We start from the raw sequence: 550612 nt of genomic DNA on the forward strand, positions 1-550612 counted from the left end.
ATCAAGCTATTAGCTAATACCGACCACTTTCCGTAAGAGAAGGACAAAGTTACGTACGTCTTCTCCCTCCTTCGGGGAGACGCCGCGGCTTAGGTATAACACTACATCGATAACGCTACGTAGACTATCGGCTACCCGGACGTCCTTACCTTAATATAGGACCTCCGTGCTGCCTTTAGTAATCTAGACCGTAGAGCCACCGCCTAGAACGCTATCTATAACCTCCTCTAGAAGAACAAGAGCTTCGCCGAGTACCTCGCGGCCTTTAACCGCGACATCGGGTTTACCGGCTATAACGAAGAGACTAAGAAGAGCACTCTCCGCCGTAGTTTGTTAGTAGAGCTTCTTCGAGCCCTCGAGAAGAAGGACGTCGGTACTATAAGCTTCCGTAAGCTCGTCGAGACCTACTAGCGCCTCGACTCTAACATAAAACATACCGCCTCTCTCCTCGCTTCCCGTTCTTAAGGTCGTTAGCCTCGTAGTCCCGGAAGCCACTTCGCTACTCTACTAGGCGCCGCCGCTCCTACGGCTCTCCCTCCCGTCTCTATAGGTAACGCTATAGATCTTAGCGCTAGTACCGCCGTCTCTCGAGTCTAGGGCCTCGTTAACGGTAAGCTTACTCCCGAAGAGAAGCTTCGCCGTCGCTAGGCCGGACTCTATACCTACTACGGCGGTCTAGGCTATATCGTAGCTAACTGTCCGTAGCTCGCTACCCGTAACGCCCGTAACCCGGTTCGCGGCGCTATCGGCGCTATCGAGCCTACTCCTACTACTCCCGCTAAGCAGGAAAAAGCCTAGGTCTTCCTTATCGACGCGAGGAAGACTAAGAATAACGTTTACCGAAAGTGAAGAGAGGAAGGAAGTTAAGGATCAATATAGTATAGCTAGACCTATACGACGAGACGGGCAAGGACTACGCTTATAAACCGTTCGTTACGAATATAAATATCGGCTTAAAGAAACTCTCTTCTTCTAATCTTACTCTTATAGACACTAGCGTACTAGGCGAGTCTTTTATAGACTATAAACTCGCGACCTCTCTTAACCTCGAACCCTAGGAACTAAAGTACCCTCGCACCCTTAAACTCTTTAACGGCACGGAGACTACTACTAGTAAGATTACTTATGTTATATATACGTCAATTACTCTCGGAGGAAAGCGTATGTCGATCACTAGCTTCCTTACGTCCCTACCGTATTAGAAGTTTATCCTCGGCCTCCCCTAGTTTAGACGACACTAGCCTATTATCGACTAGACTTCCCTTACTATTAGTTTCCCTCTAGAAGCTCCTCCGGCGCCTCCGCCTTCTCCGCCGCCTTAGCGCGGTCCTAAGTATACTAAGATCTTCTAGGTAAACGCCGCTGCCCTTACTACTACTACTAAGTAGCCTAAAGCTTAAGTCTTCGCCGCCTCCCTCCGCGATATCGACATCGCCCTCGAGAAGCTCGATAAGAAGCGTATACCTACCGACCCTACTACGAAGGTCCCTCCTTAGGCATACTATATCCTCTACGTATTCGATACTAAAGCCGTAGACGAGCTGCCTCCTTATCGCCCTTACGACTATAAGATTGAGCTAGAAGAAGGTGTAGAGACACCGTTCGGACCGCTACATTCTATGTCCCGAGAAGAGCTTATCGTCCTTAAGAGATACCTCGAAGAGAACCTGAAGAAGGGGTTTATTCGAGCGAGCCGTTCTAGCGCTAGTAGTCCCGTTATGTTCGTTAAGAAGCCCGGCGGTAGCCTACGCTTCTACGTAGACTACCGAGGCTTAAACGCTATTATAAAGAAGAACCGCTACCTAATACCGTTGATTTAGGAGACGCTCGAGCGCCTCTCTAAGGCTAAGTACTTTACTAAGCTCGATGTTATCGCTACGTTTAACAAGTTACGAATGGCAGAAGGACACGAGTATCTTATAGCCTTCCGTACTCGCTACGGGCTATTCGAGTCGCTCGTTATACCCTTCGGCGTTTATAACGGGCCTAGTACCTTCTAGAACTTTACTAACGACATCCTTTAAGAGTTCCTCGATTAGTTCTATACTACCTATATCGACGACATTCTAGTCTATAGCGAGACTAAGGAGGAGCACCGCGAGCACGTCTATAAGGTCCTTTAGAAACTCGTAGACGCCGGCTTGTAGCTCGATATCGATAAGTACGAGTTTAAGAAGACCGAAGTTAAGTTCCTTAGTTTGATTATTACCGTAGACGGCATTAAGATAGACTAAGAGAAGATCGACGCTATCGTCGAATAGGATACTCCTACGAACGTCAAAGAGGTCTAGGGTTTCCTAGGCTTTACTAACTTCTACCGCCGCTTTATCTACGTATTCTCGGGCGTAGTACGCCCTTTGACGAAGCTTACGCGTAAGGGTGAGAAGTTCGCCTAGACCGACGAATACTAGGAGGCTTTTGACTTACTTAAAGCGAAGTTTGTTAAGAACCCGCTTCTATAGCACTTCGATTTCGAACTAGAGACCCGTGTAGAGACCGACGTATCCGACGGCGTAGTAGGCGGTGTCCTACTATAACGCCGCTCGCCTAAATCCCCCTAGTTACCTATCGCCTTCCTCTCTAAGAAGATGACCGCTACGGAGTATAACTACGAGATCTACGATAAGGAGCTTCTCGCTATCGTCAAAGCTTTCGAAGAGTAGCGCCCCGAGCTCGAAGGCTCTACTATGCCCGTCTAAGTAAGCTCCGACTATAAGAACCTCGTCTACTTTATAAAGAGCAAGCTGCTTAATCGTCGCTAGGCCCGCTAGAGCGAGTTCTTCTCCCGGTTCAACTTTATAATCTCGTATACGCCCGGTAAGGCCAACTCGATAGCCGACGCCCTTACCCGCCGCCCTAGTAACTCTCTAGTTGATCGAAGAGGGGGCCGGCAAATCGTAGAGCAATAAGTTATTAAAGAGTACAACCTCTCTTCCGAGCTTCGAGAGTACCTATCGAACGGCTAGCCTACGCTCGCCGCTTCCTTTACTACTCTCGTACTCGCTCCTACCTACCTTAACGAGAGTAACGATAAATCCGAGCCTAAAGAATACGCCTCGGACGCTAAGGACTTGAACGACGATAAAGAGGGCTTAGTAACGACCGACGGCTTATCCGAATTAGACTTTAAGGGGCTTAATGATAACGAGCAGCCCGAAGGCATTATAGTACGAGTACGAACAGCGTACGATGCCGACCTAGACGCCTAAGAGTTAGTTCAGGCCCTGAAATCTGGCGCGAGGACATTCCCGGGCTTCTCGCTATCCGAGTACGAGCTCTAGGAAGGTGTCGTCTACTTCCGTAAGAAGCTTTACGTACCGTAGCCCGAAGGCTCTAATATCCGAGCTAAGATTCTTTAAATCGTCTACGACTCCGCCTCTAGGGGTCACCTAGGCGTAGCTAAGACCTATAAGCTCCTCGCTAGGTATTACTAGTGGCCGTATTCCTAGAAGGACGTCCGCCGCTACGTACTAAACTACGCTACTTACCGAAGAGCTAAAGCTAACCGCTACCGCCCCTACGGTCTCTTGTACCCTCTCCCGGCTCCTAATCGTCCGTAGAAGCACATCACGATAGACTTTATTACCGATCTTCCTTACGGCAAGACCTTTAGCGGCGTGAAAGTAAAGGCCCTTCTAGTAATCGTAGACCGGCACTCTAAGGACCGGTATATAATCCCGTACTAGAGTATGACCGTAAAGGAGACTACTCGCTTGTTCTATAAATTCGTCTAGCGCTTTTAAGGCCTCCCGGATAGCATCACCTCTAACAGGGGCACCTAGTTTATCTCGCACTTCTAGAAACGTCTATATACTATCCTAGGCATCAAGTATAACCTCTCGACTAGTTTTTAGCTATAGACCGACGGCTAGACCGAAATTACGAACGCTATCCTCGAGTAGGTCCTTCGTTACTTCGTCGACTACTACTAGAAGGATTGGCCTTAGTATATCCCTACGGTAGAGTTCGCTACTCGTAACTAGGACTCGGAGACTACTAGCTACTCTCCCTTCTATACTACGAGAGGTTACTACCCTCGTATAGGTATAGAACTAGAAGAACCTCTCCCGCCTACCGAAGACGTAAACGAGCAAGTAGTAGACGAGTTCGCTACTATACTCTTATAGATCTATAAAGAAGTTCACGACGAGATAGTGTACGTATAAGCAATCTACGAGGATCAAGCTAATCGTCGTCGCTAGCTAGCTCCCGACTACTAAGTAGGCGATATAGTCTACCTTAACTCTAAGAACATTAAGACGGACCGCCCCTCTAAGAAGCTGAACTAGAAGAACCTAGGTCCTTTTTAGATTACCGAGCGTATTAGTTTATACGCCTACCGTCTAGCTCTTCCTACGAACATAAAGATCTACGACGTCTTCTATCCCGTACGCCTTCGGCCGTCGGCTAAGGACCTATTCCTAAACTAGAACTAAGATATACTAGGTCCTACCGATGAAGTAGAAGTCGACGAGCCGGTTAACCTACCTTCTAACGACTATACCGTCCGTAAGATCCGGGGAATCCGCGTAGAGCCTAACGACGTTAAAGGGCTACCGCTAATTAAGTATAAAGTCGAATAGTAAGGTTGCCCTAAGTAGAATACCTTATAGGAACCTATCTAACATATTATCTTTAATCGTTAAGCAATCAAAGAATACTACGCCCGCGTAGACGGCCTAGAGGTTAATATCGGTAGGCTTTTCGAATCTAAGCTCTTCGACGGGGCTTACTAATAGTATATCGACTATAATACTAGGCCTAAGCCTAGTACTAAAGCTAAATATCCTCGATATATAGAACTACTACGGCTTTATAGGAACTTAGCTTTGTTCGGGGGGGCTACTATTATAGTCTCCCTATAGAGTGTACAGAAGGTAGGGACAGAAGAGCCTTAGAGTGCTCAGAAGTCGTTAAGAAGTAATAGTCTAGCTTAGTGTATAAGCGCTAAGAATTATATACCCCGTAACATTCACTACGGGACCTAGCCCTCCAAATTCACCCCTCTACTAAACCTTGACAGATTCACTTCGGCTCGTAACTATGTGACTCACGGCACTCCCGCGAGCACCTACGACTACGCTAGACCCTAGAAGAAGTACGTGGAAAACTCGGAACGTAGGGCAGGTTGGAATAAGGTTTTAAGTAAAGCTACTAAGCGCGGCTTCGTACGGGTTAGCCCTATTAATACGGGGACACGCACTCGCGAGGGTCGCGTATAAATATCTAGCCTTCCCTAGGCCTCTCTTGCTTTCTTCGTCTTTCGTTTTATATAGCAATCATACTATACCCTTTTATATCTACACTTCGCACCTGCATTCTCGCTTTCACCCTTACATCTTATAGGCCAGGCTCTCGCCCTGACATATTATTATTATTATTATTTTTATTATATTTAGCTATTTCGAGGGCTAGATCCCTCTCTATTCGTACTTCGTTACGCTCGTCTCGGTAACCTCGATAGATTAGCTTTAGCGAAGTATAGTTATTATTAAGAATAGGACACGAATTGCGTAGCCGTAGAAGATAAGAATTATAGATTATATAAATAAAGAAGGACCTAATAGGATAGCGTATATCTATATATAGTATCGCTAGTTAATAGTATAGGTGTTTAAGGAGGGATAGCTATACTTAGGACTTGACTAGTAAGCCCTGATTACTAATCCCCCTAAGCACCTAATATTGACCCTATAACCTATATATTCTTAATACTATATATTATAAGTTATATAGTTATCTATATAGAATAGATAAGTATTACTCTAAAAGAGGCTATAGGTAACTAATTAGTTGCCTAATTCTTAGCGTACGTAGCCTTAAGCTTAAATAATAGGCTATTACCTATATATACGCTTAGATCGCGATAGTATATAGTATCTAGATCTATCTTATTATTATTCTTAGGAAGACCCCCTAGGCCTTCTCTACCTACAATAGGCTCTTATCGCGAGGTATAGGCGTATATAGTATCTAGATCTATCTCGTTATTCCTAGGGGGGACCCTCTAGACCCCCCTTTCTTACTCGAGGTAATAGTGTCGCTCTACTAGGCTTAGCGACCTTCGCTCGAGTGTTCGTAAGCTTATACGTCGCTATAGTACTACGCGGTAGGCTTAATCTATATAGTATAGTAACTACTATAGTCGCCTCGCAAGCTCGGCTACGGCCGTAGTCTCTACACCCTATAGATTGAGCTAATAGGCGAGCTGCACTAGAAAGTTCGCCCATGTTAGAATGCACAACAATGCTGAGACCTTCAGCACCGCTTCCGTAGAACAGTACCTGGGTATCTGAGTAGTACATCACACCACCGAGACGCCTCGCTAAAGTCGACACAAGTCACAAAATGCGCGAAACCCGCAACCTCATCTCAAGATCTCATCCCAGTCAGGTGTCACTACGAACTTCCCTCTGATCTGGCCCATGCCCAAGCCTCTCGCGCTCATGTTGCTGGTATCGACAGGAACAGGAGGAGCATCTTTGTCTTTGGCATCTTTGGCTGGCGCTGGTGGCTTCACGTCGGGAAGTTCTCCGATCATCACGTTCTGCAGGAAGGTAGCATCTGCGCCTTTGGCTACGACGAAGGGTGTGCCGCCCCAGTCTAACGTTGCCTTACCGGATTTGTGGATGCGGAGCTTACCGACTGAGCCTGATGGGAGTGTCGGTTGCTTGTATGCGATGCCTTTATCCTTGATTTCAATCGGCTCCTTGTCGACATCCATAGCTTCCTCGCCTGCTTGCGCATCTGTCATTGTTTCCGGGTCTGGCTTGACGAGCACCGGCTTGAGACTGGGTAGTACGGGCGGGAACTGGAAGACGTAGACGTGGAGTTCCCTCTCCGTCTGCGTCTGCTTCATTCTCTCAATGGCCGGAGTGGTCTCTGGCATCGCAGTGTCGCCGTCAGCATCGGGAGGTACTAGTGCTGAAGGTGGTACGAGGGCACCAAGCTCTTTGCGGAGCTCCCTCATATCGTGTTGCAATCGTTCCCATTCGTCTTTCTCAGCCTGTGTCTGGAATCGTGGCGGGCTAGCGAAGACGAAGTCCTCATCATCTTGATGAGCAGCATCGACAGTCGCCTTCACCTTCTCCTTGGCCTTGCTCCTGCTCTCAGGCGAGGATACCGGGCTTTGCTGCAGTACCGGGTCTGTAGCAAGTACTGGTTCTGGTGTGGCAGGCCTGGTCTGATCATTGTCTGTTGGTTCCTCCTTGATCTGTATCTCGCCGTCTGTGTCCGATGAGCTGTACGCCGTTGGTCTCTTTGACCTCTGAGTAGAACCAGTAACCACAACGTCCTTGGCTCTCTGCTTGCCTTTTTTCTTGTCGTCCGCGCCGTCGGCTTGATCACTACTGTCGAAGAGTCCTTCATCTTCAGCGCTCAATCCCACCATTCGATCCCTGTGCGGCACTCGAGACAGACGGACTGGTGCCATAGCGTCGTAATTAGTTTCCCCTCCTTCGAGATCGATGACCGTCATTTGATCAATATTCGCTTTTGGTCCTTGATTCTTCGTCTCTTCATCGTCACTGGAGATGTAGCCTCCATCTTCTGCCTTGATGTGCATGCCGCCCATACTCGAATTCATGCCAGGCTCAGCCTTGATGCCCGACCCTCCTCCCATGCCAGATGATCGTCCTCCGCCGCTGTACCTCGAGTCACCGCCAGACCCAGATCCTCCGCCTCCTGCACTGAATCCACCACCACCGCCTCCGCCTCCAGAGGGACCCCATCGTCGAGAAGAAGCATCATGCGCAGCCTGCCCGGCACTAAAAGGCCCACTGGGCACAGCTTCTTCCCTCTGACGATTCGAGTCAGCCATGTGTCCTCCTCTGCCCCGCCCTCTCCCTCTCCCACCACGACCTCGATCACCACCGCCTCTGCCATAGCCAAAGCGCTTTGCCTCCCGTGCGCTTCTCTTGGCCTCTTCAGCGGCAGCGGCTGCCTCTGCCGCTTTCTGCTTCGCTGCCGCTTGTTCGAGCTCTTGACGCTGCGTTTGTGATCTTCGTCCTACGAACTTTGGTTTGGGTACCACACCACCTCTTCCACGCGCTGCAGGTGAGGGTCGCGACTGTGAAGCAGGTCGAGGAGCGGGTGTGCTACCAGAGGCTGACGGCGTAGGTGTAGGTGCATCGTTGTTCGGAGGTTGCGTGGTGCCAGTGGAGGTTTGTTCAGATCCTGCCGCACTTTGCTGATTAGGCGTCGCGTCGCCATTGACTGGCGTCTCTAACTTGGGTGGCATACTGTGAGCGAATGTTATCGGTCCATTGGTGGTTGTGATGCAGGTTCAAGTTCAGGCTCGAAAAGTTTAGATCGAGTCAAGACGAATTGCCCCACCAGCGGACAGGGTTCAGTCGCGGCTTGTCAAAATACATACATGCAGGGAGAGCCGAATGACAACACGTGCGAGAACAATATTGAGTACACTGCTTGTGCTCTTTTAACAACGGTATGCTATTCAACTTGCCGTTTGAATCTGTCGATATTCTAACCCTCACAAGTCGATCCAGAACTTTTCTCGTACTAGTCCACCGTAGAAGTAGAAGATCAATGGCGCTGGGGCTATGGCCACAGATAGGAAGCCAAAGACTGATATGCCCCATCCATAGCCTAAGCTGTCGAACAGGCTCGGTGCGAAGAGCGGCACGACTCCTGAAAGAACGAACATTAGCCTGATTCATCCAACGAAGAGTGAACATAGAGCTTGACTTACCGCCGACCACACTCCTAAAGACAGCACCTGCAGCGATGGCACTGGCTGCGTACTTTTCGAAGCAATCGATGTAGTAGTTTGTTGTGCAGTTCAGGATGGTGACCTGTCCAATGCCGTAGAAGAACGTCGCGATGATAGGGACATACCAAGGCTTATGCGTTTGCACCGTCCAAGCAAACCAGAACAGTGAGACCGGTATGAAGACCGCTCCAATGTTCGCCAGAGGCAAGCGATATTCTGGGAAAGCCTTGCCGTTGTTGCGAGCCTTGAGACGCTTGTAGATTGTGTCAATTCGTGGAACCAGGAACCACACCGCCGCCAAGAATCCTAGGCCAGGTCCAAGATACAAAAGGCCGACCTGCTCCGTGTTGAAGCCATATTCGCCTTGGAAGATGGGTTGCATGTTAGTATATATACTATAAGTGGTGCCGAAAAGTATGGCTTGATAGACGCTCATAGTGAAGACTATTGGCTGCATGAGAATCCGAAGTGGTCTGGTCAAGGAGTATCGCAGCTTGATGTATAGTGGACGTGTATCTTCGCCTTCGAAGCTGTACTTGTTCGAGGTGTGCTCCTCTCTCTCACGTCGCTCTCTGCGTTTCGCGAGGATGGCAGGAGGGTAGGTCTCCTTGAGTAGGAAATAAGCAGCCGTGACGTTGACAATGCAGACAATGGTCAGGACCCAGAATATCCATCGCCAGTTCAATCTTTGCACAATGAGGCCTCCGAACAGCGGACCGAGTGTAGGTCCCAATAGTGGTCCGAGCAAGTACCAACCAAAGACTCCGGCACGTTGCTCTGGGATGAACATGTCGCTGAGAGAGCCTCCTCCGTTGGCAATGCCGACTGATCCGAAGAAGCCTGAGAGTGTTCTCATGCTGATGAGCGTAGCAATGTTTGGGCTCAAGGCCGATGGTATTTGCAGAAGGGCAAAGACTCCGAAGCATATCAGGTACATTATACGACGTCCGAAGGTCTCGCTGAGGGGCGCCTGTTACGAGTCGTCAGCACAGGTTTATGGTGATGGTCACAGGATTTTTACCAGTATCAGAGGCCCAAGCCCAAGCATGACCACAAAACCTGTCGTACACGCAATGACCATGTCGGTGTTTGTGTCCAGACCTTCCGCTATTTGGTCGATACCAGGTGTAAACATGCTCGAGGCCAGCGGGCTGAGGATGGACATTGCAGCAATGACTGCGACATTCAACATCTTGGTCGAGTATTTCCAGTTTCTCGGATTCTCCTTGTCATCTTCGCTGAAGTGTAGTAGTTCTCTGCTGTCACCATCCTCGCCACCGTCAAGGGGACCTTGTCGCTGATTGCCCAAGAGCGGCTCTCTCTCGCCGTCAACTTGACTCCTTCCTCGCTCCTGATGCCGCCTGGTCTCATCGTCTGCCGCCATGTGGAGGAGCTGACGGTGATGGCCAAGGTGAGAAGGAAAGGAAAACAGAATCAGCACGATACTCACCAGTGATGTTTCGAGATGGCCACGCGATGCGGCTGGCTCCTAATACAGTACACACGTGTCGATCGCATGATGACGATGCTGCGACTGGTCGAAAGAAATATAAAGGTCAGATCCAGTCAGCAGAACCTCAAAAGTTACGCGTTGGCCTCGGCGCTAGACAGGGGTCCCAGACGCGACTTTTCCAGAGGCAAGCATGACCATCACGGCTTCAGTGTCATCCTGCAGTGCGCACTGTAATGCTAACTAACGATTCATGAGAGCCGTCTCCAAGATCCTTTTAAGGTCGCGCAGTCTACATCTACCCAGGTCCACTATCTTTGCCGCCAAGTTCTCCTACATGAGCGCTTTACGGAGCAGCACAGCACGTCTGCTCCTCGAACGCGTCAAGGAAGATGAGCGTAGCCATGTGGTGCAGCAGCTAGCTTCTTCTCTAGATGAGGAGAGTGGTAGGGCTGATGTTGACCTGACTGCTACATTACTTGGTCTCCATCATGACGATGCAGCGCATAAGGTACTGCTATCACGTCTTCAAAGACTAATTGAACGTGGAGATTACGATCAAGTGGCTGCGGTCTGCAATGACCACCACGTGCTGTTACAAGCAGTCTGCGTTAGCGCAAGCAAAGATGTGTCTGATCTTGCTGAGGGAGTCCAAGGCTCACGCAGCAAATGGATTGCTGTGGCCACAAGCCCCCGAGCTGTGAAAGGCCAACGGAATGGCATGACTGGCGAGAATGACGAGACCATGACAGTAGCCATCACAAGGACTGTGCAGATCTTGCATTTTCTCAACCGGGTGGGGTTCACGAGCATCGCGGACGACGAGATCCGCAGTCTACTCGAGTCCTGCTATGTCTTGGTCGGTGCGTCAGACAAGGGACTCTACACGGCAGCACAAGAGACAATATCTTCTATGCTCGGAATGCGCAGAAGTCTATCGTTCAACGAGCAGCACAAGCTATGGCAATGCATCCGGCACCTCGCTCGGTCAACTGACGTTACGTACGAGACCATTGGGTTCTCGCTTTGGCTACGCTGGATTTCGTCAAGTCCAAATATTGACGCGAGAATATTCTCTGACCAGGAGTATTGGGACTTGACCGTGAGCGGTCTGCGATATGGTGACTCTGAGCGGCGCAAGGCGGCCCTGCAAATCCTGAAAACGTCCGTGGGGATGTGCGTCCAGGATCCAGCATTGATATCAGCCATCACCAGTAACGGTGACCATGTGCCAGGTACGTGTCTTCCAGATCGCTGGATGCGATTGCCTCTGCTTATGCCATAAAAGGCTACGATACCGGCTCAGCCCCTCCATCGAGCCCTGCGTACTGGCAGGTAAGTGATGACGACCCATCGTAGCTGACAACTTCGCAGCGCCAAGTGCGGTAGCCGATCAATACGCTCGATACTCTACGGTCTTCGAGACCATTATCCTTGGTCGCTACCTGAATCAAGTGATGGAGTGCGAAGCAGACCTCGACTTTCTCTCCTCTTCACAGTCCGTGGTCAACCCGGTTTGGCTGTACACCCTTCTCACTTGTGCCTTCAATCCGAAACTCCAGGAATCGAATCGCAAGTATATTGGCACCTGGATCATGGCTTCAAAGCCTCGACTCGATGATGTCGATGTCTACCTCGACTTCTTTCGGCAAGCATTCCTTCCTTGGGTCACGGGTGGGCACATGTTCACTTCGACATTGCACAGGGAAGGTGAGCTAACATGCTGTGAGCATGGTGACCGATTGGCTCTATACATTGCCGAACTGTTGCAGAACACTTCAGCTGTTGCAAACGGTGTGGTCGACGCTATCCTGGAAAGCGTCCTATCACGGCAGGCCAATAACTTTGCTTATGCGATCGCTTACCTGGTCGAAGGCATCAGGCAAGCGTACTTAGCGAGTGACAAGCTGGTTCTTAGCACTGCTCAGCTGGAGAGCATCGCGAGGATCCCTACCTGGGCAGGACTACCGGAAGTCTCGCGCGACTATATCTTGGCCACCTCTTGGAACCTCAGTCACCATTATGTGCAAAGACACGGCGAGCAAGCCGCCACTAAACCGGTCACTTCCTCTGCACGGAAGTGGCAAGAAGTGCTCGAAAGGGCCACGGCACTGCCATTGGAAGCATCAGCTCATGTCCACGGGAACATAGCTTCAATGGCTTTGGTGCAGTCAAATCGAGATAGGAACGAAGGCGATGCTATCCAGAAGGTGGTGACAGCAGTCGCACAGCTGGAGAGTGCCGATCAGTCCAACGACGCTTTACGTCTGAAGGAGATGCTTGAGGATGTGTTCGAGAGTGCTGATTATCTGGAATACCCAATGTCGCTACTCACGGTTCTCCCAATGCTGGTTCCACATCGACGTCTGGTCGAACTCGCCTTGGCTGAATCTGCAACGACAAGTGGTCTCGATGAACTACTGACAGAGAAAGTTTCGAGGTTGCTGGAACTTGCACAAAAGCGGGCATACCTTCTGGCACCGATTGTCACTGCCGTCCGAGATGCGTCACTGCAGATACCGAACTCTTCTGCGATGCTCAGGCTTGACCAGGCTGTTATTGGCCTTGCAGAGCATCCACCAGGTCTGACCATAGACGCACGCTTGGAAGATGCCATCATCCCTCTATTACAAGGGCTCGACCCAGGAATGACACGTTTCGATCACAGCTTCTACTTTGGCCCTCGCCAAAGCTACGGCTACGCTGCTCTACTGGACCTAGTGAGTCGACTGGGGGCGGTCGATCGACGCGTGATCCAACAAGTCGCAGAGACTATCCTGGAACGATGGTCGACACAGAAGGTCCCCGCGCCTAGTGTGAGTCCGTGGAAGACGGGGCTGCAACTGCAAGTGCTGCTTCTCGCCCTTGAACAGTATCTCCCGTACGTCGACCATGAGGAAGCAATGAGCGTTGTGAGTGATCTGTATCACAACCTTTCCGTTGAGCCACTGCCGAAATATCGGTATCTGCTGGAGTGGATGATAGCTCGTGCATACATCCACCATCCGGGACTGAAAAATGGCATTCTGGACCACTTACGCACCAAAGATCATCACTCAAATCCAAAATTCCTGGCATCGTTGATGAAGCTGGGTGTCACGCTCGCCAAAGTTGAAGGCTCGACTGAAGCGTTCGCGTTCGATCTTGCTGCCCTATTCGTACCCATGGCAGCATCTTCAAAAGTCGTGATTCGGCACGAGGCGCAATGGTCGGTCCCTAACCTCATGGACCTCGCGAGGGAGAGGAAGTGGGCCACCATCACCAGTAATACTGCACTGACCGAGCTTGATGCGTACATCCGCAGCCTTGAACGATTTGGGGACCCGCCTCTCGAACGGCAGATCGACAAGCTAGATCCCGTCAAAGACCATACCCTAACCCATCTCGTGGAAGGACCATGGTACGAGCTCGATCACGTTGAGCAGCGACAAACGAGTCGCGAAGACTTTGTGGCTCTGTACGCCAAGGATCCTGCTTCATTGCCGCCTTCATGCATGCCGCTCGGTGACCCTATACCCTCTGCCAGATCCACAACGCCCTCGGCCAAGTCAAGCATCCTGCCAAAAACCAAGGACGACAAAATAAGCCGCAACATCACCACCATAACCAACGCCCTCACCTCCACTTCCCTCTCCACATCCACAACAGCCCTCCAAACCAAAGGCGCCGCCTACCTCTCCTCAACCCGCACCCGCCACACCACCCTCCTCGTCATCGCCTCCCTCGTAGACAACCCCTACAACCTCGGCGGCATCTCCCGCGCCTCTGAGATCTTCGGCGCCGGCACCTTCTTCGTGCCTTCGACGAACGTCCTCTCCAACAAAGACTTTACCTCCACCTCCGTCTCTTCGCATTTTCACTTCCCTATCCTGCCCCTCCCCGCTTCCGACCTTGCGACATTCCTTGCCACGAAGAAGAGGGAGGAGGGGTATAAGGTTGTGGGGATTGAGCAGACGGATCGGAGTGTTATACTTGGTGAGAAGGAGTGTGTTCTGCCGGAGAAGTGTGTTCTGGTTTTGGGGAGCGAGAGGGAGGGAATTCCGGCGCAGGTGCTGGGGGAGTGTGATGTGCTGGTGGAGATAAGGCAGGTGGGGATTACGAGGAGTTTGAATGTACAGACGGCGGCGGGGATCGTGTTGTGTGAGTATGGGAGGCAGCATGCAAAGCAGAAGTAGAGGATGATAAGAGGGGAACATGATCGAAGCCTTGGATGATCCGAGGCTAGAGATGTTTGGGAAGTGAATTGTAGAGGTCATGATGGTCGAAGAGCTGGGATCGTGGCTTTTGGTGGTATCAAAAAAGTTATGCTAGAGTTACAAAGTTTCTTTCTTTCTCACAACGCCCTGGCTATGCATTGCTTCCTTTCCTTCCGTCCCTCTCCCCTGGTCCTCATTCTTCCATGGCGCCTATATCGCAATGTTAAGTACAGCAAATTACAGTCGTTCGAAGCTGAGTAGGCTGTGCTATGGCAGCCGGTGCTGTACATTCATCATACATTGGCCAGGGGAAGAAGCCTGGCCTTCCTTGCTAGCGATCACATACGGTCGTTGCTGATTGTGCGCCTATGCGAGCACACGGGTGATAAGACCAGTAGCGACAGTTCGGCCTCCCTCACGAACGTTGAAGCGCTGTCCCTGCTCAATGGCAAGTGGCTTGTGGATCTCACACACCATTTCCACATTGTCACCTGGCATAACTAGCTTGCCCTCCTTCTCGCCCTCGCTGCCCTCTGGCCATGTAAGCGCCGCAGACTCATCAGCAGTTCGCAAAAAAAGCTGTGGCTTGTAGTTGTTGGCGAAACCAGTGTGGCGTCCACCCTCCTCTTTCGTGAGCACGTACAATGAAGTCAGGAACTTCTTGTGCGCCTTGGTAGTGCCTGGCTGGGCGATGACCATACCACGAAGCACATCGTCACGCTTTACACCACGGAGGAGAAGACCGGAGTTGTCACCGGCGCGGGACTCGTCGCAGGACTTCTTGAAGGTCTCGATGTCGGTGACTTTGGTCTTGATGGGGGCGTTGTTCTTGCCGATGAGCTCGACTTCGGAGTCCTTCTTCAGCACACCACGCTCGACACGGCCGGATGCGACCGTGCCACGGCCTGGGATGGAGAAGACGTCCTCGACGGACATGAGGAAGGGCTTGTCCATTTCGCGCTCTGGGGTTGGGATCCACTCGTCTACGGCGTTGAGGAGCTCGTCGATCTTCTCCACGCCAATGTCGTTCTGGCGAGACTCCAGTGCGCAGAGGGCGGAACCCATGACGATTGGAGTGTCGTCTCCCTCAAAGCCGTAGGATGAAAGCAACTCCCTCATCTCCATCTCGACAAGCTCCAACATCTCCTTATCCTCAATGGCATCAACCTTGTTGACGAAGACTACGATTCTCTTGACACCGACTTGCCGGGCGAGCAGCAAGTGTTCCCTCGTCTGGGGCATCTGACCATCGCTAGCGGCTACGACAATGATGGCGCCGTCCATGGAGGCGGCACCAGTGATCATGTTCTTGATGTAATCGGCGTGACCGGGACAGTCGACGTGGGCGTAGTGGCGGTTGTCGGTTTGGTATTCGATGTGGGCGGTGGAGATGGTGATGCCGCGCTTTCGCTCTTCGGGCGCTTTGTCGATGGCGCCATATTCGAGGAAGTTGGCGAAGCCTTTCTCTGCTTGTCGCTTGGTGATGGCTGCTGTGAGGGTTGTCTACCATTATCCATTGATCAGTGTCTGCTTGCCACCTCGTATGCTACATTTGTTCCTCACCTTTCCGTGATCGACGTGCCCAATGGTTCCAATGTTGACGTGAGGCTTGCTACGCTCAAAGACTGTGGCATATGTCCGTGTGGCGTTGATGAGTTGCTTCTGGCCGCTGGTGTTCAAGGCGCATTGCATCGGGTTGGAGGTGTTGGTGCGCAGAGCACGCGAAGTGCGAAGGAACGTCCTGGCGAAAGACATGGCTGTTTGGAAGGACACTGACAGTACACTGGATACCCGGCGCCGAAGCAAAGGGAACAACACACTCAGCAGAGGAGGACGAGGTCGATGTCTAGTCTAGTGCAGTACAGAATGTACTGTTCTTTGAACTCGGTGACAACATTACCACTTTTCTTAGTGTCACGTGCACTTTCGACAGGGTAAGCTTGCCATTGGCCCATTGCTGCAAGGAGATGCATCTCCTCCTTCTCACTGCCGAACTACCTCCTACCTGGCAGACACACACACATTGCCGGTGACGTCTGTTGCATACACGCACATACAGCTGCTCTCCATTGTCGACACAGTCACACAGGACGCTCCGGACAGTCAACAAGACACTGGAACGATCCCTGGACGACATCATCATCTGCCGAGGTCTGCAGAGTGTTCGGCCTCCCCAATGGTACATATAGCTTGAGTAGCTCCACGGCCCATACAAAACTGCTCCCTCAAATATCTTCCCAATGCTCCTCCACGCCTGCTGTCGACGCTTTGCATCTGCTCGGCCTGTAACGATGCCCCTCAAAGCCAAGGTCCTGAGCCCGGCCATGCAGCAGAACGCAGCCAGAACTGTGAGTTGACGCTCATCCTCGGCTAGCTGCCGCCGACTGACTGACCATAGCGCCATAGTTCGCATCTGCACACCAAATCAAGGAACTACCGGGCGACGAACCCAACGATGTTCTCTTCAGCAACCAAGGCGGCGTGCGAAACATCACCCTCAACCGACCGAGGAAGCTCAACTCGCTGAATGGGAGCATGGCGAGGAAGATCGTGCCCAGGCTGACAGAGTGGAGCAAGAGCGACCTGGCGAACGTGATTGTCATCAAAGGCGAAGGACGAGCATTCTGTGCAGGAGGTGATGTTGCGTGGCTGGCACAGAGGAACAAGGAGGGAACCGAAGGTCAGCAGGAGAGCAAGGACTACTTCGCACTGGAATACAAGCTGGACCACCTCATCTCCACATACCGAAAGCCATACGTCGCCTTCATCGACGGCATCACCATGGGCGGTGGTGTTGGTCTGTCGCTTCATGCGCCCTTCCGCATAGCCACCGAGAACACGGTATTTGCCATGCCGGAGACAACTATCGGCTTCTTCCCCGATGTTGGCGCATCTTTCTTCCTCCCACGAATGGACGGCGAGCTGGGAACCTACTGCGCTTTGACTTCCGAGCAGATCAAGGGTGTCAATGTCTTCTACGCTGGTATCGCGACACACTACATCCACTCTTCGTCACTGCCCGACCTGGAGGCACGTCTTGCTGAGCTCGAATTCAAGGACTACGACGACCTTTCGCACCGCCACCGCATCATAAACCGAACAATCGAAGAGTTTGTGACTGGCCTGCCACACGACCAGCCAATCGGCGCACCAGTAGGAGGCAACATCCGCTCAGCAATTGACTACGTTTTCCAGCCTGCTCTCGACATCGATGGTATACTCAATGCTCTTGAGGGCCTTGAGAACATGGACCCTAAGACACCTGGATATCCTGAAGTAGCCGACTGGGCTACTAAGACCCGCAAGACCATCCTCCAGCGCTCACCCACATCCGTCAAAGTCACCCTCCGCCAGCTCCGCGAGGGTAAGACATGGAGCATGGCCGAGACTTTCAGGAAGGAGCACGCCATTGCCTCCCGCTTCATGGAGCACCCCGATTTTGTGGAAGGCGTAACGGCCCTTCTCGTCGATAAACCCAAGCGCACACCAACGTGGACTCCGTCCACACTGGAAGAAGTCTCAGAAGAGGACGTGGCCAGCTTCTTCAACCACCGCACCGAGTTTGATCTTTTGAACCAAGAAGCTGGCTCAACCGGCGAGGACTTCAAGTCGTACCCACATGCATGGATCGGTCTGCCGTCGGAGAATAGCGTCAGGAAAGAGGTGCAGCAGGAAAAGAGTCGTGAGGAGATCTTGGAACATTTCCTGGGTCAATCGCATGGAAAGCAGGGTGTAAAGGAGAAGGTAGAAGAGATTCTGACGAGGAAGGCGCCGCAAGATGAGCATGGGACGTTGAAGTAGCAGAGGTAGACAGTGGTGGCTGTACAGATTTGCTGTAGACGCATACCAACGTGTACAGAGTCGTCTATTCACCAGCTGAATGTATACAGGAGCTTTTACACCATGCCTCATTTCAACTCAATACAATTGAGACCATCACATGTGGCCTGCACGTGAACACGCGATCATGACGTATGATGTGTTCTGTCTTGTGATCGAACGACTTGGTTCTGTACATGTACATTACATGAACCTGCCTCATGAGCGGCTTGCACAAGTCGCAGGGCACATACACAACTTCGAGATGCCCGGTCTTGCTCGAAAGCTCCTGATCTTCGCGGCAGTAGACGGCCTCTTCTTACAACCCGCTGGCCAGCGACATTCATCGATCGATGCTAGCGGCATCAGACTGGAGTATGGCAGTAACAAGATCTCCCCAGGGTCAAAGAAAGACGACGGTGCAGACACAGGACTTGAAGTCCATGGCATTGTTGGTAGAAGCATCCATGCAACGCAATCTTCATTACTCCATGCTGAGCAAGCGTAGGCCTGCTGAATCTCGTTTCCTCTTCCTATCTCGTTGCCATCACGAAGCGCGAACAAGTTGCTCAAATCCGACAGAGACCCATCTACAGAATCACAGACGCGACCCTCATCCCGCTCCACAACCGCGACGAAGCCCAGAAATCTATCAGTGCAGCGCAGAAACTGCTACAGCAGAGCGCTAAGAATGACGAAGAGACGGATAACGAAGGTGCTGACGATGACGCCTCTTCGACCATCTCGGTAGATGATGTGGACGATGCGCCTGCCACAGCACAGAGAGAGGATCCAGAGAGTGAAGCGAAGGCATTAGAGCCGCCGAAGCCAGGCGCGCTGCAGAAGAGTGCGACGTTTGTGAAGGATGTGGTTCAGGACAAGGGGAAATATGGCAGCCTTGCGAGTCAGTGGTTCACGAAGAATGGCAGTAAGGATGCGGTTACAAGGCAGCAGGGCTGGACAGATGATGTGAAGGAAGGGGACTTGACGAAGGAGCAGGAGAAGGAGATGGTGCAGGCTTTGCCGGAGGGACAGGATGCGGGAGGCAAGGAAGAGCAAAAGGATATCGAAGAAGGGAAGGGTTCGACATCGCCTACGACTAAGGCGACCAAACAGCACAGCACCATCGAGCATTTGACGCCTCGAATCTTGAGGAGCGCCAGACTGTACTACAGCTCGAGCGGCTTCTACTTCTCCTACGATCACGACCTATCGAACAGTCTGGCGCAGCGTAGCCGGTCACAATCCGATGTACCTTTGTGGAAGCGCTTTGATCCGTTATTCTTCTGGAACAGACACTTGACGAAGCCATTTGTGGATGCAGGACAAGACTCACTCGTGCTGCCATTGCTACAAGGCTTTGTCGGTCAGCGAGCGTTCTCGATTGAGCGCACAGCAGGCACAGACAGTGATATCGTTGCTGAAGCTGCGCATGACGCTGCTGAGGTGATAGAGCTGCAGAACACGAACAAGGATGACAAGCGGGATTCTCAAGGGACTAAGCATGATTTGCTGCTCACGATCATCTCGCGGAGATCGGTCAAGCGTGCCGGTCTACGATACCTACGGCGAGGTATCGACGATGATGGTAACGTTGCGAACAATGTTGAGACGGAGCAGATTCTGTCATCTCAATCATGGGACGATTCAGAGAAGGCATTCTCACTACTGCAAACCCGAGGGTCTATCCCGCTCTTCTTCTCACAGAGTCCGTACAGCTTCAAACCGCTCCCGGTCATGTTTGGCTCTGAGGCAACGAATCAAGCTGCCTTCAAGAAACACTTCGAGGCTGTTAGCAAGCGATATGGTAACATACAGTGCGCGTCGCTTATTGACAAGCATGGTACAGAGGCCAGCATTGGTGAAGCGTACGAGAATCAAGCAAAACTGTTGAACGAACATGGTGGAGTAGATGGCAACCAGATCGGCTTCGAATGGTTCGACTTCCACGGAGCGTGTAAAGGCATGAAGTTCGAGAATGTGCAGATCCTCTTGGACTCGCTGCAAGGAAAGCTGAACTCTTTCGGCTGGATCGTGAAGCAGAACGACCGCAACGTCCGACAACAGACGGGCATACTTAGGACGAACTGCATGGATTGTCTCGATCGGACGAACGTGACGCAGTCAGCTGTCGCCGGCTGGGCGCTGCAACAACAGCTGGAAGAGCTCGGTCTTAACATCGACCTGAAAACCGACCCAAAGACGCACTGGTTCAATACACTCTGGGCTGACAATGGCGACGCGATCTCGAAGCAATACGCCGGTACTTCAGCACTGAAAGGCGACTTCACTCGAACACGGAAGCGGAACTGGACAGGCGCACTCTCAGACTTCAGCTTGACGCTCAACCGCTACTATAACAACATCTTTGGTGACTACTTCCTCCAAATCAACATCGATTACTATCTCGGTAATGCCGGGCCTGCCATCTTTGACGATTTTGAGACGGACATGATGAGCCAGGACTATGCTCTTGATATGAGACATATTCGACAGAACGCCATCGACACGTGCATCAAGATCGTGTTGGAGGATCCACAAGAGGAGCTGAAAGCTGGCTGGACGCTGAGTTGTCCGAGGACGAGTAATACGCTGCGGTCAATGCCGTTCGAGGAGTGCGTGCTACTCCTGACAGGCAAAGCTCTTTACTTCTGCCGCTTTGATTGGGACACGGAGAAAGTTGGGAGTTTCGAGCGAGTTGACTTGCTTGATTTGAAGGAGATCTGGCGAGGCGCATACATCACGAGTGCACTTGGTGGCACACATCTAGATGAGGCGAGGAACACTGGCTTCGCACTACGATACAACTCGAAAGGACCTACCGCTGTACGAACGAATACACGAAGTTTATCCGTCGCTGTAGACGCCGATCACGCAGACGACACCCACGACACCCATGACACCCACGACACCCACGAGACCAGCAACCGCTCCAAGAAAGACGACAAAGCCATCAAAAACGCCACGATCCGCATTCTCGCCTTCAAAGCACTCCCTCCCAAAGCTGTCGCAGCCAAGGGCGAAACTGACCACTTATCGTCCATGACCGAGCAGGAGATCATGAAGCACATCACGGACGAAATTCACAAGGCGATGGTGGAAGCGATCAAGGTTGATAGGGGGTTCCAGCATATTGAGACGGATAAGCCGCCGGAGGTGCAGGAGAGGGATGTTATTAGTGTGGCGGAGGCGAAGAGGAGTACAGGGTACATGGAGAGTTTGGGGTATGGGTTTAAGAAGTTGATTTGGAGTTGAGGGGTGGGGGTTCTGGGAGGGAGGGTGGGAGGGTGGTGGGAAGGGTGTAGGGATACGATGAGATGAGGATATAAGATACGAGAGACCATGGATGAATACACGAAGATGATGGATCCATCGGCTGCCTAGACAACACAAGTCTACGGAGCCCTCACCAGAATCGAGTTGATTGGGACGACTCGTTCGTCGCGCTTCAAGCCAAAGATTGCTCGTGATATGAGACACCACTGCACCGATAACTTTGATCAAACGGAAAAATGGTCTCGTAGCTATGTAGAGCCCCCTACTATCAGGCGAAGGTGTTTGGGCTGCTACACATCAAAACGTACCACATACAAGCGTTGCAGAGGCTATGGGGTGGCGACGACCGTACATGCGGCAGTGAAGCGCCTCCAGCTCCAAGCAAACAAGTGCACCGCCCCACTGTCCGTGGCCTTCAGGAGAGCGATTTGCTCTGGCTCCGTAAGGTAATGGAAGAGCTCACGAGCTCGCGGGAGGTCGTCTTCGTTGTGCCGGCCGCCTGGTGGGACCTGCTACAACGCGCGATGTCGAATTCAGACAGCGCACGGATCGTGCTGGGGGAATCGAAGAGATAGTGCCGAGCTCATGTGCTTGTCGAATCGAGGTTGCGTGTTGAAGGACGATGCGCCGCCTCGAAAGGGGAATTCCAGAGGCTGGGCGGACTTACTTGGAGCGCCTGATGAGTGCTGCATGGGTGTAGCCAGCCGAATGGGCGAGTTCCAGATGCACAAATGCAGTGCCGTTGCGCGCCTGCCAGCGCTGTATTGTGTTTTGGAGGCGCCGTTGCGAAGCGAGCGTTAGCTTGCGCAAATTCTCAGCGACAGCGCAGCGTTTGCCCCAGGTGCCTTGGTACTCACGAGGACTCTGTATCACTTTCACTTCCTAACCGTTCAATGGGACCTTGTGATGCGTGATATCGCGCTGATGTCGATATGTTCTGCTCAATTTAACCTCTGCCTGAATCTACCAGGCCGACCCGTCAGAAGACCGGTGGAGAGGAGGTGAAGGGCGAGAAAGATGAGAAGGAGAAGAAGGAGAAGGAGGAGAAGGAGGAGCTGTCGCTGGAGGTGGTGAGCATGGGTTTGGCGGCGAACGAAGTCGTTGGACGTTTGCTGCCTGTTGTGGTGGCGATGGACGAGGTTGTTTCGGAGTCAGTGCTCTTCCGCCTGAACGATGGCGACAAATACTGACATCTACACTAGGGAGCAGGACCGTGGATACATTGCCCGTTTTGGACCGCTTTTCGAGCAGTATGCTGTCGGTATCGGCCGCTTTACTGAATGGCTCGACGAGCACGCGCTGCCGATTATGGAGGCGCAAGAGTACGAGATCGTTGGCGGACTCGAGGGCATGCTTGACCGCGCGCGTGTCGTCGGCGTTTTCGCTGAGCAAGACTCTGTCTCGGCCGAGATCGTTGAGGCGCTGGTCGGCGCAATCTCGATCTTGGAGGTGCTTGAGTCGGAGGTGGAGATGCTGGAGATGCTGGAGTCGGGCGTCGAGAAGCATGGCGCCATTCTGGCTGCGCTGCGCGGCTGCTTGAAGAGCCTGGCGTAGACTTGAGGCGTGGGCATGGAAGCGATGAAGAGAAGAAGTGACGAAAGACCGGCGCAGTAGCGTCTTGGCAGTAACAGTCTTAAAGAAACTTGTTTTCGCAAACCCTTTTTGCTTTCTGCGTGATGTTCTCTGTGAAGATGCTCCTGACCACGTTCAGCCTATCGCGATCTATTACGTCTCTTATACCTGTCTCTCCACATTGCTTTGACTTATACCGCTCCTAGGGACACTGATACCCATAGATCATAAGTTTGGTTGCACTCTGCCGTAGCTAGTTCAACACGCCAATTCATGTCTTCAGATCCGAGTTGTCGGTGTACAGTAAGCTGCCACTGGCACACACAGACGAGCAGCCATGAGTACCTAGCTCAGTACAAGGTGCTTGATATGCTGCTGGAGTCAGGGACGAGCAACTGAAGACCACAAGATTTTGCTTGGTGAGGTGGAAGCGAAGCTTGGGTCGATCCTGAAGCGCTATCGACGATGTTAACTCTTGTTTTTGGGACGCTGTGCGAGGCACATCTATCCTAGATCTATGGACATGACTAGAAGATGATATGATGATCGTATCTCTTGCCCGTGGCTTCCAGATCTGGGGACATCATCTTTCACATGCATGCCAAGCCTGAGGTCCACAACTTCGTGTGCTTCTGCCTGTTCCGACAGACGCCGCATTGCCGAGCTTGCGTTTGTCTTTTCTGTTTCACCCCTTCAATTCTTGTTTTTCCGTCATTGTCAACCACCACCACCACCACCACCACCACCACCACCACCACGCCATTACCGTCGTTGGAGTCGACCGCCGTCATACCGATGGAGAATGCATCGGACGCAGAACTCCTGCGCCATCAAGCGGCTATCAACGAAGAAGTGAGACGTCGCGGTCTCCAGAAACCTCAGCCATCCACCGCCAGCGCCTCAAGCTCTGCAAGCTCCTCACGTGCAAGCACAGTCATTTTCACTCCAAATGGCTCCGAGCGCGAGGATGCCAGTGTCAGCGACATGATGAACTTCACCCCCGACAACTCCGATACCGAGTCTGTGCCAGGAGCAGAACCACCACAGTGAGTCATGTCATATGATCTTCTGTCGAAGCAATACTGATCGTGGGACACAGCAGCTCGGTCGGCAGCATGGTCTCGAAGGAGGTCCAGCAGTATACAACCAACCATGGCATCTTCATTGGTTGGGTTAACCCGGCGGCGTTCCACGTCATGCCATTGCCGTACTACCAGGAGACTGGTAATCTGCATGGCTTGGTGGCTCGGTGCAGGGCCATCGCTGCCAAACGCCCTCAATCCATCCCGGCAAATGTCATCCTAGCACTGGATCAGAACGTCACCACTCGCAAGTTTGTCTCGGATCAGTATCTCGCTCTGAGAGCTCTACCAGGCTCGGTGCTGGATGAGGGCAACAAGCAGCACAAGGCGATACAGAACATCCTTCGCCGGTGCCTCAAGATCCTCACTAAGGCTCAGCTCGGACGCCAGACATGAGAGTGTTCACAAAATCGACTGGAGAAGCTGGGACCGTGGCAATGAAAGAGGTGAAGACGAGCGTCGACACCGCGAAGCTGAGGCTTTCGGTGAATGCGGATTCCGCGCGCCTTAAAACATGAAGGGAAGCGCAGCAACATTTCTGATACAGGTCATGGTGGGCTGTGAAACAAATGAAGCGGCCGAACAGAGAGCAAAATGGGAGAAGGACTTCAAGCATACTCGAACCTAGCTTCGATGTTCAGACTCTTCTGCCTCCCTCTTGCTCCCGCATTCTCAGATCCCTTCCCACATAGCCTTCCATTGACCGGACTCACGGTCACCGCTTCATCACATGCTAGACTTGAGGCGTAGGGGCGCGATCGGCCTTCTGCACACGCGGAGGATCGCGATGGTGATGGTGCATGGGTGGTTGCCGCAGCCTCGACATGAATCGAGAGGGCTCCGCGCGCAGAATGACCTTAAGGGGTTTATCTTAGACCAGGAAAAGCGTATAGGTCTTACTTTGGACCTCAGCTAGGAGGTCCCGGCGTAATGCGCTGTTCACCTTGCCGATGGCCTCCTTGAAGCCTGCGAGACAATGCAGTGCAACTTTGTACAGACAATAACTTGTTCGTTTGCTTGTCATTCTGTGCCTCGCGCTGTCTGAGACACTGCCAGTGCCATATACATCTATGCCTCTGGCGGGTAGACCACAATTCGATCCAAATCAGCACCCTTCGTACCATTCCCATTCGACAAACCTCCAACCGTAATCGTATTATTACTCCCCTCAGCCAGCGTCAACTGCAGCGGCGTCGACAGAATAATACTCTTATGCGTATCCCGCTGTCGCAACTCATGCACCTCAGCCTCATTACCATTGACAACAACACTGCTGATCCGTCTCAAAATCCACGTCCCACCAATGCGATCTGGCGAACCACCTGGCTGATCACCATATCCCATGTCATCAGTGTTTTGGTAGTAGAATGACACCCACTGCGGCTTGCCGGTACCTTCGATGCCTTCGAAAGTGACAGTGCTTTCGTTGCCGTCGATACCGGTGACGATGACACCGCCACTGGCGAAGTTTGCTTCCTGCTTGAAGGCGTCGCCGGCGACTTGGGCGTCTTTGGCGAGGTATGTTGTGCCGTTGACGGGTGTGTACTCGCCAGTCTTGACGTCTAGGTCGTATACGTCGTGCCAAGCGAGCTCCAGTGTCTTCTTGTCGTCGTCGATCTCCATTGGTAGCCAGATATATCGACTTTCCCATACAGATCGTGAGTCCCACTGGTCCCCGAGGTAGAGGTACGTTGTTTTCTTGGTCCCATTGATGGCAAGCGAGTAGCCGGATTGCGAGTTGTAAGTCCTGGTGTTCAGAGGTGCGACGAAGAATGGCTGTGACCAGGGTCCGGAAAGTGAGTCGGCTCGGAATGCCACGACGTTGTTGGGTCTGTAGCCAGTCTTGTGGCTCATCAGAGCATAGTAGCTTTTCTCAGTCTGAATGATTGTCGGTGCCTCCAGGTCAAACTTGTCCCATCGATACACCACTTCATCCAATGCAGTGATGTTGTCGTTGAAGCTCGTCAAGTACACATCACGGCCCTCGACACGATCTCCGTTGGAGTACAGGGCGTATGTCTTGCCATCTTTGTAGTCGGTGAAGATGCCGAAGTCTTGCGACCAGTTTCCAAGCGGAGCAGTGGCATCGACGAATGAGTATGGTCCTGCGATATTGTCCGATGTTGCGAGGCCTTGCAGCAGCCAGCCGTATGAGCTGTTGTCGGCGTGCCACCACATATGGTACTGGTCAGCTTCCTCGCTCCATACCACTTTCGGGCGTTGTATGATGTGCTCTGGGCCGATGTAGGGATGACCTTCGATTGGTTCTGATAGAATCTTTAGCTATATGTGTACACAATGCAGTGTCAAGAGTGCGCACCCAAGGCAAGACCGTGATACTCCCACGTTGCCAGATCATCTGAGCTATAGACTGAAATGCCCCCACCTTCTGGCTCCTCCTGTGTCTTGTGCTCACCAAACCAGTAGAACTTGCCGCTGTCTTGGTCGACTGTGATATCGCCAGCATGAGCATTGACAAAGTTGCCCTCAGTGTCGAGCCATCTTCCGCCGGGTACGATGTACTTGGCACTGGAACTCAATGCCAAGCCAAGTGTGCATAGTGTCGTGAACAACATGTTGGCGCGATGTTGTGAGTCAGGTCTTGAACAGATGCAGGTCCTCGACAATTATATCATCAGTATCAAGCAAAATGAGGTCAATCGATTCCGGTGTATCTCTGCCCGAACTCCTCGTGCCAAGCTTCTTGGTAGGACAACACGCTGATGATCACGGGTGGCCACAAACTCATGCTACACAAACCTGCAAGCATAAGTCCAGATCCTTGCGTCGATAGCAGTGAGGTTCAATTTCTCCGTCTTGATCGGGACACTGTGCTGCCGTAATGTCTGTGCTGAGCCTTAGTCAGTGCGCGGCTTGCGCCAATCCAAAGCCTTCAGAAGGCCTCTTTACAACAAGGGCGGTGGAAATAGTTCGTTGCCGCCGAGCGCGTCGTCATCTTCGCTACAAACAACGTTGCCTGAGACTGCCGGCGTGCTAGAGCAATGCGTAGAACATAGCACCTACACGGGGCGCTCGCGCATTGCTGTAGCCTTCTCGAACCTAAGACCGTCTGACCACGCTCGTGTTGCAATGGCCACTCGCTGCACTGGCCCAAGCGGAAATCACCTGTCAATAGCTCTTGCACGGCATAGACAGCATGCAGACTGGATCAAGTGATGACAGCTTCATACTCCGCCGTGGCGGAACTCTTCTCCTTCGCGATCGTCTCTTCCAATGACGCCCAGAAGCCTCCCAGAATGTCGTCCATGATATTGGCCGGCTCCTGCGACAGATCATCGACATCTCCCAAGATCCAGTCTCCACGCTTCGGCCGACCCGAAAACTGTTCGACGAATTTCCAAATCGACTGCGCTGGGCCCATGACCAGACCTTGTGTGAGACCTGCAACAAGTTCGAATATGAGGCCATGCATGAAGCCAATGGCGTCCTCGATACCGAGCGGGGTGGTGACGTAATCCACCATCCAAGTGTCCATCTTGTTGATGCGATTGAGAAGAGTGCCCTTAGCATCCCATAACTTATCGATATACTCATTGAAGTGCGTTAAGGTCTGCTGCATGCTGTCATATGGCTCGAATTGCTCGTAGAAGCGGTCGCCGGATATGATGGATAGAATCTGCTCTTTGTAGCCAGAGAACTTGTTGAGAGGCAGCCCGGTGTAGGCGTCCTTGAGTGGGAACTCTATGATCCGTGCTGTGACTGGCACAAGTTTGTCGCTAGGTGCCGAGTATGTAAGACTCTCGTCGATATCTGCTACATCCAGAGGCTCATCTTCAACCACAAAGTGGACGAGCGCGGGAGGTCTTGTCGACCACACTCCGCAGAGGAAACCAGCGGTACCCGAGCACTGGGCGTAGAAGAAGCCACTTGCATTGAGCGGCTTGTGAGCGTGAACACACTGAAGCGCATGGTTGAAGGCTCCATCCCATTCCAGATTGTACGTTGGGAAGCCATACCATGCCAACCAGACCCATTGCTCCTTCGGCATCTTGGCAGTGGCACGGCAGCTGGTGTACTCTTCCGGCAGGAGCAATCCTAGCTTGGCGGTCCAGTCATTGCTGTTGATTCTCATGAGATGGAAGTCATTGTGGGTGTCTTGGAAGTCCCGAAAGCTAGGCACGCCACCACCTACTCCCCAGTCATGCAGCGAGTCCTTGATCTCGTACAGAAACTTGTCTGTGTTTTCAGTGATATGACGGTTGTGCCAGATGCTAAAGCCAATGCCGCCGAAGACTGCGCTGAAGATGGGCAGGATGGTAATGGGCAGTGTGAGGAGCAGGAGGCCCTTGATGGCTCTTCCGATAGTTCTGAACATCTTCTCGATGCTGTGATGCTTGGGGATGACTGATCAAAGCCATCTTGGTATGTTTCGCGGCCTGACAAACAGTGTGGTTTGCCTCTCGGCGCAAGTGGTATGCCAAAAGGAGGTGGCAAGGTCGCAACGGCGATGAGATCATCCGGCCCGAGGTGGGGCGGGGAGCCAAGGTCACTGGGTCCGCGCGGCATGTTCGCGTTCCGTTTGTCGTCAGCGCTCACAGGCAGGCACGGCAGGGTCCTCGGCGTTTCCCACTGCCACTGACTCGCTGGCAGAAAAGATGCCTCGATACTTCCGTTCCCCCCAGATCGCCGCCTTCCCCCCAGCAATACCCACAATTCAGATATAGCCATATAGGCTCCTGTATCAAATGGCATTCAATATCGCATCAATTCAAGCTAATGTTATCGCGTCTAATCGCGTTGTTAGGTTGTTATGGGCTCGCAGCGGCACTAGGAGGTGATCTCGAAATCCGCCCTCCTAGGACCTCATTTTTCGCACTTTCTCAAGCCTAATCTCATCCATTACAACACTACTACCTCAATATCGACATGGACGATTACGAGACGGTGTTGTTAGTATCACAGCCACCTACTATCGACCTTACCGCCGCCGCCGAACCGCCTATACTACTAGAAACACCTTGTTTTGACCGCTCCGACTCAGATGCGCGTAGGCGTCGAAGAACGCGGTCTATCACCTCTCACACCTTTATACGACCTTAATATTCAAAACGCTCTATATTACTACGGCCTCAGAAGTACGCGTTGATTATGAAGCCGGTACTAGATAGTCCTATACCGCGAGAAGACACGTTCTCTAGCGAGAAGGAATTGACCGATTACTACTACGCGTTTAGAAAAGAGGAGGGCGTCGAATATAGACCAGATCCGAAGGGCTCTAAGGATTATAACCGTGCTAGATAGCGGTATCGCTATAAGGTAGTATGTTACTATACTAGCTTTACTAAGACCGATAAGAACAAGGCGAAGAAGAAGTCTAAGCGATATAGTTGCCCTTTCTACTTCTACGCTATTGCTACTATACGAGACGAGCCTAAAGGGGAGTAGGAGATACGGCATTCGAATAAGCCTAAACACTGTCGATATAATCATAAGCCGGACGATATAATAGCGCTTATTAAATACCGCTAACGTTTAAGGACTACTACGTTCTTAGAGGAGCTTAAACGCCTTTAGAAAACACGTATGTCGATAGCGGAGATTGTGGCCTATTTTAGGGGGCGTGTGTTACTAAAGCCTTACGACATTTATAACATTCCTTAGGCTCGTAATATCAACGCTCGGCGTAAGTATAATTAAGTAGAGAAAATAGTTAATCTACTTAATAGTAAGTCTATATATTATAACATCTATACGGACTCCGAGACAGGCTTAATTCGAAGTATAATAGCCCTTTATCCGAAGAGCCTTAAAGCCTTTAAGAATACGCCGTATACGATCTATATTGACTTAACCTATAGCATAAACCTATATAGATAGATAGATATTTCATTAAGCTGTTATAGTGCCCTTTGGCCTATATAGCTATACTATCTTGTTTTCGTATATATAGAGGGGAAACCGTGTTAGTAAAAACCCCTCCTCCTTCCCGCCTATCTTTTCCTCCTAGTTATTATCTTAATTTTCCCTTATTAGGGGTACGCTAGTGTTATAGGCCTGCCCTAATAACTACCCTATCTACTACCCCCTAGCTTCTGCCTCTTGTCTATCTACTCCTCCGTCTCGCTAGCGAGGCTAAACTACTAGAGGTATCCCTACTATAGTATCTACCGAGAGATTCGGCGAATGTTACCTTTGTCCCTAATAATTGACTTATAGTCTCTCCTTCCCGCTTAGTGCCTCTAATTTCCCCTACCTCTCGCCTACTACGGGCATCGTAGTAGTATATATTCTAGGTTTTGCGATAGGTAGCCATACTAGTAGGCTAGGCTATAGATGTCTAGTACGCGTCTTCTAAATAGGTAGGCCCGTAACCTAATATGTTCGGACCTGATTTAGATCGCTATGCTTGCCTCGGCCCTTGTCAGGTCCCTATATAGCTAGTAATTGTGTCTCTAGAAGGCTCGGAGCGCTATCGGGCCTGTTGTCTTAGGGGGCTTCCTTTTCTAGTCCTGCTCCTATAGGTAGCTCGCTATCTATTCCGCTAGGCTTTAGGTCTTAGCCTTGCTCCCGCCGGCCTAGCGAGTCCTACGCTCCTCCTCTTTTCGTGCTAGCTATTCGGTGCTTGTCTATATAGCCGTAAAGGTAGTAAGGTCATCCTCTTTTTAGCTTGTCCTATATCCGGCCCCTCTCCGGTAGTAGCTTTCTATCTTATTCTTTGCCTCCTAGATTGTAGTTTATACTAGGTAACCTGTCGTCCTTACCGCGTATTAAATTCTTATTCCCCGGATATACTAGCTAATTAGTAGTGTTCCTGTCTCTATTTCTACCGTGCTTATTAACGTTGTCTTCTATACGCCTAGTACCCTACGTAGGCTACCTACCTATATCCTATTTAGAGGTTACTCTATCCGTTTCGGGATCGGCTTGCCTACGCCTCCTGTTCCCTAAATCTATGCCCCGTATAGTATAGCTAGTCTAACGATCGCCTTATATATTACTCTTACCTTGTCGAATGTTACTCCCTATATAGATGCCGTAAGTCTCTTTATCGAGGCTTCGTTGACTTGTACTCGACTCTAGGCTTTCTTAACCTATATATTCTAGCTTAGCTTCGGGTCGAGCTAGATCTCTAGTACTCGTAGCTCCGCTAATAGCTTTGTCTCGTAGCCTTAGATTCTTACCGCCGCCTTTATATTATAGTATGTTCTCGCTTTACTAAAGTGTATAAGTTAGTACTTTTTAGGGGCGAACTAGGCACTATACTTCTTTGCCTACTCCTCGCATTTCTTATGCCTATCTTCGAGGAGGCGACAGTTCTCTTCTGTCGAGTCTAACTAGGCTAGGATGTTTATGTCGTCTACGAACCCCGATACTAAGGTTTACGGAGAGGTGAGTAGGGGGATTAGATCAGACATAAATATCAGAAATAGGATAGGGGAGAGAGTAGATCCCTAAGGTATTCTAGTCTCTACCTTTACCGGGTCGGACGTATACCTTCCTAGGACTAGGTATGTCGTCCGTTCCTAGAGAAAGGAGTAGACGAACGTCGTTACCTACCGGGGGATACCTTTCTACTATAGGATATGTATTAGCCTTTAGTATAAGACGTTGTCGAAGGCTCCTACGATATCGAGGGATAGTAAGGACGCCGCTCGGTTCCTACCGTAGTACTAGAGGGTCTGAATCTGCTCCGTAATTAGCTCTATTACTATTAGTGTCGATCGCTAGCTTCTTCCCCCTATCTATATTGCTAGGAGTACGTGGTTGTCCTCGGCTAGCTACGTAAGTCTCTAGTAAGGAAGGAATCGTATTTAGTAAGCTAGCTACGAGATAAGGTAACAAGTCTTAACTACGCTTTCCTACTTATCTAGTACTACCGTATAGCCTCGTTTCGAGAGGTTAGCCCGGAGCAAAAGCTTCCCTCTACGCCCTCCCTCCCTGTTTGCTCCTTAAGCCAATATCTACCTCTATAGGCCTAAGCCCTTTAGTGCTCTCTATTAACCGACATACGTATCCGTCCTCTCGGGCTATATAGATAGTATTAGCCGTCGCTACTAGTATATACTACGCCCTAGGTTTTAACGCCCTTCGCGTTACCGTAGCCTATCTCTAGAAAGCGGCCGTCTATACCTCGTAGGTTTGCTCGGGGCACACACTATACCGGGTAGCGTACTCCTTACGTTTCTACCTACTAACTAATATAAAGTTCCTTATTACCCTGCCCTCGATCCTCCCCGATTACAGAACTAATCTACTTATATTGTACGTCTTTTCCCCGTCCTAATAGCCGTCTTTTCCTTGCTTAGGCTATCGTCTTTTCCTCGTCGTAATCTACTATATTAGACTAGGTGCGTTATATAGCGGGATAGGTAGTACCTTAGGCAAACCCCTCGTTCGTATACCGGGTGTTTAATAGGCCCTTATAAGCTTCGTCGCGTGTCTACCTACCTACCGTATTGCCCGCTAGCAAACACTAGATTGTTTCGTAGTCCGCTCGACGCCGTTATATAGTCCGCTTAGTTATTGTTCTATAGTCCGCTCGTCTAATGTTCGTCGCTTAGCCCGCTCGGTTTACGGTCTCCGGAGGTGAAAATTCTGTACTTATACTAGAGGTGTCCTATCGAGCGTATAGGCCACGGTTCCGCGCCCTTCTTATACGTAGAAAGAAGAGGGACTCGCTCCCGATACGAGTACACGCTCGTCGGATAGTTTTTATACCCGTTTTGCTAGTAGTCCTATAAACGATATAATCGAGCTAGGCGTTAGCTTGATTCGACCTAAGCCTAATAAGTCACACTTTATCGAATTACTACGCTCTCTTCGTAAGGGCCTTAAACAGACTAGTTGTCTAATACCTACGGTCTTCGGTACTAACCGTAAAGAGGTACTTATATTCGCCGTCGACGAGGTCTTTCTAGAAAGCACGAATATTGTATACGATTAGTATCTATAGTAAGATATCCTTATACGTGTACGGAAGGAGAGAGGTAAATTCGGACAGGTTAGGCAAGACGGCTATTAGACAGATAGTCTATCTACTACTTAATTCTTAAAGCTATTCACTTATACCGTACGGAGTCAGTCTAAAGACGAGTTTAATAGTAACGTTACGAAGCTCGATATAGTATATCTAATATTTAAGTAGTACTTATACGTTAACTAGTACCGCTTTAAGACACGTATTATCTATTACTAGATAAACGAGATCAAGTACTTCGGCGAGAAGACAACATTACGAGTTGAAGTATATTACGGCCGTATTAAGGAGTAGCTTAACTATAGTAGCCGCTACGATATCTTTATACTCTTCGAGTCGTTACTAAATTAGTAGAACTAAGGCTACGACCGTCGACGTAGTAAACTCGCTAATAACCGTAAGCGTTATTATAAGGTAATAATATCGATCTCTACGCCAAAATACGACACATTCGAAAGCTCTTATTAAGGCTATTCTAACGATATATAAAGTAGGCTACTGCCCCTAGGACTAAGGGAGTTCTACCTTATTTAATCTAGATAGCTTAAAGCTCTCTTCACCCTATTTCTTTAGCTCTAAACGTCGCGGAGGTGCCTAGCTATATTAGGCAACTCCTAGGCAATAGTAGCCTAGGCTACGGCACTAACTACGCCTACGGCCCTATAGGCGAAGCCCCCCTAAGATAACTAGTAGCAACTTATAGAGGACGTAAAAAGTATAGAAACTAACGATTAGCTCCCTTACCGGTCTCTATAGGTAATAATCACTTAGCTACGTACAGCGCTTATACTATTATATTACCGAGGGTAATAAGAAATGAGGACGACGTCCTAGGCGATTAGTAAGGCCACCCGGAATCAACACCCCTATAGCTAGGTATCGGTCGCGGTATCGATACTAGGCCCCCGCCTAACGCACGATATAGTTACGATCCGTATTATAGTAAAGGAAGACTAGGCCGAAGTTACGAAGCTATCGAATAAGGAGCTCGCCTAACGAATTAACTAACTAGGGGTAGTCGTAGTAAACTAATAGTCTAACGGTACTCTATAGATCTATACTAGCTCTACTACTACTAGGAGGCACCTAGAGGCATAGCTATAGTAGGCATCTAAGGTTGCGGTATTAGCGAAGGTCTTAACAAAACAATTTACGATCCTAGTCCACGACATGCCTAAGGAGTTTAACCTAACTAACTAGGGTTACCTACGCGCTCTCTAAGAGGACAACCCGGTCACTCTTAACTCTCTAATCTAGAAGGCGACTTGGCTCTATAGGAAATGGCTAGAAGGCAAGAAGGCCTCGGCGCTAATAGTATAGCTATAAGACGCGAAAGCGGCGGATCTAGCGATAGAACAAGGCCTAGTCTAGCAATATAGCCTTAAGATAGTAGAAAAGCACTCCTTATCCTTTCGTGTCCTCTAATACTTCAAATGCTAACAGTATAGACACTAAACCTACACGTGTATAAACAAGTAGGCCTGCTCGAACTATATAGGAGACTTTATATCTAGAGACTATATATCGACTACGAGACGGTACGCGAACTACCCGGGGTACTACCTATCGTATAGTACGGAATGCCTATAGCGGAAACTAGCGAAAAACAAGGTAATTACAAACAGAACCGTCGCCCTAAGATTCTACGGCGACCGTAAGGCTAGCCTATACCGGAACTAACTAGCGGCGGTCGGGTATAAGCGCCCTAGGGCCGAGAACGATATAAAGGATACGTAGCCTAGGGCGTACGGGAGGCCACGTGCTCTACTAGCTACGGCGAGGGAATCTAACTAGGCCCGGCTCCCCTTTAGTATATAGCCGATAGGCGTAGACTAGGACGCGTAGGGTAGTAGGATATAGGACGATATAGAGGAAATAATTGTTAATACCGATAACTAGCCTCGACACGCTTAGTATTATCTAGTATAACGTTAACTATAGTAAGGATATAGTCTAGAACCATTTCCTATACGAGGCGGACCCGCGCGTCTACTACGTCCTTATAATCTAGGAGCTATAGATTAACCCGTACTATAAGAGACTAACGACCTATAAGTTACTAGGCTATACGATATACCTACGAGGCGACGGTAGACCCCGTACGTGCTTCTATGTTAGTAAGGACATACTAGAATCTAACTAGGAGGTAGTATACTACGTAGACGAAGAAGGCGGGGGCGATATTACCTCCCTCTACGTAGGTAGCACCTAGATATACAACCTATATATATAACCGCTAGCCTCGAGGTCTAGCCGCGACCTAGGGGTCTATAGATACCTAGATAGTGCGCTTAAGAGACAAGGGTACCACATTGTAGTAGGAGACTTCAATATATACTACCCTTCCTAGGAAAGCCTTATATAGCCGTACGCTATAGCCGACGAAGTACTCGACTTAATAGCGAGTAACACAATTGCCCTTAATACCCCGAAGGACCTAGGTACCTAGAAGAGAGGGGGACTCTAAGGCACGATCGACCTCTCCTAGATCTTAGATAGCTACTACTATACGGTAACCTACTATAGGATCGAACATAAACTCGAGGCGTCGTTAGACTATATACTAGTTAAGACCTCTATTACGATATAGATATAACGTATACTAGCGAGAACCCCTAAGCTAAACTAGGGAAAGGCCTACTAGGCCAACATCTAGGCGTACCTCGATAACTCTAAGAGGCTAGTCTAGATCGCGTAGTAGTAATATAATAGTAAAGACGAGATAGACGAAGTAGTCTATAGGTTAATAGACGAAATAAGAAAAGCGAGCTTACTTTATGTTCCGCTTACCTAACTAACGATATAGTCTAAACTATACTAGACGCCGGAGTATACTACGGTAGTAAGAGAAGTAAGGAGAGCCCGCCGGGTATAGACGAGTAGCTATAGCGAGGAGGCCTAGAACGTATATAGGGAGGTATACTAATAGAATAAAGCTATAATACGGAGGGAGAAAGCAGTCGGCTAGAGGGCTATAGTAGAAGAAATCGCCGGTAAGCTAGAGAGGATGTAGAAGCTAGCGAAATAGGCCCGATAGGACCCTATATAGGGCCCCTCCTTCTCTATCCTAGCGCTATAATCGCCTAGTAGCCCGGTTAGCGACCCCGAGGCTAAGGCGCGTCTACTAGCTAGTAAGTTCTTTCCGCCCCTAGTCGAGGCTAATCTAAGCGACATAAATAGCTCTACTCCCCTAGCCCCTAGTATCGCGGTCTAATAGGAGGTGTCCGAGGGAGAAGTTGCCGCTATACTAAGGAAGTTGCCGGCGAAGAAAGCCCCGGGGCCGGATAGGATCCTAAACGAACTACTAAAGAAGTATAGAGATCAACTAGCCCTAGTAGTCGTAGCGATCTTTAACGCCTACCTATAGACCGGATACTACCTAACGGTATTTAAACAATCGACGATAGTAGTCCTACGTAAGCCGTAGAAGGAAGACTATACGTATGTAAAGTCGTACCGCCTAATTACGCTCCTTAATACTCTTAGGAAGGCGCTTAAGAAGCTAGTTATAACGAGACTCTCCGAGGCGGTAGAGGAACACTCCCTACTCCCGGACACCTAGATAGGTACGCGCCTATAGCGATCGACGCTATCCGCGATAGAACTTATTACCTCTTAGGTAAAGGCTATCTAGTATAAGAATAGGGACAAGGTAGCTTCCTTACTTAGCCTAGACATATCGGGAGCCTTCGACTACGTGTTATACCCGCGGCTACTCTATATCCTAAGGTCGAAAGGACTCCCTAAGTAGCTTATTAACTTCGTACGGTCCTACCTCTAAAACCGTAGCACGTCGATCCTAGTCGGCTAGTATAGAAGCCTATTTCAAGTAGTCTATACTAGAATCCCGTAAGGCTTAACGCTAGTATCTATTCTGTTCCTCTTCTTTATAGCGACGCTACTCCTAGCCCTAGAATCCTAGAACACCGCTACGAGCGGCTTCGTAGACGACATAAACATCCTAGCGTAGTCTTCCTCGACTAAGGAGAACTATAGGCTACTAGAAGAGAAGTATAAGATCTACGAGGACTAGGCTAGGAGGCACGGGGCTCGGTTTATCCTAGAAAAGTACAATCTAATACACTTTACGCGCCGGCTACGGTTCTATAATATATAAGCTTCTATCTAGATATAGGGGTATACGACTAACCCGGTAAATCAGCTTAGGATCCTCGGACTATAGGTAGACCCGGCGCTACGGTAGAGGAAGTACGTATAGACAATATTACGGAAAGCTAAATAGAATATAGCATTATACTAGAGGCTTACTACGTCTATATAGGGGGCGGACTTTCGGTAGTTACGACTTCTATATACGGCTATTATACGGCCAGTCCTTACCTATAGTAGCTAAGTATAGTCCTTAGGCGAGAGGGCCTACCTATTAAAGGGACTCGTCGCGCCGCTAGCGAAGATCTAAAACCAATGCCTAAGGAAGGTTACCGGGGCATATAAGTCGATACTAACGAGGATACTTAAGCACGAGACCGCTATACCGCTAATCGACCTATATATCTAGGGACTACGGACCTCCTACTTAGGCAAGTCGGCATAGTACCTAGTATAGAAGGTCATCGCTAGTATAGTCGTAAGGGCCCGCGGATTAGTACTAGCGTATAAGGGTATTCGACCCGGAAACGAGCCGAACTACCGGGTAAGGGACGAATAGCTAGTAATACGGTAGGAAGGTAAGAAGTCGTTTATAGAGTAACTATAGAAAGAGAGGTAGAACAACTAGGTTATAGGGTATAGTGGACGCCCTTAGCTAGCGGGACAACCTAAGGAATAGTTAGCTACGAAATCCGCGGTCAAGTACCCCCCGAAGCTTATCTACTACCGCCTTACGAGGGTATAGAGTAGTATAGTAACCTAACTACGAAGCGAATATATCGGCCTCTAGGGGTACCTATTATAGAGGAAAATTCTAGGATACACGAATACTAGCTGCCCCTACGGCTATCGCTCCTAGAACGTACGGTACGTACTCCTCGTCTATCCGAGGTAGTCGCTAGGAAGGAGGGAGTAGATAGTAAAGGCGAGGAACCGGACGATTAGGGCACTTCTTAACAACGCTAAGGACCTACGGCGTATTATAAACTAGATACTAGAGAAGGGCTAGCTAGAACAGTACCGCCTAGTAGGAGCAGTATAGGAAGAGAGGATACGACGTAGCGCGACGAGACCGGCTAGGAGCGGGGGCTAACGGGGTAGTAATATAGACTACGTACGTTTAGAGGGAAAGCTAATCTAGATAAGGAGTAGTCGGGGGCGGGAAGGGTTTTCACCTATTCGGGTTTCCCTTTGTATATAACAATAGATATATACCTATATAGGCCGGATAGGGTCCTAGAATAGGAGAATAATAAATCTATCTATCTATAAGGTATTAACCGGTCACTTCTAGTAGAGCGTAACTCGCTATATTAGTAACTACGTACTACTCGAAGTGCTTGAGCTTTATAAGCGCGTAGAAGTATTGCTCTATAACAACTATAGGGTTGATAATGCTAGTAATAAGATTAAGTACTCTACGTATAGCTATAGCTATAAGCAGTATTAGTATAACGACTATACTACTAAGACTCTAGGCTAGCTATACGTTTATAATATTATAAAGCTTCTTAAGGTAAATAGACGACGATCTACGAAGCTACTACTATAGCGCTTCGACCTCTATTAGTTCGTTAAGTTTAATAAGATAAGGCTACTTAAGAAGGTATAGCTACTACCTCGAATACAAGAGCCTAACATCTACTTTAGTAACCGTAAGCCTATAACAGGTAGTATAACGTTATATTCGACGAAGCGAGCACTTACTACTCGTAAATTAGACGACTTAAATAAGGCTACTATTAAGAGAGCGAAGCCGGCTATAGTAACGACTACTACCTTCGTTCTTAAGCCTAGAGTATTACTTACTTAATTGAAGAAGACAGTACCTAATTGTAGCTATAAGGGCAGCTAATGCCGTACTTAGTAATGCCCTTACTAACAAGACAATCGAGTATATAGTCCTACCTGTTACGCTACTAGATACGAGTACTATAACCTTCGGTAGGAGTCCTTATAACTAGCTCCGCCGAAGTAGCTAAGTGAGGTCGATGTGCTACGCTAACGACTCGCTAAGATAGAGGCTCGTAAGCAGTAGCGACAATATACTAAGGAGGAGCGAGTAAGATTATAGGCTAAATACTATCGATAGTAAGCAATATTAGCTAAGTAACACCGTCGATAGGTTACGCTATAATAACACTAATTATAGTAGTTATAGCAGCAACGGATAGTGTATCTATCGACTTAGCCGGTGAGGCCTCTACACTATAGTGTCGTCTAGTAATAGTACTTCTAATAGTCGTAGCAATAGCTAGGTAAGTATTAATATTAGTAATAGTAATAATAGGCCTATTATATCTAGTAGCAGCAACGACAGCTTGATCAGTATGAACCAGTATATATAGCGCGTGGATACAGGGCTGTAGGGCAGAAGCCAATGGGCCCTAAGTAGATAGTAGTAACAACACCTTTTCTCAGCCTCATTCTAATATGCTCCTTGCAGCGAAGTGATAATTATGCCAAGCATACGATATAGGCGCAAATACGCTGTGCTACGTATATTATATATCGTCGGTTATTGCTGGGGGGAAGGCGGCGATCTGGGGGGAACGGAAGTATCGAGGGAAAAGATGCATCGAACGTAACCCGTCCACTGCGTCCAGGCGTTCCATGTTCCATGCGGGGCGCGATCGCGATCGACACAGGCCCACAGCTCCATCCTAGCGCGATTCTGTATCTACACGTGCTGCAGTAGCTATGAGGAAACGACCTTCCAGCCGTGTGGCTGATGGTATTATTACTGTCGTAACTCACGCATCCACGCATCTTCCTTGGACCATTTCGGCACAGATGGAGGAAAGTGTAGCCTTCATTGGTGGGTTGTCCCAATCTTACCTGTTGGCCATGTGGTTTCCTGACGGCTTTTCTTTTAGGCATTGGTGCCATGGGCTACGGCATGGCCTCGAATATCCGTCGGAACATGAGCCCTTCAGCCACGTTGTATATCAACGATCCGAACCCCGATGCCTGCAAGAGCTTCATCCTGGAAAACAGCAACGTCGGGCCTGTAGAGCCTGTATCGACAGCAATGGAAGCCGCCAAGAAGGCCACTGTCATTATAACCATGCTTCCGCGCTCCGAGCATGTCAACGACATCTACCTTGATGCATCAACCGGCGTCCTAGCAGCAGCTTCCCACAGCCATCTCAGCAACCTAATGTGCATAGACTCCTCAACCATCGATCCGGGCACGACTCGCGCCGTTGGCGCAGCATTGACGGAAGCTGGCGTAGGTACCTATATCGACGCGCCAGTTTCTGGGGGTATTGCCGGTGCCACAGATGGCAATCTGGCTTTCATGGTCGGACATTCAACGCCCCATCCTCGAATTCAGAACGTCATATCCCTCATGGCCAACCCTGACAAGATCTTCTTCTGTGGTCCCCTCGGCTCTGGCCTTGCCTCCAAGATTTGCAACAACTATCTGTGCGGCACTATCAACATCGCCTTATCAGAATCCCTAGCTCTGGGAATCCGCTCAGGCGTCGACCCGAAAGTTTTGCTTGAAGTGATCAAGGCTTCTAGTGGGCAGAATTGGATGCTGGAGAACCATAATCCTGTCCCCGGGCTGGTGGAGAGTGCGCCGAGTAGTCGAGGATATGAGAGGTCGTTTCCGATAACGTTGATGATCAAGGATCTCAGTCTCGGTGTGGCCGCTGCTGAGGAGGTGGGAATCGAGCCGAGTATGGCGAGACGGGCTTTGGAGACATATCAGAGGGCGAGTGAGGATGAGGAGGTTGCTGAGCTGGACTACACCGGGGTGTATCAGTTGATCAACAGGCGCGGATGAGACGTTTGAGCAGGGCAACTTCGGAGTCCCGGACTGACTTGAGCACATCGTTTTGCTCGCCTCCGCGCCGTACTTCTCCAGTATGCAGCCAGCCGAACCATTGAGCTGTACGCCCACCACTGTGGCGAAATGTCACATTCAAGTAGCTTCGTCGCTGACCAGTTTACAGGTTCCTTTGCACATGACGACTGATCATACCAATTCACCCACAACAGTAATCAACATGCAAGTGAGTTGAAATTCCGTGCACGTGCCAAGCTTAGCGTACATTATCAACAATGGCCATTGAGGCCACTCACCTCCGCTGCCGCACCTCGAGAACTCTTCATAAATTCCTGCCCTCTCTTTTACCTCGTTTCATTTTCTTTGTCCACACCACAGACCTATCGCTTACCCACATCCCGCGATCAGCTTGAGACAAAGCGCACCACTTGCGAATTTGCTACACACCACAAAGCCAACCGTATATACACCACATTCTCGAAAAGAACATTGTTAGCTAGCCAGTGGGTATGTTGGCTACGCTCCTTGAAGCTCGGCTATGGCCAATGGATGCATAGAGTGGATGCTCGGGCTGGTCGAGGACGATGACATTGACGTTGACCGCCAAGACCCAGCTGACGATGAGCAAGGCGATCCAGAACCCCCGCGAGCCTCCTACACTACGAGCTAGGGGTAGAAGAGCTCTGGTATCATTTTTCAATCGACGGCGCCGACGTCAATCGCCTCGCTTCCACCATGGCGACTGGCCACGGTCAACGCAAACGGGCATCCGACGAAAGTCTGACAGCATACGACCTGTTCGGACGAAATCCTCGCTGGAGAGCTTACGAGCTTTGCTATCAGATACTCTGCAGTATACAGACTTGATCCACACGAACGAAAGGCTGCTGGCAAATCACCGAGAGAGCTTAGCCACCAAGCAATGGAATCAGCCGCCTCTTCAATTTCTCAACGATATTAAGACCAGAGAAGCAATGGAGATCGGCGCTGTAGCACTCGACGCTGTTCAAACTGCACAGAGGGACATTGAAGCGCAAGAGCCAGAGCTTCTCCGCATCTTGAATGATCTTGCTGGAGACAACAAAACTGTGCCGATCACTCCTACGTTCAACACACAGGCACGAGACCTGCTGGCAGCTCTGATTTCTGGGGGAGGGAACAAGGCATTACTGGATGTTCTGTCTGAGGACTTACGAGTTCGTGAATTTCGACTCGGACAGATCAGGGCCCACATCCCATCTCGTGGTAGAGGATGGTTTTGGAACCAGAGGCTCTTTCCCAACAACGTTCCAGATCTACGGCGAAATGTCGAATCACTCCCGAAGCTGGATAAATCGTGTCGGGCTTTGATCGAGGAGAGACGAGATGCACTGCTCAAGAATCAAATCACGAGGGATTGGGCGCAGAGACAGATACCTGCGGCTAGATTGGCCGCAGCCGAGCGCTATGCCAAGAACATCAAAGTCATGCTGCAACAAAAGAGACTGATGATAGAATGGCGTCGTTCGACAAGATCTCACATTGAAGGTCAAGCTTTGGCAGCTGGCAAAAGTTTTGAAGATCACTTTTTGGATACCATGAAAAAAGCCGTCCAGAATGTGGCTGCCGGGGAGAAGAATTTCATCAACGCTCGTCGGGCGGCGATGCGAGAAGGAGCAGCATTACAAGAAGTGCCGTATGAGTGGGACGACGACCCCATCTCCGAGATTGCGTGGACTTTGCCTGGTGATATGCACTCCGGTAGTGAAAAAGAGGGGGTGCGAGCATCCAAGCTACGAGATCTGAATCGTCAGGGCGTAGAGGCATGGATCCAGTTGCCGTACGGCGCGATTGAAGCCTTTTCGAACGGGGAACATTGCATGTCAGGCCGACTGAGGAACGCAGGGTCTCACGCTCCATTCCTCAACCATGAAACTCCTCCTGTTTGTCCCTCGATCGTTACTCAGTGGTCCGGCAGCTCGATGGCTTCTCGGCCCAGTGTATCCTTGCAAGTTGTGGACGGAGCTACGGACCAGATGCTGCGGATATCAATCATCGACGGCTTACTGCCGAGGATAGTCGCTCTAATGTAGAGGGGAGGCAGCGGCAAGCGATGAAAATACGCAACTTCGAACAAAAACGGGATGAGATGCGGCAATGATTCTGCGAGATCTGTGGCGAAACAGGCAGAGGGCACACAGACAATGGATGCTGCTGGACAATGGTCGAAGGTCGACCTGAGGCAAAAGCCAGCGCGATGCAGCAACCTTTGCCTAGGACCTCGATGAATGACCTCAAAGTAGTACTGGCCGAAATGGTCAAGAACGCAGACCATATCAAGAGCTACGATGAGACACTTGCAGTACAGCAAGAGAAACAGGCCGCCGCGCTGCAAGACCATGCACCGCTAGATATCCGCACCGACTGAACCTTCGAGAAGCTCCTTGTCGACAAGCGGACTACGTTACGTGCTAGAAGCATTGCAAGGCAAGCTATGCGAGCTCAAGAGCTGGAGCTACTTCGAATCGTTCAAGACTTGTCATTGGACAACGATGATGAATTCCTGACCCCGACCTTTAGCGAGCAATTAAGAGCATGTTACAACATTCTAAAATCAAGGGAAAACGCTGAGACGGCGCTCCGAGGTTTGATGGCAGGCTCCAGATCAAGTCGTTCAGTGCTTGTACGACCAGTCGACCGTCAAGCGAGTAATCAGACAACACAGCGGTCTAATGTCGACACTGGCGGCGAGAGACCCAGAGAAACACGCACCAATGTCAAATTCCTGGAGGAAGCACTGGACTCTGTTCGCCATGTTGTGGAAAAACAGATTCAAACACTGCTCAACAATAAGGCGACACGAAGCTGGGTGCAAGACGAAAAATCGCCGGCTGCAGTCCTCGCTGCTGAGCAATACGAAAAGTATCTCGACAGGTACGTCAGCTTTCGTAAAGCACATGACGGATTCAGGCTTTCCTCACACTCCGCCTTAGAGGAACGAGCTGCGCGAGCAGGGCTAAGCTATGACGAGTTCTTTCGAACTGCGATGCAAGACAACATTAATGGACTTCGAAACGCAGAGCGGAACTACTTGGGCGCAAGGACTCGAGCTATTCAAGAGGGCGTCGAGCTCTTAGCACTCCCATACGGGCTTGGTGATGTCCTACCTGAGGTCACCAAGACCCTACCGGGAGATATGCAGGCTGGCAGTTGGGACATCAAGGCACAGACTCGTGCGACACAAGGGCTAGAGCGCGCAGGAATCGAGGAGTGGGTCAGACTGCCTAATCAAAAGCTGGATGTGATTTATGACGAGCAGCATGGCATGTATGGTAGATACCAGGGCACGGAGGACACCAATACTTTCGTGGCACACGACACCAGGGCGGCATCACCTTCAGACTATACTTTCTGGAGTCAGAGCTCTACACCGCTTGACAATGATGACGCTGACGCTACTGGAAAATCTATAGCCTCGACAAGTACTCTCGGCATCTGCGAAAGGCGTCTACTCACCTGGGATAGTCACTCGAACGTTGAGTGGGAAGAGCAATTGGGCAACAGAATTCAATTGCTCGGGACAAATTACACAGACGTACTTTGCGGCGACTCCATTGTGATAGATGCGGCAAGACTGGGAAAGGACACACAGAGGGTAACTGCTGCCAAGTTGACGAGCAGCAGTAGTCAGCTCGTATAATGCGAAACAGGACGCGTGACGGACGAGCAGTCTCTTTTTTTTATATGAAACTAGTCTAGACCAATCTGTCTCTTATTCCTGCCATGGCAACTAGTATAGTATACCGGTGATCATCCATTAGCTGCTGTACACCCCGATGGTCACATCTTCTCGTCGAACTGGTCAGAAAGCCCGGTTCTGGCAATTGACTCCGCATGCTGTGGGTCATCGACTGGAAATTGGCTTCCATCAATGGCTTCCTGAGATATGCGTCGCTTGGTTCCCGTCCTACGAGCTTTGTGGACGTGCGCGCCAGCGTCCTCACCCCCATCGCCGTCCTCATGCTCCTCGGAGGGATGGCCACGCTTTCGCTTACGAGTGCCAGGGGCAACTTGCGCGCTGCCGACAGAATTCGTCTTCGGTATACTACCAGTATCTTCGCTGGGGGTAGTATCGTCGGGGTATCCATCATCACGATGTGTGGTTGAGTCAGCTCCGTCTTGGGTGGGCTGATTGACTGGCTCAGGCCCGAGACCAGCGTCAGTGGGCTTCAGAAGGTAGAGTTCAAAGTCATGGCTGTCATCATCTTCATCTTCCAGTGGGGCGCTAGCGTTTGCTGCGTGCTGTGTGCGGAAGTATGGGTCCATCCACTTGCCAGCTGGGTCACCCTCATGGACGATGTCGAAGCACTGACACTCTCCTTCGTGTTGATAGCCCACGCCCGCAGCACACATAGGGCACGGAAATCGCTTCCCGTCTTTGGAATCGCCCACAACAACCTTTGTGCTATGATGGTGTTCGTGTCCAGCCGGGGCTGGGTTGCGATCGTTGAGAGCGGAAGCCTCTGAGCTTTTGGTGGGGTTCTTCTGAGCAGCCAACATTGCAGCAACTTCTGCGACACGCGCGTGGTCACCGTTCTGTCGGCGGCTGTCCTCAAGGTGTTTCTGATGATGCTCGTCATGGAGATGCCTCATCAGTGCTTTGCTGAAGTCCAGCATCTTGCCGTCGCACGCTGGAATAGGCGAGTTGTGTACAATCTTGGTCTGCGCCTTCTCCATTCGACTGCCGAACTTCACTTGGAAGCGCTTGGTGATCCCTGACCCTGTGGTCTCATGCTACTTGATGGTCTCGGAAACGACCCGGAGTGGTACAGCTGCGCCACCTGGGTCCTGTCCATCACTGAGCTTCGCGAAGTGGCACGCTACTACGTATGCCTTGTCTTCATCGTAACGGGCGATTGTGATTTCTTCTACGGTGGTAGAGAGGCTCGCATACTGCTGATTCGTGTCAACGGCGTTGACTTCACTGGTCAAGGCAGTGAGGAAGAGCATAGCAGTTCGAGATATCGACATCTGTCCGTTTTGCTTGTTGCTGGCGCTGGCGTAGAAAGGAGAGAGCGGTGCGTCGTACGGAATCGACCTGCCGCGAAGCGAGATATACATGACCTTATCACCTCGGTATCCAGGATCGACATGTGTAGGTACTCGGTCAATTTGACCAGTCCCGCGGAGGAGAGTGTCCAATTTATCCTTTTGCTCTTGGGTGCAAAGTCGCATATACTGTCCCTGCTGATCGGATGGCTTTCTCGCCATCAAGTCCCCGTTGCACGTGACGGACTCGTAAATGCGGCAATCATTCTCGTCTTGGTGGACGGAGATGGCTGGTCGAGTTTTGCAGCTTGTACCATTCGGTACGAAGTCGTCTCTTGTCACGTCTTGATCTTTCGGGCATGTAGGGTAGCCGATCGGAACACTGACGGCTCCACCCAATTTTGTGATGCTCTTGTTGCGGACTGGATCACAGGAGGTCTCCCCATCCATACCCTGCAATGCGATCGCATACAGGTACAAGCGGCACAGGGCTGCGATCCGGCTGAGCTCCGTTCCGGTGAGTCGGGTAACATTACCTTGAATGGTCGCGAACGGCACTGTGTGCGCTCCTCCAGAAGTGGCAGGACGGGTGAGGGTAATCATAGTGTGTATAGTGTCTCGTTGAGTCTCAGTGCTAGAAATGTCGATTGGGAAAGGGCGTACTCCTCAGTCTTGTTGTCTGACTGCGAATGGACACTGGCTTGTACACTCTGCAATCTTCGATGCTGGGGCACTGGGGATGCTGTTTTTTACCGCAATCTTGTGAGCAATGTTGTGTTACCGAGTCCTTGAGAGCTTTCGCTTGGTTCAGAGCAATTCGCGCTTGCTCAAGCTTGGCGGTCGCAGCCCTTGCTTCCTGTTCAGCCTTGTCGACCTCGGTTTCCAGTCTGGAGATTACAGCATCTATATCCTCTCCTGCATATCGTCCAGCGGAGTTTGGATCGGTGAAGCCGCAGACGTGCGAATCTTCTGGAGCCGCCCCGCTCTGTTGAGTAGACCCAGTCCGTACGTCGTCCTTCGAATGCACAAGTGGCTGCTCCGCAACTGCATAAAACCTCAACACTTCACCATACTTGTCCAGAAAGGTCTTGAACTCTGTGCTCTGTGCATTGCAGTCGTCATACGAGCTTCGTGGGCGTGATACCAATCGCAGAGTTGTTGCGATGGATGGTATCTGCGACGTCGCCGATGTCGGGGGTTGTGTTGTTGCGTGCGAGAGAGATTCTCCATCAGAAGATCTGGCGTCGACATGCAACTGGATTTAGACTTTGCACTAACGCCAGAATTGCAAGTCAGGCGATGTGGGTTTTCTGCCTTTCACAGAGAGCAAAGGTGAATGCGCTCCATGCCAAGATCACAAGCGTCTGAGCGTCTGTCTCGTCCCGGCTGTCTGTGCTTGACAACAGTCTGCCCTGGAAAGGACGGATGCCGCTGGGTGTGACGCATGACCCGTGTATCGGCGAGGTGAATGGTCAGTGAAACCTCATCGAGGGCGCCTACTTAATGCACATCTGCGCAAACTGCCCTCGCACTGAACTCGAGTACCTTTTAGTCGTCAGTGGGCATCGCTCAGCGAACGACGGCGCAGCGCTTGGTGCAACTATGCCTGCGAATATGGCGATAGTACCTGTAGTCGTCTCATCAGGAGTACCATCCGATGGCTCCGCCAACATGCAATAACAGGACCACGAAGCCCTCCTCGGAGCTTACTTATAGCAATGGCGCCCCATGGATAGCCACTGCATTATGATACGAGACCATCGGGTCACCTCCTGAGCGACATAGCCGATGTTCAATACTTCACAGAGCGTACAGCCTTGTGCACGAGCGAGGCTGAAACCTGACAGCTTGGAACTTCGAGTTGCCAGGGCGATATTCTACTCTAAATTTTGATGTCCGTGCGGGTATTGCCAACTTCCTGGCCATGCACTTGGAGCTGAAAGTCAAATTATGGCTGCCAGAGTATGCTACCCAACTGCATGCTCGCGCGAATGGTGCGATAGATAGGGGTGTCGAGCCGATCATCTTTTACCGTCTGGTCCAATCCGTCAAGTGGACGCTTGGGTCGATGAGGCGGATGTATGTCCAGGACATTGGTGATGCATAGTCTCCTTCGTGGTATCGTATGTAGCCAGCAGTCGAATCTTGGAGAGCGATCGAACGATCCGTGCTTGGACCGCAGGCAGAGCTACATGGATGATGGCGCAGTACTCGGAGAGTTTGAGCTCGGGCCGCCGTTTCACCCGACGAACCTTCGGAGGAAGCAGCCGTGGACTGCATTCGTCAATGCGATCAGGCCAAGTCGTCGACTATCTTCTACCCCCAGAGCTGTGCAATGGAAATGCAACGACAACACCACAGGATGGAAAGCTTTGCTCGGTGATGCCGCTGGTAGCTCAGATCCAAGAGCAGTCTTGGAATATGCTGCTCCAGCAAGAGCTGAGAATCTGGTCAATCTACCACCGACCTTTATCGAATGCGGTCAGCTAGACATCTTCGTCTTCGAGGACGTTGCTCTTGCAAACCGCCTGGTACAAGCACGTGTGCCGGTAGAGCTCCACATCTATCCAGGTAAGTGTCCCAGACTGTAGCCGCTGTGAGACGTAAATCCTTCTTTGAGCAGAGACTAAGGCGATACTCTGCCTACATCGAGAGCTCGGCTGATCCTGTTTGCAGGCCTGCCGCACGGCTACCAAGGACTGGCGCCCAACATATCTCTGACACAAGCGAGCTTGGCGAACGTCTTGAGAGCGATTGCGAATGCTTGAGTATTAGCTGCAACGCGATGCAGCACACTTGTGACATGAGCTTTAAGGGCGTATTGGTATGATGGCATGTAAGTGTTGACAGCAGATGTCTGTTAATAGACCTGAGCTGCAGACGCTTCCATTGCAATGGAACCATTCTTGTCGTGCCACATCTTGAGCACATTGTTTGTGATGACCAGCACTCACTGCACCTCCTGCACGAATAAATGTCGGCTTTTGACATGCAAATCGGTCCGATGCTCGGCAAATGAACGCCGATGTGGATGCTGTGAAGCGGCACTCCACGTGTGTATCGGTAGGTGGGCACAAGGTAACATCGGACGGCACCATCTACAGCACTCCAGTCACATTCATTGAGAATACACTCATCCACTGAACCCATAACCACGCAGCTCCATATCACGGACACCGTCATGCTCATCGCATCAATAGAATACTTCCGCCTCCCCCCACGATGGCTCTTCGTCAAGATCACCGATGAGAAAGGCAACTATGGCTGGGGCGAAGCCAGCCTCGAAGGCCACACCGAAGCCGTCGAAGGCTGCCTCGACTCCTTCAGCGAACGCTTCGTAGGCCAAGAAGCCGACGACATCGAGCACATCTGGCAGCTCGGATACCGCATGGGCTTCTACCGCGGCGGCCCTGTCATCATGAGCGCACTCTCCGGTATCGACATCGCCCTCTGGGATCTCAAAGCAAGGAAGTTAGGACTCCCGATCTATCAACTCCTCGGTGGTAAGCTGAGGACGAAGTTAAAGGTCTATGCGTGGATTGGTGGTGACAGGCCGAATGATGTGGAGGTTATGGCGAGGGCGAGGTTGGAGCAGGGCTTTCAGGCTGTGAAGATGAATGCTACGGAGGATCTGGGGTGGCTGGATTCTCCTTCGCAGTTGGATGCTTGTTTGGAGCGGGTGAGGACTGTGAGGAGGTTGGGGCTTGATGCGGGTGTTGATTTTCATGGTCGTGTGCATCGGCCGATGGCGAAGCAGCTTGCGAAGCTTCTGGAGCCGGAGCGGTTGTTGTTCATTGAGGAGCCTTTACTGTCGGAGAATATTGAGGGGATTCAGGAGTTGTCACGCTCTGTGAGTATGCCCATCGCACTCGGCGAACGTCTTCACAGCCGCTGGGACGTCAAACCCTTCCTCGAGCAACGCTGCGTAGACATCCTCCAACCAGACATCTGCCACTGCGGCGGCATCTCCGAGACCCTCCGCATCGCGCGCATGGCCGAGGCATACGATGTCGCTCTAGCACCTCATTGTCCGCTTGGTCCGATCGCGCTGGCCGCAAGCGTGCAGGTCGACGCTGTTTGCTCCAACTTCGCCATTCAGGAAATGCCACTGGGTATTCACTATAACATTGGGGGATCCGATTTGACGAGCTACACAAAGAACCCTGAAGTGTGGAATGTGCAGGATGGCATGATTGAGTTGATGCAGGGCCCTGGGCTAGGGATTGAGATTGATGAGGAGCAGGTCCGAGCTGCGGCGAAGAATGTCAAGGCGTGGCGGAGTCCGGTGTTTTATGGGCCTGGTGGTGAGATTAGAGAATGGTGATTGAGATGTGGCGCATCGCTCAAGGGCTGTCGACAAAGTTCGTTGCCGCCGAGCGCGTCGTCGTCTTCACTGAAAACACCGATGCTTGAATCTGCCGGCGTGCTAAAGCGATGCAACGATTGTAGCGACCTGCGCGAAGCGCTCGCGCGATGCTATATCATTATCGAATCGCTAGGTCTTTTAGCTTAGTACGCTTGGGATGCAAAAGCCCAGTCGTCACAATGGTCCAAGTGGCAATTAATTCCGTCTACAGCCCTTGGCTGTCTTCCCTAATGATTCGACGTTAAAGAGCGATTTGAATACTCGTCAAACACATTTCCGCCTGCAAATGGCACCATTATCGGCTACGCCACACTGACAACTCAAGCATAAGGCTTCAAACATTTACTATGAAGCTCAAGCGACCCGTACGATTCAGAAAACACAAGATCAAACCACCTGAAGTAGACAACCCGCCTCCTGCAGCTGATTACCCACCCAAGGAGTCCTCGACGGCCGGTACAGACCCCTCGCCAGGGCACTCGCTACTTCACCTGCTATGCTACGCCGCCTTTGCGCTACTATTAGCTTGTCTGGGCTACACAGTCTGCATCACCCTCCCTTTGCTCGCCGTTTGCGCGTTCAGCATATGCTGGCTACATATGATGCCTGTTGACGAGACAGAGAGCGAGGACGAGCCGAGGGATTGTTCGAACGGGGGAACAGGCGCGAACAGGTCTTTCCCGAGTCCAATGTGACAACAGACTGCTGTCATAGTTCTGAGGAATAGCGAAGAGGGTAGCGAGCACAGTGGGACGCAATGGCAAGGTGTCGTGAAGTAGTCTCTGTTCGAGCACATGGATTAAGCTATTCAAATCTCTCTGAGATCATGTTCATACAGTAGCAGTGATGCATGCTTATGCTTCTATGCAATTGACCTGACATGATTCATGTCACGCTTGACTGCCAGTAGCCATCAATCAACGATACGAACAGTGATCACCCCTCCTCTTCGTCCCACTCCAGCCTTACATCTGCCCATCCAGATCTCCAGCGTCCGCCACCGACTTCACCCATGCCTCTTAGCTCTCTAGCCTTGGCGGCATCTTCGCGCCAACAACGAGCGGAGAAGTCGTCACTGACAGTGATCAAATTGCCATTCGTCGTCCAGGCTAGAGATGTGACTTCTTTGTTGTGAGCTCGCACCAATGCTGTGCCATGTTCGTGCACCTGCAGGCCAGTAGATGGGGTGGTACCCGAAGAGCGCGGGAATGATGGCGCTGCAGTCGGCAGGTCATCTTCATCTTCCTCGGCATCCTCGTAGATCCGCTCAGGCTTGGGAAGATGTCGCTCATCTGTCGGGAAGAGTATTGGACATTTGTCAGTATTGCCGACAGCCAGCATCTCGCCGTGGTCACCCTTTGCTGGTCGGATCGCCGCCTTGATGTAGAATGTGCCGATGCGGAGGTTCGGGTGCCTGAAGCCGTACAGAGGACCAAGGCCAGCCTTTGGGTCTTTCATCATTCGTCGTCTGCTAGGTCCAGACGACATTTCCGGAACGTAGCCAAGCGCAAGTTGGTTCGTCGAGTACGCGTAGACTGTAGCGTCTCGACAGACAGTGTATAGTCTAGCGCCGTCGCCCGAAAGTGCCATTGAATTGATGCCGTAGTGTCTTGTGCCTCGATGCGTTTCGGGTAGTGGTGTGCTTGCCAAAGGCGATGCGTTTCGCTGACCGAATCCAGCATTTCGCAGGTCCCAGATCTTGACGGACGCATTGACTTCGCTAGCCGTCACAATCAAGTGTGACCGGCCATGTGGCAGGTGCTGGAAGGATGTAATCGATAGCTCGTTCCGCTCGTCCATTTCGTACTTTCGAGTGGTTGACCTGTGTCCATAGCCCACGTGCAGTTCTTGGCTTGTCATGGTCTGCGGCTCCATTTCTTCTCCTCGATCTACGCCGTCGCGAAAGCTCTGCACAGCTGACCTGCCACTCGCTCTCAGATCCCACAGCCGTACTGTTCCATCTCTTGCACTCGTCGTGACCATGTTGTCGTTCCCGGGTTGAAAGCGGACCTGCTTGACACTGCTCTGATGGCCCTGCAAGATACTAACAGTTTGCTGTGAGTACATGTCCACAACACGTGCAGTCTGATCACCACTTGCGGTAGCCAGCACGTAGTCATCGGAGCAGAACGCAATATCCATCACTGCATTGTGATGCACTCGGAATTTGACGTGGCTGGCGCTGAATTGTGCAGAAGACGCAGAATCGATCAGTCGTACACTGCCTTCCTCATCGCCGACCGCTATGAGTGAATTCGTGTTACACGCTGCCGTACAGAAGGGTAAAGCTGCCCCTCGGAATGGGTGCATGTCACTTGGTGTCGTAACGAAGTTGGCAGTCTCAGCCCGTGCATCCACCGCGTGGTCCACACCTCTAAGTCCTCGGGAGTTGGCATCATATCCTCCAAAGCTTCGCTCCAGTAACCTTCGTGACCGTCCAGGTTCTCGCAGTCGGCGTATTGGTTTCGGAAACGGCTTGAGTTTTTCGAAAAGTTCGGGAAGGGTGTCTGCTTCAGAGATGGTGGGAGACCCGGGTACCTGGTCGTGGAATACGGGAAGCTCTCTCGTAGCTTGCACATGCTCGAGGGGAGATGACTGGGGTGGCGAGCTTGGCAGGTCTGTAGATATCTTTCGACGTTTGAAAAGCCTTTCAGCAGTGCCATCGTCCTCGACCTTTGGAGTGAAGTCGTCCTGATGATTCAAGCCAGTACGTCTGCAGTTCGAGCCGTTCCTGGTAATGTCCTGCAGCTGTCGGCCGGCTTTGCTCTGGCGACCAGCTCGAGTCGACATCGAGCTTCGTGGCGTGAAGAACTTGGTGAACCTCTTAGGCGTGACTGTGGGAGGCTTCTTGATCTTGGGGATGTGTAGGAGGTTTCCAGAGAAGTCCTGGAATGTCGGAGGAGAGGAAGCTGGTGGCGTAGGCATCTGGTTCTCTTGCTCGAACTGCATCTTGTGCTTCGAATGGCAAACTATGCCACTGTCTTGGGAGGACATGGGCGGTGGCGGCATATCTGTCATGGTATCGAGTCGTCGCTAGTGGAAGACAATAGATGCATGCATGAAGAAGACAGAAGACGGACAGATGCAGGACAATGGGGATGCGGATGCGATGCAGAAGCAGATGTAATGTAGGAGGAGGTGGAAGAATGGGTGGCACGCGTAAAGTGCAGTCGCGACTTCCTCCAGACGCGATCTGGTTACATAATAAACTGCGGACCCTGGTCAAGCCAAACCTTATTCAGAATTTCCAGATCTCGAAGTTTTGTCGAGTGCATTGGAGTGCCGCATACTGTAACAGCATTATCTCTGTCGCATTCACTTGTCGACATGGCGCCTGTAAAGAGAAAGGCTGTAGCTGACGAGCGGCCGAGTAAGAAGGCCAAGTCTGCAGACGACAAGGAGGACGTCAAGGAGCAGAAGCCGCGGAAGTCGCAGGATGGCGAGAAGAGAGAGCCCAAATCTGCGCTGAAGTCGATCTTGCAGCAGGAGGAGAGGGCATTTCCACGTGGCGGCGCAGGTGTATTGACGCCGATCGAGCGGAAGCAGATTCAGGCACAGGCCGAGCGCGATGTGCTGATTGAGGAGGAAGGCGGCGTTGCGAATGCTGCCGACGAAGACGGAGAGCTGTTCGATGAAGAAGCTGCGGCGCCGGCGAAGAAGAAACAGAAGAAGAAGCGGGATGGGGAGAAGGGCGACAAGAAGGTGAAGATCACTGAAGTGCGCAAGGAAGGTCTCGGCTACAAGAATCTGGTGGTCGGCAGCTCAGTGCTGGGGCGTGTGACAGCCATCACCGGACGAGATGTTGCATTGGCTCTACCGAACAACCTGACAGGATTCGCGCCCATACTGTCTGTCTCCGAACGACTCACATCCCGCATCGAACGCGTACTAGCGAGCGACGAGAAGCCCGAGGACGAGGACGACGAAGATGTGGACCTCAAGCAGTTGTTCTATGTTGGCCAATGGCTGAGAGCTTCGATCACGGCGATGGGTACAGAGCCGAAGGACGGCAGCAAAAGCAAGAAGCACATCGAGCTGTCGCTGGATCCGGTTTCGGTCAATGGCGCTCTTGGCGAAGAGAATGTGGTCCCCAACAGCACAGTCCAGGCCGCTGTCCGCAGTGTCGAGGACCATGGTATTGTCATGGACCTTGGCCTATCGGACAATACTGTCAAAGGCTTCGTCAGCAAGAAGGCTCTTGGATCCGCGTACAGTCTCGACCAAGTCCAAGAAGGCCAGGTCATGCTTTGTCTCGTCACGGGCAAGGCGAGCAATGGAAAGGTGATCAACCTGACACTGGACCCAAGCAAGTTCTCGATCGCAGCAAGAGAAGGCAAAGACAAGGACAAGCTGCCACTTGTTGGTGAAGCGCCTAGTGTAGATGCCTTCCTACCAGGTACGGCGGTTGATGTGCTGGTCACAGAGACTGGTCCCAAGGGTATCGCCGGCAAGATCATGGGCATGCTGGACGTCACATCAGACGTGGTTCACTCCGGCGCTGGCAGTGTTACCGACATGAACAAGAAACACAAAGTGGGATCAAAGGTGAAGGCTCGTGTCATATTCTCCATACCCCAGGACGATGGCGCTCGCAAAGTGGGAGTTTCACTTCTCTCGCAACTGGTTGGTTTGACTCCACCAACTTCGAAGCTCGGCGTAGCTGCTTCTTCCAAGACGAAGACAGAGGCGAACGAGCTGAGCCAACCACTTGCGCCCTCTTCAATTGTCGACGATGCAAAGGTCACAAGCGTTGTTGCTGACCGAGGAATCTTCATGGACCTCACCGATGGCAGGAAGGCTTATGCACACATCTCGCAGCTGTCAGACAGCAAAACCGATTCTATATCGACGACTGGACCATTCAAGCCAGAGAGTACACACAAGGCCAGGATTCTTTCATACAACCCCGTGGACAACATCTACTACGTGTCCTTGAAGAAGTCAATCCTCGGCCAGACCTTCCTTCGCCTCGAAGACTTGCCCGTGGGTGATATCGTCACCGGCACCGTGGACAAGCTCATTCTCGGCGGCAAGAGTGGTGTGACTGGTGTGCTCGTCAAGCTTAGCGACAGCATTACTGGGCTGGTCCCTGAGATGCACCTGAGCGATGCTCACTTGTCGCATCCAGAGCGCAAGTTCCGAGAAGGATTGCCCCTAAAGGGCAGAATACTGTCAGTTGACACGGAAAAACGACACGTGCGTGTCACGCTGAAGAAGTCACTGGTAGAAGACTCAGCCACTGTATGGAAGGACTACAGCGGTTTGCAGCCCGGAATGGAGAGCAAAGGAACTATTGTGAGCTTACTGCCACATGGTGCTGCAGTGCAATTCTATGGTCCTGTCAGAGCTTGGCTACCTGTCGCGGAGATGAGTGAAACATTCATTGAGAAACCAGAGAAGCACTTCCGACTTGGCCAGACGGTGACCGTCAAAGTGCTGTCCGTCAGCCCAGAGACCCAAGAAATGAAGGTGACTTGCAAGGACAGCAGCACTTTTGACGACGAGCAACAGACTGCTTGGGATGAAGCATCTGGAGGTCAACTCGTCAGTGCCACAGTCTCGGAGAAGCTCGCAGATAGCATTGCGGTGGATCTGGATAGTGGTATTCGAGGAACCATCAGAATCGGACATGTACTGGACGGCTCAGCCAGTAAGGCAGAGAAAGAGCTGAAGCGCATTCGAGTTGGGCAGAAGCTTACGAATCTGCTTGTACTGAATAAGCAGGATCGCAGCCACACCGTCGTCCTGAGCAACAAGCCTTCGATGGTCGAAGATACAAAGACGGGCGCCTTGATCAAGTCATTCGCTGACGCTCGCCAGGGCAAGAGAGTGCATGGGTTTGTCCGAAATATCACACCCGAGGGCGTGTACGTCGAGTTTGCAAATGGCGTTGTCGGGCTTGTACCGAAGACCCAGATCTTGGCGGATCTCCTGACACAACCCAGTTTTGGTTTGAGGAAAGATCAGACTGTCGTTGCGTATGTTACTGGTACGGACGATATCCACGAGCGATTCATTCTGAGCATGCGTGAGCAAGCTGCCACGAACGGCCTAGCGACAAAGGTCAAGCCAGCAGCGGTCGAGCAAGCAGGGAACCCCGTGGACACTTCAATCAGCTCGTTGGCTGACATCACGCTCGGCAGGGTTGTGAAAGCGCGCATTGTGTCCATCAAGGCCACACAGATCAACGTCCGCCTTGCTGATAACGTCCGAGGTCGCATAGACGTGAGCGAAGCTTTCGACTCATGGGACGAGATCACCAACAAGGCAGCACCTCTCCAGAAGTTCAAGCAAAATGAGATCGTCGACGTCAAGGTGCTCGGTATCCACGATGCTCGTAACCATCGCTTCCTTCCTATCAGCCACAGACAAGGCAAGGTTCCTGTCTTCGAACTCTCTGCCAAGAAGTCAAGAGTGGACGCTTGGGACGAATCGTTACTTGGTCTGGACTCAGTCAAACCTGGCTCGACACATCTGGCGTTCGTCAACAACCATGGCGATAACTGTGTATGGGTCAACTTATCACCGAATGTCAGAGGTAGGGTGGCTCTGATGGATTTGTCTGACGATGTTGGGCAACTGCAGAATGTCGAGAACCGCTTCCGTGTTGGCTGTGCTCTCCGTGTCAAAGTCAAGAGCGTCGACGTGTCGGCCAACAGGCTCGACCTGACAGCTCGCCAAAACGAGACGTCGGAAGTCAAAACTCTGAAGGATCTGAGGGCAGGCATGGTCATTCCGGCTAGAGTCACCAAGACCACAGAGCGACTCGTCAACGTGCAGATTACAGACACCATTGCTGGTGTCGTCCCACTGGCTGAGCTTAGCGACGATTTCGAGCAAGCTAACCCGGCACAGCACAACAAAAACGATATCGTCAGAGTCTGCGTTCTTGCTGTTGATGCACCCAACAAGAAGATCTTTCTCAGTCTTCGGCCCAGCAAAGTCCTGTCTTCCAGTCTACCCACCAAAGATGCTCAGGTCAATGACACTGCTAGCCTGAAGGTCGGCGACATCGTGAGAGGTTTTGTCAAGCAAGTGACCGACAAGGGTGTCTTCATCTCGCTTGGCGCCACAGTTGACGCCCTGGTCCGCATCTCGGATCTTAACGATCGATTCGTCAAAAATTGGAAGAGCCTGCACGAAATTGATCAGCTTGTCAAAGGCCGCATCTTGTCCATCGACAACGCTACGAAGCAGGTGCAGATGAGCTTGAAGCAAAGCCACGTTGACGGTAACTACACGCCACCGCTCTCCATTGATGACCTGAAAGCTGGAGACACAGTCACCGGCAGAGTCCGCAAAGTGGAAGACTTTGGCGCTTTCGTCGACATCGACAATACTCAGCCAAGACTGTCTGGCCTGTGCCATCGAAGCGAGGTTGCAGCCAGACGGGTGGAGGACGTCAGAAAACTTTACAGCACTGGCGATGTCGTCAAAGCCAAGGTGCTCAGCGTCGACGTTGAGAACCGCAAGATCAGTCTCGGGCTAAAGGCAAGCTACTTTGACGATGAGGACGAGGAAGAAGACGAGGAAGAAAGCGAGGATGACAATGTCGAAATGGACCTCGGTGAGACTGGCGGTGTCGAGGTCGAGGAAGAGAGTGATGCAGAAGGTGGTGTCAACCTCGATGACGTTCAGGACATGGACAGTGACGAGGACGATGCTGCAGATGGCATGGAGATTGATGACGAACCGGCTGCAAAGTCCACAGGTGGCCTCAAGACCAACGGCTTCGACTGGAACGGGGATGTGCTGGATACCAACACCAACGGAGCAGGCTACGAGTCAGAACCCGACACCACCGCGACCAAGAAGCGCAAGCGTAACAAGCCCGAGATCAAGGAAGATTTGACTGGCGATCTGGACAAGTACGGCCCACGCAGTGTAAGCGACTTCGAACGACAACTCCTTGGGCAGCCAAACAACTCATCGCTCTGGATCCAATACATGGCCTTCCAGATCCAGCTCAGCGAACTTGATGAAGCCCGAAAGATAGCCGAACGTGCCTTGAGGACTATCCACATCCGCGAGACAGAAGAAAAGCTCAACGTGTGGGTCGCGTGGCTCAACCTTGAAGTCGAGTATGGCGACGAGGAGCACGTAGACGAAGTCTTCAAGGAAGCTTGCCAAGTTCAAGACTCTCTCGAGATGCACGAGAAGCTAGCTTCCATCTACATCAGCTCCGGCCAGCTTGAGAAGGCCGATAACATCTACGAACGTATGATCGGCAACAAGAACTTCAGGGCTGTGCCGGATGTATGGCTCAACTACGCCACGTTCCTGATGAACGACAAGCATGCTGCAGAACGTGCACGAGCACTTCTCCCCAAGGCCATGCAATCAATCCCCATGCCAAAACATCGAGACCTAACCGCCGACTTCGCCGCACTCGAGTTCAAAACGAAGCACGGTGACGCCGAGCGTGGACGCACCATCTTCGAGAACATCCTCGCCGAGTGGCCGAAGTGGTCTGCTGGATGGGACCGCTTCCTAGACCTTGAGCGGTCACGAGTCAGCAGGGCCAAGGACGATGCTGAGAAGAAGGACGCGATCGACAAAACGAGAGCACTATTCGGGCGTGTGGCTGCGCTGAAGATGAAAAAGAGGCGCGCGAAGTTCGTGTTTAAGAAGTGGTTTGAGTTTGAGGAGAAGGAGGGGAGTGAGAAGGAGATGGAGAGGGTTAAGGTGTTGGCGAAGGAGTGTCATGAGAGGTTGGCGGCGAAGGGTGAGGAGGCGGATGAGGAGTAGAGTTGTCGCCTTGTGGGTGTGTATATTTATGATGCTGCGAAGGAGGTGGCGATGTCTATAGTGCCCGAAGTCAGAATGTGTCTATCTCAGCCTTCTGACGAACCCCTGGCGCACGATTCGTCAACAACAGTAAAGGCCTTTGCTTTGACACGCGGGCGTGTAGCTAAGCAGCAATGTCGTGTCGATACAGTCGAGCTTGCAGCACGTCATCCTGTGTGTTCACTCCACGGCGATAGGCCTTTCGATCAGCGTTCTAGGTGTTGAGTCGACACCTACGCCGGCAACATTCTTTGTCGCCAGCCCTTGGTGTGGTGAGTACGAGGAATCAGCGGCTGCGATGCACCGTTCGCTCAGCACATACGACCATAGGCCAGTAGATGCTAGGAATCCCGTCCGCTCTTCCATATAAAAGCACTGGACCGCAAGACTAGTACTACGGTAGGTGACCACGTGGGAACCCCTTGTGTTGCATGTTTTTGCTTCGTGCTTCTGATTTTTTTGCCTAGCGTTGTGCCGACATGAGGCCGGGTTGGAGCCGGAATCGAGTCTGCGGCGGTGGCGATATCCCTTGGGCTACAACAGCAGGATATGCGTAAGTACGTAAAATGTAGTGCTGGAGAGCCGGTGACCGTCTCAAGGGGAGGCGCGAAGGGTATGCGCCCGCATCGATAGCGCCGCCGACACTTCGAAGCTATAATATCGCTGTCCGTGTCGTTATATTAAGTGTAAGGTAGCTAGATACAGATTTTGGAGTTCTTCGCCGAGAAGGGGTTTAAGTCTGCTAGCGGGTATATACGTAGCCAATTATAAATTTCTAGATTCTTTTTGACTAATAAGAGCGTGCGCTCTAAATTATCTCTCGACCTTATATAGGGTAATAGCTATAGCACCGCTACATTTTGATCTTATTATAATTATAGTTATCGCTACGGGCGCTTTCTAGATACCTTCGCTCGCTAACGTCGTTAACCTACAGTCGTAAGCTCCCTACGGTATAACTAGTACTCGCTCTCGGTACCTTCTAAGCTACCCTTCGCTTAATAAAGGTAAAGAAGTCGATAGTATAGTAGTAATTCACTCCTACTTAGTTTTTTCTAACTTCCGTAATATCGCGCCTTACGGACTTATATTTCTCGCGTATATTTTACCTTAAAAACTTATATAAGCTATTCATCCTCAGTAACATCAATCGTCTAAGGGAGGCGCTAAAACAAGACACATTCGAAAGCTCTTATCAAGGCCATTCTAACGATATATAAAGCAGGCCACTACCCCTAGGACTAAGGGAGTTCTACCTCATTTAATCTAGATAGCTTGAAGCTCTCTTCACCCTGTTTCTTCAGCTCTAAACGCCGCGGAGGTGCCTAGCTACATTAGGTAACTCCTAGGTAATAGTAGCCTAGGCTACGGCACTAACGGCGCCTACAGCCCTATAGGCGAAGCCCCCCTAAGACAACTAGTAGCAACTTATAGAGGACGCAAAAAGTATAGAAACTAACGATCAGCTCCCTTACCGGTCTCTATAAATAATAATCACTTAGCTACGTACGGCGCTTATACTGTCGTATTACCGAGGGCAACAAGAAATGAGGACGACGTCCTAGGCGATTAGTAAGGCCACCCGGAATTAACACCCCTATAGCTAGGTATCGGTCGCGGCATCGATACTAGGCCCCCGCCTAACGCACGATGTAGTTACGATCCGTATTATAGCAAAGGAAGACTAGGCCGAAGTTACGAAGCTATTAAACAAGGAGCTCGCCTAACGAATTAACTAACTAGGGGTGGTCGTAGTGAACTAACAGTCTAACGGCACTCTATAGATCTATACTAGCTCTACTACTACTAGGAGGCACCTAGAGGCATAGCTATAGTAGGCATCTAAGGTTGCGGCATTAGCGAAGGTCTTAACGAAACAATTTACGATCCTAGTCTACGACATGTCTAAGGAGTTTGACCTAACTAACTAGGGTCACCTACGCGCTCTCTAAGAGGACAACCCGGTCACTCTTAACTCTCTAATCTAGAAGGCGACTTGGCTCTATAGGAAATGGCTAGAAGGTAAGAAGGCCTCGGCGCTAATAGTATAGCTATAAGACGCGAAAGCGGCGGATCTAGCGATAGAACAAGGCCTAGTCTAGTAATATAGCCTTAAGACAGTAGAAAAGCACTCCTTATCCTTTCGTGTCCTCTAATGCTTCAAATGCTAACAGTATAGACACCAAACCTACACGTACATAAATAAGTAGGCCTGCTCGAACTATATAGGAGACTATATATCTAGGGACTGTACATCGACTACGAGACGGTACGCGAACTGTCCGGGGCACTACCTATCGTATAGTGCGGAATGCCTATAGCGGAAACTAGCGAAAAACAAGGCATTTATAAACAGAACCGTCGCCCTAAGATTCTACGGCGACCGTAAGGCTAGCCTATACCAGAACTAACTAGCGGCGGTCGGGTATAAGCGCCCTAGGGCCGAGAACGATATAAAGGATGCGTAACCTAGGGCGTACGGGAGGCCACGTGCTCTGCTAGCTACGGCGAGGGAATCTAACTAGGCCCGGCTCCCCTTTAGTATATAGCCGATAGGCGTAGACTAGGACGTATAGGGCAGTAGGACATAGGACGATATAGAGGAAATGATTGTCGATGCCGATAACTAGCCTCGATACGCTTAGTATCATCTAGTATAACGTTAACTATAGCAAGGATATAGTCTAGAACTATTTCCTATACGAGGCGGACCCGCGCGTCTACTACGTCCTTATAATCTAGGAGCTATAGATTAACCCGTACTATAAGAGACTAACGACCTACAAGTCACTAGGCTATACGACATGCCTACGAGGCGACGGTAGACCCCGTATATGCTTCTATATTAGCAAGGATATACTAGAATCCGACTAGGAGGTAGTGTACTACGTAGACGAAGAAGGCGGGGGCGATATTACCTCCCTCTACGTAGGTAGTACCTAGATACACAACCTATATATATAACCGCTAGCCTCGAGGTCTAGCCGGGACCTAGGGGTCTATAGACACCTAGACAGTACGCTTAAGAGACAAGGGTGCCACATCGTAGTAGGAGACTTTAATATACACCACCCTTCCTAGGAAAGCCTTATATAGCCGTACTCTATAGCCGACGAAGTACTCGACTTAATAGCGAGCAACGCAATTGCCCTTAATACCCCGAAGGACCTAGGCACCTAGAAGAGAGGGGGACTCTAAGGCACGATCGACCTCTCCTAGATCTTAGATAGCTACTACTATACGGTAACCTACTATAGGATCGAACATAAACTCGAGGCGTCGTTAGACTATATGCCAGTTAGGACCTCTATTACGACATAGATATAACGTATACTAGCGAGAACCCCTAAGCTAAACTAGGGAAAGGCCTACTAGGCCAATATCTAGGCGTACCTCGATAACTCTAAGAGGCTAGTCTAGATCGCGTAGTAGCAATACAACAGTAAAGACGAGATAGACGAAGTAGTCTAGGGGTTGACAGACGAAATAAGAAAAGCGACCTCACTTTACGTTCCGCTTACCTAACTAACGACATAGTCTAAACTATACTAGACGCCGGAGTGCACTACGGTAGTAAGAGAAGCAAGGAGAGCCCGCCGGGTGTAGACGAGCAGCTATAGCGAGGAGGCCTAGAACGTATATAGGGAGGTATACTAATAGAAGAAAGCTATAATACGAAGGGAGAAAGTAGTCGGCTAGAGGGCTATAGTAGAAGAAATCGCCGGTAAGCTAGAGAGGATATAGAAGCTAGCGAAATGGGCCCGATAGGACCCTATACAGGGCCCCTCCTTCTCTATCCTAGCGCTACAATCGCCTAGTAGCCCGGTTAGCGACCCCGAGGCTAAGGCGCGTCTACTAGCTAGCAAGTTCTTCCCGCCCCTAGTCGAGGCTAATCTAAGCGACATAAACAGCTCTACTCTCCTAGCCCCTAGCATCGCGGTCTAATAGGAGGTGTCCGAGGGAGAAGTTGCCGCTATACTAAGGAAGTTGCCGGCGAAGAAAGCCCCGGGGCCGGATAGGATCCTAAACGAGCTACTAAAGAAGTGTAGAGATCAACTAGCCCTAGTAGTTATAGCGATCTTTAACGCCTACCTATAGACCGGATACTACCCGATAGCTTTTAAACAATCGACGACAGTGGTCCTACGTAAGCCGTAGAAGGAAGACTATACGTAGGTAAAGTCGTACCGCCTAATTGCGCTCCTTAACACTCTTAGGAAGGCGCTTAAGAAGCTAGTTATAACGAGACTCTCCGAGGCGGTAGAGGAACACTCCCTACTCCCGGACACCTAGATAGGTGCGCGCCTATAGCGATCGACGCTATTCGCGATAGAACTTATCACCTCTTAGGTAAAGGCTATCTAGTATAAGAATAGGGACAAGGTAGCTTCCTTACTTAGCCTAGACATATCGGGAGCCTTTAACTACGTATTACACCCGCGGCTACTCTACATCCTAAGGTCGAAAGGACTCCCTAAGTAGCTTGTCAACTTCGTACGGTCCTACCTCTAAAACCGTAGTACGTCGATCCTAGTCGGCTAGTATAGAAGCCTATTTCAAGTAGTCTATACTAGAATCCCGTAAGGCTTAACGCTAGCACCTATTCTGTTCCTCTTCTTTATAGCGACGCTGCTCCTAGCCCTAGAATCCTAGAACACCGCTACGAGCGGCTTCGTAGACGACACAAACATCCTAGCGTAGTCTTCCTCGACTAAGGAGAACTGTAGGCTACTAGAAGAGAAGCACAAGATCTACGAGGACTAGGCTAGGAGGCACGGGGCTCGGTTTGCCCTAGGAAAGTACAATCTAATACATTTTACGCGCCGGCCACGGTTCTACAATATACAAGCTTCTATCTAGATATAGGGGCACACGACTAACCCGGTAAATTAGCTTAGGATCCTCGGACTATAGGTAGACCCGGCGCTACGGTAGAGGAAGTACGTATAGGCAATATTACGGAAAGCTGAACAGAATATAGCATTATGCTAGAGGCTCACTACGTCTATATAGGGGGCGGACTTCCGGTAGTTACGACTTCTATATACGGCTATTATACGGCTAGTCCTTACCTATAGCAGCTAAGTATAGTCCTTAGGTAAGAGGGCCTGCCTATCGAAGGGACTCGTCGCGCCGCTAGCGAAGATCTAAAACTAATGCCTAAGGAAGGTTACCGGGGTATATAAGTCGATACTAATAAGGATACTTAAGCACGAGACCGCTATACTGCCGATCGACCTATATATCTAGGGACTACGGACCTCCTACTTAGGCAAGTCGGCATAGTACCTAGTATAGAAGGTCATCGCTAGTATAGTCGTAAGGGCCCGCGAATTAGTACTAGCGTATAGGGGCATTCGACCCGGAAACGAGCCGAACTATAGGGCAAGGGACGAACAGCTAGTAATATAATAGGAAGGTAAGAAATCGTTTATAGAGCAACTATAGAAAGAGAGGTAGAACAACTAGGTTATAGGGCATAGTAGACGCCCTTAGCTAGCGGGACAACCTAAGGAATAGTTAGCTACAAAATCCGCGGTTAAGTACCCCCCGAAGCTTATCTACTACCGCCTTACGAGGGTATAGAGTAGTATAGTAACCTAACTACGAAGCGAACACATCGGCCTCTAGGGGTACCTATTATAGAGGAAGGTTCTAGGATACACGAATACTAGCTGCCCCTACGGCTATCGCTCCTAGAACGTACGGTACGCACTCCTCGTCTATCCGAGGTAGTCGCTAGGAAGGGGGGAGTAGATAGCAAAGGCGAGGAACCGGACGATTAGGGCACTTCTTAACAACGCTAAGGACCTACGGCGCATTACGAACTAGATACTAGAGAAGGGCTGGCTAGAATAGTACCGCCTAGTAGGAGTAGTATAGGAAGAGAGGATACGACGTAGCGCGACGAGACCGGCTAGGAGCGGGGGCTAACGGGGTAGTGACATAGACTACGTACGTTCAGAGGGAAAGCTAAACTAGATAAGGAGTAGTCGGCGGCGGGAAGGGTTTTCACCTATTCGGGTTTCCCTTTGTACATAATAATAGATATATACCTATATAGGCCGGATAGGGTCCTAGAATAGGGGAATAACAAATCTATCTATCTATCTATATAAGCTATTCGTTTTACCTAGGTTATCTCGCCGCTATTAGACTTAAAAGATAGATAGATTTGTTATTCCCCTATTCTAGGACCCTATTTGGCCTATATAGGTATATATCTATTAAATAAGACCTTAGATTCCTAATTTATCGACGAGGACTATCTATTCGACAGCTCTTATTAAGACGAGTAATCTACTTAAGTAGTAGCGACCCGCCTACGCTAGCGGCGGCGTAATCGTAGTATAAAGAACCCTAAAATTAAGGTTCCGTTCCCCTAACGGTAAACCCTAGAGTTACGGAGCTACGGAGGATAACTACCTAATTAGGAAGCGCGACCTCACCCTAAATAGTAGCGGAGGATAGTAACTAATAAGAGCTATAGCCTTACGAATATTTAGTACTAAGAGCTAAGCCGAGGAATAAACTAAGAAAAACCTAGGACATAAGCTAAGGCCTACTATATAGATAGATAGATAGATTATTTATTCGCCTGTTTTAGTGCCCTATAGCCTATATAGGTCTCTCGCTATTTAGGTCTATTTATATAGGTAGGAAACCCGATTAACGGATAAAAACCTCCTCGTCTTTACCCTCCTCGTTCTTTCCTATCTTGTCCTTTCGTTCTCCTTCCTTTAGAGTACGCTAGTGTTATAGTTATGACCCTATAACTACCTTGCCCGTAACCCTAGTAATGTCCTCCTCTCGATTCCCTTTCTCCCTTCTATTTCCCCGGCTCTTCTCTCTCTCTCCCTCCTCTCTATCTACCTTTCCGTTTCTACTACTAGGGAGAATTGCTCTAGGTAGTCCTCGTTAAGGATCTATCTTGTCACTCTCCTTATATCTTGTCTATTCTAGATAATAGCCTAGTATTATCTATCTCTTACCTTCGCCCTCTACTAGCTTCTCCCTTTTACCTACTTAGTATAGTTTAATACTATATACTCCGGGTTTTAGGATAGGTAGCTATAGGGGTAACGTTTAGAATTATATCCTAGGACTCTTCTTTAGTACAAGTATGCTCTTAGCCTAATGTACTTAGAGCAAATCTAGATAGCTATACTTACTTCCGCCCTCTTTAGGTCTTTATAGATAAGGTAGTTATACCTCCCGAAGGTCCTAGCCGCTAGTAGGGCTCCTAGCCTTACCGGTTTTTAGTTCTAATACGTTTCCTATAGGTGACCTACGATACTTTCTACTTAGCTTTGCTTCTTTTTCCCTTTGTCCCCTATATTAGCTTACTCCCTAAGAGCTTCTCTCTATTTAAGGGCTACTAGGATTTCCTATAATGTTTTTAGGTCTACTTCCTTCTATAGGATTATATATAGCCGGTTAGGTCTTCTCCTCCTCTCCTACTAGGTTCTTATCCTTTAAGTAGCTACTTAGATAGTTCCCTAGATATTACGGTTCACTACTACCGTAACGTCGCGCGCCTTAGCGCTTCCTTATATATCTCGTACGCCTCGCGCTTCTCTTTCGTAGCCTTACTAAACAACGCTTATTTTACGGTAATCCTATACTATCGTCTTGTAGATTACTACCCGTAATAGTTTGTTCGGTCTTATAAGCGGCCTATCTAGTTAGGCTAGTAGTTATAATCAAATCGTACTAGTAAAGTACGCGTTAAGGCAGGTCAAGTTTACTATAGTTACTAACCGTCGAGTCGCGCGTATAGGCGTACTAATAATAACTATAGTCGCGTAAATAAGCGTATTAGTTAAGTTAATAGACTACCTCTCTCCTTCGCGTAAAACGCGCGCCTCCCTACTCTTATAGGGCCCTTATATACCTACTAAGATGTCACGGGCAGCCCGCGACCCCCTACTATAGCTACGTCGGCCCGGCTGAACCGCGGACCTTCCGTATCGGGTTAGCGCGGCTTAGCTTTGCTTTATAACTTTGCCGCGCCTCGCGCTCCTCTTTTGTAGCTTCGTAGAACAACAACTATCTCGTTCGGACCCTATAATACGCGCGCCCTTATATAAGAGAGTAGTCTTATCTACTACGTAATAGTATAATATAGCTATACCCGGTAGTACTACTAACGGGGTGCTCTTACCTAAGTAACCTCTTTATCTAGATCTTAGTAAGTATAAGCGTTAGTCGCTCGTACGCGCTAAGCTTTTCCTAACCGCATCTACTAAAACGTAGATACGTAATAACCTAGGCATCGATACCGCCCTAGGTACCTTCCCTTCCGACGACGACTCGAACGTATTCGCCGCCGAATAATAAGAGATCGAGAAGGATCTACTACCTAAAGAATAGTAGTTTACCTTAACCTCCGACCCTATTAACTTCGTACAATTCCTCGATAAAGAATAGATCTTAGAAGAAGGAGGAATCAAGATGTATAAGATTATAGAGTTAAGAGATAATATATCTATATAAGATAGTAAAACTAATAATATACGCTAACCTAAGGAGTAGGTAATCGCCTTAGAGTATACTACTATTAAGAGCCTAGCCGAGTTTACGACTCGTACTATAGTATACCCGGAGATTATGTTTCACCTCGTTCGCTAGATATAGTTAGACTTTATTACACTTTTTAACTAGGTCGAGTCCCTAAAGAAGGCTAATAAGGTTATATAGCGTAAGTACGCCGATATAAAGAAGGAACGTAACATCGTATCCGAGAGTCTTAGTTAACTCTAAAAGGATAAGGATATTAAGGGCCTCTTTATATTCTACTTTAACAAATACTAGAAGTATAAGAGTTAGATATAAGACCTTAAGGAAGTGTTAGGGCGAGAGCCTAGCCTATAAGATGTAAGGGTGAAAGCGAGAATGTAGGTACGAAGTGTAGATGCAAAAGGGTATAGTATGATTGCTATATAAAACAAAAGACGAAGAAAGTAAGAGAGGCCTAGGGAAGGCCAGATATTTATACGCGACCCTCGCGAGTACGTGTCCCCGTATTAACAGGGCTAACCCGTACGAAGCCGCGCTTAGTAGCTTTGCTCAAAACCTTATTCTAACCTACCCTACGTTCCGAGTCTTCTACGTACTTCTTCTAGGGTCCAGCGCAGTCGCGGGTGCTCGCGGGAGTGCCGTGAGTCATATAGTCACGAGCCGAAGTGAATCTGTTAAGGTTTAGTAGAGGGGTGAATTTAGAGGGCTAGGTCCCGTAGTAAATGTTACGGGGCATATAATTCTTAGCGCTTATACACTAAGCTAGACTGTCACTTCTTGACGACTTCTAAGCACTCTAAGGCTCTTCTGTCCCTACCTTCTATACACTCTATAGGGAGACTATGACAGTAGCCCCCCCGAACAAAGCTAAGTTCCTACGAAGCCGTAGTAGTTCTATATATCGAGGATGTTCAGCTTTAGTACTAGGCCTAGGCCTAATGTTATAGTCGATACACTATTCGTAAGCCCCGTCGAAGAGCTTAGATTCGAAGAGCCTGCCGATATTAACTTCTAGGCCGTCTACGCGGGCGTAGTATTCTTCGATTGCTTAACGATTGAAGATGATATATTAGATAGGTTCCTATAAGGTATCCTACTTAGGGCAACCTTACTATTCGACTTTATACTTAATCGGCGGTAGTCCTTTAACGTCGTTAGGCTCTACGCGGATTCCCCGGATCTTACGGACGGCATAGTCGTTAGAAGGTAGGTTAATAGGCTCGTCGACTTCTACTTTATCGGGAGGACCTAGCATGTCTTAGTTTTAGTTCGGGAATAGGTCCTTAGCCGACGGCCGAAGGCGTACGGGATAGAAGACGTCGTGGATCTTTATGTTCGTAGGAAGAGCTAGACGGTAGGCGTATAAACTAATACGCTCGGTAATCTCAAAAGGACCTAGGTTCTTCTAGTTCAGCTTCTTAGAGGGGCGGTCCGTCTTGATGTTCTTAGAGTTAAGGTAGACTATATCGCCTACTTAGTAGTCGGGAGCTAGCTAGCGACGACGATTGGCTTGATCCTCGTAGATTGCTTATACGTACACTATCTCGTCGTGAACTTCTTTATAGATCTATAAGAGTATAGTAGCGAACTCGTCTACTACTTACTCGTTTACGTCTTCGGTAGGCGGGAGAGGTTCTTCTAGTTCTATGCCTATACGAGGGTAGTAACCTCTCGTAGTATAGAAGGGAGAGTAGCTAGTAGTCTCCGAGTCCTAGTTACGAGTAGCGAACTCTACCGTAGGGATATACTAAGGCCAATCCTTCTAGTAGTAGTCGACGAAGTAACGAAGGACCTACTCGAGGATAGCGTTCGTAATTTCGGTCTGGCCGTCGGTCTGTAGCTAAAAACTAGTCGAGAGGTTATACTTAATACCTAGGATAGCATATAGACGCTTCTAGAAGTGCGAGATAAACTAGGTGCCTCTGTTAGAGGTAATGCTATCCGGGAGGCCTTAAAAGCGCTAGACGAATTCGTAGAACAAGCGAGTAGTCTCCTTTACGGTTATACTCTAGTACGGGATTATATACCGGTCCTTAGAGTAACGGTCCACGATCACTAGAAGGGCCTTTACTTTCACGCCGCTAAAGGTCTTACCGTAAGGAAGATCGGTAATAAAGTCTATAGTAATGTACTTCTACGGACGATCAGGAGCCGGGAGAGGGTACAAGAGACCGTAGGGACGGTAGCGGTTAGCTTTAGCTCTTCGGTAAGTAGCGTAGTTTAGTACGTAGCGGCGGACGTCCTTCTAGGAATACGGCCACTAGTAACACCTAGCGAGGAGCTTGTAGGTCTTAGCTACGCCTAGGTGACCCCTAGAGGCGGAGTCGTAGATAATTTAAAGAATCTCAGCTCGGATATTAGAGCCTTCGGGCTGCGGTACGTAAAGCTTCTTACGGAAGTAGACGACACCTTCCTAGAGCTCGTACTCGGATAGCGAGAAGCCCGGGAATGTCCTCGCGCTAGATTCAAGGGCCTGAACTAACTCTTAGGCGTCTATGTCGGCATCGTACGCTGTTCGTACTCGTGCTATAATGCCTTCGGGCTGCTCCTTATTATCAAACCCCTTAAAGTCTAATTCGGATAAGCTATCGGTCGTTACTAAGCCCTCTTTATCGTCGTTCAAGTCCTTAGCGTCCGAGGCGTATTCTTTAGGCTCGGATTCATCGTCACTCTCGTTAAGGTAGGTAGGAGCGAGCATGAGAGTAGTAAAGGAAGCGGCGAGCGTAGGCTAGCCGTTCGATAGGTACTCTCGAAGCTCGGAAGAGAGGTTGTGCTCTTTAATGACTTGTTGCTCTGCGATTTGCCGGCCCCCTCTTCGATCAACTAGAGAGTTACTAGGGCGGCGGGTAAGGGCGTCGGCTATCGAGTTGGCCTTACCGGGCGTGTACGAGATTACGAAGTTGAACCGGGAGAGGAACTCGCTCTAGCGGGCCTAGCGACGATTAAGTAGCTTGCTCTTTATAAAGTAGACGAGGTTCTTATAGTCGGAGCTTACTTAGACGGGTATAGTAGAGCCTTCGAGCTCGGGGCGCTACTCTTCGAAAGCTTTAACGATAGCGAGAAGCTCCTTGTCGTAGATCTCGTAGTTATACTCCGTAGCGGTCATCTTCTTAGAGAGGAAGGCGATAGGTAACTAGGGGGATTTAGGCGAGCGGCGTTATAGTAGGACACCGCCTACTACGCCGTCGGATACGTCGGTCTCTATACGGGTCTCTAGTTCGAAATCGAAGTGCTATAGAAGCGGGTTCTTAACAAACTTCGCTTTGAGCAAGTCAAAAGCCTCCTAGCATTCGTCGGTCTAGGCGAACTTCTCACCCTTACGCGTAAGCTTCGTCAAAGGGCGTACTACGCCCGAAAATGCGTAGATAAAGCGGCGATAGAAGTTAGTAAAGCCTAGGAAACCCTAGACCTCTTTGACGTTCGTAGGAGCATCCTATTCGACGATAGCGTCGATCTTCTCTTAGTCTATCTTAATGCCGTCTACGGTAATAATTAAACTAAGGAACTTGACTTCGGTCTTCTTAAACTCGTACTTGTCGATGTCGAGCTACAAGCCGGCGTCTACGAGCTTCTAAAGGACCTTATAGACGTGCTCGCGGTGCTCCTCCTTAGTCTCGCTATAGACTAGGATGTCGTCGATATAGGTAGTGTAGAACTGATCGAGGAACTCCTAAAGGATGTCGTTAATGAAGTTCTAGAAGGTACTAGGCCCGTTACAAACGCCGAAGGGCATAACGAGCGACTCGAATAGCCCGTAGCGAGTACGGAAGGCTATAAGATACTCGTGTCCTTCTACTATTCGTAACTTGTTAAACGTAGCGATAACATCGAGCTTAGTGAAGTACTTGGCCTTAGAGAGGCGCTCGAGCGTCTCCTAAATTAACGGTATTAGGTAGCGGTTCTTCTTTATAATAGCGTTTAAGCCTCGGTAGTCTACGTAGAAGCGTAGACTACCGCCGGGCTTCTTAACGAACATAACGGGACTGCTAGCGCTAGAACGGCTCGCTCGAATAAACCCCTTCTTTAGGTTCTCTTCGAGGTATCTCTTAAGGACGATAAGCTCTTCTCGGGACATAGAATATAACGGTCCGAACGGTGTCTCTACACCTTCTTCTAGCTTAATCTTGTAGTCGTAAGGGCGATAAGGAGGCAGCTCGTCTACGGCTTTAGTATCGAATACGTAGAGGATGTGGTGTGCCTAAGGAGGGACCTTCGTAGTAGGGTCGGTAGGTGTACGCTTCTTGTCGAGCTTCTCGAGGGCGATGTCGATATCGCGGAGAGAGGCGGCGAAGACTTAAGCTTTAGGCTACTTAGTAGTAGTAGTGAAGGTAGCGGCGTTCACCTAGAAGATCTTAGTATACTTAGGACCGCGCTGAGGCGGCGGAGAAGGCGGAGGTGCCGGAGGAACTTCTAGAGGGAAGCTGATAGTAAGGGAAGTCTAGTCGATAATAGGTCGGTGTCGTCTAAACTAGGGGAGGCCGAGGATAAACTTCTAATACGGTAGGGACGTAAGGAAGCTAGTGATCGACATACGCTTGCCTCCGAGGGTGATTAACGTGTGTACAACATAAGTAATCTTACTAGTAGTAGTCTCCGTGCCGTTAAAGAGTTCAAGGGTACGAGGGTACTTTAGTTCCTAGGGTTCGAGGTTAAGAGAGGTCGCGAGTTTATAGTCTATAAAAGACTCGCCTAGTACGCTAGTGTCTATAAGAGTAAGATTGGAAGAAGAGAGTTTCTTTGAGCCGATATTTATATTCGTGACGAACGGTTTATAAGCGTAGTCCTTACCCGTCTCGTCGTATAGGTCTAGCTATGCTATATTGATCCTCAACTTCTTTCCTCTCTTCACTTTCGGTAAACGTTATTCTTAGTCTTCATCGCGTCGATAAGGAAGACCTAGGCTTTTTCCTACTTAGCGGGAGCAGTAGGAGTAGGCTCGATAGCGCCGATAGCGCCGCGAACCGGGTTACGGGCGTTACGGGTAGCGAGCTACGGACAGTTAGCTACGATATAGCCTAGACCGCCGTAGTAGGTACAGAGTCCGGCCTAGCGACGGCGAAGCTTCTCTTCGGGAGTAAGCTTACCGTTAACGAGGCCCTAGACTCGAGGGACGGCGGTACTAGCGCTAAGATCTATAGCGTCACCTATAGAGACGGGAGGGAGAGCCGTAGGAGCGGCGGCGCCTAGTAGAGCAGCGAAGTGGCTTCCGGGACCACGAGGCTAACGACCTTAAGAACGGGAAGCGAGGAGAGAGGCGGTATGTTTCCTATTAGAGTCGAGGCGCTAGTAGGTCTCGACGAGCTTACGGAAGCTTATAGTACCGACGTCCTTGTCCTCGAGGGCTCGAAGAAGCTCTACTAATAAACCACGGCGGAGAGTGCTCTTCTTAGTCTCTTCGTTATAGCCGGTAAACCCGATATCGCGGTTAAAGGCCGCGAGGTACTCGGCGAAGCTCTTGTTCTTCTAGAGGAGGTTATAGATAGCGTTCTAGGCGGTAGCTCTACGGTCTAGATCACTAAAGGCAGCACGGAGGTCCTGTATCAAGGTGAGGACGTCCGGGCAGCCGATAGTCTACGTAGCGTTATCGATGTAGTGTTATACCTAAGCCGCGGCGTCTCCCCGAAGGAGGGAGAAGACGTACGTGACTTTGTCCTTCTCTTACGGAAAGTAGTCGGCATTAGCTAACAGCTTAATAGTGAGCTATGTCTCAAATGCCTTAAACTTGCTCTTGTTACCGTCGAACTCGTCTAGGTCGTTGACCTTCTTAGAGAAGTGCTAGCGGCGGTTGTTATCGGCGTACGGGGCGAGGTTCTAGAAGGTGTTTATAATACCTTGAAGGTATATTGCTTAGTTGTTTGCTTGCTCGACCTACTAGGCGGTCTCGCGGAAAGAGGAGACGGTACGGTTAATAAGAGCGTAGGCGGTATCGGGGTTAGCGTTTGCCTAGGCACCGAAGGTAGCGGCGTTCGAGAAGGGGATGTTAGTCCACTTACTAAAGTCGAATAGAGTGCCTTAGTTGTCGAGGTTGACACTTCTATCGGTGGCGTGGTCACCTATAAGGATGACTCGAGTAGTTGACGGTTTGTTAGTCTTTTATGATGTTAGGGCGAGAGCCTAGCCTATAAGATATAAGGGTAAAAGCGAGAATATAGGTGCGAAGTATAGATGCAAAAGGGTATAGTATAATTACTATACAAAACAAAAGACGAAGAAAGCAAGAGAGGCCTAGGGAAGGCTAGATATTTATACGCGACCCTCGCGAGTACGTGTCCCCGTATTAATAGGGCTGGCCCGTACGAAGCCGCGCTTAGTAGCTTTACTCAAAACCTTATTCTAACCTGCCCTACGTTCCGAGTCTTCCACGTGCTTCTTCTAGGGTCTAGCGTAGTCGCGGGTACTCGCGGGAGTACCGTAAGTCACACAGTCACGAGCCGAAGTGAATCTGTCAAGGTTTGGTAGAGGGGTGAATTTAGAGGGCTAGGTCCCGTAGTAAATATTACGGGGCATATAATTCTTAGCGCTTACACACTAAGCTAGACTATCACTTCTTGACGACTTCTAAGCACTCTGAGGCTCTTCTGTCCCTACCTTCTGTACACTCTGTAGGGAGACTATAACAGGAAGCTAATTAGCGCCTCTAATAGGATAACGATACGCTCTTCGGATAGGTCGAGGAGTTATAGGTAGGTATATCACCTAAGGACATTAAAGCCCTGTCTAAGCGTAATTAGGCTCTAAATAAGGAGGTAGTAGAGCTAAAGGCTTAGCTAGTAGCTAAGGACACGAACGGTACTAGCGATACTAGCGGTACTAACGGTAATAATAATAATGACCGTAGTCGTTAGGTCCGCGTCTACTCCCCTCGTCGTAACGGTGTTTCACGATTACCTACGCCTCCTACTTAGTAGGACCGTATAGGTAGAGGTACCCGATAAGGAGGTAGTAGAGGTAGTAGGGATAACGATAGAGACAACTCTAATAACGATAAGGGTAGAGATAATAGTCGACTACGCTATTACCTACGCCGTAACTCCTTACGACGAGAACGCTAGGGTATACCTAGTAGTGCTTCTAGAGTAACTAGTAATACCGCCGTTAGCTAGTTCACTACTATCGAACCCTCCGTTAATATTATATATACTAACAAGTTAGTTAAGGACCTAGAAAGTAAGTTCGATAATAAGAATATAAACTTTGACCGTTAGCTCGATTAGCTAGAGATCAAGCTGTCCGTAATATAGTTCTAGACTATCGAGGACGGACTACGCTACATTCTTAATTACCTCGACGGGTACCCGTACTAGCTATATATTCCGCGAGTACCCTCTAAGCGTACTAAGCGCAATTACTTTAACCCCTTCAAGTCTATCGATAGGATGATCTTATTCCTTATCGATCGGTATAGTAAGAAGGACGTCGTAGGCAAGGCCTTCTAGAAGCTCTAGGTCTTATAGTAGGGTAAAAACGAGTTATTTTCTATCTTTATCGCCAAGTACGACGAATAGCGTAACTTATACGACCTATTAGCTAAGACTAATTACCGCCTACTCGAGGGTAAGCTTAACTACAAATATATAGAGGTACTACCTATAGAGACTAAGGACCGCGAAGACTTAGTCGACCTATACTATAAGCTCGAAGCTAAGTTCGAGCGCCTAAAGTCAAAGACCCTAGCTATACTACGACTACCTCGTAGTACTAGCGGTAGTAACGGTACTATACCTACCGCGCCCGGTATAGCCTAAGGTTTAGGCCTTAAGCTATACGCTTAGATGCCGCGCGAATTTAAGGAACTTAAGAAGCTCGAGCCTAAGGAGAAGGCTAGTATTATCGTAGTAGGCGGTTATGTCCGCTACCGCCGTATAGACTATAACTTATACTCGCTAGACTACCCTATTAAGTAGCATAAGCGCCCTCCGCCGCGCGCGAATACTAGCTCTATAATATAGACACCGGCTAACCCTTAGTAATAGGGAAATAGCTAGACTAACGCTTAAGTACGATAACCGTTAGTCCTACTTATAAATATAATACTAAGAAGGAAATATAGCGAGATACGGTAATATAAGGACTAGAGTACGCTTTACGTATATTAGTAAGCTCTCTAAAACCGCCTATTATACGAGGGGCACTAAGGCTAAGAGTGTCCCCTTACCTTATAATACCTAGTAGTGTAGATAGTAATTAAGCTCTTACCTTCCTTAATTATAGTGCTACCTCTTAGTATATAAATTCTATATACGCTCGTATATATAATCTTCCTCGACTCTAGGAAGAACCTCTTTAATTAGGACTAGCTAATAGCGGCTCCGCTAACGAGCTTATTACCGAGTCTACGTACTTTCCTTTTAATATCGGCGGCTACGTCGAAATCCTTAGCTACTATTTAGTAGAATTACTAGAGTATAATATTGTACTCGGCTCTAGTTAGTTCGTAGACTACGAACTAGAGATATAATAGGAGAAGGGCATTATAATAATGAATCATTTGAAATGCCGTACCTATAAGGTAAACTAGAGGTCTAATAAGTACCTAATAGTATAGTCTATTAACTATCTAGCTACGCTAGTACTATTAGACAATTATCGACCGCCGATAGTAAAAGATAACCCCGACAAAGTTACCGCTCCTACGCTATCGTTACCTAAGTATATACCCTAACTATAGTTCTATACGACGTTTAAGGACAAAGAGGATAACTTCCGTATATATACTCGATAACCGTTACCGGTAGACGGCGTTAAGACGTTAAAGCGACCGTACCGATATACGAAATAAAAGTAACGAGTTGTCAAACTAGAACTAGAGATCGATATTATAAACATCTCCGCGGCCTACGTAGTAAAACTAGCTCGTAAGAAAGGAGCGGAAGTCTATATAATATAGATTATACTATCTAGTCAGAAGTACTACGCTAACCTATTACGAGCCTACGTAATAGTAGCGACTAGGTAAGACTTCGATCCTACTAGGCTCTACGCTATAAACCTTCGGAAGGTATAGTTAGTAAACCCCTTAATAGTATATATAATGATAGTAAATAGCGACTTCGACAGATTTATAAAAGGCAAAGATAAGGACTAAGATAGATAGATAGATAGATAGATTATTCATTCGCCTGTTTTAGTGCCCTATAGCCTATGCAGGTCTCTCGCTATTTAGGTCTATTTGTGTAGGTAGGAAACCCGATTAACGGATGAAAACCTCCTCGTCTTTGCCCTCCTCGTTCTTTCCTATCTTGTCCTTTCGTTCTCCTTCCTTCAGGGTACGCTAGTGTCATAGTTGTTACCCTATAACTACCTTGCCCGTAACCCTAGTGATGTCCTCCTCTCGATTCCCTTTCTCCCTTCTGTTTCCCCGGCTCTTCTCTCTCTCTCCCTCCTCTCTATCCACCTTTCCGTTTCTACTACTAGGGAGAATTGCTCTAGGTAGTCCTCGTTAAGGATCCATCTTGTCACTCTCCTTATATCTTGTCTGTCCTGGATGATGGCCTGGTATTGCCTATCTCTTGCCTTCGCCCTCCACTAGCTTCTCCCTTTTACCTACTTAGCACAGTTCAGTACCATGTGCTCCGGGTTTTGGGATAGGTAGCCACAGGGGTAACGTTTGGAATCGTATCCTGGGACTCTTCTTTAGTGCAAGTATGCTCTCAGCCCAATGTGCTCAGAGCGAATCTGGATAGCTATGCTTGCTTCCGCCCTCTTCAGGTCTTTGTAGATAAGGTAGTTATACCTCCCGAAGGTCCTAGCCGCTAGTAGGGCTCCTGGCCTCACCGGTTTTTGGTTCCAACGCGTTTCCTATAGGTAACCTGCGATCCTTTCTACTTGGCTTTGCTTCTTTTTCCCTTTGTCCCCTGTGTTAGCTTGCTCCCTCAGAGCTTCTCTCTGTTCAAGGGCTACTAGGATTTCCTGTGATGTTTTTAGGTCTGCTTCCTTCTATAGGATCATGTGTAGCCGGTTAGGTCTTCTCCTCCTCTCCCACTAGGTTCTTATCCTTTGAGTAGCTGCTTGGATAGTTCCCTAGGCTGGGTATGCTGATGTCTTCTCTACGTATTGACACCTCATGCCCTAGAGGCACTCCCTGATAGGGGCTGTACCTGATTCCATTTCTATTGTCCTGTGAGGGGTTGACTTGTATGCCCCTAGTACTCTCTTTAGGCAGGCTGCCTGCGCTCTGTTGAGGGGGTCCTTAATTCTCTTCGGGATGTGTTTTTCCGCTACCCAAATTGCTGCTCTATATAGCATTGCGGGCTTGACAATGGCCTTGTACATAGTCTAGGCCTTTGTGAAGGTCGCCCCCTAGGTTGACGTAGTGAGTCTCTCGATTAATTGTCTATTAGTGTCCGCTCTCGCTTACGCCTTCTTCACTTGTAGTCCCTAGCTAAGTTTCGGGTCTAGCCATATCCTAAGGACTCTGAGTTCCCTTATAGGATAGGTCTCGAACCCCTAGATTTTTACTAGTGCTACTAAGTTGTGTTTTGTCTTTGCCTTACTAAAATGGATAAGTTGGTACTTGTCCGGTACGAATTTTGCCCTATGCTCTCTTGCCTACTTTTCGCATTGTCTATGTCTCTCCTCTAGGAGTACGCAGTTTTCCTCTATAGACCCCGACTACGCTAGGATATTTGTGTCATCCACGAACCCCGATACTAAGGTGTTTACTATTTCTAGGAGTGGGGTCAGGTCGGCTATAAAGAGGAGGAACAGAATTGGGGAGAGTGTAGAGCCCTATAGGATGCCCGTGTTCGCAATTAGGGTCTACGGGGCTTTAAAGGACCCTAGGAGGATCTGGGTTGTTCTGTCCTTAAGGAATGACTATACAAAGTGTACTATCTAGGCTAGGATGCTTTTTATTCTAAGGATGTGTAGGAGCCTTACGTAGGACACGTTATCGAAAGCCCCTAATATGTCTAGTAAAAGTAGTGAGGCTACCTTGTTGTTACTATAGTGCTAGATGTGTCTGATTTGCTCTGTGATCAGTTCGACTACTATGAGGGTAGATCTCTTTTGTCTCCCCCCTATTTGCGTTGCCGGGAGGAGGTTGTGTTCTTCTACTATTCCGGTGAGCCTTATAGCCACGACCTTCTCTAGGAGCTTCCCTAGTGTGTTTAGCAACGTAATTGGTCTGTATAACTTCAACTTGGTATAGTCTTCCTTTTGGGGTTTCCTTAGGACGCAAGTTAGTGATTGCCTAAAAGCCTTTAGGCAATACCCCTACTTTATACACTAGGTAAAGATTGGCGTAAGCACTAGAGTGATAAGGCTACTACTAGCTTTTAGGTAACAGTTAGGGATCTTGTCTAGGCCTAGGGCTTTGTTGCCCTTCAGTTTCTTGATAATGTTTCCGATCTCTATAGTAGACACTTGCTAGTTAGCCTCCCTTAGCGGAGGAATACGTGTTCCTAGGATGTTGCTTAGGTCTGCCTCTACCTAAGTCCCGAAGAAGTGGTCTACGAATGCTTTCGCTTTCCCTATCGGAGTGGTTTGCGTTTCCCCGTCTTAGTCCTATATTAAGGGAAACTGGGGCGGGGAGTTTCGTTCCTCGTCTAGTTTCCTAGCCTATTCTACTAGTCTCTAGATTTGTTCCGGGTGTTCTGTAATCATCCCTATAGTTGACCTCTACTCCTACGTCTTGTCTCTTCTGATCTGCGCCTTCTTTACTTTGTACGCGTTGTTATAGGCTTCCTAGTTTACTTAGGTGCGCCGTTACTCCTATCTCCTTCTTGCTCTCCTTGCCTCCTTGACTTTAGCTATGCACTCTAGTGTCTAGTATAGCTTCTAGTATAGCGACCATCTCTTCTTAGGTATATAGGCCTGGGCTGCCCTTTATATAGCTTCTATTAGCTGCTCTACTACTTAGTCAATCCCCTCCGTTGTATATATATTATCAATGTTCACCTATTCTAGTTCGCCTTCTAGTCGCTACTATACTAGTGTCCACTCGGCCTACTTCTAGCAGAGCCTCCTCTTAGGTTCCCTCTCCTCTTTAACTATAAGTTGGATGTCGGTTTGGATTGGATAGTGGTCTAATAAGGACTCTAGTTAGTCATTGACTATGTAGCTTTCTACCCGTCGTATTAAGGCGTAGGACATAAAGCATAGGTCTAGCGTACTAGAACTGTTGTTTCTAGCCCAAGTTTCTGTTCCCTTTAGCGTGATCAAGTCCATTTGGGCTGTTTCTATCTAACTAATGAGCCTCCCTACTAAGAAGTAGTGTACTAGGGTGAAGTCCGATCCCTACTTTGGGTAGTAGAGGTTGAAATCTCCTATTACGATGTTGTGGTTTTGTTAGTCTATTGCTTCCGGGAGCCTTCCTAGCGTATGTAGTTATGTGCTGCTTCTAGACTCTAGAGGTGGGTTGTATACGCTATAGATCAGGACCTGGCCTTAAGTTGTTTTGAGCTACACTATAGTGATATCTCTGTCGGTTCTCGGCTAGGCCTACTAGTCCTCTACTAGTACCTTCTTACTAACATAGATACAAGTTTGTAGGACCCCCTCGGTTCTGTTTATTACTACGTGGTATCTCGGGTCTCGCACAGTTAATAGAATCCTAGAGTATAGGTTGATCTATAGTTCCTATATTGCTATAATGTGGTGTTCCTCCGGGTCTAAGGCTTATAGAAAGCTCCTTTAGACCTTGTCTTTACTTCTGTTCACATTATACTGAATGATTAATAGTCTATTAGTATAAGGCATTAGGACATGTTTGTGTCTAGGTCCGTTTAGTCTTACTGTTAGTCTTACTATTAGTTTTCCCGTCCCTCCTCCTATTCTTCCCTTTGGGGTTAGCTCCCTATCATTTGGTTGATTCTCATTTGTCTATTACTCTACGCTGCCTTATATAAGAACGTTGGTCTCCCTATTACTAGCACTATTTGTGGCTCCTCTTATAGCCGGGGTCTCTTATTCGGGTAGGTAGTTCTCTCTAGTTATTTCTGTTTACCTACTAGGAACCTAGTTAGTATTGTTACCCTTGCTTCCCGCGCTCTCTACTAGGCTAATAGTCTAACTAGGCATTGGTTTGACTATACCGGGTGTTTTCTCCTATATACTACGTATCTTATGTCCTCCTTCCGTTTTTAGTACTCTTAGGTCGCGTAATCACTAGCATAGTATAAGCAGACTAGTATGGCTTTGCTACACTTTAGGGCAATATGTCCGTACTGTTGACAGTTAAAACATTAAAGGATTCTATAGTTGCTCTAATAGATTTCTACATCTAGCCTCTTAAAGTCCTAGTATAACCCTTAGTCTAAGACCTTGTTCGCTTGCTCTAGTGTTGCAACCTATAAGATCAGCGAGGAGGCCCTCTTGCCCTCCTCTATCTTCTTCTTGACCTACGCTGTCTTTGTAATCTGTAGTCCTAGTGCTATTACCTAGTTTTGCCTCTAGAGGTTTAGTATATCCCTTTATATGTTAAAGGTTCGTAGGACCCTATACGTAATTACTATATACTGTTAATAGGAGACTTTCGCTGTGCTCCCGATCTTTAGTGTCCACTCCTTGTTTATTTCGAGGGCCTTCTTGTCCTATACGTGTGCTATAAATAGCTTGACCCCTTTGTTGTCTACCCTTGCCCCTACTATTCCCTTTACTCCGATCTTCTCGACTATCTCCCTCCCGGTCATCTTTCCTATCTCTTCCTTCTCTTTCTAGTCCGTAATATAGACTCGTAGTACTGTGCTTTAGGGGGGGTAGGTTAGCTCGCGATTGTTGCCTAGGTCGTTAGGCCCTAGGTCTGTCTCGGGTCTCTTTAAGGGTTGTTTCTTACGTTTCGTGTTACTACCTCGATTGCCATGTTGATCGTAGTACTTGTTTATCGTTTAAGCGCCTTCAGTCCCCCGAGCAGTTCGCTTATTACTCCTTTTAGTGCTCTCTCCGGAAACCTCCCTTCTTCTGCCGCTACTATCTCTTCCGCCTTCTTATAGAGCGTCCTCTACTCGTCTCCCCCTTGCTCTCGGTCGTCTACTACCGTCGTCGTCGCCATTTTTCCTATCTATGCCTAATATCTAGTAGCCGTATTAACGTACGATATAGTTATAATCCGTATTTTACGGCGTCTATATAGGGAGTAATATTCAATAAGGCAAGAGTAATATATAAGGCGATCGTTATAAGGACTAAGATACTAATGTCTACTTACCCTAGGAACTATATAATTTCGAGGACTGTTTTAACCGTTAGGATATATCGAAGATCCTACCTTACCGCCCTAGTAAAGACTATAAAATATACCTTAAAGACGAAACGAAGTCACCTCCTTTTAAGCGGCTATACGTAATGTCGTCTCGCGAGAATAAGGTAATTAAGAAGTAGGTCGATAATTAGCTAGAATCTAGAGCGATATAACGAAGTACGAGCCCGGCTTCTATACTAGTACTAATTGTACGTAAACTACGCGGTAGTCTACGGGTCTATATCGACTATAGAGCTCTTAATGCCCTTCCGGTCAAAAGTAGATACCTAATACCGCTATTCTAAGAAACGCTAAACCGCCTAAATAGGAAGAAGTACTTTACTAAACTCGATATTATCTCTACCTTTAACCGTATTTGTATTACGGAGGGCTACGAATAGAAAACTACGTTTAGTACTCGCTATAGTCAATTCGAGTGTATAGTAATGCCTTTCGGTCTATATAATACTCTAGGAATATTCAAATTATATATTAACGATACGCTTAGGGAGTATCTCGATGACTTCTATTTAGTATACCTAGATAATATCCTAATCTTTAGCGACATATTCGAGGAACATATATAGATTAGATTAGATAAGATTTGTTATTCCCCTGTTCTAGGACCCTATTCGGCCTATATAGGTATATATCTATTGTTATATATAAAGGGAAACCCGAATAGGTAAAAACCCTTCCCGCCCCCGACTACTCCTTATCTAGATTAGCTTTCTCTCTAAACGTACGTAGTCTATATTACTACCCCGTTAGCCCCCGCTCCTAGCCGGTCTCGTCGCGCTATATCGTATCCTCTCTTCCTATACTACTCCTACTAGGCGGTACTACTCTAGCTAGCCCTTCTCTAGTATCTAGTTCGTAATACGCCGTAGGTCCTTAACGTTATTAAGAAGTGCCCTAATCGTCCGGTTCCTCGCCTTTACTATCTACTCCCCCCTTCCTAGCGACTACCTCGGATAGACGAGGAGTACGTACCGTACGTTCTAGGAGCGATAGCCGTAGGGATAGCTAGTATTCGTGTATCCTAGAACCTTCCTCTATAATAGGTACCCCTAGAGGCCGATATGTTCGCTTCGTAGTTAGGTTACTATACTACTCTATACCCTCGTAAGGCGGTAGTAGATAAGCTTCGGGGGGTACTTAACCGCGGATTTTGTAGCTAACTATTCCTTAGGTTGTCCCGCTAGCTAAGGGCGTCTACTATGCCCTATAACCTAGTTGTTCTACCTCTCTTTCTATAGTTGCTCTATAAACGATTTCTTACCTTCCTATTATATTACTAGCTGTTCGTCCCTTACCCGGTAGTTCGGCTCGTTTCCGGGTCGAATACCCTTATACGCTAGTACCAATCCGCGGGCCCTTACGACTACACTAGCGATGACCTTCTATACTATGTACTATACCGACTTGCCTAAGTAGGAGGTCCGTAGTCCCTAGATATATAGGTCGATCGGCGGTATAGCGGTCTCGTACTTAAGTATCCTTATTAGTATCGACTTATATACCCCGGTGACCTTCCTTAGGCATTAGTTTTAGATCTTCGCTAGCGGCGCGACGAGTCCCTTCGATAGGTAGGCCCTCTCGCCTAAGGACTATACTTAGCTACTATAGGTAAGGACTAGCCGTATAATAGCCGTATATAGAAGTCGTGACTACCGAAAGTCCGCCCCCTATATAGACGTAGTGAGCCTCTAGTATAATGCTATATTCTGTTTAGCTTTCCGTAATATTACCTATACGTACTTCCTCTACCGTAGCGCCGGGTCTACCTATAGTCCGAGGATCCTAAGCTGATTTACCGGGTTAGTCGTATACCCCTATATCTAGATAGAAGTATATATATTATAGAACCGTGGCCGGCGCGTAAAGTATATTAGATTGTACTTTTCTAGGGCAAACCGAGCCCTATACCTCCTAGCCTAGTCCTCGTAGATTTTGTACTTCTCTTCTAGTAGCCTATAGTTCTCCTTAGTCGAGGAAGACTACGCTAGGATGTTCGTGTCGTCTACGAAGCCGCTCGTAGCGGTGTTCTAGGATTCTAGGGCTAGGAGTAGCGTCGCTATAAAGAAGAGGAATAGGATAGGTACTAGCGTTAAGCCTTACGGGATTCTAGTATAGACTGCTTAAAATAGGCTTTTAAACTAGCCGACTAGGATCGACGTGCTACGGCTTTAGAGGTAGGACCGTACGAAGTTAATAAGCTACTTAGGGAGTCCTTTCGACCTTAGGATATAGAGTAGCCGCGGGTATAATACGTAGTCAAAGGCTCCCGATATGTCTAGACTAAGTAAGGATGCTACCTTGTCCCTATTCTTATACTAGATAGCCTTTACCTAAGAGGTAATAAGTTCTATCGCGGATAGCGTCGACCGCTATAGGCGCGTACCTATCTAGGTGTCCGGGAGTAGGGAGTACTCCTCTACCGTCTCGGAGAGTCTCGTTATAACTAGCTTCTTAAGCGCCTTCCTAAGAGTATTAAGGAGCGTAATTAGGCGGTACGACTTTACCTACGTATAGTCTTCCTTCTACGGCTTACGTAGGACTACTATCGTCGATTGTTTAAATACCGTTAGGTAGTATCCGGTCTATAGGTAGGCGTTAAAGATCGCTACGACTACTAGGGCTAGTTGATCTCTATACTTCTTTAGTAGTCCGTTTAGGATCCTATCCGGCCCCGGGGCTTTCTTCGCCGGCAACTTCCTAAGTATAGCGGTAACTTCTCCCTCGGACATATTCTATCAGACCACGATACTAGGGGCTAGGGGAGTAGAGCTATTTATGTCGCTTAGATTAGCCTCGACTAGGGGCGGAAAGAACTTACTAGCTAGTAGACGCGCCTTAGCCTCGGGGTCGCTAACCGGGCTACTAGGCAATTATAGCGCTAGGATAGAGAAGGAGGGGCCCTATATAGGGTCCTATCGGGCCCATTTTGCTAGCTTCTACATCCTCGCTAGCTTGTCGGCAATTTCTTCTACTATAGCCCTCTAGCCGACTACTTTCTCCCTCCGTATCGTAGCTTTCTTCTATTAGTATACCTCCCTATATACGTTCTAGGCCTCCTCGCTATAGCTACTCGTCTACACCCGGCGGGCTCTCCTTACTTCTCTTACTACCGTAGTATACTTCGGCGTCTAGTATAGTTTAGACTACATCGTTAGTTAGGTAAGCGGAACGTAAAGTAAGGTCGCTTTTCTTATTTCGTCTATTAACCCTTAGACTACCTCGTCTATCTCGTCTTTACTATTGTATTACTACTACGCGATCTAGACTAGCCTCTCGGAGTTATTAAGGTACGCCTAGATATTAGCCTAGTAGGCCTTTCCCTAGTTTAGCTTAGGGGTTCTCGCTAGTATACGTTATATCTATATCGTAATAGAGGTCCTAACTAGTATATAGTCTGACGACGCCTCGAGTTTATATTCGATCCTATAGTAGGTTACTATATAGTAGTAGCTATCCGAGATCTAGGAGAGGTCGATCGTGCCTTAGAGTCCCCCTCTCTTCTAGGTACCTAGGTCCTTCGGGGTATTAAGGGCAATTACGTTACTCGCTATTAAGTCGAGTACTTCGTCGGCTATAGGGTACGGCTATATAAGGCTTTCCTAGGAAGGGTAGTATATATTGAAGTCTTAATATAATTAATATATTAGTTCCTAATATATTACTATAAAGTTAGATCGATTATTACGCGTCGGCGCTATCGCTAAATACGACACATTCGAAAGCCCTTATTAAGGCTATTCTAACGATCTATAAAGTAGGCTACTACCCCTAGAATTAAGGGAGTTCTACCTCATTTAAGTTAGATAGCTTAAAGTTCTCTTCACTCTATTTCTTTAGCTCTATAGCCCTAATCGTCGCGGAGGTGCCTAGCTATATTAGGCAACTCCTAGGCAAAAGTAGCCTAGGCTACGGCACTACCGGCCCCTACGGCTCTATAGGCGAAGCTCTCCTAAGATAACTAGTAGCAACTTATAGAGGACGTAAAAAGTATAGAGACTAACGATTAGCTCTTATACCGGTCTCTATAGGTAATGATCACTTAGCTACGTACGGCGCTAGTACTATCGTATTACCGAGGGTAATAAGAAATAAGAACGACGTCTTAGGCGATTTATAAGGCCACCCGGAGTTAATACCCCTATAGCTAGGTATTAGTCGCGGCTTCGATACTAGGCCCCCGCCTAACGTACGACGTAGTTATAATCCGTATTATAGTAAAGGAAGACTAGGCCGAAGTAGCGAAGCTATCGAACAAGGAGCTCGCCTAGCGAATTAATTAACTAGGGGTAGTCGTAGTGAACTAATAGTCTAACGGTACTCTATAGATCTATACTAGCTCTACTACTACTAGGAGGTACTAAGAGGTATAGCTATAGTAGGTATCTAAGATTACGGTATTAGCAAAGGTCTAAACAAAGCAATTTACGATCCTAGTCTACGATATACCTAAGGAGTTCGACCTAAATAACTAAGGTCACCTACGTACTCTCTAAGAGGACAACCCGGTCACTCTTAACTCTCTAATCTAGAAGGCGACTTGGCTCTATAGGAAATGGCTAGAAGGCAAGAAGGCCTCGGCGCTAATCGTATAGCTATAAGACGCGAAAGCGGCGGATCTAGTAATAGAACAAGGCCTGATCTAGGAATATAGCCTTAAGATAGTAGAAAAGTACTCCTTATCCTTCCGTGTCCTCTAATACTTTAGATACTAATAGTATAGACACTAAACCTACACGTATATAAACAAGTAGGCCTACTCGAACTATATAGGAGACTATATATCTAGGGACTATATATTAGCTACGAGGCGGTACGCGAACTGTCCGGGGTACTACCTATCGTATAGCGCGGAATGCTCGTAGTAGAAACTAGCGAAAACAAGGCAATTATAAACAGAACCGTCGCCCTAAGATTCTACGGCGACCGTAAGGCTAGTCTATACCGGAACTAGCTAGTAGCGGTCGGGCATAAGCGCCCTAGGGCCGAGAATAATATAAAGGATATATAACCTAGGGCGTACGGGAGGCTACGTACTCTACTAGTTACGGCGAGGGAATCTAACTAGGCCCGGCTCCCCTTTAGTATATAACCGATAGGCGTAGACTAGGACGCGCTAGATAATAGGACATAGGACATTATAGAGGAAATGATTGTCGATAACGATAACTAGCCTCGATACGCTTATTATTATCTAGTATAACGTTAACTATAGCAAGGATATAGTATAGAACTATTTCCTATACGAGGCGGACCCGTACGTCTACTACGTCCTAGTAATCTAGGAGCTATAGATTAACCCGCACTATAAGAGACTAACGACCTATAAGTTACTAGGCTATATAATATACCTACGAAGCGACGGTAGACCCCGTACGTGCTTCTATATTAGTAAGGACATACTAGAATCCGAATAGGAGGTAGTATACTACGTAGACGAAGAAGGCGGGGGAGATATTACCTCCCTCTACGTAGGTAGCACTTAGATATATAATATATATATATAACCGCTAGCCTCGAGGTCTAGCCGCGACCTTAGGGTCTATAGACACCTAGACAGTACGCTTAAGAGACAAGGCTACTATATCGTAGTAGGAGACTTCAATATATACTACCCTTCCTAGGAAAGCCTTATATAGCCGCACCCTATAGCCGACGAAGTAATCGACTTGATAGCGAGTAACGTAATTACCCTTAATACCCCGAAGGACCTAGGCACCTAGAAGAGAGGGGGACTCTAAGGCACGATCGACCTCTCCTAGATCTCGGATAGCTACTACTATATAGTAACCTACTATAGGATCGAATATAAACTCGAGGCGTCGTCAGACTATATACTAGTTAGGACCTCTATTACGATATAGATATAACGTATACTAGCGAGAACCCCTAAGCTAAACTAGGGAAAGGCCTACTAGGCTAATATCTAGGCGTACCTTAATAACTCCGAGAGGCTAGTCTAGATCGCGTAGTAGTAATACAATAGTAAAGACGAGATAGACGAGGTAGTCTAAGGGTTAATAGACGAAATAAGAAAAGCGACCTTACTTTACGTTCCGCTTACCTAACTAACGATGTAGTCTAAACTATACTAGACGCCGAAGTATACTACGGTAGTAAGAGAAGTAAGGAGAGCCCGCCGGGTGTGGACGAGTAGCTATAGCGAGGAGGCCTAGAACGTATATAGGGAGGTATACTAATAGAAGAAAGCTACGATACGGAGGGAGAAAGTAGTCGGCTAGAGGGCTATAGTAGAAGAAATTGCCGACAAGCTAGCGAGGATGTAGAAGCTAGCAAAATGGGCCCGATAGGACCCTATATAGGGCCCCTCCTTCTCTATCCTAGCGCTATAATTGCCTAGTAGCCCGGTTAGCGACCCCGAGGCTAAGGCGCGTCTACTAGCTAGTAAGTTCTTTCCGCCCCTAGTCGAGGCTAATCTAAGCGACATAAATAGCTCTACTCCCCTAGCCCCTAGTATCGTGGTCTAATAGAATATGTCCGAGGGAGAAGTTACCGCTATACTTAGGAAGTTGCCGGCGAAGAAAGCCCCGGGGCCGGATAGGATCCTAAACGGACTACTAAAGAAGTATAGAGATCAACTAGCCCTAGTAGTCGTAGCGATCTTTAACGCCTACCTATAGACCGGATACTACCTAACGGTATTTAAACAATCGACGATAGTAGTCCTACGTAAGCCGTAGAAGGAAGACTATACGTAGGTAAAGTCGTACCGCCTAATTACGCTCCTTAATACTCTTAAAGGCGCTTAAGAAGCTAGTTATAACGAGACTCTCCGAGACGGTAGAGGAGTACTCCCTACTCCCGGACACCTAGATAGGTACGCGCCTATAGCGGTCGACGCTATCCGCGATAGAACTTATTACCTCTTAGGTAAAGGCTATCTAGTATAAGAATAGGGACAAGGTAGCATCCTTACTTAGTCTAGACATATCGGGAGCCTTTGACTACGTATTATACCCGCGGCTACTCTATATCCTAAGGTCGAAAGGACTCCCTAAGTAGCTTATTAACTTCGTACGGTCCTACCTCTAAAGCCGTAGCACGTCGATCCTAGTCGGCTAGTTTAAAAGCCTATTTTAAGCAGTCTATACTAGAATCCCGTAAGGCTTAACGCTAGTACCTATCCTATTCCTCTTCTTTATAGCGACGCTACTCCTAGCCCTAGAATCCTAGAACACCGCTACGAGCGGCTTCGTAGACGACACGAACATCCTAGCGTAGTCTTCCTCGACTAAGGAGAACTATAGGCTACTAGAAGAGAAGTACAAAATCTACGAGGACTAGGCTAGGAGGTATAGGGCTCGGTTTGCCCTAGAAAAGTACAATCTAATATACTTTACGCGCCGGCCACGGTTCTATAATATATATACTTCTATCTAGATATAGGGGTATACGACTAACCCGGCAAATCAGCTTAGGATCCTCGGACTATAGGTAGACCCGGCGCTACGGTAGAGGAAGTACGTATAGGTAATATTACGGAAAGCTAAACAGAATATAGCATTATACTAGAGGCTCACTACGTCTATATAGGGGGCGGACTTTCGGTAGTCACGACTTCTATATACGGCTATTATACGGCTAGTCCTTACCTATAGTAGCTAAGTATAGTCCTTAGGCGAGAGGGCCTACCTATCGAAGGGACTCGTCGCGCCGCTAGCGAAGATCTAAAACTAATGCCTAAGGAAGGTCACCGGGGTATATAAGTCGATACTAATAAGGATACTTAAGTACGAGACCGCTATACCGCCGATCGACCTATATAGATAGATAGATAGATGATTTATTTACCCGTTGTGGTACCCTCCGGCCTATACGGGTTTATGTCTATATATGTTACTACATAAGGTAGGAAACCTATTCCTAGGTAAAAACCTCCTCTCCTTCTCTAATAGCTTCCTTGCCATGAGTTCTCAGTTTTCCTTCCATTAGGGTGCACTAGTGTCATAGTGGTTAGCCTCTGACTACCTTGTCTGCAACCCTAGAGTTGTTCCCCTCTTCCTGCTCTCCTCCTCCTTCTTTCTCTCCTCAATCCATCTCTCTGTTTCCCTAGTAAGAGAGAACTGCTCCAAAAATCCTTGGTGGATGATCCACCTTGTAATTCTCTGGAGGTCTCCCTTATTGCTGATCATGGCTTGGAAGTTTCTGTTCCTTGCCCTTGCCCTCCATTCACCTCTCCCTGTACTCCATTCTTTGCAAACCAGAAGTCTATGTTCGACATTCTGGGACAGGTAGCCGCATGGGCAACTCTTGTCTTCGATACCTAGGACTTTTCTCTGATGCAGGTATGCCCTGACTCCGATGTGTTCAGAGCGGATTTGTATTGCTATGCTTGCTTCTGACCTGGTCAGGTCTGAGTACAGTAGGTAGTTGTGGCTACCAAACTGTTGGAGTGCCTTTGGGGTTCCTGGCCTCTGTAGGGTTCTTGTCCATTCAGTCTTCTAGAGGAGTCCTGCCATCCTTTCAGCTAGAGACTGTTGCTTCTTCCCTTGGCTGGCTGCTGATCCTCTCCCTTGAGCCCTTCTGTCCTGTTCCTGCTGGGCTAGGTGCAGCTGTTCTGTTAGTTCTTTGAACTTCTGCAGGTCCTGCTGCTTCTGTGGGGCTGGATTGGGTCTTGCTTGTCTGTGCCTTCTTGTGCACTGGCTCCTGATTTTGTTGACTGCCTTCTGGATTACTAGCTGGGCTGGGTATGCAGACGTCTTTCCTGCATACTGGTATCTCAACCCTTGAAGGTAGAGCTTGGCTGGTGGGGAGCCAGACTCCATTTCAACCACCCTTGTTGGAGTTGACTTGTATGCTCCAAGCACCTTTTTCAGACAGGAGGCTTAGGCTCTGCTGATGGGATCTGCAATTCTCTTTAGGATCTTGTCTTAGGCTGACCAGATCTGGGCTCCATATAGCATAGCTGGCTTCACAATGGCCTTGTACATAACCTTTGCTTTCGCAAATGTGGCTCCCTATGTGGAGGCTGTAAGCCTGTCAATTGATTGCCTGTTGTTGTCTGCTCTTGCCTGTGCTTTCTTGACCTATGGTCCCCAGCTGAGCTTTGGATCCATCCATATTCCTAGCACCCTTAATTCACTTGAGGGTTCTGTTGTGTGTCCCTGAATAGTGATTGGGGCTTGCATATTGTGTCTGTTTCTGGCTCTACTGAAGTGGATGAGTTGATACTTCTCTGGGGCAAATCTGGCTCCATGTTTCCTGGCCCATTCCTCACATTCCTTGTGTTTCTTCTGCAAGATTCTGCAGTTCTCTTCTGTGCTGTCTGACCAGGCTAGGATGTTTGTGTCATCTACAAACCCTGAGGCTGATGTGTTTCTAGAGTTTAGCTTTGCTGGCAGGTCTGCCATAAAGAGGAGAAACAGGATTGGAGACATTGTTGATCCCTGTGGGATTCCTGTCTCTGTAGGCATGCTGTCAGATTTGTATCTGCCTAGTCTTAGTCTTGTGGTTCTGCCTCTAAGGAAGGACTGGATAAACTAGACTGTCCAGTTAGGGATAGCCTTCTGTTTCAGGATGTGGATCAGCCTCTAGTGTGAGACATTGTCAAAGGCTCCTGATATGTCTAGTGAGAGGAGTGTGGCTGCTTTGTTGTTCCCAAAGTGCCATAGGGTCTTGATCTGCTCTGTGATAAGTTCCACAGCTGTTAGTGTTGATCTTTGTTTCCTGCCTCCTATCTGTTCTTCAGGAAGGATTCTATGTTCTTCAGCTAGGTTTGTCAGCCTTTCTGCTATAATCTTTTCCAGGAGTTTGCCTAGTATGTTGAGCAAGGCAATAGGTCTGTATGCCTTTAGCTTTGTGTAGTCCTCTTTCTGTGGTTTTCTCAAGACCACAGTCAGTGACTCCTTGAAGTGTTTAGGGCAGTGTCCTCAGGCCATACACTGTGAAAAGATGTTCGATAGTGCAGGGGAGATCTGGTCCTTGCATGTCTTGATGAACAAGTTTGGAATCCCATCTGGTCCTAGGGCCTTGTTTCCTGAGAGTGTCTTAATGATGCTCTTGATCTCTCCCTCTCCCACTGTGTAGGATTGCTCTAGTGGTGTTGGATACACACTGCCCTCCAGATCCTGCAGGTCAGCTTCTACCTGTGTGCCAAAGAAATGTTTCCCCAATGCCTGTGCCTTTCCTGGGAGAGTGTGTTGGATTACTCCTTCCTGGTCTTCAATGTTTGGAAACTGGGGCAGCATGTTTCTGTCCTGTGTGGGTTGTCTTGCCCACTTTGCTAGTTTCCACATCTTCTCAGGATTCTGGGTAATGGATCCAACTGTTGACCTCCACTCCAGCATCTTGTCCCTCTTGATCTGGGCCTTCTTGTCTCTGGTTGCCTGGTTGTATCTGTCCCATGCTTCCTGGGAGTGACTCTGGGTAAGGGCTCTCCTGGCCTGCCTGGCTGCCTTGACCTTCTCTGAGCATTCCTTTGTCCAGAATGGCTTCTGGTACAGTGACTGTTTCTTTTCTCTGGTGTGGGCTGCCGCAGTTTCCTGCATTGTTCTAACCAGTTCTGCTACTACTTGGTCTATGTCTAAGGCTGTTTCCAGTCTCCTGGTCTCTAGTCCAGCTAGCTTCTGTTCCAGGTCTTGTCTGATCTGTTCCCAGTTGGCTGCCTTCCAGGCCAGCTGAGGTTCTAGGTCTCCTTCCTGCTGTGTCTGTGTTTCAAACTCCACCTGAATTGGGAGGTGATCTGATGAGGACTCCAAGTCCTAGTTAACCCAGCATCTAGTGACCTTCTGCTGTAGGTCATGTGATGCAAAGCATAGGTCAATGGTGCTTGAGCTTGCTCTCTGTGACCAGGTAGTTAGGCCCTTTGGGGTAACTAGGTGCATGTTGTTGCTTTAGGTAGTAGAGAGTCTGTTAGCTAGGAAGTGATGGGTAGGTGCAAAGTCTGATCCCTATGTAGGATGGTGCAAGTTGAAGTCTCCTAGCACGATGTGTTGGGAGTCACTCTGCAGGATGTCTAGCAGCTGTTGTAGTGTGCCCAGCTAGGTGCTGCTTCTAGAGCTGGGGGGTGGGTTGTATACACTGTGGATGTGGATACTGCCTTGGTTAGTGTTGAGTCTGACTGAGGTGATGTCTCCCCCTTCCTGTTAGATTTGTTCCCAGCTGTCTGTTGCCATCTCTTTGCTGATGTACATGCATGTTCTAGGGGTGCCTTGTTTGGCTAGGAGTGTGTGATACCTTGGGTCGTTAGCAGTAGATGGTCTGTTAGATTTGCTGTTGATCTAAGGTTCCTAGACTGCAATGACTAGGTGTTTCTTTGGGTCCAGTGCTTAGAGAAAGCTTCTCTAGACCTTGTGCTGGCTTTTGTTGACATTGTACTGGATAGTAGTAAGATTAGGTGTCTCAATCATAACTTATCTATGCTAGTCTCCTGCTAGTCTTCTCGTACTTCTTGCTACTGGCTGCTATTTGGGATTGTAGTAAGGTTGAGCCTGCTTTGTGACGGGTCTCTTCCTGCAACCACAATTGATTTTGGTCTACCCATAGCAGGGTGGCCTTAGGCCTGTGTGGTCTCTTCTGTTCTGCCTCTTTTCAGAGGGTTGTAGACAGTCCTTAGGGGTTCTTGGGTGATTGTCCCTGTCAAGAATCTGATAGGGGTGTTGATCCTAGCTTCTCTTGCCCTCCTCTTTGCCTCAATCCTAGCTGTGCAGTCTTAGGACCAGGAAGGGTGTTTCTTTCCATAGTATGCACATCTGGCTTCACTCTTTGGGGCTATGCAATTCTGTACTTTGTAGCTACTAGCATAGTGGGAACAAGTGTCCTTTTGGCTTGGGCATCTAGTAGAGATATGACCATACTGTTGGCACTTGAAACATTGCAGTAGTCTGTGGGTGCTTCTATGGATTTCTGTGCCTATTCTTTCGCATTCCTAGAAGATGCCCTTGTCAAGTACGGTGTTTGCCTGTTCTACAGTGCCTATCCAGAGCACTAGGGAAGACTCTCTCTTTGTGTCCTTTGTCTTTCTGTTGACCCATGCTGCTTTTGTGATCTGTAGCCCTGGGCATACAGCCTGGTTCTGGTCCTGCAGCCTCTTAAGGTCTCCTTTAATGTCAAACTTTGTGGTCATCCTATAGGCAATAACCATATTTTGTTGGTGTGAGACCTTGGCCGTCTTGCCTAGTTTGACTGTCCACTCCTTCTGTGTCTCTAGCCTCTTCCTGTCTTGCTCCTGTGCTGTGAACAGCTTAAGGACACCTCCCTTCTCTTTCCTGGCTCCAATGATGCCTTGTATCCCAATCTTCTGTATGATCTCCTTGCCTGACAGGCCCTCAATCTCTTTCTGCTCTTGCTGGTCGGAAATGTAGACCTTGATAGCTGTTTTCTAGGGGGGAGGGTTTTGGGATGCAACTGCTGCCCAGATTGGTTGGCTTAGTTTCTGGCCTTCCTGTGTCCTCTTCTTTGCTGCTGCTGCTACTGTCCTGTTAATGATCTGTCCTGTTTGGCTCCTTAGTGCCTTTAGCCCTCCAAGGAGCTCTAAAATCATCCCCTTAAGTGCTCTTTCTAGGTGCTCGCCATCTCCTGCCATTGCCATTGTTTCTGCCTTCCTGTAGACCTCCTTCCACTCGTTACTCTCCTGCTCCTGGTCGTTTCCTGCGATCGCTATTATCGTGTCACGCCGTTTTTCCGCTATTTATATAGTATTAGTAGTATATGATCGACCTATATATCTAGGGACTACGGACCTCCTACTTAGGCAAGTCGGCATAGTACCTAGTATAGAAGGTCATCGCTAGTATAGTCGTAAGGGCCCGCGGATTAGTACTAGCGTATAAGGGTATTCGACCCGGAAACGAGCCGAACTACCGGGTAAGGGACGAATAGCTAGTAATACGGTAGGAAGGTAAGAAATCGTTTATAGAGCAACTATAGAAAGAGAGGTAGAACAACTAGGTTATAGGGCATAGTAGACGCCCTTAGCTAGCGGGACAACCTAAGGAATAGTTAGCTACGAAATCCGCGGTCAAGTACCCCCCGAAGCTTATCTACTACCGCCTTACGAGGGTATAGAGTAGTATAGTAACCTAACTACGAAGCGAATATATCGGCCTCTAGGGGTACCTATTATAGAGGAAAATTCTAGGATACACGAATACTAGCTGCCCCTACGGCTATCGCTCCTAGAACGTACGGTACGTACTCCTCGTCTATCCGAGGTAGTCGCTAGGAAGGAGGGAGTAGATAGTAAAGGCGAGGAACCGGACGATTAGGGCACTTCTTAACAACGCTAAGGACCTACGGCGTATTATAAACTAGATACTAGAGAAGGGCTAGCTAGAGTAGTACCGCCTAGTAGGAGTAGTATAGGAAGAGAGGATACGATATAGCGCGACGAGACCGGCTAGGAGCGGGGGCTAACGGGGTAGTAATATAGACTACGTACGTTCAGAGGGAAAGCTAATCTAGATAAGGAGTAGTCGGGGGCGGGAAGGGTTTTTACCTATTCGGGTTTCCCTTTATATATAATAATAGATATATACCTATATAGGCCGGATAGGGTCCTAGAATAGGGGAATAACAAATCTATCTATATAAGCATTCCTTAGGTTCGGAAACTTCTATTAAAGGTTTATATAGAACTTCTCTAAAATCTATATACCCCTTACGAATTTAATAAAGACTAGTAAGAATAGTAAGCCGATACTATTTGTTTAGATAATAGAATACGAAGTAGGCTTCTAAGGATTAAAAGATACATTCTTAACGGATACGGTACTCGTATACTTTGTACTAGGGTTAAAAACTATAGTCGAAATAGATGCCTTAGATTTCGTTACTACGGTAGTAATTTTATAGAAATACGGAGACGTCTAGAGACCGGTAGTATATATATCTAAGATATAGTAGTAGCGAATATAAAAATGGTGACGACGACGGTAGTAGACGACCGAGAGTAAGGGGGAGACGAGTAGAGGACGCTCTATAAGAAGGCGGAAGAGATAGTAGCGGTAGAAGAAGGGAGGTTTCCGGAGAGAGTACTAAAAGGAGTAATAAGCGAACTGCTCGGGGGACTAAAGGCGCTTAAACGACAAACAAGTACTACGATTAATATAGTAATCGAGGCAGTAATACGAAACGTAAGAAACAACCCTTAAAGAGACCCGAGACAGACCTAGGGCCTAACGACCTAGGTAATAATCGCGAGCTAACCTACCTCCCTTAGAGTATAGTACTACGAGTCTATATTACGGACTAGAAAGAGAAGGAAGAGATAGGAAAGATGACTAGGAGGGAGATAGTCAAGAAGATCGGAGTAAAGGGAATAGTAGGGGCAAGGGCAGATAACAAAGGGGTCAAGCTGTTTATAGCATACGTATAGGACAAGAAGGCCCTCGAAATAAACAAGGAGTGGACACTAAAGATCGGGAGCACAGCGAAAGTCTCCTATTAACAGTATATAGTAATTACGTATAGGGTCCTACGAACCTTTAACATATAAAGGGATATACTAAACCTCTAGAGGCAAAACTAGGTAATAGCACTAGGACTACAGATTACAAAGACAGCGTAGGTCAAGAAGAAGATAGAGGAGGGCAAGAGGGCCTCCTCGCTAATCTTATAGGTTGTAACACTAGAGCAAGCGAACGTGGTCTTAGACTAAGGGTTGTACTAGGACTTTAAGAGGCTAGAAGTAGAAATCCATTAGAGCAACTATAGAATCCTTCAATGTTTTAACTGTTAACAGTACGGACATATTGCCCTAAAGTGTAGCAAAGCTACACTAGTCTGCTCACACTATACTAGTGATCACGCGACCTAAGAGTGCCAAAAACGGAAGGAGGACACAAGATACGTAGTATGTAGGAGAAAACACCCGGCATAGTCAAACCAATGCCTAGTTAGACTATTAGCCTAGTAGAGAGCGCGGGAAGCAAGGGTAACAACACTAACTAGGTTCCTAGTAGGTGAACAGAAACAACTAGAGAGAACCACCCACCCGAATAAGAGACCCCGGCTATAAGAGGAGCCATAAATAGTGCTAGCAATAGGGAGACTAACGTTCTTATACAAGGTAGCGCAGAGCAATAGACAAATAAGAATCAACCAAATGATAGGGAGCTAACCCTAAAGGGAAGAACAGGAGGAGGGACGGGAAAACCAATAGTAAGACTAATAGCAAGACTAAACGGACCTAGACATAAACATATCCTAATGCCTTACACTAATAGACTATTAATCATTCAGTATAATGTGAACAGAAGTAAAGACAAGGTCTAAAGGAGCTTTCTACAAGCCTTAGACCCGGAGGAACACTATATTATAGCAATATAGGAACTATAGATCAACCTATACTCTAGGATTCTATCAACTGTACGAGACCCGAGATACTACGTAGTAATAAACAGAACCGAGGGAGTCCTACGAACTTATATCTATGTTAGTAAGAAGGTACTAGCAGAGGACTAGTAGGCCTGGCCGAGAACCGATAGGGATATTACTACAGTATAGCTTAAAACAACTTAAGGCCAAGTCCTAATCTATAGCGTATACAACCCACCTCTAGAGTCCAGAAGTAGCATATAACTACACACGCTAGGAAGGCTCCCGGAAGTAATAGACTAACAAAACTATAATATTGTAATAGGAGATTTTAACCTCTACTACCTAAAGTAGGGATCGGACTTTACCCTAGTATACTACTTCTTAGTAGGGAGGCTTATTAGTCAGATAGAAACAGCCTAAATAGACTTGATCACGCTAAAGGGAATAGAAACTTAGGCTAGAAACAATAGTTCTAGCACGCTAGACCTATACTTTATGTCCTACGCCTTAATACGACGGGTAGAAAGCTACATAGTTAATGACCAACTAGAGTCCTTATCAGACCACTATCCAATCCAAACCGACATCCAACTTATAGTTAAAGAGGAGAGGAAACCTAAGAGGAGGCTCTACTAGAAGTAGGCCGAGTAGATACTAGTATAGTAGCGGCTAGAAGGCGAACTAGAATAGGTGAATATTAACGATATATATATAACGGAGGGGATCGACTAAGTAGTAGAGTAGCTAATAGAAGCTATATAAAGGGCAGCCTAGGCCTATATACCTAAGAAGAGATGGTCGCTATACTAGAAGCTATACTAGATACTAGAGTATATAGCCAAAGTCAAGGAGGTAAGGAGAGTAAGAAGGAGATAGGAGTAACGACGTACCTAAGTAGACTAGGAAGCCTATAACAACGCGTATAAAGTAAAGAAGGCGTAGATCAGAAGAGATAAGACGTAGGAGTAGAGGTTAACTATAGGGATAATCACAGAACACCCGGAACAAATCTAGAGACTAGTAGAATAGGCTAGGAAACTAGACGAGGAACGAAACTCCCCGCCCTAGTTTCCCTTAATATAGGACTAAGACGGGGAAACGTAAACCACTCCGATAGGGAAAGCGAAAGCATTCGTAGACCACTTCTTCGGGACTTAGGTAGAGGTAGACCTAAGCAACATCCTAGGAACACACATTCCTCCGCTAAGGGAGGCTAACTAGTAAGTGTCTACTATAGAGATCGGAAACATTATTAAGAAACTAAAGGGCAACAAAGCCCTAGGCCTAGATAAGATCCCTAACTATTACCTAAAAGCTAGTAGTAGCCTTATTACTCTAGTACTTACGCTAATCTTTACCTAGTATATAAAGTAGGGGTATTACCTAAAGGCCTTTAGGTAATTACTAACTTACGTCCTAAGGAAACCCTAAAAGAAAGACTATACTAAGTTAAAGTCATATAGACTAATTACGTTACTAAATATACTAGAGAAGCTCCTAGAGAAGGTCGTAGCTATAAGGCTTACCGGAATAGTAGAAGAATATAACCTCCTCCCGGTAACGTAAATAGGGGGGAGATAAAAGAGATCTACCCTTATAGTAGTCGAATTGATTATAGAGCAAATTAGACATATGTAGTACTATAGTAATAATAAGGTAGCCTTACTACTTTTACTAGACATATTAGGGGCTTTCGACAATATGTCCTACGTAAGGCTCCTATATATCCTTAGAATAAAAAGTATCCTAGCCTAGATAGTATACTTTATATAGTTATTCCTTAAGGACAGAACAACCTAGATCCTCCTAGGGCCCTTTAAAGCCCTATAGACCCTAATTATAAACACGGGCATTCTATAGGGCTCTATACTCTCCCTAATTCTGTTCCTCCTCTTTATAGCCGACCTGACCCTACTCCTAGAAACAGTAAATACCTTAGTATCGGGGTTCGTAGATAACATAAATATGCTAGCGTAGTCGGGGTCTATAGAGGAAAACTACGTACTCCTAGAGGAGAGATATAGATAATACGAAAAGTAGGTGAGAGAGTATAGGGCAAAATTCGTACCGGACAAGTACTAACTTATCTATTTTAGTAAGGTAAAGACAAAATATGACTTAGTAGCACTAGTAAAAATCTAGGGGTTCGAGACCTATCCTATAAGGGAACTTAGAGTCCTTAGGATATAGCTAGACCCGAAACTTAGCTAGGGACTATAAGTAAAGAAGGCGTAAGCGAGAGCGGACACTAATAGACAATTAATCGAGAGACTTACTACGTTAACCTAGGGGGCGACCTTTATAAAGGCCTAGACTATATACAAGGCTATTATTAAGCCCGTAATACTATATAGAGCAGCAATTTAGGTAGCGGAAAAACACATCCTAAAGAGAATTAAGGACCCCCTTAATAGAGCGTAGGTAGCCTACCTAAAGAGAGTACTAGGGGTATATAAGTCAACCCCTTATAGGACAATAGAAATGGAATTAGGTATAAGAGCGCGCGTATTATAGGGTCCGAACGAGATAGTTGTTGTTCTACGAAGCTACGAAAGAGGAGCGCGAGGCGCGGCGAAGTTATAAAGTAAAGCTAAGCCGCGCTAACTCGATACGGAAGGTCCGCGGTTTAGCCGGGCCGACGTAGCTATAGTAGGGGGTCGCGGGCTACCCGTAATAGTATCCCCCCTCCTAAAACACGCCTTAGTCCTCTAAGCGTTATCTACCTTATAAGGCCACTTGCCTATCGAGCTCTATAATTACGCGAACGCCTAATTATCCTCTAGTGCCCTATTGTTATCCGATAACATCGCATTCGCTCTATTAAGACTATCCTCGACCGGCTTCCTTCGAGAAATATATTGCCTAGTTAGCTAGCTTGCCCTAGACCTACGTCTGTCTTTAGCTAGTACTCGCGTATAATCCTTATAACTAAAGTTAGGTATTATTATAGGCTCTATAGGCTCTACTCGAGTATCGAATATATACGGAGTAGATTCTATTAGAGGTAAGGCTCGAGGCGACTTATTCGTAATGGTATCTTTCGGAATGACCCTAATCGTATTAAGCCCGAGCACCTTAGTAGCTAGTAGGGACTAGTCAGATAGAGCTACGAAGCCTATAGGCGTAGATAACTCCGGCCGGTTATAGTAAAAGTCTATAATAGCGGCGGCCGCGTGTTTAAGTATATCCTCTATAGGTTACTAGGTCTTACTATCCTCCTCGTTCTAATATCTAGCCCATTTCACCTTATACTATATATCTACCTTACGCTTATGCCCCTTCTTTACCTTACCTACCCGCTTACGGGTATATATATTAAGGATCTTTCCCACCTTGTATATATACGTAGGTACTACTACTATATCGGCTACTATATTAGCCTCGGTAGTGTTAGGTTCGATAGTTATCGGTAGTAGCGGCGCTAGATACTACCCTTTAAGTAGTAGGAAATCGGGGTGGTCGGCTCGTTATAGTAGTAAGGTATAGAAGTAGTTATTAAGTCCTGCTAGAGCGTCTAATAGTTTTAGTCGATAAGAGAGTCTAGCCGGTATGACTTCCGTAATCTAGTAAGGGCCGGCATATTTCCTATCTAGCTTCTTAGATAGTCGAGTCGTACGGATATTCTTAGTACTAAGATATACCTAATTACCTACCTTATAGTCTAGAGGAATGCTTCGGTAGCGGTTTGCTACTTCTACTTAGAGAGCTTATAACATTTGTATATTCTCTTAAAGGTACTTATAAAGCTCGTAAATTCGACGTATAAAGGTTTCTACTAATCGCGTATCTAGTCGCTAGAGAGTAGTTAGTCCTCCCTCCTTTCTAGCGTTTAGGTTAACTCGCTCTATAAACTTAGGGTTGTAGCCTAAGGTAGCGTAGAACGGCGACATACTAGTAGTCTCGGACAGGTAATTGTTGATTACGAACTGAGTAAGGCATAGCCATTCTGCCTAGTTTTCCTATGCCTTGTTAGTAAATATACGAAGATACTGTTCTATCGCCTAGTTAGTACGTTCTAACTATCTATTAGTTTCTAGGTAATACAAAGAACTTAGCTTACGATTTATACGGAGCATCTTATAGTATTTCTTCTAGAAGGTAGTAACCTACTACTTACTACGGTCTAATATAATAGTATTAGGAAACCCGCGCCGATAGAATATATGTTTAAGGAAAAGCCTTGCCGCATTCTATACTATTATTACGCTAATAGGGATTAGCTCGACTTCCTTAGTAAGCCTATTAGTAACGGTCATAATGTTGTTATAGACTATACCGTTAAGAGTACTATCTAGGAGTCCGATAACGAAGTCGACTATAATATGTTTCTAAGGCCGATCTAGAACAGGAAGTGGCTATAATAATCCTAGTGGCTAGGAGTATAGAGATTTTGTTATACGGTAGGTACGGCAATTCGCGGTATATCTACGTACGGATCTCGCTAATCTAGGCTAGTAGAATTTACGTACTACGAGTTCATAAGTACGAGCTCGTCCTAGATAGCCTACTACTAGAGCGTTATAGTTTATCTTGATTATCCTAGTCTATAAGGCTTAGTTATTTAGTACCTATAAGCTCTAGCCGTCGTATTGATTTCGAATATATAGCAGGTCGCTATCTACTTTATAGTGTGCTAGGTAAATCTTCGCTCTCTATAGTAGTGTAGGAGTACGGTCTTTCTATAGGTCCTTAATCGCGGTCTTGAGCTCGTTATTGGTTACGTACGCCGTCGACATTCGATACTCGAGTTCGGCTTCCCGTTAACTTTTACGCGTCGCCGGTTGTTTAGTAGGCGCATCTCGTTCTATAGGCATAAACTCTTTAGCTTTAGGGTCTAGCTATACTAGTTCCTCTTCTTCCGGCGTATCTTCTACTATTACCTATAGTAAGGCGATCTTAAGGAATCGCTTAGGAGGTAGCAATGTCTAATACTAATGCTAGTTCCGAGGGTCGTTTACCCCCTACGGAAGGTCCTAGCTACGTCTCGTTAGGCTGTCTAGCTTTGTACCTTAACGTCCTAGACGGTATATTATCTTAAAGTTGAACTATAATAAGAACTTAGCCTAACGCGCTTGTCGCCGATTTAGCTACTTTGTCTTTATAAAGTATTCTAGGTTCTTATAGTCGGTATAAATCTTGACTAGCTATAAGTCGTTATTATCTACTTCGTAGGCGAGCTCGGGTCTCTATTCCTTAAAAGCCTTAATAATAGCTAATAGTTCCTTGTTATAGATTTCATAATTACACTCCTATAGACTCAACTTCTTCGAGTAGAAGGCTATAGGATGTAGCATACCCTTCTCGTTATACTATAAAAGTACGCCGGCGTTTATAAAATCTAAAGAATCTGTCTCTACTACCGTTTCCCTACCTAGTATATAATATACGAGTATACCGGCTTTACTGAACGTAGCTTTCAAATTGTTAAAGGCTCGTTAGTAATCTAGTAACTATTGAATCCTTCTGTTCTTATGATTGCTTATTCCGTCCGACTTGGTCAGGTTTATAAGAGGAGTAGCTATACGCGAAAATGCTTCGATGAACCGCCTATAGAAGTTAGCAAATCTAAGGAAGGCCTAGACATCCTTTAGGTTCTTAGGAGCTTCCTATGTCTAAATACATTCGAGTTTCTCGGGGTCTATCTCGATACCGTTAGGGGTTATAATTAGCCTAAGATACCTCACCTTCTATTAGTAGAATTCGCTTTTATCGATGTCCACTATAAGTCCTACATCGCGTAGCTTAGTAAGAACCTTCCGTACGTGTTTAATGTGCTCCTCTAAGGTGTCACTAAAGATAAGTACGTTATCTAGGTAGGCCGATACAAAGTCGTCTAGGTGTTCTTATAAGACCTTGTTAATATATAATTAGAACGATACTAGTCCGTTATATAAGCCGAATAGCAGCACTAGACACTCGTAGATGCCGTATCGTATCGTAAACGCCGTTAACTACTCGTGCCCTTTAGCTATCCGTAACTTGTTAAAGGCTACTATAATATCTAGCTTCGTAAAGTACTTCTTACCGTATATACGGTTAAGCGTCTCTTATATTAAGGGAATCGGATACCGGTTCTTAATAGTGATCGTATTCAATCCTCTATAGTCGATATAAACACGTAGCCCACCTCTAGGCTTACGTACTACTAGTACTAGTATAGGAGACTAGCTCGTCTTTTGCCCTACTTTCCGTACCTTCCCTTTAGATATTTACTCGTCTAGCTATTTCTTGACTACCTCGTTCTCCTTCTTAGCTAGGCCGTAGGGCTTACGGTATAGTGGCTCTTATAGACTATTAGGCTTAATATAAATCTTATAATCTACGCCTAGTCGGTAAGGTAGGAGTCCTTTATAATCCTTAGCTAAGAAAGCGTCCGTAATATCGTAGTATATCGGCGGCAACTTCTCCTTTAGGTTGTAATTAAACTACTTGTTCAAGAATTGGTCTAGATTATTAGTAGCTATTACACTTAGCTTAAGCTCTCCGTCGTCGCTCTTACGCCTAGTAGGCATAATATAGAAGCACTTAGCCCTAGGCCGGTACGCGTACATTCCCTACGCGCGTTAAGAAACGCCCTAGTAGTCTACTTCTTCATCGTCTATGTCGTCTAGGTTATATAATGAGACGTTTAGCTCCGCCCCTCCTACTATAAAGCTCGCTACTTCTCTAGTAAAGGGCTCTAGTCCGTACCGTACTAGTGCCTACTTCTTCTTCTCGCGATAGTTTAGGGATTATACTGTTATTAATGTCTTATTCTATAGATAGTGACCAAAGTAGTAATCCGATCTAAATACTACCTCGCCTGTCTCCTAGAAGATGTTTAGGTTGTACGCTATAAGCTACGGTAGGCTAAAGACGATGTTATATTCGAGGTCGGTGACGTAGTATAACATTTACTCGTAATAATCGCCGATAACTACGTCTATAAGGGCCGCGTATGTGATCTGCCGTGTAGTAGCCGTTCTATCTCCTAGTATTAGTCGTCGGCTTTACGTTAAAGGGATTAGGGGTATTATGTATTTACGTATAAATTTCTAGTCAAGAAAGAGAGAGGTAGAAGTAGAATCTATAAGGCCTCGAGCCTTTCTATATTATATTATTACGGGTTATAATATATAAGGTATATAGCTAGCTATAATTTATCTAGTACGTATACCGATATCTTAAGCTCCTTACTATAGTCTATTACCGTCTCTTACATTCCGTGTCTCTTAATCTTATGCTCTTTCTGTCCTAGGAAGTTCGGGTGACCGCTATCTACTACGCTTAGGTAGCGGTCGTGCTATTTTCCTACTACGGATCGGCGGCTAGGGAACTAAGGTTCGCGTTCGGATTCGGCGTAGTATTACGTAGACGCGGTAGGCGATAGTCGCTATTATACCTATATATTAGGTATTTAGGGTTAGTCGATACGTAAGAACCTATACGGTAGCGGTAGCACTTACCCTACTTCTTAAGGTCTTCGCGCTACTTACGGTTAAGCGTAGGTAGGTTCTATAGATATGTCGGTAGATCCTCCTTCTTCTTAGTACTAGCGTACTGTAGTAGGCGCTATACTAAGGCACCTACTATACCGGTAGCGGTACTAGTAACTACGTTACCGTTATCCTAGTTATTCTAGCCGCTATTACCGTTCGAGTTACTATTACTACGGGGGCGCTCCTTCTACGGGTATAGTCGATCTGTCTCGTAGAAGCTCTCGTCTAGTGCGGTGTACTCCTCGATAACGTCTTATATACTATCTAGGCGGCGGTCGACTTCGCGGTCGCCGAAGGTCTTAAGAAAGTACTTACGGTTTAGTCGGTTACGGAACAGTATAAGCTCGGTCTTATCGGTCTATAATATCTAGGCGCGTAACTTCGAGTAGCGTATATAGAAGGCTATAAAGGTTTCGCCTTATTCTTGCTTATAGGTAGTAATATTAACTATAGCCTTAGTTCCTTTATTACGTATACTATATTAGCGTGTTATCTAATATAATAACTCTTCTCTAGTCTTGAACTCGTTAAAGGACTACTATCTAGGCATAGGGATCCTCGGCTTAATACTTCGCTAAGGATCACCTTACGTCTACCTATATACGAAGCGTAGACTATCTACCTTAGTACGGAAGGTTGCTATAGTTAGCTTTAGGAGAACACTACTATACTAGCTGTCGAAATTAGGGTCATTATCGTTCTTAAAGTGCTTAGGGTTAGGTACACCCTTACCGATCTCTATACCGCGAGTAAGGGTGCGGTTAATAGTAAAGAGACGTTCTAGAAGGTCAACTAGTAGTGTCTAGGTACGGGTGTTACGTATTCTCGAGTCACGACTATTATTAGGTCCTAGTCGCGGACGGTCGTTATTACGTCCTCGGCTATTATTACTACGGTAATAGTCGTCTCTATCGTTATTACTACTACCGCTACCGCTACCTCTACTAGTAGCTTCGCGATACCTACGTAATAGCTACTCGAGTAAGGTCTCGCGTAGGCGGGAACGAGAGGGTCGGCGGCCTAAGCGGCCTCTACCTCCGTTCTATATAGTATCTCCTACCTTAAGCCGAGCCTTTAGGTTATCGACTTCTTGTTATAGGGCCTAGTTCTTCACCTTAGCATCTTGTGCCTTCTTCTTCTCCTTCTCGTAGATCTCGCTAAACTGCTTATATAGGTTATTAGCTTCCTTATATTTCTTCTCTAGCTCTTATAACTTAGCTAGGTCGTAATCCTTCTTACTCTTAAGATCTACTACTATTTTCTATATAACAAGCTCTTTACTTCGTAGTATCTTATAGATGCGGTCGTATTCGGTGTATAGCGTAGTATACTAGGTGTTCTAGAGGTCGTTAGCTCGCTCTATTATATCGAGTTATCTGCCCTTAGTAATCGCCGTATTGACTACTTATAGCACGAAGTCGTAGGTAGTCTTCGGGTGTTAGGATGTAAGGGTCGTAAGGTTGTCTAGGGTGATATTCTAGTATTCGGATACGAGAATATATTCTGCCTTATCGAGTAATAGATACACCTCGTCTAGGTCGCCGCCTAGGTTCTCTTCGAGCTTAAACTCAAACAGTTCTATAAAGTTAATCTTACTACCTTCTTCTCGCTCGAAGGCCTTCTAGTAAGCTTTATTAATCTCTTATTATAGCGCGACACCGGTGTCTACTATAACCCGCCGGTTATCGTCCTATATCTAACTCTAAGGGAAAGAGGAGAGGTCGGGGAAAAGAGATATACGCTACTTACTTTTGCCCTTAGGCTTAGGTAGCGGTAGTATACCGCCGTTCGCTATTTATAAAGTTATACTATCTAGGTTCGGGGGAGGCGTAACGGTGCCTATATCCTGACTGTCTACGAGCGCGCGAATACCTACTAATAATATCGCTACGTTACGTTCTCTAGGTATCTACGCGCTATACGCCTTACTATATTCTATGTTCTAATATGACTCTACGCGTTTTCGAGTTCTACGGTTCTGTCTATTCCTGTTATTACGCGTCCCTTACCTAGATCCGCGATCTAGGTAGGGTAGTAGAATAAACTATAAGGGCGCGCGTATTATAGGGTCCGAACGAGATAGTTGTTATTCTACGAAGCTACGAAAGAGGAGCGCGAGGCGCGGCGAAGTTATAAAGTAAAGCTAAGCCGCGCTAACCCGATACGGAAGGTCCGCGGTTTAGCCGGGCCGACGTAGCTATAGTAGGGGGTCGCGGGCTACCCGTAATAGTATCCCCCCTCCTAAAACACGCCTTAGTCCTCTAAGCGTTATCTACCTTATAAGGCCACTTGCCTATCGAGCTCTATAATTACGCGAACGCCTAATTATCCTCTAGTGCCCTATCGTTATCCGATAACATCGCATTCGCTCTATTAAGACTATCCTCGACCGGCTTCCTTCGAGAAATATATTGCCTAGTTAGCTAGCTTGCCCTAGACCTACGTCTGTCTTTAGCTAGTACTCGCGTATAATCCTTATAACTAAAGTTAGGTATTATTATAGGCTCTATAGGCTCTACTCGAGTATCGAATATATACGGAGTAGATTCTATTAGAGGTAAGGCTCGAGGCGACTTATTCGTAATGGTATCTTTCGGAATGACCCTAATCGTATTAAGCCCGAGCACCTTAGTAGCTAGTAGGGACTAGTCAGATAGAGCTACGAAGCCTATAGGCGTAGATAACTCCGGCCGGTTATAGTAAAAGTCTATAATAGCGGCGGCCGCGTGTTTAAGTATATCCTCTATAGGTTACTAGGTCTTACTATCCTCCTCGTTCTAATATCTAGCCCATTTCACCTTATACTATATATCTACCTTACGCTTATGCCCCTTCTTTACCTTACCTACCCGCTTACGGGTATATATATTAAGGATCTTTCCCACCTTGTATATATACGTAGGTACTACTACTATATCGGCTACTATATTAGCCTCGGTAGTGTTAGGTTCGATAGTTATCGGTAGTAGCGGCGCTAGATACTACCCTTTAAGTAGTAGGAAATCGGGGTGGTCGGCTCGTTATAGTAGTAAGGTATAGAAGTAGTTATTAAGTCCTGCTAGAGCGTCTAATAGTTTTAGTCGATAAGAGAGTCTAGCCGGTATGACTTCCGTAATCTAGTAAGGGCCGGCATATTTCCTATCTAGCTTCTTAGATAGTCGAGTCGTACGGATATTCTTAGTACTAAGATATACCTAATTACCTACCTTATAGTCTAGAGGAATGCTTCGGTAGCGGTTTGCTACTTCTACTTAGAGAGCTTATAACATTCGTATATTCTCTTAAAGGTACTTATAAAGCTCGTAAATTCGACGTATAAAGGTTTCTACTAATCGCGTATCTAGTCGCTAGAGAGTAGTTAGTCCTCCCTCCTTTCTAGCGTTTAGGTTAACTCGCTCTATAAACTTAGGGTTGTAGCCTAAGGTAGCGTAGAACGGCGACATACTAGTAGTCTCGGACAGGTAATTGTTGATTACGAACTGAGTAAGGCATAGCCATTCTGCCTAGTTTTCCTATGCCTTGTTAGTAAATATACGAAGATACTGTTCTATCGCCTAGTTAGTACGTTCTAACTATCTATTAGTTTCTAGGTAATACAAAGAACTTAGCTTACGATTTATACGGAGCATCTTATAGTATTTCTTCTAGAAGGTAGTAACCTACTACTTACTACGGTCTAATATAATAGTATTAGGAAACCCGCGCCGATAGAATATATGTTTAAGGAAAAGCCTTGCCGCATTCTATACTATTATTACGCTAATAGGGATTAGCTCGACTTCCTTAGTAAGCCTATTAGTAACGGTCATAATGTTGTTATAGACTATACCGTTAAGAGTACTATCTAGGAGTCCGATAACGAAGTCGACTATAATATGTTTCTAAGGCCGATCTAGAACAGGAAGTGGCTATAATAATCCTAGTGGCTAGGAGTATAGAGATTTTGTTATACGGTAGGTACGGCAATTCGCGGTATATCTACGTACGGATCTCGCTAATCTAGGCTAGTAGAATTTACGTACTACGAGTTCATAAGTACGAGCTCGTCCTAGATAGCCTACTACTAGAGCGTTATAGTTTATCTTGATTATCCTAGTCTATAAGGCTTAGTTATTTAGTACCTATAAGCTCTAGCCGTCGTATTGATTTCGAATATATAGCAGGTCGCTATCTACTTTATAGTGTGCTAGGTAAATCTTCGCTCTCTATAGTAGTGTAGGAGTACGGTCTTTCTATAGGTCCTTAATCGCGGTCTTGAGCTCGTTATTGGTTACGTACGCCGTCGACATTCGATACTCGAGTTCGGCTTCCCGTTAACTTTTACGCGTCGCCGGTTGTTTAGTAGGCGCATCTCGTTCTATAGGCATAAACTCTTTAGCTTTAGGGTCTAGCTATACTAGTTCCTCTTCTTCCGGCGTATCTTCTACTATTACCTATAGTAAGGCGATCTTAAGGAATCGCTTAGGAGGTAGCAATGTCTAATACTAATGCTAGTTCCGAGGGTCGTTTACCCCCTACGGAAGGTCCTAGCTACGTCTCGTTAGGCTGTCTAGCTTTGTACCTTAACGTCCTAGACGGTATATTATCTTAAAGTTGAACTATAATAAGAACTTAGCCTAACGCGCTTGTCGCCGATTTAGCTACTTTGTCTTTATAAAGTATTCTAGGTTCTTATAGTCGGTATAAATCTTGACTAGCTATAAGTCGTTATTATCTACTTCGTAGGCGAGCTCGGGTCTCTATTCCTTAAAAGCCTTAATAATAGCTAATAGTTCCTTGTTATAGATTTCATAATTACACTCCTATAGACTCAACTTCTTCGAGTAGAAGGCTATAGGATGTAGCATACCCTTCTCGTTATACTATAAAAGTACGCCGGCGTTTATAAAATCTAAAGAATCTGTCTCTACTACCGTTTCCCTACCTAGTATATAATATACGAGTATACCGGCTTTACTGAACGTAGCTTTCAAATTGTTAAAGGCTCGTTAGTAATCTAGTAACTATTGAATCCTTCTGTTCTTATGATTGCTTATTCCGTCCGACTTGGTCAGGTTTATAAGAGGAGTAGCTATACGCGAAAATGCTTCGATGAACCGCCTATAGAAGTTAGCAAATCTAAGGAAGGCCTAGACATCCTTTAGGTTCTTAGGAGCTTCCTATGTCTAAATACATTCGAGTTTCTCGGGGTCTATCTCGATACCGTTAGGGGTTATAATTAGCCTAAGATACCTCACCTTCTATTAGTAGAATTCGCTTTTATCGATGTCCACTATAAGTCCTACATCGCGTAGCTTAGTAAGAACCTTCCGTACGTGTTTAATGTGCTCCTCTAAGGTGTCACTAAAGATAAGTACGTTATCTAGGTAGGCCGATACAAAGTCGTCTAGGTGTTCTTATAAGACCTTGTTAATATATAATTAGAACGATACTAGTCCGTTATATAAGCCGAATAGCAGCACTAGACACTCGTAGATGCCGTATCGTATCGTAAACGCCGTTAACTACTCGTGCCCTTTAGCTATCCGTAACTTGTTAAAGGCTACTATAATATCTAGCTTCGTAAAGTACTTCTTACCGTATATACGGTTAAGCGTCTCTTATATTAAGGGAATCGGATACCGGTTCTTAATAGTGATCGTATTCAATCCTCTATAGTCGATATAAACACGTAGCCCACCTCTAGGCTTACGTACTACTAGTACTAGTATAGGAGACTAGCTCGTCTTTTGCCCTACTTTCCGTACCTTCCCTTTAGATATTTACTCGTCTAGCTATTTCTTGACTACCTCGTTCTCCTTCTTAGCTAGGCCGTAGGGCTTACGGTATAGTGGCTCTTATAGACTATTAGGCTTAATATAAATCTTATAATCTACGCCTAGTCGGTAAGGTAGGAGTCCTTTATAATCCTTAGCTAAGAAAGCGTCCGTAATATCGTAGTATATCGGCGGCAACTTCTCCTTTAGGTTGTAATTAAACTACTTGTTCAAGAATTGGTCTAGATCATTAGTAGCTATTACACTTAGCTTAAGCTCTCCGTCGTCGCTCTTACGCCTAGTAGGCATAATATAGAAGCACTTAGCCCTAGGCCGGTACGCGTACATTCCCTACGCGCGTTAAGAAACGCCCTAGTAGTCTACTTCTTCATCGTCTATGTCGTCTAGGTTATATAATGAGACGTTTAGCTCCGCCCCTCCTACTATAAAGCTCGCTACTTCTCTAGTAAAGGGCTCTAGTCCGTACCGTACTAGTGCCTACTTCTTCTTCTCGCGATAGTTTAGGGATTATACTGTTATTAATGTCTTATTCTATAGATAGTGACCAAAGTAGTAATCCGATCTAAATACTACCTCGCCTGTCTCCTAGAAGATGTTTAGGTTGTACGCTATAAGCTACGGTAGGCTAAAGACGATGTTATATTCGAGGTCGGTGACGTAGTATAACATTTACTCGTAATAATCGCCGATAACTACGTCTATAAGGGCCGCGTATGTGATCTGCCGTGTAGTAGCCGTTCTATCTCCTAGTATTAGTCGTCGGCTTTACGTTAAAGGGATTAGGGGTATTATGTATTTACGTATAAATTTCTAGTCAAGAAAGAGAGAGGTAGAAGTAGAATCTATAAGGCCTCGAGCCTTTCTATATTATATTATTACGGGTTATAATATATAAGGTATATAGCTAGCTATAATTTATCTAGTACGTATACCGATATCTTAAGCTCCTTACTATAGTCTATTACCGTCTCTTACATTCCGTGTCTCTTAATCTTATGCTCTTTCTGTCCTAGGAAGTTCGGGTGACCGCTATCTACTACGCTTAGGTAGCGGTCGTGCTATTTTCCTACTACGGATCGGCGGCTAGGGAACTAAGGTTCGCGTTCGGATTCGGCGTAGTATTACGTAGACGCGGTAGGCGATAGTCGCTATTATACCTATATATTAGGTATTTAGGGTTAGTCGATACGTAAGAACCTATACGGTAGCGGTAGCACTTACCCTACTTCTTAAGGTCTTCGCGCTACTTACGGTTAAGCGTAGGTAGGTTCTATAGATATGTCGGTAGATCCTCCTTCTTCTTAGTACTAGCGTACTGTAGTAGGCGCTATACTAAGGCACCTACTATACCGGTAGCGGTACTAGTAACTACGTTACCGTTATCCTAGTTATTCTAGCCGCTATTACCGTTCGAGTTACTATTACTACGGGGGCGCTCCTTCTACGGGTATAGTCGATCTGTCTCGTAGAAGCTCTCGTCTAGTGCGGTGTACTCCTCGATAACGTCTTATATACTATCTAGGCGGCGGTCGACTTCGCGGTCGCCGAAGGTCTTAAGAAAGTACTTACGGTTTAGTCGGTTACGGAACAGTATAAGCTCGGTCTTATCGGTCTATAATATCTAGGCGCGTAACTTCGAGTAGCGTATATAGAAGGCTATAAAGGTTTCGCCTTATTCTTGCTTATAGGTAGTAATATTAACTATAGCCTTAGTTCCTTTATTACGTATACTATATTAGCGTGTTATCTAATATAATAACTCTTCTCTAGTCTTGAACTCGTTAAAGGACTACTATCTAGGCATAGGGATCCTCGGCTTAATACTTCGCTAAGGATCACCTTACGTCTACCTATATACGAAGCGTAGACTATCTACCTTAGTACGGAAGGTTGCTATAGTTAGCTTTAGGAGAACACTACTATACTAGCTGTCGAAATTAGGGTCATTATCGTTCTTAAAGTGCTTAGGGTTAGGTACACCCTTACCGATCTCTATACCGCGAGTAAGGGTGCGGTTAATAGTAAAGAGACGTTCTAGAAGGTCAACTAGTAGTGTCTAGGTACGGGTGTTACGTATTCTCGAGTCACGACTATTATTAGGTCCTAGTCGCGGACGGTCGTTATTACGTCCTCGGCTATTATTACTACGGTAATAGTCGTCTCTATCGTTATTACTACTACCGCTACCGCTACCTCTACTAGTAGCTTCGCGATACCTACGTAATAGCTACTCGAGTAAGGTCTCGCGTAGGCGGGAACGAGAGGGTCGGCGGCCTAAGCGGCCTCTACCTCCGTTCTATATAGTATCTCCTACCTTAAGCCGAGCCTTTAGGTTATCGACTTCTTGTTATAGGGCCTAGTTCTTCACCTTAGCATCTTGTGCCTTCTTCTTCTCCTTCTCGTAGATCTCGCTAAACTGCTTATATAGGTTATTAGCTTCCTTATATTTCTTCTCTAGCTCTTATAACTTAGCTAGGTCGTAATCCTTCTTACTCTTAAGATCTACTACTATTTTCTATATAACAAGCTCTTTACTTCGTAGTATCTTATAGATGCGGTCGTATTCGGTGTATAGCGTAGTATACTAGGTGTTCTAGAGGTCGTTAGCTCGCTCTATTATATCGAGTTATCTGCCCTTAGTAATCGCCGTATTGACTACTTATAGCACGAAGTCGTAGGTAGTCTTCGGGTGTTAGGATGTAAGGGTCGTAAGGTTGTCTAGGGTGATATTCTAGTATTCGGATACGAGAATATATTCTGCCTTATCGAGTAATAGATACACCTCGTCTAGGTCGCCGCCTAGGTTCTCTTCGAGCTTAAACTCAAACAGTTCTATAAAGTTAATCTTACTACCTTCTTCTCGCTCGAAGGCCTTCTAGTAAGCTTTATTAATCTCTTATTATAGCGCGACACCGGTGTCTACTATAACCCGCCGGTTATCGTCCTATATCTAACTCTAAGGGAAAGAGGAGAGGTCGGGGAAAAGAGATATACGCTACTTACTTTTGCCCTTAGGCTTAGGTAGCGGTAGTATACCGCCGTTCGCTATTTATAAAGTTATACTATCTAGGTTCGGGGGAGGCGTAACGGTGCCTATATCCTGACTGTCTACGAGCGCGCGAATACCTACTAATAATATCGCTACGTTACGTTCTCTAGGCATCTACGCGCTATACGCCTTACCGTGTTCTATATTCTAATACGACTCTACGCGTTCTCGAGTTCTACGGTTCTGTCTGTTCCTATTATTACGCGTTCCTTACCTAGATCCGCGATCTAGGTAGGGTAGTAGAACAAACTGTAAGGGCGCGCGTATTATAGGGTCCGAACGAGATAGTTGTTGTTCTACGAAGCTACGAAAGAGGAGCGCGAGGCGCGGCGAAGTTATAAAGCAAAGCTAAGCCGCGCTAACCCGATACGGAAGGTCCGCGGTTTAGCCGGGCCGACGTAGCTATAGTAGGGGGTCGCGGGCTACCCGTAATAGTATCCCCCCTCCTAAAACACGCCTTAGTCCTCTAAGCGTTATCTACCTTATAAGGCCACTTGCCTATCGAGCTCTATAATTACGCGAACGCCTAATTATCCTCTAGTGCCCTATCGTTATCCGATAACATCGCATTCGCTCTATTAAGACTATCCTCGACCGGCTTCCTTCGAGAAATATATTGCCTAGTTAGCTAGCTTGCCCTAGACCTACGTCTGTCTTTAGCTAGTACTCGCGTATAATCCTTATAACTAAAGTTAGGTATTATTATAGGCTCTATAGGCTCTACTCGAGTATCGAATATATACGGAGTAGATTCTATTAGAGGTAAGGCTCGAGGCGACTTATTCGTAATGGTATCTTTCGGAATGACCCTAATCGTATTAAGCCCGAGCACCTTAGTAGCTAGTAGGGACTAGTCAGATAGAGCTACGAAGCCTATAGGCGTAGATAACTCCGGCCGGTTATAGTAAAAGTCTATAATAGCGGCGGCCGCGTGTTTAAGTATATCCTCTATAGGTTACTAGGTCTTACTATCCTCCTCGTTCTAATATCTAGCCCATTTCACCTTATACTATATATCTACCTTACGCTTATGCCCCTTCTTTACCTTACCTACCCGCTTACGGGTATATATATTAAGGATCTTTCCCACCTTGTATATATACGTAGGTACTACTACTATATCGGCTACTATATTAGCCTCGGTAGTGTTAGGTTCGATAGTTATCGGTAGTAGCGGCGCTAGATACTACCCTTTAAGTAGTAGGAAATCGGGGTGGTCGGCTCGTTATAGTAGTAAGGTATAGAAGTAGTTATTAAGTCCTGCTAGAGCGTCTAATAGTTTTAGTCGATAAGAGAGTCTAGCCGGTATGACTTCCGTAATCTAGTAAGGGCCGGCATATTTCCTATCTAGCTTCTTAGATAGTCGAGTCGTACGGATATTCTTAGTACTAAGATATACCTAATTACCTACCTTATAGTCTAGAGGAATGCTTCGGTAGCGGTTTGCTACTTCTACTTAGAGAGCTTATAACATTCGTATATTCTCTTAAAGGTACTTATAAAGCTCGTAAATTCGACGTATAAAGGTTTCTACTAATCGCGTATCTAGTCGCTAGAGAGTAGTTAGTCCTCCCTCCTTTCTAGCGTTTAGGTTAACTCGCTCTATAAACTTAGGGTTGTAGCCTAAGGTAGCGTAGAACGGCGACATACTAGTAGTCTCGGACAGGTAATTGTTGATTACGAACTGAGTAAGGCATAGCCATTCTGCCTAGTTTTCCTATGCCTTGTTAGTAAATATACGAAGATACTGTTCTATCGCCTAGTTAGTACGTTCTAACTATCTATTAGTTTCTAGGTAATACAAAGAACTTAGCTTACGATTTATACGGAGCATCTTATAGTATTTCTTCTAGAAGGTAGTAACCTACTACTTACTACGGTCTAATATAATAGTATTAGGAAACCCGCGCCGATAGAATATATGTTTAAGGAAAAGCCTTGCCGCATTCTATACTATTATTACGCTAATAGGGATTAGCTCGACTTCCTTAGTAAGCCTATTAGTAACGGTCATAATGTTGTTATAGACTATACCGTTAAGAGTACTATCTAGGAGTCCGATAACGAAGTCGACTATAATATGTTTCTAAGGCCGATCTAGAACAGGAAGTGGCTATAATAATCCTAGTGGCTAGGAGTATAGAGATTTTGTTATACGGTAGGTACGGCAATTCGCGGTATATCTACGTACGGATCTCGCTAATCTAGGCTAGTAGAATTTACGTACTACGAGTTCATAAGTACGAGCTCGTCCTAGATAGCCTACTACTAGAGCGTTATAGTTTATCTTGATTATCCTAGTCTATAAGGCTTAGTTATTTAGTACCTATAAGCTCTAGCCGTCGTATTGATTTCGAATATATAGCAGGTCGCTATCTACTTTATAGTGTGCTAGGTAAATCTTCGCTCTCTATAGTAGTGTAGGAGTACGGTCTTTCTATAGGTCCTTAATCGCGGTCTTGAGCTCGTTATTGGTTACGTACGCCGTCGACATTCGATACTCGAGTTCGGCTTCCCGTTAACTTTTACGCGTCGCCGGTTGTTTAGTAGGCGCATCTCGTTCTATAGGCATAAACTCTTTAGCTTTAGGGTCTAGCTATACTAGTTCCTCTTCTTCCGGCGTATCTTCTACTATTACCTATAGTAAGGCGATCTTAAGGAATCGCTTAGGAGGTAGCAATGTCTAATACTAATGCTAGTTCCGAGGGTCGTTTACCCCCTACGGAAGGTCCTAGCTACGTCTCGTTAGGCTGTCTAGCTTTGTACCTTAACGTCCTAGACGGTATATTATCTTAAAGTTGAACTATAATAAGAACTTAGCCTAACGCGCTTGTCGCCGATTTAGCTACTTTGTCTTTATAAAGTATTCTAGGTTCTTATAGTCGGTATAAATCTTGACTAGCTATAAGTCGTTATTATCTACTTCGTAGGCGAGCTCGGGTCTCTATTCCTTAAAAGCCTTAATAATAGCTAATAGTTCCTTGTTATAGATTTCATAATTACACTCCTATAGACTCAACTTCTTCGAGTAGAAGGCTATAGGATGTAGCATACCCTTCTCGTTATACTATAAAAGTACGCCGGCGTTTATAAAATCTAAAGAATCTGTCTCTACTACCGTTTCCCTACCTAGTATATAATATACGAGTATACCGGCTTTACTGAACGTAGCTTTCAAATTGTTAAAGGCTCGTTAGTAATCTAGTAACTATTGAATCCTTCTGTTCTTATGATTGCTTATTCCGTCCGACTTGGTCAGGTTTATAAGAGGAGTAGCTATACGCGAAAATGCTTCGATGAACCGCCTATAGAAGTTAGCAAATCTAAGGAAGGCCTAGACATCCTTTAGGTTCTTAGGAGCTTCCTATGTCTAAATACATTCGAGTTTCTCGGGGTCTATCTCGATACCGTTAGGGGTTATAATTAGCCTAAGATACCTCACCTTCTATTAGTAGAATTCGCTTTTATCGATGTCCACTATAAGTCCTACATCGCGTAGCTTAGTAAGAACCTTCCGTACGTGTTTAATGTGCTCCTCTAAGGTGTCACTAAAGATAAGTACGTTATCTAGGTAGGCCGATACAAAGTCGTCTAGGTGTTCTTATAAGACCTTGTTAATATATAATTAGAACGATACTAGTCCGTTATATAAGCCGAATAGCAGCACTAGACACTCGTAGATGCCGTATCGTATCGTAAACGCCGTTAACTACTCGTGCCCTTTAGCTATCCGTAACTTGTTAAAGGCTACTATAATATCTAGCTTCGTAAAGTACTTCTTACCGTATATACGGTTAAGCGTCTCTTATATTAAGGGAATCGGATACCGGTTCTTAATAGTGATCGTATTCAATCCTCTATAGTCGATATAAACACGTAGCCCACCTCTAGGCTTACGTACTACTAGTACTAGTATAGGAGACTAGCTCGTCTTTTGCCCTACTTTCCGTACCTTCCCTTTAGATATTTACTCGTCTAGCTATTTCTTGACTACCTCGTTCTCCTTCTTAGCTAGGCCGTAGGGCTTACGGTATAGTGGCTCTTATAGACTATTAGGCTTAATATAAATCTTATAATCTACGCCTAGTCGGTAAGGTAGGAGTCCTTTATAATCCTTAGCTAAGAAAGCGTCCGTAATATCGTAGTATATCGGCGGCAACTTCTCCTTTAGGTTGTAATTAAACTACTTGTTCAAGAATTGGTCTAGATTATTAGTAGCTATTACACTTAGCTTAAGCTCTCCGTCGTCGCTCTTACGCCTAGTAGGCATAATATAGAAGCACTTAGCCCTAGGCCGGTACGCGTACATTCCCTACGCGCGTTAAGAAACGCCCTAGTAGTCTACTTCTTCATCGTCTATGTCGTCTAGGTTATATAATGAGACGTTTAGCTCCGCCCCTCCTACTATAAAGCTCGCTACTTCTCTAGTAAAGGGCTCTAGTCCGTACCGTACTAGTGCCTACTTCTTCTTCTCGCGATAGTTTAGGGATTATACTGTTATTAATGTCTTATTCTATAGATAGTGACCAAAGTAGTAATCCGATCTAAATACTACCTCGCCTGTCTCCTAGAAGATGTTTAGGTTGTACGCTATAAGCTACGGTAGGCTAAAGACGATGTTATATTCGAGGTCGGTGACGTAGTATAACATTTACTCGTAATAATCGCCGATAACTACGTCTATAAGGGCCGCGTATGTGATCTGCCGTGTAGTAGCCGTTCTATCTCCTAGTATTAGTCGTCGGCTTTACGTTAAAGGGATTAGGGGTATTATGTACTTACGTATAAATTTCTAGTTAAGAAAGAGAGAGGTAGAAGTAGAATCTATAAGGCCTCGAGCCTTTCTATATTATATTATTACGGGTTATAATATATAAGGTATATAGCTAGCTATAATTTATCTAGTACGTATACCGATATCTTAAGCTCCTTACTATAGTCTATTACCGTCTCTTACATTCCGTGTCTCTTAATCTTATGCTCTTTCTGTCCTAGGAAGTTCGGGTGACCGCTATCTACTACGCTTAGGTAGCGGTCGTGCTATTTTCCTACTACGGATCGGCGGCTAGGGAACTAAGGTTCGCGTTCGGATTCGGCGTAGTATTACGTAGACGCGGTAGGCGATAGTCGCTATCATACCTATATATTAGGTATTTAGGGTTAGTCGATACGTAAGAACCTATACGGTAGCGGTAGCACTTACCCTACTTCTTAAGGTCTTCGCGCTACTTACGGTTAAGCGTAGGTAGGTTCTATAGATATGTCGGTAGATCCTCCTTCTTCTTAGTACTAGCGTACTGTAGTAGGCGCTATACTAAGGCACCTACTATACCGGTAGCGGTACTAGTAACTACGTTACCGTTATCCTAGTTATTCTAGCCGCTATTACCGTTCGAGTTACTATTACTACGGGGGCGCTCCTTCTACGGGTATAGTCGATCTGTCTCGTAGAAGCTCTCGTCTAGTGCGGTGTACTCCTCGATAACGTCTTATATACTATCTAGGCGGCGGTCGACTTCGCGGTCGCCGAAGGTCTTAATAAAGTACTTACGGTTTAGTCGGTTACGGAACAGTATAAGCTCGGTCTTATCGGTCTATAATATCTAGGCGCGTAACTTCGAGTAGCGTATATAGAAGGCTATAAAGGTTTCGCCTTATTCTTGCTTATAGGTAGTAATATTAACTATAGCCTTAGTTCCTTTATTACGTATACTATATTAGCGTGTTATCTAATATAATAACTCTTCTCTAGTCTTGAACTCGTTAAAGGACTACTATCTAGGCATAGGGATCCTCGGCTTAATGCTTCGCTAAGGATCACCTTACGTCTACCTATATACGAAGCGTAGACTATCTACCTTAGTACGGAAGGTTGCTATAGTTAGCTTTAGGAGAACACTACTATACTAGCTATCGAAATTAGGGTCATTATCGTTCTTAAAGTGCTTAGGGTCAGGTACACCCTTACCGATCTCTATACCGCGAGTAAGGGTACGGTTAATAGTAAAGAGACGTTCTAGAAGGTTAACTAGTAGTATCTAGGTACGGGTGTTACGTATTCTCGAGTCACGACTATTGTTAGGTCCTAGTCGCGGACGGTCGTTATTACGTCCTCGGCTATTATTACTACGGTAATAGTCGTCTCTATCGTTATTACTACCACCGCTACCGCCACCTCTACTAGTAGCTTCGCGATACCTACGTAATAGCTACTCGAGTAAGGTCTCGCGTAGGCGGGAACGAGAGGGTCGGCGGCCTAAGCGGCCTCTACCTCCGTTCTATATAGTATCTCCTACCTTAAGCCGAGCCTTTAGGTTATCGACTTCTTGTTATAGGGCCTAGTTCTTCACCTTAGTATCTTGTGCCTTCTTCTTCTCCTTCTCGTAGATCTCGCTAAACTACTTATATAGGTTATTAGCTTCCTTATATTTCTTCTCTAGCTCTTATAACTTAGCTAGGTCGTAATCCTTCTTACTCTTAAGATCTACTACTATTTTCTATATAACAAGCTCTTTACTTCGTAGCATCTTATAGATACGGTCGTATTCGGTATATAGCGTAGTATACTAGGTGTTCTAGAGGTCGTTAGCTCGCTCTATTACATCGAGTTGTCTACCCTTAGTAATTGCCGTATTAACTACTTATAGTACGAAGTCGTAGGTAGTCTTCGGGTATTAGGATATAAGGGTCGTAAGGTTGTCTAGGGTAACATTCTAGTATTCGGATACGAGAATATATTCTACCTTATCGAGTAATAGATACACCTCGTCTAGGTCGCCGCCTAGGTTCTCTTCGAGCTTAAACTCGAACAGTTCTATAAAGTCAATCTTACTACCTTCTTCTCGCTCGAAGGCCTTCTAGTAAGCTTTATTAATCTCTTATTATAGCGCGACACCGGTGTCTACTATAACCCGCCGGTTATCGTCCTATATCTAACTCTAAGGGAAAGAGTAGAGGTCGGGGAAAAGAGATATACGCTACTTACTTTTGCCCTTAGGCTTAGGTAGCGGTAGTATACCGCCGTTCGCTATTTATAAAGTTATACTATCTAGGTTCGGGGGAGGCGTAACGGTGCCTATATCCTAACTATCTACGAGCGCGCGAATACCTACTAATGATATCGCTACGTTACGTTCTCTAGGCATCTACGCGCTATACGCCTTACCGTGTTCTATATTCTAATACGACTCTACGCGTTCTCGAGTTCTACGGTTCTGTCTGTTCCTATTATTACGCGTTCCTTACCTAGATCCGCGATCTAGGTAGGGTAGTAGAACAAACTGTAAGGGCGCGCGTATTATAGGGTCCGAACGAGATAGTTGTTGTTCTACGAAGCTACGAAAGAGGAGCGCGAGGCGCGGCGAAGTTATAAAGCAAAGCCAAGCCGCGCTAACCCGATGCGGAAGGTCCGCGGTTCAGCCGGGCCGACGCAGCTACAGTGGGGGGTCGCGGGCTGCCCGTGACACTGTCCAAATTGCGACATTAGCTACTTAGCAGCAGAAACATACCCTAGGACCGCGCTAAGGTAGCGTTAACATCGCGGATGGACCATGGAAAGTACTCCTTTGTCATTGTATATGTGCGAACGTGCCGCGCCAAGGGCCTCACACATCAGAGATATCAGAAGTCTAGGAAGGCAGAATGGTCTTCTGGTGGTTGACGTATGCTGTCATTGTTGATGTCGACGCTTGCTAGGAGGTATGTTGTCTTTCACACCGGAGGATGAGGATGAGGCGTGAGGTCGAACACTTTTGGCACTCGAGCTTCGCCGCGGCCATAAGTCTCGGCAATGTGCACTTTCCACCAAGCGAGACTTTGCGTGCAGTCAACCACACCCTACAACCTGGAACGCACCATTCGATACCGCCTAGCGCCCCTACTGAGCCGATCTGGACGAGCGACAGGTACTCGCGCACTGACTTGGGAGCGACTCAGTAGGTACACAAAATGCCTGGCGTTCTAGCACCTGAGCACCAACAAGCAGAAAAGGCACGAAAGCCCACCAAGAACGAGCTTCGTCGCGCGAAGAAGAAGCAGAAGAAGAGCGATGTAAGTGAATTGCCGAAATATGCGTCGCATATGCTAATGCTGATGTGTACAAAGGCGCCCGTAGAGACACCACAATCAGATTCGAATGCGCCGGGTCAACCAGCAGAACCGATCCAGCCGGTAGAACCCTCCAAGGACGACCCGATCCAGGATGTGCCTGCCGTCGAAAACGATGACGAACTGCCTACAGATGATCCTCTCTTCTCCCAATTTGCTGGTGTCTTTGCCAAGTTTAAGGAAGAGGACAAGGAGGATCCCGCCCTGAAGGAACCTGAAAAGCCCGAAGTCTTCTACGATGACGACGACAACATCCAGGACGAAGACGAAGAGGCGGAGACGAAGCAGCGGTCATCGAAGAAGGCGCGGAAAATGGCGAACAAGTTAAGCATAGCAGAACTGAAGGCCATTGTGCGAAAGCCCGAGATTGTGGACTGGACAGATACTTCGGCGCAAGATCCGAAGCTTTTGGTGAACATCAAGAGCTCGCGAAATGTGGTGCCGGTACCAACACACTGGAGTCTGAAGAGGGAGTATCTCAGCAGCAAGCGGGGTATCGAAAAGCCAGGATTTGCCCTGCCCAAGTTCATCGCTGAGACTGGCATTTCGGACATGCGCGATGCAGTGTTGGAGAAGCAGGCAGAGGCGACTTTGAAGCAACAGCAGCGAGCAAGGGTATCAGGAAAGACGGGCAAGCTGGACATCGACTACCAGAAACTCTACGAGGCATTCTTCCGGCGGCAAACGAAACCTTCACTCACTCGATACGGCGAAGTCTACTACGAAGGCAAAGAATTCGAGACCAACTTGCGACATCTGCGACCAGGTGAGCTTAGCGAGGAGTTGAAGGAGGCATTGAACATGCCACCAGGTGCCCCGCCGCCGTGGCTGATCAACCAGCAAAAGATTGGTCCCCCTCCATCTTATCCCGCCCTCAAGATCGCCGGCCTCAATGCGCCGCCTCCGCCTGGAGGCCAGTGGGGTTTCCACCCTGGTGGATATGGTAAGCCACCAGTTGACGACCAAAACAGGCCACTCTTCGGTGGAGATGTGTTCGGGATGACGATGGACGAAGGCAGCCAGAAAGATACCACTCAGGCGGAAGCAGTGGACAAATCGCTGTGGGGTGAGTTGCAACCACCGGCCAAGGAAGAAGAGGAGGAAGAGGAAGAGGAAGATGAGGACGAAGAAGAGGAAGAGGAAGATGACAGTGGCAGGAGGACAGGTCTAGAGACTCCATATGGTGGTACCGAGACGCCAGGCGGCATAACGAGCACTGTTCCGACCGACTTTATGGGCTCTCGAGGCTTACCGGACGAGATGAATTTGCGAAAACAGCGACTGGGCACCGAGACGGAAGCGAGCTCACATCCACGATCTGCTGGTCAAGTGCTCAACGAGCGCTCGATACGAAACGAAGGCTTTTTTGGTGGCGAGCGTGCATACGATTTGTCTGGTAGCAACAACATCCCTGTGCTTGGTCAAGAGCAAAGCGGCAGGAAGAGGAAGGCAGGAGATCTTGATGTGTCCATGGATCCAGATGCGCTGCTGCGCGATGACAAGATGAGCAAAGATGAGTTGCGAAGACAGTATGATGCACAGCGAGCACAGCAGAACCCAGGAGGATGGCAAGGTGGAGCAGCGGATGGCGAGGACTTGAGTGGAATGGTGGCCGAGGAGAGTGCGAAGAGGCAAAAGAGAGATAAGGAGAGGGCGGCTCAGAGGGGTGGCAAGAGATAGTACTGAGGGGATTGCTTTGAATGGACTTGGATCAGGAAAGGAAGGAGCACGAGGTCGCAAGGATCAGTGTAACATGATGAATGGCTCAAAGAAGAGCCGGCTTCAGGTGTGTAAAAAGCGAATGACATGGCAGGGGAGAGTACCTCCTAGATGATGGAGGTCCGCAGGGTATCGAAAGCTCGAATGATGGACGTCTCGAAGCGTGTTACTTTTCGATCTCGATTATGACTAATGCTTCTGGTATCGTGAGACCTTGTGCTGGAGGGAGCTCTATCGGCAGTATGGACAGGTTCAGGGTAATGGAGGGTGGTTGGTTGGATGCGAGGTGAACCGTTGTATGCACGTGCTGCAGGCCGCCAAGACCGGAGCTCTCCGCAAAGCGCGTCAACCTCGAACGAGTCTCTGCCATCAGCAGGAACAAGCTTGGAACCTGACGTGTCTCGAGGCAGTCACGCACCGTGCACGAAATGGACCGAGACCGGGACAGTCGCAGGTGAGTAACGCGAATACATGCACGACACAGCAATAAACATCTTTGTATGCGCTATGGAGCATCCGACACCGCAATGCCCTCCTGACGAAGTGGAGGATGGAGAATTATCAGAGCATTATCACGACCATGTCAACATCACAGAGCACCCGCGACGTGGCCGCAGAGTGGACTCAGCGAGGGCTATCACAGCCAGAGACAGTGTCAGAGATGTGGATGCTGACCCGCGCAGACGTGCAGACGTCCCACCTGAAGACCAGTATGGCTCTGGCAGAGGGCAGTCATATCGCCCGGGCAATGTTGTGCGAGACCGATCCCCACCTCGCGCCGACACATACAGAGCACGATCACCACCGCGCCGACCCGACTACCACGACACTCGCGCCGACACATACCGCGCTCGTCCTCGAAGCAGAACACCACCTCCGCGGCGAGACGAGTACCGACGACGATCGCCTTCTCCTCCACGCTATCGTGACGCTCGAGAGGCAGTGCCAAGAGGAGGTGACAGCTACAGAGGCCGGCCACGGTCGCCACCTCCGAGAAGAGAAGACCTGCCACGAGACGACCTCTTTAGGAGAGAGCCCGTAAGAGACGACAGAGGCTATCGAGACACCAGAGACTTCAGAGATGAGAGGGACGGCCGTTTTGCTGCACCGATCGCCGAGCGCTCGCCACTTCCTCGCTATCGGGAACGTAGTGCTGTCCCGCTGAAGAGGACACGAGAGCCGTCACCCATCTCTAGCAGAGGCAGACGCTCACCACCACCCGTCAAGCGAGAGCGACTAGCGAGTCCTCCAAGAGCAGGCAGATACGATGACTACCCACCTTCACGAGCCGTCAGTCCGCCACGGAGGAGATACTCGCCAGACCCACGAGACCGCCGTCCTTCTCCACCACGAGGCGTGACTAGAGACTACCGCCCGGCTCGTTCCAGATCGCCAATGGCTAGGAACGATAGAGTCGATCCTCGAGCAGTAGACGATTGGAGAAGACCGCGTTCACCCGTCCGTGACACCAGACACGACTACCTCAATCGTGAAGAGTCTGTTGTCAACTCAACCGCGACTAGTCGTCGCTCTTCACCTCCAGTACACCCCAGCAGAGCTGCTCTAAACCCAGCCTTTGAAGACAGACCAAGAAGCAGCAGAGCCTCGCCTCGAGACCCATACAACGATCGTGAGCCGTATCGTGCTGGTGACCCAGAACCACGACGCAACACTTACAATGCAGTGCCAGCTTATGACGATGAACCGAGCTACTCGGCGCCGGTCCATGATGCCGTGCCACCGCCACGAGAGCCACGCCGTTCCGATGATGCACCACTACCAATTCGTGCACCTCCCACCGGACCAAGCTCGCAGCGCGCAACTTCTATGTCGATGGCTCCACCTACGGGCCCTGCTGCGTCAGGTGCAGCTCCCTCCGGTCCTAGAGCGGCCGGCGCTCCACCAGCTGGTCCTCGTGGCTCAGCGGCACCTCGAGGCGACTTTGCTCCACGTGGCAGAGGGGGATTCGGAAGTGACTTTGCACCCCGTGGTCGAGGAGGATTCAGAGGAGGCTTCGATGGTGGCTTCCGCGGAGGCAGAGGTATGTAGCTAATACTGAGCGTGATCTTGACTGCGACAAGCAGATTACTGTGTTAGATTGGGGAGACTGTACACTAATGCGACGCAGGTGGCGCGCCTACAGGTCCTTCTGCTGGCTTTGGCCGTGGCGATGCAGGCTTCGCTCGTAGCACTAGTGAGAGCTTCTCACAGGATCCCGCCTTTGTCTCTCGTCCACCTCCTTCTGGTCCACGCGGTTCCTTCTCACAAGCCCAAGCGCCATCTCCGGTGTTTAGTAGACAAAGCAGCATGAGCACGTCAACTCCTGTAGCACCGACAGGTCCACGCGGCCAGCGCTTCGCCAACGGCGACACACCCATGCCAGATGCACCGACGGGCCCTAAGGCTGCTCGTCGTCCCACCGAGCCGAATATCCCGACCGGACCGGCTGCGAGCCGAATCCATCCCGCGTTGCTCGATTTACCGAAGATCGTGGAAGGTGGTATCAAGGCTGAGCCGCTTATTGACCGGACGAAACTTACTCGACTGGAGAATGAGGCGGAGAGGCTGAGGGAACAGATTGATGAGAAGGAGCAAAAGAAGAGGAAGTCATTGAGAGAGTGGGACAGGCTACAGAGGGAGAGTGAGGTTGCGAGCCTCAGGAGTGAGTTGGCTGAGCAGGCATTGAGGGAGCTGAATGGTGAAGCGGAGAGTCAGGCAGCATTTTAGTAGGGTGTATGTTTAGGTGGCTCTCTCGTTGCGCCGGAACAGCTGCGGCATCGGTGGCGACCTCGTTTGGGGATGTCGAGGGATGAGGCACGCTTGTACGGAAAGTTGTTGGCGGTTGGGTATGCTAAAACAAGCTGAAGAGATGCTCCGACGGACTACGACAAGATATCGTCTTCGAAACAGATCCCTTTGCCTATCCATACCAAATCGGACGTCATGCCATGAACTTTTACGGATCATCGGCAAGCAAAAAACAATCATCCTCGTCCTGATAGCTGCTGGCTGTCCGATGATGGATATGACACGTGCCTCGCCCGTGTAATCTCACCATCGCCAGCCAGCTTCCACGTCAGGCTTTCGAACGCCTTACCACTGCACCATCAGGACGAGAACGACTGTCGAGAGGTGAACCCTTCCGCTGAATATATATACGTCTAAGTTTTGAGAGGAAGACAACGTGGAGCCATAATGGAAATTATGCTGAATCATGAATCATATGAAGCAAGTCTTGTCCCGGCGATTTCTGGTCAGCCACCGTTTGAATGTGCTGCCTAGACTTGTAGGATGAGGAGGGTTTGGTACTGCTTGATGGCAAATCACATTGATCTATCTTTCAAGCCACCAGGTGGAGGATGGCTGACGACGTTGACAGTAATGAACACTGGTCTCGCAGCTCAACTGTCGGCCTGGCGGAACCATCGTACAGAGTATACAGCTTCTTCCAAGAGCAAAAGCACAAGGCGGTAGCCAGGGCAAAACAATCGTCCTCGCCATGATGGCTGCGGGCGGGACTTCCTCTGCTTCCACGATCTCATCGTCCGTGGATCGAAGAGGAGCTGCACTGCTGTGGAACGCGCTTTGGACTTGCGCGCAGCCACTTTGCCATCATGACGAGGAGGATTGTCGAGGGGGGCATGATTGTGCTGGGAAATGTACCTACAGTCCATGTCGATAATGATGGCCTGTCTGGTGTGGTGTCAAGACCAGGGCATTCGCGGACTTGCGTGGGCTGCCGTGGAACAGTCAAGGGGTATGCGGCATGAACTAGTTCTAGAGCCCTTGAAGCGCGCTAGATAAGTTCTTCGAATCGTTGAGGGGGGACTAGGCTCCTGGTTGTGTTGAAGAGAGACGACACTGGCTCAAAGGGGTCGAGTGCGTAGCTAGATCGATGGCAGGAGGCACGTGGCTGCCAGCATACTCTTGGCACAGACAAAATGCGCCTCTGCTGGAGACTGACTTCATGTCTTTCTTTCTGCTGGGCGACGTGTTGATACTGCCTGAAAGACTGCTCAGCCATTGCTTTCTATCGGGCACGCAGCTTGTGACTAGCTCTAATATATTCATTAGCCACACTGGCCGCTTTGTGCCGATGCATTAGCGTCCTCGCCAGATCGAGCTCACATGTGATGCAGCACTTCACTCACTTTACTTTCAACTTTCTCGACAAACTTGCACCGTCGCACTCAAGCACCAGGTATGGAAAGCCCAACATGGCGCGCATCAAGGCCCTGGCAGACCAGAGCACAAGTTCCAAGTCGGCGAAGGCAAAGAAGGTGAGTGGTGCTTGAATTGTAGACAGAATCGAGACTGACAAACAATAGCGCTTCCGCCTCCTCAAACTGCCACAGTGAAGGGAGTGGCAGTCCGGGGCAAAGGTCAAAACGCTGCTGCTTTACACTGGCAGGTCGCGATCCGCATCGAGCAGACACCAGGCGAGTGGTTGGAAGATGTCGTGTTCCTGTGAACACAGCGTACTCCTCGTAGATGAGTGCAGGTGGCATCAGGGTCGCCTCGTGTGCAAGGCGTCTGATAATTTGAGAGTTGAAGACCGAAACTCGAAGATGGACCGCGTGGACTGTATACATGTGAAAAGCATTCCCCGATTGAAGATGCTCCTCTACCGCGCATGAGCTCGTGACACCACTCCACAAACATTACATGTATGGCTCAATCATCAATGTCGAACCGTTGCTTCCTGCAGCAAAGAGCCAACATGCGTGCTCTGTGTCGCGATTCGCTTCACAAAGGCACCTTCTATCATCGTCCCCATGCTCCATGTGCATGTGAAGTACATGCATCCTACATGTGTACACACGTGGTGAGATCAATGGTGAGGTCAGCAGCCACAAAAGAGATTGGCCTGCGGAAGTCGCGGATGCCACTCGCAGCTTCCGGAGCCGAGAGCGACAGGAGATCGAGGGATCATGGACTGATCCGCGCCCTATTTTCTGGGTCCAGGGTCTCTCCCTTGTAAACATCGCCACACTTTGAAACATCTTCGGTCGGATCCTTGGATCCTCTGCACCATATTTACACTCCTTCACCTTCAACTCTGGTCAGCAGGACCTACACACCACACACATAATGCCGGGACGAACGCTCCCAACGCTGCCTTCTGCGGAAGTCGCGGCACATAACACATCCAAGTCATGCTATGTCACGGTTGGAACGAAGGTCTACGACATAACGCCATTCCTCGAAGACCACCCTGGAGGTGGCGACTTGATCGTGGAGTATGGCGGCAAGGACGTCAAGGAGATAATGCAAGACGAAGTGTCGCACGCGCATAGTGAAAGCGCATGGGAGATTCTGGACGACCATCTCATCGGCTTCGTTGCGACGGACAAGGTACTGGAAGCTGTGAAGGAAGGCAACGACCCGTTCGCTGTTCTCCTGATGGAGCCGACGTCGAAGGGCATGAAAGACCTGGAGCAAGCGGGCAACGGTGCCGCCGCAGAGGTCAAAGCAAGAGATCAGGTCGTGGCCAATGGCGAGGGCGAACACAAACCAGTCTTCGAGTCGACAGGCATGAGCTCAGAGGAGGACCTGAACAAAGAGACGGACCCATCATCAGACTACAAGAAGCACAAGTTTCTGGACTTGAACAAGCCGCTGCTGATGCAAGTCTTCCTGGGGAACTTCAGTAAGAAGTTTTACTTGGAGCAAGTTCACCGGCCCAGACACTACAAAGGAGGAGACAGTGCACCACTTTTTGGAAACTTTCTCGAGCCACTATCGAAGACGCCATGGTGGATTGTACCAACGGTGTGGTGGCCGCCTGTTGCCTACGGAACCTTCCTCTGTGCGCAGTACTTCAGCTTCCCTATTCTGGCTGCCTACTGGATCACAGGACTTTGCATTTGGACGATAGTCGAGTATGGGCTCCACAGATGCCTGTTCCATCTCGACGACCATCTACCGGACAACAGATACGCAATCACGCTCCACTTCCTCCTTCACGGCATCCACCACTACTTGCCAATGGACAGACTGAGACTTGTGATGCCACCAACTCTATTCATCGTCCTCGCGACGCCCTTCTGGCATCTAGCCCACACCGTCTTCTTCTATGACTGGTACGCCGCAGTAGCCGTCTACTGCGGCGGCATCTTTGGCTACACGATGTACGACATGACGCACTATTTCCTTCACCACAAGAACCTCCCAGCCTACTACCGCGAGCTGAAGAAGTACCACCTACAGCACCACTTCATGGACTACGAGAATGGCTTTGGCGTCACCAGCCGCTTCTGGGACAGAATCTTCAAGACAGAGCTGCCGCCCCCACCTACGCCCAAGGTTCTGAAGACGACTTGATTGATTGATGCAGCATACATATGAAACAGCATGGCATCGACAGGGGGTTGCAGGAGTGTACATATAGATACCGCTTTGTAATGATAATGCGCCTCCGAGGCAGAGACATGATTGCTTGCCGAATGCATATGCACATGCGTGTTCCAGCTCAGGTCTAGGCCATGCTTGATCGCAAACACCCGCCCTTTGTCGCTACAAAATGTAAAGGTATGCTGGACACTACGATGGCCAACCAATGACAAACCTTTCGATAGTCCTTGCTGACCACGATGAACACGCCACCATACACACCCCAAACTTCCACACCACAATATGCGCCCACACACCGCAATGATACATCCCTCAACCACGAGCTCATCATAACACACCTCATCGACGCCATCATCCTCCGCTCCTGGGCCCTCGACGATGACCTAGCCCACGCCCTCGAAAGAGTCCTCACGACCGTCACGGGCGAGAACCAGAAGACGCAAGACCGCTTCGATGCCGCAGTGGTGGAGATACAGCTCACGAACGAAGACAATTATAGATGGATCTCCTTGATGAAGGTTGGGGAGGCGCTTGGGTAGGTTGGAGCACGGGGATGAGGGCGAGGGCTATAGCTGACGATGTTGTTCCGTGCTTGGCAGGCTGGTTCCTTTCGTGCCTGATTTTGCTGTGCATCAGGCGAGGTTGAGGGAGGTTTGGAGGGCTATGTATGGCAGGGATCTGGAGCTTGCGTTGAAGAGTGGGGTGGTGGATCTGGCGAGGAGGGCTTTAGGGGAGGGTTATGAGTGATTGTAAGGGAAAACTGTCGCTGAGATAGCCTTGTGGCAAAGTATGCGCGACGAGGTCGTGCAAACAGCATATGGAAGACCTGATGGACGTTTCTGGCCGATGTGCATCGGATATACCACGAATGTTCGAGACTACGACAAACACGCACTCTTTGTCGATGGAAAGCCTTAAGATGGCGACACATGGCCACAATGCTCGCCCACAAGTCAACAGACTGTGCAATGTCAAACGTCAGCTCCACAGTAGTACGAACATCTCAGGTCTCTTCAGGCACAAGCCTCCCAGCAACCTTCTTTGACTTCCAACACGAACTGGATCGATACCACTCGATGCTCATCATTGGCATTGCAGAAGCCACAGTCCTACGAAGCCAGGCCCAGGACGACGATCTAGCACTGCGCTTGCGTCTCACGCTCAACGAAGTAGCAGGTGGTATCATGTTGGCGCAAGGCTGGATAGACAGGGCTCAAGTTGTGATGAGCAGCACGACCGAGAATGATCACAGGTGGATTTCGCTTCGCAAAGTCGGAGAGGCGCTTGGGGTTTTGCCCTTGGTGTCTGGCGCCATGCTTTACCAGGGCCATTTGACGAAGCTTTGGAGGGCTATGTATGAGAGGGACTTGGGTCGTGCTTCTCAAGCTGGAAGTGCAGAGCAGATGAGGTATATGGAAAAGCAGGCCCAGCGAGATGGCAGGGGGAATTGAATAGTGACGACCGGGATCATGTGGAAAGCATGCGCCACACGGCTTTCAAGAGTCCCGAGAGTTCGGTAGATCTGGTGCTCGAGCCGAGTCCAAGCCACACTTTGCCCCACCACGGGTCCGAAACCGCGCCATCGCGGCATATACATGTATTGTACATTCCAACTGCGACGACGACCTCGTACAGGATCCTACCACTTCGCTTGACCCTAATCACTGTCTCACCTACATTCCTACGAGAGTATCCGCAACATGGCCGACTTTGCACCCCCTCCCGGACCACCGCCGCCAAAAGTGCCAGACGTAAGCAGGTGCCACCCCGCATGCATATGTGCGCCGTTGCTAATGTCGCAAAGGGCTGGAAAGCCATCTGGAACAACCAGTACAACGAGTGGTTCTACGTCAACACCCACACCAAGACTTCACAATGGGAGAAGCCAACCGAGCCTGTGTATGCAGCACCAGCAGGCGGTCCTCCACCAGGCGCACCACCGGGCTACGACCATTCGTCAGCTCAACCCGTTGGTCCTGAGAAAGGTGGCCACCTAGGCAGCAACAATCCGTACAATGGTGGCGCATCGAGCAGTACCGTCAATGATGAGGCCTATGCAAGACGACTACAGCAAGAAGAGGAGGAGCGCGCACGAATCCATGGTGCTGGAGCCGGGAACCGTGGCGCGAGCGACACCTACCACGGCCAGCCCAATACATATCCACTGCAGAGCAACCAAAGCCCATACCAGAACAATCCAAGCCCATATGGTCAGCAATCAGCGACACCAATCGGACAAGAGGCGGACAGAGGCAAGAAGGGCGGCTTCCTGAGCAAGATCACCAGTAAGTTAGGTAGCTTCGGCTCGAGGCCGCCACAGCAGGGCTACGGCGGATACCCACAGCAGGGCTACCCTCAGTACGGCTATCCACAGCATGGCTATCCTCAGCAAGGCTATGGAGGATACCCACCACAAGGCTACGGCCCAGGTATGATGGGCGGCGGTTATGGCCATCCGCAGCGCAGAGCAGGAGGTGGTATGGGCGCCGGTGGTGGTGCACTTCTCGGTGCGGGAGCAGGTCTCGTAGGAGGAGCCATGCTCATGAATGCGATGGACGACCATGACCAGGAGGCCTACCAGGACGGATATGAGGACGGTCAGGATAACGACTTCGGCGGTGATGATGATGGTGGTGGTGGTGACTAGGCGGCTGGAATAATGTACAGAGCATCGGTCGCGAGGCCTCACTTCTGTAACGATCAGTACATAATGTCTCGTGCATAATGGCGTTACGATAGAAAAGTGTAGTTCAGTTTCTTGACCCTTGCAACCTCGAAATCTTGGCGGTCTCCGGATCTTGTGTGGGGCATGTTCCACCTTCAATACATTGCACAACGTCCTCGTTCTTGATCTCAACATTGACACTGACGCTGACAACATCCCTTTTGCGACCTACCCACATCGGCACAACTCGATCCGGCGACCTACATCTGCATACTCCCACGCGTACTTGCCAGCGCACACGGCACACAACCCACAATGTCCAACCCACGAATAGAAGAAGTCTCCGACGATGAGGAGATCGAAGTCGCGGACGACCCAGATGAGATGGATCTCGACGCCTTCGACTTCGCTCGCCCCCAAGGGAAGTCCCTCGGCCAACAAGCCTCTGCCGAAGCCAGCGCATCCCCCTCAGTCCCTGCCGACATGATGGAAGCACTACTGAAAGGCCGTCCGCAACAAGCAGGCACAGGCAGTACCCACGCGCCTCAGATAGCCCGCATGAATGATGCCGAGCGACAGCGCTACCAACGTGAGCAACAGGAGAAGAGCAAGAGCTACCAGTGCATTTACCCGGCGTACTTTGATGCCACGAGGAGTCGGGAGCAGGGGAGGAGAGTGCAGAAGAGTGATGCGGTGGAGAACCCACTGGCGAGGGAGATTGTGGAGGCGCTTGCGAATATTGGAAAGGACTTGAACGTGGCGCTGCAGATAGTATTGGAGCCTACGAAGACGCATCCCAAGGATTGGGCGAATCCGGGGAGGGTCAAGGTCCTGGTCAAGAAGGATGGGAGGGCGGTTAGTGCGAAGATCCAGAACAGTAAGTTGCCCTTTCGTACACTGTGTGTGGGTGTCTATGGATGAGGCATCGTCTTGAGACCGGACGCGGCAAAAGCGATCTTGAGGCCAAGGAATACTTGCAGATCGAGGGCGGACTTCGCACACGTACAACGCCCTTGGAAGCTGCCCTTGGAAGGTCATCGAGGGCCTTCTCTAGAAGCTCCAAGCCCCACAGTATCGACCTGCGTAGGCAAATGCTATTTGGATGCTGCATCAGCTGCCTCGATCAAGGCAAGAGCGGTCCTCGCATTCGATCGTGCGTCGATGGGACGCTCTTCCAAATCGACTCGGCAAGAACTACACGGCATGAAAACCACTACGGGAACCCGGCCAAGACCAGCGATGGACTATACCACTGCACAAGTTCAGGCTAACAACGATATCGCAGAGCACCACCTATACAAGCTGATCTCCACACACCTCAAAGCCAATCCCACGACTGCGGAGACGCCTATGCGCCTTCAAATCCAAGGTATGCCGATGCCGAAAGACAACAAGATCACACCTCCTGCGATCCCACGCGGGTCGAAGATTGGCACAATCCTACCTCTTCATTCGCCGGCCCTTTCTGGTGGTGGCGTGTCAGAAAACTTCCTAAAAGACGTATGTAAACCGCTTTGCATTCCTCGTCACAAGATGCGAGACTAATACGTAGCCTGCAGATGATGGCCGAGATGGGCGGCCAGCTACCGCCCGGCATGGCAGGTATGGCCGGTGCAGGTGGTGCAAGTACCGACAGCAGTCAAAAAAAAGTCAAAGACAAGAAGAAGAAATGATAGACACGTGCCCTCTGAAGCCTCAAGACAAGCGGTCAAGAGAGCGTTGTTCGTGGCATTGGTTCCATCATCGTTCTTGAGTCCTCCTCTGCTGTGTCACGTCACATGCATATATGCAGCATTAGGATGCGCTAAGTTCCCAAACAGGGTGTCGCATCTTAATTGGCTACCGATAGCCCTGGTGCCCTGTAAGCTGGAGGCTGCATCGCCGAGCCGGCAGTGGATTATGACCATCGGCTCAGGCGCAGCAGGTAGTGCGAGCATATTCACCAACGCGGCCACGTCCGCAGGCCAACTCATATGTTGGCGACAACGCTAGGCACGGCTAGGCACGGTAACTCTCTCGGCCAAAGCCGTCGTGGGCCATGCCAGCGAAGATGCAAATGACGAAGAATACAAGAGGCAGCTGATCATGTTCACCGCACCCATCTCTACCAGCATCATGCCTGTTCTCTACATGCCGCACCTGCGCCGCTCTAAGACGGTGACATCTGTCGATCAGATAATCATAGATCATCGTGCCAACAGGTGCAGGTGCACCGTGTCCGCATGACGATCTGATAAAAGCAAAGCCACGTGGAAGTATGAGCTGCAGCTGAGAACTGGACTAAAGCAGCTGACGAACGGTGAAGAGGCCGGCCGGACGCATGCGGGCTTGAAGTCTATCCCGACAACGCCTTGGGTATCTTCGCTGCAGGGTGAGTCGAAAACGCTACGGCGCTGTATGCCGTTCCTGCAGGAGCTTTCGAGCTTCGGTGACACTTGTGCCAAATCATGTTTGTTTGGGATAATCACAACGACGTGTCGTCTTGGTCCATGCTACTGTCTGTCCTTCATGTTGTAGTGCTTTGTTTGAGACTACCGTGATAGTTGTGATACGATACATGCTGCCAGCGCTCTATCGTACGGCGCTCACTAGCGTTCTGTATGCCAATGAAAGGTCCTTCGTCGTTTGTTCGTACTTCGTTCCGAGCCGTGTATGCATGAGTTGCTCCTAGCGCCAGTGGTATAATGCAAGATGTAGTATCTCCCGAATCCAAGAAAACCCAAACTAAGCCGAGAAAGCCCCAACCCCAACACAAACAAATGATACGCGATCACCGACCAAATTGGAAAGCTTTGACTTTCTCAGCAAGTCCGAGTTGCCCGTCCGCACTATGCATGGCTAGCCAGCCCTTGTGGTTCTGCAGAAAGTATTGGCGCACTACTGCTGCGACTGTGTCGACGATCTGGCGAATTTCGTCGGCTGTGATGTTGTATGCCGGGGCGATGAGGATGTGATCGCCGCGTCGGCCGTCAACGCTGCCGGTACCTGGGTAGAGACTGATGTTGTGTGGGTGCTGCATGCCGAGTTCGTGAATGGCCATGGCGATGCCTTGAGACGGGTCGAAGGGCTCTTTGGTGATCTTGTTTTGCACGAACTCAATGCCCCAGAAGAGGCCTTTGCCGCGAATGTCGCCGACCGCTGCGTGGTGCGAGAGCTTTTCGTGCAGAAGACGGCCAAGAAGAGCGCCTTGTATGCGGACATTGGTGACGAGGTCGTCGTCTCTAATGATTCGCTGAACCTCGAGGGCTGCCTTGCAGGCCAGTGGGTGACCCTGGTAGGTCTGACCGTGGCTGAAGCAGCCAGTGCCTTGCTCGAGAGTGTTTACCACCCGTCTGTTGGCGAGCATTGCTGCGACTGGCATGTAGCCGCCGCCTAGTCCTTTGCCCATAGTCATGATGTCAGGCGTGATACCAATCAGTGGATCTTGCCACGCGTGTAGAGGTCGAGGGTGTCGTTCTGACGGCGCTGGGCCAGTGCGGCCGGCTCCCGACATGACTTCATCGAGGATGAGGAGCGCGCCGTACTTATCGCAGACTCGTCTCACGGCAGCAAAGTAACCAGGAGACGGCGGTACGCAACCTGCGATTGTTAGTATTGGGATCCACGGAGTCGTCTGACGGAATCAGCTTTGAAACCTGACACACCTAGAGCAGCTCCAACAACCGGCTCAGCAATGAAAGCGGCCACTTTCTTTGGTCCGATAGCCAGGAACTCAGCCTCGAGTTCGGCTTCCAGTCTTCGTATGTAGGAGCCTTCAGTGTCGACAACGCTCGAGAGGCCCCTGTAAGCATAACAGGGACTGACCCTGCTCGTGTTGATGCTCAGGATAGGTTCAAAAATGGCCCGACGAGCCACATGACCCCCTGCGGCTAGCGCTCCAAGTGTGGTCCCGTGGTAGCTTTGCTGTCGCGAGATGAAGTGGGATCGTTCCGGCTCAGGATGTGGCTTCTCCAAGTGATATTGACGAGCGAGCTTGAGTGCGGCTTCCATTGCCTCACTGCCACTGCTGGCGACGAAGACGCGTGCCATCTCGCCATCGGTGCTCTCGATGAGGATCTTGGCGAGGTCTTCGGGAGCAGTGGTTGCGTAGAAGAGGGAGTGGCAGTATGAGACCTCGCTCATCTGCTCGATCAGAGCTTCTTGAACCCTAGTATGATCAGAGGAAGTATCAAGGGACACTCTAAACAGCCGTACCTGACATTGCCATGGCCAATGCATGCTACTGCGGCGCCTCCACTGGCGTCCAGAATCCGTTCACCGTTACTCAGATGGAGATAGTTGCCTTCTGCCCCTACTACGTGAAGTGGGTCGTGGTGCAATGAGCGATGAAGCAGTGCAGAACTGCTGTCGCTGTCGGCGTCGGTGCCATGCTTGCCACTGTCATCGACGATGTTGCCATCGTTGACTAGCAACACGGAAGGTGACATATCGGTGTGAGAAGGGAGTAAATGCATCTAGAAAAGACTGTAAGAAATGGATGTGATTCTTCTTGCTGTCGACTCATGGGTAGAGAAGGGGAGTAGATATACGCTCGAGGGGACGCAGAAGACAAGAGAGAGAGGAAGGGATCGACCAATCGCTTTCAGCAAGTGTGCATGGCGCAAAGAGGTGAAGAAGCCGCCGCCGCCGGCCGGCTACGTTCTTGCAGGCCTCTGGATGGGTCTCGTCATGGGTTTAATGATCTCGTGCAAGTGCGGGAGCTTTAGATGGAGAAACTCAGCTTCAGACTAGGGAAACTCTAAGATCGGGCCGTGTCTGTTGCCGATTAACCCAGTCAAGACCGGGAGGTCGTATAATTATCTCGGCCAGGTCCACCGCACCTTTGTCCCGAACTTGTCCCTCAAGACATCATCCTGTTGCTTTCACTGGTACAGAATGAATCTCGCGGCGGACATGTGTGGTGCCTCGCGGCAGTTTCCAGCGCCTCATCTGCAAGGCGCGTCAGTGCTCTGGTTGCCATCGCTTGGCACTGATTGAGACCTCTCTCATCTCAAGAGATAGATCGTGATGGCTCTTCAGGCGATTGGCATTGTATAGATCTTGTCATGCTGTGTAACACAGCCACAGACACATCTTGAAATCCAAACCCGGGCGGCTGGATCAACAGCAAGCCACAACCCTGTAGGCGTCAGAGGCGAGGCGGAGCTGTCTCCACATCCAACCATCGGCGTCCAAACTGGAGGTGTCACACCGAGAACACACGTCAGGGAGTCGGGCGTCACGCGATTGAGTGAAGCTACTTCCCGGCCGCCACAGGTTCGCAGGTGCAATGCCGAATCTTTTGTTCCAAAGGCTTGCGCTGATCTTGTCCTGACTTGCCGTGTATAGCGATGTGACCTTGCTTGACAACAGGCAACATCTATTTTGGCTGCAGGAATATTTGGAATGCATGCCCTATCTAGCAGGCTGTATGCTCTGATCGATTGGCGTTGACTCCGTATGCGATACAAGCGAGAGGAACAAAGCTGCGATGGGAACCTAGAGCCATTCCTCGCTCGGAGGACTTAGCACTGTGAGTCTCTTGCTGTCCAGCTGCAGCTATCTGTGGTCGATGTTGCCGATTTGCCAAGGCATGTCGACTGAGCCACCATCCAGGACTATGGCGCGATCAGATTACTTTCGGATAGCTGTGTTGGTACAATTGAACGTTGCAAACGATGCTAGACAGACCTGCAGCTGTGCGCTGTTCCGAATGCATCTTACTGCATGCGTTAGGATAGCATCAGGTACGTGCTTGGACAGAGGGGTGGGACAGCTAGATGCTGCCTCATATGCAGCACACCCTTCTTGTCGATGGACGATCACTTCTCCCAATAACAGACCATTGTTTTCTCTCCTCGGCGGGTCCTATAGCTGAGATCCTTGCCAGTGTAGCTGCTAGACGGCTTATCCAGCAGAAGGCTAGCGCCTTCAGCACCACTAGGTGTCCCGAAGCGATTTAGCCGTCGTTCCAGACCGACTTGTCCAGGCGTTGATCATATAGATACGAGGCGAGCTGTCTCTGCCTGGGCAGATAGGCGGACGTCGTCACCGGGCAAGCCATGTCTATGTGCGCTGTAGTACCATTGACTCGGTAGTTACAATGTTCAGTCGTTCAGTGTGAGGGCTCGGCTGGAGCACTAGCGTATGGAGTGATCGCCGGCAGCTGCCAAGCCGAGGGATCATTAGGCTTCTCACCGCCGGAAATTGTATGTAATGGGTGGCGATCAGTGCTCTACGTGCCTTGCACTTTGATGAAGCTCACGACACAATCTCTGTGCTCGTTGTTTCGTTTTGAGTGTATTCCTGGTGGACTGGTTCAGTCACAGCTTTCGCCGAGTGATTTCTTGTCTCTCAGATTTTAAGGGATTCGGCCGTTCTCCCAAAGCTGCACTGCGCTCAAGTCCTCCCTTTGTGAGACTAGTATGCGTAACGTTGACCGCGAGCCTTGACCCGAAGCTCACGAAGAGGCGAGAGACTCGACCTTGCGTGCTCACGATCCCATGATGGTACTCGTATCAGGTCGCCAGCTCCCTGATCGTTATGACCGTCATGAGCCCGCGGCCTTGGACACCGGATCCCCGGATAGTGTAAGCACGTGAGCGGCGGCGTTACGGCCAGTGGTTTGCCATCCGTAGACGCTTCGGACATGAACGCTTTGGTGTCGTTCGACCTGCCTGCCGCAACAGTCGCTGCATCGACGGCCCTATGTGTGAGCGGCGCCGACACGAAGACAGGCTCGTCCAAGGTCTGGCCTCTGCAACCATCTGTTCTGCTGATAACTGGCTTGTGGTCCATACCGTTCGATGAAGACTGCTCGTGCACCCATCACAGCCGACCAGCCAGAAAGAGACACCTTCGGGACCGACTTGCTGCTCCGTTGCAGTTGAAGGCGCCTATGATACCCGTTGTTTGATGCCTCCTACGCCATGACTTTTGGCCGTGGTTGGTTTGCCTTGGCAGCCAAGCCACCAAATAAGTCTCCCGCACGTCTGACTCCGCTTTCGGATGGAAGCAGCACCGGACCAGTATTTTTGTCTTCTATCTCGGCATGCCGATATCGAGTCGGACGGTGCCATTGTCTCGGATGTGTCGCGCGGGATGATAACGTCGGCCCGACGAACTTGAGCTGGAAAGCGCTCCGAAGCAAGGGACCCGGTTTCTCCTCGGTGGCGCTCAAGGCAGAAAGCGAGCATTTGTCAGAGAGGGCCGGTCTCTTATTATATGCCAGATCCATCTATCGTGTCTGACATAGGGCTCCGCTACGAAGGCCGCAAGGATCCGTCATCATGACAGCCGAAAAGTCGATCGCGAGAAGTGATATCTCACCTCCACCTTCCTCAAAGCGCCGGAAACTTGCCCCGTCGCAGACATCTGAAGATCTGCCGCAATGCATCGATCCTAGTCGCCTCACCATTTATTCGTGGAACATCAACGGCATCAGTCCATTCGTGCAGAAGACCATCACTTCCTTTTTCCAGCCTAGAAATGTCGCTCATGGCTGCGAGTCAAGCGCGTCACCGTCGTCTAGTCTGCGAGATGTTCTTCGGCGGTATGAATGGCCGGCAATGCTCCTCCTGCAAGAAGTCAAGATCAATCCGGATGATACTGCTACCCAGCGGGCAGTCGAAAGGGCTGTGAATCCCATCACAGACGAGCCCGGGCTCCCATCGTACAGAGTGTTCTTCTGTCTACCATCGGACAAACATAATGCGCGAGGCTCCGGTCGCAAGGTATATGGTGTGTGTAACATAATCCGCCAGGACTTCTTCGACAGGTACGTGGAGCGCGTACGAGAGGTAAGCTGGGACCTTGAAGGACGCTTTTTAGTCTGTGAGACAAAACCTTGCGGATTGTTGCCAAAGCTCGCCATCTTCACCGTGTACGCTGCGAATGGCACCGACAATCCATATAAGGATCCCGAGTCAGGACAGATTGTCGGCACCTGGCATGATCGGAAGCTGCAGGTTCACGAACTGCTCGAAACTGAGTGTCGCGCTCTCGAAGCCAGGGGAGTCCAGGTGGTGCTAGCTGGGGACATGAACATCGCGAGGATGAAGTTGGATGGCCATCCCAACCTTCGCACAACCCCAGAGCAGCACTGCGTCAATCGTGCCGACTTCGAACGCCGCTTCTTTGCATCCGGCGCAGGGAGTAAGGAAGAATGCGGAGCCACAGGTGCACTGAGTGGTGGAGGCTTGAATATGATCGATAGTTGGAGGCACTTCTATCCACGAAAGGCAGGCTATACATATTATGGCCGCTCGCGACCATTCGGCAGCAGTTGCGATAGGGTCGACATGATTCTGCTGTCGAGAGCAATGGAAGATCGTCTGGTCAATGCTGGGATCCACGAGACTCTTGCCGACCGAGGCCCAAGTGGTAAGTCGATTGCAAACATCGAGGGCTCGCATGAAGGCCGACCATGTTCGACAAGATCATGTACCACTTTTTGTGGAGCTCCAAACACAGCTCGAAAGGGTAGATGTCGTTGAGATGTAGCAGCGTGCCCAGGATCTCATGGGAGCGGGTAGATCTTGTGCTCCGCGTCGCTCATTGAAATGAGAGCAATGCGGCATGTGCAGAGGACATGCCTGCAGTCCAGACCAACACGTTCAGATCGGCATAGCGCACGGCTATGTCATCCGGTCATCAAAGATGCAGGCAGCGGGCCATCGTCGTCTCCTTGTTTGCTGATAGTGGTTGCGACGGTCGGCAGCAGAAAGTAGTCGTTTCCCCGGCAGCTTGGGCACTTTCAGTGGTAGGACGACAGGGCGGGAAAGCTTTTGTGGCTGCTGTGGATGGGAACGTAAGAAGGGAGGGGATGGGGCGGGACCGAGCATCTGTCCGTCACTCATACTGACATGGTGATTGCGGAAGGCGGGCTCTTGCACCGCCGACATGCTGAAAGGTAGCAATTGCGTACTGCACCACCCAGATCATTAGCCAACTTTGCTGTGCTTGAGCCAGCGTTCGTTGGTGCGCTTTTCGGGCCGCGAGCACGATGTGCAGCAGAAGGTTCAGCGCTCCGAGCAGGCCGTCCATGCCGTCTGGGCGGGTCGTTTCCTGCAAATGCAACTTGACGAAACCTTGATACTGCCTGCCGTGAAGCTCGAAAGATCAGGTTGACAACGCACTCGCGTATGCAACAGTAATGTAGACAGCTCGTCAAGCTGTGCGTGTCAGCCCAGGACTGTTGCACACACCGCGTCCACTACGCCGCGAAAGGCATCTCGCTCCTCATCCACATCGCCACCTCCAGCGGCTCCAGAAAGATCAATGCTGCTGCTGACATAGCATGGCTTTTGCAGTCGACGGACAAGGACCTTGGCCATGCGAGTTGCAAAGTCCAGAGTGGACGGCACGCTGTAGAGTGCCGTACTCATAGGCTGAGTCTGATTGTATCTCTGTAGTATGAGGGTCAGTTTTGACACGATGCAAGCCGTGAACGTTGCTCACATCGGGCATCGCATAGACAAAGCTACCCATTGCTGCAGCTTGCTGGCCGGCATCAGGACTCGTGCTTGTCAAGAAAAGCAAAATCGACTTTGCGAGTACGGTCAGGTGCAGGTTGATACGCGTGCCAGGACTGTGCGGTAGGTCGATCGCGAGCTGAATGGCACCTTCATCGCGCGTGTCGTTCAAGGCTGGTGGTGGAAGAGCATCTGCAGCCATGATCTCGTGCTGATGATTCCCCGGATGGATGTGTATCGTGTTGGTGGATGTTGTGCATTGATTAGAAGAAAGTGCACCAAGACGCGTTCTGCCCCAAAATGATCCTGGTGCTTTTTGATTGGGTTTGGCTGGATCCACTAGAACTATCCCCTCCGCATTAGTTCGCTTCCTTCCCCCTACATTGTACAACAACACATCTCTAAGACCCGGAGATACAGCATCCAGCATAGCACAGAGGGTCGGAAATCGCCGATGCCGATGGGAAAGGGCGCACAGCAATAACGGAAATCATGGCGAATGAGCAAGACTTAAACCCCCTGTCAGATCCAGAGGAGCAAGCTGTGCTTCATGCAGCACTGAACTCGTACCGGTAGGTCTTGCAGGCACATGATCGACACCACTCAGTTCTCACCGTTCCATGTCATCAGTCAGTATCGCCAAGCAGCGCACTACAACATCACACATCTCCGTCGCCAGTCTTTCTACTCTTTACCATCTGCACAGATAGATCTTCTGTCCTCCCCGCCTTTCTCGCTGCCGAACACTTTCAATGCGGTTGATGAGGCTATTGATGCCAATGCAGACATAGCGGAAGCTATCCTGCAAGCTGGCTTTCCGGCATTCGGGCTTGATGCGAGCGACGAGGACTGGAAAGGTCAAGCATCGCCGGCAGACCTCGATAAAGCAAGATCTACCATTCGCCAGCTGTATCGCGACTGGTCTACAGAAGGCCTCCCAGAACGACATGCGGCATTTGCCTCCATACTGAAGGCTCTTGAGACTCACCTGCCGGCCTCGGAGCCTGATCAACGCTCGCGATACCCAGTGCTTGTTCCTGGCGCGGGTCTGGGTCGCCTGGTCTTCGACATATGCTGTGCAGGTTACACTGTCGAAGGGAATGAGATATCCTATCATCAGATCCTAGCTTCAAACTACATCCTCAACTTCACGAAGAAGGCCAGCCAACACAGCTTGTACCCGTGGGCATTAAGCTTCAGCAACCACATCATTCGCGCTAACCAGCTGCAAGCTGTCGGCATTCCTGATGTGCATCCCGGAGCAACTCTCGAAGCTGCCGCACTGGAGATCCAGTCCGAGACACCATCAGCTGAGCGAATGTCAATGACAGCTGGCGACTTTTGCGTCCTCTATCGGCAACCGGAGTATCAAGACCGCTTTGCTGCAGTGACCACATGCTTCTTCATCGACACTGCGCCCAACGTGATCAGGTACATCGAGGCGATCAAGTTTTGCCTGCAGCCTGGTGGTGTCTGGATCAACCTCGGACCACTTCTGTGGCATTTCGAGTCAGCTCCAACTCCAGCTGAGCGAGACAGACTACGTGGTCGAACAAACTTGCACAACACTGATCGGGACGATGGTATTGGAGAACCAGGATCATTCGAGTTGTCGAACGATGAGGTCTTCGCGTTGGTCGAGAAGTACGGTTTCAAGATGATTGAGCACAAGGATGCACCTCCCACAGGGTACATTCAAGATCCAAAGGCCATGCTGCAGAACGTGTATCGCCCTGTGTTCTGGGTAGCGCGGAAAATCGCAGAGCAAACGTGAGCTCCTAGTGATGTTAAGCTCTGTGTTGGCTGATGCACCATCGTTGCAAACCTCGGACTGGTCATGAGAGCGAAGACCACAACAAGAAAAGTCTGTACGACCTGTCTGGGGATGACGAATGCCACAAAGTGTACATGTACATGCGTCAAGACTCATGATTGTGCAAGGCTTTGTGCTATGCCGTGAAGAACACATGCTCCGAACCGAGTTGGCCGGGTTTGAACCGAACACCTCGGCTTCGTTCCTGTCGAGGACGCGCCGGAGCCAGATCGTGACATGGAGAAACCACCGAAATGATCAATGAGCTCTGATATCTCTCCTATTCCTTAATATTGTTCAACGACCTGTCTCCATATCTTGACACTCGTCTGCTCCTACACTCTGTAGCACAGCATTACAGCTCTTTCCGGCCGCCATGAGCCGGCCGACGCTGATCAAGCCACCACCTTCTTCGAATGATAGAGCACCCATCGAAGATGTGCTGGAATTGACACATCTCAACGACATCGACCCGAATCTCTTCACAAACACGCGACCAGTATGGCATCCGCCGGGTGCTCGAGGCGTATACGGCGGCGCAGTCATCGCCCAATGTCTGGCAGCGGCGCAAAAGACAGTCCCGGAGAACTTCGCAGTCCATAGCATGCACTGCTACTTCGTCCTGAACGGAAATGCCGACATACCCATCATATACCACGTCGAACGCGTACGAGAAGGTCGCTCCTTTGCAACACGAACAGTCCAAGCCCGCCAACGCGGTCAGCCTATCTTCACCACCACCCTCAGCTTCACACGAGAAGGATCAGGAGGGAAGCAAACAGTGGAGCACCAAGCGAAAATGCCAGACATCGCAGCTCCCATAAATATGGAACCCGTAGATATCTTACGCGGCAACAAATCCCCCTTCGTGACGCAAAGAGTCGACATCTACAACAACGACAGCCCGCATCCGCATGAGAAGCGCACAAGACAATGGATCAAAGCCCGCGGCAAGATCAGCGACGAAGGAGGTCACCAGGCACATCTCTCTGCTCTCGCGTACATGTCCGACTCTTACTTCATAGGCACCGTAGCCAGGACACATCGCATATGGCGGCACAACAGCCTGACCTCCTCGGACAAATCCAAATCGCCCTCGCAGTCCATCCCCGCCGAACTCTTCCAAAAGCTGAAAAGCATGGATCTCGAAACTCTCAAACGCGTAGAAGGCATGGACGACGACATGATCAGCCAGCTCAAAACACTCGAAGTAAAAGACGGAGTCATCAAGGGTTTGAAGGATAGCACTAGACCAGAGATTGGAATGATGGTGTCGCTGGATCATAGTATTTATTTCCATGATCCGAAGGGATTCAGGGCGGATGAATGGATGTGCACGGAGTGTGAGACGCCTTGGGCAGGGGATGGGAGGGGGTATGTGACGCAGAGGATTTTCAGCAAGGAGGGCAAGTTGATTGCCAGTTGTGTGCAGGAGGGTGTGGTGAGGTTGAAGCAGGAGGCGAAGCTATAGTGCTTCTTGTCGCCTTCGATCGATGGATGCTTTTTACCGCGTGTATCTCTGATGCGGCGTGCCGATACCAAGCGACGACGGTGGAGAAGGTGTGGTCAGATTATGTCTAGAGACCGGGAGTGAAGGCATCCGGCACTGCTTTGGGAAGGTTGCAGCCATATAGAGCCGTGCAGCCTTGTTTCTTTTGCTGGGTTTAGCAACATATCAAAGATTGATTACACACCTTCACACCCTCGCACGGCAGCTATACGGACATGGTCGGCTTAGACAGCGTGTTTTCACGTGTGCTTTGGCAGGGCGTCTCTCTTCGATAGCATAGAGGCAAGAGTTCATCAGCTGATTCCTTTGAAGCAGAAGCACGTCCTGAATTGCAGACGAATAGTTATGTAGGTATGTTGCCAGCATCAAGATTCAGGTACTGCTTCAATCAAATGTCGTGGATGGCCTCGTGGAAGGGAAGCAATGTCTCTGCCCCGCCATCCTGGCAGTACCCCACACTGCGATTGCAAGGATTCTGGGAGATGATTTAGTTTTCTCGGACTCACTGGCATTCACGATTTGACTCACTTCACCCATTGCTATATCTTGACATCAACTCCCACTCTCCCCGTCGACTTCCCCACGAAACGCACCTCGCCACTACCCAGTCGCGACTCTCCCACCGACCCACTCATACCGAGGCGCCTCACGGCAACACCCCACCAGCACAATGGTAATGCTTGCGGACCCCAGCAGGAAGTACAGGAAGTTCAAGCCCTTGCACATTCCCGACCGACAATGGCCCTCAAAGACCATCGAAAAGGTGCCCCGGTGGCTGGCCACTGACCTGCGAGACGGCAACCAGTCTCTGGTAGACCCAATGGATGGAGAGCAGAAGTGGAGGTACTTCCAGATGCTAGTGAAACTGGGCTACAAAGAGATCGAAGTCGCATTCCCCTCTTCAGGCGCAACAGACTACGACTTCGTGAGGAAACTGGTCACAACACCGGGCGTGGTGCCCGACGACGTCTGGCTGCAAGTCTTGTCGCCTTGCAGAAAGGAGCTCATTCGACGGACAGTCGGCAGCTTGAAGGGCGCGAAGAAGGGCATTCTGCATCTATACCTTGCGACAAGTCCGTGCTTCCAACAGATCGTCTTCAACATGGACAACAAACAGTGCAAGGAGTTGGCAGTGGAGTGCACAAAGTACGCACGATCAATCACAAAGGACGACCCGGAGAGCGGTGTGGAGGAATGGACATATGAGTTTTCGCCAGAGACATTCTCTGACTCGGACCCAGAGTTTGTGATTGAGATCTGTGAGGCAGTGAAAGCAGCTTGGGAGCCCAGTGTAGAAAACCCCATCATATTCAACCTCCCGGCGACAGTAGAGATGGCAACACCGAACGTTTACGCAGACCAGATTGAGTACTTTTGCCGGAACATCTCTGAGCGAGAGAAGATCTCAGTCTCTTTACATCCGCACAACGACAGAGGATGCGCCGTGGCGGCAGCAGAGTTGGCACAGATGGCCGGCGCAGACAGAGTGGAAGGTACATTGTTCGGAAATGGTGAAAGGACAGGCAACGTCGACCTTGTTACTCTGGCCTTGAACCTGTACACCCAAGGCATACATCCAAAGATCGATTTCTCGGACATCAACAGCGTGATAGACATTGTGGAGAAGAGCAACAAGATCCCTGTCCATCCGCGTGCACCGTACGGAGGCTCTCTGGTCGTTTGCGCTTTCTCTGGGTCCCACCAGGATGCGATCAAAAAGGGCTTCAACATCAGGGACAAGGACCGAGCTGGTCCAGAGGATCCTTGGGAGATGCCATACCTGCCGCTCGACCCTCAGGACATCGGCAGGACTTACGAGGCCGTCATCCGTGTCAACAGCCAGTCTGGCAAGGGTGGTATCGCTTGGATTATCAAACGTACTCTTGAGCTGGATCTACCTCGTGGCCTGCAAGTCGCCTTCTCCAAGATCGTCCAACGCGAAGCCGACATGATCGGACGAGAACTCCTCGCCAACGAGATCAAAGCCCTCTTCGTCGACGCCTACCACCTCAACAAGAACCCGCGCTTCTCCCTCGTCGACTACAACATTTCCACCGACCGCTCCGCCTCTCCAGCGCCTCCCGCCGAAACAGGCAAAACAGCATCAGGCCGTAACCTCCGCCGTCGCTTCACCGGCGTAATCGAGATCGACGGTCGCGAACACAACGTCGAAGGTGTCGGCAACGGTGCCCTCTCAGCTCTTGCCAATGCCCTCAAGAATCTGGGCGTCGATCTCGATATCGTCAATTACAAGGAACACGCCATCGAACGACAAATGGAGAAGAAACGCGACACGCAAGCAGCGACGTACATAGAATGTACGGCCGCAGGCTCGCACCAGAAGGTCTGGGGCGTGGGTATTCACGAAGATGTCGTGCAATCGTCTCTGTTTGCTTTGCTTGGCGCTGCATCATCGGTGAGTCTCTCCCAAGAACAATCAAGGTCTCGGCAACTGAAGGCATAACAACACCTCACTTGGCCGGTACACTTGCCTTTCGCTTCGGAGGGTTTAGAGCGTTGTGTTGCTAATAATATCTTCTTTCGATTCTACAGTTCCTCTCCTCACGACCAACCACGCCCGTGCCGTTCCGACCCAAACGCTCCAACACTGGAAGTCTGGACGTCGGCGCCCCAGCAGATCTCAGCCAGCAGAAACAGGCGTTGAATGGTGCGCCAGCGAATTCAGGGCCGGATGCAGAGTCTCGTATTGTTGCCAATCTCGAGGCTAAGGTCAATGGAGATGGTCAATCATGATAAGGCTGGTGCATAGGGTGGTGGCTGTGGCGTTCTTCGCATACTTGCTACTTCATCATGGTTGGAGAAATGAACGAGGCTTCTAAAAAAGAAAAGATAGAAATATCTAAGGAAAGGTTAATCTGATCATCTCTCTTTCTCTGATGAGCTTCGACGATGTCACGGTTCCAGCCCATTGCATTCCAGCCTTATGTGTGGGGCTCTCGTATTGCCTTGCGTTGAGTTCTGGATGGTGCCGGCCCTATCCAACGTCTTACAGTACGCTAGGCGAGTCGTTATCAGGTCGTTCTGTTGCTATTTCCTGCGTGGTTGGGTGCTGTGGCTGGGAGACGGTGGGTGCTTGAGCACTTTTCACGTGTCATATCCCGCTGCTTCGTGCGCAGGGAGTCGATTATAGGTACGCATAAATCGGATGTGATGCAACACCACCACGACCATTTCGCGCCAAACACCACAGCAGATCACGGTGACTGCCGGCTCTCCTGCTGTGATCTACACGAGGTGGTCATGATAGTTTGGCCTCGGCCTTACTGGGCGATTTGCAACATTCTTTCTTGCGTGACCAACGACGACGGCAACTTCACACGGCTTCTGTAAGTCGCTGGCTACTGGCAAGGTCGCGAAAGGGAAAGTGAGAGGCACGCCTATGCTGGGCTACTGTATGTTCGTCTAGAGCTTGCTAGCACCAAGCTCTGCCTGGCGCTCCCGCAAAGGCCTCACCGCTTCGTCGATCACAGCCATCGCTTGCACGAGTTGCCTCTCTGTCAAGCGTGGAGTCACGACTTGCACGCTCAGTGGGCTGTCGAGGTAGACGTTGCGGTCGACCTTGGTCCACAATTCCCTGTTGATCTTATCCCATCCATTGAGTGGTTCCGAGCTGGGCACCTCGCCTCTCAAGTCCTGCTTGGTGAACTTCCTCACTGGCACGACTCCTGTCGATAGATCTAGTAGATTCCACGCAGCGGTGTAGTTTGCTGTGTTCCAGCGATCAATCTCTGGAATGGGGTGAGGTGCGACGGGACAGATGATCGCATCGAGCGTTCTGTCCCCCAGCCGTGCCTCCCCAGCACCGGTCATCCAGTACCCTCCACTCTCCTTCCAGACCTGCAAGAACGCAGCTTGCAGCTCAAGTCTGCTCGCCTGCAATTTTACCACCTCCTTCGTCTCCTTCCTTGGTCTTCGGTTGATACGACTCTGCAGCCACGGCGAGAGCGGCTCGCCAGTCGGCTCAAGGAGATCCAGCCACTGATTATTCCCATCAAGGCTCATGATACCGTTGAAAGTTTTGACGCACCGTGAAAGGACGGGCGAGACATCCACTTCCACGATTTCAATGGCATGATTTCCCGAGCTGCGTAGCGTCTGCGCGACCTCCTTCATCAAAGTTTCAATGGGTGGCAGGGGCTTCACGTGTCCATCCGTCCGCGCAACGCCAACACGAAGTGGCTTGTTGGTAGTTGAGAGTAGTGGCAGCGAGGCCCAAGTTTGCGGCACGACTTCTGCATCCAATGCTTCGGCGCCTGCATTGCCTACGGCTCGCATGAAGAGCTCCAAGTCTCGCACGGTTGTCGCAATGGGTCCCGCTGTGGCCTCGATCTCGACTTTACTACTGCCAGATCGCTTGCCGCCTTCCTGGCCAGCGAACGGGACGCGCCCGTGGCTCGGTTTAAGGCCGTACAAACCGTTGCAAGCGGCGGGAATCCGTATACTGCCTCCAACGTCGGTGCCAACACCGAGAATAGACCCTCGCATGGCGACCAGCGCTCCTTCGCCTCCAGAACTACCACCTGGTGTGAGTTTGGAGTTAGCCGGGCTGAGTGTACGTCCGAACACGTTGTTGTGCGAGTCGAGCGCTACTCCTGTGTTAGCGCATACCTACCAGATTCATTGAGAACGTACCCATCATGGTCTGAGGGATGTTGGTCTTGCAGAAGAGCACAGCGCCAAGCGAGAGGAGGATGTCCACCAGAGCGGAATTGCTGGTAGCGGGCTTGAAGCACAGGCTGGCGACGCCAACAGAAGCATCGTAGCCTCGTACCTTGAAGGTATCTTTGAGGCTTATGGGCAGGCCGTGAAGCGGACCCAATGGCTTGCCAGTCTTCTCGAGATGCTGGTCAAGCTCACGAGCGCGAGCAATGGCATCTTCGAAGAAGATCTCGGTCAGGCAGTTCGTCAGTTGCTGAGCTGTTCACGATATGTCAGATCAACGATGTAGGATGTTGTCAATTGCACACACCTATTGCTGCCCGCTTGCAGAAGGCTCGAACGACATGTTCACTCTTAATTCTTCCTGCCGCAAGTTCATATGACAGCCTAGTAGCATCGTACTGCTCAGTGATGTCGATCTCGTGATTAGTCAAGAGCCCACATCGACGAGGCACGTCCAGGATACTGCCGCCGCTTGCTGAAAGAGTATCTTGCAATTCCCATTCTGGCGCTATCCGAGCATTACGCTCTTCTTGCTTGCGTCTTGCGATGTCTTGCCACTGAGCAGGCATTGCTGTCTAGTGTGATGCTGGTCGTGATTGCTTACCGTATCCTGGTCTCCAAGTCAGCCGTTGGCATGCCATGCCGTGACTTGCTCCTTCTGCCGACGGCCGAGGTTAAGCTTCAAGGTTCACCACGCGCCTCCGGACTTTTCAATGTGCGTTTCTCTGCGAGCAAGCTGTCCAAGCACTGTGCACATCGCAGCAAACTCAATGTTTTGGATCTAGACCGGGCCATGATTCTTCCATGCACAATCCTGCGCATCCCGCATTTTGTGTGGCGCTGCTTGTGGGGAATGTTTGCAACGATACATGTATATCGCAGGAAAGCTGACGATATAGTTACGTCCGTACAAGAAGCGTTTGTCATGTGGCGGTCGGAACTCTGGTCGACGCTTTCCGCGCGCCTCTGCGAGCTAGTTCTAGTTCATGCGCGCGCGCGTGCCATTGTGCGCTCCGGAGGTCGCTAGGGTGCAGGTTTAGGCGGCGCATTTAAAAAAGTACACAGCCAGCAGATCTTCTCTTTAGCAGAGCTCGACCGTAGCAAGGATCGTCACAATGCAACTTACCCGACATGCGTCTGATCATCGTTGGATGCAACATCAATATGTGAAGGTGCTGCAGTGGGGGGTACCTTGCAGATCTCTAAGCATTGACAAGAATCGATGCCGCAGAGATTTGCTCCCGCAGGACCAGGTTGTGACGAGATAGGCAATTGGATGCCACCCTTGATGCATGCAATACTGCGGGAGGAACAGTATAGGAAGCACTACCCGCTCGTCGCCGCGGGGCTGTGTTGTCGGTGTGGCCGTTCAATGATGGACTGATGCGATTTGCTGAATGCCATGCTGGAGTGTGGCGAGAGCTCTGTAAAGTGCTTCCATGCTGCACATCCAGGTTATGGGTGGTGCGGTGAAGAAGCAACGATTGCATGTGATGACAGCGTCGATATACCGCAATTGCGGCTTCATCCTTGAGCTCGCTCTCGCTACCAATACTTTGGGTTGCTTCGGCGTCAGCAGCGACTGTGGCGCTGAGTCTTTCGTGGTCGTGGTGTCGAGATCGACCAGCAGTAACGGCGACACCAAAGACAGATGACAGGCGTGCTGGAGCTCGGCATGCATGCTTGACGAGGTAGAGCTGCCTTACTGTTCCCACTCGTGCATCGAAGGCCTGTTCGGTGGTACATCGCTGTGCCCTCAGTCACTCCACTATGCTGTAATCAAGTCGGAGTGATGCCATGAAAGGAAAGCACCTCGGCGCTGGCATCTCTGCGACCCGTCCGGCTACATGTAGTAGCATGGGCAGAGTATGTGACTGACTCAGCATGCCCACAGTGGGTGTTGGTTTGGTGCGAAGCAGGGCAAACTGCCGCCGTTGTCGTCGAATGTCACGGCAAGTGAAACCTGCCGAGCAGGACGAGAATAACCCGCTGACGCTCAGTCATCGTGTTGGTCGGTGTGTGACGGTACAGTCAGGAGCGCCTCAGCGAGCTGTCAACGGCGAGTGTCGGAGGTGGAGGCCGTCAGTCAGTGATGATTGTTGGCGAATTTGTAGTGCAGTATTATCCCTTTGCAGTTCTGACGGACCACGGTGGTTAAGTCATCGGCAGTGTCCTTCCCTGGTTTTCACCAAGTCGTACGCTTGTAGGCCTATGTAGCCAATCAATGGACGAGCAGGGGGCTACACGGACTCGAAATTGGGTGACGGGTCCGCTATCGACTGAACAGGTGTAGCAGGTGCGGTACTAACGGCAACTAATTGACAGTGAGTTTTCAGAGGGATGGCAAAGCAGCTGCTTCGGCCTTGATACTTCCCCGAGCACCACTTTGCCGCCCGAGCACCACTTGTCAATCAAATGTCAATCAGATCTCGATCAAATTTTAATATGTCGACTATCTTGCACGTCGCCGTTGCGCCTCGGGGAGGGCACATCGGCGGGGCCCCCACCCCTGCCTCGTGAGGGCCCGCCCTCCTACTCGTTGCCGGCTCGAGTGCGCGGGAAAGATAGATGCTAGAGGTCTTCGAGGTGCAATGTGCATTGAAGTTCAATCAGATTAGTCGGCATATGCTAGGGCTCGGGGCGGCGAAGTGGTGCTCGGGGAAGTATGGAGGGTGCTTCGGTGGTTCTGGTTGTGCTCGGCAGCAGTCGCCGAGGGAGGGTTTGCGCTCCGGAGGGTAGTGTCGGTGGTGGGTGGTGCTAGGCCCTGTGGTGCTCTCTCGCGGGCGGGCGATGGCCTCATGCAGGTCATTAACGTTGCGCACAGGCGATGGCATCCCTCCCACGGGTTGCTGCCGCTGCTTTGTGGTTGTTATTTTGGGATAGAGATCTTAGTGAGTGGAGTGGCGGTGCATCAGTGCCAGGATGTTTTTCGCTTCGTGGGAGGCGACCCTAACCGCACACCGTCTCGACGATTGGCGGGAACAGAAAGGGTCTACGAGGAAGACAGATTCCATTCCCATTCCCACTCCCATTCCGAACAGCACGTCGCCGGCTAAGGCTACATGTATCTGTCTCAGGGCACGACACCACCGCCCGCTCTCTCCTCGGTCTCACAGCAGCAGCTTGCACGCGCCGCGCGGTGCCTCAGTGCCTTCGTTACTGCACCTGGAGTAGCTTCCGATCTACACACCTCACTCAGCCTCTAGAGGCACGTTGCGGCACGAAGGCCGGTATTATTGTCCACCGTCCAGGGACCCATCCATAGTGAAGGACGAATAGGCGTCATGCGCAATTGCAGTGTCGGCATTCGGTACATGGCCAGCGTGGAACTTGGAAGACATACCGTTGTTTCAACGGACACGGACACCAAACGGCCACGATCCCCACATTATGCTTAGAGAGCAGCATGCCAGTCTGCTCCACGCGAACAGCATGGATGCGGTCAAGGTGGCTTCATCTACATATGCCGAGCAAAGACAGCGTGGACAGGTGTTTGGCGGTGCGAGGCGTATATGCCTTGTCATGTTCCGACCTAGCGTGCGGTTTGCCGCGAAGCAAAGGACGCTCCGCACGACCGGCGTAGACACATAATGATAGCATGGTGCATGGGACTGTGGCTCTAGCATGAGCAGCACGTCGACCATGATTCGAGAGCTCAGCGACTTGTCCTCAGCTATGTTTGTGGGCAAGCTTGAGGTGCTATACATAGATACCGTGCCATGCTCAGTCGGGTATGGCGGCCGCTGCTGGTGCGTTGGCCGCACCTTCGTCATGGGTAAGACTTTGATGGTTACATGTATGCAACGTTCCCAGACCACGCGACAGCCACAGCTCGAGCCTAAGGTATTGCAAACCACCGACCGCCGACCGCACCGGCGCGATCGAGGGGTCGTGGGCGTGGTCGTGGGCGTGGTGTTGTGCTGCGTGCAGAGGACGTCGGTGCGGTCAGTCGGGTGCCGACACCGTCCAGCTGGCCAGCGTTGCACGAGAGGGAGGCTGAGCAAGACACGGACGGAGAGCGGATGGACGATGGCAAAACGCTCTCTGGCCGTGCTTTTCCACTTTCTCGTTCTCGCGCGGGACTTCCTGCAGATCGACTCCGAAGCATAAGCAACGCAGCGATTCCTAAACTGCTCATCGTGGTAGGCTAACGAACCGTCGCCTGTTGCGCCGAGCTGGCGCTGGTGCTGGTGCTGGTGCTGGTGCTGGTGCTGGTGCTGGTGCTGGTGCTGGTGCTGGTACTGGTGCTGGTGCTGGTCCATTTGTTGCATAGCAGCACCAGCATTCTATCGGCAGTCCAGAGCCAAGCCCAAGACGGCCATGCACACTCCCCCTCGGCCTGCCAACCCTACCTCATTGGGCTGTCAGTGTCCGCTTCCAGCATTCCACGCGCACATCGCTTGGGCTGTGGCTGTGGCTCGAGCCCGTGCGCGAGAACGGTACTGTAGAGGGTAGCGTGAAGACGTCGCATGGGAGCAAACTCTAAGCAGGCCAGCGTTGCTCCGAGCGTCTGGCCTGCCGTGGCCCGTCAGCCTAGCGAAAGGCGGTTTGCCCATAGCGTTGCTGACCTGTAGGCTGTGCGCCTGTGCGCCTGTGAGCCTGTGAGCGTCTGTGACTCCGTGAGTGCACGGCGAAGCTTCTTTTCCAGCAGACTCCACGTCCCTTCGGCCAATGCATGCCGATGTCATACACGAGGAGGGTCCCTAGTCACAGGCCCAAGGGTGCCTCTTCTGTCCAGAGGGCACCTTCTCTCTTCTGGCTAGCTTTGCTCGTCTCGAAATAGCCATTGGGACTGCATCTCGTCCTCGTCAGGTGCAATACCACACTTCCATCTACTTTCTTGCCTGCTATATCTCATCGCCTGCCGCAGTCCCCAGAGCCTTCCGGTCGTCTCCATCGGGTCAGATTCTGGAAGAGTAAACACACTCGCTACAACTCTCTCCACATTCGCTATGGATCGCCTTCTGCTTTAGCCGTGCGAAGAACAGTCACTCGACAGAGCATAGATATACCTCACACTCGCTTCAGAGCATCACTCTAGCATACAGCCACCACAGCCAAGCCTCAGCAAAGGGACCTTCCAACATCCTGGACCGCCTGCACAGCCTGCACGGCCGTCCACCGCTGAGAAGACTCCATCTGGTACACGTGAGGACGGACGAGTGGCCTTGGTGAAGCAGTGTCTCGAATAGGACAGGCCTACTAGCATCCGGTCTCACACACTCACACGAAAAGTACACGCACCCGCCATGGCTGGACAAGGCACCGGTCCCTCACGGCGCAGTCACACGAAGAGCCGTAAAGGCTGCAAGACTTGCAAACGGCGGCACATTCGCTGTGATGAGACCTTCCCTCAATGGTATGTACAGAAAAGTCATGGAAGGTGTAAGGAAATTGGTGATCTGACGTGTGGTAGTCGAAATTGCACCAAGCATCAAGTACGATGCGACTATATGGAGACGATAAACACAGATGCTGAGAGCCAGTCGAGTCCAGAGCAGTCTTCCCTCGTGTTTACCCCCGGGACCGAGAGCAGAATCGACCTCTGGCAGCAGACGGGCAGTTTTCCTTATCCTAGCCTGCAGGTCTTCCCTCCACCGCAGACGCATGAGTACTCAAAGACCGAGCTCCGCTTGATTCACCACCTCTCTACTATCTCGAACGATCTCTTGCTCAAGAGCACCTCGAACCTCACAATATGGACGCAGAAGATCCCTAAGTTCCTAAGCATAGCATCTTCTTACCCCTATGTCATGCATGCTCTCCTGTCATTTTCTGCGAACCATTTGGCTTGGAGCCAGTCATCAAACGAGACGCGGAACTTACATATACATCATGGAACGATCGCACTTCGCGGCCTACATGAAGCAATCGGCAACTTCTCACACGCCAATGTCGATGCAGTACTGGCAGCCTCGCTACTGCTTCTTTGGCAGGCGACTGACTGGTGAGTGCACTTTACTGACTGCGAAGCATGTCCGATACTGACAAGTTGTAGGCGAAGCTGGTCCTCACTGCGCGCAGGAATCCAGTCGGTCCTGTCTGCAATGCAGTCCTGGAAGCACGAATCGATATTCGCCGAATTCATCAGCGAGGAAGATGTCATCGGCAGCCCTCAAAGCTCGATGAGACCGCAGCCGGCCGTCCCAACGAACGAACGATATATGATCCTCTCGAACACAACCCAAGCCTTACAACAATTACAGCGAATGTTAGCTGGTCACGAGGCCGAATCGTACTGGATAGGACAGCTACTACAGTACCTGCAACGGCTACAGTCATCACAGCCTGCGTCATCGCCCGATGAGCAGTTCAGTCACCTCTATCTGCTGCGGAAATGGCTGTTCTGGGTGCCAGTGCTGTTGCTACAGCGTCAGGGAGGTCAAGGACCTGCAATGCTTACACTTGCGCATTTCTATGCAACAGCACTGGCGCTGGAACCTTTGTATCCCGACCTTGGATCAGCATTCTGCGCGCGGATAGCGCTGGTACCACTGGAGACGATCATCAGCGTCACCGAGGCTATGCAGTCTCAGCGCGCAATGGACCAGCAGTCAATGGAGATTGCTTCCTCCATGCAGTTCCCGCAACAAACAGCCTTAGGTTTCAGAAACAGAATGATGATGGAGACGCAGCACGGAAGAATGAAGCAGGGGCAGGCGATGATGGGCGTCAGTCACGATACGTTCAGCTACACCAGCATCGGGAACCTCAGCCCAGCGTTTGCACCCTCGCCTCTCCACAGTACGGCAGCCCAACAGACCCAGCCACCGACTTCACATGCTTCTTACCTGGAGGTGCCAGCCACACAAGCGGGCTTCAGCTACGGCACGCAGAGCTGGGGAGCTATGCCATCGCCTGGTTTCCCGCCTCAAGCGTACGCCGCGCAGGATGAGCAGTTGTATGGCTACTCCTTGGGCGGCTTTCGCGGCGACGGGTTCGTTACTCCAGCGCCTATATGGACGTGATCTGGATCTAGGCTAAGTAATATCCCAGGACGCCATCAAACGACCCAGGGGCAGGACCCTCCAACACCCACTACCAGCAACAATATTGACAGCATTCGATAATCGCAACTGGGAAACGCGTTATCACACCAAACCGACAAGCTGCAGCACTGCAATGATTCGAAATTCAACTGGAACATATTATGGCCACACGCCTTTTTGCTACTTTGAGGTGACGGCCTTGATGGAGCGTATAGCGGACGAGGAAAACGAATCTCCTAATTCTGTGAGCGACTGCAGCCATTCGATATCCCCTGAGGCGCGGCGCATTGAAATGGTATTTGGCATAAGAAGCAAGACGCATTGCTTTCTCGGTGGTTTAGATTGATAAGAGCCTTGATTGCAACCTTGAATACTGGTGGCATTTTTTGAACAGACAGCGACTGCGCTACACCCACACTTCGCTTTCAATGTGAAGACTGGTCTGGTGGCTTGCATTGAACAGTGTACGATAGAAAGCTAAGACAGACGCATGGCATGCAGCCAGAGGACAGAGTTCCAATAGTGGAGAGATCTATGTCTATTGATATCCGATTCGAAACGCTCCAAGACGCGTCACCTGAGGCATCTAGGCACCTGCCAAAAGCAGCATCGCACTGTGCACGTGCACAGCACGAGTCTTTAGCACCATGCCTCACAAGCGAAGCCACAACTCTATCAAAGGTATGGATGGCATTCTTGAACTTCTTCCATCCGCTGATATCATCCGTCCTTCAGAAGGCCAGGTACTGCTTCATGCAGTGCAGCCTAAAACTGGCGGTCTCACTCTGCAACCTATCACGGCTCGTGGGCTCCAATAACCTGACCAACCTTGCTTTCTCAAGGAGCGTCTGATTCAGGAGGTAGCTCCAATCTTGGAACCGACGGCGTCTCGTATTCCAGCTGTCAAGCCCCAAGCTCCAGGCCTCCGGCTCACTCCCTTCCATCCATGACCCTTCATCGAAGCTTCGGTTGTCGGCGAGACAGACGTTTCTCGTATCGCTATCATTAACAACATGCCCGCTCAACCCAGCCTCTCACAACTCTGTCGCTTCTCGTCCCCTCCATTCGTCCACGACATCTTTCAGCTTGGTCAACATATCCCCCTTTCTCGTCTCGCTGCACCAGCTGCCTCGTATACTATTCTCGCAGATCTGGAACCATTCGGAGAGGCTGAGGGTGAAAGCGTCCTGGACGGCGCAGTAGTTGTCAAGGATGTAGTGGTTGCCAAAGTATGCTGGGTCGTCACTGTTGATGCTCAAGTGGACGCCGGCGTCTAGGAACTTTCGTATCGGCAGCTCCGAGACGGTGGAGACGCATCGGACGAGAACATTGCTGAGAGGGCAGACTGTGAGCATCGTGCCTTGTTCCGCTACGCTCTTCAAGAGGCTAGGGTCTTTTGCCAATCGGATCCCATGGTCGATGCGTTCCACGTCGAGACTGTCAAGCGCGGTTGCGATGAACTTCGATGGTCCTTCCTCACCAGCGTGCGCTGTGCGCTTCAGCCCGAGCGACTTGGCCTGCGATTTGTTAGTATACAGAGGGGACTTCGTTGGAAGCCCATAACCCAATAAGTGGCAGCATCAGCAGATTAGGACACGGCACAAGGACCCTCGACAAAGGAGCTGAACGCCGTGTTGGCAATTGAGGATAGCGACATCGCTTCTGCTTGACAGGCCATTGCGCCTTTTGTGTTGTAGCGGTTATGACAACATCAAAATCTTGCGTAGGCGCCCACCTCTTTTGTCGAGAGTCCTTGGAAGAGCCGTCACTGAGTCATCCTCGTGACATGGCAGGCACTTACATTCTGATACAGAGCAGTAAACAGCTCAGGAGGAAAGTCTTTCTCGCTGGAATCAAGACCTACACCGATCACCTGACCTCGCCTGAAGCTAGCCTGGACTTCCTCGAGCCCGAACGTCAACTCGCAATCGGGCGCTGGCAGATGGCGGAGGAAGCAGCAGATGAGCTCGCTGGTGATACCGAGCTGTTCTAGAGCACGCGCTTGAGCAACGCTGAACCCAGCCAAGACCGTCTCGTACGATATACCCCTGGAAAGATGCGCCTGAGGATCGAAGAACACTTCTGCGTGAACGACACCGTCAGCAGCGGCATGTTCAAAGTAGTCCCAGGCAAGAGCTGCGAAGTCCGAGGCATCGACAAGGACACTCATGCCCATGTAATAGTAGTGTCTGAGAAGAGAGCCGTCAGCGTGGGGGGGGGAACAGGCTGGCGTGATAGGACATACAAGAAGTCGTCCAGTCAAGTGAAGCGACTGTACCTGTCGACGAGGGCCGCAGGCGAGGCGAAAGCTACATCATTGGACGGGAGTGTCACGCCGTTCTTTGATGCAACCACGTGGCAACCTCTCGGTTGAGTGGCTTTTGCTGGGTACGTACAGCAAGTTCCAGCCACAAGCTTCGCCGCACCCCAGCAATCGCCGCACCCCAGTGACTTTTTATCATCAACACCACCAATATCGCTCATATCAACTTGATTCTTTTCCCAACGTGTTCGCAGCCATCTGTTTCCATGTTCTGCATACTCATATCGCGTAAAAACACGTTGTGTTGCCAAGAGGTTGGTGTTGACGCTTCGGCATGGGATTTTGGTGAGAGCCCCACCAAAGCTTCATGCGCCCGTGTCGAGATTCACGCGTTTCTTGCTTTCTCACCACCTCACCACATACAACAACACACCATGGAGCCCACTATAGTGCCCACAGGCTCTCAAATTCTATATTCGCGATGCTATTCTGAGCAACTTGAGCTACATATCGTGTATTTTGAGCGTGTGTGGCAATTGATACAAGCCAGCAACACCATGTGTCGGAACGCGAGAATCCGAGCTGGGGTGCGGCGAAGCTTGTGGCCAAGTTCCAGGGATGCACCGTTACTTATCTTGGCTTTAGGTTATTGTCTGTGCGGTCGTTGGTCCGAATGGTTTCCTGGTCGCCGTCAAGATTGGTTTTGGTGATGTTTGGTGAAGAAGGTTCGAGTGGAGAAAGAGGTTTGTGAGCAGCAGAAACTGCAGTGTCCTTTTGGAGATTGTGCACAATCTACTGTGTCCTCTTTCTACGACCTTTTCACGTTCTCTTCTGCAAAGGTCCTGCTTCTGAGGATTTCGCCGTGCTCCGAAAGATGAGGTGGGCGGGCGTGAGCAGGATAATGCCATCCGCCTCCCTGGTACAGATAGGGTGTCGGGAGGTTCTTGATTCAAAGTCTCGATTTCATTTCATCAGTCACGATCATGTGATTGAAGACGCTTCCAGCAGGTGTGCGTTCGTATGCTTCGGTATCGTTCAGCTACCCATGAAGTGGCTGAGGGCTTTCGGCAGATGGCGAGAACTGCCAGCATCAGGTCGTTTGGTCCGAGTCCACGTTGGGAAGTAGCCGCGCCACGATGAAGTGTCAAGCAAAACTTTCGCCTTGTACTGTACATATTCGCAAATTAATACAGTCTGCACTCTGCAGGCATCGTTGCCGCAGGCCTTTCTCGGTCACGCGCGATCAAGCCACCATGCCTTGGGCCATAGAACGACTTGCATCTCCACGCGCTTCCTGGGATGAAATGACAAATGGCAATACACGTCGCTCAAGGACCAGCGGTAATAGCTGTCCTTGCAGGTCGTGCATACCTTGCCTTTGTTAAAGTCGCGTATGTCTCGGAGTTCCTCACCCGTTGTGCCCGTGTCTCCGAGGTTGGGATGTTGAGCAGCTCTACCGAAACGGCGGATGAAACAACCGAGTGCTGTCGATCTTGGGATCATCCTTTGCTCCCACAGGCTACAGCTGCTGCGTTGACTCGGTTGGGTTGCGCATCAGCTCAAAGCAGCTCGCTCTGTGCTCACTAAACTGTGCAACCACGCATTTGCTACCGCTGCACCGCTGCACCGCTGCCACAACACATGCGGTCTCGAGTGTTCGGCATCGGCTCCCGTCGTACTTTCAAGGTCTCAGATGAAATGTGCGCGCCACGTGGTGTCTCGCCTCGTGGAGCCACGGCTCAAAATAGGCAAACGCCATAGCGTGGCAAAGTGGGATGTACAAGCATAAACCAACTCCCTGTTCGAGATTGTGCTGAAATCAATGCCCTGTTGCTTTCATTTGAACATGTCGTGAGAAGTCACGACTTGGGAGACGTGACAAAACGCGTTTGCTGCTCCTTTGATCAGCACTGCCGAGCCAATGCAGGCGGTTACCCGCAATCGGTTGCCTTCCTACTGCTCACGGGACATCGCTGCTGTGAGACCTTCCTTTCCGAGGATATCAAGATGTCCATCTGTGCATCAGCAGGGTGATGTGCATAATCATTCACTAGGCAACTTCCGAGCCACACTACCGTCCCTCAGTGCCTGGTCTGTTTCGCGAATTTCCCAACCATGTCGCAGTGACGAAAGCGGGAAGGGTTCTGCGTGAGAGCATGATTTCCACCCCCCCCACTTCATTCCAAAGCATGCTGTACTGTAATCGAGACTCCGAGATTGGCTTGCTCGGCTGCGGACAAGCAGAGCCTCACATCCTTCTGGAATACTTCTCGCGTGGAATTGAGCGCCACAACTGCTCCCTTCGCAGGCGATCGGTTGGCGCTGGCAGTGGCGTGGTCACCGTGCAGCTGTACAGACGAGAACACAACTCGTATATCTCCCCTGCCTGCTGCCCAGGCGAGCCAGGGTCGGGCAGGTCGGGCACATCGGGCGGCCGCATGGACAGGCGCATGAAGATTTTGGAGAAAGCAGGCAGGGCGGCGCCGATCATCAGTGTCGGAGAGCATCCGGCAGTCGGAAGAGTCGAGTTGTTCAAAGCTTGTCGGACGGAACCTTGTCGATCATTCAGATTCAATGGGTTCGCGGGTGTGGAAGAAATCGGCTGAATTCGAACAGTGTTGATCAGGGAGCCCGGCAGTGTAATGTACTGTGTAGGTTGAATCTTGCGTCCGTGTGCCTGGGATCTCGTCGCTGTGAGCCATGTGGATCCCCTGGTCAGTGTACACTGTAAGAGGTACGCTACGATGTTAGTTTGCTTCTGCAAGCCGCAAAAGCCGTCGACCGGTGGTGTCTTGGGTCTACACCGTCCATCCCTTGCTCATCACAGACACAGGCACCTGAGAAGTTCAGATGTACATACAGCGGTAGTTCTAGTGCGTCGCGTGCGAAGTGCGTGCCTGCTGGGCCTGTGCAGCGTTCTCGCCTGTGAGAGGACATCGCCTCGAGCGTCGACGACGTGAAGGCGGCTCAGCGTTGGTCGGTCTGCTGGGCGCTCTGCCACAAGTCTGCCACGCCACCACTCTGCCACAAGTCTGCCACCACTCTGCCACCACTCTGCCACCACTCCTCTAGCGAACTGCCACCACGCAACATTCCGAAATCTGCGCCGGGGAGCCACGCGCCCGCCAAATGGCCTGCTAGCTTCGTCATTGGCACACCCTCGACCCGGACCTGGTGCGCACATCTTAATTGTGTTAGGTGGGCGACTACCTTCCTGCCTGCCGACCAACTATTCTCCGACCCCAGACGTCTCGACTCACAAGAACTTCCTTCTCGCCGACACGCAGGACCATCTCCAGGCCACCTGCCGCCGCTGCAGGGTACCTGCCTCACCTGCTGCACTGCTGACCAGGCACGAGCAAACATTCCCGGACACCTCCAACTGCACTGAGCCTCGGCGCCTGCCACCTGTATACTCACTCACGTACTCCCTCTACCGCCGACTCGGACCTTTCCCACGAGATACGGGCTTGTGAGTGGAGTGCGCGTTCGTGCAGCCTTTTCCTGCACCATATCCCTTCTTCTTCTTCGACTTCTCGCCATTGTGACCAAGACCATCTCACTGCATGTCGGATCGCAGATCGAGGCTGACTTTGCGCGATTCTTGTTCCGCATACCACTCGAGTCTCCCACATGGACGGTAATGGGCAGCCTCCGCCGGGGGCGCCCCCTTCAGCTCATCGGAACTCGGGTCCTTACGCGGCATCAATATCCTCACATGGCTCTGCGCCAGGCCACGCGCACGGCGCCGGTCCCTATGCTGCTCCCGATCAACATCCATTGGCGAACATGCCTGCCTCTCCAGCAGTCATGCAGGCGCACATGAATGGCATGGGACAGCCGTTTCCGTATCCAAATGTGCCCTCGAGTGCAGGACCAGCTGGACTCATGGCAGATCAGTACATGAACGACTCACCAGGAATCTCACCGACGCATGCTTCAGCAGCTGCGCTATCCGCCCAGCAAAAGCGAGCCTACCGGCAGCGGAGGAAGGATCCCAGTTGCGATGCTTGCAGAGAGCGCAAAGTCAAGTGCGATGCTACTGATATGTCGAGCTGCTCCGAGTGCTCGAGTCGTGGCGTCAAATGCCAGTTCACCAAGGAGACCAACCGAAGAATGTCGTCTATCAAGCAAGTGCAGGACTTGGAGAAGCAGCTGTCAATGGCGAAGCAGCAGATCAACCAGCTACGAGGCATGCTTCAAGACGGCGGAGCTTCGGATGTCAATGCCAACCCACCCAATGTGCCAGCATTACAATTGCCTGAGACTACCGCAAAAGAGCGCCGTCCAGCTCCACCTGCCCTGGAAGCATTCGACGAAGTGAGGAAGAACATTCGTACGTACAGCAAGGGCATCTTCAAACCACCGCCGCCTTACAGACAGTTTGGTCCACAGCCCACATTCTCCAACGCGGCGCATGCGCTGCCTCCCAAGCACGTCGCAGATCGCTTGATTGCACATTATCGTGGCTCTGTGCATGTCTATGCGCCTCACCTTCACTGGCCGACATTCGTGCAGGAGTATGAAGAGCTCTATCGCACAGGAAGTTTTCAGCAATGTCGGCACATATGGGTCGCCTTGTTCTACGCGGTGCTAGCATGCGGGACCCTGATGGAACCAGTATCCAAAGATACCAGTGAGGAATCAGAGGGTGCTCAATACCTCAACAAAGCAGTATCAAGCGTCAATACCTGGAGCGACGAACTTACTGTGGATCATGTTCGAGTGAGCCTGCTCTGCAGCATCTACTTTATGGAAATGAACCTGAGATCGCCGGGATGGGTATGGCTCGGAGCAGCAGTGAGGATCTCGCAAGATATAGGACTGCATACGGACAACGGGCCATATCCACCACTGGAGACGGAAATGCGCAGGCGAGTCTGGTGGAGCGTTTACAACTGGGACAGGTAGATTTTCTGTGTTGCGTGTTACGTTCGAATTACTGACAAACCTGGCAGGATCATCTCCCTCGAAATCGGCCGACCTCTTTTGATCGACGACGACGACTGCGACGTCAGCGAGCCTGTGCCTGTGGACGATGATTGTATAAGGCCGACCGGCATCGTCATGCCTCCTCCGGGCCAGACCATTCCCAGCGGCCTGCTCGCCGTTATTCCAGTTGTTCGTACAACTGCACAAGTCAAAAAGTGCTTCAAGTCTCCGACTGTTGCTGCCTCCACTCTGGCTATGTGCGACGAACATTTCAAATCCATAATGGCATCTTGGCCGGATCCATATCCCATACAATCTCAAGCGCCTCTTGACCCACGTCTTCTCACCGCAGGCTGCAGTCTCCAGACACAACGCTTCTTTCTGTACAGGCACAATCTGTCTCCCGCCTGTAGACAAAGCGAGAGGCGAGATGCGCTGGACAGGTGTGTGTCAGTGGCTCAGGATACAGCGCATTACGTTCAGAGGACTCTGCAACATCCATCCACATCGCCGGGTCAAGGATATCTATCTCCAGGACATATGGCCAACTGGGCTGGTCGCGTGCGCACTATGTGTCCTGCGTTCTTCTGCACGCATCTTTGGCGATGCGAACTGGTCCTGTGTTTGCGAGGTGAGTTTGCCGCCGCATTGACACTCAGTCACGTCTCGGCGGCGATTGGGGATCTGCGAAAGAACAATGTCGGCTGCGGCCGTTTCCTGGCTTTCTTTCTCGACAAACTCATCGGACGGCTACGGGCAGGAGCCAGCTTTCAAAACCTGGAGTTAGATGAAGAGATGCTCGCATATGCCAGCGGAGACATGCAAGGATGCGCCGATGACGCATGGGCTTGGACCGGCAGCGAGACTGGTTCAAAGCTTCATCAGCCACAAGCTATAGTCAACGGCACAGGTGGTGGTGAGAAACCTGCTCTGCAGGCCGAGCAACTATCGACTAGCACTTTGTCGGACCGAGAAGTGCAGGAATGGGGTGGGTGGGAGCACATCCAGCGGACACTGGACCAACTGCTTCAGGACCCGCAAGGCCAAGGACAAGGACAGCCTCCTAGGCTACAATCGCAGCAGCCTCCCAATCAACAAGCACCAGGCACCTATCCGCCACCCCCTCCGCCTCCTCAGCCATCGAGCCTCGGTCCACCACCATTGCCTCAGCCAGGCTCTCAGTCGCCGAACCCGAATGCCAACAGCAACGGGAGCAGTAGCAATGGAAATACCAATGGTGCCGCTGGTAGAATCAGCATCCAAGACATAATGTGATTTGTGTAATAGTAACTTCGGCGAGGAAGGGAAAAGTTAGACTTCATGTATGATGTGACGAAGAGCATGGCATTTGAGTCGTGGGTGTGAGATGTGGGCTGCATGGATCGGTCCATATGGATGGCGCTGGGGCTGTGTGAGTGTCGCAGTGCAGCGACGAGAGCATGATACAGACATGCCAGGCATAGAGTGGCTTCACATTTTTAGCTATCAAGGAACATACAACACGCTTCGTCGTGTTTTCGATCGGAACGATTACCAGGCAGCTGGCTGATGCTCTCAAGAACTCATGGAGCTCTTCGCTAAGGCTTCAAGTGTGAGAGGGTCTAAAGGTGACGGGAAGACAGCATTGCAAGCGGTCTGCTCGGCATCCACAGCACCTTTGTCTCAACCGCATGAAGGGCATGACCAAGTATTGCTGACCAATGCATACCTCAGCATGGTCATCATTGCTTGGTATGGCTGCTCTGCCAAGCAAGATCGTATCATGGCTAACGATAGCATGACACAAGTGAAGCCCTTCCAAGAAAGTGCACCACTATTGAAACACAGCTCCTTCTCCAGTGACGGATAGGCCGGGATCTGGCGGCGGCAGCAACCAAGCTCAGTCAAGCCGCGTGGGATGGTGGCTTGTTGTGCGTTCGCAGATCTCGTCAGCGCAGGTCCCCCAGCTGCGCCAGATGTCCCAAAGTCTGAAATCTGGACCCTGATTCTCAAGCTGAACTTCAACTTTGATTCAGCTAGAAGTTTCTCGACATGCAACGAGTATCCTATATTACGTACAACACCTCAGCGAGGTTAGGGATAAGGGTTAGGAGGGTCAGGGTTAAGGTAGTTAGGGAAGTTAGGGTGGTTAGGGAGGGTTAGGCAGTATCTACCAAAAAAGTCGGGCTTCCGCGCATTGATTGACATTGATTAGCAGTTGATGGGAGCCGAGGGGTAGTGTTGTACTCCGTGATCCGCAGGAAAACGCCCAATGCGGTATCGACAGTGAGGTTGCCGACAGCAAAACACGATTTCTTCGGTGAACAGTCCTTGCTGCAGGCTCGCCCCACCCGCTAAGCTATCTGGTCCATCCGTAGGCCATGGTGTGGTCCATAAAGGCCTAGCACGGCTATAATCCATCAAGCCATCACGGATGCACAACACTACCGAGGGACCTGCGCGATGGACCTGTCCGCAGACTCCCGCTCCTTAGCTCCTGCACTGCGTGGTCACCGCCTGCTCGTGGCAACGTGCCTCGAGCGTTGGTAAGAGCGACACGCAAGCTCCTGGTCCTGTTCCTAATCCTGTTCCTGAAATTCGTCTCCTCCCGTTCATGTAACATTTCTCTCACTCTCGTGCCCCAATTCTGCTATCTTATTCCTCCTACAGCTCAGGCTATTCCTCGACAAGCTTGAGCAGTCTGAGGACTTCTATTGACTCCTACCAATACCCATACAGATCACAGCACAGCTGACCCGCTACAAACACAGTCAAGATGGTGCACTTGGGCAAGGTCGCTACCGACAAGGAGCGTAGACAGAGCATTGTCCCTGCACTGCAGAATCTCAAGTTTGAAAACGAGGAAGAGGACGAAGATAACAGTACGTATGAGCATGAGCAATGAGATATGAGAGTACCTATCAATGTGTCTCAGAAACTTGGCGTGATGTCTTGGCTTGGCTTGGCTACATGTCTCGTGGTCGGAGAATGCGTATGTCCTTCGTACAGTCCTGGGCATATTTTTTACAACCCCTGTATTTACGCTAACCCCTTCCGGCTATCCATGTCCATCTCAGAAGGTGTTGCTACCTTCAATCTCACTATCAAGAATGGGCCAAGCTCACACCTGAGGACATACAACGTATATGCAAGAGTATGCGAGAACGCTGCGAGGCAGTAATAGCCAACTATAGAGGACACACCAGGTGGTGAGCTACGCCAAGCAGTGGATACATCCTTCCTAATGAGGAAAGGTGGAAGAACAGGGGTTGTAAAAAGTATGCCCAGGACTGTAGTAGGTCTCGTCATCAGAGTCTGACGCAGCATTGTAGAAGGAAGCGTACATGTAAATGATTGACGTGGCCCCGACTTGGCGGGTCAACGTGGTGGTGCAAGGTTGCCGAGTGGATCCGCAGACCCCTGCCGCCTACATGCTACATGTGGCTAATCGAGGGTCCCTTTCGCTCGGTACAGCTGGAGCAGCTCTCTCTGCTCATCAGCACTAATTGTTTGCTACGCTTTCCAGCTTCTCGGCCCACGATCGTTCCTGCCTCCTGCATCACAGCACTCACCTCAAGCTCCGTTGGCATTGCCGCGCGACGTACAGTCAAGATGAAGCGCTTCACAGGTCTCCTGAACCGCACCAAGAGTAAGACCAATTAAGCTGTCCGCGCCGCATAGCTGAACGCGAAGCTGACAAGTTTCGTCTCTACCCAGGCATATCGCAACGAGCCTCCTCATCCAACCGCGACAGCACAGCCAACAACTTCGACAACGCACCCGTCGACTCCCCCGAAGCCAACGCCCCGCGCGCTATCCGCTCCTTCTGCGAATCTGGCTCCAACAGCAATGGCGGCGAAGAAGTCCTCCACCTGCCCGTCATCGTCGAATCCGCCGAATCCTCCCCCTCCGCCGCAGCAGCAGCAGCCCACCAGATTAAGAAATTCCTCGGCAAAGAGTACTCACCACAGCCACACGTCCAGTACAATGCTATCATGCTGGTTCGTATCCTGTGTGACAACCCTGGCCCGACGTTTACGAGGAATTTCGACAAGAGCTTCGTGGGTGTTGTGAAGGATTTGTTGAGGAACTGTCGCGATCCGAGCACGCAGCAGATTATGAGGGAGACGTTGGATAGTCTTGAGGCGGAGAAGCAGCAGGATGAGGGGCTTGGTTTGCTGTTCCAGATGTGGAGGAAGGAGAAGGGGGCGGGCGCGAGTTTTAGACAGAGTCGGGCTTTTGATGCGAATGCGTTTGCGTCCGCGCCGCAGCAGCAGCAGATGGGGAGAGAGGGAAGAGCGAGGGGAACGCTGCCCAGTGCTGGGGAGTTGGCGAGTAGGGTGGAAGAGGCGAAGAATACGGCCAAGATTCTGTTGCAGTTCGTGCAGACAACGCCCAGTGGGGAGGTGCTGGATAATGAGCTGTTGAGAGAGTTCAGCGAGAGGTGTCAGAGCGCGCAGAGGAGCATGCAGGGATTCATCAATTGTGATAACCCGGCGCCAGATCATGATACGATGCAGACGTTGATCGAGACGAATGAGCAGTTGAGCTTGGCCATGTCAAGGCACCAGAGGGCGGTGTTGGCTGCGAGGAGGGCTTTGGGAACAAGCCCCAGTCCGAATAACGCTGCTGCAGGTACAGAGAACGGCGGGCACAGCATGTTCGCAGCACCACCCGCTGGACCCCCACAAGCTGTATACTCTCAGCAACCATCAGCATACACCAACGGCAACGGCAACACCTCCCACTTCCAAGGCTACAGCGCCCCATCAGGTCCCCCACCCGGCCAACGCAGCAGCTCTCCACCACAACAGAACCCCTTCGCCGATCCAGTCGAACACAACCCCAACCCAGCACCTCTAGCAATCGAACCAACCCACTACGGCTCTTACCCACAACAGCAGCAGTCACAACAAGCACCACCCAAACTCCCACCCCACAAACCTCAAATCGTCGACTTCCAAACCTTCAACATCGAACCCGATCCTACCTTCGCGCAAGCACACGCACGCAAGAATACCCTAGACCTTGAGAACGCGTACTCAGATTCTGATGGCATGGTATCTCCAATCCTTTCGCGCAGCGCGATGAATACAGGACCATCTAGTGAAGGCCTCGTCTCCCCATCGAGCCCACAGCGACCCGCAATCGGGGCGTGGCATAACAGTGAGGTTACACCGTCGTATATGGGGCGACAGGAGAGCGCGGCGAATGGGATTACTATGCATGGAGCGCAAAGTGACGACAACGTCCAGGAGATTGACAGACATAGCCAGGTGGGAAGACGGGACAGGGATAGAACGGACGAGAGGGAGAGGTACGATGTTAGTCCGGTTGAGGCAAGACAGCAGCATCCGCAGGAGATGAGGAGGGTTGAGGGGAGTGGGTCGAGGTTCTAGGTGGACCTGGACAGAATGATGAGTTCCTTTGTGTGCGTGTTGGGTTATTGGAGAGGATGGGAGGACGTTATGATACCACTTTGTCCCTTTTATGGCGTCTTTTGCGCGCTGGGCACATGCAGCTTTGGCAACTGCTATGTATGAGCATGCGCTTGTGCGATGAGGAGTAGTAGTAGCCACTAAGATGTAGCTTGTACAGCTCTTTCCTTCCATTCACATATCCACTGCCGATCTCATGTTCACGCATCGATCTCCATACCATCATGACCCTCACCGTCACCAGCACCACCCTCCTCCCGCCTCCTCGCCGATATTTCTCCTGCAATCCTCGAGATCCTCAACCCCGCCTCCAAATCCAGCACCTTCCAATCCCTTCCCCTATTCCCAAACACCACAACTGCCAATCTATTCCTTCGCCCGCCAACCACCATCTTCATCGGTCTGAACGGCACATTCGTAGGGAAAAGATGAAGAAGCTGCGCGTCTTGGCTAATCCCTCCTGGAGTCTGTGGATGGAGCAAGATTCTACCTTGTCCATCGTCGGCTCGGAGGAGAGTGATGAAGACGTTGTGGCGTGGGACCCATTTCGCGTCCAGGATCTCGGCGTCGCTGGGGAGGGCGTAGTGGTGAGATTGAGTTTCGGGTGGTTGGGTGGAGAGGCGTTTCGAGAAGGCGTAGGTTGAGGAGGTGATGGAGAGGGTTTCGATGTGGTCTTTGTGGGTTAGGAGGATGGTTGTGATGCTGCCTTCCTCTTTTGATGGTGATGGTGATGAGGATGCTGCTGCTGCTATTGGACGGAGCTTCATATCAGAGACCACAGCACTGCCACTACTGTCCAGATCTAGCGGGATTTCGATGGGCTTCTGCAGCATTCTACTCTGCCACTCTGTGATCTTCTTCAACGCCACGCGGATGTGTCCAGATAGCGCGCAGATCAGGGCAGGGATGTTGAGTAGCGCGGCTGGATCCTCAACCTCCTTCCAGAGTAACTGCTCACCAGGTTGCAGAGCTTCGAGCTTTTTGAGTACGACTTTTGCTTTCTCGTAGTCCACATCGCGGATGATCGGACTCGCGAAGAACTCATCCCGACTACACTCACCTTCCACGCCAGGTCTTTGCTCAATATGTGTCTTCAACTTGCTCTCTTTCAGAGAGTTCTGAATAAACGGTAAGATCAGCGAGAAGTCCAGGTTCGGCACTTCTCGATCTTCAGCTTCGAGAGCACTGGCAGATAGTGGTTCCGCAACAGAAATCTCGACTTGCATCTTGAGCCATCGCAGAAAGGCTTTGAACTGCCGGTACTCAGTCTGGATTGTCGACTGCATATGCTGAGCTACGAGCCTGAGGCTGTCGATGGGTGCGAGAATCTTGCTGAAGAGCTCAGGCTCGCAGTCGAATTTGCTCGAGCCTTCGTGAAGCGTAGCGAGACCTCTTAGTGTCGTTACTGCGATTGTGATTCGATCAAGTGCAGGCAGTAAGTTGGTGAAGATATGCGCTTGGATATTGGTGTAGAGAGCAGACATGACCTGGTCCCATCGTTTCTGGTTCTGGTCTTTGATCACGTCGGATATCCACTCAAGGAGCTGCGGATTATATGCTCCAGTCATGGCTAAATGATACAAATTCGCGACCGCGCTCGGCTCGTCTGTGTTCTCGAGCAAGGCTTCTAGACTCCCGAAGAATCGATTTTGGACAATGATGTTCGTCTTCCAGTCGTGGTCCATACACCGTGCTATCTGCACTATGTACTCCAACAAGGTCTGCATCCGTTTGGTATTGGAGGTGATGACGTGAAGTACAGGCCCGCCAAGTGTCGGTAGAGGAAGATCAATCAGACTGAGACTGTGGCTGTGACCGTCGTGCTGGCATAGAACTGCGTGACTTGGGCTTTCTGAATGCGCAGCATGTATAATCGGGCGGCCTTGCACATTGCAGGTCCCAATTCTGACAGTCTCGTCCAAAAGCACAGTCGACTCGCCACTGTCTTGACAAACGACCAAGCTCTGCACAGCTTCGTGTGCATACGCTCCCTCGCCCTGGGAGAACATATTGTCGGTAGCCTGCTGGGTGCTGAACTTGTTCACCGCCGCAACCTGCTTCTGCTGCATCGTAAAGTGCGAAGGTATCGTGCTCAGCCTCGGCAGCACTTTCGTAACATCCAGTGTCGTGATCGCCCTTGGAAGATCGGGCAATGCTTGGCCGTGATTCTGCATGCCGCCAATGGCACTATCAACATCCTCAACCCCATCATGCCAGTCCTCAGTAGTCTTCAGTCCAGTCTGCGGTCGGTTGGGTGCATTCTGGCTCAGATCATGGCCCATCCACCCAAAACACGCCACCTTCCCATGCTCAACTTCCACGTCGGGCTTCTTCTCCTCCAAGTTCAGCGCTAAGTCCAGCTTCCATAACTCTTCCTCTCCTTCGGCCTTCAGGGATCCAAGAGCAATCTGCTTCCCATGCCCGCCATCATAAATGCCGTAGGTGCCATCGGTCCAGCCGACGCCAAGACAGCTGCTATCGGGTCTCCAGGCCAAGGCAGTGACTTCCGTAGTCTTGCTCTTTTGTCGAACAGTGAAGGCAAGTTGGCCACTTGCTATGCGGAAGACGCTGACATCCCAGGAAGTCGTGACGACTGCTAGTAAATCGTGGGCATCTGAGTATGCTGTGAACGGGAATCTGATTGCGGAGTGCGAACGTTTGTTGGAAATTTGTGGTAGTGCAGGCCCTTGGTATCGTGCTTGGATGTCCATGGCATCGATTGGTGTTGGTGTTATTAGTTCATCGTGTCAATGATGTTGTTTTTTCAACATGAGATATATGTGGACAAGGGAAGGTGCCACCGAAGAAGACGCGATTCGTGACGACGCGTCAACACGTGACAGTATCCAAGGAGCGCAGTAAATCTTCACCATCACATACGTTCATTGACTTGAAAACTGTCACGAATGAGTTCTGATCATCTCACTGGTTTCATTCCACTTTGCACAAGCTATGCAAAAAAGGGTGTTGGCTTGTCCTCTGTCGAGAAGTGAAGAGCCCTAGACATGAACGAACTTAACAAGATTCCCATCCCTTACAACGCCGTCCGAACTGCCTCGGGATCAGTAGTCCCTCCAAAAATGCAATGCATCGCTTCGTTTCGTCTTGGGTAACAACAATCGAGCTCGAGCTTAGCCCATCATAAGAACTCCGGCTCTCAAGGATTTGTCACGGGCTTTTCCTTTCCCATTTAGATCATCCCGACTCCTGTGGACCACGAAATGGTAAGTTGTGCCCAAACTTCCCATCAGACAGCCAAGGCTACCGGCTACCTCTGCCCCTCTCATTCGCGTCCGCTAGCCTCTCCCTCTCGATTCGTATCCTCGTCGCTTCCGTTCCATCATCCTCAACCAACTCCTTGAACCAATCGTGATTCAACGCCTCTCTCGCCGTGATCCTCTTCTTCGGATCATACACGAAAATTTTCCGTAACAGGTCCAAAAAGAGCTTGTTGAACGGTGTTGTCTGAGGTATAATGTCCTCCAACCGTTTCATCCCTCGCACGAATTTCCTAGATTGGCGCGGGGTGTCAGGGAGGGGATAGTTGAGTTGTCCGTTTTTAAAGAAGCGGGCTGCCGAGTTACGATCGTTTCGTTTCGAGACTTTCGATACTTCTCGGATGAGGTGACGATCAATTGACTTGCCAGTGACAGCTTCCATCATGCCGAGGTGTTCGCAGCAGTCGTGAGTTTGGAAGAGCGCATCTCCAGTCCAGCACTCGACTAGGATACAGCCGAGTGACCAGAGGTCAATCGGGTGTGACCAACCTGTAATTGCAAATCAGTCGCCATTTCATCTCGAGTCAGGGCTAGGGGAAGCTTACCAATGCCCAGTATGATCTCTGGTGCGCGATAATGCCGCGTACTGACGACAGAGGAGTGATACTCGTCGTCGAACGTAGCACTACCAAAGTCGATGAGGTTGATCTGAGGGCTAAGCAGGACCCTCCTGAACTTCGCTGACCTCGAGGTCAAAGTACTTGACGATGGGATGTTGCGGTTGTAGGTGAACGTCTGGTACGTATGGTTGAGCAGTAGAATATTCTCTGGTTTCAAGTCGGTGTGAATGAGGTTGAGGTCGTGCAGGAATGCGATAGAGCCAAGCAGCTGTCGTGCAAATGCCTGAATATGTGAGCCTGGAAAAGGCACGAAGCCGCCGCTCTTAAGGAAGTCGAAGACCGATAATCCAAGCAGAGGTGTCACGATGCAGATGTGCCCTCGCCAGTCGAAGCAGTCTCGTAGTTGAATGCATCGATTTCGGTTGTGTTCATCGGCAGCACGCAAGGTCTGCAGGACTCGTAGCTCGATGCGACTAGCATCGCGGTACTGGTTCAAGTTGTCAGCGGGTTGTCGTAAGTGATGAGGATAAAGTGGACGATGCGCACCTTGGGCACTGCTCGGATGATCTTGACTGCTACCTCCTTCCGCGTCTTGATGTCGACTGCACGCACAACTTTGCCAAAGGTACCTTGGCCGAGTAATGATATGAGACTGTATCGTTCGCCAAGTCTGCTGTTCTCTTGCACGATGTAATGGCCATCCTCATCGTCAATCTTGTTAGTAGGCTTGTGACGCTGCGGGAACACAAGTTAGTCACATTCGCATCCCAGTGAAGCCTGACACGGCAAACGTACGTCGTGTATGGCAGGCACCTGAACGTCCTTCTGTTTCTTGGCCTGCCTGGGTGGAGGTACGTACTCGCCGTACTCTGCGAGGTAACCTTTGGGTCCGGATCGCTCACTTTCCTGCTTCTTCAGCGCTGCATCTGACCCTCTCGTAGTGCGCTTTCGTTTCTGTCCGGTCTGTGTCGTGTCGTATTTGCTACCCGTGCTCGCTTGTGATGCTAGGGATGTGGGTGCGGTCGTGGCTTGTAAGCTTTCCGTCGAGGCACCATTCGAGTATGTGTATGGCGTGTTGCTGTTGCTGTACGCCGCTACCTCACCGCTGCCTCCGTGCACACGTCGCTTCTTATCGACATGCCCTGAGCTACTCGAGCCATTGGTGGTGGGTTGCTGCTGAGGTCGCTGAATCGTCGCTGGAGGTGCCGGACTATCATCATCGTGAATCTCGATGATCTCAGCTGGAGGCTTCCCACCAAAGAATGCGACCCAATCGACAGGAGACTTGTTGTTGCGCTTCCTCCCTCGCTCTGCGCTGTCGGATTGTTGAGCATGGTTGTGGTAGGTTGCCGGCATGTCAACAGCAGCTGGCGCACGTGATGTGCTTGCCGACTGGTGGTGCTGGGGTGGCGGAGGAGGAAGTTGTCTCTGCTGTAACTGTTGAGCGGATCTGCTTTCCGTGCGTCTTAGATCTTCATGCGGGAGCTGCTGGGTGATGCCGTTGGAGTAGCCGTATTCAGCTGCTCGTGACTGGCTGTGGGCGTGCGAGTATGCACCGTTGCTCATGCCACTGGCAGGCCTCGGCGGAGGAGGAAGCTGGCGACTCGACAAGTTGCTCGAGGGCCGGGTCGGGATATTGTGGTGATAGCCGTTGCTCAGGTTGCTCGATGGCCTGGGAGGCGGGAGGTAGCGGTCTTGCGGCGAGGGCAGATAGCCAGACGCCCGCTGGCGGTGGTCGAGATGTTGGTGCGGCGGCAGCGTCTGCGTGAGCGTCTGTGGCGTTGACATGACGGTGTCTGCGGGTTAGACGGTCATGGACGGTGTTGCTGGGAGGGGTTGGAGGAGGGAGTGGGAGACGTCGCTGCCGGCAGAGCGAAATCTCGTCCTGATGACCTGGTCGCAGTACGGCTATTGGGACCACAAGCTGCAGCGACGCCGCTCGGGTGCGTGCTAACGCTGCATGCTAGCACAATGCTGGCGGTAGTCGGTTGTGTGTGCGGAGGGATGGGTGTGTAGTCTGCACTCGGCGTGGGAGGGCTCTCGTGGAGGAGCAGAGGTGGGTGTGGGCTTGGGTGGATGCTGAGCAATGGGTAGAGACTAGTCGATGTCGCCGGTCGGAAGAAGGACAGAGGCACAGACCCTGCAACCTTCCAGGTTGGCCTCAAAACAGACCAGACATTCACTTCACAATTGACTCGAATTGGCTATTGACACGTGCTACAGTATGCACGGCTCGCTGTTCACAGTCTCGTCGCTTTGGCCCAACAGCGTCAGCACGGATATTGAAGGGCACGCTGAGACGAGCTTAACATGAAGGTAATCACGTTGTCTGTCCAGGTCATCTCCAAGCTCTCTTGTGCGAGCTTGACATGGACTCGCGAGCTACTCGCTAGCACTCTACTGTTCCACCGACATGCACATCTCCTGACAGCCGTCCCACTGCCAGCATACACTGCCGCGACTTTGCTTTCAAAGCACACGCACACGTGAAGCCGTACCTTGAAACCGATCCGTAGCACGTGGCAGTGGGAGGACCAAGGCAAATACTCCGTCACTATTTTTGCAAACCTCTCGCCATATGTGAGATGAGATGACAGGAGCATGTTCAATGGACCTTTCTCCATGCTACTCGACACTGCTTATTGTCTGCATCAGATCACGAAGATCGCACAAGCGTAGAAGTTCGCAGTTATCTGCATTCTCACTACCACGTGCTCCGCCCACACAGTCACTCTATCTATTCAATGACCGCTACGTACGCGGGCATACCTATCACTTTGCTATCACTTTGCCGCCAACTCCTCTCTCGAATCTAACGTCGACTTGGGTTACTCGCTTTACTGATCTCCGCCCATGCAGCCTCAAATCCTCTCTTCACCTCCTTGTAGCTCACGATGAACATGCTCTGCTCATCGCGGCTGATGAGTTGTATCTTCTCATCAATCCCAGCGTCCAGTTTGTTCAGGCATGTGACGATATGCCCTAAGTCAAGCACTGGCCGACCTTCAGGGTCCACTTGGTGAAAGACAAAGTCGCGGAAGAGCTTCAAGTAGTATCTCTCGCCGGTCTCTGACCACGCTGACCCGGGCTGGTTGAGGAGTGCCGGGTTCGTCGTTGCATTGGGAGTACTGCCGGTATCCGGACGCTCAAGTATAACGTTGAGCTTCGCCAGTAGTCTCGCCAGGCGACCGTTCTCGAGCTCCCGCATTAGGTTTGATGTGAGATCATCCTCGAGGTGCAGCACGCTGTCAAACGCCGTCAAGACCTTGTCGCTGATACTTGTAAGTAACGCAGCGATGTTGTATTCCGGTGCTGATTGTGGGGCTGAGCTTCCCGTGGCATCAACTGCTACTGGAGGTATAAGCAGCCAAGCGATACATGAGCGAAGGCGTTCGCTGTACGATCGGCTGACCTGCTCCAATGCCTTCAGTATGTTCTGATGAGCGGCCACGTTACGAGTGGCAACCCCCAGAATCAGACGACCTAGATCTCGAAGGTCGTTTCTCTGTAGGTCGCCCAGATCACGGTCCTGGCCGTGGTGTAAAATGTCAAGGATGCCACACGCTCCCAGGCGCACGCGATTCTTAGATGTCAGCAGAACCTTTGACGGCGTTATGGTCTGTGCCGCCAAGCTTGCATCATGTATCGTCTTCATGGCACTAGCCATCTGTACAATGTAGCCCCAGATTTCGCCTTCCTGTGTCACTTGCGCACTTGCTTTGCCGATGGTTCTACCTGTCGAGAAATGTTTCTCGGCCAATGTCTGGGATTTCGGATGGTAGTCTGTGACAATGATCAAGGAACTGTCGTTGAACCATCTGCCGGTAAAAGCATCATGTATTTGCACAATGCTGCTGTTTGAAATTCGCTTCCAGTGGTTGATTGTCCGTATGCAAGCCTCATCAGTCAACCTGAAGCCTGCAATCCGCCGAAGAGCGTATACATGTCCATCGCGGCTGGAATCCGCCTTATAGATCCAGCTCGGGTAGCCAAATGTAGTCTTGCTCCCTGTATTGTTCGAGTCAAGTGCGACAAGGGAGTGGAAGTACTCCACATTCATAGGCAGAGTACTATTCGCGAATGTCTGCAGAGTCGCTTCCGACTTTTGTTGCAACTCTTCTCGCAGGTTGTCGGGCAGGAAGAAGTCTGCTGTGCTACGCTGATGAGGCATCAGATTCTCCCGCCGGGGACCGATGGAGGCGTAGAGATGGTAATTGAGAGGATGTTTATAGCTAGAGGCATCTTGGAAGAACGGCTGGCCTCCAAGAGCAGGTGCTTGTTGCGCATAAGGATTGAGCTGGGCCGCTTCTATGCTTTGGTGTGTGAGGAAAGGATCGCCAAAAGTGCCAAGTTGCTGTTGAAGCTGGGGCGCATGGTCAACCTGGAATTTACTGTCAGTATTGTTGGTCTTCTTCTCATGCTGTAGAAGTCTGACCTGCGAAGATGCTAAGAACGATTGGCTTAGGATGAACTCCTGGAATTGCTGTGATGGTTGGAACGTCATTTGTGGGTTGAAATCCCCTGAGTGTTCTTTCGAATGCGACGCGGCAGCTGGTGTGACAGAACCTGTTGTGCAATAAGTCAGCATTATTTTGACATCGCCACACAACGCCTTACCAGATCCACGAGGAGTGAATGCAGCGGCAGAGGCGGCTTTTGGCGATATGCCAATTTTCGCAGGCTGAACATTCATAGGCTTAGGCGTGAAAGACGGTGACTCAACGTTGAGAGACTTCTTCGGCCTGTGATCAATCTTTAGCATAGGCACCTCAGGCAAGTTTACAGCCGGACTGACACGTTGAGGCCATTGGGCGCGCCGGAGCCAAAATCGTGGTTGTAGTTGCAGGTGCCTGGCGAACAGTGATAAGCTTCACGCCCATCGTCCATTTTGCCTCAAATTGCTAACCTTCCAGATGCTTCCTACACTGTGGCCCATTTCTACAGAGTACAGAATTGATGGGCGCACGGTTTTCGTAGCGTTGCCGTCCAGCATTGCTTGCAATGCGCATTGATCCACCAGACATAGTTGACATGTCATTCCCACCACTGAATTCTCATCAAGCCGTCCTGGTATAGCGAAAGATGGTCCAGTAGTCCGATGAGATCTTCCGCTGGCGAGCTGATCACCAGCTCGAGCGGCTGAGTTCCTACGTTGGCGCTGTAGAAAACCGATCGCGCTTCCGTGCTCGCATGGGTCAAGCTAGCGCAGATACTTCCCTCCGCTGCGCGCTGCGCAGTCTGAAGCGCGTTCGCGGAGATCACGAAGAGAAGAGTGTCCTCGTCAGCAGGCGTGTCTCGTGGGGAGGTAGTCGTACTGGCTGTTCCATCATGAAGCGGCCATCTGGAAACCGACCGACCAGAAAGCGCCTGCCGCCCAAATCAGATCTAATGATGCCGATGGAGAAGGAAGAGCCAGCTTCCAGTGGAAGTGAATGCCAAGTATTGGGACGCGAAGTGATGTCTGATGTCTGGTTGGCAGAGAGACTGAGAGAGTCAGGTACACCGTACACATGGAGGCGGGTCCAGCACGGCCCTACCCGTCGGACTTAGGCTTGTCTATATGTAGGAGTCTAGGAGATACTGTATCTGTACATGTACTTTATCTTGCACCTGTCGCATCGCATTGCATTACCTCTCTCCACCATCATCATAGAGACCAGCGCGACGACATGGCTGGCTCTCCAACAGACTTGACTGCGCTCACAGAAGAGCAACAGCTTGCCCTTCAACAGTTCACCTCCGTCACCGACCAAGAGCTCGATGCAGCGCTACCTCTCCTCCAGCGATGCCAATGGAACGCGCAAATAGCCATCACGAGATTCTTCGACGGTGATGCAGAGACGGTCGACCCAGCTGCTGAGGCTGCACGTGCGCCCCCGCCACAAGACACGCGGCGAGCAGAGACGCTCATGGACAGCATACCGAACAGATCGTCCACATCACGAAGCAGAGCATCCGGGCTTGAGCCTGCGCCGAGAGTTGTCCCAACTCCAGAGAACCAACTCACTCAGCAACTACCTTTCCCATTCTCCCTCATACTATTACCCTTCAACCTCACATACGTCCTCTTCCAGCGACTTCTAGGCACAGTCGGCTACTTCTTCCCGGTCATACCGCGGTTATTAGCTCGCTTCTGGTCAGGCAGGGCATCGCGACCTTCAAGAGATGCATCGAGGAGACCGTTGGGGCCGAGGGACACAGCAGCGCGATTCATCAGGGAGTTCGAGGAGGAGAATGGAGGGACACATGGGACATTACCTTTCCACGAAGGGGGCTACGCGCAAGCCTTCGATCTGGCCAAGCGGCATCTAAAGTACTTGCTTGTGGTCTTGTTGTCGCCTGAACATGATGACAATACGCTCTTTGTCCGCGAGACACTGCTCTCGCCGGAGTTCAAGACGTTTGCCAACGACGACAACAACAACATTGTACTATGGGCAGGCACTGTTCAGGATGCTGAGGCATACCAAGTCAGCACAGCTCTCAATGTAACCAGGTTCCCTTATGCGGCATTGATTGTGCATACACCTTCGGTATCGTCAACGGCTATGTCGAAGGTAGCGACCTCATCTGGACCCATAGCAGCGCAGGACCTAATAACGAAGCTTCGAACAGCTATGCAGGCTCAGAGCGCAGAACTGGACAGAGTCAGAAGGCAACGTTCAGAACAGGCGCAGACAAGGAACCTAAGGCAGGAGCAGGAAAGTGCCTATGAGCGGTCACTAGCACAAGACAGAGAGAAAGCAAGACGGCGGAAGGAGGAAGAAGCGCAAAAGGAAAAGGCCGAGCGCGAGGAGCGCGAGAGATCCGAGCAGAAAGAGAATAAGGCACGCAATCTGGCGCAATGGAGGAGACGGCGGGCGCAGAGTATACACGCAGAGCCCGGTGCAGACGTCAAGGATGCAGTCCGGATCAGCTTACGAATGCCTTCTGGTGAGAGGGTGATACGAAAGTTCAGACCTGATGCCGAGCTGGAAGAACTCTACGCTTTTGTGGAGTGCTATGACCAGCTTGAGGAAGTGTCCGAGAAGGAGGTGGCAGCACCTACAGGCTATCAGCACACATACAAGTTCCAGCTCGTGTCGCCAATGCCAAGGGAGGTGTATGACCTAGAGAAAGGTGGCAGCATACGGGATAGAATTGGCAGGAGCGGCAACCTCATTGTTGAGAAGATACTTGGCGAGGATGACGAAGGAGACGAAGAAGATGAATGATGGAACGTAGCAAGCTGACATAGCTGCAATAGATTGGCAGTGCTTGATATGCCTGCAGCGGACTGTATGGTCCGCCCACACCACGAGATTAGACCTTCGTGTGTTCGCCCTGCGAAGTCTTGTGAAATCAGCTCAGAGAATCACTCATCAGGGCGCATGAACGTTGATTGTACTCACATGAACAAAGATTACTAACATCCTGCCAGTCTTTCCGCCATACCACTGGATACGAGTACGGTAAAAGCGGCTAGCAGTGCATCATTGTGGAGCATCTCGAGCCCCTCCATTGTCAATCCCACCGCCAAGATACTTTCGCCCAGGAAGTCCAGACACAGTGTGAGCCATGTCGTGGTAGCGTAACAACACTGCAGAAGGTCAAAGGAAGAAATGGACGCAAGCCCACGATTCCAGGGCTGAGGTCAAAGGAACATCATGCCTGCCAACCGGAGTCTCAGGTCTCGTCCTACCCGAGCCCGAACTCCACCTTCGCGAAGCACAACCTTTACCACATGCGGCAGTCTAGCTGAGCGACTACTGCGCCAAGTTGCTCAAGGTTGCATAACCGTGGACCCTCTGTGGTACCATGGTCTCGTAAGCGTGATGGATGAGCCGACACAAAGCTGAATGCTGTTTGACTTCATCTCACTTTCCTCTACCACGAACGGGACCTTGACTACTGATCCTTACAGAGCATAGCTACTCGTCAACTCTTCAAGAAGTCGTCAGCAATCTCGCTATCTGAGCAAGATGGTGCTTTTGGAGGAACATGAGTTCACCTGGGCGGAGAAGAAGACTGCCTACCTCGCTGCTGGTCCTAAAGAAGGACCACTCTTGATCTTCATCCATGGTGTGCCCGTCTTACCATGCTATCATCTACAAAGACTGACATAACCCCCAGGCTGGCCGGCCATCGGCTACACATGGAAGCCTCAACTAGAGACTTTTGCATCTCTTGGCTTTCGTGGAATCGCACCTGACATGCCCGGTAAGGCGAAAAGACCCGAGAACGGGTGAAGTGTAGCTGATCCGTTCAAACCAGGTTATGGCGGCTCATCGGCCCGCAAGGTAACAGAAGACTACTCCCTCGAGGAGATCAACAACAGCATGGTCGCTCTCCTCGGGCATTTGGGTAGGGACGAAGCGGTTTGGATCGGGCACGATTGGGGATGTGGTGCAGTCTGGTCCTTCGCGGAGCACTACCCAGAAAAGACAACCGCAGTCTGCGGCATGGCAGTCCCCTCCCACATCATAGAACTCGGCCTCGAGCAGGAGGTGAAGTATGTCAACCGCGAAATGTATCCCAAGGACAAGTATCCTTACGGCCAATGGGACTACCAACAATTCTACGTCGAATCCTTCGACAAAGCAACAGCCTGGTTCGACAAGGACCCCGCCGCCTTCCTCCGCGCAGGCTACTCCAAAGGCAACCCGGCCAGTCTCGGCCAGCCAGCTTTTACATCACAAGTCCGCGCCCAGGGTGGGTGGTTCGGCGGCGTTGCGGAACCAGACCCAAAGTGGAAGCAGATCCCAGCCGAGAACATCTGCATCGACGAGGAGACGTACCAAAAGTTGGTTGAGGCGATGGCGAAGACGGGCTTCTTCGGAGCGGATAGTTGGTATGCTAACCATGAGAGGAATCGGAAGTATTATGATGAGAAGGCGAAGCATGAGGGCAGGTTGAAGATGCCGGTGTTGTTCGTTGAGGCGAAGTTTGATACGATTTGCGATACTGTCAACTCGAGGTTGGCGGAGCCGATGAGGAAGATGTGCGACAAGTTGACGGAATGCAGCATTGGTGAGTTCGCGATTGATGGATGGGCCCAGAGTGAAGGGGTGCTAATGTGAGACTGCAGATTCTGGTCACTGGGTTGCGCAAGAGAAGCCGACGGAAGTGAACGGTGTGATTGCGAGATGGATCGTGGAGGAAGTGCCCACAGCGTGGCCAGGGTACTGGGGCAACAAGGGATTTATCAAGTCAAAGGTGTGAGGTAACAATGTAGCCGAAGCATGCGCTGAGAGAGCGTGAAGTCGAAGCCCAGTGGAATGTATTGCTACTGTGATCTACTTACCCTAACAGCAGATATGCGCTTCGAAAGCTCCCCTGCAAGGTCAGACGCCGATAGCCTGGGTGAGCATCTGTCTCCATGCTGTTCTCAGTACCCCGACAGGACCACTTACTACCCGTTCTTAACGTCAAGCTTCCCATTGATATACGCAACCGTAAGCGGCTGACCATGTGGGGCATGCAGTGCCAACTTTGAGCTGTTGAGGGCGCCACGGATCTCGTCCGAGCTCATAGTCTTGCGAGTGGCGTTGAGGACTGACGAGCGACGGGAGTGGTGCTTATGGTCGTCTAGTTGAGATCAGTGGCTAGAACGATCGATGCTTGTCAATTGTCGCGTACAGGTGTGACGGACTCCTGGGGCGTGCCTGCCGTGGTAGGTCATCTTGAAGCGTCGATCTTGCTGGCGATGTGAGCTTGAGATTGGTGCGGCTTGGTTCCAGTGACTTGAAGCCTCGAAGACAATGAAGACGGGAGGGATGGAGAACGTCAATCGAGGCCAGCCTGCTCTCATATACCCACAGCGGGGTTGCGAGGCAGAGCTGAGGTCGAGAATCAAGCACGAGGAGCACAAGATGGAGTTTCAGCCTCGTCTGCCTTGCCATGCAGTCCATGTTGTATCAGCATCAAGTTTGCGCCCACACACTCTTTCGAGCCTCTATTCGAGCGCGCACGCTGCTGCGAATGGTATTAGAATTTTCCGCGACCAAATTGAGTTACCCATCGATGATATGAACCGTCCAGGGCCAGGCCGTTGAACGTTGTACGATATAAGCTTTGTCCCTAGCTGCAGGCAAAGCTAGTTCTAGGCCTTTAGCCGCCATGCGCAACGGTAGCAGATGCGAAGTGCGCCTCGTGACGCTATTTTGGTGGCTCCAGAAAGTGAACTATCGTTGGATGATATCCACAGCCGCACAAGGTGTGTTCGGTGATGCGGATGAAGCGAGGTGCATACCTGCAAATCGGTGCTTTCATCACATGCCGAATTGACTTCACCAATTACGACAGCACACTGGAAAGCGGTCATACAAGGAATAGCAGGAAGTCATCTCTCGATCCATGTGCCACCAGCGGTCGCTTGAGATGCAGAAGCCCGACCGAACGGCGAAGCGCAGATGCTCTCGTTTTCGGTCGCTTGGATATCGTCGACGAGAACTTGGGGTTATATCGCGATGGTCATTCGTGTGGATGTGGTAGTAAGAAGTCCGCGATTGTTGGTGTGAGCGGCACGCCACTGCACGCAGATGCACCAACCCCTGGCACGTCATGCGCAGCAATCCATGAAGTGATTGGCGGAAGAGCAACGTGGCAATCCGACGGTCGCCTTGACATCTTACGCTCTTCTCTCCCGGCAGTGTCAACTTTTGCCCCGCAACGACATGCTCGATGGGATAACCTCTTCTTCGACTTTTATCGTTTGAGTCTTGAGGCACTTGACCCTAGATGATGGACGCGACCTTCAGATTCAGATCCGCGATGCGTAGCCGTTGGGGTGCAGTTCGGGTGACGATTGTGTGTGCAGATGTGGAGGATAATTGTGCGGGCCCAGAGCACAAAAGATGCCGATCGCGCAGGCTCTGGCTCAGCACTGCATGACCACACAAAGACTGATCACCTTTTGCACGTTGTTAGTGAGATCAAAGACACGCGAGACTTCCTCGCACAACCTGTATATCATGAGCGTGTGTCATCTTTCTCTCATCAGAGCTGTATATCATGAGCGTGTGTCATCTTTCTCTCATCAGAACGCCGTCCATGCAGCCACACCATGCTTGCAAACGACCAGCGGAAGAGCAAAAAACATACAGCACGAGATTTTCCCTCGTCAAGTTACACACACAATTCAATCATACGCAGGTGGATTGCAGCCATCAAACCCTTCTTGGGATCTTCAGGGATAGCTTAAGCTAGACCTACCAACCCCCATCGCATGGTGAGGGCCAGTCGACTTCTGGACGATTGAGATGTGGTCACCCACGATAGTGCTAGTCTCGCGGTCAGGGAGCTTAGGGGAGTGAGAGCGGTTGAAACGCTTCTACTCCAGCTACCAACCCTGACCTTTGGCCGTATGTGCTGGAACTTTGAACGCGGGGTCTTATGTAGGTTGGCGTTTGACTGGTCGGGAGGGTGGTGTGAAAGTGCGTGTCTTCGCTGCATTCTGCACTTCGGCAGCGAATCGCCGCCTTGTCACCTCACCTCCCCTGAGCAATTCTTTCACACTCGGGTGTCGTCGGACGAGTGGAGCGTGTCCAAACAGTGCACCTCGAGCAGCAATGCAGAGCATGATACTGGCCACGCCAGTAAGTAGACCCTCATCGAGTGTATGTAGAGCTTGCACATGGTTGCCGACATGTCATCGGCGTTGGGTGGTTCCTGCACTGCAAATCAGCCAATGCCATCAATCCATTGGGAGTCCAACAGATCTCGTCTCAGTACCTACTCGGGTATGCCAGGGGCGATCGTTCAGTGCTCATGATGAAAGCAGCGTGATGGAGATGGCGTTGTATCGCGTTGCATGTGAAAGCGGAGGTGAAATGTGAAGCTTGGAAGTGAAGAAAGCTCACTTGAGGCTCAGACCCGGCTCAAAGCCCGGCACTAATCCACATGAGTGCATTTCTGGTCTGAGCTGACCTTGCATCACATGATCACATCTTCTCGTGCTCGCACAAGCACTTTACTTTCACCACAACACTTCCTACACAGCACCCAGGTAGCTAGCCCAGTATGGGTAAAGGTGAGTCGCAAGACCTCGATAACTCATATACATGCTAACGCGACTGTAGGCACGGACAAGCTGTACGTATGTTTCGAATGCGACTGGGATCCATCAATCTTCCTCACTAACATGCGCCCAGATCACACACAGCGAGTGGTCGTCCGAAGACGCCTTCTCTGCCAGCGCTGGCGCAAATGCCCGCAAGTCTGCGAACGCCGGAGCCGGAGCCAATTTCAAGCGTCTACCATTCAGCTTCTGTGCCGTATCGCTACAACCTTTCGAGCACCCAGTCTGCACTGCCAACGGCACCATCTTCGACCTGACCAACATCTTACCATGGATCAAGAAGCACGGAACGAACCCAGTCGATGGACAGCCATTGAAGAGCTCTGGGCTGATCAAGCTCAACTTTGTCAAGAACGAAGAGGGCGAATACGTCGATCCGGTGACATTCAAGGTCATTACCGACAACTCACATCTGGTCGCATTGAAGACCACGGGCAATGTGTTCAGCTATGACACAGTTGACCGCTTGAATATCAAGGCGAAGAACTGGCGAGATCTCGTCAACGACGAGGAGTTCAAGCGGAGCGACATCATCACATTGCAAGATCCGCAGAACATTGAGTCTAGGAATCTCAGCCACTTCAAGTACATTCAAGACGGTACGAGCACTCTGACGCCAGAGAAGGACGCTGAACGAGGCGCCGGGATCAACGACCAGAACCTTGGCTCGGCAGGAAAGATCATCAAGGCGAAGGAGGCTGTTGCCAAAGCCAGGGCGGAGCGGGAGAAGGCAGCGAACCAGGCCAGTGGCTCTGCTGAAGCACAGGCTCTTGCGAACGCGCGAAAAGCACATGCAGATGTCGCAAAGTCCTCCCGAACTACCAAGCCACTTCCGTACAATGCAGCACAGTACACCAACGGACAAGCAGCAGCTTCCTTCACAAGTACCGGTCTTACGCCATCGACATCTACTGAACATGCCATCATGAGCGACGAAGAGTATATGCTCAAGCCGAAGCGTGTCAAACAGAAAGGCTATGCTCGCATGTCGACCAACCTGGGCTCCGTCAACATTGAGCTCTACCCCGAGTATGCCCCGAAAGCTGTATGGAACTTCATCCAGCTCTCGAAGCGCGGCTACTACAACAATGTCGCATTTCATCGGAACATCAAGAACTTCATGATCCAGGGTGGCGATCCGACAGGAAGCGGCCGTGGCGGACAGTCTTGCTGGGGCAAATCCTTCACTGACGAGCTCGAAGGCCCACTCACACACGACGGCAGAGGTGTGCTATCGATGGCGAACAAGGGCAAGGACACCAACACGAGTCAATTCTTCATACTATACAAAGCCGCGTCACACCTCAACCGCAAGCACACCATCTTCGGCCGAGTGGTCGATGGACTTGACACGCTAGACAGGCTGGAGAAGGTGCCTGTAGATGACAAGAGTCGGCCTGAACAAGACTGCGTCATTCAGGACGTTGCGATTCTCATTGATCCCTTCGAAGACTTCCTCAAGCAGAGATCGGAGAAGGAGGCAGAAGAGGCGAGGAAGGAGCAACTCAAGATGGAAGGTGGAGCTGAGGATGAGAGAACGACTTGGACAGGCAAACGCATCCGTGCAAATGGCAAGGTGGAAGACAGTGGTGCGGCGAGTGGTGTTGGCAAGTACCTCAAGACTGCTACGCCCGCGGAACAAGATGAAGTGGTGGAAGAGTGGGACGAGGCAGAGCCTCCGCCGACCAAGAAGGTGAAGAAGGGCGGTGGCTTCGGGAATTTCGATGCGTGGTGAGAGGAGTGCTCTCTGACCCTCAGTGCCGACCTACGACGACGACACGTGAACATTGAGGGCAGCTCTCGACCTGCATGATGACTTCTATACGCGGGCGACGTTGCCAAGCAACACAGAGGTCCCCTGAAGCCGCGCTGCCAGCAAACCCGCGCCACGATTAATGGCATTGTTTTGACCCGCACCATCACACGCAAATTTCGCCACTTCACAAGCAACAACAGCCAGCCAGCCTGCATCACTGGTCACACAGCCGCTGCCTTGCCTGCTCAACGCTTCTTCGCGAATTGCTCACGACCCCCATGCTGACAGACGTGCCAACAGACTACCACGTGCTGGACCCTACTACTCACCTCGCTGCTGCTCGCCACCGGACCTAACCCTAGTGCTGTCTGCATGAGACCAGCAGGAGGCTGGCCGCAGTATGCAGCACCCAGATCAGCAGGTCGCGCCTGTGGCTGACATGACAGTCAAGCACCAATGTAGTCCAGAAGCAGACGAATATGACGAAAGCCGCTTCACCATGGAGATGGCTAATGATGAGTCCGACCCCTTCAACCGTAAGCATGCTGATCCAGCTAGATGTATATTCTCTGACCCATTGAACAGCGATCGAGCGCGCCGTCCCATCTGAAGACACAAGCGATACTGTGGCGATGCTTACGGGCATCACCCACCGCATGCGCGCCAGACCCGATCGCCCTTGCCGATCGAATCGTCTTCGCCCTGCCATCTACCACCAGCTCTTCTCCGAGGCCGAGGATATGCTTTTCGACGTTCTGGCTGCTGTCTTCGATGCTCTTCTCCTGGTGAAAAAGATGGGATTCGAGGATGATGATGTTGACCGGATCTGGACACCCCTCACCAACTACACAGACTATCGAAGCTTTTTGCCCGACAGTAAGACTGATGCACTCGTTGGCCCAATGGGAACCGGCAAGTCCAAGCTTCTTTCTTGCCTGCTTGGCACAGAGGATGTCGCGCTCTCCGATGATGGGGACCGAGGCACTCATGTTGTCAGCGAGTTTTGCGGCCCAGAAGTCGCACAGCAGATGCGGTTCAGGGTCAAGGGCGTCTACCGCAGCGATGAGGAGACAATGTCGCTAATGAGATCTCTTGTCAACGATGTGATGGACTACCTAGAAGTCAAGGATCAAGCCGGGCTTCCAGACGGAGGTGAAGCCGCTGCTGAGGCTGTTGAGCTCAAGATGGTCAGTGACAAGGCTGTACAGATTCTGACGACTATGCTTTGTGATGTCAAAGGCTTCTTCGAGGAAGAAACCACCATGAGCTGGTTTGAGGACCAGCACCGCTCCAAGACGTCCAGAGAAGAGATTATGGAATTCATCATTCCCCATATTGAGCGACTTAAGAATGCACGAGGATTTGCCGATGACCAGATCGAAGTGCACAACGCTGACGATGTCTTTGAGCTGGGGGAGATATTCAAACAGCTCTCAACGCCCACCGGTGCAGACGATGGACCACACCCCTGGCCATTAATATCGAAGGTTGAGGTCCATTGCAAGGAAGACCTGCTTGAGACGGGGATTATCATCGCTGACACTCCTGGTCTGGAGGACAAGAACCGCTATGTAGCGCAAAACAACGAGCGCTACCTCAAAGAAAAGGCCGACAAGATCTTGGTGGTCGCACAGTACCTTCGACTTGAGAACAAAGTCGAGCCCATGTTGGAGAGATGCCTTCAAGCAGGCAAGATCTCGAGGACCGAGCTTGTAGTCACCAAAATGGACCAGAAAGACCTGCTCAAGAGACACGAGATCGAGGAACTGGAGGAGTCGGTGAAGCGAAATTTCGCGCGCCGCTTCACGGTCACGGAGCACCCTTCCATTGCCGCATCCCCAGCCGCGAAGATCCTGGTGGATGCAGCGAAGCAGGCGGTGACAGGTTTGGAGAAGATCAATAGTATGCTGGAGGAGTGTGAGAAGTGGGAGAAGGAGAGCGAGGGTCAGCCTGTTTCTTAGGATGCCATTTTGCCGACCGTGCATGAGCCGAGGTGACTTGGGACTGTAAGAGTGTAACAGTGCGCATGGCTTGCGCACACGGGTAGTTGTGCACAGGCGACTTGAAGACCATGGTAGCCTTTGACATGGCGAGATGCCGCAAACATGCTGGCAAATTTGGAAAGTAACAGTACACTCTGTATCCTGCATTACTGGCACAAGAATTCGGATCACCTGCGACGTTCCCGTTTATGCTTTTACTTGATGCTGGTACCTTAGCAAGATGTCAGAGAACAAGTCTCCCCCGCGGCGTAGTGCAGGCCGGATACCACATGAAGTACCGCTGATATTCACTGACTGTGCGCCACTTTTACTTCGATCTCATCGCAGTCGCGCGGCTTGGGTATTAGAGATATCGTTGCAGTCCAGAGCCGGAAGTCGAGAATGGTTAGCGTTCATACTTCTCGCTCGGCTTGAAAGACATAAGTCTGACCGACGGCAGTCGCGACACGGGGAGGGCGACGATGCTCCGTACAGCTAACATATGCATGTAAAGCATACTCTGAAGTGCGCTTCCACGTGCTCCGCGACAATCGTCGCAGCTGTGCTTCGAGAAGTCTCCGCAGCTGGAAGATCGAGAACGATGGCGAAAGTGCAGTTATCTAGGTGAATGCACCAGACGGTCTGCATGGCGTTCTTGTGCTGCCAAAGAGTGCGAAGTGTGAACGCCAGGAGAAGCAGGTCCCACTACGCTTGGTCCTAAGCCAGACCAGCAATATCGCGTCCGAAGACGGCGTTGATGTCGACAATCTCTTCAGTCGTCTGGCACCGGTGCAAACTTTGACAGTTTCCTCAGCTTCAAGCCGTACTTCATGAAGATGAACGGTACAGGTAGCCCCAGACACGATACTGCACCTAACACCGACGCAGCTGGTCCAATCCCCATGTTACGGAACATCGGACCAGCAGCCAAAGGGAGACCGCACGCGAAGATCGATCTCAAGAATGTATTAGCGGATACAGCACTAGCAGCGTAGCGTCCGTACGAGTCGACCAAGTAGTTGATGCATTGTTGGAAGATCGTATTGAAGCCAGCTCCGATGAAGCCAGCAGCAACAACGGGAAAAGCCGAGTGGTAGTTAGGATCAGCTGTCCATCCAAACCAGAAAAGGCCAGTAGTGAAGAGAACGCCGCCTACCAGCATGGGTGGTAGGCGTGCCTCGGGAACAGCTCGACCGTGGTTTCGCGCCATGGCTCTAGCGTAGTGACTTTGATTGCCTAGATTGATGCCGACAGCACAAAGCACACCGACAAACAAGCCCAGGAAAGGTAGTGTCGACACAACCGGGGAGTAGCCACGCATTTCCCGGAACACGATCGGGAATACCTCTAGCGTGAGGTACAGTATCCCATACACGAAGCTGGCGTATATGGCGATACAGGTCACCATTGGTTCGGTGGTCAGCATCCGAAGAGGGCGGCTGAAGTACTTTGTAAGGATATTGCTTGGCTTGATTCGTTCTGCCTCGTGTGGATGCCAGTACCGAGTGTCCCCGGTCTCGTTGCGCAGCTGTTTTGCCTTTCTCTTCAATAGGACGGGGTGGTACACCTCCGGCAGGAAGAAGAATGCCACGGCAACCATTGTAAAGGTGAAGATGGCTTGGATGTACTCAGTCCACCTCCAGCCAAGGCTCTGGTTGACAGTTATGGCACTGCCCATAACAGGTCCAAGTATAGGCCCTGCAGACGAACGTCAGCACTGTAGCGAATCATTGAGCAGATCTTCAGCCTACCTCCAACCACCATCACCGCATAGAAAGTGATGGCAATGCCTCTGGCCTTTGGCTCATACACATCTCCAAGAGCCGCCGAAACGTTACTGATCGGGGCAGATCCAAACACACCACCAAAGAATCTCGTAATAAACAGGCTTGGGGCGTTCTTACTCACTGCACTACCTATCGAAAAGAGGCCCAGTGTGAACATAGCAGGGAGCATGCTCCACTTGCGACCATAGACCTCGCTAATGGGAGCCCATGCACAGGGTCCAAACGCAAAGCCGAGCACATAGAGTGCGACGACGAGGACTGTCGTTTCCTGGCTGACGCCCAGATATGATGACATGACCGGCTCTGCTGGCGCAATGATGGACGACCCTACGGATCCAGTCAATGCCATGAAGCCAAGCTGTAGTGTGATGAAGGCCTTATATGTGTTTGAGAAGTTTCGAGGGTTTGCAGGATCGTTGTCGTCGAATCTGGCCTTGAAAGACTCTTCCCGTACCTCTGGCGGAGCAGTCGGATCTTCTGCAGATACTGGAGATTCGTTCTTCTCCAAGTCCTTCTCTTGACTTGATGCCAAGTCGACATCGCTTCTGGCTTGCTCTTCGTCGCGCTTCTCGCCCGGAGTGGCCATGCCACTGGCTGAAGTGCGACCTGATTCCATGACAGTGGTGATGGCTTGCCAACGCAAGCTCCGCGCCAAAGACACATGGCAGGCGTGCAGTAGGTTATATCCTATCGCGAGACGGTTATCGGCATTCGAGTCCACGCTATGAGATGCAAGTGGCTCCGCCGAAGTCGGTGACGTTTTGGCACGCTTAAATGTCGCCTTGGCCAACAAAGAACACACTCGGCACATTGTTGCCGAACTGCATAGGGTGCGGAAAGATGTAGAGGCTTCAGCGACATGGCAGCAAAGCTCCGAGCGAAGAGCAGGCCGCATAGTGTTAGCATGGCCATGGCCAGTCGAAGTCACTCGACACCAGCACCTCTCGTTGACAGCATATCGGCGGTATCTCCCTAAGTCTCCTGGATCAAACTTCTCTGCGGCTGTTCACGACGAGCTTGCTTCGCGACTCAGGCTGATGTTGATGATGGGTAAGGGTAGGCAAACATGTGAATGCATGCTCGCTACATGCCGTAGAAGATATGTATCGAGCGTGGTGGTATTGGTGTTGATATGTCATGATACCTCACCTCGTCATAAAATGTGCTGTTGGCGGTTGTGAACCTCCAAAGGTAAGCGTAGCGGAGTGGAGCTCTCTACCAACCCTTCTAGACTGCAAAGTAGCGTGCGATCCACGCTACCGCTACCCGACGTACAGTGCTTATTATACGACGACATGGGCGTTAGCGACGAGTATATGTTTGCGAGTTCGCCAACAGGCACAGTGCGGTAGGTCACGTGACCCTAAAACTTGAAAGTTGACCAATCAAAGCGGGCGCCAAGGCTAGTTGAGGGCTGGTATAGAGCTTCACTCCCTCGCTGACGCCTCACCTACGTACTCGCAAGCTCGTACTCCGGTGTGGCTAGCGCTCGGTCGCTACGCTTAACAATGGCCCGAGCTGAGCAAGCTTTGAGGCGTATTAGCTTTCATTACTGTACATAGTACATACATGTATTAGCGTGGGCATGGGTTGCACAAGAACGACAATCACAACGTTCAGCATCCAACCGGTCTCCGGCGCCACACTCCCGAGGCACACGTGACAAGCTTCGTGTGGCTCCCCATCGTCATGGCTGCCAAGATGAGTCTGGCGTCGTGGTCGTGAGCAGGGAATGACCGCGGACGTGTAAAGCCTATACAGTAGCAAGTGTGTCGTTTCCTACCGTTGCATTGCGCCTCGTTTCCTCCTTGTTTGCTTGCTTGTCGCTGGTAGTATTGATCTATTGCTGGGATCCCCTCTCCACACATTGACGCTCGAGCTATGGTTGGAAAGCGTGCCATCAACACCAAGGAACGGGAACAACCACGTCGAACGCACACCGGTAATCGACGGCCTGTGAGCTCCGCGAGCCGGAACAGCGGACGAGATGATCTGGAGAGCGGACTGAGGAACAGACCTAATGGATTCGCCAATGGCAACGCGAGTAGACACGATGCGAGACCTCGTCCTGATGCCGTCAATCGCAAGCCTAAGCCTGATGTCTGGAGGTTCAAAGATGCGGCCAAGACCGCGCTGGAAGATCGCAGGAGAGAAGAGTTGAAGAACACACTGCTGGAAAGCGTGGATCGCAATGAGCTGGAGCAGTTCAGAAAGTCGGATGAGGAGCTGAAGGAGATCAAGAATAAGAAGGTCAGGAGGTTCTACGAAGAGCAGAATGATCGCTTGAACGATTGGCTCGAGGTTGATGCCATTGTCATGGCTGTTGCAGACGATGTACTGGAATCGATGGATCCGGACCCGGACAACGATGGTGATCAAGAGCGAGGCGGTGGCATCCAAGCCGTGCAGGGAAATATTCACGAGCTGCTCCCCGAAGACGAGAAAGAAAAGCGGAACAAAGCAGAAAAGAGGGCAAAGATCGCCATCAACGTCAATGTCGTCGCCAACATCATCCTCCTCATCGGCAAGATCGTCGCGGCCTTCAGCTCCGGCTCCCTTTCCCTCATCGCATCCCTGACCGACTCAGCGTTGGACCTCCTCTGCACCCTCATCGTCTGGACCACCAACAAACTCGTGTCCTGGCGCCTCTCCTTCCTCAACAAGAAGTTCCCCGTCGGTCGCAAGCGCCTCGAGCCTCTCGGTATTCTCGTCTTCAGCATCATCATGGTCATCTCTTTCGCGCAGATTCTACAAGAGTCTGTCGAGAAAATCATGCCTCTCAAAGGGACGGCCGAGAAACTGCCAGCAATCGCCATTGGCGCCTTGGTAGCAACAGTCGTGGTCAAGGGTGTCATCTGGTTTGGGTGTATACCTATCAAGACTACACAGGTGCAAGCACTGGCACAAGATTGTAAGACGGATGTAATCTTCAACACGCTCTCCCTCCTGTTCCCGGTGATTGGCTACTATGCAGACGCGTGGTGGCTTGATCCCGTCGGTGCTGGACTCCTCTCGCTCTTCATCATCTATGATTGGGGCGAGACCTGCTTTGAGAACGTTATTCGCCTCTCGGGCCAGGCCGCCAACGAGAAGCTGCAGAAGAAGCTGATGTATCTGGCGTATCGATTCAGTCCCGTTGTTGATGGATTCAAGAGTGTCGTGGCCTACCACGCGGGCGATGGCATTTGGGTCGAGTATGATGTGCTGCTGCCTGCGGACACGAAGCTCTACCGCAGCCACGATATCGCAGAGACGCTGCAGTATTGTTGTGAGGGCTTGGATGAGGTGGATAGAGCCTTTGTTACCATGGATTACAGCGTGACTGGACCAGTCGGTCACGCTGCTGATGCCGAGAGAGCGTAATGTGGGCATCGTTTGAGTACGATAGAAGTTTGTGCAGCATTTGTGCATAGCGACAGAATATGGGACACGGCCATTCATCGAGATCAGTCATGCACAGCAAAGTCCGGCTCTCTCCTTATCCTTCTTCCTTGACCGATAGTTCCAAAACGCTCGACCTCGCCATTAACAAGACCTTCTTCCTCGAATGTTGACGGTATCGCGGGCCACGCCTTGCATATATCGATCCCGTCTCTGGGATACACGATCTCCAAGAGACAGTAGATGAGGTAGTCGATCACCACCACAATGACAAACAGCTTGCCAGCCCACACTCCACAGCCATAATATCTTTTCAGCCGATCCATGAGAGCGTTGCTGCCCTGCGAAGGTGGTCCATAGTTGTTCCAATCTCCATCATAGAAGCCTTGATTGTCAGTTGCGGGCGGGTGTCCGGTAATCAAGTCGTATACACGCTCTGTTCGTCGTGCAATGTCGGACCAAGAGTACATGTTCTTGACCAGGTCGTGAAATTTGTCGCGGCGCACTGTCCGAGAAGTGAGCAGTCCAACGGCTTCAGTAACGCCTCGGACGACGTCTTCGACCTCTGGGAGCACAAAAACTGTCATGTTGCTTGGCAAGACCTCTGGCACTCCGCCCACTCGTGTCGCAACAACCATGAGGCCGCAAGACGCGGCTTCGACCAGGACAGTGCCGAATGCTTCCGTCAGAGATGTGGAGAGGAGTAGATGGCCACGAATCATCACATCTCGGACTTCCTCATGTCGGATACTACCCAAGAGTTTGACGCGACTTTGACCAGATGGGGTATATACCAGCTGCTGAGGCAAAGAATCCAGCGTCTGCTCTAGATCGATAGCTTTCGGCCCAGAGCCTGCAATGATGAATCGCAAGTTCTCGTGTCGTCGCAGCAGCAATGGTAATGCAGATATTAGAAGATCTGTACCTTTGTTGTAGAAGAGACGTGAGATGACGATAATCGTGATTGGATCGCCGGGTCCCACTGGTTTGCTCGGGTCCGGTGGAGGAGGCAGGAGCGCCCCTTTGTCACTTTGCAGAAAGCCCTGAGCTTCGTGCGACTGGAGTGGTCGGAAGTTACTGGGCACTACTGCGTTGGGTATGACGGATACAGCCAGCGGGTTCAGAGAAGCTCGAAGAGTGGTGTTCTCTTTACTGTCCGCTCGTCAGCTTGATCACCGCCACGGAAAGATAATCACATACCAAGTATGACTGACGCATATGACATGGCCAACGTCACTCAAGCTGAACTTCAACAGTTTGTTAGCCAGTATGCTGGCTGCATCACTGAAGCCGAATAGACTGTGGTCTGTGAAGACCGTGTGCAGACCCATGGTCCTTGCGTGAAGGAGTCCTTCGTGACACAAATTGCTCAGCGAGGCATGACCGTGGACGATCTGAATCTGTTCCCGGATAAAAATCTGCCGTAAGTGCGGGAAGGAGGAGAAGACAGTCGGGAACGTAGTCGATCGGTAGACAACCCAATGTGGTAGGTGGTAGACCTTGAGCCGATTTGTAAGATATCGTATCCCAGTTCTTGTGGGGTTGTGGTACGCGTGCGTTATTATGATGACCTTGTGACCACGATCGATGAGTTTCTGGACAGGAATTCAGCATGATTGTACCATGAGTGTTTGAGACCACTGCCTACACTGGAAACATGGTAGATGTGACTTTCCACGCCACCTGGTTGTGGGTAGAAGAAGTCAGAGATCATACTGACAGACGTCAGCTACACTGTTGGAATGTCCAACAGCATCCTCGTGGTAGCATCGATGCTCACGCTATGTTGTAAGGCATGTTGGCGACTAATACTCGTATCCAGGGGCGCTTGGGCAGGTGGGTGTGCGTCGAGCGCGACACAGCCGATGCTATCGATTCGGCCCGAGAATGTCGGCCTTCAGCCACGGCATTTCTGCATCTACGCTGAAGGTCGCGAATTCGAATTGGATATGGCGTTGAAGGTGGTGGAAAGATGACCCAAGGGTCCAATGGTGATGGATCATCATGGAAGTAATGTCCTTGACTAGCGCGTCTCGCTTGTTCGGTGCGCTCTTCCGAGGGCGGTGTGGGCATTTCTGGAAACCAAAAGTTCGGGTCTGTCTGGGCATTCTGCCGATCGACATCAACGTAAGAAATGGCGACTCTCTATAAGCGATACATTCCGCCGAAGAAGCCAGTGGTCGCAGAGTCGCCTGCATCAACACTCGCAGTACCCAAGGCTCAGCCAGCGCCAGTCACCGAACAAAAGCGAAAGCGAGAAAGGACGGAGGAAGAGGTCGCCGAGCGCAAAGCGAAGAAGTTGAAGAAGAAGGGCATTGATCCTGCTACTGTTACTGTGCCGAAGAAGGTAGAGCCGGAACTTTCGGCAGAACAGGTGGAAGATGTTGTTCCCGAACCATCAAACGAAGCAGAGCCGGAGGTAGATGTCCAAGACGATGCAGGACCACAGCCTCAGGGCGAGTTTGCGCATATCAAGAATGCGAAGAAGCGGCATAAGCTAGAGAAGGAGGCAAGAGCGGCTCGCAAGGCTGCCCAGAAAGCTGGTGTGGATATTGGGACAGAAGCGACCACTGTCGAGGCTTCCCAAGGAGTACATGAATCGACAGCGACAACGGAGCCGGAGCAGGGCGAATCGACCGTGAAGCAAGATAGGAAGAAACCGCGAAAAAGAGGGCCCGAAGAACAAACGAGAGATGTTGCAGACGCTACACAGGATGAGGAGGTCGGCACTCAGGGACAGTATATGGATGTGGATGTGTCTTCAAAAGGGATAAATGTTGTAGGCGACGACCAGGAGGCCATAGATGGAACAGAGCCGGTACCCGTAAGCCAGGCTCACGATGTGGCTAAACCTAAGAAGCGAGGGCATAAGCTGGAGAATGTTCTGGCAGGAGTGCAGAAAGAGGACGCCGAGGAGGAAGAGGATGAACACCTCACGAAGCACGCTTCAGTGATCAGCAAGTTCCAGAAATCGGCAAAGCGATCCATGTCTTTGCACGAAGAGGAGAGCTTCGAAAAGCTACCGGCTCCACCCGTCGTACGAGATCTGGAGCTTCCTGCCCCAGAACGAACGCCGACGCCTGAGTTTCAGAACGAGAATGAGGCTTTGCCGGAGTGGCTTGCGAAGCCGACAATCGTGCCCTCAGATACCAAGGCTACCTTCAGAGACATAGGCCTGCGGTCTGAGGTTTGCGATCGATTGACCAAGCTCACATTCGACGAGGCACTACCGGTCCAGCAAACGCTGCTTCCCATACTCCTTCAGCCCGGCACCCCTGGATCGACGTTCCCTCCAGCAACCGAAGATATAGTGCCTGACGTTGCTGTCAGTGCACCCACCGGTAGCGGTAAGACTATCGCGTATCTTCTACCCATCATCGAAGCACTGCGAGAGTTGCATACACCTGGCGAACTTGGCGCATTGATCATTGTCCCGACCAGAGAGCTTGTCATGCAAGTCGCGGCCGTGGCCGAGAGCCTCGCCAAAGGTAGTGACATCCGCATTGGTATGTCGGGGTCCACCGGCACGTTCAGAGACGAGCAAGGCAAGATCATCAGTCATGGGCGGAGATATGACCCTGCAGGGTACAAGACTCTCGTTGCGAAAGCAACAGCCCAACTATATCCGGCTGATGACGAGGCTGAAGTGGATACAGATGGCTATATTGGTGCCAAAGAGCAGCAACGGATAGATGACGCCGTTGCTGGCCTTGTGCAGCATGTACCCGCTTACACCTCAGCAGTAGACATCCTCGTCGCCACTCCAGGACGTCTCCTCGAGCACATCAACAACACCATTGGCTTCAGCTTGGTACATCTCAAGTGGCTCGTGATCGATGAAGCTGACAAGCTTTTGGATAATCAGTACGAAGGATTTCTCGAGTCACTGAACGCTGAGCTGGAGCGTCCGAGAACGGTCGAGGAGCAAGATGCACGCGAGCGCTACCTACGTCAAAAAGGACGCTGGGAAGAGTGGAGAGAACGCAAGATACGCAAAGTTATACTTTCAGCTACCATGACCAAGGACATCTCGAAGCTTACTACGCTCAAGCTACGGCGGCCGCAGATGGTGATCGTTCGAGGCACTGAGGGCGAGCAGCAAGTGATTGCGGGTGCCGAAGCAACAGAAGAAGACGGCGTGAAGCAGACAGCAGATGGATTTGAGCTGCCGCGAACGCTAGTTGAGTACAGCATACCAGTTGGTGACGGCGCCGAGAAGCCACTGGTCGCATTCGAGCTTCTACGAACACGCATACTGCGGGAGAGTGATAGCAAACAGTCGAATGAGAGCGACTCAGACGCTGAGCCGGACTCCGACGACAGTTCAGAGGTCTCCTCAGACAGCGAAAGTGACAGCGAGAGTGATTCGGACGTCCGCGATAGTAGCTCGAGCGAAGACGAGATCGACACAGCACTCATGGATCCCAGTCGGAAGCGAGAACTTGCCAACGCCGCAACACAAAGTAAGATGAAAGCTCATCAAGCAGCGAGGACATCAGAAACGGATGTACCCACTGTCCTCATCTTCACGTCCCGCAACGAGTCTGCCACACGTCTTTCTCACCTCCTGAAAGGCATCCAACCTTCCTGGTCACGCTACATCACAACCCTTGTCAAGACAACCAAGCCACGCATTGCATCAAAGAAGTCCGAACCAGCAATCATTGTCTCTACAGATCGCGCCGCTCGCGGTCTAGATAGCATCGCTGGCCGTCCAATCACGCATGTCGTGCAATACGATGTACCGCGAAGTGTTGAAAGCTATGTGCACCACGTTGGTCGTACTGCCAGAGCTGGACGAACTGGTCAGGCATGGACGCTGGTCACGAGAGCTGAAGGGAAGTGGTTCAACGAGACGATTTCGGGTGTCAAGGTCAATGGCATCAGAAGGAGGATGTTAGTGGAGCAGGTGAAGATGAGGATGCAGGATGATGACATTAGGCAGAGGTACGAGGAAGTACTGGAGGGCATGAAGGAGGAGGTATATGGCGGAAAGTAGAGCTTTGCCGCAGCTGAGTTGATCTTTCGTCACTGCTCCATGATACCAATAGGATTTGATTGTACAAGACATTCTGTACATTCAATGCCTTACATACGAGGCGGTGCTCGTGTCAATACTCTATCACCGCATGTCTTGTGCTGTCCTTCGCCAGTACTTCCAAGCGCCCGCTCCATGAGGTATCTCAAATCGATCGCGTAAAGAAATGCCCGTTGCCCACCACCGCACGAGAAAATGTGTCATTACGGCCAGCCAGGTATTGAGAATCGAATCGAACAGAATTCCTACCAGCTCCTGTGCCATCGCTCTAGCACTTCTGCATTAGCAGACGCGCGAGGGGTGAGTGTTGCGCACTGAATCCAGCCCGTGAAGTCATGATGTACAATCAAGGGGGGAGGCAAGCGAAACTTTAGTTCTCCCCTCTCCAGGCAGCGACAGCATCAGCAGGGGCTTTCTGGTCATTCCATCCAGTGAAGGCGGTGGCGCTGAGAGGTTGTGGAAGGGCAATGCTGTGGTTGCGTAGGCTCTCCTTACTTTGAGCGAGGTAGCTGATGCGCTTCTCGCAACGCTTACCCAGATCACCAAAGCCCTTCTTCAGCTTATCAACCTGCTTGATGAAGGCTGCGTTATTCTTGTCAAGACTAGCAACTTCAGACTTCAGCTTCGTGACCTGAACATCGCGAGCAGTAGTCTGCGCTTCCGCCTTAGCGAGCTTGTCGTCCTTCGCAGTCGCCTCTGTCTTGAGCGTAGAAATCTCCTGGTTCTTATTGGCGATATCCTGTCTCAGCTGACGCAGCTTCTCGGAGCGCTGCGCGAGAAGGTTTTGCATGCCGTCGATGTCGTCGACGCCGTACTCCTTTAGCAGCGCGGTCGCGCCGCTCCACTTGGAGTGCAAGTGGCTGAGCTGCGCAGCCTGGTCCTCGATCTTCTTATTGTTTGAGCCGCGTTTGAGTCGTGCAGCCTCCGCCTGCGCGCTGTTGTTGGCCTCAGCCAGAGCGTCAAGCTTGCCGAGAACGTTCTGCAGCGTGGCCTCCTTGGAGTTCAGCTGGTTCTTGAAATCTTGAATCTCGGTTGCTTGCTGCTCGAGCCGCTCGTTGGAGGCTTGGCGCGAAGCGACTTGTTGTTCCTGCGTACCGAGTCGGTCCTTGAGACCTTGGGTCTCAGTGTCTTGTCGCCCCATCTGTCGCTCGAGAGTCTGCGACTTGATGCGCTCTGTCTCCAGCTGGTCCTTCAGATTTCGAACCTTCTCGCCTTGCTGCTCCAGCTGGTCCTTCAGGCCCTTGATGTCCTCACCTTGCGCTGTGTTCTTGACGCGCTGAGCGGCAATCTGTCGCTTTATGCCCTGATTCTCATGCTGGAGATCACCAAGCTCAACGCCCTGGTCGTCAAGCTTCGCATTCAAGGTGTCAATCTGCTCTCCCTGCTCCTGGTTCTTGGCCTCGAGGTTCTGAACCTCCTTTTGTAGTAGTCTGGTCTGCTGCTTCAAGCCCCTGATCTCGACATTGGCATCAGAATTGAACAGACCGCGCGCGACGTCTTCATCGTCCAGATCCTCGATAGATGGGTGAGCAGCTCACCTCTGCTGCTCAGTGAGCCGAGCAGTTGGCGGTGGCGGAGGACGATACGCTGGTAGAGCCTTGAAGTTTGCTGCTGTATCTTTGTTGAGCTTAAAGGAGGTTTGAGTAGGTCGGGTCACGGCAGCTGCTGGGGTCGACACGGCAACCAATACATCGCCTTGATTGATATTGGCCAGTCTCCGGACCTCGTTGGTCTGCTTGTCGTAGGCTCCAAATGCCTTTTCCAGAAGTTCGAGCTTCCGATTGGCCTGCTGAAGCTCTTCGTATTGCTCGAGCATGATCTCTTGCTTCCGATCAAATTCCGCCTGCCACTCCTTCTCCGACTTCTTGAACTCCACAACTTTGACGGACTGTCGTGTACCTGGTCGAGTTGTGGCAGAGGCTTCCGAGAAGCGATCGAGATGAGAGGAGTCGGGTCGTGTGGGAGCACTCTTTGCACGGGGACTACGTCTGAGACCTTCATCCTCGGGATCCTCTCCTTCATCGACCTCATCGAGCTGCTCAGTGTCCTCGATCTCGTCGCTGTTCATCTCAAAGTAGTTCCTGGGAGCAGTAGTACCTCGAGTCGTCTGCACTCGGCGTGGTTGGCGCAAGTTGCGGGCGCGTTCTTCCTCCTCATAAGCAGCGATCTCCTCGATAGCATCGCCATCTAAGTCAGACTCGTCCTCGCTGTCTGACGGGTCGTCGTCTTGGAGTTCGATGGGCGGTGATCTCGAGCCTGGCGGCAGGTGGCGCTGTTCTCGTGCTTCAGCTGTGTCCACAGCGTAGTCACCATCTTCCTCATCTCGGCGCCGACGTCTCTTGAGGTTCTTGACAGCCTGAGAGCGTACCCGTGACTTCTTCTTGGCTTGCGCAGCAGTTGGATGTTCCTTGTTGGGCTCGTCTTCTTGCATGTTATTGTTGGAAGTTTGCTCGTCCTCTACCACACTCTGCTTGCGTTTGGAGGGAGGCATGGTAAGGCTGCTGGCAGTAGAGGTGGCCATGTCCGCGATGTCGATTGTGGTTCGTATGTGGTCGCGAAAGCCGATGGTGGCGAAGCGATTATGGGAATGATTGGGAAGATTCAGCATCAAAGCAAAGCCTAAGAGGAAGAACGCGTTTTATTCCACGTGCAAAGGCAGCGTTCACCGTTCATTCACTCACAAGCGGAGCTGCGGGAAGGTCCGTCGAACCACTTCCCGCTCATGACTCACTTTCGACGTCACTCCGCGTTGCGAACACAGGGCCCGTGCCCCAAGAACGCGAAATACTTAAAGCTCGATCTCAGCTTCTTTCTTCCACTCTCGAACAACATCGGCAGCCTGTCCACCAACACCACCAACCGACAACTGGACGCATCCACACCCACTTGCCAAAGGAAACTTCTGCAGCGCGAACGTGGGCATGCACTCTGACTGATGGGTTAGGTTCGAGTCGGCTGGGAGGGCAGCGCGATTGGTGTGTGCACTCACCGGGACAAGCTGTGCACACGTCGGGTTCTTGCTCGACCAAGCACGGGCGGCTGGGAGGGTAGCGCGGGCAGTCCGCCTTCTGAGTCCGCGCACGCACTCGTCGTCCATGGGAGGTCAGTCCTTACTCGACCAAACATGGGCGACTGGGAGGGCCGCGCGGGCAATCGACATTCTCAGTCCGCGCATGCACTCGCCACCCGTGGGAGGTCGTGCTTCCCCGACTGATGGGTTAGGCTTGTCCTGGTTGGGAGGGTTAGCACTATCGCGCAAGCACTCGCCGAGTCTTGCTGTGCACACGTCGGAGTGTATGGCTGCCAAACCTGCGAGGTTGCTGATCGAGTCTGAGGGTAGCTATTGGGCTTGAAGTGGGCCTTTGGCAACCATCCTTTAGTGCACTCCTCGAAAGGCTCTCTGATGGCATGTGGACGGATGCGGACGGGACACCGTTGTGGCAAGGGAGTCAGTCTGCTGATGTTCCTCCCCACCCCCAACGAACGGGTTCGGGGCTTCCCATAAGAGCCCGGCCGGCTAACATGATCCTAGGCCATCGTCCTTCGGCTTCAAGCTGGGTGGCGGAGGCCGTTCTCACATACTTCTGGCTGGAACGCACATGACTGCGAGCCATCATACCTTTCGTCGAATCTTTGCTGCACGCACGGCTTAGGAGAAGGGTCGGCCACACATCGAATCATATTGCTCAAGCATGGCAATACTCGTTAGCACGCATCATTACAGGATTAGGCGCCACTTACTCAATACCTTCCAATCGTCCTCTGCTGCCACACCTCTGCTGCTTCCGAGGCCTAGCAATCAACCGACATGTACATCATGGTGAAATGTCGTCGATCATCTCGTATTGCAATGATCCTATCAAAGTCTGAGGGAAGACGTGAGCAAAAGCATAAGTTATCTGCATGCGCTGCCTAAAACTCTTCTTGCTCGCGGAAGAACATGGTAAAGCTGATGATGGTGCCATAGATCAGCAATCCACCGACGATGCTCATGACCATCGCTGGGATCTGAATCTGATCGCAATGTGCCAGTACTACAGGCAGTGCTGTTCCAAACATGTCAGTTCCACATGCGAGACTGTGTCCCTTACATGGTACTCACCAATTCCCATAACCACCAAGAAACCTGTCAGAAACCTCCCTAGCTCCACAATGCTATTGCCTGAGTTGTCCATGAAATCATCTTGCTGCTGTGCCTTGCCGCATATCCAGTTCGGCACGGGTGCGATCACGTAGGTTGCGACGACGAGAAGTGTGAGGTAGTTCTTGAAGAGGGCTGAGGAGAGGATCACTAGGAGGAAGCCGATCGCAAGGATCTATGGTGTCGTTAGTCCGTGGTTATGCTATGGTTGTAGCAGTTGTCGTACGAAGGATAGCACGATTATGGTCTTGAGACCTGCCATTGCGGCACTTCGGAGGTGGGTGGTGTTGGTGCCTGGTGGGTTTCACTGGTGAGGCTTTCTTGCTTGACACTTGAGGATCCGTGTTATGATCGTGATATCGTTGCAAGGTGTTGTGGAGATGGTATGTGATGTCGAAGTTGGTAGATCATCACTGCCATGATGTTGGTCGTGTGAGGCTGGCGCCGTGGAGAACTGCGCACGGACGATCTGAGCTTCGCGTCAATCGTCGCCTGCTGGAGCTCGACTTGGGACATGTGAAGCTGCTCATCAGAAACATCCACCAAACAACCAACACCTCTACCTCTACCTCTACCACCCACCGCGCAGATCCCTTCGCGTCGACACATACACATACCACAACGACTCGGTCACGATGTTCAGAAATAACTACGACAACGACTCCGTCACTTTGTAAGACTTCCACCATCAAGTCCCGTCTTCAACTAACACGTTCAACAGCTCTCCCCAAGGTCGCATCTTCCAAGTCGAGTACGCATCAGAAGCCGTCAAGCAAGGTTCAGTAGTGGTGGGGATCGTCAGCAAGACACATGCCGTCCTCGTAGCACTCAAGGTACAACAGCCATCAGTCCAATCAATCGCCATTTCTAACACCTGTCCCAGCGCAACGCAGAAGAGCTCTCGTCATACCAACGCAAAATCATCCCGATCGACACCCACTATGGTGTTGCTCTCGCTGGTCTCGCCTCCGATGCCCGTGTCCTCTCCAACTTCATGAAGCAGCAATCGCTCGCATCACGACTCACATACGACCGCCCCATCCTCCTCTCCGAGATCACATCCCGCATCGGCGACCGCGCACAGACAAACACCCAGCACTACGGCAAGCGACCTTACGGTGTGGGCCTCCTCATCGCGGGTGTAGATGCGAAGGGACCCCATCTCTTCGAGTTCCAGCCCAGCGGAGTGACACAAGAGATGGTGGCGTGCGGTATTGGCGCGAGAAGTCAGATGGCGCGGACATACTTGGAGCGGAACTTGGATGAGTTTGAGGGCAGCAGCCGGGAGGAGTTGATTAAGCACGCACTACGGGCGCTGAAGGATAGCTTGAGCCAGGACAAGGAGCTGACCATCGACAACACCAGCTTGGGTGTCGCTGGTGTTGACGAGAACTTCAAGCTGTACGAAGGACAGGAGATCGCAACCTGGTTAGAGACGACATTCGAGAACAAGCCAGAGGGTGGTGAGAGCATGGAGGTTGACTCGTAGGTGAGGTTCTGCAGACCGACGGCCTCGAGACGCAAAAGGAGCTGCTGAGCTTCTACTGCAAAGTCATGTGACTGAACATACTTGCGGCGCGCGTTTGTCACGATGAGCGAGGCGCTGCGATAGACATCGAATGTAACCATATGACGAGATACAAGTCCGTCGGCGTGATACGAACGAGCAGTGGTCAAGGAAGAATCAAGAGGATTTGAGTATACCTGACATACTGATATCAAGATGCCAGGCTAAGCTTCAGCTGCTCCTTGTTGAAGACAACATGGCTCTTCTCGACGACTTCCTGAGCTGTCATCTTGGGGAAAGCGTATCTGATCCAAGGAACCTTCCCATGCCTCATGCTGCGCAGGATCTTTGACAAGCTTTGTGGACGAAGTGGGATAAAAGGTCGTAGACCATCAAGAAAGACCCAGTAGAAACACTGCCATCAGGCAGTTTGACTCCCGCCGGACAGGCCGTGAAGGTGTGCGGGACACCGCCAACCGTGGTGACCAAGGACCCGGGCGCCACTGCGAAATACTCGCCCGCCATCTCGACCAGACCTACACCACGCAAGATCATGATCCTTTCATCGATGAGCTTGGTCTTGTCGAGACTCATGTGAATGTGTCTAGGCAATCGATACTCCGTGGTGAACTCGATGAAAGCCAGTTGACCCTTGTAGCCCTTGTCATTCGACGGCGCCAACTCAGACATTGTCAGGTCAATGTCTTGGAATGGCTTCTTGACATTTGCGCCCTGCCCATGGGTGATGGTACATCCGTTCTCGAAGGGGACGACATGATCTGGAAACGGTGTGTGAGTCCCGGAGTGTGGTCGTGAGATATACCGATGTTCTGCAAGACCAGGGCTGTTGGTGAGAGCCGAGGACGTATCCCGATGTCTGCTTGGCAACTTGGTTGGTGGAGTGGCAACGGCAGTCGGAACAGCACAGAATGGGCCGAGGCTCGTGGTCTCAGTAAGCTGTGACAGTAATCTGGAACTCTATTGCTCTCTTGTATACCTTCGAACCACATCCTTCACCCTCTTCCACTCTAGTCTTCCCAGAACCACCGACACTCTCAACATGGCAGCCCAAAGAATATCATCCATCGCCTCGCAGCTCCTGCCCGGCCAGAAGCCGCTCGACAAGATGTAAGATGGTCCCTCCCATTGTCTGCGACGGCGACTTCCCCGCACATCCGTTCACATGCTCGAGACGAAACACACGATGCTAACCACATGGTTCTCACAGCACACAGCAGAGCCCCGACGATGTCGTTATCACCCTGGCCATCCGAACGCCTCTCACCAAGGGCCGCAAGGGTGGTCTCAAGGACACATCCCTCGATGGCATCGTGTTCAAGCTCCTCCAACAAGTCATCCACAAGTCCCGGATAGACCCTCAGATGGTCGAGGACATCTGCCTGGGCAACGTCTCCGATGCAAAGGCAGCCTACTACTGCCGTGCCGCCATGCTCGCCGCCGGCTTCCCCGTCACCACCTCCGGCTCCTCCGTCAACCGCTTCTGCTCCTCCGGTCTCAAGGCCGTGCAGGACATCGCCAACCAGATCGAACACGGCGACATCGACATCGGTGTCGCCCTCGGTGCCGAGTCCATGACCGCCGGCGGCGATCGTCTCGAGCGCCCCTTCTACGACGAGATCCTCAAGGCCAACCAAGACGCCCGCGACTGCATGATGCCCATGGGTCAGACCTCGGAGAATGTTGGCAAGGACTTCGACATTTCTCGACAAAAGCAAGACGAGTACGCCGCAGAATCATACCGCCGTGCAGAGGCGGCGCAGAAGGCTGGCTGGTTTGACGATGAGATCGCTCCCATCACCGTCAAGCTTGATGGCAAGGACGTGACACTCACCAAGGACGAGGGACCAAGATGGGGCACAACATACGAATCGCTCTCCAAGATCCGACCTGCATTCCCAGACTTCGGTGACAGGAGCACTGGCGGCAACAGCTCGCAAGTGACTGATGGTGCCGCCGCCATCATGCTCATGCGCCGCTCCAAGGCCCTTGAGATCGGTCAGCCAATCCTCGCCAAGTATGTTGGCGCCACCGTTGCCGGTTTGGCTCCACGCATCATGGGTATCGGTCCGTCCATCGCTGTTCCAAAGCTCCTGACCAAGTACGGCCTCAGCATCGACGACATTGATATTGTTGAGCTCAATGAGGCTTTCGCCAGTATGGCCGTCTACTGCCGTGACACCCTCAAGCTCGACTGGAACAAGATGAACGTGCGAGGTGGTGCTATTGCGCTGGGTCACCCGTTGGGTTGCACTGGTGCGAGACAGATTGTGACTGGTCTCAGCGAGGCACGGCGGCAGAAGAAGAAGATTCTGCTGACGACCATGTGCATTGGTACTGGGCAGGGTATGGCAGGTCTCTTCGTTAACGAGCAGAATGTGTAGAGGTAGCATATCTTCGGAATTTGTACAGTATATATGGAACGCCATCCATTTCAAGTTACCGATGCCATTGCACTCCGCGCTGTCTATGTCTACAGTTCCATTCACATCGAACACGCTATCCCCACGTCGGCAGCTTCATCGTCCCATGCTCATTCAGGTGCTTATGCATGTCAAACGCGTTCCACAGCAAATGCGGTTCATGTCCCCATCCCTTCCTCAGACACTCAAACTCGGCCTTGTCAAAGTAGTCCTTCAAAATCGGATAATAGTCCGGATGCGCGCACTTCTTGATAATCTCCCTCGCCCTCTCTTTCGGCGACATTCCCCTCACATCCGCGAAACCTTGCTCAGTGACAATCACATCGAGATCATGCTCCGTCTGATCCACGTGTGTGCACATTGGAACAATGCAGGAAACACCAGTTGGGTCGGTCTTGGAAGGACGAGTCGAGGGCGTGTGCATGATCGAGTACTTCGAGCTTCGTAGGAAGTCGGCAGACCCACCTAGACCGTTCAGCATCCTGGATCCCATGACGCAGGTCGAGTTTGCGTGGGCATAAATGTCGACCTCAACTGGTGTGTTCATGCCGATGACACCGAGTCTTCGGATTATCTCTGGGGAGTTACTGACTTGCTGCGAGCGAAGCAGTAATTTGGGAGCATAGTCCTTGTACCGCTCGTAAAAACGGTGAAACCCATCGGGCGAGAAGCGGATAGAGGTCGCTGTGGCGAAGTCGAGATTTCCACTGTCGAACAAATCCAGGAATGAGTCCTGCAGGACTTCGGTCCAAACTTTGAGGTTCTTGAAGTTTGCACCGCCGGACGCGAGGCCTCCTACAACAGCGTTGGCGATGTTGCCGATTCCGGATTGGATGGGAAGGAGATTCTCGGGCAGGCGGCCGTGGTTCACTTCGTGTTTGAGGAAGTCGATGAGGTGGGCGGCTATGGCGCGGGAGTTCTCGTCTTCGGGGCTGTTGGGTTGGGTTTGGTCTGGGTAGTCGCTTTCGACGATTGCTACAACTCTTTCTGGATCTACGGGTATATGGGGTGTGCCGATTCTGTCTTCGGGGGACATGATTAAATAAGGCTTCCTTCGTGGAGGGAGGTCAGTCATGGTGATGTCGTGGAGGCCTTCGAAGGATGGGGAAGCCGTGTTGACTTCGATGACGATCTTGTCGGCCATTTGGATGATTTCTGGAGATGCGCCGACACTCGCTCCGGGAATGATGCCGCCGTCCTCTGTGATTGCTGAGGCTTCAACGATGGCGACATCGAGGCGATTGTTCTCTTTGTGTTTCGTGTAGTAGCCGTACATGAGGTCGACGGGGAACATGCTCAGGTGCTTGTCGAAGAAGCTGATGTTGCCATTGTTGATGCCCTTTGCGATCTCTTTGCCGACTTGGTGAGGAGCTCTCCTCTCGATCATGTTGTTGCGTGCCCAACGGTTCTCGGTCTCTGCTCCAGACGAAGCTCCCACGAAGAGGTTGTACTTGAGCTTGCCCTGCAAGCCATTCTTCTCAACGTGCTCGGCGAGTGCGGTTGGCACTTTCTTGGGGTAGCTACAAACAGAAGGGTGTTAATCATACTCGAGAAGCACGCGGCAGTGTCTTAGACGTACCCTACACCAGTGAAGCCCGACCAGCCTATGTAGGAGGTGTGAGGGAAGAGGTCGATGAGGTCCTCTGCTTTGGCGAGCTTGTTAAGGTATGAAGGTCGTCTCACGCGACTTCGCAGCAACGCTGAAGCTGCCATGTTGATAAATGCCGAGAGCAAGAGAGTGGAGAGGGAATTCAAGAGAAGGAGAGCATGAGCACCCTACTTACCGAACGATTACTGTGCATGGCCAGACGACTGCATGTGTGGTGGGTGGTATGACATCGTTATCGAGTGCAACCGAACTTCTGCACGACCAACAAACACAATGGATCCGCGCTGCTCCCGCAATTAGAGTTCGACATCGCCCGCGATCACGTGATGGCGTGTCAAGCATTCGACTGTCGTTCGGCTCCTCTCTGTCCGCATCAGCCGGGTCACTGCGTCAAGACATGCACCGACCTGGTTTGACATGACTTCCCTTCGCTGCCAGCAGTGCTACCGGTACCGATCAGCGTCGCTATTGTTGGACAGCATCAAGCATAAGTACATAACGCTCCTCAATATATTCTCCGAAGAACGATACCCTCACTCTCCTCTGCTCTGTGTACCACTAACTCCTCATGCACGAGTCTTTCACAATGGCAGCAAACGGACCCTTCTCAGGATGGTGGATGACCCCAGTCCAAGCCATCGCCGCCCTCAGCGCCGGCATCAACTGCGGTAAGCCATCCCTCTGCACGGTAATCGATATGCCCACTGACCAAGCGAACCCAGGTGCCTCCGGCCTCCAATCCCCTCTGACAATGCCCATGCTCGAGCTCCCCGAGATCCCGACCGTCTACGCCGGCAAGCAGCTCCGCTGGCTCCTCGCAAAGTCCGACGTCATCTTCCCACGAGTCAATGGCTTCGGCACGCTGAGCAACCTCGCCTTGACGGTCATCTGCTACCTCAAGTCCGATCAAAGTAGAGCCGCGAGCGAGAAGCTGCCAATCTTGATGACGGCTTTCTTGTGCAATGTTGGTGCTACCGTGTGGACTTTGGTCTTCATGCTGCCGAGGAATAATGGCATGAGGAAGTTCTCCAAGGCTGTGGAAGAGAATCCAGAGGATACGAAGAGTGAAAGGGAGTTCAGGAGGATACAGGGCGAATGGAAGAAGTACGCTATTGGTGAGTAGTGTTGTCCGATGCTGTGAGAATGGCCGCGAGCTGATACGGTGTGTGAAGGTCGTGCTACGCTTATGCTCTTCGCATCTGCTGCTGGGATTTACTCGGTCTTCGTCGATGGCAAGTTCGCGAACTAGATTCAAGAGAAGGGCGACGGGGGCGTTCGGATATAGGACAGTCTGGGCACAGGACCGGCGATCGCGTGTATGTTAGCGGCGCGATTGCGACATTATGGAAGAGCTTGAATGCAAATTGTGTTGACAAAGCCTGTACTGAAAGCTATTACTGACAAGAATCGATCAAGGCCATGTGACGAATTCCGTAGAACCCACCCAACACCTGGCTCGGCCGTGGTTGTTTTACCCTACAACGCCAATACGCCGGTGTTCCAACCCATTGATACGCTGGTCTTTTACAAGAGCCCGGCCACCGCAATGCCCACGGCACCAAGAGCAGCTCCAGCATACATCGGCTTCGCAGTCGGGGCGGCAGCTTCCGAGCTTGCTGACGAAGCTGAAGACGACAGGGACGCTCTGGCAGAAGAAGCCGCAGATGCGGCGGAGCTAGTCGCGGAGCTGAGCATCGAGTTGAAGGATCCCGCGGCACCAGTTGCTGAAGTAAAGTCCGCCATGAGGGAGCTGTGGACATCACCCGTGGCAGTGGCCATCACGCTGCTAATGGAGGCGATGCCGGCGGAAGCTAGCGACTGAGCTCTGATGACGCTGGCTTCGGCCGAGGCGATAAGGGCACTTTGTGCTGCCTGGCAAATGTGTTAGGATTTGGTGAAGAGGTGAGAGTGAGGTGGACGTACCATGGCTGATGTTGCTGCATCGTACGCAGCAGCGTTGATGCTGGACTGCTCAGCTGCACTTGGCATTGTGCTGGTACCATCTTGAGCAGCGACGAGCGCGCAGAGGCCGGCGAAGAAGATTGCGGAGGTGAGCATGTTGGATCGTCTCCTTGGCAAGCCGTGTCGATGTTATTGGTTTGTCGATGCTGCTGGTATTGGTACTGTCGATGATGTTGCTTGTTGGTTGTGTCGATGTTGATGCAGACGAGAGAGTCCAGAAGTGCGAGGAGAAATGGTGACGGTGAGTGTGCCAGAACGCGTCGCGCTTCTTGTTGGGTCGTTATTGCCATACCGGTACCGTGGGCAACCAATCCCCAAGTGACTGCCGCTGTGCCGTATTTGGAAGCCTTTTCGATCGCGTAGCATACTTGATTACCTATAGCGGCGGTCACTTGCATTTCATAGGGGATTGCATTTCCTGACGGCCCACGGTACCGGTATAGCGGGCACAAGTGATGGCCATTCATTGGTTTAGGCGAGTTGACCCTGCAGGTCGTTCCTGACTGATAATGTAAAGAACGACCCAAGCAAGGTGGCAGCCGCGATGACATTCCAGTGTTTTGCGACTGCCAACAACAAGCGGCACAAGCCTGCAGATAGTCCAGATCGACGCAGTCCGAATCTCCAACTTTGCTCTCTCTTTCCCCACCTTGTGTTCGACATGGGGTAGATGCTGTGCTCTTACAGAATACCTCTAGACTCGCTGTGCCAGATACGCGGGACTGATGCGGCCACGTGGTGGATACATCAACGATGCCCACTCCAATCGACTTGTAAAGATGCTCAGATCTCCAAGAAGAGTTTCTGTGCCAAACATCCAATGATGTCGTATGGACTATGGCTCAAGCGCAAAGAAACCCAACAGCTTCAAGTGAGGTCAATGACTTCTCTGGCGACCGGCGGCTTTGGGACAACAGAAGCGGCGAGGTGAATATCGTCCAGCTTACTTGCATCGATCTTACGAGAGAACGCTGCTGCTCTAAGCTCTCGCAAGGTGCCTGGGGTTATAGTCTTGCCAGGGACGAGCGTTTCGGCCATAGGTACAGGGGCTTTGGTGACTTTGAGAACATCATATTTTTGCACTCCATGAGGCTGTCGAGCGGACGTATGTGCTTGGTGTGCTGATGCCGCTACTGGAACGGCTGGAGTCGAGATTTGCTGAGATATTGGCCTGTCTGCAGCTCCCCATGACTCACGTGGAGCCGTCCTCTTCTCCCTCTTTGCGTCACTGTCTCGAGCCTTTTGGCCAGTCGCTTTGACCTTCACCTGCTGCAATTGCGTTGCAACTTGGGACAAGCTCTTCTTGGCTACCTGAGCCTCTTTGGCTTCTTGTGACAGCGCGAGAGGTCGAAGGGGTCGGTAAACTGGTACAGAGGCAGATTTCATCTTTGAAGCTGACGCCGGCGTTGATGCAGGAGGCGTGAAGAGATCACTTTCGGTCTGCCGCGCAGTATCCTCGCTCTCACTCTCGTCGCAAAGGTCAACCACGTCTGCGCCGATGTTCATGGCAGCGGGGATCTTGAAAGTCATTGGTGGTGGCGAGGGTGTTCCCGCAGCATCGTTGTTTCCCTTCCCTGTCCGGTTGGCTTTCGGGCCCCCAGAGTCATTGTTGGACGATCGGCTGCGCTTTTTGGGTGCTACTGATTGAGCGACATCTTCTGCATGAGATTTGGTTGGTCGTTTGCGCTTCCTCGAGGTGGTGGCTGGCTGGGCTTGTCCGGCGATATTGTCGTCAGCCACGCCTCCATTGCTCTCCGAGATTTGCTCATCAGCTTCCATAGCTTTCACGCTCTTGGCTCTGCTCTTCTTAGGTTTTACCGGAGCGTCATACGTCCCAGGTGGTAGCCCGTGCTCCAGAAAGCATCGCAAGACCTCGCCCTCAATATTCTCCGTTGGGTTGTAGGGTGTGCCATCTTTGGCTGCGTGTTTCGTCCAATCCTCTTCGGGAGATTTGGTCGTCGGGTCGTTATCTACCAGCAGTGAGGCTGCATACGTGATCTTTGCCTCTGTCTTCAATTGCACAACCCCATCCGCACTCTTGATCGCTCGAGTCGGCTTCAACTTCACGTTGTACCTCAAGTTCTCCTCGCGTTGACTCGGCTGTATACGTGCAAGCCTACGAACAAGGAACACGCACCCAAAATGCTTGAGATAGTCTCGCGTGTCCAGCTGATAGTTTTCATGCAGCAGCAGTCGAGCTTTGGCTTGATCAAACTTGATGTCCCACCCACTTCGCAGCCGGTGTATGTTTCTGCATTCATCTGGGGTAGATACAGCAGGTCGTCTGTAGCCGTTCAGGGCCTTCATGTCCGGGAAATCCGGAGGGATGTCTACGCTACGAATAGCATTGGCTAGGAGCGCTTTCCAGGCGGGGATCTGGTGATCTGAGGCTTCAACGAGGGCTTTTGCAAGCCCCTTCGACGTCTTTGCAACTTTCCTTGCGGTGCCTGCGCCACACCCGGGTAAGCCTGGTTTATGATAGTCGCCTCCGACGAGGACAGCGAACAGTACAAAGCTATTAGCATCAAGTTCCAGCTCACGAGCAATTGTATCTGCACGATACACCCGGATGTAGTCTTGTTCGGGTCGCTTGCTGTCGCCTTTGTGCTTCTTGTTCAATGTCTGGCAGCCGAACCTGCACGTCGTCAAAAGTCAGCCATGGTTCGTACGTACGAAGTGCCCGCTTACATGAGCGCATCGCCATCATCGCTCCAGACAGCGTCAACGATACCCTCTTGTTCGAGTCGGGCACATTCTGCCTCGGCTTCTCCGGGCGCCTGGTGATAAGGGACCTTGAGAGTTTCAAACAGTTATGTGAAGATCGCGTACACGACTTGGGTCGACTTTGGATCCGCCTGGGCCGACACATCGTCCTTTCCCGGGCTTACGCAGCCCGTCCCACACGAATAGCAATTGGACATTGAGTTTCCACAGCCTGAATATCCGCCAGAGGATTGATTGTCTTCTCCATGGGCTTCGCATTCGGCGTATCCTCCCGTATCCTGCGCACTTGCTCATCTGATAGATTGGTGAAGCGCCGACATGCCTCATCGACAGCGATGCGCAAGGGTCTCTTGTGCCGCTTGAAGTGATCAGCAGCAAAGTCGGCAATGTGGTGAACTTCACCTTGGCCGAGGACTGTCCACAGGTCGGTAATGCCCATTACGGACTGCACATGTGCTGGTCGCTGCTACCGAAAGCGCTTATGCGAGATGTGCGGACCACATGCAGACTCTCGAGGGAGGTGAAGTGGAACCACGAACGCGGAAGAAGGCGCGTCGCGTGTGAATTGAGTTCGTTTCAATTTAGCGCGTAGGCACGTGCCACTTCTAAAATCCACTATCTCTCGCGCGTCTCCCAGGTCTTCTCCATGCATCGTATGCGATTCTTCTTATCGCCCCAGAGGTCGGGTCTAGCACATGAAATGCAGGCTCAATCAAAGCCCGCACACCAAGTTCGACAATCAGAATGGCATCATGCCGAACCCATAGGTGATGCTGTCGAGCACTCGATCATGTTCACGTGTAGACTGAACGCATGGGCTCGAAAGAGATGTATCATTTCTGAGCTGAGTATGGAGAATTAATCTTGCTTAGGCACGGACAGCTTCTGCTCGATCTTGTGGGCCCACTGCTTGGATGGCCTTTCCAGCTCAATTGTCAACACAGAAGCGCAAGCGAAAGTGACGCCTAAATATACGACAAAGGCTACAGTACGCATGAGCATCACGGGTGTAACAAGATTGCCCATAACCTCTGGCATCCCACTTTGCTCGTCAAGACCGAGCACCTGAGACACGATCCAGAGGATTCTTCTCTGACAGACCCATTTAACTGCAAAGTGGACCAGAGACAGAGAGTACGAGATGTCTCCCAGCGATTGCAGCGGACCCACAGACAGCCATTGTCTCAATTTTGGGAACCCCAGCAGTCCTGCGAGCAGCATTGTGCTGCCAAGGTAGTAAGCTCCCCAACCATAATCACCAGCGGACTTCCAATGAGGCAGGTGCAATGACCTTATAAAGTCATAGTCCGGAGGAAGTGACTCTACTGGATCGTTGTGAAGTTTCATTGGAAGCGAGAGCAGGTATAGTCCGGTCGTGAGAGCCAGGGTCGAAAGGGTTGTGACTAGGTGCTCCGGCAGGGGACCTTTTCTCTTCAGCGTCGCAATATGCCTCTGTAATTCTGCGATCAACAGCCCTGCAAAGAACCCAGTCAAGTCCTTAGTGCTGTAGTAGAAATTGTAGGTCGCTAGCATTGCGACAATGCTAATGCGCCATTTGGTCCGGATGTTGGCGAGACCGAGCAATGTAGTATATGTTGCTAACGAACCCCGCAGCTCGAGAGGTACTGACCACAACGAGTTGTGGAGGCCGAATGTCCATTGGAGGTCAACAGTATTGAAAGCGTTCAGAAGGTACGCGCACGTACACGAAACGTGCGACCAAGGCGAAGCCCAAGGCCGTGCATCCGGACAGAAGTTCTCGAGGTCAGGCGGCTCTTCAGCATAGAGTCCCAGAAACCAAAGGGCATGGCCCAGAATGGCCACAACTGTGAAGGGAATGAACAGGCGTAAAGACCGCCGGAAGACCGCCGAAGTCAGTTTGCCATAGTACTGGATGGATGGCCCACTCCTCGCCTCTTTGCTGAACCCCAGTGCAATGCAATACCCGGAGAGTACGAAGAAGAGCCTAGCCATGGCATCGCCTTGCGCGAGCAGTCGAACTGGTATCAGCTTCAAGATCCGCGGACCAGGATGTTCTGGTGGAACCCAGGCGGACTCATAGATGAAGAATGCTTCAGGAGTGATATAGTGGAAGATCACAACCTGCAAAGCTGCCAGACCGCGGAGTCCGTTGATCCATGGCTCTGGAGCTGGTGTTCGCGCGTTGCTTGCAGACTCTGGTGGTGTCGGTCGAGTTGCTGTTCTTGCGGCCGGACCATTGTCGTGAAGGGCACCGTCGCCGTTCACGAAACACTCTTCATGGCCGACTTCGATTGTGAGCATGGCAGCAGGTCTTGATATGGAACGACTCCTGGCCTCAACTGTCTCTGAGGCAAGTCACAACTGTTTAAGGTTGCCTGACTTTGGTTTGATTCTGACCTGAGTTGTGCACATCACACGCTCTCTCGGGCTTCGGCCGTGTGCATGCGGATATTGACGATCGCAAGCCGCGTCGGTTCAGCTTTGCGCCAGATGGGTTATACAGCAGTGAGCAATGGCTTTCTGTTATCGTGGTGGCTAACATATAGGTTTGCTCGACCCTTGGCAAAGCTCGCATGCTGCTTGTGGGTATTCCACCGGATCTCACAGCCAGTGACTCTTGTCCGGGTATCAGGATCAGCTCGCACAGCCGTGTGATGGCATGCTACCAGGAGGCACAACAGACAGACATATTGAATAATCAGTCGATTCGTCGCCGAAGGCATCTTGATCGATCGATCGCTGAGCTCTTTATTCCTTCGCCACTACGTGGTACAAGTCTTGGTACGGAGGTAGACGCAGACTGCGTAAGCCACAATCCACGGACATTCTTCAAACCAGAAAGAGGCACTCCACTCCTCGACTCTGCGAGACTGCGCCGGATGCCAAGTCTCTAGTCCACTTACTACCGTTTGCTCCAAGAGCTCTCGCCGCGGCGACACTATCGGAGGCAACAAAGCATACATTATGGGTGCAAGCAAGTCGACGTACACCAGCCAATCTACTCCAGGAGCGAGTGCGTGCGTCCAAATGTGTTGGCACATATCGCCCCGACTGGCGTGTGTTTGCGCCGACATGTAGTCGCGGTACAAAAGGCTGACAGCAGATGTACCAACCAGTAGATGATACCAGAGTCCCTGCTGTATGATCATGACAATCAGACGTCTCCACACTGTCGCCCGAAGCCCGCTGTTGCGCTCTTGGAGATTCGAGTTCAGTCGTCCAGTAGGTACGAATCTCATTGGCAAACCAGCAAGGCATTTGGGTAGGAACTCCTTGATGATTGTGACCAGAAGGTATGGGCTCAGCCAGATCGCACCCTGTGTTCTCCGTCGCGCCATGCGATAGCCGCAGTGATATCCGGTCACCATACTTTGAGCACGGTAGCAAATGCCGATCAAAAAGCCAATATGCAGCATCCGATCGAGTTGTATTGGATGGCTGGACACAACGAGAGGCTCCTTCGAGGCCATCAACAACAAAAAGGCCAATGGGAGTAGCGTCCGGTGTATCGCCGAAACATAGGGACCAATGCAATAGCAGACCTGGACGGTTCGTTGTCGCCACGAAAGTTGAGCCATTCGTGTCCGATGGAAGCCAAATGCCGCTATCATCGCGCCTCGAACAGTTCCGACGACCCATTTCTTCCTCTGCGCGATATGAGCTGCTAGGTCATCTGGAATCAGTCCCCATTGTAGCTGCTCATAGCAGTAATCAGTCTTCCAGCCCAGGCCATTGAGCAGCATCCCAGCGATCACGTCCTCCATCAAGACCCATTCATCGAACCCGTCCATGTTCGATATTGCCTGTCGCCGAAACACTACTCCGGGCCCTGTCTCCCAAGTAGAATCGAGAGTGTCGTGTTGTACCTGATCTAGCCAGTTGTGCACATGCATTGACTGATATAGGGGATCGTTTCGCGGTAGATTGTAGAAGCTCTGCGGAACGATCACGACGCCAGCATTCGGCTCCAGTATCAGGTGTCCGAGACAAGCTCGAAGGAAGTCGCGCTCCACGATCATATCGCAGTCGAGGAAAGCGCAAAATTCAACAGGATTACCAGTGTGAACCGAGTCCGCGTAGACCAGTGCTGAATTCATGTTACCCGCCTTGTATCCCTTCTTCGAGCCTGCCTTCCCGGGTCGCCGGTGGTAGAGAAGTTGGCATGGCGATGTCTTGCCCAAAGCAGTGATCGAGCCTTCCAGTAAGTCATCGTTGCCATCGTCTGCGACCAACACACGGAGTTGCGCGCCTGGATAGTCCTGCGCGCAGGCTGCTCGAACAGTGTCAAGGATGACATCCAGCTCTTCGCCGCAACAGACAATAATTATGTCCACGAAAGGCACTTGGTCGCCGACCAGTCTTGTCTTTCTTCTTTGCTTGACTTTGCCTGAGATGCAAAAGCGCCAGCCTTCTTCCAGGGCACCAGTGGCCAGAAGGATGATCTGCCAGCATACGAACAGAATTGGCACCAGAGTACGAGTACCTCGTCGTGCATGTTGGATGTTCTGTGAGAGCTGGTATACCAAGGTTGCTTGTAAGAGCCATGTCGCCAGGGTCAGTGGACGCCAAGATGCTTCGGCTAGTACTCTGCGCTGCCTTTGCCTTTCTGATGATAGAGGCAAGAGGTCATCTGTTTGTTCCACAACGAATTGATGTTTCTCAGGCATATTCATATCTGGTGTGCGAGGTCAGTATCAGCTTACCAGCGACGAAGATCCGCAACGCTTGAGGCGAACGTCAATGGTGGCTATAGGAAGCCTCGAAGAATCGGGTTTCCGCAATTGCACTCGATCTAGCGGCATCATCACCTCGTATCAATCGTGTCCGGACATTGTTTCTTCGCTCGGCCACCCTCGGACAAGTGAGTTCGCCAGGCTGAGACATGCCGTACGCACGCCAGATTGGACTAAGCCAGTATATTTGGTCAAACATCGTGTGCTGTTCAGGGCAGAGCTTACTGCACAAGGTACGGATCAGCCATGTTGCTCGCCAGATCCATCGATGGGACCGCCAAACACGCCACACGAGAATCGCTTCAACGCCACGAAGCTCAGTCTGCAATGTCCCGTTGCAGGAAGGGCCATTTCTGGACCAGCATATCCTCATCATGCATACTGCAAGCTCTCCGTCGAAGCTCAATTGACCCATGTCAGCCATCCTTGTCTTCTACTTCGCTCAACAGTTTCAGCACACATTTTTGTATTATCAAGCAGGATGAGTGTGCTCAATGGTGCCGCAGAAACGAGGCAAGAACGTATCCTCGTGACAGGAGTGAGAATCCCCATGCCTTCCCAACTACTCAAACCGCTGATGGCAGTCTTCGTCAGGGTGCAGGCTTCATTGGGTCCAGACTTGTTTCAGCACTCTTAGAACGAGGAAAAGGGGTCATCGTCCTCGACAATTACTGGACCAGCTTCCCAGCGACTTTGAGCAGCGTCCGGGACAACCCCAATTTCCGCTTCGTACAGGGCGATGTGACGAGTCCAATACCGAACGAGATCGAAGCCTGCCAGCAGATATATCACCTGGCTTGCCCTGCCAGCCCTAAGCATTTCAACACGGAGCCAATACGAATCCTGGACACATGTTATCTTGGCACACGAAACGTGCTGAACAAGGCTCGAGAATGGAAAGCAAGAGTTCTGCTTGCCAGTACATCGGAAGTGTAAGTATTGTCCGCGCCCACTGGCCACAACGCTGATAGTTCTCTCCAGATATGGTCAGTCAGAACGAGACCCCCAAGACGAAACCTACTTTGGCAATGTCAACTGCTTCGGTGAACGGTCCTGCTACGATGAAGGCAAAAGAGTCGCGGAGGCTTTGGCATACGCATATCGTGTCGAGCACGGGTCCTCGCTTGAGATTTGTGTAGCTCGCATCTTCAATGCCTATGGCCCAGGCATGCACGCAAGCGATGGCAGGGTCGTTTGTAGCTTCATCGGAGCTGCAATTGAAGGTCGAGAGCTGCTCATAACCGGAGATGGGGCTGCCACACGATGTTTCCAGTATGTCGATGACTGCGTCTCTGGCCTGATGAGTCTCATGAGAAGCTCGTGGGAAGGCAGGCCGGTGAACATCGGCAGCGAGAAGGAAACCACAATCGTAGATCTGGCACTCCTCGTCGTCAAAGCTGTGTCGGCTGCTACTGGACGGCCACAGGCAACGTTTAAATATAGTGACGCTTTGCCCGATGACCCGGTGCAGAGAAGACCGGACTGCGCATTGGCCAGAGAAGTACTCGGCTGGGTTCCAACAATCGAACTGGCTGATGGGGTCCGACAAACGATTGAGTGGCATCTTGGTCTGGAGGTGCGGACGGGGGAGGCGCCACTTCAGTGCAAGAGCACTTTGCCCGATACAAAAGACTCCATGTTTGACGCGGTCGAGGCGCGGCGGACCATCTTGGGTCGGATTGATAGAAGCACGAGACGGAGGACCGGCGCTGTGAAGCGCATTGAACGGCATGATCTTTGTTGGGCCCAAACTGCTGATGAGGTCTGACGTTTCCACACACCTGCTTGGCTCCTGGCAGTGTTATCCATTAGCTCTCGCAGTTCTGTAGCTTTGATATGCAAGACGCGACTCTTAGCGAGGTACATATCGCGCGGTCTTGATGGTGGTCTGGGACTCTGGGACATCAGCGTCTGCCACCGCCCTCGTGCGGTGTCCTCCTAAGGTATCGCATGGGGCAAGCGACGCCGAGCAGGGCAGTCATGTCATCGGGACCAGGCGGCCGTCGTCGAAGGAGGAAGGTCATCTTCCACGATGATTGCACGATTGTACATACGGCACGAGACCACGACAGTCTCAGCGGCGTTTGTGATCGAGCTGGGAAAGTCCAACCCGCTCAACCCGCCATGGATGATGGCCGATAAACAGGGGTCTGGCTGATCAACGGGACGCTAGTATGCTTTGAGAAGGCACATGCGGTACTGACAACGATCGCGCCTTCCGAGCTGTCGCCAGCTTGGGGTCCGAGGGGTCCCTGTAGGTGGAGGCTGACAGCTGTAGCCTGTAGCCATATCGTGTAGCGCCCCGCCTCAGAGACATGCCGTCGTCGCCGTGAGCACTCATAAAACCTTCTCGCAGCTGCTCAGTGCGATCCGACCCTCCTCCGTCCTACCTCCTACTCCTCACATCCTCTCCACTCCGCCCACATCGTCCAGCATGGCATCACTCATGAGGACCGCTGCACGCCTGCAGCCAGTGCTGCGATCTACTGCGCTACGCCACACCTCGATCGTCTCGGCCAGACGAACAATGGCCTCCCAGAGCCCACCGCGCAACGCAAGTGCTGCCGCCGCGGTGAGGACGCGCGCCGCCGACGCTGCTGAGCAGCCATATTTCCCAGACGAGCCTGCGGCACCTGTCATTCGGACAGCCATCCCAGGCCCCAAGTCGCAAGAGGCAATCAAAGAGCTTGACAGAGTCTTCGACACCAGATCGCTGAACATGATGGCCAACTACCAGAACAGCTTCGGCAACTACATTGCAGACCTGGACGGAAACGTTCTGCTCGATGTCTACGCACAGATTGCTTCCATCCCCGTGGGGTACAGCAATCCAAGCTTGCTCCTCGCGGCCACTAGCCCAGACATGGCGTCTGCCATTATCAACAGACCAGCGTTGGGCAACTTCCCACAGCACGACTGGGCACACATTCTCGAGACTGGTATCTTGAAGGTCGCACCACCTGGCTGTGACCAAGTCTTCACCGCCCAGGCTGGCTCTGACGCCAACGAGCTTGCCTACAAGGCTGCCTTCATGTGGAGGCGTCGTCAAGAGCGTGGAGGCCCAGATGTTGAGTTCACGCAGGAGGAGATCGACTCTTCCATGAACAACAAGTCCCCAGGTTCTCCTGACATGTCCATCCTCTCCTTCAAGACCGCTTTCCACGGACGTCTCTTCGGCTCCCTCTCCACCACCCGCTCTAAGCCAATTCACAAGCTCGACATTCCAGCCTTCGATTGGCCACAAGCATCCTTCCCATCTCTCAAGTACCCCCTCGAGCAACACGCCGAAGAGAACGCCAAGGAGGAGGCCCGCTGCCTTGCCGAAGTCGAAGAGCTCCTCACCACCTACCATAACCCACCTGCAGCTGTCATCGTCGAGCCAATCCAATCCGAGGGCGGTGACAACCACGCCAGCCCAGCCTTCTTCAACGGCCTCCGCGAAGTGACCCGCAAACACAATGTCCTCCTCATCGTCGACGAAGTTCAGACCGGTGTCGGCGCCACCGGCAAGTTCTGGGCCCACGAGCACTGGAACCTCCGCGACCCACCCGACATGGTGACATTCTCCAAGAAAGCACAAACAGCAGGCTACTACTTCGGCAACCCAGAGCTTCGACCCAACAAGCCATACCGTCAATTCAACACCTGGATGGGCGACCCAGCTCGTGCCCTCCTCTTCCGCGCCATCATCAACGAGGTCGAGAGACTCAACTTGGTACAGAACACTGCCGAGACCGGCGAGTACCTCTACAGCGGTCTCGAGAACTTGGGTCAGAAGTACCCAGGCGAGATTCAGAACCTTCGCGGTAAAGGTCAGGGCACCTTCATTGCCTGGGACTCACCACGACGAGACGAGGTTCTGAAGAAGGCGAAGGGTGTTGGTATCAACATTGGTGGCTCTGGTGAGCGTGCTGTCCGCCTGAGGCCGATGTTGATCTTCCAGAAAAAGCACGCCGACATCTTCCTCGAGGCTTTGGAGAAGGTCCTCAAGTCATGAGCATAACATGGCAAAGTGGAAGATTGATCTTTTGTAAAAAGCGTTTCTAATGACGATCACGACGACCAAAGTGCATCGTGCGACATGGATGTTGCCGAAATCACTGTATAGCAAGGCGTTAGGGAGTAGGCAGAAGCTTTTACCTGCCGGTCAGACTTGTTGCCGTAGTCGAATGAATATGACAGTAAATTGACATATGTCTCATCATGCCTGTTCGCCTCATCACTCAAGTCCAGCTGCTTATGATTACCGCGAGGAATTTGCAGCACTATGTACATACAAAGCTCTTGAACAAATTATGCCAAATGTCATCCGACCGTCTCCATCCCGACATGCCATCGTCCTCGCCTTTCAGTAAACATTACCCCTTCACCGACCATTGGCCGCCATTACCGTCCCATTCCTTACAACGACGTCGTCCAAGTCATGTCTCATCATTGACCATTATCGCATTACCATTACTGCACGCCTCATCTGAACCTCGTCCCTGGTGACGAATTGCTATGCTAACGTTGCGGCCTCTCAGCATTGAAGTTGTTGATTCGATCAAGATCAGACCTTGATCCAGGTGATCTGATTACAGGCAGGTCGCCATCCTTGCTTCTAACAGGGAAAGCTCCCCTCTGGAGTATGATCGTTAGCATTCTCACCATCTGTCATTTAAGAGATGACGCACCCCTGGACTTGGAGTGTCACGAGGCCTCCAGTTCTCCCGCTTGGCCTTGTCTCGTGCGGCAATCTTAGCGAGCTCTTCAGCCTCCTTCTGCTGCATCAGTGCCCACAATTCCTGAGCAGAATCTCTCTTTCGCGGGATCTTTGTCGGGCTTCGGCTCCTATCCTGCGTGGCAGATGGTGTTGGGCGAGCTTCTCCAGATCGTCTCGGGATCTTTGAAGGACTTTGACTCTTGTCCCCGTTCTTCGCCGTTCTTGGACTCAAGGTGTGACCTCTCTTCTCCTTCTCCTTCTCCTTCTGCATCTCCTTATCGAGCGCAGCAATGCCCACACGCCAATAAGGGATCTCAACCTTCTGGTCCATGATCCTAAGTTGCTTGTCGATCATGGCAGGGCTGAGATATTTTCTTTCGAGCTCAGGAAAGCTACTCTTCATTTTCTTCACCATCTCTTCGTGGGTGTACTCCCTGGTGTCCAAAATGCAGATTGCGCGGTCGTGGAGATGGACCCATTCTGCTGGCATCTCTGGTGTGTTCGGGAGGCGATCTCTGATGTCGATAGTAGACTTGCAGCCGCGGAGCATGTGGGCAGAGCCTGCTCGCAAGTGACCAAAGCCAGCCGTTGGCTTTCGCTGGATGTTGTCGAATATTGGCTGCGGCGGTGGCGGCGGCGACTTTGACTTTTGCCGCGGTAGAAAGGTGTTCTCTGTCGGCGAGGTATCAAAGTCGGTGACGGAGAAGGTAGTGGTGTTGGTACGCAGCGGTGTTGGTGTGCCAGTGATGGTCGAGTGTGGCTTTTGCAGAGTCGGCATGGGTGGCGTGCTGTGGAATTCTGGCAGGAAGGTAGTGTTGCTCATGTTAGTGGCACCAGTCGCTGCGGTGGTTGTTGAGTAGGCAGACCTCTGCGTATTTGTACGATTGACCAGCGGGTTAGACAGGTTGGATGTGCTGGCCGAGGACGTCGCCTTGCTATTCCAGCGCCGGTGAAGGGGACTCATGGTCGCTGACACTATTGACTGCTGAGAGTTAGCAGGTCCAGTCACACGGCAGCAAGCTTGATCTGCCGACGACAGTGTCACGAAAGGCGATGCGGCGATGGCTGTTTGGCCTGGGGGCTGGCAGTCGTCTCTCGATGTGTTTCTAGCGAACTGTCAGTGGGAAGGAGGCATCGCAGACTAGCGCCGTTTCGCACGCTTGCCGTGACCGTTGGCGCTACGATCTTGTCTTCAGCAAACTCGACTCCCAGGCATCTGTTGATGTCGATTCCGCAGTGCCGCTTTGCCTTGCGTGCCGACATTGCATGCTGCAAACAGTTTCGATGGAGCGATCAGATCTCGATCACGTTGACTTGTCGGGCAGGAATGCTGCGCCCTCGTCTGTTGCTCCTGCTCTTCTGCACAGCCGTCGGAGGGACCCCTGCAATATGCCTTGGCGAAGCAGGCTCGTTGCCATAGGCTAAAGTTCTGGTATTAGGATAGTACAAGACAGCCTATGTTACAGGATACAGATGCGGCCTTTATGCACACTCGCCAGCCGCCAGCGCCGTGAGACGGCCAGGGCAGACTTGTAGTCCTTTTCTCCCACCGGAACACCTAGGGTCGCACGACAAGCTCAGCATCAGCAGATCTATCACTTGGACAGCCCAATCCTGCTGAGCAAGCTGCCGCTGGAGCTGCCGCTCTCCTCGAAGATCTGCAGCATGTTCTTCCACACATCACCCGGCTTCTGGCTGGCATCAATCTTCTTCCAGATACCGTTCTTGCGGTAGTAGTCTGTCACAGGTGCGGTTTGGGAGTGGTATGTGCTCAGACGCTTCTTCAAGGCACCCTCATTGTCGTCGGATCGCTGGATGAGCGGCTCGCCGGTCACATCATCTGTCATGTCCTTCTTCGGTGGGTTGAAGATCTTGTGGTATGAGCGACCGGACGCGGGGTGAACAAGGCGACCTGTGATGCGTGCAACGAGCAGGCCGTCGTCGATCTGAAGTTCAATGGCGTGCTTAAGCGCCTGCTGCTTTGCGTTGAGCATATCGTCGAGCTTCTCGGCTTGTGGGACAGTTCGTGGAAAGCCGTCCAGAATGAAGCTGTTGTTACCTGTCAGCGTTTGTACTGGCAGAACCTCTTACTCATTGTGGGTTCCTGATTGTGGATCAAGCCATTGGCTCTCGCGATTGTGTCCAGACATACCCGTGTTTGCACTCCTTGTTGTTGTCTAGCTCGCTCTTAATCATGCCAATCATGATCTCGTCGGAAACCAGCTTGCCCTCATCCATGATCTTCTTGGCTTCCTTGCCGAGCTCGGTCTTCGCTGCGACTTGCGCGCGCAGCATGTCACCAGTCGCGAGATGGCAGCAGCCATACTTCTCCTTGATCTTTGGTGCCTGTGTGCCCTTACCTGGAACGAGGTCAAGTGTTAGCAAACGGAGGTTGACATTGGCATCGGCGCACAGCCAGTCCAACCGCGCTCGCAGACATACCAGCTCCTGGTGGACCGATCAAGATCATTCTCATGCTATCGCTGCTAGCATGACCGCCGGACGAAGAGGAGTTGCCCTGTAACCGCGACTCCAGGTCTTCGATTCGCTTCTCGAGCTTGTCGACAGTCGCCTTGAGCGTATCCACCAATTGGTCTGCCATTTTCGCGGGTTGTCGTGCAGCTAGGTGCTGGATGAGGAGAAGGCACCTGCTGATATGTATGAAGGAAGCAGGATGGGCAATCAAACAACAGAAAGCCGCACAACAGACCAGAAACTAGCTGTCTCAGCGAGAGAGCTGCAACTTGCAAGTGCCAGCCAGCTCTCGGTTTAGCGGCGGTCGGCAACTCCCGAAATGCCCCGAACTTCGGCAGAAAGGGAAAGCTAGGGTCGCGACTTCACATTTCACTTCCGCATCATGTTGCGGTACGTGAGCGTGACGGCGCGTACTGTAGCTCCAACATATTGCGACAGCTCGACATGGACAGCTCACTAGAGCGGTGCATGCTTTTGGGCCCAGGCGAATGAGTGGCGAAGCGATGGGGAGTTCTGCACCGCGCAACCCGACCCCTAACATGAGCATTCGGAACGATCAGGCCAGCATGCCCTCAATGCGCATAGCCTGATGGTCATGACAGGATCTCAATCAGGGGAAGCGTCCATCGTGATAGCATGTGAGGCGACTCATGGAAGCGCGATATCGAGATGCACGGCTAAAGACTCATTCCATTGTAGTCAGCTTCATCCTCTTTGGCGTGGACATCGCCGTGCAGACGGGTGCAACATTGTCGTAGCGATGAAGCGCTCACTGATTTCGCAAGATCACCAGGGAGCCGGGCTCAGATGGGGCGAAATTCGGGCGCCTCGAGCTTCACAGGAGTTTAACGTCAGTCCAGCGCTTCGTGCATCGGCCAAGCATACAGCATGATCATCACATGCGAATTGCGCGCAGTACACGTTCCGGGTTAACGGTCAGGCTCAACGCGGACGACGTTCTGCCCACGATCATGGCATACGTAGTAGTGAGCGTATGCGCAACAGCGAGGCGTCAAGGGAGGATTATCACATGGAGGAATCGCCGATTCACATCGACGACACAATTTGGAAAGGACGGCCTAACGTCACATGATCGAAGCGCGTAACGTGCTTCAACACGCCAAACTGCGCTCAACATTAATCAGGCGTGATGCATGAGCATTGCTTGAAGTGGTGTGAGCAATTAGGCAATGCATGAAGCGAGGACCGTGTATCGCGCCCTAAGACTTAGGCTATACTCAACATAGAAAGGGCGCGTTGTATGAGCGTAGCGGCAAGGTATGTAAGAAACGATCCAATGCATGGAGCGACAAGATTGGAGATAATGAGAATCACATGAAAGGCCCGCGCTACGCAATTCCGGACTCGGATCAAGCTCAACGTGAACCACGGCCGCTGCTGACGTACGGCTTCGAGGCAAGCAAACAATTGCGTAATGCACGAGGCGAGGTGACATGTGAAAGTTATCATCACATGAAAGGACCGCCTGTCGCGCCTCTAAGACTCGAGCACTGTTCAACATAGGCTCGTTCCGCTGCATTAGCATAGCTCCAATGCATGTTAGAAACGATCCAATGCACGAAGCGATAGTTTGGGGACGAGGAGAATCACGTGAAAGATCGCGCTATGTGCTTCGTGAGTTGAACTACGCTCAACGTGGACCACGGCTGCTACCAAGGCCCGGCTTCGAGGGGAGCAAACAGTCGCGAAATACACGGGGCGAGGCGACTTGTGAAAGCAATTGTCACATGTAAGAGGTAGCTATTGCGTCTCGAGACTCGAGTTTTACTCGACATAGACCGGTTGCGTCCCGTTAGCATAGCTTTAAGATTTGTGGAAGATGGTCCAGTGCACGAAGCGATGTGCACGAAGCGATATGCACGAAGCGATGTCACATCAAGGTTCGCGCTATGTACCTCGAAACTCGAATGGACCTCAACATAGCCCACGGCCGCTGCTGCGGCATGACTTCGAAAGAGGCAAACAATTGCGCAATGCACGACGCGATGCGAGTAGCATTTGGCACGTGACGTAAGCACGTGCTGCGAATTGCTAGGTGAATGTGCGCTAGGCCGAACTTGGCCGGGCATGTGAAGAGGCATAAGACGCACAAAACATTTAGCGCTTGAAAAGATCTTCTCTCTTTCCAACACCAAGCTGCACATCAACCTGCCCGCCCACCACAGCACACACACACAACCCTGCAGTAATCACTACTTACACAACATGGCAGGCCCAGGCGAGACGGTCCGGTTCGCAGGCAGCATCAACAGCACCGCCGGCGCAGGACCAGAGAGCGGCGCCCTTCCACCCACAGACAATGCGAGCATATCGCTACTTCTTACTCACTACAGACCTCACTGACATGTGACCACAGCACCCACCACAACCTGGCACAGCCGCTACTATGCGCAACCCCGACCCCTTCAGCATCATCGCCACCGCCAATCCAGCCATGCCAGCATATGACTTGATGCGCATGCTCAATGATGTGGGTGCGGTCAACCGCGAGCTCCAAACCGAGATCATGGGCACTCGTGATCGGAACGTCTTCCTCTCTAGGGAGAACTTTGGGCTTGCACATCGCGCCAAGTGGTTCGAGGACGAGAGTCAGCGGCGCCAGAATGATATCAACAATCTTCTGACGACCATTCGGGAGCAGCGCCTTGACCTCGACAGGCGGGACGAGACCATTCGCCAGCACGTGATCACCATTCGCGAGCTCCGTGATTCACATGCGGACATTGATGCCCAGGTGACCGGAGTACGTGCGACGGTGAATGAACTTGGTAAGCATCTGCCCAAGCTACTGAATGGTACGTGCGCACGAGATACATTATCACAAGCCAACGTCTAGCTAACACATGCGCAGGCGAGGTCGAGATGGAGGATCAGGAGGGCGGGAGTGAGGGGGAGGGCGAGCATGTGACGGAGCATGTGACACCAGCTCAGGCCGCGAAGCGCAAGATCAAGGGTCCAGCGCGTCAAGCCTCCAGTGTCGAGCAGGCTGATGTTGAGGAGCGGGAGGACGTGTCTGTGGCTGCTCCTGTCACTCGAGGCGTGAAGCGTAAGCGCGGCGGCGAGGCTGCTGCGAAGGGCGCGAAGCGCAAACTCGGCAAGACACCTCCGGCCGCACCAACCAGCGAGGCTGCAGACAATATGCAGCCATCAAGCGCTGAGGAGGAGGCGCGCTACGGCGCCTCCTTCTACAACACATACGTCACGGACGATGTGCCTGAAGGCTATGCTAAGGCCTAGGTTACGGTACGCGAGTGTTGGGAGTGGTGCATTGCACGAGGCGCAAACTTGCGCTTGTTTGTAAGAAAGTGAATGAAAGTGTACGTTCACTGATATTGTCGGCATGCCATCGTAGCTACATGAGTCCTACTGTAGCTCAACGTCTACCATCGCCACTAGGTTCCAACCACTTCAATCGTCTATGGGGTCTGAATAGCTCCAGGAGCAACAGGACCTCTGGTACCACCGTACAATGAGAACCCAGGGCAAGCAGCGAAAGCCGTCTGGTTGACGCTGCCAATTGCAGCACAGTTCAGTGGACCAGTGACAGCATTGAGAGCATTGACCAGCGGACTCAGTAGAGGGTTTGTGAGTGGTAGTCCAGTGATACCAGGCAGCGAAGCCTTCGTAAACTCTGATGCGAAGCAGATCGGGTTGCTAGCGACCTGTCCGGTGGTGTAGGCGCCGTTTGTGATGCCTCGGGACTGATTCTGTTGAAGCTGTTGACACGACCAGTGTTGCAACCAACCTGAAGCACTTCCGGTACAGTCTGGGCGAAGTATAGGATGTCCGACTCGAAATAAGGTACGCTGTACTCGTCTGACGGGTTGCGCTTGTACTACACCCATGTTAGTACGTCTCACAAACTATTTGGACACCCTACAGACGTACCCAATCATCAGGGATTCTCTCATTACCAGGCACCCAAGTTAGGGAACCGTCGGATCCTTGCCGAATAGACATGAAGCTCTTGATGACGTTCCTGTTGAGGACTCCAGATGGGTACTCTGCGGACTTATTGCTCATGAAGCGGTAGATGAAAGTGAAGGCGGCCTGATCTTTCTGCGCAAGCTGCGCAAGTGCGTTCTCCCGCAGGGCTTCGGTCATGGAGTCCATGTCCTGTGGAAAGGCCAAGGCAGTGCCGGCCAACAGCCCGAGGCTGAGTATCGACGCCTTCATGATGTGAGAGTCCAACAGTGAGGCAGAAGGGTTAGCAAGAGACAGGGGGCAGGGTCTGCTGGACTTGATATATAGCTCCCAGGCAGTTGAAAGACCTGACGGCAAACTCCATGATGCAGCCACTGGCAGGCGCCTTGGGCGTGTAGCATCGCCAGCTTAAGGGCGAATCCTGGCTTTGATTACCTCCCGATGTCAGATCCATGGTCGAATCATCATGCTATGGCGTTCTGGACGCAAGCGAGTGATGCTTAGTCTGGACGCCCAGCACGTGCTAAACCTCGTGGCCGTCTCCACTCACAGAGCGGCTGGAACTCATCGACCGTCTCATTCGTTCGAACGTTTTTTTGCGAAAGTCTATTGCGACTCCAACCTTGAGCGGGGTTGTGGACGGCAGAGGTGGTTTGATCATGCACAAGACCATAAGGCAGTTCGTGGCATACTTGGCGGAGAGTGGCTGAAGTAGCTTTGCAAAGCAAGGGTGAAGGCTCGAACGAAGAGTGAGAGGTACGTTCAAGCGATTGTCCGAGGCACATTCTGAATGGTAGAGATATTACCAGCTCAATGCTGGAGGCGGGTCATCAGGTGAAGATATGGCATCTTGTCAGGCCAACAGACCGGTAGTATCGATTAACGTCCGGCTCTTGTTTATTGCATGGCTGTGTCCAAGCCCTGCTGCAACGAAGTGGTGCGGTCGGCCAGAGAGCCTTCGGCCGTGTCTTGTCCATATCGACCTACTACTACGGCGAGACGATGGCCACGCCTGGTCGGTCTCGAAGGGCGTGGCCATAGGAAGTAGAGCGTCCACGACTTTCTTGGCAGCTGCCCGTGTTTGCTGCAAAGTCGTCGCTATGAGCCGCTCTCAGAGCACATATTGGATAAGCCATTGGTGATGCAGCTACTGTGCTTTTGCATGTTGGAAGCTGGTCGAGCAGTGGGTACCGGATGGATGACGATGTCGAGGTGTTGGTTGATGGCAACAACATTGAAGGTGAAAGAAGAGGTAGTCTACGTATGCTGGGAGCATGCCGGAAATCCTCCAAAGCTCTCCCTCTAAGATGTGCTGCACCCCGACCAGCTACCTAGGTATCTCCTACGCGACGATACCAACGCATTGGCTCATCGGAACCGGATGAGCATGCTGTGGCCGATACTCTGAATGCTGCTTCGTGGGTTTGCACATACGACCGGATCCTGGCGCATCAGCCACGTTCGACTCGCGCGGCCGCACTCTCTCCTCCTGCACAAGCATGATGCCCTCGAGTAAGCACTTGAGGGGATCGTTTGGGGCTTCCGGCAATGGTTGGGTTCTAGTCGTGGTGGTTGTAACACAATGCCACCGCAGTCCGCATGCAGACCCCGCGGCTGAAGCATGCATAACGTGCTGGGGACTTGCTCGTCAATCATAGCGAAGGCTTGGTAGGGCTCTGCTGTCGCGGATATATGCGAGAGCGACTCGGAAAAGCTAGTCAGTGGACGCTGATATATTATACATCACTTCCCTGTGTCAGCTGTCAGTACCTAGTACCAACCACTTCCAACACTTCCCATACCGTCCAGCCAAGCACAGCATGACTATCAGCACCGAGTTTGATCAGAGCGAGGCCATCGCTGCCGATGCAACGTATGATCCGAGTGGGTTGAAAGGCAAAAGCGTAATCGTCACTGGCGGCGCAAGCGGCATTGGAGAGCAGACCATGCGAGCCTTCGTCGGCGCAGGAGCCTTCGTCACTTTCGGTGATATAGCCGAAGAACTAGGACAGAAGCTCGTGCAAGAACTAGGTGATGACAAAGTCGCATTTGTGAGATGCAACGTCGTGACCTGGTCCGATCAATTGGAGCTGTTCAAGACGGCACTCGACAAGTCACCCTCCAAGACCATCGACATCGTCTTCGCGAACGCCGGCCTGAATGGACCTGACAATATCTTCTTCCAGGACGAAAACGCCGATGAACCCAAGGAGCCTGATCTGCATGTCTTGAAGACCAACCTTATCGGCACAGCATACACTGCGAAGCTTGCAAACCTCTACTTGCCACGACAGCCGTCGGGCGAGGACCGTGATCGTTGCTTGATATTCACGGCCTCGATGGCTGGCTACATGGATCAAGCAGGCTCGCCGCAGTACGACGCCTCTAAATGGGGTGTGCGAGGTCTTTTGAGAAGTATCCGCACCACGGGACCTGCGCAAGGGGTTCGTGTCAACCTCATTGCACCCTGGTGAGAATCGCTACACAATGTTTCTGTTTAGACATTGACTGTCACCAGGTTCGTTGATACCCGAATTATGTCGGACGAGATAAAGCAGAAGCTGCGAGCCGGCGGCATCGAGTTCTGCGACATTCAGGATGCGGCTCGCGCTGTCCTTCACTTTGCCTCGACGAAACATATCAATGGTGCGTGCCGTGCCATCGCTCTGTGCGTGGACTGTGCTGATACTATCCAGGCCGCGCATTGACTATTGTACCAAAGTCTGTGTCGCAACGTGGCTATGTCGATCTACAGGAGGACGACTTCCCCGAGGGCGAGCTCATCACGCAATGGCAACAGGTGGGCAAGAAGCTCGCTCATAGGATGAGCAAAGAAGCTTGAGAAGACATCTGTGAAGACTTTTTTCATAGGACGTCCCTTGATGCAGCCAAAGATGACCCACACAGTAGCATGAACAGCGGTGCAGAAATGGTGGCTGACCCTCAGTACGGCAGTCAAACACCGCGTGGTCAGCTTTTCGCAGAGCTGGAGGCGCCTTGATGTTTTTCAAGCGGTCTTCACTTGGATCACCTGCATTTAGAAGAAAGTTCACCGGGTTGTTACTGAATCGGTAGCCGACATCCTTGTCCATGTAGAAGAATCGCCCTTTCCTTGGAAATATTCCGGAAGCTTACGAGTTGCACCTTCGAGAGCATCATCTCTTCACTGACACACATACAACAAACCAGCACTCGTTCTCCAGTAATCATAATGCACACCCTCCACCACCTCCTCACCCTCGCAGCCTGCGTCCAAGCCGCCATTCGAGGCTTCAACTCCGGCGGCACCGGTCCTAATGGCATCAAACACGCGGCAGATTTTAGAAAGGAGTTCGACAGAATCCGCACATTACCAGGAACCGACCCCTTCACCTCCATCCGCCTCTTCAGCACCATTCAAGCCGGAACCGTCAACGATCCCGTCGAAGCCTTCCAACCCGCCATCGACACAAAGTACACCACCCTCCTCCTTGGCCTGTGGGCGTCTGCGGGTCAGGAAGCTTTCAATAATGAACTCGCCGCTCTGAAGAAAGCCATCGCGGCCCACCAGACGCATTGGAAAGATATTGTGGTGGGGATTAGTGTGGGCAGTGAGGATCTGTACCGCATTACGCCGACTGGAATTGGAAACAAGGAGAATGTGGGAGTGGGGCCTGGAGTTATTGTTGATTACATCAAGCAGACGAGGGCTGCTATCAAGGGTACGGTGGCGGAGGGCACGAAGGTGGGACATGTTGATACGTGGACCGCTTGGATAAGTGGATCGAACACTGCTGTGATTGACGCCGTGGACTTCCTGGGATTCGATGGATATCCTTACTACGAGAAAGACACTGGACGGAACAGTATCAAAAATGCGCAGCAGTTGTTCTTCGAGTCATACAACAAGACTGTGGCCGTGAGTAAGGGAAAGGAGGTCTGGATAACAGAGGTCTGTATCTCTTCATTGTCCTTCTCTGATGGTGCTTGTGATGGCTGATTTTTGCACAGACTGGGTGGCCAGTATCAGGACCACAAGATTTCGGCAAGTCCGTGGCTTCAATCCCGAACGCGAAGAAATACTGGGATGACGTGGGATGTCGTGTGTTCGGCAACATCAACACATGGTGGTTCAGACTGGACGATGCGAAGCAAGATCCAAAGGAAGTATCGTTCAGTACCATCAAGCCGAACCATGGAGAACCACTTTTCAGCTTGACTTGTCCCAAGTGATGCTGAGCCTGGAAAGCAAAGACGAGAATTTGAGTGGCAACCGCCACCATGATTGAGCTGAGACTACCCTTATTTGATCATCTACATCTTATCAAACACCTTGGTGCCAAAGACAGACTGCTTCGGGTTCCCGTGGTATCTCGCGTCATCTCGGTCTGTAAGGTCACCTTCATCGTCGTACTCGCTGCCCGTGAACATTGTACTTCGCTCCATTTCTGAAGCTTGCATGAAGTCGAAGCTCGAAGCGCTGGAGCTGGCGCCTGGGCTGCCGCTCTTCTCCGTCATCGCAATAGGTTGCTCAAGGAACGAATCTGGAGCAAGGATACCAGCGTTCACTTCTCCAATCCACAGCTGGCCGCCATCTCGAGCTTTTTGTCGGTGGACTTCTTGCTCTTCTAGTGCAAGTCTCTTCTCGCCTAATGCTGCGCCAAGTGTGCGACGGTGCCATTCGCCGAGGAACATGCCTTCCGGATCTGCTTCATTGCGAACGCGGAGGTATTGCGTAAGACTCTCGCCTAGTTTGTTCTGCAAATACTCTGACGATGTGTAAGAGAAGTTCTTGGCGTAGTGTGGCTTTGCGCCCATTTCCTGCATGAGCCACTCGAAGGCCTCGTAGTATCGTCTCCAGCAGGGAGGATCTTTGAGGTATGCTCGGTATAAAGTAGCATTGAGGTATAGTGTCGGCTCGTCCTGGACTGTGTTATCAAGGAAAGGTCGCGGCGTAGTCTTCGATGTGTCAGATACCCGGACTTCAATCGGACAGTGGACGTAGAGCCCCTTGATGCTGAATGGTATGTGATGAACACTTTCAGGCTCGCGGTTGATCCAGGCTGATAGCCGGGAGATCGCTTCTGGTCCCTTGCTCAGAGGAAGTGCCCACTCGTTCACGAACTGACTGTACAAGCAGTTCATGAGAAGACCAGTCTTGAGCTCCTCTACCGCTGACGTCTTGCTGCCAGTGCTGAAGCCATATTGCATGCCGAAGACGAACCACTCTATCCACGGAAGGATCGACGGCACAAAGTTGGACAACCACAAAAGGTTGTGATAAGTATGGAAGCCTATGCTGCCGCCGTACCAGGAATCCACGGGTTCGCGAAGTGGCTTTTCAGTCTTCTCTGCTGACCAGACGATGGCGCGCTTCATGTACGGCATCCACCAGACTCGCGTGTACTCTTTCTGCGTCCAAAGTGTGGTGTCCCACGTGCTCAGGACGTGCTGCAACGATACCAGCTGTTGTTCCCATTCGATCTTGCAGGCATCAATCATCTCGAACTCGACCTCAACGATAATACCAAGTGCACCCAGTGAAATGAGACCTGCTCTGAACAAGTCTGCGTTCTGATCTTTCGAGCAGCGCACTGCTTGTCCATTCGCTAGCACGATCCTCAAACTCTTCACGCTTTCACTCATCAAGCCATGCTCCAATGAGCTGCCGTGTGTTGCTGTCGCAATGGCACCTGCGATGCTTTGATCGTTGATGCTGCCCAAGTTCTTCATCGTCAAGCCGTGTCTGTTTGCTTCCTCGTTCAGATCTCTCAGCCTGATTCCTGCTTCCACCAGCAACGTCTTCTCCTGCTTGTCCACTTTCAAGACTCTGCCGTAGTCGTCCAGGTTGACCATCCATGATGACGAGCACGTCAAATCGCTGGGAGAGTGACCACACCCTACTACCACAATCCTCTTGCGACACCTTCGCGCAAGATTGACGATCTTCTGGACCTCTTCGAGGCTCTGCGGTTTGATGTAGAGCTCGGGTCGCGATTGGAAAGTTTTTGCCCAGGTGTGGTGGACATGGCCATCTGTTGCGCGGAAAGCGACGTCTGGGTCGGTCTTTGCGACCTCGTCGGGCATTCTGTTCATCTTGTTTGTCGGGTCGAATTGCTTCAAGCGGGGTAGAATGTACTGGACGTCGACGATATCAAGTGTTGTTGTGTTTCGATTGCCATGGCAAGCAAGGTCCGGATGAAGGTGGCATCACCCGCAGGCACTGGAGTCAGGACGGCGCATGATCAAGTCTCGCCAGCAATACAGTATGAATAATGACAGCAAGCACGGTGAAGGCGGCAATAAGGTACAGTTGGTTGTAGCTAATCGTTGCGCTTGACCGACAGACCGAACCAATAAGTTAGGTGAATGAACCTGTAGCCAGCGTCATAGAGCAATCAAGGATGCGACCGTTGAATATTTGATTGGGGACTCGTCAAGTTCTGGTGGCGAATCCCTACCGCGCTTCCTTGTTCAAAGCTTCGACGTCGCACAGATACAATTCTCACGAGTGCCAGAAGACTCTCTACCTCGAGCTTGGGAGAGTGTCTCGCTTGTGCCATAGGACTGGAGCTCTAGATGACCTCTACTGTTTCAAACCATCTGCTGCACACGACGAAATGGCCTCCTTGATGAGCATCACCAACAGGCTCCTGCCATTCGCCACGCCAGGAACACCTCTGCTCCAGGATGTCATCCATCTGGCAGTCATATGCACACTTCTGTACTTCGCACCGCAAATTCAAGAGTGCATCCAGAAGAAGCGAAAGCTCCAAGAACAAACTGGTGAAACCGAGGCAGACGCCATTGACGATACAGCCGTCCAAGGAGAGCAGCCGCAAGAACACGACGCCCAGGAACACGGCCAGGAGGAACAAGAAATCTTCGAGCAAGAAGCCGACAACAACGAAAACGACGGTCCGGACAATGATGATTTTCGTCAATTTCAACAGCAACAGGATGCCAACGAAGCAGCCCTGCCGGGTCCAGCAGACGGTCCCGCAGAGATACCAGCTCGAAGAGATGTAGGAGCCAAGAAAGCAAAGTCTCTCGCAAGGAAAGACCAGAAGCGAGCCTATCACGAGTTTCAGCGTGCACAGGGTGAAGCCCAGCGAGCACGCGACGCTGAGGGAGCTGCAGAGCGCGAGAAGGCACAGGCCGCAGAAAGGGAGCGGAGGAAGGCTGCTGAGGCAAAGTTAGAGGCCAAGAAGGCCAAGGAGAGGGAAGCAAAGAAAGAACAGGAGCGAAAGGAGCGCGAGAAGGAGATCGAAAGGAGAGAAACTGCGATTGGAATGGTGAGGAGGGACTTGGAGGAGACCAGAATGAGTAACTTGTTCGATGTCGCGAGGGTAGTCGGTGGTGATGCCGATGAGGTCTGGGTCGAGAAGATTCTCAATGCGGCTGGTCTGCTTGGCAAGTCTTCGGGTGGAGCACTGACTATGGTAACGAGTACTGGCTGGGTTGTCAAAGTCTCCAAGGAAGACATGGCGTCGGTGTACAAGAGAGCTGTGAATGAGGGACTTGGAGGGAGAGATGGAAAGATCAGTTACGACGAGTTTGGTGGACTGTTGGAGACGGTCCTGAAGGAAGGATCCTCTGCCACCGCTTGAGCGTACATTGTGCTGAATGTACCACTCTCCAGTGCGCTGGCACACCTGAGCGACTCGGCATATGAGAATGGCCGCAGACCACGACGAGTGTTATATTCAGCTTTGGATTGCGTATCACGATCTGCCCTCGCCTGCTTCTCTTTTGCCGCCTGCTGTCGTATCTGTTCAATGTTCGCGCTCCGCAGGCGGCATTTTTGAATAGTCGGCGAAGCACCAGTCTGGGCCTCAAAGCTCTTGACATGCCAACCTCTCTCAGGCTCGATCGCCAGCTGCAAGGTCATTAGACCACCGGATCCTGCTGGGGCAGACCAATACTGCTCAACCTGCCGTAAAATTTGGGGAGTTTACCGCGGTCTGACGAGCAAATCGCTTACCCTCGAGGCTTGATAGAAGATCTGTGCAGCCTCGTACGCTTGCCAAAACCACGTCCTGACCTGGAGGACTGTCACGTCCCTAATTTTCTGATCCTTGTAGCTTCGCCATCCGGTATTATGACCCGAAGACGAACTCATCCTCCAGCTCATGCGCGAACTGTCTAAAGATATCCTGATCTGGTGATGGGCCATCCGGCCAAGAGAATGCCTTTTCTGCCAGGAAGCTTTCGATGAACGGATTGCCAAGCGGGTCATCGTGCAGGAAGTTGTCCCCTGATAGTAAAGATTCGACACTGGTCTCAGCTGCTGCATGGTGGCGATGCGCTGTTGTTCCGACGCCACCAAGAGACTGTGCTGGGTCAATGGGCACGTCGACCTGCGGCAAAGCGTTGAAGCTATGGTCTTGCCTTGCCTCCTCCCACGAGCGCACATTGCTGACCTGCCGTCGGATATGCTCCAGTCTTCCGAGATAATCCCTTGCGAAGATATTGCCATTGTCGGCCATGGCCTTCAGTAAGCTGAGTGCAGTAGCCACAGCTTCGGACGTGCTGGTTGCAGGATTCATGCATGCTGAGATGATGAGAATGAGGGTCGATGAAAATAAGTAGTGTGCATCGAAGTAATCAAAGACTGCCAGGTTCCCCTCGATGAACAGCTTCGATAGTAGCTGGTTTGTCGTTCTTGCAGACTGAACGCAAGCATCGGCGAGAGCCAAAGTAAGGGGCGAGAACGGCTGCTGGACTGGTTCGCTACCGATATTCGGACGGAATTTGGTCTTGAACAGGTAGAGCAGGATAGGTCTTGTCGTCTGAATAATGCATAAGTGGTAATGCATGTGTAGCGTAAAGAGATTTCGAGGAGGCATCTCTGCTTTCAAGCGTAAACTCTCTGGTAGCTCGGCATCCCATCTTCTTAAGTCGTTGTGAACACGATAGACCCGTCGCGGGAAGGTCTCTTTCTGATGTTTGGGTATTGAGTCGATGTCACTTACTAGAAGGGTCAGTCTTCGGGTCATACTCTAACCTCAAAAAGGTAACCTACAGATACATCCAGTAATCCGGGCCAGGCCTACATGCGCCCGCAGTGGCACGGGATCACTAAACTCGGTCTGCTCCTGGTCATAGAGGGTGTCCATGGAAGGCATTTCCACATCGATATCCTCGTCACTGATACTCAACGGGTAGCCAAGCTTCGATGCGATCATTCTGTCGAACAGCCCATTTTGTATATCGAGAAGCGGATTTGCCACGTCCGGGTCAGTGGAATGGTTGGTGGTGCCTTGCTGGGCGGACGGCTCGACCGATGCTGCTTGAGGATTTGCCGACGAAGTTGCCTTAAGTATCGACAGTTCGCTCTCCACTGCTTCAAGATAGCTTTCTGGGGCAGTTACGTTTCGATCACGGACTGGGTAGCGACACGTATCGCTCTTCTTAGCAGTCTCGCATTTACCGCAGGGAAGTTCGCCTGAACACTTGATCTTTTGCTTGTTACACGTCTCGCACGCCACAGCGCGTCGTTTCTGACGTTTGTTTGGGGCTCGGTCATCCATTGAGAAGTGCAGACGGCAGGACAAGTGTCTCTGATCCGCATCCGCATGACAGCAGAGATGGTGGAGCATGGACGTGGAGCAGCCTGAGCAGGAGAAGTCACCCGGTCTCGGCGAAGTGGATGTCTTGAGGCGATCCGTCCTTGCAGATGAAGGTGCTGGTGGTCAAAGCCGCCATTGCTCGAAGGATGACAACGTCCGACGAAGATGACACGCGGAGAGGTCGACGAAACGGAGATGAAGCAGGAACCAGACCAATCACGTGACACTTGGCAAAATCTTGCAAGTGTCCATACCATCGATGTGCAGCATCCGTCCTACAAAGAGCATCTGAAGTGAACATCAAGGTCACCATTACTTGGGTCAGACTCTCGACCCGCACCTGCCTCCACTGCCCGCGCCATAAGCCATCAGCGAGACGACCATGGCTATCGCGACACAAGCCAGTGCCAGAGCGATAGACAAGCCCTCGATGTACCTCGGTCTGTCTTGCGTAACGAAGATCTGGCCAACAGTCACGCCGGCTGTGTTTCCAAGTGTCAAGGTCATGCCGACCATGGTGGCTCTCTTGTAATGCCCTGCGACATTATCTTGAAGCCACATGAGCGACAGTCCTGTTGTAGGATAGATCTAAATGGCAGCCACTGCGCAGGTTGATCAATCATCATTTACGAGACACGAGAATGTGGACACTTACAGAAGCAGGCAAGATATCGTACTTTCAGATTGTCCACGGAGATGAGTATTGCATAACCGATGATAAGTGAAAGCAGTGCTCCAATAAGAAATGGCCCACGTACGCCAATCCAGTCGGAGAAGTAGGCAATTACCAGGAAGCATACCAGAGACACCATGAATATCGGAACGGTCATGAGGTTGGCGTGTATAGATGTGTAGCCAAGGCCCTGCACGATAGCTGGCATGAACGTTGTAAGTCCATAAAGCGAGATGTCGCAACAGAACTGGTATACCCAGAAGGCGTACCATTTCGGATCCAAGAACGCCTTGCCGACCTCCTTCCAGGAGAACTCTTCTTCGAAGCCCCAATGCTGATCGGCTTCGAAGCGTTGTTTCATGAGGACCTCTTCTTCGCTTGTCAGGAACCACGCGTCTTGCGGTGACTTCGGGAAGAGGAAGAAGAACAATGGGACGAGAATGACCGTCTACGCTCCTTCGACAACGAACAGCCAGCTAAACTCTTATTAGCTTTGTTGCCGATGAAGCTTGTCAGATGACTTACCGCCACCCTTCGAAGCCATTCGGACCATGTATCTGAGTCAGACCAAAGGCCAGAACACCTCCAAAGGCACTCGAGAAGGCACTGAACGCAAAAATGACCGCCGATCGCTTGCCCCTTTCGAATTTCTTGTACACCATCCCGAGGTAGACGTTGATCGAAGGGATGAGCCCGCTCTCGAAGAAACCGATGAGAAGTCGACAGGCATACATCCCTTTCCAACTCTGGATGAAACCCATGCCCAAGGTAGTGACTCCCCAACACAACGCGCAACAGGCCTGATAATGTCAGCATATCTGTTCTGGACCGGGCACAAATTTCTTCGTTGGGACAGACCATCAAGTACTTTGGACTGAATTTCTTGACGAGCAAAGCTGCAGGCGCCTCGAATGGAACATATGTCGCGTACAACAATGTGGTAGCCGTCCCGAATTGGTTGCCAACGAGACCGATGTCTTCTGGCATGCCCGCTATCTGTGCATTGCCCCAGTTGCTCCGATCGAGGTTGGCCATCATGTAGAACAAGCCAAACAGACCGACTGCGAACAGGTCGAACTTCCACATCATCCTCCGCTCTTTCTTGGGATCAATCCACGCGGCCGAGATACCATCGGCGACGCTTGCGGGCCTGTCATCTTCCAGGACCAGCAGTTTGTCGTCTATAACAGGAGCGTGAGTACTAACATGAGCGACAGAAGACATGGCGAAGGTGTTGCGAGTAGGGTCAGAATTATTCAAAGCACTTCGAGAGTATAATCCAATGTGCAACCACCGGGTCATGAAGGTGATCCACCATGCTATCGGCTTTCTGAACGTCACGGCTCTGTTGCTTACGAAGAAGACATTATTATCGTTGACCGGCCAGGCGCCGAGTCGAAGGGTCACTTCGGCCAGCCTTGACCTATCTGCTTGGTCATGTCTGGGCAGATCTCGGTCAAATTCCAGCTTGCTGGGCTTACCAATCGGCTTCTTCAAATCTGACCGGCCGCGACCATGCGAAGCAGACCCCTTGAATGCAGATGCGCAGACGGATGGTGAACATTTGAAGGGCAATAGAAGCTTCAAGGTTATACTCCTTGAGCACTCCTGCATCTTGATGCACTGCACTACCGTCTCTCTGTCGGCAGAACAATGGCTAATTCAGGCGTACGCATTGCGATCGACCGTGGCGGTACATTCGTAAGATCATCTACAACTCGGCATAGACTGCCGGCTCTAAGTTGAGGTGACTGACCTATTCAGACCGATGCCTGGGCCCGGATACCAGGCTGTGAGGACGACGTTGTCATCAAGGTACTCTCAGACAGTCCAGATGAGTATACCGACGCTCCGACAGGATGCATTCGACAAATCCTCGAGATAGCGACTGCATCAACAACACCCCGAGGAGAGCCTTTAGACATATCCCCATTCGAGTCGATACGCATGGGCACGACCGTCGCCACTAATGCTCTCCTCGAAAGAAAGGCAGCTCGCGTAGCCCTCGTAACAACGACAGGTTTTCGAGATATCCTGAAGATTGTCAACCAAGCACGACCAAATATATTTGACCTCTGTGTGCAGCGTCTTGCCAAGCTTTATGAGACGGTGCTGGAAGTCGATGAACGTGTAACCATTGAAGGGTACGCCGAAGATCCCGAGCCACAACACATTGATGTGGATGCTGATCCACAACTGCGTGTCGGCCTCACAGGGGAGGCTGTGCGGATTTTGAAGTCGCCAAACATCGACGTCGTCCGAGAAGACCTCAGAGCACTCTGGCGAGCAGGCTACCGGAGCATCGCTGTCGCCTTTTTACACCCATACATGTTCCAGGACCATGAGAATACAGTCGCCGACGTAGCCAGGCAGCTTGGCTTTCGTGTTTCGGTATCATCCGAGTTGCAGACTATGGCAAAGATTGTGCCGCGCGCACAATCAGCTGTGGCGGATGGCTACCTCTCACCAGTCACGGAGAAATACCTACAAAGCTTTTGCAAGGTCTTCAAAGGTGGCCTAGAGGATGCTAATGGTGAAAAGCTTTTCTTGAATCAGTCAGATGGCGGTCTTGTCTCGTTCTCCAAGTTCACAGGGGTTCGAGGTGTTTTGAGTGGGCCAGCAGGGGGTGTGGTAGGTCTTTCCAGGATTTGCTACAATGAGAGAAATGCCACACCAGTCCTTGGCTTCGATATGGGTGGCACATCTAGATGTTGCTCGCTACGCCGGCAGCCTGGAGCATATTTTCGAGAGCACGATTGCTCAAGTGACGATTCAGACACCACAGATGGACATCAACACGGTGGCAGCCGGAGGTGGCTCCATACTATTTTGGGAGAATAGTCTGTTCAAAGTCGGACCTCAAAGCGCAGGCGCGAATCCAGGTCCAGCATGCTATGGCAAAGGTGGACCACTTACTGTCACTGATGCCAACCCCTTTCTGGGTCCGATCATACCAGAGTCTTTCCCGCGGCCGTTAGACCAGGATGTAGTCAAGCAGAAGTTCACGGACCTCACTGCTTTGGTGAACAAAAAAAAAGCAGGCCATGGCACTCTGTCGGCAGAAGACGTTGCCCTTGGGTTCATCGCTATCGCAAATGCCACTATGACTCGACCAATTCGCACGCTCAGCGAAGGTCGTGGTTTTGAAACAGATGCTCACGTACTAGGTTCGTTCGGTGGTGCTGGTGGACAGCATGCGGTGACAATAGCCCGCGATCTAGGCATACAGCGCGCAATCGTCCCGAAATACTCTAGCATCCTGTCAGCATACGGCATGGCCGTGGCTGATGTTGTAGTCGAGAACCAGGAAACGGTAGCTTGCACCCTCTCTGAAGACACCGTCACTCAACTGGCAGCTCGGTTCACCAAGCTATGTCGAGCCGGCGTTGATGGCCTTGTATCTCAGGGCTTCTCGGAAGACCAGGTCGAGCACTCGCTTTTCTTGAATATGAGGTACCAGGGAAGTGACACAGCGCTGATGATCTCACAGCCTGAAGAAGGTCTCAGTGGCTTTGGCCGGTCGTTAATTGCCAGACACCACCAGGAGTTCGGCTTCACTCAACCCCGTGAAATTCTGGTCGATGATGTGCGAGTGCGTAGTGTAGCTAAGAGCATCCTGGTGCGGCTTTCCAATCCGTTCGAAGAGCTCAAGCGTGTACAGATGTCACCACCGGTCAGCCCTGTCGGCGCAGACTCTCAACGCAATGTCTTCTTCGAGAATCATGGCTGGGCCGAGACAGCAGTGCACTCACTGAAGGGACTTGCTCGTGGAACGCGTATTCAAGGACCTGCTATGATCGTCGATAACACTCAGACCATAGTCGTCGACTCAGCAAGCGCCGCCACTATCCTCCCCGAGCATGTACTGCTGGAGATCTCCGGCATCGAAAAGCCCGAAATTGAGACTGACCAACCAGACCCGATTCAGCTCAGTGTCTTTGGCCATCGCTTTATGAGCGTTGCTGAGCAGATGGGTCAAACGATGCAAAAACAAGTATATCTGTGAACATCAAGGAGCGCCTTGACTATTCATGCGCTGTGTTCTCAGCTGATACATCACCAGAAAGCCCTGCAGACGATCCGGAAGCCTACGGCGGCAGCGAAAAGTTCTTCCGCAACGTATACTCGTACCTTGACGATTGCTACCTGCAAGGAGTATCGCCTAAGCTGTCGCAACTCTTGCTTTTTCTCGATTCGGCAGAAATGTCGGTTGCCTTGCCTGGACCAGCTTGGCTGGCACAGAAGGCCAGCTATGCACTGGGAGTGGTGATTGGGCGGTGGTATGGTGGATATGTGCTTGGGTATAAGTCCAGCTATCCCGAGTATTGGGACGAGAATCGCGAGGCCAGGAAGTCGAAGTAGGAAGGTCGAGCGGGTGAAACCCAGATCGTGGTCTCGGTATCTCACTTCGGTCAGTCGCTTCATACGAGTACGATCCTCCAGCGTCCGCTATGTGCTCGTGCTTCACTCTGAATCAGACTCATCCTCCATGACAACATGTCCAGCTTGACCTTCAGCCTTCTTGACCTTCTCACGCTGCTTCTTCTTGGCTTTCTTCTCCCGATTACGTCGAGTGCGCTTTTCGCGCTCGGCGGCTTCCTTGAGCTCATCGGTTTTCTGCTGCTGCTCCTGTGAAGCTTGGGTGGCCTGCAGCTTAGTCCGAGCCTTCACACGCGCCTTCTTGCCAGGTCTTTTGTGCTTCGAGGGGACGTCGCCGTTCACAGTTGTGACATGATTTTCCAGTGCTCGTAATTGCCTCTTGGAGACAGCGATGCGCTGCACTTTCCAAGCATAGCCATTGCCCGGCACTAGGCTGCGGGAGCGCGAAATGACATTCTGTCCCAAAAGTGCTGCAGCTTCGAAGTTTTGATGTTGCTCAGCCGAACGAGGGCCTGTGAAATAGTATGCTTCAGATCTGCTCGGGATGATGAATCTTGGGTCTTTATCATCTGGCGGTGGCGTCTGGATCCTGATCTTCGCTACTGCTTGAGAGGCTTCGGACTTTTTCGCTGATGGCGCAAATAGCACAAAGTCTAGCTCGTCGTCTGTGCCTTCTCTATCGGCTGTGGTAGGACCTTGCTTTTGGTCCACATATTCGAAGTCGCCCAGGTGCTTGATGTGCCCAAGACCGGGGGAGGATGGCGGCGAGCTGTGCTCCAACAGCAGCTCAGACCTGTCAACGATGCGTTCCATCAATGACGAACATCTGATGCGGTGCGCAGTCTCGACGAAGTTGTTGATGATCCTGGAATATGTGGAAGACGGGTAGTTCTAGTGGAAATTCTAGATACAGTAGAAAGGCCATGTCGGCTTACTCGTGTTGCCCGCCCACCTCCGAATAGAACTCTTGGCTCGGCCAGCTCCGGCGCTACAAGCCTTCCCCACCTGGCGCACAGTCCCATCTGGGGCGCACAGCTTAATCAAAGCCAACTGTTGTCCAGGTAACGCCAGTTAAGTTTCGACGCGGACTATCTAACCTTAGTGAGAGTGTGGTGTCAGGCGGGATCGTGCAGCACATGGGGAAGACTTCTACAGTCCTGGGCATACTGTAATGGCTATCTGCGACAAGGCACTTGAATGTTGTTTGTCGCACGGCGTTGCACGTCTGTTTCCTTCCTCCTTCATGGAGTCTCAGGCCATCGCAACCATCATTGATGTCTGTCTCACGCCGACCGACATGCCTTCAACGGCACAACACTCAGCGACGTCGGGCCGCCGGTACACCCTCAGATGACAGGCGCAGTTACATCTGTTACATGCTGGATACGACGCTGCTATGCCTGCCTTGTCATCTCCCATACACCCAGTGAGGTCGTCCGAATCTACGTCGCCGCAAGATGAACATTGGCTGCTGGGAACTGACATACGTTATACATCGTTTCTGCTGCTCGAGCCATGTCGAATCAATTTCTTCTGACCTGCCCAGAAACTTCTAGCACATGTGCAGCGTTGTCCTTCGATATCCAGAAGGGGTAATATTCGACCGTCTTGCATCCAAGACCACAGCCTGACAGGAGCCTACCTCGTCTTTCGCCGGCGTGTCGAATGTGATTTCTGTGGCATGTAGGGCACCTGGCAAGTTCCAGTTCAATGGTGTCGTGAACGAAGCTGAACCTGTCCAGATGTTTCCAGAGCAGCGCTTTATCTTCTTCGACCCGCGCGCGATAGCAACGTTCTTGCAGTAGCTTGCAGAGATGCTTGTCTTCAAGCTTTTTCGCGACAGCTAAGTGCTTGTGCTCGATGCCAGCTTCGCGGATCTTGTCTATGCTGACAAGCATTTCACTCGCATTGCAGTCAACGGCGTCTGTAATTTTACAGGACTGCTTGAAAGCAGCCTGCTCTAGGTCTCCCAGGAGATACTATACATGGTAGTCAGTGCTTGCGAATGCCATGTCCTTACGCATATGCTTACTTTGTTCGCAGCTTTAGCAACTTCCAACTGGTACAACCAATCGTCGGGTCTCTTGGGAGTGCTGTCGCCGTCGTAAATATAACGCAGCACAGCTTCGAGAGCATTAGGGTCATCCTCTTTCAACTCTATTTCCTTGAGTTGACTTTCTGCGAAGCGGCTCTTTGGGCCACACAGTCCATTGAAGTATTGGGACTTGGTGCAGAAAACAAGCTTGTGGCACCTGATTGCCTTCCCCGCGAACTTGATGGTGATGTCGGAGAAGTCTGCTAGATCGAACAGCTGCGCAGTACCGATAGAGGATGCCATTGAAGAGTCGGAGTCGATCGGCTGCGCGTTGTTTTTGGGAATAGCCATCGTGAGCTGGAGCCGTCTTGAGCGAATCTGATGGTGTAGAATATGAGATCTGAGAAGAGACGCACAGACCATGGACCCACACCCAGTCTGGCATCCACGACTGAGCGAGACATGTTTGCTGCGACGGAGCCGTATGCTTTCACACAATCGTGTCTTTGAGATATCAATCTTTGTCTGGCGGCGCATGTGTGGCGACGCGGCAAACTGCAAGATGTTGCAGCAACGACTACAAAACCACGGCGTCTACAGATGATCCTCAGTTGGCACAGCCTGAATCATAATCGCAATGGCACACTCCTACAACAATCGAGACTACTCCGACATCACACTCAAGTTCGCCGACCGAGAGATCAAGGCTCACAAGGTCATTCTCTGCACCAACTCGCAGTACTTCAAGAAGCTTTGCGGAGCAGGAAGTCAGTTCGAAGTACGTGTAGCCACTGGCAGCCTGGCATATGAGGTCTGCTTACACAGTACAGGAAAGCAGAGCCACCGAGATCGAACTCAAAGACGATGATCCAGATGCTTTGGATGCCCTTTTGCGATTCTTCTACGACCAAGACCTGACCCGCAACGACAAGGCGGACTGGCGATTCCAGCTGGAATTGGCGAAAGTCTCAAACAAGTACCTTGAGGACCGTCTCGAGCAGCACGCCACGTAGCGCTTCGACACAATCGTCAGCGGTCTTACGGACATAAGCACTGTCATCGATGTCATCGAGACGATCCACACCACAGACTATCTACCAGCACATGTCGCTATAGCGGAGTCGATTGAGCTGAAGCACGCAAGTGTTCTGCTACTGGATCAGAAGTTCCGTGCGGTAGTCGAACATACTCCCTCTTTGATCTGGAAGCATATCGATAGGCTGAACCCCAGGTCGGATATAGCAGAAGTTCGCCTTTGGACCTGTTCGAATTGCCGCAAGACACGAGCACGCATATCCACTATTGGTAGTCCCAATACGAGCTGCTCGAGCTCTACTGGGGGCAACTGCAATATGGTTGGGAACGTTAAGTGTGTGATGTCGCTGCAGGATGCACGAGCTTTCAATGCTGCGAGATGAGTGTGATATTGACATGGGGTTATGGGAAGTGCGATCGAGAAGCAATTGGCAAAACGTGTATTGGAACTTTTAGTTTAGAGAAGTGAGCTATGGCAACTGTGAGTTCTCTGACCCTGTGCTGTGCATACATGTAGATCTCAAAGATAGAATGCTATGACGTTTGCTCATATGTCCGAGGCAGTTGCGTATTCGCCACAGGTTAAGTACCAGAAGGACGATCATCGCTCCGGACCAGTCACATGTATGCAAAATCGGCTTGTTTGTGGTCGCTGCTTCCACATTCACTTCACGGTCAATCTCCCGACGCCAATATGCACGGACGGGCCGGCTTCGACACCCTGGGCAACTTCCTCAGAACGTGCACCTAACCCCATCCACGGTCCCTGGCAACCGATCAACAAATCTTTCCGCCAACAGACTCATACTGGCATCGGACCTGTCCGGCACTACAATTGATCGACATGCTGGATACCGCGCGCTTCTTCAATGACAGTGACTTCGGCAGTAGTGTTGGGTCTAAAGAGGGCACTCATGGGCCACTCGAAGGCCCACTGGGACCCGTATTCCAGGAGATGTCAGCCCTGTTGCGCTACCTACACTGACGCCGTCGTCATACTGACAATGCAGCTCGCGCTATGCTGATGCAACGTGCTTGGTTATCGCTGCGCATACGGTGACAAGCGATATGCTCTGGGCCTTTCGGTTTATACAGCGCCGCCGTTCTTCTATAGCTTCGACTTCTCCTCAAAGAAATGCAAGTTCACCGGACTAATCGCCTTCCCCGTCTCAAAGAACTGCAAGATATTCTCCATGCCCAGAGTCTCGAACCCCATATGCGAATCCACGCTCGCTCCAGCTGTATGGCTCAGCATCTCAACGTTATCCATAGCGGCTAGCTCCGGGTTCACATTTGGCTCATCGAAGTGCACATCCAGGCCAGCGCCCGCAAGATGCCCACTCTTCAGCGCATCTACCAATGCTTTCTCATCAATGAGCTTCCCCCTCGCAATGTTGATCAGTCTCGATCCCTTCTTCATCTTCGCAAGCTTGTCCGCGTTGATGACCGCTTCACCGCCGAATGGCGTAGCCACAAGCACCACATCCGCCACCGCCAACATGCTATCCAAGTCAGGATAGTACTTCGCCCAGAACTCCCCCTCAACACTCTCGGGCAGCCGCCTCACATCATTGTAGATGACATTCATCCCAAAACTTTGATACGCCTTCTTCGCGATACTCTGTCCGATCTTACCCAGTCCAATGATGCCCAGACTGTGCCCTCTGGGGTTCCTCGTGAGTGCAGCCCGTCGCTGTGCATCCTTGAACTTCTCAGCTTCACAAGTCCTCGCCGCGATAGCACTATATGTGAAGTCTCTCATGCCCGAAAGAATTAACCAGATCGCCGTGTCAGCCACAGATTCTGTACATGCGGCGCCAGCATTACAGTAAATGACACCCCTCTTGGCAAGTGCTTCCGTGTCAACCCAGTCGAATCCGGCACCAGCAGAGGTATCAATCTTGCACGAGGAAGGTAAGAGGTCGATCAGTTCTTTGTTCCACGGAGACATCTCGCCGCCGGTGCCCCAGAAGGGACGGTAGATTGCTACAAAGTCGCCGAAAGTCTTGTTCTTGAGAGCCTGAATGAAATCTTGCCGGGACATGCTGTGGCTTCGGACGATTGTGAATTTCGACTGAAGAGTTTTGTAGAGGTCATGGTTCCAGCGGATGTCGGCGCCGCAGTGGAGGAGGATGGGCCTTTGAGTGGACATGGTTGATTTCGTGCCGTATCGGTGGGAAGATGCGAAGGGATGAAGCAGGTTCGGGTGGAAAGAAACACAATCAGAGGGTCGAGCGTAGAATAGAAAGAGCGAGTCTCACTTGCACTGCTGAAATCAATATATTCTCTTCCGTTGCCGACCTCAGGCCATCACCGGACGAGGTCATCGTGGAGAAGGCCTGGAGGTTGATCTGGAAAGTGTTCCCGAGGTTCAAAGCCCGAAAAGAGGCAAAATCCGCCGGTGCACTCGAAGCTGAACATGAGGTTGGCTATCATCTTCACACTCGAGAATCGTTGGCTGGACTGCTAATAACGTCCAAGTACAATATTGGTGTTGTCAGTTCGCTTCGCTCTTCTGGTGCCGGCGTACCGAGAGTCCGTCAAGACATGAAACGAGACGCCCGAGGGCCGTGGTAAGTATGTTATTACATTATCAAGGCCTTCGTTACTGTTCGTCTACAACACCTGCTGGAAAATGCTCACTCGACTCCACACGCCAATGCTCCGGCGCTTGCTCGAGTGCAACAACAACAAGCAGTATCGGCCGTGTACCCATCAACCATACCTGATCATAACTCCATCTACTGATTTGAGTGTCGTCCTTCGATCTCATCTGTGTGCGAATTGCTGCGATGAGAGTCTTCGGTCACTGCCCAGCCAGCAGCTTAGAAAACGTCCGCTGGCCACTCGAAGCTCGGTTTCTTGTGTAGGTCCTCTGCATTCTTCAGGATCTCGACATCGGCGGCGTTGGCAAGACTTTCGAAACTGCCGTTAGCACCTCGGGGTAGCTTTGGCACACCGTCCTTCCCTGGTACCACGGTGACAACCTCATCGGCGCGCCGATTCTGGCTAAGGCCACCCCTGGGAGGTGGACTAGCGGAACGACTGGGACGCTTCCTCTGGGCGGCGACTGCAGCACGAGAGATCATTCGCTCTTCTGATGTCACTGGCTCTGAGCGCTTCTGAGGACTGGCGCTTCGAGAGCGTACAGCATGTCGTCCGAAACGAGCAGCGGTAGTGGCATCAGCTGGCTTGGATGCCGCGCCTGCTGAGGTATCTGCAGTCTCTTCCTCCTCCTCGAAGACGGGCTCAAGAGTCTTGTCTTCGGACGCAACACTATTGCGCGCCGAAGCGGACTTAGCAAGCTCATCTTCACTGCCGTCGACGACATCGACCTTGACCTGGATCGGCGAAGCGGGAACAGGAATACTGGATCTCCTGTTCTTGGGCGAGGCCTTGTTCGCATTGCTCTTCTTGCCATCAGGCGACTTCTGCTTGCCGCGTGTGGTGCGAGTAGTGGCCTCTGCCTTGCTGGTGGACTTGCGCTTCTTTTTTGGCTTCTGCGTCGCTTCGTCCCATTCGGCATCGTCGTCAGAGGCACCGCCTGGTTGGAATGTCTTCTCATCATCGTGCATTGTACTTCGCTTCTTGGACTTGGCAGACTTCTTCGTCAGTTTGACGTTGGCATCAAGTGCCTTTAGTTTCTCGTTCAGATCCTGATGGGTCTTTGTCTCTGTCTTTGATGGTTCCGTAGCGCTCTGGACGGCAGAGCTATTCATGCGGTTGTCTTCCACCCCGTTGGGTTCGGCCAGGGCGTTAGTTGGTTCGGGATTCTTGTTGTTAATTTCGGAGCCGTTTTCGTGTTCGTAAGTCTCGTTGCCGTTGTCAATATTCGACAGGTGTTGCTCCTGGTTCATCTCGTTACTCTTTCGTTCTTCATGCCTCTCATCAACACGTGTCCGCGGCTTCGCACGTGTCTCTCGGAATATGTCCTCACCGTCGATATCGTCAAACGCCTCACTTAGATCGAGGGCTTTCCTTGGTCGCGGCTCGGAAGCAAAACGTGCTATGTTCTCTTCGTCGCCTCTGAAGCCAAGCTCTTCTGGGAACAGAACCTGCCCGCTAGGCAGAGTTGGGAGCGCACCCGGGACGAACTTGGGCTTTCGAATCGTGCTGTTGGGAGAGAAGCGTTGATACTTGCCGTTCAATCTTGGTGCAGGTGACGCATCGACAAGAGCTTGATCGAGTTCACTTCGCGCCTTCTGCAACTTCGTCTCGAGGTCGCTCACGCGCTTGGTAAGCTTGTGCTGCTTCTTGAGATCGTATTTGGATACCGATCTCTTCAACGCCGAGTTCTCAAACTCCGTCTTCGTGGGAGACGCCGAGGACGACGACTCGCGGGAAGCTGCCACGGCACCGAGATTGAACTCAGACTTGGTTCGCTTCAGTCCATCCTTGAGATTTTGCAAAGAAGGCTTTCTGAGATGCAAGCGTGACTTGAAAGCCCGCAAAGGCTTCGAAACACTCTCTGTCACTTCGCTGCCCGCGCGTGTGTCTTCTTCGTCGTGGCAAGGGCGAAGAGCAGAGCTGAATGATGCATCTCGATACTCTTCCACTGACTGCGGTATACTGCTTTCGAGCTCGATAGCGGAGTCATGTGGCTGACCAAAGGTGATGTGCTGTCCTGGAAGTTGACCGGCGTTCTTCATCTGCGCATACTTGGCTTCGGCGGCTGCCTTCAGTCTGGCTTTACGCTCAGCTTCTGCGATGTTCTGGCGTATAAGCTCCTCTCTCTGTTCTCCCCACATGCGATTCCATAGCTTGATGGGATTGAATCCAGAGGTGAATGAATTGCCGAACCTGAAGATGCCACCGCTCTCGTCCTTCTTCTGCCGAGCAGTGATCTCAGCCACCCGCTCATCCCTGGTATCCTTCTCATACTGTATGGTCTTCTCGATGTTGTCTTCCCTCGGTGTCGGCATGCCATTGTGGTAGTCGGACATGAGCTCGTCGACCATCATGAGGTTGCCGCTGTCCGTGCGTGTGAAACGCGTGTACATGCTCGGCGGCTTGTCACTGGGCTTGTCGTTCAGGCTGCCTTCTTGAAACTTCGACTCGCGTGATGGAGACGGTTGTCGTTGCGGTAGTGCTTGGAGGGATGCTTCATGACGGAGGTTGAGATTTGACAAGTTGCGGCTGCCCTTCTTACGGCGGAGTCCGCGCTGTGCCAACGGGGTGGTGTCGGTGGAGATATCGCCGTCGCTCACGCCCGCGTGGCTCGAACGTGACCGCTTGGGTGTGCCCTGCCCTTGTTGGTCGGCCACTTCAAGCCGACCGTCTCGCTCGTTGTACACGGTGTCGTCTTGCGCCTCACGCTTCCTCTTCGAGCCAGATGCAGGCGCACTCGGTGGTCGGCTGCCGTTCATACTGGTAGAGTAGTTGACACGGTCCTTTGGTGGCACAGGTGGCGGTGACTCCTCCATTATAGGAGAGGGCGGTCGAGCAAACTGCTGAGCATGTGTCAGCAGGGCTTTGCGGGCATAGTCGCTGGTCATCTGCTCCAGCTCCTGTCCACTGCAGCTGCAAGTGACTTTGATGTGCAGCAACGAGGTGCAGCAGCCTGTCTCACGTACCGTCTATCGCTGTACCAGCTTCCAATCAACTCTGGGTGGAGACCTAACGGCGTGGCTGCATCTGATCCAAACACTCGCCCTGATCTGCCGGTGAGCGCGTATCCGTGTTGAATGATGTCGGGAAAAGATGTGTACAGGCCCAAACTGTACACGAGTAGCTGCAGACAAGAGGAACAAGAGATATGCACACCGACACAGCGCGGTCAGGGTTAGCGGGTCAAGTAGAGTCTGTGCAAGTCACGGACGTCTCGGTTGTCTCCAAGGAACAAGGAACAATTGAACCCTGTCCCTTTTAGGCGTGGCTCGCAGCGGGGCATGCATGAACTATAATCCGCGAACCACGAACGCGGTCTCCATGAAACATCCACCCAGCACGCGTTACTTCACCCAACACTGCCCCTGCTATACGTCCATCTGCTATGCCTCCAGATGTTGCGATGGAACTCTTATCGGATGACGTTACGCATGCTCCCACAATCGAACATACAACAATGTGACAAAGAGCGATTCAGTGCACAATGTCGGCTTTCAACCAGCTCGAATAATGAACATTGTCTTTCTTTGACATTCAATCATGCAGCACCGAACACAATGGCTTCACTACACATATATGTGTTTGAGACCTGTGTTCAGGTTTCGGGAGTATCTCTCGCAAATCTACTGCCCAGAACACAGCACAAGAATCTGCAACTTCAGCTACTGCAGCCAAAATACACTCACAGGCCTGTGCTTCTTCGTCAAACTCGACAGCCACAATGCACCTTTCGACAGTCCACCGTAGCAGGTACTACAGTGCCACGCTCGATCGACGTGATCCAAGCGAGCCAGCTGGCAACAGCCACATGACGGGTGTTGAAGTCACGCTCGTCATTATCTCCGTCATTGCAGTCGTGCTTTTTGGAGGCTGGATCTTCATGAAACGCCGACAGAGATGCAGAGGAAAGCATACTGGTGAGGGCTCGCACTTCACCCAGAGGTGGCGAGACATCGAATCCTCTCCCTCCACGGATGCAAGCATGCCGAGTGCCCACACAGGCTGTCAGAACGCAGGGTGGGACGCACCTGCAGTGCCTCGGCCAGCAGAAGCATATTCTCCAGTCGAGTCGCCTTACGGTCAGCCTGGCTATTGGTATGATAGCAGGACTGACAGAATCCATCCTGCATTATCCAATGCTGGGTTTGAGGCAGTCGCAACAACTTTTCGGAATTGATTATCGCAGAGACCTTGGAGGTATCAGAGCAGATGTATGTGCCCGCATCTAGTGGCCAGTTAGTTCAGTAGTAGAATGTCATAATCGAGCACATTTGAGAGATCAAATTGATCTTCCCTTTTCATTTTCCTGTGTCAATATTACCCAGCATAGCTGTACTGTAGCCATGAACTTGCATCCACTCTGCCAGCCAATGCGAAGATCCAAGCAGTACGACTGAAGCATAAGCAAGCTGCATGCCACGCATTGGTTAAGATTCAGTTCCGACAAGGCCGTAGAGCCGCCGTGTGCCAGATCATGCGTCGCGAATGTGCAGCCGTGAAGGAGGGGAGCCAGCCATCACTGTAGGCTCACCATGCGCGGGGCACCAGCTAAGCAGCACGCCACATTAGAAAGATGCGTGCAGATGTCGTAAGGAAGCCGTAGGCATTTGATAAGGCATTGCTTCTGAGAGTGTGTGTGACAGCTGTGCTATGGTATGGCGGAGGTTAAGAAGGGCTGTATTTGCTGATGTGTGAAGTGAATCACTGTTTAGCCGATCGCGGCGGAGGCACCCGACGATAACTGACCGGCTTGTGACGTTGCGGCCGTTCACGCTGCTTGCATATGACATTACCTCTCTTGCTTCTACTTGCATACGGCAAACGCTATAACGACCAGACTACTACGACACTTGCCAAAGCGTGTTCTGCTACAACAACAACAACTCCAACGATACACCTCTTCCTACTTTCTGACCACCAAACCAGTCACACTTTCGGCGAAGCGGGCCTCGGATGATATCACGCATGCCAGTGTGCTTGGCTAGGGTGACTGGTCAAGGATTGTAGAATCTTTGCACACGATCAGACTGCTGGCAGTCGAACGTCTTTCCCGCCAGAACGGCACATACAGTCTACTCGCGAGGCAAGGACAATCCTAGCCGCAGACATGCCGACACAAAGACCGTTTCTGGGCAACTTCCTTGCGGCGTTCCGGGTACATTCACAGCCACTCTCCAAGTCCACACCCTCCATATCCACATCCGCCGCAGCAGCATCGTCCGCGACGATATGGACGGCGACGCCACAGCAGCCTCAAAAGGCATCTTCTCCAGGTCCTGAGACGACCGCGACAAGTCCGAAGCCTATAAACGTGAAGAGCAACCCGTATGCACAGACAGCGACAGCAGCACAAGAGCGACAGCTTGTATCCTCCCTTTCACCCTTACAACACAACGTCAGCCCTGCAACACATCTCCCTCGATCTCCGCCCTCACCCGGACCAGTATATGGACCGCAGAACAAGCCACAACCAAACTATCCCTCGGCGCAAGACGTTCGACGGTCTCGCAGAGGAAGCGACAGCAGCTCAGAAGGATTCCGAGAGGTACGAGGTGCTGGTGAAAAGTGGTTCATTGGTGGCCTGACTGCCAACGGGGACGAGAGGTACTACAAACTCAGTATGGTGAAAAGAGATAAGAGCCTGGATCGAATATCGACCGATCAGATGAGCCTATGAACGTTTTATGACTGCATGATTACTGCATGGCGTTTGGAGGAGCATAGACAATCGACTTGGGAGCGGGCATCGCTCGGAACAAGAACACCTTGGGGGAAAGAAACAAGGAACAGTGACTGAGAGGTGATTTTGGCTGAAGTGTACATTTTGCACAGAATCATGACGCAGGAAGCTACAAGCCTTTCTGCGCTTATGATAACTGCCGGACAGGCGAGCATAGCCCACGAATGGGATTGTGACGAACCAGGATTCGTTGCAGCTTTACTGTTTCTCCACAACGACCAACAACCTCAACGCCGGGGGAAAAGGCAGTAAGGTGAGTGGCGGTACATTTGCATGATCGCGAACGTGGCCATAGAGAGCAGGTCTCCCCTCGCGCACCTGGTCACACCAACACGTGCATGAATGGAAGCTGTGCCGAATCAGTGCCCATTGCCGCTCCGAAATGCATGAGTAACGACCAGGTGATGGCTATTGAACACTGATCATGAGACTCCGAACGAGGGTAGGTACCGCTTTCCTTGTCTACAAAATCATGCAACGCCGCTGTTCTCCTGGCGCTTCAACTCCCAGCTCCAGCACCCCCTTCCTCTTTCTGACAACACGCCTTGAAGGTCGCTTTCTGTCAGGAATCGATACCATTGCGCTGGTACCTAGCGAGGAGTTCTCTGGTCCTCGCCTATTCCCGTCCAGTAGAGTCTTGGGTTCTTGATCTCGATAACGCGGCCCCGAAATCATCAAACGATCTCTGAGACAAGGCTTAAGCCCACGAACGTGGCAGCCACACAAAGCCTCGGAAGAAGCAAGCGCGAATCCAGCACCTTCTACACCTTGTTGCGGTACGACGAACGAGCTTATCTCGCAACGAATGACAGTCTATTTACCGGATCCCGAGGCCACCCACCATCGCAACCACGAAAATGAGGCATCGCCTTCATCTCCTCTCATAAGCTCTTCGACGAAGCGAGAATCTGTGATACCATAGTCATTGCGGCCCACAGCGACCGCCACTTAGGCAACGCCACTCCCAGGCCACGTGCAGATCACGGTCCAAAGCCAGCATTTCTCAACCCACCAAGAACTACATTCGCTTGATGCATCCCAATAAGGCAGTCACGGCGCCTTCTGGAAAATCGCCCATATCCCCTGTGATCGACTCAGTGATCGACAACGCACCTATCCGCAACGTTATTAAAGGCTTACGTCTGGTGATGATTCGGCTCGCACATCTGGCCGATCTGACCGGAGTCCCGATCGGAAAGGGCACCGAAGTAGGGGAGGGCACAGCAAGCCGAGATATCGAATGGTGGAGGAAGGTTGTGTGGGGGCGTTGTGTGATCGACCCACCCACCGTCGCTCACGGCTGGGAAGGCAGACAAAGAGGAAGGTTGGCAGACAGCTTGCTGCCACTGAGTCTGTGAGAGCGCCACTGAGTGGCAGGTGTTACCATACTATAGGACTTCTTGTGTGATCGGCGTGTTTGGGCAGTTGGTATATAGGGGTGTGATTGCTCGAAGCAGCTGGAGATCTACAAGCGCAGCAGCAACTTCAGGTGCGGTCAGCAAGGTCAGCTTGAGAGAGGAACAGCAATGGCCACATCGCCACTCCTATCTCTCCCTCGAGAGCTCCGGGACATGATCACAGACAATATCATCACCGGCTCTCAACCATTCCGCATCCACAGCAACCCACAGCCCCACCTCGTCACTAGAACTCAGTCCGGCCTCGACAGCTCTTGCAAGCAATTCCAATCAGAGTACGCCAATTTGCTCCGTCGAGCAGCATTCACGCCCGGCAACAGGACTGTTGCTCCAGTCTATAACTTCGACTTTCGGGAGCTGACGGCTTTCGTCCAAGGTTTGAAGTCAAGAGAGATTGAGCGTGCGAACAGGAACAGAAACTTGATCGTCAACCTCTTCGTTCTTGATGTCAATGATCTGGATCTGGAAGGTCTGAAGCGATGGGTTAAAATCTGGGAGGTGACGGGGTGTGAAGTGTCGTATGTGGTGCAGTGGACTGCTTTCGATATGGGCCGGATGAAGGGGCTTGAGAGCGCTGTGGGGATGTATAGAGAGGGCAGGAAGATCCTAAAGGTATTGACTGGGAGAAGTGTCAAGTGCTGGAATTGGGAGGCGTATCAGGAAGAGTTAAGGGCTTGTCGGTAGCCTCACGGAGATCTGTATGCCACAGTATACCGACGAGTAGGGTTTATCATCTGTTGAACACCACAGCTCTTTTGAGCGCTCGTGTCCCATGCTGTGTAATGCGAAATACGCTTGAAGACGGTTCACCGAAGCCCATCTTCTTCAACACAAGATCGCGGGAGTCGAGCGAGAAATGTTGGCCCTTGAATTGAGGACGTATGTGGAGGGTTGTTGTTTACATCTGGTCTCTGATGAAAATCACCCTGAGTGTAGTTTCATCATGGCCCAACTTTCGATCGCCTTGCATTGCCTGACAGCCACACGATGCTGTAGGGGCATTGATGTTCAGTAACTCACTTTCTGCTGACTGAGCACCTTCGAGAGGCCGCTTCCACCCTCGAGTTTCATCTGTTCTTGGAGCTCGAAACACTTTCCACGCATTCTATTTCCTCCTTCTGCTAAACATGTCTATACCAGCATTGAGAGCTCCATACGTATGCACACGATGTATCGCTCGCCGCACACGTCGTTCGTATAGCACAGAAACACCCACGCGAAATCCTCCGCCGCCACCGTCTTCTGGCGCATCGAAGCTCACCAACCGCCGGCTCATATCATTGCGAGGAAACGAAGCTCCCAAGTTCCTGCAAGGCTTAATAACGAATAATGTTCGTCCGGAGTCGACGAGTGGCTTCTACGCCGCCTTCTTGACCGCGCCAGGGAAAGTGCTGCATGATACATTCATATATCCTACAGCGGGCTCGAGATGGCAGAAAGACCAAGGTGGAGAAGCAGATGAGCCAGGACTCCTTGTGGAGATCGATGCAGAGCAGGCAGATGTGCTGATGAAGCACCTGAAGAGACACAAATTGCGGAGCAAGTTCAAGCTAAGGTTGCTTGATGAAGGCGAACTGAATGTGTGGAGCCTGTGGAAAGAAGGTGAGAGGTGGACATCGCATAGCCAGCCTCAGAATAGCAATCGTGATGATGGCCATGTCAGTCTGACAGACTGTCGCGCGCCGGGCATGGGTCAGAGGCTCATCTTGCCAGACAATACAGGCAACGCGCTGGAAGAGGTGGAAGAAGCACCACTTTCCGCATACACGATCAGACGATACCTCAGGGGCGTAGCAGAAGGCCAGAAAGAGATGCCGAGAGATGACTGTCTGCCTATGAATTGTAACATCGATATCATGGGTGGCATTGACTTCAAGAAAGGGTGTTACCTAGGTCAGGAATTGACGATTCGGACACATCATACTGGAGTCGTGAGAAGGCGAATACTGCCGGTCGTTCTGCACGATCAAGGGAAAGAGGCTCCGGAGAAGCTGGAGTATGATCCCTCTCTGGGCATCAACGTGCCAGACTTCGTGGGTCAAGACCTCAGGAAAGATGACGAGCGAAAGCGCAGTACGGGCAAGTTCATCGCTGGAATCGGTAACATCGGCCTAGGTATGTGCAGACTGGAGCAGATGACAGATCTTACGATATCCGGCGAGCCAAGTCCATTCACGCCTGAGGATAAGTTCACGATGCAGAGCGCAAGCGGCAAGGATTTGGGCGTGAAGCCATTTGTACCGGACTGGGTCAGAGGCGGCATCCGGGGACCGAAGATACAGAAACGAGTTGAATGAATCAGAGCTTCGATTTGACAGGGCTGTCTTTCTGGCCAGCAGTCCAACCCTCGCCACCACCCAGCACCTGCGTTCCTCCGTCAAGATCAGCAGTCTGCCGCTCGCCGAGCCACTGAGGACGAGTCTTGAGCAAGCCGGCTTCGATGTCCCATGCACGACCGCCTTCAATGTAGATCGTGCCACCACTGACCTTCGAGTCTGCGAGAACTCCCACCACGATCCTGGCAACATCGTCAGGGCTGTTGGCTGGCAGCCCCGCTGCTGTCCATTGTTCCTCATTACCCTCGAACATGTGGGTCTTGGTAGCCCAAGGACAGATCGCGTTGGTACGGATCTTTGGCGATGCCTTGCTCAGAGGATCTTGCAACATCCTCATCAAACCGAGAACGCCATGTTTCGCTGGCACATATACCCACAGACCCGGGTCCTCTCGGAAGCCGCCAACACTCGACGTCAGTGTCAAGCTTCTGTCGCTTTGCTGGCTGCCTTGTCGGAGATAGACCGCTGCTATGCGAGCAAAGTAGATCGGCCCTTTCAAGTTGACATCGACGACACTTAAGCTCTTGCTGGGCTCCTCTTTGACACCCTCGAGAGAAAGCTTTGGGTCGAAGATATTGCCTTGCTCGACTATGCCTGCATTCGCCCAGGCGTGATCGATACGACCGAAAGAGTTGAAGGCTATGTCAAACAGAGCCAAGTTGTCTCTGTATGAGGTCACATCACAATGGACGAACTTCACAGTGGCTCCATAGGTAAGTTCTTGCTCGAGCGCTCTCCCAGCATCATCTAAGACATCGCCGAAGAAAACATGTGCTCCGGCTTCATGGAGCAGACGCACTGCTGCTGCCCCAATGCCGGCGGCACCCTACATGCGGTCAGCTTCAGCTGCATTCTGCAGTACGTGAGCTTGATCTACGTACTCCTGTGAGTACCACAACCTTGTCCCGCAGGGCAGAGTTGGTAGGTGGATGGAATTGGTAAGTCATGTCAACACCGATTGCCTTCACTCTTTGCCTCAAGAAATGTCTCTACATGTTCCTCAAGAGGACAACAACAACCTACACTCAATTATACAACAAAGGCAAGACGTGTCATCAGCTTTACACCATTCGTTCGAAGAAGTTCGGCATTTGAATCTTGCAGCAAGACCCCGCGACTGACTCCACCAGCTTATACACAGCACGGAACACGTCCCGCTGTACATTGTCTTCGCCCCCTTGCATGCTGCGATTGCTTGTTGCCGTACGGGATGCTCAGCTTGAGCTGAAGCGTGTCGATCGTTGGAAGTCTAGGCCTGAGAGTCTCATGACGATTGCACGACCTGAGCGTATACGCGCCTCAGGTCACACGGCATATCCCTTACTACAGCTTCCCCAGACGTCTCACTGCGGACCGCTGTCAAACCTCACGGCTGGCGATCAAGCACAGACGCGGGTCTCCACCTTGATACTCTTCAGGTGCAGACGTCGAACGGATGTACTCCGGAGCATGAACGCCGTGTCGTTTTGGCACAATGCACATTCTTGGGATAATGACCCTGGCATCGGATGGCGACATAGTCATATATCTGAAGCAATGCTGCGGCGTATGCTTCCTAGAGATCGACGACATGGCAACTCAGAACCTTTGCATGCGCAATCTGTGCTACGATCCAAAGGCCCTACACTCTCGCGTATTTGAAATGCGAGGAATGTGGCTGCTGCCGTTCATGCGATCTTCGCTGATTTATGCATTGCAGCGAGATAAGCGTGGGGGCCAGATCGGCACATTCTGTATGCTGCCGCCCATCGCGGACGCGGCACGTGGGTATAAGCAGGCCGAATTGAGTGGTTTGCATCGTTGTGTTGTGCAGTATGTCTGCCTTGCGCTTGTTGGTGTCTGTGCTAGCAGAATGGCGTCAGTCATAGATATGGCCAATATGCTCATCAGGCTGGGAGGGATACTGGTCAGGATAAGTACTGCTGTCATTCACTTCCGCACACGGCATTGCTTTATTACAAGCTACCTAGTGCCGAGGCTGTTCGAGAAATCCGTGCCACGCGACTCCACGTGCTCGGCTGCGCCTTGGCTCAATCACGAGTCAGAGCATTCCGATTGTGGCGCAGCTTGCGGTTGATATCTAAGCGACTTCTACCAGCCAAAATGCAACACGCACACACGACAACAACAACCACAACCACACAACAGATACCAATGGACCCGCGATAATGAGCATCAAACACTTCCAATCGCTCAGGAAGATCTGCATCATACTGCTCCCCAACAACAACACTTGACAGACACTCGGCATTTCACCTAATACCCAGCCCGGATCCTGCAGAGACCAAGCAGATACCCCGACGCTCCGCGGTTCCCACTGCTCTTAAGGTCGGCTTATCCGGCCCTTTTCGCATACCAGCGGTTCAACTTCCTCTGGAGGGACAATGGCGGCCAACGGATATGGGCAGCGGCAGGCCAGCGGCGGCGACTTGCAGTATCGCGCGACCTCGCAGTCTCCCCCACAGCAGGACAACAAGCCCAACAACCAGGCTGTGCATCAGCGCACATATCAGGGTAAGTGTGGAGCCATCTAGATGACTGCCTCGTGAGATAGAGTGCTCGTGCTGACCGTGCTCGTGCGACAGCATGCATACCATGTAGACAACGCAAAGTCAGATGCGACCTGGGCTCCGTCGACAATCCCCACGATCCGCCATGCACTCGCTGCCGTCGCGAGGCCAAGGAGTGCTACTTCTCGGCCACTCGCCGCAAGAAGAAGAATGACAGCGGCAACAACACTGGCTCTGACGCCGGGGAGGATGCCGCATACGATGCCCGCCATGCGAGAAAGCGGGTGCGAACATCAGCGCCGCCAGAGTCCGAGTATGGCACCGACGCAGTCGACGACCGACCACGCACACCAGGCGGATCCATCGCACGTTCTCAGCCTCTGCCTCGACCGCAGCCGCCCAGGCCGGTGCACTACGACGAAGAACAGGTGAAGAAGGCCGATGAGACAGCTGCGATGATCCAGCACGCGCCTCTACACGGCGGGCATGATGCTCTGAATCTGTTATACCGCGCTGCTGTCCACCCGCGCACCGCAAGCACCACCAGTAGTCACGGCCGTCCTTCGCTGAATGCGCAGACGAGTGCTGGCCTGCCGTCAGCCTTTAGTCCGATCATGAACAAGGTAGGCACTGGGAGCTTGAGCTATGCCAATGGCCCCATGGGCATGTTTCAAGGAGACTCATCAATCTGGAAGGTACAGACCGACGGACCCGACACCAAGAACGGAGTTACTGACAACATCAACTCCGACGGCCACAAGTCAGCTATCAGAGCATGGTCCCGCTTCAAGTTTGTCCGTGCAGGTTGGTTCACCTCAAAGGAAGGTATTGACTACATTGTCTACTTCTACAAGCACCTTGGGCCACTCACACCAGTGGTGCTGCCCGACTTTCGCCACGCTTCCACGCATCAGAGGCTGCTCGAAGAGGAACCAATGCTTGCCGTCACTATGTTGCTGATAGCATCGCGGCACATGGATCTCGAAGGTCCTGGCTCGAACAGCAGGCCTATGCACATTCACAACAAGCTTTGGACCTATCTCTCTGGCATGATCGATCGCGTTGTCTGGGGCCAAGAACAGTTCGGCGGAGGCTTCTGTGGTGCAGGCGCGCAGCCCTCGTGCGATGTACATCCCCTCACACGCAAGGGCCTGAGGACTCTTGGGTCAATCGAGTCTCTCATACTGCTTACCGAGTGGCATCCACGAGCTATGCACTTTCCGCCAGATGAGGACGACGACGATCTCATGATGCCTGATCAATCCTTTCCAACACCCGCTTTCGAGGCCGAAGATGTACCTAAGGGTATTGGCGGCCATCGCATGGATGCGTGGCTCGAGCCTTGCTGGCGCAGTGACCGCATGTGCTGGATGCTACTCGGAATGGCCATGAGTCTTGCCATGGAGATTGGCGTCTTTGACTCAACCGAGTCGCACCGCCATGCTCGATCAGCAGACGGTGGCCCCCTCTCTGTCGAAGACCTCGCCGCCTATGACAAGCGCCGCAACAATGTTCGAGACCTTCTGCTGATATATGTAACTCAGACCAGTGGCAGACTGGGCCTGACATCCATGCTACCCACCTACTACAGCAAGCCTGAGGATAGTGGCCTGTTCAAGAAGCAGGTCGGTCAGCAGGACAGTGTTCAGGACATCACGCTCCATTTCTGGCTTCGTATGGCAGCGCTCATGAGGGATGGCAACCAAAAAATCTTCGCTAACAGGAACTTCACCCGCGATCTGATTCGCAATGGCACGTACAAGACCGCGCTTGACGGACTTCAGAAACCTCTCACAGAATGGCTTGAAGAGTTTCAAGACTGCAACGCCATCCCGAAGCACATGAAGAGCATCCTGACGATTGAGTACGAGTACTGTCGCGTCTACCTGAACGCCCTTGGCTTACAAGCGGTTGCTGAGCGATGCGCGAATGACCAGCCTTCGCCCCCCACTATTCTGGACCCGCCGCTGGAGATGGCACGAACCGCCTTTGCTGCTAACGGCACGAAGCACGATGCCATTGCGCCTCATACACTCTCGAAGTGGCTCGGTGGCGATCGGCACTACCTGCAGACAGTCGGCGATGCTGCACGAAACCTGCTCAAGGTCGTCGTGGAAGATCTCTATCCTGATGGCTTCCTCAAGCATGCACCAGTCCGCACCTACTTCCGCATCATCAGCGTGGCCATCATGCTGCTCAAATCTTTTTCTATGGGAGCAACCGAAAGCGACATCTCCGATTCGCTGTCACTGATGGACCGCACAGTTGATGCGCTGAGGACGTGCATCGTGGACGATGTACATGTCGCCAGCCGCTTTGCAGACCTCCTCGCTACCCTGACCGAGAATCTGAAGCCACGTTTGGTGCGCATCGCTGCAGACGGCCGTTCGGGTAAGAACCGACGAGTCAGTCAGCATCCCTCGATGGACGGCATCCAAGATACGAGACCAACTTCCGCACCTCAGCAGGGCTTCCTGCACAGGAGCCAGAGTCAGCAAGAGGCACAGACCTCTGCGGGTGCCATGGCTACTCAACAGCAGTGGAACAACTACAGCAACCATCAAGACGTGCCACCATCAACTGTTATGCACGGCATTTCATACGAGCCATACGATCTGAATGGTCAGAACGGTTCATTCTCTGTTATGCCGCCGCCCCATTTCAGCACGAGCTCGCCCAGTAATGGCAATGTGCTCACTCCTGGCTACGATAGTGCCTTCCCTCACGATTTCAACAACAACCAGGATTGGTTTGCTTTGCCGCTGGATCCGATCATCGGCATGCAAGGCGCTGATGTTAATCAGACCATGTATGGTCCTGATATCGGTGGGCACGACATGCTTGAGCTTCTACTCAACGGGAGTGGCAATAATGGCAACGGCTACCAGTAGGGGGCCATCACTTCAACCGCCCACCACATACGTTCTGCGCCGGCTCCACCTCACTCGAGTCTGCTATGAGTCACAGCGACTGCCTTCTCTCCCAGCATACTTTCCTCACGACTGCGATGATACCACGACCACGACTCCAATCATGACCTTGAAACTTCGACACGGGGCAAGCATCTAGTCCCACTACACCCCTTACTATGCGTTCCGACTCGGCTCTTTGCGAACAGCAGAACAATGTGCATTTCGCCGTCTGTCTGCTGCCATTCGACTGCTTGCTCTGCTTTGAGATACCCATAAGTTGACAACTTGTCTGTTTGCCTGCTGTACCTTCAATAGCCTCTGATAGCTTCTTCCAATGATTGCACATAGTAGCGTCTGTAGAACTCCTTCCTCCCTCATTTCCCTTCCTGGACGCTATACGTCGCAGCCAACCTCTCCATTAAATGATCTCTCGCCGTGACGACTTTGCCCTCCTTGATGCTACCTCCTTGCTGTGCGGCATGCTCCCGCACAACGTCACTCGGCACGGCCTCCAGTACTGCGTCGTCTAAGGGATGACAAAAGTATGCAATACTGTACCTATCCCCTCCCTTCTCCCCGACACTAGTGTCAGTATCAGTAGTTGGGAAGACTACCCGATGCTTCGTCGATTTCAACAGCCCACCAGTCCAATCCTGCATCAGATCTCCGATATTGACTAGAATCGGCAGATTCCCATCGCCCAGAGGATCAACCGGTACAGGTGCCCAATCACCCTTTGGCGTCAGAATCTCCAAGCCGGGTTGGCCAGGGAGTTGGAAGAGACATGTCAGGGAATCTGGCATACGTCAGCACAGCATTGAACGTGCCGGTCTTGGAGGAGGGGCGACATACTATAATCACTATGCGCCCCAGCCCGAATATCGACATCATCATGCAGAGCAGCGTTAAGGGCTGGATGATAAAGGAGACGAAAAATACTGCCGTGAGATTTCCCGGTTGCGACAAAATCGTGGCGAGACGTGAACCAACCTTGATCGATGTGCAGGGCTGTGGCGAAGTGGGCGAGGAGCCGTTGGCAGAGAGTATGGCAGGCGAATTGGAAGGTTTTGATGGCTTGGATGTTGTCTTGGATTAAAGGTGGAAAGGGTTGTTCGTAAGCGCCATTGCTGTCTGGGAGGCTCATGTTGAAGGCTCTGATTGATTAGCATCGCCTATATACAAGGTAATCCTGAACACGTCCGGATGGCTTGCCTCAACTTACTCCTTCACATCAGGCCGCTGTTGCATAGCAGGATTCAATTTCTCAACGCCTTGACTAAGCCAGCCATGGTTCTTGTCGGCTTTGTTAGACGATATGGAAACGCTCTGTTTGGTATCTGTTGGTAGTGCGAAGAAGTCTTCCGAGATGGCGAAGAGCTTTGCTATCAAGTCTTTCGAAATGCCAGCGGAGTTGTTGGCCACGAAGACGAAGCCGAAGTTGCAGGCGGCGTCAAGGAGTTGTTGTGGTGCGTTGGTGTTTGCATCGCTGATGTCGATGACGGGGATGCTGATTGCTTCGTCTCTAATGATCGATCCCATGTTGGATTTTTGTTTTGTCCAGGATCTTTCGTTCGCCAGCTGAAGTCGAGATAATTGCTGCTGATGTAAGCGCAGCTCGCCTATGGATCTATCTATCTCGTTGCAGGATTCAAGATCAGGAGAGGTCGTTCGTATGTCTTGTGCAGTAAATGTACACAGTAATGCTCTACATAGCGCGTCCCTCGCGCGTGGCTTCCCTACTACGCTATGCTAAACTCCACACATTCCCAACCGCCAGCGAGAAGGTGGTATCCATCTCTAGATAGCGAGCCGCATGTGGCTGCTGCCCATGCAGATAGGTCGTCACACAGCTTTTATTGTACAGAGAGAAGAGTACTCGTCTCGGACTGCGAGATCGAGATTAGAACGGTGGGATGGCGGGCACGATCTTGTCTTGCTGCTCCATGAGCTCTTCGCCGGATGCTTCGATGGACACTGCAAGGCCGAGCTTTGCGGAGTTCTGTGAGGAAGTCAGCAGTCGTCACGATGCGCTGAATGCCGCTGGAATGTACCTTTGCGTGGTCAATCTCGCCAGCGAAAGTGACGCGAACCGGTGGTGCAATGACCTTCTCGAGCAGACATCCGAGCTTACCTTGGCTGTCGACCTGTGCCCTGAAGATGGATCGCGAGAACTCGTACTTAGCACCCAATGTCGCGACACCCTCTTTCCGTGCACCGCCCATCATGGCGTCGGCGCCAGAAAGGCCGGCGAACTGCAAGTTGACGTCCACACCAGTCTCCACCTTGTCCATGAGCCTCTTCCAGTAGCTCAATTGCAGACCACCTTGTGTCAAGAACTGTGCGCTTGCGATCCAATCATCACCCTTGTATTTTCCTGCGTAGCTGAGCGCCGCCTCTGGACCTTGACCACCGCCAGGTCTCTGCAGTACTCCCTCGAGTCCAAGTGCTAGTCGTGGAGTGACGCTCTGCAGGTAAGATGCGATGAACATGCCAGTCAATCCACCTGCCAATACACTTGGGTTGATGCTCTTGATCGATGCGGTGAAGTCGTCGCCGGTGTAGTCCTGCTCTAGCGATACTTGCGCACCGCCCGGGCTCATGCCGGATGAAGGCTGAATCTGTACGGAAGACTTGAAGATCAATCGGTTCGTGAGGCGCTGGTTGAATCGAGCGGAGAAAGAAGCGTCGGAGTCTAGTTGTGCCTGGCAGAGTGTCTAACGTGATTGTGATTAGTTCCCATGTCACTGGCGCATCTTGATGGAATGCCGCAGGCTGTACATACGTTGTTGGTGCCATAGAGAGCCAAGAATGTGTAGGGCGAAAGCATCTGTGAGCCGCTTGCAAAGGCATGGCTTATCTGGAAGAGCGGCATGATGGAGAAGCTTTTGTTGAGCTCTGCGCGCAGACCTGAGAAGGTCTGGTTGGTGAGGAAGACATCGCGCTGCACCTCTTTCGCGATTCCATCCACCGTGCCAGGATGACTGAGCCCCAGCGCTTCTCTTCGCTCTTGGATGGATCGATATGTGTCGAGGAGTGTGTCTAGGAAGCCATTCGTCCTGAGAGGTGGGAGGGCGACCTCTTTCGTTTCCACCTCGATGCCCACTGGGACTGGCACTGAAGGCTTTTCTAAAGGAGGCGCCGCGGCCATGCTGTGAGCGCTGAATGGAAATCGAAGGGGATCTTGGTCAATACGGTAGCGCAGCCCCGGCGGAAGGGGTTGAGATGGCGAGTGGTAGGGCGGTGATGTGGATGTTGGGTGCTGCAATGGTCGTGTGTACCTCTCTCCGGTCGACTTGCAGCTCAAAAAGTGATGCCCTAGAGGCTAGATCGGGTTAGAAGCACGGACTCTCGCGCTGACGTTTGGTCAAAGCAGCAGCAGGTGGTGACAAAGAGAGCTCACGCCGACGATACATGTACACTGACACTCGATGGCAAGTTAATGCTCTTCCCCGCAACCACATACACACCTACATTCCGCCGCTCTGCATACCATATTCGCGTTAAGCAAAACACCCCGCCGAGTCCAGCTCTTCGACTTTCCAGGCGCTGCTCCGATTGACGTTCCACCGCAACACCAGAAGCTCCTCTATCAAGCTCGCCAAGCGCTTGCCAACTTGGTGACAACTTGCTTTTGATCACCGATAACATCCGTCGGGCACTTTTTGTTGGCGGGTTGTATCTTCATTGTCACACGAACTTCAGCTGCCCTCATACAGTTCGCATCGTGGTGGAATCTCTTTCAAGCAAACACACCCACCCTTGCACTTTCCGATCAGGAAGCTTCCAGTATCTCGGCCTCGACGGGCAGGCGCGGCCGAGAGGCGCTGCTACCATCTGCTCACTTCACTGCTATGCGAATCTCAGGCACTACAGACTAGGATCATCATGGACACACTACTGTAAGTGTTGCTGCGCCCCTCGAGGTGGCAAGAAAATTCGACGCCTACCACAGAGCTCGACCGTATCGCGATACACCAGTGAGCTATATATTGACTGTTCTTCTACAGAACTGCCGACGTGGCGGCCAAGTCGACAGCCTTTCGACGACGATCGAGCACCTATGTCGACGCCATCCATGACTTGCCGGAGAAGGAGTCTATGGCGCCCGCTCAGCTCTACTCAACAGAATCGGGTCGACTATTCCACTCCGGACGAATCGTCATTGCTACTGTCGGACTCCCCGCAAGAGGCAAGACGCACATCAGTGTAGCTCTTGCTCGCTATCTTCGATGGCTCGGTGTCAAGACCCACATCTTCCACCTTGGCGACTACCGGCGGGCCTTTGTTGGAGCAAAGGGTGAAGTGCCGGATGACTACTTTCATGTCAACGCCAGCACTTCGTCTGTCCTCCTTCGGAACAAGATCCTCAAGAAGTGCAGGGAGGACATATTTCATTTCCTCAACCACGAAAAGGGCCAGATCGCCATCTACGATGCTGTCAATCCGCTAGCCAATGGACGACGTGCTCTTGCCAAGGAGTTCGAGAAGCACAATGTTCAGACCATGTTCATCGAGAGCACATGTACGGATGAGCGTATCATTGAGGACAACGTGCGGTCTGTCAAGATCAGCTCACCCGATTACATTGGCTGGAAAGCCGAGGATGCCGTCCAAGATTACCTCAAGCGGATCAACGCACGGATACCGCACTTTGAGAGTCTCGAGGAATCTGATCTCCACTATGTGAAGATGATCAATGCAGGTGAGCGTGTGGTTGTGAATAACTGCGCATTCGGCTACTTGTCTCAGCGAATCGTGTTCTACTTGCTCAACCTGCATATCAAGAGCCGGCAGACCTACTTCTGCCGCGCAGGCACCACCAGAGATGAAGAGAATTACAAAGGAGACGCCAGCTTAAGTGCCGAAGGACAGGACTATGCTCGCAAGATGACAGAGGCATTAATTGCACATCGCGAGACTGAGCGCCTCAGCCTCATTGAGCAAGGCGCCCCTGAATCCACTGCACTCAAGCCACTGACTGTCTGGACATCGACCCGAAAGCGTACTGTGGAGACTGCCACGTTCTTGGAACAAAAGGGTTACAGGGTTCGACAGCGGAGCCAAATGAGTCAGATCAACCCTGGTGTATGCGAGAAGCTGAGCGAACGAAGGATACGTGAACTGTTCCCAGAGGAAGTGTCGAAGCACGAGCAAGACCCATACCACCATCGCTATCCTAGAGCTGAGGTCAGTCTACACATTCCGATCGACATCTGATTGCTTACATCGAATATAGTCCTACCACGATCTTGCTGTCCGTCTCGAGCCTTGCATCCTGGAGCTTGAGCGCGAGCAGAACGATTTACTGATCATTGCGCACGAATCTGTACTGCGCGTATTGTACGGATATCTGATGGCGTGCTCGGCGCACGACATCCCTAGTCTGGAGTTTCCGCGTGACGAGATCATCGAGATCATCCCAGCATCATACAACAACAGTGCGAAACGCATCCACATACCCGACTTGCCATCCAAGCTCGTACCTGGCAGTCCCGAGGACATCAGGATCCCCGTACCACCATCCGGCACTATCAGTCCGCTGAGTGGCATGGGTACTCCAGCAGAAGGCGGGCGAACACCAGAATCATCCGGCAATGAGGCTGGGCTGCTACCGTTGCGGCGAGGAAATATCAGTCCGAGGTAGAGACATCGCACTCCAAGCGATTGAAACCTTTAGCTAACATCATGACCAGGTCTTAGGGAAGCCTCGATATCGGATACCTCACCACGACGATCGACAGTCTACCACGCACCATGAGTGCAGTAGACGTGCGCCGTGCTAGAGACCTTGGAGCCGTCCCAGCACGTAATTCTCAAAGCGCGGTAGATGTGCGACGACTCATGGATATATAAACAAGGAGCGAGGTGTTGGAGGATTGTTGGTGGCTGCGCTTAGCTCCTATCACAAGGTCAGCGATGCCTTTTGGCATGCAGCGTTACTGCTGCCTATGGTAGTACTAGCTCGAACATGAGGACAGTGCCGTGTAACATCGCGTCGCAAATACAACATGGCCACATGTACTGTCGCAAGCTGTCTAACGTTTGTGTTGAAGCACATGATCATGAGCCTGCTGGTGTGTCTGTCTAAATCAGGCGGGCAAAGATCATCATAGTGTTTACCGAACGACTTCAACAAACTGGAGCACAGAATCTCAATCTTCAAGAGCATCATCTCATTCCATCTATCAATCATCCCTCCCTTTCTATGCCATGCCCGCTTCCACTCCCCCTATCTATGAGCGGAGCTCGACTGTAGTATACACGTTCCTCAATGCCATGGGTATCATATACTCGCTTTTTGCTGCAGCGCGCGTTCAGATTCGATCATTCACGTTCATCCCTCTACCCTCTACCACTCGCGACCCTTTTCCTCTTCCTAGTCGTTCCCGTCACCGAGGGGACTATTCAACGTGTAGTCGAGAATATCACTCAGTGACAACAGGCCCTTGAGCTGGTTCTGCTCGTCGATGATGACGAGTCTGTGCACGCGCGATTTGCGGATGGTGTCGAAGATTGTGTCGAGGCGGTCGTTGAGGGTGCAGGTGTAGATGCCGGGGAAGTCCTGTGGGGAATGGTTAGAAGGTGAAGCTGGCAGGTAGGTGGGTGGAGTTTGTACTTACATCGGATCTCTTGTCTAGCGCTTTCCCTACTGTCAGGTTCAAGTTGTTTTCGTAGTCGCCGCCCTTGATAAGGGAGATGACATCGACGGACTCAAAGACATTGAGTACAGTCCCGTCCTTGGGGTCCAGGATTGGGACGCTCGATATGCTCTTCTTAACCAGCATGTGGATGCAGTCCATCACGGGCGTGTCCATCGTCGCTGTTGCCAGGTTCGTGTACGTGCCGACCTTGATATCTCGCAGCGGTTTCCGTAGGTTCTGCGTCTCCTTCACGTTGACCGAGATGAACTTCAAGATGCGGTATTGTGTTATCACGCTGACGACCATTTCCCTCTGCGTTTCGTCATCTGTGTCGATGAGCGGTATCCTCCTCGCCCGCGACTCGAGCATTCGCCGACATGCATCGTATAGAGGTTGAAGTGGGTGTATTGACACGGTCTCGATGGGTGTCACGCCGATGGCTCGCTCGATCTCTCGTAGTCCATTCAATCGGAATTGATCGATTTGCTGCAATGAGTCCGGGTTCTGCCAGTAGTATTGCACCACGTTGATGTAGTCGGATGTGGTTAACAGTCCGGCGAAGGTCGATGTCTTCGAGTCCCACAGCGGCGCAGAGACGATGGCGCATTGGGTGAGGATGTTCAGGCTCTTCTTGACGAGGAGCGAGGTGTCGAAGACGATGAGTCTGTAGCTGAGCGGCAGCACATCGTAGCTCGTTCGGACTTTGAGGAAGGCTCTTATCGCGCGCTGATATAGAGAAGATGGTGGGTCAGTGAGGGTGTCATGGGAGGGACGATATAAGACTACTGTCGCATGTCTCTAGATATGGCACAGGACATTCACTCACTCACCAATCCATTGATCTGCTCCCTGTCCAGCGGAGTCATCGGTCTGTCGACGCTGTCCCTCGCGACAGCATCCGCACCGGTACCCGCAGCAGTACCCCAGCTACTCTGCGCACGCGACGCCTGCGGTCTCAACAGATCGCTCGGAGCGACAAACGGCAGGGCAGCAGGGACAGTGACTGGCAGCGGCGCGACGGACGGTGCAGCAGTGCTCAGCGGAGGTGTAGTGCCAGTGATAGGGGATGTCGTGAACACTTTCGCCTGCACTCCCGTATGTTCCAGAGTCTGGTGGGAGGGAGCCTTCTGTGCATCATGCTTCCCAGCGGTACTGCCGTGCTCGTGATCCTGCAGGGCGGAACTGGAATTCAGACCATGATCCCGGCTGCTGCTGGCAGTGCGCCGGCGCCCACTGTTTTGATTCGTTCGCGCCTCATCCTCCATCATCTTGCGCCAGCGTGCACTGTGCAGGCATTGGACTCGCAGTTGTTTGCACTGTTTGCACAGTTGTACGCGCGGTGAGCGTCTTGTTTGCTCGGTTCCGCGTGAAGTCTGCAGATGCAAGTCGCGATCCACAGAAATCGCCATCTCTCACAATCTGTTTCGCTGTCGCAGAACCCTTGCACGCACACTCGTCATGGCGCGGGGTGCCATGTGGAGATGTGAGAGCCCGCCAATATGGAGTGAAGGAAGGCAAATGAAGCTTTCTGTACACACGCTGCACCTTCCCACTTCATAGGTAAACAATATGCATTGGCTTCTTTCGTTGGCAATAGCACTACTCATGACTGCTTCCTCGACTATCTCCTCCTGCCCTGTAGCACCGACCATCGTTTCTGTCTCACGTAGCACTGACATTGCTCGCCATCGTCACCCATTCCCCCAATCCATCAGCACTTGGGTCACATGCGGAGTGCTTGCCCTTCTGGCCTCATCTGGTAAGCAATATGTACGTCCAAGAGAGGCATACCCGTCGTCGTCATCGTCATCATCGCATGTTTGGAGTAGCTTGTGCTACCACTGGATCTGGGCTCTTGTCCTTTCGTGCCGCTTCCACCGCTGCAGGATTGAGCTCAGGACCAGCTTCCTGGTTCTGTTCCACTTCCGCCATGACTTCGCCAGTCGTAGGCCTGTCCAGTGGCGCGCCTGTAGTCTCGATCTGGGCCTTTGTCTGATTGACGATAGCCTCTGCCTCGCTGATCTGCCCGGCTTGCGATGCAGGGTCGCCTTCCACCCCGAGATCCTTACTCTCGAGGTTTTGTTGCAACTTGGCGTTATCAAACCGGACCACCATGCAGGACAGGTTGTCGGTGGAAAAGCGAGCCAGCGCATGATCCACCAGCGTCTTCGAAGCTACCTGAGGATCGTGAATGCCGCGGATGAGGTCGACCGCTTCCTGATCTGAGCACACGTCCCAAAGCTGCGAGCATGTTAGTGTAACTCGAATCATGTGCAGGTCAGGTCACTTGCCCCATCACAAGCCAAGATTAGGAACTCGTCGATGTCGGGCTGAATGACGGTCTCGGTGGTGTACGGATGCCCAGTCACCAGGTCCTTCATATAAGCATCGCCCAGGGCACGTGTGACTGCGAGAACGCCGTTGACACGGTTGTTCAAAATCAGACCCCCTGCACCTGCGATACGCTTGCCTTCATTCTCGTCGCTACCCTTGTGGTCGTATGACAATCGCAAAGCCTTACCGTTCCGGCAAAGGACGATGCGAGCATCACCAACGTTTGCAGTGTAGAGTACACGTTGTCGCGATGCTGCTTCTCTTAGCTTTGACTCTGTGTTAGGTGCTGCGGGATCCACTGCATTACCTTTTGCTGGATCAGCGGAGTTGCCAGACTGTTGAGCGGCGGCTGCTGCAGGTGCGATCGCCGTGGAACCAGTCGCAGATTGTGAGTTTGGTATTCTGTCCTCCCAGCGAAGCACTGCAAGTACAGCAGTACATCCGCTGTTCTTTAACGGTAGCTTCTCTAGTTGCTGGTCGACCGTCGTGAATGTCATATCGAGCAATTCTGGTATAGGTGTGTTCGGGTTCTTACGTATGATGTCCTCGAGAAGTATGTGAACCTTCTTGCCGCACCAATCTGCTGCAAAAGTACCGGCATGTCCATCGAAAACTGCAAAGTAGCCATTGTCTGTCTCAGTCACCTCTTTTTGCGCGCTAGTCCTCGTGCTCAGGCTTGCATCGGACACAGTCGAGTCTCGCGATTGCGACTCAACCAGAGAACCGTCTTTCTTCGAGCCAGCAACAGAACTTAGCGCTGGTGCCGGCGTGCTGAGGAAGTTATATAGGTAGGCATGTGTGTCTTCCATGGTACGTCGGCATTTCTTGTTCTTGTCCTCGGTGACACCGACTCGGAAAGTAGATCGCGGGCCCGGTACAGACTCGCCAGCAGAGTTGTTCAGCGACCCCTGCGGCACGCTCAGCGCTGGGTCAGATCTGCCTAATCTCTGCATTGGCGTCTGGTTCGCACTCGATGAGGATTTGTCTGGCGAGCTGCCCAGATTCGAGAGCGATTGCTTCGCGCTGGAAAAGAGATCACGAGCACGACCTACACCACTGCTACTACGCTTCTTTTCGGTCTGGCTGGGGTCTTCTGCTGTCTTGCGGGTCGGGCTGCGTAAGTCGCTGCTGACCTCATCCTGGCCTTCGTCTTTGTTTTCCTGAATGGCGTCGATGTGATTGTTGACGTTCGGGCTGTTTGGCTGATCGACTGCACCATCTGCAGGTGGTGCTGAGGTGTTGATAGCCTCCTTGCTGCCATTCTTATCGGAGCTGCCGAACATCCTGTTCAACAAGCCTCCCTGACCGGAGAGACTGCGTCTCTTGGCTCCGGCCAGATTCGTATTCTGCGTGGTCGCGACGTTGCTCATGTATCTGAGAGATGCAGTGCCGGGGCGCGATCGTGCTGGATCCTGTTGGGGAGAGCGGGAAGGAGGTGCGTGAGGAGGAGGTGACGACGAGCCGGCGGGTGCGGTTGTGTTGGTGGGAGAATGCGGATTCCTCGAGTCAATATACTGCCGTAGACGAGCAAGCGTGTCAGCGACCAAGCTCGAGCAGGTGACAGCACGACGCAGCACAGCACTGCCGCGCGGTTGTGTAGATGAGGGAAGGTTCCTTACAAGTCACAGCTCGGTGGGCAGTGGGAGCAAGCACCGGCACGAGGCTTTCGCCGGTTACGGAATGCGTGCCCTCCGGTTCAATGTCGTTTCGATCAAAGCGACTTGCTGCCGCAAACACGCGCAATGTCCCACAGCTGATCAGTGGCCGCTTCTTTGTTGTATTGTTCCAGCGTCGTGGACGTTGTCTGGAAGGATGGCGACTGAATGCTGAGGCGCCAGTAAATGACGTACGGAACACAGTATTGCCGGCGTGCCTGGTGCTGATGCGATGCTGCTGCCGCCGAGATCAGGTGCGAAAAGCGGTGCTTAGACAATGCAACGATGTTGGGTTGTTGGCTGCTAGCAAGAGTGAATATCACAGGAAACAGACGGTGAAGTGCATGTGGTTGATATTAGCATTTCAATGATGTCGTCGCGGCTCACAGTTCTAGACGAGTCGAGCGGGGATACAGAGACTCGACGCATTCACAAGGGTGCACAGATTCCATACATTTGATTCATCCATGATCCTTCCATGCCGAGTACATGTATACTACCTCTTATTGTGCTATCTGTCATCTTCTGTCCTGTCTTCAGGGCCGCAGATACATCGGCACAATCACTCATCCTGCACCGCAGTGCCAGACGTGCTTCTCGAGCGGCGCAGCAGCTGTCCACAACGCCGAGAGCTCAGGACCTTGGGACCATCCCCGCGCGTCGTGTGAATTTGGCTTCGAGATCGACCATAGTCGTACCGAACTGGCACTGAGCCTGGGGTCGCCAGTCGGCACCGGCATTTTATGCATCTTTGCATTCTGCGCGAATCGTACGGGCGGTGTTAACAGCGTCGGAGCTACTGTATGGACATGCGTCGTCGTGAGGCGGTAGTAGGGTTTGTCAAAAGCAAGGGCACTGCATAGGAACAGGAATGGTGGCATTTGTCTCGTGAATTTCGTCATCTTCGTAAGCTGTCAAGTCGTGCCTGGAGGTCGTCGTCTCCAGCATCTCCGCCGCCGATTGCTTGCGCGACCTTGCCGTCTGCGACAGCATTCTTCTGGAGGCCTTGGGGTGTCTCGCCAAGCTGGTGCATGTTAGCAGGTGAATTACAAGGACAACATCTCTGATCATGCTTACTGCCTGGCCAAGATCGACGCCAATTTCATCAAGCACTTGAGTGACGACCTCTTCACTCTCTTCCTCGTCTTCGAGACCGGTGACGTCGTCAATGGCATCGTCCATCATCTCCTGCCGCTGGTCCATGATGTCGTTCTCTTTCTCAAACTCCATCGCTATCCGTTGCAGCGCAGGTAGGTTCATCTGTCGGTTCATACTGCCCAGTAGTTGTGTCGCACCTTTCATGCTCTGCATCATCTGCTCGTTACTTCGTACCGTCTGCCATAGTCAGCATACCCCACGCGTTCCTTCGCATCGATATTCCATACCTGTATCCGTAGTGATATCGCTTGGAGTTGTGTTCGCATCTGGTAGAACTTCTGGATGTATCTTCTCGTCCTCACGAGATCTTTCGCCTGCACCTTGACCGCGCCCATCTGGCCATTCTTGGCATTCTTCTTGATATCTGCGACCAGCTTCTTTTCCTGCTGTTCAAGCTTGGTCCTCTCTCGATCCAGTTCTCTTTGTGTCTTCTCCAGTGCTCGTTGGTGCTTGCGCAGTCGCTCAGCAGGCGTCATGCGCTTGCCGAATGCCCACTCTATGATCTACGCCGATTTAGTGTCCTGCAGATGCTGACGTATTTGCTCGAGGCACGTACATTCATGATTGCAAAGTGCTATAGCACAATGCGTGGTCCGAATGATTGTGGTACTGTCGCAAGGGTCGGCTGCGGTCTGGACGTTTTCGTAGGCTGGGACAGAGTCGTTGGAAGTTGAGGCAAGTGAATAGTTTACCAGCCTGAAAGCAAGGTAGAAGATAGTTGATTGCCTGGTCGCATAATGAAAGCCTAGCCGCGATCTTGGGATCTGCACGTGTCAAGGATGCCGCCGCGGCGTGCCACTGCCAAGCGCCGAATCTTGAGAAGGCCCGTCAACATCTTCGACAATCATGACGCGCTTTGCAACGGCAACATTCCCCTATGCGAACTGCACAACTCATAATTGACCACGATGGTCAGGCACAACACTTGATGCGACGATGAGTTCAAACAATCCCTTCCAGAATGGCCACGCTGGCCCCAGCAGCAGCAGCAGCGGTAGCGGGTCTTCCGCCACACGATCCACCGGTCGACCGCAGTACATGACAGTCGGCTCAGGTTCGACGTCGGAAAGCGCAGCGCGGCTGCAGGCGATACTGGACGAGGACTCAGGCTACGGAGGAAGCATCACGGGCGATGACACGACGGAGAATGTCTGGCACCCTGGTCCAACCTCAGATCGATTCACACCCGAGCACACTCCAGTCAGGCCGGGGGAAACAAACCCTGCTTCGGAGCATGAGCGCAAAGCACTCGCGAGCCATGTGCATCAGCTCTACTACAACCAGAACCGGACAGCGCTGGGGCGGGCGATCAACCAGACGGTGGAGACGCTGAAGAAGCTGCAGGAGATGAATGCGAAATGGCCGGCGCATTACCCTACAGTACAGCGACCACCCTCTCCGCCGCCTGCGAAAGCGACCGTACGACCGGGACTTTCGCACACTCGCACAACCCGAGACCTGGATGATGTGGTGCCCACGCCCAGACCTGGACTACCCAGGAGAGCTGGCATGTCTGTCGGCGAGCATCAATTTGGCGAAGCCGAGGAGGATGCTGCGCAACAGGAACCAAAAGTGCCGGAACCACGTTTAGTGACGCCACAGCTGGCACAGGACTTCTCTGTGCTGAAGATCGAGCTGAAGATGGAGGGTCTTGCACAATCCGATATTGTCCATTCGCTCGAAAAGCAATCTGTGGCAGCGCTATTGGACAACCAGATCAACAAGGGCATACGGCATCTGTTTGCGCTGAGAGAGCGAATTGAGGATACTTCGAGTAAGGTGCTTGTGACTGGAGACTTGAATGCCGGGAAATCGACGTTTTGTAACGCGTTGCTGCGACGGAAAATACTGCCGGAGGACCAACAGCCATGCACGAGTATCTTCTGCGAGGTTCTGGACTGCCGCGAGAATGGAAGTGTAGAGGAGGTCCACGCAATCCCACACGGAATCGTCTACAACCGCAACGACGAAAGCACATACAGCGTCTTCGCACTCAAGCAGCTGGAGGACATTGTTATTGACAGCGACCGATGGTCAATGTGCAAGATTTACATCAAGGATGTTCGAGCAGTTGACCAATCACTACTCAACAACGGCGTTGTCGACATTGCGCTGATTGATGCGCCAGGCTTGAACAACGACTCGCTGAAGACCACCGCCGTCTTTGCTCGCCAAGAGGAAATCGACGTCGTGGTGTTTGTTGTGTCAGCCGCCAATCACTTCACTCTATCTGCAAAGGAGTTTATCTTCAACGCAGCACGAGAAAAGGCGTACATGTTCATGGTCGTGAATGGCTATGATCAAATCCGGGACAAGAATCGCTGCCAGGAAATGATTCTCAAGCAGGTCGCACACCTCAGTCCTGCCACTTTCAAGGAATCCTCCGAGCTTGTGCACTTTGTCTCAAGTAATGCAATCCCAGTGGCACCAGCTCCGGACGGGCCACCAGGAGGTTCTGGAGGTGAAGGGGGTTCTGGATCGTACTCTGAGAACGGGTTTGATCAGCCAGGCAAAGACAATGGCGACGATGAGCCCAGTGGTAGGCACGGTGAGCCCGGCGCTGATCCTAGGAAAAAAGGCAAAGGCAAGGAGAAGGAAGCCCAAGACGACTTCAACGAACTGGAAGCATCGCTACGGCGTTTCGTGCTCGAAAAGCGTGCTCGCTCGAAGCTTGCGCCCGCAAAGACATATCTGATGAATGTATTGGGCGATCTGGGTACACTCGCGGGCGTCAACAAGGACGTTGCTCAGAACGAGCTTGATCGAGTCACTGAGGAGCTCCGTCAGCTGGAGCCAGTCTTCGAAAAGTCCAAGAAGGCCCGCACCGAAGCCGACGAGAGCATTGCAACGAGCATCGAAGAGACCGCAAATGACGTCTACGCTTTGACACGAAGCACCCTCACGGACTCAATCTCGCGGATAGCAGAAAGCGATCTGGGCGTGGAATACCCTGGACTTCTGGGCGCATCCAGCTACGCCGATGACATCAAGGCTGCAATGCTCAACCAAATCACAGAGACGGTCAGGTGGTGCGAGGAGCGTGGCCGTGAGAAGACTGTACAAGGCGTCAGTGGTATCAAGTCATTAGGATTTTTGCATCTTGGCGATCAGTACACGGACCTGACTTTCAGATCGGAGAAGATGTTCAAGAGCCGACGAGACGCGCTTGCCCGGCAAGTCGATTTCGATGCTGAGATCTGGGACTTCTTCGACCTTGCAAATATCTGGGAGCGACAAGAGAAGCTTGCGGGCAGTAGTATGGCCGTCACGCTAGCAGGTGTGGTCGGGACTAGGATGATCGGTGGTGCTGGCTGGCTCGATGGTGCTCTGACTGCAACGAGAGTCGTGGGCACGAACAACCTGAGGAGATTGTTCCTTCCAGGCTTGATCCTGGCTGGTAAGTCAAGCTCACTGTACCCTTTTGAGCAGTATGCTAACGAATACACAGTGACATTGGGTGTCTCGTATGTCGTCTCACAGATCCCTCAGTCACTTCCACGACGTCTGGCGACAAAGCTGTCCGCCCAGCTGGGCCAGATCGACTACACACATTCGAATGCACAACGAGTCAGCTCAGAAGTGCGAAGAGCGCTCAAGTATCCTGCGGACAAGCTTCGTGAGGGCTTACAGCGTAATATGGAGCATCTTCAAGAGCAAAAGAAGGAGACCGACAAGGTCCGAGTCGAAAGCGAAGTCGCGAGGAAATACTTCGGTAACCTCGTGCGTGAAAGCAACGACATTCGCAGCAGAGTGCAGAGGGTTGACCTAGAAGGTCCTGCGCCTGGTATTGCTGCCAGCTATGATATGTAATGCCGGGCCTACTAGCGGCATGAAATTGGCGTTTCTGATGGGTAAAGAATGGTCTGACAGGACTAAGTGAGGCATTTAAGATATCCTGCGTGCTGGCGTATTTGGTACTTACGTACTCTTCTCACTACATATATCCCGATACCAGAGCTCAGAATGGCTTCCCATCTTGTATACATCTCTTCCATCACTCTTGTCCCTGATGCACGACATGTCGAGGTGCAATGGCCCTTTGGTGCATACAAACATGAAGTTGTGGTCCAAGTCCAAGGCTGACCCTGGTCGTCACCACCCAGCTTGTTGCGCGTCAACTCTGAGCTTCCTCACTTTGTAACTTCCTCATCACTGCTTCCACACAACATGCACATCACTATCCACGAGCGAGCTGAGCACTTTTGCTCTCACCATCTACATACTGTAGACTACGCGACACCGCCACCATGAAGAAGACTCTCCTCTTGGTGTTTATACACGGCTTCAAAGGCACCGATCACACTTTCCAGAACTTCCCCAAGGACCTCAAGGATGCCCTCGCTATTTCTCTGCCGAAGATTGATGTCTTGACGATCCAATACCCGCAGTTTGAGACTCGAGGGGACTTGAAGGACTGCGTGGCACGTTTCAAGGAATGGCTGCAGAACAAGGTCATCGACCTCGAGGTCGCGAACAGCACTCCGAGTCCTACTGTCCATCCGAGTGTCCATGTTGTGCTCTGCGGACATTCTATGGGAGGCATCGTCGCGGCAGAGGCGTTGCTGAGTATCGCTAAGGACGAACCAGTGTCATCCTCACTGGGTGGCATGAACCCGACAGCAGGGCACAATGCGACCATGAACGAACCGTCCAACCCGCCGAACGAGCCCTCGCGACTGTTCTTTCCGCACGTCCAAGCGATCTTGGCCTTCGACACACCATACCTGGGCATAAGTCCTGGCGTGCTAGCACACGGCGCCGAGGCCAAGTTTAACCAGAGCTCGCAGGCATATAAGGCATGGGACCAGGCGAGCTCATTTTTTGGCTGGAACTCACCCAAGAGCGCATCATCTACACCTATTGCGAATGCCTCGAGTAAAGGTCTGCCCGCGCCGAACAGTACTACCGCCGCTGGAGGAAGCAAATGGGGCAAGTACGCCATGTATGGTGCTGGTGCGGCGGCAGTAATAGCTGGTGCAGCAGGCGCAACCTATCTTAGCTGGAATCAGATCTCCCAAGGACTGACATGGGCTGGCAGTCACCTCGAGTTCGTCGGATGTCTAGCGAGAGGCGCAGAGCTACAGAAACGAGTGGAGAACGTGGTAGATCTGACAAAGACACATGGCGTGGGCTTTGCGAACTTCTACGGAGCACTGGACGAGAAGATCACCAGCCAGACGAAGTACGCCGGAGCATTTTTAGGTGACGACCGCACGTTCTGCGTGATACCCAAGAATGCGCGTAATATCGGAAGCCCTACAGGCTCAAAACGCGATCTGCCAAGGTCAAGAGATGCGTCGCTCAAGCCAAAGAAACGGAAAGCTCAAGAGAAGGAAGCGGATGCTGCGATGGAGGGGGAGATGGAACAAGGTGAGAAGGTCAGAGAGTATGCAGATGATACGTCGAAGAGCAAGGGACGATGGGTCAAATGTGTCAACCCTCTGGTCCACGATGAGCTCACGGCTCATACTTCAATGTTCACGCCTGCGAAGAACTCGGACTATCGAACTATGATTCCGCGCGCGAAAGACCAGATCCTGGAGTGGATTCTGGTTGACTCGGTTTGGTACGAAACTTCTGGCGAGCAGGAAGAGCGACGCGATGAGGAAGAAAATGCCACTGCTGGAGACGAACCGACTATGGCCGACGAAAAGGATGACGAGGCCGTTCCTGCTGAACGATAGGCCTGTCCAGACGAAGAACTCCTCGCGTTTGCGGACAGCCTCGCAGCGTCCGCTGACAAACTGAGATGTGTCGCCGTCATGTGTCGAACACTTCCGCAGACCTGCTGGAAGCCTTGCAAGCTCTTCACTAGACTGCCACGAAGTCTTTCAGGTCGGATGCCTTTCGGAAGCAAGTTGTAACACAAAGGTTCAAATGCTACGAATACTCGGCCTGTGACAAGGACGAGGATACTGAAGAAGCTCGAGAAGGATGATTTACGGTCCGAGAAGTAGGCGTGACGAGCCTCTGGCGGTGACGGATCAACAGCACAGCAGTTCGTTCGGAAGACGAGAAACATGAGTGACGGCGCTTCATGCTATTCATATGAAGATTAACGACCCAATTAGGACAATACGCATACTTTACAGTATGCATAATACAGAGACATGTGACACCAGCACGTGCCGCTATCGGTGGAGCTCGTTCTTGGCTGCAGCGATTACGCCGTGGATTCGCGCTAATCTGGTACCTCTTATCATACGCATGATGACTTGGTGGGACAGATTGCCCTCACGCGCACCGTCGCTTGTTGCAAGCCTATCTTCACCCACTCAGAGCTCCCATCAACACGCCTCTCACTGGCCTGACTGCACGGTCTGACCCGGTACACTCCAGATTCTGGGGTGCGCGCGCCGGCCCTCGATACGACATCCATCCCACCTGCACCACACGGCGCCTTCTGCATACGATGACATGCCCTTCGGGCGGCTGTAATGACTGTAATCGGCAATGCAACACATCCAGATCCCCGAAAGTATACCATCTCGTAGCTGTTCCTGTACTGTCTGTTTCCTTTTCCTAATACTGCTTACCAGCTGCAACATCGTCCTCAAATCTGTCTGGAGCTTCTTGTCCTCAGCCACTTTCCTACTACTTCTATTCGCGTCTCACGGCATCTTTCACGGCATCCCGAACCCGACGTCACCCTCTGACAGGCACGACTCTGCGCAACGGCAAAGAACGACTTGTCTCAGCCTGTGTACCTCCTCCAGAGCTTTGCATAACCACGGGAGAGCTCTATAACCGTTCCAGAGCAATCAACATCCAACAAGAGGCTTAGACAGACACGTGGCTTAGCACAAGACCACCTGCGAAAGTGCACACGACCACTATTGTCAGCCGGCAGGGACCCTACAAGTACAACAAAGACTGTGCTGGGCGCGAAGTGCGAACCTTGATCTTTAGACTGGACATCGCCCAACCTCCATAATGTCATGGCTCTCGACATCCGGCTTCGAGCCAGCTTTACCGGCTCATTGCGCACCGCAAAATGACTTCCTATTACGCTTTAGCAGTACTTTCCATACCTGTGTGCCGACGCCGCTGGCATTTTTGTCAAATTCTCTGGGTACGCTGAGCATAATATCCTGGCTGTTCGCACAAATACCGCAAATCTACAAGAACTATGCGATACAGTCGACCTCGGGACTCTCAATCGGCTTCCTGGTGGTATGGTGCCTCGGCGATATTAGCAATCTGCTCGGAGCGCTGTTCACCCACCAAGCTTCATGGCAGGTCACTATTGGGGCCTACTATGTGTTCGTTGATCTCTGCTTGGTCGGGCAATGGGTGTGGTATGAAAGACTTCGACATGGACGACCTGTGTTCAGAGTATGGAACAGAACAAATGCAGGACGAGACGATGATTTTGAGGGAGCAAAAGGCGCAATGGAGCAAGTCGTGATCGAAGGTATGCCCGTGATGACTCCAAGCACGAGTCGCGACGATGAAGAGCAGCAGGCTGATGATAATGGTAAAGGTGCAGACGCTTCGACCAGGCAACAAGCCCATACGAGACCGCGAATCATCTTTCGAACACCGACCTTTCAACGCGAGCCCGAGAAGTCAAGCTATTCCAACACACCCAACGGCAATACCATCTATCGCGTCGGAGCTTCCTCCTCTCCAATGCCCTCGCCCTCTCCGCGGACGATGCTCTTCCTCGCCTGCCTCGTAGCGATAGCCCAAGCCTCACCCATCAAGACAGACTCTCCCCCTTCAACCCTTGGCACGACTCCCACACCCCTCGAGACGGCCGGCACGATCCTCTCCTGGTGCTCGACCCTCCTCTACCTTGGCTCTCGTCTCCCACAGCTCTTCAAGAACTACCGACTCAAATCCACCGCCGGTCTCTCACCCCATCTCTTCATCGCAGCGTTCATGGGGAATCTTTTCTACTCTTCCGCACTCGCCACCAATCCCAACGCCTGGAGCGATTTTAGTTCCTACGGTGGAGGAGGTTGGGCAGGACCAGAGGGCAATGATCGGGCCAAATGGGTCTTGGCAGCGGCGCCATTCTTTCTGGGAGCATTTGGAGTGCTGGGACTTGATGGGAGCGTAGGTGTGCAATTCTTGATGTATGGAGAGGAGAAGGAGGCGTTTGTAGTTGAGGAGGAGGGTGGGGCGAGTAGATGGAGGAGAGTCAGTGGATGGATGAGAGGATGGGTACCGGGGAGTTTTGGGGTTGTTAAGACGGTGGAGGGGCAGGCGTTGTTGGACGATGGGGAGAGGAATAGAGGGTATGGTGCGGCATGAGGGTATGATGTATGAGCATGAGTTTGGGATATTAGCGGGCGGCATTTGCATTGGCATAAGCATGGGATGGGATGGGATGAGCGGATGGTAATGTCCGCTCGGAGTAGATTGGGTACAAGCATTGGGAGTGCTGGATAGCATTCTGTGATTTTCGATGGCCGTCAGTCCGGAGCGCGTTGCACACTGCAGCATCTCCGTAGCTTCCTTGCCATACGCATGTCACATTTTTTGTCCACCGCGTTCTGTGGTCCTCGAAGCGCATCAGTGCTTCTCGGTGAAGTACCATGGTTCCCTACCACTATAGGCATCTCCGGGTACTTCGAAGGGCAGAGCGATCACGCTGCTGAACACGCTCATGCCCACCAGCTGAGCAGCATCCACCTCCTTGCCACTCACTTGCAGCTCCTCGCCATCACTATCCGTCTCACTATCCTCCCCACCATCCGTATGACGTTGTCTCGCCTTCGCCTTCTCTGGCAGGAGCTCCTTGGGAACAGGCAAGAGGACTCCGCATTCCCAATTACGACAGGTGATGCGCTTCTCCTTACGGTCCTTTGGAATCTCGCCCCATGCCGACTTTGACATATTCGCCGAGCCGTGATAGACCCAAGCCAGAGTCTTGCTACGCGCGCACATGATCTTGTTGTGGCTCAGAAGGCCCTTGCGCGTCGATTTGTAGTCCCTGAAGATCGCGCGCGGAAACGTCTTGCCTTCGAAGTACTTTCGCTGTAAGCAGATGGTGCCTGCTGCACCAGCAGTAGATGCCTGGACTGTCTCTCTCGTCGGGAAGTACACGCGCAGCTTGTCCTTGATGTCTCTCTTGGATGAGCTGCTGGCGCTTGAGTTGAATGATGATTTCTTTGCGAAGAAGTTTGAAGCTGCCTTCCACTTGGCCTCAGCAGCTTGAGCAATGAGGTCCTGCCCTGCTGCCGCAGAGTGTAGGTCTTGTAATTGAGAGTCATTCAACTGGCCGATCGACGACGCGGCGAAGTCGATCTCGAGCTCGTTTGGATCGGTGGCCAGATTAAGATGTCTGACAGCTCGACTGAGGCCGAGGAGACCCGTCCTATCTGCTCCATTGCGTTCGTAGTTCATTCCACCCACGGTATGTATGAAGGCCATCTCCTCGGTAGCGCTAAAGTCGAAGCCAAGCACACCTTCGCGCACGTCCCTGTCGAGGCCTTGCATTTCGACAAAGAACATCAGCTCCTGTCCGAAAAATGTAAGATCTTCTATCTTCTGGCTCGCGTCTTTTGGCAGTCGTGGCAAGTCAATGATGAACACGCTATTCTCCATCTGGCCTGTTTCGCCCCAGTCGAAGTTCAGGAGGTTGGCTGAAGGTATTGCTACCCTCAGCTTGCGTTCGTGAAATAGAAGCATTAGCTTGGAATGCATGCAGAAGATGACTCCATCCATAGGTGGTAGACAAATCCGTAGAAACGCTTCTGAGCCGCTTGCCCACTCTCTGTATCGCGTACGCTCGTCTGGAGTCTTGGCTTGCATTACGAAGACACATTTTGTGCTGCCGCCGTTGAGAGGCGTTTTCAGCTTGGACAGGACCCATTTCGTGTCCCACTGAAATGCTGATAGCACTGCTGTTCGCACCGATGATGGCTCCAGTACCTCTTCAAGCTTGATGTCGTTGCCATCTCGCTCGTGACCGAAGGCCCACGTCTTCTTGATCACGCCACGAGGGTACTTTACAGCACCCGCGGGCAGCGATTCGGTTGGCTTGTCTGCTTTGGCGATGGATGAAGACGAGGGTGCTTTCATGCGCTCATTCGCTGCATTGGCTGTGTCTCCTTTGCAGCTTTGCTGTTGCAGTGTCAGTGTGGGTTCACCTCACGACATCATCCGCAAGCCTCGGCGTAGCATCGCCACCCTCGTCACTGCTGTTGTCCTATAAGCACGTGTCGCGCTCACTCACCTGATCTCTCTGGACAGCCTCCGAGAACATCTTCAACTTGGCTCCGCTCGCCATGTCGACTGTGCTCTCCTCAAGCTTAGGCGTCTTTCGCGGGCTTCGCGCTGGTGGTGATATTGACCTCTCACGTTTCCGGGCAGCGGCGAGGCGAGCAACGCGCTCTCCCTCCATCGCTTTCCTGTCTCCAAGCCCGGGAATCGGCATTTTTGGGGTGCTGTGAGTATTTGCCTGATGAAAGTGTCGTGCAAGAGAAAAGAGGCATACGCGGAAAGACCTCGCCCTTACATGTGGTTGGAAGGTGCGGAGCGGGCGAACCGCAGCAGCAGAAGCCACGACGAAGTCGGTTCACTGAACGCGCGAGCTGGCTTGTGTCACTCGATGGCCTTTCGCAAAGTTATGTATGTCGCTTGAACGAGAGGCGTTGATTTGGAGATTCACCACGCGTCATAATACCCAACACGAAAATGACGCGGGGAAAGTGGGGCCGGATATCTTGGTGTCGAGGTTCACTCAATCCATGTTGAGGCAATTCACCTCTATCTATGCTTCTGAACAGGCACTGCTGCGCTGCCTCAAGCGAATGGTGCTCCCACAACAACACTACAATCCCTCATGTTCGCCCTCACACTACTTGGCACACCCAGTAGAGTCAGCGTCTGCCACGCACTCGCAAAACTTGCACCCCAGGCACCCTGATTTCCCACAAAGCTCCGAAACTGCCTTCCAACGCCCCTCGTGGTCTCATTCAAACTCAAATTGATATCGCTGTCAAAGCGTGCTATGCCAGGCGGTGGGAAGTACGTCTCATTGTAGTAAGCCACATCCCACTGTCCCGGTGTACTGTCTTGCGGCGTGCCAGCTGGGATGCCGTTTTGTGTCTGGAAGTTTGTGATTGAGGTGCTGTGCGCTCCGATCAGCGCGGCGAGATCACGAGCTGTGAAGCCTTTGTCGACGAAGAGCTGGAACAGAGTGTTGTGGTCTGAGCCGGCTCCAAAGGCGTGCGGCATGAGGCCATCGGGTGCTGCCACGTCTGTGACCGTTCGTCCAACCAGAACTCGACCAATCCGACCGCCCGGGCAGGCGATGACACCGAGACTGCCGGCTACTTGGATCAGATCATTCGGGCGGCAGCGTCGTCTGTGTAACACCCTAGAGACCGCCATGCAGCTGGAAGAGTACTCGGATTCGCTGCACCTGCATCTACTATCTCGTAGACAGTGAGTCTGTCTGAGCCGCCGCAGTACTCCGTCGCATTTCCTGCGCATAGCATGTTGCATCCAGTAGCAGAAACGACACCTGGGCTGCGGATGGACCGATCGCACCAGCACTCACTTCCGTACTCGACCCCAGCAAAAGTGTAGCCAGCAGACTTACATGTTGTTGTACAACCTGCCACAGTCATGCCAGATCCGCCAACGGCTACGGAGCTTCGAAGGGTCCTGGAGCCAGAGTCGGTGTAGCACGCAAGATAGGACCAGCCAGGTGGGCCTGGATTCGTGACGGGTCCAGAGTCGCTCACACCATTATTGTAGATGCTCAATCTATCTCCATTGCCACATGTTTGTGACGAGTTCCCGACGCATTTCATCGAGCAGTCAGAGTCCGGAGCCTTGATGGCGTTCAAAAGACGCTGGTCGCACCAGCACTCGCGACCATATTCAAGGCCTGCCCAGCTGTATCCGTGGGATCCACAATAAGTAGTGCACGTCTCTATGGTCTGCACATTGTCCTTGTCTGTCGGTGCTCGATAGGCTAGAGTCCGCTATTGACGATAAGCAATCATCTTAGAGCATGTCGATACTTCAGCATTGCCAGAAGGGCGATGTGCTCAGCGCGCTGGCAGCCTGCTTTCTATCTTCCAACACATACCTTACTCTGGCTGTCCTGGTAGCAGCCTTGGTAGTTCCAGTTTTGCGTCGATTGCCTTGCAACATGTAGAGGGTTTGCCGATGCCAGAAGTGCTAGGAAGAGGATGAGTAGAGGATACATGTCGGAAACGACTACTGTGATGTGTACCAGGCTATCGGTATTTGGTATACACATGCGCAGTGTCGATCCTTTATCAGAGGCACATGCTGGCCATGCCTTGGCCAGCTCCCCAGCGTGCGAGCTTGTCCATACCAACGCGGTGGGACTGTCGGCAGGTGTGGCTGCGAATCGTATCCACGAGTCGCGATGCTCTGCACGCGCATCGTACCAAGGACGGGACGGTAAGCAGAGGTGCTCAAAGTGCGCCATCGCGTCTTACCTCTTCATGTATGCAAGCGTGACCCACGTGTGAGCTCTATTCAGGACGTGCTAGAGACTTGAGTTGCCGTATTGCTCGAATGCGGGTTAGCTGGACGGTATAAATATCGTCCTGCGTATCTGCGGAACCAGCGTCCGTCTTCTTGTATGCATCTTGTTGGAGGGTCAGTGTTCCGTGAAAAGGTCACTCTGGCGCTCCTGCTGCCACGGCCCACAGATTATGCATGATCTGCAAGGACACATGCTTGGCGAGAGATCTCGGTGCGTCCACGCTTTATTGATGAGGCACGTGAGGACACCACAATGCCTGGATGAGCCTCTATGCGCCCGCGATCCGTGAAAGACTGCCCAAGTATGGTGCGAAGAGTGGTGGCGAAGACGGAGATGGCTGATGTCTAGGAGACAAAATCGGCGAGTTGTTGTGCGAAAGAAAGAGGATGATGGGTGGAGGCAGATCTCGGCATGCCCGTTCTGGCAATGCCATGCCTTCAATGTGTCTACTTCTCTCTCCATGACTATTGATATTGAATCTCACTTCGCCCTGTGCTCTCCCTTTACCAGACAGTAACCACCTTGATGGTAGATACTTCAGGTTTCTCAGCACAACAGTGCGGCATCGTTGGCCACAGCCAGTATTACAAGCATCAACAGCGTGGTCCCACCTACTGAAAGGCTCGCCAAAAGCACGAGTGTTACAATTCGATATGTTGCTCGCCTAGGGTATTTCATACTGGCATCGAGAGCCGCTTCGACCATGGCGATGAACATTTCCAGGCAGAATGGAGATGTCGGCCTCACCGCACCATGTTCGAGCAGTCTCGGCGACAGCGAGCATATGCTTGAGGCCTGCCCCTTGGGCTAGCAGAACAGCTTGCGACAGATGCTGAGCGATGGTCAACAAGCGGGACTCGGGTGTGCCATCGTTCCTGACATCACCTGCCCGGGCTCGACATTGGCAGTGGACGTGAGTGGTGGAGGACAGATGGCTGACGGGACGGGATCCTTCAAACGCAGCATCTACCAGCAGGCTCCGGAGAACGCCGCAGGGCCGCCCGATAACAACAAATTGCGCGACCTCACGCTCAGCTCCGATGTAAAGGTGACGTGGTTGATGGCGATGTACTTGAGCACCTGGGGAAGGTGAGGGACACGGTAGCGATATTCTCTGGCAGTTTCGTCGATGCTCCACGCCCCATCGCCAGAAACACCAGATGCCTGGCGCCATTTTGTTTGTACCATGCGACGGGAGCGCTGTTGTCCTACCTGGTACGAGGAGAGAACTCAACAACCAACATGTTCAATACAGCCGCCATGTCGATACGCAGGCAAAGAGACATGATGCGGCTGCGCTTCCACGGCAGATCAGATATCGGGCTTTCACAGAAGCGCGACATACATTGCCCAGGACCGCTCGAAAACAGAGGAAGGCCAAAGGAGAAGCAATATCTCGATGCTTGGATCCATGGGCTCTGAATCTGCCATTGTACAGGTGGACGACAAGAGCGGAAGGAGATTTGTATAACTACTACGCAACAGTGGTAGCCGCACAGCTCTTCAGCGACAAACGGGGTCGGTTCTGGGAAATTCATGTTCTGCAGGCATGCCATGAGCTCGCTGTGGTCAGAGACTCCCTTCTAAGCCTCAGTGCTGCTTTTCCACATATCCACCACGCCTCGCATCAAGAGCAGAACTCAACGTATGTTCCGTATACGACGGGCGCCCATGCATCGTGTGCCAAAGCCGTCAGTATGCTCAGGGCTTACATGCAACACGAGCCCAATCCATCACATGGGATCGTGTTGACCTGTGCCATCATTCTGCACGCACAAGCAAAGCTTGTTAGGAACGCGGAAGCTGCTATGTCACATTTAGAGACGGCCATTACGATATCCAACGACTGGGCTGCCTCTCGCGACCAGAGCACGTTCTCGCATGAGTTTACCATTCTCCGAACGACGCTCTCGCTCCTGGACCTTGAAGCGACGCTGGAAATCAAGACTCGTCCGCCGAGGATGACGCGAGTCGGACCTTTTAGTACTCGTTTCGAGAGTGTAGAAGACATGATGTACGAGCAAAGCATGGTGTGTCGAGAGATGATGACATTTGCCATGACCAACTATGCCCAAATTGTGGCTGGGCCCGAACATTGCCCTCAGAACATTCTCGACGATAAGTTCTTGTTGGATCGCAAATCACAAGACTGTAAAGTTGCTGTGGACGACTTCCTCCTGCGCAAATTTAGAACGCACGATCCGAACGAGTCCAGCTTCTTCTCACCTCGCGATGAAGAAGCATATGCATCCACCATGCTGCAGTACTTCACAAGTCTCTCTGCCAGCATCTCGCGGTACTCGGTCCGCCCGCGCCTTCGTGCTGGGAAACCTACGGCAAAAAAATCTTGTAAGATCTTACTATGGAGACCGGGTACTTCGATTGAGACGCAACAAGATTCTGCATGACTCTTCTATTGGCGGTGAAGAATCGGACGCTGATAGTGACATATGCACAATCTCTGCAGATGTTTTCTCAAGCGACGGCAGACCCGATTGCGCGGGCGAAGGCCATTGCTATGGTCGACGAAGCAGAAACACGTGAGCTGGTGATAACTGCGGTAGACGTGGGCTACTTGAGACAAGGCCGAGGTCTGGCCGATGAGTTGCATGAAATGGAACAGACAAAGACTCCTGGACCGCGAACTATCATATGAAACGAGCGTCTTGCACCATCCTCAAGACGACTGTTGTGGCGTTTGTCCATGCCAGGTTATTGTGGCAAGGCACGATCCAGAAGAATGGGACGGCTCGAGATGATGAAACACAATATTCTGTACAGCCTATGCATTTGAGCAGCCCAGCGTGGCTGGAGTCTTGTGCTGTAGGGCAAGGGCTGTTGGCTGTATTCAGCCGCACACCAAAGGATGGTCCTAGGCCGTTTTAGGCAGCATGCGTGCATCCCATTCACGACCCACTGCCTGTACGTTGGGCTCATGATCTTAGCGCCACCTCGCTGGGACAGGAATAGAATTCTGCACTGGACCGGTGTCGATACCATGCGGCCAGAAGTAGATCAAAAAATCACGACTTCCCCTCCAGATCATCCACCTCGACCGCACTTCCAGCAGTTACAATCGACGGCCGCCCATCATCATGCGCTGCATACAAGGAGTTATTCCAGCGATTTTTGCTACCGCACACCTCGCCGCCGCCCAAAACAAATTCATCACACCGCCGCCTGGTGGCGACTCTGGAGTCTACGAGGGCCCCAGCATCAACGTCTATGGTGTCGGCTCAACAATCTCGCTGCAATGGCAAGTGGACTACACCAGATCGTCACTGTCCATTATCCAGACAAACCTGACTCGACCTGATGTGCCGGCTGGCGAAGATTTCCTCTTCCGCAAGTTGACCGATCGCTCGTCGTACTCCTGGGATGTGAACGTCACTGGGGTTTTCGACCTTGAGTGGAGTAATGGTGAGCCATGATGAACAGTCCGCGCTGCACTATCTAATCCTGACATTGTTTACAGTTTTCTGGTTCCGGGTTTATAACGAGGGCGACGGCCGTGGCTGGACACCGTCCAGCTACATAAATATCACCGATAACACGATCGCATCGCCCACTGCATCGAGCACACCAAGCGTGACAGCATCTTACACAGCACGACCTGCCGGATCCAGTGGTCTCACCTCTGGCACGAAGATCGGCATCGGCGTTGGCGTTGGCGTAGGTGTGGGCTGTATCCTTGTAGCCGCGGGATTGGCATTTTTCCTGCTTCGAAGGCGTAAGAGGTCTCCACCTTCAGTAGAAGTGCCTTTAACATCGTCGAAAGCAACGGATGGGCAAGAGCAGCTTCCAAGCTATACTGGGCCTACAGCGGGACATAATGAGACTTGGAAATCACAATGGCCAGAACAACGGCCAGTAGTAGGTCCAAACCAGCAAGGACAATACAGTGAGCGCGCGGAGGTCGATGCGAGTCCAGGACTGCATGAACTTGCTACAGAGCATGAGCCACAGGAGATGTCTGCCGATAGGATTACATCGCGATAGAGTAGATCGTATACTACTGTTGTTGTCCTGCTTGCTGGATGAAGAAGGCCAATTTAGCCTGAATTGTGCATTTGGATGCGGAGCTCAATGACCCGCCATGTTGCATACAACCTTGGACAACACTTACATGTCCTGGTCATGTCGAGAGAGTGATGCGTAACCAGTCCTACGACAACGTATATAGCCAGAGCGTCATCCGCCTCCCTGTGCATCACAGACATTTACAATTCTCGTCGTACCACCATGTCCACCGGTATCCTCAAAGTCCAAGGTGACCAAGTTGTCGGCAACGATAGCAAGCCTGTCGTGCTACGAGGAGCAGCGTTGGGAGGATGGATGAACATGGAGAACGTAAAGCGCCCTGGTCAATCATCACTGGTCTTTGACTTCCTGACTTTTTATCATAGTTCATCACAGGCTACCCAGCCCAAGAATCCCAACACCGCGCATCAATGCTCAAAGTCCTCGGCCAAAAAAAGTACGACTTCTTCTTCGACAAGTTCTTCACCTACTTCTTCACCGAGTCCGATGCCAAATTCTTCTCGTCCAAGGGTCTGAACTGTCTCCGCCTTCCCTTCAACTACCACCACTTCGAAGACGACATGAATCCCCGCGTACTGATGGAATCTGGCTTTAAGCATCTCGATCGCGTAGTGGATCTATGTGCGAAACACAACATCTACACCATCCTCGATCTCCACGCTCTCCCTGGCGGCCAGAATCCGGATTGGCATTCTGACAACGTGACTAATTATGCGAGTTTCTGGGATCACAAGGATTTTCAAGATCGAGTGGTGTGGTTGTGGTGTGAGATTGCGAAGCGATACAAAGATAATGCGTGGGTGGCGGGATATAATTTGATCAACGAGCCTTGTGATCCGAAGCATTATCGGTTGCCGCAATTTTATGATCGGATCGAGAAGGAGGTTCGTGCGATTGATTCAGATCATATCCTCTGGTTGGATGGGAACACATTTGCCATGGAGTGGAGGGACTTTGAGCATGTACTGCCGAACACTGTTTATGGCCTTCATGACTATTCGGTATGTGGTTCGAGGAGTTCGGCTTGTGTTGAATATCGCCAGCGCTGATCTACGACAGATGATGGGCTTTCCGAAGGGCAACAAGTACGAGGGCACGTCCGAGCAGAAGCAGCAGCTGGAGTCGCAGTTCTTGCGCAAAGCAGAGTTCATGAGCCACCACAGTACTCCAATCTGGAACGGGGAATTTGGACCGGTCTATGCCAACCCACAGCTTGACGCGGGCCATGAAGAGGTCAACGCAGCACGGATAGACCTCCTTGACCAGCAGCTGACCAACTACGACAAGTATCGCATCCATTGGAGCATCTGGCTGTACAAAGACGTCGGACTTCAAGGAATGATCCACACAGATCCTGCCAGCAAATGGATGAAGACCATCAGCCCATTCCTGGTGAAAAAGCGCTTTCTGCAGCTCGATGCTTGGGGCAGATATCCTAGCAAGCAAGTGGAAGATGTGATCAACCCTCTGGTAGAGTTCATTGATAAGCACATTCCGCAGAGTAAGGAGCAGTATCCCACTCCTTGGGCCACTGAGAGGCAAGTGATCAGGATGATAAACCAGATGTGGATGGCCAACTGTCTTAGCGACGAATTCGCTGGACTGTTCAAGGACATGTCGTTCGATGAGTTGGACGAATGTGCGAAGAGCTTCCATTTCGACAACTGCCTACAATGTGATAGGCTGAACCGAGTTCTCGAGGCCCATGCAGCACCGCCCGACGCGGCTGAAGGGTGGCAACGGCCAAAGTCAGAAACAAATGGGCATACAGCTGTCAGACAGGAACTTCCATGAACAGGTTTCCCGGTGGGCAGTGAAAGCTAGAAGTAGTGACCGTTCCAATTCAATCTAGCGAGCAGAATCTTGTGGGCTTCCGCATCCTCGAAGTCGGCGTTGGTAGCGGACTTTGGCAAGCGATCGACTTGGTCCACGAGTAGTGTGCAAACCTCTTTTGCTGCACTGTGGAACTTTTCTAGCTGGCTGTTGAGCTGGGTTGAGTCTGGAGGAGATCCTGACTGTAGGGTGAAGGCAGCGCTAAGAATGCTAGCCAGCGCGCCCTCAATGGCAAGACGAACTTTCTCCTGTCGCCTCTTCAGGAAGAGTCTGGTCCTTATGCGCTCTAGACATGTCTCGTGAGCTTGACGTAGACTCTCCATGTTGCATGTGACCCCTGTTCCAACGGGTTCTTCAGCATCTTCCCGGCTCAAGACCTGCTCAAGGTCATGAACATGGCGCATCAGCGCGGTCCAAGGTTCGTCGACGCCCACACCCATAATGTGAGACATCAACACCGAGATGAAATGGTTCGCGTGGCTAGCGAGTCTGCGAACGGGCCCGGATAAAGCATCGGCTCTTACCTGATGGGTCAAGTTGGCACTGACGTGAATCAACCTCAGCAACTTCAGCAGGAACCGGAAGATCTCATCATACTTGCTGAGTATGTCGGTAGTGATTATTGCATTGATTGGTGCTTCAGCAGCGTACTGCAGCCTCAAAAAGTCCAATGCGAAGATGGAGTTGGGGTCGAGAACACGATCGATTTCGTGCTCTCGTAGCTCGCGTATTGAGAAGCTGAGCCCACCGGGTAGTGTGTCATTCTTGGATGATACTGGTGCCTTGCCTGTCGCAGTACCACGGTACGCATCGTTGAGGATGCCAGTCAGTGTCAGCCGTAGTTCTGAGCTTGCAGGTGGCCAGCGCTCTTCATGAGTCGTACCCAGGCGAAGGCCCATCAACTGTCCGGTTGGGATCGTACCACGTCTTCGCTCCGCAGATTGTACGTCAGAGCTGAAGAGCGCCATCGAGAGACGGTCGACGAAATCAGCATTGCCGAGTAGATGAAATGCTCGCTGGAGCTGCAGATGCTGGCGGAGCTTATGCTGCTTGAACAGCTGTCGTAGTAATATCCCGTTGACCTGACGATGCTGCTTCTGTACCATAGGTCGCATCTGTTCGAAAGGGCTTATGCTGCTCTCCGCCATGAGGTGCTTGGAACCAAGTAGAGCTTCTTGCGAGCAGTCTTGTGCAATAGCTAGGACTCCATCGTAGACTTCATCGACGGTATTGCTCGCCCACGTGACTGGCTCTTCAGACATGATAGCGTTCATGTCCTGAAGGTAGTCTTGTGGTGCATCTGCCGCCTTTCCACGAGCCTCTTCAACCGATGGTTCGCGGAAGTTTGTAACGTGAGTAGGGAGCTCTTTTGACTCGAAAACGCTGCTATGCGTTGTTTCTTGTACACTGTGCTCTGTGCGTGATAGCTGCGAAGGCATTGTGAGACTGCCGTGGTAGGCGTCGGATGCTGGCGTAAGGGACGAGATCTCATCGTGCCAGCGTTCATGCAAAAGACTGTGATCAGGCGCAAGATCGCGCAGTAGGCCCACAGCGGCTGCAGTCTGCTCGATGAGCTCCTGGTCTACTTTGTCGACAAGTCCAGGCTGTGCTTCGGGTGCTTTGACAGAGCCAGTCAGTACGGTGGCCGAAGTTCTGAGACCAACATCCTGCGCGATCTTCTCCAGCCAAGGGGCGCTCACTCGGGCAAGGAGACATCGGTATGCTGGGAGGAGGTCATACTCTGTCTGAATTGCGTTGTGAACATGATCTGAGACGGTCGAGATGAGGCTTTCGTCAGTGCTGCAATGCTTAGAGTCCTTCACCAAGGTGTTGATGCTTGATAAAAGCCGGTCGAAAGGAGCAATGATGTGTTGCAGCTGAACAAGAGTGCGGATCCTTGACATAGTCCTTGTCGCATGTTCTTCGATAGCATTCAAGACACTGGTGATGCAGCTTTTGAATGCCAGTAGAGCCGCATACGAGAACCGCGCCGAGCCTGCGAGCTCCGCAAAGACTCGAAGCCTTCGAAGGGTTGAGCCAGTGCCGAGGAAAAGCTGCATCAATGAAGCTGAACACGTGTGGCTCAGGCCGTCAACGGCCGTGCCGTCCACATTCTGCACAAACCGCTGCTTGGTATCATCCCATCGAAACAGGCTCGAGCCTCTCCCAAGCACCAGACTACAGCAAGCGCGCAGTGTGTAATCTCGAGGCAACAGACCTGATGGTTTCTTGACAGAGGCGATCGAACTGAGGGCAGCGTTGAAGGATGCTGGCCCGGCTTCAGACAAGAATGCGGCTCTGGGCACAGACTTGCGAGTAAATTCTTCCCAGGTGAAGAGCTTCGGTGGATTGGGTGTCGCGTCTTCTCCGCTGCAAACATTCCAGAGATCGTGTTCGAGTTCGTGCTCGGATGCAATCTGCTGGTGCTTCAAGGTGGAGGGTGACGCGTGATCGAAGCTCTCTACCTCGTCGTCCTCGTGCTCCAGACGCGGCAGTCCTAGACCGATGTCGTTGAGATTGAAGAAGTCGCTATCTTGAACAATTTCGACCGCTTTCAAGGGCGCGATGTGCGTATCAGGCAACGCGGCGAAGATAGTGTCGCCTTGCGGCTTCTGCGCAAGGAGAACATCGCGCCAGAGGTCGTCAAATTCGAAGGCGCAGCCATGATCAAAGTCTCCCGGCATTGTGTTTGCGTGACATTGCCCTGGCGCAGGAGATGTTCGATGTTGTTAGGATCGCGTCAGGTTCGCGACTTCCAATTCTGCTGTCTCAGCAAGCTCAGACGCTTGGGGCTTGGCTCAGATTCTCAGGCCGTACAGACACGAAGGATCGTTTCCCAATGTCAGTCATGCAAGTCGGGAGGAACGACACTCGTTAGACACTGGACATCCCATGCTCACGCATTTCTCTGCGCATGTACTTGGAGTAATGCAAATACTACCAGCGATGAAGGGAGAGAGACATAAGGCCATTCGATGGCGAAGGCACAAGCAAGATCACGCATCGGATCTGAGAATACCGACAACTACATGTATGTGAGATCCGCCTAGAGCCACGAATCCCCATCCACCATGAGCCATGCCAGAATCAGGCAGCTCCTTGTCTACAATGCCAAACCAGCTGCCAGGAGACCCAGACCGAGTACACTTCCAACCCCAGTGGCCATAGCGGCGGCGGCGGCGCTAGATGAAGCTGATGGAGCAGCAGTGCCGGAGGGTGTCTCCTCAGAAGTTCCTGACGAGTTCGATGTCTCTGCTGATGAGAAAGTAGCGCTGAAGCCGGTGTTGTTACGGCAGCTGGCTCCAGCAGTGTCGTTGGCGCCTGAAACGAATCTCACCGGCGCACACTAGGACAAGAGTCAACATGATGTCCGACGAGGTCAGCGAGATCCCATTACCTGATAGAGTGTGCCATCGACAGAGTTGTCAATGACCTGCAAGATACCAGAACTGCCAGCCCAGTCGCTAGGGGCACGAAGGTGTGTCAGACAGAAGTCTCCTGGGCCGGTACTGCTAACACCAGGCACGATGTCGGTGAAGTCGTAGGGCTCCTCAGTACTCTGCGTAGCACGGAAGGTCCAGTTGCCAGCAGGATGAGAGCTGAAGATGGCGACGGCGAAGCGATCCACGTTGATCTCGGGTGCGGTGTCGTTCACAACGACCGTTGCCCCTCCGCAAGGCGCCGTCGGTTCGTCGTCGTCACTGAATCCGGCAGTTTCTGGCCAATTGAGGGTGAAGTGAGCAGCACCCAAGCCAGCAGCAGCCAGAGTGAGAAGGAGTGATCGGAGCATGATGGCGACTCGATGGACAATTGTTGTTGAGGATCTGTTGTGCTTCAATGTTGTTGTGAGGCCGTGTCGGGTGAGGTCAAGTGGGCAGCTGCGAGTCGCGACGAAGAGAGGAAGGCGCACCGCGCACGAGGATGTTCGAGATGTAAGGCAAGGGACAAAAGGCTATTGAGCAGATAAAGTCACGTGGAAGACGTCCACTCTGTCACACGAGCGGCACGCACGGAAAGCACAACACGAACTTCGCCTGCCAACGAGGCACGAGCGTCTAGGACACCAATTTCCGCATCGACGTGTGCAGCGGGCAGCAGCGACATTGCTCCTCCTGGCTCCAAACATGTCTAGATCATGCATGGTGGACCCTGCCATGAGACCTTGCAGCTGTGGCTTGAATTAAAGCCGAGCTGATTGGCCCGAGTCCTGAGCAAGTTGTTTTAGCCTCTGGGGCCTTGAGCAAGTTACTGCACCACATCTTCGACTCTGCTGGTGACAGCGATTCCCCATTTGCGCCGCTGCGGATATCGTTGGACGGTGGGTGCATTCGCGCAGTATACCTCAGCAAGACCACTACACACAACGTTTACCGGAGCGAGATATCAGGTTGTCCAACGACCAATTTCCAGCACATAGCCTTCTGAGCCCGGTGAACACTGCCGGACACCACGCCACCTGCCGAATCGAGGGCGCACATGGTCCTTTCTGGCCTTCGATCTTTCGCTCCGAGTCCTAGGTCGAGTGTGTGCGGAGTTTTGCAGAACTCCAGCGACAGCAGCGGAGCAGGTACACGCTGTAGCGACGCTTTCCCGTTGGGAGAATACACATTGGGCCTCGTGCGCCGGTCATCGCCACCATGAACATGGGCTCGGGCCATAGCGGCCATGATATGAGCAGTATGACCATGAGTGGTGGTGTGTTCACGCCGACTGATGAAGCTATTGCACGGGGATTTTGGTACGGCGTGGCAGGATGTGTTGGAGTTCTCACCGCAGTCAGAGTCGCTTCAGCGTTACAAGTCAGGCAAAGGTTGATGCAACAAAAGACATCGCTCCATTCGACACCTGCTAGACCGCAAGGATGGCTTTCACAGGCATATGCCACAGCCACGGCGACCACACGAGAAATGCTCTATCCACAACCCGTGTATTTCACGGGCCGGATCAGCAAGTATTTCAGTCCACTGCCTATCGGCCGCTGGCTCCTGCTAGCGTTTTACTGGATCATCATCCTGGCCTTCCTCTGGAGCGGCACAATACTCAAATCGAGTGACTCGCTATACGCCTACAAGTGGGAGATCGTAGGCTTTCGAGCTGCTTGGGTGACGGTCACACAGATCCCTTTGATTTACTTGCTGTCCTGCAAATTCAACCCCATAAGCCTCCTGACCGGCATATCCTACGAGCGCTTCAACTGGTTGCATCGATGGGTGTCGCGGACGGTCTTCCTCACGGCAATAGTGCACTGGTCGTTCTTTTACAGGGAATGGTCCATCTACAATATCATCGACACCCAGATGGGAATGATGCCGATGGTCAAGTATGGATTCGGCGCCTGGGGTATCATCACCTGGATGGTTCTGACAGGCTTCGGCTTCTTTCGCAATGCGAACTACGAGCTGTTCGTTGCACAACACATCGTGGCCGCTGCAGTACTGCTATGGGTGTTGTTTGTGCATGTTCCGTCTTATGCGCGATATAACATTTGGATGTCAGTAGCGTTCGTGAGCTTCGACTGGGGCGCGCGACTGATATTCGGACTGCTACGCAACACTCATGTCCTGGGACGAATGAAGTCAAGGATGCCAGGCTACACCACTCGCCTCGAACCACTTCCGGGAGACGTTGTACGATTGACGATTGACGATGCAGACTTTGATTGGAAAGCTGGACAACATGCCTACATCACAATCCCCGGACTGTATCGACCTTTCGAAACACATCCTTTCACGATCGCGAATGCATGTCGTAATGGTGCTGGTGACGGTCGCCATAAGCTGACGATGCTGATACAAGGTCGTTCGGGCTTTACAAGGAGCTTACATGAAGCAGCACTGAAGGATCAGAATATCGATCGAAGCTGTCGAACATTCATCAGTGGGCCATGGGGCACACCACCAGATCTCTCCCACTACGAGACTGTGGTGCTCATTGCGTGCTCAACCGGAGCATCGTTCATTATGCCATTGCTCGAGGACGTGGTCAGGAGGCGCGGATGCGTGCGAAATGTCACCTTGCACTGGATTGTGCGCACAGACGAGCACTTCACATGGTTCGGGGAAGAGCTTGCATCCCTGGTAGAGGCTTCGCGAGATATGGACCTACATCTGCAAGTCTCTGTCCACGCGACCAGAGTTCACGCTTCACCGAGCGCGACAATCGCGACCCCAGACAAAGGGCCAAGCAATGTAGTGTCCGTCGCTGCTGACTCTTCGTCAGAACAGGGCTCCAGCCTTGGCAGCTTTGAATCCATCTCCAGGGAGAAGGCGTCCAATCAACGTCTCAACAGAAGAAGTCAGCCGAGTCTGAGCAGAAGGTACTCTGGAAGGCCAACGCTGGACATGATGATCCGCCCTTCGATAGAGCAGGCACTGGGAGAAAGTGCAATAGTGGTCTGCGGTGGTCTTCCCATCACAGCGGAAAGTCGGAGTTATATCGCAGCCCTATCTGACGAGCGTGCCGTGCACAAAGGGACAGGCGCACAAGGTATCTTCCTGTTCACCGAGACATATGGCTGGTGATCCATTGCATAGCCATTTCTGCTGGATTTAGCGAGGGAGTTCGGAGCGTACTCGCATGGGAACGCATATAGATACGCGAAGTGATGAAACAACAGTATCCAGAGCATACTACGTGAGCAGCATTAGCAGGACGATATGCCAGCGCAGGCGCTCTTGACTTCGGCTTGTCAAGCCGACCCGGAGTTGTTCTTGACATTGGCTAGCGTGTTTCTGGTGCTGTCCAATGACACAAGCGCTTACTAACTGACGCGCCTGCATCTGAAAGATCCACATGCGACATGTACATGTCTGTCGAAGTATTGCAGGTTGCCTCATCACATACCTCCGGAGGCATTGCCCTTGACAGCTTGACGCGCTCACGAGATGCACGTCGGCGTGTGATCAGATACGCTGAGCGCGTCTGTTCTGCACTTCTGCACCTCGGTTGTGTTGTGCCTTGACGCGTGAGGGGCTGAGGGGCTGACGAGCACGGCCACGGACGATGTCTTGAGCTGACTTTCCAACACGGACGCTTCACAATTCCCGCGCAATTCCCAGGAACACATGTGCTCCACAGGGTCACTCTACCGCATGAGCCATGCAGCGCCAGCACGACGCACCGCAGGAGGCCAGTGCTGATGCTGGACCCGATACACACTCCACGACCAACGGCGCTGCACATGCTAGAACTACGACCCTGGCACGCCTGGCCTCTCCTCCACAAGCTGCCAGTGCCAGTGCCAGTGCCAGTGCCAGTGCCAGTGCCAGCCCGGAAGCCCGCGGACACAGAGTCAAGCCCAAGCAGAAGCGGAACAAGCCCACACTCTCATGTCTCGAGTGCGTCGAACGGAAAACGAAGTGTGATCGAGGACGACCTTGTCTCGCGTGTGTCAAGAGACAGTCCAGCTGCGGATATACTGCTGTGGCGAATCTCATCGCGTCAGCCGATCGGAAGCATGGAGCTCCAACCAACAAGGCCCGATATGTCACAAAGCCGTCGAGCAAAGTCCGCAAGACAGCCTCCATCACATCCCCCTCGGCAAGCTTGACTTCTCCGTCAGTCGGCACTGACAACGGCTGGCCTAGTATCGGTGGACGAGCGCCCCGTGCCTCACTATCATCTTTCCAACGAGTATCACCTCTTCAAGTCTCGGGCGTTCCCATCTCCCAGAGCTCGCCTAGCAACGTGTTTGGCGTCGGGTCACAGCATCCCTTTGCGAACTACTGGACGTGTCAAGGCGGCCTACCGGAGGTCATCACTGTGTTACCTAGCAAAGAGCAGGCTGACATTCTTGTCGCAAAGTATTTCGAGGCTGTCGATCCTGTATACCCATTTATCCATCGTAGGACGTTCTACTCGGACTACGAATCGTTCTGGGCACTATCTCAGGATGAGAAAGGCAGGACTGATGATGCCTCGCTGATCGCGCTGCACTATGCCATGTATGCGCTGGGGACTCAGTTCATGCAATTTCCGGCCTATGAAGAACGATCGCAGACAGCAGAATTCTACTGCTCCGCAGCAAACCAGGCATTGCGGGTTTACTCGTACTTGAATCGCACGTCGATGCGAGCAATACAAGCTATGCTGCTTATGGCGTACTTCCTGATGAACGACAACCATGCAAGTGATGCGTATGCCTGGGCGGGCATTCATCTACGACAGACGTATGCGCTACGACTACATCGAGATCCGGACATTATCGTGCCCGATGCGTCAGTTCTGGAGAAGCAGCAACGACGGAAGCTTTGGCAGGCAGTCTTCTTTCAAGACACATTTCTGACGGTACTGCTGAAACTGCCACCAACGGCCACGCACAGCGATGTGCCTGTGGAAGCCCTTGCTGACGAGAATGAGCTCAGCAACGATGGTGTCGAAGTGTGTATCGGCGCCCACCGAGTAGAGAATCTGATGAGCATCAATGTGATTGCGCCTCAAATGTCGCAACCTCTCGCACCGCCGCAGCCACACCACCTTGTAGATCAAGCGACCGTAAAGAACGACATCGCCTACATGCGAAGCATGTGGCATCTCGGCAATCTGGTCCAGGAGAACCTATCATCTCCATTATCACTATCATTGCCGATCGCGAATAGTCCAAGACACAAGGACTCACTAGTCGCAGCATTCAAGCGGCTGTACAAGTCGTTCCCGGCACCACTCACGATCCTTGACTATGGGATTTTGCAACAGCAAGTCACGCCACATCCACGCCAGATACGACAGAATCTCTTCCTCACTAGTAACTACTTCCACTGTCTCATGCTCCTGCACGCATCGGACAACCCCGAAGCCAGCGTGGAGGCCAATCCAAAAGCTGCTCTAGAAGCCGCACACGAAGCTCTTTGTGCTTTCTTCAAGCTCTGGGGGTTGTTTGAGACCGAAGCAGGCGTATGGTGGGCGTTTCAGCATCGTGCTTTCGAGGAGAGTCTACTGGTTGCGAATCTCTTGGCTCATTCGCCCATGCCGGAACGACATATTGACCCGATCTATGGTAAGGCTAAAGAGGACATCAGACGTATGCTCGAGATCATGCAACGGTATGGCGAGAATGTGGAGACCCACAAGACGCGGATGGAGGTGCTGCATGAAGCTTTCCAGCGGATCGCTGTGTGATGTGATCTGACTTACAACGGTCGGTCTACATACTTCAGGGAATAACGAGGTACAGGCAACACGCCCTAGCAAGCTACCATGCCATGTGAGGCTGACACTTGGCATTGTTTATTAATCGACGAGTCAGCGGGATGTCAAGCCATCCTTTGCCTCGGCCTCAAAGATCTTACGGCAAATAAAATCTGGAAGAAAGCGTTTCCACTGCAATTCAGAACCCAGCTCAACCACAATCTTGGAAGTGAAATGTCTTCCCAAGCATTCGTAGTCCCGCTACCCATACGCCCCGAATCGGCCAATAGCCATCCTGCCCTACGCTTTTACGCCGAGTACGGGCAGAATTTCCCAAAGACCGAAGAAGCATGGGCTACCACTCCGTGGGAGAGCTACTACTCGGCAGACTGCCGCATGCGTATGGTGGACGGCACATACATCGAAGGCGGAGCTAAGTGCTGGCAGTTCTTCCGGAAGTTGTGTAAGCAGAACTACAGACTCGATGGAACATGTCACTTACTTGGCTGTCAGATGCTCGATTCCCTGCTGTTGAGCGAGAGATGCTGTCGATGATCGTCGTCACTGAGGGAGAGAGCTTATATCGAATCCACGCAGAATTCATCACGAAGCTGCAGGTCGAAGGAGAGGAGCGCATGGTTGAGTCGCCACAGGCGTTTGTGTACACGTTGGGTCAGGCGGATGCTGAAAAGGGGACCCAGGGAATGCAGTTCAGGGAGTTGCGGAATTATTATGATTTGAGGACTCTTGAGAGTGCTTTGACGACGACTTGATGGTATTTGTATCTTCAATGGAGTATCTTGCTCTCGGTCCGTTTCCTCCTAGGTTGTCTATCGACCCTTTGGGTAGTCGGTGCTTTCTATAAGATGTCAGCCATTCATTGCGCTACACTGTAAGATGACCAGACTTACTGCTCAACTTCTCATACTTGGGGTACAGCTCCGAGTACGTCTTGATCTTATCCTGCACTCCTTGATACGCATCGCTGCCTATGCAGATTCGCAGGGGCGGATCCTCCATCTTCGCAATGTCCCACATTGCTCGAGCACCCTGGATCGGGTCTCCCACCTGTGTACCATTTCGCTTACTCATGGTCTCCCTTGCGTTCAGATGGTCGTACGCCGGCTCCTTGGCATCTTCAAACTCCATGCTACGGCCTGCCCAGTCGGTACGGAAACCGCCAGGCTCGATGCAAGTAAAGTTGATGTTCCTGTACCCCACAGGTCACTTGTATTCTCTCTGGCAGTGAGGTCTGCCACATACCACTCGGGCTTCAACTCCTTGTTAATCGCCTCAGTCAACCCCTCGACTGCCCACTTCGAAGCGCAGTAGATGGAGAAAAACGGCACGCCACGTTGTCCACCAATCGATGTGACTTGTTGAATCTTTCCGCCCGCTGGCTTGTTCGTCTCTCGCATGATCTTCATTGCCCGTCGGGTGACCTTCAACAGACCGAAGAAGTTGACTTCCATCTGCTTTCGCGATTGCTCCTCGGTGACAGATTCGAATTCTCCGGCAAGGCCATAGCCTGCGTTGTTACAGACAACATCGATACGGCCGAATTGTTTGGTAGCGGCATCGAATGCCTTGTCCACAGAGCTACGGGCGCTGTTAGAGATTGCCAGTTGGTGGCGACTGGCGGACAATTTACCGTTGATCTGTTACATCAAGATCAACAGCGAGGTAGTTATCCTTCGTCGTGCCGTCGAAATGTAGCTTGGACGAGTTCTGTGCAGTGGCCACAACCTTATCACCTTCCTTCAAGCACTTCTTGACCAGCTCGTTGCCAAACGCCGTACTCGTACCAGTGATGAAGAAGACCTGTGGAGCCATGGTTGAGGTTGTGCCGAGTGATTGAGGTCTGGTTTGCATCTGGAAGGATTGTAATCCCAAGAGCAGTCGCAGCGCTACATGTACTTGTCTGACTTTTCTCACAATGATCATGGCACGCGACATTGCCATCAATTAAGACCTGACGTCAGCCGGTCTGGTCTCCGACGTAGACGATGATGGCTGAGGCAAGGTCTGGAGTACGTGAAGTACAGCTATTGGACGAGCTGTATCGAAGCTTTGGAGCTGCCCTACACCTCGCAGGAGTTCCTGGCGGCAAAGCGGGCGTGAGAGTAGCAGAACGGAGATTGCGGTTTTAAACACTTCGAGGGAGGGAAAAGTTTTGGGGTGCTGCTGGAGATGTGCTGAAGCACAATGTGTTATCTTGACATAGCATACGATATGACTATGTATAGGACTAGCCTTGAAAGCTCTGTTTGAGAATATCTGGCTTTCGGTCGTCAAGATCAAGAATAATCTGCCCGAAAAGTCCATTCGCCCAAGAGAACCTGTAGCCATGTCAGCAAGCCATCGATAAGGAGCATAGTCTCTCTACTCACCATTGACGGGTCCAATCGCTAACATTGAAACTGTTGATGGACTCGTGGATCAAACCTAAGCCATCAGTACTGCTGACAATCTCCTGTAGCTGTTGGGTGATCTCTTGATCGTCACTGGTCGTGGCTATACGAACGATCGATGCCATAGGCCACGCCATTCCTGGTCCTTGGTGTGGGCCGCCAATTGAGCTGATGACTGGTCCAGTGAAGAAGTAGGGGTTGGCGGGAGTAAGTAGCAGCTTCCTAGTGTTCTGATACACTTCGTCGTTCACATCCAGATAGCCAATAAAAGGCGCCGACAGCAAGGACGGTATGTTCGCATCATCCATGATGTTCTGCGAGAAGTAGCCATCGACTTCGAAAGCGTATACCTGACCGTGGCCAGGAAGGTGTACGATCCCCCACTTGGTGATGGCTTCCCTCAAGCACGATGCCATGTCTCGCATTTTGGTCACGAGCGCGTCCTGCCCATCGATTTGAGCCATGATGTCGGCAGTAGATCCAAGGAACCTCGAGAACATCATGTTGGCTGGGATGAAGCCTTGGTAGATGGTAGCATCGTCGCTTGGCCTGAAGAAGGATCGTACCAAGCCAGTGCCATTGTTAAGAGGGTTGCCCAAACCATCGTTGGCCTGCGTCTCCGTCGACCTGTCCGTCATTCTCGTGAATGTGTATGTGATGTTCGCAACTCTTCCATCCGGCTCGTATGTGGGTAGCATCATCTCTTCTGCAACTTTCAATACTGCTTCCACTCCCTTCACCCAACTGTAGCGCCTGAAGAAGTCGATGTCTTGGGTAGCGTTGTAGTAGTCGTGCGAGATCTCGAGGAAGGCTGCGAGCGAGTCGAGCTCGTACTTGCATTCAAAGACTGAAGCGTTGTCATACCTTGGCGTCACCATATCGTCGCTCGCTGAAGGGTTTTCGGATGGTGCTATTCCAGATTCTGTCGGTGGTTGGAAGGAGTTGCAATATGGGTCGATGAGCAAGTAGCGAGCTTGCAAGTTGATGACACCACGATACAATGATGCCAATGAGTTCTGCTCCGAAGATGGTTCCAAAAGTGGTAGGTAGGACTGCATTTGGTTGGCCGAGTCGCGCAGCCACATGGCGTTGATGTCGCCAGTGATCAAGAATGTCAGCTCTTCATCTTGCGATCCATTGGCATAGCCCTTCCACTTCACAGCAGTGTCCAAGGTGTTGGGGTAGGAGTTCAGAAAGAGTCTGCTCAAGTCCGGGTCTGAGATCTTCAGCGATATTTCCTCGATTTTCTGTTCGACCACCGAGGAGTTGAATGTGCGACATCGTGGTACTGGTCGCTGGTAGGAGAGGTTGAATCTACCGCCCGAGAATGGGCCATGCTGTTCTGTGGAGTACACGGAATAGTCGGGACATGTCAGGTTGACTCCATTGACGATCTGAGCGACTGCTGTCGAGGCCAAAGGCACCACGTACTTCAAGGCCATGATGTACCAAAGGCTCGAGCGCTTGAGGTACTACTTCAATTGGGATCCAGGGCAGACTTATTAAGCGTAGCGACCGAGCGCTAGCCACACCGGAGTACGAGCTTGCGAGTACGTAGGTGAGGCGTCAGCGAGGGAGTGAAGCTCTATACCAGCCCTCAACTAGCCTTGGCGCCCGCTCTGATTGGTCAACTTTCAAGTTTTCGGGTCACGTGACCTACCGCACTGTGCCTTTCGGCGAACTCGCAAACATATACTTGTCGCTAACGCCTATGTCGTCGTATCATAAGCACTGTGCGTCGGGTAGCGGTAGCGTGGATCGCACGCTACTTTGCAGTCTAAAAGGGTTGGTAGAGAGCTCCACTCCGCTACGCTTACCTTTGGAGGTTCACAACCGCCAACAGCACATTTTAAGAGCTGTCGGCTAATATCCAGATCGGCACTGGGGGAGGTCTGAGAAGTGTGTGGAGTCATTCCCAGAAGAAGGATGATGGTGCAGGCGCGTAGTCTGTGTCTGGACAGGATATCCTTCCCACTGGAGCCACAACCATCATGCCATACTGTAAGCCTATAACCGGTCCAGGTTGCACTCGAGGCCTAGACTGTGCTCGCCCTTGAACCTTTTGCGTGAATGGTGGTGCCACCGTGTGCGAACAACGCTGCAACAGAGCATGGCCATGGCAATGGACGGGAGCGTACAGCAGAGTGACGCAGCTGCAGAGCATCTGTGCATGCAAAGGAGCGGGTGTTCCTGACATGGGCGGCCAGTGGCGGGGTAGTACGGTAGCACGGGTAGGTTGCATCCGTTGTCGCACTCCAACGTCGCAATTTCTTCTTGTCATGCGTGCATCTTTAGATTCTTTACCTGCGCCATGTGGCCAGTGACTTCATCTTGGCGCTCCACACCCCGGACGATGTGGAGCACGCGGAGTCTAGCATCGAGGGTGTAGACCCTGTAGAGACAGCATCTTGGCCACCATGCGCGGTGTGTAAAACGTACTGTGGTAATGAAGCCCTCGACTCTGGAGGGAGAAGAACCTGAGGCTGAAATGCCAAGTCGAGCGGAGCACTCACGTCGGCTCAACTGCGCTTGCAGAATTGGCAAGAGCTACATATACCGCAGGTAATCCCACGCTTCTCACCGCACTATTGGAGCATAGCTTCAATGCCCGCATAGTTTAACGGTTAGAACATAGGTCTCATATGTCTTGATTGAGCATAGCTCAAGCCACCCTATGAAGGCCATCCTAAGATCTGAGTTCGAGTACGTCTCTGCTCAAACAGACCGCACGCACTGCGCATGACTGACATGCGCTCAGTTCTCAGTGCAGGCAATGCCACAGTTCACCTTTTTTGCATTTCTTTTGCCCTTCGAGCTCAATCCATTTGGCGGATACTTTTGCGTCTTTCGTCGCTTGTGACAAGAAAGTGAGCTCGATATGACTCTAGCACTGCCTTGCTGAAATCAATTGATCAAATTTTGTAAAAGCTTGTAAAGATATGGCGTTCATCAATAAATTTTGAGCTGTACTACCAAGTCGCTGCAGATTGTGAAGTGGTTCCATCTCCCTGTAATCACTCCCGCTAGATCATTGTCTCCATGCGATGTATCTCAGAGTTGCTCGTCCACCGTCGCAGGCTCTTGCCATAGTAGTAGAGAGGCACTGTGAGCACCACCGGCAGAAACGAGACCGCGAACTGGATCATGTAGACCGAGATCCATCCGTTTTGGCCTGGCATCACGCCCCGCTCGGTAGCGATGTCAAACACCCAGTAGCTGAGACAGAATCCGAGGACGTTCTTGAGTACGGTGCCCACAACCATGATCTCACCCGAGATAGGCTTGTAGCAATCGATGGCATACGCAATAGCGATAGCCGGGATTGAGGTGACTGCTAGACCAGAGAAACCAAACCCGCAAACGATAATTGCCTCCCAAGGCCAGAGATTTTGGTATCCGACTGCTCCAACCACATGAGAGACCAGGAAGAAGCAGCAGTACGGAAACAAAGCTGGCAGACGGAATTCGGCTTCACGAATACCATTGTTCCTGATAGTCATGCGACGTGCCCACCAGTCTGAAAGCGGTCCGGCTGTGAGCACACCAAAGATCCCGCCAACGAAGAACGCGAAGTTGGAGTAGCCGACAGTCTGAGGGTTCCAGCCATACGCTGGCGATCCGAACACTCCGGACTCGGTGAGATTGAAGATGAGGAGCAGATCAGCTGGACCAGCAAGCATCAGGGCGCTCCAGAAGACGATGGGGTTCAAGAACACCTTGACTGGCGTCAGAATGTCACGGATGACGAAGCTCATCCAGCGGCTGTCGGGCTTCGTCGCAGGTGCAAACTGACTCTTGCCAGGACGACCCTTGCGAACGTACTGACCGTCAATAACCCCGGACTGACTGTTGGCCTCGGTATCGATCACACTCTTCTCCTGAACCGCGCTCGTATTCTTGCCGTCGCGATCGTGGCCGATCCCACCGGCAGCGGCGCGGTGGAACTTCGTCTCTGGGTAGCAAAAGATCAGGAGGATTGTAACAAAGCCGGCCATTGCGGTAGACAGCCAGAAGAAGCTTCGCCAGCCGTGGTGACTTCCGATGCTTCCTGCCATGATTGGACCGAGAAATGCTCCTGAGAAGTAGAACGTAAAGTATGCCGCCATCCAGGTTGCGCGTTCGTGCAGAAAGAACATATCGGCTATCGTTTGGACCATGATTGTCTCGCTCGTAGCTGCGACTATCCCGTTACAAGCACGAGCAGCCAACAAGCTCTTGTGGCTCGAAGCGAGTGCCTGCCAGACATTCGTCAAGACGACCAGGAAACCGAAAAAGATGGCAGTAGGTCTGCGACCGAAAATGTTGGATACCGGCACGATCAGGATGTTGGCGAATCCGAGGGTAATCACATTCAAGCCGGTCAACAGAGAGAGTTGCTGTTGGTTGAGATGGAATTCCTGGCCGAGAAATGGGAACAGAGGTGCCAAGCTCAGTGCAGAGCAGACCAAGACCCAGACATATAGCAGCTGAGATACAGCAGTGATCAACTTCCACGAAGTGCTCCAATTTAGTGGGTCCCGGGGATCGTCTGAAGGATGGGGTACGAGACTATGATCATGGTCAGTCTGTAAACGTTGTCCTGGCTTGATCGATGGGACTCACACGGAGCCATTGCCTGCACCACCGACATGGGCAAAATGCATATTACCAACATCTTTCATGACCTCTGTGCCAGGGATCACTTCAACATCAAGATGTTGAGCCGCCGATTGATTTACGGACTCGATTGAGTGTTTGATGTCAGCCATGATCGATAGGATTGTATGCGACAGGGCTGACGAAACTAGGTCGCGACAACGCGTGCTGCGTCGAGGAAGGTCTGTCCGAGGTATATCTCGACTTGGTGACAAGCTTTCGGTCTCGCCAAGGGAGGGATGTGCTAGAACGGAATGGAGTTACTCGAGTGCAGAGCACTTACAGAACTTCGCTAGGGCTGACGGATCTCAACTGTACATACAAGGCCGATATCGACGAGTAAGTCTCTGTGCGTGCCGAAACGTAGACCGGACCATGGCATCCCGACAAGGTCTGAAGGCTGCTTAGGTGCGTCCTAGCTGCAAGGCCTTTGAAAGTCACGGCATGAGAGGCGAGCTTCCACGAGGCACTATGACCTGTCAACTCATGTCGAATGCATGGATTCACGTGCGGTCCACCAGATGGTGATAGGTCGGCTCGACTTCGTGGCAAACCCAGCGCACGAATCAAATGCAGTCAGGCCTGTGTCGAAGTCGTTCCAGAGTCGTGAATTGGCTTCCGGGCTTAGAGAATCGCTCTTCATGACGCAGTGACTATCCGGAAATTGCGACTCCACTGGCAGCGCAAGGACGCTTTGGGCTAATGCTCAGCAACAGATGCAGGAGGAGCTCGAAGTTTGGCCTTTGGCACGAAGCTTACACAGCGTATCATGGATGGCGAACGCCCTGAAGATGCAGTGATCAACACCGTCAGCACGAGCATGCATCTCGGTCTCTTTCTGCCCCATGCTGGATTCTATCGCGCCACGTTGTAGGTGCAGTTAAGCAAGCTGTAGATGCTTTCTTGTGATAAAACTGTTGGCGACAACGAGCGGCCTGGTGCGCCGGGTGGCCATCGTATCCGCAGAGGGAATCGGGATGCGTGACGACTGTCGCACACGTCTCGAGCCGTGTAGCCACAGGTCTGTGGTCAATACATGGTGCGTATCGAAAGGAAGAGGTTCCGAAAAGGTGGGAACATGGAAGTGCATGCACGGTGGATTCGGCTCCGCCTGCCGAAAATCCCTGCACCCGCAGAGACAGGGGTGAGGAGGGGGCCTGCGATCTCTTCTGCATCCCCCCCCCTTCTGTTCTTCTCCAAAGCGTGTCAAGATGAGCTGTACAGTTATCACTAGCGAAACCATCGAAGGACGGTCCACAGGAATAACAGACCACCACACAACACCCTTCCAACGATGGCTGGCCTCCACTTTGTCTCTGGGTCTTCGGAGCTCTGCATAATCTTTCTCTATGCGCCGGTACGCACAATCTTTACGGTAGCGACATGGCGACCCATGTCGAACATCGCGTGCCGATCGGAGACTTATGCTGCACCCTGCTGCATAGGGCGCCTGAAACGATGCATACCACTGCTCACTTCTACGAAGTCAAACAGCCAGACTTCACACCCACTTCGTGTCTCGGGACCGAAGTATGCATACACCGAGACTTCTGAAGTATCATGGTAAGAATAGCACAGTCGGCAACATCTGATCGATCCAAGCTGTAACGTACGCTGCATGTCGAGAACTGGATCTCCGGTCCAACAGGACCTCTCAAAAATGCTCTTACGAACAATATCATTCGGTTCGCGTAAGCAAGAGCCTTTCAGGTGCCGGGTCAAATATGAAAGCCTCTCAGCGATCGTACTTTGCTCAAGATCCCATCGTCGACGCTGTCTCTGTTCTACTGAGAACGGTGTTCACATACTTCGATACCTCAGAACTCCAGATCATACGCCAGCCTGCACAAACATCAACGTCAGCTTGAATTCCCAGTCGAGGAACATTCACAACTATACGTACGTGTCGTCACAGACAGCCTCCCGAAGAGCATGTACCCTGGCGACAGATTAGCATCAGGCAGTGGTGCGTACATCACGGCAGGTCGGCGTACTTGAGATGGGCAGGGTGTTCGGCATAGACTTTTATATCCTCTTTCTTGTCCAATATCGCCACTAATCCGATGTCAAACCCATGGGCACGCGTAGCCAGAACCGGAGGACCAAAGTCAATTCTCTGGAGACCTACAGCTGTCAGTTCAAAGGATTATTGTGCCACAAATGCTGTACTCACCTGGGACTTGGCCGACCATGGCACTTCCGGCAGCCTTCAACTCTTCCACCTTCTCTTGTGGAGTTCCGGGCTTGAGCTTGAAAAGCACTGTATTCGCACGACTTATCAGCGGCAGCTCTTACTGTTCGGAGTAGTCTCAGATGCGGCATACCAATGTGGTAGACTGTCATATTGAGTGGATGGCTAAGCCAATGTGCAAGTCTGAATTGAATAGCAGTTGCAGAGCACAAGACAGGTTTTGGATATCAAGCAAGAGAGAGCTTCCCAAGAACCCCACTTCGACGGCAATTGAGTGGGCGACCCACCCGCGACCTCGTTGCAAAACTCCAACTCTAACGATCGCCTTTGCAACAAGGATGACCTTCCCAGCCAGACTTCGACCGGTCTCACTCAATCGGTCATCGTACGGCCGACCACGACTTGTTTAGGAGCTCACGATGCCATTCTAGGATCAGTACCTGCTACACATGCCAACATCAATGCAGTGTTCGTGAACCAGAACTTCGCTGTTATACCCGGAGAATGGAAGAACCACGACATAGGTATGTTTTGACGCCATGAAAGATAACGATTGCGTACTAACTTCAGTTTAGCATCGGCCTTCTACGACATCGTGCCAGCGGAGCAATGTGTCTCTGAAGCCTTGAACAAGATCAAGACTGCCGATTTCATTGCTTTTGATGGCTCCTTTTTCGATATCATTGGCATGAATGCGAAAATCGAGCGAATACAGTCCTTCCTGGTAGATAAGCAACGCGTGCACGAAGCTCATGTGTATCTACCTGAGAGCAATGAGCTCCTCTACCCAGACACGACCGAAGCAGGGTTCATGTACGCAATCAACATCGACAGTCACGAGGTGAGAATGGAAGTTCCTGTCATGTAATCAAGAAGAGAACAGCTGCTGACTTCCACAGCTCCGCAGAATCGATCTCAACCCGAAGCTGGGGAACATTAATGGTGGAACATACCATCGAGGAGACGTCTACGTCGCAACAAACGGAGGCCACGCACGAGGCATCTACAAAGTCAACGTAACCTCCGGCAGAGCTGAAGCATTAGTCAACAACTACCGAGGACGAGACCTCAACAGTCCCAACGATCTCATCTTCGACTCAAGATCAAACCTATATTTCACGGATCCATCCTATGGCTACGACCAAGGCTGGCCACAAGTACAAAGCCCAGAACTCCCTAATGCAATCTACCGCTTCGACCCTCGCACAAAAGCGCTAACAGCATTATCCAACTCGGCAGTGCTGATGCCAAATGGCCTCGCCCTGTCAGCCGACAAGAAGACTCACTACGTAGCAGACAGCAGCTCCTCCTCACTGCAGCCAGCAAGTCAGCGCGCAGTGTTCGCATTCGACATTCGGGAAGGTGGTCTACTAGACGCACCACGACTCGTGTACCAGGTTGAGGGCGGGTGGCCGGATGGATTGCGCGTGACAGAGAGTGGGCTTCTGATCGTGGGCGTCTATGGGGGTGCCGACATTGTAGATCCAAAGATTGGCAATCTGCTGGGCAAAATTAATGCGCCTGATGATATTATCTTCAACTTGGAGCCGGCACGGGGAAGCGGGGTCCGGTTGTTGACTGGGAAGAAGCATATCTATAAGGTCACGATGAGTGAGAGTGCTGTGAAGCCGTGGGTCGCTGGTAAACCGCCATTCATACATGCGATCATCGAGTCGGTTGCTGGAGTTTTAGGAATAGGCTCGCAGAGGCAGGAACTTTGACTGGTTCTTGGACTTCTAGGCAGGCCGATATGATCTTAATGATCGTCACGTTCTGGTCACGAGGATCTGATGCGCGACATCTGTCGGTATCTACGCGACGTCTCGATGCTGCAAATCGATTGCCAGCGCAAGCTTAGAGTCGGATGATCTGCCGGCACTTCCAGTACGAGTCGGCAAGCCGGCTTGCTAAATATGTGAAGATAACGATTGGTGGGCTCAAGATTTGCATTGTGCTGAGCTAGTGATGAGCTGTCGTTTGCTGTGAGTGAGCCGACGTCTTTGTACCTTGCTCAGCCGCTAGCATCCAGGCCACCGGAGGCTCGACTTGAGCTAGTACGGTTGGACCCAAGCATAGGAAGAACATCCCGTCTGCGACGGCGAGGCGCTGACGGTCGTGGTTGTCGTGTACTCGTTGATCGGAGCAGTCTGGCCAGGCACAAATGGGGCCTGAGTGTCAAGGCTCGGTAGGGGTGCGATGGTCGATGAGCACACACATCCTTGGGCCTCCGACCCTACGCTCGTGATGGGAGGGGCGTTATGGCACCAGGTACTAGTAGTGAAGGAACCAACTGACGTGGTAGGCGTATCACTTGCCGGTAGAAACTTGGCTTCGACAAGCACTGCTGATCGTTAGCATGTGGGATTGTCAACGTGTTGCGCAGCGGGTACTTGCCAGGAATGACGGAACCTGTTGCGAGACTAAAGCTTTGGTGACCAATAACGTCAAGGATGGTTCCAATAGTGCCGCTGTGAGATGTGAGAGAGATCCAGGTGTGATCATCCTGAGGACAAAGTATGTTAGCGTGGGCTTTCGCAGCAGGGCAGATGCCACGGACGCCCAGAGAACATCTCAAATATCGCATCGTGAGATCTGCACATGGCAATGCTTACGTTAGTGAAAACGCCGTCCAAGAGGGTCAACATCCTCTTCTCATGCGCACTGTCAGGTTCGGCGGTGACGCCATTCCATAGCTCGTCGTACTCATTCAGACCCTGCTCGATCTCAAAGTCTGGGTACGTCGCCTCGATGTACGTCCTGTTGCTGCGGTGATCACAAGTATGGATGGAGATGCCTTCTCTCAGCAGTTCCTCCACCGTTGGAACGAACGAGTAGTACACTGGGAGATCCAGACCAGCAAATGTCAAGTTGGCGGTCGCCAGACATCTCGAGAGGGGCGAGGTGTAGTAGCTCTGAGGGTAGGGAATCTTCTGAACCTCGATCTCATGCTTCCAGAAGTTGTGAGCGATTTGAGCCTGCAATATGCCATCGGAGGTCAGCTGAGCGTCCTCCCAGTGGGGTGTAGCGTTCCCCTTCAATTGTGCCCAGTAGCAGTTCCATGCTGGGGTACGGTAGTAGCTCTCAGCAGCATTGTGATATCCTTGGCCATGTCTTCCCATGAAGAGGACCTTGTAGACGGTGTTGAGGGGTGCAGCAGCATTCAGGGCGTCTACTTGTCGCTCGAACTTTTGCCATTGAGTCAGGTTTGCCGTAAGACCTTCAGTCGCTGGGTAGGATCGATCGATCAAGCCGAAGTTGCTCAGGGTCTGCTAGTTGTCAGAACAGGATGCACCTCTCGAGAGAGGTAGCAGTCGCGATGCGGAGTTGCGTACGTAGTTGAAAGTGGAGGCGTTGGTCGTTGGCTCGTCCTGCAAGAAGGAGCCTGTGATGGTGGTGTAGTTAATGTATCCCGCAGAGTCCGAGGTCTTCAGGCTGGCAGCAGTCGCGCCTGTGACTGCGATGGCAGCCAATGCAATGGTTGCAATCATGGTCGGTGTACGGAGATGTGTGCTGGAGAGGACAGAAGGCGAGAAGACCTACTGCTCGCTACTCTTGTAGCACCTCCGTCTGGTTTGCATGTAGATGCACTGATGTGAGCTGCAGAACAGGCGTCATGCCGTCTGCGAGCATGCGAATTGCTCCACGAACCACGCTACGCCAGGTGCTTGCTTCCCGCAGCTGCATGAGGCTTCAAGTCCGATGGTAGCGAGCGCTGGACGCGTAGAAGAGTGGACGAAGGATACCATGACAACCAATGCTTCCCGATCACGAGAGCACGTGCCAGGTACATGTATGGAGGAGGTGGAGAAGCTTGGCCTGCCCGTGGCGGTGTGGCCACGAGCATCTCGCTTCCCTCGTCGGCACGATCCTGTTCCTGACCAGTGACCGCTGACGAGAGACCCTCCATCATCCATGCCGCGACAGATTGAATTTCTTCACCATCGTGGTCCGTGTGCCGCAATCTTGTCCTCATCAGCAGATGGGCACCTTTCTTCCGTTCTACGAGACCACAATCTCGTCCGCTGCGGCTGGCCGCGCGTTGGCTCTTGGAGAGTTGGTTGAGCAGGTCGCAACGACCGCGTCATACTCCCCAGACAGCGCTGATGTCGAGTAGATATTGTTACATCTGCCCGAAGCGGATCTAGTCCGATGCCGTCGAGTGTGTACCACATTCAGAGATACTGTCCTAGGCTCAAAGACCATACGGCACAAGTTGTTTCTCGAACAGGATGATGGCGCCACCCGGACACTCAACCCTCTGGCGCCAGCGTGGTTCATTCAGCAAAGAAGCGGCTATCGAGACAATACCATCGCAGCGCGCATCGACATCGTGGACCTCTGGGAGAGATCGACAGCGGAAGTGAGGCCATTGTACGATCAGATGCTTGTTGCGCAACCTCCCGCGACGCAGTGCGTGATACCGATCACGAACCATAGCACGACGATATTCTTTCGCCGTTCTTATCCAGAAGGCATGACATTCGGGGACCTTGAACGTGCAGTGATTTCAGCTTTCGAAATCAGGAAGGGCCGAAAATCAAGTCGTGAGCGCCTACAGGAACTTTCCCAAGACAACTCCGTACTGATCTACTGGAAATGAGGTTGGCAACGACAAGTGCGATCTGACTATGGACTGTAGCAACATAGCAGGGCTATGTTGACCATCACAGAACGACAGACAGAGCTCGGCAGTTACGTGGAGAGCTTGCTAGCATGTGACAGCAACGACGACTCACGTTACGGGTGGCATGAACATCTGCAGAGATGTTACCTGTAATCTGCCCTCTTCGACACTGTGATAGCTAAGAGCGATACCATCAGCGCTTGGTCTGCGAATGGCAGGCAGGAGATTGGGTCACGACAATCAGAGAGGCAACACCCGAAAGAGGAAGCTTTGACTCATCAAGGGACCAGTCCATATAGTGATTGTATGTACAGCCATCTACAGCCGTCATCGCCATGAGATGTGCAAAATTCTATGCATCACATACGAAATTCCCCACTGATCATCTCATCAGTAAGTCATCTTTCTTCCTTCATCCCACATGTTCAACTCCTGTCGATTTGTCCAAACGCTTACTGCGCAGCAAAACCCAGCCGTGGGCTGCTCCGAGTCCGGTCAAAGACGACAAAGACAGCCTTGAGGAAAATATCGCCAAAGATAGTGAAGCCAATACCGCTGTTCGACTGAATACCACCAAAGCAAGTCTCACCCGACGGGTCAATGGGAGCGTAGTTGATGTACTGGCCTGGGACCGCAAAAGTCTTGCCACCGATAGCAACGTTGAAGTTTGGTGCCTGGGTATCGCATGGCATGGTGTAACCGCCTTGCTGCTCATCGTACTGGGCGCCGTCGACATTGTTGTAGTAAGCGTCGGTGACGCTGTCTGGGAGGTAGAGGAGTGTAGTGCCAGTGTCAGCGATGGCGCTGCCAATGCTGCTGCCGGAAGTCCTGTTGCTGGAACCAACGGAGTAGCCGCCTGCGGTGAACTCCCAGAAGCCGTTGCTGGTGCTGACGGGCACGTATGAAATGCTCCCGGTGTACTTTGAGCTGTCAATGTATCCGAAGTCGTAGGTCCCAGCCGCGCCTGCTTTCAGGTCGCAGGTGAAGAGCTTCTTGGAGAGGGTGCTCTTGACGGTGTCGAAGAAGGTAGTCTGCTGACGTGGCTGAACAGTGTTGATTGTGCTGAAGGCCAGACCGAGAAGGCCATCGTTGTCCGAGTCCCGGGTGAATTGTGCGGAGACGGAGGTGGCGGCCTCGACGGCTTGGGAGGTCGCGGTGACACCGCCGACAACAACCTTGGCGGCGTAGACAGATCCAGAGGCGCCAGAGCCGTCACTGTTCCAGGTGTAGCCGTTCAACTTCTTGCCAGACGAGCTTGGGGTGTAGATTGAGTGGCCACTTTGCTCGGTCTTTGGCATTAGAGATGAGAAAACCCAGCTGATTAAATCATTAGCATCGTTTGTGGGCATCGAACAGGGAGAGTTGACTTACAGATCGGCGGAGCCAGTATCAAAGTCGAGGTTCAAAGTCTTCGCACCAACGGTGACTGGGCAGAGGTAGGACTGATCGAACTGCTCAGGGTTGGCAGCTACGCTGCCTTGTTGAGCAGCAGCGGCAGCCTTAACGGCAGCTGGAGCAACCGCACCGACATGCGCGTACTTATCGTAGGTCTTGTGCATCTGGATCGGGCCATTCTTGCGAACCATACCTTTCGGTACTTGGGCGACCTGGAAAGTGCTGCGTCCAACGAGCTCTGCAGGTGCAGCAAGGGACAGGCCGGCTGATGCCACCAGGGCGGCCGAAGCGAGCGTGAAATGCATGATGAGCGTGGAGTGAGAGTGAATAATAGACTTCGTTCGACGAGTCAATGGGCCTGCCTTGGGGAGTACCTGGAGCTGGACTGGGGAGAGGATGAGAGTGAAAGACCTGCCTTAGAGACAGGCTCATGGGTCTTTTGTATCCTTGCCCTGGGCTTGGATCGCCAGTGCATGTGAGGCTGTACTGCTCGTGAGTGAACGACATGGCAGCAATCAAAGGTCACTAGCCAGTCACCAGGACCAGATGCTTGTCCGAGCGGCGACATTGCTTGAAAGGCATGGCGTCTTAGCATGACTGCCAAAGTACGGGTACCTACATGAGATGCTTACCACAAAGCGCAACTCGCAAATCAGCCATGCAGTAGCAGAGCACTTACTGTACCAGGCACTCGACGGTGCTAAGTGACACGGCGTGATAGTTGCAGTAGTCCACCCTCAAAGCCGGCTTGTGGTCATGGCAAGGTCGTGCATCGGATTGGTGCGACTCGTATGGGATAAATGAACGCTACGTTGTGCATTGTTTGCTGAAGGGCCTTGGTTCCTGATGCCATCAGTGGCATGACAGGTGTTATTGACAAAGCACGAATAGGAATGATTTCAGCAGTGTGTCAGCCCTACAGGGGCGCCTCGGCCGACGTCTGAGGTCCATTAGAATGGGTAGCTTGCGGGAGATGGCACGCCATAGAAGCCTTCCGACTTCTGCGGGTCTTGGGAAGATCTACGTTGCCAAGTAACAGGCTGCTCAAGTCTTTGACTACCGGAGCTTGAGCAGTGTATGATAAGCCTTGTCATGTGCTTAGTTCGTGTCAATTGGTGGCAGTGTATGGTTGCACGCATTAGTCTGAGGCCGTCCTGGCACTGGGCAAGAGCATCGGCTGTCGCTCTCAAGCGAAGTGAGCGTTGCATTCCGGCACAAGGTGTGCAATAGATGAGAGTCGTCCGGGAGTGTGGTCGCAAGCACAGTCGACTTGTTGAACTTGCCGTACGAGCGGTGCGCCACAGAAGCGAGGCCACGCTAGGTCCGACAACGCGCGCCGTTGATTTGCGTACATTGCAAGAGCAACAAGCACTCGACGACCACGAACAGCTGGTCCCGCGGTGTGGCAACGACTGCGCTCGCCATCGTAGCCGTAGTCGTCTTTGTGAAGTGTTAAGGGGAGGACGTGATTGGCGCAGAAATGAAAGCAAGTTCAGGTGGAGTTGTCGAGAGCCGTTTGCGCTTTGCCCAATGGAGCAGGAGCGCTGACATCGGCGCCGCCCGGTCGGATCTGCCGAGCGATCCGAGCCTTCACAAGCTGAGGTTCAGGCCAGCAAACATACAACAACACCAACGTCGGAGGACTGTCTGCAACCTGGTGCAGATGGACACACGGCAGCGCATTACTTACCGCTGCTCTGGAAAAAGACACAAGGTGCCACTTCTCTGATCGGCTGAAGGTCACCACTCCTGCTACCTCTCGTACTACGACGAGGCATGATCAGCGGTCACAAAGAGAGCGCATCACTCGTCGCAGAGGCGGGCGTGGGCTCGATGGTACTTGAAAGCATGCCACCCATGCCGTTGGACCTGGTGACAACGAGTTACATCATGCGGCAGTTCTGTAGCACTCAGCAAGAAGCTCTGGTATGGAACGAGCTTCGTCAGAGTACCATACTGTAGCTGACATCGTTACTGCCGAAAGACTCACGCCATGGGCACTTCGCACGTACATTACCGTTACGGTAGCTGGCGGAACGAGATAGTGTGAACCACGAAAGCTAGTTTGCCTGGGTCATCAGGTCTGGTAGGCAGCGTTGCCGTACAGCAGAGCCTCCTGGGGCGACTACACGTTACCATGTCTGAAGCAGTGTGATGAAGGTGAGAGCTGCGAAGCAAGATGACATTGACATGTCGAAGCTTTTGATCTCTGGTTGTTTGTACAGTAAGTAGTAAGTCGATGGTATAAGTGGTATCACAAAGTCCAGCAATAGCTGAGACTCTCAGCAGAGCCACCCTGAGATACGCCTTTTGCCTCCGGAATCGCAATCATGCCGTCCCGAGGAGTCGTAGCACGTTCACGTCGTGTCGCTCTGTAGCCCATAACGCCAGTATATGCAAGTGCAAAAGGACCGTAGTCCTGACCAGAACGCCATCGCTGCATGCAAAGTCTTGATCCAGCCCACTGGACGGATAGCCCTATAATCATGACACCAAAGAAACATCTCGACCTGAAAAGTCCCGGAAAAGCGCCACGAGCTCGTCCATGCGCTGAACTCCAAGCCATAATCGCTCTTCGAGCTCTCGCCATTCGGCCAAAGCCTTGCGATCTGGTTGTGGCAAATCTTTCATAGCAACCGTCTGAGCCTTCTCGATAATGCTGCGGTAAGTCTCTCGTTCGCGCCCAAGACGTTGCAGGGTTCGAGACATGCTCTGGTAAGTCTGCTGCAGCATCAAGCTTTGTACTCGAGACTGCTCGTGGAAATACAGGTATACAGCTCGCGATGGTTGCCGTGACCCATCTTTGGGGATCTCCTGTGACTCGACGAATCCAGCGTACTGTAGAATGGTGAGGACCGCTTGTACGTCCTTGGTGCGCATCATGACAAGATTTGCAATCTGCTTCCCTTCCAACCGGCCACGTTCTCGGAGCAGTCGAAGAATTCTTACAGAGATCTTGCCGTATCGCGCAGACACGGTGGAGTCGATATCCGCTTGAATGAGCGTGTCAGTGAGAGACGGAAAGTGAACTTTCCACTCGCCGCCTCCGCCTCCGCCAACGCGCCTGCAGAACGTCTTGGGATGTTCTTCGAGGAGCCTGAGATGATCCTCGATGAGATGTAAGCGTTTCGTGCGCTTCTCATACGATACGTGGCCGTTGACTTGATAGTCGTCGTCTTCTGACTCGGAACCGATCTCCTGCTTGATGCCAATGTCGGCGAACTCGTTGTCGACAAGTTTCCTCTTCTTCTTGTCTTTGCTGTCGACCTTTTGAATGTCCGAGTGGATGCCTAGGTTCAGGTCAAGGCTTGGATCGAGTAAGTCGGCCACTTCTGCCGTGGTGGCAACAGGAAGGTCGGACTCTTCGTCTTCATCATCATCGTCTTTCTTCGATCGCTCTGCATCGTCTTTGGCACGGACCTTGGTCTCAAGTGCTTGCAGAAGCGCGCCATAGACGTTGGCAGTGACAGGGCCAAGGTACGGCTCAGCCAAGTGCGACAGGCGATCGCTGCGCAGAGCTGCAATACATTGAGCGTAGTTCACTTTCAATATCATCTCGTTCTGCACAGTGTTAGCGACGGAACTCTGCATTGAGGATGGCCACAACACAGTACCGGAAGCCTTGGAGCGTTGTCGTCGTCGAGGTCGTCATCGCCGTGGCTGTAGTGGCCGCCGTTCGTCATGCCGCCGTTGAGTCTAACGCGCTTGACTGGCTCTCCTGGACGGTGTATGATGCCCCTCGAGTCAACATCTCGATACTCGTTATAGTCGTCGGCATCACGCCACTTTCGCTTGAGCACTCGGACGGCTGTCTCGAACTCGTTCTTTTTCTTCGAACCTGTGATCTTGCGGTCTGGGAACGAGTCGCTAATGACCGACTCTTCGGCCTCTGTTTGCAGATCTGCGGATGGCTTGTACATGCGTGGGCTGAATTTGATCAGGAAGCCTGCTTTCAGCAACCTGCGAATAGTGCCGTGGAACTGGGGAACGGTGGTGATCTTGCCATGCTGCACCTTGTGACTGTTATCCACGCCATTGACCTTGACCTCACCATTCATGTGCTCAGCGCAGCGTTCTATTCCACTGTCACGTTTCGAGGGCTCCAGATCGAATGCCTGTGCGAGATCTCCTATCCGAGCATGACCGAGCTGTAGCAGGTTGGAGATGATCTTGCCCGCACCTTCGCCATGTCGGTCGTCGACGAGTGTGATGATGCGATTGGATCGGAGAAGATAGTAGGTGTTGCGCCAGTCGACTTGGTAGAAGGTGAGCTCGTCGTCGGCGGTGTGGTGGCGGATGAGATGCTGCTGGATCAGGACGGTGAGGGCGTGGCGCATCTGGCGGGCTGGTATGCGCGTGTGCTGTTGAAGCTGGATGTGGGACAAACGGCCCTTGGTCGCCAGAGTGGAAAAAATTTTCTTCGCCCGTTGGCCACACGTCTCTTGCACGAGGAGTGCGCATAGTTCTTCCATAGTTTGTAAAGTCCTCAAAACCTATCCTCTTCTTAGCGGACAATTCCTGATGCGGTGGGTAGCCGAGATGTGCGTGCAACGAACCTCTCACGTTTGGAGGACTGCGTGTTGCTACCGTAAAGTGCGCATTGGTAGCGACTGCGAGTGAGCGTCAGTCGTGTGATTGTAACAATAGCAGCACAGAGCACAGTCACACGCCGGTCCTCATTGTAAGAAGACAGTAGTGGGAGCGTGACAGACCTTTTGCAGCGCAGAATCACTTCTCGGCCCGCAAGCCAATCACGGCGCGCAGCTTCCATCTGACGAACGGGCAAGGCCTGGTGATTCGTGACAAAGTATGTTGCCGCCGATATAATTGACGACTTCAATGCTGGAAAGCTGCCGAAAGAACGCTTGTCTGTAGATTCAAGACCGCTCGACGCGCTGCTCCCTCCACTGCATGAGCCTGACCTCGCTACTCAGCTGCATGCCACGGGTTACAGGAACCCTCGAACGGCCTGCGCTTCTGTGAGGGATCGAAGCGCTAGACGGCAAACAACTTTGTCACCGGCCCGTGGGGCACACCCGGAGGCAGATCGGATGCTCGAGAAAGCTGTGAGTGCTGTGCTTCACTTTGCCTGGCCTGCCATTGCCGTCGACCATCACTCCGCATACACCACCCATCCCCGCGAGGGCCCTCTACAACCATGATCGCGCGCTCTGCCATCTCCAGGCAGGCCCAGCGAGCTGCGCGCCAGTCGTGGCAGCAGTCGAGAAACTATGCTGCGGCGACCGGCTCCCTAGCATACCAGACTGGCGATGCCAATGGCATCAAGGTCGCCAGCAGAGATCAGCCCGGCGCCGTCTCTACACTCGCACTCGTCACCAAGGCCGGCACACGATACGAGCCAGTCCCAGGCCTTGCAGAGGCGCTGCAGCGCTACGCGTTTAAGGTGAGGTGGAATACGTGCGGTAGAGCATGAGGACACTACGGCTAACGAGGATCAATGCATAGTCCACCGAGCGACGATCGACTCTCCGTATACAACGCGAATCAGAGCTGCTGGGCTCAGAGCTCCTCCGCAACCACACCCGCGAGAACCTCATAGTCGGTGCCAAGTTCCTTCGCGATGATCTCCCATACTTTGTTGAGCTGCTCGCCGAGGTCGTGAGCATGACCAAGTACCAGCGTGAGTACTGCAAGAGTATGGATAGAAATGGTCCGGCCTATTAACACTTCTGCAGAGCACATCGTGAACGAGGAGGTCATTCCCGTGATGCAACTCAACTCCAAGCACCACATTGGTAACACTCTCTCCCTGGCTACTGACAGCGCACACGGTCTTGCTTTCCACCGCGGTCTCGGAATGGCCGAGAAGCCGACTTCGTCAGTGTTCAGCAAATATGTGACAGCCGATGCCTTGACCGAATATGCCGGAGCAGCATACGCTAAGCCAAACTTCGCGATCGTTGGAAACGGTATTGAGCAGTCAGCTCTTACCAAGTGGGTTGGCGAGTTCTTCACCGACGTTTCTGAGCAGTCAACCTACGAGATCAAGTCTGAGCAGAGCAAGTACTACGGTGGCGAGGAGCGCATTGCTCACGGCTCTGGCAACTCCATGGTTCTGGCCTTCCCTGGCTCCAGCTCCGCGACTGGCTCCTTCTACAAGCCGGAAGTGGCTGTCCTCGCAGCGCTTCTTGGTGGTGAAACCAGCATCAAGTGGGCACCTGGCTTCTCTCTTCTTGCAAAGGCTGCCGCGGAAACACCACTTCTCCACATCTCCACCAAGTCGCTCACCTACACTGATGCTGGCCTGCTCACCATCGGCCTGAATGGTACTGCCTCGGACATCCGCGCCACGGCACCAAAGGTTGTTGAGGCTCTTAAGGGTGCAGCACAAACCATCAGCGAGGAGGACTTCAACAAGGCCAAGGCGCTCGCGAAGTTCAAGGAGCTCGAATTCGCGTCCGGAACACAAGCCGCAATCGAGTACACTGGTGCTGGCCTTGTCCGTGACGGCAAGCCATACCAGATCAACGAAGTTGCATCATCCCTGGATGGTGTGACATTGGACAAGGTCAAGCAGGTCGCCAAGGAGGGTCTTGAGAACAAGGCTTCCGTAAGTACAGTCGGCGACCTGTACCAGCTACCTTATGCAGAGGAGATTGGCCTGAAAGTGTAAATACCATAGAAGTTTTCTTGAGTGACGGCGCAGATAGTCAGCTGTACCAATACAATACAAGCGCTCGTTGATTATGTACATATTTATGAAAATGTCTCTTGTTAACAAGTCCTGCTCACGATCACTCACTGCAGCTCTCATCGTTTCATCGAGATCACGTGCCATTTGTCGCATTGAGTTCGGCGAGAGCTTCCGTCTTCCGAGCTCCTCCATCGACCGGCGTGCATCTCGAATCGCATCAAGCAGCACCCAGACCACCTTACGAAGCCCAAACACACCTCACACCGGACACAATGGCATTCGCGTGGAAAGCCGCTGGCATCACGTACGTTGAGGCGCCTGAAACGATCCCGCACCGCGCCTGCCGACCGAGGAAGTACTGATGATTGTTTCTCTACAGCTACAACCGCTACCTGGCCGTCGCCTCGCGTGTTGTGCGCCGCTCGCTGAAGGATGATAAGAGACTGCAGGCCGAGAGGAGAGGAGAGATGGACTTGAGGTTCGCAAAGTGGGAGGTAAGGACACCCTGAAGCCATACCATGAAGCGCTGGCTGCGCGAAGAGGACACGGAGGTGCGACATGGGCAAGGGAACAAATCGCTAATGATATTCGACATACAGAACGGCAAGCAGAGTGAGATGAAGTCGGTTGAGGAGGCCAACCAGTCCGCTATGCAGCAGCAGGCTGGCCAGTCCGCGCAGTAGATGCTGGGCTTGGAACGAAAGCGAAGGACTCCAGGGCAGTCTCCATGAAGCGCGGCACAATACTACGAGGCAACAAAACGCTCTCGTACCACCCAGAGGCCATCTGAGCGCACAGCAGCACTTGTATCATGTGTATATAGAACCGTCACCAGAAAACGCCAAGGGGTCCGAGCTTCGCTGCAGCTTCGCATCTCAAAGATCTCAATACTTGCCTTCTGTAACTTTTCTACAATGGAACATCGCACACCTGTGACCCTTGAATCTGTCGTGTCGCTGATATGCCTGGTGATGGCCAGGCCAGTGGTAATAACTCCCAGCTGCCGCACCTGCTGAGACTAATATGAGCCACAGATACGGCCCGATTGAACGACGACAGCATAGACAACAGCAACCATCACGGAGATGATCTTTCCGACGAGGCAACCGCGGAAGCCCGGTTCGGTGCAGAGACTAGACTACGGCAAGAGGCTGCTCAGATGAGGGTGCCTCCTGCGTACACAAGAAGCATCCGCGATGTGACTGCAGATTTTGTGGCAGCTAGTCAGCAGCTACCACCCGGAGAGCTGGTAAAGGATGAATTCTTCACTCTGTTCGAGGCAGTGGGTGCTCTCGAGGTACACTCCCGGTTCCACAATTCTCATTCGCCTGCACAGTCGCATGGCTGACCTTGATAATTCACAGATCATGGACCCAAAAATGGACAGCGGCTACATCGAAGATGGCGACTCATTCGAGCCCGATTTCGACGTCACTGCTGGCCGTGAGCTCGAAGAGGTGCTCTGGATCATGGACGAGCTTCTCTGCCTCGAGATGAATTTCCACGCCGGTTACCCGCTGTCGCAGAATGTGTTCACGTCACTCCATGTATTTCGGTTGATCGACCCAGAGACGAAGTATCCGTACTACCTAGCACGGGACGAGGGCGCCATGGGAGTCGAGGCTCATCTGGAAAAGGACGAAGAGTCAATACGAACAGGGCTCGTTCATGTGGTCCTAGAAGCCTACTGCGTGAGTTTAGTCAAATGCGTGGCGCTTGCTCTCGAAGCAATACAGGGTCAGACATACTATGAGGTACGTCCCTCGAGTCTCGCAGAGTTCGACTGGTGGCCGACAACGAGGTGCTACGCTTAAATACGCACATTGAGACTGATACGCCCGTGCTAGGAGGAAGATTTCGTCACCTACTTATTCGGTCGTGAGTTACTACCATACTTGACTCCGGAGGATTCTAGGAAGCGCCTCATCGAAGCCAATAACTGGATTCACGAACGTAAGACCAACCTCGGAGAAGGGCGCGCCGCAGTGCTGCAATCACGAATCAAGAACCGAATAGACATGCTGCTCGCGATGACGGCTGTCGAGGGGTACGGACACGTCAAACAGGGTGTCATGAACTTCCACGGACATGACTTGGCACGCCCTGTGCCAGAGGCCTTCTCACACAAAGTACAGCGGCAGCTGGCAACAAGTACACCCCCTCGCCCTCAGCCTACCATAACTTGGAGCGAGGCGTGCGAGCTATGGAGTCAGATGTGCGACGATCTCCAGGTCGTTGAGCATGTGCTGCTTTCCGACTTGCGACAAAATCCACAATCACTACTTCGTGAGGTCTGGGCCTTTGGCTACCGCGATCCCCACCCAAGTACCTTCGCCCGAGCTAAGATGCAAGAGATCTTGATATTGAACGAGCCTGTTGCGCAGAGTACGAGTACTCCACACCACGACCTTCTACTCAGAGATATTCGAGAACTAGTACTTCCTGGATTCGACACAGCAGATCCAGCTTCGTTCGAGGTCGAGTTGACAAGCAGTCCACGCCACAAGACCGCAGAGATCATGAATAGCTTCATGACCATGGTTTATACGGCTTGGTTGGACCTGTACTTGATCGCGTGCCAAAACCGCTGCCGCATGAGAAGATCCTATGCAAACGAATTGATAACATGGTCCAAGCTGTTGGAAGAGGCTCCTCAATACGACCAAAAGCTGAACAAGATCCGAAGCCATGGCTTCATCAGAGGGTACGTTGCGCAACGATCGACATGAGCCCGAAATATGCCCTATAGCTGACGGAATGCCGATCATAGGGACGATGGCAACAGGAAGCATTTCAAGCCTCTGACGCACTGGACCCGATACCAGTACACACAGCTCAAACGCTGGGTGATTCAGCTGGGTTTCGACACCGAAATTTATCTTCCAGACGAGTATCTCGGGATGTATCAGTTGTTCAGAACCACGATTATGCCTGAAGGAGACGAGGGTATCAGCCCCATAGAGCGTTTACATGGCAAATTGCTGGAGGATCTACGCATCCTAGGTCAACGCGATCTGGTCGGCTCGCCGAAAGACGTGCAGCAACTCATGGCCTGGCGAAGGCAATGCAGCGGTATGTGTCTTGGGCTCTGACCCCATCTAAGCCCCAAAATTCGCTGTGCTGACTCCGACGTAGACAGCGTCAGCTATGTCGAGGTTTTGGTGTTGTTTCAGAGGGTGGAGAACACGATGGCCAGTGCGATCGGATGGATGTTGAGCATGCTGGAGCACATGAAAATCGTCAAACCACCGAACCAGTCCGAGGCCGAAGCTCGATTACGCCAAGAGGCGCGTCTGAAGCCCCTGATAGCCGGCAGCGCCAGAGACGAAGCAGCAATGTTGCGTGCGGATGAGGCAGCGCAGACATGGCGTCGCCCGGGTGGCATCCCCATTAACGAGAGTGAGTCCTTGGCGTCAGTCTTCTCCTCGTCGAGAGTACTAACAGATCTCAGAGTATATCATAAGAGTCACCGGTGTGATTGAGGCAAACAAGAAGACAATTCTGGATATGATCGCCAAGCTTACCAAATTGGCGAAGGAGGCAAAGGCTGTTGGTACAGAGTATGCATGGCTAGACGAGTTGGACCTGCTCAAGCGCACGACCTTCGACATGGGTATCAACACGCTACGGGTCCTGCAGATTTGCCAGGGCCATGGTGGGCTTGATTTCGAAGAGGGCAAGGATTATGGCGAGTTCATCGAGTTGACTATCTTGCCGCCAGAGCACCGACAGCATGCATGGTGGGTCGTGCCGCAGATCAGCGAGAAGAAGAAGGAGAAGTCATGAGGGCGGAAAGGATATGAGCAGCTTGGACAAGCCAACAGCCGCAATAGTGCCTCGCGTGAGGTGGCCAACGACCTTTCTACAGCTCCATTAACCTCTGCCTCTTGCTGGCAGTCCCCTGTACTACAGGAGCGCATCTCAAACTTCGTAAGCCCCATCAGGTTCGTGGTACTGTATATTGCGCGACGCGCTGCTGAAGCATTTCTGGCATCTGCATCACCGCAACGCAACCTGGTCTGGTCAAACTTGTCGGTTCCATAGTAGCAATCTCACGCAAGGCGCGGATCTTTGGCCGCCGACATGACACGTCGGTCCAAAAGCGTCGCACTTTGGAGAGATCCGATGATCCATCTGAGCACAAAAGTTCCAGGCACCTATGAAGTCAAGACTTGCCGCTTGTGCTCATGCCTAAGCGAGTCTTCCAGTGTTCGAGCCTCGTATACAGTGCGAGACGGTGCCATACGTTGCACATAGATCTGCTGACCAGTAGTTCGGCGCCTGGAGATTTGCATTGCTGCTGTGTTACCTTCCTGTAACACCAGACTATCGGGATACGTCAATTGTTCCCTCACGATCGATGCTTGCCGAGATCGTCAGGCGTGTCGCTTTCATCCTGGCCTTGTTGGAGCCTTGGAGTTCTGACAATTGACGCCTCACTTTCCCAAGCTGCAGTCTGCCATGTCAGAAGGTGGAGTCTTCATGGCGGCATCTTTGACCCGCTGCATGCTACCGATGGCGGCGTGGGCGTCCTCGTACGTGGTTCGTGACACCATCTATGCTGTGGGGCGTGCCAGGGCGTACCCAGTCGAAGCAGCGATATCATCCAGCATCGCCAAGAGTTCAAGATGAGCAGATGGTCGCGAGCAGAAAAAGAAAACACAGGATGCGCTCCTTCGCGAACGATGATGAGGTGGTGTGGCAGGAAGATGGCGCTTCAGCCAAGTTTGACGCCATGTTTGAAGCCTGCCGTCGAAGATCGGATGTGCTTTAAGCGGGTGATGGTCATTAGAATAACCGAGACTCCACTAGCATCGACCAGGGCTGAGCGGGCAATGCAGCTGCGGTATCACTTCTTCCTCCTGCATTCCTCTTTGCTCGTACACGATGTGGCATATCCTACGAAGCACCCGCCTCGCGAGACTGTACAATGGGCGACAAGAAGAAGCCGAAGCAGATTGACTTTATCGTCAGCACCGGCAATCCTAACGACAAGTCCCAAGCGGCGAACAAGAAGCGCGTGCGGTCTGTAGCTGCCCTCAAATCATGGCCGGAACGCAGGAAAAAGATGTTCGAGCAGCTTGAGACCTCTGGCAGTGGCCAAGGTGCTTTTCTCGTCGAGCCGGAGCCAAAACGAAAGGCTACATCGACCCCGAAACAATCGCAGCCCGAACCCATTGCAGCCGGGCCGTTAACGGCTAGGAGCCAGTCACCAGCTGTAGCACCTGGTCCGGCTCTTCTACCGGCAACACCTCCTCCTACAGAACCAACATACATTGGCCTTGGAGCTGGATCCTCAATAGCGCTCTACCATGCAGCTCTCGCAAAAGTTCCCGCGACCAAGGCGGGCGTGTCACAAGTCCATGCCGTGCATCCGGACACGCCGTGCCAGTGCCCACAATGTCGAATGAAGCGTAGAGTGGCCAACACGAGTCTCGGGTCGGTCACCAGCACGCAGTATATCATTCCAAAGCGTACAAAGCGTATGGCTGATGGCACAGAGAAGTCCATGCCTCGCACTGGAGACCTCGCCAGGATTACTCCACCGTCTTCACCAGAATCATCGCCATCTAAAGGCCGAATGGACCCGTTTCATTGCTACCCTGTAGCATATCAGCCTTGGTTCGGCCATATCCTCCATCATAGTAAGTACATGACCATCATGCTTGAGTATATACAATTCAGCACCTCCTTGCAGGGGGGCTCATCTCCGACTGGGCATTGACAGCCATGAGGGCGCTGTTGTATGACATGATACTGATCATGTTGACAGTGATGACAGTCTACGCACCACGCGGCTGGCCAGCGTTGAAGATCTCAGACGAACAAGGTGTAAAGTGGGAGTGGTTCATGACGCAGAACGCACTTTCGGAGCCTGCGCTCTTTTACGTTCGCCTTTTGTTCGGTTCCGGCGATATGATCAGATTGGGGACAGTCCGCAGCGAGATCATGTATTGGCTGCGAGCGCAAGCCATCAAGTGCATCAACGAGGCACTGACCGACGAGAAGCGTTGCTGCTCTGATGCCATTATTCTGGCAGTCGGTCGAATAGCGTTGCACGAACACATGTATGGTGACAAGTATGCTTCGGCGTGTGTTCATCGTCCAGCTCAGAAGCGTATGATTGAGATGCGAGGCGGCATGAAAGGACTGGACTTCCCAGCATTGGTCAAGAGATTGATGCGTTGGTCCGATCGGATCATGGCTGTGGGCAGTGGCACGGAACGACTGCTGGAGGATGATGAGGCGAATGCCAACTTCTCGCTCAGAGAGAGTGTTGGAGCGATCGAAAGATGGGCTCCACACGAAATGCCAGGTGTGAGGAGCAAGATCAAGATTTCCGACCTAGTGAATGACGAAGACTCAACGTGATGCTCAAGTGAGCTTTGCGGGTCACAACGACTTTCACATGCTTGCGGGGTCTTATCTTCGCGCCTTTCCCGCCAACGCGAACACGCACTCATGTGGAAAGCTTCTAGCTGTTCCTCGGCAAACACGGCTCAAACAACCCGCATCTTTACACGACCGCCAACCTTAGCACAGCAGCATCCCGTCCGTGAAGCGCCACGTGCAGCATGACCACCATACAAGATAACGGAGGACAATTACCTCGATCAGGAACATTGGTGAGCATTCACTACCGACCAGAGACGCTGAAGGAAAAGTTGCGGAGGAAGCTGAGCTGGCTCTGCTGCTTTGGCTCCAAGGACAAGACCATCGAGTTCGAGTTGATGGAAAAGGAACGTCGCAGGCGCAGCCGCCGTGTGATATGAAGCTCGATGGGCTTGGCCGATCCTCTTGTCGTCTAGGCCGCAGCAGATACCATGCACTCGCGAGGCCCTGTGGGCACTTCGAGGCGGGGAATACGACCAACACCACATACACAATGGCCCCAGACGCGATACAGAGACTCGAGCGACGAATTGGCGAGAAGATGGGTGGATCGAAGAGCGCGCGCGCCTCCTCGACGATGTTTGATCCGTCCAAAATCAGCTCTGGTGGGATTGAGGTTCTGTCTCGACTGAGTACGTGTCGTCGGGTCACTCAGTCATCCAAAAGCTGCACCTTCACTGCTCTGGCGGACGGCGTCGAAGCAGTATCGAAAGCTTGCTTCGCCTCGTCAAGCGTGTATCGGTGTGTGACAAGCGGCTTAAGGTCTATGAGTCCTTCCGATACCAGCATGATGGCCTTCGGATACGTCTCTCTGTACCGGAACTGGAACCGGATATCTATCTCATGAAAAGAGGCGTACACTTGAAGCAAAGACTGAGTCAGTGTTCCGCAGACGTCGAAGCTTTCGACTGGGAATAACTTACTGAGCGGTATCATCTGGAAGTCTTTGCCAACCCCAATGATGAACACTGTGCCACCGAACTTGGCAGCCTCGATACTTTGGTTAGCACAATGTGAAGCAGACTCGGAACGATACTCACATAAATGCCGGAGTGTATACTACTCTCAACACCAGTACACTCGATCACAAGCTTCGCCTCCTGGCCAAGAGCTTCCTTGATCTTTTCACCGACAGCCTTTGCCTCAACACCTTTCTCTACCAGCACAGTCCGCACCCTCGGCACCAGCGACTTCGCCATCTTCAAGCGATTCTCATCAATGTCAGTAATCACAATTGGCGCGGCACCAGCAGCATTCGCAGACAACAACGACACCATCCCAATCGGACCAGCACCACAAATCACGAGCGGGTCACCCATTCTCAGACCAGATCGCTCAATGCCGGCAAGAGCAACAGAAAGTGGTTCGAGCAATGCGCCCTCCTCGAAACTAATGGAGCCGGGCAGCTTGTGCAGCCAAGCTTCTGGATGGACATGATACCTCCGCAGTGTGCCATCGACTGGTGGCGAAGAGAAGAAGACGATCTCAGGGCAAGCATTATATCGACCAGTGCGGCATGGCTCACACGAAGGCTTGGAGCAGGGGATGCCACATTCGACAGCGACTCGATCACCTGCATCGGTAGAACCATCAGAACAGATCAGAGTATTAAGCTCAGCAATCGAGATCGAAACATACCAATCTTCAAGCCCTTCACATCCCTCCCCGTCTTGATCACAATACCCGCCGACTCATGTCCCAGTCCACAATCATGCTTAATCACCGAATCTCCAATCCTCCCTTTTTTCCAGAAATGCACATCGCTTCCACAGATTCCCGTAGCTCGAACGTGAACTAAACAATCATTCGGTCCAGGTTCCGGAACATCAGTTATCAAGACGTTTAGACCATGTTGTGGATTCGTTGAGATGGCGATATTGTGAGGTTTGCGAGTGAGAACTTCTGTGCAGGACGCCATGGCGATGAGATGGGAATGGCATGTGGGTAGAGAGATGTTTTGCCTTGCTATATACCCCTCAAAGAGAGCTGACGGTGTTGATGTAACAGCACAGCAGCCCTCACGTACCTCATCCCTGTTAAATGGGGTGCGGTACGGAGAAGAGGTACCGTACGCTTCCTACCGGCGTTCGATAAAGCTGAGCTTCCCGCAGTTGCTTCATTCATCGACCGCGCTTCTGCGCCTGCGCTTGTGATGCCTCAATGCCGTGTACACAATGTGGGCCATCGCTTCTGGAGGGTTTGTGAATCCGGGATCTTTGCTTCACATAGTGACACTCGCCAAAAGAGACCTTATATCCGAATCCCTTCATCAAGTCTACAAATGGTCTTTGTTCCCATCCAACAGCAACTCTTCCTGAGATTCGTCCGTCCATCCTTACTTCAGTCTACCCCAACCCCGCCGTCCTCCTCGCCATCCTCTCATGACCCTCCTTCGACGATCCAGTAGGATGTTGCACCTCCCTCTCCCCGAACACTATGGCCCCAATCCCAACTTCGGCACAGCAGTCCTCTTCGCCGGTTGTGGATTGCCTTCCTTGCGAGTAGGTTACTTCACAAAGTTTGGCTATAAGTCACCGTGTTAGCATCTACCTCCCCACCTCACCTCGCTCGGCTTCACGTACATCACAAGCCGCCTCCGTCCTACCATCAACATACTCGCAGTCACCACAATTGAGTAACACCTGTGTCTTGCCGTCGAAGCAGTTGTAGACTGCGTTGCCACATGAGCTGCTGCAGTATCGGGCGCAGTGTGGTCGCATCGGTGCGTTGGAGCAAGTTTGAATGCTTTGGGCGTAGGTGAGCACGGGAATGAGGGAAAGGAGTAGGATTACGAGATGCATTGTGGATGTCGAGGCTGTCACGAAACTCGTTGATGATGGGATCGACTTGAAGGAGAGGAGAAACGGAGATGGAGCTGCTCTTGACTTGCCTTGCGATTGTTCCGCGCTCTCTTCATACCTGCAATGGCTTCTCGCATGTGATGATCGCACTCACTGCATCCAGATCAGTCATTGCATTGGAGCAGCCTGCTCTACCAGAGCGGCTGTTGCAACGCCTCAGCGCCACGCGATGCTGTATCCCGTACTGTACACTTCTCACGCTTCTCTTTCGTTAAAAGCCATGGATCATAGCGCTTAGTTGCCCTCTAGTCGTCCCACAACGCCAGCCATCTCCTCATCTGTGTAGATCCTGAAGCCCTTGTCCTTGGTCACGCTGGCTAATTGAACATTCTTCGAGTCGAGCTTCTCCTCCATGACCTGCTTCAATGTCTTCAAGACCATGACCTCCGCCTCTTCCATGGTAAGCGATTTGTGGAACTCGTTCTGCAGCTCGGCCTGGGCACCCTCTGATCCGGAGCCGATGGCCTTCGCGTCGTATCGGTAGAATGTGCCGGAGGGTTCTGCGTGGTAGCTAGTATGTGTCAGTGCTGCCTTGATCTGTCTCGCCATTGCATGCCACTCACAGTGACGGGCCGTCCTCGTCGTAGCCTGCAATCAACAGCGCCACACCGAAAGGTCTCGACATGATGCTCTCCTCGCCATCCGCTCCCTCACCGAAGCGCAGCGCCAGATCACAGATGGCCTGTGTGCAGCTCTCGACGCCTAATCGCTCATTGTAGTGGAACTCGTGTGACTGCGATGTGACTCGTGCGTGCTCGATCATACTCCGTGCATCGGCCTGAAGGCCGGACATGGCGCATCCGATGTGTCTGTCGATCTCCACGATCTTCTCTACTGACGACGTTTCGAGGAGGGAGGAAGTGATGCGCTTCTCGACGCCGAGAATGACACCTGCTGAGGTGGAGATGCCGATTGCTGTGCTGCCGAGCTTGATGGCTTCGAGCGAGTATTCGACTTGGAAGAGACGGCCCTCTGGGGAGAAGGTGCTAGTGGTGTGTTAGTGTCGCTGGTGGGGAGTCATGTACACAAGACATACTTGATACCACGATCTGTCCATCTGTTAGCAAGGCCATCTCTGAGTACATATCTATGCTTGGAGTCTTACCATATTCGGATCGCGCGATGAACATGTTGGCGGTTGTGTTTGTTGTTTGGAGAAGTATGTGTCAGACGCTTCGTCGCTGTATACGCCGACGGTAGTGCTGGAGTACGGGAGGTGTAGCGCTGCGTGAGTGGGGAAGTGTTGACGGTTTGAGCGAGTTGATGTTTCTTGGGTGACGCTCTACGACAGCTTCGGTGCCTGAGCTCGAGTGGTCTGTGCAACTTGAAGGCGAGACGCGAAAGCTGCACGTCAAGCGCAACGCCAACGCGGGCTGGCGGGGATTCTGTCGAAACAATCGAGAGGGAAACATGCGCCGACGACCCTGACTGCCACACCACGGCCCATGGAGAGACACAATCTAGGACATGGCCTCCCACCCGCCTTCGCGAGCTGCCACCATCGCTGACCGAAGAGCATCTGCCTCCGTGCGACAGCCGAAGAGCCGGCCCACGGCCTCCAACGTCGCTTCACCCACTACCGAAGATGGACGAACCGACTCGAGATCGACGCACCATCATAGCGTAAAGACGCAATCGACCGAGACGACGACACGAGACACCTTGACGCGCGACACTCTGATCAGGCGAACACTGAGTCCCACCAAGACGCAGTTCGATGGCAGCAATGGCAGGAAAAGCTTCGATATCGAGAGGCCGTCTTCCAAGGACAAGTCTGTAAGGCGAGAGCCGGAGGAGGCAGCGGGTATGTAGCCTGTGCGTCTGCCAGACGACGGCTGTACGTTCAGACACTGATTGTAGGTAGCACAGCCATGGAGTCCTCACGCAACACTACTAGCACCTTCCTCTGCTCCACTGGCCTCCCGAATATCTGCTGCCCCGGTCGCAGCGAAAGCGCCCGCGAGCATACAGCCACAACCCTTGGGAAGCCTCTCTCTTGACGCGCAGGAGAGAGCAATCATCGAAGATCTGCTATTCGTGCTTATGGGCTGTGAGGCACAGTACATTCGCTATGCCAACGCCTATGATCCTCTCGACGAGAAGAGTCAGCTGGCAGGACCTACTTTCAACGTCCAGCCGGGTCTGGATCCGAGCTTACGCGACCTTGCTCATAGTATCGTCAAGACGGCCAAGCATTACTGTGCAGTTGAGGCATTTGTTGAGGTGCAGAGCAGAGAAGAGATGGGCATGGTAAATCACGCTTTATGCGCAGCCATGAGGAAGATGCTCAAGGACTATATGATCTTGGTCGCTCAGCTAGAACATCAGATGCTGACCAACGAGCGCTTCACTCTGCATCAACTCAGTCTGCATACAAGACCAACGGCCCACATGATGCTTCAGCTGTACAGTGTCGCTCACGAGATCTTAAAGGAGAACAGCATGCTGGACAACGAGGACGATATTGACCAGACGGATGACTTTGAGAACATTCTGGAGTCACTGAAAGAGGGCAAGGACACTGGCATTCCGGGAAAGAAAGTCTGCAAAGGCGGCTCTGTCCTGAAACTGCTTGCGAAGCGATCTGCAGCTATGGCAGGAGATCCAGCAGCTCGGCAACTACTCAATCTTCTCCTTCGAGAAGCGAGTCGACCATACATGGCCATGCTCAACGAATGGCTGCATCACGGCAACGTTCGTGATCCTCACCAGGAGTTCCTGATTAAGGAACAAAAGTCGATTCGGCGAGAAGGCCTCGAACAGGACTACACTGATGAATACTGGGAGAAGCGATACACAATACGACAGGAACTGGTACCGCCACAATTGGAGTCGTTGAAAGACAAGGCACTACTTGCGGGCAAGTACTTGAACGTGGTACGCGAATGTGGCGGCATCGAGAACTTGAGCAGAGACTTGACCTCCAGCGCTGAGTTTCCACATACATTCGACGATCCACGCTTTATCGAGAATGTCAGCGGTGCATACGCATTCGCGAACAGGAGTCTGATGACACTTCTTCTCACGACCCATGAGCTACCTTCAAGGTTACGAAGCTTGAAGCATTACTTCTTCCTGGACCGCAGCGACTTCTTCTCGTACTTCCTTGAGCTTACTAACTCTGAGCTTCGGAAGACCGCGAAGAACGTCAATGTGGGAAAGCTGCAGAGTTTACTTGATATCGTGCTGCGTCAACCTGGATCTGTGGCCGCAGAGGACCCATTCAAGGAAGACATCAAGGTCGTTATGAACGACGTTGGTCTTACGGGTTGGCTGATGCGTGTCGTCAACGTACAGGGTATGGACGCCGATGCCACCTCACTTTCATCGTACAACCCGGCAGCAACGAGTGTCGAGAAGGACGGCAAGGAGATATCCGGCTACGAAGCGCTCACGCTGGATTATGCCGTGCCGTTTCCGCTGTCGCTGGTCGTCAGCCGAGTGACACTTACTCGATATCAGCTGCTATTTCGATACCTGCTAAGCTTGAGGCATCTGGAAACACTTTTGACGAATTCATGGACGGAACACACCAAAGTCAGAGCTTGGCACCACAAGACTAAAGGTGATCCTGCGGTGGCGAAGAGGATTGAGAACTGGAAACGACGAGCTTGGTGTTTGAGGAGCAGAATGTTGTGCTTCGTGCAACAGCTCCTCTACTTCTGCACCAGCGAAGTGATCGAGCCAAACTGGCTGGCCTTCATGTCTCGACTTTCTCACGCCGGTGAGGAGGACAAGAGTGACACCGAACCCAGGATCAAGAGAACTGTGGACGAGCTCATGCAGGATCATGTCGACTTCCTCGCCACATGCTTGAAAGAGTGCATGCTAACAAACTCGAAATTGCTACGAGTAAGTCGCTCCCAACATCTGCTCGCAAACACGCTACTAACACTACTATAGATCAACTCCAAAGTCATGTCAACCTGCACCCTCTTCGCCAACTACACCGCATCCCTCTCCCGCTACCTTGCCTCTGCAGACCCTGATCTGGCATCGCCCTCCTCAGCTTCACAGACAGCCTACGACCCTGCAAAGCTGGACAAACTCTTTTCGATTCTGCAACAGTATGAGGACCACTTCAGTCGGCATCTGAAGATATTGTTGGATGCTCTCAACTACCTCGCGGCGACGGAGACAGTCGTCTTCCTGGGTCTCTGCGCGAGATTAAGTATGGCGAATGAAGGTGGTCCTGGAGGTGGTCCGGGTCCGGGCGCATATGGATAACGGCATAGAGCTGGCTGGGAGGTAAATTGTCCGACGGTTGGTAGCGAATATCGTTTAGCGTAGGCGTCTCGTGCTTGCTTGCTTGCTTGCTGCTTTGATTTGATATCATGAAGAACATGACCTTTGAGCGTTTTCGTCACCACCTCCTCCCAAAAACATCACCCCTACTCTCAACCTGCCTCATCCTATCAGGATGCACAGCAGGTCCATGAGCTCCACCAGCCATACCTCCACCCCCACTCCCACTCGCCGCCACCACACCATTCCACGTCGTAGCCGCAGCCACAGGGCCCGAACCAGGTACAGAAGCACCACCTGCACTCCCCCTCCTCTCCAACGCCCTCCCATAAAACTCTACCCCCGCCTTCACCGTCTCATCATACTCCCTAATCCTCTCCAGCACCTCCCTCGCAGCCTTCATCCCCGCCGGCGCCTCCGCTTGCACCACTCCTACTGGTGGAGGAATCTGACCGCCGGGAGGTAAGCAAGGGTCTCCATTCCTTGGGTCGTGGGGCGTGTTGAGGTTCGCGATAAGGTGCAAGGTTGCGTCGCTGTAGAGACTACCGCCGGAGTAGTCCTGGGGTGGTGGGGAGGGTGAGGTTGGGGATATTTCCATTGCGTCGTCGTCGTTGTTGTCGTTGTCAGTATGGGCTTGGGTTTGATTTTGGAGGCTTGATGTGTAGTGGGATATTCCCGCCGTGGCGATGTTATTGCTGAGGGTGGGGGTGGTTAGTGAACGGTGAAGTGCGACGTGATATCGGGGAACATTGTTATTTACCGCACTTGCTGGTGTTGCTTATCGAGGTTCGCGATGATGGTCCTGATGCGTTCGTCGCGAGTTTTGGAGGTGGGTCTGGGTTGGGAGTGGAGAGGTGGGATGCGGAGGTAGATGTGTTGTCTTATGTCGTCCATGGTTAATTCAGGCAGGAAGTGTTCAATGTTCTCTTCGAAAGCTCGGCTTCGCTATCTGTGCAATCGCTCTACTGCACGGGTGCTTACAGATGGCTGAAGATCTGATGCGATTGCGCAGCTCCGTGTTTCATGGGTGAGAGGTGTTGATGTTGTTGTCAATGGCTAATGTAGAAGCTGTGCTTGCCATCGCAAGTTCCCAGATCCGCGCTAGTCAGCCCCTGGGGCAGCACGGCCTTGCACGAGTGAACATAATGCGGTGCCATTGTAAAGTAGAGTATCAAGTACAGCTGGGGCTACCTATGCCGGTGCTGTCTTCGCCCGAACTCCTCGCTAAGACCACCGGAATCCTCTATCAGTACAGCATAATCACCTAAGGCCACCACCCAAAAAGGCTCAAAAGCAAGTCACGACTCCCACGCTATGCTCGCTAATGTCATAGTACTTCCCATGCAGCCATCCAAAGCAATTCTGTCCAGTTCTCGCCTGTTCTATCGTATCACCATCTGGCCTCGTATCATCACGCCTCATGAGGAGTCTTCTTCGTCCTACATCATATCGTCCTCTGCGCGCTTCAGCTTGAAGTCGGGCACCTCGTAGAACCACTCGCTAGCTTTGTCCCATTTGTAGACTCGGAAATCGACGCCGTATGGCTTGGGCTCGAGGCAATACAGCATGCCTAATGGCACGTCCAAGTCTGCGACTTCCTCACGCTTGAGTCCACGGAAGTATGCAAGCAGCACACGCGCCACACTGCGGTGGCCAACGAGCAGAACGTGGTCTGTCATGCGCTCCAACTCGACAATGACTGGTCGCAGACGGTTGGTGATGTCGAGATAGCCCTCACCGCCGGGACCAGGGTAGCGGTAATGGAGCTTGTCTTGCTTGCGACTGCGATACTCCTCTGGATACTGAGTCGAGATGCAATTGTAGGTCAGGCCCTCCATCACACCGGCGTTGAGCTCGTCAAGCATGCGCATCTGTTTGGTGTCATATTCCTCTTCGTTGAAATACTGAGCAGTCTGGATGCTGCGCTTCAGCATGGACGTCCAGACACAGAAAGCCTTTGGTTCGTAACCAAGGTCCGTTGCGTCTGTCATGATCGAAGCACCTTCATCCGAGCCAGGCAATTGTGGGTTGTAATATGGGTTGGGGGGTGTCGAATCACCAGGCTGTGGTGGGAAGTGGGTGTTGCGCAAAGCCTCGATTTGCTTGATGTCCCACTCGCGTCGCTGATACTCCATGAACCGAGTAAGCGATTTAGCATACTGCTGTCCCTCGGGAGCAAGATCGCTGTCTCCACCAATCTTGCCGGACACGTTGTCCATGCTCAAGCCATGTCTCGTTATCCAGATCTGCCGTGGCGCCAGGTTGAAGTTGAGTAGATAGTAGTTCGCTTGTGCCATCAGGAAGCCCTTGATTTGGTGGCTAATCACCTTTCGGCCCACGTCGATCATCTGAATATAGGGCATGTTGTTCTTCTCCTCGTATTCGCCCAATGGAACGTATGCCTTCTCGTACTCATACACTCGCTTCTTGAAATCCGCGAGAGCAATTTGAGGGTCCATTTCTCTGTAGTCGGGGCCGTTCAGCTTCAAGCGCATGTTGGCCTCCAATAGGTCCTGGTCCACACAGCTGGACTCGAGGAAGAGCACATTCAGCTGTGGCCCTGCTCGTTCCCTGATCCGATCCATGATCATCTTTCGTCGTGCCATCGTGCTGTTGGTCGCATCGAGGATGCCAACACTACCATTACCATATAATATGTAGTCTAGCAGCTCGTCGAGCGTCTCTCGAGCAACTTGTTCTCGAATTTGTGCCGCCTTCTTGTTCTGAGGATCGAAGAAAGATGAGTTCTGTTCCAGGCTCTCGTCTTCCTCTTGCTTCTTCTTTTCACTGATCTCAGGCGCATCTTTAGCTAGCACGATTGTTGCTAAGCTCTGCTTGCGATCCGCGTCGGGCCTTTGCTGGAAGTCGTCTTCCTCGAGCTCATCTCCGGCGTGCTTCGCGCTAAGATCTGATGCTGGCGCTTCGGTCGTGGGAGTGCTATGAGGCGGTGTCGACGGTGGCTGCAAATGCGTGTCGCCGTTGAGGATGATCTGCGCAACGGAGTGTTGGCGCTCAGCCTGATTACCACCAATACCTGGGAGGTGGCTCAGCCGGCGCGACTCTTCGCGCTCGTCTCGTATCTGTTGGCTCTTGGTCTTCTCCAGACTGTTGGGGCCGCCAGCTACCACACGACGCCTCTCACCAACGTTGAAGATCTTTGTGTCATGCTGTAGCCAGTTCAGGTAGCGGGCTAGCTTCTTCGTGATGTAACTCTTGCCACGCGCTGGCAGGCCCACCATGACAATGACCAGCTTGGATCCGACGTCCCTCGAAGCGATACGTCCATCTGGCGAGACCTTGCTCTTGGTCAGACCAGGGATGTCGAGGGTAGTTGGGCGCACTCGCGGTGTCGAGGTGCCAGACATTTGGCGTATCGGCGTTGGTGGTTTGGTGACATCGTTACCGTACGACATGCCGTTCAGATTCGGGCTGCTAGGCGCAGTTGTGGCGGGCGTGTCGTTCATTGCCATGGTTGCGCCTCTCAGTTCAGGTATGGAAGCATGCAGCGCGGCGCCGAGCGAGCTTCGAACTCGCGGTGGCCGCTTGATATCTCCAGGTGCGGCAGGTGCGTCGAAGTTGTCGGATTGTGTGCGAAAGGGTGCGTGGAGAACATTGTCGTCAGCCGTGGTGCGGTGCTGGCTGAGTGTACGGTCGAGTTCATTCCGTAGTTTATCCACTTGCTTGTCATCCGGCACGACGTCGTACTCGTTACTCCACCGGCGATGATCAGTCTGGTGGCCGTTGGCTGTCATAGCGTACTTTGCTAGCTTGGAGAGCTGGCTCTGGCGTCGGCGATACTGTCCTAGCGATGAATGATCTTCAGCGACGCACGAACATGTTCCCGCCGAATGCACGTTGTCGATGGTAGCGGTGTCGCTCGGCGCGACGTAATGCTGCGGCTGTGATGTGCTACTTGTATTATTGCTGCTGGCCCACGCGGTGCCGTGAGGCATGTCAAGCAAAGCACGAGGATGCGACTGGATTATGGATGTCTGATGTCACGCTGGCCGTCGGCGGCAGGCGGGCACGGCGGGATCGATTGGAGGAATGCTCGAATGCAGGGCTGCACCGAAGATGCTCCTAGCGGCAGGCGTGATGTGTGGTTGCAGAGGACGCCAGGCGGTTACTTCAAGTCGGTCGTCATCTTTGCGAAGAGTTTGCGAAGGGCGGGAACATGGAAGTGTCTTCAGCTGGACGGGACGGGAGGTGTTGACTCTTGCCTGCCGTGCTAATAACTGCAGCGCTCGAGTGAACATACATGCACGTACGCTTCGGGGCGAGCAGAGTCACAGCCTCACAGCCTCACAGCCTCACAGCCTCACAGCCTCACAGGCACGCCCGGACAATGCTCGCACCCAAACGCCGGTAGCATTCAACTCTTTTTTGAGTTCATCCAGGGCACATGGCAGTTGAAATCCGAAAACGTGGCGCAATTTCAGGCCAGGTATGTAGCGGAAGAAATACAGTACTCGCGAGCACAAGAATGAAGTGAAGAGGACGACGACGTTAAGGCGCAGCTCACGCAAGATCACACGAGACACGCTTCTCCTCATGCATCGGCCTTTCTTTGCTTCTGCGAGGAGTCGTACGCTTATCGGTCTGACCTTGCCAGGCTTGTCAAAGGTCCATGTCAAATGCCTTGGCATGCCGCAGACGGTCGGAAGTTCATCTCGGGATGTGGGAAGCCGTTCTACCAACGACTCGCTCTCAGATTGCCCCCCGTTCTCGCAGTCAGAGACGATGCTACATCGAACCACTCGTTGCTCTGATGAAGATGACATTGATTTGAATGCTATCATGAGGCTTCGAGTGCTTGGAAGAAAGCATGACACTCCTCAGCGGAGTAGTGCGAGAGATGCGATCCTGCTCTTGAACACAAGAGTCGCCAACGATGGTCGCAGTAATCTTGAGATTACGCTTGGCCTGTGAGCTCTTCACCAGGACCAAGTGAGTGCATCAGGTCGCTGTGTAGACGAGCAAAACGGAATGAGATTACACAGATCAACATAGCATCGGCTTGCTCATGCGAGGTTAGCAGGTTGCCACGTGTCAGAGGTCACCGCAGTTCTGAGCATGCTCGGCGAGACACTGGCACCTGGAGCGTACCTTATGCTTGCGATGAAGTGGTGGAGGACATCACAAGTGAGAAGGCGGAATGAAGGTCACTCACCTGCTGCGCTTCAATGAGCTGCCTCGAGACATCTACTACGTGCTAGGGCCTGCACCTTCCCCTGTTACTGTTCGAATATCCTCAAGCAATCAACGAACTTACTTAGCACCCACAGCATTGAGCCAACAACCACATCAACACAGAAACGCAAATAGCACAACATCATTACACTCTGGTACCACACTCACGTTCACACCTTCGCCATCTCCAACTTCGCCAACACTATGGCTGCGGATACTCAGTCAGCGTCCAATTCCGACACCAGCACAACCGACAGCCAGGGCAGTTGCGTGCCGATGCGGCGGACACAATCAGCAAGAAATCTGGGAAACGCAGCAAACGCGACCCACTCGGTCACACGACAAGATTTTCCCTCCATAGAACTGCGCGAGAGTATGCATCAAATAATGTACCTCCTCTCTTGCTGCTCACAGAGCAGTCGGAGTGACAGCCTGGGTCACACCTTACTGTGTTCTTGGGCAGAAGATGAAGAGGGAACGAAGTCGCTTATCTCTGCTTCTCGGTGGTTGTGGTTGTGGCAAATTGCCTCACAAGGCAGACCATTAATTCTGGCGGCCCCGAGGACGATCTCGCTTAGCGAGCTTCTAAGACTACTTTCCTGCTGTTAATCGCTGGGCTGTACCTTATACGCGGACTCATAGGAGACATTCTCGTGCTTCTAGTTGAGATACTACTATATAAGGATATAGAGAGTAATATTCTATCTTAAGAGCCCTATATTTAGCTCTAAACCTCTATAGAGACTTAATCGTAGTTGCTATCACCTCAAGGTCTTTCGCTCACTTCAGAACTTGATGTTAAGCGCGATGTGATCTAGATCGTATAGCGGCCCGTGCTCGAAATCGCTTAAGTTTAGCTTACTACTTCGGACCTTCCTTTACTATACTATTACACGGACTTCCAGGTTACGCGCAACAAGATCACACAGCATCTTTTCGACTAAGATAGCCATACTGCAATTGAAAGCAGCGCAATCAAAGCAGACGACCAGACACGCGCACCTTGGCACAATTAATTCGAGACGCGTGCGAAGCGCGGACGTGGTAAGTTGAACCTCCGCGACAAACGCAGGTGATTCTACCTTCATCCTGCTACCTACAGGCACATGCCTCGGAGCCTTGTCCATGCTCTGATCGCGAACCCTATCTTCGTCACTCAGATATTGCGTTGCGGAATGGCGCCTGGCAGTCTCAATCTTAAGAAGCCGTCGTGCTAATCACGTAACAGCGCATCTTGATTACGGCCTCGCTCACTATCCTGCTGCATAACTTGAGCTGTCGGTATGAGCAGATAACAGAACGCTGTTGACCTGGCGCACTTCAGCCAGGCAAGATGGAAGACGAATCTGGTCTAGATGTCTTGATGCATGACGGCGACGTCCTCGAGAGCACAGAACGACGGCCACTCCATACAGACAGTACTGGCACCGATATTCTAATCAAGACCGATCTATCGCATCCGGATGCCACAGCTACATCATCCCCCAAAGCGCTGCCGATCACCACTCCCACGCTCAAAGGGTCTGGCATCCGCAGAGAGAATGGAGCCGCAGACCAGCAGGTGACGGCCAAGAAAGATGGCCCGAAGCCAGCCAAGTTCAAGAACTTGCCATACGCTACCTCGCAGACTGGGCTTGTGTACGATGTACGTATGCGCTTCCATGTGGAGGCGGAGCCTGTGGAAGAGGATATGCACCCTGAAGATCCTCGCCGAATACATGCCATCTTCGAAGCGTTCGTGAATGCTGGCCTTGCTTGGCGCGAAGGTCAATCCGGACCTTCAATAGACTACTATATGGGTCGCATAGATGCACGCATGGTGACTCGGGACGAAGTCTGCCTGGTGCATACCATCGAGCACTGGAACTGGGTGCAGTCATTGCGAACTCTCAACACTGTACAACTCAAAGAAGAGCAGCAACACCCCCCACATTCCAACGACTCCGTGTATTTGTCGACCAGCACGCCATACTGTGCCGCGCTATCCGCTGGTGGTGCGATCGAGGCTTGCAGAGCGGTCGTCCTAGGCGTGGTCAAGAATGTCTTTGCCGTCATTCGACCACCAGGGCATCACGCGGAGCGCGAAGATGCCAAGGGTTTCTGCTTTTACGATAACTGCAGTATTGCGACCAAAGTCTGTCAAGCAGAGTTTGGAGAGAAATGTCGAAAAGTCCTCATCCTCGACTGGGACGTGCACCACGGCAATGGGATTCAGGAGGCAAATTACGACGATCCGAATGTTCTATATATTTCCTTGCATCTACACAAGAAGGGTGCTTTCTATCCAGAGCACTCATACCGAGACAACAGAGTGGCGTACGGCGACCATCTCCACTGCGGTCGTGGTGCAGGCATTGGCAAGAATGTTAACATACCCTGGAGCAAGCAGGGCATGGGCGATGCCGACTACATCTACGCCTTCCAGCAGATCGTGATGCCGATCGCGATTGAATTCGATCCAGATTTGGTCGTCATCGCAGCTGGATTCGATGCTGCTGAAGGTGACATGCTAGGTGGCTGCAAGGTATCACCTGCCGGCTACGCTCACATGACACATATGCTCATGTCCCTGGCAGACGGCAAGATGGCAGTGTGCCTAGAAGGTGGCTACAATCTTGAGTCCATCTCCAGGTCGGCGACAGCTGTCGCAAGGACAATGATGGGCGAACCTCCCGACAGGCTGGCCGAAACCACACCTTCCATCTCCGCTGTGGACGATGTCAAGCTAGTGTTGCGGCAACAGAGCAAGTTCTGGTCCTGTCTATTCCCCAAGAATCCTGCAGACAGACTCGCAGGCTCTCTTCATGGCGTTCGTATGCACAACGTTGTGCGGGAGTGGCAGGCCGAAACAATGTTCACGGAGCACCGAATGATGCCACTTGCGGTACAGCAGCCACAACTAGCCCGCGAATTCGAGAATCAAGTTCTAGCAACGTATGATTCTCGCATTGGAAATGATTCGATCTCCTACTAACAAGTCTTAGACCCAACTACAAACAAGCTCGACCTCTTTTGGTCATTCTGCACGATCCTCCGGAGGTCTTGGCATCTCCTGATCCACGTACCGGCAGGATTGAGCTTCACAACACCTGGCTAGTAAGTGCTCCCATTCGACTGCGCTGCTACGCGCAGACAAGCGGCTGACGTGCTCTAAGACTGATATTGTGAAGACTTACGTTGACTGGACCGTGAGCCAAGGCTTCGCTGTCATCGATGTCAACCTTCCAAGGCACAGCGCCGACTACGACGAGGACAATCAGGAACATAAAGAAACTGATAGTGTCGAATTCCGAACACGTGAAGCAACCCGCGCCCTGAAGTATCTATGGGAGAACTACATTGAGCTGTACGATTCGACACATGTCTTCCTGATGGGAACCAACATCGGACACGGCGCAATCCTCAACTTCATCAAAGCACATGAAGATCAGGCACAGAACCTGATGACAAAGGTCATCTCGTTCGTGCAGGATGTTTCCCTGATCTCCTGCAAATCGCCAACGAGTGACTTACTGCCAGGGTGGTATTACGGCGCATCGTTGGTCTTTGTAGCAAACGACCACAGCTACTGGGCCACCGAATATGCCAGAAAGCCTAAGAAGCGCTTTGGTAGAGTAAGCAGGTCTGAAGAAAGCTCAATCAGCGAGATGCTCCTTGAGCACCGCGACGAGATCTTCCGGACACTTCTCAGCGAAACAGCAGAGTGGCGGGCTCAGAGGCCGGAGAGCGAGGATGAGGATGAAATGGACGTCAGTGAGGTGGGTCCGGCAAGGAGTCCCAGCCCGAAGAAGATACCACCTTTTGGTAACGTGATTCTGTCACCGGCACCAAAGAGCTTGGCGGCATCGAGCTTGGCTTCTGTGACGAGCAATGGAGGCTTGAGCCCTTCGAGACTTCCTCCCATTGGGAATTTTGCGATGTCATCTCCCAAATGATAGGATCTTGTGATTAGGGCGGCATCGGGAATTTGAGGCAAAAGCATGGGACTATGAAGGGAGCGCGAGAGGTAGTTCTGAATCCATTGCTGTACGGCTACGGTCAGGGAGCGCTCAATAGCTTCATGGTAGCCTGAAACGCTGCGATATTATGACGCGCTGGAGCGCTTTTGCTTCCCTTCCCGCTCCTCTTTCACGACTCTAAGTCGCCTGGAAATGCTTTGGCCTTCCAGCTGAGGGGGCCTAGCACTGTGACGCGTCGTTACGCTCCAAAATCTCAACCTGCTCCTGGCCCGTTGCTGGGAGCGCGGTCGTTGGCGCGGCGGGACGGACCAGAGGAGGCACTCTCGGCGCCAGGCGCCAGGTCCTCCTCGACATCGAAAGCGTAAGGCCGCACTGGCTCTGGTGGCGGCCTGGGGCGCTACGAGGAAATGAACGTCAGCTTAATCCGGACAAAGGCTACAGTGACACCACAGTCCTGATGCCAAGCCTGTAGTAAACCACAGCCCGACGCGCTTTCCATACCTTGGCGAAGTGAATGTGGAAAACATATTTGTCAAGCGTGGCGGCATTGCTCATCTCGACATCTGCGGCGCAGAGAGTGCCGTTGCAGTAAGGTCCTCCTCCAGCGTGTATAGTCATGTCGTGGGTACTGGGGTTGCCGAATTTCCAGCCCATCTGGTAGAGAAGGTGCTGGAAGTGGTGTTAGTTGGCGCGAGGTATAGAGAGGGATAATTGCTTACGTCGAACCACTTGTCGCCGTGAAGATCGCGTAGGCGGTTGATGTCGATGGTGTAGGTGTTGGTGATGTTGCTGGCGACTGCCGACTTGGGGCAGACGGTGTACTTGATGTCGAGATTTGGCGCAGAGTAGAGGACGGGGCGCCCAGAGGGTGATGGCATCTTGCTTGATGTTGTTCTTGGCCGTCCAGTGTCCCGGGCCATGGACCGAATAGCAGCACGTAGACAATACCAGCAGCTAGTGGGCGGTAGAGGTCGCGTCGAGTCGATTAACAGTTATTCGGAAGAGATGCCAGGCCAGATGTCCAGCAACTGATCTAAAGGGTGTCTTTGGCCAGTGGAAGTCGTTGGGCATGACTCTGAAAGGGCGAGGTCATTGGAAGGCAAATTTTCACAGGCAAACAATTTCTAAACCTCACGTGTCGGGACGCGGGCGATCATCTTTTGGGACTTCAGCCAGTATCCCTACTGCAAGACTCTTTCGTCAACTTCTCTGAACCTCTGAGGAACCGACTGACAAGATCATACTCTTTTCAACTAACTGGCTCCAGTCGCTGACGACCATTCCTCGAGGCCGCGCTGTGTACAAATGCTGCCACCTAGTGACTAGACCGTCAATTACTCGTTATCTTTCACGTCGATGACAGTGCCCTTGAACTTCCTCGCAGGTACCTTACGCTTGAACAAGATGTCCAGCTCGCGGTACGACCGATGCTTCATCTCAGGAAGACCAAAGTACGCCACGACCCAGCAAAACAACGCAGTGCCGCCCCAGATGTAGCCACACTTGCCCGCCAAACCCCAGCCGGTAGGATTCAACATCTCAGAAGCCAGGAAGATGCAAGGAATCTCGATGAGGTAGTATGCACCACGGCCGACACCGGTGCTAAGCGCGCGGAGCTGGACAGAAGACGTCTCAGCAATGACGGTGTACGAGATAGGACCCATAAATCCGGCAAAGACGAAAGAGATGAGGACTCCAAGAACGGCTTGAGCGTAGTTCGTTGCGGTAGTCTGAGCGATAGAGGCGCAGACGCCGAGCAGCACGAGCAGGGTGACATTGATGGCTGTGCCCCAGAGATAGATTGTTCTCCTCCCGAACCAGGCTGTGAGACCCCAGCTGCCGATGTTGGCGACCAAGCCCAGAGCAGAATTGATGATGCCTAGCTGGAATGAGAAGTCGGTGTCGATGCCTGCTTGGGTGAAGAAGAAGACGGCTTGGTTGGCGATAAGGTTTCCAGCAAGATTTTGGCTGGCGTAGATGAGGCAGATAATCATCGTACGTCGGAGATCGACGCCCTTAAAGAGGTCCAAGATGGAAGGGTTGCCGCCGAGGTGAGCTTCAATCTCTACGGTGCGCTCAATCATGGCGAGAGCGTTCTCCGCGTTTCCGTCCGATTTGCGGCCCAGACGTTGGAGAGAGCGAAGAGCCTGTTCCTTTCTGCCTTTCCGCATAAGCCACCTAATTCGACGTCAGCTGTGCTGGAGTGGTTGTCTTCAGCTGAACATACCATGGGGATTCTGGAGCGAAGAAGACTAGCACCAGGATGGGAGTCTGAGAAGGTCAGCATTCGAGCCTACAGTTGATTGAGACAGCCACCTACTGGGAAGAGCCACTGCAACGCGAGAGGAGCGCGCCACGCCCATTCGTCCAGGCGTTGGTTATACGCATAGGTAACACCTGCTACCAACAGACCTCCAATGGACCATGACATCTGCAGTGTGCCTGTGCACGCACCACGAAGCGCTAGTGGTACGACTTCGGAGGCATAAGCAGGAGCATTGGCAATGAAGAAACCCCACGGGACTCCTTCTAGCAGCTGACCAACTGTGAGTAGTACGAGCGAGTTTGCCTGTCACAATAGCTGTCAGCGCTGAGACCGTGATGTGTCAAGCACTCGAGACGTACGAAGAAAGAGACGAAGATTGTGGCGTTCATGAGGATCAACCCAATGATAGTCGTCCACCGATAGCCGATCTTGGTCGTGATCGGGCCTGCAATGAAGACGCCGACGAAAGCACCACATTGGCCAGCTGCGAAGAGTGCACTTTGCCACTTCGACTCGATGGCCATCTCTCCGTTTTCGAGCTGGACGCCGTACACCTCTTTGAAGTATGGCAGTGCCACGAAGTTGCCGGATAAGAACATCTGGAACGACTCCATGACCTAGTGGATGCGTTAGTCTGTGATTGGCGCAACGCAGGTCCGGCGATACGCTTACAATCGTGAAGCAGAAGACGAAGGCCCAAAAGCAAGCCATCTTGTGAGTCTTGACAGCCTGCCACATGCTTTGCTCATGCTCTTCATTCTCGCCCTGGAAAGCATCGTTCATCAAGTCTTTGTCGACTAGGACTTCGGAATGATAGACATCCTTCTCTTTCAAGTCGTGTACCGAGACACGATCTTCCGGAGAGTCGGTTCTAAGCTCAGCCATGCTAGAGACACCGGTCGTGTTGATGCTTCGAGTGGTATCAGTCGTGGTTGTGTACAAAGTCGAGCTCGCAGGGACAAGGATAGAGCATGCGCGGCCACTCTGTGCTCTTATGTGATCTCACGCTGAACCAGTATCGCAGCACTCCCATTCATGGACGATCTGAAGTATAGTACCATACGAGAAGGAAGCAGACCGAAGGATTGCATTCCGCGACAGCTTAGATCAAGCTCTCCGGAGCGGTACATGTGGAGGTGGCTGCAGCGGTACGCCGTACACGCCGCAAGACATTGGCAGCTGCCGAAGCAACCCAAGCGACGACCACAAAGCTCTCAATGCTGAAAGGTAGTAAGGCGCCACGTGCCAAACCTGCAATACAAATCTGTGGAGGGGATTTTACCAAGATCTTGGAGAGAAGGTTCGAGATTCTGACTGGTGGAAAATGGATCTTGTCATTAGGGTGCAGTCCTGGGCGCCAAGTATACCATGTCTTCGTCGTGTGGGGGAGGGTCGCGTGACAAGACGCTTGGTGATCGGCTCCTCAAAAGCCACAATTGGAGGAACATTCTCAGGGATCCGGTCTCCAATCTTCACCCAGCAGGTTGCTCTCCACAAGGTCCGGGCGCCTCACCATGATCCCGTGAGTGGACACTGTTGTCGCCATTTCTGTCCACGTTGGCATTCGACACTCTCTTAACATATCTCGACATGCTCTCACAAAGTCGATCGAGGACAAACTCTGCCTCGCTTTGGGTGGCCATCATCGGACTGTCCTCTCCGATCCAATCCCATTCCACCAGCCCTTCGTCTGCTTCTTCGGCTTTGCTCTCCTCGCTGCCCGTGGTGAAGCGAATAAGCTGAGTGAGCTCGACCCATTCTTCATAGGTATATCTCTTCCTCGCAGATTGCTTGACATCGCTCGCAGTTTTGCGGATGACTTTGGCCAACTTTTGAGCAAGGTCTTGGTCTGTAGGCACATGATCCTTAGCCAGCTCGTCAATCGTAGGCGGCTCGTCTTTGTCAGGCTCTGGACCTGTCGGGAAGCCATCTTCTAGACGCTTTCGTTCCTGCTTACGATCTCTGCGCTGCTGAAGCCAGCCCAAAAGCCATGGATGCTTGCTCAAGAATGACCGATATGCGCCTTTCTGTGGCAGTACCGTGAAGTCTGCCAGCCCAGAAGCGCCATGCTTGAATTTGTTGATGACCGTTTCGCCGAGATCACTGACCAGGATGGTCATCGTGGGCACCGCGACCAGGCTCCACACGACGAAGAATGGTCTGCCAGCATTGCTTTTCGGCGCAAGGTCGCCATATCCAATAGTGAGCAAACAGACATAACAAAAATACAATGCTTGAAAGTAAGTCATGCCTTGAACGCCCTTTTCGCACTGCCAAAAAAAGACTGCACCAACGCACCAAAGTATACCGAACGCTGTAATCGACAGGAACAGCGCGTACCAGTTCTTGAAGCGTGATGTGCTATTTTGGATCCTGCGCATGGCGTCGAATCGATCCTTCTCTTCTCGTAGAAGTAGCAGTCTCGGCTTTCTCGTGCGTAGTCTCTGTGGGCTCAAGAGTATGCTGCCGACTTTTTGCACACCACCAAGTGTTCCAGTAGATTTGCTCTGCGAAGGATGCTCGGTCTCGTGGTCAGTGTGAGCGAAGCCGATCTTCTTATGTTTTGGCAAGTCGACAGCGTCAAAAGGCGCAGAGATGACAGGCGGCGGGCCATCTGCAGACGTCTTTTGTCGTTCCATCTCAATTGATGTCGTAACGGTCCGTCCCATCGTGTGGACTCTCGTCCTCTCAACATGTCGTTTGATCACATTTTCCGAACCAAGCTCTGCAGCGAATTTCGTGATGCTGGAAACCACAAGACCAAGCATGATGATGCCACCCACAGAGTACGGAAAGACCAAGCCTCGACCAATGTTGCTCGAAGGATACAAGTCTCCGAAACCAACAGTCAGGATCGTCACATCGCAACAGTAAAGACTGTTAACGTAGCTCCACTCAAAACCGAGACTGTGATCGCCGTAAGTGCCTTCGACTCGCGAAAAGACAGCTGCGCCACCTGCGAGCCAAATGAAGAACAGCATAGTCTGTAAAATCAAGGTTCGTTGACTTTCTGTGAGTGCAAAGTGCTGCGGATAGTGCCCGAGCCAGTATCCAAGCATATTGACCATCAATAGCATAGCACACATCATGTACATGCAAGCAGCTATCACAGCATACCAGAAGCCCTGGGTGTAGGTTTGCTGAGGTCGTACAGGCGGTTCGTGCAGTTCCATGGCCACGGTGATGCCCAGTAGGATACCGGTAGCAATGTACCAGCAAATGATCGTGACCGGCAGAGCGATAATGTATCTGACTCGATTCGTGAAATTACAAAGCAGAAAAAAGTTTCCGACAAAGCCAACGATGAGGCTCACAACATCGAGGTTGTAGCACCATCTTGGATCTGCGAAATCGTGACCATCAAGCCGAGATCCGAGAGTCGTAGAACCGCCACTGTACCGGCAAGCTCTTGCGGCTCCACTGTCATCGATGCCAGTGACCAGGCACATTCGCCAGGAGGTCACCAGTGCCGCCACCGAGAAGACATTGGCAAGTGGTCCAATGGCAGCCGCGATGAGAGGAATGGCAATACTGGCAAACCACCAATCCTGCTCGTCGTCGTCATTCCACTCTCTTAGATGAAACCTCCACCACTTGCGACCAGTTTGTTCGTGCTGACGGGCAGTCGAAGGCTCTCGTCTTGCAGACTCGCGATACACAGAACTTCGTCGGTGAGAGCTTCGCCTTCGTTTTGCGTATTCGTAGGGATGATGCGTGTGAATGCCCAGTGGTCCAGATCGCGACTGCCACTCGCTGCTGTTCGTGTCATGCTTGTCTTGAAGTTGGTGACCTGCGCCTGCCTCATGTGGCGCTCTTTCCGTAGAATGGTGTCCGCCAGAATCGGAATTCGCCGCCTGCATTGAGGCCATGGTGCCTGCAGCTCAATGTGCTCTCATGGTCGATGTGAGCAGCTCGGGGCAACGGCCGAGAACTTGGACGGTGGTGAGTGCTCATGAGTATCCGGGCTCCGGTAGAGGCACTGGTAGAGACCGAGCATTGAATGGGCCAGACTTCCAAGGGCTCGACGATGCGTCAGTAAGATTATCGGTGCCGCACGTCGTCGCGTCCCCGCGCCCCGTCGATGGGTGAGAGAACCATCGGATATATTCACCAGACCCGTGTCCCAGGGAGACCATAACGCAATGACGTTGATGATGCATGCTTCCGAAGCGTCAGATCGAGGCATGGAACATCATAAGATGAACTGAGCTTGGAAGTCCCCGACCGGGTCCGAGCTGTGAAAGTTCAAAAGAGCTTGGCCATTGCTCGATCACACGTGAGCAGAGCATTCCTATACACACAACTACAGTAGAACCTATGTACACTACATATCGATCGCCCTCTGCAGCCACGAGATTACTGCTGTCCTCGCAACACGCGGTTCTGCCACTTTTCATCGATGTGTGGCATGATTTCGACCACAGCGAGCGTATTGGGTGCACGTTTCCGAATTTGTGCTACCGTCCCCACCAGACGCTGCACTCCACCCTGCTCCTGTCCAACGCGGAGACCTCCGGTCGTTTCCGCGCGCCTCAGCTCCAAAAGGGCCTGAGCAAGATAAAGCAGCGTGCGGTACTGGGGCATTACCTGGCCCGGGGCAAGATATCTGGCCTTGATGTACTGTAAGTTCTCGTATCTTGATGATCGCGGCTGTTTCCAGACTGTCCCTCTCTGCCAGCCCGGGAACTGGCTGATCATGTAACGTTCTGTCAAGGTAAATGCCAGCAGCACCAGTGGTGGTGTGGACTCGCACATGTGTTGGATGAAACGGTTCCACACGATGATGTCGAAGATGTAGCCTTGTTGCAGAAGGCTGGTGCAGGTTGTCACGAGCTCGCCAATGCGCTTTTGCTTAGCCAGTGCTGCCATGTAATGTCGCAATGGCCCAAGGAGGATGTGCGTACGACCCGGAGCTGGTCTAACAACCGGCGCAGCCGTACTCTGAGCCGTTGAAGTGGAATTCTCCGGTGACATTGCGTGGCCGAGCGAGTCAATCCCAATCGCGGCTTGATCTGTTGATCGGGACTCAGTGGTACCTTCTCCCATATCCTGCGTTGCTGTGCTGTCCTGCGTTGCTGTGCTGTCCTGCGTTGCTGTGCTGTCCTGCATTGCTGTGCTGTCCTGCGTTGCTGTGCTGGCCTGCGTTGCTGTGATGGCCTGCGTTACTGTGATGGCCTGCGTTGCTGCAAAGTCTGGCAGTCGGGGCGCAGCTGCGATCTTATCGGCCTGTTGCTTGGCCACCTTCCAAAATGCTTCAACCTCGTCATATCGCTTGGAGTAACACAAAGCCTGCATCATAACGGCCAGAAGTCGCATAATCGAAGTTCCTGAAGTGAACGATGCTGGGTCGGCGCTCTTTTGTAACATTTCGAACATTGCTTCCACTGCCTCGAGACATCGTCGGCTCCCATGTACATACATGATGGAGTCAAAGTAAGCTGAGATATGTTCATTTTTTTCGTGACCGAATGCGGGTTGCTTGGCCGCGGTCTCGAAGCCTTTGTTGATTTCCAGAGCGACCCTGAGCTCGGAGATGACTTCTGCTAGCGGTACTGGCTGTCCGTTGGCTGTGCTTGGCCGTTTGGTCTGTTGTTCGTGGAGTGCTTTGATATGTAGATAAGCCCTCCGACTGGCGAGTGTCTCTCTGACCCTGCGCTTTTTCATGATTGCGTGAACGTCAAGTGCCCGGCTGTACAGGCCCTCCTTCCGATAGCCTACCATCACTATGGCGTAATGCAGCGCTATGGGCTCAAAGCCCTCTTGTGGCATGACCTTTGACATGATCATCCACGCAGAGTCCGCCTGTCGGAAATGGATGAGTGCTTGCATCAAGGCACTGTACGTGAACTCGTCCATTCGAATCTTCTCCGAGGTCATCCATTGATATACTCTCATGGTGGCGTCAACATCTCGTTTGAGGGCGTAGGAATTGATTAGAATATTGAAGCAACCGGTAAGACTACCGAGCATCTTGTGCTCGCGCACGTCAGACACGGCCCGCTTGAGGACCTCTTCTGCGGTTGCTACATCTCCAGCATTGAAGTGAGCGTGCATCTGGCTTCCTGCGAGACTCGCGCTGCGTGGTTTATCACACAGCGTGTCATATTGCTCCAGCAGATCATCAACGCCTTTTACGTCGCCTACGGAGGCTAGTAGCTCAGTCAATGGATGGAAGTGGTAGTGCGTGGGCCGTACTCCCGAGTCAAGCATCTTCCTAAATGTGGCGGATGCCCCCTCTACGTCGTTTGCACGCGAATGGGCGTGAAGCAGGGTAGACCAGCACTTTGTTTCGAGCTGATCGCCGTGTGCAGCTGCTATCTTTTGCACCTCTTCGAAGGCCAGTAACGCGTTTCGTGAATTGGCGAGGCGAGCGTGTACATAGATGGGGTACCAGAATGCAGGTTTCTGGTCATCATAGTCCGGAAACTGCGTTTTCAACATCTCAAAGTGTGTCTTGACTTGCTCTGCATCACCTAATGTTGCATAGTGGCCAAGAAGGAGATACAGTGTCGGTTTGCTTAGCTCGCCGTGATGAACGTTCCAGTCACGAACAATCATGGTCACTCTCAGAACGTTGCCCCTCTTAGCACGCCGGTTCGCCTGGTCGGGCGTTCCCTTGGTCAAGGTCAATCTTTTCAGAAGCAGCGTGAGCATATCTTGTGACGGCCGGACATTCTCCATTGTTCGATATAGCTGGTAGAGATACTCCACGACCGGATGTGCACGCGCATACTCGGCCTTTGACTTGTGTCGTCTCAGGATCGACAAGATTGCGTCCTCGAATATGGTTTCTGCGTTCGGATTCCATTTCCAAATGCCTTGCAGTACTCTGCGAACTTGGTCGATTGGGCGCTTGCCGCGCACCGCGGAGGCTGGTAGCTGCTGCGCGAGAAGCTGGTTGAGTGCCTCTTCTGCCATCCGTGAGGCGAGTTGGACGAGATTATGCCTAAGCTTCCATCGCTTTCCACCAGACTGCCTTTTGAAACACAAAGACGTGACATCAGCGGCGGCAGCGAGAAGCTCTGACTGCTCGGCGACTTCAAACCAGAAGATGGCCTGCTGGCGAGATGCTGCGGGCTCAACGAACGCCTTGTCGAATTGATCTTTCACTGTGACAGCCAGATCCCACTCTCGGCGCTGCATTGCATGATTGAACAGGAACTTCGTGATTTGACTGCCGTTGGCAATGTTGGAGAGCGCCTCGACATGCAGACCAGTTGCAGCATCAACATCTTTGCGCCTCAAATACACGGTCGATGCTGCTTGATACACTGCGAGATCCCGCGATGACAAGGGAAGAGACCAGTAGATCGAAATGCAATGGGCATCAGCAGTTGGGGTGTCCTTTGCCACCAGCCACGCAAGCATCTCTTTTTTAAGGCGAATGTCCTCTTTCTCTCCTTCCGAGAGAGCCATGTAAAGATTCCACGCTAGCTCGACGTTGTCTCGATGTCGGCTGCTTCGCAAGAGACGGCGCAGACCATGGAGACCGTCAAGGTCAAGGCCCTCATTTTGGCTCTGAATTTCTGCCAGATCTGCCGCCGAATCCCCGAACAAGTGATCAGTTTTTGCCGCAGAATGCCCTGAGGAGGTCGATTGCATCTTGAGCGAGTCCTGATGTGCTTCAGATCTACTCCTGCGACCCGTCTCACCCAGTATGCCGTGTATCTGATCCGTCTCCAAGCCCAACGACGTTTTAGTAGACGTCCCTGCGGCAACACCAGACGCGTTCTCTTCCGTCATGGGTGCGTGTGCTACCTCCTGCTCCTGCTGTGACTGTGCCTCTGGGGGAGTTGTCTGCGCGTACGAGCTCGAGGCATACCGCCTCGAGGCTGGAATGTAGCCTTTGGGGAACCTCCTAGCGTTTCTGACTTCCCAGTGCGCCCATCGCTGACTCTGTGGATGTTGTAGCCAAGTCAGAGCATGGGGAGGGCACAGGAAATCGAGAAAATAATCGTTGGACGTGGTTTCGGTGTCCAGGCCATCACGCATGGGTGCAGACCGCTTGGGACTGATGCTATCGGGTTTCGGCGGCTGGCCGGCAGGCATAGAGAGTACCCATGGGGCGAGTTCGAGGTTGCCAGCCCCATGCGTCCAGAAGGTCGAATGCAGCCTGCGCTTGCTGCGAGACGCCTGCTGCGCGCGGTTCGGGGCATCTCGAGCTCCAGCTTTGAGACATGCTGTCGCTCGCTCTAGCATGCCACAAAAGACGCGGCGATGCTCCGAGATCTATCGTCGAGAAGAAGGAGCTGTCCGTACTGGCGACGTGAAGCTCATCACTGACGGTCGTTCCAAGTGGTCGGCATATGTCGATCGTTCGGTGGTTGGTGTCGAAGCAGGCGTGTATGTGTTTCTGTAGAGATGTCGCCTCCAAACTATGCATCATGGATCTGCGGCGTGCTCGGCGATGTCCAAGCTCGGAGATGCTCCGGTCGAACACTGACATTGGAGGTAGACCAACACCACTTCCTTCCTTTTCCTTCCTTCCTTCCTTTTCCTTCCTTCCTTCCTTTTCCTTCCTTCCTTCCTTTTCCTTCCTTCTCTCACGCACATTGCGGCACGATCAGAACATGCTGCACTGTACATGGCTCTGCTTGACACCATCTCAAACTGCACACCACTCACCACTCACCACTCACCACTCGACGCTACCGGCCATGCTGGCGTGGTGTAGCCGTCTCACTCGACCAAGGCGCCTGAAAGAAATATGAGAATTCTGCTGAAAGAGGCTCGTAGCTGCACGTATTGCGCGCTGCTTGTACAAGAGCCCGCAGGAACGATGGAACCTCTTCTTCGCTACGCGCCCTGCCGCATGTCTCGGGGCAGTCTTGCCCACAATGCCTGGGCACAAACAGACACAAGTCTGCAGCATATTCATGACTAGAGCTCAAATCTAGCGACATCTCTATTGCCATTTCGTAGCAGGCTACACATTCTTTCACTAAAATGTCTAGCTCCACACACTCAGACGACTGGGTCTTCAGGCTCTGCGGAACATGCACATCCAAGACCATTGACATTAGGCGACTGGCTGAGGAGGTTCGTATTTCCGCATGCTCATGGCTATGTCGCTGACAAAAATAGGACATCGAGGCTGAGATCTTGGACCTCTTCGAAGCTGAATCCGACGTCCAAGTTTCGTACCATCAAACTGACGAATACTGCAAAGATAGTCGATCGCTGAAGACTCTTTTCGAACCAGGCGCTTACCAAAACACTCCTGTCCATATTCACTTCAGCCGTCAGCCAACTCCTACGGCCGAAGCTGGTAGCTGGTTTGCAGCGCGTCTTTCATTTCGCCTTGCAGATGACAGTCCCATGCGACATATCTCGCCCACCTTTTGGCCAAGCAGACTTATGATGGTGCACAGGGGCAGTACCACCGCAGAGCTGGTATCTAACGTCCGGCGTCTTGTCAGAAGCAAGCTGGAGCGTGATCCCTTGTTGAACGATGTTCAAGTGCCCACGGACGAAGTGCTCGAAGATGAGCATAAGATCAGACCACGCTTGCAGACACGATTCAAGACCATTGTTCATTCACCCACGGATGCTCTTGCACGCCTAGACCTCGACTGCGAGGATGCGTACATCAGCCGTGTCGAAATCATCCAGGACCTGTTTCACGATCTGGAGTCCGTTCAGCACATGGAGATTCCGATCACGATCAAGTTATGGATCAGCGAGCAAACAGTCCAAGACGGTCACAATGTTGTTACGCGATGTGTTCCAAAGCATACCACGCCTCTTCACGTCCGCATTGGATCGTTTGCCTATAAGACTGCGGGCGTCAAAGGGAATGTCACTGTCGAGTATCCGTTGCTCGCCAAGATCCGCCCAGTCAGCTTCAGATACGATGGTCTTTGCAGAATGGAGGCCTGGGACTTTGACGATCTGGCCATTAATGATGTGCACCATGCGACTTGGGCTCCCTTCAACAGATTCCACCTCGAAGGACAATTCCGCAGCGCCCAAAATGAACGGCAGTTGGCCATACAAGTCGAGAAGGCGCATGAAAGGGGAGACTACGGGCGAATACCACAACTACCTACCATGGCTTTGAGACCAACCCACCAGGCGTCTGACATCAGGCAAAAGCCTAGCGCCGAAGTCACAGTAGCCGTTAGCTTCGTCAATCACCTTCCAGACGATGCTTTCCAGAACCTCAACATGGCGATCAATTGTCAGCTCGCTTTGACGGATCACGACGCACCTGCAGATGCAGAGCAAGAAATATTCAAGTTTATCAAAGAGGCAGCATCAACCGCTGGGTACACTTTGTTCAACGTCCGTGCGAAGGACACATGGAGATGTGAACTATGGGTCATGAATCAGGACTACATTTCGCCGAAACTTTACAGATTTGAGGATGGGACTTTCGCACAGTTCATGCTTCGTGAGAGGATGGAGGAGAGAGGGCGGAAGATGTACATGGAGTGTCATATCTGGCCGAAGGAGCATCGGACGGCGCGAGCTTTGCCTTGTTAAGGGGTTATGGTAGCCGAACTGCAATCAGTCACAGATTCAATCTGTAGTAAGTATTCTAAGGCCTTCCACTTACGGAACTGTAGCTGCTTTCATGACGCAGGCTTCTCGGAACATGGCAGTGCTGGAGGAACAAAGCCCTTGACATCGAAAAATCCGCAATGATCCATGCGAAGCCACATGGCTTCAGACATTTTATCAAAGAGAGAAGCATATAATAGTCGTGGTAGAGACTTTCCGTCTACATCCGACATCAGTACTCACCAATCTCGCTCCAACTCATGGCTCATACCATCAGACTCGGTATCTGCACTGTGGCTCATACTGAAGAGACAGAGCCACGGCCCAGAGAGTACAGCATTCAGTCCGCCAAGGAGAAGGACTGGCTTGTACGTCTCCCTCCACAAATATACGCAGAGAGCTGCTAGCTTGTTTCGAAGAAGCTCCTCTATCAGATCTGCCTTGACTGGGGCACCAACCCTAGCAAAGAAACCGTGGTAATTCATACACCGGGAGACTGCACCTCGATTCTGGGGCATCATCCGCTGAACACATGGGCATCACATCACGGTACAGCTCAGATGCTATGCGTTCATTACGAATCGCACGAAGGAGGCATCCTGAGCATGATGATCCTGAATCACCTGACGCTCACGCTCTGCAGTGAAGATACTTCTGAAGGTAGCGTTGGACAAGGTGTCCTGAAGATGGATTCAATCAACAAGCGGGCCGACCTCTCCGACGAACTCCAGTGGGAAGTGAGTGCCATGTTTGGCCTTCGATACGCAAGGAACTAAAGCTGATCTTTACAGAGTCTGCAAGCCAGGGTGTGCACAGAGTTCGGCCGTGACCCCAAGGTGTTTGTTCCAACCATTCACAGACCTGCTGAATGCGGTACGGAGTACGATGGGGAAGACATCGGCAGCCCGATTTCGATTGGCTCGAGCTCTATGAAGTGCATTTCACGCGCAAGAGCACTCCGACCAAGACAGCAGACCAGAACACATCTCATGATCAGACGAGTTCCACCAGCGCGACCAATGGCCAAGGTGTTACCTCCTCTGCCGAGGAGATACCCGATGGACCCCCTTTTGACCTCCAAATCAATCCAGTGAAAGAGGGAGGCCGCAACATCATAGACACTCCGGCATTTGAAGGACGCTATGGTTCGCGCCGTGAGGGTGAGCCTCAGGCAAATGCAGTGATGAGGCTAGGCACTAGACCTGATAATCGGTTTGCCACAATACACGACGATGCTGTGCCCATGACACATGTCGTAGGGGTCGAAGTATGGTGGGATTCCGACATCGAGGAATCGCTCTTCAAACTGCGCGAGACAGAATCCTGGTTCGTCAACGGTATGAGTATTGGTGACTGGGAAAATGGGACACTCTTCGAGCAGAAGGACGAAATAGACAACCTGTGGGACAAGCTTGAGCTTGATGACATGTTCGTTAGCACCGAAACCTTCGAAGAGCTTACACGTGCAGTGCATGCCTTTGTCTCACTAGGCTACGAAGAAATTCCTTTGGCCACTTACCTTAGGTTGCAGGAAGACTATCCCGACTACGACAAAATAAACCTGGCAGTTGCTCCACCGCTCATTCCAGACACAACGCAAGCAGCATATCCGGGCGCTGAGAATCCTGACCCCGACAACGAGCCCATACATACTGTCATTCGCTTCAGGAACGTGCTAGCAGACGAAGACATAACACTCGAAGTCAAGCTCCAGGCTACGATCACGGATTGCGACGATAAAGCGGCAGAAATGAGGAAATACATCTACGAAGGTGGATCTTGTCTCAATACCAGAGCTGCAAAATATAAGGGCCTCAAGACGAGAATGACCAGTGCGACGCAAAGCTGGGGATACTATTGCCTTTCGAAGTCTACGTTTTGCCACAGACACCAGACCAGAGTACCTTGATGTACCGCTGGGACAACGACGCGAATGAGAACAAGACCGCGAGACAGTTCCTGGACCAACAAGTTTCACAAGAATACGATCGACGTCTGTATCTTGAGGTCCACATCATACCTGACCCGGAATGGAAGAAGAAGAATGCAGAATGGAAGGTGATCTTGCGGCAGAGGAAGGAGCAGAAAGAGGAGCGGGAAAGGAGAGAGCGGGAGAAGAAAATGGTAGAACTGGTTCCAAGAAGAGAACATCGGCGAGAAGCATACAAGCTGGCAAGAAGGGACGGAGCGCCTCTGGGACAAAGAAAAGACCAGGTCATCGTATAATAGCTAGTCTGTTGCGCGTAGACTCACTCACTTGCGCACACATTTGCACATGCACGATGCTTCGACGAGTATAGATTGAAGGCAAGCTGGTCATGCATGCAACATATCCTGTGGTTAGAGGTTTTTCCGGTCAAGCAGTGGCTTGGGCAAAGACCTCACACAGAGTGACATTTTGCGATGGCAGCGGAAACTGTCCCATCACCAGCAGCGGGCGTTGAAATAAGGCTGCGAACGTGGAGGGCCCTGATGAATCAAAGCGTGTGGAAAGTGACCTTCCAGACGCCACGATTAGAGGTTGCGCAGCCTTGAACAGCGACCCAGGCGCTGTTGTCTGGAGTATAAGACTGTGTGGCGAGACGGATAGCCACGGGCGATCGCATCGACATTGAAGAGCCAGATTGAGGTAGTGCTGTCACGTAACATCGCCGAGTGTTGTGAAATCTGCTGGAGTTGACGAAGAGGGAAGGACAACCGGGGAACGCGTGGACGCCGCGATAAATCAATCAATCAATCAATCAATCAATCAATCAATCAATCAATCAATCGATCAATCAATCGATCAATCCATCCATCAATCAATCAATCAATCAATCAATCAATCAATCAATCAATCAATCAATCAATCAATCAATCAATCGAGCCGCTTGGACATGCCAATTTCGGACCAAGCTTTCACCAAGACAGCAGGGATGCTGACAGCAAATTCTTTCTGCGTGGCCGCCGTATCTGCTCTCTGACTCCAGAGTGTTAGTGTCGCCGCACAGCTACTATCTCTATCTCGCTATCTCCCGCAGGATGCGCCTCCTCCTTGGACCTTACATGTATCCTGCGTGCCCGCAGCTGGGGAGCGGACCGACACGTCGCCTGACCCTGAGCCAGGGAGGATTCTGCAATCGGCGCTCGAACTCGAACGGCATGCATGCCGGCTGAAGGCTGATGGCTCGCGTGCGACGACCACAAAATGAGCATCGTGCCTACAGTACATGTACATCTTTCTCCATCCAGACCGCGTTCGCTCATTCTCACATCCGAGGGAATCGTCATCACCACATGCATGGAGCGCAGGAGACAGAGCATCGCCAACGATGATGCTCACCTGGCAGCGCTCGGCGTCAGGCAGGAGCTGAAGCGCAACTTCTCGCCGCTGGCGATGCTGGGGCTGGCCTTTGCAATCCTGAACAGCTGGACCGCACTCTCGACGTCGCTTTCTCTGGCACTGCCTTCTGGAGGTCCTACATCGGTCATTTGGGGTCTGGTGACAGCAGGCATCTTCAACCTGTGTCTATCAGCATCGCTAGCAGAGTTTCTGTCCGCTTACCCTACCGCTGGCGGCCAATATCACTGGGTTCACATCATCTCTTGGGATGGCTGGAAGCCAATCTTGTCTTGGATCACTGGATGGATCAATGTCTTTGGATGGATGGCTCTTGTTGCGACCGGTGGGCTGCTCGGCAGCCAGATCATTGTCGGAATTGTTCACATGTACGATGCGACCTACGTCTCCCAGCGATGGCATCAAATCCTCATTTATATCGGATACAATATCGTGGCAATGCTCCTGAACGCATTCGGCAACCATCTTCTGCCTCTGATCAACAAGACTGCGATTATCTGGTCCATCTCGGGCTTCGTTGTCATTTGCATCACCGTCCTGGCATGTTCCTCGCCCGACTACAACTCCGGGGACCTTGTGTACCGTGAGTTCCTCAATACGACGGGATGGCCAGATGGTGTCGCCTGGCTACTTGGCCTGCTTCAAGGAAGTCTGGGTCTGACTGGCTACGATGCCACCGCACACATGATCGAGGAGATTCCAAACGCCGTTATCGAAGGCCCGAAGATCATGATATACTGCGTTATGATCGGAATGTTCATCGGATTCGTGTTCTTGTCATCGCTCTTGTTCGTGGCCGGAGATCTCACGGCAGTCATCGAATCCTCTGCCGGGCCACTTAACCGGATCATCTGGAACGCTACTGGCTCTCGTGCAGGGACAGTATGTCTATTGATCTTTCCACTGATCTGCCTCATATTTGCGACGACTTCAATCATGACTACATCTTCGAGGATGACATATGGTGAGTCACTCAATTTTGAATGTCCCTCGCAGCACTGACGCAGTTTCCAGCGTTTGCACGAGATGGCGGCCTTCCGTTTTCCCGCTTTTTCTCGCGTGTACATCCCACGCTCGACGTGCTTCTTGAGGCGCTTGGTCTGACTGTCTTGGTGGTCCTCATTTTCGGACTCATCTTCCTCGGCTCGACAAGTCCATTCAACGCCATTGTTAGCGCCTCTGTCGTGGCATTGACCGTTTCCTACGCGATTCCGATCGCCATCAACTGTCTGCGAGGCCGCCGCATGCTCCCTGAGACACGTTCTTTCAAGCTTCCGGAGTGGTTTGCTTGAATCATAAACCTGATGGGCATTGCTTTTGCCATCGTGACTACGGTCTTATTCGTGTTTCCACCAGAGTTGTCAGTGACCGGGAACAACATGAATTATTGCATTGTGGCATTTGCGATCGTCTTCATCATCAGTATGATAACTTGGATCTTCGATGGCCGGAAGAACTACACCGGACCAAAGGTGGAGATGGACGACGATGTCCTGGTCGCCACACAGACTGTCGAGTCTTCATCTTCGCCCGAGAGGGGTGAGTGGAACGGCAAGGGCTCTGATGGCAAGCCCGTGGTATGATCACGACTTCACAGACCAGGTACGTCTCTTATCCACCTCTCCCTCCCCCCTGCTATGATGACATTATGTTACTCTTTCCTTGATATACAATGAGAGCATCATTAATATACCAATTGGATAAACGACAGATATAAACAAGTAGGGAATCATCGATCTCTGCGCCAAAACACGACACATTCGAAAGCTCTTATCAAGGCCATTCCAACGATATAAAAAGCAGGCCACTGCCCCTAGGACTGAGGGAGTTCTACCCCATTCAATCTGGACAGCTTGAAGCTCTCTTCACCCTGTTTCTTCAGCTCCAAACGCCGCGGAGGTGCCTAGCTACATTAGGCAACTCCTAGGCAATGGCAGCCCAGGCTACGGTACTAACGGCGCCTACGGCCCTACAGGCGAAGCCCCCCCAAGACAACTGGCAGCAACTTATAGAGGACGCAAAAAGCATGGAAACTAACGATCAGCTCCCTTACCGGTCTCTACAGGTAATGATCACTCAGCTACGCACGGCGCTTGTACTGTCGTATCACCGAGGGCAACAAGAAATGAGGACGACGTCCCAGGCGATTAGCAAGGCCACCCGGAATCAACACCCCCATAGCTGGGCATCGGTCGCGGCATCGATACCAGGCCCCCGCCTAACGCACGATGCAGTTACGATCCGCATTGCAGCAAAGGAAGACCAGGCCGAAGTTGCGAAGCTATCGAACAAGGAGCTCGCCCAACGAATTAACCAACCAGGGGTGGTCGCAGTGAACCAACAGTCTAACGGCACTCTACAGATCTATACTAGCTCTGCTACTGCTAGGAGGCACCTAGAGGCACAGCCACAGTGGGCATCTAAGGTTGCGGCATCAGCGAAGGTCTCAACGAAACAATTCACGATCCTAGTCCACGACATGCCTAAGGAGTTTGACCCAACCAACCAGGGTCACCTACGCGCTCTCCAAGAGGACAACCCGGTCACTCTTAACTCTCCAATCCAGAAGGCGACTTGGCTCCATAGGAAATGGCCAGAAGGCAAGAAGGCCTCGGCGCTAATAGTATGGCTACAAGACGCGAAAGCGGCGGATCTAGCGATAGAACAAGGCCTGGTCTGGCAATACAGCCTCAAGACAGTAGAAAAGCACTCCTCATCCTTTCGTGTCCTCCAATGCTTCAAATGCCAACAGTATGGACACCAAACCTACACGTGCACAAACAAGCAGGCCTGCTCGAACTGTGCAGGAGACCATATGTCTAGGGACTGTACATCGACTACGAGACGGTGCGCGAACTGTCCGGGGCACCACCCATCGTATAGTGCGGAATGCCCACAGCGGAAACTAGCGAAAAACAAGGCAATCACAAACAGAACCGTCGCCCCAAGATTCTACGGCGACCGTGAGGCTAGCCCACACCGGAACCAACTAGCGGCGGTCGGGCACAAGCGCCCTAGGGCCGAGAACGATGTAAAGGATGCGCAGCCTAGGGCGTACGGGAGGCCACGTGCTCTGCTAGCTGCGGCGAGGGAATCTAACCAGGCCCGGCTCCCCTTTAGTACACAGCCGATAGGCGTAGACCAGGACGCACAGGGCAGTAGGACACAGGACGATACAGAGGAAATGATTGTCGATGCCGATGACTAGCCTCGACACGCTTAACATCATCCAGTATAACGTCAACCATAGCAAGGATATAGTCCAGAACCATTTCCTACACGAGGCGGACCCGCGCGTCCACCACGTCCTTGCAATCCAGGAGCCATGGATTAACCCGCACCATAAGAGACCAACGACCTGCAAGTCACCAGGCTACACGACATGCCTACGAGGCGACGGCAGACCCCGCACGTGCTTCTATGTCAGCAAGGACATACTAGAATCCGACTGGGAGGTAGTGTACTACGCAGACGAAGAAGGCGGGGGCGATATTACCTCCCTCCACGTGGGTAGCACCTGGATACACAACCTATACATGCAACCGCCAGCCTCGAGGTCTAGCCGCGACCTAGGGGTCTGCAGACACCTAGACAGTGCGCTCAAGAGACAAGGGTGCCACATCGTAGTAGGAGACTTCAACATACACCACCCTTCCTGGGAAAGCCTTATGCAGCCGCACCCTATAGCCGACGAAGTACTCGACTTGATGGCGAGCAACGCAATTGCCCTCAATACCCCGAAGGACCTGGGCACCTGGAAGAGAGGGGGACTCCAAGGCACGATCGACCTCTCCTGGATCTCAGATAGCCACTACCACACGGTAACCTACTGTGGGATCGAACATGAACTCGAGGCGTCGTCAGACCACATGCCAGTCAGGACCTCTATTGCGACACAGATACAACGCACACCAGCGAGAACCCCTAAGCCAAACTGGGGAAAGGCCCACTGGGCCAACATCCAGGCGTACCTCGATGACTCCAAGAGGCTAGTCCAGATCGCGCAGCAGCAATACAATAGTAAAGACGAGATAGACGAAGCAGTCCAGGGGTTGACAGACGAAATAAGAAAAGCGACCTCACTTCACGTTCCGCTTGCCCAACCAACGACATGGTCCAAACCATACTGGACGCCGGAGTGCACTGCGGTAGTAAGAGAAGCAAGGAGAGCCCGCCGGGTGTGGACGAGCAGCCATAGCGAGGAGGCCTGGAACGTATACAGGGAGGCATGCCAACAGAAGAAAGCCATAATACGGAGGGAGAAAGCAGTCGGCTGGAGGGCCACAGTGGAAGAAATCGCCGGCAAGCCAGAGAGGATGTGGAAGCTAGCGAAATGGGCCCGACAGGACCCTACACAGGGCCCCTCCTTCTCTATCCCAGCGCTACAATCGCCTAGTGGCCCGGTTAGCGACCCCGAGGCCAAGGCGCGTCTACTGGCTAGCAAGTTCTTCCCACCCCCAGTCGAGGCTGATCTAAGCGACATAAACAGCTCTACTCCCCTAGCCCCTAGCATCGCGGTCCAACAGGAGGTGTCCGAGGGAGAAGTTACCGCTGTGCTGAGGAAGTTGCCGGCGAAGAAAGCCCCGGGGCCGGATGGGATCCCAAACGAGCTACTAAAGAAGTGTAGAGATCAACTAGCCCCAGCAGTTGCAGCGATCTTCAACGCCTGCCTACAGACCGGATACCACCCGATAGCTTTTAAACAATCGACGACAGTGGTCCTACGCAAGCCGCAGAAGGAAGACTATACGCAGGTGAAGTCGTACCGCCCAATTGCGCTCCTTAACACTCTTGGGAAGGCGCTTGAGAAGCTGGTTGCAACGAGACTCTCCGAGGCGGCAGAGGAACACTCCCTACTCCCGGACACCCAGATGGGTGCGCGCCCACAGCGATCGACGCTATCCGCGATGGAACTTATCACCTCTCAGGTAAAGGCCATCTGGTATAAGAATAGGGACAAGGTGGCTTCCTTACTTAGCCTAGACATATCGGGAGCCTTCGACTACGTGTCACACCCGCGGCTTCTCTACATCCTAAGGTCGAAAGGACTCCCTGAGTGGCTTGTCAACTTCGTACGGTCCTACCTCCAAAACCGCAGTACGTCGATCCTGGTCGGCCAGTACAGAAGCCCATTTCAAGCAGTCCACACTGGAATCCCGCAAGGCTCAACGCTAGCACCTATTCTGTTCCTCTTCTTTATGGCGACGCTGCTCCCAGCCCTAGAATCCCAGAACACCGCTGCGAGCGGCTTCGTAGACGACACAAACATCCTAGCGTGGTCTTCCTCGACTGAGGAGAACTGTAGGCTACTAGAAGAGAAGCACAAGATCTGCGAGGACTGGGCTAGGAGGCACGGGGCTCGGTTTGCCCCAGAAAAGTACAATCTGATACACTTTACGCGCCGGCCACGGTTCCACAATATGCAAGCTTCTATCCAGATACAGGGGCACACGACTAACCCGGCAAATCAGCTCAGGATCCTCGGACTATGGGTGGACCCGGCGCTACGGTGGAGGAAGCACGTACAGGCAATATTACGGAAAGCTGAACAGAATATGGCATCATGCCAGAGGCTCACTGCGTCCACATGGGGGGCGGACTTCCGGCAGTCACGACTTCTATATACGGCTATTGTACGGCCAGTCCTTACCTATGGCAGCCAAGTGTGGTCCTTAGGCGAGAGGGCCTGCCCATCGAAGGGACTCGTCGCGCCGCTAGCGAAGATCCAAAACCAATGCCTAAGGAAGGTCACCGGGGCATATAAGTCGACACCAACGAGGATGCTTGAGCACGAGACCGCTATACCGCCGATCGACCTATACATCCAGGGACTACGGACCTCCTACTTAGGCAAGTCGGCACAGTACCCAGTACAGAAGGTCATCGCCAGTGCAGTCGCAAGGGCCCGCGAATCAGTACCAGCGCATAAGGGCATTCGACCCGGAAACGAGCCGAACTACCGGGCAAGGGACGAACAGCTAGCAACACAATGGGAAGGTGAGAAATCGTTTGTAGAGCAACTATGGAAAGAGAGGTGGAACAACCAGGTTGTAGGGCATAGTGGACGCCCTCAGCCAGCGGGACAACCTAAGGAATGGTCAGCTACAAAATCCGCGGTCAAGCACCCCCCGAAGCTCATCCACTACCGCCTTACGAGGGCACAGAGTAGCATAGCAACCCAACTGCGAAGCGAACACATCGGCCTCCAGGGGTACCTATCATGGAGGAAGGTCCCAGGATACACGAATACTAGCTGCCCCTGCGGCTATCGCTCCCAGAACGTACGGCACGCACTCCTCGTCTGTCCGAGGTGGTCGCTAGGAAGGGGGGAGTGGATGGCAAAGGCGAGGAACCGGACGATTGGGGCACTTCTTAACAACGCTGAAGACCTACGGCGCATTACGAACTGGATACTAGAGAAGGGCTGGCTAGAACAGTACCGCCTAGTAGGAGCAGTGCAGGAAGAGAGGACACGACGCAGCGCGACGAGACCGGCTAGGAGCGGGGGCTAACGGGGTAGTGACATGGACTACGTACGTTCAGAGGGAAAGCTAATCTAGACAAGGAGTAGTCGGGGGCGGGAAGGGTTTTCACCTATTCGGGTTTCCCTTTGTACATAACAATAGATATATACCTGCATAGGCCGGATAGGGTCCTAGAACAGGGGAATGACAAATCTATCTATCTAATATACCAATTGTTCCTACTGAACCCGCACCAACTTCACAGCTCTACCACTGCAACATTTGTCGGGCCTGTGCTAACAGTTCTTCCACAGTCTTTGCATACAATACCAACATCTCACCGATGATCTAGCACTAAATCTACCCTCGCGTGAACACGCACACACCTTCCTCTCATCTGAGTCTCACCCCTGCCTCTCCCCCTCCGGTATCCCCATCCCATGTCTCCCTCGATAATCCGGACACTTCGGCGCCTCCCACCCCTCCAACACACTCTCGTCCTTCACCCTAAACACCTCCACCTTCAACGGCCGGCAACAGTCCAGCATACTCTTCGCCTCCCCACCACCATCAGAATTTCCCTCTCCCCATCCCCACGCACTCAAGTCGCCACCCGGACACGTACTCAACGCCATCAAACAATCCAACTCGGCAAAAAACTCAACATAATCCCCTCCCTCGCCGGACTAGCTTCCATAAAATACCTACCCCTCTCATCCAACCCCGTAACCTGAAACACATTCAGCACATCATGAACATCAAACTCCGTCAGTCCCCACGGCACCACCGCTCGCGTCAAATTACTATGACACTGGAAATCATAATCATCACCAGAGAGAAGCTTGTTGACGTAGGGATCACAGCGTGTGCCTAGTAAATCGTGACATCGGCCTCCCCATTTGTCGACGCCGTAGTGTGCTAAGCTGTCGCGGATTATAGTCACCAGGGGGCGCAGGTAGGGGAGATTCGACCACAGTCTGTCGTAGGTTGTGACGTGACTCGCGTGGAGCTGGCGTGTGCGTGCGGCCCAGAAGCGTTCGCGGGGGTTGTGGAGGTGCCAGATGTTGAGGTCGCCGACTTGGGGGCCGAGTGGTGTGGACTGGGGGGAGGGGTGGTTAGTGGTTGGGGTTCTTCTTGCTGGTGGTGAAGGAGAGGTTGAGGTTTACGAGGCGGACTATGTGGCCTGCTGGAGCTTTCAAGGCTTTTCCTGATCTGATTGGTAGGAGGACTGATTCTACAAGCTCCCTTTCTGCGTTCGCGATGTTGGTGTACAAGGTTCTGTCGACGTGCGGTGGGGATTTCTCGTTTGTTGCCAAGTAGGCTGGGACGGGCGGGTGGGGTGATACATCGTAGGGCATGGTGAGTGAATGATAATGATAGAGGGAATGACCTTGATGGAGAGTTTGTGAGGTGGTTGACTTCACAGCAGTGTCTGCAGCCAGTTCATTATTCTACATGAAGTGCATTGCTGAGCTCGGTAGCTTCAGCTGTTTTAGAAGGCCGATAGCGGGCCTGTCGTAGTTTCTATTATGTCATCAGCAATCACCAGAACAGGTATGTACATCCTGCTGATGGAGCGCTCGACATACAAGACCAGTGACATCTGCAGCACGAACTGCTTCGCAAATGTCAGATGGAAAGCATCTGTGAACCACTCCTAGCGTTGTCCATGCTGTGCTTCTCCATGCCCATGCCCTTCCGCGCCGCCAGTAGTATGGTTTTGGTCGAACATGCCCATCATCTGAGGCGTCGGATATGAGTCAAACCACGGCATCATATCTAGCCCGAGCATGCTCATATCCACGTCTTGCGACTCAATCATCATATCGCCTGGTAGGAAGTTCATGGCGAAGTTGCCATTCTGATCAGCCGGGAAAGTACTGGGAGTGGTATATGGCTGCATATTACCCGTCATGTTTGCCATGCCGCAGCTCATCTGGCCCGAAGCGCCCAGTAACAGTGGGTTGAGACTCTGCGGAGTCTGATATGGCCCTGACACGGTAGTGACTGGAGATTGCAGATTCCCTTGTTGGCTGTACGGTGAGGGTACTCCTAGCGACGAAGTCTCTGCCTTGGAGACATTACCGCCATGAGGTGTGTACTCTTGAGATGCCTGGCGCTGAGGTCTGTCCTGGTTGTCCTGGTTGGCTAATCGCTGTGCACTTGTAGAGCCACCACGTAGGGTTTTCGAGGCCTGGACATTTGAGGTCTGACTAGCAGGTGGACCATGCTCACCATGATGCGATGAGCTCAAGCGTGGGTCCAGGTTTGGATTTTGCCCGGCTGCATAGTGCCATGCTAGGTTCGTCGAGGATGAGTTCATGTCTCCAGTCAATGTCCAACCAATGGCTGTGTATGGAATGTCAGTCGTGCCGGCCATGCCTGGATCATGCGCACCCTCATACGTACCTTTGCTTGGATCGACGCCGCGAGAACTTCCTGGAGCTGGACCGAACGCCTTTGTTGGCCAGAAAGGAGACTGGAGACCAGCCGCATCGGCATTTGGACCCCAGCTGAGCTTTCTACGCCAGCCTGGTGATGTGAAGGCAGGCTCTGGCCGAGGTTGCTCCATTGAAGATTCCCCTTCTTCTACTGTATATAACAGAGGGTCACCTACTCCCTCGAACTTTTGGTTGAGCACAGTCAAGATATACTTGGCGCCGGCCCAGTATGTCTCCAGCGACTGAAGTGCCTTGTAACAGAGCTGATAGTGTTGTGTAGCAGCAGTGGCAAGCAAAGTATGCTTCGCCACATGCGCCTTGGGATCTTTGGCATCCGGATCTGTGATCTTACCATTGGGAGAGGTCGCTGCGGTAATAGCTGAGATAGAACCTCTGCGCGTTGATCGAGAGGGTGTTGCGATTTCTGTCGACGTGGAAGGCGTGTTGTGAGAAGTCGCTTCTCTGCTTCGGGTAGGACTGTTGGCTCGTGACTGTGCGTTGCTCGTGGCCGTTTGTTCCACTGTCTCTCGTAGGAAAGCACACGCTGCAATGTAGATGGGCTGTGAAGTGAACGGATTCCCGAGTGAAGCCTTCGCATCGACAAGCTGTGAGTAGGACAGGATATCGAAAATGGTCTTGGCACTACTCATGGCGAGCTGCTGGGAATTGGGAAACAGCTGAAGCATGCGCTTGTCGAAGGTCTTGAGGAGGGTTGGCTGATGCAACATGATGATGAGAGTGTGGAACCAGAAGTGCAATAAGACAAAGTTGGTGCCTTCTCCAACCTTCATGTAATACTGGAAGTTCATGGCGTTGAAGTGTAGCTTCTGCGAAAGGCCTTGATAGAAATGAGTGACTTGGCTCTCCATGGCAGCCAGACGTTTTGGTGTTTCTGTCGTGATATCTGATGGCTCCTTGAGACTATTCAGTAGATCGGCGACACGTCCGTAGAGGTGGACGATCCTGATCAATGCTGGGAATGGTGCTGGAGGTGATTCGCTGTCCGCTTGAGCTTCGGAAGGAAAGGACAACTCGATGTCCTTATCGCGGAGTGTGCTTCTGCGACCTGTGCCGCTGGAGACCACTCGGTCCAGGAAGAAGATCGCCCAGAACGTATCAACGCGCTCCTGCTCAACGGCCTTGGTCTCTTCCATATCCTTCTGGCTCTCTAGTGGGGAGTCTCGCTCGGTAGGAGTATGCCTCGACACTGAGGCCTCGGTGCTATGAGAGCTACTGTGAGCATATGTCGAGCCGTGCTTGTAGCCACTTTGTGACTGTCGTTTGACAGCCTTGGGTGTTGGCCCATCTCTACCAACGTACTTCAGGCCTTCGAGCTTGTGCAGTCCCAAATCTTGAGCCAATCTGATGGAGATGCCAAGATACATCCACAGACCGCTGTCTCTTTGCTCACCAAACTCATTATACGCAAGCAATAGAGCTGCCTGAGCGGCAGCGATTGTCGGACAGGGGAAGATGTCCGTCAGCGAGGTTTTGGCACGCTGTGCGAACGCATGGCCGTACTCTGCAGGGCTAGCTGCGTTTTCGCCTTCTCCAGCGGCTTGCGTCAGGAGAGAGTGTGTCGAGAAACGTGCTGCCAGAGCACATACGGCATCGACCAAGATGGCATCGACTTGCTTCTCTTCGAGATCTCTGAGAAAGCGCTCTCGTTGCAGGAAAGGGTAGTTACAACCAAGATGTGTGAAGAAGGTATTGGCCAAGTGGGTGATCAGTTCGCTGGGCGGCATCGGTGATGTGTCGTAAAAAGGCAGATTGAGCGTGGGACGCTGCTCGGACTCTGCAGTAGGAGGCCCAGTCAGCAAGACACTCGCGAGCCTTTGCTCCGTAGTATTCGTGTTGTTGAGAGATGGCGACTTCAGTCCTTCGCCATTGGTGGAAGACCGTCCGGCGTCGGTATCTGATCGCTTCACCTTGACCACCATCTGCTTGAAGCCAGGCAAAATGGCTGTTGGACCAAGCCACCTGAAGTACGGCATTCGATTCCGTGGTCCGGAGAACAGCGAGTCTCGTCCATGTCCATTCTTAGAGCCATCTGTAGACTGTGCCTTGCCCCCTGGTGCTGCTGACCGAGGCGATCGTTCACCAGATATCGTTCGGGACAGTGTCAGATCGTTGGCCGGATGGTTCTTCGAGTCGGCATCGGGCGAACGTTGGTCCTTGGCTCGCTCTGGTCGTGGAAGGCTATCCTGTTCCCACGGCCGTCGTGCACCCGCATCTGAGGCTGATCGTTTATGGCTGGGTGTCGCTGCTGTCTCAGCCGAGTATCCCGCGCAGTCCAGCTTGTTCTGCTTGCAAGTGTCGCAGTGTGGTCGCTCCCCCGAGCATGCAGTCTTGCGCCGCCTGCATGTCAAACACGCAGCTCCAATGCGCCTTCTCTTGGGATGCGGTGCACCATAGTTGGTCACGAAGCGCAATGCTTTGGGTGGTTGCTGGGCGGTTCCTTTCGCTGCCGACGGCGGTTGTGGCTGTGGAGAAGGCTCCTGTCCCTCGACTCGCTGCATGTTTCACACATGCACAAGCACTTTAGCAGTGCTTCGGGCAACCCACGGTTTCTTGACGCTGGATCTTCCTCTTGGTGATGTTTCTGACCGTCGCGGCTCGTCAATGCGCATGCTCGCAGAGCCGGACTGTGCTGGCGAGGCAGAGCTACATGTATGCAGTCCATGTAGCGCAGGACCAGAAGGACATCAAAGGGCAGCCAGACCCGGCAGGCCTCTGGCTATGTGATGCAAGTAGTGCGGAGGAACGTGGAGAAGTCTGAGGCAGTCCACAGGCTCGGGTTGTTGGAGAGGGCTGGCCAGGACAACACACCCTACTGATCCATCGACGCCATGTCCATCCCAAATAGCTGGAACCTCAGCCGCAAAGCGTTGCTCGCGCTGCTAACCACATCATTGCCTGATCGCCGCGGCTGGCACGAAGCTAGGCGTCGCATGCATACAGCTGCATGTAATGGATGTTCTTGTTGGTCCTGAAGCCTGAAGCACTGCCCACACAATTCTTGCAACTTGCCGTTTGCCGACGGGACTCCGAAAAGAGCAATCCGCCGCAAGACAGTACCAATAATTGCGAGTCCATCACCTCGACCTCGTACTCTAATGCTACATGTACTTCTTCGAGGACATTAATAACTTACGGCCCCTTTCACACCGCTATGGAGGCTGCGCTGTTCAGCTCGTCGATCAAGGCCGCCTCTTCGCTGAGCGCGCGCCGCCAACTACGACAGCTGCCCCGATCGTCCATCTGCCAGAGGTGCTTGCTACACACGACTGCTGCAAAGGGCGCCACTCCAGTGGCGCATCCCACCGTGCCCGGTCCTCCTCCTTCGGCGCCGCAAGCTGCCGTATCGCACTCCCAGAATAGAGTCGCGAGGAAACAGCAGCAAGCAGAATCGTTGCGCCACGGACAAAACATCAAGCCAGACCCGGCAAAGCCTACCTCAGCTCTGCAGAAGCGCTTCTGGAAGAATGTATCAGTCAAGGAGACGGACGAGGGCTTGCAGGTATTGCTGGATACGCGCCCAGTGCGGACAGCATCGCGGCAGGTCCTGACACTACCGAAGAGCAAAAGAGCGCTCGCCACCGCCATAGCATTGGAGTGGGATCACCTAGTGTCTGCGCAACAAGCATTGAAGCAGCACTACATCCCTATGACCTCCATCACGTCGCGAGCCGTAGACATCGAAGCAGCCGACCAGCAAGGCAACGCCACGATTAGGGAAAACTTGGTGAAAATGGTGATGCGATATCTGGCTACCGACACATTGCTATGTTGGGCACCAGAGAAGAGCAGACACGATCCAATGGAGAACATGTCAACGAGACAGAACGCGCCAGAGAAGAACCTACGGCAACGACAAAAGGATGTCGCAGAACCCATCCTTGCATTCTTGACAACCCACATATTCCCCGGCATCAACATTGTCGAAGTGCTCAGCGAAGACAGCATCATTCCCAAGTCGCAGCCGGAGATGACTACCGAAGTCGTTCGAGGCTGGGTTAGCGGTCTTGCACCATACGACCTTGCCGCACTAGAAAGAGCCGTGTTGGCGACGAAGAGCTTACTGATCGCGGTGCGCCTGCTGGTCGAATGGAGTCAGGAATGGAGACATCTTCAGAAAGGACCTGGAATGGATACAGCTAGATTCGGAATAGAGCAAGCTGAAGTGGCAGCCACATTAGAGACAGTGCACCAGACCGAGCAGTGGGGCGAGGTTGAGGATACCCATGATGTGAACAAAGAGGATTTGCGCCGACAGCTGGGCAGTGCAATTCTGCTTGTAAGTTAGGCTCGCCGATGCAGCTCAGCTACCATCCTGTACAGTGTATATGGCCTACGTGCCTGTCAATGTTGGCGACATATCATGACATTTTCTATCCAATTTTATGGTCTTGATGCCGCGTCTTTGGTCATTACAGATGTCGAAGGGGACGGAACAAATCGGTAAAGACTACAATGCATATCACACCACAAGTGATAGCGAGTGTCGTACTGGATGCTGAAAAGAGTGTAAAATGTGATGTTGCACGGTGATCGTGCAATGGCATGGCCAAGTGACGAGCTGTGCGAGCAATATTCGACTTCGGCATTCAGTTGTTGTCCTACTATGCAGTAGGACTCGAGGAGCTTGTCACGTGAGATAAGGTCACGTTATTGCGGATTGAAATGCACCAATAAGAGCGCGGCTTGGCACTTCCCTCAGCTGAATATAGCCCGCTCACCATTGCATCCAGCACTACTCTCTCACTACGTCGTGACCTACGGTCGCAAGCTCCCTTCGGAGCGACTGGTGACAACGTAGCTTCAGGAGATGGTTCACTTGGCCAATTACCAAAAAATCCCATGAAGCTCAAAAGGCCACCACGAGCGCGGGGCGATGAAATCATCATCAAGCTATCTAGCTTAGGCAAAAGAGCTATCGACATCGACATGGTCAACGCCAGAGCAGACATATCCTCCAATCAAAACACTGTACATCTCTCGAACACCAACCTGCCCATCATCCAGCCGCGACCGCCATGACTTCCAGCATGAAAGCCCAAGACCTCGCAACCCTCCTCTCCGGCTTCGCCAAACAGTTCCCCTCCGACGGCAACCCGCTCCTCGAACGAGCAGTCTACGACCAAGTCCACAAAGCCGGGACAGAGTGTCCCGGCGTCTCGTACGAACATGTTGAAGTCGCTAGACGGCCTGCTATCTGGGTGAAGCCGGAGGGGGCGAAGGAGGGGAGAGTGATTTTGTTTATGCATGGTATGTCTTAACATTCGTATTACTTGGCAGCATATGGGACGAAGTAGGAAGTGCTGAGTTTATTTCTACACCAGGTGGCGGCTACTCCTTTGGCTCTCCTAACGGGCACCGCAAACTCACCGCCCACCTCGCAAAGGCCTGCAACACTCTCGCTCTAAGCATCGACTACCGCCTCACGCCCGAGCATCCCTTTCCAGCACCACTGGATGACTGTGTAAATGCCTACAAATGGCTCCTTGAGCAAGGCTTCAAGGCCCAGCACATCATCACAGCCGGCGACTCTTGCGGTGGAGGCCTTGCAACGGCCGTACCTCTCGCGTTGAGGGATCAGGGCATTGGGCTACCTGGTGCGGCAATAAGTCTCTCACCTTGGTATGATATGACGCTCTCTGGGGAGTCTATGAAGACCAACGAGGAGAATGACGTTCTGAATACTGTTGCCTTTGTGAACAAGCTTGCGGATCGGTACACTGCTGGCGAGAAGGCGTTGAGGACGAACCCGCTCTGCAGTCCGATCTTCGCGGATCTGAAGGGAATGCCACCACATTGGATTTCTTGTGGTGGTTATGATCAGTTGCTGGATGATGGCAAGCGGGTGGCGGGGAAATTGCAAGAAGCGGGTGTGGAGGTTGTGTTAGACGTCGGTGAGGGCCAACAGCATGTCTATGAGTTCGGGGTGGGAAGGATGAGGGAGGCCGATGAGAGTGTTAAGAAGATTGGGGATTGGGTCAAGGAAAAGGTCGGGTCGTAGTGGATGCGGTTGCAGTGCTTGTTGTGTGCGCGTATTGTAATGCTCAACACGACTCTGGAGAGAAAATAAGGCGAAAGCTGTTGACGTTAGAGGTGGGCGCCTGTACTGCCGCCTAACATCCTCTCGAGTTGGCTGACAGCAACGTGGTAGCAGGTCAAGTCCTGAAGATCGCGGAGGCTAATTGTCCGCCTTGTGCGACTCGTTTCCGTGCGCTTGATGCGCTCTTGGTCTGTACAACTCTACGAAGGTCTGCTGTGTATTTCCAGATGATTACGGCACCTTTGGCATGCTTTCTGTTGGTGAGATGTCATGGCGCTACCGGAATTCATTAGACGATGCTCGCTGCCATGCGGCAGGGCACGACCATGACGAGTCCCAGAGTGTGAACCTTTTACGACGCTGTGCAGCCCGGCGCTTATCTACCGATCTTTCCAGCATCGACTGGACACCCGCGATGTGTGCAAATTGAAACCTTAGGCGAGCTGCGTGAGAGCTCAACTCTGTTGCAACATCACCTTCTTGTGTCAACTTTCGCCCAGATTTGAGACGACCACCAGAAGTCTTGCGAATGCGTCATGTGAGCAACCAAAGCACTCGTGTCCGCCGCAAACAGGAACAAGCCAAACACGCAGCACCCCCGACGGGCATGTGCCTGTACCTGACAGATTCTGCAGCTGCAATGCACATGTGGCTGCGGAGTCTGGGGCAGTGCGTCGCACAGAACAATCGTTGGCTTCAGCCCTGACAGCTTGTTTGTGCGACTTTCCCAGATCCTGCCAACACGAGAGGTTCCCGTGATGCGTGTTGCCAAAGTGCAAGATGCGGGATGCGTTGGCGGATCATGTGGGGTGCAGAGCTGCGCTGTGTGGGTCTGCTTGGCTCTATAATGGTCGTATACGTCTCTGAAGTCAGTAACAAGTCTGGATTATATGGTCATAAAGTCATTGAGACTGACGATAGTGTATGATGTTCCGTTATCCTCAAGATGAGTCTTCCCTTAGCCATGAAGGCAGACGGAGACGGAGCATGGTCGAGGCTACACGTGCGAGATGAAGGACTTCTCGTATTCATTTGTGCTCGCCCCATCTTGAAACGCAGGATTTGCTCATCCTGCTGTCGAGGCGAGCATGGCTCTTGCAGACTAGCTGTTGGGCTGCCGAAGTTGTTGGCCAAAAGACAAGAAAGCATCGGTTCAGTGTAATTTTCTCATCGAAGAGAGCACCGCACCGATGTTGTGTGATCATGCAGATAGCCGTTGAACGATCGCCACTGTGGTTCGAAACGCACAAAGCAGACACATGAGACATTGCTGTAACGCTGTTCCATTATTTGGGCGTCTCTGGAACAGTCTTCTTGACCTGATGAGTTGGATGACAAGAAAAATGTTGTCATTCCTGTCTTGCAAGTTCATGACATTACTGCCTGGGCCGATGAGGTCGCCTCGCAGAAGGTGATGCACTTCGTGCACTGAATCGAGGAATCGCCGAGCCGTCTGTCCGCCGTTCTTGCTGTGAAGAAACTGCTGTCACAGTCGTCACGTTGCGAAGAGAGGAGTCGGGAAGTGTCGTCCACCAACCGAAGCCTCGAGAGTCTGGTCCACAAGGCGAGGTGAGACTGGTGCGGCAGTATGCATGACCTTAAACCGCGGCGCCTCCTCGCGGGAAGCTGCGACTCTGGGCTTCTCGGCGATGATGAGAGATGTGTGTCGCGAGTTGGAGATCTGATCCGGGATCTCGTCTCTTGCCTACCATGCCGACGTTCTGGACTTCCGAAAGGTGGTCCTTCCCAGATTGAAACGATCATTGCGTATGTCGGTTGCACAAAAACGAGATTTCACGCGTGCTCAGAGCCCAGGGAGCTTGCGATCGGAACCCAGGATATGCCAGACGCTGCTGCCGCATCGGATTGTGGTCTCCACAAACCTGCAGCAAATTTGAAAAATCGTCAGCGTCGGAGGTGTTGAGGAGCAGGAGCAGTCTTGCCGAAGATGATGGAGCAAGTCCTGGCGGACATGTATGCTGCATCCGACCATTCGGCAACAGGGCTTAGCCCGCGGGACGCGGGCGGAGCTTCCATGTGCCAAAGCCACCAATCACGAGAGGCTGTTCCTGGCGCGGCGAATACATGTAAGTCGGTCCAGATTATGCTTTCTGGCAGGCGTTTCGAGGGAGATATCCAGCACTCTGCAGGTAAGCAGCATCTGACTGTACAGTTGTATCACGCAATGGGCTGTAGTACGTGAGCGGTGGTGGTAGCAGGACTTGAAGTCGAGATAGAGTGTCCATAGACCACATTCCATTGCAATGTTGCCGAGGGAATACGTCAAGCAAGCAAGGAGGTCTCGCGCAGACTGTGCCCTGATGTTCGCTGCAAACGCTCTTCCTCATCCATCACCACCACAACCACCACCATCACACACACCACACATCACGAGCAGTGCTTCCGAGCAACGGCTAATGAGTGAAATCTGGCCCGCTGGCCAATTACGAACTGTCGCCCGCTTGGTCTGCGCCTAGGAAGCGCCCTTGCCGCTTTGGGACCAGGCGCAGGAGCAGCTGCCTCTGAAACAAACCGACCCAAACGACCCCTGAAGCCGCTAGAGACTAGCTGAAACCCAGTTCCGGCCTGCAATTCCTCTCAGGCTCGCCGTCTTCGTTCTTTAAGCACCATCCCCTTCACTTTTGCATACTCCGGACCCGAGGTTTCTCACCACAGTCACTCATTGTCAGAGCCGAGCTCTCAACCCCGTCTTTAAACCGCATCACAAGCGTCGCCAGTCGCACACCACTGTCGCCATCGCCATCAGCAACCTCTGAGAGGACCGCCGCGTAAGTGCCACCATGCCACCGCCGTGGAGTCGCAGACACCGAGGGCCCGCACACCTTGCAGAGCCAGAACACCATCACTCTGGACGAAGTGGTGACTACTGCACGTGCAACAAGCAATAAAGCCGCCGCGTTCCCCATTGTCATATGCCCTCCATTGACACCGCATCTGGCTGGACCATTCGCGCATTAACTAACACCCTCTTTCAGCAATATATCTCTCATAGATCCGTGATCTCAAACAAAGGAAACTCCGAATCTTGCACACTCGACCGCTCCATCAAACCAACATGCGCTCAACACTTGCCATCGCCGCCTTTGCGGTCGGCGCGCTTGCCGTGCCCTACAACCAGGAGCGAAAGCGTGACGTTGTCACCGCCTGGGACTATGTCACCGCCTACGACGTGGTCACCGTCACCGCCGGCCAGGAACCAGCTGCAACTCAAGAGAAGCCAAAGCACTACGGCCACCACAACTTCAACACTCCAGTGGCATACACCACTGTGGTCACCACTTCATCTCCCGCCCCAGTGAAGAAGCCAAAGGAGCAAGCTCCTCCAGGCTACTCTCCACCAGCCAAGGAGCCAAAGCCATCGGTACCATCTTACGGTGGCGGATCAACTGACGCAGCACCAACTGACTACGCTGGCAAATGCGTCTACCACCACAACATTCACCGCGCCAACCACTCTGTCGGTTTGCTTGAGTGGGACTTGGGTCTCGCTTCCATTGCCCAGACCATCGCTGAGAGCTGCGTTTACGCACACAACACGTGAGCGGCCCCGATTGACGTGTTCATTCAGCCTGTACTAACAGATTCCAGTGAGGAAGGTGGAGGTGGCTACGGCCAGAACATCGCAGCCGGTGTGGATGCCGCCAACGTTTCTGCCATCATCACCGATCTGTTCTACAACGGTGAGGAGCCATACTTTAGCGGCGAGTACGGCCGGGACGACCCAGACATGACCAACTTCGAGCTCTGGGGTCACTTCTCCCAGATCGTCTGGAAGGGCACCACCCACGTCGGATGTGCCACGGTCGAATGCCCCAACGGTCTCGCCAACACCGGTGACGGCGTCGAGCCAGTGTTCACCGTCTGCAACTACAAGAACCCAGGCAACTACGCTGGCGAGTACAGCGCCAACGTACTCAAGCCACTGGGCCACGCCACCGCACACTGGAACACGGGCTCGTCGTAGAGCCTTTTTGTCAAATACCAGCACGAGAGATTCTTCTGCGGGCTCTTTCGAGTCTCTTTCTTTGCGATAACAGAACTTATGACTGAGTCGGACAAGGGTCTAGGAAAGCGCGAGATGCATCACATGGCGTTTTATGAGTGGCAACTGGCCTTTCACTCGTAACGAGTCAATCTGAGTATCATCCAGCCGTCTTTCTGTCCAGCTTGAAGGAACCTCTGTCTGCATATCGGGGTCGGTCTTTGCATGCATCTGCTGGGCAGATACACAGCGCACAAGACGGTCCATGGCTCACGTGGCTCTTGAACACTTCTGCTTCTCTCTGTAGATACCTTTTGCGTGGGGCGGTTTGCAGCGACATTCAATTCGTTCACGCCGGAATGAAAATATGGTTCACGACAGATCATAACCTGATTATTGCTTCCCCCGTCGCCCGCAATTTCCCAATGCTTGTCTGCCGAACTCTAATGATCGACACGGCTGGCGTTCGTGTTGGTCGTGTTGGTCGTGTTTAAGCGCGCTAATGTCGATAGCGCACCGCGCATCCCTATAAGAGATCCCCAATTAGTAGAAATGAGATTCTTCCAATGTTGATGCTAACGACAGTGCCGGTAGCCGTAAAGACGTTGCACGTTGTCGATTGGACGTTGAGGGTGTTGTCTGTTTATCTCACCACGCGACCTTTGCTGCATACACTTTATGGCGACAGACACGTTCCCTGCCATCGATCACAGGGCAGCAAAGGCAGCGGAAGGTGATACAGTCCTGGGCATAGTTTTTTTACAACCCCTGCTCTTTCACCTTTCCTCATTAGGAAGGATGTATCCACTGCTTGGCGTAGCTCACCACCTGGTGTGTCCTTCATTGTTGGCTATTACTGCCTCGCAGCGTTCTCGCATACTCTTGCATATACGTTGTATGTCCTCAGGTGTGAGCTTGGCCCATTCAATCTTGATAGCAGCTATTACCTCATCTCGTGTTGTAGGAAAATGAGCACCTACCCTATGCTTAAGAAGAGCCCATAGATTCTCAATAGGGTTGAGATCTGGTGAATTGGCTGGCCATTCCATAAGGTGTAGGCCCTTGTCCTTGAATAGACTCACCGTTGCCTTCGCCTTGTGGATTGAGGCGTTGTCTTGCATAACAATGCAGTCCTGCGAGCCTGTTGACACTCGCTGCTTCTCAATTGCGGTGTGGATAAGAGGGACAATCTGGCTGCGATACACCTCACCGTCGGCAGAGCCCTTCTCGAATATATGGACTTCTATAGGTCCATCTGCAGAGATACAGCCCCATATCATACAGGCTGAGAACTTGCGGAAGCGTGCTGTAAGACAGTGTTCGTGATAAGCCTCATCTGCCCTGCGTGTCACATAGACCTGTCCGAATATTCCACACCTGAACGAAGCTTCATCTGTCCAAAGGACCTGAGCCCACTGTTCCACTGTCCATTTAATATGAGCCCTTGCCCATCGAAGCCGTGCCTCCTTGTGTTTTTCAGTCAACAACGGCTTGCGTGTTGCGACATATCGTGAGAAGCCCTCCTTCTCAAACGCAGCTCTTACTGTCCGGACGTCGCTGAAGATGCCCTCTATCGCGGCAATCTGTTCGTATCGCAGGCGGCGGCTGTTGGCATCAGTGGTGGCTCGATGGACAAGTCGCTGACGCTTGGAGGTGTTGATTACAGGTAGTGGGCCTCTCTTCTTCGATGTGGAAGGTGGCACTCTTTCAAGCCGTGAGATTACTGAAGAGACAGAGCCTTTCTTAGTGTGAAGGGCGTCTGCAATCTGCTATAGCGGCCAGTGGGCGTGTTTGTGAAGAGACCACATCTCGCCCTTCTCGAATTCGGTAAAGACGCGTCCCTTCGGCATGGTGGCGATAGATAGCGCGTGTGTGAGTGTGTGGATAATGAGATTGAAGGTAGCAACACCTTCTGAGATGGACATGGATAGCCGGAAGGGGTTAGCGTAAATACAGGGGTTGTAAAAACTATGCCCAGGACTGTAACACGGCCGCGCAGAGCATGGACTGAGGTCGAGCCAAGGTTTTCTTAGAGCTGCACCTTACATGTGTCAAGCTGGAGATCTCTATCACTGCAATGCCCCTCCTCTGACGTGATGAGGGCCACAGCAGCAGAACGTGGCCTCAGCCGTCCCAGATTGCTGGAATGCGACTGCGACTGCGACTGCGACTGCGGCGAAGAGTTTTCCATCGACGGCACAGGTAAGCTTCGATCTAACACCTCACACGTTGAGCGCGGCAGCAGAAATTTCTTCGGTTTGGTGGGCGATTGATGCATGGTATTTGTCGAAACCTCTTTCCGCGCTTGCCATCGGCACACGGCAAAACACCTCATCTGTTTGCTGCTCCGGCTTGCGTTCGAGAGCCTCACATGGACCTGTAACTCCCAACTTCTTTCTGCGACAAACAGCCCACTACGCAACGATGGAGACTGCGCGCGGACCCGATCGAGCTGTCTCGCTCACTAACAGATGCGGCGAGTCGAAGAGCCCATATGTGCGATCGCATATCGACAATCCGGTATGGCATCAGGCTATGATTTGTCTTCAGTGAAAGCTGACGATATGGCAAAGACCGCATGGCAGCTATGGACACCCGAGACTTTGGAACTGGCTCGTCAGACAAATCGCCTCATCTTCGTCAGCATAGGCTACTCGGCCTGTCACTGGTGCCATGTAATGGCGCATGAGTCGTTCGACGATCCTCGCATTGCACAGCTGCTGAACGAGCACTTCGTTCCCATCAAGATCGACAGAGAAGAAAGACGAGACATTGACCGGCAATACATGGATTTCCTTCAAGCGACCAGTGGTGGTGGAGGTTGGCCACTGAATGTCTTCGTAACCCCAGATCTTGAACCCATCTTTGGTGGAACATATTGGCCGGGCCCAAAGAGCGAAAGAGCGCAGATGGGTGGGACCACTTTTGAGCACATCCTGCTCAAGGTCTCGCGTATGTGGAAAGAGCAAGAGGCGAGATTGAGAGCCAGTGGAAAGGAGATCACCAAGCAGCTCCGCGAGTTTGCGCAAGAAGGACACATTGGAGGTCGTGATGGGAAGGGAGACGACAACGACGGCCTTGAGCTGGACTTGCTGGACGATGCATTTCAACACTACAAGAAGCGCTACGATCGCAAGTTTGGCGGCTTTGGTGCTGCGCCAAAGTTTCCTACACCTGTCCACCTTAAACCGCTGCTGCGTGTAGCTGCGTATCCCAAGGATGTTCGCGAAATTGTTGGAGAGGACGAGTCTATCGAAGCAAGGGCAATGGCTGTCAAGTCGCTCGAGAACATAGCCAAGGGTGGTATAAAAGATCAGATTGGCCATGGTTTTGCCAGATACTCCGTCACTCGCGACTGGTCGTTGCCACATTTCGAGAAGATGCTCTACGACAATGCCCAGCTTTTACCAGTGTACCTCGAGGCGTACATGCTTACAAAGTCGCTCCTGTTCCTGGAGACTACTCACGACATCGCCAAGTATCTTACTAGTGCACCAATGGCATCGGAACTCGGCGGCATTTGCTCTGCTGAAGACGCAGACTCACTTCCCACCGCCGTTGATCACCACAAGCGAGAGGGCGCATACTATGTTTGGACCATGGACGAGTTTAAGAAGATTCTGACTGAGGCAGAGGTTCAGGTCTGTGCCACCTACTGGGGTATGAAGTCGGATGGCAACATCGACACGCAGCACGATATACAAGGCGAATTGGTAGGGCAGAACACACTCTGTGTGCAGTACGAGCCAGCCGAACTCGCCAAGGAACTCAACATGTCCGAAGACGACGTGAAGCGCGTTCTCGCAGATGGCAGACAGAAGCTACTTGCCTACCGGGAAAAGAATCGACCAAGACCAGCGCTCGATGACAAGATTGTGACTTCGTGGAACGGCTTGGCTGTGGGTGGTCTTGCACGTGCAGGCGCCGCGCTTGATGTGCCTGAGTACATCGCAGCTGCCGAGAAAGCTGTACACTGCATCCGTACACAGCTCTTTGACGAGAACGCGAGGACTCTGAGGAGAGTGTACAGAGAAGGTCCAGGCGAAACCCAAGGCTTCGCCGACGATTACGCCTTCCTGATCTCTGGCTTGCTGGACCTCTACGAATCGACTTTTGACAGCCAATGGCTCGAGTTCGCAGACATCCTCCAGCAGACTCAGACGAAGCTTTTCTGGGATGCAGAGAAGTTTGGTTTCTTCTCTACGCCTGCAAATCAGCCCGACATCCTCATTCGCACAAAGGATGCCATGGACAACGCTGAGCCCAGTGTCAACGGTGTCAGTGCCATGAACCTATTCCGATTAGGCTCGCTACTGAGCGACGAAGACTACGAGAAGATGGGCAAGCGCACAGTCGCTGCCTTTGATGTGGAGATCGGCCAGCACCCAGGCCTCTTCAGCGGCATCCTTGGCAGCGTCGTTGCCTCGAAGATGGGCATGAAAGGAGTCATGGTTGTTGGCGATGGAGAAGTTGCTGATATTGCACTGCAAAGAGCGCGCGAACAAGTCAGACCCAACCACACCATTGTCCGCGTTGGTGGTGGCGCGAAGAGCGAATGGCTGCAAAGTCGCAATGGGCTCTTGAAAGCTCTCGACAGTACGAGAAGAATGGTACAGCTCTGCGATGGTGGTGTTTGTCGCATCTTGAACCTCAAGGAGGTGAAGAGCTTGTTTGATGCGTGAGGAGAAGCTTGAGGGAATCGTAATGACATGATATGAACTGATGTGACGGAGAAGATGGAGCAGAGAGTAGACCCGGCATAATAGCAGGAACTGTACAACAGCAATTGCCATCATCTTCTCCGCCCGCCCTCCCTCTTTCCTGCGCATGTTTCTTCCCAAATCGAATTGACAACACCTCACTCCCGTCTATTTGCTTTTCCACATCCTCTCCATCTACGCATCACAACACTCATCACTATCCATCATCCTCAACAATATCACATGCACGTCTCGCATCTACATACCCCGAAGCCTTCCAAACGCCTCCGACTTCACGAGATACAGAACCTGAAACACCCATACTAGACTGCTTACCTGCATAAAACCATGCGGCAGTGCATTAGAGTCGGAGTTCGTGGTTGCATCTGGCGTGTCCCAGAAGCCACAAGGACGGGAACGCCGAGGTCGAAATGAGAATCAAAGATGAAAGCATGTCTTCATCCTGTGGTATGCTGTTTACCATCCCATCACAAACTCACAATAGGTTTGATCTCTCGCTTGAGCTTACGAGACACAAGAACTGTGGCTTGCGCTTTCTGCGTTCGTGAGTTTCTCCTCACCTGCGTGGCTGCGTCGCCGAGGTTTTTCATCTCCACCGCCAAGGAACTCTTCTTTGCAGGTGAGCCACGTGCAGACGTTGGGTAGATTGTGTTTGGAACTTGGGAAAAACATGGAGTGATGGCTTTGTGTGCTCGTGCCGACGGAATTTTCCAGGACTCATGCAGAGTCTCGCCATCGCCGACGTTGCGATTGTGAGGAGTCGATGGGAATGAGGGAGAGTAGAGCTAGATGGAGTGTTTCGTGTGCAGAAGCGCAGAGATCTACTACTGAATGCCGACCTTTGTGTGAGAAAAGCGCATCACTTGCTCGACAGGCGCAAGCCTACCATCGCGATGCTTTCCGAGCGCAGTCCCCTCTGACCAACCCATCTTTGCCAGCAAACGACGCCCAGGGCTATCGGTACCAATAGGTGCTGCCTTGGCACCAATTACTTCTCCTTCGCGAACAAGCGCAGCCGCAATACCACTGCTACGACTCTTCGCCTTGGTGACTCTTCCATCCTTTACAGTAGACATCCACGTAGGCTGTGCGCTCGCCTGAGGTGTATACTGAGGTCTGTAAGAATCGTAGCGCTCGTGTTGACTTGCCTGAGACCCACATTGAGGTCTGTAAGAATCGTAGCGATCATGTTCACTTGCCTGAGACCCATAGTGAGGTCTGTGCGAATCGATGCGATCAAGTCCACTCGCCTCAAACGCATACCCAGGTCTGTACGGATCGTAGCGATCATGTTCACTCGCGTGGAAAGCATGCTGAGGTCTGTAAGAATCGTAGCGATCATATCCACTCGCTTGGTGTGTGGGTTGCGGTGTATAACGGTTCCAAGTGCTCATCTTTGGCACACCGTGATCGTGCAAGTCGCTTCTGGAACTTGCTTGCCACGAAGTGGGAGCAAAGCCCAGATCCCAGCCTGCAGCCATGTTAGCGCACCGTAGCAAGTAGAATGAATTTCAAGATCCTGACGTACCAGCCTGCGAGCTCGAGCGGTACTGAGCCGAAGGATATGATTGCGCCTCCATGTCTTCGTCTTGCCAGTCATCTTGCCACTCATCGACTCGAGTGCCACGCTGAGCACCACTCTATGGCTGCTGCAGAGACGTGCCGGCGCGGTCCAACATGGTGTTACCGGCCGTGTCATTGACAGGCAAGTACTTGAATGGCTTGGCCCGCATGTAGGCGCTCACATTGGCCTGAGTGCGCAGGGTGTCCAGATACTGCTCGACCTGGCTGAGCACGTCGTCTTGCATCTGCTCCTCCTTGCCCTCAAACTCGTCAATCTGGACCAGGTTGTGCGGCTCGCTCGCGGCTTTCTCAAAGCTGTCATCAATGAGCACAGTATTAGACTGATCCCAGCGCTCAATGCCCATTCTGGGGTTCATAATTTGAACCGAGTTATCGTACCAGACCCAAGTCAGCTGCTTGTACACCTGCACCTTCTGCCAATATGCTTGCGAAGGCAATTGCAGCTTATCGCGTCCCCACATTACCACAAGCTGATGGCTTTGCTTAGGGGTGAAAAGGTCAGAACACATCTTCGTGACATTCTCCGGCCGGGCGGATGACCAGACCATGACTAAATGGTTGCTGAAAAGGTAATCGAGGAACTGATGAACATGCGGACGGGCAACAAACTTATTGCTGCCGCCGTGCTTCTTACGGAACAGGAGGGTGCCGTTGAGATCCAGAATGACCAGGAGAGGCCGCGAGTAGCCCGTGCGTTGCGGCGCTTCCAGAGCCCGACACATGTATGATGCGCTTGGAACAGGCCGGGCGAGTATTTGGAGGCGTTGAGTCTGCATAACGCCGCGATGACCACTGCTGTCTCCTGGTTCGAGAGTCATCTTGTCGGTGGCAGATGCGGACTGCAGCTGGGGTAGACCAGTATTTGGGCGACGCTTGCTAGCACCGGCCTGCACCAATGTTTGCTGCATCTTCTTTGCCTCTTTTCTGGCTTTCTTCTGCGCCGTCTTGGATTGCGCAGGCTGTAAGACATCATCTGCCTGCTTGCTCTGTGGGAGGCTCTGCGAAACCTGTGGGGCAGCAGAGAAGGCCGACTGTTGTAGCTGCGGTTGATTGAGAGGCGTGAACACCGGAACAGTCGCATTGAGGCTGCGTAACGGATACCTAGTCTGCGTGAACGGAACTTCTGACTGCAGCTGCTGCTGCACCTGTCCGCCTACAAAAGAAGGCTGCGTCAGCGGATATTGGTACTGCTCCGGCCACCAAGCGCTTGGCTGTGGCGCCGGCTGCTGGTACATTGACTGTGCGTACCAGTGCTGGTAGTATGACCAGTACTCGGCTTGCGCGGCTTGCGCTTGGGGGTCCCAGCTTGGGTATCCGTTGCCGTAGCTGTAGCCGTAGTGGCAGTCGTTGGCGCGACTGGCTTGCGTCTCGGTCGGCGGTGAGGGGGGATGACCGTATTGTAAGGTGTTGACGAAGCAGCCGTTGCCTTCGGGGTGTCCGCTGCCAGCGAAAGTGACTCCATCTTGCCGGCCAAGCTGGTGCTGGTGTCGTTGGCGCTCATTGTTGGTGTAGACGGGACTCGGTGGATGATGTTGGTAGTTCGGTGGTAGGTAGGTGCCGTAGGTGTTGAGGTTAGGCTGGCGATGAAGAGTCACGTCGCCGTAATCACCTTTCGCACCCTCAAGCAGCTTCATCCTTTTGTTAGCTTCAGTTGCATTCTCACTTTTCGGCGATGGCTCAAAATACCTCTTGGAAGCCACATTGCCCGGCATCTTCGCGACCGTTGATTTAGCGAGGCGGGGTAAGCGTCTTGAAGCAGGGCAGGAGCGATGCAGCGAAAGAACAAGTGAAGTCGAGGGCAGGCGCGTTGAAGGGCTTTCGTGGTGTGGCGGTGCAAGGGTCCAGCTGCTCGGCATCCTGCTTCGTAAGATCACCGTGTTTCTTGATGCGCATTCCTCGGCGGCAAGATCACCATGTCGCAGACCATCGAAGTACAGCAGAACGATGCGAGTAGTAGCAGGGGAAGCAACGATGAGCCGGAGAAGACACAGAAGAGCAGAAGGCCGCCGAGTGAGCAGGCCCAAGCATGTGGACATGGTTGGAGGAATACACAGCTGATCGCTCCGGACAGATAACGCTTTCCGACAACAGCGACTGAAAGCATGGCAGCCCATCCTCACCCCCAAGACCGTTCTGCCGCTGTTCTTTGCAGTCGGCGTAATATTCGCGCCCATTGGAGGTCTACTGCTCTGGGCCAGCTCAACAGTGCAAGAGCTGATCATAGACTACTCCCAATGCAATACCACAGCGCCAGCATGTGGTGACGGGTCTTATGGTGATATTCCGAGCGACGCGATCACGAGCCACTTCAAGAACAGCACAGATCCCGCGAATCGACCTACCTGGTGTAGAGAAGAGAGGAGAGTCGGATACCCAAACGAAGCCGATGGCCCAGCATTCGTCGATACTGCTGTGTGCCGCCTACAATTCTACATTCCAGACGATATTGGTCCTCCGGTCTTGATGTACTACCAACTCACGAACTTCTACCAAAATCACCGCCGATATGTGCAATCCTTCGATCAGGACCAGCTGAAGGGCGACTACCGCGACAACAAGACTATCTCAGGAAGTGACTGTGATCCACTTAGGCAGGAGGATGTGAATGGAGTCAGAAAGCCTTACTACCCTTGCGGTTTGATCGCCAACTCGATGTTCAATGACACCTTCCAAGTGCCGGTGCTTTTGAACGCAGCAGGGGAGAGCACCAGCAATGTGACGTATAACATGACAAGAGATGGCATTGCCTGGAACTCCGATGCAGATCTTTACGGCGAAGTGGACACCACCAAGTATCCTTATGGGTCCGTCGTGCCACCTCCTAACTGGCGCGAGCGTTATCCTGAGTACAACGAGACCTTTCCATATCCGAACTTGAAGACTTGGGAGGAGTTCCAAGTGTGGATGCGGACAGCAGGCTTGCCCACATTCAGCAAGCTCGCGCTTCGTAACGACAACGAGTCGATGCAGATCGGCCGGTATGAGATGGTGGTGTATGACTGTGAGTAGCGTCGATGCACTTTCATGCTAGAACATACTGATGTGGCGGCTTCTAGACTTCCCGGTGCTTCTGTACGATGGCACGAAGTCTATCTTGATCTCGACCAGAACAGTCATGGGTGGTCGCAATCCTTTCCTCGGCATCACCTACATAGTGGTCGGCGGACTTTGTATCGTGCTTGGTGGACTGTTCACTGCTACCCAGCTCATCAGGCCCAGGTCAGTAAAAGCAATAAAATATTCGTTTGGAACACGAACGGCTGACACATGACCAAACAGGAAACTGGGAGATCATAGCTACTTGACCTGGAACACAGACCAGCCAAGCACGGCAACTACAACCGGACGAGCACCTCGACCTAACGACGCAGCATGAATTTCATTGTTCAGATAGAATGAAGTTGCCCAGGAGTTCGGCGTTAGCGGCGCATATATGGGCATGGCCCTACCACCGGGCTGCTTGGACCATCGCCATGACTTTTACGCCGAAGCTCCTGTATTGACTTGTGAGGTTTCTCGCAATTATTGACATATTCAAATTCTGTCTCAGGTTACATCGGTCGATGATGTCGATGAGAGGTATGTTGTTCTTTCATTTTGTCCTGTTGCAGTGCTTCCGAGCATCTCCTAGATCCAGAGCCACCCTACTTCGACAAATGTGCCTACAAACAGAAGAGCAAGAGCCGTCTGTGCCATTCGCCCTGACCTGGATTCAGCATAGTCCTACCATCCCGTTCCGCCATGTTCTAGATCGCTACCTCCTACTCGCTGGATCCTAGACAAGATGGAGTTCCTGGTTGCCGGGTCCTCTTTGTTGCTATGAGGCTCTTATTTCAACAAGACGAATGCAGCCGCAACCGTCGACGGCCTCGATTGCGACTGCCGACTACGACATGATCGAGGCCCTGATGACGGCCATGATAAATATGCTAGAGAGAACTGCTCATCGCGATGAAGTCGTGGATAGTTTTAGCTATCACCGCTGGGTACTCTTCTTGTATATATCTACAGACTTACATTCCACGGCGCAACCGGGCAACCACGTGTACATACATTCCTCGGACCGACCGATCCTATCTCTGATCTCATCAACCCAACGTCGACGAACACGGAAACTGCACTCTGAGACAGCTCAGTAAGCGATGAAGAGCTTCACGATTGCGGCCTTGGCAGCCTTGTCTGCTGTGGCGTCAGCGTTAAGCGGCGGCAACATCACCTCCTTTACAGATCCAGCGACAGGCAAGACGATCCGGCATTTCGACTGCGACGTTAATCGAGGGAAGGCTAGCACGCACTTCAACGAGACGGTGAAGTTCTTCCTTCGCAACTCAAGGAGGCCTGTCTCGGGCGGTAGCAGTGCATCACTGGTAAAACGACAGACTCTCAGTCCAGCTCTCAATGTGAAGGTGTATATGCATCTAGTCACGACGGTAGCCAAGAAAGGTCTTCTCACAGAAGACAACGCAAAGGCGCAGCTCGAGGCACTGAACAAGGCATACACCCCAATCGGCCTCACCTTCACCCTCGCAGGTACGACGATCGATGCCAACGATGCTTGGTCTGTCGGTGATGGCACTTCCATGGACGATCTCAAGAAGGCTCGCCGTCAAGGTACATACCAAGACTTGAACCTGTACTTCCACTCCGATCTTTCCGGCGGCGTACTTGGTACCTGTACTCTGCCCTCGCAGGTCACCAAGCAGACGCTCCCCTCGCAATACTTCTCAGACGGATGCAACATCAATGCTGAGACGATGCCAGGACGAGAAATGACAGGATACAACAAGGGCATGACAGCGGTTCACGAGACCGGACACTGGCTGGGCTTGCTACACACATTCGAGGGATACTCTTGCACTGGCGATGGCGACAGCATTGCAGATACTCCAGCGCAAAGCACCAGTACTGATGGATGCCCAACCAAGCCACCAAAAGACAGCTGCCCTGACCAGACCGGTGTTGACTCGATTCAAAATTACATGGACTACTCATCTGACGACTGCTACGAGGCCTTCACACCAGGACAAGTCACCAGAATACAGAACATGTGGAAGACTTATCGTGCTGGTTTCTGAACGAACGCATGATGCTAAGCGATGGGACGATTTGAAGCAGTATTTAAACGCATCTTGAACGATTTTGATTGATTGAACGACCTGGCCTTGGAAAGCACTTCACTTGTAAATACTTTGTACTTATCGCCCAGCTTTTACATACTCGGAAGCGACTTGCTTGTACATACCTTACTTAATCACAACGAACTCTCATAATCCCTGGTGTATCGTGCATGAACGCACCTTGATTCGGTACACATAACCGCATGGAGGATGGGACGTCGCTTCCAGGCCTGATAAGCTCAGAACTCTAATTGGCATCCACCTCGTGGCCAACAGCCCTGGGGCATCCCGCAGCCGCGCCGAACTACTTTTCATTACAACATCAACATTTCTTTCCCGACCAGAAGCCGCACTGCTGGCTTAACGTCCGTACGACTACCGATAGCTGACGCGAGTAGGCTGTCGGTATCGTCACTAGCGACTGATACGCACTTGCCATGACTTGCGCATACAGACTTGCCTTATCAGCTGGCTTCCGTCAACAACATTCCTGAGAGGGCCTTGCAACGTCGATGGTGCTATTCAGCTGACAGACAACACAACACAACTCTCATCACCAAGAACATGGACGCCGTCAAACGACGCTTCTCTGGCGGGAAGCAATCAATATCCAACAACCATGCAGCAGCCGACGCAGACCTGGCGAAGATGGGCTACAAGAGTGAATTACCACGATCACTCAGTATGCTGTCGGTCCTCGGTCTTTCCTTCGCCATCATGGCCGTACCATTCGGTCTCTCGACGACGTTCTACGTCACCTTAGTCGACGGACAAAGCGTTACCATCATTTGGGGCTGGGTTCTGGTCTCCTTGATCTCGCTGTCGATCGCAGCGTCTCTGGGTGAGATCTGCGCCGTGTATCCTACTGCTGGAGGTGTATACTACTGGTCTGCAATGATGGCGACGAAGAAGTACGCCCCCGTAGCAAGCTGGATCACAGGGTGGCTGAATCTGGTCGGGAACTGGACCGTGACGCTATCAATCAATTTTTCTGGAGCGCAATTGATTTTGAGTGCGATCACGCTATGGAGAGAAGACTGGACAGCGAATACATGGCAGACAGTGCTCTGCTTCTGGGCTGTGATGCTGGTCTGCTTCTTGATCAACGCTTTCGGCGCAAAGTACCTCGATCTCATCAACAAGGTCTGTATCTACTGGACCGCGGCGAGTGTGATCATTATCATGGTTACACTTCTTGCGATGTCCGACAACTATCGCTCGGGCGAATTTGTCTTTTCTCACTATGATGCAAGCTCTTCTGGCTGGCCCAGCGGATGGGCTTTCTTCGTTGGTCTGCTTCAAGCTGCGTATGTGCTCACTGGATACGGGCTGGTCGCAGCGATGTGTGAAGAAGTGCAGAATCCAGCACGAGAAGTGCCGAAGGCTATGGTGTTATCAGTAGCGGCTGCTGGAGTCACTGGTGTCGTCTATCTCATTCCGATTCTGTTCGTGCTGCCAGACATCCAGATCCTGCTCGATGTGGCGAGCGGACAGCCTATCGGATTGCTGTTCAAGACTGTGACAGGTTCTGCTGCTGGAGGTTTCGGTCTCCTGTTCCTCATCTTGGGCATTCTGATGTTTGCTGGAACTGGCGCCCTCACAGCTTCGAGTCGCTGCTGCTACGCCTTTGCACGGGATGGTGGTGTGCCGGGGAGTCGCTGGCTAGGCACGACGAACAGTAAGCTGGATGTCCCTATTTGGGCGCTGGCCGCATCAACGGTCGTTGATTGCTTGCTCGGACTGATCTACTTTGGCTCCACTGCGGCATTCAACAGCTTCACAGGTGTTGCCACCATCTGTCTGTCCACAGGATATGGTCTTCCCATCTTGGTCTCAGTTCTGCGAAAGCGGAAGATGGTGAAGCATTCCACGTTCTCGCTAGGGAAATTTGGCTTCTTCATCAACATTGTCTGTCTCTGCTGGATTACGCTGGCTATTGTGCTGTTCTGCATGCCTGTCAGCTTACCAGTAAGTTCAACACGTCGCAAAAGACGACTCACTTGTTCTGACATCTTCGCAGGTAACAGCAAGTTCCATGAACTACGCTTCTGTGGTATTTATGGGTTTCGCATCCATCAGTATGATCTGGTTTTTCATTTCTGGTCGTAAGAACTTCACTGGTCCTCCGGTAGTGCAAGATGCAGATCCGACCCTCGAAGGCAAGCCAACGCCCATTGAAGTGGACGGAGAGATGGGTCTCGACACAGACACAAAGCTTCCAATGAAGGAGTACTGATTCTGCGTCTTGCTGGTCGGCCTTGCTTCGCTTCTGATGTCCAAATATCGCGAGCTTCCTGTACATATCATGTCCACGATTCATGACGCCTCTTCTACCGACGATACTTCGCGCGCAGTGATCTGCCGCTTTCGAGCAGCTTTCGTTTCTCATTCCGCAAAACCTCTCGTCTTCTCCTCGACTTTCGTGTTCCAGTAGATGCTCCGTCCCCAAGCTCCACTGATGAGATTGGCCGTCACCATCGCCTTGTTCCATCACTGTTATGACGCCAATAAGCAGATCTCATCAAGGTAGACTCTATGGCCACCCTTCAACTGCTCGAAACATTACCTCCTCGGTCTCCCGCCGTTACAATGATCCAGTTCCGTCTTGAACAGTGACCTCAGCCGACGTGTACAATGATCGCAGACCCGGTTGTGCTGGTCCGCATCCGCCACACGTGGCCATGGGCATTGAGCAGGGTGGACATTGTCGCGGAATCGCTTTCGGGCCGCAGAGCAGAGGAAGATGGTGCGTTGGTTTCGGGGGCAGCCGCATCCTTCGTGGTGGACTGCTTGTTCGAGGCACATGGTCTTGGTTCGCATGCGTGTGATGATTCGAGACCTCGATGCTTGCTGTGTTTGGTGGTTCCGCCTTGGGTGTCTGCTTCGTGCTCCCGGCGATAGGTGCGTGGTGTGATGCCTGTTCCGATGGATGGACGCAGGCTGGTTTGCTGGCGCGGTAGGCTTGCTGGATAGTGGTATGTTGCGATGTCTGCTGCGCTGGTAGTACGTTCTGAAGCGGCGAATGTTTACTTGTGTTCCTACCGAGAGGCTTGAAATTGCACGAGGCAAGCATGCAAGTGAAGAGACGTCAGTCGCGTTCGCAGTGAGTAGCAAGTACGCCCGGCGACATGGCTGTGGAATGTCAGTGTGAGCAGGCACCATGCAAGGGGTATCCTTTCCGCGTGGCAGTAGCCCATTGTTCTGCTCGGCAGCGATTGGCGACCGCCAACTCTGGCAGCAAGTATCGCTATACGCCTCTCTCAACATCTAACTACGAGCTTCGGCGGAAAGTCCACCTTCGTCGCCGCCACTGTGAGCAGGCAGGCTATTGACGTGCGGAGTGGAGCGATGCAGTAAGCCTGTGCGCTTGCCGCGAGGCGCTTTCGCAGCAGAAAGGGATGCCGTGTCGCTGCTGGTGTTCCCCTCCGAGTATGAAGTCGATGATCCAGCTGAAGTCGGACCTAGCATGTGAAGCGCCAACCACTTGATCCCTGTCGACAATGATCGCAAGTTTCCGCATCCCGCATCTCGCCGCCCACTGTCTTCCACCTCTTCCACCGAGCTGCCTTCTTCTCTTCTCTCTCTCCTACGCGCCCTCTACAGACGCGCAATCGCTCCGTCCTCAACACTCGACAATCCGAAGAAGAGCAAACATCACCTACGGCTGACAGCAGAGCATGGTAGGCCCCCTTCCACACCTATCTCTTGCACACTCATCACCTTTCGAAGCAGAGTCTGGCGGCACCGTCGAGAGCTGTACTCTTGAGCCTATACTGCGCGGGTACTTTGATGGTGCTGACCAGTTTCTCCTGGGACTCAACGCGCCGGGCGGTTGCCTGGGAGCGTGGCACTGTTTGCAGCTCCCAGGTTCTCGTTTAAGAGACTCGAGAACTTGACTTTCCGTGCTGCTTGGTTTGTGGCCGTTAGAAACCTGTGCAGATTCTCTGCTTCGACAACCTCTTCACTCACCTCCTCGCTCCGAATTGTTATGTGTGCCGGCCACACGGGCTGGCGGATGCTGACTTCTAGGCCATTGTCCTCGAGCTATGTGCTTGGTGGCGGAGGCTGCAACATTTCGTTCATGACAAGATTTTCCTCGCGGACAGCTCAAACATGCCAACGAACAGTTACCGCCGCTATGCAGGCGAACCTCAAGAAACACCCACGCAGCGGTGCACGTGCAAGCATCCGCCACCAACCTGAAAAGCACCTATCTTGTCAGCAAATATCTCGTCATCATCTAAACAGCGTCCGCCTTGACGCGTTATCAATCAGCCAGTAGATGCCCCCCATAATTGACGCTGAGAACAAAGATCCGGTAGCTATCAAGGATAGACTCGAAGCCGGATCGTGGGAGTACGTCAGAATAGGAGATCACCACCAGCCGTTGTGGCATAGCACACTCGCGACTCGAGGACTCTTTCCAAGTGTACACATGACAAGTACCATCTGTACAGTATCCACGTCTCACTGCTCCTGGGTATCATCCTCCTCGCTTTTCTTCGCCGCGCCTCCACTGCCTCCAGCACCAGCCTTGATCGGTCTTCCCTGCAACACCAAAGTAGCAAACCCACCAAGCTTGCCCTGCAGCGCCTCCTTCTCTTTCGCTCCATCAACCTTCGCCACCACCCCCTGCACCATTTTCAACACCTCCTCACACTCCTCCTTACTCGCCTTCCTCCCTTGCTTCTTACTAGCCAACACAACTTCGACCCTCCGTCCCTCATCCAAAAATCCCTTGATCTTCCCCAGCCTATGCCCAAGATCATTCTTATCGATCGCCCAGTTCAACTCCACCGTCTTCATCGCCTCATGACTAGTAATCGCCTGTACCTTCTGCTTCTGCTTCTCCTGCTTCTTCCTTTTCTTCTGGCGGTCGTAGTCTTCCTTTTTCGATACGATCTTACAGACGGGAATGAAATCGTAGTTATCCGGTTCGTCGGGGCTCATTTGAACGAGACGGTGCGTTTTGTCATCCATGTCGTTCATTATGTCCCATGTCTTGTAGAGTGTGGGCTCCCCTTCGCCTGTTTCTGGGTCGACGCCTTCGAGGCGGCCGGTGGTCTGATCAACGAGGTAGATGTGTCTGTGGGTGATTTCGTTGTTCCATTTGTGGCTGCGTTCTTCTGGGGCGCGGGTTTTGGCGTAGTGAAAGGGAGTTTGGGAGAAAGATCTGGTCTTCGATGGCCATGATTGTGGTTTTGAGAGGATATGAGGTAGGAGGGGTCGTTTCGTTGCTGATGTGTGAACAGCTGGGAGTACAAATGCACGATATAGGGCTTGAGTAATGCTCGGGCAGCGTTGGCACGACATGATAGTGTATTGGAGATGAGAAAGAGTTTCAACCGCGATTTACGGAGGTCGAGCTCCAGAGGCGGAGCCGTTCCGCTCCTGTGCTCTGGAGTTGGTCTCAATGATATTGCTCCTGCAGTCTGCACAACGCCCTGGCATCGGGTCTCAGCGTGCCATCACGAAGCACGGTCTGTCACTCCAAGCACGGAACGCTGTCTTGAGCGTTGACCGTGAGCTCGCAACATGATCAAGTTCAGTGTTAAATCTGGCTCCAGAGTGTACTAGCTAAGTCTGTACATCCATACTGAGAATTGAGCAATGGTCATCTGGACTTCGCCAAGAACATCTGAGGCGTGTGTGATCTGCAACTGTCCTGTATTACTGTTCTAATGCTTCTGAGAAATGTCAGTCTGTGGGTATCGAAGCGCTTTCCTCCAAACCATGCTTCGCCAAACAACGCCGTGCTGAAACCAGATGCCACATTCCATCACCACTTTCGGCTGAACAACCACTGATACTATCGTCGAACACTGCCGGTCTCCTGTCTCATCTCACCGCGACGAGGCTCAGCCCTGCCTTGATCACGGCCACCTGACTTGCTGCTCGAGAGCCATCCTCCGCGAGCAGGGCTATCCTCTGGGACTCTGGCTGGCGCAGGCTCTTGGACACGGTTGCTAGTGGTGTTATGACCAGCACGCGCGCGGTCCTCGTCATCGGAGTCATCGAATGCTGTTGCCGCTGGAGGATCGTCCTTCATGTAGATGCCGCTCTTGCGGTTCGACCGTCTCTGCTCCTTGTCCACTCCAATAAAATCGCGCTCATCCCGCTGCAGGCTTTGTGGCTTGTGCTTCTTATCGAGACACTCCTCCAAGAGTCGCAAATTCTTCGTGTTACACTTGAAAGCCGCATCTGCCAAGTCACCGATGAACGGTACAAGACCAACCAGGAAGTCCACAGCGATGTTGATAAGCATGCGGACTTTGATGCCGTTGTCCAATCCTCCTTCAACCTTCATCGCCTTCTTCATGACCAAAAGCGCAAGCGCGACGCCAATGGCATCTCCGGCAGCGGGAATAAGGCCGATCACAGCCTCCCAGCCAAAACGAATACCGAACAAGCTGAAGAGGCAGCAGTCGAGGCGGTAGGCTCGTCTACGGACAGCGGCAAGAATCTCGGCATCGTGTTCTGGTATGTAGGCTGGGATCTGTTTCTTGACCTTCTTGAGCTTTCCTGGTCGCCGTGGGTCCTCGATCATCGCGAAGTATGGGTCCTGTGTATCGTTAGCGACCTGGTCTTGGGCAGCGAAGTCGACATAATGTACGTACTTGACCACCTTCGACACTCTTGTGCTCATACTGCTTCATGTGCTTCTTGAGCAGCTTGTTTGCAGCATATTTGCCAACGAGTTGCGCCATGTTGTGATTAAGGAGTCGATAAGATGTTGATGTTGTTCAGCAGCTAGAACAAGAAGTCGTCGTCGTTGTATGGTTTGAGGATGTTGTTTGATGAATAGCGGTGACCGGGCGGCCAGCAAACGTATTTATTGCAGAGTTGCTGCAGTGAAGAATGCCGACAATAGCAATTCTGGATCGATTGGTATGTAGCTTGCAGATGCTGAAACGCGGTTTCGCTGTTGACGCTGAGCGCCTAACACTGGCAAAGGGCGGCTGCTCCAAACAAGGACAAGTGGTCGTCTGGATTAGAGACGGCAGGTGCGAGCAGTGGTCGATAACTTATATTGCGTGCAACGACAACGATGCGTGATCAGACGAGCGACCGTCTTGTCTCCAAGCTTCTTGTCGACGCAGCGAATTGACTTGCGACAGATCATGCAGATCAGCATCATCGTGTGGCTGAGTGTTGCAATTTCGAGGAGGAAGCGCCACAGTTCTTGCTGGAGATGGCCAGAACGTTTCGTGTCAGGGTGTCAGCTCTCTCGATCATGTGCTTTCGCGCTCAGTAGCCTGCACATTCGCGGATCGTGTGCTGATCGCCGATGTTGTAAAGATGAACTATCGATTGTGAATCCTTGAACACGGATTGTGTATGCCCGGGAAAGCAGTCGGCATCCTCGGAAGTGCCTCTTCCAACTGCTGGTCCTCCCTGCCGCGCAAGCTGACCTAACACCACTCGGCGCATCTGGGCATTGTTGTCCACATTGACACCTACGACAACCTTTCCCGGAAACAGTCCAGCATATTGATAAGAGCAAGGACACGTACATGATGAAGGGGTGGGTGAGAGTGGCAGTCCTGCTGCTATGGCAGCTGCTAGGCGCTCAGGCTGCCGAGATGCAGATCGTAGGTTGTGCGAGGGGCCATGCGGTAGACACATGCTGAGATGCGCGACAGGACCAGAAAGACGCGAACCGACAAGTATGCTCCGGCATGTACTCGAAGAAGTCTTGGGGAGGCGAGGTCGATCCGTTCATCCTCGTCAAGTTCGTGAAGCCGGACAATATACCCGAAGGCCAGGACCCAATTGTCAGCTTGGTTGTATTTGAGTGGCAGGACAGACCTTTGATCGGCAGAATTGATGCCAATGATCCGCAGCAAGAGGTAAGATCAGTGGAAAGTCAGACGTTGGCATAAGTGCTGACTTTCAGCAGCAACTGTACCTCTGCGATGAAGCCGCGAAGGCGGAAGGACTTTGCGGCGACGACGATCTTGGAGGTTTCATCCTTGCCAAGAACGCTACCCAATCATCAAAATCCCTCATACGCTCCGAGGCCATTCATCTCAAGGATCCAGGCGCCGTCAACTACGCTGTCAAGAGGACTGGTTACTACTGTGTCAGCACAGCTGCATACAGCGTGGAATCATACGTTGGTGTTGTGGAGTTCAGGAATGCTTTCGGCGAGCTCCCAGCAGCACAGATTGCTAAGCTGCCGTTCTATGCGGCTGTCACAATCGTCTACGCCTTCATGGCCATGGGTTGGGGAGTGCTGTACTGGATGCATCGATCCGACATTCTTGCTGTGCAGAACTACATCACCGCCATCTTGGTGTTCCTGGTCATTGAGATGTTCATGACATGGCTCTTCTACGACTTCCAGAACCGACACGGCCTCAATGCAGGAGCCAAAGCGCTTTTGGTTGTGACCTCCGTTTTGAGTGCTGCGAGGAACAGCTTTTCATTCTTCCTGCTGCTTATTGTTTGCATGGGATATGGTGTCGTGAAGCACACTCTTGGCAAGACGATGTGGTATGTGCGAGCCCTGGCCATCACGCACTTCGTCTTTGGCGTCATTTATGCCATTGCATCGCTTTCAGTCACACCAGAAAATGCTGGACCTCTGGTACTGCTGGTGGTTCTGCCACTGGCTGGCACTCTGACAGCCTTCTACATCTGGACACTTAACAGCCTGAACTACACAATGAAGGACCTCACCGAGCGGAAGCAAACGATCAAGGCCGGCATGTACCGCAAGCTATGGTGGTGCATCTTGACCAGTATCATCGTCATCTTCATCTTCTTCTTTGTCAACAGCTGGACGTTCGCAGGGCAGAGCGCAACCGACTTTGTGCCAAATCACTGGCAATCCAGGTGGTTTATCCTTGATGGGTGGCTCAACCTAGTCGCCTTTTTCGATGTGGCCTTTGTTGCCTACGTGTGGCGGCCAACAGCGAACAACAGAAGGTTCGCAATGTCTGACGAGGTACGAGGGACCACTTCCGGCTGCATAAAATACATGCTGACATCACGCTATAGATCGCGCAAGACGACGACGGCTTTGAGATTGCATCGATCAGGGACTCGATGGACATTGATGATGACCTCGAACTTGGTGGGCCTGGCGAATCGAAGCCTCCTCCGTATGATGCACCGAGAGCAACATCATCTGCTAACAGAGATGCATCGCCTCTGCCGGCACCCATACCGACAAAGCCCGCGCCTCTGCCGCGCGAATCATTAGATGGTGAGACGATCTTCGCTGTGGGCGATGAGGACAAGTTCTCAGACGACGAAGACGATGATGATGTTGGTGAAGGGAAGCGATTGACTGGAAAGTCTAGTTAACTTACTTCCGAGTGCCTCATGCAAGCTCTCACATTGTAAGCACATTGAGCGTTGAACAGTATCTGTAGCGAAACTAAGTGATTGCAGTCCTGGTGATTGCTAGAGCATACCGGGTTCATGGGCAAAGTCATATGGCTGCCTTGCACTGAGGTTTAGTCGTGCTTCACATGCCATTCACTAGTAACGGCGGATCCCTCACCTCACTTCGCGTTCACACGCCACACTTACAAAAGCCCATACGCGCAACTTCAGACCATTGCAACTTCCAGCTCAAACAACAAAACACAACACACGAATCCCCTTGTGATCATGGCAACGCCAGAACACCCCTTGGACCACTACACCGACATCACTACTTCCGCCGACGATCTGATCTCACAAGGATGGCACGAATTGCAAGGCGCCACCCTCGTGCAGGTCAGCGGCACCTACACAGCAGATGAGATTGTCGAGGGGATCAATGCGCTAGGTGGGATGATAGTCGACAAGAAGAAAGTGCACTCGAGAATGAACCGCGCCTTGAACATCGTGTCGGGGGACAACGAGGTATCGCGCGCTGAGGTGCAAGCGGCGCTCGACAGGATGAGGATCGAGACTGGATGTCAGGAGAGGATGAACGGAATCAAGGGAACCTCGAAGAAGAAGCCAATCACTAGGGAGAGAAGCGTGGGCAGTGCGGCGGCATCGGAGGCTGGTCTATCATCAACAGTCAATGAGGCAGACAGCAACGGGACGAGTGCTGTGCGCGACACCGCGACTCGGAAAGCCACTGCAAAGGCGCGAGTTGATACTCCAATGTTGGGCATATCAGGTGGAAAGAGCAAGCGCCGGGAGTCGTCTGATACCGCAACTCCAAGATCGACCACAACGAAGGCGAGGCGCGGTAGCCAGGGCGAGCGAGTTGCGGGCGCATCGAAGGACACGGCAAAGACTCGGGTCGACACAGCACTGCAGGATCCGACAGCCATCAACGAGAATTGGCAGAAGACGACCGACACTACCTCTCGAAGATCATTCCCGATCGGGGCGCTACTATACAACATGGGCCAAGGTATGGCGGCGATGTCGAACGATGGTGCGAAGGCTTTCTCTGATTCACCGATGCTGGACCAGACTGTGCCACGCCCCAGGGCACGAGACGCAGTCTATGCAGTTTCCTTCCGCTCAACTGCACTTAGTCAGACCGAAGCTGCGGCAGATGATGCAGCTCTACGGCGGCGCGTTGGCGAGGGCTTGGGTCGTGAGCCGGAGAGCATCGAGTTGGAGGTGGGCTTGAGTGTTGAGGATGCGGCGAAACTTCTGATACGTCTGTATCGCGACGATAGCATCCTGAGACGGTAGCAGCCTCATGACATCGACGGTCGGCATTCACTATGACATTTATGTATTCTACATGTACTGAGCGGTTTGAGGGACTCGTCACGTGCATCAGCTGTCTCCGCACTTCCGCCTTGTAAAATTCTTCCTCCATCACTTCCCTCCCTCACTATCACCTCGCGCTCGTCGCAACACCGCTGCCAAACACACTGATAGCGCTCGGTGGCAAGTGAATTGACGTCTACGCAGCATCGCAAGTGAACAGATTTCGACCTTACTTCTCCCGTTCAGGTGTTTCTGCCGGCAAAACTCACACGATCACAGCCTCCTGCAGCTGGCCCTTCCGCCTGCATATTTCGACCAGCAGCGCGTTCCGGCGACACCATTTCACCAGAAACAACATCAACTGAATTAGCAAACACCGACGAATTGTCAAGATGGCCGCACCACTAGACATCGCCGACCTTCTCGAGCGCGAGGAAAAGAAGGCAAAAGACAGGCTCAGACAGGCACAACTCGGCACAGATGGCGGCGGCGATCAGGTCATGGCCGAGACAACACCAGAGCCTGAGCTCAAATCAAGCCGCGATCCGCGTCGACTGGACCGCCCTGCCGACCTCGACTCACCACGCACAAGCAAGCCCGACGACGAAACCCGGCGTGATTGGTCCTCGAAAGACAGGTATACGAACGAGCGGGAAGAGAACGACGAGCGCCGCGCCCGGCGATCCCGCGAGGATGAAGCGAACGGCGGCAGTGACAAGGAAAGTGCTAATGGAAGTGTGCGCAGCAAGCGTAGAAGTCGCTCACCAAGGCCAGATAGCCGTCGTGGACACCGGGACCGCCGAGATGACTACTACCGTCCTGGAGCGAGATCCTCAGTCGATCGCGATGATGACTTTCATTACCGCCCCAAAGGAGATCGTCGTCGTGACGACCGACCACGTAGCAGAGACCGCGGCTCTGGTCGGGATCGTGGTGGACGCGATGACCGTGATCGTCGTGGTGGTGGTGGACGTGGTGAGCGTGGTGATCGCGATTCCCGTCGTTCTCCACAAGGCGGCAAACCAACTGAGCCAACTGATGATGAGCGCGACAGGCGTACCGTTTTTGTGCAGCAACTTGCTGCTCGTCTCCGATCTCGTGAGCTTAAGGACTTCTTTGAGCAGGCTGGATCCGTGGTGGATGCACAAATCGTGAAAGATCGTGTCAGTGGACGCTCTAAAGGGTAAGCCTCAAAATCAGCTTCGTGTTGTTTTGCATGCGCTAATCCTCCCACAGTGTAGGATACGTTGAGTTCAAAGAAGAGGAGTCTGTACAAAAGGCTATTGCACTTACCGGGCAGAAGCTACTGGGCATTCCTATCATTGCACAGCTCACCGAAGCAGAAAAGAACCGCCAAGCGCGCACCACCGAGGGTACCGCTACCCAGTCGAACGGCATTCCCTTCCACCGCCTTTATGTTGGCAATATCCACTTCTCCATCACCGAGGACGACCTGAAGAACGTCTTTGAGCCATTTGGCGAACTCGAGTTCGTACAACTGCAAAAGGAAGAGGCTGGACGCTCGAAAGGATATGGCTTCGTTCAGTTCATCGACCCAACTCAGGCCAAGGAGGCTCTCGAGAAGATGAATGGCTTCGAGCTCGCTGGTCGTCCAATTCGTGTTGGGCTCGGTAACGATAAGTTCACCCCAGAGTCCACGCAGTCTCTCCTGCAGCGATTTGGAGGCGGGCAAGCCAACACTCAGGGGTCATCCTTCTCCGGGATGGGTGGCCGCGGTGCTCACGCTGGTGGTACAGGCAACTTCGACCGAACGACGGCTCGTGACGTCGACAAGACTGGCGGTGCTAGTGCACTCGACGATACTGACGTCGGTGGTGTCAACTTCAGCAACTACAGTCGTGATGCGCTCATGCGTAAGCTGGCGCGTACTGACGAACCAGAGCAGAAAATGGCTCCAAAGACTCAACAGGTTAAGAAGGCTGTTGTCGAACAGCCCACTGCTACCCGCTGTGTGCTCTTGAAGAACATGTACGACCAGAACACGTGAGTACCGCCTCGAACTTGCTGATATCGACGTCACTTACTAATCAATTTACAGAGAGACTGACCCGAACTGGCAAGACGAGCTCAAGGAAGACGTCAAGGGCGAATGTGACGAGAAGTATGGCAAGGTCGTTCACATCGGCCTTGCACTCGACAACAACGATGGCGAAATCTACATCAAATTTGACCGTGTCCAGGGCGGCGAGAACGCTATTCGAGGTCTCAACGGCCGGTGGTTCGGCGGACGCATGATCACCGCTCAGTACGTGGTCGATGCAGTCTACCACATGAACTTCCCAAAGGCCGCGCAGGTGTAGAAGGTAAGCACTGCCGGGCCACGACATAGTCATACATACGGACAGCGCGGCGGCAGCCAGGCTTGGAGAGGACGTGCGAGCAGCAGAGCATCGGACAGAGCGAGTACTTGGTCTTGAATGCAGAGCGGGCGATTGGGCGGATGGGGCGGAGCAGAGCACATGTATGGGGCAGTGTGCATTGCTTCTCAACAAAAGCGAGTGGTTCCTGCTCGGGGGCTTCACGCTCATCTCTTGGATGCGGGGCGAGAAGAGAGACGAGCAAGGTGAAAAGTATCGCATTGGTGGCACGGGACGAGCTCCTACAAAATCATTTGGAGCATACTGACTTGGATGCAGGGCTCCAATGCCTACACATCACACATCGCATGCATTGGGACTGGCAGCCAGTCTCGTACATTCTGTACATGGATTCATGGTGGTAAATGTCCTCTTACGTGAAGGTGTTGAATGCTCATATACATTAGTGTCTCCTCGTGCAATGCGACGCCTCTGCAACAGCTTCTTCGATCAGAAGCGCAGCGGGACGCGTCTGCTTGGTCCATGCTATGAATGGCTTACGCTCAGCCAAGTGGCGCTTGCCGGGGCTTGTAGAAGTTGAGGTTCCTTGCCCATCAAGGACCTTGACGTGAACAAGGTGACAGCAACGAGAAGCGAGAGCATGGCGGTATTCAGTGTGCCATGGATGCGATGCGTACATAGATATCATCTAGTGGATCCACCCGTTCATTGTTCACGGGCGACATTTCTTTCAGCCACGAAAGCACGCGAGGCCGACCCCTGCCAATGGGCAAGGATCGACGCTCCACAGCCACCTTCACACTATTTACTGCAGTACTGCATTGCTATTCTTAATTTCTTGCGAGGTGCAGCCTCGAGCCTTGTATAATATCATCGCAAACGCATTTGTTGCCTTGTCCAACACAATCTCTGTGCCTCGACTCTCCACCCTGCGCCGTGCCGCACTTCTCTCAGACACACCCACCTTCGCTTCGATTCCTGTAGTAGCACCGTCTGAGTGAGCGTGAGCGTGTGCCGACGTCACACTCGTTTCCGGGTCCATCTTTCTTGCCTGACGACCGGGGGGTACACGCAAGCAAACACACGAGGCTACCCACTACTTGCATGAGGTACAGCCACGACGATACAGCAAACCTCTTGTATACAGAACATCCGTCTACCCTGAACATACACTTTAGCCACGAATCCTCGAGTCCTCTGCGCACAGCGACAGCACGATACCAGCTCTGTGGCAATCGGAAAGCCTACCAGACAGCTTGACGCATAACACACCATCCTCTCGCAGCATGGCTGCCAACGACTACTACAACACCAACGCAAACTCATATCCGCATGCCAACCCCTACCACGACACTCCACTACCACCCTTGCCGCCGCAATCACCCTTCGACGACCGAGCATCACGACCTTCCTACCACCAGGCGCCGGCGCAGTCATATTCAGGCGCGAGTGGGCGCATACACGATGACGCGGATCCATTTGATGACGGTCATGCCATTCCCCTAAATGGCAGAAAGCCCAAGCACGACTCGACACACACCGTCTCTCCCATACTGCCTCACGAGCAAGACGATCCTTTTGTGAGAGATGCGGATCCGCGTAAGCAGAGGCGCAGACAAGACCCTGTCAAGCAGGGCTGCTTCAAGGGCAAGATCACATGGGTGTGCTTTGTCTTGACGTTTGTACAGCTGGTGGTCTTCGTCGCGGAGATCATCAGGAATGGTAAGAGCATATCATACAAGTAAGAAGTCGTTCAGGCTAAACATAGATGCAGGAGTGTTGACAGGATCCCCAATCGAGATCAAGCCATCGTTCAATCCTATGATTGGACCTTCGCCGTATGTGCTGATCAACATGGGAGCGAGGTACCAGCCTTGCATGCACAACATGGCCAACGTACAGAACAGCAGCCTAGCCATCTCGTGGCCGTGCCCCAATGCGACTGCGACGACCGGGGATAGTGTCTCCTGTCAGCTCTCTGATCTTTGCGGCTTTAGCGCAGATCGGAATCCCGTCGTCAATGGCAGTCTCGACCAGAAGCCCGAGCCTGACCAATGGTGGCGCTTCATTGTGCCCATCTTCTTGCACGCGGGGATCATCCACATTGGTTTCAACCTGCTACTACAGATGACACTGGGTCGCGATGTGGAGCTACAAATCGGCAGCATACGATTTGCCGTTCTCTACTTTGCATCGGGCATATTCGGATTTGTCCTGGGAGGTAACTTTGCAGCCACTGGAATCGCTTCGACTGGGTGTTCTGGCAGTTTGTTCGGCATACTGGCCCTCACTCTTCTGGATCTACTATACCACTGGCGAGAACGGAAGAGTCCAATCAAAGATCTCATGTTCATCCTTGTGGATGTCATCATCGCATTCGTGCTTGGCTTGCTTCCTGGACTGGACAACTTCTCCCATATCGGTGGGTTCTTGATGGGACTGGTGCTTGGCATTTGTCTCCTGCGATCACCACACGCGGTGGCACGGCGAACTTCGCACGTCCCGCCTGACTACACTTACATCCCTCGAAACGAAGAGACGCGAAGTGAAGGCGTACGAAGCTTCATCGAGAATCCGCTCGGCTTCTTCAAGGACCGCCGCGGTGTATGGTGGGCGTGGTGGCTTGTGAGGGCTGCTGCGCTGATTGCAGTTCTCATCGCGTTCATCCTCTTGCTGAAGAACTTTTACGTTTGGAAGAATGGTTGCTCCTGGTGCAAGTACTTGTCGTGCCTGCCGATTAAGGTCAGCGGTACGGATTGGTGTAACGTTGGTAATCTCAATTTCACGCCAACCGGTAACAATGGCACCACGAAACGAAGTCTGATGGATGTTTTTGAGCGGGCACGCTTGATATAATGATATGGTACATACATGATTTGGATTGGCAAAATTAGTGCATGGCGAAGGGACACTGCATAACCTGGATTCGGAGCATGGATGGCATGAGAATTAGCGAGGCGAATGGGATCTGGATTCACCACGACACGGCCTGATGGGCGTTGCAGTCATGTTTTCATGCATGCAGGTTTGTTCATAACAACGACGAAGGGCTACCCTACAGGGGATGGAAAGCGTGATAAAGTATCGAGTTGTCGTTCGCCAGGTGTTCCTCGGACGTGTATCCAGAACTTTTTGCTGACCCACTCCACAATTGCGATTGTCGCAAATGCAAGTTCACTGATCATCACCAGGTAGCTTATCATCCATGGTGAAGGTCATCCCACAGCTTCAACCTGGATTGAGTCAGGACCGGCTGCCATCGCCAGCATGGACCAGGGCGGCACTGGGATACATATCGGAACGAGTGGAAGCGAGGTCGATGTGGTGAAAGAGCTCTTTCTTCAAATCCAATGATTTCCCTGCAACCCAGAGACAGCAGCAATGCTCCAGCTAGCTGACCTGAATCACCACTTCTATCGCAAGGTCTCCCACCAATGCACGCGAGATACGCTACTGCATATTGCCCCTCGCCCCGACCCATACAAGCCGGAACAATATATAAGCACGCATTGGCACGATATCGAACGTCTTGAACACGTCGGATCTCGAGAAGGCCCAAATGGCGGGCACGACCGTGACTCTCGTCGGCGGCCTGCTCCTCGCCTTCCTCGCTCAGAAAGTTTGGACCATCTTTTACAACTTCTTCCTTCATCCTTTAGCCAAGTTTCCCGGACCTCCAGATGTTGCCACAGGATGGTACATGTGCTGGCAGGAAGTGTTCAAGGGGCGGAATAGGAGTGACTTGTTGAGGGAGTTGCACGCGAAACACGGAGATGTTGTGAGGGTTGGCCCAAATGAGGTATGCACTACATTTCGCAAGCACTCACTTCATCGTACGGCCTTCAGCACTAATACAATCTATCGACAGCTCCATTTCGCCCGCCCCACCGCCTACCACGAAATCTACAGCCCCTCCAACAAATGGGACAAAGAAGAAACCGTCTACCACTCCTTCGGCGAAGACCGCAGCTCCTTCGGCTTCCTAACCTACCGCGAAGCAAAACAACGCAAAGACGTCCTGGCCCCCCTCTTCTCCAAATGCGCAGCCCTCGACCTCCAAGGCCTCGTGAAGAAGAATATCGACCGCCTCTGCTCAGCCTTCACGGCCGAGAACGCCAAAGGCAAGAGCTCCGATCTTCATTTCGGCTTGAAATGTTTCACGATGGATACGATTATGCAGTACTGCTTCGCGAAAGATACCCACGCCACCGAAGTGCCCGATTTCAAGGATCCCATGGTCGTGGCGATGGATGCTAGTTTGGAGGGGTTTGTGGTGTTTAGGCATTTTGAGCTTGTGAGGAAGATGGTGTTTGCCATGCCCGGGTGGTTGGCGAAATTGACGAATCCCGTGCAAGGTGGGCGCGTGGATTTGATGGCCATGATGTGGACGCAGGTGCAGGAGGTGGTGAGGACTCCTGACACGCTGCAGAAGACGAGTCATGAGATTGTGTATCATCGCCTACTGGATCCGGAGGCTAATAAGGTCACTGGTGTGCCTGAGCCGGGGAGTCTGTTCGAAGAGGCGTTGGCGTTGTTCTTCGGGGCGGTGGACTCGAGTGCTAATACCTTCGTGCTGGGGACGTATCGGATATTGCAGAATGAGGAGATTCTGAGGAAGTTGAAAGAGGAGCTTCGCGCTGCCTGGCCAGACCCGAAAGTCATCCCCGATGCAGAGGATCTAGAGAAACTGCCATACCTTACCGCCGTCATCAAAGAAAGCCTCCGCATCGCCCCGAGCGTCGCAGCGCCGCTACCACGCATCGTTCCACCTACCGGCGCAACCATCAGCGGCAAGCATATTCCAGGCGGCACCATTGTCGGGCAGAGCATCGGTTTCGTTCACAACTCGGCGGAAGTCTTTCCAACCCCCACGCATTTTGACCCAGACCGCTGGCTCCAACCAAACTCAGCCTTACTCGAGAAATGGCTCGTCGCCTTCTCCAAAGGTCCCCGAGCATGTCTGGGTCAGAATCTAGCGATGAGCGAGCTGTACTTTGCTTTCGCGACGCTTTTCCGACGTTTCGATGTGAAGCTCGATGGTACGAGGGAGGAAGATTTGAAGTGGAGGGATTGCTTTTTGCCGCATTTTGGGGGCAAACATTTGAGAGCCTTTTGCACGCCGGTCGTGAGCTGAACGCGTGTATAGCGTGGAAGAGTGGTTGAATGACTCCATGTTGACGTCGATGAAAGTGGACTACATGTACGTCTAACTACAATTCGCCCTCCATTCTGTCAACCCTGTAGAATCGCGCATGGCATTGGGATAGCAGCCGTTGTCTCTCACTTTGCAAGGATGGTCCTGGTGGAGGTTGATGGTTAGCATATGGTGTCCGAGATGTGTCAAACACGTACCTGAGAACACCATTGGTCTTCGTAGCCCTGGAGCCTTTCCCCGTCGTTGGGTTCACAATATCCGTCTCCGCCCTTGGCGTCAGGTATGCAATTCTGGTGACGGTCAGCATTTCACTGTGATTGACATGAAGGTTTGGGCCATTCGTACCCAGCCATATGCCAAATGGGTGAATTAGGCCAGAGTGGCTCCAAGCACGCTGATGAGTTTCATGGTTGTGGAGAGGATCTTTCACGTACCCAGCGTGGTGACAGGAGAGGCATTGCAGTATGCTTTTATGTTGTATCTCCTAGGCTGCCCAGACTAGATGAGACATAGACTGTCTACCAGTGCGGCTGAATGTCGCTTTGGTTCTAGGAAGTGGTGCTCTCAGGGTGATGCTCGTTTGGACGGCGAGGCTCGTACGGACAGTGAAGTCGTCGGATGTCGTATGGTGCGCAAATAACATCAAACCATCGTGCAAGCTGATGGCTTTGGTGATGCATTTGTGCCGAGGACGACACGGGTATGAGAGTTGATGATGGTGAGGCTACGGTACCTCTTCGATACATCCAAGACAATGCATAACCGTACGCGGCAGGTACACAACACCACAGCAGCTGATCAGAGCCCGGTGCTGCCCAGCAAGTCCTTGGTACGTCTTTCACAAGTCGCCCGCGTCACGGTCAAGCGCGATGGATCTGGTCTGACGCCTGGTAGGCAGTCCTCATTATCGACATTCCATGGATCGTCCTGCCGTCAATGCATACTAGCAATCGGTTCAAGAGCTACAATGGAGACGGATTACGCTTGAACCATTAGGACTGTGGCTATGCCCACGGGATCTACCTGAGAGCACCACTGATTGCCATAGCCTTGCCGTCCTTGCTCCAGGGGCTATGAACAAAAGAGATGGCCCCTTAACCAGATTCAGACCATCTTCAAGCTGCTCACTTCGCTTGTAGTCTTATGCAAGACTAGTGCGCTGGCAGTCTGATGTTGCGCCACCCAAACGAGCACGTGATGGCGGTATGACCTGGGGCACGAAGTCGGCTTGATCGGCCTGACAGTCACTGGTGCCTCTGAGCGGTAAAAAAACGTCCTCCGGCAGGACATCTTAGCTCTAGATTGACAACAATCATCGTACGGAAAGCTATCGCGGGCGCGGTCTGCTCAAGGCAGTGTGGCTCCGTCTGCAGCAGGCAAGAAGAGCCACATGCCCACTCCAGTCAAGATCTTAATGCCGCAAGAGATCCAAAGGACACCTTTGAGTCCAGCAGAGCTCCGCATAAGCCACCCACTACTGATTGCGCCTATCAAGAGCAGGACTGCAGCGGCCACTCTTCGATTCCCTCGGACGTTGTTCAGAGCCAGTAGCTTGAAGTCGCCCATGATATCGCAGTATGTCGATGTCAAAACATTCACGGGCAGCTCGTTGAACCCAAGCAGTTTCGATGTAGCGATCTGCATACCAGACTGAAATGCTAGAGGCGGCAGGAGAGAGACTATGCGGACGTCTTCCAGGACCCACTCCGGTTCCCGGACATTGCGCCCAGTCGAGCCTGGATTTTGAGGAATGAGGCCATGCGGAGTGGCAAGCGCTGCTGCTACGAGAATGCAGATGCCCTGTAGGAGGAAGAGAGAGCCGGCCCAGAGGCGATTCGTGGTCGGTCCTTTCGGTGCGATCAAATTCGATACACGAAATGTCAGGAAGGCTCCCAGGAGGAAAGAGGCGATGGACACCAGTGTTGTGAGCCAAGCATGAGGATTAGCTGGAAGACCCGCTGTTGACAGACCCAGCATCACAGTATTACCGGTCTGCATACCAACGAAAACACCTGGGGAAGTGAAGGGTTAGTAGAGCCTTCGGATGTAGTGCTGAATCACCCACCCCAATTCGAGAATGCTGCTGCGTCTACGAGTCCAGTCACGAAACAACATGCCAGTAGCGGCAGGTCGCCATGATCTTTCACCACTGGCCCAAGAAGTCTTGCTGTTGAGAACGATCCCGCTCGTTTCCTGAATGTGTTGGGCTTCTCAAGCGTATCATCCTCCAGTGTTGTGTTCTCGTGTGCGTTGTTGTCAATGGCATGCGGTCCGGGAACGGAGTGAGGTGCGGGCGAGGAAGCCATCGCGATCCTTGTCGAAGCTCAAAAGGCTAACCGAGAATTCCAAACTATGTTCATGTGAATATGTACATAGCTACATGTGCTTGTTCGATGAGTCGATCTGGTCGTCGCTTTGATGCGTTTTCTGCGATGGCGAAATTTTTGGCGGAATGTCGATGGTGTTTGTTGGGAACGCACCCGCACTAGCCGGCCCCGTCCTTATCGACAGAAAAGCACTGCCACTCGTGGTGATAGGCCACCGTACGCCGTGCCATGTTGCGACTTTTAAGCATTTCCGAGACAGGCCCCAGATGTAACACGACATCGTTCGTGAAGATGATTCTCGTCACTATACAAAGCGCAAAGCTTTCTACCACAGCCTGTTCTCCGATTTCTGTGCTGACGTCTTCTGCTTCCCGCCCGATGCCTTCTTGCCGCTCGACTTACTCATACCGGGGGTCTTGAAGTACAAACTTGGCCCATGGCCCTCCTCTACCATGTGGCTCAGGTAACCTCTGTGTGCAGAGTCGCGGTAATACTCCAGGGCTTTTCTGCTAGTAGGATCTGGTAACCTGTACCGATACTGTAATCGTTCTTGCTCCATCGCTTCTGCTGCCTCCTCAGCACCTTCAGATGACCCTGCGGACTTTGTTATGTGTGACTGAAGACTGTGTACTGGGTCCATCTCTCCCCTCAGTATCTTCTGAATGGCGAAGTTGGTGTAGTATCGCGTGGTGACCGTGCCGCCAAGCTGTTCGACCGCATTGATAGCCTCAGCCGATGCGCGGGAGACTACGATGTTGATGGGCGTCGTAAGCTCCTCTTTCCCACGCGCCAGCAGCTTGATGCCATCCTTGATACCATGTGTACACCGTGAAGCGTTCAATTCCTTCAGTGTGATGGGCTGTGTTGGGTCCAAGCGGCCCTTGTCGATCCAGTATTGTATTCGATTCAGATTGACCTTGGTCATATCCACGGAGAAGCTTGCACATGTCAGCATCATAGCGAAAGAGAGCGCACATGTGCTGTATGCTCACTGGTTCTCAAAACCTCTCTTTCCGGACACCACCCAGTCTGGTGTCTGACCACCATTGAATCCCGCTGGCACTTTGCCATGCTGCTTTTGACCTTTGTGGCCACGACCAGATGTTTTTCCCTTGCCGCTTGCGGGTCCTCGACCGCGCTTGATCTTCTTGTTGTAAGCGCCCTTATTATCCGACAAGGAGGACAAGATTGATGCGGAGCGCTGTTGGCTCAGGAAGGGGTATAGGAACGGCGCGATGGGTTGGTATGTTTGCGCAGTCGGTATAGTGACGACGGCGCGTCGGAGGAGCTGTAGTCGTGGAGGCATCGTGGATGCAATGCGTTGCAATGCTTCATGCTCGCTTCGAGATGGATGGTCTGGCTGGTGCACGTGATACCGTCAAGAGCGCACGTGCACGAAATCTCCGCGGGAGTGTGACATTGATCAACTTCGAGGTTCTTCCACCGACATTTACGATCATTACAGCATATCTAGCTCTCTGGACACATAGAATGGCACTGCTGAAATGTAGTGGCTAGTACTGGGACCATACCATTGCTACGATATCCACGACGCTCCTGCAGCGCATAGAGGCATCTCCTGGTGCGCAAGGATGCATCGCACTGGTCTTCACCCTGCGGCGAAATACTGTCGAAAGACGAAACGAGTGGCCCTGAGCCCAGGAGCTAACAAGGTGTCCAGGGTTGCCACGCAGTGTACATGTTCACTGAGAGCTGAGCTACCATCCTGAATAGCCCCTGACGATGAAATGCATCCAGACTTACCGTTCTGATCCTCGTTTAGAGTTGCACAAGGAGTCGTGGCAAGTACAATAGGCACAAACCTGCCGCGAGAATATCGTTTGTGTAGGCGAATGTGATCTCTTACCCTTCGAACTCACCTTCTTCATGTTCGACAGTGCAGAGCGTGCCTCCCTCACGATGCATGGAAATCGCCTTTTCCAGGCCATGGGGGCTATGGGAGCACTATCGGCCGAGGGCTCAGGTGACGTTGGATTTCTCGCACAAGCTGGGAGAGTCTGGCTCATGGAGCACACAACGGAGTGGTATGCTGCTCCATGACTCGAAGACCGGATGGGCATGCTGTGGTTCTCGCGAGTGTACGCTGTGCTGAGCAACGCGCTTCCTTCTCCGCCAATTTGCACCGGTGAGGTCGCATCGTCAGAGCATCGTAAATCCATCGACGATAACCAAAGCCGACTGTCCACAAGTGCGAACTCGCTGTGGCTTTGAGGAAGCAATCTTCTGCCGCTGGCAATAGGGGAAGGTGCTTCTCTGAGCTGTAATAATCTCAATTTGCAGGTGGCCAGCCCATAAAGACTGTATGGGTAGCGTCGCGTGATCTTCCAGATTAACAAGGAATGTCTACCTGAGGCTGGAGATGTCGGTGCGAAGTGCATCCGCAACGTTCCAAGGAAGATAATTTTGATAGCGAAGCTTCCGGTCGCATATTAGTGCAAAGGCCTCAACGTTCTATGCTAGGTTCGCCCCGGACTTCAACAATGTCAATAACGAGTGCTGAAATTTGTCATTAAGTTCCCTGCGAGACCAAACGAAGGGACAATTGTGGACGTAGCCAAGGGAAGCGTTGCCTCAATGATAATGTGGAGTCCATTCTTCTCACCCTAACATGACAAGTCATCCGCAAGCTCTTCATGGATGAACTCGAATGGCGGCCAAGTATATTGCCTGGGACTGGCCTGTGTCTGTACATTTCGAACCTATAGTCCCCCATCCGGTCGTTTAAATCAAGGGTGAGCAACAGGAAATTGCATATTCGACCTTCATCTCCTGGGCCAGAAGTCCGCGAAGGTATCGTCTGCTGTTTACAACTTCGCAACAGAGCTATTTCGATCGAGCCGCTGGGTACAGCGAAGCCAGTTCATGGTTTGGTGTTCGAATCGGAGAAGAAGTCATGCCCACATCAAGGCCACCTTATCCTTGTAGGCGTGGCAAGGCGGCAAGGAGCAAGCCTTGCGCTCATATCACTCCCTTCAACAGCCGGTGGTAATACTGTTGCGGGCAATGGGAGTGCTGAGGGGGATGGCAAGGTGGCAGGCAGCATTCATTCGATCGTGACCGGTCGCGGCTCACAGTACGTAGCATCAATAAGTCTGCGGTTCCTGCATCACTGATGAGCTTTTCCTCGGTCTCCGTGGCCACCAGGAATGTCACCAGCAGCTAGCTCCATCGTGGGAACAGATCGTGGATCCTTGAAGTCAGTGTTGTGCCGCTGTTGGTCCCGCCATAAGGGAGCTCGCCAGAGCAGAGTAAGCACCAGCGCCGAAGCGCAGCTGATGCGATCGAAACAGGTCCAGGTGGCAGCTCGCGAGATTGAGTTTCGCGAAGACAAGCAACGCAAACTTTGTTGGACTGCAGGCTCACGAGTTCATGCTGCTGAGATTGGATATGTACCAAGTCATACACGAGGGTGTGGTGGAGTAGCGGAGTTGTGAAGGAAGGAAGGCCACGGAAGGCGACATGGCCGCAATATGCTTCCAGATCCGTCGAGCTTGGGTGCCACGCTCGTCTTGCATCCCTGATCGACCGAGGACTATCCAGCATGAAAAGTCACTGGCAAAGTTTGCCGCCGTCCGCTGAAAGTCACTGGATGAAACCATAACGAGTGATGGCTCAGGGAGGATTCGCGATCAGCGTGAGTACTGTACTGGTGGGAGCTTGCATCTGCCGCAGTGGCGAGGTGCTGGGTGTGCTTAGCAAGTTCCTGGAATGGTGCTGGGAGCCTTGCAATATGTTGTTCCACGTATGCGTTGCGTGGCTGGGAGTAATATGGGTAGATGGGCTTTGAGACGATAATGTTGGCGGTGATCAACACATGTGATATCCGCGAGTGATGCAATATGTAATCACCGGCACAAAATACTGTGGTACTTTGGTGCTGATGAGGTGCGGCCGGTGAACAAGCTAGATGACACTGCAGTCGTCGTTGCACCTTCCTCTGGAGTCTGGATAGGTTCGGGGAGCCCAAAAGTGAGCGAGATGAGTGGCAGACAGCATCGGCTGTCCTTTAGTCGCCTGCACCTTAATCCATCTGCAGGTGACGGACAAAGGCTGTCGGCCACAGCAACACGGGGGATCATGAATAGACTTGTGGCTGGCGTCCAAGTGTGGCATTTGCAGTTGACCGCTCATTCGATGCTATCGAGGGGAGGCAGACGCCAGGCCACGAATCTGCTGTTTTAGGTTGCGAGGAGATGACTTGTTGTGAGATCGTGTGTGGTCGTGGTCACTACCTTGGAGTGTCGCTACGCAGCCGTGAGACATGTCCGGCAGGAAGGTTTCCACGTTTCCACTTTCGAGAAGATGGTGGTGCTTCGCGGTCTATCGGCCAGGAATCGCAAGTCTATCGTGGTCCGCGTAAGGATGACGGACCACGAAGCGAAACGCCCGAAGACGACACAGCTAGCCACAGTCTGGCAGGCCTTCTGGCCCGTCGGGACGAGGGATGACATGCGAAACCTTTGTTGTTGGAGGATGCTGCAGATGCGAGTGGGAAAGCCCTGGTCCCGCCTGTCACACGCTCGTCCCATAGATGCTAGCAGCAAAACGGTGTGCTAAGACTGCGCCACGGCATGACTGCGTGCGCGTGGGAAACGACGAATTAGCGGCATCATCTATTGCCTCCGGTCTTCATCTGACGATGCAACGCTCATCTCGGTCTCACAGCCAGGAGATCGCGGGCAACAACGACATGCAGCAAGACGAGATCGCATCTTCCCGGCTGAGTGCATGTTCGACAGCGAGGATTGGACGGCTAGCAGTGAACCTTGCTGTGTGGCACCAATCATTGGATTATGAAATGTGGTCTCGGAGTAATGTACTTTGGAACATGAGTGGTAGCAGCAACAACGGGCTCCGGAAACGACTATCGCTGACGAATACAATGCGTCGCCTTCTCCTCACCATCATGAGTCGCAGCTCCACTGGTGTGCTATGGCGGGCACCAGAAGACTCACACAGACCGCAAGCCCGTCGAAATGGCCAGCATCCTCGTCCATCGCGGCTCTACCTCTTGTCGAGCAGTTATGCATGCAGGCAGCGCTGCTGATGATGACACGATGGGGCAGCATGAGAGGAGCTGTGCGGCGGCACGAGGAGTAGACGAGCGGTCCGACAGCCAAGACTGGTCCAGCGGCGTTGTTTCGATACGTGCGGCCCAGCCGGTATGACCTCGACCACCACAGAAAAGTGACCTGCTGCTAGCCCGCTACGTGTATGCGGTTTAGCCTGTCTGGGCGCCCATCTTCAACCGTTCAACGCCTCCACTGCTCTCTATCGTGAACTTTCGTGCTGCCCACGTAAACGGCATGTCGATAAGAAATTTCAACATGCGAGCAACGATCGCCAATCTAGTCTACCACGGCGCAATCCAAAATCTCACCACGCAAGCCGTGCTATCCAGCTTGTTGCTTTCACCAGGCGGGCATCATGGTAGCGAGCCAACAGTAGCTGAACGGGGCAATATGACCGTGCCGTCGCTGGCATGATGACTTCTGGATTCGCTGGGCATTCTACGGCTAGCGAGTTGTGAGACTCCCCTATGCGTGCACTTTCCTTGGTCACTCATACAAACACTGGCTTTGGATGCGTGTCCAAGGCACGCCGCCGGTCGACGGTACTTCACATGCTGCTAATTCTTGTTGCAAGGCTCTGCACATGTCATACGCGGTGGGTTGGGGCCTCGTGTCACAGGGTGTACATGCTTCGCAATCACCCTGCCGACAATTTCACCAGCTTGCTGATCAGTTGTGCCGTGATGCGTCCACACCATAAAGTGTACGGAATGCAGGGTTTGCTTTTGCTCGCCCCATCATCAGCCGTGAGCCTGAGACATGCGCCACTGCAACTCTCACGCGTCGGGTATTGAGCGTTGTGATGAGCATTTCTAGGAGCTGGATCGATCGCATCCGTAACACAAGGATCGGTGTCGGGAACACAGGAGAGGCATCGAAGTGTGCTGTGTGCGGGATGTTCCCTCAAATCTAGACTTGGCCAGCTTTGATTGGTCTGGATCTGATAGGCTGCTATTGAACCTTTGGACTGCATAGACACCAAGTCGTGACCATTCAGCAGGAGGTGAAGGCGACATGCAGGTGCTAATCATGGCGGCTTGCGGTCAGACAGGTGTGGTCCCGCCTTGCTGCTCAGACACTCCGCGCAAGCTCGCCAATGATCACCGACACGACATTAATTGCGTGGGTTGGTTATTTGCTGGCGGTGGTACTAGATCCTGTGTCAGATGCGCAGCGTGCCGATGCAGGCGCAGGCAAATGAAGAGACGCTTCCAGGCTCGGCGTTCGTGGAATGAGACGCCTGCTGGTCAGGAAACATCGCTGTGGCTGCACCAGGACCATTCTTGTCGCTTCCGAAGCCTCGGAGCTACGAGCTGGGAAGTCACGACGACTAGTAAATAAATGATACGAGGCACATTCGCATCGACAGTCCATCGTGCCGGGTGGCGTGTCTTTGCACGCTTTTGCCCGTCCTTTCATAGTATGCTCCACCGGAAAATGTCGTTTGATGATGGGTGTGCACGCTAAGGCGAGTGATGATTGGCGGTCACGGTGGACTCCTGACGAGCACGTTGTTCGTGAGGAATACATAGACGCATTTGGGAGATAGCCGGGCCAAAGAGAGGGGCTCGCGCTCAGGTTTCGAACATTCTGCACGCACTTGACTCTGAAAGGCAGTCTAGCCGCTTCAAGATGGCAGCCCTAGGTGCATGAAGGATGGAAACTCCACTGCATGTCTGGGTGTTGGCCAATCATGTAGCTGGTCATGTTAGAAAGCCAGATATTCTTTGCTGCGGCGCGCCGGGAACATGATGATGTCGCCTCCTGACGCTCGTCTGCGATGATGCCGCCTGCTGCACGCTTCCACGATACTTTGCTCTGCTGTTGGCGAGCCGCAGCGCGTGCGGATCAAGCTTTACAGGAGACCGGCTGGTCTACCGCGGTGAGCATAGCAACGGAGTACGATGGTGAGCAGCGCGCCCAGCGCCCGCCACTGGTACTACTAAAGTGCGAGACAACGAGCAGAAGTTTCAGTGCCAGTCTGCCAGACTGCCAGTCACGACCCGCGGCGGCGGAGCACGACTAGCGGCAGCTGTGCAGAAGCTGGGACGATGCAGAGCGTGTTTGCAGTTTTGCGTGCTCGGCGTGCTGAGTGGCAGCAGTGGCCAGGTATGGGATATAATGGTGGGACGATGTGCAGATGTCGACGTGTGCGTCATGTGTGAGGGCTCGTTTAGGACCTGGCGCTGGTGTGGCATGAGTCCGCGATGGGCTCTGGTGTCGTCTCTTCAGACTCTTCCCTTGTGCCCTTGTAAGTTGTAGCTTTCTTACATCAGTGTATCGCCGCTGGGTGCAATCTGTTGGGATCAGCCTCTCAAGAACCGTGGCCGAAAGCCATCACTGATTCACTTTGCTTTACGGCGCGTCCACGGTCGCGGGCCCTGCGCTCGGAAGCTTGACCGCGCAGTGATGAGAATTGTGAAAGGGAGAACAGCCTTGCTGTGCACCCTCCCATCTTTGCTCCTGCTGCTTTGCTATTCGCGCGGGACCAGGTTGTGGGCACCGTTGACGGCGCATTTGGCCATGGATGGCTCTATATCCAGCACTACGACTGGAACGGCAGCTACTGGCCGGTCGTCGCGAGTGGAGCATGCTCTTCCCTTCCTCTCTCGCACTTTCACTTTCGTGAGCAGCAGCGCAGGCCTGTTGCCCGGCCTGGAGTCTTGGGAGTGGGAGCGGCGACCCGCACTGCCGCTGACACTGACTGGACAATATTGTTGGATGGAGCCCGCTGGAGCCAGGTGCCGGCGCCCAGCGGCATCCACGCACCACGCACCACGCACCAGTGACCAAAGGTTGCTTCGCCTGTGGCCTGGCCCTTCTGCACTCCACTCCCTGTCGCAAGACTGCCGCTGCCGCTGCTGGGCGGAGCATCGACTCAGCAGCTACCGTATTACCTTCGCGTCCGTGCTGGGCGAGCACTGACGTCCCGATCGTCCTTTACTTGGTCTCGCAGCTGGGCCTCGCAGCAGCGTGCCTTCTCCCCCAAACCGTACCCAAGCGTGTCACTTGCTTCGTGCGCCGACGCCATGATCGCATGGCTATTTGCTCCATACACTATGTACTAACCTAGACCTTGACCACTGACGCTAGCATCATGCACCGGCGCGCTCCTCTTCACTGCTGCCACAGCGATCCTGCCGCCTGCCTCATCAGCAGCAGTCAGTCGTCAGTCGCTCCGTGCGGTTGTTGGCGCTGGTGCGGTGGATGCACACTAACGACATCTCCTCGCAGCCTGTGGCATTCCCGTCGTACCTCTGAAGCGCACATGCCTCTGCATCTCGCTGCCGCCGCCCTTGCGTGAAGCAATCAACAACCAACGACGCCGTTGCCGCTTCCGTTGACGGCCTCCGGCACTCTTCCTGACTACTACTCCTCTAGGACGCGACCCATCCAGCAAGTTGCAACAGGACCTCCTTCTGGCTGTGCCTGTGCCAGTGCCACTCTGGGCCAACGCTGCGGACAGGCCTACCAACCTCACCTCACTGCCGGTTTCACATCCATCCCTCGCACCTCACATCTCTGGCCTCTGCCTTGCTCCTGCTTGAGCAGCACAACAACTGAGTGTCCACATGACTACCACGGCTCTGGCTCGTGTCCTCACACTTTGCAATACCGCTTCCTCATGACAAGCATCCAGCAGCAACCGCACCACATGTATGCCGACACAGCAATCCGGTTCAGAGACCCGTTCCTTGTCTCCAAAAAGGACATCACACCCTCGAAATCCAACTTCGCCAGCTACGAGCAGTCGAGGAACGGCTGGCCATCTCCACCTCGAAACCCGGGTGCTGCGAGGCCGCCAACACCACCACCTGAGATGACTGGCGTACACCCATCCGCGCGGCCGAGCTACTATCAGCAAGAGCATGGGCATCACTATGGTGACTACCCGCCTGCTCAGCAAGCGCATAGGGCTCCTGTAGCTTCGTACCCATCTCAAGATGTGGTCAAATCCGAAGTCAGCCGACCTGCTGGAGATCACACAAATGGCCGGGCTTCACCAGTGCGGCACCACGAAGCCAGCAATGATTACTCCGCTTCACGGAGAGCATCACACGCAAATGCCATTGCATTGAACTTTCAGATACCGCGATCCGTGAACGACAGCGGTGGCAGTCTGTCAGAGCTCGCAGCTCAGGTAAGGTCACAAGAGATTGGCTGCAAAGGGTTCTGAAGCTGATGTTGTAAACTACAGATCACATGCCTTTTCTGGTTCGAATCATCGGATATCCTTCAGCAGGTAGAAGACTCGACCTCACCTATACAACCCACAAAACCGCTTTCAACAGACGCCAAGCCAACGACAGGCTTCCGAAAATGGGTGACAACGATCCTCTCAACTACTATGGTTGCTCAAAATGTGGTTCTGCTGGCTCTTCTTTTCGTCTACAGATTGAAGAAGCTCAATCCGTCTGTCAAAGGCAAGCCTGGGAGTGAGTACAGATTGCTCACAGTCGCGCTGATGCTGGGCAATAAATTCCTGGACGATAACACTTATACCAACAAGACCTGGGCTGAGGTCTCTGGGATCAATGTTGAAGAGGTACACATCATGGAGGTGGAATTTCTCAGCAACATGAAGTACTGCTTGTTCACCTCAGAGCAGGACTGGGCAAGATGGCAGTCACTGCTTGGCAGGTTTGCGGCCTTCTTCGATCGAGCATCGAGACCACTACCACCAGCGCCTGTCCTGCCACCTGCATCATCACTTCACCTTCCACTGGCTTTGCCCTCTCCACCGGTCTCGAATCAAGCTTCGCCTCCATATCCTCAGGATATGCCACAAAACAGGCACCTTTACAGTACAGCGGCGGGCCAACTTGGACCGACACCTGCTCCATCTCCTCTGGGCAACCCTCACACAAGCAATGGCTCATTACCGCCTGGCAGCAGGAAGCGTAGCCATGAGAGTGACGTTGTAGAGCCGCCTGCGAAGCGCATGGCCAGTGGATTTGCCGACTACACTTCGCCCCAACGATACTCAACACTACCTCCGCAGCATAACCAAGCGCAGCCGGTCTCTCGATTGACTCTACCAAGCCTGGCAATACCGACTTCACAGCCAACCAGCAATGGATATTCGCACCCACCTCCGAGCCAAGGTCATCAGCTACCACCGTTGAACATACCAGCTCGCGCAATGACGATGGTCTTCCAAAATGCGTCTGCTCCTGGTCGAGCGCCAACCCTGCCAGCGCCAGCAGGAGCTGCCACACAGTCACAATCCCAGTCGCAATATGGCTCAAGGCATCACAGTCCATATGGCGGGTCTGGACCGACCTCACCAAACAGCTCGATGCCCCAAAGTGCGACTGTGCTTCACCCGACAACGCAAATTTCACCATCGTACTTTCTGCAGCAGAGGAACTCGCCCTACCGGCCGGTACAGAATTTTTCGACGTTACTGCACCCACCTCCCTCATCTGCGATTCAGGGTCGGCCATCCAATGTCGAGCTCAATCGGATGCAATATCAACCACTTGGCAAGCCTACACAACACAGTGGACGCCTTCCATACGTTGCACAAAATCTCTGGTTGGATGGCGCCCAGCCTCAAGAGATGACCCCGATCCACCAATGGCCCGGGTTCCAGCAAATACCATTCCGACAAGGCCCACAGCCTCAGCAACAGGCTTAGAGGCCTACGAGTAACGAATACACGAGCGCATATCCCCCTAGCCACGGCTCAATTGGCACCGATGCCGTAGCAGCGTATCATTGCCATTCATTGTACATGTTCTGCTGCATTTTGATGCATTTTCTTGCTTCGCGTTCGAGCGACTTGCATACTCTGGCGTTGACGAGAGCTTCCAACAGACGAAGCCGCCCAATGGGGCATCGAAGACTACTTTCAGGCATGCCGAGGACGGCAGTCATGCCTTAGAGCGGGATAAGGATCTTACAGCACACTGATGTGCTGATTCATACGAGTCTAGAAGCTGTGGGTGGCACCTGACGGTCACTCCTACCAGCCATTCTGATTGAGAGACATTCTACCGCAGGTAAATAGCCTAGTGGAATACAATGCGGCTACCAATATGAGTAGCGAGTCGAGAGACCGTCATCTGACAGCTTGGATCCACTTTCACCCTCACTCTCGTAAGTTCACACTAGCGAATGATGCACCGCCGCGCCGGATGGTGGACAACCGACCTTGACGTAAGCAGTTGCTGTGCCAGTTTACCTCTTCACGAGCCGCTTGCATCCTCTTGTTGGTGCACTTGCTTGTTATCTGCTGTGGCGAGAACATGGAGCCCGCACAGCTGTACTTCGGACACGTAATGCCTACGAGCGAGATGGAGAAGCGCTTAGGAAGCGACGGGCGAATTACGACGTACTCCACTACTGCCTGCTGAACGAACACTGCCGTCAACCAGCTCCAATATGGATCATGGATCTGGCTTAAAACGAGCTCACTGAGCGGGTGCGGAGACAACGAGTTCTGCACATGAAGACTTTCGTAATCATGTCGTCGGGAGCTCACTACAGGGTTTTGCCTTGCGAGAATGCGAGTTATGCGATAATCGATATTCGCGCGCATTATCGCTACGATGATGGGTCCTCGCACGCAATATCTCTCCGAGATGGACCCGTTACAGTGAGTGACCTATATAATAGCGTCTTCAATAGTAAGACAGACTATGTTCTTAGTATAACGTAAAGCACCAGTAAGCTAGGAACACTAGTGAGCTAGGAATTTTGTCTTGGCACGACCAACTCGTATTCTTCATTAATCGTTTTCACTACTATTAAATAGAGAACTAGTGAACTCAATACTCTCATTCGATTCAGAATTGTTCTCTTTGTCTTCCTAGTACGTTCGTACGTTATAGCTAGTCCGACCGTAGTTACTACACCGCCGTCTACTTAGCTAGCCCTCTTTCGTACCCTCTGACCTACGACTCTTCTTTAACTATTCTATAGCCTTTGACGACTCGACGACTACCTATGACGAGCCAACTCTATACTCTAAGACCCCGCCGTACTAGAGACGCTTTTGTTTATAAGATTAGCGCTTTATAAGAGTCTTAACTTGTCGTTTTAGCTTAGAGTTACGAGCTCTAAGAAGCGTATTCTCTTATAGTATTACTTTGCCGCCTTGTATAAGCTAAGAGAAGCTATTATAAGCTGTTTTAGAGCTACTTAGTATAGCGTCGTATATAAGCTTAGATTATAACGTAAACTCCTTCGAATTACTTAGAGTTTAAGACTACTATAATATCGCCTAAGGCGGGGGGGGGTAGTCCTAGCGGGGTTCGTAGGCGTATATTAAGGCGATTAAGTACTACTTACGCGTTAATAGGAACTAACCCTAAAGCCTTAAAGGCCTTCCTATAGTTTAACGCGGTAAATAGATAGATAGATAGATTTGTCATTCCCCTATTCTAGGACCCTATCCGGCCTATATAGGTATATATCTATTGTTATGTACAAAGGGAAACCCGAATAGGTGAAAACCCTTCCCGCCCCCGACTACTCCTTGTCTAGTTTAGCTTTCCCTCTAAACGTACGTAGTCTATGTCACTACCCCGTTAGCCCCCGCTCCTAGCCGGTCTCGTCGCGCTACGTCGTGTCCTCTCTTCCTATACTACTCCTACTAGGCGGTACTGTTCTAGCTAGCCCTTCTCTAGTATCTAGTTCGTAATACGCCGTAGGTCCTTAGCGTTGTTAAGAAGTGCCCTAATCGTCCGGTTCCTCGCCTTTACTATCCACTCCCCCCTTCCTAGTAACTACCTCGGATAGACGAGGAGTACGTACCGTACGTTCTAGGAGCGATAGCCGTAGGGGTAGCTAGTATTCGTGTATCCTAGAACCTTCCTCTATAATAGGTACCCCTAGAGGCCGATGTGTTCGCTTCGTAGTTAGGTTGCTATACTACTCTATACCCTCGTAAGGCGGTAGTAGATAAGCTTCGGGGGGTGCTTAACCGCGGATTTTATAGCTAACTATTCCTTAGGTTATCCCGCTAGCTAAGGGCGTCTACTATGCCCTACTAACGCGGTAAATACTATTACGGTTCACCTCGTAAGACTATACTTAGTGTCACGTGACCTAGTACGCTAGCGCGCCCGGACCCTAGACCCTGATCTCGACGTTTACTTTATTATAGCTTCGCGACTTTCTTATCTTCTCTTCTTCGTAGAACTTATTCGATTCTAAGGTATTAATACGTTTACGCCCTATCTTACGCCTTGTTTGTATTATTAAGTTCTACCGCCCTTAGATCGCCGAGCCGTACGATTATAGACTACGTATCGCCGCTACGACCGCGTACGACCGAGACTCGAATAGCCGTAGGTACTAATACAACTATCGGACTAGACGAATCATCCTTTATCCTAAGACTTAACCTAAACCCTCTTACGAAGGCGTTCCTCCGAGAAGCCTAATAAAAGTAGAACGGTATACTTAGCGTAGCGTAGTAAGAGGTAGAAGACGAGTCGTAGTAGGATCCGGATTTCGACGATACCGTAGGTATAGAACGACTACGTAATATAGCGTAAGTGTTGAATAGGTATAGTATATATATATATACGGAAGTTAGGATACGTAATAGGGAAGGGGAAGGACTAATATAGTATACGAAGGTATATAGTAGAACAGTATTTAGTACTAAAGGTATCTCTACTATCGGTATAGAGACTACGTCTCTTATACCTATATAGAGGAATATTGCTCTAGTCCTAGTTCTGTTTTACTACGCCTTATCGGTTTTACCTATGTCTTATCCTACGACGGTAGTTCCTCTAAGTTGCTCCTACTATTCGTACGGTATTATAGTAGTATTACCGTACTATTATCTCGACTAGCTTAGTATATACTAAGTTAGTCTTAGTACCGTACGACATACCTACTAACCTATATTCGTAATAGTAAGAGATATAGAACGAGACTTAGGGTCGCGGAGATACTAAGTAGGCTCGTTAGTAAGAGGAAGAACGAACGGCGGTACTAGAAGTACTAAGAGCTACTACGTAATAAGTATAACCGACGTTAGTCTAAGAAGGAAACTCGACTCTGTATAGGTAGAGAGGATAAGACCTTATAATAGGGTATACGTACGCGGAAGGAGGAATATCTTAGCTACCGCTATATAATACCGAGTATAAGATATAGTATCTCAAAGGGAGTTAATAATTAGGAAGTGATCTAGTAGCCTAAGGCATCTACGATAACTTAGCTTATAGGGAGACACCTTCTCTCCCCTTTAGCTTAGATAGACATCTAACACAATCAACATATTAGTTCCTAATATATTACTATAGACCTTCGTTGATACCTCCCTATATACGTTCTAGGGTACGATAGTATATATAGGGCCAGGCCCAAAAATGGCGACGACGACGGCAGTAGACGACCGAGAGCAAGGGGGAGACGAGTGGAGGACGCTCTGCAAGAAGGCGGAAGAGATGGTAGCGGCAGAAGAAGGGAGGTTTCCGGAGAGAGCACTGAAAGGAGTAATGAGCGAACTGCTCGGGGGACTGAAGGCGCTCAAACGACAAACAAGCACTACGATCAACATGGCAATCGAGGCAGCAACACGAAACGCAAGAAACAACCCTCAAAGAGACCCGAGACAGACCCAGGGCCCAACGACCTGGGCAACAATCGCGAGCCAACCCACCCCCCCTCAAAGCACAGTACTACGAGTCCATATTACGGACCAGAAAGAGAAGGAAGAGATAGGAAAGATGACCGGGAGGGAGATAGTCGAGAAGATCGGAGTAAAGGGAATAGTAGGGGCAAGGGCAGACAACAAAGGGGTCAAGCTGTTTACAGCACACGTACAGGACAAGAAGGCCCTCGAAATAAACAAGGAGTGGACACTGAAGATCGGGAGCACAGCGAAAGTCTCCCATCAACAGTACATGGTAATTGCGCATGGGGTCCCACGAACCTTTGATACACAAAGGGATACACCAAACCTCCAGAGGCAAAACCAGGTAACAGCACCAGGACTACAGATCACAAAGACAGCGTGGGTCAAGAAGAAGATAGAGGAGGGCAAGAGGGCCTCCTCGCTGATCTTATGGGTTGCAACACCAGAGCAAGCGAACAAGGTCTTAGACCAAGGGTTGTACTGGGACTTTGAGAGGCTGGATGTAGAAATCCATCAGAGCAACCACAGAATCCTTCAATGTTTCAACTGTCAACAGTACGGACATATTGCCCCAAAGTGTAGCAAAGCCACACCAGTCTGCTCACACTGTGCTGGTGATCACGCGACCCAAGAGTGCCAAAAACGGAAGGAGGACACAAGATGCGCAGCATGTGGGAGAAAACACCCGGCATGGTCAAACCAATGCCCAGTTAGACTATCAGCCCAGTGGAGAGCGCGGGAAGCAAGGGTAACAACACCAACCAGGTTCCTAGTAGGTGAACAGAAACAACCAGAGAGAACCACCCACCCGAATAAGAGACCCCGGCCACAAGAGGAGCCACAAATAGTGCCAGCAATAGGGAGACCAACGTTCTTGTACAAGGCAGCGCAGAGCAATGGACAAATGAGAATCAACCAAATGATAGGGAGCCAACCCCAAAGGGAAGAACAGGAGGAGGGACGGGAAAACCAACAGCAAGACCAACAGCAAGACCAAACGGACCCAGACACAAACATGTCCTGATGCCTCACACTAACAGACTATCAATCATTCAGTATAATGTGAACAGAAGCAAAGACAAGGTCCAAAGGAGCTTTCTACAAGCCTTAGACCCGGAGGAACACCACATTATAGCAATACAGGAACCATGGATCAACCCACACTCTAGGATTCCATCAACTGTGCGAGACCCGAGATACCACGTAGTAATAAACAGAACCGAGGGAGTCCCACGAACTTGTATCTATGTCAGTAAGAAGGTACTAGCAGAGGACTGGCAGGCCTGGCCGAGAACCGACAGGGATATCACCACAGTGCAGCTCAAAACAACTCAAGGCCAAGTCCTGATCCATAGCGTATACAACCCACCTCCAGAGTCCAGAAGCAGCACACAACTACACACGCTAGGAAGGCTCCCGGAAGCAATGGACCAACAAAACCACAACATCGTGATAGGAGATTTCAACCTCCATCACCCAAAGTGGGGATCGGACTTCACCCCAGCACACCACTTCTTAGCAGGGAGGCTCATTGGTCAGATGGAAACAGCCCAAATGGACTTGATCACGCCAAAGGGAACAGAAACTTGGGCTAGAAACAACAGTTCTAGCACGCTAGACCTATGCTTCATGTCCCACGCCTTAACACGACGGGTAGAAAGCTGCACAGTCAATGACCAACTAGAGTCCTCATCAGACCACTATCCAATCCAAACCGACATCCAACTCACAGTTGAGGAGGAGAGGGAACCTGAGAGGAGGCTCTGCTGGAAGCAGGCCGAGTGGACACTAGTACAGCAGCGGCTAGAAGGCGAACTAGAACAGGTGAACATTGACAACATACACACAACGGAGGGGATTGACCAAGCAGTGGAGCAGCTGATAGAAGCTATGCAAAGGGCAGCCCAGGCCCATATACCTGAGAAGAGATGGTCGCTATACCAGAAGCCATACTGGACACCAGAGTGCACAGCCAAAGTCAAGGAGGCAAGGAGAGCAAGAAGGAGATGGGAGCAACGACGCACCCAAGCAAACTGGGAAGCCTATAACAACGCGTGCAAAGCAAAGAAGGCGCAGATCAGAAGAGACAAGACGCAGGAGTGGAGGTCAACTGTAGGGATGATCACAGAACACCCGGAACAAATCTGGAGACTAGCAGAATGGGCCAGGAAACCAGACGAGGAACGAAACTCCCCGCCCCAGTTTCCCTCAATACAGGACCAAGACGGGGAAACGCAAACCACTCCGATAGGGAAAGCGAAAGCATTCGCAGACCACTTCTTCGGGACTCAGGTAGAGGCAGACCTAAGCAACATCCCAGGAACACACATTCCTCCGCCAAGGGAGGCTAACTGGCAAGTGTCTGCTATAGAGATCGGAAACATTATCAAGAAACTGAAGGGCAACAAAGCCCCAGGCCCAGACAAGATCCCTAACTGTTACCTAAAAGCTAGCAGCAGCCTTATCACTCCAGTGCTTGCGCCAATCTTTACCCAGTGCATGAAGCAGGGGTATTGCCCAAAGGCCTTTAGGCAATCACTGACTTGCGTCCTAAGGAAACCCCAAAAGGAAGACTATACCAAGTTGAAGTCATACAGACCAATTGCGTTGCTGAACACACTAGGGAAGCTCCTAGAGAAGGTCGTGGCTATAAGGCTCACCGGAATAGTAGAAGAACACAACCTCCTCCCGGCAACGCAAATGGGGGGGAGACAAAAGAGATCTACCCTCACAGCAGTCGAACTGATCACAGAGCAAATCAGACACATCTGGCACTATGGCAACAACAAGGTAGCCTCACTGCTTTCACTAGACATATCAGGGGCTTTCGACAATGTGTCCCACGCAAGGCTCCTACACATCCTCAGAATGAAAAGCATCCCAGCCTGGATAGTACACTTTGTGCAGTCATTCCTTAAGGACAGAACAACCCAGATCCTCCTAGGGTCCTTCAAAGCCCCGCAGACCCCAATTGCGAACACGGGCATCCCACAGGGCTCTACACTCTCCCCAATTCTGTTCCTCCTCTTTATGGCCGACCTGACCCCACTCCTAGAAACAGCAAACACCTCAGCATCGGGGTTCGTGGATGACACAAATATCCTAGCGTGGTCGGGGTCCACAGAGGAAAACTGCGCGCTCCTAGAGGAGAGACATAGACAATGCGAAAAGTGGGCAAGAGAGCATGGGCCAAAATTCGCACCGGACAAGTACCAACTTATCCATTTTAGCAAGGCAAAGACAAAACACAACTTGGCAGCACCAGTAAAAATCCAGGGGTTCGAGACCCATCCTACAAGGGAACTCAGAGTCCTTGGGATATGGCTAGACCCGAAACTCAGCTGGGGACCACAAGTGAAGAAGGCGCAAGCGAGAGCGGACACCAACAGACAATCAATCGAGAGACTCACTGCGTCAACCTGGGGGGCGACCTTCACAAAGGCCCAGACCATGTACAAGGCCATTGTCAAGCCCGCAATGCTATATGGAGCAGCAATTTGGGCAGCGGAAAAACACATCCCGAAGAGAATTGAGGACCCCCTCAACAGAGCGCAGGCAGCCTGCCTAAAGAGAGTACTAGGGGCATACAAGTCAACCCCTCACAGGACAATGGAAATGGAATCAGGTACAGCCCCCATCAGGGAGTACCTCCAGGGCATGAGGTGTCAATACGCAGAGAAGACATCAGCATACCCAGCCCAGGGAACCATCCAAGCAGCTACTCAAAGGATAAGAACCCAGTGGGAGAGGAGGAGAAGACCCAACCGGCCACACATGATCCCACAGAAGGAAGCAGACCTAAAAACATCACAGGAAATCCTAGCAGCCCTTGAACAGAGAGAAGCTCTGAGGGAGCAAGCTAACACAGGGGACAAAGGGAAAAAGAAGCAAAGCCAAGCAGAAAGGATCGCAGGTCACCTATGGGAAACGCGTTGGAACCAAAAACCGGTGAGGCCAGGAGCCCCACCAGCGGCCAGGACCTTCGGGAGGTATAACTACCTTATCTATAAAGACCTGAAGAGGGCGGAAGCAAGCATAGCTATCCAGATTCGCTCTGAGCACATTGGGCTGAGAGCATACTTGCACCAAAGAAGAGTCCCAGGATACGATTCCAAACGTTGCCCCTGTGGCTACCTATCCCAAAACCCGGAGCACATGGTGCTGAACTGTACTAAGTGGGTAAAAGGGAGAAGCCAGTGGAGGGCGAAGGCAAGAGACAGGCAATACCAGGCCATCATCCAGGACAGACAAGATATAAGGAGAGTGACAAGATAGATCCTTAACGAGGACTACCTAGAGCAATTCTCCCTAGCAGTAGAAACGGAAAGGTGGATAGAGAGGAGGGAGAGAGAGAGAAGAGCCGGGGAAACAGAAGGGAGAAAGGGAATCGAGAGGAGGACATCACCAGGGTTACGGGCAAGGTAGTCATAGGGTAACAACCATGACACTAGCGTACCCTGAAGGAAGGAGAACGAAAGGACAAGACAGGAAAGAACGAGGAGGGCAAAGACGAGGAGGTTTTCATCCGTTAATCGGGTTTCCTACCTACACAAATAGACCTAAATAGCGAGAGACCTGCATAGGCCATAGGGCACTAAAACAGGCGAATGAATAATCTATCTATCTATCTATATTACTATATGCTCGTACTATTAGTCAGTTAAAGATTAATCTCTTACTCTACTCCGCTACTATCTACCCGTACCTGTTTAATAGGTTATAAGCCCGGGTTGATATAGGAATAAGAGCAACCTATATTAGTATAGGTTACTTATATCCCTTACTATCGTAGTAGAAAACATCTAGGAATTAGAAGTCTACCCCGTCTATCCTATTAAGGAGCTTAGTTCGATACTAAGTGATAGGTAACCTAGACAAGGACTCTATACGGCTTACTTAAAGCTAATACCTTAAAGATACTCTATAGGTAGAACTACATCGAGATACTATTAAGAAGGACTTTAAGTAAGTCATTTGAAGCTCTACTAGGAGAGACAGACCTATGTCCTAGCCCCGAGACCTTGTAACGCTCCTTCTTTACTTTACTAAGTAGGCCTTAGTATCTATACCTACGAACTTTCCTATTCTATACTAGAAGCCTTAGTAGGATCTGAGCTACTACTTTAGAACATATACACCTTGTTTCATTACATCTAATCTATTATAGATTTATACTAAGAGAAGACAGAGGAGAAGGGAGGCAAAATCCTAATTCTTAGGAGGGACAATTAGAAGAGATAGTTCAACCTTTAGAGATATAAGATAGAGAGCCAATTAGCATTCTTTACAATTGATGACCTAATAGAAGTGTCTTTTGACAACATTAAGGGCAAGACTCTAAAACTCTAAGAAGAGGCTATAACTAAAGAGATCCTTAATACGCTAATATAGACAAGACATAATATAGTATACAACTTCAGTATCCTTAGTAGGATTATAGAAGAAGATCAATTTGAGCTTAAGGGCTTATATAAATCTAGAAGAGCTACTAAGAAGTAGGTGTATCTCTAGAACAAGTATAGCTAGGTGCTACTAACCTATATACATAAGCTTATAAAGCAATTTGTGACCTTTGAGATAAGTGAAGAGTTTACTATTAGATCTGTATAGACACACCTAGTTTCTCTTAGAAAAAGGATTGCTAATGTTGACCTAGAGGGTCAGCATTATAGAAAAGCTAATGTGAGGATGACCTAGCTCTTAAGCTCACTACTACCTAACTACTATATAGCTAGGGATACTATTATAGCTCAGCTAAAGATGGATTATAAAAGGACCTTAAAGATCCTTAAAGCTTAAGAAGCTAGGTTAGATCCCTCTAAGGCTAAGTATAGTATAGTAGCCACCTAGGTCAAGCCCTTAGGTCTAGCAAGACTACTCTCCTACCTTCTCTATAAGAAGGATCATCTGATCAAGGACTGCCCTAGTCTGCCTAAGGCAAGAAAGGTCCTTAGATCTTATTCCTAACTACTATCTTCCTAGAATACAATATATGTTAAGAAGAAGAGAACTCCACTACCCACTTCAAGGAGGACACTAAGAGAGAAGTCCTCTATAGAAGAACTTAAGAAAATGGTGAAGAAACTCAGCTCTAACATGCTGTCGCTCTAGAAGAACTAGGCCTAGTCTTATACCTCTAAAGCAAAGAAGACTGGAAAAGGTTTTTCCGCCTAAGAGTCACGTGACTTATGCAGCTCATCCCTAGAGACAATGTCTGATAATGATGAGTATGATGAAGTGGCTCACTTAACTATAGAAGTCTAAGGCAAGTTCCCCTCGTCAGAGTAGTTACTTGACTCCTATACTTCATCCTATATAACTGACCAAAGCTGCCTCTTTAGATCTATAACTCCCTTGACAAGGAAGAAATGGATCAAAGTGGGAGGTGGGTTTTTATTGGCCACTTATATTAGGAATGTAGAGATGAGTAGGAGAGCTAGCAGAAAAGTTGTTTTAGAAGATGTCCTGCTTATACCTAAGCTAGGAGTAAACCTAGTTTCATAGAACTAGTTTAGTAAGCAGTTTAGTGTTCAACCTCTATTATTTTCTCTTGTTTCCCCCTCTAGTGAGACTGTTGTCTAGACAAAGCTCCTTAGGGGGGTTCTATTTATTGATAAGATTTCTCCTCTCCTACATAAACGGGCACATTACTCATTATATATACCACTAATAGAGAATGCCTTTGTGACTACTTAATTAGAGACCGACCTAAAGTAGTAGGAGCTTTAGTATAGAAGATCTACACACTTTGGGAAGAATTTGCTCTAGAATCTTTATAAGGTAACAGACTTAAAAGAACCTATTCCTATCCCTAAGGAAAGCTTTCACTAGTGTAGGGTATGTTTAATAGCAAAGATGAAGAAGTACAAAGGCAAAGTTACAGAGAGAAGACCTAAAAGACTTGCCCTTGTATCTATTGACATATGTAGCCTACTACTAATCTCAAGACTAGGATTCAAATACTAGCTTGAGATTGTTAATAACTTCTCTAGGAAGAAGTGGACCTTTCCTCTTAGGAAAAGAGAAGATGCTCTAGTTACTCTCTAGAACTAGAAGATCAAAGTAGAGAGGAAATTATTAGCGTAGCTAAAAGTAGTAAGGCTTAACAATACAAAAGAACTTATTATATTAGTAAAGCAGTAGGAGAAGGATTTAGGGATTAGGCTCGAGCCGACTAAGGCATACAACTCTCTATAGAATGGACTAGTTAAGAGGTCAATACAAACCTTAGAGGACTCTATAAGGGCAATGCTTAAAGAGGCTAAAATGCCGGTTGAATTTTAGCCTAAAGCACTAGAGGCCTAAACTTATATAAGGAACAAACTGCCAAATAGCCTAGATTACGATAGGTTTAAGGTTTTACTAGATAAGGCTTTTAATAGTATCAAACCGACCATTAACTATTTGAAGGTTTGGGGATACAAAGCTGTTGTCTATATAGACACAAGATCCTAACCTTAATAAGCAAGAAGTAACAAGCTGATAAATAGGGGTAAAGAAGCAGTGTTTATTAGGTATATTAAAAACATAGCTAAAGCTTAGCTCTTTTAGGAACTAGATATAAGAGCTATTAAACAACACATATATATAGACTTCTTTAAGGACTAGCCTAGAGGTGATATAGGTCTTAATGTTCTAACATTGAATCTACTAAGTAGTGTACTAGCTAGGAAGCCCTTAGGAAGGCCGAGGAAGAACGTATCCTTAGGACAATCTACCTACTATTTAGACGTCTATTAAAGCACCCCCGAAATAGATCAGCCATTTGAGAGCCCTAAAGTCGCTTAGCCGAGAAAGCTGTTTACGTAAATTCCCTAACCTCCGGAGAACGTAGGGGAATTTCAGAAAATCGATTAGCTAATTAAGAGAAGCTCCCTAGATCCCTAGGAAATAGACGTTACTAGGTCATAAGTGACGGTCCCTAAATCATCCCTTAGAAAGAGAAAGGCTAACTATGATGTTGAGGGATATAACATAAAACAGAAAGCCCTAAAATCTATAGTTCCTAAGCCCGAACTAACTACTGAAGTAGGAGAAGTAATAGACCTCTTAGAGAACCTTGCTGCTTTTCACTAAGCTTTCTTTATAGCTATATAATCAGTGGACAGTTCAATACTATAGGATAGCGAATTCCTAGAAGAAGCTGAGGAAATAGTCTTTATAGTAACTATAGAAGCTATTATATATAAGTAAGAGGTCCTAATTCCAAAATCATATAAGGATGCTATAAATAACAAGAAATAGGGACATCTTTAGAAGGAAGCAATCTAAAAGGAGCTAGATGCTCTATAGAGTAATAATACCTAGGAAAATTCTGTTCTACTAAAAGGAGCAAATCTGGTTACATTAAGATGGGTCTTTAATATTAAGAGAAGCATTAGTAGAGCTTTTGAAAAGTTCAAGGCTAGACTAGTTATAAGGGGCTTCTTATAGAAGTTTAGTGTTAACTTTATAGAGACATTTGCACCTATAGTAAGACAAGACACCCTTAGGGTGTTTATAGCTATTATGTATAAGAAGGATCTTTATCTTCACCAAGTGGATGTGAACAATACATTTATAGAAAGCACCCTCTATAAAGACATCTTCATATTACTACTACTAGGAGTTGAGCTTCTACTAAATATAGTGTTCAAAATCCTCAAAAGCTTATATAGACTTAAGCAAGCAGCTAGAGATCAGAATCAACTCTATGTGTTATAGCTTAGAGAGATTAGATTCATATAGTCAGAAGTAGATCTATACCTACTTATCTATAAGAAGAGGGAGATCATAATCCTTATACATATAGATGACATTCTAATTGCTATACTAAAGTTAACAGATGTTCTCTAGTTTAAAAGAGAACTTGGTAAGATCTTTAAGATTAAAGATCTAGGTGAACCTGAAAAGATCCTTAGTATAAGAGTCATAAGGGATAGGGAGAGAGGAATCCTGAAACTTAACTAAGGACACTTTGTTAGGGACAGCCTAGCTAAGATAGGAATGAACTATAAGAAGGTAGTACCTACACACTTACCTATAGACAGCTATAAGGCCCTTAAACCTTCAAGCTACATAGATAAGAGGTATGACAAGGCAGAGTACTAGAGTATTAATAGTACTTAGATGTGGCTAGCAACAATTATAAGGCCAGACATTGCTTTTGCCCTAGGAAGGATGAGCTCATTTGTGAGTAACCTATCCACCTACCATATAAAGGCTTTGAAGAAGATTACTAGGTACCTAAGATCATACCCTAATCTAGGACTTCAGTTCTTAAAGTCTAGAAAAGGACACCTTATTAGATACTATGATTCTGATTATATAATAGAGAAAGTAGACAGAGTCTTAATCCTTAGGTATGTCTTCTTCCTCTATAGGGCACTAGTTTCTTAGATAAGTAAGAAGCAAAAGTCTATAGTAACATCTATAATAGAGGCTAAATATATAGCTATAAATATATATACGAAGTAGTCCTAACTCCTAGCTTCACTACTAAGAGAAATAGATTGTCTAGAGTTAGTAGGAGACTGCTCCTATTAACTAAGAATCACTAGAAACTAGGAGACTGTATCAAATTTAAGACTAGTCTAATTAAGAGGTGACAATTAAGCTGCCCTCACCCTAGTAGAAGATGTATATATTTATAACAAGTCGAAGCACATTGACATTGCCTATAACGCTATTAGGAAACTTAAGTAGAGGAGGCTTATTGCTATTAAGTACACCCTAACCTCTAAGATAGTTATAGACGGGTTTATAAAACTAAAGACTGGTCTACACCTCTAGAGGTTTATAAGCTAGCTTAACCTGTCATAAAAAGGTCTAAGTACTATTGATAGGAAGTGAGCAGACTATAACCTCCTATACGAGATAAGTAGGAGTGTTAAGATATAGTATCTTAAAGGGAGTCAACAATTAGGAAGTGATCTAGTAGCCTAAGGCATCTACGACAACTTAGCTTATAGGGAGACACCTTCTCTCCCCTTTAGCTTAGATAGACATCTAACACAATCAATATATTAGTTCCTAATATATTACTATATGCTCGTACTATTAGTCAGTTAAAGATTAATCTCTTACTCTACTCCGCTACTATCTACCCGTACCTATTTAATACCGATTAACTTTACCTAGAAGGGCGAAGAGGTAGAATATAGGCTACGGTATAACTCTACCGAGTTCTAGATCGCTATAGCCGAGGAGCTTTCTCGCTCGGTTACTAAGAACCTAGAAGCCTAGCTAGATATCCTAGACGAATACCGTCTCGCCTACCTCGGTCTTAAGGAGGTACGGGAGGTATTAACTACTTAGAAGAGTCGGCTATAGGCTAAGGCCAATCGGTATAAGGATAAGTTAGTATCGCTCTAAGTAATCCTCGACGAGCTTAGGGACGATAAGGACTTAGTAGCTAAGATCGCTTACCTAAAGAAGTTAGGTAAGAAGGCGGCCGCTAAGATTAAGAACTTACGTAGTCGTAATATAGATCTAGCTAGTGAACTCGAAGCAACCTAGACTAAGTTAGCTACTAAGTAGAGCTTAGGTAAGCGTACTACCGCGTTTATTACGAATCTATAAGCCTAGCTAAAGGAGCGCGATAACTATATCGCTTAGCTAAAGCCTAAGGAACCGATACCTCTACCTCCTTCTACGAGGTAGAAGTCCGCCCTCGAGAAGCTACTCGACGGCGAGGACTCTAGTATTAAGATAGGTATAATAAAGACTAAGAAGGCTACCTCTACCGTAGCTAGCGATAATAATAACACTACGGTAGTCTTAGTTAACGCCGCTATCTAGCGTAGTAACGGCGGTACCCGTAACCCGATTAACTCGAGGAAGATTCCTATATTCTTAGCTAATATACCTAATTATAAGGATAAACTATGATTTATAGAGTAGAAGGAGAAAGTAGAGGACTATATAACTATAGAAGAGTTATATAGCCGATTATCTATAGTATACTTAGTAGTGTTTAATAACTTTGTCGTCGGTAATACTAACGCTCGCCTATTACGGGCCTAGGCGGTCGTCTAGTGAATAGCAGTCGGTCACGTGACTCGGCACGGGCTGGCCCGCATGCCTCGGCTTATATATCAACTTTCCGTACCTCGTGCTCCTCTTAGATAGCCTGTCTAATAACTTCGTTATTTGCCCTATATTAAGAACGGCTCCCTTATACTTTATTAGACCTCCTTTACTAACCGTAGAATACGTACTACGAAGGACCTATAAAGTAATAGGTTAAAGATATAGAAACTACGCTTATCGCGAGTTTTCTATACTAATCGCGTAATAAACGCGATAGGTCTAAGTCAATAAGAGCAATCGTACCTTTATTAATAAGATACTAGCTAAGAGTATAGGCGGTAGGTACTCCCTACTTACTAGTCGCTCTAAGATCCGCCGCGAGTCGCTTATATTTAATAGTAGCTAGACTTAAGGTTACTAAACCTAACCCTAATAGCTAACTAACGAGCAAATATAGTAGCGTATTAAGTAACTAATATAACTAGTTACCGAACCGCCTAAGACGATTAACCTCTCCGACTATATCCGGGACGACGAAGTAAAAGAATATACGACTAGATAGGATATCGAGCTTAATTATAACGATAACATAGTAATAGACAAAGGAGAAGGAGAACAATAGGTAGCTAAGACTTTTTGCTATAATCTAGAGGAGCTAAAGAACCTAGATATGACCGAGTTCTAAGCCCTTATAGCTAGTATACCTAAAGCACTATCTACGATCTATTACTTACTTCGACGCGCCTAAGCCGACGACTATAATATAACCGAGTTGTTAAAGATATTCGGCTAGGCGTATAACAAGCTTTAGGATAAGAGAGCGGTAGTTAGGATAGCCTAGGATAAGCTAAAGTAGGACAAGGCCGAGTTCGAGTAGAAGAAGTTAGACATATAGATATTATAGTAGAAGGCAGATAAGTAGGTCAAGCATCTTACGAATAAGGTCGACAAGTATAAGAGGAACTAGCCGGATATCGCTAAAGTAAAGGACGATCTAAAGGCAATTATAGCCGATCGTAATAATATCTAGAAGAGCTTAGATAATACGACTAAGGAACGCGACACCGTCGTAAAGGATCGCGACTAGCTAATAGTAGCCCGTAATCTGCTCTAATAGTAGGTCGACGATTTTAAGAAACTGCCGCCTACGCCGGATATAGCTAAGAACCGCAAATATATACTTAACGCTATGTCGTAGATTTAAGACAAGAACGTAGAGCTCTCTAAACTTAACGCCTAGATCGTAGAGCACGTTAATCGTGTCTAGGACCTCGAGAACTAATAGAGCGACGTCGATAATAAGCTCTCTAACTACAAGTCTACCGCTAAGGACTATAACCGCGAGATCGAGTATATTAAGAAGACTAAGGACGACGAAATTATAGACCTAAAGAAGCGACTTGCCGAGAAGCCTAAGTAAGGACGTCGTAGCTACGGATCGCGTAAGGACAGTACCTAAGACGACAACCTATCTAATAGCTCCGATAGCTCGAGCTCGTCCGACTCCGATTCTAACTCCGAGCCTAGCGACGACGAAGATTACCGTAAGTACCGTAAGAAGAAGTCTAAGAAGAGTAAGCGTAAGAGTAAAGACGAGGAGCTCGACGCGGACTAGGATACGATACTTAATATCGACCTAGACCTTAACGTTAGATTTAAGATAGATAAGACGGAGGTAAAGAAGTTTAGCGGTAATAGGAATAAGGACAATACGCCTATTAGGCTAACGTTCGAGGTATAGTAGAACACCTTAGAAACTAAGCTATAGAATACTACGTTCCGTACCTCGAAGGCTACGTTAAAGTTCGTATATAACTATACTAAGGGTAGCGCGTTCTAATTAATCGGACCTTAAATCCCGTCCCTTACTAGCGTAAAGGGCGACCGTATATACAAGACACTTAATAAGCTTATAAAGGACTTACGTAAGCGCTATAGTAAGCGTAACGCGAAGGCTCGCGTACGTAACGACATAGCCGCCTTAAAGTAAGTAGATAAACGTAACGACTCCTTTACTAAGTTTAACGTCTTATTTAGAAAGAGTACGAACATTATATAGCTTTACCGCGATCAAGAGGACTATATCGATATACTTAAGCGTAAGCTAAATTACCGGTACCTCTAGAAGTTTATCTCTAAGGACCTATAGACGATTAAAGCTATAGAAGATTACTTATATCGAGCTAAGGAGGATTTCCGCCTAGTCGATCTACTATACCCGAGAAAGTAGCCTACTAAGAAGGATAATAAGAAGGATAGTAAGAAGGACGAGAAGACCGACCTACCTACCGCCGGTTCTAGTAATAATAACGGAGGTAGTAGCGGTAGCGGAGGACGATCTCGACGTACCCGTAAGGCGTAGGCGGATCGTAGCGAAGTTAGTATATAGGCCGCTAATATCGGTCCTCTCGATAACGCTAAGAACACTCGATATATAAACGAAGGCCGCTATAAGAAGTGTCGTAAGACCAAACACCGCCTTACTAATCGAGTATATAAGCTCTTCGACTACGAGATACTACCCCGTCTACCTACTCTATAATAGCGGGGAAATGGTTAGGCTAGTACTTGAGCGTAGTAAGTATTAGGCCTCTAAGAAGTCTAAAAGAACTAGAGCTACTACCGCTACTAGGTAAAGGGCTAAGGATATCTTTGCGTTCCTTAAGAACGATTCGAAAGGAATAAGAATAGTAACCTAAGGTAGTAATATACTTAGTAATACCTAGTATAGCAAATGGTATCAAATCTTAGTCGTTCTTTAATATCGGTACTAACTCTAAGTTTATAGACCGAACATATACGTATAATAACAATTTTAAGGTTTATTTATTACTAGAGCCTCTACTCCTTACGCTAGCGGATAGCTCTACCTTAGGAGTAGAGATTACGGAATAGATAACGATAGAACTAGACCTAAATAGTTATAAGGAAGTCATAAGTACGTAGCTCGCCGACCTCGAATATAATATAGTCCTCGGTAGGCCTTAGAGTATAGTATATTAGCTAGGTATCTATTATAAATCTAGGACGCTTACCCTCGACTCGAAGCGCTATAAGGAGCTATGCCTATAGGACGGTAAGCCGGTATAGGTATAGTCAGTTTATAATAAAGGAAAGTAGCCTATATAGACGTATTAATCCTTCCGTCCGGTAGTAACTATAGAGGATAAACTAGAGCCCCGTCTCTATACTAGACTACCCTTACTAGTAGACGGAAGAGACACTATTAAGAAGCTATATAGGCGCTCCTTAGGAAAGGACCGGAGAACGCCGGTAGAAGTAACCGTAACTATAATACTAGGTTATTATTTACTAGACATCCTAGAAGTAGGAGTAGGGGCTTTTATAATATATATAAGACGAAAGGGTACTTAAGTCTACCTTATATATATCCGAGAAAAGGATAAACTACTAGGATCGAAGTAAAGTACCGATCCTCTATACTTATACGCGATATTAACCGCTTAGTTAAGCTCATACTCTATACGGCGTATAATAGGCAATTATAGTATAGTAGTAGATAATAAGACTACGTAACGACTAGACGCTCGAGCCGTAGCCTTTATACTAATAGTAGAAAGATCCGGGCCCTCGTTACGGGCGTATAAAATGTACGCGTAAGTAGATATTAACCGGTTCTATAAATCGCTTAATAAGGACAATATTATAGACCCGGTAGATCACCTACTACCCGAGTACCGTAAGTACGCCCGAACCTTCTCGGCTTAGGCGGTATATAAGCTACTACTATACCGACTAGGTATCGATTATAAGATTAACCTTAAGGAAGGAAGCAAGCTACCTTTTAAGTATCTATTCCGTATATCGCCTTAGGAGGATAAAGTGATCAAGCGTTAGATAGATAGCTACCTAGCCGACTAGAAGATTCGAAGGTACGTAGAACGAGCGGATATAGCTTCGCCTATACTTATAGTACGTAAGCCTAGTAGTAGACTTCGGGTGTACGTAGACTATCGCGGCCTGAACGCTATTACGTTAAAGTCTAGATACCCTATCCCCTTAATATAAGACACTCTTAATAGGATAGCGGGTAAGAAGTAGTTTACTAAGCTCGATATAATCGCCGCCTTTAATCGTATCCGTATTACGGAGGGTTACGAATAGAAGACCGTATTTACTACTAGATATAGACAGTTCGAGTGCTTAGTAATGCCGTTTAGATTATATAATACGCGAAGTATATTTCAGTCTTATATTAACGGTACTCTTCGCGAGTTCCTTAATGATTTCTACTCTATATACTTAGACGACATTCTTATCTTTAGCGACACCCGGGAAGAGTATATAGAATATATAAAGAAGGTCCTTTAGAAGATTTAAGGCGCGGGATTATAGCTAGACTTCTCTAAGTACGAGTTCTATACGTAATCTACGAAGTACCTAGGCCTTATTATTAGTAAGGACGGCGTGTCTATAGACCTAGCTAAAGTATAGGCTATACGAGACTAGGCTACGCCGTAGTCGGCTAAGGATATCCTCGCGTTTAACTGATTCGTAGGCTTTTACCGAAGATTTATTAAGAACTATAGCAAGATCGTCCTATAGCTAGTTAGGCTTACTAAGAAGGACGTAGTTTTTATATAGTCCCTAGAATATTAATCTGTATTCGAGGGACTTAAATAGGTATTTACGGACGCCGAAGGTATCGTATTAGCTATATTTAAACCCGGAAGAGAGATAGTACTAAAAACTAATATATCTAACTTCGTAACGGCTACTATACTTAGCTAGCGAGATAAAGACGGCGTACTACGGCCTATCGCTTACCTTTCTAAGAAGATATCCCCCTAGGAATATAATTACGATATCTACGATAAGGAACTACTTACGATCGTTAAGGCCTTCGAAGAATAGCGACCGGAGCTTATAGCCGGAGATATAGATAGCGAGGAAGGCTACTTTAAGAACCTATAAGATAGCGGTAAGCCGGTACTCGTCTACTCCGACTATAAAAACCTAGAGTAGTTTATAACTACGAAAGAGCTAAACCGACGCTAAGTACGCTAGGCCAAATTCCTCTCCTAGTTCTTCTTTAAGATCGTATATCGACCGGGCAAATAAGGTAGAAAGCCCGATAGCCTAATACGACGGACGTAGGACCTACCGGAGCGGTATAATACTAACGACCTACGCCGATAATACTAAAATCGCGTGCTACTCGGCCCTAAACGATTCCTTAGTATAGCGGAAATGAACGTCTCCGCCTCTAAGGCTCTAAGTCTCTTAGCTAGTAGGATTATATCTATAGCTAGATATACTAGACCGAACTCTATATATTTAGTAGGGTATACGATCGACGAGGACTATTTATTCGATAGCCCTTATTAAGACGAGCAATCTACTTAAGTAGTAGCGACCCGCCTACGCTAGCGGCGGCGTAATCGTAGTATAAAGAACCCTAAAACTAAGGTTCCGTTCCCCTAAAGGTAGACCCTAGAGTTACGGAGTTACGGAGGACAACTACCTAATTAGGAAGCGCGACCCCGAATAGTAGCGAAGGATAGTAACTAACAAGAGCTATAGCCTTACGAACATTCTATACTAAGAGTTAAACCGGGGAACAAACTAAGAAAAAACCTAGGATATAAGCTAAGGCCTACTATATAGAAAGTAGAGGCTAACGACAAACAATATAGCATAGATGACCCTATATACGGAGGCGGAAAACTTACTAGGGGATGACGAACACCTAGCCCGGACATATAATAACACTATAGCATAGCTACTAGGAGCGCTAAAAGCGCTATTATACTAAATCCTAAAGACAATCTAATAAGTAATACAGAAGGTAGCCTAGAGACCAACTATATAGGCAATAGTAGTAGTAGGTAAGAATTAACCCCCTCTAAAGGCAAGTAAGGCGGTACGCCTATATATTACTAATCCGGCGGAGAAACAAGAAATCGTAGCCCTAATAAGCAAGGAGATTATCGATAGAATCGGCCAAAAGGAGGTAGTTGGAGCGAGGGTAGAGGCAATAGGCGTAGTGAGACTCTTTACCGTATAGGAGTCTAATAGACGAAAGCTAGAGACCTATAAGGAGTAGACTACTAAAGTGGCGAAGTCGGTACGAGTCTCCTACTAATAGTATACCGTCATCGCCTACGGGGTCCCTAGGACATTTAAGGTCAAAGACCTTCCCTACCTCTAAGTATAGAACTAGAACACCTCCCTAGGAGTACGACTAACGAAGGCGGCATAGCTATATAAGACAGTAGACTAAGAAAAGACGCATTTATCGCTTATTATCTAGGTAGAGATAGCGGAACAAGCTAACTAGATACTAGACAATAGGCTATTCTAGAACTACGAGAGAATAGACACGGAGATCTATTAGAGTAGCTATAGGGTACTATAATACTTCTAATACTAACAGTACGGTTATATAGTCCTAAAATACGGGGAGAAGACCCTAAGATATCCTTACTACGTAGGCCTATACTAGGGAAGGGAATGCCTAAAAAAGGAGAGTAGGTGTATATACTACGGCAGAAGGTACCTAGCGTATTCAAGCTAATACCTAGCTAGAATAGTAGTATAAGAATAAGCGAGACAAGTAAGGATCTCTATACTAGCTAGGTACCCTTAACGATAGTAGGAGGGACCTACCGTATATAAGGGCTTCGAGCCGAGCAAAAGGAAGAGGGTAGAAGAGACGAATAAGGGAACCTAACCGTAAACGTATCTACCTCCCGGTAGGCCTCGATACCTTAACCGGGCCGCTAACGAACTAGGCTAAATACGAATCTTTAGGGCGCCCTAGCGGCCCTAGGGCTAGCCGGATAGCGAGACATAGGCTTAGGAGACATAGTAGGTTAGTACGGAAATAGACCTTACGGATAACGAATAATACTATACGACGACATTACTATTATATAGTATAACGTAAACAAAAGTATAGACAAGGTCTAGCGCTACTTTCTATAAGAGCTAGACCCGCTACGGCACTACGTTATTACGGTATAGGAACTATAGATCAACCCCTACGTAGGACTCCTAGCCACTTGTAATGACCGGAGATACTATACCGTAATCGCGGGCTAACGAGGCGTAATCCCGAGGACATATATATACGTAAGTAAGACTATAGACCTTGAGTCGTAGAAGGTTATACTACCGTAGCAGGGCAACCTAGGAGACATAATATCAATCTAGATCGATACGACACAAGGCCCTATCTAGATCTATAACGTTTATAACTCGCTATCGAGGGGTCGGACGAGTAGGGAACTAGGAACCCTCGCCTACCTAGAGCGGACCCTAAGCTAAGATATAAAGCAAGTACTCCTCGGCGACTTCAACCTCTACTACCTACGGTAGGGACTCGAATTCACTCCCCCGTACGCGTTTCTAGGGGGAAAGCTACTAGATATAACCGTACGATACGGAATGGCCTTAGTAATACTAAAGGGAATAGAGACGTAGAAGGCCCGTATAAGTATAAGCACGATCGACCTATACTTTCTATTACGAGAACTTAAAGAGAGACTAGTCTAATACCGACCGAACTACGCGCTAGAAGCCTCCTTAGACTATATCCCTATCTAAACGACGCTAGGGGTGAAGGCGATAGAGGAGCTAGTAAGCAAACTACGCCGTAACTAGAAGAAGGTACGCTAGGACGATATAAGAGACTTTCTAATAGCGAACCTACTATAGTATAGAGAACTCGAGACGATAGCTTAGCTAGATTAAGTAGCGGAACAGATTACCTCGGTTATATAGTAAGTAGCGGAACAATATACGCCGTTACTCCGGCCCTTAACGTAGTAGAAGGCCTTCTAGACCCCTAAATACTCTACGAAGTAGAAAGGCATTACCTAGTAGGCAACGACGTTCGTCTACTCCTTTCTCTAGGAACGGACGATATACCTAGTCCTAGGAAGGTACACGTCCGACCCGGTAAAGGTAGAGGCTAGAATACCTTAGGGATCTACTCTCTCCCCTATCCTATTTCTAATATTTATGTCTAATCTAATCCCCCTACTTACCTCTCCGTAAACCTTAGTATCGGGGTTCGTAGACGATATAAACATCCTAGCCTAGTTAGACTCGATAGAAGAGAACTGTCGCCTCCTTAAAGATAGGTATAAGAAATGCGAGGAGTAGGCAAAGAAGTATAGTGTCGGTTCGCCCCTAAAAAGTACTAACTTATATACTTTAGTAAAGCGAGAATATACTATAACATAAAGGCGGCGGTAAGAATCTAAGGCTACGAGACTAAGCTATTAGCGGAGCTACGAGTACTAGGGATCTAGCTCGACCCGAAGCTAAGCTAGAATGTATAGATTAAGAAAGTATAGAGTCGAGCGTAAGTTAACGAAGCCTTAATAAAGAGGCTTACGGCATCTATATAGGGAGCAACATTCGATAAGGTAAGAGTAATATATAAGGCGATCGTTAGACTAGCTATGTTATACGGGGTATAGATTTAGGGAATGGGAGGCGTAGGTAAGCCGATCTCGAAACGGATAGAGTAACCCCTAAATAGGATATAGGTAGGTAACCTACGTAGGATACTAGGCGTATATAAGACAACGTTAATAAGTACGGTAGAAATAGAGATAGGAACACTACTAATCGGCTAGTATATCCGGGGAATAAGAATTTAATACGCGGTAAAGACGATAGATTACCTAGTATAAACTACGATCTAGGAGGTAAAGAATAAGATAGAAAGCCGCTACCGGAGAGGGGCCGGACATAGGACAAGCTAAAAAGAGGATGACCTTACTACCTTTACGGCCGTATAGACAAGTACCGAATGGCTAGCACGAAAAGAGGAGGAGCGTAGGACTCGCTAGGCCGGCGGGAGTAAGGCTAAGACCTAAAGCCTAGCGGAATAGATTACGAGCTACCTATAGGAGTAGGACTAGAAAAGGAAGCCCCCTAAGATAATAGGCCCGATAGTACTCCGAGCCTTCTAGAGACATAATTACTAGCTATATAGGGACCTAACAAGGGCCGAAGTAAGTATAGCGATCTAAATCAGGTCCGAACATATTAGATTAAGGGCCTACCTGTTTAGGAGACGCGTACTAGACATCTATAGCCTAGCCTACTAGTGTAGCTACCTATCGTAAAACCTAGAATATATACTACTACGATGCCCGTAGTAGGCGAGAGGTAGGGGAAATCGGAGGTACTAAGCGGGAAGGAGAGACTATAAGTCAATTGTTAGGGACAAAGGTAACATTCGCCGAATCTCTCGGTAGATACTATAGTAGGGATACCTCTAGTAGTTTAGCCTCGCTAGCGAGACGGAGGAGTAGATAGACAAGAGGCGGAAGCTAGGGGGGTTATAGATAGGGTAGTTATTAGGGCAGGCCTATAACACTAGCGTACCCCTAATAAGGGAAATCTAAGACGACAACTAGGAGGAAAAGATAGGCGGGAAGGAGGAGGGGTTTTTACTAATACGGTTTCCCCTCTATATATACAAAAACAAGATAGTATAGCTATATAGGCCAAAGGGTACTACAATAGCTTAATGAAATATCTATCTATATCTATAGCTACGACTACGAATACTAGTATAGTTATCGACTAGGGCCTCGAGACCGACATCCGGAATCTATATGACTAAGACAACGCCTAAGAAGCTCTATAGTAACTCCGCGACAAATAGAAGGTGACTTTACTCCGTAGTAGTAAGCTTAACGACCGCGACGCTATTATTATCAACGATATAATCTATATAAAGAACCGGTTTAGCGGGCTTAGACTATTCGTACTACCGTCCAAAGATAAGTATTATACGGTCTATAGCCGAATTATTAAGTCCTTCTATAATATACCTACTACCGGATATCTAGGAAGAGCTAAGACGTATAAGAAAGTCACCTAGTACTATATATAGCCGAGGATAGCGCGGACCGTTCGTACTTTCTACCGTAGTTATCGAGTATATATAAATACTACGACTTTAACTAAAAAGCTATATAGCCTACTATACCCGATACCGATTCTATTCGATACCTAGGAAGACGTAGCTATAGACTTCGTAGTCGAGCTACCCGAAGGACGCTATACTACCGATAGCTAGACCTATTAGAACGTCCTAATAGTAACTAATAGACTAGGTAAGGAGAGGCACCTGATCCTAGTACTAAGTATAAAGGCCGAGTACATCGCGTATATCTATACTAAGTACGTATTTAGTAGGTACGGGCTCCTAAAGTCGATTACGTCCGATCGCGGTCCGTAATAGTTATTAGTATTCTAGTAACGCCTCTACGAGTTACTATAGATCAAGCGAAAGTTATCTACTAGATACTACCCCGAGACCGATAGATAGAGCGAGAACACGAATAAGGAAATAGAAAAGTACCTCCGAGCTTTTATTAACTATACCTAGGACGACTAGCCGGATTAGCTACCGCTAGTAGAGTTTATAGCTAATGACAGAGTATCTAAAAGTACGGGAGTGTTACTATTTATAGCTAACTACGGTAAAGTACCGCGATACGTAGACGGCGAGCTAGACCTTCCGATCCGAGCGATACCCGCTAAGTAGAAGCTTAACGTATTATCGGCCGACGCTTTCGTAAAGAGAATAAGCGATATACGGGAGTATCTATACGAAGCAATATATATAATATAAGACTTATAAGCCGACTTCGCTAATTAATATCGTACGCTAGTACCTACGTACGAGGTAGGCGATAGAGTCTACTTAAGTACCCGTAACTAGCGTATAGCTCGGCTATCTAAGAAGCTTAACTATCGCTACGTAGGCCCCTACGTAATAATAGAAGTACTACCGAACGATACGTATCGCCTAAGCCTACCGCGGTCGCTAGGGAACCTATATAACGGATTCTATACGAACCTCTTACTCCCTATATATAAAGCGTTACCTAGCTAAGTAGAACTAACCCTACCGCCGATCGAGGTAGAGAACGAAGAGGGAATTGATCAGTTCTAGTATATAGATAAGATCCTAAATATATAGAGGAAGTACGGCTAGTATAAGTATCTAGTTAGTTAGGTAGGAGACGACGAGGATCTATTATAGGAGCTAGCGGAGGATATAATAGAGATAGCCGCCGCCTCTATTATAGACTTCTACTATAACAGCCTAAGGAAACTAATACCTACCGGCTTTATAGTACTAGAAGGATAGGTAGCGAATAAAGCGAATCCCTCCGCGTCGGTATTAGTTATAGCTAAGGTAGTAACTATAGGTAGGTACTACCTTTAGGTAGAAACAGCGCCTATAGCTCTCCTATATAAGGTAGATAACTATGTTAGTCTAATAGCGATAGTAGCTTTAGATAAAGACCCGTATAGTACGGACCCGAGAAAAGCGACCGATAGTAGGAATACGAGTAATATACGTTAATATAAATAGGAAGCTTCCTATAACTCTATAACCTTAACGGTACCGCTATCTTCGAATAGTATTAGGTCCTATAGCTCTTTAGATACTTATATAATAGCGCCTATAACGGAGGCATTTATAGACTTCGTAAATCGCTACGACTCTCTCGGTATCCGATATAGCGAGGATAATAATAGTATAGTAAAGCGTAAGAGCGTAGTAATAGACGACTTAACGACCGACGACAAAGACGACGTTATAGAGGACGAAGTAATAGATAATAACGCGATAGATAATAAAGCGGATAATCTAGAGAACGATACGACCTTTACGTAGGCCTACGTCGTAAGGAAGAATAGTACTAAGGATAGGCCGATTTTTTGGAGGGGGGTAGTATTACGGGCCTAGGCGGACGTCTAGTAAATAGCAGTCGGTCACGTGACTCGGCACGGGCCGGCCCGTATGCCTCGGCTTATATATTAACTTTCCGTACCTCGTACTCCTCTTAGATAGCCTGTCTAACAACTTCGTTATTTGCCTTATATTAAGAACGGCTCCCTTATACCGCCTACGGCTATATAAGAAGAAGGTGACCGGTTAGCGTAAGTTAATAATAGTACTAAACGACTCTTACGGCGAGTACTATAAGCTTAAGAAGTATAAGAAGGCTTATAATAATTATACCTAAGGTAATCGTATATTTAACGTATCTTATACTAAGTTCCTAGAGTACGGGTACTACCTAGAGAAGATAGATAAGGAACTTATCGACGATATCTAGGACAAGCTAAACGATAAGTTAAAGTAGGTACTAGTATATTACGACGACCTTAATAACCTCCTAGCCCTTTAGCGGTACCTTCGCGATATCGAACTAAAATTAGACGATATTAAGGGTTCCGGCGGAGGCGGTAGCGGCCGTAATAATAGTAGCCGTCGCGGTAGTAACGAAGGTAAGCCTAAGTATATCTACTATAACGAGAAGATTCGTAAGGAATATAATCTTAAAGCCGCTAAGTACGATAGTTATACCTTCCGTAATCTTACTAAGGAAGAAGTAGCTAAGCCTAAGGAGGATATATTCTACTACGTATATAAGGCTATAGACTATAAGGGTACCTAGTCGCCTAAGTGTCCCTTTAAGAAGTATAAGAAGACTAGTAGCGACGCTAATAACGCTACGAAGAACGTATCGATCTAGGTCGGCGACGTACTAGTAGAGCTTAAGGCTACCGAGTCGGGGGAAGCCTAGGCTCTAGTTATATACGTACCGACTAGTAGCCTATACTCGCGCCTAGTACTAATCCTCCGAAGACGGTACTACTAGAACCTCCTAAGGTTACGCCCTTATTATATTACCGTTATAGAGGAAAGAGGAACCCTATATAGTAGGAAATAGATAGATAGATTTGTTATTCCCCTATTCTAGGACCCTATTCGGCCTATATAGGTATATATCTATTATTATATATAAAGGGAAACCCGAATAGGTAAAAACTCTTCCCGCCCCCGACTACTCCTTATCTAAATTAGCTTTCCCTCTGAACGTACGTAGTCTATATTACTACCCCGTTAGCCCCCGCTCCTAGCCGGTCTTATCGCGCTACGCCGTATCCTATCTTCCTATACTACTCCTACTAGACGGTACTGTTCTAGCTAGCCCTTCTCTAGTATCTAGTTCGTAATACGCCGTAGGTCCTTAACGTTATTAAGAAGTGCCCTAATCGTCCGGTTCCTCGCCTTTACTATCTACTCCCCCCTTCCTAGCGACTACCTCGGATAGACGAGGAGTACGTACCGTACGTTCTAGGAGTAATAGCCGTAGGGGTAGCTAGTATTCGTATATCCTAGAACCTTCCTCTATAATAGGTACCCCTAGAGGCCGATATGTTCGCTTCGTAGTTAGGTTACTATACTACTCTTTACCCTCGTAAGGCGGTAGTAGATAAGCTTCGGGGGGTACTTAACCGCGGATTTTGTAGCTAACTATTCCTTAGGTTGTCCCGCTAGCTAAGGGCGTCTACTATACCCTACAACCTAGTTGTTCTACCTCTCTTTCTATAGTTGCTCTACAAACGATTTCTTACCTTCCTATTATATTACTAGCTATTCGTCCCTTACCCGGTAGTTCGGCTCGTTTCCGGGTCGAATGCCCCTATACGCTAGTACTAATTCGCGGGCCCTTACGACTATACTAGCGATAGCCTTCTATACTAGGTACTATGCCGACTTGCCTAAGTAGGAGGTCCGTAGTCCCTAGATATATAGGTCGATCGGCGGTATAGCGGTCTCGTACTTAAGCATCCTCGTTAGTATCGACTTATATACCCCGGTGACCTTCCTTAGGCATTAGTTTTAGATCTTCGCTAGCGGCGCGACGAGTCCCTTCGATAGGTAGGCCCTCTCGCCTAAGGACTACACTTAGCTACTATAGGTAAGGACTGGCCGTATAATAGCCGTATATAGAAGTCGTAACTACCGAAAGTCCGCCCCCTATATAGACGTAGTAAGCCTCTAGTATAATACTATATTCTATTTAGCTTTCCGTAATATTACCTATACGTACTTCCTCTACCGTAGCGCCGGGTCTACCTATAGTCCGAGGATCCTAAGCTAATTTACCGGGTTAGTCGTATACCCCTATATCTAGATAGAAGCTTACATATTGTAGAACCGTGGCCGGCGCGTAAAGTGTATTAGATTGTACTTTTCTAGGGCAAACCGAGCCCCGTGCCTCCTAGCCTAGTCCTCGTAGATCTTGTGCTTCTCTTCTAGTAGCCTATAGTTCTCCTTAGTCGAGGAAGACTACGCTAGGATGTTTGTGTCGTCTACGAAGCCGCTCGTAGCGGTATTCTAGGATTCTAGGGCTAGGAGTAGCGTCGCTATAAAGAAGAGGAATAGAATAGGTGCTAGCGTTAAGCCTTACGGGATTCTAGTATAGACTACTTAAAATAGGCTTCTATACTAGCCGACTAGGATCGACGTACTACGGTTTTAGAGGTAGGACCGTACGAAGTTAACAAGCCACTTAGAGAGTCCTTTCGACCTTAGGATATAGAGTAGCCGCGGGTATAACACGTAGTCGAAGGCTCCCGATATGTCTAGGCTAAGTAAGGAAGCCACCTTGTCCCTATTCTTATACTAGATAGCCTTTACCTAAGAGGTGATAAGTTCTATCGCGGATAGCGTCGATCGCTATAGGCGCGCACCTATCTAGGTGTCCGGGAGTAGGGAGTGTTCCTCTACCGCCTCGGAGAGTCTCGTTATAACTAGCTTCTTAAGCGCCTTCCTAAGAGTATTAAGGAGCGTAATTAGGCGGTACGACTTTACCTACGTATAGTCTTCCTTTTACGGCTTACGTAGGGCTACTATCGTCGATTATTTAGATACTATCGGGTAGTATCCGGTCTATAGGTAGGCGTTAAAGATCGCTACGACTACTAGGGCTAGTTGATCTCTATACTTCTTTAGTAGCTCGTTTAGGATCCTATCCGGCCCCGGGGCTTTCTTCGCCGGTAACTTCCTAAGTATAGCGGTAACTTCTCCCTCGGACACCTCCTATTAGACCGCGATACTAGGGGCTAGAGGAGTAGAGCTATTTATATCGCTTAGATTAGCCTCGACTAGGGGCGGGAAGAACTTACTAGCTAGTAGACGCGCTATAGCCTCGGGGTCGCTAACCGGGCTACTAGGCAATTATAGCGCTAGGATAGAGAAGGAGGGGCTCTATATAGGGTCCTATCGGGCCTATTTCGCTAGCTTCTCTATCCTCGCTAGCTTACCGGCGATTTCTTCTACTATAGCCCTCTAGCCGACCACTTTCTCCCTCCGTATTATAGCTTTCTTCTATTAGTATACCTCTATATATACGTTCTAGGCCTCCTCGCTATAGCTACTCGTCTATATCCGGCGGGCTCTCCTTACTTCTCTTACTACCGTAGTACACTTCGGCGTCTAGTATAGTTTAGACTATATCGTTAGTTAGGTAAGCGGAACGTAAAGTAAGGTCGCTTTTCTTATTTCGTCTATTAACCCTTAGACTGCCTCGTCTATCTCGTCTTTACTATTATATTACTACTACGTAATCTAGACTAGCCTCTCGGAGTTATCGAGGTACGCCTAGATATTAGCCTAGTAGGCCTTTCCCTAGTTTAGCTTAGGGGTTCTCGCTAGTATACGTTATATCTATATCGTAATAGAGGTCCTGACTAGTATATAGTCTAACGACGCCTCGAGTTTATGTTCGATCCTATAGTAGGTTACTATATAGTAGTAGCTATCTAAGATCTAGGAGAGGTCGATCGTGCCTTAGAGTCCCCCTCTCTTCTAGGTATCTAGATCCTTCGGGGTATTAAGGGCAATTACGTTACTCGCTATTAAGTCGAGTACTTCGTCGGCTATAGGGTATAGCTATATAAGGCTTTTCTAGGAAGGGTAGTATATATTAAAGTCTCCTACTACGATATAGTACCCTTGTCTCTTAAGCGTACTATCTAGGTGTCTATAGACTCTAAGGTCGCGGCTAGACCTCGAGGCTAGCGGTTATATATATAGGTTATATATCTAGGTACTACCTACGTAGAGGGAGGTAATATCGCCCCTGCCTTCTTTGTCTACGTAGTATACTACCTCCTAGTCGGATTCTAGTATGTCCTTACTAATATAGACACACGTACGGGGTCTACCGTCGCCTCGTAGGTATGTCGTATAGCCTAGTAACTTATAGGTCGTTAGTCTCTTATAGTACGGGTTAATCTATAGCTCCTAGATTACTAGGACGTAGTAGACGTACGGGTCTACCTCGTATAGGAAATGGTTCTAGACTATATCCTTACTATAGTTAACGTTATACTAGATAATACTAAGCGTATCGAGGCTAGTTATCGTTATCGATAATCATTTCCTCTATAATATCCTATATTCTACTACCTTATACGTCCTAGTCTACGCCTATCGGCTATATACTAAAGGGCTCTCGAAACGAGGCTACACGGTAGTGCTAGATAAGTAGGAAAGCGCGGTTAAGACTTGTTACCTTATCTCGTAGCTAGCTTACTAAATACGATTCCTTCCTTACCCTAGACATAGATTGGGCGGTTAGCTCTAATATAGTAATAGGAGTTATAAGTAAGCTAAAAGGACGAAAAGCCCTAGGCCTAGATAGGATACTAAACGTACTACTAAAAGAGTATAGAGAAGAGATCGCGCCGAGCCTTACAAACCTATTTACCGCGTACCTACGGCTAGGGTATTACCCGAAGCCGTATAGAGAGTCTATAATAGTAGTACTACGTAAGCTATAGAAGGAGGACTATACTTAGCCCAAGTCGTATAGACTAATCGCACTTCTAAACACGATAGGGAAGGTCCTAGAAAAGATAGTAGCCTAGAGACTTACGTAGCTAGCCGAGGACAACCACGTACTCCTAGTAACACAGATAGGGGGAAGAAGCTAGCGATCGACACTAACAGTAATAGAGCTAATTACGGAGCAAATTCAGACCCTCTAGCACTACGGTAGGAACCGAGCGGCGTCCTTACTATCCCTCGACATCGTAGGGGCCTTCGATAACGTCTTATACTAAAGGCTAATATATATCCTATAGCAGAAAGGCATCCCCTAGTAGGTAACGTCGTTTGTCTACTCCTTTCTCTAGGAACGGATAACATACCTAGTCCTAGGAAGGTACACGTCCGACCCGGTAAAGGTAGAGACTAGAATACCTTAGGGATCTACTCTCTCCCCTCTCCTATTTCTAATATTTATGTCGGATCTAATCCCCCTACTCACCTCTCCGTAAACCTTAGTATCGGGGTTCGTAGACGATATAAACATCCTAGCCTAGTCAGACTCGACAGAAGAGAACTATCGCCTCCTTGAAGATAGGCATAAGAAATGCGAGGAGTAGGTAAAGAAGTATAGTGCCCGGTTCGCCCCTAAAAAGTACTAACTTATACACTTTAGTAAAGCGAGAACATACTATAATATAAAGGCGGCGGTAAGAATCTAAGGCTACGAGACTAAGCTATTAGCGGAGCTACGAGTACTAGGGATCTAGCTCGACCCGAAACTAAGCTAGAATGTATAGATTAAGAAAGTATAGAGTCGAGCGTAAGTTAACGAAGCCTTAATAAAGAGGCTTACGGCATCTATATAGGGAGCAACATTCGATAAGGTAAGAGTAATATATAAGGCGATCGTTAGACTAGCTATGTTATACGGGGCATAGATTTAGGAATTAGGAGGCGTAGGTAAACCGATCTCGAAACGGATAGAGCAACCCCTAAATAGGATATAGGTAGATAACCTACGGAGGGTACTAGGCGTATATAAGACAACATTAATAAGTACGGTAGAAATAGAGACAGGAACACTACTAATCGGCTAGTATATCCGGGGAATAAGAATTTAATACGCGGTAAAGACGACAGATTACCTAGTATAAACTACGATCTAGGAGGTAAAGAATAAGATAGAAAGCCGCTACCGGAGAGGGGCCGGATATAGGACAAGCTAAAAAGAGGATGACCTTACTACCTTTACGGCCGTATAGACAAGTACCGAATGGCTAGCACGAAAAGAGGAGGAGCGTAGGACTCGCTAGGCCGGCGGGAGTAAGGCTAAGACCTAAAGCCTAGCGGAATAGATTACGAGCTACCTATAGGAGTAGGACTAGAAAAGGAAGCCCCCTAAGACAACAGGCCCGATAGCGCTCCGAGCCTTCTAGAGATATAATTACTAGCTATATAGGGACCTAATAAGGGCCGAAGCAAGCATAGCGATCCAAATCAGGTCCGAATATATTAGATTAAGGGCCTACCTATTTAGGAGACGCGTACTAGACATCTATAGCCTAGCCTACTAGTGTAGCTATCTATCGTAAAACCTAGAATATATACTACTACGATGCCCGTAGTAGGCGAGAGGTAGGGGAAATCGGAGGTACTAAGCGGGAAGGAGAGACTATAAGTCAATTGTTAGGGACAAAGGTAACATTCGCCGAATCTCTCGGTAGATACTATAGTAGGGATACCTCTAGTAGTTTAGCCTCGCTAGTAAGACGGAGGAGTAGATAGACAAGAGGCGGAAGCTAGGGGGGTTGTAGATAGGGTAGTTATTAGGGTAGGCCTATAACACTAGCGTACCCCTAACAAGGGAAATTTAAGACGACAACGTAGCCCTAGAATCCTAGAACACCGCTACGAGCGGCTTCGTAGACGATACGAATATCCTAGCGTAGTCTTCCTCGACTAAGAAGAACTATAGGCTACTAGAAGAGAAGCACAAGATCTACGAGGACTGGGCTAGGAGGCACGGGGCTCGGTTTACCCTAGAAAAGTACAATCTAATACACTTTACGCGCCGGCTATAGTTCTATAATATATAAGTAAAAGATAGGCGGGAAGGAGGAGGGGTTTTCACTAACACGGTTTCCCCTCTATATATACAAAAACAAGATAGTATAGCTATATAGGCTAAAGGGGACTATAACAGCTTAATGAAATATCTATCTATCTATATACTAAAGGGGAGCCGGGCCTAGTTAGATTCCCTCGCCGTAGCTAGTAGAGTACGTAGCCTCCCGTACGCCCTAGGTTACGTATCCTTTACGTTATTCTCGGCCCTAGGGCGCTTATACCCGACTACCGCTAGATAGTTCCGGTATAGGCTAGCCTTACGGTCGCCGTAGAATCTTCGGGCGACGGTTCTATTTATAATTGCCTTGTTTTTCGCTAGTTTCCGCTATAGGTATTCCGCGCTATACGATAGGTAGTACCCCGGACAGTTCGCGTACCGTCTCGTAGCCAATATATAGTCCCTAGATATATAGTCTCCTATATAGTTCGAGTAGGCCTACTTATTTATATACGTATAGGTTTGGTGTCTATACTATTAGTATTTAAAGTATTAGAGGACACGAAAGGATAAGGAGTACTTTTCTACTATCTTAAGGCTATATTACTAGACTAGGCCTTGTTCTATCGCTAGATCCGCCGCTTTCGCGTCTTATAGCTATACTATTAGCGCCGAGGCCTTCTTGCCTTCTAGCCATTTCCTATAGAGCCAAGTCGCCTTCTAGATTAGAGAGTTAAGAGTGACCGGGTTGTCCTCTTAGAGAGCGCGTAGGTGACCTTAGTTAGTTAGGTCAAATTCCTTAGGTATATCGTAGACTAGGATCGTGAATTGTTTCGTTAAGACCTTCGCTAATGCCGTAACCTTAGATGCCTACTATAGCTGTGCCTCTAGGTGCCTCCTAGTAGTAGTAGAGCTAGTATAGATCTATAGAGTGCCGTTAGACTATTAGTTCACTACGACTACCCCTAGTTAGTTAATTTGTTAGGCGAGCTCCTTATTCGATAGCTTCGTAACTTTGGCCTAGTCTTCCTTTACTATAATACGGATCGTAAATATATCGTACGTTAGGCGGGGGCCTAGTATCGATACCGCGACCGATACCTAGTTATAGGGGTATTAAGTCCGGGTAGCCTTACTAATCGCCTACGACGTCGTCCTTATTTCTTATTACCCTCGGTAATACAATAGTATAAGCGCCGTACGTAGCTAAGTGATTATTACCTATAGAGACCGGTAAAGGAGCTAATCGTTAGTTTCTATACTTTTTACGTCCTCTATAAGTTGCTACTAGTTGTCTTAGGGGAGCTTCGCCTATAGAGCCGTAGGCGCCGGTAGTACCGTAGCCTAGGCTACTATTACCTAGGAGTTGCCTAATGTAGCTAGGCACCTCCGCGGCGTTTAGAGCTAAAGAGATAGGGTGAAGAGAACTTTAAGCTATCTAAATTAAATAAGGTAGAACTCCCTTAATTCTAGGGGCAGTGGCCTACTTTATAGATCGTTAGAATAACCTTAATAAGAGCTTTCGAATATGTCGTATTTAGCAATATAAGGCGAAAATCCGAGTCCTTCGCTAGTAATATAATAGGAGGGTCTATAGTAGGAAATAGTAATTAGTAATATCCTATTACGGCTACGTAAGCGGCCCGCTTAGACCCGCGCTACCGGCTTACCTAAATAGGTAAAAGACGAGGTCGTAAAGCTCGTAAGCTTTATACTAGCGGAGCCTTATCTAGGCTCACTTCGGATAATAGACTACCCTAAGTACCGCCGTAATACATCCCCGTAATCTTTAGTCTAGAGGTTATACTATATACTATAAAGATAATAGACCTTCCGCTAAGAAGCTCGTATATTATAGTAGTAGATATAGCGGATAGTAAGCTAGTACGTATTCTAATAGATCCCGGTACCGAGTCGCTATTTTATAATACGAAGTTTACGATAGAATTATCTATTACGAATACGACTACCTTAGGCTTAGAAGATAGGCCTAGGAGCTAATCCTAAAGTATCTAGTTAAGCTATAGAATGTATTAAGACTAAGGTCGACCTAAACGATTATATCGAGGAAGTTAGTTACTTCGTTACTAACCTCGACTACGACTTTATATTTAGTATACCCTAGTTCTAGAAGTACTACCCTATACTAGACTAGAGAGCTAATATATTCATATTCACTAAAAAGTACTATACGGATTATTACGATCCTTACCCTACGACTATTAGCGGTACGAAGGTTCGTATATAGTACGCTATCCCTTATTTATAGACTCTAGACCTTAATATCTAAGTGTCTAGTATAACGATTAGCGAAGCCTACGAAGAAAACCTAGACGAAGGTTACCTTATTTAGGAAATAGGGACTATTAACCCTAATAAGCTAGAGCCTACGACTAAGAAACTTATTTACGACATTAGTATACGGCTAAGTACTATATTAGCTGAAGACAAGGCTATGTATATAGATAGATAGATATTTCATTAAGCTATTATAGTGCCCTTTAGCCTATATAGCTATACTATCTTGTTTTCGTATATATAGAGGGGAAACCGTATTAGTAAAAACCCCTCCTCCTTCCCGCCTATCTTTTCCCCTAGTTATCGTCTTAGATTTCCCTTATTAGGGGTACGCTAGTGTTATAGGCCTGCCCTAATAACTACCCTATCTATAACCCCCCTAGCTTCCGCCTCTTGTCTATCTACTCCTCCGTCTCGCTAGCGAGGCTAAACTACTAGAGGTATCCCTACTATAGTATCTACCGAGAGATTCGGCGAATGTTACCTTTGTCCCTAACAATTGACTTATAGTCTCTCCTTCCCGCTTAGTACCTCCGATTTCCCCTACCTCTCGCCTACTACGGGCATCGTAGTAGTATATATTCTAGGTTTTACGATAGGTAGCTACACTAGTAGGCTAGGCTATAGATGTCTAGTACGCGTCTCCTAAACAGGTAGGCCCTTAATCTAATATGTTCGGACCTGATTTAGATCGCTATACTTACTTCGGCCCTTGTTAGGTCCCTATATAGCTAGTAATTATGTCTCTAGAAGGCTCGGAGTACTATCGGGCCTATTATCTTAGGGGGCTTCCTTTTCTAGTCCTACTCCTATAGGTAGCTCGTAATCTATTCCGCTAGGCTTTAGGTCTTAGCCTTACTCCCGCCGGCCTAGCGAGTCCTACGCTCCTCCTCTTTTCGTGCTAGCCATTCGGTACTTGTCTATACGGCCGTAAAGGTAGTAAGGTCATCCTCTTTTTAGCTTGTCCTATGTCCGGCCCCTCTCCGGTAGCGGCTTTCTATCTTATTCTTTACCTCCTAGATCGTAGTTTATACTAGGTAATCTATCGTCTTTACCGCGTATTAAATTCTTATTCCCCGGATATACTAGCCGATTAGTAGTGTTCCTATCTCTATTTCTACCGTACTTATTAACGTTGTCTTATATACGCCTAGTATCCTACGTAGGTTACCTACCTATATCCTATTTAGGGGTTACTCTATCCGTTTCGAGATCGGCTTACCTACGCCTCCCATTCCCTAAATCTATACCCCGTATAACATAGCTAGTCTAACGATCGCCTTATATATTACTCTTACCTTATCGAATGTTACTCCCTATATAGATACCGTAAGAACGGCTACTACGCGGTAGATTATATACGCGGCCTAAGATCTAGCTCGAGTATATACTTAAGTAGATATAGCACCGGTACCGTTAAAGAAAAATGGTAACGACGACGGTAGCAGACGACCGAGAGTAAGGGGGAGACGAGTAGAGGACGCTCTATAAGAAGGCGGAAGAGATAGTAGCGGCAGAAGAAGGAAGGTTTCCGGAGAGAGTACTAAAAGGAGTAATAAGCGAACTACTCGGGGGACTAAAGGCGCTTAAACGACAAATAAGCACTACGATCAATATAGCAATCGAGGTAGTAACACGAAACGTAAGAAACAACCCTTAAAGAGACCCGAGATAGACCTAGGGCCTAACGACCTAGGCAATAATCGCGAGCCAACCTACCCCCCCTTAGAGCATAGTACTACGAGTCTACATTACGGACTAGAAAGAGAAGGAAGAGATAGGAAAGATGACCGGGAGGGAGATAGTCGAGAAGATCGGAGTAAAGGGAATAGTAGGGGCAAGGGTAGACAATAAAGGGGTCAAGCTGTTTATAGCATACGTATAGGACAAGAAGGCCCTCGAAATAAATAAGGAGTAGATACTAAAGATCGGGAGCACAGCGAAAGTCTCCTATTAATAGTACATAGTAATTACGTATAGGGTCCTACGAACCTTTAACATATAAAGGGATATACCAAACCTCTAGAGGCAAAACTAGGTAATAGTACTAGGACTATAGATCATAAAGACAGCGTGGGTCAAGAAGAAGATAGAGGAGGGCAAGAGGGCCTCCTCGCTAATCTTATAGGTTGTAACACTAGAGCAAGCGAACAAGGTCTTAGACTAAGGGTTATACTAGGATTTTGAGAGGCTAGATATAGAAATCTATTAGAGTAACTATAGAATCCTTCAATGTTTTAACTATTAACAGTACGGACATATTGCCCTAAAGTGTAGCAAAGCTATAACAGTCTGCTCCTACTATGCTAGTGATCACGCGACCTAAGAGTACTAAAAACGGAAGGAGGACACAAGATGCGTAGTATATAGGAGAAAACACCCGGCATAGTCAAACTAATACCTAGTTAGACTATCAGCCTAGTAGAGAGCGCGGGAAGCAAGGGTAACAACACTAACTAGGTTCCTAGTAGGTGAACAGAAACAACTAGAAAGAACCACCCACCCGAATAAGAGACCCCGGCTATAAGAGGAGCCATAAATAGTGCTAGTAATAGGGAGACCAACGTTCTTATATAAGGCAGCGTAGAGCAATAGATAAATGAGAATCAACTAAATGATAGGGAGCTAACCCTAAAGGGAAGAATAGGAGGAGGGACGGGAAAACTAATAGTAAGGCTAATAGTAAGACCAAACGGACCTAGACACAAACATGTCCTAATGCCTCACACTAATAGACTATTAATCATTCAGTATAATGTGAACAGAAGCAAAGACAAGGTCTAAAGGAGCTTTCTACAAGCCTTAGACCCGGAGGAACACTATATTATACTAATATAGGAACTATAGATCAACCTATACTCTAGGATTCTATTAACTATACGAGACCCGAGATACTATATAGTAATAAACAGAACCGAGGGAGTCCTACGAACATATATCTATGTTAGTAAGAAGGTACTAGTAGAGGACTAGTAGGCCTAGCCGAGAACCGACAGGGATATTACTATAGTATAGCTTAAAACAACTTAAGGCCAGGTCCTAATCTATAGCGTATATAACCCACCTCTAGAGTCCAGAAGTAGCACACAACTACACACGCTAGGAAGGCTCCCGGAAGTAATAGACTAACAAAACCACAACATCGTAATAGGAGATTTCAACCTCTACTACCTAAAGTAGGGATCGGACTTCACCCTAGCATACTACTTCTTAGTAGGGAGGCTTATTAGTCAGATAGAAACAGCCCAAATAGACTTGATCACGCCGAAGGGAACAGAAACTTAGGCTAGAAACAACAGTTCTAGCACGCTAGACCTATACTTTATGTCCTACGCCTTAATACGACGGGTAGAAAGCTATACAGTTAATGACTAACTAGAGTCCTTATTAGACCACTATCTAATCCAAACCGACATCCAACTTATAGTTAAGGAGGAGAGGGAACCTAAGAGGAGGCTCTGCTAGAAGCAGGCCGAGTAGACACTAGTATAGTAGCGGCTAGAAGGCGAACTAGAATAGGTGAACATTGACGATATATATATAACGGAGGGGATCGACTAAGTAGTAGAGCAGCTAATAGAAGCTATACAAAGGGCAGCCTAGGCCTATATACCTAAGAAGAGATGGTCGCTATACTAGAAGCTATACTAGACACTAGAGTACATAGCTAAAGTCAAGGAGGTAAGGAGAGTAAGAAGGAGATAGGAGTAACGACGTACCTAAGCAAACTAGGAAGCCTATAACAACGCGTACAAAGTAAAGAAGGCGCAGATTAGAAGAGACAAGACGTAGGAGTGGAGGTCAACTATAGGGATGATCATAGAACACCCGGAACAAATCTAGAGACTAGTAGAATAGGCTAGGAAACTAGACGAGGAACGAAACTCCCCGCCCTAGTTTCCCTTAATATAGGACTAAGACGGGGAAACGCAAACCACTCCGATAGGGAAAGCGAAAGCATTCGTAGACCACTTCTTCGGGACTTAGGTAGAGGTAGACCTAAGCAATATCCTAGGAACACACATTCCTCCGCTAAGGGAGGCTAACTAGTAAGTGTCTACTATAGAGATCGGAAACATTATTAAGAAACTAAAGGGCAACAAAGCCCTAGGCCTAGACAAGATCCCTAACTGTTACCTAAAAGCTAGTAGCAGCCTTATCACTCTAGTGCTTACGCCAATCTTCACCTAGTGCATAAAGCAGGGGTATTACCTAAAGGCCTTTAGGCAATCACTAACTTACGTCCTAAGGAAACCCTAAAAGGAAGACTATACTAAGTTGAAGTTATATAGACCAATTACGTTACTAAATATACTAGGGAAGCTCCTAGAGAAGGTCGTAGCTATAAGGCTTACCGGAATAGTAGAAGAACATAACCTCCTCCCGGTAACGTAAATAGGGGGGAGACAAAAGAGATCTACCCTTATAGTAGTCGAACTGATTATAGAGCAAATTAGACACATCTAGCACTATAGCAACAATAAGGTAGCCTCACTACTTTCACTAGACATATTAGGGGCTTTCGACAATATGTCCTACGTAAGGCTCCTATATATCCTTAGAATGAAAAGCATCCTAGCCTAGATAGTACACTTTATATAGTCATTCCTTAAGGACAGAACAACTTAGATCCTCCTAGGGTCCTTCAAAGCCCCGTAGACCCTAATTGCGAACACGGGCATCCTATAGGGCTCTACACTCTCCCTAATTCTGTTCCTCCTCTTTATAGCCGACCTGACCCTACTCCTAGAAACAGCAAACACCTTAGTATCGGGGTTCGTAGATAACACAAATATCCTAGCGTAGTCGGGGTCTATAGAGGAAAACTGCGCACTCCTAGAGGAGAGACATAGACAATGCGAAAAATAGGCAAGAGAGTATAGGGCAAAATTCGCACCGGACAAGTACTAACTTATCCATTTTAGTAAGGCAAAGACAAAACACAACTTAGTAGTACTAGTAAAAATCTAGGGGTTCGAGACCTATCCTACAAGGGAACTTAGAGTCCTTAGGATATAGCTAGACCCGAAACTCAGCTAGGGACCACAAGTGAAGAAGGCGCAAGCGAGAGCGGACACTAATAGACAATTAATCGAGAGACTTACTACGTTAACCTAGGGGGCGACCTTCACAAAGGCCTAGACTATATACAAGGCCATTATCAAGCCCGTAATGCTATATAGAGCAGCAATTTAGGCAGCGGAAAAACACATCCCGAAGAGAATTAAGGATCCCCTTAATAGAGCGTAGGCAGCCTACCTAAAGAGAGTACTAGGGGCATACAAGTCAACCCCTTATAGGACAATAGAAATGGAATTAGGTACAGCCCCTATTAGGGAGTACCTTTAGGGCATGAGGTGTCAATACGTAGAGAAGACATCAGCATACCTAGCCTAGGGAACTATCTAAGTAGCTACTTAAAGGATAAGAACCTAGTAGGAGAGGAGGAGAAGACCTAACCGGCCATATATGATCCTATAGAAGGAAGCAGACCTAAAAACATTATAGGAAATCCTAGTAGCCCTTAAACAGAGAGAAGCTCTAAGGGAGCAAGCTAACATAGGGGACAAAGGGAAAAAGAAGCAAAGCTAAGTAGAAAGGATCGTAGGTCACCTATAGGAAACGCGTTAGAACCAAAAACCGGTGAGGCTAGGAGCCCTACTAGCGGCCAGGACCTTCGGGAGGTATAACTACCTTATCTATAAAGACCTAAAGAGGGCGGAGGCAAGTATAGCTATCCAGATTCGCTCTAAGTACATTAGGCTAAGAGCATACTTGTACTAAAGAAGAGTCCTAGGATACGATTCCAAACGTTACCCCTATAGCTACCTATCCTAAAACCCGGAGCACATAGTGCTGAACTGTACTAAGTGGGTAAAAGGGAGAAGCTAGTAGAGGGCGAAGGCAAGAGATAGGCAATACTAGGCCATTATCTAGAACAGACAAGATATAAGGAGAGTGACAAGATAGATCCTTAACGAGGACTACCTAGAGCAATTCTCCCTAGTAGTAGAAACGGAAAGGTAGATAGAGAGGAGGGAGAGAGAGAGAAGAGCCGGGGAAACAGAAGGGAGAAAGGGAATCGAGAGGAGGACATCACTAGGGTTACGGGCAAGGTAGTTATAGGGTAACAACTATAACACTAGCGTACCCTAAAGGAAGGAGAACGAAAGGACAAGACAGGAAAGAACGAGGAGGGCAAAGACGAGGAGGTTTTCATCCGTTAATCGGGTTTCCTACCTACACAAATAGACCTAAATAGCGAGAGACCTACATAGGCTATAGGGCACTAAAACAGGCGAATGAATAATCTATCTATCTATATAGATACCGTAAGCCTCTTTATCGAGGCTTCGTTAACTTACGCTCGACTCTAGGCTTTCTTAATCTATATATTCTAGCTTAGCTTCGGGTCGAGCTAGATCCCTAGTACTCGTAGCTCCGCTAATAGCTTAGTCTCGTAGCCTTAGATTCTTACCGCCGCCTTTATATTATAGTATATTCTCGCTTTACTAAAGTGTATAAGTTGGTACTTTTTAGGGGCGAACCGGGTACTATACTTCTTTACCTACTCCTCGTATTTCTTATACCTATCTTCAAGGAGGCGACAGTTCTCTTCTATCGAGTCTAACTAGGCTAGGATGTTTATGTCGTCTACGAACCCCGATACTAAGGTCTACGGAGAGGTAAGTAGGGGGATTAGATCAGACATAAATATTAGAAACAGGATAGGGGAAAGAGTAGATCCCTAAGGTATTCTAGCCTCTACCTTTACCGGGTCGGACGTATACCTTCCTAGGACTAGGTATGTCGTCCGTTCCTAGAGAAAGGAGTAGACGAACGTCGTTACCTACTAGGGGATGCCTTTCTACTATAGGATATATAGATAGATAGATAGATATTTTATTAAGCTGTTGTAGTGCCCTTTGGCCTATATAGCTATACTATCTTGTTTTCGTATATATAGAGGGGAAATCGTGTTAGTGAAAACCCCTCCTCCTTCCCGCCTGTCTTTTCCTCCTAGTTGTTGTCTTAATTTTCCCTTATTAGGGGTACGCTAGTGTTATAGGCCTGCCCTAATGACTACCCTATCTGCCACCCCCTAGCTTCCGCCTCTTGTCTATCTACTCCTCCGTCTCGCTAGCGAGGCTAAACTACTAGAGGTATCCCTACTATAGTATCTACCGAGAGATTCGGCGAATGTTGCCTTTATCCCTAATAATTGACTTATAGTCTCTCCTTCCCGCTTAGTACCTCTAATTTCCCCTACCTCTCGCCTACTACGGGCATCTTAGTGAAATATGTTCTAGGTTTTACGATAGGTAGCTACACTAGTAGGCTGGGCTATAGATGTGTAGTGCGCGTCTCCTAAATAGGTAGGCCCTTAATCTAATGTGTTCGGACCTGATTTGGATCGCTATGCTTGCTTCGGCCCTTATTAGGTCCCTATATAGCTAGTAATTGTGTCTCTAGAAGGCTCGGAGCGCTATCGGGCCTATTGTCTTAGGGGGCTTCCTTTTCTAGTCCTGCTCCTATAGGTAGCTCGCTATCTGTTCCGCTAGGCTTTAGGTCTTAGCCTTGCTCCCGCCGGCCTAGCGAGTCCTACGCTCCTCCTCCTTTCGTACTAGCTATTCGGTGCTTATCTATACGGCCGTAAAGGTAGTAAGGTCATCCTCTTTTTAGCTTGTCCTATATCCGGCCCCTCTCCGGTAGTAGCTTTCTATCTTATTCTTTGCCTCCTAGATCGTAGTTTGTACTAGGTAACCTATCGTCCTTGCCGCGTATTGAATTCTTATTCCCCGGATGTACTGGCCGATTAGTAGTGTTCCTGTCTCTATTTCTACCGTGCTTATTAACGTTGTCTTATATACGCCTAGTACCCTACGTAGGTTACCTACCTATGTCCTATTTAGGGGTTGCTCTATCCGTTTCGGGATCGGCTTACCTACGCCTCCTATTCCCTAAATCTGTGCCCCGTATAGTATAGCTAGTCTAACGATCGCCTTATACATTACTCTTGCCTTGTCGAATGTTGCTCTCTATATAGATGCCGTAAGTCTCTTTATCGAGGCTTCGTTAACTTGTGCTCGACTCTAGGCTTTCTTAACCTATACATTCTAGCTTAGCTTCGGGTCGAGCTAGATCCCTAGTACTCGTAGCTCCGCTAATAGCTTTGTCTCGTAGCCTTAGATTCTTACCGCCGCCTTTATATTATAGTATGTTCTCGCTTTACTAAAGTGTATAAGTTAGTACTTTTTAGGGGCGAACCGGGCACTATGCTTCTTTACCTACTCCTCGTATTTCTTGTGCCTATCTTCGAGGAGGCGACAGTTCTCTTCTGTCGAGTCTGACTAGGCTAGGATGTTTATGTCGTCTACGAACCCCGATACTAAGGTTTGCGGAGAGGTAAGTAGGGGGATTAGATCCGACATAAATATTAGAAACAGGATAGGGGAGAGAGTAGATCCCTAAGGTATTCTAGTCTCTACCTTTACCGGGTCGGACGTGTACCTTCCTAGGACTAGGTATATCGTCCGTTCCTAGAGAAAGGAGTAGACGAACGTCGTTACCTACTAGGGGATACCTTTCTGCTATAGGATATATATTAGCCTTTAGTATAAGACGTTGTCGAAGGCTCCTACGATGTCGAGGGATAGTAAGGACGCCGCTCGGTTCCTACCGTAGTGCTAGAGGGTCTGAATTTGCTCCGTAATTAGCTCTATTACTATTAGTGTCGATCGCTAGCTTCTTCCCCCTATGTGTGTTACTAGGAGTACGTGGTTGTCCTCGGCTAGCTACGTAAGTCTCTAGGCTACTATCTTTTCTAGGACCTTCCCTATCGTGTTTAGAAGTACGATTGGTCTATACGACTTAGGCTAAGTATAGTCCTCCTTCTATAGCTTATGTAGCACTACTGTTATAGACTCTCTATACGGCTTTAGGTAATACCCTAGCCGTAGGCACGCGGTAAATAGGTTTGCTAGGCTCGGCGCGATCTCTTCTCTATACTCTTTTAGTAGTATATTTAGTATCCTGTCTAGGCCTAGGGCTTTCCGTCCTTTTAGCTTACTTATGACTCCTGTTACTATGTTAGAGCTAACCGCCTAATCTATGTCTAGGGGTTCCGGGTATATACTCGGGTCGATATCCGTAAGGTCTGCCTCTACTTACGTCGAAAAGAAATGGTCGGCTAATGCTTTTGCCTTGCCCCGGGGCGTAGCCTAGGCAATCCCTTCGCGGTCTACGATTAGGGGGAAGTAAGGGGTTTGCTACTCTTTAGGTAGTCGTGCCTATTTAGCAAGTCTCTATATCTGTTCCGGGTTTTTTATAACGAGCCCGATCGTCGCTCTCTAGTCCTATAGCTTGTCGCGTCTTATCTATGCCTTCTTCTCTTATGTCGCGCGATAGTATTGCTCCTACGTCTCTTAGGTGTACTCCTTCGTCTACTGTCGCCTTGCCCTTCTAGCCTCCCTTACCTTCGTAGAGCATTTAGGGGTCTAGAAGGCCTTCTACTACGTTAAGGGCCGGAGTAACGGCGTATATTATTCCGCTACTTGCTATATGACCGAGGTAATCTGTTCCGCTACTTGATCTAGCTAAGCTGTCGTCTCGAGTTCTCTATACTATAGTAGGTTCACTATTAGGAAGCCTCTTATATCGTCCTAGCGTACCTTCTTCTAGTTACGGCGTAGTTCGCTTACTAGCTCCTCTATCGCCTTCACCCCTAGCGTCGTTTAGATAGGGATATAGTCTAAGGAGGCTTCTAGCGCGTAGTTCGGTCGGCATTAGACTAGTCTCTCTTCAAGTTCTCGTAATAGAAAGTATAGGTCGATCGTGCTTACACTTATACGGGCCTTCTAGGTCTCTGTTCCCTTTAGTATTACTAAGGCTATTCCGTAGCGTACGGTTATATCTAGTAGCTTTTCCCCTAGAAACGCGTACGGGGGAGTGAATTCGAGTCCCTACCGTAGGTAGTAGAGGTTGAAGTCGCCGAGGAGTACTTGCTTTATGTCTTAGCTTAGGGTCCGCTCTAGGTAGGCGAGGGTTCCTAGTTCCCTACTCGTCCGACCCCGCGGTAGCGGGTTATAAACGTTATAGATCTAGATAGGGCCTTATGTCGTATCGATCTAGATTGATGTTATGTCTCCTAGGTTGCCCTACTACGGTAGTATAACCTTCTACGACTCAAGGTCTATAGTCTTACTTACGTATATATATGTCCTCGGGATGACGCCTCGTTAGCCCGCGATTACGGTATAGTATCTCCGGTTATTACAAGTAGCTAGGAGTCCTTCGTAGGGGTTGACCTATAGTTCCTATACCGCGATAACGTAGTGCCGTAGCGGGTCTAGCTCTTATAGAAAGTAGCGCTAGACCTTGTCCCTACTTTTGTTTACGTTGTACTATACGATAGTAATGTCGTCGTATAGTATTATTCGTTATCCGTAAGGTCCATTTCCGTACTAACCTACTATGTCTCCTAAGCCTATATCTCGCTATCCGGCTGGCCCTAGGGCCGCTAGGGCGCCCTAAAGATTCGCATTTGGCCTAGTTTATTAGCGGCCCGGTTAAGGTGTCGAGGCCTACCGGGAGGTAGATACGTTTGCGGTTAGGTTCCCTTATTCGTCTCTTCTACCCTCTTCCTTTTGCTCGGTTCGAAGCCCTTATATACGGTAGGTCCCTCCTACTACCGTTAGGGGTACCTAGCTAGTATAGAAATCCTTGCTTGTCTCGCTCGTTCTTGTGCTACTATTCTAGTTAGGCATTAGCTTAAATACGCTAGGTGCCTTCTACCGTAGTATACACACCTACTCTCCTTTTTTAGGCATTCCCTTCCCTAGTATAGGCCTACGTAGTAAGGACACCTTAGGGTCTTCTCCCCGTATTTTAGGGCTATATGACCGTACTATTAGCATTGGAAGCATTATAGTACCCTATAGCTGCTCTAATAGATCTCCGTGTCTATTCTCTCGTAGTTCTAGAATAGCCTATTGTCTAGTATCTAGTTAGCTTGTTCCGCTATCTCTACCTAGATAGTAAGCGATAAGTATGTCTTTTCTCGGTCTACTGTCTTATATAGCTATGCCGCCTTCGTTAGTCGTACTCCTAGGGAGGTGTTCTAGTTCTATTACTAGAGGTGGGGAAGGTCTTCGACCTTAAATGTCCTAGGGACCCCGTAGGCGATAACGGTATACTATTAGTAGGAGACTCGTACCGACTTCGCGACTTTAGTAGTCCACTCCTTATAGGTCTCTAGCTTTCGTCTATTAGACTCTTATACGGTAAAGAGTCTCACTACGCCTATTGCCTCTACCCTCGCTCTAACTACCTCCTTTTGGCCGATTCTGTCGATAATCTCCTTACTTGTTAGGGCTACGATTTCTTGTTTTTCCGCCGGATTAGTAATGTATAGGCGTACCGCCTTACTTGCCTTTAGAGGGGGTTAATTCTTACCTACTACTACTATTGCCTATATAGTTGGTCTCTAGGCTACCTTCTGTGTTACTTATTAGATTGTTTTCGGGATTTGGTGTAATAGCGCTTTTAGCGCTCCTAGTAGCTATACTATAGTGTTCTTATATGTCCGGGTATAGGATATATATTAGCCTTTAGTATAAGACGTTATCGAAGGCTCCTACGATGTCGAGGTAAGGAAGGAATCGTATTTAGTAAGCTAGCTACGAGATAAGGTAACAAGTCTTAACCGCGCTTTTATACTTATCTAGTACTACTATATAGCCTCGTTTCGAGAGGTTAGCCCGGAGTAAAAGCTTCCCTCTACGCCCTCCCTCCCTATTTACTCCTTAAGCTAATATCTACCTCTATAGGCCTAGGCCCTTTAGTGCTCTCTATTGACCGATATACGTATCCGTCCTCTCGGGCTATATAGATAGTATTAGCCGTCGCTACTAGTATATACTACGCCCTAGGTTTTGACGCCCTTCGCGTTACCGTAGCCTATCTCTAGAAAGCGGCCGTCTATGCCTCGTAGGTTTACTCGGGGCACACACTACGCCGGGTAGCGTACTCCTTACGTTTCTACCTACTAACTAATATAAAGTTCCTTATTACCCTACCCTCGATCCTCCCCGATTATAGAACTAATCTACTTATATTATACGTCTTTTCCCCGTCCTAATAGCCGTCTTTTCCTTACTTAGGCCATCGTCTTTTCCTCGTCGTAATCTACTATATTAGACTAGGTACGATATATAGCGGAATAGGTAGTACCTTAGGCAAGACCCTCGTTCCTATACCGGGTACTTAATAGGCCCTTATAGGCTTCGTCGCGTGTCTACCTACCTACCGTATTACCCGCTAGTAAATACTAGATTGTTTCGTAGTCCGCTCGACGCCGTCGTATAGTCCGCTTAGTTATTATTCTATAGTCCGCTCGTCTAATAAGCTAAGTTCGAGCGCCTAAAGTTAAAGACCCTAGCTATACTACGATTACTTCGTAGTACTAGCGGTAGTAACGGTACTATACCTACTACGCCCGGTATAGCCTAAGGTTTAGGCCTTAAGCTATACGCTTAGATACCGCGCGAATTTAAGGAACTTAAGAAGCTCGAGCCTAAGGAGAAGGCTAGTATTATCGTAGTAGGCGGTTATGTCCGCTACCGCCGTATAGACTATAACTTATACTCGCTAGACTACCCTATTAAGTAGTATAAGCGCTCTCCGCCGCGCGCGAATACTAGCTCTATAATATAGATACCGGCTAACCCTTAGTAATAGAGAAATAGCTAGACTAACGCTTAAGTACGATAACCGTTAGTCCTACTTACGAACATAATACTAAGAAGGAAATATAGCGAGATACGGTAATATAAGGACTAGAGTACGCTTTACGTATATTAGTAAGCTCTCTAATACCGCCTATAATACGAGGGGTACTAAGGCCGAGAGTGTCCCCTTACCTTATAATACCTAGTAGTATAGATAGTAATTAAGCTCTTACCTTCCTTAATTATAGTACTACCTCTTAGTACATAAATTCTATATACACTCGTATATATAATCTTCCTCGTGTTACGGCCGCTCCGTAAGTAAAGGATTAGCAAAGGAGCACGTGACCTTAGATCACGTGACGCTCGGCCCGAAGCCGACCCGTAATACCTCGGTCCTTAAGTATAGGTCTCGACCTTAGAACCTACTTCTCTCTTTAGCTATCGACTTTATTAATACTATACCCCTACCCTCTCGTACTATAGCCTCGTAACACTTCGATAGCTTATTAATAAGGACGCTACTATATTTAGCGCCGCTTAGCTTAAAAATTACGATAACGTAACTCCTCGAAATCCCCGACTCGTACTAGCGTAGAAGGTAGCGTAGTACTCTCTCTCTCTCTCCCTCCTAGTAAAGACGCCAGAAGGGCGTACTATACTTATAGTATAGCGAGACCGTAGGGTACCGGCCCTAGCGGCGGCGTGAATACTTAACGTATCGTACGCTATACGCGACTAACTCGAAACTTAGAACTCTTTACGCGAGCCGATTAGTACACCTAGTCTAATAACTCCGTCCTACTAGATCCCTATACTAAGTACGCTAATACGGAGCGCGCGATTCTCGACTAGCTTCTAGAAGAGGAGGAAGGTAACGAGATATAGCTTAAAATCCCCGATACTCTTAATATTACTACGTTATTATATAAGGGCGACATTATTAAGTATAAGAACGACGATAGGTCCTACGATAATACTCGAAAAGACTTCGCCGTTAACTTTATAGACGCCTAGGGCCGCGGTAGTACCTAGTATATCCTACTCGAGTAGCTACGTATACTCGACTCGACCTAGCTTTACGATTACGTTAAGAATTAACTAGAAGCTATCTTATACGTACTTCGTAAGCTCGAAGCCGATTATCGCTAAGCTATCCTAGATAGGGCGGCGTTATATAAGGCTAACGAGCTGAATAAGAAGAAGTTTAAGGATATATATACCGAGTTAGTCGACGACGAGAATTACCTATACGTAGTGTCGGCTACGAACCTCTCGTCTAGCTACGAGAGAGCTAAGTATTCTTACGCTAGAGCGTCGTAGGCGCGACGGGCGCGTAACGTAGGCGAAGCCGCGGCGAATAGAGGACTACTAGTAAAACGGGTATAAAAACTATCCGACGAGCGTGTACTCGTGTCGGGAGCGAGTCCCTCTTCTTTCTACGTATAAGAAGGGCGCGGAACCGTGGCCTATACGCTCGACAGGACACCTCTAGTATAAGTGTAGAATTTTCACCTCCGGAGACCGTAAACCGAGCGGGCTAAGCGACGAACATTAGACGAGCGGACTATAGAATAACAACTAAGCGGACTATATAACGGCGTCGAGCGGACTACGAAACAATCTAGTATTTACTAGCGGGCAATACGGTGGGTAGGTAGACACGCGACGAAGCCTATAAGGGCCTATTAAACACCCGGTATAGGAACGAGGGTTTTGCCTAAGGCACTGCCTATCCCGCTATATAACGTACCTAGTCTAATATAGTAGATTACGACGAGGAAAAGACGATGGCCTAAGTAAGGAAAAGACGGCTATTAGGACGGGGAAAAGACGTATAATATAAGTAGATTAGTTCTATAATCGGGGAGGATCGAGGGTAGGGTAATAAGGAACTTTATATTAGTTAGTAGGTAGAAACGTAAGGAGTACGCTACCCGGCGTAGTGTGTGCCCCGAGTAAACCTACGAGGCATAGACGGCCGCTTTCTAGAGATAGGCTACGGTAACGCGAAGGGCGTCAAAACCTAGGGCGTAGTATATACTAGTAGCGACGGCTAATACTATCTATATAGCCCGAGAGGACGGATACGTATATCGGTCAATAGAGAGCACTAAAGGGCCTAGGCCTATAGAGGTAGATATTAGCTTAAGGAGTAAATAGGGAGGGAGGGCGTAGAGGGAAGCTTTTACTCCGGGCTAACCTCTCGAAACGAGGCTATATAGTAGTACTAGATAAGTATAAAAGCGCGGTTAAGACTTGTTACCTTATCTCGTAGCTAGCTTACTAAATACGATTCCTTCCTTACTAAGACAACTAGTAGTAACTTATAGAGGACGCAAAAAGTATAGAAACTAACGATCAGCTCCCTTACCGGTCTCTATAGGTAATAATCACTTAGCTACGCACGGCGCTTATACTGTCGTATTACCGAGGGCAATAAGAAATAAGGACGACGTCCTAGGCGATTAGTAAGGCTACCCGGAATCAATACCCCTATAGCTAGGCATTGGTCGCGGTATCGATACTAGGCCCCCGCCTAACGTACGATATAGTTACGATCCGTATTGTAGTATAGGAAGACTAGGCCGAAGTTACGAAGCTATCGAACAAGGAGCTCGCCTAACAAATTAACTAACTAGGGGTAGTCGTAGTGAACTAATAGTCTAACGGCACTCTATAGATCTATACTAGCTCTACTACTACTAGGAGGCACCTAGAGGCACAGCTATAGTAGGCATCTAAGGTTACGGCATTAGCGAAGGTCTTAACGAAACAATTTACGATCCTAGTCCACGATATACCTAAGGAGTTTGACCTAACTAACTAGGGTCACCTACGCGCTCTCTAAGAGGACAACCCGGTCACTCTTAACTCTCTAATCTAGAAGGCGACTTGGCTCTATAGAAAATGGCTAGAAGGCAAGAAGGCCTCGGCGCTAATAGTATAGCTATAAGACGCGAAAGCGGCGGATCTAGCGATAGAACAAGGCCTAGTCTAGCAATATAGCCTTAAGATAGTAGAAAAGCACTCCTTATCCTTTCGTGTCCTCTAATGCTTCAAATGCTAATAGTATAGACACCAAACCTACACGTATATAAACAAGTAGGCCTACTCGAACTATATAGGAGACTATATATCTAGGGACTATATATTGACTACGAGACGGTACGCGAACTGTCCGGGGCACTACCTATCGTATAGTACGGAATGCCTATAGCGGAAACTAGCGAAAAACAAGGCAATCACAAATAGAACCGTCGCCCTAAGATTCTACGGCGACCGTAAGGCTAGCCTATACCGGAACTAACTAGCGGCGGTCGGGTATAAGCGCCCTAGGGCCGAGAACGATATAAAGGATACGTAACCTAGGGCGTACGGGAGGCCACGTGCTCTACTAGCTACGGCGAGGGAATCTAACTAGGCCCGGCTCCCCTTTAGTATATAGCCGATAGGCGTAGACTAGGACGTATAGGGTAGTAGGACATAGGACGATATAGAGGAAATGATTATCGATACCGATAACTAGCCTCGACACGCTTAGCATTATCTAGTATAACGTTAACTATAGTAAGGATATAGTCTAGAACCATTTCCTATACGAGGCGGACCCGCGCGTCCACTACGTCCTTATAATCTAGGAGCTATAGATTAACCCGTACTATAAGAGACTAACGACCTACAAGTCACTAGGCTATACGACATGCCTACGAGGCGACGGCAGACCCCGTACGTACTTCTATATTAGTAAGGACATACTAGAATCCGACTAGGAGGTAGTGTACTACGTAGACGAAGAAGGCGGGGGCGATATTACCTCCCTCTACGTAGGTAGCACCTAGATACACAACCTATATATATAACCGCTAGCCTCGAGGTCTAGCCGCGACCTAGGGGTCTATAGACACCTAGACAGTACGCTTAAGAGATAAGGGTGCCACATCGTAGTAGGAGACTTTAATATATACTACCCTTCCTAGGAAAGCCTTATATAGCCGCACCCTATAGCCGACGAAGTACTCGACTTGATAGCGAGCAACGTAATTGCCCTTAATACCCCGAAGGACCTAGGTACCTAGAAGAGAGGGGGACTCTAAGGCACGATCGACCTCTCCTAGATCTTAGATAGCTACTACTATACGGTAACCTACTATAGGATCGAACATAAACTCGAGGCGTCGTTAGACTATATACTAGTTAGGACCTCTATTACGATATAGATATAACGTATACTAGCGAGAACCCCTAAGCTAAACTAGGGAAAGGCCTACTAGGCTAACATCTAGGCGTACCTCGATAACTCTAAGAGGCTAGTCTAGATCGCGTAGTAGCAATACAACAGTAAAGACGAGATAGACGAAGTAGTCTAGGGGTTAATAGACGAAATAAGAAAAGCGACCTTACTTCACGTTCCGCTTGCCTAACTAACGATATAGTCCAAACTATACTAGACGCCGGAGTGCACTACGGTAGTAAGAGAAGTAAGGAGAGCCAGCCGGGTATAGACGAGCAGCTATAGCGAGGAGGCCTAGAACGTATATAGGGAGGCATGCTAACAGAAGAAAGCTATAATACGAAGGGAGAAAGTAGTAGGCTAGAGGGCTATAGTAGAAGAAATCGCCGGCAAGCTAGAGAGGATGTAGAAGCTAGCGAAATGGGCCCGACAGGACCCTATACAGGGCCCCTCCTTCTCTATCCTAGCGCTACAATCGCCTAGTGGCCCGGTTAGCGACCCCGAGGCTAAGGCGCGTCTACTAGCTAGCAAGTTCTTCCCGCCCCTAGTCGAGGCTAATCTAAGCGACATAAATAGCTCTACTCCCCTAGCCCCTAGTATCGCGGTCTAATAGGAGGTGTCCGAGGGAGAAGTTGCCGCTATACTAAGGAAGTTGCCGGCGAAGAAAGCCCCGGGGCCGGATAGGATCCTAAACGAGCTACTAAAGAAGTATAGAGATCAACTAGCCCTAGTAGTTATAGCGACCTTTAACGCCTGCCTATAGACCGGGTACCACCCGATAGCTTTTAAACAATCGACGATAGTAGTCCTACGTAAGCCGTAGAAGGAAGACTATACGTAGGTAAAGTCGTACCGCCTAATTACGCTCCTTAACACTCTTAGGAAGGCGCTTAAGAAGCTGGTTATAACGAGACTCTCCGAGGCGGTAGAGGAACACTCCCTACTCCCGGACACCTAGATAGGTACGCGCCTATAGCGATCGACGCTATCCGCGATAGAACTTATCACCTCTTAGGTAAAGGCTATCTAGTATAAGAATAGGGACAAGGTGGCTTCCTTACTTAGCCTAGATATATTAGGAGCCTTCGACTACGTGTTATACCCGCGGCTACTCTATATCCTAAGGTCGAAAGGACTCCCTAAGTGGCTTATTAACTTCGTACGGTCCTACCTCTAAAACCGTAGTACGTCGATCCTAGTCGGCTAGTATAGAAGCCTATTTTAAGCAGTCTATACTAGAATCCCGTAAGGCTTAACGCTAGCACCTATTCTATTCCTCTTCTTTATAGCGACGCTACTCCTAGCCCTAGAATCCCAGAACACCGCTACGAGCGGCTTCGTAGACGACACAAACATCCTAGCGTAGTCTTCCTCGACTAAGGAGAACTATAGGCTACTAGAAGAGAAGCACAAGATCTACGAGGACTAGGCTAGGAGGTACGGGGCTCGGTTTGCCCTAGAAAAGTACAATCTAATACACTTTACGCGCCGGCCACGGTTCTACAATATATAAGCTTCTATCTAGATATAGGGGCACACGACTAACCCGGCAAATTAGCTTAGGATCCTCGGACTATAGGTAGACCTAGCGCTACGGTAGAGGAAGTACGTATAGGCAATATTACGGAAAGCTAAACAGAATATAGCATTATACTAGAGGCTTACTACGTCTATATAGGGGGCGGACTTCCGGTAGTCACGACTTCTATATACGGCTATTATACGGCCAGTCCTTACCTATAGTAGCTAAGTGTAGTCCTTAGGCGAGAGGGCCTACCTATCGAAGGGACTCGTCGCGCCGCTAGCGAAGATCTAAAACTAATGCCTAAGGAAGGTCACCGGGGTATATAAGTCGATACTAACGAGGATGCTTAAGTACGAGACCGCTATACCGCCGATCGACCTATATATCTAGGGACTACGGACCTCCTACTTAGGCAAGTCGGCATAGTACCTAGTATAGAAGGTCATTACTAGTATAGTCGTAAGGGCCCGCGAATCAGTACTAGCGTATAGGGGCATTCGACCCGGAAACGAGCCGAACTACCGGGTAAGGGACGAATAGCTAGTAATATAATAGGAAGGTAAGAAATCGTTTGTAGAGCAACTATAGAAAGAGAGGTGGAACAACTAGGTTGTAGGGTATAGTAGACGCCCTTAGCTAGCGGGACAACCTAAGGAATAGTTAGCTATAAAATCCGCGGTCAAGCACCCCCCGAAGCTTATCTACTACCGCCTTACGAGGGTATAGAGTAGTATAGTAACCTAACTACGAAGCGAACACATCGGCCTCTAGGGGTACCTATTATAGAGGAAGGTTCTAGGATATACGAATACTAGCTGCCCCTACGGCTATCGCTCCTAGAACGTACGGCACGTACTCCTCGTCTGTCCGAGGTGGTCGCTAGGAAGGGGGGAGTAGATAGTAAAGGCGAGGAACCGGACGATTAGGGCACTTCTTAATAACGCTAAGGACCTACGGCGCATTACGAACTAGATACTAGAGAAGGGCTAGCTAGAATAGTACCGCCTAGTAGGAACAGTATAGGAAGAGAGGACACGACGTAGCGCGACGAGACCGGCTAGGAGCGGGGGCTAACGGGGTAGTAATATAGACTACGTACGTTTAGAGGGAAAGCTAAACTAGATAAGGAGTAGTCGGGGGCGGGAAGGGTTTTCACCTATTCGGGTTTCCCTTTATATATAACAATAGATATATACCTATATAGGCCGGATAGGGTCCTAGAACAGGGGAATGACAAATCTATCTATCTATCTATCTATATACCGAGTTATAATATACTACGAACTATAAGTAGGAATATAAGTAAGACCTCGAACAAGTAAACGAGGACTTAAGCAAGGCAAAGTAGGACGTGACTAAGTATAGGAAGTAGGCTAACGAATAGTATTATTATACTAAGTCTACTAAGAAGGAAGTTAGTATACTTAAGGCTAAGGTAGCCGAACTCGATAGCCTCGTACCTAATAAGACCCTACCTACTACTATAGACGTAGTAGGGCTATAATAGAAGATTTAGACGCTCTAGTAGGAACTCGAGGAGGCTAAGCGTAGCCGTACTACCGAGAAACTAAAGGAACGTAGTGCTCGTTCCCTCTCCGAGCCACGACGCCGCCGCGGTAATAAGCCCGCCGATAAGCCTACTAATACGCCCGCTAATAAGCCTACCGACAAGCCTATCGATAAGGGGACTAAGAAGTAGCCTACCGCCCGTAAGTACCGTAAGTAGCGCGTCTACGACTTATCTAATCTAGATTCATCCGACTTATCCTCCGACTCCGATTCCGACGTCGATCTACCTCCGCGTAAGAGTAAGGGTAAGAAGAAGGATAAGAAGAAGAGTAAGGAACTAGTTATTATTAAGGAGGACTACGAGATAGTAGATACTAGCGTCGACGTAGTCCGCTATAATCCTACTATATCTAAGGACTTTAAGACTAGTAGCCGCGTCGATATACCGAAGCCTAAGTTCTCTAGTAAGAACTATAGTAAGGACTCTCTAAGCCTCGATAAGTAGACTATATAACTTAGTAACAAGTTCGCCGTCTCGACTTTTAAGGATATACTATCCGCCCTCCGCTTCGTTTAAGAATATACTACCGGATTAGTATAGTAGATACTTCGAAACTATATTCTATAGAAGATCCTTATCGGAAAGTATATAGTTAGTAAGCCCTTTAAGTCCGTATAGAAAGCCCTTAAGTTCCTTAACCGTAACTTTGGCGACTATAACCCCAAAGGCACGGTACGTAATAATATAGACGCTCTAAAGATAGGAGAATTAGACAAGTTCTCTCTATTCTACGCTAAGTACTAGAAGGAACGCGCTCGCCTACCGCTAGCTTTAAGCCGTAGGTAGGAAGCTCTTAAGCTAAAGAAGAAGCTTAGATTTAAGTACCGTACCCGTCTTATAGGACTTACGGAATTTAAGATAGTCGAGGGCCTAACTTCGTAATACTATCGCCTAGAGAGCGAGATAGCTCAGCTCGATATCGACCTACCTTAAAAGGTTCACGATAATAAGGACAATAAGAAGCTATCTAGCGGTAAGCCTCCGGGCGCGACGCTAGGTATAACTACGCCTACTATCGGCTAGGTAATACCGCTAGCGATTCCTACTAATACTAGTATACCGCTTAGTTGCTTACCGTATACTAACTAGGCCTTACTTCTATAGAAGGACCGGCCTAAGCAATATAAGAACCTCGTACTACTTACCTAAGATCAGCGTACCTAGATTATTATAAGCGGTAGCTACCTACGGTACCGCGGTACCGGATACGCCTTAGGAGTAGCTAGCTATCTACTCGACCCCTACGAGCGCTCTAAGCGAAAGACCGCTAATAATAGTCTAACCGCTATAGTAGTAGTACTACCGGCGGAAAACGCCTAGACTATTATCTAAGCGTAATAGATAATAGTCCGATATAGGAAGTGTTATATTAGTATAAGTACTATTACTTACCTTACGAACACGAATACGAACATAAACATTACGGTATAAGAATAGTATAGGCATTTTCCTTATAAGCCCGTCCGAATACGCCCTCTATAGAAGTAGATAAAGGACCCGAAGTCTCGTATTACTTTATAGTAGAGGGTAGGGCAAATAGACATTATATATATACCTTTCTCGATAACGGTACTAACTCTAAACTCGTAAACACTTCCTACGCGCAAAAACACAACTTCTATTTATATAATATTGAACCTTTTACTCTCGGACTAGGGGACGGCTCGTAAGCCCCTACTATTATTTTAAAAGTAATAAACATCGAGCTTAACCTATAGGGCTATACCGAAATCGTGAAGTATCTAGTTACTAACACTTACTACGACATCGTATTAGGCTTAGGTTAGTACGTAAAACATAGCCCTTATAAAAACTAGAAGCGATATAGAATTATATTTAATAATACTAGCTACCGTAGCTACTCCCTTTACTAGGATATTATACTACCTATAGTCTTACCTCCTACTAAAACACTAGTAACCCCTCTACTAGACTATAATAGCCTTAAACGACTAGACCCCTCCGCTATACCGGTCTCTTAACCTATCGGAGGAGTTAGCGTAGAGCGTATTAGGTACTATACGAGTAAAGGCGATATTAAGCAAATTAGCCTCTACGAACTCCGTAAGCTATCTCGTATAAAGGGGGCTAAAGTCTATATAATATAGATCAACCCGCGCGAGACTTACGCTAGTAAGAGCGTAGCTAATCCCGTAACTATATAAGCATTAGGCCTATATACTATAATAGTACGAAAAGTTATAGGTAGTAAAGCTACCTTCGCCTACGCTATATACGTCGAAGATTCCTATTACCGTATACTACGATACCGCTAAGAGTACTAGGCGGAAGTATACGCTATAAGCCTAGTAGATTACGATGTCTTTATAGAGAAGTTATATAGGAAGGAGAAGGAAGCCGATATAGCGAAATTACTAGCCTACTACTAGTATAGAAAGGACCTCTTCTTAAAAGTAGAATTAAGTAAGCTACCTCCGTATCGGCTAGGCTTAGATCACGAGATTAAGCTGAAGCAGGATGCTAGACCACCTTTTAAACGCCTATATCTAATATCTAACAAAGAGTCTAAGGTAGTAAAAGCTTAGGTCGACGACTAGCTCGAGAAAATTAACATCTAGCGTAGTAATTCACTAGCCGCTTCGCTAGTTATTATTATACGTAAACCAGGCGGCGGTCTACGAGTATATATTAACTACCGAGCTTTAAATACTATTATAGTCAAGTCTAGGTACCCTATTCCGCTTATCTAAGACACCCTAAACCGGATTAGTAGGAAGAAGTACTTTACTAAGCTCGACGTTATCGCCGTATTTAATCGCCTACGTATTATAGAAGGCGATGAATAGAAAACTACCTTTATAATACGGTATAGGCAGTTCGAATACTTAGTTATGCCATTTAGATTATATAATGCCCCTAGTACGTTTAAGCTATATATTAACGATACCCTACGAGAGTACCTCGATAACTTTACCTCCGCGTACCTTAATAACGCTCTGATCTTTAGCGACACTCTCGAGGAGTATATCGAGTATATAGACAAGGCGATAGCTAAGCTTTAGGAGGCCGGCCTCTAGCTTAATATCGATAAGTACGAGTTCTACGTCTAGGAGACTAAGTACCTAGGCCTTATTATTAGTACTAATAGGATCAAGATCGATAAGGAAAAGATCGCTACGATTTAGGAATAGGAGACCCCTTGTAACCTAACGGACATCTTGTTATTCCTAGGATTCTATAACTTCTATCGTAGGTTTATTCGTAACTACTTAGGTATCGCGTATCCTATAATATAACTTACTAAGAAGGACGTACCTTAGCTATAGGATAACACCTATTAGTAAGCCTTCGACCGTATAAAGTAAGCCTTTATAGAAGATAATATCGTACTCGCGTATTTCGTAGCTAGTAGAGAAACTAAACTTAAAACGGACGTATCGGATTTCGTTACGGCTACTATTATGTCGTAAAAGGGTAATAATAGCATTAAGCGCCCGGTTATATTTATATTAAAGAAGATGTTACTATAGGAATATAACTATAATATCTATAATAAGGAGTTACTCGCTATCGTTAAGGCGTTCGAGGAGTAGAAACCGGAGCTTATGTCTAGGGATATTGACGGCGATAAGACCGACTTCGAGTACCTTACCGACGAGAGCGGCAAGCCTATCCTCGTATACTCTAATTATAAGAACTTAGAATAGTTTATAAGTACGAAGTTACTAAACCGCCGGTAGGTACGCTAGTCTAAATTCTTGTTATAGTTCTACTTTAAGATCGTATACATTCCTAGTAAAAGTAATATTAAGCCCGACACGCTTACTCGTCGTCCGTAAGACATTCTAGCTAGTAATAACGACCTACGGCGATAGTACTAAGAACAAACGCTACTACCTAAACATCGCTTCCTTAATATCTTACCTATAGAAATTCGCCCCGGGCGACAAGATAATAACCTAATAATAGAAGTACGTATAGCCTATAGTAAACTAGAGATATAGTAAGCGTTACGGTAGCTAGATACCGGAGAACTATATTAGCTCCTAAGGCGATACCGTATAGACAATACTAATACCGTAGCTATAGGCGGATTGATATATATTAAGAATAGATACGGCGGCTATAACGTTTTTGTTCCGGATATACCTAATCTACGCTTAAAGGTATTCTAGGCTTACTATAGTATACCTTCCGCTAGCTACCCTAGACGAGCGAAGACCTACGAGCTTAATACTAGAGACTTCGTCTAGTATAGTCTATTATAATACGTCCGTAACAAGATTTTTAAGGACTATAAATACCGCTTACCGAAACCCTCGTAGACGTAATACTCTAGGCTACTAAAACTACTACTAATTCCCTTTAAGCTCTAGGATAAGATCGTAATAGACTTTGTAGTTAGCTTACTAGAAAGTACGGGTAGCTACGACGGTGTAATATATACGAATGTTTTAACTATTACTAACCGTACGGGCAAGCGCTCTTATATAATCCTAGTAAAGGAGATGACCGTAGAATATATTACGTATATCTTCGTACGGGACTACTACCGTCTCTACGGCCTACCTCTATCGATTGTAACTAATAGGGGCAGCTAATAGCTTTCTGCTTTCTAGCGTAGGCTCTACGAGCTCGTCGGCGTAGATTATAAACTATCTACCGCCTTCTATCCTAAAACGGACGGCTAATCTAAGAATACGAATAAGGAGATAGAGAAGTACCTCCGTGCCTTTACTAACTACGCTTAGAACGATTAGGTAGATTAGCTACTACTTACTAAATTCGTAAAGAATAACTATATTACCGAAGCTATAGGTATTTTGCTATTCTTCGCCGAGCGTAGCCGTAATCCGCGTACTAGTAACTTTAATAGTAACTTGCCGAGGCGCCTTATACCTACTAAGTAACGTATTAGTACTAAGAAAGCGGAGCGCTTTATATAGATAGATAGATGATTCATTTACCCGTTGTGGTGCCCTCCGGCCCATGCGGGTTTATGTCTATATATATTACTGCATAAGGTAGGAAACCTATTCCTAGGTAAAAACCTCCTCTCCTTCTCTAATAGCTTCCTTGCCATGAGTTCTCAGTTTTCCTTCCATTAGGGTGCACTAGTGTCATAGTGGTTAGCCTCTGACTACCTTGTCTGCAACCCTGGAGTTGTCCCCCTCTTCCTGCTCTCCTCCTCCTTCTTTCTCTCCTCAATCCATCTCTCTGTTTCCCTAGTAAGAGAGAACTGCTCCAAAAATCCTTGGTGGATGATCCACCTTGTAATTCTCTGGAGGTCTCCCTTATTGCTGATCATGGCTTGGAAGTTTCTGTTCCTTGCCCTTGCCCTCCATTCACCTCTCCCTGTACTCCATTCTTTGCAAACCAGAAGTCTATGTTCGACATTCTGGGACAGGTAGCCGCATGGGCAACTCTTGTCTTCGATACCTGGGACTTTTCTCTGATGCAGGTATGCCCTGACTCCGATGTGTTCAGAGCGGATTTGTATTGCTATGCTTGCTTCTGACCTGGTCAGGTCTGAGTACAGTAGGTAGTTGTGGCTACCAAACTGTTGGAGTGCCTTTGGGGTTCCTGGCCTCTGTGGGGTTCTTGTCCATTCAGTCTTCCAGAGGAGTCCTGCCATCCTTTCAGCTAGAGACTGTTGCTTCTTCCCTTGGCTGGCTGCTGATCCTCTCCCTTGAGCCCTTCTGTCCTGTTCCTGCTGGGCTAGGTGCAGCTGTTCTGTTAGTTCTTTGAACTTCTGCAGGTCCTGCTGCTTCTGTGGGGCTGGATTGGGTCTTGCTTGTCTGTGCCTTCTTGTGCACTGGCTCCTGATTTTGTTGACTGCCTTCTGGATTACTAGCTGGGCTGGGTATGCAGACGTCTTTCCTGCATACTGGTATCTCAACCCTTGAAGGTAGAGCTTGGCTGGTGGGGAGCCAGACTCCATTTCGACCACCCTTGTTGGAGTTGACTTGTATGCTCCAAGCACCTTTTTCAGACAGGAGGCTTGGGCTCTGCTGATGGGATCTGCAATTCTCTTTGGGATCTTGTCTTGGGCTGACCAGATCTGGGCTCCATATAGCATGGCTGGCTTCACAATGGCCTTGTACATAACCTTTGCTTTCGCAAATGTGGCTCCCCATGTGGAGGCTGTAAGCCTGTCAATTGATTGCCTGTTGTTGTCTGCTCTTGCCTGTGCTTTCTTGACCTGTGGTCCCCAGCTGAGCTTTGGATCCATCCATATTCCTAGCACCCTTAATTCACTTGAGGGTTCTGTTGTGTGTCCCTGAATAGTGATTGGGGCTTGCATATTGTGTCTGTTTCTGGCTCTACTGAAGTGGATGAGTTGATACTTCTCTGGGGCAAATCTGGCTCCATGTTTCCTGGCCCATTCCTCACATTCCTTGTGTTTCTTCTGCAAGATTCTGCAGTTCTCTTCTGTGCTGTCTGACCAGGCTAGGATGTTTGTGTCATCTACAAACCCTGAGGCTGATGTGTTTCTGGAGTTTAGCTTTGCTGGCAGGTCTGCCATAAAGAGGAGAAACAGGATTGGAGACATTGTTGATCCCTGTGGGATTCCTGTCTCTGTAGGCATGCTGTCAGATTTGTATCTGCCCAGTCTTAGTCTTGTGGTTCTGCCTCTGAGGAAGGACTGGATAAACTGGACTGTCCAGTTAGGGATAGCCTTCTGTTTCAGGATGTGGATCAGCCTCTGGTGTGAGACATTGTCAAAGGCTCCTGATATGTCTAGTGAGAGGAGTGTGGCTGCTTTGTTGTTCCCAAAGTGCCATAGGGTCTTGATCTGCTCTGTGATAAGTTCCACAGCTGTTAGTGTTGATCTTTGTTTCCTGCCTCCCATCTGTTCTTCAGGAAGGATTCCATGTTCTTCAGCTAGGTTTGTCAGCCTTTCTGCTATGATCTTTTCCAGGAGTTTGCCTAGTGTGTTGAGCAAGGCAATAGGTCTGTATGCCTTTAGCTTTGTGTAGTCCTCTTTCTGTGGTTTTCTCAAGACCACAGTCAGTGACTCCTTAAAGTGTTTAGGGCAGTGTCCTTGGGCCATGCACTGTGAAAAGATGTTTGATAGTGCAGGGGAGATCTAATCCTTGCATGTCTTGATGAACAAGTTTGGAATCCCATCTGGTCCTGGGGCCTTGTTTCCTGAGAGTGTCTTAATGATGCTCTTGATCTCTCCCTCTCCCACTGTGCAGGATTGCTCTAGTGGTGTTGGATACACACTGCCCTCCAGATCCTGCAGGTCAGCTTCTACCTGTGTGCCAAAGAAATGTTTCCCCAATGCCTGTGCCTTTCCTGGGAGAGTGTGTTGGATTACTCCTTCCTGGTCTTCAATGTTTGGAAACTAGGGCAGTATGTTTCTGTCCTGTGTAGGTTGTCTTGCCCACTTTGCTAGTTTCCACATCTTCTTAGGATTCTGGGTAATGGATCCAACTGTTGACCTCCACTCCAGCATCTTGTCCCTCTTGATCTGGGCCTTCTTGTCTCTGGTTGCCTGGTTGTATCTGTCCCATGCTTCCTGGGAGTGACTCTGGGTAAGGGCTCTCCTGGCCTGCCTGGCTGCCTTGACCTTCTCTGAGCATTCCTTTGTCTAGAATGGCTTCTGGTACAGTGACTGTTTCTTTTCTCTGGTGTGGGCTGCCGCAGTTTCCTGCATTGTTCTAACCAGTTCTGCTACTGCTTGGTCTATGTCTAGGGCTGTTTCCAGTCTCCTGGTCTCTAGTCCAGCTAGCTTCTGTTCCAGGTCTTGTCTGATCTGTTCCCAGTTGGCTGCCTTCCAGGCCAGCTGAGGTTCTAGGTCTCCTTCCTGCTGTGTCTGTGTTTCAAACTCCACCTGAATTGGGAGGTGATCTGATGAGGACTCCAAGTCCTGGTTAACCCAGCATCTGGTGACCTTCTGCTGCAGGTCATGTGATGCAAAGCACAGGTCAATGGTGCTTGAGCTTGCTCTCTGTGACCAGGTAGTTAGGCCCTTTGGGGTAACTAGGTGCATGTTGTTGCTTTGGGTAGTGGAGAGGAGTCTGTTAGCTAGGAAGTGATGGGCAGGTGCAAAGTCTGATCCCCATGTAGGATGGTGCAAGTTGAAGTCTCCCAGCACGATGTGTTGGGAGTCACTTTGCAGGATGTCTGGCAGCTGTTGTAGTGTGCCCAGCTGGGTGCTGCTTCTGGAGCTGGGGGCTGGGTTGTATACACTGTGGATGTGGATGCTGCCTTGGTTGGTGTTGAGTCTGACTGAGGTGATGTCTCCCCCTTCCTGTTGGATTTGTTCCCAGCTGTCTGTTGCCATCTCTTTGCTGATGTACATGCATGTTCTAGGGGTGCCTTGTTTGGCTAGGAGTGTGTGATACCTTGGGTCGTTAGCAGTAGATGGTCTGTTAGATTTGCTGTTGATCCAAGGTTCCTGGACTGCAATAACTAGGTGTTTCTTTGGGTCTAGTGCTTGGAGAAAGCTTCTCTGGACCTTGTGCTGGCTTTTGTTGACATTGTACTGGATAGTGGTAAGATTGGGTGTCTCAATCATGACTCATCCATGCTGGTCTCCTGCTGGTCTTCTCGTGCTTCCTGCTGCTGGCTGCTATTTGGGATTGTGGTAAGGTTGAGCCTGCTTTGTGACGGGTCTCTTCCTGCAACCACAATTGACTTTGGTCTACCTATGGCAGGGTGGCCTTGGGCCTGTGTGGTCTCTTCTGTTCTGCCTCTTTTTAGAGGGTTGTAGACAGTCCTTGGGGGTTCTTAGGTGATTGTCCCTGTCTGGAATCTGATAGGGGTGTTGATCCTGGCTTCTCTTGCCCTCCTCTTTGCCTCAATCCTAGCTGTGCAGTCTTGGGACCAGGAAGGGTGTTTCTTTCCACAGCATGCACATCTGGCTTCACTCTTTGGGGCTGTGCAATTCTGTACTTTGTGGCTACCAGCACAGTGGGAACAAGTGTCCTTTTGGCATGGGCATCTAGTAGCGATATGACCATACTGTTGGCACTTGAAGCATTGCAGTAGTCTGTGGGTGCTTCTATGGATTTCTGTGTCCATTCTTTCACATTCCCAGAAGATGCCCTTGTCAAGCACGGTGTTTGCCTGTTCTGCAATGCCTATCCAGAGCACTAGAGAAGACTCTCTCTTTGTGTCCTTTGTCTTTCTGTTGACCTATGCTGCTTTTGTGATCTGTAGCCCTGGGCATACAGCCTGGTTCTGGTCCTGCAGCCTCTTAAGGTCTCCTTTAATGTCAAACTTTGTGGTCATCCCATAGGCAATAACCATATTTTGTTGGTGTGAGACCTTAGCCGTCTTGCCTAGTTTGACTGTCCACTCCTTCTGTGTCTCTAGCCTCTTCCTGTCTTGCTCCTGTGCTGTGAACAGCTTAAGGACACCTCCCTTCTCTTTCCTGGCTCCAATGATGCCTTGTATCCCAATCTTCTGTATGATCTCCTTGCCTGACAGGCCCTCAATCTCTTTCTGCTCTTGCTGGTCGGAAATGTAGACCTTGATAGCTGTTTTCTGGGGGGGAGGGTTTTGGGATGCAACTGCTGCCCAGGTTGGTTGGCTTAGTTTCTGGCCTTCCTGTGTCCTCTTCTTTGCTGCTGCTGCTACTGTCCTGTTAATGATCTGTCCTGTTTGGCTCCTTAGTGCCTTTAGCCCTCCAAGGAGCTCCAAAATCATCCCCTTAAGTGCTCTTTCTGGGTGCTCGCCATCCCCTGCCATTGCCATTGTTTCTGCCTTCCTGCAGACCTCCTTCCACTCGTTACTCTCCTGCTCCTGGTCGTTTCCTGCGATCGCTATCATCGTGTCTCTCTGAACCTTGGAACGTAATATAAATGAGCGCTTTATATAGTAGATAAAGGACTTCTACGAGTACCTATACGAGTACCTCTATTATAATCAAGCCCTATAAGCTAATAATATAAATATATACCGTACCGTACCGCCTAGATACTAGGAAGGCGACCGCGTCTATATTAATACTAAGAACTAGAAGTTATCGCGACTATCTAAGAAGCTCGACGTAAAGTAGTACGGACCGGTTACTCATACCGCTATACTAGGACAGAACGTATATAGAGTCAACCTCGACGAGACCCGTATACGAGTATATAACTCGTTCTACGCAAACCTTCTACGACCGGCGGATTCCGAGGATAATATACGTCCCCCGCTAATTAAGGTTATAGATAATATAGGTAATACGTTCAAAATGTAGGAGATTAAGCGTATTCTAGATTCAAAGCCGAAGGGTAGAGGCATTACTATACTAGTAAAGTAGTAGGGATATTTAGATAGTAAGTCTACTTAGGAGCCCGCGAGCGTATTATATAAAGATATACCGAAGGTAGTTATAGACTTCTAGGATAATAACCTAGCGAAGTCTATACCGGTTAACTTTTATCCGCTACCTAGTTAGATCCCGAATAAAACGTTACGCGATATAAGACCTAAAGTAGATATATGTAGTATAGATCTAGTACCTTAGGTAACTATAGTCGTACGACCTCCCTTTAACGGTACCGGTACTATAGCTCTTCCTATTAGTAACTATACGCCTTCTAATATTACTATAGGTAAGGTTAAAGGGGTTTTAGTGCCTACTTCTAGTAAGTTATTAAGCGAGAGTACTAGCTCGAGTATACCTTTATACGCTCGTATAGGCTAAGTTAACTACCCGCCGGTATAGTAAAAGGGCGTAAGGGATATAAAGGCTTACGGTAAGCTAATAGATATAACGAGGGATATAACGATAGAGGATGTAATTAAAACGGCCTAGATAGAGCTACTCGATAAGACGGACGGTATAGAGGATAATAAAGCCTTCGTATATATACTAAGGAAGATTTAAGGATATACGCTTCGAGACGAAGGTGTTTTAAGGGGGGGTAGTGTTACGGCCGCTCTATAAGTAAAGGATTAGTAAAGAAGCACGTGACCTCAGATTATATAACGCTCGGCCCGAAGCCGACCCGTAATACCTCGGCCCTTAAGTATAGGCCTCGACCTTAGAACCTACTTCTCTCTTTAGCTATCGACTTTATTAATACTACACCCCTATACTCTCGTACTATAGCCTCGTAATAACTACATTATTTGCTATAAACTTAGCTAATAGAGTCTAATCTAGCTAGTTGTCCTAGGTATAGTTAAAAAAGATACGTAGGTATTACTCTATTACTTTATTCGTGTTCTCCGACTGTCTATCTATTTCTAGGTAGAACGACGAAGATAGCTTTCGACTAATACTAAGTAGCGCGTATATCCTACGCTAGAATACGGAAACCTATTACGTACTACGATCCGAGATAATAGACTTTAGGAGCCTATATCTACTAAACACGTAGTTAAGGAATACTAGTACGTAATACTCTACTATTATCGAGGTAATACGAATGATATATCGTTCCTTAGTTAAGCGGTATATAACGGTTATAATGTTCTCGTACGTTTATCCGTCGACTACGCTTATTCTCTTTAGTAGTTTAACTACGAAGTTAATAGAGATATTCTCCTAAGCGCTAAATAGTACTAGGAGCGGTCTTAATAGCCCTAGGTACTAGATATTAGTGTTCTTATTCGTACGGTAAGCGCGGTAGGTACGTATATAGCTCTTAATAAATCGTACGATACCTAGCTAGGTATAGTTACGAGCTACTAATTTATACGTCTTCTCGTCCCCTAAGTAACTAGCTACTATATAGTCGTAGAAAGCCTATACGATACGAGTACGTACCGGGATTTCACTATTATCTAGATTGTCTTCTAACTCCGGAGGAACGAATAGGCTATAACTACTATATATATTCTTAATATATATTATACCTCCGACTAGGACTATATAACGGTTATCGGTCGACGACGAGAATCACCTATACGTAGTGTCGGCTACGAACCTCTCGTCTTACTACGAGAGAGCTAAGTATTCTTACGCTAGAGCGTCGTAGGCGCGACGGGCGCGTAACGTAGACGAAGCCGCGGCGAATAGAGGACTACTAGTAAAACGGGTATAAAAACTATCTAACGAGCGTATACTCGTATCGGGAGCGAGTCCCTCTTCTTTCTACGTATAAGAAGGGCGCAGAACCGTAGCCTATACGCTCGATAGGACACCTCTAGTATAAGTATAGAATTTTTACCTCCGGAGACCGTAAACCGAGCGGGCTAAGCGACTGTTATAGTCTCCCTATAGAGTGTATAGAAGGTAGGGACAGAAGAGCCTTAGAGTACTTAGAAGTCGTTAAGAAGTAAAAGTCTAGCTTAGTATATGTCAGGGCGAGAGCCTAGCCTATAAGATGTAAGGGTAAAAGCGAGAATATAGGTACGAAGTATAGATACAAAAGGGTATAGTATGATTGCTACACAAAACGAAAGACGAAGAAAGTAAGAGAGGCCTAGGGAAGGCCAGATATTTATACGCGACCCTCGCGAGTACGTGTCCCCGTATTAATAGGGCTAACCCGTGCGAAGCCGCGCTTAGTAGCTTTGCTCAAAACCTTATTCTAACCTGCCCTACGTTCCGAGTCTTCTACGAGCTTCTTCTAGGGTCTAGCGTAGTCGCGGGTGCTCGCGGGAGTACCGTAAGTTATATAGTTACGAGCCGAAGTGAATCTATTAAGGTTTAGTAGAGGGGTGAATTTGGAGGGCTAGGTCCCGTAGTAAATGTTACGGGGCATATAATTCTTAGCGCTTATACACTAAGCTAGACTATTACTTCTTAACGACTTCTAAGTACTCTAAGGCTCTTCTGTCCCTATCTTCTATACACTCTATAGGGAGACTATAATAGTAGCCCCCCTAAACAAAGCTAAGTTCCTACGAAGCCGTAGTAGTTCTATATATCGATAGTGTTTAGCTTTAGTACTAGGCCTAGGCCTAATGTTATAGTCGATATACTATTAGTAAGCCCCGTCGAAGAGCTCGGATTCGAAGAGCCTACCGATATTAACTTCTAGGCCGTCTACGCGGGCGAAGTATTCTTCGATTACTTAATGATTAAAGATGATATGTTAGATAGGTTCCTATAAGGTATCCTACTTAGGGCAACCTTACTATTCGACTTTATACTTAATCGGCGGTAGTCCTTTAACGTCGTTAGGCTCTACGCGGATTCCCCGGATCTTACGGACAGTATAGTCGTTAGAAGGTAGGTTAATAGGCTCGTCGACTTCTACTTTATCGGGAGGACCTAGTATGTCTTAGTTTTAGTTCGGGAATAGGTCCTTAGCCGACGGCCGAAGGCGTACGGGATAGAAGACGTCGTAGATCTTTATATTCGTAGGAAGAGCTAGACGGTAGGCGTGTGAACTAATACGCTCGGTAATCTCAAAAGGACCTAGGTTCTTCTAGTTTAGCTTCTTAGAGGGGCGGTCCGTCTTAATGTTCTTAGAGTTAAGGTAGACTATATCGCCTACTTAGTTATTATAGTCTCCCTATAGAGAGTATAGAAGGTGGGGACAGAAGAGCCTTAGAGTGCTTAGAAGTCGTTAAGAAGTGACAGTCTAGCTTAGTATATAAGCGCTAAGAATTATATACCCCGTAACATTCACTACGGGACCTAGCCCTCCAAATTCACCCCTCTACTAAACCTTAATAGATTCACTTCGGCTCGTGACTATATAACTCACGGTACTCCCGCGAGTACCCGCGACTACGCTAGACCCTAGAAGAAGCACGTGGAAGACTCGGAACGTAGGGCAGGTTAGAATAAGGTTTTAAGCAAAGCTACTAAGCGCGGCTTCGTATAGGTTAGCCCTATTAATACGGGGACACGCACTCGCGAGGGTCGCGTATAAATATCTAGCCTTCCCTAGGCCTCTCTTGCTTTCTTCGTCTTTTGTTTTGTGTAGCAATTATACTATACCCTTTTGTATCTACACTTCGCACCTACATTCTCGCTTTCACCCTTATATCTTATAGGCTAGGCTCTCGCCCTAACATTATAAAAGACTAACAAACCGTCAACTACTCGAGTCATCCTTATAGGTGACCACGCTACCGATAGAGGTGTCAACCTCGACAACTAAGACACTCTATTCCACTTTAGTAAGTAGACTAACATCCCCTTCTCGAACGCCGCTACCTTCGGTGCCTAGGTAAACGCTAACCCCGACACCGCCTACGCTCTTATTAACCGTACCGTCTCCTCTTTCCGCGAGACCGCCTAGCAGGTCGAGCAAGTAAACAACTAAGTAATATACCTTTAAGGTATTGTAAACACCTTCTAGAACCTCGCCCCGTACGCCGACGATAACCGCCGCTAGTACTTCTCTAAGAAGGTTAACGACCTAGACGAGTTCGACGGTAACAAGAGCAAGTTTAAGGCATTTAAGACATAGCTTACTATCAAGCTATTAGCTAATACCGACCACTTTCCGTAAGAGAAGGACAAGGTTACGTACGTCTTCTCCCTCCTTCGGGGAGACGCCGCGGCTTAGGTATAATACTATATCGAGAACGCTACGTAGACTATCGGCTGCCCGGACGTCCTTACCTTAATATAGGACCTCCGTGCTGCCTTTAGTGATCCAGACCGTAGAGCTACCGCCTAGAACGCTATCTATAACCTCCTCTAGAAGAACAAGAGCTTCGCCGAGTACCTCGCGGCCTTTAACCGCGACATCGGGTTTACCGGCTATAACGAAGAGACTAAGAAGAGCACTCTCCGCCGTGGTTTGTTAGTAGAGCTTCTTCGAGCCCTCGAGGATAAGGACGTCGGTACTATAAGCTTCCGTAAGCTCGTCGAGACCTACTAGCGCCTCGACTCTAATATAAAACACACCGCCTCTCTCCTCGCTTCCCGTTCTAAAGGTCGTTAGCCTCGTAGTCCCGGAAGCTACTTCGCTACTCTACTAGGCGCCGCCGCTCCTACGGCTCTCCCTCCCGTCTCTATAGGTGACGCTATAGATCTTAGCGCTAGTACCGCCGTCCCTCGAGTCTAGGGCCTCGTTAACGGTAAGCTTACTCCCGAAGAGAAGCTTCGCCGTCGCTAGGCCGGACTCTACACCTACTACGGCGGTCTAGGCTATATCGTAGCTAACTGTCCGTAGCTCGCTACCCGTAACGCCCGTAACCCGGTTCGCGGCGCTATCGGCGCTATCGAGCCTACTCCTACTACTCCCGCTAAGTAGGAAAAAGCCTAGGTCTTCCTTATCGACGCGATGAAGACTAAGAATAACGTTTACCGAAAGTAAAGAGAGGAAAGAAGTTGAGGATCAATATAGTATAGCTAGACCTATACGACGAGACGGGTAAGGACCACGCTTATAAACCGTTCGTTACGAATGTAAATATCGGCTTAAAGAAACTCTCTTCTTCCAATCTCACTCTTATAGACACTAGCGCACTAGGCGAGTCTTTTATAGACTATAAACTCGCGACCTCTCTTAACCTCGAACCCTAGGAACTAAAGTACCCTCGCACCCTTAAACTCTTTAACGGTACGGAGACTACTACTAGTAAGATTACTTATGTTATATACACGTTAATTACCCTCGGAGGCAAGCGTATGTCGATCACTAGCTTCCTTACGTCCCTACCGTATTAGAAGTTTATCCTCGGCCTCCCCTAGTTTAGACGACACCGACCTATTATCGACTAGACTTCCCTTACTATCAGCTTCCCTCTAGAAGTTCCTCCGGCACCTCCGCCTTCTCCGCCGCCTTAGCGCGGTCCTAAGTATACTAAGATCTTCTAGGTAAACGCCGCTACCTTTACTACTACTACTAAGTAGCCTAAAGCTTAAGTCTTCGCCGCCTCTCTCCGCGATATCGACATCGCCCTCGAGAAGCTCGATAAGAAGCGTACACCTACCGACCCTACTACGAAGGTCCCTCCTTAGGCACACTATATCCTCTACGTATTCGATGCTAAAGCCGTAGACGAGCTACCTCCTTATCGCCCTTACGACTATAAGATTGAGCTAGAAGAAGGTGTAGAGACACCGTTCGGACCGTTATATTCTATGTCCCGAGAAGAGCTTATCGTCCTTAAGAGATACCTCGAAGAGAACCTAAAGAAGGGGTTTATTCGAGCGAGCCGTTCTAGCGCTAGTAGTCCCGTTATGTTTGTTAAGAAGCCCGGCGGTAGTCTACGCTTCTACGTAGACTACCGAGGCTTAAACGCTATTATAAAGAAGAACCGCTACCTAATACCGTTGATTTAGGAGACGCTCGAGCGCCTCTCTAAGGCCAAGTACTTCACTAAGCTCGATGTTATCGCTACGTTTAACAAGTTACGAATAGTAGAAGGACACGAGTATCTTATAGCCTTCCGTACTCGCTACGGGCTATTCGAGTCGCTCGTTATGCCCTTCGGCGTTTATAACGGGCCTAGTACCTTCTAGAACTTCATTAACGACATCCTTTAGGAGTTCCTCGATCAGTTCTACACTGCCTATATCGACGACATCCTAGTCTATAGCGAGACTAAGGAGGAGCACCGCGAGCACGTCTATAAGGTCCTTTAGAAGCTCGTAGACGCCGGCTTGTAGCTCGACATCGATAAGTACGAGTTTAAGAAGACCGAAGTCAAGTTCCTTAGTTTGATTATTACCGTAGACGGCATTAAGATGGACTAAGAGAAGATCGACGCTATCGTCGAATAGGATGCTCCTACGAACGTTAAAGAGGTCTAGGGTTTCCTAGACTTTACTAACTTCTACCGCCGCTTTATCTACGCATTTTCGGGCGTAGTACGCCCTTTAACGAAGCTTACGCGTAAGGGTAAGAAGTTCGCCTAGACCGACGAATGCTAGGAGGCTTTTGACTTACTTAAAGCGAAGTTTGTTAAGAACCCGCTTCTACGGCACTTCGATTTCGAACTAGAGACCCGTATAGAGACCGACGTATCCGACGGCGTAGTAGGCGGTGTCCTACTATAACGCCGCTCGCCTAAATCTCCCTAGTTACCTATCGCCTTCCTCTCTAAGAAGATGACCGCTACGGAGTATAACTACGAGATCTACGACAAGGAGCTTCTCGCTATCGTTAAAGCTTTCGAAGAGTAGCGCCCCGAGCTCGAAGGCTCTACTATGCCCGTCCAAGTAAGCTCCGACTATAAGAACCTCGTCTACTTTATAAAGAGCAAGCTACTTAATCGTCGCTAGGCCCGCTAGAGCGAGTTCCTCTCCCGGTTCAACTTCGTGATCTCGTACACGCCCGGTAAGGCCAACTCGATAGCCGACGCCCTTACCCGCCGCCCTAGTAACTCTCTAGTTGATCGAAGAGGGGGCCGGCATATCGTAGGGCAACAAGTTATTAAAGAGCATAACCTCTCTTCCGAGCTTCGAGAGTACCTATCGAACGGCTAGCCTACGCTCGCCGCTTCCTTTACTACTCTCGTACTCGCTCCTACCTACCTTAACGAGAGTGACGATGAATCCGAGCCTAAAGAATACGCCTCGGACGCTAAGGACTTAAACGACGATAAAGAGGGCTTAGTAACGACCGACGGCTTATCCGAATTAGACTTTAAGGGGTTTGATAATAAGGAGCAGCCCGAAGGCATTATAGTACGAGTACGAACAGCGTACGATACCGACCTAGTCGCCTAAGAGTTAGTTTAGGCCCTTAAATCTAGCGCGAGGACATTCCCGGGCTTCTCGCTATCTAAGTACGAGCTCTAGGAAGGTGTCGTCTACTTCTATAAGAAGCTTTACGTACCGTAGCCCGAAGGCTCTAATATCCGAGCTAAGATTCTTCAAATCGTCTACGACTCCGCCTCTAGGGGTTACCTAGGCGTAGCTAAGACCTATAAGCTCCTCGCTAGGTATTACTAGTAGCCGTATTCCTAGAAGGACGTCCGCCGCTACGTACTAAACTACGCTACTTACCGAAGAGCTAACGCTAACCGCTACCGCCCCTACGGTCTCCTATACCCTCTCCCGGCTCCTAATCGTCCGTAGAAGTACATTACTATAGACTTTATTACCGATCTTCCTTATAGTAAGACCTTTAGCGGCGTAAAGGTAAAGGCCCTTCTAGTGATCGTAGACCGTTACTCTAAGGACCGGTATATAATCCCGTACTAGAGTATAACCGTAAAGGAGACTACTCGCTTATTCTACGAATTCGTCTAGCGCTCTTAAGGCCTTCCGGATAGTATCACCTCTAACAGAGGCACCTAGTTCATCTCGTACTTCTAGAAGCGTCTATGTACTATCCTAGGTATTAAGTATAACCTCTCGACTAGCTTTTAGCTATAGACTAACGGCTAGACCGAAATTACGAACGCTATCCTCGAGTAGGTCCTTCGTTACTTCGTCGACTACTACTAGAAGGATTGGCCTTAGTATATCCCTACGGTAGAGTTCGCTACTCGTAGCTAGGACTCGGAGACTACTAGCTACTCTCCCTTCTATACTACGAGAGGTTACTACCCTCGTATAGGTATAGAACTAGAAGAACCTCTCCCGCCTACTAAAGACGTAAACGAGTAAGTAGTAGACGAGTTCGCTACTATACTCTTACAGATCTATAAAGAAGTTTACGACGAGATAGTATACGTATAAGTAATCTACGAGGATCAAGCTAATCGTCGTCGCTAGCTAGCTCCCGACTACTAAGTAGGCGATATAGTCTACCTTAACTCTAAGAATATTAAGACGGACCGCCCCTCTAAGAAGCTAAACTAGAAGAACCTAGGTCCTTTTGAGATCACCGAGCGTATTAGTTTATATGCCTACCGTCTAGCTCTTCCTACGAATATAAATATCTACGACGTCTTCTATCCCGTACGCCTTCGGCCGTTAGCTAAGGACCTATTCCCGAACTAAAACTAAGACATACTAGGTCCTCCCGATAAAGTAGAAGTCGACGAGCCTATTAACCTACCTTCTAACGACTATACCGTCCGTAAGATCCGGGGAATCCGCGTAGAGCCTAACGACGTTAAAGGACTACCGCCGATTAAGTATAAAGTCGAATAGTAAGGTTACCCTAAGTCGGATACCTTATAGAAACCTATCTAATATATTATCTTTAATCGTTAAGTAATCGAAGAATACTACGCCCGCGTAGACGGCCTAGAAGTTAACATCGGTAGGCTCTTCGAATCCGAGCTCTTCGACGGGGCTTACTAATAGTATATCGACTATAACATTAGGCCTAGGCCTAGTACTAAAGCTAAACACCCTCGATATATAGATAGATAGATAGATTATTCATTCGCCTGTTTTAGTGCCCTATAGCCTATATAGGTCTCTCGCTATTTAGGTCTATTTATATAGGTAGGAAACCCGATTAACGGATGAAAACCTCCTCGTCTTTGCCCTCCTCGTTCTTTCCTATCTTGTCCTTTCGTTCTCCTTCCTTTAGGGTACGCTAGTGTCATAGTTATTACCCTATAACTACCTTGCCCGTAACCCTAGTGATATCCTCCTCTCGATTCCCTTTCTCCCTTCTGTTTCCCCGGCTCTTCTCTCTCTCTCCCTCCTCTCTATCCACCTTTCCGTTTCTACTGCTAGGGAGAATTGCTCTAGGTAGTCCTCGTTAAGGATCTATCTTATTACTCTCCTTATATCTTTTCTGTCCTAGATAATAGCCTGGTATTGCCTGTCTCTTGCCTTCGCCCTCCACTAGCTTCTCCCTTTTACCCACTTAGTACAGTTCAGCACTATATACTCCGGGTTTTAGGATAGGTAGCTATAGGGGCAACGTTTGGAATCGTATCCTAGGACTCTTCTTTAGTGCAAGTATGCTCTTAGCCCAATGTGCTCAGAGCGAATCTAGATAGCTATGCTTGCTTCCGCCCTCTTTAGGTCTTTATAGATAAGGTAGTTATACCTCCCGAAGGTCCTAGCCGCTAGTAGGGCTCCTGGCCTCACCGGTTTTTGGTTCTAACGCGTTTCCTATAGGTGACCTACGATCCTTTCTACTTAGCTTTGCTTCTTTTTCCCTTTGTCCCCTATATTAGCTTGCTCCCTTAGAGCTTCTCTCTGTTCAAGGGCTGCTAGGATTTCCTATAATGTTTTTAGGTCTACTTCCTTCTATAGGATTATATATAGCCGGTTAGGTCTTCTCCTCCTCTCCTACTAGGTTCTTATCCTTTAAGTAGCTGCTTAGATAGTTCCCTAGGCTAGGTATGCTGATGTCTTCTCTACGTATTGACACCTCATGCCCTAGAGGTACTCCCTAATAGGGGCTGTACCTGATTCCATTTCTATTGTCCTATAAGGGGTTGACTTGTATGCCCCTAGTACTCTCTTTAGGCAGGCTGCCTACGCTCTATTAAGGGGGTCCTTAATTCTCTTCGGGATGTGTTTTCCGCTGCCCAAATTGCTACTCTATATAGCATTACGGGCTTGACAATAGCCTTGTACATAGTCTAGGCCTTTGTGAAGGTCGCCCCCTAGGTTGACGTAGTGAGTCTCTCGATTAATTGTCTGTTAGTGTCCGCTCTCGCTTACGCCTTCTTTACTTATAGTCCCTAGCTAAGTTTCGGGTCTAGCTATATCCTAAGGACTCTAAGTTCCCTTATAGGATAGGTCTCGAACCCCTAGATTTTTACTAGTACTACTAAGTTATGTTTTGTCTTTGCCTTACTAAAATGGATAAGTTAGTACTTGTCCGGTACGAATTTTGCCCTATGCTCTCTTGCCCACTTTTCGCATTGTCTATGTCTCTCCTCTAGGAGTACGCAGTTTTCCTCTATAGACTCCGACCACGCTAGGATATTTGTGTCATCTACGAACCCCAATACTAAGGTGTTTGCTATTTCTAGGAGTAGGGTCAGGTCGGCCATAAAGAGGAGGAACAGAATTGGGGAGAGTATAGAGCCCTATAGGATGCCCGTGTTCGTAATTAGGGTCTACGGGGCTTTAAAGGACCCTAGGAGGATCTGGGTTGTTCTGTCCTTAAGGAATGACTACACAAAGTGTACTATCTAGGCTAGGATGCTTTTTATTCTAAGGATGTATAGGAGCCTTACGTAGGACATATTGTCGAAAGCCCCTAATATGTCTAGTGAAAGCAGTGAGGCTACCTTATTGTTGCTATAGTGCTAGATGTGTCTGATTTGCTCTGTGATCAGTTCGACTACTATAAGGGTAGATCTCTTTTGTCTCCCCCCTATTTACGTTACCGGGAGGAGGTTATATTCTTCTACTATTCCGGTGAGCCTTATAGCTACGACCTTCTCTAGGAGCTTCCCTAGTATATTTAGTAACGCAATTGGTCTATATGACTTCAACTTGGTATAGTCTTCCTTTTGGGGTTTCCTTAGGACGTAAGTTAGTGATTGCCTAAAGGCCTTTAGGTAATACCCCTACTTTATGTACTAGGTAAAGATTGGCGTAAGTACTAGAGTAATAAGGCTACTGCTAGCTTTTAGGTAACAGTTAGGGATCTTGTCTAGGCCTAGGGCTTTGTTGCCCTTCAGTTTCTTGATAATGTTTCCGATCTCTATAGTAGACACTTACTAGTTAGCCTCCCTTAGCGGAGGAATGTGTGTTCCTAGGATGTTACTTAGGTCTGCCTCTACCTAAGTCCCGAAGAAGTGGTCTGCGAATGCTTTCGCTTTCCCTATCGGAGTGGTTTGCGTTTCCCCGTCTTAGTCCTATATTAAGGGAAACTAGGGCGGGGAGTTTCGTTCCTCGTCTAGTTTCCTAGCCCATTCTACGAGTCTCTAGATTTGTTCCGGGTGTTCTATAATCATCCCTATAGTTGACCTCCACTCCTACGTCTTATCTCTTCTAATCTGCGCCTTCTTTACTTTGTACGCGTTATTATAGGCTTCCTAGTTTGCTTAGGTACGTCGTTACTCCTATCTCCTTCTTGCTCTCCTTGCCTCCTTAACTTTGACTATACACTCTAGTGTCTAGTATAGCTTCTAGTATAGCGACCATCTCTTCTTAGGTATATAGGCCTAGGCTGCCCTTTGTATAGCTTCTATTAGCTGCTCTACTGCTTAGTCAATCCCCTCCGTTATATATATATTGTTAATGTTCACCTGTTCTAGTTCGCCTTCTAGCCGCTACTATACTAGTGTCTACTCGGCCTACTTCTAGTAGAGCCTCCTCTCAGGTTCCCTCTCCTCCTTAACTATGAGTTAGATGTCGGTTTGGATTAGATAGTAGTCTGATAAGGACTCTAGTTGGTCATTAACTATATAGCTTTCTACCCGTCGTGTTAAGGCGTAGGACATAAAGCATAGGTCTAGCGTGCTAGAACTGTTGTTTCTAGCCCAAGTTTCTGTTCCCTTTGGCGTAATCAAGTCCATTTGGGCTGTTTCTATCTGACTAATAAGCCTCCCTACTAAGAAGTAGTGTACTAGGGTGAAGTCCGATCCCCACTTTAGGTAGTAGAGGTTGAAATCTCCTATTACGATGTTGTGGTTTTGTTAGTTCATTGCTTCCGGGAGCCTTCCTAGCGTATGTAGTTGTGTACTGCTTCTGGACTCTAGAGGTAGGTTGTATACGCTATAGATCAGGACTTGGCCTTAAGTTGTTTTAAGCTATACTATAGTGATATCCCTATCGGTACTCGGCTAGGCCTACTAGTCCTCTACTAGTACCTTCTTACTAACATAGATATAAGTTCGTAGGACTCCCTCGGTTCTGTTTATTACTACGTAGTATCTCGGGTCTCGTATAGTTGATAGAATCCTAGAGTATAGGTTGATCTATAGTTCCTATATTGCTATAATATAGTGTTCCTCCGGGTCTAAGGCTTGTAGAAAGCTCCTTTAGACCTTGTCTTTGCTTCTGTTCACATTATACTAAATGATTAATAGTCTGTTAGTGTAAGGCATTAGGACATGTTTGTGTCTAGGTCCGTTTAGTCTTGCTATTAGTCTTGCTATTAGTTTTCCCGTCCCTCCTCCTGTTCTTCCCTTTAGGGTTAGCTCCCTATTATTTAGTTGATTCTCATTTGTCTATTGCTCTACGCTACCTTATATAAGAACGTTGGTCTCCCTATTACTAGTACTATTTGTAGCTCCTCTTATAGCCGGGGTCTCTTATTCGGGTGGGTAGTTCTCTCTAGTTGTTTCTGTTTACCTACTAGGAACCTAGTTAGTGTTATTACCCTTGCTTCCCGCGCTCTCTATTAGGCTAATAGTCTAACTAGGCATTGGTTTGACTATGCCGGGTGTTTTCTCCTACATACTACGCATCTTGTGTCCTCCTTCCGTTTTTAGTACTCTTAGGTCGCGTGATTACTAGCACAGTATAAGTAGACTAGTATAGCTTTGCTATACTTTAGGGCAATATGTCCGTACTGTTGACAGTTAAAACATTAAAGGATTCTGTAGTTACTCTAATAGATTTCTATATCCAGCCTCTTAAAGTCCTAGTACAACCCTTAGTCTAAGACCTTGTTCGCTTGCTCTAGTGTTACAACCTATAAGATTAGCGAGGAGGCCCTCTTACCCTCCTCTATCTTCTTCTTGACCTACGCTGTCTTTGTGATCTATAGTCCTAGTGCTATTACCTAGTTTTGCCTCTAGAGGTTTAGTATATCCCTTTGTGTATTAAAGGTTCGTAGGATCCTATACGCAATTACTATGTACTGTTGATAGGAGACTTTCGCTATGCTCCCGATCTTCAGTGTCCACTCCTTGTTTATTTCGAGGGCCTTCTTGTCCTATACGTGTACTATAAACAGCTTGACCCCTTTGTTGTCTACCCTTGCCCCTACTATTCCCTTTACTCCGATCTTCTCGACTATCTCCCTCCCGGTCATCTTTCCTATCTCTTCCTTCTCTTTCTGGTCCGTAATATAGACTCGTAGTACTATGCTTTGAGGGGGGGTAGGTTGGCTCGCGATTGTTGCCTAGGTCGTTAGGCCCTAGGTCTGTCTCGGGTCTCTTTGAGGGTTGTTTCTTGCGTTTCGTGTTGCTACCTCGATTGCCATGTTGATCGTAGTGCTTGTTTGTCGTTTGAGCGCCTTCAGTCCCCCGAGCAGTTCGCTTATTACTCCTTTTAGTGCTCTCTCCGGAAACCTCCCTTCTTCTGCCGCTACTATCTCTTCCGCCTTCTTACAGAGCGTCCTCCACTCGTCTCCCCCTTGCTCTCGGTCGTCTACTGCCGTCGTCGTCGCCATTTTTCAATCCGTTTAGTCTATTAAATAGGTACCTATATCTATACTATTACCCTCGATATATAGAACTACTACGGCTTCGTAGGAACTTAGCTTTGTTTAGGGGGGCTACTGTTATAGTCTCCCTATAGAGTGTATAGAAGATAGGGACAGAAGAGCCTTAGAGTACTTAGAAGTCGTTAAGAAGTGACAGTCTAGCTTAGTGTATAAGCGCTAAGAATTATATACCCCGTAACATTTACTACGGGACCTAGCCCTCTAAATTTACTACTCTACTAAACCTTAATAGATTTACTTTGGCTCGTAATAATACGGGTCTAGGCTACTCTCGGTAGGTAAAAGGGTGTCGTAGCTAAGTAATCGAATAAGTTCTACGGAGAGGAGAAGTTCTAGCTAAGGCGCGTATTAAAGATAAGCGCGACGTTCGCTAAGCCGAGGCGTTACGTTATATTTATAAAGTTACGTAACCTAAAGGCCGTAGGCCGTAGGGCTATACTATAATACTACCCCCCTTCTTAAATCGCCTTAAGCGCCTACGAGGCGGTATCTATCAATTCAAAATAACTAACGCTCTATAGGGTATATCTATCTAACTCTATAATCTAAAACTCCGGTATATATAAAGATACGACTATAGACGAGCCTAAGCTACGAGCAAAGCGACGTTGCTAGCGGTAGTGAGTCCTAGGCGAAGATCGTAGAAACGAAGTGACTATTTATTATGCCTTAGTACGCCTTAGGTTGTATCGTAACTAGTGCTTAGCGTCGGCGGTGCCGGTCGCGTCGTTATTAGTATCGCTAGTACTGTCCGCCGAGTCTATTAGCTCGGTTATATTAGGCTCTAGTACTTACTATCCGCGTAGAGGTCCTAGAGCGCGAGGGTTCTTATAATAGTAGTCTACTACAAGTTCGTCTATAGTGCCTTTTAAGTTAATATAAGGTTCTTTAGTATATAACCTATCTACCTATTTAATAGTATAGCTAATACTCTTCTTTGCTTTTCTAGTCTAGCGACTATCTACTACTACTACGGCATCGTACCATTCCTTAACTTCGCTATCGACTTCGGTAAGCGTAGGTTCGTACGTCTATAAAGGGAACGGGTCTTTAGCGGATAGTCGTAGTAGGTCGGTATAGAATACGTAGAATATTCTTATACTCGTAGGTAGGTCGAGTTCGTAGACATCGGTCGCCACTTTCTTTATAATTGTGAAGGGGCCTACGTTCTTATGATTAAGCTTCTTCGCTAGTCGTTTAGTACAAATATTACGTAACTTGGGCCAAACCTTGTCTCCTACCTTATATAACTACGTAGGTCTCCGGCTATGTTTCTAATAGTCGGCTTTAAGCTATACTTATATATACTTAAGCTAGTTAATACAATGTGTATATACACGGCTTATATAAGTTACGAAAGCGTCTATATCTTACTAGCTAATTTTCTACGTAGCTAGTAGTACGTCCGTACGGGTAGGTCTACTAAGAACTTCTATTCTTAGGTTTCTTCCTAAAGTTACGAAGAACAGTAATACGCCGGTAGTACTTTTTATATTGTTTAAAGCAAACTCCGCTATTAGTAGCTAGTCGTACTAGTTGTCTTAGGCGTAATTAATATATATACGTAGGTACTACTCTATAACTTAGTTCGTACGTTCGGACTAACTATCGGTCTAAGGGTACTATACTGTCGACATCTTATACTTAATGCCTAGGCGTTCGTAAAGTGTCTTCTAGAAGCGACTCACTTACTACGAGCCGCGGTCTAAGTAGATAGAGCGGAACAGGCCTTGATCCTTAATAACGTAGCGGATGATTATATCTATAGCTGTCTCGGACTCTATGTCGACGACTAGTATAAGGTACTTACGCTTTATAAGACAATATATTAAGGTAAGGATGTTGTTATGCTTGACGCCCTCCGGGCTATAGCTATCTAGAAGTGCTATAATATAGTCTAGGGCCACTTCCTCGAATATACCGTTAGGTATTAGGATTTGCCTAAGGTTGCCCTAGTACGTATTATAGAAAGCCTTAGTTCTAGTGTATATATAATAGTTCTTTATATATTATACGATATTAGCCTATATACTAGGCTAATAGTACGTACAAGTTATTAGCTCGTATATATTCTCGCGCCCCGGGTAGCCGGCTATAGGGGCATTTTAATAAGTGGCTATAAGTTCTTCGCGGATATTACTACTATTAGGTACGTAGAGGCGGCCTTGAATATAAATCAGGTCGTACTCCAGTTCGTACTCGCTAAGATTGATATACGTGTTCAATTTCTACGGTAGCCGACTATCGCTAGCTTATAGGCCTTTCTTAATTACTACTACGAGCTCGTCCTAATCGTAGGCGTTCTAGATCTCTTCCTTAATAGACGCCTCGTTTGCGTTAAGCACGGCAAGCGCGAGCTAATATTAGTCGCGAGCGTTCGTATACGTTATTATTACTAATACTCTAAGAGACTCCTATACTTTAGGGGTGAGGTTACGTTCCTTTAAGACCGTTTATTGTCTATTCTTAATATCGTCTATTATATCTATATCCTAAGTACGGCGTGTTAGGGCATTAGGCTTACCGCCTAGCTTGCCTAGTCGGTATTCGATCTAGAAATCGAACCCGGATAAGAATTTACTCTATCGTACTTATTAGCGGTTTAGCTACTTAGTAGTTATAAAGTATTATAGACCGCGGTAATTAGACAATACCCTAGTCTTACTACCTATTAGCTCTAGCTACTATTCCTTAAAAGCTCGAACGATAGCTATAAGCTCCTTATCGTAGATCTTATAGTTATACTTAGCTAGATCTATCTTCTACAAATAGTATATAACTAGGTGAAGCTGTCCGTCTTCTCCGATCTATAAAAGAACGCTACCGGTATATCTATTAGAGGCGTCGTATTCGACAACGTAAGGCTTACTTAGGTCAAAGTACTATAGCACTAGTTACTTCGTAAACTCCGCCTTAAGCCTATTAAAAGCTTACTAGTACTCTAGTATCTAGTTCCAAGTATATTTCGTAGGTCGCTTTGACTTGTCCTTACTACCGACCCCCTTCGTAAGAGTAGTTATAGGTAGTACGATGTTTAAGAAGCCTTCTACGAACCTTCGATAGAAGTTCGCGAGGCCGAGGAAGGAAAGGACGTCCTTTACGCTTCTAGGTATCTCCTATCCGAGGATCGTCTTAATCTTCTTTAGGTCTATCTTAATACCTTCGGTAGTAATAATTAGACTAAGGTACTTGACTTCCTTCTAGAAAAACTTGCTCTTCGCGATGTCTAATAGTAGTTTGGTATTAATAAAGCAGTCTAGCACCTTAAGTATATGTTCTATATGCTCCTCTCTTATACTACTAAAGATGATCGTATTATTAAGGTATACGGTAACGAAGTCGTTAAGGTAAGGCCTTAGGGCTTTGTTAATATAGGCCTAGAAGACGCTAGGAGCGTTATATAATCCAAAGGGTACTACTAGGTACTTAAAGGTCCTATACCGTAAGGTGAATATAGTCTTCTATTCGTCGCCTACTCGGATATATAGTTTATTAAAGGTAGTAACGACATCGAGTACGGTAAAGTATTAGTACCCGCTCATTCGCTATAGTATCTCTCGAACCTATAGGATAGGGTATCGGTTCTTAATCGTAATAGCTATAAGGGCGCGCGTACTATAGAGTCCGATTGAGATAGTTATTCTACGAAGCTACGAAAGAGGAGCGCGAGGCGCGGCGGGCTTATAAGGAAGCGCTAAGCCGCGCTAACCTAATACGGAAGGTCCGCGGTTTAGCCGGGCCGACGCTTCGGTAGTAAAGTAGCGCGGGTCGCCCGTAATAGTACCCCCCCTCCTAAAATACGCCTTAGTCCTCTAAGCGTTATCTATCTTATAAGGCTACTTACCTATACTACTCTATAGTCTCGCGAAAGCCTAATCATCCTCTAGAGCCTTGTCCTTATCTAGTAACACCTCTGTCTCTAAATCTACCTTTAGTTTATCCTTTAGCCTATCCGCGACCGGCTTCCTTTAAGAAACATATTACCTAGTTAGCTAGCTTGCCCTAGACCTAAGTCTATCTTCGGCTAGTACTCGCGTATAATCCTTATAGCTAAGGTTAGGTATTATTATAGGCTCTATAGGTCTTACTAGAGTATCGGTATAACTACTAGTACTATCGTAGAGCTAAGGGCGGTAGATAAGACCGGTGACCCTAGTTACGACGGTAGGCTTTCCCGTAATCTAGCTAGTATAGCGGTACGTAGTAAATATATACGGAGCAGATTCTATTAAAGGTATAGTTCGAGACGACTTATTCGTAACGGTGTCGTTCTACTAAGTGACCCTGATCGTGTTAAGCCTAAGTACCTTAGTAGCTAGTAGAGACTAGTCGGATAGAGCTACGAAACCTATAGGCGTAGACAACTCCGGCCGGTTATAGTGAAAGTCTATAATAGCGGCGGCTACGTATTTAAACATGTCCTTAGCCGGTTACTAGGTCTCACTATCCTCCTTATTCTAATATCCTAGCCATTTCACCTTATACTAAGTGTCTACCTTACGCTTCTATCCCTTCTTTACCTTGCCTACTCGCTTACGAGTATATATGTCTAGAATCTTCTCTACTTCGTATATCGGGGAAGTAGGTATAGCTACTACGTCGGCGATCGTATTAGCTTCGGTCGTATCGGGCTCGATAACTACCGGCGGCGGCGGTACGAGGTACTAGTCTTCGAGTAGAGGCAAGTTTAGGTCGTCGGCTTTTTGTAGAAGGGAGGTGTAGAAGCAGTTATCGAGCCCTACTATCGTATCTAACAAGTCTAGCTTATACGAGAGTCTAGTAGATATCACCTTAGTGATTCTATAGGGACTAGCGTATCGTCTGTCGAGCTTCTTAGACGGCCGTGTCGTACGGATGTTCTTTGTACTAAGGTATACTATGTCGCCTACTTTATAATCTAGTAGGATGCTTCGATAGCGATTCGCGGCCTTAGCTTATAGCGCTTACGATATTCTTATATTCTCTTATAGATTCTTATATAGGCTATATAGTCGCTTAATAAACGTCTCGGCAGATTTGCTATCTAATCGCTATAGTGTCGTTATCTGTCGGTCTTTACCTACCTATACGTCGATACGCTCCGTAAATTCTAGATTGTAGCTAAGCGTAGTATAGAGAGGAGATACGCCGGTAGTCTCTAAGATATAGTTATTAATTACGAATTACGCTAGATAAAGCTAGTCTACCTAATCACTTTGTACCTCGTTAACGAATATACGTAGGTACTGTTCTATAGCCTAGTTCGTACGCTTAGACTATCCGTTAGTCTTAGGGTAGTAGGAAGAACTTAGCTTACGATTAATACGTAATATCTTATAGAGCTTCTTCTAGGAAGTCGCGATCTACTACCGCTCTCTATCCGAGGTAATAGTGTTAGGTAGGCCTCGACGGCAAAAGACGTGTTTAAGGAAAAGTCTTACCGCGTTCTATACTATTATAGCTCCGATAGGAATCAACTCAACTTCTTTAGTCAGTCGGTCCGTAACGGTTATAATATTATTATAAGTCATGCCGTTAACGGTACTGTCTAGAAGTTCGACGACGAAGTCGACTACGATATGTCTCTAAGGTCGGTCCGGAACAGAAAGTGGGTACAATAATCCTAGTAGCTAGGTATATAGAGATTTCGATATACGGTAGGTACGGTAATTCGCGGTATATCTACGTACGGATCTTGCTAGCCTAGGCTAGTATAATTCACGTACTACGAGTTCGTATATACGTGCCCGCCCTAGATGTCCTACTACTAGAGTATCGTAGTTTATCTTAATCAGTCGAGTCTATAGAGCTTAGTCATTTAGTACCTATAGGCTCTAACCTTCGTACTAATTACGGACATATAATATGTCGCTATCTACCTTACAATACGTAGGGTGTATCTTCGCCTTCTATAACAAAGGAGGGATAGTACTACTATCCTTCTATAGTAGCTTAATAGCTGCTTTAAGCTCGCTGTCTAAAGCGTAAGCGGTCGTTATACGGTATTCGAGTTCGGCTTTAATCTAGACTTTATACGTAGGCTATACTAACTACGGTGCTAGCTTAGGTTCTAGAATAAACTCTACGGCTTTAGGGTTTAGTAGAGTCGTGTCTTCCTTCTCGGGCGTATCTTCGACGGTAGCTTATATAGAGTCGATCTTAAGGAATCGCTCCGGCGGAAGCAATGTCTAATGCTAGTACTAATTTCTCGGATCGTCCACCCCCTACGGAAGGTCCTAGCTACGTCTCGTTAGTCTATCTAGCTTAGTTCCTTATACCCCGGGGCGATATATAATCTAGAAGTTAAATTGCGATAGGAACTCTACCTACCGTGCTTACTAACGATTTAGCTACTTCGTCGTTATAAAGTATTCTAAGTTCTTATAGTCCGTGAATACCTTGACTAGCTCGCTACTATTATCTGCTTTATAGGCTAGCTCCGGTCGCTATTCCTCGAAGGCCTTAATAATTACGAGGAGCTCCTTATCGTAAATCTCGTAATTATACTCCTACGGACTAAGCTTCTTCGAATAGAGGGCCACTAGGTATAAAACGCCTTCGTCATTATACTATAATAACACTCCTACGTTTATAAAGTCTAAGGAATCCGTCTCTACTACGGTCTGTCTACCCGGAACGTAATACGCGAGTATACCCGCTTTACTAAACGTAGCTTTCAATACGTCGAAGGCGCGCTAACAATCTACTATCTAGTCGATTCTCCGATTCTTATAATTACTAGGTCCTTCGCTTCTTGTCAGATTGGTCAAAGGTACGGCTAGTCGTAAGAAGGCCTTAATAAAGCGGCGGTAGAAGTTAGTAAAGCCTAGGAAGGCCTATACATCTTTTAGGTTTGTTAGTACTTCCTATGTCTATATATATTCGAGCTTCTCTAGATCTATCTCAATTCCGTTAGGCGTAATAATTAGTCCTAGGTACTTGACTCGCTACTAATAGAATTCGTACTTATCGATATCTACCGTTAGCCCTACGTCTCTAAGCTTAATAAGGACTTTACGTATATACTCGATATATTCTTCTAGTGTATCGCTAAAGATTAGCACGTTATCTAGGTATACGGAGACGAAGTTATCTAAATTTTCCTATAATACCTTATTAATATAAGACTAGAACGAGGCTAGGCCGTTATATAGTCCGAAGGGTAATACGAGGCATTCGTATATACCGTACCGTGTCGTAAACGCCGTTAACTATTTATGCCCCTCTACAATGCGTAACTTATTAAAGGCTGCTATAATGTCTAGCTTCGTAAAGTACTTCTTACCGTATATACGGTTGAGCGTCTCCTATATTAGGGGAATCGGATATCTATTCTTGATCGAAATAGCGTTAAGGCCGCGGTAGTCGATATATACTCGTAGCCCTCTACCTAGTTTCCTTATAACTAGGACCGGCGTAGGCGATTGACTTGTCTTTTAGCCTACTTTACGTATTTTGCCTTCTTCGGATTGCTCTAGTATCTACTTCTTTACAGCTTTATTTTCCTTCTTAGCCAAGCCGTAGGGTTTGCGATATAGTGGCTCCTAGGGCCCGTCCGGTTTAATATAAATCTCGTGATCTATCCCGGGTCGATAAGGTAGGAGTCCCTTATAATCTTTCGCCGAGAAGGCGTCCGCGATGTTATAATATATCTATAGGAGCTTCTCCTTCGGATTGTGGTTAAATTGCTTATTTAGGAACTGATCTAGGTTATTAGCCGCTATAGCACTTAGCTTTAGGTCGCCGCCCTCGTCCTTACGTCCCGTAGGCAAGATATAGAAGCACTTAGCTCTAGGCCGGTACGCGTATATCTCCTATACGCGTTAAGAAACGCCCTAGTAGTCCACCTCTTCTTCGTCGCCTATACTAAACGATAAGACATTCAACTCCGCCCCTCCTACTATAAACCGACCGGAGGTTCTAGTAAAGGGCTCTAGTCCGTATCGTACTTATGCCTACCTTCTAAGGTGGTTTAGGGACTATACTATTGTCGATGTCCGGTTAGGTAGACAATAACTAAAGTAGTAGTCGGATCTAAAAGCTACCTCACCTATAGCCTAGAAGATGTCGGGGTTATACTAGCTTAACTATAGTAGTCTAAGGACGATGTCGTACTCGAGGTCGGTTACGTAGTATATTATTTGCTCGTAATAACTACCGATAACTACGTCGATCAAGGCTACGTAGGTAATGCGCCGTGTACTTACCTTTCTATCTCCTAGCGTAAGCCTCTTGCTTTTTACTAGCTCGAAGAGGGGTATTATATGTTTACGTATAAATTTCTAGTTAAGAAAGAGAGATATGCTCGTAGAATCTAATAGGCCTCGAGCCTTTTTATGTTATATTATTACTAGTAGTACTATATAAGGATATATATCTAGTTGTTATCCTTTTAGTACGTAAGCTAACAATCTTAGCTCGCCCTTACTATAGTCCGCCTCTTATATTCTATGTCTCTTAATCTTATGCTCTTTCTAACCTAGGAAGTTCGGTTAACCGCTATCTACTACGCTTAGGTAGCGGTCGTGCTATTTCCCTATTACTATAGGTCTATAGTAAGGGAGCTAAGGTTCGGGTTGGCGTTCGCGTTGTTTCGTAGTCGCGGTAGGCGATAGTCGCTATCGTAACCGTATATCGGGCACTCGGGGTTAGTCGATATATACGAGCCTATACGGTAGCGGTAGTACTTACCTTACTTCTTAAGTTCTTCGCGCTACTTACGGTTAAGCTATAGTAGATTCTATAATTGAACGGGTAGATCTTCCTTCTTCTTAGTACCGGCGTATAACGGAGGACGCTAGACTACGGTACCTACTACGCCTATAGCGGTACTAGTAGCTACTAAGCTATTCTAGTTATTCTAGCCGCCGTTACCGTTACTACGAGGACGCTCCTTCTACGGGTATAGGCGGTCTGTTTCGTAGAAGCTCTCGTCTAGGGTAGTATACTCTTCGATAACGTCCTATATATTATATAGTCGACGGTCGACTTCGCGGTTACCGAAGGTCTTAATAAAGTACTTACGGTTTAGTCGGTTACGGAATAGTATAAGCTCGGTCTTATCGCTCTATTCTATCTAGGTACGTAGCTTCGAATAGCGAGCGTAGAAGGCTACGAAGGTCTCGCCCTACTCTTACTTATAGGTAGCGATATTAACTATAGCCTTAGTTCCTTCGTTACGGGTACTATACTAGCGTATTATCTAATCTAATAGTTCTTCGCCCGTCTTAAACTCATTAAAGGACTGTTGCCCTAGTATAGGGATCCTCAGCTTAATGCTTCGCTAGGGATCTCCTTAGGTCTATCCGTACACGAAGCGTAGACTATCTACTTCTATACGGAAAGTAGCTATAGTTAACTTTAGGAGTACGCTACTATACTAGCTATCGAAATTCGGATCGTTATCGTTCTTAAAGTGTCTAGGATCTAGCACGCCTTTCCTAATCTCTATACCGCGAGTCAGGGTACGGTCGATAGTAAATAGGCGTTTAGAGAGGTCCGTAAGTAGTGTCTATATACGACTAGAACGTAGTCTCGAGTCGCGGTTGTCTAGGCGTAGGCGACCATCGCGGCGGTTATTACGTCTTCCGCTATTACTATTATTATTATCATCTCTACTACTACTACCCCCGTCTCTACTAGTAGCTTCGCGGTACTTACGTATTAGCTGCTCGAGTAAAGTCTTACGTAAGCAGGAACGAGAGGGTCGGCGACTAGATCGGCCTCGATTGCCTCCTTCGTTCTATATAGTACCTATAGCTTCGAGTCGAGCCTTTAAGTCATCGATCTCCTTCTATAGGGCTAGGTTTTTTGCTTTAGCGTCCTGCTTCTTTACCTCGGTATCCTATGCCTTCTTCTTCTCTTTCTCGTAGATCTTACTAAACTATATATACAAGTTATTAGCTTCCTTATACTTCTTCTCTAACTCTTATAACTTGGCTAGGTCGTAATCCTTCTTACTCTTAAGGTCCGCGGCCATTCTCTACGTTATAGCCTCTTCGCTTTATAGTATCTTATAGATACGGTCGTACTCGGTATATAGCGTAGTGTACTAGTCGTTCTAGACGGTATTAGCTCGCTCTATTATATCGAGTTACTAGCCTTTAGTAATTATAGTATTGACTACCTATAGTACTAAATCGTAGGTAGTCTTTAGGTGTTAGGAAGCGAGGTTCGCGAGTTTGTCTAGATCGACATTCTAGTATTCGGATGCGAGGATATACTCTGCCTCGTCGAGTAATAGATATACCTCGTCTAGTTCGTCGGGGTCGTTAGGGTTCTCTTCGAGCTTGAACTCGAACAGTTCTATAAAGTTAATCTCGCTAGCTACTACTCGGTCGATAGCCTTCTAGTATACTTCGTCAATCTCTTACTATAACGCGACACCGGTATTGACTATAACACGCCGGTTGTCGTCCTATGTCTAACTCTAAGGAAAAGAGGAGAGGTCGGGGAAAAGAGAGGTACGTTGCTACTTACCTTTACCCTTCTAATTAGGCTTCTAGGGTAGCGGCATACCGCTATCTATCTATAAGGTTATATTGTCTAGGTTGTTTAGGGGAGGCGTAACGATACCTATATCCTAACTGTTTACTAACGCGCGACCACCTACTAATAATATCGCCGCGTTACGCTCTCTAGGTATCTACGCGTAATACGCCTTACCGTGTTCTAGGGTATCGCGCTCTCGCGATTCGAGTTCTATCCTATTATTACGCGTCCCTTACCTAAATCCGTGATCTAGGTAGGGTAGTAGAACAAACTATAAGGGCGCGCGTACTATAGAGTCCGATTAAGATAGTTATTCTACGAAGCTACGAAAGAGGAGCGCGAGGCGCGGCGGGCTTATAAGGAAGCGCTAAGCCGCGCTAACCCGATACGGAAGGTCCGCGGTTTAGCCGGGCCGACGCTTCGGTAGTAAAGTAGCGCGGGTCGCCCGTAATATAGCGTTGACTACTCTATAGTCTACGTAGACGCGTAGTCCACTACCTAGCTTTCTAATAATAATGACTAGCGATGTAATACGTAAAGTACTTTCTCTAATTTTGCCTTTCGCCTTCAAGTCGTCGATATACTTCTTTACGACTTCGAGCTCCTATAGGCTTATTAGATATAGTCGAGCGAAAGGCAGCTTAGCACCTAGGTCAAAGTCGATAGCGATGTCGTCTCCTTTACGATAAGGAGGTAAGGTATCGTCTCCTATACGTAGAACGAAGGCCTTACGTCGCGACTTAAATTTACGCGGAAGCGATATATCTAGGTCTACTTCGTCTTTACCTTTTATATATTATTAGAAGTCGGACGCTACTATAGCGCTGAGCTATATACTAACTTCTTCTATAGCCTCCTCCTTAGTTATAGGTAGCGCGTCGTTATTCTAATCCTAAATTAGGTAGCCGTCTTATAGTTATTAGCCCTCTTTAAGCCAATCTTCTAGACATTCTACGGCCTCCGTAGTACTTATAGACGAGATGTCAATGCCTATAATTGCCGCTACGTCTACCCGATCGGCACGCTATTATTACCGAGCTTGTTTTTCTAGTTAATAGCGTACCGTCGTTAGTATTCTTTCGTAATAGTCTCCGTAGTAAGACGTAAATATAACGGTGTTCGTCTAGTTCCCGAAGTCTAGTAGGTGCTTCTATACCTTTAGTATACTAAGAATAAAGTTATACTTAATACCGGTAACAAAGTAGTTCAATTCTTCGACGTAACCGTTTAGGTCTAGAGTCGCTTTTACGTACTCCGTAGCTTCGTTCTTCTTAGACGGGTCTACTATACCGATTCTAAATAGAGTAGGTAGCTTTGTCCGATTATAATCCTTTATAAACTTCGTGCTATAAAAGATTGACTATACGCCTAGATCTACTAGGTATCTAGTAGGCTTGTCTTTAATAGTACCGTATATAATAAGACGATTACTACGTAGCGGGATATCGACTTTAATTACTCCGACCTTTATAGTCTCGATATCTATAACCTTAGGCATATCTACCTCCGAAGTCTACCGCTATAGTAGGTTAACCTTTTTGTTTCGTTACTAGAGCATCGGCGTAGGTTCTAACATCCTTAGCGGGCCTTTACCTAACGGATATATACTCGGTTCTTCTAACGTAAGGTACTCGTAGATATTCTAAGGAGGATCCTTACTAGGCGTAATGTTAGCTATAGTAACAATAGCTACACTCTAAACTATACGCCTTAGTCTAGAGTCGCCCCGTTTCCCTATTATTAGGGTTCGAAGTCGATAAGGTTCTAGTCGACCGTAGTAGCTACGTTACCTCTAGTATTACCCTTACGGAACTAGAACTATTCGTAAGATCGGTACTACTAGTTATAGTCCGGGCTCTTATATACGTAGTAGAACGTCTTGTCCTTCTAGTACGCCGCTTTATCCTTCGTAAGCTTACGATATATTAAGCTAGTACGCTTAGCGGCTACTATATCGTACTACTAGTATACCTTCTCGTCTATACGCTCGCTACGCGGCTTACCTATAGGTCCTCGACCGCCGCCGCCGCCTCTAGTACTACCGGAGGAACCTAGTCGCGCGTTACCTTAGCTACCGGTCTAGCCTCCTCTACTTAGCTTCTTACCGGGTAGTTACTACTACTAGCGCGGTATATCGTCGAGGTCGATCTCGATATTACGGAGAGTATCTTCTATCTCGGTTAGGCTCCTAAACCGTATACCCGCGATCTTTGCGCGTAGACGTAGAAGAATCTTCTCCTTAAGGTTCTCTATTAGTTCTTCGCGCCCGTCCTTAGTAGTATACTTCCTAAGGTAGTACGTATACTCGGAAAACTTCGTATAGAAGAGGTTAAACTTCTTACCCTACTTCTATTTAAGTTCGTAAAAGGCCTTACGGTAACGACGCTTCTCGAAGTAGTCGCTATACAATAAGTAGAGGATCTCGAGAGCCTTATTCTAATGCTTAATAGTAGGCTTATAAGGTCGAATACGGCCGAGAGCGTTCGTACCTACTAGGCCGTAGAATATAATATATAATTCGGCATCCGATCGATTAGGTTCTATAAGTAGGTACTCGCTAACCCTCTTACGCTACTTAATGTAGCTGACCTTATCTTCCTTTAGGTCGGCGTAGAAGATAGGTAGAACCTTAATAGGGTTCTTCTAAGATATATTAATAGACTTTATAGACTACGTACCTAGAGTTAGGGTAGGGATAAAAGGACGCGCGTATAGATTAGGCGTATTATTAGCGTCGCCGAACCTACCGAGACCCCCTAACATAAACTAGTATAGATTCGATGTGCGTATATTACGGATGCTATCGTCGTAAGCGGTCTCGAAGTTATTAATACCTATAAATTCGACTTCTTACCTACGCCCGCCTAGCGCGCTAGCCGTACGTTATAGTAGCGTAGTTCCGAGCCCTCGTAGTAGGACTTTCTCTATATACGTATTGACGCGAACACCTAGAGTGTTTCCTACGTCCTTCTTTCGTAAATCTAGGAGGGCGCGTAGCTTAGAGGGCTAGCGAGCTAGTACCGTTAGTCTCTCCGGCTATTACTATTACTTCTAAAGTACTTCGAGCTCCTTGATACGCTACTTTAGACTCTCGACTAACCTACGCTAAGTGTTATTATCCTCTTATAGGCTCTCGATTTCTACTATAGTATCTTCCGTATCGCCGTCCTTAGTCTATACCTCCGCTTCTAGTTCTTAAATTCGCCTATCCTTTTCCTCGTTCTAAACGGTCAGACCTTTAATAATGCCCGCCGCTTCTTCCGAGTCCTCCTTTTCTAACTAAAGGGCTGCCTCGAGGTTGACTTTCTTACCCGTTAGGTTAATAACTCGGTCGCGAGAGTTCTTAAGTAAGGCCTTACTATAAGTATATATCTATATCCTAAAGTCGAGGACATTAAGCTAAGCTTTAGGTCTCTTCTTAACTAACGCCGCCAACTCTTCGTAGGTATATAGCTTAAATACTTATAGATCGTATCGGAACTAAGCGCCTTTACTATCTTCTATAGGATCTAGGGGTATAGTATACGATAGGTTAAGCGGCGTATACTAGCCTCCCTACCTATCTACTCTCGAAGATGTACCCTATCCTCTATCTTATTAGTAAATACGCTCACGCCGGTCGTACTTAGTCTTAAGAGTCGTATACGTGATTTCCGTCTTCTACTATTAACCCGCTATCGCTTATCGTATCTAGTAGGTCTAATCTTAGCTATCGACTATAGTCTAACTTCTATTATTTTATTAGGTCTACTACGGTTACGGTTCGTAATTATCGGTAGCTATAGTCGCGGCTATCTCGAATCCTCGACGGTTCGGCGGATATTAATATTAATCCTACGTGTCTCGACGAACTCCTATAAAAGTGTCTACGACTAACTATATCGTGTCCTCCTCTTCTATATACTTCCTACGTATATAGGACACCCGATTATACTACTATAATCTGCCTTGAACTCGGGGTCTTATTCGCTAACTCCTACTAAAGTATCGTAAACCGGTCGGTAATATCGCCGATAATACGCGTACTTACTATAGAGGGATTTAGAGTAGTAGAACTTAATAATACGGGTCTAGGCTACTCTCGGTAGGTAAAAGGGTATCGTAGCTAAGTAATCGAATAAGTTCTACGGAGAAGAGAAGTTCTAGCTAAGGCGCGTATCGAAGATAAGCGCGACGTTCGCCGAGCCGAGGCGTTACGTTATATTTATAAAGTTACGTAACCCGAAGGCCGTAGGCCGTAGGGCTATACCGTAATATGTAACTATATAACTAACGGTACTCCCGCGAGTACCCGCGACTACGCTAGACCCTAGAAGAAGCAAGTAGAAGACTCGGAACGTAGGGTAGGTTAGAATAAGGTTTTAAGTAAAGCTACTAAGCGCGGCTTCGTACGGGTTAGCCCTATTAATATAGGGATACGTACTCGCGAGGGTCGCGTGTAAGTATCTAGCCTTCCCTAGGCCTCCCTTACTTTCTTCGTCTTTCGTTTTATATAGCAATTATACTATACCCTTTATATCTACACTTCGTACCTATATTCTCGCTTTTACTCTTATATCTTATAGGCTAGGCTCTCGCCCCTAACAGGTACCCGTAATGCCTTTACTAATACTATAACTAAGCTTAATAGTCTATAGTAGGGTAATAAGGAGAAGTTTAGTAACTTCTACCTATCCTTCCGTAAGAACGCCGATATTATTAACCTTAATAACGGCGCGAAGGAAAAGAAACTCGAGAAGGACTTCCTACTCCGTAAGTTAAACTCGCGCTACGACAACCGTATTATAAACGAGGACATAGTTAATATGACCCTTAAGCAAGTCGTGTCTATACTATATAACTACGAGGACAAGTTTAAGGCGTTCGACCTTAAGTACGGTAAGACCGGTAATAGTAATAAGACCTAAGGTAATAAGAAGACTACTAAGGGTAATAACGATAAGAAGGATACGGCTTCGAGTAGTAGCGGTAATAATACTAACCCGAACGCTAAGACTAAGTAGGCTAATCGACCTTAGGCATTTTAGTATATCTAACCTTTAGATACTACTCGCGCCTAGGAATATATAGATTAGAATCGGTACTTAAAATACGAATAAGAAGGTCACCGCCGTGTCGATACCAATTAGTACCCCCTTAGAGATATCGCCCGCCGCCTATTTACGCTAGGCTATAACCTAAGTAATAACCGCCGTAACGGTAGTAATAGTAGTAACGCTAATAATACCGGCGGCGCGGGAAACGCCTAGTCTACTCCGTAAGCGTAATACGTAGTAGACCGTACGAGTTAGAGTTAGAAGAAAACGAGAAAAAGTATAAACATAAATATAAACCTCCTAAGGGAGGTAAGGTTCTAGGTATATCGGTATACTCCCTACTAGCTATAAACTACTCTATAGATAAATATAATCCGGTAATAGCTTTTTATCTAGTTATACTATATATAGTAAATAGAAAGATCCCTCCTTAAACCCTTTATAATAATAGTACTAACTCTACGTACTTTAATATCGACTTTACGTATAAGAATAACCTTAATATAATATAGCTATCTAATCCGTTAGGGCTAATATTAGTAGATAGCCGACCTGCTAGTAACCTTATTACTTATAGAATAACGACACAAATTCAGATCGGTAACTACGTAGAGACTAGGTCTAGCTACTACGTATTACTAGAATACGATATAGTCCTCGGCCGTCCCTAGTACGACGAGTATTAACCTACGTTCTACTATACATTAGGAACTATAACCCTATTCTTACTATATTGTCGATAGAACTGTATACTCGAAGCTAAACTAGTATACGTATAGTCTATTAACGACAAGGGTATTATACTAAGAGGCGTTCTTTAGACCGAGATACTAGTACTAGAGAGTTCGCGACCTTAAGCCCTATCTAATTACGCTAAACCCTACGTAAAGGATAAACACGAATCTATAGTAGTATAGGAGAGGTATACGACGAAAGTAGTAATGCGATATGCCGTCGACACCTACGATAAACCGGAACCGTCTTACTACGTCCGCTAGCTACTACCCGCCGATAGGGTTGAAATACTTAAGCGCCTAGCGCGTCGAACGAAGAAAGAACTAAAGGTCGAGACTAAGCCTAAGATCGATATCAAGCCTATTAATATAGAAGTACTTCGGCGTATAAGCCGGAGGAAGGGCTATAAAGTATATATAATATAGATATTTCACCCGAAAGAAAATCCTAATAAGTAAGTCGCGCGAGACCCGCTATCCGCGTATATACTAAAGGCTTTCGGTATAAGAGCGAAGCCTATACTAGGAGGTAGCGCGGCGATATTAGTAGATACTAACACTTAAGAAAACATAGATAGACAGGAGGAGCCCCGGGGTAATTATACCTAGCGGCAACTTAACGCCTCTACTATATTAGCTAACGACTTACCTTATCTCGTAGCTAGCTTACTAAATACGATTCCTTCCTTACCCTCGATATCGTAGGAGCCTTCGACAACGTTTTATACTAAAGGCTAGTATATATCCTATAGTAGAAAGGCATCCCCTAGTAGGTAACGAAGTTTATCTACTCCTTTCTCTACGAACGGACGACATACCTAGTCCTAGGAAGGTACACGTCCGACACGGTAAAGGTAGAGACTAGAATACCTTAGGGATCTACTCTCTCCCCTATCCTGTTTCTAATATTTATGTCTAATCTAATCCCCCTACTTACCTCTCCGTAAACCTTAGTATCGGGGTTCGTAGACGATATAAACATTCTAGCCTAGTTAGACTCGATAGAAGAGAACTGTCGCCTCCTCGAAGATAGGCATAAGAAATGCGAGGAGTAGGTAAAGAAGTATAGTGCCTAGTTCGCCCCTAAAAAGTACCAACTTATACACTTTAGTAAAGCGAGAACATACTATAACATAAAGGCGGCGGTAAGAATCTAAGGCTACGAGACAAAGCTATTAGCGGAGCTACGAGTACTAGGGATCTAGCTCGACCCGAAGCTAAGCTAGAATATATAGGTTAAGAAAGCCTAGAGTCGAGCACAAGTTAACGAAGCCTCGATAAAGAGACTTACGGCATCTATATAGGGAGCAACATTCGACAAGGCAAGAGTAATGTATAAGGCGATCGTTAGACTAGCTATACTATACGGGGTACAGATTTGGGGAACAGGAGGCGTAGGCAAGCCGATCCCGAAACGGATAGAGCAACCCCTAAACAGGATATAGGTAGGTAACCTACGTAGGGTACTAGGCGTATATAAGACAACGTTAATAAGCACGGTAGAAATAGAGACAGGAACACTACTAATCGGCCAGTATATCCGGGGAATAAGAATTCAATACGCGGCAAGGACGACAGGTTACCTAGTATAAACTACGATCTAGGAGGCAAAGAATAAGATAGAAAGCTACTACCGGAGAGGGGCCGGACATAGGACAAGCCAAAAAGAGGATGACCTTACTACCTTTACGGCTATATAGACAAGTACCGAATGGCTAGTACGAAAAGAGGAGGAGCGTAGGACTCGCTAGGCCGGCGGGAGCAAGGCTAAGACCTAAAGCCTAGCGGAATAGATAGCGAGCTACCTATAGGAGCAGGACTAGAAAAAGAAGCCCCCTAAGACAATAGGCCCGATAGCGCTCCGAGCTTTCTAGAGACACAATTACTAGCTATATAGGGACCTAACAAGGGCCGAGGCAAGTATAGCGATCCAAATCAGGTCCGAATATATTAGGTTAAGGGCCTACCTGTTTAGAAGACGCGTACTAGACATCTATAGCCTAGCCTACTAGTATAGCTACCTATCGTAAAACCTAGAATATATACTATAACGATACCCGTAGTAGGCGAGAGGTAGGGGAAATTAGAGGCACTAAGTAGGAAGGAGAGACTATAAGTCAATTATTAGGGACAAAGGTAACATTTGCCGAATCTCTTAGTGAAAACTATAGTAGGGATACCTCTAGTAGTTTAGCCTCGCTAGCGAGACGGAGGAGTAGATAGATAAGAGGCGGAAGCTAGGGGGGGTATAGATAGGGTAGTCATTAGGGCAGGCCTATAATACTAGCGTACCCCTAATAAGGGAAATCTAAGACGATAACTAGGGGGGAAGGACAGGCGGGAAGGAGGAGGGGTTTTTACTAATACGATTTCCCCTCTATATATACGAAAACAAGATAGTATAGCTATATAGGCTAAAGGATACTATAATAGCTTAATAAAATATCTATCTATCTATCTATATAACGTACTTTACTACCGAGCGGGCTATACTACCGAGCGGGCCACTTTTGCTAAGAACTATACTACTTCTACTTTAATTACGACGGTATCTTAATACGACGACATCCTATAGAATCGTTACTAGGAGGACAATTCTGTTATAGTCTGCCTATAGAGTATATAGAAGGTAGGGACAGAAGAGCCTTAGAGTGCTCAGAAGTCGTTAAGAAGTGACAGTCTAGCTTAGTATATAAGCGCTAAGAATTATATGCCCCGTAACATTTACTACGGGACCTAGCCCTCTAAATTCACCCCTCTACTAAACCTTAACAGATTTACTTCGGCTCGTAACTATATAACTTACGGCACTCCCGCGAGTACCCGCGACTACGCTAGACCCTAGAAGAAGCACGTAGAAGACTCGGAACGTAGGGTAGGTTAGAATAAGGCTTTGAGCAAAGCTACTAAGCGCGGCTTCGTACGTATTAGCCCTATTAATACGGGGATACGTACTCGCGAGGGTCGCGTATAAGTATCTAGCCTTCCCTAGGCCTCTCTTACTTTCTTCGTCTTTCGTTTTATATAGTAATTATACTATACCCTTTATATCTATACTTCGTAACTATATTCTCGCTTTTACTTATATATCTTATAGGCTAGGCTCTCGCCCTAACATTACGAAAGACTAATAAACCGCTAACTACTCGAGTCACCCTTATAGGTAACTATACTACCGATAGAGGTGTTAACCTCGACAACTAAGACACTCTATTCCACTTTAGTAAGTAGGCTAATATCCCCTTCTCGAACGCCGGTACCTTCGGTTCCTAGGTAAACGCTAACCCCGACACCGCCTACGCTCTTATTAACCGTACCGTCTCCTCTTTCCGCGAGACCGCCTAGTAGGTCGAGTAAGTAAACAACTAAGTAATATACCTTCAAGGTATTATAAACACCTTCTAGAACCTCGTCCCGTACGCCGACGATAACCGCCGCTAGTACTTCTCTAAGAAGGTTAACGACCTAGACGAGTTCGACGGTAATAAGAGCAAGTTTAAGGCATTTAAGACATAGCTTACTATCAAGCTATTAGCTAATACCGACTACTTTCCGTAAGAGAAGGACAAGGTTACGTACGTCTTCTCCCTCCTTCGGGGAGACGCCGCGGCTTAGGTATAATACTATATTAATAACGCGGTCGACGACGAGAATCACCTATACGTAGTGTCGGCTACGAACCTCTCGTCTAGCTACGAGAGAGCTAAGTATTCTTACGCTAGAGCGTCGTAGGCGCGACGGGCGCGTAACGTAGGCGAAGCCGCGGCGAATAGAGGACTACTAGTAAAACGGGTATAAAAACTATCCGACGAGCGTATACTCGTGTCGGGAGCGAGTCCCTCTTCTTTCTACGTATAAGAAGGGCGCGGAACCGTGGCCTATACGCTCGATAGGACACCTCTAGTATAAGTATAGAATTTTTACCTCCGGAGACCGTAAACCGAGCGGGCTAAGCGACGAACATTAGACGAGCGGACTATAGAATAATAACTAAGCGGACTATATAACGGCGTCGAGCGGACTACGAAACAATCTAGTGTTTGCTAGCGGGCAATACGGTAGGTAGGTAGACACGCGACGAAGCCTATAAGGGCCTATTAAATACCCGGTATAGGAACGAGGGTTTTGCCTAAGGCACTACCTGTCCCGCTACACAACGTACCTAGTCTAATATAGTAGATTGCGACGAGGAAAAGACGATAGCCTAAGTAAGGAAAAGACGGCTATTAGGACGGGGAAAAGACGTACAATACAAGTGGATTAGTTATATAATCGGGGAGGATTAAGGGTAGGGTAATAAGGAACTTTATATTAGTTAGTAGGTAGAAACGTAAGGAGTACGCTACCCGGCGTAGTATGTGCCCCGAGCAAACCTACGAGGTATAGACGGCCGCTTTCTAGAGATAGGCTACGGTAACGCGAAGGGCGTTAAAACCTAGGGCGTAGTGTATACTAGTAGCGACGGCTAACACTGTCTATATAGCCCGAGAGGACGGATACGTATATCGGTCAATAGAGAGCACTAAAGGGCTTAGGCCTATAGAGGTGGATATTGGCTTAAGGAGCAAATAGGGAGGGAGGGCGTAGAGGGAAGCTTTTGCTCCGGGCTAACCTCTCGAAACGAGGCTACACGGTAGTGCTAGATAAGTAGGAAAGCGCGGTTAAGACTTGTTACCTTATCTCGTAGCTAGCTTACTAAATACGATTCCTTCCTTACTACGACATACCTAAGGAGTTTGACCTAACTAACTAGGGTCACCTACGCGCTCTCTAAGAGGACAACCCGGTCACTCTTAACTCTCTAATCCAGAAGGCGACTTGGCTCTATAGGAAATGGCTAGAAGGCAAGAAGGCCTCGGCGCTAATAGTATAGCTATAAGACGCGAAAGCGGCGGATCTAGCGATAGAACAAGGCCTAGTCTAGTAATATAGCCTCAAGATAGTAGAAAAGCACTCCTTATCCTTTCGTGTCCTCTAATGCTTCAAATGCTAACAGTATAGACACCAAACCTATACGTGTATAAATAAGTAGGCCTACTCGAACTATATAGGAGACTATATGTCTAGGGACTATATATCGACTACGAGACGGTACGCGAACTATCCGGGGCACTACCTATCGTATAGTACGGAATGCCTATAGCGGAAACTAGCGAAAAACAAGGCAATCACAAACAGAACCGTCGCCCTAAGATTCTACGGCGACCGTAAGGCTAGCCTATACCGGAACTAACTAGCGGCGGTCGGGTATAAGCGCCCTAGGGCCGAGAACGATATAAAGGATACGTAACCTAGGGCGTACGGGAGGCTACGTGCTCTACTAGCTACGGCGAGGGAATCTAACTAGGCCCGGCTCCCCTTTAGTATATAGCCGATAGGCGTAGACTAGGACGTATAGGGCAGTAGGATATAGGACGATATAGAGGAAATGATTGTCGATACCGATAACTAGCCTCGACACGCTTAGCATTATCTAGTATAACGTTAACTATAGTAAGGATATAGTCTAGAACCATTTCCTATATAAGGCGAACCCGCGCGTCTACTACGTCCTTATAATCTAGGAGCTATAGATTAACCCGCACTATAAGAGACTAACGACCTATAAGTTACTAGGCTATACGATATACCTACGAGGCGACGGTAGACCCCGTACGTGCTTCTATGTTAGCAAGGACATACTAGAATCCGACTAGGAGGTAGTGTACTACGTAGACGAAGAAGGCGGGGGCGATATTACCTCCCTCTACGTAGGTAGCACCTAGATACACAACCTATATATACAACCGCTAGCCTCGAGGTCTAGCCGCGACCTAGGGGTCTATAGACACCTAGACAGTGCGCTTAAGAGACAAGGGTGCTATATCGTAGTAGGAGACTTCAATATATACTACCCTTCCTAGGAAAGCCTTATATAGCCGCACCCTATAGCCGACGAAGTACTCGACTTGATAGCGAGCAACGCAATTGCCCTTAATACCCCGAAGGACCTAGGCACCTAGAAGAGAGGGGGACTCTAAGGCACGATCGACCTCTCCTAGATCTTAGATAGCTACTACTATACGGTAACCTACTATAGGATCGAACATAAACTCGAGGCGTCGTCAGACTATATACTAGTCAGGACCTCTATTACGATATAGATACAACGTATACTAGCGGGAACCCCTAAGCTAAACTAGGGAAAGGCCTACTAGGCCAACATCTAGGCGTACCTCGATAACTCTAAGAGGCTAGTCCAGATCGCGCAGTAGCAATATAATAGTAAAGACGAGATAGACGAAGTAGTCTAGGGGTTGATAGACGAAATAAGAAAAGCGACCTTACTTCACGTTCCGCTTGCCTAACTAACGATATAGTCCAAACTATACTAGACGCCGGAGTGCACTACGGTAGTAAGAGAAGTAAGGAGAGCCAGCCGGGTATAGACGAGCAGCTATAGCGAGGAGGCCTAGAACGTATATAGGGAGGCATGCTAACAGAAGAAAGCTATAATACGAAGGGAGAAAGTAGTAGGCTAGAGGGCTATAGTAGAAGAAATCGCCGGCAAGCTAGAGAGGATGTAGAAGCTAGCGAAATGGGCCCGACAGGACCCTATACAGGGCCCCTCCTTCTCTATCCTAGCGCTACAATCGCCTAGTGGCCCGGTTAGCGACCCCGAGGCTAAGGCGCGTCTACTAGCTAGCAAGTTCTTCCCGCCCCTAGTCGAGGCTAATCTAAGCGACATAAATAGCTCAACTCCCCTAGCCCCTAGTATCGCGGTCTAATAGGAGGTGTCCGAGGGAGAAGTTGCCGCTATACTAAGGAAGTTGCCGGCGAAGAAAGCCCCGGGGCCGGATAGGATCCTAAACGAGCTACTAAAGAAGTATAGAGATCAACTAGCCCTAGTAGTTATAGCGACCTTTAACGCCTGCCTATAGACCGGGTACCACCCGATAGCTTTTAAACAATCGACGATAGTAGTCCTACGTAAGCCGTAGAAGGAAGACTATACGTAGGTAAAGTCGTACCGCCTAATTACGCTCCTTAACACTCTTAGGAAGGCGCTTAAGAAGCTGGTTATAACGAGACTCTCCGAGGCGGTAGAGGAACACTCCCTACTCCCGGACACCTAGATAGGTACGCGCCTATAGCGATCGACGCTATCCGCGATAGAACTTATCACCTCTTAGGTAAAGGCTATCTAGTATAAGAATAGGGACAAGGTGGCTTCCTTACTTAGCCTAGATATATTAGGAGCCTTCGACTACGTGTTATACCCGCGGCTACTCTATATCCTAAGGTCGAAAGGACTCCCTAAGTGGCTTATTAACTTCGTACGGTCCTACCTCTAAAACCGTAGTACGTCGATCCTAGTCGGCTAGTATAGAAGCCTATTTTAAGCAGTCTATACTAGAATCCCGTAAGGCTTAACGCTAGCACCTATTCTATTCCTCTTCTTTATAGCGACGCTACTCCTAGCCCTAGAATCCCAGAACACCGCTACGAGCGGCTTCGTAGACGACACAAACATCCTAGCGTAGTCTTCCTCGACTAAGGAGAACTATAGGCTACTAGAAGAGAAGCACAAGATCTACGAGGACTAGGCTAGGAGGCACGGGGCTCGGTTTGCCCTAGAAAAGTACAATCTAATACACTTTACGCGCCGGCTACGGTTCTATAATATATAAGCTTCTATCTAGATATAGGGGCATACGACTAACCCGGTAAATCAGCTTAGGATCCTCGGACTATAGGTAGACCCGGCGCTACGGTAGAGGAAGTACGTATAGGCAATATTACGGAAAGCTAAACAGAATATAGTATCATACTAGAGGCTCACTACGTCTATATAGGGGGCGGACTTCCGGTAGTCACGACTTCTATATACGGCTATTATACGGCCAGTCCTTACCTATAGTAGCCAAGTGTGGTCCTTAGGCGAGAGGGCCTACCTATCGAAGGGACTCGTCGCGCCGCTAGCGAAGATCTAAAACTAATGCCTAAGGAAGGTCACCGGGGTATATAAGTCGACACTAACGAGGATGCTTAAGCACGAGACCGCTATACCGCCGATCGACCTATATATCTAGGGACTACGGACCTCCTACTTAGGCAAGTCGGCATAGTACCTAGTATAGAAGGCTATCGCTAGTATAGTCGTAAGGGCCCGCGAATTAGTACTAGCGTATAGGGGCATTCGACCCGGAAACGAGCCGAACTACCGGGTAAGGGACGAATAGCTAGTAATATAATAGGAAGGTAAGAAATCGTTTGTAGAGCAACTATAGAAAGAGAGGTAGAACAACTAGGTTGTAGGGTATAGTAGACGCCCTTAGCTAGCGGGACAACCTAAGGAATAGTTAGCTACAAAATCCGCGGTCAAGTACCCCCCGAAGCTTATCTACTACCGCCTTAAGAGGGTATAGAGTAGTATAGCAACCTAACTACGAAGCGAACACATCGGCCTCTAGGGGTACCTATTATAGAGGAAGGTTCTAGGATATACGAATACTAGCTGCCCCTACGGCTATCGCTCCTAGAACGTACGGCACGTACTCCTCGTCTGTCCGAGGTGGTCGCTAGGAAGGGGGGAGTAGATAGTAAAGGCGAGGAACCGGACGATTAGGGCACTTCTTAATAACGCTAAGGACCTACGGCGCATTACGAACTAGATACTAGAGAAGGGCTAGCTAGAATAGTACCGCCTAGTAGGAACAGTATAGGAAGAGAGGACACGACGTAGCGCGACGAGACCGGCTAGGAGCGGGGGCTAACGGGGTAGTAATATAGACTACGTACGTTTAGAGGGAAAGCTAAACTAGATAAGGAGTAGTCGGGGGCGGGAAGGGTTTTCACCTATTCGGGTTTCCCTTTGTATATAACAATAGATATATACCTATATAGGCCGGATAGGGTCCTAGAATAGGGGAATAACAAATCTATCTATCTATATTAATAACGCTACGTAGACTATCGGCTGCCCGGACGTCCTCACCTTAATATAGGACCTCCGTACTACCTTTAGTGATCTAGACCGTAGAGCTACCGCCTAGAACGCTATCTATAACCTCCTCTAGAAGAACAAGAGCTTCGCCGAGTACCTCGCGGCCTTTAACCGCGACATCGGGTTTACCGGCTATAACGAAGAGACTAAGAAGAGTACTCTCCGCCGTAGCTTATTAGTAGAGCTTCTTCGAGCCCTCGAGGACAAGGACGTCGGTACTATAAGCTTCCGTAAGCTCGTCGAGACCTACTAGCGCCTCGACTCTAAGATAAAACACACCGCCTCTCTCCTCGCTTCCCGTTCTTAAGGTCGTTAGCCTCGTAGTCCCGGAAGCTACTTCGCTACTCTACTAGGCGCCGCCGCTCCTACGGCTCTCCCTCCCGTCTCTATAGGTGACGCTATAGATCTTAGCGCTAGTACCGCCGTCCCTCGAGTCTAGGGCCTCGTTAACGGTAAGCTTACTCCCGAAGAGAAGCTTCGACGTCGCTAGGCCGGACTCTATACCTACTACGGCGGTCTAGGCTATATTATAGTTAACTATCCGTAGCTCGCTACCCGTAACGCCCGTAACCCGGTTCGCGGCGCTATCGGCGCTATCGAGGCTACTCCTACTACTCCCGCTAAGTAGGAAAAAGCCTAGGTCTTCCTTATCGACGCGAGGAAGACTAAGAATAACGTTTACCGAAAGTGAAGAGAGGAAGGAAGTTGAGGATCAATATAGTATAGCTAGACCTATACGACGAGACGGGTAAGGACTACGCTTATAAACCGTTCGTTACGAATATAAATATCGGCTTAAAGAAACTCTCTTCTTCCAATCTTACTCTTATAGACACTAGCGTACTAGGCGAGTCTTTTATAGACTATAAACTCGCGACCTCTCTTAACCTCGAACCCTAGGAACTAAAGTATCCTCGTACCCTTAAACTCTTTAACGGCACGGAGACTACTACTAGTAAGATTACTTATATTATATACACGTTAATTACCCTCGGAGGCAAGCGTATGTCGATTACTAGCTTCCTTACGTCCCTACCGTATTAGAAGTTTATCCTCGGCCTCCCCTAGTTTAGACGACACCGACCTATTATCGACTAGACTTCCCTTACTATTAGCTTCCCTCTAGAAGTTCCTCCGGTACCTCCGCTTTCTCCGCCGCCTTAGCGCGGTCCTAAGTATACTAAGATCTTCTAGGTGAACGCCGCTACCTTTACTACTACTACTAAGTATCCTAAAGCTTAAGTCTTCGCCGCCTCTCTCCGCGATATCGACATCGCCCTCGAGAAGCTCGATAAGAAGCGTACACCTACCGACCCTACTACGAAGGTCCCTCCTTAGGTACACTAGATCCTCTACGTATTCGATACTAAAGCCGTAGACGAGCTGCCTCCTTATCGCCCTTACGACTATAAGATTAAGCTAGAAGAAGGTATAGAGACACCGTTCGGACCGCTATATTCTATGTCCCGAGAAGAGCTTATCGTCCTTAAGAGATACCTCGAAGAGAACCTAAAGAAGGGGTTTATTCGAGCGAGCCGTTCTAGCGCTAGTAGTCCCGTTATATTCGTTAAGAAGCCCGGCGGTAGTCTACGCTTCTACGTAGACTACCGAGGCTTAAACGCTATTATAAAGAAGAACCGCTACCTAATACCGTTGATTTAGGAGACGCTCGAGCGCCTCTCTAAGGCTAAGTACTTTACTAAGCTCGATATTATCGCTACGTTTAACAAGTTACGAATAGTAGAAGGACACGAGTATCTTATAGCCTTCCGTACTCGCTACGGGCTATTCGAGTCGCTCGTTATGCCCTTCGGCGTTTATAACGGGCCTAGTACCTTCTAGAACTTTATTAACGATATCCTTTAAGAGTTCCTCGATTAGTTCTACACTACCTATATCGACGACATCCTAGTCTATAGCGAGACTAAGAAGGAGTACCGCGAGTACGTCTATAAGGTCCTTTAGAAGCTCGTAGACGCCGGCTTATAGCTCGATATCGACAAGTGCGAGTTTGAGAAGACCGAAGTCAAGTTCCTTAGTTTGATCATTACCGTAGACGGCATTAAGACAGACTAAGAGAAGATCGACGCTATCGTCGAATAGGATACTCCTACGTACGTTAAGGAGGTCTAGGGTTTCCTAGGCTTTACTAACTTCTACCGCCGCTTTATCTACGTATTCTCGAGCGTAGTACGCCCTTTAACGAAGCTTACGCGTAAGGGTAAGAAGTTTGCCTAGACCGACGAATACTAGGAGGCCTTTGACTTACTTAAAGCGAAGTTTATTAAGAACCCGCTCCTATAGCACTTCGATTTCGAACTAGAGACCCGTATAGAGACTAACGTATCCGACGGCGTAGTAGGCGGTATCCTACTATAACGCCGCTCGCCTAAATCTCCCTAGTTACCTATCGCCTTCCTCTCTAAGAAGATGACCGCTACGGAGTATAACTACGAGATCTACGATAAGGAGCTTCTCGCTATCGTTAAAGCTTTTAAAGAGTAGCGCCCCGAGCTCGAAGGCTCTACTATACCCGTCTAAGTAAGCTCCGACTATAAGAACCTCGTCTACTTTATAAAGAGCAAGCTACTTAATCGTCGCTAGGCCCGCTAGAGCGAGTTCCTCTCCCGGTTTAACTTTATAATCTCGTATACGCCCGGTAAGGCCAACTTGATAGCCGACGCCCTTACCCGCCGCCCTAGTAACTCTCTAGTTGATCGAAGAGGGGGCTAGTAAATCGTAGAGTAACAAGTTATTAAAGAGTATAACCTCTCTTCCGAGCTTCGAGAGTACCTATCGAACGGCTAGCCTACGCTCGCCGCTTCCTTTACTACTCTCGTACTCGCTCCTACCTACCTTAACGAGAGTAATAATGAATCCGAGCCTAAAGAATACGCCTCGGACGCTAAGGACTTGAACGATAATAAAGAGGGCTTAGTAACGACCGAAGGCTTATCCGAATTAGACTTCAAGGGGTTTAATAATAAGGAGTAACCTAAAGGCATTATAGTACGAGTACGAACAGCGTACGATACCGATATAGACGCCTAAGAGTTAGTTTAGGCCCTTAAATCTAGCGCGAGGACATTCCCGGGCTTCTCGCTATCCGAGTACGAGCTCTAGGAAGGTGTCGTCTACTTCCGTAAGAAGCTTTACGTACCGTAGCCCGAAGGCTCTAATATCCGAGCTAAGATTCTTCAAATTGTCTACGACTCCGCCTCTAGGGGTCACCTAGGCGTAGCTAAGACCTATAAGCTCCTCGCTAGGTATTACTAGTAGCCGTATTCCTAGAAGGACGTCCGCCGCTACGTACTAAACTACGCTACTTACCGAAGAGCTAACGCTAACCGCTACCGCCCCTACGGTCTCCTATACCCTCTCCCGGCTCCTAATCGTACGTAGAAGCATATTACGATAGACTTTATTACCGATCTTCCTTACGGTAAGACCTTTAGCGGCGTAAAAGCAAAGGCCCTTCTAGTGATCGTAGACCGTTACTCTAAGGACCGGTATATAATCCCGTACTAGAGTATGACCGTAAAGGAGACTACTCGCTTATTCTACGAATTCGTCTAGCGCTTTTAAGGCCTCCCGGATAGCATCACCTCTAATAGGGGCACCTAGTTTATCTCGTACTTCTAGAAACGTCTATATACTATCCTAGGCATTAAGTATAACCTCTCGACTAGTTTTTAGCTATAGACCGACGGCTAGACCGAAATTACGAACGCTATCCTCGAGTAGGTCCTTCGTTACTTCGTCGACTACTACTAGAAGGATTGGCCTTAGTATATCCCTACGGTAGAGTTCGCTACTCGTAACTAGGACTCGGAGACTACTAGCTACTCTCCCTTCTATACTACGAGAGGTTACTACCCTCGTATAGGTATAGAACTAGAAGAACCTCTCCCGCCTACCGAAGACGTAAACGAGCAAGTAGTAGACGAGTTCGCTACTATACTCTTATAGATCTATAAAGAAGTTCACGACGAGATAGTATACGTATAAGCAATCTACGAGGATCAAGCTAATCGTCGTCGCTAGCTAGCTCCCGACTACTAAGTAGGCGATATAGTCTACCTTAACTCTAAGAACATTAAGACGGACCGCCCCTCTAAGAAGCTAAACTAGAAGAACCTAGGTCCTTTTAAGATTACCGAGCGTATTAGTTTATACGCCTACCGTCTAGCTCTTCCTACGAACATAAAGATCTACGACGTCTTCTATCCCGTACGCCTTCGGCCGTCGGCTAAGGACCTATTCCCGAACTAAAACTAAGACATACTAGGTCCTCCCGATAAAGTAGAAGTCGACGAGCCTATTAACCTACCTTCTAACGACTATACCGTCCGTAAGATCCGGGGAATCCGCGTAGAGCCTAACGACGTTAAAGGACTACCGCCGATTAAGTATAAAGTCGAATAGTAAGGTTGCCCTAAGTAGGATACCTTATAGGAACCTATCTAATATATCATCTTTAATCGTTAAGTAATCGAAGAATACTACGCCCGCGTAGACGGCCTAGAAGTTAATATCGGTAGGCTCTTCTAATCTAAGCTCTTCGACGGGGTTTACTAATAGTATATCGACTATAATATTAGGCCTAGGCCTAGTACTAAAGCTGAACATCCTCGATATATAGAACTACTACGGCTTCGTAGGAACTTAGCTTTATTCGGGGGGCCTACTATTATAGTCTCCCTATAGAGTGTATAGAAGGTAGGGACAGAAGAGCCTTAGAGTGCTTAGAAGTCGTTAAGAAGTGACAGTCTAGCTTAGTATATAAGCGCTAAGAATTATATGCCCCGTAACATTTACTACGGGACCTAGCCCTCTAAATTCACCCCTCTACTAAACCTTAACAGATTTACTTCGGCTCGTAACTATATAACTTACGGCACTCCCGCGAGTACCCGCGACTACGCTAGACCCTAGAAGAAGCACGTAGAAGACTCGGAACGTAGGGTAGGTTAGAATAAGGCTTTGAGCAAAGCTACTAAGCGCGGCTTCGTACGTATTAGCCCTATTAATACGGGGATACGTACTCGCGAGGGTCGCGTATAAATATCTAGCCTTCCCTAGACCTCTCTTACTTTCTTCGTCTTTCGTTTTGTATAGCAATTGTACTACACCCTTTACATCTGTACTTCGTACCTATATTCTCGCTTTCACCCTTATATCTTATAGGCTAGGCTCTCGCCCTAATAATACTACGAGAGGTTACTACCCTTATATAGGTATAGAACTAGAAGAGCCTATCCCGCCTACCGAAGACGTAAACGAGCAAGTAGTAGACGAGTTCGCTACTATACTCTTATAGATCTCTAAAGAAGTCTACGACGAGATAGTATACGTATAAGCAATCTACGAGGATCAAGCTAATCGTCGTCGCTAGCTAGCTCCCGACTACTAAGTAGGCGATATAGTCTACCTTAACTCTAAGAATATTAAGACGGACCGCCCCTCTAAGAAGCTAAGCTAGAAGAACCTAGGTCCTTTTAAGATTACCGAGCGTATTAGTTTATACGCCTACCGTCTAGCTCTTCCTACGAATATAAAGATCTATGACGTCTTCTATCCCGTACGCCTTCGGGCGTCGGCTAAGGACCTATTCCCGAACTAAAACTAAGATATACTAGGTCCTCCCGATAAAGTAGAAGTCGACGAGCCTATTAACCTACCTTCTAACGACTATGCCGTCCGTAAGATCCGGGGAATCCGCGTAGAGCCTAACGAAGTTAAAGGGCTACCGCCGATTAAGTATAAAGTCGAATAGTAAGGTTGCCCTAAGTAGGATACCTTATAGGAACCTATCTAATATATTATCTTTAATCGTTAAGCAATCGAAGAATACTACGCCCGCGTAGACGGCCTAGAGGTTAACATTAGTAGGCTTTTCGAATCTAAGCTCTTCGACGGGGCTTACTAATAGTATATCGACTATAACATTAGGCCTAGGCCTAGTACTAAAGCTGAACATCCTCGATATATAGAACTACTACGGCTTCGTAGGAACTTAGCTTTATTCGGGGGGCTACTGTTATAGTCTCCCTATAGAGTATATAGAAGGTAGGGATAGAAGAGCCTTAGAGTACTTAGAAGTCGTTAAGAAGTAACAGTCTAGCTTAGTGTATAAGCGCTAAGAATTATATGCCCCGTAACATTTACTATAGGACCTAGCCCTCCAAATTTACTCCTCTACTAAACCTTAACAGATTCACTTCGGCTCGTAACTATATAACTTACGGTACTCCCGCGAGTACCCGCGACTACGCTAGACCCTAGAAGAAGCTCGTAGAAGACTCGGAACGTAGGGCAGGTTGGAATAAGGTTTTGAGCAAAGCTACTAAGCGCGGCTTCGTACGGGTTAGCCCTATTAATACGGGGACACGTACTCGCGAGGGTCGCGTATAAATATCTGGCCTTCCCTAGGCCTCTCTTACTTTCTTCGTCTTTCGTTTTGTGTAGCAATCATACTATACCCTTTATATCTATACTTCGTACCTACATTCTCGCTTTCACTCTTACATCTTATAGGCTAGGCTCCCGCCCTAAAAAATTCCTCTTTAGATTCTTCGCTATCTAGCGAGTCTACTTAATAGGTACGTACGTTATACCCCGACTCGCTATATCGCTTATAGCGTCGTAGCCTTAGTACTAGCCGAACACTATCTAGCGACTCTCTACTCACTTCCTACCTCCTAGTATCCTCTAGAGGTATTAATTGCGACGCCTTATCGAAGGTTAGAGACCCTCTAGGCTAAATGTACTTGCGCTTTCGTGCTTTCCGCTATATAAGGGCCTCGTTAGACTTACGTAGCTTACTAATCTCGCTTCGTATTAGAGCTATCTAATACGCTATCTCTCTACTCCCTCTCTATTGCCCTATTAAACGACCTTCCTCTTTCTACTACGCCTTTCTAAACCCGTAACGACGCTCTAAGACGTAATAACACCTTTTATAAACCCTATCTTGTCGAAGTTATAGGTGTTCTAGTTAAGGATACTATACTTCTCCTTTATATTACGTATAAGTAAGAACTACTTCTCGATAACGTCTAGATCTTCTATTAGGGCTCGCTAACGATCGTATCTACGTGTTATACGAACCTTTAGCTCACGATACCGCCTAATAAACCTGTCTATCTAATTAAGACTAGCGGGCTTAAGACCCTTCTCTTAGAGTAATAAATCGGCTATTACTCGTATACTAGCCTTTAATAGCGGGAAACCTCTAAGATCTAGCTCGAGTATATACTTAAGTATCACCCTCTCTTCTAGCTCTATAAGCTTCTTCGAATTGGGCTCGTAGTTACCCCGAGGAGGTCGTCTATTTAATAGATACCCTAGTATAGTTCGAGACGCGTTGTATACCTTTATAGCAAGTCGATTCGTAATTATCGCGTCGCGTTTCGTGGCCTAGACAGCTAAGGTCAGTTAAGCCTCGTTTGAAGACAATATACGCTATAATAGTAGTTACATAGCTATATCTATAGAAGTAGTACAGTTCTTAGTAAAAGTAGCCCGCTCGGTAGTATAGCCCGCTCGGTAGTAAAGTACGTTAACGGTTATTAATACGGTACTTCCTTAGTAAGGTATATAGATTATCTCGTTCTAGCTATTAAACGGCTTCCTTAGCCTCTAGTTACGTATAGAGTCCTCGAAAAGCGGTCGTAAGCCGAGTTATAACGTTATTATTATATACTAATAATACTCTAGTAGATAATAGGTTTAGGATACGATCTAGGCCTAGTAATACCTAATACTACTATTAGTTTTATAGGTTATCTAGGTCTCTAGGATTCGATAAGTCCTATAAACGTCGGGTTAAGCTATCTAGCTTAGTACCTTAAACTCCTAGCCTATAGACGATCTTAAAGAAGAACTACGAGAGAAACTCGGCCTAGCGAGCTTGTCTACGGTTCAATTACTTCGTACTTATAAACTATTCGAGGTTCTTATAATCGGAGTATATAAGCGTCGGCTTATCCTTAGATCCTAGGTCTAGCGTATTCTTATAATCGTCGGTACCGTATTTATTAATAGTCAGCTCCGGTCGCTATTCCTCGAAAGCTTATATAATAGCTAGGAGCTCCTTATCGTAGATATTGTAGTTATATTACTAGGGATCTATCTTCTTAGATATATAAGCGATAGGATATAATACTCCTCGCTCGTTACGTTATAAGAGTACTACTACTATTACGTAATCTAAGGCATCTGTTTCTAGAATAGTCTCTCGCCCTAGGTAGAAGTGTTTTAAGATAGACGTATTAATAAATAGATAGATAGATAGATTTGTCATTCCCCTGTTCTAGGACCCTATCCGGCCTATATAGGTATATATCTATTGTTATATACAAAGGGAAACCCAAATAGGTGAAAACCCTTTCCGCCCCCGACTACTCCTTATCTAGTTTAGCTTTCCCTCTAAACGTACGTAGTCTATGTTACTACCCCGTTAGCCCCCGCTCCTAGCCGGTCTCGTCGCGCTACGTCGTGTCCTCTCTTCCTATACTGTTCCTACTAGGCGGTACTGTTCTAGCTAGCCCTTCTCTAGTATCTAGTTCGTAATGCGCCGTAGGTCCTTAGCGTTGTTAAGAAGTGCCCTAATCGTCCGGTTCCTCGCCTTTACTATCTACTCCCCCCTTCCTAGCGACCACCTCGGACAGACGAGGAGTACGTGCCGTACGTTCTAGGAGCGATAGCCGTAGGGGCAGCTAGTATTTGTGTATCCTAGAACCTTCCTCTATAATAGGTACCCCTAGAGGCCGATATGTTCGCTTCGTAGTTAGGTTGCTATACTACTCTATGCCCTCGTAAGGCGGTAGTAGATAAGCTTCGGGGGGTGCTTAACCGCGGATTTTGTAGCTAACTATTCCTTAGGTTGTCCCGCTAGCTAAGGGCGTCTACTATACCCTACAACCTAGTTGTTCTACCTCTCTTTCTATAGTTACTCTATAAACGATTTCTTACCTTCCTATTATATTACTAGCTATTCGTCCCTTACCCGGTAGTTCGGCTCGTTTCCGGGTCGAATGCCCCTATACGCTAGTACTAATTCGCGGGCCCTTACGACTACACTAGCGATGACCTTCTATACTAGGTACTATGCCGACTTGCCTAAGTAGGAGGTCCGTAGTCCCTAGATATATAGGTCGATCGGCGGTATAGCGGTCTCGTACTTAAGTATCCTCGTTAGTATCGACTTATATGCCCCGGTGACCTTCCTTAGGCATTAGTTTTAGATCTTCGCTAGCGGCGCGACGAGTCCCTTCGATAGGTAGGCCCTCTCGCCTAAGGACTATACTTGGCTACTATAGGTAAGGACTGGCCGTATAATAGCCGTATATAGAAGTCGTAACTACCGGAAGTCCGCCCCCTATATAGACGTAGTGAGCCTCTAGTATAATACTATATTCTGTTTAGCTTTCCGTAATATTGCCTATACGTACTTCCTCTACCGTAGCGCCGGGTCTACCTATAGTCCGAGGATCCTAAGCTAATTTACCGGGTTAGTCGTATGCCCCTATATCTAGATAGAAGCTTGTATATTATAGAACCGTGGCCGGCGCGTAAAGTGTATTAGATTGTACTTTTCTAGGGCAAACCGAGCCCCGTGCCTCCTAGCCTAGTCCTCGTAGATCTTGTGCTTCTCTTCTAGTAGCCTACAGTTCTCCTTAGTCGAGGAAGACTACGCTAGGATGTTTATGTCGTCTACGAAGCCGCTCGTAGCGGTGTTCTGGGATTCTAGGGCTAGGAGCAGCGTCGCTATAAAGAAGAGGAACAGAATAGGTACTAGCGTTAAGCCTTACGGGATTCTAGTATAGACTACTTGAAATGGGCTTCTATACTAGCCGACTAGGATCGACGTACTACGGTTTTGGAGGTAGGACCGTACGAAGTTAATAAGCTACTTAGGGAGTCCTTTCGACCTTAGGATATAGAGTAGCCGCGGGTATAACACGTAGTCGAAGGCTCCCGATATGTCTAGGCTAAGTAAGGAAGCCACCTTGTCCCTATTCTTATACTAGATAGCCTTTACCTAAGAGGTGATAAGTTCTATCGCGGATAGCGTCGATCGCTATAGGCGCGCACCTATCTAGGTGTCCGGGAGTAGGGAGTGTTCCTCTACCGCCTCGGAGAGTCTCGTTATAACTAGCTTCTTAAGCGCCTTCCTAAGAGTGTTAAGGAGCGTAATTAGGCGGTACGACTTTACCTACGTATAGTCTTCCTTCTACGGCTTACGTAGGACCACTATCGTCGATTGTTTAAAAGCTATCGGGTGGTACCCGGTCTATAGGCAGGCGTTAAAGATCGCTATAACTACTAGGGCTAGTTAATCTCTACACTTCTTTAGTAGCTCGTTTAGGATCCTATCCGGCCCCGGGGCTTTCTTCGCCGGTAACTTCCTTAGCATAGCGGCAACTTCTCCCTCGGACACCTCCTATTAGACCGCGATGCTAGGGGCTAGGGGAGTAGAGCTGTTTATATCGCTTAGATCAGCCTCGACTAGGGGCGGGAAGAACTTGCTAGCTAGTAGACGCGCCTTGGCCTCGGGGTCGCTAACCGGGCCACTAGGCGATTATAGCGCTAGGATAGAGAAGGAGGGGCCCTGTATAGGGTCCTGTCGGGCCCATTTCGCTAGCTTCTACATCCTCTCTAGCTTGCCGGCGATTTCTTCTACTATAGCCCTCTAGCCGACTACTTTCTCCCTTCGTATTATAGCTTTCTTCTATTAGTATGCCTCTCTATATACGTTCTAGGCCTCCTCGCTATAGCTGCTCGTCTATACCCGGCGGGCTCTCCTTGCTTCTCTTACTACCGTAGTGCACTCCGGCGTCTAGTATAGTTTGGACTATGTCGTTAGTTAGGTAAGCGGAACGTGAAGTAAGGTCGCTTTTCTTATTTCGTCTATTAACCCCTAGACTGCTTCGTCTATCTCGTCTTTACTATTATATTGCTACTACGCGATCTGGACTAGCCTCTTAGAGTTATCGAGGTACGCCTAGATATTAGCCTAGTAGGCCTTTCCCTAGTTTGGCTTAGGGGTTCCCGCTAGTATACGTTATATCTATATCGTAATAGAGGTCCTGACTAGTATATAGTCTAACGACGCCTCGAGTTTATGTTCGATCCTATAGTAGGTTACCGTATAGTAGTAGCTATCTAAGATCTAGGAGAGGTCGATCGTGCCTTAGAGTCCCCCTCTCTTCTAGGTACCTAGGTCCTTCGGGATATTAAGGGCAATTACGTTGCTCGCTATCAAGTCGAGTACTTCGTCGGCTATAGGGTACGGCTACATAAGGCTTTCCTAGGAAGGGTGGTGTATATTAAAGTCTCCTACTACGATGTGGCACCCTTGTCTCTTAAGCGTACTATCTAGGTGTCTATAGACCCCTAGGTCGCGGCTAGACCTCGAGGCTAGCGGTTATATATATAGGTTGTGTATCTAGGTGCTACCTACGTAGAGGGAGGTAATATCGCCCCCGCCTTCTTTGTCTACGTAGTATACTACCTCCTAGTCGGATTCTAGTATGTCCTTACTAATATAGAAGCACGTACGGGGTCTACCGTCGCCTCGTAGGCATGTCGTATAGCCTAGTGACTTGTAGGTCGTTAGTCTCTTATAGTACGGGTTAATCTATAGCTCCTAGATTATAAGGACGTAGTGGACGCGCGGGTCCGCCTCGTATAGGAAATAGTTCTAGACTATATCCTTACTATAGTTAACGTTATACTAGATAATGCTAAGCGTATCGAGGCTAGTTATCGGCATCGACAATCATTTCCTCTATATCGTCCTATGTCCTACTGCCCTATACGTCCTAGTCTACGCCTATTAGCTATATACTAAAGGGGAGCCGGGCCTAGTTAGATTCCCTCGCCGTAGCTAGTAGAGCACGTGGCCTCCCGTACGCCCTAGGTTACGTATCCTTTATATCGTTCTCGGCCCTAGGGCGCTTATACCCGACCGCCGCTAGTTAGTTCCGGTATAGGCTAGCCTTACGGTCGCCGTAGAATCTTAGGGCGACGGTTCTGTTTGTGATTGCCTTGTTTTTCGCTAGTTTCCGCTATAGGCATTCCGCACTATACGATAGGTAGTGCCCCGGACAGTTCGCGTACCGTCTCGTAGTCGATATATAGTCCCTAGATATATAGTCTCCTATATAGTTCGAGTAGGCCTACTTGTTTGTGCACGTGTAGGTTTAGTGTCTATACTGTTAGCATTTGAAGTATTAGAGGACACGAAAGGATAAGGAGTGCTTTTCTACTATCTTGAGGCTATATTACTAGACTAGGCCTTGTTCTATCGCTAGATCCGCCGCTTTCGCGTCTTATAGCTATACTATTAGCGCCGAGGCCTTCTTGCCTTCTAGCCATTTCCTATAGAGCCAAGTCGCCTTCTGGATTAGAGAGTTAAGAGTGACCGGGTTGTCCTCTTAGAGAGCGCGTAGGTGACCCTAGTTAGTTAGGTCAAACTACTTAGGTATATCGTAGACTAGGATCGTAAATTGTTTCGTTAAGACCTTCGCTAATACCGTAACCTTAGATGCCTACTATAGCTATGCCTCTAGGTACCTCCTAGTAGTAGCAGAGCTAGTATAGATCTATAGAGTGCCGTTAGACTATTAGTTCACTACGACCACCCCTAGTTAGTTAATTCGTTAGGCGAGCTCCTTGTTCGATAGCTTCGCAACTTTGGCCTAGTCTTCCTTTACTATAATACGGATCGTAACTATATCGTACGTTAGGCGGGGGCCTAGTATCGATGCCGCGACCGATGCCTAGCTATAGGGGTGTTGATTCCGGGTGGCCTTACTAATCGCCTAGGACGTCGTCCTCATTTCTTATTGCCCTCGGTAATACGACAGTATAAGCGCCGTACGTAGCTAAGTGATCATTACCTATAGAGACCGGTAAGGGAGCTAATCGTTAGTTTCTATACTTTTTACGTCCTCTATAAGTTGCTACTAGTTGTCTTAGGGGGGCTTCGCCTATAGGGCCGTAGGCGCCGTTAGTACCGTAGCCTAGGCTACTATTGCCTAGGAGTTGCCTAATGTAGCTAGGCACCTCCGCGGCGTTTAGAGCTAAAGAAACAGGGTGAAGAGAGCTTCAAGCTATCTAGATTGAATAAGGTAGAACTCCCTTAGTCCTAGGGGTAGTGGCCTGCTTTATATATCGTTAGAATGGCCTTAATAAGAGCTTTCGAATATGTCTTGTTTTGGCGTAGAGATCGATAAGCCGACGCGTCGAGTAGTAATTCAAGTTTGATAATAAGAATATCCGTATTAATAAATACTTACTTTAATGCCTCGAACGCCTATTAATATACTAGAGACTAGTTCTATAGGACATTCTTCCTCGTAAGCTTTGTTATAGGTAAGTAGATCTTACTAAAATCCTTAATAAACCTACGGTAGAAGTTAGTAAACCCTATTGTTAGGAACCGCTGTACGTTATCCCAACCGGGCTTGGATCTTTGCAATGATGTCTCTGACTCGTTGAGAAGGTAGTGGTCCCAAACAGTATATGGTGTATACTTAAAATGAGTTGAGCACGAGGCTCCTATCTACTTGCAAAAGAGCGTCGTCTATATAGTGCCGTGTCTTGGCGTAACTGATCAAACTGATCAGACTGATCACTGAGCATACTGATCAGACTGATCACTGAGTCATACTGATCAGACTGAGCGCTCAGTTGCCAAGGTCTCTGAGCTGATCAGTTTCGGATTCTCCCACTAGTGTCTAGGCATCGATTGGTTGGCTGGAGCTTCCCCAAACCGATCCGTAACACCATCCCCCTTCTAGCTTAGTTCCGTCCCGGAACTTCTCACATAAGCCCGCTGTTCTTCATCGTTTGCCTGGGCATCGCAATGTCTCCTCCTTCCATTTCTTCCAAAAGTTCCCTCCGTCGACAAGCCCTTGCTGTCGACATACAACGATCCGGTATCGAGATGGCCCCCTGCCATCACTGTCGGTCCGCTCGAGTCGCTGCCACCGAGCAGCGCCCAAAATGTGTCGTTTCGCCCCGGTCGGGAAAATGCTCGGAGTGTGTGAGGAAGGGTTACTCTGATTGCGACGTGACCTTATCCGCACCCGAGCGGACGAAGTCCCGCGACGTTCGTGACGGCCTCCAGCGAGACCTCGAGCGTGCGGAGGAGAAGGAGGTGGAGCTTCTCCATCAGCAGGCCGAGCTCGCTCAGCGCATTATTCGCCAAAAGGCGAAGAAGATCCGTCTTCGCAAACAGCTTCGCCTCGCGTCCGGCAAGGCCGACGACGCCGTAGCGAAGGAGCTCGAAGATCTCGAGGCGGCGGAGGAGGAAGAAGTGGAGGAGTCTGCTGGGGTGGAGACCGCGTCGTCGTACAAGGAATTCGATCCTTGGCAGATGTCGGTCCAGGATTGGAACCAGCTGTGCGATCCTTCTTTTCCTTGGGTCGTGCCTCCTCTGGCCTCATCGTCGTAAGTTATTGTTCCAGTAGTCTTTTATCCGTTGCTGTTGTTGACTTCTGTGTCCTAGGTCATCAAATCAAGAAGCCGCTGTTTGATGCCTTTGTCGTCAGGTCGTTTCTGCTAGGCAGATTTCGAGAAGAAATCCTCGCATTCCTGGTACGTCTTTGTCGCTGTCGCCCGATCCATCGCATTGAACTCGCGGCTGACAACATTCTTCTTTGGACAGTCTCTAGCATAGTGGCCTTTCTTTCCACATGCATAGCAAGTTAGATCTCTTGTTAACTGCTTGCTTCGTCCGCGCCTTTCCGTGGCGTCGAGTTCCATTAGATCTCCATAATCAGGGTCGTGACTTCTGGCCTTGAAGCCCCCTCTTCCGCCTCTCGCGGGTCTCTGGAATCCAGGCTGTACGAATCGGTCGTACTTCAATTCCTGGAGTCTCTCGTCGATTTCCTTTGCAGCCTTGACCATCGCGGCCCAGCTGGTGAGACTGGAGTTTCGAGATAATTCGGCTTTGACGTTGTCCTTCAAGCCTAGGTAGAACTGGGAACGAAACGCTGCGTCGTTCCACTCGAGGTCGGCGGCATATCCTTGGAACTCAGAGGCGTATACGGCGACTGAGGTGTTTTGTCGGAGTTGTCGGATATGTCGGTCGGCATGAACCTCCTCGTTAGGTATCCCGTAGAGATCATTCAGTTTGATCTCGAACTCATCGTAGTCGGCAAATATCTTCCGGGTTTCTGTCTTCGGGTTGTCTCCTTCGTCCTGGTTGTTGAGCCAGTCTTTGAGGTATGGTCTGAATCCCCGGGCTGCCCTGCCCCTTAGGAAGGATGCGGCGTACAAGACCTTAGAGGCCTCGCCATTAAACTGTTGGGCGTTGAAGTAGAGGTACAGCTGAACCTGCAGCTGAAAAGCCTCCAGCTTCCCTTGTGTCCCATCGAACGTCTCCGGTGGTGACACCTTAGGTGCCTTGGTGAACTCGTGCATGCTGTTCGAGCTTGCAGAGGGTGTTGATCGTTTTCCGCTTCCAGTAATCGACATTTCGCTCATTCGTTCCGTGATGCCAGTTGACTGTGGCTGTTGTCGTGACGGACTCCGGGTAGCGTCTCTCCCAGACATATACAAAGGGCCCTGGTGGTGGTGCTCAAAGTTGTTAGGAACCGCTGTACGTTATCCCAACCGGGCTTGGATCTTTGCAATGATGTCTCTGACTCGTTGAGAAGGTAGTGGTCCCAAACAGTATATGGTGTATACTTAAAATGAGTTGAGCACGAGGCTCCTATCTACTTGCAAAAGAGCGTCGTCTATATAGTGCCGTGTCTTGGCGTAACTGATCAAACTGATCAGACTGATCACTGAGCATACTGATCAGACTGATCACTGAGTCATACTGATCAGACTGAGCGCTCAGTTGCCAAGGTCTCTGAGCTGATCAGTTTCGGATTCTCCCACTAGTGTCTAGGCATCGATTGGTTGGCTGGAGCTTCCCCAAACCGATCCGTAACACCTATAAACGACAAGATATCGGTAATATTCGCGGGTATAGGCCAATTCTTAACGTATTCAATCTTAGCTAGGTCTATCTTAATGCCCTTATTTGTAATAATAACACCTAGATAAGTAGATAGATAGATATTTTATTAAGCTGTTGTAGTGCCCTTTGGCCTATATAGCTATACTATCTTGTTTTCGTATATATAGAGGGGAAACCGTGTTAGTAAAAACCCCTCCTCCTTCCCGCCTGTCTTTTCCTCCTAGTTGTTGTCTTAATTTTCCCTTATTAGGGGTACGCTAGTGTTATAGGCCTACCCTAATAACTACCCTATCTACTACCCCCTAGCTTCCGCCTCTTGTCTATCTACTCCTCCGTCTCGCTAGCGAGGCTAAACTACTAGAGGTATCCCTACTATAGTATCTACCGAGAGATTTGGCGAATGTTACCTTTGTCCCTAATAATTGACTTATAGTCTCTCCTTCCCGCTTAGTGCCTCTAATTTCCCCTGCCTCTCGCCTACTACGGGCATCGTAGTAGCATATGTTCTAGGTTTTGCGATAGGTAGCTATACTAGTAGGCTAGGCTATAGATGTCTAGTACGCGTCTTCTAAATAGGTAGGCCCTTAACCTAATATATTCGGACCTGATTTGGATCGCTATGCTTGCCTCGGCCCTTATTAGGTCCCTATATAGCTAGTAATTGTGTCTCTGGAAAGCTCGGAGCGCTATCGGGCCTATTGTCTTAGGGGGCTTCTTTTTCTAGTCCTACTCCTATAGGTAGCTCGCTATCTATTCCGCTAGGCTTTAGGTCTTAGCCTTGCTCCCGCCGGCCTAGCGAGTCCTACGCTCCTCCTCTTTTCGTGCTAGCCATTCGGTGCTTGTCTATATAGCCGTAAAGGTAGTAAGGTCATCCTCTTTTTAGCTTGTCCTATGTCCGGCCCCTCTCCGGTAGTGGCTTTCTATCTTATTCTTTGCCTCCTAGATCGTAGTTTGTACTAGGTAACCTGTCGTCCTTGCCGCGTATTAAATTCTTATTCCCCGGATATACTGGCCGATTAGTAGTGTTCCTATCTCTATTTCTACCGTGCTTATTAACGTTGTCTTATATACGCCTAGTACCCTACGTAGGTTGCCTACCTATATCCTGTTTAGGGGTTGCTCTATCCGTTTCGGGATCGGCTTGCCTACGCCTCCTATTCCCTAAATCTGTGCCCCGTATAGTATAGCTAGTCTAACGATCGCCTTATATATTACTCTTGCCTTATCGAATGTTGCCCCCTATATAGATGCCGTAAGTCTCTTTATCGAGGCTTCGTTGACTTGTGCTCGACTCTAGGCTTTCTTAACCTATATATTCTAGCTTAGCTTCGGGTCGAGCTAGATCCCTAGTACTCGTAGCTCCGCTAATAGCTTTGTCTCGTAGCCTTAGATTCTTACCGCCGCCTTTATATTATAGTATGTTCTCGCTTTACTAAAGTATATAAGTTAGTACTTTTTAGGGGCGAACTAGGTACTATACTTCTTTACCTACTCCTCGCATTTCTTATGCCTATCTTCGAGGAGGCGACAGTTCTCTTCTATCGAGTCTAACTAGGCTAGGATGTTTATATCGTCTACGAACCCCGATACTAAGGTTTACGGAGAGGTAAGTAGGGGGATTAGATTAGACATAAATATTAGAAACAGGATAGGGGAGAGAGTAGATCCCTAAGGTATTCTAGTCTCTACCTTTACCGGGTCGGACGTATACCTTCCTAGGACTAGGTATGTCGTCCGTTCCTAGAGAAAGGAGTAGACGAACGTCTTTGCCTACTAGGGGATACCTTTCTACTATAGGATGTGTATTAGCCTTTAGTATAAGACGTTGTCGAAGGCTTCTACGATGTCGAGGGATAGTAAGGACGCCGCTCGGTTCCTACCGTAGTGCTAGAGGGTCTGAATTTGCTCCGTAATTAGCTCTATTACTATTAGTATCGATCGCTAGCTTCTTCCCCCTATCTATATTACTAGGAGTACGTAGTTGTCCTCGGCTAGCTACGTAAGTCTCTAGGCTACTATCTTTTCTAGGACCTTCCCTATCGTGTTTAGAAGTACGATTGGTCTATACGACTTGGGCTAAGTATAGTCCTCTTTCTATAGCTTACGTAGTACTACTGTTATAGACTCTCTATACGGCTTCGGGTGATACCCTAGCCGTAGGCACGCGGTAAATAGGTTTGCTAGGCTCGGCGCGATCTCTTCTCTATACTCTTTTAGTAGTATGTTTAGTATCCTATCTAGGCCTAGAGCTCTCCGTCCTTTTAGCTTACTTATAACTCCTATTACTATATTAGAGCTAACCGCCTAATCTATGTCTAGGGGTTCCGGGTATATACTCGGGTCGATATCCGTAAGGTCTGCCTCTACTTACGTCGAAAAGAAATGGTCGGCTAATGCTTTTGCCTTGCCCCGGGGCGTAGCCTAGGTAATCCCTTCGCGGTCTACGATTAGGGGGAAGTAAGGGGTTTGCTACTCTTTAGGTAGTCGTGCCTATTTAGTAAGTCTCTACATCTATTCCGGGTTTTCTATAACGAGCCCGATCGTCGCTCTCTAGTCCTATAGCTTGTCGCGTCTTATCTATACCTTCTTCTCTTATGTCGCGCGACAGTATTGCTCCTACGTCTCTTAGGTATACTCCTTCGTCTACTGTCGCCTTGCCCTTCTAGCCTCCCTTACCTTCGTAGAGCATTTAGGGGTCTAGAAGGCCTTCTACTATATTAAGGGCCGGAGTAACGGCGTATATTGTTCCGCTACTTACTATATAACCGAGGTAATCTGTTCCGCTACTTGATCTAGCTAAGCTGTCGTCTCGAGTTCTCTATACTATAGTAGGTTCGCTATTAGGAAGCCTCTTATATCGTCCTAGCGTACCTTCTTCTAGTTACGGCGTAGTTCGCTTACTAGCTCCTCTGTCGCCTTTACCCCTAGCGTCGTTTAGTAAGGAAGGAATCGTATTTAGTAAGCTAGCTACGAGATAAGGTAACAATTCTTAACCGCGCTTTCCTACTTATCTAGTACTACCGTGTAGCCTCGTTTCGAGAGGTTAGCCCGGAGCAAAAGCTTCCCTCTACGCCCTCCCTCCCTATTTGCTCCTTAAGCTAATATCCACCTCTATAGGCCTAAGCCCTTTAGTACTCTCTATTGACCGATATACGTATCCGTCCTCTCGGG

The 550612-nt window shown here is 50.3% G+C and overlaps 149 protein-coding genes across 149 annotated transcripts; 82 read left to right on the plus strand and 67 right to left on the minus strand.

Annotated features, from left to right (window-relative positions):
• Window positions 1–6367: 6367 nt before the first annotated feature.
• On the minus strand, window positions 6368–8239 carry CLAFUR5_03000 (uncharacterized protein; the record flags this gene model as incomplete). The annotated part of the gene is made up of 1 exon (XM_047902148.1): window positions 6368–8239. One exon carries the CDS (start codon window positions 8237–8239, stop codon window positions 6368–6370), a length of 1872 nt encoding a protein of 623 aa, XP_047758842.1.
• Window positions 8240–8491: 252 nt separating this feature from the next.
• CLAFUR5_03001 (MFS transporter cpaT) lies at window positions 8492–10115 on the minus strand (the record flags this gene model as incomplete). Its single annotated transcript, XM_047902149.1, has 3 exons — window positions 8492–8649; window positions 8711–9701; window positions 9753–10115. 3 exons carry the CDS (start codon window positions 10113–10115, stop codon window positions 8492–8494), a joined length of 1512 nt encoding a protein of 503 aa, XP_047757482.1.
• A 319-nt stretch (window positions 10116–10434) lies between these two features.
• Window positions 10435–14356, plus strand: CLAFUR5_03002 (putative methyltransferase TARBP1; the record flags this gene model as incomplete). The annotated part of the gene is made up of 2 exons (XM_047902150.1): window positions 10435–11416; window positions 11556–14356. 2 exons carry the CDS (start codon window positions 10435–10437, stop codon window positions 14354–14356), a joined length of 3783 nt encoding a protein of 1260 aa, XP_047758841.1.
• Window positions 14357–14743: 387 nt separating this feature from the next.
• CLAFUR5_03003 (Elongation factor Tu, mitochondrial) lies at window positions 14744–16132 on the minus strand (the record flags this gene model as incomplete). The annotated part of the gene is made up of 2 exons (XM_047902151.1): window positions 14744–15880; window positions 15941–16132. The coding sequence occupies 2 exons, from the start codon at window positions 16130–16132 to the stop codon at window positions 14744–14746; spliced, it is 1329 nt and encodes a 442-aa protein (XP_047758840.1).
• A 485-nt stretch (window positions 16133–16617) lies between these two features.
• Window positions 16618–18178, plus strand: CLAFUR5_03004 (3-hydroxyisobutyryl-CoA hydrolase, mitochondrial; the record flags this gene model as incomplete). Its single annotated transcript, XM_047902152.1, has 2 exons — window positions 16618–16725; window positions 16784–18178. 2 exons carry the CDS (start codon window positions 16618–16620, stop codon window positions 18176–18178), a joined length of 1503 nt encoding a protein of 500 aa, XP_047758839.1.
• A 226-nt stretch (window positions 18179–18404) lies between these two features.
• Window positions 18405–21451, plus strand: CLAFUR5_03005 (Phosphatidylinositide phosphatase SAC2; the record flags this gene model as incomplete). The annotated part of the gene is made up of 2 exons (XM_047902153.1): window positions 18405–18651; window positions 18705–21451. 2 exons carry the CDS (start codon window positions 18405–18407, stop codon window positions 21449–21451), a joined length of 2994 nt encoding a protein of 997 aa, XP_047758838.1.
• Window positions 21452–23839: 2388 nt separating this feature from the next.
• CLAFUR5_03006 (uncharacterized protein) lies at window positions 23840–24522 on the plus strand (the record flags this gene model as incomplete). Its single annotated transcript, XM_047902154.1, has 2 exons — window positions 23840–24090; window positions 24144–24522. The coding sequence occupies 2 exons, from the start codon at window positions 23840–23842 to the stop codon at window positions 24520–24522; spliced, it is 630 nt and encodes a 209-aa protein (XP_047758837.1).
• Window positions 24523–25194: 672 nt separating this feature from the next.
• On the minus strand, window positions 25195–26702 carry CLAFUR5_03007 (uncharacterized protein; the record flags this gene model as incomplete). The annotated part of the gene is made up of 2 exons (XM_047902155.1): window positions 25195–26393; window positions 26447–26702. 2 exons carry the CDS (start codon window positions 26700–26702, stop codon window positions 25195–25197), a joined length of 1455 nt encoding a protein of 484 aa, XP_047758836.1.
• A 593-nt stretch (window positions 26703–27295) lies between these two features.
• On the minus strand, window positions 27296–28462 carry CLAFUR5_03008 (uncharacterized protein; the record flags this gene model as incomplete). Its single annotated transcript, XM_047902156.1, has 1 exon — window positions 27296–28462. One exon carries the CDS (start codon window positions 28460–28462, stop codon window positions 27296–27298), a length of 1167 nt encoding a protein of 388 aa, XP_047758463.1.
• An 11412-nt stretch (window positions 28463–39874) lies between these two features.
• Window positions 39875–40967, plus strand: CLAFUR5_03009 (3-hydroxyisobutyrate dehydrogenase, mitochondrial; the record flags this gene model as incomplete). The annotated part of the gene is made up of 2 exons (XM_047902157.1): window positions 39875–39992; window positions 40051–40967. 2 exons carry the CDS (start codon window positions 39875–39877, stop codon window positions 40965–40967), a joined length of 1035 nt encoding a protein of 344 aa, XP_047758462.1.
• A 587-nt stretch (window positions 40968–41554) lies between these two features.
• Window positions 41555–43042, plus strand: CLAFUR5_03010 (uncharacterized protein; the record flags this gene model as incomplete). Its single annotated transcript, XM_047902158.1, has 1 exon — window positions 41555–43042. One exon carries the CDS (start codon window positions 41555–41557, stop codon window positions 43040–43042), a length of 1488 nt encoding a protein of 495 aa, XP_047757994.1.
• A 128-nt stretch (window positions 43043–43170) lies between these two features.
• On the plus strand, window positions 43171–43377 carry CLAFUR5_03011 (uncharacterized protein; the record flags this gene model as incomplete). The annotated part of the gene is made up of 1 exon (XM_047902159.1): window positions 43171–43377. The coding sequence occupies one exon, from the start codon at window positions 43171–43173 to the stop codon at window positions 43375–43377; it is 207 nt and encodes a 68-aa protein (XP_047757622.1).
• Window positions 43378–43443: 66 nt separating this feature from the next.
• On the plus strand, window positions 43444–44649 carry CLAFUR5_03012 (uncharacterized protein; the record flags this gene model as incomplete). Its single annotated transcript, XM_047902160.1, has 1 exon — window positions 43444–44649. The coding sequence occupies one exon, from the start codon at window positions 43444–43446 to the stop codon at window positions 44647–44649; it is 1206 nt and encodes a 401-aa protein (XP_047757995.1).
• A 140-nt stretch (window positions 44650–44789) lies between these two features.
• CLAFUR5_03013 (uncharacterized protein) lies at window positions 44790–46601 on the minus strand (the record flags this gene model as incomplete). The annotated part of the gene is made up of 2 exons (XM_047902161.1): window positions 44790–45730; window positions 45791–46601. The coding sequence occupies 2 exons, from the start codon at window positions 46599–46601 to the stop codon at window positions 44790–44792; spliced, it is 1752 nt and encodes a 583-aa protein (XP_047757997.1).
• Window positions 46602–48079: 1478 nt separating this feature from the next.
• CLAFUR5_03014 (uncharacterized protein) lies at window positions 48080–48766 on the plus strand (the record flags this gene model as incomplete). Its single annotated transcript, XM_047902162.1, has 2 exons — window positions 48080–48569; window positions 48675–48766. The coding sequence occupies 2 exons, from the start codon at window positions 48080–48082 to the stop codon at window positions 48764–48766; spliced, it is 582 nt and encodes a 193-aa protein (XP_047757624.1).
• Window positions 48767–49179: 413 nt separating this feature from the next.
• CLAFUR5_03015 (D-galactonate dehydratase) lies at window positions 49180–50322 on the plus strand (the record flags this gene model as incomplete). Its single annotated transcript, XM_047902163.1, has 1 exon — window positions 49180–50322. One exon carries the CDS (start codon window positions 49180–49182, stop codon window positions 50320–50322), a length of 1143 nt encoding a protein of 380 aa, XP_047758000.1.
• Window positions 50323–51300: 978 nt separating this feature from the next.
• On the minus strand, window positions 51301–53382 carry CLAFUR5_03016 (Cell division cycle protein cdt2; the record flags this gene model as incomplete). Its single annotated transcript, XM_047902164.1, has 1 exon — window positions 51301–53382. One exon carries the CDS (start codon window positions 53380–53382, stop codon window positions 51301–51303), a length of 2082 nt encoding a protein of 693 aa, XP_047758002.1.
• A 309-nt stretch (window positions 53383–53691) lies between these two features.
• CLAFUR5_03017 (rRNA biogenesis protein rrp5) lies at window positions 53692–59112 on the plus strand (the record flags this gene model as incomplete). The annotated part of the gene is made up of 1 exon (XM_047902165.1): window positions 53692–59112. One exon carries the CDS (start codon window positions 53692–53694, stop codon window positions 59110–59112), a length of 5421 nt encoding a protein of 1806 aa, XP_047757626.1.
• A 62286-nt stretch (window positions 59113–121398) lies between these two features.
• On the plus strand, window positions 121399–123237 carry CLAFUR5_03018 (Pre-mRNA-splicing factor; the record flags this gene model as incomplete). Its single annotated transcript, XM_047902166.1, has 2 exons — window positions 121399–121500; window positions 121555–123237. The coding sequence occupies 2 exons, from the start codon at window positions 121399–121401 to the stop codon at window positions 123235–123237; spliced, it is 1785 nt and encodes a 594-aa protein (XP_047757700.1).
• A 467-nt stretch (window positions 123238–123704) lies between these two features.
• On the plus strand, window positions 123705–126003 carry CLAFUR5_03019 (uncharacterized protein; the record flags this gene model as incomplete). The annotated part of the gene is made up of 3 exons (XM_047902167.1): window positions 123705–123730; window positions 123960–125317; window positions 125405–126003. The coding sequence occupies 3 exons, from the start codon at window positions 123705–123707 to the stop codon at window positions 126001–126003; spliced, it is 1983 nt and encodes a 660-aa protein (XP_047757701.1).
• Window positions 126004–127409: 1406 nt separating this feature from the next.
• Window positions 127410–127634, plus strand: CLAFUR5_03020 (uncharacterized protein; the record flags this gene model as incomplete). Its single annotated transcript, XM_047902168.1, has 2 exons — window positions 127410–127556; window positions 127605–127634. 2 exons carry the CDS (start codon window positions 127410–127412, stop codon window positions 127632–127634), a joined length of 177 nt encoding a protein of 58 aa, XP_047758674.1.
• Window positions 127635–128367: 733 nt separating this feature from the next.
• Window positions 128368–129600, plus strand: CLAFUR5_03021 (Ceramide very long chain fatty acid hydroxylase SCS7; the record flags this gene model as incomplete). Its single annotated transcript, XM_047902169.1, has 1 exon — window positions 128368–129600. One exon carries the CDS (start codon window positions 128368–128370, stop codon window positions 129598–129600), a length of 1233 nt encoding a protein of 410 aa, XP_047758411.1.
• A 269-nt stretch (window positions 129601–129869) lies between these two features.
• Window positions 129870–130377, plus strand: CLAFUR5_03022 (uncharacterized protein; the record flags this gene model as incomplete). Its single annotated transcript, XM_047902170.1, has 2 exons — window positions 129870–130165; window positions 130230–130377. 2 exons carry the CDS (start codon window positions 129870–129872, stop codon window positions 130375–130377), a joined length of 444 nt encoding a protein of 147 aa, XP_047758676.1.
• Window positions 130378–130568: 191 nt separating this feature from the next.
• CLAFUR5_03023 (uncharacterized protein) lies at window positions 130569–131081 on the plus strand (the record flags this gene model as incomplete). Its single annotated transcript, XM_047902171.1, has 1 exon — window positions 130569–131081. The coding sequence occupies one exon, from the start codon at window positions 130569–130571 to the stop codon at window positions 131079–131081; it is 513 nt and encodes a 170-aa protein (XP_047758675.1).
• A 249-nt stretch (window positions 131082–131330) lies between these two features.
• Window positions 131331–132277, plus strand: CLAFUR5_03024 (uncharacterized protein; the record flags this gene model as incomplete). Its single annotated transcript, XM_047902172.1, has 2 exons — window positions 131331–131381; window positions 131435–132277. The coding sequence occupies 2 exons, from the start codon at window positions 131331–131333 to the stop codon at window positions 132275–132277; spliced, it is 894 nt and encodes a 297-aa protein (XP_047758678.1).
• Window positions 132278–132610: 333 nt separating this feature from the next.
• On the plus strand, window positions 132611–133968 carry CLAFUR5_03025 (Signal recognition particle sec65 subunit; the record flags this gene model as incomplete). The annotated part of the gene is made up of 3 exons (XM_047902173.1): window positions 132611–133172; window positions 133581–133795; window positions 133855–133968. 3 exons carry the CDS (start codon window positions 132611–132613, stop codon window positions 133966–133968), a joined length of 891 nt encoding a protein of 296 aa, XP_047758677.1.
• A 1097-nt stretch (window positions 133969–135065) lies between these two features.
• On the minus strand, window positions 135066–136749 carry CLAFUR5_03026 (Aminotransferase; the record flags this gene model as incomplete). The annotated part of the gene is made up of 3 exons (XM_047902174.1): window positions 135066–135874; window positions 135940–136442; window positions 136490–136749. 3 exons carry the CDS (start codon window positions 136747–136749, stop codon window positions 135066–135068), a joined length of 1572 nt encoding a protein of 523 aa, XP_047758413.1.
• Window positions 136750–139563: 2814 nt separating this feature from the next.
• CLAFUR5_03027 (uncharacterized protein) lies at window positions 139564–140776 on the plus strand (the record flags this gene model as incomplete). Its single annotated transcript, XM_047902175.1, has 2 exons — window positions 139564–140656; window positions 140712–140776. 2 exons carry the CDS (start codon window positions 139564–139566, stop codon window positions 140774–140776), a joined length of 1158 nt encoding a protein of 385 aa, XP_047758412.1.
• Window positions 140777–141456: 680 nt separating this feature from the next.
• Window positions 141457–141949, minus strand: CLAFUR5_03028 (uncharacterized protein; the record flags this gene model as incomplete). Its single annotated transcript, XM_047902176.1, has 2 exons — window positions 141457–141681; window positions 141734–141949. 2 exons carry the CDS (start codon window positions 141947–141949, stop codon window positions 141457–141459), a joined length of 441 nt encoding a protein of 146 aa, XP_047758415.1.
• Window positions 141950–142239: 290 nt separating this feature from the next.
• CLAFUR5_03029 (Carnosine N-methyltransferase) lies at window positions 142240–143521 on the plus strand (the record flags this gene model as incomplete). The annotated part of the gene is made up of 2 exons (XM_047902177.1): window positions 142240–142319; window positions 142378–143521. 2 exons carry the CDS (start codon window positions 142240–142242, stop codon window positions 143519–143521), a joined length of 1224 nt encoding a protein of 407 aa, XP_047758414.1.
• A 415-nt stretch (window positions 143522–143936) lies between these two features.
• CLAFUR5_03030 (Acyl-coenzyme A thioesterase 8) lies at window positions 143937–145031 on the plus strand (the record flags this gene model as incomplete). The annotated part of the gene is made up of 1 exon (XM_047902178.1): window positions 143937–145031. One exon carries the CDS (start codon window positions 143937–143939, stop codon window positions 145029–145031), a length of 1095 nt encoding a protein of 364 aa, XP_047757630.1.
• Window positions 145032–145740: 709 nt separating this feature from the next.
• On the plus strand, window positions 145741–147824 carry CLAFUR5_03031 (2-isopropylmalate synthase; the record flags this gene model as incomplete). Its single annotated transcript, XM_047902179.1, has 2 exons — window positions 145741–147486; window positions 147624–147824. 2 exons carry the CDS (start codon window positions 145741–145743, stop codon window positions 147822–147824), a joined length of 1947 nt encoding a protein of 648 aa, XP_047757631.1.
• Window positions 147825–148493: 669 nt separating this feature from the next.
• Window positions 148494–150322, minus strand: CLAFUR5_03032 (Putative amidase; the record flags this gene model as incomplete). Its single annotated transcript, XM_047902180.1, has 3 exons — window positions 148494–149683; window positions 149724–150008; window positions 150061–150322. 3 exons carry the CDS (start codon window positions 150320–150322, stop codon window positions 148494–148496), a joined length of 1737 nt encoding a protein of 578 aa, XP_047757628.1.
• A 4680-nt stretch (window positions 150323–155002) lies between these two features.
• Window positions 155003–156810, plus strand: CLAFUR5_03033 (Zn(2)-C6 fungal-type transcription factor afumD; the record flags this gene model as incomplete). Its single annotated transcript, XM_047902181.1, has 4 exons — window positions 155003–155112; window positions 155170–155700; window positions 155752–156690; window positions 156750–156810. 4 exons carry the CDS (start codon window positions 155003–155005, stop codon window positions 156808–156810), a joined length of 1641 nt encoding a protein of 546 aa, XP_047757629.1.
• A 966-nt stretch (window positions 156811–157776) lies between these two features.
• CLAFUR5_03034 (Adenine deaminase) lies at window positions 157777–158918 on the minus strand (the record flags this gene model as incomplete). Its single annotated transcript, XM_047902182.1, has 2 exons — window positions 157777–158259; window positions 158544–158918. 2 exons carry the CDS (start codon window positions 158916–158918, stop codon window positions 157777–157779), a joined length of 858 nt encoding a protein of 285 aa, XP_047757634.1.
• A 3720-nt stretch (window positions 158919–162638) lies between these two features.
• CLAFUR5_03035 (Transcriptional activator protein acu-15) lies at window positions 162639–165212 on the plus strand (the record flags this gene model as incomplete). Its single annotated transcript, XM_047902183.1, has 2 exons — window positions 162639–163912; window positions 163964–165212. The coding sequence occupies 2 exons, from the start codon at window positions 162639–162641 to the stop codon at window positions 165210–165212; spliced, it is 2523 nt and encodes an 840-aa protein (XP_047757635.1).
• Window positions 165213–166692: 1480 nt separating this feature from the next.
• On the plus strand, window positions 166693–169315 carry CLAFUR5_03036 (uncharacterized protein; the record flags this gene model as incomplete). Its single annotated transcript, XM_047902184.1, has 3 exons — window positions 166693–166798; window positions 167443–167565; window positions 167634–169315. The coding sequence occupies 3 exons, from the start codon at window positions 166693–166695 to the stop codon at window positions 169313–169315; spliced, it is 1911 nt and encodes a 636-aa protein (XP_047757632.1).
• Window positions 169316–169554: 239 nt separating this feature from the next.
• CLAFUR5_03037 (Anaphase-promoting complex subunit 4) lies at window positions 169555–172065 on the minus strand (the record flags this gene model as incomplete). The annotated part of the gene is made up of 1 exon (XM_047902185.1): window positions 169555–172065. The coding sequence occupies one exon, from the start codon at window positions 172063–172065 to the stop codon at window positions 169555–169557; it is 2511 nt and encodes an 836-aa protein (XP_047757633.1).
• Window positions 172066–172615: 550 nt separating this feature from the next.
• On the minus strand, window positions 172616–174980 carry CLAFUR5_03038 (Dual specificity protein kinase lkh1; the record flags this gene model as incomplete). The annotated part of the gene is made up of 4 exons (XM_047902186.1): window positions 172616–173121; window positions 173178–173679; window positions 173739–173927; window positions 173988–174980. The coding sequence occupies 4 exons, from the start codon at window positions 174978–174980 to the stop codon at window positions 172616–172618; spliced, it is 2190 nt and encodes a 729-aa protein (XP_047757636.1).
• Window positions 174981–176004: 1024 nt separating this feature from the next.
• On the minus strand, window positions 176005–178225 carry CLAFUR5_03039 (PAN2-PAN3 deadenylation complex subunit PAN3; the record flags this gene model as incomplete). The annotated part of the gene is made up of 4 exons (XM_047902187.1): window positions 176005–177573; window positions 177628–177934; window positions 177988–178042; window positions 178099–178225. The coding sequence occupies 4 exons, from the start codon at window positions 178223–178225 to the stop codon at window positions 176005–176007; spliced, it is 2058 nt and encodes a 685-aa protein (XP_047757637.1).
• A 636-nt stretch (window positions 178226–178861) lies between these two features.
• Window positions 178862–180406, plus strand: CLAFUR5_03040 (FAS-associated factor 2-B; the record flags this gene model as incomplete). Its single annotated transcript, XM_047902188.1, has 1 exon — window positions 178862–180406. The coding sequence occupies one exon, from the start codon at window positions 178862–178864 to the stop codon at window positions 180404–180406; it is 1545 nt and encodes a 514-aa protein (XP_047758375.1).
• A 747-nt stretch (window positions 180407–181153) lies between these two features.
• CLAFUR5_03041 (Bifunctional epoxide hydrolase 2) lies at window positions 181154–182393 on the plus strand (the record flags this gene model as incomplete). The annotated part of the gene is made up of 4 exons (XM_047902189.1): window positions 181154–181253; window positions 181305–181391; window positions 181446–182201; window positions 182260–182393. The coding sequence occupies 4 exons, from the start codon at window positions 181154–181156 to the stop codon at window positions 182391–182393; spliced, it is 1077 nt and encodes a 358-aa protein (XP_047758374.1).
• Window positions 182394–182583: 190 nt separating this feature from the next.
• On the minus strand, window positions 182584–182982 carry CLAFUR5_03042 (uncharacterized protein; the record flags this gene model as incomplete). Its single annotated transcript, XM_047902190.1, has 2 exons — window positions 182584–182759; window positions 182811–182982. 2 exons carry the CDS (start codon window positions 182980–182982, stop codon window positions 182584–182586), a joined length of 348 nt encoding a protein of 115 aa, XP_047758373.1.
• Window positions 182983–185192: 2210 nt separating this feature from the next.
• CLAFUR5_03043 (Peptidyl-prolyl cis-trans isomerase-like 2) lies at window positions 185193–186985 on the plus strand (the record flags this gene model as incomplete). The annotated part of the gene is made up of 3 exons (XM_047902191.1): window positions 185193–185202; window positions 185252–185268; window positions 185324–186985. 3 exons carry the CDS (start codon window positions 185193–185195, stop codon window positions 186983–186985), a joined length of 1689 nt encoding a protein of 562 aa, XP_047758372.1.
• A 421-nt stretch (window positions 186986–187406) lies between these two features.
• On the plus strand, window positions 187407–188967 carry CLAFUR5_03044 (uncharacterized protein; the record flags this gene model as incomplete). The annotated part of the gene is made up of 2 exons (XM_047902192.1): window positions 187407–187542; window positions 187592–188967. 2 exons carry the CDS (start codon window positions 187407–187409, stop codon window positions 188965–188967), a joined length of 1512 nt encoding a protein of 503 aa, XP_047758378.1.
• Window positions 188968–189760: 793 nt separating this feature from the next.
• Window positions 189761–191670, minus strand: CLAFUR5_03045 (uncharacterized protein; the record flags this gene model as incomplete). The annotated part of the gene is made up of 2 exons (XM_047902193.1): window positions 189761–190686; window positions 190740–191670. 2 exons carry the CDS (start codon window positions 191668–191670, stop codon window positions 189761–189763), a joined length of 1857 nt encoding a protein of 618 aa, XP_047758377.1.
• Window positions 191671–192656: 986 nt separating this feature from the next.
• CLAFUR5_03046 (Metal tolerance protein 3) lies at window positions 192657–194138 on the plus strand (the record flags this gene model as incomplete). Its single annotated transcript, XM_047902194.1, has 1 exon — window positions 192657–194138. The coding sequence occupies one exon, from the start codon at window positions 192657–192659 to the stop codon at window positions 194136–194138; it is 1482 nt and encodes a 493-aa protein (XP_047758355.1).
• Window positions 194139–194221: 83 nt separating this feature from the next.
• Window positions 194222–195953, minus strand: CLAFUR5_03047 (Phosphatidylinositol N-acetylglucosaminyltransferase gpi3 subunit; the record flags this gene model as incomplete). Its single annotated transcript, XM_047902195.1, has 4 exons — window positions 194222–195308; window positions 195357–195751; window positions 195805–195871; window positions 195937–195953. 4 exons carry the CDS (start codon window positions 195951–195953, stop codon window positions 194222–194224), a joined length of 1566 nt encoding a protein of 521 aa, XP_047758376.1.
• A 337-nt stretch (window positions 195954–196290) lies between these two features.
• On the plus strand, window positions 196291–199155 carry CLAFUR5_03048 (ATP-dependent RNA helicase dbp6; the record flags this gene model as incomplete). The annotated part of the gene is made up of 1 exon (XM_047902196.1): window positions 196291–199155. One exon carries the CDS (start codon window positions 196291–196293, stop codon window positions 199153–199155), a length of 2865 nt encoding a protein of 954 aa, XP_047758371.1.
• A 409-nt stretch (window positions 199156–199564) lies between these two features.
• CLAFUR5_03049 (uncharacterized protein) lies at window positions 199565–201715 on the minus strand (the record flags this gene model as incomplete). Its single annotated transcript, XM_047902197.1, has 2 exons — window positions 199565–200645; window positions 200733–201715. 2 exons carry the CDS (start codon window positions 201713–201715, stop codon window positions 199565–199567), a joined length of 2064 nt encoding a protein of 687 aa, XP_047758354.1.
• Window positions 201716–203106: 1391 nt separating this feature from the next.
• Window positions 203107–203597, minus strand: CLAFUR5_03050 (Vacuolar protein sorting-associated protein 55; the record flags this gene model as incomplete). The annotated part of the gene is made up of 3 exons (XM_047902198.1): window positions 203107–203240; window positions 203297–203510; window positions 203562–203597. The coding sequence occupies 3 exons, from the start codon at window positions 203595–203597 to the stop codon at window positions 203107–203109; spliced, it is 384 nt and encodes a 127-aa protein (XP_047758503.1).
• Window positions 203598–203970: 373 nt separating this feature from the next.
• On the plus strand, window positions 203971–204824 carry CLAFUR5_03051 (putative proteasome subunit alpha type-6; the record flags this gene model as incomplete). The annotated part of the gene is made up of 3 exons (XM_047902199.1): window positions 203971–204008; window positions 204057–204168; window positions 204219–204824. The coding sequence occupies 3 exons, from the start codon at window positions 203971–203973 to the stop codon at window positions 204822–204824; spliced, it is 756 nt and encodes a 251-aa protein (XP_047757593.1).
• A 348-nt stretch (window positions 204825–205172) lies between these two features.
• On the minus strand, window positions 205173–205532 carry CLAFUR5_03052 (uncharacterized protein; the record flags this gene model as incomplete). Its single annotated transcript, XM_047902200.1, has 1 exon — window positions 205173–205532. The coding sequence occupies one exon, from the start codon at window positions 205530–205532 to the stop codon at window positions 205173–205175; it is 360 nt and encodes a 119-aa protein (XP_047757594.1).
• Window positions 205533–205902: 370 nt separating this feature from the next.
• On the plus strand, window positions 205903–207244 carry CLAFUR5_03053 (3-ketoacyl-CoA thiolase, peroxisomal; the record flags this gene model as incomplete). The annotated part of the gene is made up of 2 exons (XM_047902201.1): window positions 205903–205970; window positions 206071–207244. 2 exons carry the CDS (start codon window positions 205903–205905, stop codon window positions 207242–207244), a joined length of 1242 nt encoding a protein of 413 aa, XP_047757595.1.
• A 115-nt stretch (window positions 207245–207359) lies between these two features.
• CLAFUR5_03054 (Acetyl-CoA hydrolase) lies at window positions 207360–208996 on the minus strand (the record flags this gene model as incomplete). The annotated part of the gene is made up of 2 exons (XM_047902202.1): window positions 207360–208803; window positions 208863–208996. 2 exons carry the CDS (start codon window positions 208994–208996, stop codon window positions 207360–207362), a joined length of 1578 nt encoding a protein of 525 aa, XP_047757589.1.
• A 464-nt stretch (window positions 208997–209460) lies between these two features.
• On the plus strand, window positions 209461–210141 carry CLAFUR5_03055 (uncharacterized protein; the record flags this gene model as incomplete). Its single annotated transcript, XM_047902203.1, has 3 exons — window positions 209461–209560; window positions 209615–210007; window positions 210065–210141. The coding sequence occupies 3 exons, from the start codon at window positions 209461–209463 to the stop codon at window positions 210139–210141; spliced, it is 570 nt and encodes a 189-aa protein (XP_047757590.1).
• A 275-nt stretch (window positions 210142–210416) lies between these two features.
• On the minus strand, window positions 210417–210950 carry CLAFUR5_03056 (uncharacterized protein; the record flags this gene model as incomplete). Its single annotated transcript, XM_047902204.1, has 2 exons — window positions 210417–210764; window positions 210816–210950. 2 exons carry the CDS (start codon window positions 210948–210950, stop codon window positions 210417–210419), a joined length of 483 nt encoding a protein of 160 aa, XP_047757591.1.
• Window positions 210951–211721: 771 nt separating this feature from the next.
• On the minus strand, window positions 211722–214017 carry CLAFUR5_03057 (uncharacterized protein; the record flags this gene model as incomplete). Its single annotated transcript, XM_047902205.1, has 2 exons — window positions 211722–213489; window positions 213743–214017. 2 exons carry the CDS (start codon window positions 214015–214017, stop codon window positions 211722–211724), a joined length of 2043 nt encoding a protein of 680 aa, XP_047757592.1.
• Window positions 214018–214436: 419 nt separating this feature from the next.
• Window positions 214437–215861, minus strand: CLAFUR5_03058 (O-acetyltransferase PaAT-1; the record flags this gene model as incomplete). Its single annotated transcript, XM_047902206.1, has 1 exon — window positions 214437–215861. The coding sequence occupies one exon, from the start codon at window positions 215859–215861 to the stop codon at window positions 214437–214439; it is 1425 nt and encodes a 474-aa protein (XP_047757596.1).
• A 461-nt stretch (window positions 215862–216322) lies between these two features.
• CLAFUR5_03059 (Putative cellulose synthase 3) lies at window positions 216323–218233 on the minus strand (the record flags this gene model as incomplete). Its single annotated transcript, XM_047902207.1, has 1 exon — window positions 216323–218233. One exon carries the CDS (start codon window positions 218231–218233, stop codon window positions 216323–216325), a length of 1911 nt encoding a protein of 636 aa, XP_047757597.1.
• Window positions 218234–218300: 67 nt separating this feature from the next.
• Window positions 218301–220061, plus strand: CLAFUR5_03060 (UDP-glucuronic acid decarboxylase 6; the record flags this gene model as incomplete). Its single annotated transcript, XM_047902208.1, has 3 exons — window positions 218301–218831; window positions 218888–219225; window positions 219275–220061. 3 exons carry the CDS (start codon window positions 218301–218303, stop codon window positions 220059–220061), a joined length of 1656 nt encoding a protein of 551 aa, XP_047758316.1.
• Window positions 220062–220727: 666 nt separating this feature from the next.
• On the plus strand, window positions 220728–222290 carry CLAFUR5_03061 (4-aminobutyrate aminotransferase; the record flags this gene model as incomplete). The annotated part of the gene is made up of 2 exons (XM_047902209.1): window positions 220728–221925; window positions 221956–222290. 2 exons carry the CDS (start codon window positions 220728–220730, stop codon window positions 222288–222290), a joined length of 1533 nt encoding a protein of 510 aa, XP_047758315.1.
• Window positions 222291–222796: 506 nt separating this feature from the next.
• CLAFUR5_03062 (uncharacterized protein) lies at window positions 222797–223062 on the minus strand (the record flags this gene model as incomplete). The annotated part of the gene is made up of 2 exons (XM_047902210.1): window positions 222797–222913; window positions 222967–223062. The coding sequence occupies 2 exons, from the start codon at window positions 223060–223062 to the stop codon at window positions 222797–222799; spliced, it is 213 nt and encodes a 70-aa protein (XP_047758318.1).
• A 1528-nt stretch (window positions 223063–224590) lies between these two features.
• Window positions 224591–225597, minus strand: CLAFUR5_03063 (Adenylate kinase; the record flags this gene model as incomplete). Its single annotated transcript, XM_047902211.1, has 3 exons — window positions 224591–225044; window positions 225148–225355; window positions 225438–225597. The coding sequence occupies 3 exons, from the start codon at window positions 225595–225597 to the stop codon at window positions 224591–224593; spliced, it is 822 nt and encodes a 273-aa protein (XP_047758317.1).
• A 2099-nt stretch (window positions 225598–227696) lies between these two features.
• On the plus strand, window positions 227697–228728 carry CLAFUR5_03064 (uncharacterized protein; the record flags this gene model as incomplete). Its single annotated transcript, XM_047902212.1, has 3 exons — window positions 227697–227792; window positions 227848–228286; window positions 228343–228728. The coding sequence occupies 3 exons, from the start codon at window positions 227697–227699 to the stop codon at window positions 228726–228728; spliced, it is 921 nt and encodes a 306-aa protein (XP_047758312.1).
• Window positions 228729–228907: 179 nt separating this feature from the next.
• On the minus strand, window positions 228908–229667 carry CLAFUR5_03065 (uncharacterized protein; the record flags this gene model as incomplete). Its single annotated transcript, XM_047902213.1, has 3 exons — window positions 228908–229207; window positions 229237–229326; window positions 229380–229667. 3 exons carry the CDS (start codon window positions 229665–229667, stop codon window positions 228908–228910), a joined length of 678 nt encoding a protein of 225 aa, XP_047758311.1.
• A 1568-nt stretch (window positions 229668–231235) lies between these two features.
• Window positions 231236–232257, plus strand: CLAFUR5_03066 (5'-hydroxyaverantin dehydrogenase; the record flags this gene model as incomplete). Its single annotated transcript, XM_047902214.1, has 3 exons — window positions 231236–231885; window positions 231934–232061; window positions 232112–232257. 3 exons carry the CDS (start codon window positions 231236–231238, stop codon window positions 232255–232257), a joined length of 924 nt encoding a protein of 307 aa, XP_047758314.1.
• Window positions 232258–232626: 369 nt separating this feature from the next.
• Window positions 232627–233627, plus strand: CLAFUR5_03067 (putative glucan endo-1,3-beta-glucosidase eglC; the record flags this gene model as incomplete). The annotated part of the gene is made up of 2 exons (XM_047902215.1): window positions 232627–233346; window positions 233406–233627. 2 exons carry the CDS (start codon window positions 232627–232629, stop codon window positions 233625–233627), a joined length of 942 nt encoding a protein of 313 aa, XP_047758313.1.
• Window positions 233628–233708: 81 nt separating this feature from the next.
• Window positions 233709–235490, minus strand: CLAFUR5_03068 (Putative D-arabinono-1,4-lactone oxidase; the record flags this gene model as incomplete). The annotated part of the gene is made up of 1 exon (XM_047902216.1): window positions 233709–235490. The coding sequence occupies one exon, from the start codon at window positions 235488–235490 to the stop codon at window positions 233709–233711; it is 1782 nt and encodes a 593-aa protein (XP_047758310.1).
• A 524-nt stretch (window positions 235491–236014) lies between these two features.
• On the plus strand, window positions 236015–237004 carry CLAFUR5_03069 (uncharacterized protein; the record flags this gene model as incomplete). Its single annotated transcript, XM_047902217.1, has 1 exon — window positions 236015–237004. One exon carries the CDS (start codon window positions 236015–236017, stop codon window positions 237002–237004), a length of 990 nt encoding a protein of 329 aa, XP_047758309.1.
• A 489-nt stretch (window positions 237005–237493) lies between these two features.
• CLAFUR5_03070 (uncharacterized protein) lies at window positions 237494–238996 on the minus strand (the record flags this gene model as incomplete). Its single annotated transcript, XM_047902218.1, has 2 exons — window positions 237494–238368; window positions 238420–238996. The coding sequence occupies 2 exons, from the start codon at window positions 238994–238996 to the stop codon at window positions 237494–237496; spliced, it is 1452 nt and encodes a 483-aa protein (XP_047757552.1).
• A 558-nt stretch (window positions 238997–239554) lies between these two features.
• CLAFUR5_03071 (uncharacterized protein) lies at window positions 239555–240000 on the minus strand (the record flags this gene model as incomplete). Its single annotated transcript, XM_047902219.1, has 2 exons — window positions 239555–239568; window positions 239622–240000. The coding sequence occupies 2 exons, from the start codon at window positions 239998–240000 to the stop codon at window positions 239555–239557; spliced, it is 393 nt and encodes a 130-aa protein (XP_047757553.1).
• An 87-nt stretch (window positions 240001–240087) lies between these two features.
• CLAFUR5_03072 (uncharacterized protein) lies at window positions 240088–240863 on the minus strand (the record flags this gene model as incomplete). Its single annotated transcript, XM_047902220.1, has 3 exons — window positions 240088–240115; window positions 240165–240439; window positions 240498–240863. 3 exons carry the CDS (start codon window positions 240861–240863, stop codon window positions 240088–240090), a joined length of 669 nt encoding a protein of 222 aa, XP_047757550.1.
• Window positions 240864–241292: 429 nt separating this feature from the next.
• CLAFUR5_03073 (uncharacterized protein) lies at window positions 241293–244001 on the plus strand (the record flags this gene model as incomplete). Its single annotated transcript, XM_047902221.1, has 5 exons — window positions 241293–241340; window positions 241404–242270; window positions 242317–242717; window positions 242769–243613; window positions 243703–244001. The coding sequence occupies 5 exons, from the start codon at window positions 241293–241295 to the stop codon at window positions 243999–244001; spliced, it is 2460 nt and encodes an 819-aa protein (XP_047757551.1).
• A 102-nt stretch (window positions 244002–244103) lies between these two features.
• On the minus strand, window positions 244104–246591 carry CLAFUR5_03074 (uncharacterized protein; the record flags this gene model as incomplete). The annotated part of the gene is made up of 3 exons (XM_047902222.1): window positions 244104–244884; window positions 245712–245998; window positions 246052–246591. The coding sequence occupies 3 exons, from the start codon at window positions 246589–246591 to the stop codon at window positions 244104–244106; spliced, it is 1608 nt and encodes a 535-aa protein (XP_047757548.1).
• A 100-nt stretch (window positions 246592–246691) lies between these two features.
• On the plus strand, window positions 246692–247067 carry CLAFUR5_03075 (uncharacterized protein; the record flags this gene model as incomplete). The annotated part of the gene is made up of 2 exons (XM_047902223.1): window positions 246692–246832; window positions 246885–247067. The coding sequence occupies 2 exons, from the start codon at window positions 246692–246694 to the stop codon at window positions 247065–247067; spliced, it is 324 nt and encodes a 107-aa protein (XP_047757549.1).
• Window positions 247068–248197: 1130 nt separating this feature from the next.
• Window positions 248198–249241, minus strand: CLAFUR5_03076 (Glyoxylate reductase; the record flags this gene model as incomplete). The annotated part of the gene is made up of 1 exon (XM_047902224.1): window positions 248198–249241. One exon carries the CDS (start codon window positions 249239–249241, stop codon window positions 248198–248200), a length of 1044 nt encoding a protein of 347 aa, XP_047757546.1.
• A 673-nt stretch (window positions 249242–249914) lies between these two features.
• On the minus strand, window positions 249915–252584 carry CLAFUR5_03077 (uncharacterized protein; the record flags this gene model as incomplete). The annotated part of the gene is made up of 1 exon (XM_047902225.1): window positions 249915–252584. The coding sequence occupies one exon, from the start codon at window positions 252582–252584 to the stop codon at window positions 249915–249917; it is 2670 nt and encodes an 889-aa protein (XP_047757547.1).
• A 2219-nt stretch (window positions 252585–254803) lies between these two features.
• CLAFUR5_03078 (uncharacterized protein) lies at window positions 254804–255373 on the plus strand (the record flags this gene model as incomplete). The annotated part of the gene is made up of 1 exon (XM_047902226.1): window positions 254804–255373. One exon carries the CDS (start codon window positions 254804–254806, stop codon window positions 255371–255373), a length of 570 nt encoding a protein of 189 aa, XP_047757544.1.
• Window positions 255374–256962: 1589 nt separating this feature from the next.
• CLAFUR5_03079 (uncharacterized protein) lies at window positions 256963–257538 on the plus strand (the record flags this gene model as incomplete). Its single annotated transcript, XM_047902227.1, has 1 exon — window positions 256963–257538. The coding sequence occupies one exon, from the start codon at window positions 256963–256965 to the stop codon at window positions 257536–257538; it is 576 nt and encodes a 191-aa protein (XP_047757545.1).
• Window positions 257539–257981: 443 nt separating this feature from the next.
• CLAFUR5_03080 (Putative transferase caf17, mitochondrial) lies at window positions 257982–259151 on the plus strand (the record flags this gene model as incomplete). Its single annotated transcript, XM_047902228.1, has 1 exon — window positions 257982–259151. The coding sequence occupies one exon, from the start codon at window positions 257982–257984 to the stop codon at window positions 259149–259151; it is 1170 nt and encodes a 389-aa protein (XP_047758708.1).
• Window position 259152: 1 nt separating this feature from the next.
• On the minus strand, window positions 259153–260137 carry CLAFUR5_03081 (Short-chain dehydrogenase/reductase ascJ; the record flags this gene model as incomplete). Its single annotated transcript, XM_047902229.1, has 2 exons — window positions 259153–260016; window positions 260072–260137. The coding sequence occupies 2 exons, from the start codon at window positions 260135–260137 to the stop codon at window positions 259153–259155; spliced, it is 930 nt and encodes a 309-aa protein (XP_047758707.1).
• A 1437-nt stretch (window positions 260138–261574) lies between these two features.
• On the plus strand, window positions 261575–264591 carry CLAFUR5_03082 (Transcriptional activator ARO80; the record flags this gene model as incomplete). The annotated part of the gene is made up of 2 exons (XM_047902230.1): window positions 261575–261704; window positions 261776–264591. 2 exons carry the CDS (start codon window positions 261575–261577, stop codon window positions 264589–264591), a joined length of 2946 nt encoding a protein of 981 aa, XP_047758706.1.
• A 395-nt stretch (window positions 264592–264986) lies between these two features.
• On the minus strand, window positions 264987–266151 carry CLAFUR5_03083 (UPF0676 protein; the record flags this gene model as incomplete). Its single annotated transcript, XM_047902231.1, has 3 exons — window positions 264987–265408; window positions 265465–265766; window positions 265835–266151. 3 exons carry the CDS (start codon window positions 266149–266151, stop codon window positions 264987–264989), a joined length of 1041 nt encoding a protein of 346 aa, XP_047758705.1.
• Window positions 266152–266512: 361 nt separating this feature from the next.
• On the minus strand, window positions 266513–267760 carry CLAFUR5_03084 (Mitochondrial import receptor subunit tom40; the record flags this gene model as incomplete). Its single annotated transcript, XM_047902232.1, has 3 exons — window positions 266513–266611; window positions 266664–267326; window positions 267395–267760. 3 exons carry the CDS (start codon window positions 267758–267760, stop codon window positions 266513–266515), a joined length of 1128 nt encoding a protein of 375 aa, XP_047758704.1.
• A 737-nt stretch (window positions 267761–268497) lies between these two features.
• On the plus strand, window positions 268498–270312 carry CLAFUR5_03085 (Putative 6-phosphofructo-2-kinase/fructose-2,6-bisphosphatase; the record flags this gene model as incomplete). Its single annotated transcript, XM_047902233.1, has 4 exons — window positions 268498–268511; window positions 268620–269799; window positions 269849–270252; window positions 270306–270312. The coding sequence occupies 4 exons, from the start codon at window positions 268498–268500 to the stop codon at window positions 270310–270312; spliced, it is 1605 nt and encodes a 534-aa protein (XP_047758703.1).
• Window positions 270313–270988: 676 nt separating this feature from the next.
• On the minus strand, window positions 270989–272521 carry CLAFUR5_03086 (5'-AMP-activated protein kinase subunit gamma; the record flags this gene model as incomplete). Its single annotated transcript, XM_047902234.1, has 3 exons — window positions 270989–271174; window positions 271233–271979; window positions 272084–272521. The coding sequence occupies 3 exons, from the start codon at window positions 272519–272521 to the stop codon at window positions 270989–270991; spliced, it is 1371 nt and encodes a 456-aa protein (XP_047758702.1).
• Window positions 272522–273062: 541 nt separating this feature from the next.
• CLAFUR5_03087 (uncharacterized protein) lies at window positions 273063–274957 on the minus strand (the record flags this gene model as incomplete). Its single annotated transcript, XM_047902235.1, has 3 exons — window positions 273063–273494; window positions 273545–273840; window positions 273895–274957. 3 exons carry the CDS (start codon window positions 274955–274957, stop codon window positions 273063–273065), a joined length of 1791 nt encoding a protein of 596 aa, XP_047758701.1.
• A 1183-nt stretch (window positions 274958–276140) lies between these two features.
• Window positions 276141–276962, minus strand: CLAFUR5_03088 (DOA4-independent degradation protein 4; the record flags this gene model as incomplete). The annotated part of the gene is made up of 4 exons (XM_047902236.1): window positions 276141–276266; window positions 276320–276577; window positions 276628–276903; window positions 276957–276962. 4 exons carry the CDS (start codon window positions 276960–276962, stop codon window positions 276141–276143), a joined length of 666 nt encoding a protein of 221 aa, XP_047758710.1.
• A 374-nt stretch (window positions 276963–277336) lies between these two features.
• Window positions 277337–280210, plus strand: CLAFUR5_03089 (Transmembrane GTPase fzo1; the record flags this gene model as incomplete). The annotated part of the gene is made up of 2 exons (XM_047902237.1): window positions 277337–279797; window positions 279849–280210. The coding sequence occupies 2 exons, from the start codon at window positions 277337–277339 to the stop codon at window positions 280208–280210; spliced, it is 2823 nt and encodes a 940-aa protein (XP_047758709.1).
• A 437-nt stretch (window positions 280211–280647) lies between these two features.
• Window positions 280648–282084, plus strand: CLAFUR5_03090 (uncharacterized protein; the record flags this gene model as incomplete). The annotated part of the gene is made up of 1 exon (XM_047902238.1): window positions 280648–282084. The coding sequence occupies one exon, from the start codon at window positions 280648–280650 to the stop codon at window positions 282082–282084; it is 1437 nt and encodes a 478-aa protein (XP_047757910.1).
• A 1249-nt stretch (window positions 282085–283333) lies between these two features.
• Window positions 283334–284659, plus strand: CLAFUR5_03091 (putative vacuolar amino acid transporter; the record flags this gene model as incomplete). The annotated part of the gene is made up of 2 exons (XM_047902239.1): window positions 283334–283814; window positions 283884–284659. The coding sequence occupies 2 exons, from the start codon at window positions 283334–283336 to the stop codon at window positions 284657–284659; spliced, it is 1257 nt and encodes a 418-aa protein (XP_047757911.1).
• Window positions 284660–284920: 261 nt separating this feature from the next.
• CLAFUR5_03092 (Ligninase LG3) lies at window positions 284921–287746 on the minus strand (the record flags this gene model as incomplete). The annotated part of the gene is made up of 3 exons (XM_047902240.1): window positions 284921–286474; window positions 286587–286811; window positions 287210–287746. The coding sequence occupies 3 exons, from the start codon at window positions 287744–287746 to the stop codon at window positions 284921–284923; spliced, it is 2316 nt and encodes a 771-aa protein (XP_047757912.1).
• Window positions 287747–291976: 4230 nt separating this feature from the next.
• CLAFUR5_03093 (uncharacterized protein) lies at window positions 291977–292880 on the plus strand (the record flags this gene model as incomplete). Its single annotated transcript, XM_047902241.1, has 2 exons — window positions 291977–292301; window positions 292357–292880. 2 exons carry the CDS (start codon window positions 291977–291979, stop codon window positions 292878–292880), a joined length of 849 nt encoding a protein of 282 aa, XP_047757913.1.
• A 243-nt stretch (window positions 292881–293123) lies between these two features.
• CLAFUR5_03094 (Beta-xylosidase) lies at window positions 293124–294716 on the plus strand (the record flags this gene model as incomplete). Its single annotated transcript, XM_047902242.1, has 3 exons — window positions 293124–293231; window positions 293288–293923; window positions 293982–294716. The coding sequence occupies 3 exons, from the start codon at window positions 293124–293126 to the stop codon at window positions 294714–294716; spliced, it is 1479 nt and encodes a 492-aa protein (XP_047757914.1).
• Window positions 294717–294742: 26 nt separating this feature from the next.
• On the minus strand, window positions 294743–297439 carry CLAFUR5_03095 (uncharacterized protein; the record flags this gene model as incomplete). The annotated part of the gene is made up of 1 exon (XM_047902243.1): window positions 294743–297439. One exon carries the CDS (start codon window positions 297437–297439, stop codon window positions 294743–294745), a length of 2697 nt encoding a protein of 898 aa, XP_047757915.1.
• A 419-nt stretch (window positions 297440–297858) lies between these two features.
• Window positions 297859–298545, minus strand: CLAFUR5_03096 (uncharacterized protein; the record flags this gene model as incomplete). The annotated part of the gene is made up of 2 exons (XM_047902244.1): window positions 297859–298101; window positions 298153–298545. 2 exons carry the CDS (start codon window positions 298543–298545, stop codon window positions 297859–297861), a joined length of 636 nt encoding a protein of 211 aa, XP_047757916.1.
• Window positions 298546–299392: 847 nt separating this feature from the next.
• Window positions 299393–301276, plus strand: CLAFUR5_03097 (Ferric/cupric reductase transmembrane component 7; the record flags this gene model as incomplete). Its single annotated transcript, XM_047902245.1, has 1 exon — window positions 299393–301276. One exon carries the CDS (start codon window positions 299393–299395, stop codon window positions 301274–301276), a length of 1884 nt encoding a protein of 627 aa, XP_047757917.1.
• A 577-nt stretch (window positions 301277–301853) lies between these two features.
• Window positions 301854–303872, plus strand: CLAFUR5_03098 (Patulin cluster transcription factor patL; the record flags this gene model as incomplete). Its single annotated transcript, XM_047902246.1, has 1 exon — window positions 301854–303872. One exon carries the CDS (start codon window positions 301854–301856, stop codon window positions 303870–303872), a length of 2019 nt encoding a protein of 672 aa, XP_047757918.1.
• Window positions 303873–304115: 243 nt separating this feature from the next.
• CLAFUR5_03099 (uncharacterized protein) lies at window positions 304116–304654 on the plus strand (the record flags this gene model as incomplete). Its single annotated transcript, XM_047902247.1, has 2 exons — window positions 304116–304344; window positions 304395–304654. 2 exons carry the CDS (start codon window positions 304116–304118, stop codon window positions 304652–304654), a joined length of 489 nt encoding a protein of 162 aa, XP_047757919.1.
• A 57-nt stretch (window positions 304655–304711) lies between these two features.
• CLAFUR5_03100 (uncharacterized protein) lies at window positions 304712–305843 on the minus strand (the record flags this gene model as incomplete). Its single annotated transcript, XM_047902248.1, has 4 exons — window positions 304712–304740; window positions 304793–305091; window positions 305145–305489; window positions 305533–305843. The coding sequence occupies 4 exons, from the start codon at window positions 305841–305843 to the stop codon at window positions 304712–304714; spliced, it is 984 nt and encodes a 327-aa protein (XP_047758867.1).
• Window positions 305844–306129: 286 nt separating this feature from the next.
• On the minus strand, window positions 306130–307734 carry CLAFUR5_03101 (uncharacterized protein; the record flags this gene model as incomplete). The annotated part of the gene is made up of 2 exons (XM_047902249.1): window positions 306130–306220; window positions 306272–307734. The coding sequence occupies 2 exons, from the start codon at window positions 307732–307734 to the stop codon at window positions 306130–306132; spliced, it is 1554 nt and encodes a 517-aa protein (XP_047758868.1).
• Window positions 307735–309315: 1581 nt separating this feature from the next.
• On the minus strand, window positions 309316–311040 carry CLAFUR5_03102 (uncharacterized protein; the record flags this gene model as incomplete). The annotated part of the gene is made up of 2 exons (XM_047902250.1): window positions 309316–310840; window positions 310895–311040. 2 exons carry the CDS (start codon window positions 311038–311040, stop codon window positions 309316–309318), a joined length of 1671 nt encoding a protein of 556 aa, XP_047758866.1.
• A 1704-nt stretch (window positions 311041–312744) lies between these two features.
• Window positions 312745–313270, minus strand: CLAFUR5_03103 (uncharacterized protein; the record flags this gene model as incomplete). The annotated part of the gene is made up of 5 exons (XM_047902251.1): window positions 312745–312769; window positions 312831–312866; window positions 312922–313051; window positions 313101–313187; window positions 313252–313270. The coding sequence occupies 5 exons, from the start codon at window positions 313268–313270 to the stop codon at window positions 312745–312747; spliced, it is 297 nt and encodes a 98-aa protein (XP_047758082.1).
• A 200-nt stretch (window positions 313271–313470) lies between these two features.
• On the plus strand, window positions 313471–314839 carry CLAFUR5_03104 (Lactonohydrolase oryL; the record flags this gene model as incomplete). Its single annotated transcript, XM_047902252.1, has 3 exons — window positions 313471–313642; window positions 313694–313959; window positions 314018–314839. Coding segments are annotated over 3 exons (1260 nt in total), but the record flags the coding sequence as incomplete, so codon positions are not given.
• A 330-nt stretch (window positions 314840–315169) lies between these two features.
• On the minus strand, window positions 315170–316606 carry CLAFUR5_03105 (putative phosphoglycerate mutase; the record flags this gene model as incomplete). Its single annotated transcript, XM_047902253.1, has 4 exons — window positions 315170–315459; window positions 315513–315621; window positions 315731–316384; window positions 316451–316606. The coding sequence occupies 4 exons, from the start codon at window positions 316604–316606 to the stop codon at window positions 315170–315172; spliced, it is 1209 nt and encodes a 402-aa protein (XP_047758081.1).
• A 491-nt stretch (window positions 316607–317097) lies between these two features.
• Window positions 317098–317718, plus strand: CLAFUR5_03106 (uncharacterized protein; the record flags this gene model as incomplete). Its single annotated transcript, XM_047902254.1, has 2 exons — window positions 317098–317184; window positions 317233–317718. 2 exons carry the CDS (start codon window positions 317098–317100, stop codon window positions 317716–317718), a joined length of 573 nt encoding a protein of 190 aa, XP_047758864.1.
• Window positions 317719–318194: 476 nt separating this feature from the next.
• CLAFUR5_03107 (Aspartic protease SNP2) lies at window positions 318195–319442 on the minus strand (the record flags this gene model as incomplete). The annotated part of the gene is made up of 2 exons (XM_047902255.1): window positions 318195–319059; window positions 319114–319442. The coding sequence occupies 2 exons, from the start codon at window positions 319440–319442 to the stop codon at window positions 318195–318197; spliced, it is 1194 nt and encodes a 397-aa protein (XP_047758080.1).
• Window positions 319443–321621: 2179 nt separating this feature from the next.
• CLAFUR5_03108 (DNA-directed RNA polymerase III subunit rpc3) lies at window positions 321622–323609 on the minus strand (the record flags this gene model as incomplete). Its single annotated transcript, XM_047902256.1, has 2 exons — window positions 321622–322698; window positions 322752–323609. 2 exons carry the CDS (start codon window positions 323607–323609, stop codon window positions 321622–321624), a joined length of 1935 nt encoding a protein of 644 aa, XP_047758869.1.
• A 686-nt stretch (window positions 323610–324295) lies between these two features.
• On the plus strand, window positions 324296–325771 carry CLAFUR5_03109 (Cytochrome b-c1 complex subunit 2, mitochondrial; the record flags this gene model as incomplete). Its single annotated transcript, XM_047902257.1, has 3 exons — window positions 324296–324541; window positions 324604–324778; window positions 324834–325771. 3 exons carry the CDS (start codon window positions 324296–324298, stop codon window positions 325769–325771), a joined length of 1359 nt encoding a protein of 452 aa, XP_047758870.1.
• Window positions 325772–326064: 293 nt separating this feature from the next.
• On the plus strand, window positions 326065–326475 carry CLAFUR5_03110 (uncharacterized protein; the record flags this gene model as incomplete). Its single annotated transcript, XM_047902258.1, has 3 exons — window positions 326065–326096; window positions 326172–326286; window positions 326392–326475. The coding sequence occupies 3 exons, from the start codon at window positions 326065–326067 to the stop codon at window positions 326473–326475; spliced, it is 231 nt and encodes a 76-aa protein (XP_047758025.1).
• Window positions 326476–326753: 278 nt separating this feature from the next.
• CLAFUR5_03111 (N-alpha-acetyltransferase 35, NatC auxiliary subunit) lies at window positions 326754–329578 on the plus strand (the record flags this gene model as incomplete). Its single annotated transcript, XM_047902259.1, has 7 exons — window positions 326754–326778; window positions 326827–327089; window positions 327157–327546; window positions 327640–328496; window positions 328563–328864; window positions 328928–329191; window positions 329244–329578. The coding sequence occupies 7 exons, from the start codon at window positions 326754–326756 to the stop codon at window positions 329576–329578; spliced, it is 2436 nt and encodes an 811-aa protein (XP_047758024.1).
• A 1144-nt stretch (window positions 329579–330722) lies between these two features.
• Window positions 330723–332164, plus strand: CLAFUR5_03112 (uncharacterized protein; the record flags this gene model as incomplete). The annotated part of the gene is made up of 2 exons (XM_047902260.1): window positions 330723–331437; window positions 331566–332164. The coding sequence occupies 2 exons, from the start codon at window positions 330723–330725 to the stop codon at window positions 332162–332164; spliced, it is 1314 nt and encodes a 437-aa protein (XP_047758027.1).
• A 203-nt stretch (window positions 332165–332367) lies between these two features.
• On the plus strand, window positions 332368–332565 carry CLAFUR5_03113 (uncharacterized protein; the record flags this gene model as incomplete). The annotated part of the gene is made up of 1 exon (XM_047902261.1): window positions 332368–332565. The coding sequence occupies one exon, from the start codon at window positions 332368–332370 to the stop codon at window positions 332563–332565; it is 198 nt and encodes a 65-aa protein (XP_047758026.1).
• Window positions 332566–332836: 271 nt separating this feature from the next.
• On the minus strand, window positions 332837–334103 carry CLAFUR5_03114 (L-arabinitol 4-dehydrogenase; the record flags this gene model as incomplete). Its single annotated transcript, XM_047902262.1, has 4 exons — window positions 332837–333045; window positions 333109–333175; window positions 333226–333758; window positions 333824–334103. 4 exons carry the CDS (start codon window positions 334101–334103, stop codon window positions 332837–332839), a joined length of 1089 nt encoding a protein of 362 aa, XP_047758021.1.
• A 1177-nt stretch (window positions 334104–335280) lies between these two features.
• Window positions 335281–336176, minus strand: CLAFUR5_03115 (putative proteasome subunit alpha type-5; the record flags this gene model as incomplete). The annotated part of the gene is made up of 4 exons (XM_047902263.1): window positions 335281–335557; window positions 335610–336032; window positions 336083–336095; window positions 336152–336176. 4 exons carry the CDS (start codon window positions 336174–336176, stop codon window positions 335281–335283), a joined length of 738 nt encoding a protein of 245 aa, XP_047758020.1.
• Window positions 336177–336513: 337 nt separating this feature from the next.
• On the plus strand, window positions 336514–339273 carry CLAFUR5_03116 (Spindle pole body component alp4; the record flags this gene model as incomplete). Its single annotated transcript, XM_047902264.1, has 3 exons — window positions 336514–336850; window positions 336911–338898; window positions 338950–339273. The coding sequence occupies 3 exons, from the start codon at window positions 336514–336516 to the stop codon at window positions 339271–339273; spliced, it is 2649 nt and encodes an 882-aa protein (XP_047757869.1).
• Window positions 339274–339409: 136 nt separating this feature from the next.
• On the minus strand, window positions 339410–340185 carry CLAFUR5_03117 (uncharacterized protein; the record flags this gene model as incomplete). Its single annotated transcript, XM_047902265.1, has 2 exons — window positions 339410–339986; window positions 340052–340185. 2 exons carry the CDS (start codon window positions 340183–340185, stop codon window positions 339410–339412), a joined length of 711 nt encoding a protein of 236 aa, XP_047758022.1.
• Window positions 340186–340730: 545 nt separating this feature from the next.
• Window positions 340731–343244, minus strand: CLAFUR5_03118 (putative 6-phosphofructo-2-kinase; the record flags this gene model as incomplete). The annotated part of the gene is made up of 1 exon (XM_047902266.1): window positions 340731–343244. One exon carries the CDS (start codon window positions 343242–343244, stop codon window positions 340731–340733), a length of 2514 nt encoding a protein of 837 aa, XP_047758030.1.
• A 2570-nt stretch (window positions 343245–345814) lies between these two features.
• Window positions 345815–348416, plus strand: CLAFUR5_03119 (Histone deacetylase clr3; the record flags this gene model as incomplete). Its single annotated transcript, XM_047902267.1, has 3 exons — window positions 345815–347415; window positions 347466–347577; window positions 347637–348416. The coding sequence occupies 3 exons, from the start codon at window positions 345815–345817 to the stop codon at window positions 348414–348416; spliced, it is 2493 nt and encodes an 830-aa protein (XP_047758029.1).
• A 277-nt stretch (window positions 348417–348693) lies between these two features.
• On the minus strand, window positions 348694–349360 carry CLAFUR5_03120 (uncharacterized protein; the record flags this gene model as incomplete). The annotated part of the gene is made up of 3 exons (XM_047902268.1): window positions 348694–348837; window positions 348942–349109; window positions 349160–349360. The coding sequence occupies 3 exons, from the start codon at window positions 349358–349360 to the stop codon at window positions 348694–348696; spliced, it is 513 nt and encodes a 170-aa protein (XP_047758905.1).
• Window positions 349361–349774: 414 nt separating this feature from the next.
• CLAFUR5_03121 (General alpha-glucoside permease) lies at window positions 349775–351591 on the minus strand (the record flags this gene model as incomplete). The annotated part of the gene is made up of 5 exons (XM_047902269.1): window positions 349775–350618; window positions 350668–350711; window positions 350761–351009; window positions 351066–351323; window positions 351379–351591. 5 exons carry the CDS (start codon window positions 351589–351591, stop codon window positions 349775–349777), a joined length of 1608 nt encoding a protein of 535 aa, XP_047758906.1.
• Window positions 351592–352178: 587 nt separating this feature from the next.
• On the minus strand, window positions 352179–354575 carry CLAFUR5_03122 (Outward-rectifier potassium channel TOK1; the record flags this gene model as incomplete). The annotated part of the gene is made up of 1 exon (XM_047902270.1): window positions 352179–354575. One exon carries the CDS (start codon window positions 354573–354575, stop codon window positions 352179–352181), a length of 2397 nt encoding a protein of 798 aa, XP_047758907.1.
• A 487-nt stretch (window positions 354576–355062) lies between these two features.
• CLAFUR5_03123 (uncharacterized protein) lies at window positions 355063–358905 on the minus strand (the record flags this gene model as incomplete). Its single annotated transcript, XM_047902271.1, has 1 exon — window positions 355063–358905. One exon carries the CDS (start codon window positions 358903–358905, stop codon window positions 355063–355065), a length of 3843 nt encoding a protein of 1280 aa, XP_047758908.1.
• Window positions 358906–359652: 747 nt separating this feature from the next.
• CLAFUR5_03124 (uncharacterized protein) lies at window positions 359653–361191 on the plus strand (the record flags this gene model as incomplete). The annotated part of the gene is made up of 2 exons (XM_047902272.1): window positions 359653–359745; window positions 359791–361191. 2 exons carry the CDS (start codon window positions 359653–359655, stop codon window positions 361189–361191), a joined length of 1494 nt encoding a protein of 497 aa, XP_047758901.1.
• Window positions 361192–361469: 278 nt separating this feature from the next.
• Window positions 361470–363435, plus strand: CLAFUR5_03125 (uncharacterized protein; the record flags this gene model as incomplete). The annotated part of the gene is made up of 5 exons (XM_047902273.1): window positions 361470–361577; window positions 361629–361946; window positions 362001–362045; window positions 362114–362981; window positions 363020–363435. The coding sequence occupies 5 exons, from the start codon at window positions 361470–361472 to the stop codon at window positions 363433–363435; spliced, it is 1755 nt and encodes a 584-aa protein (XP_047758902.1).
• Window positions 363436–364396: 961 nt separating this feature from the next.
• Window positions 364397–365841, plus strand: CLAFUR5_03126 (uncharacterized protein; the record flags this gene model as incomplete). The annotated part of the gene is made up of 2 exons (XM_047902274.1): window positions 364397–365513; window positions 365564–365841. The coding sequence occupies 2 exons, from the start codon at window positions 364397–364399 to the stop codon at window positions 365839–365841; spliced, it is 1395 nt and encodes a 464-aa protein (XP_047758903.1).
• An 87-nt stretch (window positions 365842–365928) lies between these two features.
• CLAFUR5_03127 (uncharacterized protein) lies at window positions 365929–366132 on the plus strand (the record flags this gene model as incomplete). The annotated part of the gene is made up of 1 exon (XM_047902275.1): window positions 365929–366132. The coding sequence occupies one exon, from the start codon at window positions 365929–365931 to the stop codon at window positions 366130–366132; it is 204 nt and encodes a 67-aa protein (XP_047758904.1).
• Window positions 366133–371417: 5285 nt separating this feature from the next.
• Window positions 371418–372371, minus strand: CLAFUR5_03128 (uncharacterized protein; the record flags this gene model as incomplete). Its single annotated transcript, XM_047902276.1, has 3 exons — window positions 371418–371637; window positions 371667–372112; window positions 372180–372371. 3 exons carry the CDS (start codon window positions 372369–372371, stop codon window positions 371418–371420), a joined length of 858 nt encoding a protein of 285 aa, XP_047758899.1.
• Window positions 372372–372670: 299 nt separating this feature from the next.
• On the minus strand, window positions 372671–375973 carry CLAFUR5_03129 (uncharacterized protein; the record flags this gene model as incomplete). The annotated part of the gene is made up of 2 exons (XM_047902277.1): window positions 372671–373362; window positions 373423–375973. 2 exons carry the CDS (start codon window positions 375971–375973, stop codon window positions 372671–372673), a joined length of 3243 nt encoding a protein of 1080 aa, XP_047758900.1.
• Window positions 375974–376626: 653 nt separating this feature from the next.
• On the plus strand, window positions 376627–377760 carry CLAFUR5_03130 (uncharacterized protein; the record flags this gene model as incomplete). Its single annotated transcript, XM_047902278.1, has 1 exon — window positions 376627–377760. One exon carries the CDS (start codon window positions 376627–376629, stop codon window positions 377758–377760), a length of 1134 nt encoding a protein of 377 aa, XP_047758107.1.
• Window positions 377761–378490: 730 nt separating this feature from the next.
• CLAFUR5_03131 (Monoterpene epsilon-lactone hydrolase) lies at window positions 378491–379473 on the plus strand (the record flags this gene model as incomplete). The annotated part of the gene is made up of 2 exons (XM_047902279.1): window positions 378491–378722; window positions 378797–379473. The coding sequence occupies 2 exons, from the start codon at window positions 378491–378493 to the stop codon at window positions 379471–379473; spliced, it is 909 nt and encodes a 302-aa protein (XP_047758106.1).
• A 3115-nt stretch (window positions 379474–382588) lies between these two features.
• On the plus strand, window positions 382589–383497 carry CLAFUR5_03132 (Ecp57-1; the record flags this gene model as incomplete). The annotated part of the gene is made up of 2 exons (XM_047902280.1): window positions 382589–383070; window positions 383122–383497. The coding sequence occupies 2 exons, from the start codon at window positions 382589–382591 to the stop codon at window positions 383495–383497; spliced, it is 858 nt and encodes a 285-aa protein (XP_047758105.1).
• Window positions 383498–385939: 2442 nt separating this feature from the next.
• Window positions 385940–388197, plus strand: CLAFUR5_03133 (Spermatogenesis-associated protein 20; the record flags this gene model as incomplete). The annotated part of the gene is made up of 2 exons (XM_047902281.1): window positions 385940–386035; window positions 386089–388197. 2 exons carry the CDS (start codon window positions 385940–385942, stop codon window positions 388195–388197), a joined length of 2205 nt encoding a protein of 734 aa, XP_047758104.1.
• Window positions 388198–389060: 863 nt separating this feature from the next.
• On the minus strand, window positions 389061–389816 carry CLAFUR5_03134 (uncharacterized protein; the record flags this gene model as incomplete). Its single annotated transcript, XM_047902282.1, has 2 exons — window positions 389061–389707; window positions 389765–389816. The coding sequence occupies 2 exons, from the start codon at window positions 389814–389816 to the stop codon at window positions 389061–389063; spliced, it is 699 nt and encodes a 232-aa protein (XP_047758111.1).
• Window positions 389817–389876: 60 nt separating this feature from the next.
• Window positions 389877–391321, minus strand: CLAFUR5_03135 (uncharacterized protein; the record flags this gene model as incomplete). The annotated part of the gene is made up of 2 exons (XM_047902283.1): window positions 389877–390973; window positions 391069–391321. 2 exons carry the CDS (start codon window positions 391319–391321, stop codon window positions 389877–389879), a joined length of 1350 nt encoding a protein of 449 aa, XP_047758110.1.
• A 412-nt stretch (window positions 391322–391733) lies between these two features.
• CLAFUR5_03136 (uncharacterized protein) lies at window positions 391734–393196 on the plus strand (the record flags this gene model as incomplete). The annotated part of the gene is made up of 4 exons (XM_047902284.1): window positions 391734–391830; window positions 391892–392821; window positions 392877–393039; window positions 393100–393196. The coding sequence occupies 4 exons, from the start codon at window positions 391734–391736 to the stop codon at window positions 393194–393196; spliced, it is 1287 nt and encodes a 428-aa protein (XP_047758109.1).
• A 766-nt stretch (window positions 393197–393962) lies between these two features.
• On the plus strand, window positions 393963–394895 carry CLAFUR5_03137 (Extracellular metalloprotease; the record flags this gene model as incomplete). The annotated part of the gene is made up of 1 exon (XM_047902285.1): window positions 393963–394895. One exon carries the CDS (start codon window positions 393963–393965, stop codon window positions 394893–394895), a length of 933 nt encoding a protein of 310 aa, XP_047758108.1.
• Window positions 394896–395501: 606 nt separating this feature from the next.
• On the plus strand, window positions 395502–397173 carry CLAFUR5_03138 (Amino-acid permease BAT1; the record flags this gene model as incomplete). The annotated part of the gene is made up of 2 exons (XM_047902286.1): window positions 395502–396905; window positions 396958–397173. 2 exons carry the CDS (start codon window positions 395502–395504, stop codon window positions 397171–397173), a joined length of 1620 nt encoding a protein of 539 aa, XP_047758113.1.
• A 2231-nt stretch (window positions 397174–399404) lies between these two features.
• On the minus strand, window positions 399405–400250 carry CLAFUR5_03139 (uncharacterized protein; the record flags this gene model as incomplete). The annotated part of the gene is made up of 1 exon (XM_047902287.1): window positions 399405–400250. The coding sequence occupies one exon, from the start codon at window positions 400248–400250 to the stop codon at window positions 399405–399407; it is 846 nt and encodes a 281-aa protein (XP_047758112.1).
• A 496-nt stretch (window positions 400251–400746) lies between these two features.
• On the minus strand, window positions 400747–401644 carry CLAFUR5_03140 (uncharacterized protein; the record flags this gene model as incomplete). The annotated part of the gene is made up of 2 exons (XM_047902288.1): window positions 400747–401499; window positions 401555–401644. 2 exons carry the CDS (start codon window positions 401642–401644, stop codon window positions 400747–400749), a joined length of 843 nt encoding a protein of 280 aa, XP_047758957.1.
• An 810-nt stretch (window positions 401645–402454) lies between these two features.
• Window positions 402455–404249, plus strand: CLAFUR5_03141 (Membrane protein PTM1; the record flags this gene model as incomplete). The annotated part of the gene is made up of 4 exons (XM_047902289.1): window positions 402455–402529; window positions 402581–402787; window positions 402838–403887; window positions 403941–404249. The coding sequence occupies 4 exons, from the start codon at window positions 402455–402457 to the stop codon at window positions 404247–404249; spliced, it is 1641 nt and encodes a 546-aa protein (XP_047758958.1).
• A 309-nt stretch (window positions 404250–404558) lies between these two features.
• On the plus strand, window positions 404559–405590 carry CLAFUR5_03142 (uncharacterized protein; the record flags this gene model as incomplete). The annotated part of the gene is made up of 1 exon (XM_047902290.1): window positions 404559–405590. The coding sequence occupies one exon, from the start codon at window positions 404559–404561 to the stop codon at window positions 405588–405590; it is 1032 nt and encodes a 343-aa protein (XP_047758955.1).
• Window positions 405591–406003: 413 nt separating this feature from the next.
• CLAFUR5_03143 (RNA-binding protein rsd1) lies at window positions 406004–407932 on the plus strand (the record flags this gene model as incomplete). The annotated part of the gene is made up of 3 exons (XM_047902291.1): window positions 406004–406794; window positions 406848–407615; window positions 407671–407932. 3 exons carry the CDS (start codon window positions 406004–406006, stop codon window positions 407930–407932), a joined length of 1821 nt encoding a protein of 606 aa, XP_047758956.1.
• Window positions 407933–409236: 1304 nt separating this feature from the next.
• On the plus strand, window positions 409237–410806 carry CLAFUR5_03144 (uncharacterized protein; the record flags this gene model as incomplete). The annotated part of the gene is made up of 2 exons (XM_047902292.1): window positions 409237–409672; window positions 409725–410806. The coding sequence occupies 2 exons, from the start codon at window positions 409237–409239 to the stop codon at window positions 410804–410806; spliced, it is 1518 nt and encodes a 505-aa protein (XP_047758961.1).
• A 703-nt stretch (window positions 410807–411509) lies between these two features.
• On the plus strand, window positions 411510–413084 carry CLAFUR5_03145 (Cytochrome P450 monooxygenase yanH; the record flags this gene model as incomplete). The annotated part of the gene is made up of 2 exons (XM_047902293.1): window positions 411510–411749; window positions 411819–413084. The coding sequence occupies 2 exons, from the start codon at window positions 411510–411512 to the stop codon at window positions 413082–413084; spliced, it is 1506 nt and encodes a 501-aa protein (XP_047758962.1).
• Window positions 413085–414452: 1368 nt separating this feature from the next.
• On the minus strand, window positions 414453–415411 carry CLAFUR5_03146 (uncharacterized protein; the record flags this gene model as incomplete). Its single annotated transcript, XM_047902294.1, has 2 exons — window positions 414453–415117; window positions 415171–415411. The coding sequence occupies 2 exons, from the start codon at window positions 415409–415411 to the stop codon at window positions 414453–414455; spliced, it is 906 nt and encodes a 301-aa protein (XP_047758959.1).
• Window positions 415412–415757: 346 nt separating this feature from the next.
• On the minus strand, window positions 415758–416738 carry CLAFUR5_03147 (54S ribosomal protein L10, mitochondrial; the record flags this gene model as incomplete). Its single annotated transcript, XM_047902295.1, has 2 exons — window positions 415758–416370; window positions 416425–416738. The coding sequence occupies 2 exons, from the start codon at window positions 416736–416738 to the stop codon at window positions 415758–415760; spliced, it is 927 nt and encodes a 308-aa protein (XP_047758960.1).
• A 7412-nt stretch (window positions 416739–424150) lies between these two features.
• Window positions 424151–426166, plus strand: CLAFUR5_03148 (uncharacterized protein; the record flags this gene model as incomplete). Its single annotated transcript, XM_047902296.1, has 2 exons — window positions 424151–424666; window positions 424724–426166. 2 exons carry the CDS (start codon window positions 424151–424153, stop codon window positions 426164–426166), a joined length of 1959 nt encoding a protein of 652 aa, XP_047758953.1.
• Window positions 426167–550612: the final 124446 nt, after the last annotated feature.

Source organism: Fulvia fulva, chromosome 2, assembly GCF_020509005.1.
Source record: "Fulvia fulva chromosome 2, complete sequence".
In the NCBI taxonomy this organism is placed as follows: domain Eukaryota; kingdom Fungi; phylum Ascomycota; class Dothideomycetes; order Mycosphaerellales; family Mycosphaerellaceae; genus Fulvia; species Fulvia fulva.